The sequence below is a fragment of the Peromyscus eremicus genome, chromosome 3 (assembly GCF_949786415.1).
Source record: "Peromyscus eremicus chromosome 3, PerEre_H2_v1, whole genome shotgun sequence".
NCBI lineage: Eukaryota > Metazoa > Chordata > Mammalia > Rodentia > Cricetidae > Peromyscus > Peromyscus eremicus.
The window spans coordinates 97107547-97672546 of NC_081418.1; the positions used below are offsets into that span (position 1 = coordinate 97107547).

The 565000-nt window shown below is 46.5% G+C and overlaps 3 protein-coding genes across 10 annotated transcripts; 1 reads left to right on the forward strand and 2 right to left on the reverse strand.

The window, feature by feature from the left end:
- Positions 1–182223: 182223 nt before the first annotated feature.
- Dysf (dysferlin) lies at positions 182224–383925 on the reverse strand. 7 transcript variants are annotated; one of them, XM_059258089.1, is made up of 57 exons: positions 383676–383925; positions 358025–358080; positions 356199–356290; positions 332913–333018; positions 328699–328813; positions 327542–327634; positions 327021–327232; positions 325536–325664; positions 325089–325151; positions 324480–324530; positions 319905–319935; positions 319129–319244; positions 318592–318718; positions 317434–317537; positions 309380–309448; positions 309212–309255; positions 305503–305585; positions 297416–297457; positions 296040–296155; positions 295616–295729; positions 293970–294147; positions 293334–293458; positions 291523–291629; positions 286785–286977; positions 285569–285724; positions 281966–282097; positions 281720–281886; positions 280509–280623; positions 280194–280299; positions 279789–279931; positions 277719–277892; positions 264181–264274; positions 263672–263749; positions 256566–256747; positions 253759–253899; positions 253106–253135; positions 251835–251864; positions 244563–244664; positions 244310–244471; positions 242203–242368; positions 241799–241875; positions 237016–237078; positions 215696–215794; positions 209610–209738; positions 209183–209338; positions 206357–206448; positions 204764–204934; positions 203122–203264; positions 200855–200994; positions 199713–199801; positions 199358–199453; positions 198791–198932; positions 194586–194685; positions 189330–189508; positions 186717–186826; positions 185363–185510; positions 182224–182471 (listed from the first exon to the last, which is right to left on the reverse strand). In XM_059258089.1, the coding sequence occupies exons 1-57, from the start codon at positions 383764–383766 to the stop codon at positions 182433–182435; spliced, it is 6408 nt and encodes a 2135-aa protein (XP_059114072.1). In that variant the 5' UTR covers positions 383767–383925; the 3' UTR covers positions 182224–182432. The 7 variants fall into 7 exon arrangements, with proteins under 7 accessions (XP_059114072.1, XP_059114073.1, XP_059114070.1 ...); XM_059258090.1 differs by lacking the exon at positions 327542–327634; XM_059258087.1 differs by lacking the exon at positions 237016–237078.
- Positions 383926–413370: 29445 nt separating this feature from the next.
- Positions 413371–482745, reverse strand: Znf638 (zinc finger protein 638). 2 transcript variants are annotated; one of them, XM_059258097.1, is made up of 27 exons: positions 481237–482745; positions 476003–476064; positions 466544–466582; positions 464638–464939; positions 462760–463034; positions 460893–461045; positions 459179–459301; positions 455595–455653; positions 455341–455393; positions 453979–454029; positions 449259–449327; positions 448343–448426; positions 447696–447764; positions 446858–446895; positions 444346–444477; positions 440850–440978; positions 439772–439813; positions 439053–439187; positions 437780–437902; positions 434157–434194; positions 422831–424055; positions 422168–422233; positions 420346–421270; positions 418606–418713; positions 416175–416273; positions 415419–415537; positions 413371–413684 (listed from the first exon to the last, which is right to left on the reverse strand). In XM_059258097.1, exons 1-27 carry the CDS (start codon positions 482545–482547, stop codon positions 413619–413621), a joined length of 5895 nt encoding a protein of 1964 aa, XP_059114080.1. In that variant the 5' UTR covers positions 482548–482745; the 3' UTR covers positions 413371–413618. The 2 variants fall into 2 exon arrangements, with proteins under 2 accessions (XP_059114080.1, XP_059114079.1); XM_059258096.1 differs by lacking the exon at positions 418606–418713.
- On the forward strand, positions 435279–435782 carry LOC131907121 (large ribosomal subunit protein eL21-like). Its single transcript, XM_059258095.1, has one exon. It carries the CDS (start codon positions 435292–435294, stop codon positions 435772–435774), a length of 483 nt encoding a protein of 160 aa, XP_059114078.1. The 5' UTR covers positions 435279–435291; the 3' UTR covers positions 435775–435782.
- Positions 482746–565000: the final 82255 nt, after the last annotated feature.

Here is a 565000-nt window from a genome sequence, read left to right on the forward strand (position 1 = left end):
CAGGCAAGAGCTGGCTTAAAACATCCCATTATGGGGCTGGAGTGGCGGCTCAGCAGTTAAGAGCACTGGCTGCTTTTCCAGAGGACCTGGGTTCAATTCCCAGCACCCACATGGCAGCCCACAACTATCTGTAATTCCAGTTCCAGGAGACCCAACTCCCTCTTCTAGCCTCCTGGGACACTGCATACACATGGTCACAGACACAGATTCAGGCAAAACACCATACCCATGAAATAAAAATAAATAATAAAATCTTTCAGAAATATATTCCATTGCACTTTCCTAAAACATGACCAGACAACATTTCTGACCCTGTGTGTGTGCTTCTGGGACCTTATTTGAGAATTAAGAAGGACCATGTGCTTTCCTTTCCTCTTGAACTTGAACCAGCTTTTATGAAATCTTGAGGAGGAAACTGTGATGGTAGAAATTATGCTATGTGTTGCTGCTAGGAGGTCATTGGAATCTGTGCAACTTCTGCTGGCTCTCTGGGAAGGCTAACCCTTAGCACCTGACCTCCATGTTTGAAGGAATCCAGCTTGGACACAGTCAAGAACTCAGCATCACCCAGACAGACATGCATATAGACAGATCTACAGGTTACTCGAGACCCTACCTTTGACTCAACCAGACTGACGCTGGGTGGCACAGAGACCAGCTGACTCCTCTGAAAACTCTAGCACAGTTTTCAATCTGTAATTAAATAAATGCATGCCATCTTTATTTTTTCAGCCAGGTTTTGTCACTCTGCAGTGAATTACTAGACAGGAACCCATACCCAAGGGGAAGGCAATGGCTTCCACATGACTGGGCGCTCACTCTGCTGGAATTTCAAAGGTGACTAAGACCCCCATCCCCTTCCTCAAGGAACCTGTGCTCTTGTCCAGGTGACAGTTTCTGGAGTGGGTAATGAGGGCTAAAAGTAGAACTACAGAAAAATGAAACAAATTCATCAGGCTCTGACTGGTTCGGGTAATAAAAGAAATAATTCCCATGCTGGACTCTTTGGATGAACAAGAATTTGGGTAAAGGATCAAGGAAGGCCTTCAAACAGGGGAGCGGGCTGTGTCGGGATAGAGATGTAGCTGGTCTTTCTCTGTTCCACCAGCCAGCTCCCAAATAACTGACAGGGAGACTTCTTATTAATTATGAAAGCTCAGCCTACAGCTTAGGCTTGGTCCTAACTAGCTCTTATAACTTACATTAACCCATATTTTTATTATTTTTACATTCTACCACATCGATTTTACCTCTATCCTCTTTTGTGTGTCCAGCTCATTCCGTCTCTGTCTGGCTTCTCTGCTCTTCTTCTTCCCAGCATTCTCTCTGCCCTGAAAATCTTGCCTAGCTATTGATCATTTAATTTTTTATTAAACCAATCACAATGACATATCTTCACATAATGTAAAGGAATATTCCACATCTCCTCCTTTTTGTTTAATTAAGAAGGAAGGTTTTGGCTTTAACATAACTAAATTATATACAACAAATACAGTTATCAAGTAAGAATTACAGTTACAATATCCAGTCCATTTGTATATGGCAAATCTAGAGAAAATACTATTTATCTTATCTTTGTGAGTCTAAAGCTTTATACCTAATTTACCTTTTTATCATAACCAAGGAAAACTTTAAGTCTACTTATTTAGTCTTTAATTCCTTCATGGACCCCAGATGGGTATAATGTTACCTAATGACAGGGACATCTGGCTGCTTGGACAGTTACTCAAAGTTCTTCTGTAATGTTGGGGCATCCAACTTCAGCCTAAGGCTTAATATATCTAAAAGACATTTCTAAGAAGCAGGAAATTTTGAAGGACTGCCCTACCCTGTCTTGGCAAATTTCAGCTGTCACTTTTCTTGTGTCCTGCTTGTCTAGTTTGGACAGCATACTGTCAGTAGTTGAGGCAAGGGCAGTTTCTTGACCAAATGGCTAGCTTTTGCCACAAAAAGTAAACTCCAATATGAAGATTCTTTGATGCCCATCATCTTCTCTGAAGTAGATTGGTGCTGTCAGGAGAAGATGTGTCTCACTGTCATGAAAAGCCTTAGGTTATTAAACATATTAAATGCCATAGTCTGTAGATCTTTGAAGTGTTGGAAGACTATCTATCTATCTATCTATCTATCTAAATATAGCTATGTATGACCTTGAAAACACACTTAACATGACTATAAATTTGGCTATTATAGATGACTAACTATTAATTGGTACGTCTTAATTAGACATTACATTTTAAAATGAGCTGCATAAACACAATGCCCCAAACAAGAGTAGAAACTTACATACAGTATAACAAAATTAACTTTAAATTTGTATCAATAAACCAAATTCCATACCAATGTAAAATATTTTGAAATTAATAGTTGTTTTTGGATTAAAGTAGATTCAATAATCTATCTTTTTATCTCATCATTTCTATATCATGGAGATGTGACTGAGGATGAACAGCATGTCCAGATGAGGACCGCAGAGGAGAGTGGACAGAAGCGGAAGGAATTATACTGCACTCTCTCACGCTTTGGGCCTGCCAATCTCAGTACATCAAGTTTATACCCCATGGTCTCAAAACAGTGGCTGGAGATCTAGGCACTACCTCTGAAACTAATTTCTGGCCAAAGGTGAGCCAAATTTCCTGTACCTATCTGAATAGACGAGATGGCTCTCCCGGATGCCTTTAGGTCTATTGATTAAGATGTGGCTCTGGAGCAGGACCAAGGTAGCAGAAGAGGAGGAAGAAGAGGAGGAGGAAGAGAGTGGCAACTGAGGCCTTCTCATGGCTGAGGACAAGCACTGGCCTAGCTCCCCACAACTTGGGGGTCTCCCTCCATATCCACATGCTAACACAAGGGGAGCTGCTGCTCTTGTCAGGGATTAGGGCACAAGGACAGGACCAGTCACCATGAGCTCTGGAGGTGTTCCTGGTAGGTGGTGATGGGAGGATGTTACTTACAGAGGAAATATATGCATACACTGCCACACATGCATGCACACAATTAAAAAAAATCTTAAAAAATAAGTAAGGAAACATGCGTCGTGGCTCAGTTGGTGGAGTAGTTGCTTAGCATGCACGAAGCCCTAGATTCAACCCCCAGGACCACATAAACTGGTCGCCATGGTGCTCATCTACAATCACAATACTTGGGAGGTGGCAGCAGAAGATCGAAAGTTTATAGACAGTTTGGGGTCAGCAAGGACCTCAAAACAAACAAAAAGCAATGTGGACTTGAACCCGTTGGAATTCTCCCATGGGATTCTTTCAGGCTGACCTGAGGCAGAGCCCCAAGCTCACCTCAGCTGCTGCAGCTCAGCATAATGTCTGTTGGCAATTGCTGTAAAACACAAGGGCCCGCAAAGGTCCTGCATCCTGTAAGCATATCAGAGGTGCAGGGAATCCTGCAGTACTTGGGCTGCCTAATGGCCCAGCAGCTGGTGTCTCACGTGGCTGTTCCAGAGGCGGTGGAACCCACCAGAATACCATCTGCTCCCTGATTTCCTCTACTCTCCGTAGGTGAGTGGAATCAAATGGCCAGCTCTGAGCAGAACACTAGCTTGCCACTTGCTCCCAGTGAGTGAGGAGACAGGAAAAGCCACTTTTGGCTCAAAGTAGCCCAAACAAGAAGGTGTTAGAAGATTGTTTTGGTAGGCCCAGCTTCAGATTTTGAGGGTCTAGAGAGATGACTCAATGGTCCAAAGTGCTTTCCACTCTTGCAGAGGACCCAAGTTCTGTTCTCAGCATCCACATGGGCAGCTCACAACTGTCTATGGCTCCAGCTCCAGGGGATCTGATGTCCTCTTCTGATCTGCAAATGACTGCACTCAGGTACACACATGCATGCATATAATTTAAAAAAAATCTTTAAAAATAAACAAGTAAACCTTAAGTGAGAGGAAGTAACCTTTGCTGCAGTGGAATGTGGGACTCTTTGTTTTTGTAGCATGATTTCTGTTAGCTTTACTGACGCACAGGGGCACTGTGTGAATTCTGGATCTGAACTTTGAAATCAACACAGTTCCTGACCTTAGATCACATGACTTAAGGCTTGTCTGTTCATCTCTAAGCCTTGATTTCTTCATACAAAACATGGAGTAGGCACTCCACAAGATTGCCACAGGACTGGAAAAGACATGTATTAGACGTGACATTTTTGTTCATTTCTTTCTCCTGTCCCAAGTGAGACACAAAGAGATAAAAGGCAGGGTCCCTTACTTACAAGAGGCCCAAGTGTCTTCTAAGGTATGGGTAAGATGAGATATAGGACATTCTTTCAGAGGGGAGACATTCCTGGAGGTAGGGGCCACCATTTCAATGTTTGACCAGTGGGTTTTAAGAGTGGAGGTGAAAGCCGGGCGGTGGTGGCGCATGCCTTTAATCCCAGCACTCGGGAGGCAGAGCCAGGCAGATCTCTGTGAGTTCGAGGCCAGCCTGGGCTACCAAGTGAGTTCCAGGAAAGGCGCAAAGCTACACAGAGAAACCCTGTCTCAGGGAAAAAAAAAAAAAGAGTGGAGGTGAGGTGAAGTCTGGCCCTGCTCCTCTAATGGGATCCCTATGCCTTTACTTCTTCGTCTTGGACATGTGGTGGCTGCTCACAGTGTTCTCGGTAGCAGACAAAGCCTACAGTCTAGGGGGTGTCCCTGAGGGAAGGCAGCCCCAGATGGGGAAGAGAACAGGGTCCAGCTCTTCTCTGAGAGAGTCAGTGGCTGATGGAGCTACACGCGTGGCCAGAGGCAGGCTCTGCTGGCCCACTTTGGCACGGGTCAGTCCTTCCTCACGTCCTGCTTGGCCTTGGAAACAAGCAAGCTGAGTTGGCCTCCCTCTCCAGCTGCTCCTCGTGCCCCAGATAAATTGTTTCCGCCTGGGGAACCTCCTCCTTCCCAGCCGCCTTCCTGTCGCAACACCTCCGCTGGACAGTAAACTGGGCTCTATCTGTCTCCACCACGTCCCTGGCTCCGAGCCGGCTACAGGCACACCCTCCCTTGGTCCGGCGGCCAGATGTGCCTGTGGCGTTCCCAGCTGTTCCCTTGACCCCAGTCAAAGCTCTCTCTGTCAAAGGATTGCTCATCCCCCCCCCCCCCGCCCCTTCCACTTTAGCTGCTCTCTCCCATAGTCTGGAAGACTGGTGAACTTCAGAGAGGGTGGCAATTGAGGGGTCCCACCTAGAATCGAGAGGTTCCACTTGGAGTTGCTTTTCCATGGTAATGCTCTCTCCCACTCCCTGCTACCCAGCTGTCTGCCGTCTCCAGTCTTCTTCAACACTACACTCCCAGTACCCTGCTTCCTGTGTTCACAGTATCTCCCATCAGGCACCCAAGATTTCCACGTGCTCCAGGGTCCACCTGATGGAAGGTGACAATATGATGACCCACCCAAGTGAGAGGCTCTGTGCCTGCCCCTCCCCCAAGAGGCTCCATGTTTAGAGTCTTGCTTAGCTCATCTTCCCAGGAGGAGGAGACACCTTCATCCCTCCTGGCCTCCTCCAAGTTCCCTGGGTGGAGAATTTGCATCCTCACACTCATCCACAGGTAGAATAGGGCTCCTGCTGTGCTTCAAAGACTGCACTGCTGGGACAATGGGGTTCCAGCACCGAGTTTGAGAGGAACCAGAGGTCTGGCTGACCTGTGTCAGTCTAGTCTTTCTGGGTGCCAGTGTTCTAAGTGAAGTATTTGCTACCCCAATCCAGTTATGCAGTGCTGGGAATCAAACCCAGGGATTCCAGCACACCAGGCAGGCATTGGCCCCTCCCAGTCCTACTCTACAGTCATATGATAGTTTGACATGATGGTTAATCAGGCCATAGCAGTGGAAGAAGGGAAAGAAGAAGAAGAAGAAGAAGAAGAAGAAGAAGAAGAAGAAGAAGAAGAAGAAGAAGAAGAAGAAGAAGAACCTGGGGAAGGTCTGTGAAGGGTAGGATCTCTGCTCAGAGTGAGGTGGAAACCTGGGCCTCAGACAGGTTGGGGACAGGCATTTCCTAGCTATCTGGTACTCAGGCTGTTGCCTTAAGGGCCACTTGGGGCCCTCTGTCCCCAGCCTCAGCATCTGGCTGGCTTCTGCTCCTATCTCCCAGAGGTTGCCTATGCTCTGCCTGCCCTTGCCTGTGCATCTTGAATTCCTTCTCTCTACGGGAGGCGCTGTCTAGCTCAAGTCTAAGGGAAAGGAGCTGACAAGAGGAGAAAATGAACGAGAGCTGTCATCTTTGCTATCCTCAGTTTCCTCAGAGAACCTGGTGAGGCCCACAGCTGGGATTTAGTGAGTATTCGCGATGGGCCAGGTCTTGCCCTGAGCATTGCATACATACCACTTCCTCGCCCCTCACAATGCTCTTCTGATCTGAGTGCTGTCACGATGCTTCACAGACAAGCAGACAGAGAATTGGTGAGGGTGGATGACTTGTTCCAGGGTGCCATCGTCAAAACCAAACTCCTCATCCAGGCTGGCATGACTTCAGAGTCTAATGCCTTAAGCCTTGGCTACGTGTCTGTACTATAGGAAGAGGACTTGGGGAACGACTTGTCCCAAAACACACAACAAATAAACTCATCTGACCCTAAGGCTGTGGTGGCTGTCACTTGCTGCCCATCTTTGAAGGGCAAGTGCTTGGGGAGCTACTTCTGGGCTAGGGCTAGGGTCAGCCCCTGCCTGAGACTGCCTGCAATCTTTAGCCCCGCTCCCTTCTCTCCAGGGCCCAGCTCAGATCTGATCTGGGAGAGTGGCAGATCTGCCAGTGACCAGGGTGCTCATCCTGCTCAAGGTCATGAGTACATAGGGAACAGAGCTCAGTTCCCAGGGCAGCTCTCTCCACCCTCACTCCATTCTCTGGCTCCTGCCTGGATGAGCCAAGCCTTTCCAGAGCTACATCAACCCTACGGGTATTTTGGTGGTCCAGGCAGAGTGGCAAGTTCCAACATGTCATCTCGAGGGGTTAAGATTAGCAAGGGACCTCAGCTGTGACTCAGAGGTGGCTGGGGTCAGGCCAGCCTGGCTCCTGTTACCACTCTCCGCTGATTCATCAGTGGAAAAACATTTGGTCCAAAGCCTTTTTCTGCAGTATCCTCCCTCTGCTAACTGTGTATGACATGGTGGGAACAGGGCTTTTCCATCCTCCAGTCTCCGAACCTGGGCTACCCCCAGCAACTGGCATGGCTAGAGCTCAGGGCCTCTCTTCCGGGGACCATTCTGATATTTCACAAACTCCATTTAATCCATCTTCCTGATACCTCGGACATCTCTAGCACACAAAGGGCTTAAGCCCACCTCCTCTATTTCAGAGGGACATGTGGAGGGCCACAGGTGGACCCGCCTGTACTGTGCTATGAATTGTCACATTTCACCAAACCTTCTGACGCCTTGTGTCCTGTGGAGGGACATACACAATGGCTGAGCTGTGCCCATACATGTGTGTATAGAGGGAGCTAGGAAAAGAGAAATTCCAGGGCATGGTAGTCAGTCTTGACTGCCAAGCTGATGAGATTTAGGATCTCCATGGAAACAGATGCAAGCTTAGCATCAGCATTCATTTCTCTCTGCTTCCTGACTGTGGATATGCTATGATGTGAGCAGCTGCCTCAGGCTCCTGCCTCCATGCCCTACCTACCACGATAAATGGTACCCCAGACTGTGAACCAAGATAAAGACTTCCTTCCTTAAGGTGCAGCAAGGAGAAAAGAAACTAATACACAAGGCCTTGTTTACAGAAGGTCTGTCAGAACTGGCCGGGCCACATCCCGTCCATAAGAAGGAGCGTATACCCTGCTCTGCGTGCCCAGTTTCCACAGCCATCCACTTTGCAGATGAATGGTCTCTAGGCCCCACCTGCCCTTCCACATACAGATGGCCATGGGTACTTTTCTCTCTTCTTTCAGATCATGGCCACCGTGACCTCATCTATCACGAAAGGAACAATCCTCATGGAAAGGACCTGGCCGCCTGGGACATGCTACAATAGGTATTGTTGGCTTGCCACAAGAAAAGAGTGACTCTGGCCCTCCCCGGGGTGGAGAATGTGACTGGGAAAGCAAGCTTTGCACCAAGCTGAACCACTAGGGAGATGATCAATAGAGGGATCTCCAGGTAGGGTGAATGAGTTCGGCCTGGTGAGCTGGAGGGAGCCATCTTTCCAATGACAGAGTCCTTGGGACTGTCTAAGGCTAGTTGAACGAAACAGCAGCCTTGGAGAAAGAGAGGCTCATAACTTTAGAATGACAATTTAACTTAAAAAAAAAAAAAACTAAGGAGTTGAACAGCACAGGGGAAGTGTCCCAGCCACACAGGATGGGGCCAGTGGTGACTGGAGTGTGTGTGTGTGTGTGTGTGTGTGTGTGTGTGTGTGTGTGTGCACATGCGCATGCTAATGTACATGTGCCTATCGATGAGTGTCAATGTGGGGTGTTTTCCTCTATTTCTTTCACCTTACTTTTGAGATGGAGTCTCTGAGTGAACCTGGAGCTTAGTAACTCAGCTAAACTGGCTGCCAGCAGGCCCCAGGGATCTTCCTGTCTCTGCCGCCGTCTACATGGGTTCCAGAGACCGCACTCAGGGTCTCTGCTTGCGCGGCAGGTACTTCAGTGGTAGCCATTTCTCTTTCCTCGCTGCTGGTTGTTGCTTAGCTAGAGCTTAGAGATGACAAGGAATGAGCCATTCTCTGGAGTGAGGGGTGGGGTAGACAGAAGATGGCTTAGATGTAGGCATCAGCAGCAAGCGGGAGTGTCTGTATAGCAGGAGAATGTTCTTGGGAGCCATGGTGGATCCACCAGGAAAGGGCATGTCAGGACAAAGCCGCTAGGCGGATCCTCCTTGCCCATGGACAGCTGGTCTCTGTAGTATCAGAGGACTCTGTTGCTTCAGGGTGGGTGGCAAGTCTGCCTTGGCGAGAGGCCGTACCTCATGAAATCTGGCTGAGGGGGGACTCGAGGCAGGTCATGAGCTAGGTCGGCTGTGGCCACACACAGCCTGCAACACGGTTTGTCTCTGCTGCCCAAGGCCACCCTGTGTGTGGGGAACACAGCTGGCTTGTCCCTAAAGAGCCCAGCAAGGTCTGCACTCTGCCGGATTGATTCATTTCTGTGGCCCCCAGGGACCATCAGGGCCAGCTCAGGTCGGTCAGCTAACGCACTCAGCAAACAACCCCCTCCCCTTGCTGGTCTTGTTTACTCCTTTCTCTACAGCTTTGTCCAAGCCTGAACATCCCAGTGCAGGAGTTTGATGGGGTTCATAACAGATCCCAGAGGAGCCCACCTGCCAGAGCGATTTCTGAAGTCACACTCTTGACTCAGCCCGCGGGAGACAGGTGAGGGCTGGGGCATTTCTGCAAACCTGAGCATCCTTATTTCTACTTCCAGTTGGCTAGGAGCACAGTAGGCATCATGTATGATGGTACAGACAAGCTCAGGAAACCTCCATGATACCACTCTCATCCTCTAGTTTATCTCTGTACCCATTGCAGACACACTTGGAATACTCTTTCCCATCCCAGCCACTTACTCCTCAAGGGCAGTCTAGACCTAACTACCCCCAGGATACCTTTAGGGCTGTCTTTCAAGCTTGTTTCTACAGGCTTCTTGGGATTCTATGGTTCAGGGTTTATCACACTGTCTTGTTATTGTTGAGATGGCCGTAGGCACAGCTTACTGCCTGTTTGCTGCATAGTGAGCCCTGCACAGATGCTGAGGACAGAGAGCCAACCTTTCCAGCCCCATCCCTGCTTTGGGTTCTGCTTTCGGTCACCATGACTTTGTTTACCTTTCCTAGAGCTTTATGTAAATGCAATCAGACACTGTATATTGTCTGGGGCCTGGCATCTTTCATTCAGAATAATTATTTCGAGATCTGGGCAAGCTATTGCATGACTCAGTAGCTCATTTCTTTAAACTACTGACTAATGATCTACTGAATGGACATACCAGCATGTGTTTACCCACACACCTGTTGGTAGATATTTGGGTTGTTTCCAGTTCCAAGCTATTGCAGATGAAGTTGTTCAACATGTGCCTGTAAGTCTTTGTGCAGTTTTGTGTGGTATATGATTTTATGTTTCTAAGTGCTGCTTCCCATATGGAAAAATCAGGTGAAGGAGAATGGCCTGAAAGAGAGAGAGAGGAAGTATGGGGCAGACTCATGTCCTGGGAAGGTTCCCAGGGAAGTGAAAAGATGATTCCAAATTCTCAGAGAGGGCCTGTGTTCATACAACCATTCACCCCAGAGGTACCCTGTCTTATCATCTCTAGTCTGGATCTGAGGCTGCTGGGGCCAATTTTCTAGAAGCTTCTCCACTTGCACTTGTCCCTTGAATAAGATGTGTGTGTAAGTTCATGACGGTGCACATGCACACATGTATGTATAGGTATGGAAATCAGAGGTCAACCTCAGGTGTTATTCCTCAGGTGCTGTTTCTTGTTTTTGAGTCAGGGTCTCTCACTGGCCTGGAACTCTCCAAGCAGTCAAAGCTAGATGGCTAGGGAGCCCCATAGACGCTCTTGTCCCTACTTCCCAGCACTGAAATGTTAGGTGCATGCCACCAAGCTCGTGGTTTTTTTCCTCATGTGTATGTGTGTGTGTGTGTGTGTATGTCTAGATAGGTGCTCATACACATAGAAGCTGAAGTTGAAGCAGATGCCTTTCCTCAATCATTCTCCAACTATTTGTTGAGGCGAGGGCTCTCAGTTGAACCCAGTGCTCACCTCTACAGCTGGCCTAGCCAATCTGCTTGTTCTAGGGATTTATCACTGCCCCTTGAGTGCTATAATAACCAATGGCCCGCCATACCCACCTGACATTTGAATGCTGTAATGTGATGCTGGAGTTTTGTCAACTTGATACAGACTAGAGTCGTCTGGGAAGAGGGAACTTCACTTAAGGAATCACCTCTACCAGATTGATCCGTATGTATGCAAATCTGTGGGAAATTTCCTTGATTAATGATTGACATGGGAGGGTTGAGATCACTGTGGACAGTGCCACCACAAGCAGACCGGACCATGTCTTCTAGGAAAGCAAACTGAGCAAGCCCTAAGTAGCAAGCCATTGAGTGTTCTTCCATGGCCTCTGCTTTAGTTTCCATCTCTGGCTTCCTACTTTTATCAGTTTCCTGCCCTGGTTTCCTTCAATGATGGATTCTGACTGGGACATGTAAGCCAAATAAACTCTCTCCTCCCCAAAGTCCTTTTGGCCATGATCTTTTTGTGCAACAGAAAACAAAGACATGGATTCCAGGGGTCTGAACTCTGGCTTCATGTTTGCATGGCAAGTTCTTCACTGAACCGTCTCCCGGTCCAGACCCGGCTTGTCCCCTCCCCCCATGTGTCTGAGGCTCAGACTCAGGTCCTCACGCTTGTGTGCAAGCATCTTACTGACTGTGTTGTCTCCCCAGCCCCGAGTACAGGGATTTCTACCAACACCTTTCTGTAGTCACTGGGCAGGAGGCAGGGACTCTCCTTCTAGCACCCATACCGTCCTCCAGCCCTAAGCAACCACACAATCACACATGAGTCCTTCACATCAGAATGGACAACAGGTGGGCAGAGGACCTGGGACCTAAGAAGCCACTCAAGCCCTGGCTGAGAGGTAGCTTTGTCATGATGCTCCTGCCCTCACCTGGAAGAGCTTCTGGCCTTACCTCAAGTTACCAAGGATCCGCAGGCCAGAGAGGAAGCTGAGCTATACAGATTGAAAAGCTCCATGGGTGCTGTCACTGCTGTGAGTCCCTCAACTACACCCTTTCTTTCATCTCGTGGACCTGAGACTCAACAGCCTCTGGGGTCCCTATCTCCTCAAAGGCAAGCGAGTCTCACAGCCTCTGTCGTAGGCTACCCACTCCTTCACCGTAGTCCTTCCCACCTTCAAAGACCATTCTGGTCCATGAGTCCTTTCCCAAGGCCTTTCTTACCTCCCTCCCCTTCAGGAAGATTCCTTTGGTCAGTTGGAGTCACTCCCTTCAGCCGATGTACCAACCTTCACCCTTTTCCAGTGAGGTAGCCTCCTCACCAGGTCTCAAGGAATGTACAGACCAGTCAGCACCTCAGAGAAGCCTCTGGCCACTTGAATCAGGCACCCAACAGGCAGTGTACTGTGGCAGGTGGTCTCACACACTACCATAGGACCAGGGCACATAGCCCGATGGAGAGGAGAGTCACTGGAATAACCTGTATTCCTGTCCCCACCCCCCTGCTAGGTCTCCAAGAGCCAGACAAGGGGCCACATGGGGAATTGAACTCCAGGACCCTGGCTTCCCACCGGGACTCACTCACCCTCATCTTGCCTTGAGCTCACATAGTTAATACATGCTCCTCTATGCTTTATGTGGCACGCTGGGAGTCCAGGACCAGAGAAGGGCAGTGCCATGGTGGGGTTGCCCTGGGCTTTGCAGATCTGTTGTTGGTGAGACAGTTGGGAAGCATGCAGTCTAATCCTAGACACAAGGCATATGGGCCAGGAGCCTAGCAAAGAAACCCTGTGGGGCCTGGGACCTAGAAAGGGTTCAGGAAGACAAAGTCAGGGCCTAGAAGGAGTGTCATTCACCAGAGAATGAATTCAACGGCACAGCCTCCTCCAAGTGACACTAGGCCTGGCTTGGGTTCTCCTGGTCCAGCTCCCTCATCATCAACCTCAGCTCAGCCTCCGTCCTTCTCAGACTCACTCAGGCTTCTCCACCTCCTCCCCCACACTGTAACCTCTTACCACAGAGTTCCTATCAAGGGCATCCAGGAAACTACGCAGAACTATGCAGGGACAGGAATCACTGGATGCCAGTATCTCCTTTTCCTCTCTGGCCCTAGCACTGGATCCTTATTGAGAAATGGGCATCTGTGCCCTGGCTACGGCCCAGGCTCCATGTCCTGGCTGTCGGATCATCCAAGACCCTCTGGGCGTGGCAGGTGGAGAGGTGAGGACATGGAAATAATTCTCCTGCCTCCACTACAAATAACCCCAGGATTGGGCAGCAGTGGGGCTGCTGAAAATAGCTGCAGGTCCCATGGGTCTAAGAGAGAGAGAGAGAGAGAGAGAGAGAAAGAGAGAGAGAGAGAGAGAGAGAGAGAGAGAGAGAGAGAGAGAGAGAGAGAGAGAGAGAGAGAGAGAGAATGTGTTTGGATCAGAAACACTGTGGGAACTTATTTCAAAATACCTATGCCCAGGCCCCACCCTGGAGAAACTGAGTCAGAGTACCCAGGATACACCATGTGCTATTTTTTAAATGTTCTCTGACGGATTCTGACATCCTTCCACAGCTCCACCCTCCCAGTTGGAAACAGGTTGAGGGGTGAGAGAGCTGTCAATCCTTTCCTGTCCCCTCAGGGGCCGCACCAGGCACTGGTCCATCTGGCCTCTCGAGAGCGTGCGGACTGCGGGCCACCGTCCTCACCATCACGCCCACCCTTGCCAGGCTCCATCTCCGAGAGCCTCCTCTCCTCCTTTGGTGTGGCTGGCCTCCACCTTCCTCCCTTGCTCCTGGAGGACTTACGGCGGCACATCTTTGGGTTTCATTCCTGGTGTCCTGGGCCCAGTTTCGACCACTTTTGAATATGGATTTTGTTTCCTGCTCTGTGCCTTAAATTCTTTCCCAGCTACTGTGAACACCTACGTCCCTTCTTCCCCCGACTTTTTACTCCTCCTGCCCCAGGACTCCTGTTCTCTAGCAGGTCTCTCAGAAGCCCTAGCACAGCTGTCATCTAAGTCCTTCCCCACCAATGCCTTCACTCTAGTGCACACACCGCCATTCCTACTGCTTTGCTGAGCACTGTAGGTAAAATATATATATTTAATGTGTGTGTGTGTGTGTGTGTGTGTGTGTGTGTGTGTGTGTGTACATGTGAGTGCAGGTGCCTGCAGAGGCCAGAAGAGGGTGTTAGATCCCCTGGAGCTGAAGTCACAGGCAATTGGAAGCCACCACACAGGGGTGCTGAGAACCGCATTCAGATCTTCTGCCATGTGCTCTCTTAAGTACGGAGCCTCGGGCCCCATTGCTGCAGCTCTGTCACCATCATTACCACTGTCTAGAACAACACCCTTACCAGTAACGCCGTCACCTCCAGCTTCATACCATCGCCTGCTACCGCAGGCATCTTTGCTCCCTTCATCACAGCTACACAAGCATGATCACATTGGCCATACTTCCTTTGCAAAGTCCTGTGGCCATGGCCTCTGGACCGGCAGCCTCTGACTTGAACCTGACCCAGTTCTTGCTTGGCACATCCATTCTGCTTTGACTATTCAGGAACTGTCTGAGTTTCCTAGGCAGCTGAGGGGGGTGACCCCACACTGCTGAGCCATCTACTTGAGGACCCCAGTCTGCCTCACTGTAGAGGGGTCCTCAGGCTCTTACATCTGCCAGGGGTATTTCTTGGGGTCCTCACACTTTGGAATGTCATCCCTTAGAGAGCCTGTGCTGAAAATCTTTCACTGATTGTCCACACCACTAGAGATTCCTGAGGCAAGTATCCTCTCGGGGATCAGTTCCTCAGGATGTTTGCTTCTTCTTACTGATGGGGAAGAGAGCTTTCTCAGAGAATCCTGTGCTGATGAAGGGAGAGTCTCTCGAGAAAGCCCTAGACTGGCAGGTGAAGCCACTCTCTCATAGAAGTCAGAGGTTGCTGGCAGATACAGAAGGACACCCAGAAAGAGGTCAAAGTGTCAAGGGTAATGCTTTTCAGTGGCCAGTATTTAAGAAAACAGAGCTGAAATGCATACTACAGACCGCAGTAGAAAGTGCCAGGTTGCACGGGGATGGACCTTAGGTCTGCAGCAGCCAGGAGATCAATGGCCCTGCCAGTGAGGCCTCCTGAAGGTGCCCTTAGGCTGAAGAAGCCCCTTGGCTCTGTGTCTCAAGGCTCTGCTTTCCTCAGGGATGGCCCAGCCCTTTTGCAGCCTGGGAGCGGCAGTGGGCATGTGCCAGGTTCATGTTGTTTCCACGGCCGCTCCCTGTTTCCAGGTTGTGTCCACCACACCCGGCGCCAGCTCCTGTCCTGGCAGACCCAGTGCAGACACAGGGCCTGGGGCACTAAGGACTAGGGATGTATGGGAGGTGCCCATGGTCAGATAAATAGGTATCTGCATCCAAGAGGGATGTCACCTTGTGTCTGGGAGTAAGTCAAATGCTGACCGAGAGGAACCATCATTTGGGGACTGTGGTGTCCTTACATTTGTTCACTGTTATTAACTGCAGTTGTGTGTTGCCATTCTGTTTAGACTCTCAAAGTCTCACCCCACCTTCCCAGGTTTCTCCTTCAAAAAGTCTCACTGCAGCTTAGGACGTATCCCTGGTTTCTGTTTTGTTTTGTTTATTGTGTTCCCCCCTAGAAAGTATGCTCCAAATATCCATGGATTCTGTGTGTGTACGTGCCTGCACGTTCACATGCTCAGGTGCATGTGTGTGTGTGGAGGTCAGAGGTCAACTTTGGGTGTCATTCCCTAAAAGCTATTGCCTTTTATTTGAGACAGGGTCTCTCACTGGGATCTAGGACTTGCTGGTTAGGCTCAGCTGGCTGGATAGTGAGCTTTGGGGATCCCCCTGCCTCTGCCTCCCCAGCACATGCATCATCGCAAGTGCGCCCGCCGCATACCTGGCTTTCAACATGGGCTCTGGAGTTTGAATTCGGGTCCTCAGGCTTGGGTAGCAAGCATTTTACTGACTCAACTGTATCCCCAGCCCTGACCTCGAACAAACCTTGACCTCATATCCTTGGTGCTGACCACAGGCTAGTCTAAACCTCACCACCAAAGGACCTTGGCTTTGGAATCCTATGTTCCAACTCTGCTTGCTGCTTTAAGAGAGGAACCCTGGGGCAAGCTTCCACCCTCTGTAGCGGTTAGTCTTGACATGCAACAGCCGCTCCCACAAAGCATATCTGCATGCTTGCTTTAATCTATTCTGAGGCCCTTTCATTGCAATTCCATCCTATCTTCTCCAGGGAGCAGAGGAAATAGGAAATGGGCTCCAGTTACAGGGGCAGGAATTCCCCCGCTGAGCTCGGAGCTCGGAGCCAGCGGCCACCTAGTGGTGTCCCAATGTCACTGCATCACTGTATCTCCTATACTTCAGTGGGCAGGGGATTTAAATGGTAAAATGTGTGGGCAGCAGACATCATGAGGACATTTGGAACCTCTGTGTGTCCACTTCTCTCCAGCCTGGCTGACTTCTACAGACACCACCACCACAGTGGTTCAGAACATTCTAGCCACTCCCTTCTCATTTTCCTTCTCTGTTGGATTTTCTTGTTTTCAGCTTCTGTCTCTTCAATCCCTCCATGTCTCCAGTTAGTCCTCCCCGCTTCCTTTATTCAGCTGAGCCTTCAGCATCCCATGCCTTTTCACAAAATGTGTCGCCTGACTTCTCGGGGCTTCCTAAGCCCATGAAAGGATCAGTCTTGCCTCTCCTGTCTGTTTGCTTTCTTTCATTCTATTTGATACAGGGGTCTCATGTGGCCAGGGATAGCCCCAAACTCCTGACCTTCCTCCTGCTACCTCCCCAGTGCCGGGATTCTAAGTCCTGATGCTTTCACTGGAAATCTGAGCCTCAGCTACTGGCTCACAGTGAAATCTACAGTTACCACAAGGAGGGTGATCTTGAGACTGAATGCTTCCACGTGACAAAGGAGAACAAAAAGGGGGAGACCTTCTTCCCCCAGAGGAGGGCTGTTTCTTGGGACAGCCCAGCCTACTAGTGATGGACACAGAAGCTTGGCCAGCGTTCCTCCTTCACCTCCCAGACAGAGTTTTCTCTTCACTAGACCAGTGTCTCTTGGCCAGCCACATTTCTGTTGCATTAGCCTTATTTCTTCTGGACTGAAAATACTGCATAAGATCACCCTTAAATACATGGAAACACATCTGGCACCCTGAAGCCAAGTTTCTGGTTTGGGAAAAGGAAGACGAGATCAAGTGAGCTGAGTTGGAAGTAAAGAGAAGGATTCTTGGCCCAATCTCACTGAGGTCTGATCATCTTGGAGTATTAACTAGATAGACAGGTAGACAGACTCAGAGTCCTGAAGAAGGCCACACTATGATCCTTACAGCCGATTCACACTTCCCCAAAATTCTCACCCCAGTGGCCAACATGGTAACAGACACGGGGAATGTGCAGAGTCACCAGCAATGCAGAAGAGAAGGAATCACATCCAAAGTCCCCAGGGAACTTTGTAAGGTGTATGTGAGCCTGCAGGAAGCCTCCAGGGAATCAGCCACCCCACGGGCCTGAGGAGGACAGCTGCAGACCTGACCAGGGTTCTCAATTTTGCAGGCTGAGGTTTGGAGGAGTCAGGAAACACTTTCTACACTACAGAGCAGAACTTATGTAGAGGCCTGCAAGTGCCCCAACTTTGAGTGGCAGTAGCATTCTGCAGAAGGACAATGGAGTTTGTCCCTCCATCATGGGGGAGAGCCCATGGACTTCCCCCAAAGGACTTAGCTCTATGTAAGGAGGCATATGACACTATCATAATGAACTCATATCCTCCTGCCTCTGCCTCCAGACTGATAGGATTATAGGAGTTCACTGCCCTTTCTGGCAGGCTTAATCTTCCAATGCCACCACCATGGGGGTTATGTTTCAAAATGAATTTTGGAGAAGATATAGTCAAACCATAGAAGTAAGCAGTGAGCTGATCCATGGAAGAAGGTTGGGTTTTCTTTAAACCTGGTGTGGAGGCTGTTCCTATGAGAAAAAAATAAGAAAATTGTATTAGTCACGGTTCTCTAGGGGAACAGAACTGATAGGAGCAATATATATAGAATGTTTTATATATATATATGAAATTAATATATAAATTTATATATGTGAAATACACAATTATGAAATTAGTATACATACATGAAGTTTATTATAACAGCTTACAGGTGGTGCTCTGGCTAATCCAATAATGGTTGTCTCCCAATGGAAAGTCCCAGAATACAGTAGTTGTTCAGTCCACAAGGCTGGATGTCTCAGCTGGTCTTCAGTATACACTGGAATCCCAAAGTAGGCTCTAATGCCAGTGAAGGAATGGACTTACTAAAGAGAATAAGGGCAAGCAGGCAGAAAGCAAAGCTTCCCTCTTTAGTGTCCTTTATGTAGGCTGCCACTGGAAGTGTGGCCCAGATTTAGGGTGTGTCCTCCAACTTCAAATGATCACATCAAGAAAAATCCCTCAGAGGTGTACCCAGCTGCTTGAGTTTTAGTTAATTCCAGAGGTAGTCAAGCTGACAACCAAGAATAGCCATCACAGGAAAAGAACAATTAAAATAGAATATAGGTGTTTGTGGGTAGAGAGACAATGAGTTCAAGATGCCAGTACTTCCTAGTTTGACGGCTGGGGAATGTCTTTCTGTACGCTGTGACTATGTGTTGTTTCCATCGGTTAATAAATAAAGCTGCATTGTCCTATGGCAAGGCAGCTTAGAGGCAGGTGGGAAAATCCAAGGAGAGAGACAGGAAAGGGAAAGGCGGAGCCTAGAGAGATTCCAGCACCACCAGGAGAAGCAACATGTGAAAGTACCGGTAAGCCACGGCCACGTGACAACTTACAGATAAATAGAAATAGGTTAAGTTAGAAGAGCTAGCTAGCAAGAAGCTTGAGCAACATGCCATATAATTTACAATTAATATTAAGCCTCTGAGTGATTATTTTATAAGTGGCTGAGGGACCACAGGGCCTGGCACAACTGGAGGAACACAGACCGTGGGGCAGCGGGGGACCTGAGAAAACTGCCAACTACAGTTGATCTTGAATTTGACTCAATACAACCTTAATAGAAATCAGTGAGTTTTTCCCTGGATATTAACAACCCAATTCTTAAGTTATATGGAGTGACAGATGCCCCAAGAAAGCCAATAGAACATTAGAGAGGAAGGACCATCAGAAGATGAGACCAACTGGCTTGTGGACATACTATAAAGTGGGCTGGAGAGATGATTCAGTGGTTAAGAGTACTTAGTGCTGTTGCAGAAGACCTAGGTTCAGTTCTGAACACCTCCATCTGATGCTGACAACTGCTTGTAACTCCACCTCCAGGGGATGCAATGCCCTCTTCTGGATTCCTCTGGCATCTGGCACAAATGTGGTCACATCTCTGCAGGTACTCACACATGTGCACTTTTTAGAAAGAATTAATATAAAGTTATAAAAACCAAGACAGGGTCATCATGATGAAAAAAATCGACAAACAGATGGTTAATAAAGAAAAAAGGCAGTACATAAAACCAAAGATCTTTCAATAAAGAGTGCTGGAACGTGTGGCCATTCGTGTGCAAAAAGGAGGAGGGGAAGAGGATGATCATTATCTAAATCACTTCACCTCTCTCCCCCCCCCCCAAATTTAACTCAAAATGACTCATAGATCTAAATGTAAACTGTCCAACTGTAAAATCCTAGAAGATGATGGAGGAGAAAACCTAGATGACCTTGGGAACCTTCAAATTATAACACCAGTCCATGGAAGAAATACTTGATAGACCTACTTCATTAAGTTACAGTTTTCTGAAAAAAAAAACAGTGTCAGAAAATGAGAAGATAAGCTACAGACTGGGAGAAAATAATTACAAAAGGACTGTTATTGAAAATATACAGGAACCTTTAAAAATAACGATAAGAAGGTAACCCAACTTTCAAAATGGGAGAAAAGATCTCAACAGACTAAAGGCATGCATGTGGAAAGTAAGCCCATGAGAGCATGCTCCACATCCAGATATGTGGAAAGGGGCTTGTCAGATTCTTCCAACACCAGCTACACTCATATCTTACAGTCCAGGACTTGAGCTCCCCTGCATCTCCTTACTTGAATTGATAGCATATATCCACATGAAAACATGAATGGTTGATTGGAGTACCACATTACCCAATTACCCAAACCTGGAAGCAACCAAGATGAGCAGATGAGTGGGTAAACACACAAGGCACACCCCAAGGGTGGAATGTTGTCCAGTTCTAAAAAAGAACTGAGTAGCTAGACATGGTGGTGCTTACTTGTAACCCAGCACTCAGAAGGAAGAGGCAGGATGGATGCTATGAGGCCAGCCTGATCTCAAATTGAGATCTGCGTAAGCCTGAGCTACCAGTGAGATCTTGTCTCAAAATAAGTAAGAACAAAGAAAACAATCTTCAAGCCATGAAAAAATGGGAGCCTTAAACATCCATTACTGATTAAAAAGCTAATCTGAAATGGAGGTGTATATGCTATATGATTCTAACTACATAAAATTCTGAAGAAGAATAAACTATGGAGGCAGTGGAAGACTGGTGGTTTGGGGAAGCAAGCCGAGAAGAAGAGTCGGCAATGCAGAGAGGATTTTAGGGTCACAAAAGCATCCTGTGGGAGACCCCAGTGAAAGCCCACAGCAGCCAAGCTGCCACCTGGGTGTGAAGGCTGCCTCCACCAGGTACCCAGAGGTCATCCTTGTTCCTTCTCTAAAAGAAGGAAGGATAGTTGAAAACATAAGCAGGCATCACAGAACTCAAGAAAGGAGAAAATTCAGAGCACAGTCACGGATCTAAGTAAATCTTAACAAAGAAGTTTAAAGGAAAGTAGCGCCACTGGTCCGAAGCTGGAGAGATGGATGGGGTCATTGTGGATATTCTTATGTTCAGACGTTGTTCTGGAGTCGGTAATTTGTGACCAGCAGGAGCCTCTTCATCTCCCACAATGGCCTCCAGTGAAGAACCTTTAAATGTTTAACTACTGTGTGCGTGTGCACACGCAGGAGGACAACTTGTAACGGTCAGTTCTCTCCTTCCACTTCTCACTTTCATGTGAGTCCCAGGGATCGAACCCAGGTTGTCAGGCTTGGTGACAAGTGCCTTTATCCACTGAGCCATCTTACAAGCTCTGCTGTAATGGATCTTGAGAAAAGAAATGACATTTCCCAACCCATACAAAGAGGTCATCTGGAAAAGCAGTGGCCCTCAAGGGACCTATCTAATGATATTTCTTCCTAGTGATGTTAGTTACAGTGCTTTGGATGTATATAACTTTATTTTCCTCCATTTCCTTTATTTATTGGGAATGCACAAATCTTAAGGTCACAGCTGAGGGGAATTTTACATATGGATATCCTATGTAAACATTTGCAGTATGTTATCGCCTTAATGCCTTCAGTGACTTCTTATGAGCACGGCCGTGAGGTGAAGCGGCTTCCTCCATCCTCACAGTGTCTTTCTGCCATGCTTCTGCCTTGTCACAAGGCCAGGACAAGGCAGTCAACCTATGGGAGATTGAAACCACAAGACAAAAGAAGCATTCCCTTCTTTTAAGATGTTCCTCTCAAGTTAGAGCACCAAAGAGCTTACTGGTATACCCCGTAGTCACTATTCTGCACTAACTAGCACTCTGTATAATCGCCACTAAACACTAAAGACCAAGTCAAAAGACTGACAACAAAATACAATGCTGTCCTTTCAAGGTTTGTCTCGGGGTAAATTAGAGCCAGTGACAAGTGAGAGCTTACACCATCCTCAATTTATACACCAGACACTTGTCAATAGGAAATAGGCAGCTGTCCATATAGGCAGCTGAGAAAAATGGAGCTCAGAATGGGCGATGTGTTTGGAAAAGCTCATCTGTTTATTAAATGCAGGATTATGGGCAGTTTGGACACTGCATATATGAAGTGTCCTTTCTTCTACTCTTTTCCCTACACAGAGACTCTCCCTCGTTCTTTCCAAGTAACTCAGCAGAGGGGCCATCGATGGTTTCTAAGGGATGCTTCCAGCCTAGACCTTCTGAGATGCCAAGAAGCATGGGGGATAGCACAGTCCTCAATTTACAGCATGCAACTTGGGAGAGCTCAGTGACTGGTCCATCTGAGTGGAACCCAGATCATTAGCTAGCTTGCACCAACCTCATCTCTTCCTGTCCCACCACACTGTCTGTGCATTGGGGACCAGCTGCTTTTGAGGAGACCTGGCATCCCATCCCAACAGCTTAGTACCACTATGACAACAAGCCTCGTGCAAACCTCACAGGAAGCAGAAGAGCCAGACAAGAAGGTGGATTAGTTTAAAGAGAGAAAGATGCTCTTTCTAGAGGGGTGACCTGGCTGAGATGATGGTTGCACTGGCCACTGTGATTCCTTGTAGAGTCAAGTAGCCCATGCCTTTGACTGGCTAGACAGTCAGACCTTAAGCTTTGCTTGTTCCTGGGGAAGGTTCCTCTGTCACCAAGACAGGGGCTTGGCTCACCATGCTTACCTTCTTAATGACACCTACAGAAATTAGATACCCTTAAGACTCCCACATTCTCCTACTGCTAGCATCTTCAATTCTCTTCACAGCCCGTGGTACTTAGATATTAGATGTTCAATCAACATGTTTGAAAAATGAAAACTGTGGTGGCACACTTGATCCAATGGGAAGATTTAGAGGACTTTTGGTCATCTGGGGAAACAGGCATGGAGTTCTGTGTGTGTGTCTGGCTGGAGCCTGGCTACTTGGATCCAGTGAATGGCTGGATCTCCCAGCCATACTCTTCCCTGTGTGTCCTCTCTGCTACTGTTGAGGGACAAGGACAGACCCTCTTTGCTCGCCAGATGGCATAGCCCTAAGGGGTTCAGTGTCTGCCATCTAGGCTCTTGGAGGATGTGTGGGACTTGTACTCACCCAGGATCTCTGGCATTGCTTCACCCACAGCTTACTGTTACCTTATTACCTGGTCTGTAGCTTGCAGACCAGGACAGCTGGAACATTAGCTTCATGGGATGCTAGAGATCTTCTAGCCCAGCACTTCCCAACCACCAGTCCACAAGCAGGCATAGTTCCAGGGTACATTTTTACTGGTCTGCACATTTTTTCCTCTGCCATATTTCTTACCTTCCTTGTGTTATAAACTGAAACTCATTCAGGTAGCTTACAGCCTCCATGGGCAGATCTGGAGACCTTTGTGGGGACTCTCACAGGGTGGACAATTGTGTGGCATTGTTGCCTAGGTTCTGAGTCTAAGCCCTGTCTGTCTGCTTCCTCCAGCATACAAGGATCTGGTGGAAGTCCAGTCATCCTCCTTTCCTTCCTAAAGCCCCCAGAATCAACCAAGGTTTTCCTAACCTGCAAAGAATTCTACCACCAATAAAGCCTGTCCCACAACTGCTATTCACCTGGTACTACTTCCATGAGGAGTCTTTTCCCAGGCAGCTTCCCTTCACTGTGGCTCATTTGGTGACTCTGGTCCATGATCCTCTGGACAGTATGTACTCTCTTCTTTCACACACAAATACACTTTGCAATTGTGAAGGTGTGTTCTCATTGTCTTCCCTAGAAGACTGTGTGCTCCTTGAATGAGATAATTAGACTTCTCTAGCATTGTGTTTGTAAGGCCTGGCATCTGGTAGCTTCCCAATAAATGTTCATTGGACAGATTCATGGGATCAGTGGGTGGATATATGAATAGAGGAAGGGATGGAAGGGAAGATGGATGGATAAATAAAGGGATGAACAGATGAAAGGAGGAATGAATAGGTGGTAAAGGAAATGGATGGAGGGATGGAAGAATGGATAGATGGATAGATGGAGCGTGGTGATATTGTGTTCCCCAAAATATTGTGCACCCTAATAAACTTATCTGGGATCAGAGAACAGAACAGCCACTAGATAGAGGCCAGAAAATGGTGGCACACATGCCTTTAATTCTAGCATTCCAGAGACAGAGATTCGTCTGGATCTCTGTGGGTTCAAGGCCACACTGGAAACAGCCAGGCATGGTAACAAGAGCCTTTAATCCCAGGAAGTGATTGCAGAAAGCAGAAATGTATACAAGGCATGAGGACTAGGAACTAGCCTGGTTAAGCTTTTAGGCTTTTAGCAGCAGTTCAGCTGAGATTCATCTGGATGAGGACTCAGAGGCTTCCAGTCTGAGGAAACAGGATCAGCTGAGGAATTGTCGAGGTGAGGTTAGGTATGGCCTGTTCTGTTTCTCTGATCTTCCAGCATTTACCCCAATACCTGGCTTCAGGTTTGTTTTTATTAATAAGAACTTTTAAGATTCGTGCTACAATGGAGATGGAGGGATGGATAGAAATAGGGAGGAAAAATGAAGGAAATTAGGGATGGATGGGTAGGCGAGTGGGTGGGTGAATGGATGAGGAGGTAGGTAAAGGGGAGAGAATAATAGAGGAATGGAGAGGGAGGAATGGATAGTTGGTTGGTTGGTTGGTTGGTTGGTTGAATGAGAGTCAGTATCACACTGTTTAGATTCAGTGACGGATGGAAAACTGTTTCTGGCCACCACCCAATCAAAGATGGGACAGCCACCTCATGCTAATTAACAATTAACTCTGAAATCAAAGCTTTCAGCTTTGAGGACCATGTTCATATTATTACCCACCCTTTTGTCTTCTTCAAGGACCAAAGAAAGAATTCATGAGCCACTTCTTCATCCCTTGGAGTCCAGAAGAAGTTGTGGTCTTTCAATGTCTGTTGTCTACACATCCAGAATTTAGGGTGTATCCTTATTTGTGTCAGTGACAAATAAAATAAAGCATGGGAAAGAGACTCAGGCCAGCCTTCCCTCTCAAGCTGTCTGAAGCCTGCTGCCAGCCCCCAATTCCTGCCTCCTCACTGTCCAGTGTGCCAACCCAGTCACTTCCTGTACAATGACCCCTATTTCCAAAGGTAGGCAGCTGCAGTAGGAGGCTAATCTGGATTGTCACCTGACTCACAAATCTTCCTTCATTCAAGGATACTGTAGCTGGTCATGGACAGCTCATGTACTGACAGGCTCACATGCACTTTCATGCACATCCTTGCTATCTCTAGTCAGCAGGAAGCAAATGGGAATCCAAGCTCAAGATCAAGATCCCAGTAGTTGCCAAGTGATCTGGGTCAGATCCTTGGGACATGTTCCTTGCCTAAGATGAAGCCTCAGTGTGTGTGTGTGTGTGTGTGTGTGTGTGTGTGTGTGTGTGTGTGTGTGTGTGATGTGTGATGTGTATGTACAAAGGCCAAAGATCAACCTCAGCTGTTGTTCCTCCATTGTATATATCTTGTATTTTTTAGACAAGGCCTCTCACTGGCCAGTTACTCACCAAGTAGGCTAGGCTGGGTGTCTATGGAGCCTCAGGATCCACCTGTCTCTGCCTCCTTGGTACTAAAATTACAAGCCCATCCAACCACACTGGAATTTTTCACATGGGTTCTGGAACTCAGCTCAGGTCCTCACACTTGAGAGGCAAAAGCTTTATTGGTTGAGCCATCCCCTCAGCCCCATAAATGTAGCCATTTCAGCACGGGGACCTGCTCCTGGCTAAGGTTTCTATCACCAGTGCTAGAAACAGTACCAAATATTTACTTAATGAGTTTATAAAATAAATAACTGTAGCCAATTAATTCACACTGAGGTGAAAACGACTCAATTTCATTTCTCTCCCAGTAGAAAATGATCCTATTTATGATAAAGATACCGAGTAACTAGGGCGAGAAGGAAACCTCTCATGCTGGGAAAGCTGAGCGGGTGACAGAAACTTCTGGAACTGGGTTGTGGTGGGGATTGCACAACTCAGTGAATTTACTAAAGTCACTAATGACACTGACGTTAGGAGTGAATTTTATGGCATGTAAATTATGTCATAATAAAGCCTTAAAAAAAAAAACCCAAAGATGAAGCTAGTTCATCTAACTTTACCCTGCAGCTGTTTTCATTGGAAGGCATGAGGGAGCTACTGGAGGAAAGCTGTTTTCTCTGGGCCCCTCAGCTGAAGGTCAGCTCTATTGTAGAATATTATTTTAAGGTATGTTACTTTTGTTTATGTTGTATTTGCTTAACTCTGTGAAGCTGTGTTGCTGTGCCTGCCTAAAACACCTGATGGGCTAATAAAGAGCTGAATGACCAATAGTGAGGCAGGAGAGAGAAATAGGTGGGGCTGGCAGGCAGAGAGGATAAATAGAAGAAGAAATCTGGGAGGAGAAAAGAGAAGCAGTCAGAGAAGGAGGGGGCATCAGGGGCATCAGGGACCAGTCACTCAGCTACACAGCAAGCCACAGAGTAAGAGTAAGATTTACAGAAGTAAGAGAACAGAACAAACCCAGAGGCAAAAAGTAGATGGGATAATTTAAGTTAAGAAAAGCTGGCAAGAAACAAGCCAGGTTAAGACTGGGCATTTATAATTAAGAATAAGCCTCTGTGTGTGATTTATTTGGGAGCTGGGTGGTGGGTCCTCCAAAAGAGCAAAAACAACAACACAGCTCCGTGCATGAAATGACCTTGCTGTTATCTAGTGGCTTGCCCTCAACTTGGGCAAGAGAGAGCATGCCTTGTTCTCACCCACATGGCAGCCACGCCAGGGAATGGTGTATTTGGTGGATGGTAAAAGCATGTTCTCAGAGAGCTAATATCTTATAGGAATAGCACTGTGCACTTTAGAAAGCACATAGTGGGGAAATGGCTCAGCAGATAAAATGATTGTGCCCAAACACAAAGACCTGAGTTCTATCCCCAGCCACTCCATAAGAAAGCCAGGCATTGTGTGTGCACCTATGAACCAAGAGATGGAGACAGGCAAACAGGAGGGGCTCTAAGGGTCCTTGGCCAGCCAGTTCAACCTAATGAGATTGAGAGCCCCTGTCTCAAAAAATAAGATGGCTACTCTTGCAAAGGTTCATGGGGGCCCACCGGGTGGCTCACAACCACCCATACCTCCAGTTCCAAGGATTTGACACCCTCTTCTGACCTTCACAGGCACCGGGCATGCACATGGTACACATGCATACATGCAGGTAAAACACTCATACACACAAAAATAAAATAATATGGTACATTGTCTTCAGGAATGACACTGAAATTGACCTATGCCCCCACCACATACATACATGTGCATGAAAGCCCACACACACGTGTGTGCCTACATACCAACATATAAGTAAACTACTCCGTCTCTCTCCGCCCCCCCATACACATGTACACACACACACACACACACACACACACACACACACACACACACTCACACACACACACACACTCACAGAGGGCAAGGTGATGTGCAGCTTAGAGACTACAGCTCTTTTCGGGGCAGGAAGTGAGGCCAGTGAAGTACCAAAGGCCCTAAGGGTGGGAAGTGGGATTCGGGGATCTGGAGGAATGACCGGAAGGAGTGAAGAGAGAAGCCTACAAGGACACGTGACTCTCTCTAGGCTTCTCCTGTGAGCCCCACTCTCTGGTCCTGGCCAGCCCACACAGTCCTCCTCACCTCCTCAGCAGCTCAGACGTCCCTGGGTGTTTTGGCATTCCTAAAGAATCAGGGTAGAATCAGGCCCAAGCGCAGGCCAAAGCAAGACCCTAGACATTGCCGTGGGATGGTGGGACTGGACTCCTCAGGGTCTGTCCTGACAAGTTCCCGCCACAGCCCCAGGGCAGCCCCAGCTGAGTAGCCAACCCTGGCTTCCTCTTCTCCCCTCAGTCCCCCCTCTTTCGGGACTCAGTCCCATCTCGTTTTCTTTTCCTCCGCCATCCATTGCCCCCACCCCGCTCTCATTTCCTCTTTCCACGGTGCAAGGGAATTTCGGCTGGAACAGCCCACGGTGTGCGGTGGGCCTGGGAGGGGCATCCAGAGGTCGCTGGAGCCGAGAGGGCCCCAGGCAGGGGCTGAGCCGTGTGTCAGTGCCAGGACTTGGCAAGGGCTATGGCCATGGGGGAGGGTGCGCTGGGAGCAGGGGAACTCCTGGGAGGTGAGAGGCAGAGGACAGTGTGAGGCCTGAAGTCTGCCAGAGCAGGAGACCCGAGAGGAGGTGGGAAGGACACAGGAGCTTGGACAGGAGAAGCTTGCTGACTATCTGCCATTCAAGCTTCCAGCATCTTCCGTGGGGTCTCCTAGCTCTGGCTTGGAAGGTACCACCCTTGCCAAGAATTCTCCTTTCTTTCTTTTTCTTATTCTTTACTAAATTAAATAAAAAAGGGACTGTGTCTATCTCTATTTCCATGGAGTCAAGTCTGAACCTCAACTGATCCTGGAAGGCAACCAGGTACATGGAAAGAGGAAAAGAAGAGGGCGCCAAAGAAAATGAAGCCGTGCCTTGAAGGCCAGACGGAGGCCACGGGCAGGGAGCTGCAGGAGGCCCCGAACTAAGGGGCTGGAAAGGGGGATCCTGACTGGCTTCAGAGCAGAGGGGGGAATGCAAGTTAGGGGTGGGTGTTCCCTAGGGTCCTGCTGGGACTCTACAGCTACTGTTAGAGCCAGAACATGGCCTCCAGCCATAATACGGTGACCCTTCTAGATGAAACTCTCTACGGCTTCTCAGGGAACCCAGAGAGAGAAGAAGGTCGGCAGACTCAGTGGATGCAGGAGGTGAGGGTGGTAAGCAGGCTTGGTGGGAAGAGGGGACTACAAGGTTTGAACCTGCTCCCAATCTGGTCTTCTTGTCTTTTTCCGCTCTAGCCTGGAGCTCAGCTAGGTCCAGAGCTCCTTTCCACGCCTGTGTCCTCATGCCTTCTTCATGCTCCTTCTGGGAAACACTAAGCATGAGCCCCAAACAAGGAACAGTGGTGGGAGGGGTGGGAGGGAGAAGCAGGGTCTCTGGCCTCTGCTTCTTCTTGAAAAGAAGACGCGCAGCACCCAGGAAGCTGTGCTGACTTCGTGGCTTCTCCTGTCAGTCACCTTCTCTCCGTTCACTTCTAGCTTTGCTGGGAACACGACACAGCCCAAGGCAAACAGAACTTCCTAACCTAATGTTGGGGCTCCAGACCTGCCCCATGTAATGTCATCTCTCATGTCACAACTATAGTTATCTCCATTCCCTAGCTGTGACACCCTGCCCCATATTTTAACTCATCAATGCCGTTCCTCAGCTCTCAGAACAGAGTCCAGGTTCCCAAGAATGGCCACCAAGTCCTGCCCGGTCTCTAACAGGGCTCCTTCATCTCCCCACTACAGCACGTCCAGAAAAGCTCACCTTTCCTGAGTTCTTCCTACTTTGTACCACTGGTAACTTTCTGAGGGTTCTGTGATCTCCCTGCCCCACTCCGGATGCCCCTCAACCAGGACAGTACCCAAGGAACACCTGGTTCCTGCCTTGGGTCCCAGCACCAAGGACAGCGCCTGGCACAGCCGACACCAAGACATGAGGATGAGCTGATTGCATCCCTCTGTCTCTGCCCTCCTCCTCTGCCTCAGTTTAGGATGGGCTAGCACTTTAGCTAGGTTAGGCTTCCCTGGCCTTGCTCACGTTACGTTGAACTATATGGGCACCGGGGGTTGGGGAGATGGCTCAGTAAAGTGTTTGCCTTAAAAATATGAGAACCTGTAACAGATCCTCAGAGTCCATGTTTTTTTTGTTTTTTTTTGTTTTTTAAAGGCATGGTGGCACATGCTGTAGTGTTGGGAAGAGGAGAAGAAGGAGAGAAGTGGATCTCAGGGCTTGCTGGCCAGCCAGCCTAGCTGAATGGGTGATCCCCAGGTCCCAGTGAAAGGCTGGCTCTAAAACAACAAAAGAGTAGACATCTGAGGAATGACACCCAAAGTTGTCCTCTGGCTTCCACACACCCATGCATGCATACGTACCTGCATGGTCACACACACGTACATAGAGAAATATATGGCCACCAATGTAGGTGGTAGAACTTCAATGTCATTGTGCACTCATCTCAGTATTTAGTTTCAGCCTGTGCTTTTCGACTGAAATGTCCCTGTCATTCACTAAAAGGCACTGGTGCACAGGGAAGGGCTGCTTTGGTAGAAAGATGGAGACTGCTGCAGATTATATCTGAGGGCACAGAGGAAGGGATAGTCTAGGGTCGGGGAAAAAGGGAAGCAGGAGGAGAGGGCAGAGGGTCCAGAACAAAAACATGCTGCACAGGTTGAAAACATAGATCCAGAAGCGGACCCCACATCTGGAAAGACCCATTCCTTTGAGTAGGTCTCATTCATGATCAGAACCAAGCCACTGTGAGGAAAGCAGTGTTTGGTGCAAGCCCAAGCTCCTGTCTCCACTTGAGTGATGAAAGGTGGACCTCTGACCTCTGACCTCTGGACAGCGGCTGCTACAGGCAACAGCCAGAATACTGCCTCTGAGTGTGAAAGAAAAGGTTTTGAAGCCAGTCAGTCTGCATCTAACTCTTTGGGAGTAGACTGTCACTATGAGTGCTGTGTCTCAGGGCTGTGGGGATTGGAAAGGGATAGTGGGGACAGGAGACCAGAGAAGGAATGGTTCCCAGACACATTTTACATTTGGCAGAGCAGAGCCCACTGAGGTATCCCTCCATGCAGGACCTCAGCAAGGACCTCCCCTTTATTCTCTTCTGTCTTTTCCTTTCAGCACCAGACCAGCATCCCTGAGCCAAGTGCATCCTTGGCATATAATCGTAGGCTCTTGATAAATCCAGGGTACCTACACTCCCTTACCATCAGAGCCTCAGTTTAAGGAAGCCGTAAGATTCATTAAAAGTCACCAGATTCTGGGATGGAGAGATAGCCCATGTAGTATTTGCCTCAAAAACACGAGGACCCAAATTTGATCTCCAGACCCCACATACAAATGCTGAGTGTGGTGGCATACATCTGTAATCTCAGCGTTGGCTAGATGGAGATCTCTGAGTCTCACTGGCCAGCCATCCTAGGCTAACTGGTAACTCCAGGCCAATGGGAGACATATCTCAAAAGGAGGCAGATGGCATTCCTGAAGATGACACCCGAGGCTTTCCTCTGGCCTCCACATGCACGCCTTTGAAACTTTAGAAATAAGGCAGCTTACCAGAACTCCTAGCATGTTGGGTGGCATTAAAACATCATTCTGGGTAACACAAGCAGAACAACAACAACACAAATATATAGTGCAAGGAGCTTCTGGGAAAGCCCACTCTAGCAACAGACAAATAAGTGTTCCTTGGTAGGGCTTGCCCTAGTCCTTCACCCTTGACCTTTCTTCTGTTTTCCAACCTGAAATGTAGACATCATGTGCAGAGGTGCAGGATCCGAATGGCAGTGCTGAGTTTTCATACATAAGGACAGCAAAGCAGAGTAGTAGACAAATCAGAAGTCTTCCTAGCTGGCAGAAACCAGACTCTACCATCTCTGTATTGTCTATCACCATGCTCCTCCATAGTGAGTGTATCAGTCAGCAACTGCCTGAAGGCTGCTACATAACAAATCATCTCAAAAAGTGAATGGTTGAAAACAATAATCATTTCTTCTCACTCATACAGCTGAGGATCATATGGCCTTAGCTCCAAGCTTCAGATGGGTCTGTTTTGTTTGCTTCAACCCCCGTCCTTCCCCCACCAACCTCTGGACTAGCACCTACCTAAAGCATGCTCTTGTCTTAATGATAGAATCCCAGGGAGGTAGAGTCAACTGTGAAAGAGGATTTCAAGTCTCTGCTTCTAAGGACTGAACATCTTTAATCCAAAGATCTGAAATCCAAAACAGTAAAAGAAAAAAAAAAGCCAAAATTTTCTTTGTGCCAAAATGCCACAAGTAGAAAATTCCATACCATGAAACTTTGACTCACACACAAAGTCATTTAAAATATCATATATAATTACTTTCAGCCGATGTGTCTATAGCCTATGAAGTGTAAATGTATGTTGTGTGTAGACTTGGCTTCTGTCCCCAAGGTATCTCATTACATATGTGCAAATATTCCAGAATTTTAACAACTTCAAAGTCTGAAACTCGGCCAAGCATTTTGGATAAAGAATATGCAAACTTCATCTCATCACTAGTGTCCTGTGAGCCACAGAGTCATGGAGGCTGTTGAAGGCTAGCCAAGGTTCACCCACCTACAGTGAGAACAACAAGCTCTCATGGCAAAGAGAATGGGCAGAGGGAAGGGAAATCTGGAGACTGGTTAGATGGGTAGATGTCAGTCAGTACCATTCTGAGCAGAACATTCCCTCAGGTGCTTTTTGGGATTCACCATCTCAGTGGACCTTTGCAGCAATTGGTAAGGAACAGCACTTACTGTGCTGATTTGAAAACAGTGGCTCATATTTGTTCAGACTCTACCTCTTGTGAAAGGGTAGGGCTGGGTTCCAGTTCAGACCTCCAAAAGGCCATCTGTTCATGACACCACGTATCTTCATTCTCATCCTAGGCTCTTCTAGGAAACCACATGTGTCTGAGTGGGAGGCCAGCACTGGACCCAGCAGAATGTCACCCTGGTGCCTTGTTTCTGTGTGTACAGATTGCAGGTCAAATGGATACCTAAGTACAGGTGGGAGGCCAGCGAAGAAAGCCTCTGAGACCCCAAAAAGGACAGAAAACAAGCAGAGAAAGGCTACTCAGCTTCTTCCAGAAGGTAGTAGAAAATGCACACAAGGGTAGAAAAACAGGCCCAGAAATCCTGAGCACAGCTGGAGATGCTGCAGAAGGGACCTTAGGAACTGTAAGCCCCTGGTACTCCTGCCCTGTACCAGTGCTGTTCCTCACACTAGAGGCTGCTTCCACCATCCCCAGAGCAATTCTTCCTCACCCTGGCTTTGAAGTCCAGACTGGGTGTCTCTGCCCCTGGTCAGATAGCTATGCCCAGTTGTGAAAACTAGATTTCAGCATCCTTTCAAGAAGGAAGTGCCTGGCTTAAGCATCTGCAGCGCGAGTGGGAGATGAGACCTATCTTGTTCCAGGACTGTTGGTTAGAACTCAAGGCTAGGAAACAATCACCACACCACTACCACCAACACCAACACCAACAACAACAACACCATTTTCTTCTTCATAATCAACATCATCTTCTTCATAATCATTGTCAACATCATCTTTTTCTTCTTCATAATCATCATCATCTTCTTCATAATCACCATCATCATCATCATCATCATCATCATCATTGTCATCATCATTGTCGTCGTCATCATCTGACCACAGGCTCCACTGGCAATCAGCAATGGGTATGGTGAGAGGTTGTGGTGCCTCTGGGCTCTCACTCCCACTCAGACACATGGTGGGTGGCAATGGAGTGCAGAGCAGAAGACCATCCATCCTGCAACCCTCACCTCAACTTTGCCTCTGCTACTATGTCTACCTTTAAGAATTTCTCAGGTGGGAGATCAAAGTCTCATCTCCAGGAACGTGGAGAACAATGCAGGGCCAGTGATGGGTCTCAACCTCCAAGGCGGGTCTAAGAGAAGGGACAAGAAATGTCAGGGTGAACTGGGCCTGGGAAGAAGTTAGTGTGTGTTGGGGTGGGGCTGAGGGAGGGCACTTGCTGTGCATGGGGAAACAGGCGAAAGGACCCCTCTGTTTCTCTCTCCTAGCTCGTCCTGTCCTGCATGTCCTTAGACTTGCCAGTCTTTGCTGGGTCTGCAGGGAAAGAAGGGCAGACCTTCTTCCATGAGATTCGTGAGATTCCTGGCTTGAAGCCCTGGAGATGTTAGGAAAAGTGTGGTCTTCAGATCCTGTTCCTGTCACTTCTGAGTCTGAGAACGTTACCCAACAGGAGCCTCAGTGTACCCAGTTAGAGTAAGCATGAGTAAATGGAATTTCATAGATCTATTGGAGGGTCACAGAGAAGCGGCAATGCAAAGAGTTCAGGACACTGTTTGTCACAGAAGAGCAGTCTACGAAGGTTGGTACCACTGCTTCCACTGCTGCTGATAGCAGTGACAGGGATGGTAGTGACCATGATGTGATGACGATGACATGATGATGGTGGTGGTGACAGTGATGACGAAGTAAGGAGAGTGAAGGTATGGTGACGGCAGTGACGATAATGGTGAAGGTGATATGAGGAGGAGGAGGAGAGGAGAAGGTGGTGGTGGTGGTGGTTTTGGTGGTGGTGGTGGTGGTTTTGGTGGTGGTGGTGGTGGTGGTGGTGGTTTTGGTGGTGGTGGTGGTGGTGGTAGTTTTGGTGGTGGTGGTGGTGGTGGTGGTGGTGGTGGTAGTTTTGGTGGTGGTGGTGGTGGTAGTTTTGGTGGTGGTGGTAGTTTTGGTGGTGGTGGTGGTGGTGGTGGTGGTAGTTTTGGTGGTGGTGGTGGTGGTAGTTTTGGTGGTGGTGGTGGTGGTAGTTTTGGTGGTGGTGGTGGTGGTGGTGGTGGTGGTGGTGGTAATAGTAGTGATGTTGAACATAGTAATTTTGGTAAGGATAGTAATGATGTGATGGTAATGATGATAATGGTGATGATAATGGTGAGGATGACATAAACACCATCAAATGTGATTGAGGCTGGGTGCACATGAGGCACCAAATAAATACTTCTCATTCTCTTTTGTCTGATTCCAGTGCCCTCTCTATCCTCACGGGGAAGGCTGGGAAGAGAGGAATAATGGGGCTCCCCCTCACCACTCCTGTGTCCTAAAGAGCCCTGTGTTGTGGTCAGTGCCATGCCCCATCTCCAGGTCTAATCCATTCTTCAATTACTGGGGAGTCTCTGAGGGGGAGCTCCATCTGGTACCGGGCTAGCTTTGGACAGGAAGGTCCTCAGTACATTAGAGAGCACTGAATCCTGCCTTAATAAAAATGGGGTTGGCTCCTTCACTCATCCTCAAGGAGGTGGGGCCACGGAGGCAATAAAGTTTCTGGGTGTTGGCTGGACTGAGCAGATCTTCTGGGGACACCAGCTTTAACATTTTCCCTGGGCAGGCACAGCTCATACCCATGTTCCTAGGGTCGTGGTCTGGGTCCCTTGGCACCCTCCAGCCCTGCAGATGCAGGTCTGGACTGCTCCATCCCCTCTCTGTACCTGCAGACTGAGTAGCACTGGGTCACAGTATGGCTACCCTCCCTTCCTCCCAGTACAGAAGCCCTGTCAGGGATCACTGCAAAGCACCACATGGAGATCTAATCTGGGGCGGGGGCGCCGAGCTGAGACGAAGTGGAAGGGGTTGACGGGAGGAGGAAATTAGTGATTAAATAATAGGTTCCAAATGCAGAGGCTCTCATCAAAACCCCCAGTGAAATACCCCGCTGCTGTCAGGCAGGCTGCACGCTCTAAAGCCCGGCTCTGGCTCCAGAAACCCGAGGGAGGGACTGGTGCCGTTGGTGGCACACAAGGCTCTCCCAGGCCAGGCCAGCACAGTCCCAGGCTGTATCCAGGTCAGCATGGTGCCTGGAGGACCATGTTGACTCTTGATGATAGGTAGAAAGAAATCCTGCTGCCTTGAGTATGCCTGCCAAGAAGCAACAAAGATAAAGTCTTGTCTGGCAGCTGCTCCCCCATGCCTGTGCCCCTCATACCATTCCATCTCATCACATCATTATCCTGGCTCTCCTGGGTGGGGGCACCCCCAAAGCCCCCGCTCTCCTGGATGGCGGAAGGACTGCACCAAGCCCTCCTCCCCTACCCCATCCCGCTGTGCTAATTCTGCCCTTCCTCTCTCAAACTCCCTATATACTGAAAGTTTGGTCTTGTCTAGAACAAATTCCATCTCACTGTGCCTCAGTTTCCCCACACACTGAGAACTGGGATTCTCTTACAGCATTCTTCTGGGAGCCAGGACTGCCTGGTGGGGAAGGTGCTGGCTCTACATAGTTTTCCACCAGAATTCGCTCGCTGTGCCTACCACACAGCTTCTGCCCAAGGGGAGAGTCCGCGCCTGGGACAAGCATCTCAGCCCCACTGCTTCTCTCCTCCTCCTTAGGAACCAGCTTGATGCCTGCACTTTTCCACACTGAGCCTTTGGCTGAGGATCCTGGAACGCTTGCAATTTCCTGACTTGAAGACTGTTCCCCCACCCTGTACCCTCTACCCCACCTGGTAGGCCTGTGGTGGGGGATCCACCAGCAGGGGCTCAGAGCCCAGACTTTTGGGAATAGAGACCTGGCCCTCTTGACTCGAACATCGAAAAGCATCTGCTTTGGCGGGAAGTCCCAATGCCATGATCTGTTATCTTCTTTCTGACTCACCTAGGACCTCCCTGGAGAAGGACTGGTTTGGGTCCTCAGGAGGGTGGACATGAAGAGGAAAGAAAGACACCAGTCTCCAGGTAAATTGGACCCAGCGATGGGTAGAGAACTTTTTTGTGCATAAGCCCAACCATGCAAAACACATTTGACTTTGGAGTCTGGGACCATTGCTCCCCGCCAAGCCCAGACAAGGAATGTCTGGGCCTGGGGAAGGACACCCAAAGCCCGAGGAACCTGGGCTTTGGATCCAGGGACCAGACCAGGACATGAGCAAACCTAGAAAGGGCCCAAACAGCCATCCCTCCTCTGTGGTTGGCCTGCTTGGGGCAGAGGTACCAAGTAGACAGGCTGTCACTCTGAGGGGTGCCACTCTCCTGTTCCTGTGGCGCTCTTTATCACTTCCTGCACCTCTGGGGACTGGGAGCTTGGACCCAGCCAAAGCCTGCCTGTTGTGGCTCTGGTGTCAATGCCCTGTCCAGCTCTGGGTTTCTTTCATGGGCTTCCATTCTCTATTACCCTGGAATGGCAGGCCAACTAAGCCCATGGCCTTCCTTTCCTCGGGTCCTGCACACTGCCTCATCCAAGATCCACATACAATCCAGGACCGCGCGCGTGCAAAAAGAATTTTAATAAAAACAAGCAATTCAGAAGGTCTGGCGGGCAGGCAGGTGGGCGGGCTGATCATGTAGACTCCGTGCTATTCCTGGCTGGGGAGGCCCAGGAGGGCCTCCTAGGAACAAGCTCTCCCAAGACAAATACAGCGTGACAGGCCAGTTTTGTCTTTTTGCCTTTGACGGTAGAGCATCCAAGGCTGAGATCTGACCACACAGGATGAGGGAGGAGGGGACACCAAAGGGAGTAGGAGCTGAGAGGTCTTGATACTTTGGGATGTCCCTTGAAGATGGCATCTGGGTATAGATGATGTAAACTCAAGGAACAGGAATTTTCATTGTCTGTCACCTGTCTCATTTCACGTTGTCACCTCGCTCTGCACCCCACTACACCCCCCTCCCATAGCTTAGGCAGGTGCCTCCTGTTCCCAACATAAACATCAGTCACAAAAGGCCCCAAACCGTGGCACAGACGTAACAAAAAACAAAAATCAAAAACAAAACTTAAAAAAATTAATCCCCTGGTTTTGTGAAGACAGATTTTTTTCCAAAAGGAATTTAATTAAAGACAGAAAACGACCAATATAAACCACGAAATTATACACATATGTGAAAGTGTCGTGTGGGCCCTGGAGTCCTGGCCTAAAAGGAGGAAAGTCTGGGCCCAGGGTCCTGAATTCCCCAGAAACAGGCCTGGGATAAGGGCCAGTGCTGTCCCCAGTGGGTTCAGGAGGCCCAGGTCCTCCCAACCCTCTTTGGGTATAAACTAGCATTCTCCAACCCTGCCAGGGAAGCCCAGCTGATGGCGGCTACACATTGACAATGTAGACTCAGGGGTGACTGTGACTGTCCATCAGAGATATGGCCTTTCACTGTCCATCCAAAAGATGGTGAGGAGCAAGGCTCCTTGGTGGTGACTAAGGATTATGTCACAATCTCAGCTCACTTTAGAGGTATCTCATCTCATCCCCATGACCTATTTTTGTGATTTTAAAAAAAAGTTGATGAAATTGTTTTAGTCCATCCAGCCCATGACATCATGTTCAGCAGCTCCCACACCTCTCTGCAGCCAGCACCAGCACCAGCGAGACTCCAGACAAGGTGCAGCCTCCTCCTTACGCTTCCCACCCCCTTTACCTCCTCCTCTAGCCCAACCGCAGCCTTTTCAGACACACAACCTAGTCTCTTTCTAGAGTTCTTGCCTCCTCTCCGGATGAGATGCTCAGCCAGTGCTGGTGACTCCTCTCTATCGCCAGCATGCATGATTCCCAGGGCTGCCGCGACCAGAGAAACCTCTTGAAAAAACAAACATGGGCACTGGGGATTGGTGGTCAATCTAGAACGTTCTGCACTGGGGAAGACCTGGGTACAGGCACTGAGAGCATCTGCTATGATGTGCCAGGTGGGTTGTTTTTTGTTTTTTTTTTTTAAGGCAGAGGTCAGAGGTTAGCAATGGCTGAACAAAGGAATGAGAGCAGGACAAGGCTCACAGGACATCGAGGAACAGGGGGCAAAAGAACGCAAGCGCCGGAGTGGGGAGGAGTGCAGTAGAAGGCTGTCTTCGGTGCACTCTTGAACTCATGACAGCTGTGGTTACCTGATCGAGATAAAGTCAACAGGGCCAGTCGACAGTCCAGCGGGCAGTGCCAGTCGGGTTAAGTGGGCTACGAACAAAAGAGAGGAAGAGGGGCACTGGAGTGGGAGGCAGACATGAAGGGAGTTCTGGGGAAGTGAGAGGTGTGAGTTAGGAGCAGACACAGTGAAGATGCTTTGTATAAATGTCTGAAACTGCGGAAGAGTTATTCAAAGTTTGTTGTTGTTTTTTTTAAGAGACGAAGAAAAAAGAATACAAAACAGCAAAGGTGCAATGAAACATAAGACACTGGAGTCTAGAGATGTGTCCTGGGCTGGGGAATTCTGGTCAAAGCTGTGTGGGGTAGAAGAGTAGAGCTCTATGCCTGTGGGGATTATCTATGGTGGAACCAAGGGAGCCTTGAGGAGGACCACGGTGAGTAGGATGTGTGGACTCTAAGCTGGACCTCTGTGAGTCATCCAGGTGGAGAAGTCACTTGGGCCACTTGACACAGGGCTCTGAAGTTGGGGTGAGGCACCTGAGCTGCAGGTGGAAACTCAAAACTACCTGCTTGGGGATGAGATGTGGAGGTGAATAGGGTCAAACTCCAAGAGACGCTTGAATGAAGCTGTCTTAATGAAACCTAACATATGGGCAATAAATGTGTGCCAATAAGAAAGATTTTTTAAAAGAAAGACTCAGTTACTTGCCTAAAGGTAAAGCCACAGAATTAGCGGGACCACCAGCAAGAAAGAATGAAAGAGAAGTGTAGCTAGAGTTTTCCTGCCTGGCCCAGAGTCAGGACAAATCTCTCTCACCCGCCAGTCCCACAGCTGCTCAGACCCAACCAAGTAAACACAGACACTTATATTGCTTACAAACTGTATGGCCGTGGCAGGCTTCTTGTTAACTGTTCTTACAGCTTAAATTAATCCATTTCTATTAATCTATACCTTGCCACATGGCTTGTGGCTTACCGGCATCTTCACATGCGGCTTGTCATGGTGGCGGCTGGCAGTGTCTCCCTCACTCATTCCTGTTCTCTCAATTCTCCTCTCTGTTAGTCCCGCCTATACTTCCTGCCTGGCCACTGGCCAATCAGTGATTTATTTATTGACCAATCAGCAACACATTTGACATACAGACCATCCCACAGCAGAGAAGAGTAGGAGAGGAGATGGAGATGTGGGGGAACACCTGCACATGAGAGAGAGAAAGGTGGAACAGAGTGACGGTGCACACAGACAGGCTGAGCTCACAAGGCCCAAGCAGGAGGTCTCTAAGAAAGGAGCCCGGGAACAGACAGTCCTGCCAGAGTCAAGGTGGAGGGGAGCCACGATGAAGACCTGAGCAGAAGGGATTGCGGGAGTGATGGGAGGAAGCCAAGGATAGGGAGCTGGGTAGATGGTGAGCAGACTCTCTTCCAAACATCTCTCCCCTGAGATTGGGAATTGGGACTTTAACCAAACAGAGGCGTTGAGATGGGGAGTATCTTTTGGAAGGAAACAGGACTTTATTTTACTTTTAAATCTACTTTTGATTAGCAAAAGAATAACGAGTTTCATTATGGTATTCCATACACTTTTTGTTGATTCTCCTCATGGCCTCTCCTCTTCCCCTCTGCCTCCCACCCCAGCTGCTGGTCCCCTTCTTCCCCCAGTGGTCCCCCATTCCACATTTGGGTAATATATAGTCTATTACCCTTTTTCCTCCCACTCATCTCTCCCTTAAGGTCTTTTTTTTCCCCCTTCTCATGTTCTCATTTCTAGTTTCATTACCTGTATCCATAGCCCCCCCCCACATACACACACATTAAAATCTAAGATTTACGTATAAGAGAAAATATGCTGTAGTTCTCTTTCCGTATGCATTCCAATAGGCCAACTACTGGAGTTACCTGCAGGACAATGGGTAACAAAGACAGCCGAATCATTGGAAAACCCACCCCAGCATGGGTGGCCACTCACAAAAGCTACATCCCTGCCCAACTTGTAGGCAGCACACCGAGTGTCCTTTCTCCCAGCTATCGGTTAGTGCTTATATAACTTCAGGAAGTAGACATCCTGAACCGTGTACGCTTTATGAGCTTCCTGAACCATATGTGCCTCCCTCCTTCCTTCAGTCAGGGGAATGTTTTCAATTCTGAGAAAATAACAGCAAAGCATCCAGTAGAATCCATTTTGGACTCCTGATCTCCAGGGCTACAAGGTGTTATTTTTAAGCCATTTGGCTTGGGATAATTTGTTATAGCAACTACAGGAAACTAATAGTGGCTGAGATTAAAGGGACTCTAATAAAATGAGGTGTTTAAAAATTTAGCCTTAATGCAAAAATCTTTGACGTGCAAAAGAAGCAACCAAATCCAGATGCCCATGATATAGGGAACGGATGCACAAAAGGCACAGGAATTTTAATTGACTACAAACTTCGTAGCAAACAAATGGAATGAGAAATGTGGAAGTCATCACTGAGGAAGATCCTGTGGGCGCCACACCATCCTTGATGTGCGGTGTTCACTGTGTGCTCACTGAGTTAAACAGGATGTTGACAAATAGAAGGGGTATCCAGATGAAAGGGGGTCTGAATACCATGCTTCTAAAGGAAAAAACTGGGTACCAAAGAAAGAATATATACATACATATGTAGAAAGAATGCATACAAATATATGCAGGTACAACCTTTCCTTGAATAATTTAGGAATTTCAAGGGGGAGTTTAAACCATAGAGATTTGTTTCTTTGCCCCCTAAAGGGTCCTGGAATGGGGCAATGTTTTAGGGATTTCTGCACTTAGATCTACCTGTATAGAGCTAGGCTATATATTTTCAGGTTCTCTCTGGAATATCAGTTACTGTCCCTTGGGAGAGGAATGAATTAGGAATAAAGTTTTGGAATAGAGAGATTATTTCACACCCCACAGGGCCCTTTCGTATCCTTCCAAGCTGTGGAAAAAAACCCAGGCAGTAAGAGTTTTTGCTCCATGTTGGAAACCCAACATTCTGATGTGGATGGAAGCAGCTTGAGCAGAGCCTGGTGGCACAAACATATCATCCCAGCTACTCATTAGTTGATGCAGGAGGGTAGCAAGTCAAGGCCAGCCTGAACTAAACAGTTCTAGCTTCTTATCAAGACTGTCTCAAAATAGAAAAAGCAAGGAGAGGACAGGGAGAGGCAGAGGCAAGGTCCCATGTTCAATCTTCAATATTGCAAAAATAAGATCTTTAAAAACAAAATACGTCTTGCAGGCTACTCACTCACTTCCATTTCAGGGTTCCCCAAACCCTCACCAAACAAAAGTTTATTATATCAGCAGTGCTCATCATGGTCGGTAATATTTAGAATGGAGAAAATACAGTATTTTCTCTGCCTTGGACCTGTACTCAAGAGGAAAAACAGACACTGCAAAATCTGTCAAGAAGCTCCTCTCGTCAGTATGTATCTCCTTGATCATGGGAATAAGGATGGCAGGCTGTGAGTCCTCAGTATCTGGAGTGCTCCACCCCCACTGTCTCAGAAGCCCCAGTCCTGCAGGGAATGCATGCAAACTCCATTCTCAAAGGGATATATGGTCTGGACCAAACTGATGGCTTGAGGCTCTGCCTTCCTCTTGCTGAGTCCCAACTGTAAGTTACATCTGCATGGGGAGGGGACAGGGGAGCAGTGCAGATTCACAGGAGAGTGAACTGCGTGAGGTCCGAGTTGTCCTTAGCTTGACTGTCAACTTGACAGTTTAGAGTCACCTGAAAAAGGAGTCTCATTGAGAGACCGCCCTGCTCAAGGTTGGCTTGGGGGCTTATCTATGAATTATGGGTGTGCCTTAATTGTCTAAACTGAGTAGGAGAGCCCAGACCACTGCAGGCAGTACCATTTCCTGGGAAAGTGGTCCTGGGCTGTACAAGAAAGCTAGCTAAGCCTGGGCCAGTGAGCAGCATTACTCCATGGTTCCTGCCTCTAAGTTCCTGCTTGAGTTCCTGCCCTGACTTCCCTCAGTGGTAGACTGCAGCTTGTAAGCTGAAATAACCACCACCACCACCCTGCCCTCAAGTTGCTTTTGGTGATGGTGTTTGTCATAGCAACAGAGTTTTGTTTTGTTTTCCATTTCAGGAAACGAAAGGCCCTCGGGTGTTGACAGGTGATATGTAGGGGTTCAGCGCTGGAGTAATACAGAGAATGCCTTCTTCCTGGAAAGGACTCGAAGCCACAGCTTAGCAGCTTCAGGCTCGTACATGGCACCTCCCACTACTGCCAACTTTAAGGGAATTTCCATCACTCATTTGCCCCTCAGTTAACCCTCCATCCTTGCCTAGTCCCCAGGAAGGGTGGGAAGGGAACTGTGGAAATTCCCTTTTTAGGAACACGGCAGTCACAGAGCTTCAGAACAAAGGAAGAACTACAAACCCGAAAGGTTTGACTGCCCCTGTACCCCCTGCATTCATACTCAGCCAGGGTACCCTCAAGGGGAAGGAGACACACCAGGCCCCCGGGCAGGTGCTGAGTTTTCCCAAGGCCTTCAGCTCACCCTCCTCCAATCTCCCAGCCAACGCATCCCCGAGGGAGTCAGAAGGCCCGGCCGACAGCTGGGTTGTGCAATCAGCAGCCCAGATGTGGCCCGGACTTTGGCTTGCGGCAGCTGCCTCTGTCATCACCCAGGGTCTATGGCCTTCATTTCACCCTTGAGCTGTACTCGAGCAACATTCCTGTCCCCATCCAGACAGGCTCCACCCTAGCCACCATCCTCTTCCAGCAGCTCTGGAGAGCACTTGGTGACTGAGGATCCCAGGCCCAGCTCAGCCATCAGACTGTACCAGTGATGGGGGCCGCCCTTCCCTTCTAGGCCTCCTTAGGTTTGAGTTAATGGCTCAGCCCTAAGTTCTCAACTCATCCCTGAGTTTAGCAAAGCATTTATTGCTTCCTACAGGAACCAACTAGGATTATAAAAATCTCTTTTATTGCCCTTGGATATTCTAATCAGGGCAAGGTCACTTCCCGTCCTGCAGATACCATGACCACTGTTCTCATGAAACCTTAACTGTGGTCTATCATCGGGCAGCACCACTGACTCTTTGGCCTTAGAATTGGCAGCCATGTGACTAGCCCAAGATGGAGTCAAAGCTGAGGGGGCGGGGCTTGTGATCACATTCCTCTTCTTCATATTGTACTCTCTGATTTCATAATGCAGGCTTTGTGGGTAATGGTGGTGGTAGCGGTAGTGGCATCCGTAGCACAGATAGTGGTGGTTATAAATGACGTGAGTGGTGGTGCCAATAGCAGCAATGATATTGATGGTGATAGTGTTGGTCTTGGTGGTCTTGGTGGTGATGATGATGGATGACGAGAGAAGGGGTGGTGGTGATTATAAATGGTGGTAGTGGTGGTGATAGTTGTGAAGGAGGTGGTGGTGATGGTTGTGGTGCTAGTGGTGATTGTGGTGGTGGCAGTGATGTTTGTGGCTGTGGTGAGGTTTATGGTGGTGGTAGTGGCAATGGTTGTGTTGGTGATAGTGGTGATGATTGTGGTGATAGTGATGTTTGTGGCTGTGGTGATGTGTATGGTGGTGGTAGTGGCAATGGTTGTGTTGGTGATAGTGGTGATGGTTGTGTTAGCGATAGCAGTGGTGGTTGTGGTAGTAGTTGTGGTTGTGATGGTTGTGGTAGTGGTAGTAGTGGTGATGGTTGTGCTGGTGGTGGTGGTGGTGGTGGTGGTGGTAATGGGAGTTTATCTGTGGTAAAAATCTTTATTCACAAGCATGTAGAGTGCCATGATCAGGATCTCTGTGAGACAAGCATGTGGACAGGGGCTCCTGAAATGCCCTGATAGATCCATCCTAGTACTTGTGGGGCCAGGCTTCCCAAGAACCATTCCAGCCAATGTCCCAGCAGAGTAGGAGGACAGATGCTGGCCCATGCCTGGAAACCGAGGCCCAGGTGACTTGAGACTGCTCAGGCACCTCTTCTCGGCTGTAACTTTCCGAGAGTTGTTCTGCAGTCTCCGATTCTTCCTCTCCAGCTGTCCTCCTTTCCTCCTCCCCTCCACAGGGGTCAGACCCCCCCCCACCATCTGAAGGTCGTCTTCCCCTCCTCTAACTCCCTCTCCTGTATCTTGCACAGGGGTTTCCCTAACAAAGCTTTTCCAGAGCTACTCCTATTGAGCTCTGACCCTCTCATAAGACGCCGACTTCGCAAACTGGGCAACCAAGTGGAGTGCCCAGTTCTGGTGGGGGAAAAGCTAAGAGAAAGCACTCAACAATGGGGCTGGTTTTCTTTTGTAACATAAAAGCTCTCTCAGGATAATTTCAGGCAGGAATGTTTCACATACTTTGAAAAGTCAAGTTCGCCCTTGGATACTGAAATCCTTGCTGGGGGGTTTGAAGGACAGAAGGGAGGACAGCCTGCAGATGATAGGGAGAACCACCAGACAAAGACGTTAAGTGAGGAATGGGTGCCTTGGACCACATATTCAATCTGAGTGTCCAACTCATGCTCCACAGGTTGCAGACACACTCGTTCTGCGTGACACTGTCACCTACAAATCTCAGCACAATCAAGTTACAAAAATTGTAAAAAAAAAAATTCATAATGTTTTAAGTAAATTTTCGGTTTTGTATTGGACCGCATTCAGAACTATGCTGGATGTGCCCAGACTAGAAGAACTGAGGAATTAAAGCCAAACAGGAGGAGAAAATGATGCGTGGAAGGGACTTAAAGGCAGACAGAGGTCTTGAGGTTTGCTGACCCAAGAGGTTGGGCAGCACCCGTAGAGAGTGGTGGGATGAGAAGAGACTGTGGGCCCCGCGGCCCAGCCACAGGAAGGACTGGGATTGAACTGGAAGTGATATTGGTGACACATACAGTGTGTTGAGAAGTTGTCCTGTTGCTTTTCATTGTCAACTTGAAACTACCAAGAGTCACCTGGAAGAAGTCTCAATGATTGAGGGATTGCCCGGGCCAGTGTAGTCTGTGGCTATGTCTGTGGGGAAGTCTTGACTTGATTGATGTGGGAGGGTCCCGCCCCCGCCCACTATGGGTGGCGCCACACCTGGGCAGGCGGTGCTAGACTGAATAAGAAAACTGGCTGAGCGCCAGCCCAAGACAGCAAGGCAGTAAGCAGCGTCCTTCCATGATCTCTGCTTCAGTCCAGGTTCCTGCCTTGAGTTCTTGCCCTGATTTTCCACAGAGATGGAGTGTTATCTGGAATTTAATGAGAAACAACTGCTCTTTCTCAAGTAGCTTTTGACCGTGGCGTTTATCACAGCAACGGTGAAGCAACATAGGACAGGAGTGAACCAATCTTGTCTCCCTAGGTGAAAAGTCAAAGAGGAGAGTGGCTGGATGGGTGCAGACGCCTCTGACAGAGACAGTTGGCAGAAAGGGGGTCAGGTCTGGAGAGGGGTTAAAGGTTAAGAGCTGCACTGGTCATGTTTCCCAGTAGTAATATCCACCAGGGACTTGGAAATGTGGGCCTCGAGCAGAAGACAGGCTTCAGGCCAGGTTGTGGAGTTAGAAATAAAGACCTGAATGAGTGACTGCGGGTGTGTGGCTTAAATGAGGAAAGCAGAGGCTGGAAACACCCACTGTGGTGGCAGGAAGGACAAGGAGCCAGGAACGAGGAGAGAGTGAGAGGGAGGGCAGAACTGTCCATGACCGAGGCTGAGGCCCGCAGCCGCAATCCTAAGGCTGGACCTAGTCCCCCCACCCCATGTTCCTCCGCAGGCTTCCAGCCTGAGGGGGTAAAGCTCATGCTGGCCACGAGGGGAACTGGAGACCAGCATCTGGGGACCACAGAAACTCTCCTCTAGGACTCTGCCAGAAACGAGTGGTGACATCCTGGCAGAACTCAGGACTGCCGAGCCTGCCACAGCAATGGCCTCCCACAGGCTGCTCCTGTGGTCCGGGACACGTTGCTCTCCTGGGGTCAGTGCCGGGGCGGCAGCAGCCTCCGTGTGAGGTGGTGGAGTTGGCATCTGCCTCTCTGGAGCAGGGACTAGGAAAACAGATGACCTCAAGCTGAAAGCTCTTAGAGTCATTGCTCAGAAAAGAGTGGAAAAGACAAAGCTAAAAATACATGCAGACCCAAATCCCCCACCTATCCAGAAAAAAAAAAAAATGCCAGGCAAAGCTTCCTGCAGACGTGGTTTGAGGCAGGCTCCTGGAGTCCACTCTCTGCTGGTCTCTCTGGAGACCAGCCTGCTGATCAAAGGCTCTCCTGTGGGCACTTCTTCCTAGGCCTGACTCCTGCCTGCCCTCAGAGCATGACACGCTCCATTCTTCCTCCCAGCAGTTATCTGCAGACCCACCCTGTCCCCCGATGCTGATACACCCTATCTTCCTCCTCTCCAAGATGCAGCTCCCAGATCCCCTGGGACCCTTTTCCAGACTTTTCTACATGTCAAAGTTGAACCCACTAGATCGTCTCTCTTTTCCTTGTTTTCAGAGAACTTAGATTTATCTCTGATCACCATATTAGGATCCTTTTAAGAGGGAGCAATCCTGGATTCCCTTTTCTTCTATCTCCAAAAGTCCCTGGTCTAAAATTAGGCTTACTATAAGCACTTAATCAGTGATCCTAATGAGAAGCATGGAGAGAGTTGATGGAAAGGATGAAGCATATTTGTGTGTGTGTGTGTGTGTGTGTGTGTGTGTGTGTCCACACCTGCTATGTGACACCCACGCACCATGAGTGTGAAACCACTAAGCCAAGCAGAGGGAAAGTTAGGATGTCTGGGATTCTTGAGCAATTTCTTGGTTTCTCAAGGTGGTCTCTAACACCCCAGAGTGCCCACGCTACATCTTGTGTACCCAGCAGCCCCCAGCTGTGGTTAAGACTCCACAGAAACCTTGGTCTGGCTGCTACTGTGGTGTATGACTGATGTGTGTGCTTTTTAGCATGGAGGTGAGGGCCGGTGCTGTCAAGGGCTGTCTGGTGGCTGGTCATGTCTTTGCTGCATTCTCTTTCCTTCTCCCTCCTAATTTGGGGATCTTTGAGCTACAGAGCTCAGAGCTGGGTGTGGTCACCGAGCCACACTGGCCATGTGAAAAGTAGAGGAAAAGGAGGGAATGAGGGAGGTAGATTGCGGACATGGATGCACACAGCTGCAATGCCAGTATTTGGGAGACTGAGGCAGGAAGATCCAGAGTTTCAGGCCAGCCTGTGCTACACAGTGAATTACAGGCCAGCCTGGGTCGGTCATTTGAACCTACCCAGAAAACAGTAAATAAACAATAATTCATGACAGATGCATAGTAAGGAAAAGCAAATGATAAGTATGTAGAGTTTCTGTAAACATTTAGTGTAAACAGGGTATACAAACAGCACAGGACGCACAATGTCAACCTAGCTCAGATTTAACCAAATGGCTGTGGCTTGGGTTTAGAATCCTTCAACGTGCTGAAGATGCTGCCCTCATGGCTCAGAACAACTCACAGAAACAGGGATGCCCATCCAGAAGTCTTCCAAGACTAGAAAACAGCAGGACTCCATGTTAGACCTTCTCCCATCCCAGGTTAAGGAATGCCAGGCAGCCATCTTGGCTCTTCTTCTCATCTCCCTATCAGCCTTTCAAAGGGAGATCTGCTCTGACCTGGGCATTCCCCTGTCCAGGTTTCACAATGAGTAGATTCATTAGATGTCAATTTCTCTTCTCCCTCACTCTTGATCGCTCCTAGAAGTCTTGCTAACATCTTGCCTATTCCCATGTCAATGGTGTAACATGACTCCCAGAAGCAGAAATACTCATGTGTTTCACAGTGTGCCCTTGTCTGGATGAACAAGCCATTCCAAGCTGACAGTCAGATGGGAATGTAAACTCAGTCTGCCACAGGGCCAGTTCCCCAGGTACCAGGGACTTGGAAGCAGGAGATAGGAAACATCATTACTTGGGGGGAAAGAGTGGGTACTTAGGAGATTAAGCTGCTGTTTTCCCCCTCTTATTTTATCTCTACTTACAATTTCATTGGCAGAAGACCCCGGGGGAAGGAGACTGGGAAGGAAGGGTATAAGAGTCCTAAACCTCCCTAGAGCTTGAGTGTGAGAACTCAGCATGCCATCCCCATGTCCTGTTAGATCCATAAAAATCTGCCCACAGGCAATGCTCCTATTGGAAAATGAAGGTAAGATGTTCAGGAGTTCAAGGTCATCCTTGACTATATAGTGAGGTACAGGTCAGCCCATGTACATGAGACCTGTCTGAGAAAGAAAGGGAATGGGGTGAGAGGGAAGAGGTGGGGAGAGAGAGAAGGAAGGAAAGAGGAGAGAGAGGGGGAGAGAGAGAGAGAGAGAGAGAGAGAGAGAGAGAGAGAGAGAGAGAGAGAGAGAAGAGAAGAGAAAAGGCTGGGGAAGTAGAGAGCCGAAACCCCTCTCCAGTGCTCTCACCCAAGGAATTCCTTCATCCTCTGAAGCTCCCGTTTCCTCCAGTACAGCAAAAGATCCCCAAGGCCTGTGCAGCTCCTTACGGGAAGCCACATTAGGACAGCTACAACTTTGTGTGCAAGACGGAAGCCATGATTCAAGACCGTGGAACATAGTGGAGTTGAGAGACAGAGCTCACATATGTGAACCAACTGGGAGAACACACAAGTCAGAGTTTGATGGAATGCCCAAGTTAGTGGAGCAGACCAGCAGGGCCCGGCTTGTGGGCTGGGACTCTTGCAAGAGATCTGTACTCCCATACGCCCTACAAGCTTCCACCACAGGCTGAGTACATAAGACAACGTGCACGTGGATGTGTGACTATTTTTCAAATCATCGATGCTGGTGTCACAAATGAAACACAGATCCATTTGAACAGGGTCTCGACAGAAGATTGCCTTTGCGTGGCTATGCGCTTCTTCAAACAGCAAATCTCAGACAAACAACGGCTGTTTACAGGGAAATAAAATGCCATCTGGGTCTTGATTTCACCCCTCCTCCCACTGGTGGGGGAGGAGAAACAGGCAGGAGTAGGTGAGACAGAAGGAAGGAAGGTGGATGATGGGATGTATGGGAGGCACTGGACCCTTGCTTCAGCTTGTGAGTGTTTGAGATTGTCCACAATAAAAATGCTCCCCCCACAGGAAAGTGTAAGGTTCTTATGTGGTCCATCATGACATTCTTTAACAGGTATAAGAGGGAGAATTCTTTGTGGGAAGATGCTCACAAAACTATGGAGTAAAGGGAGAAAGCCCCTGTAAAGCCATATGTAAAGATGGGTTCAGTTCTTTTTCTGGTTTTTAACTAGTGAGTTTGTGTATTTTATGTGTGTGTGTGTGGGGGGGGGAAGTCCTTCCTTTCAGGACTACAGAAAAACAAACAAACAAACAAACAAGCATAAATGGTGATTAGGCCTAACTAGATGGAAAGGGTCAGTTTTTATGTTCTCATTTTATTATTAATTTTACATACATTAGATGAAATTGAAAGTATTATTTTGTGCGTGTGTTTATGTGTGTATAGGTGCCTGCACATGCCATAGCACACACGGGAGGTCAGAGGACAATTTGCAGGAGTGGTTTCCTCCTTCACCACGTGGGTCCCAGGGTTTGAACTCAAGTCATCAGGCTTGGTGGCAGCGCCTTTACCAGCTGAGCCATCTCTCCAGTGTGTCAAAATGTATACACATATTAATTTATTTATCATTTACTCATTTTGAAACCCGGCCTCACTCTAGAGCTCTAGCTAGTCTGAACTCACTATGTTATCACAGGCTGGCCTGAACTTGAGGATCGCCTTCCTGCTTTAGAGCCCCCTTAGTACTGGGATTGGGGATGCTGTAGGAACCGGGACCTGTGGGTGAGCTACCTTGGAAAGTTTTGTTGGATAGCCGCTTGCTGCTCAGAAAGAAGGGCAGGATTTAAAAGCAATGGGACGGGAAGCAAGATGTTCCAGGCAACAGTAAAATAAGTCCATCCTGTCTTGAAAGAGTGGCATGCCAAAGCAGGGTGAACTCGGGGCCAGGGGCTGCAGGGGGCGGGAGCAGAGATTGAGGGTCTGGGTGGGGCAGGTCCTGAAGGACCCATAGGGTTCTGGGAAAAGAGGAGCCTGAATGTCTGGCTAAAAATTGTCCCGAGTATGTGTGTGAGTGTGCACAGGCGTATTAACTGTGGCATTCAGAACAAGGGATAATTGGAAAAACATGACCAACGCTGAGCCACACGCATTTGGGGACATGTGGCTCCGGTTCTCGGATTGTTTGTCGGTCCTTATTTCAGGAAAGCGGGAAGACAAAAGAAGCGTTGAGCGCAACAAAGATTCAGATGTCACCAAGGAGCCAGCATGAGGCCAAGAACACCATTGATCAACAGTCAGTGGTCACCACCCCATGACTAACTCCACTGCTGGTCTGGCCCTCTACATGGAGACAACTGCCAGTCAGACCCCTGCCTCAGCTATGGAGTTTTCACAGGCTGGGAGAATGGACGCTGGCGGCTTCCCAAGGGTTTGCCGGAAGGGAGCTGAAGGGGCAGCAGGGAGCAGAGAGGCCACCTTACAGCAAACCCAAGACGATGTGGGAAACTCCCAGAAACCCCAGCACAAACAGCGGAGAGGGCCTGGGTGACCCCAAGAGGGCCAGAGTCACAGTTTCCAGAAGGCGGGGGAGTTCATGGCAGGCAACTATGCACCTCTGTTCCCTTAATGGGAACAAAACCAGAGTCTTTGGGGGTAGAGGTGAGATGAGCACTCAGGCCAGACTGGAAACCTAGAGCTTTGAAGCTGAGGTAAGGCAGGGGACTCCTGCTGGCAAGACCCAGAGAAGGAGAAGCCATATCCCTTGGAGCAAGGTGCTAGGAGCTGAACTCCAACCCCTCCGCCTTCATTTCCTGTGGTTCTAGGGATGGAATCCAGGACCTCATGGGTGACAGGCAAGCACTCTACCACTGAGCTGCACCCTAGCGCAGGCTTGCTAACTGGAACTGCCAAGGACTTATCTGTGGATGCTCACTACCACCCTGGGAGACCTTGATTTCACCCCTGGTTGCTGAGCTTTGGAATTTTCAAATGGGATGGAATGTTACCCAACACTGCTTTCTGGTCTTTGCCAGGACAATAAAAACAAGGCTTTGCTAAGTAGTATCCTCCCCCACCCACTCCCCATGTCCCAGAGTCCTTGGCCTGGCTTACCTCTTCCTAGGAGGCTGGGTGGCAGTATCTCTCTTTGCTCTTCCAGCCAAGTCCCTTTCTCCCTGTCACTCATCGACCATAAAATTGGACTTTCTCAAAAGTGTTTACCAGGAAACGGAGAGAGAAGGTAACACCGAAGGCAAGTGGTGGGGGTCATAGAACAATTAACGGATTCCAGAGCTTATTCACAATCTCAGGCTGGCCGAAGCATCCCACCACGACCTCCTAGGATTTTGTTTGTTTGTAAGAAGTGCTTCTTTGTCCTTATTTATTGCTGTGGTTCTCATTCTCATCATTACATTCTAAACTCACACCAATGTGCCAAGTAAGCACTTGGAAGTGCTATCCTTTATCATTTTATTGAGCTCAATCAATGTGGGCATATAGCATTTTATCACACCCAGAGAGCTTAAGTTCTTGGAACAGAGTTGCTCCTCTGCAAAGTGGCAACACTGGCCTCCAAAGCCGGGCTCCGTAGCTTCCAACCCAAACTGATGGTGTGCTACCCTGCTGACTTGGCCATTGGTCCACACCCTTTGTGTTCTAAGACAGCCAGGCCGGGGACCCAGGTGAAGTGCATGCAGCACCTCGGGGACCCAGGTGAAGTGCATGCAGCACCTCGGGGACCCAGGTGAAGTGCATGCAGCACCTCGGGGACCCAGGTGAAGTGCATGCAGCACCTCGGGGACCCAGGTGAAGTGCATGCAGCACCTCCAGAAAGTCAACGAGGGCCTGGGAAGACAGGCTCAGCAGTGAAGCACCTGGTGTGCAAGCTTTCAGCCCCCCAGCCTCCACACAAAAATAAATAGATAAAGGCAGGCAGACTGTAACCCCAGAACCAGGGCATGGTCACCCGACCTAGCCCACTCAGGTGAGCTCCAGGGTCAGTGAGAGCCCCAGACCCAATAAGCAAACAAACAAGGTGAAGGGCAATTGAGGAAGACATCTGAGGCAGGCCACTGGCTTCCATACCCATACATCCATGTGCAACCGCCCACAAGAACCTGTACATATCACACACGTGCAAGAGGAGAGGAGGAGGAAACGTAGAAGAGTAAGGCAGATGAACGGGACTGTTTTCATTGCCGAACGTTTTCCTATGTCTCTAGGTGTGGACACTCACAGTAACACGGCCTGCTTCATGGTGCATTACCAAGTTCACAGGCAGCTCTCCTCTGAGGCCTGGGAATGTGTACAGCTGGAGTTATCTCCAGTCCCACTCAGACCCACAGCCACTCAGACCTAAATAAACACACAGACACTTATATTATTTAAACAGTTTGGCCTAATGGCCCAGGCTTCTTGCTATCTAGTTCTTATATCTTAAATTAACCCATTTCTATTCATCTATAAGTTGCCACGTGGCTTGTGGCTTACTGGTACCCTACATCTTACTTCTCATGGAGGTGGCGGCTGACAGCATCTCCTGACTCAGCCTTCCACCTCCCAGAATTCTCCTCTCTCCTTATCCCGCCTACACTATACTTCCTGCCTGGCTACTGGCCAATCAGCATTTTATTTATCAATCAATCAGAGCAACACATTCACAGCATCCCCAGCAAATGTGTTGGTTTATTTTTGAATAAAATAGATACCACAGGCCACCGTGCCTCTCATAAGTAGCAAGCTTTCTTGTTGGACTATCTTGGGACACTTGGCCTGCAAATAATGACAGGGAGACTTACTAATTATGAGAGATCAGCCTATAGCTTAGGCTTGTTCCTTACTAGCTCATATAACTTAAATTAATCCATTCACATTAATCTATGTTCTATCACATGACGTTCTGTCTTTTCCATCTTACACCTCCTGTTTCCTCTCTGTGTCTCCTGTCTTCTCCCTCAAGTGCCTAGATTTTCCTCCTCTTCCTCTCCCTGCCCAGAAGTCCTGCCTATACCTCCTGCCTAGCTATTGGCCATTCAGCTTTTTATTACACCAATCACATAAATACACCTTTACACAGTGTACAAATATCCCACAACACTCACAGAAACATGTCATATCACCACAACCACCTAGATTTCGCCTCAATCTCATCTCTCTAAGTGACCACTCTGTGGAATCATTGACTTGATCATTCCCTGGCTTTAAAAATGTCATTTTAAAAATAAATCTAGATATTTAAGTAAAGTTTAAATTAAAATTTAAAAATTTTTTTAAATCATATGCTTACATGCTTTTAACTTTTTAGATTTTAGCTTTTGATCTTGGAGGGTTATAGTTAATATTTTTTTCCCCTTCAAAAGTCTTTTTCCAGCTCCATCCGTGTTGTAGGGAATACTTTGCTTTTTGCATTTCCCCGACTCTGTCATTTAAACAAGCACAAAGGAGGATAATTAGCTCCCTGGGTAAAGTGCTTGCTACACAAGCCTGAGGACCTGACTTAGATCCCCACAACTACCTGAAAAAGCCAGGGGTGTGCACACTTGTAATCCCATCGCTGGGGAGGCAGGAATGACCCCAGGGACTTGCTGGACAGCCGGCCTAGCACAATCAGGTAAACTCCAGCCAGGTTCTATGGGAACTTCTCAAAAACCAAGGTCAAGAGAGCTGGAGGAGGGGCTGGAGAGATGATCCAGTGGTTAGGAACCCGGGCTGCTCTTGAAGAGGACCCTGGTTCCTAGCAGCCACATGGCTCACAGCTGTCTGTAACTGCAGTTCTAGGGAATCTGACACCCTCTTCTGACCTCTGAGAGTACTGTGCATATGTGGTACAATTACATGAAGGCAAACACTCATACACATAAAATAAATAAATCTTTAGACAGACAAAAGTAGCAAGGAGGGCTTCCCATACCAACCTCTGGCCTCCACATGTACACACAGAGGCAGGAACATCCACACTCTCCCTGCACACAAACATACTTTCACACACACACACATATATACATACACACATACACTCATACACACACACATACACTCATATATATGCATACACATACACTCACACGTAAACACTCACACACATTCGTATACTCACATATGTTCACACACATATATGCGCACATACACCACATATACTCAAACACGCTTATACACTCACACACATACACCCATATACACTCATACACGCATACACACTCACATATATGCTCACTTACACATATGCTTATACTCACACACACATACACAGAATAAAAATAAAACAAAGAAAGCAAAGAAACAGGGTGTAGTGATGTGCACCCGTAAAACCAGCCTTTGGGAGGGAGAGGCAGTAGGATCAGGAGTTAAGGTTATGCTGGGCAAATTCACGGTCAGCCTGGACTAAGGACCCTGTCTGAAAATATCTAAGTAAATGGATAATGAAGAAATGTATCGAGAGCTCTGGTCACTTTCTCATCTATTCTACTTGCAATATCTCTTGACTCTAGTTTCCGTCTTAAACATTTCTAAAGGTATTTTCAATATGTGTCTTTCAAATAAATGGTTATATTTATTTATTGTATGTGTGCACACACCCATTGCACAGTGTATATATGGAGATCAGAGGACAAGTTGTGAGAGTCAGTTGGCTTCTTCTACTATGTGGGTCTCAGGGATCGAACTCAGGTTGACAGGTGTGGCTAAGGTGCCTTTACCCACTGAGCCATCTTGCTGGTCCTTTGGGGATGGTTATCTGAGCCTATATATTACCGTGTGTGTGTGTGTGTGTGTGTGTGTGTGTGTGTGTGTGTGTGTGTGTGTGTTTGCATCTTGCTGGTCCTTTGGGGATGGTTATCTGAGCCTATATATTACCGTGTGTGTGTGTGTGTGTGTGTGTGTGTGTGTGTGTGTGTGTGTGTGTGTTGTCATTCAAATGACAATTTCGTTCAAAATAAAAGTCTTAAGTCAAAGTTTTCCATTGTCTTCTGGTTCTGGCTGTTGTTCAGGAGGCCATCAACAACTCTTAGACTCTGGGCATCATTTACTCTTGCCTCACAGGGAACTAAAGATGCTCTCCTGAGCTTTAAGGTCTAAAAAGCAAAGTTCAGAAGTGGAAAATAGACCAGTAGCTCCCAGGGGCTGGGAATGGGGGATGAAGAATTGTTGTTTTGTGAGTAAGCAGTTTCCACTCATGAAAATGAGAATGTTCGGGATGGCTGTGGTGAGGACTGCCTGACAGGACACATCTGCTTGACCTCCCTGAGGTATACATTAAATACTGATTCTGGTGGTCAATTTTATGTCGTGTGTATTTTGCCACAATAAAAAATATAAGGATTCCATTAATTTTTAAAAATTTTATACTCAAAATTTTTTTTCTGTGCTTGAAATGTAGTAGAGAAAGGATTTTCTCCCACAAATGAGTCCTTTGCTTGTCTTAAATGTTACTACGGTTTTCCTCCTCTATTCTACTTGCCTTTCATCAAGGCTTGTAATCTAAGATTATTTTCTCAATCCTAAGAAGCATCTCTCTAAGTTTAGAGAGTTTGTTTCTTGCCTCCTCTATTCTTACATTTTCATCTTTTTTCTGGGATTCTTGTTGTCTACATTTTCCCACTCCATTTCCTTCTCTGTGCTCCTAAACCTTTCTTCTAAATGTTCCTTCATCTTTTCCTGCTACTTTCTGAACTGTTTCCTTCTTCCGATTTTCCAGTTTACTAATTTATTGTTCTTCAGCTGTATTCAACTTGTTATTTGTCTATCACATTTATTATTTCAATTGTTATATTTCCTTTGCAAATAATTCTATATGGTGCTTTTATAATTTGTGTTATTATTGTTGTGTCATAGCAAATATTATGGCATCCCAAATCTGCAAATGCATTTAGCATATCTTAACTTTCGCACTCACCTTTCAAAAACGTTTGCTTCAGAAAGTCTTTGCAGTCCAGTATGGGGTCCTCTGGGAGATGACAGTGCTCTCTCGGGAGTTTAGTCTTTTAGTCACAAATTCTGAGGGACTCTCAGCACCTCTCTAAGCATATGTAATGAGGAAGAGGAAGCCAGCCATATTGCAGTCTGTGGGGCAGTGTCTCAGGCATCATACCATACCATAAAGCTACTCTGCAGGCCAGTGTGTGAACAGCCTCACTGTATAGCAGCCAGAGGCTGAAGCAGGATCACACACAATGTACAGCTGAGCAAGTCTTCAGCTTTTCCCCCAATTACACCTTCCAGAGAGCCAACCACTATCCCTACAAACAGTTACCCAAAGTTCTCAGCCATTGTCTCAAAAAAACCTTCAGTAAGAGTCACAAAATGCCCGTCCCTGTGCAGTGTGGAGGAAAGGCAAGAAAAGAACTAAAACACCTTTTCAAATTCAACTTTTCTTTGTTATCATCAGCCACCACTCTCCCTGGCCTTTGCCACCCCAAACAAGACAGTTCAGAGCAGCTTCCTGTCTCCCTGCTGACCAAAGCAAGCTTGTGTGTGCATGCATGAGTGTGTGTGTGTGTGTGTGTGTGTGTGTGTGTGTGTGTGTGTGTGTGTTGTCATTGTTGTGTATATTGCTGATTTTCAGTGCTGGGTTCAAGCCCAGGGCACTGCACACGCTCAGTAAGTGCTTTACCACGAGCTATACCCCAGCCTCTTTGCTGTCTTAATTTGCATAACAGGTCTGCAGGGCAGACTGGGCCCGTTTTTATTTGTATATTGGCTACTGGCATTTCTATGGCATGTTCATTCTTCCCTCTTTCTCCTTTTTCTTTTGAGTGAGTTCTTCTGTCATTGTTTATAAGGTGCTGCATTCATTACTTCCCGTGTTGCCTTGACCAAAGCAACATAAAGATAAAAGCATTTATTTTGTCTCAAGTTTGAGACTACAGTCTGTCACGGCAAAGAAGTCGTGGTGGCAGGAGTGTGAGGCAGCTGCTCACATTGTGTCCACAGCAGGAAGCTGAGCATGATGAATGTTAGTGTTCAGCTCACTTCCTCCATTTATTCAGCCTAGGACCCCAGCCCACGAAACAGTGCCGCCCACATTTAGATGCTCTCCCCACTTTAATTAACTTAATCTAGACACTCCGTCAGACATGTCCAGAAGCCTGTGATGATGGTTCTGGACCCCGTCAGATTGACAATCAAGATTGCCCACTATGGATGTCTTTAAAGATGCTTCTCAGCTTACATATTGGAACCTGAAAATACAGCAAGTCAGCAACACATTTAATGAACTAATTTCTCACCTCATCTTAGCAACACATTTCACTTTATAATCAATATGCCAAATCAAATAATCTCCCCCCCCCAAAAAAAAATCTGGATGTGATTATATTTCACCTAACGTACTGGTTGGATGAAATCCTGGGAAAGTACTGGCATTGTCATGATTTTGACTTTACCTTTCCATTGATGCTGGAGTTTATGGTATTTGGTGATTGATGGCTTTTGGACAAATCTGTAATATTTATTAAGAAATGTATGGCCCTCATTGATATTACTAGTGAAAATGACTTGTTTTCTATCTAGCCACATTAGAGCACCTTTCATACTATTTGTAATTACTTTTTTATTTTTCATTTTTTAGATAGATGTATCAGCTAGGAGTGTTTTAATTTTGAGCTTACAAGGGCAACTCTTGCTAAGCAAAACAAAAACATGTTTTCACTAAAGATAGAAAATCCAATGAAAATACTAACATCAGAAGTACTTCCATCAGCTTTCTTTATATCTCCTATTTGTCTTTGGATTTTTCTCAGCCTAATGGAGCTGATTACATGGCTTTCACCAGATAATCCAAAGGTGTGGAGGGTTTTGATTGGTTAGACTGGGGTCACATGCATGACTCTTACTGCTAAGGAAGGAGGGCCACCTAGATCACATGGGTCAAAAGTGTGAGAAAATAGATTCTCAAATGTCTATGAGCTGACCCAAGAGAAGGAGATACTGAAGAGGCAATGGTTATTCAGTCATATGGAGATGACAGTATCATCTGAAAAAATGGTATTTATGTTCCCTCATTCCCCATACATAAGCTACTCAAAATTTCCCTTTCTATTGCATTGTCTAGGATATTCAGAGCTTAGATTAAAAGTTATTGTAATAATATTCCCCAATTTTAGTGATACTTTACCATTTTGGAAAATAATTTGATACTATTTACTGAACAAGGGATTCAGGGCATTGATGCCAGGCATTTTAAAATCAGGTATCTGGAAAAGCCACTCCACTTTATGACTTCTATTAGGTGCTAATTGGTGTCTACCAGGTATCTAGCCATGGTGCTAATTGGATAAATAGGTTCACAACAGAGAGGAGAGATTCTCAGAGGGCAGTGATTATACAGGTTCCTTCTCCAACATGTTGGTCAGCACCCATGAGTAGGTACCCTGGTCTGACATGGGTAGTGTGGTGTGAACCCCACCACCTGACCATACAGGCCTGTCACACAGGAGGGCCCTGGAAGACCTCATCATGATGCTTTTCTAGCCCAACCCCATAATCTCTGTTCTTCAGATAACGCCCCGCCCAGAGCCCTGAGAATTCCACCCCTGGTTCTCCATATGGATGAGAGAACAAGAATGACATATGAAACTTTAGCTCTTTGCCTCAATGCCAAACAATACCAGAAACTTGTCTGTAACACTCAGAAAAAGAACCACACATAATCTGGAATGGCAGTTCAAAAGAGAAGAATGAATTGCCTTGCCCATGGATGGGCTTAAAGCTTTGGGGACCAGCTGCTTGGTCCTCACTCACTACTGCTGCCCAGGTTTATGGAAATCCTAGCTAGACCCAGACTAGAAAAGGATTGTTCACATCACAGTATCCACCAACTACTGGCCCTATGTTCAAATATAGCAGTATGGGCAAAAAGCTGAATGAAGTTGGGGTTCTTTGCAAATCCATACTTCCTTGGTAATACTAGAAAAAGCCTACTTGTGTTAAATATAGTGAAGGGAGGGTGGGAAAAAGCAGGGCCAGTTCCAGTAATAACTAAAGCCAGTGTTGGAGGTCTTTGGGGTGAGCCATCCTCCTCCTAACAGGGAACAGATCTGGCTTTCAAGAGTGAGAAAGGGAAAAACAGTCATTCACATTTTTATATTTTATTACATTTTAAATTTAGTGTATGTGTGAAAGGACAACTTGTAGGAATCTATTCTCTCCTTCTACCACATGGGACTCAGGGATCAAAAGGTCATCAAGCTTGGCAGCAGGCACTTTTACCCACTGATCTGCCTCCATGATTTATCATATTTAAATGAATATTTATCTGGTTCCTTTTGTGTTCAAGGCAGTCAAGCACCGTATAGGTGTACCGTGGTTAGTATAGCCATATGGTCCCTTCTTTGGTAGAGTTTAGAGTATGGTGAAAGAGACAGTCAACAAGAAAACTTTTGCTCAAAGGGGGAAAAAAGGAAGAGTTATGGAAGAAGAGAAGAAAGGATCCAGCCATGGACCATGGAGGAGTCAAAGATGAGAAGAAGCCCATCAAGAAAACAAGAGGGAGGATGCAACATGGACAGTTTGGAAAGACCTTGGCTTGCTTGAGGAATGGGAAGGTCAGTGTAGCAGGAACACTGGAGAAGACACCAGAGAAATGACTGTAAAGATGGGTTGGAAGTTACTTGTGCAACTCCTCTTAAGCCACGCCAAAGAGAGTGGCTATAATCCTGAGTAAAATGTGAAGGCACTGAAAATGTTGTAGACAAGCGAGCAAACAACTTGATTTTTTTTTTAAATTGATTTGGCTTTTGTGTATACAGAAGACCAAAGCCTAGAAAACAAGGTGATCAAAGACAAATTCCTGGATGAGAAACTGTTAGAAACATGAGCCAGAATTGTGTCAGGAAAAATAGTGAAGTAAATTTTAGAGGGAGAATCAACAGAACTGTGTTCTGTTGAAGACAGAACTGTTACTCATGATGAAGATGCTGGGGGAAGGAAGGAAAGGGAGAGAATCCATGATCATTCCCAGCTTCCTTTGGGGGAGGGGGGACTGTCAAAGAGCGCACTGAGAATTCTACTTCAGATGTGCAGAAATTAAATCTCCATCTCTACAAACTCTTTCTCCAACATGTTGGTCAGCACCCATGAGTAGATACCCTGGTCTGACATGGGTAGTGTGGTGTGAACTCCACCACCTGACCATACAGGCCTGTCACACAGGAGGGCCCTGGAAGACCTCATCATGATGCTTTACTAGCCCAACCCCACTAGTCTCTGTTCTCCAGATGCCCCCCAGAGCCCTGAGAATTCCACCCCTGGTTCTCCATATGGACGAGAGAACAAGAGTGACCCAGGGAGTCTTGGCCTCCACTGAGGAACTGGCTCCTGGTAACCTCTTCCCCCTACGTCAATCCTCTTCCCTTAAATGTTTCCCAGCTCTCCAGATGGTCTCCAGACACCCCGCACCCTCTCCCCTGGGTGCACTCATCATTCCCAGGGTCAGCTCAGCTCTTTGGATCCCTTCATCTTGGGAGAGTCATGAGTCCATCTGTCATCACCTACCCCCTGGAGATGGAAGAGGGCAGAGAGCCAGGCCATCGGGCAGAGCACATCTGCCTGCCCTTGTTTAAGCCCAGCTCTTCTGGTTAGCCTATGGGGGATCCCAGTGGGAAGTCTGTGAAAAATGCAAGAATCACTGGTTTGAGATTTAAACTCCACACACAATCCCTACCATCAACCATGTTCTGCTCAGAAGTCCCCTCAGTTGGGAAGAGGAAGACTTCCCAGTTCCTAGGAAGACCCAGCTATACTGTCCTTATTTCCTTGAGTAGACCAGAGATAAGGCCCCAGCCATACTGCCCTGCCCATGGAATGGCCTGGTGACTTATCTTTCACACTGAACTAAAGCTATCTACTTAGGTTCTCACTAGGTACATGTGCCTACTTAAACAAAAGTTACTTGTGATTTAATGAGATTAGAAATTTGAGTCCTTGGCTATTCTAGCTACAATTCAGATGCCTAATAGCCACATGTGACTAATATTTTCCACATTAGATGGCATAGGTAGGTATTTCCATCAGCACAGGAGATGGTGGGAGAGTTCTACTACGTTTCCAAGTTCTACATTAGGTGAGAGTTCCAGCAAATGAGAGTGGTTCTTATTCATGTTGCATCCCTGGCACTCAGTAGAGTAACTATAACAATGAAGATGCTAAATACATGGACTGACTGAGCAAGTGGAAATTCTATTCTGGACATTGAACATCAAGAAAGGCACCTAGGAAACACAAGGACCAGGGGAAAATGAAATGGCAGAGAAAACTGATTCCAGTGCCTGCTCCTTCTTACCAGCTCCTCTCCATGACTCCTGGATTAGTTAGAGTTTATGGTGTTGTGGCAAAATGCCTGATACAAATGAGCAAGTTAATGGAGGGAGGGTCTGTTTTAACTCACGGTTTCAGAGGTTTCAGTCCATGGAGGCAAAGTGCTGCAGAGCAGAGCATCTTGCATAATGGTGGCCAGGAAGCAGAGTGGAGTCATGACAAGAAGGGGCCAGGCCAAAATGCAGTCTCAAGGATGTGTCCCAAGGACCTATTTCCTCTATCTGCTAGGCCCCAACTTCCATCATTCTACTACCTCCCAGTAATCTATTCATATTTTTCTTCTTTCTTTCACCATTCCAAATGCCCAATAATTGAGGATTGAATTTAGAACCTCTCTCATGTGAGGCAAATGCTCTACTGCCCAGCCACAGCCCCCACCCACAGCCCTCTATTCACATTTTTAGCATGTTAATAAATTAAACCGTGATCGGACTTCAGCATTCTTGATTCATCCTCTCTGGACCTCACAGACACACCCAGAGATATGCTTTAATAACCTCCTAGGTGACTCACAATCAAACCAAGTTGACCATCAAGGTCAATTTTTCACTTCTCTGCAACCCAAGCTCCACATTGTCCTTGCAAACCCTGAGAAGGCTGTCCTGGTCAACCCCATCTGGCCCTACTCTCCACAGTCCGCCCTGAACTTTCAGCAGTTTCCCTAAGTTCCATGGAGGTACTGTGGTGCTGACTCATGATGAGAAGTGATTACCCAGCAGTGAGGTGGTGTGGTACCTGGGCTGTGTTTTCTTGATGAGGTTAGTAGACCCTACCCAAGGGCTACTGCCTGCTCACAAGGGAAGAGCCACAGATACAGCCTCGTGAGAACTCACCAGCCAGACACTGTCCACCATGACCAACACAGAGCAGATACTTGAGGGAACTCTGTAACCCCAACTCAACTTCACGTGACAGCTTTATCCCCAGGTAAGCCTCTGGGTCCTGGTCAAAGTCTAAGGCACGATCTGAATGCACTTGGTGATTTGAAACTGAGTCTCTTTCTCTTCCCACGTTCTCTCTCCCTCCCTCCCTCTCTCTCTCTCTCTCTCTCTCTCTCTCTCTCTCTCTCTCTCTCAGTAGCTTCCATTGAAGCATGTTGAGCTGAGAGGATCATCTTTCTTTGTTCCCTGAGACTCTGTGGTTCCAAACAGTGCTTCATCTCTGCCATTGGAAATATCTTTGCCACTCAATGACTTCTGGGTTCCTCTCAGTTCATGACCAAGGCTCCTGGGAGTGAGGTTCAGTTCTGCCAGGGGAGTCAATTCAACTTCTTTCCCTTCTGGAACCTAGGCAAACCTCAACAGTAGGTCCAACACCATGATGGGAGTTCCACTCCCGGCTAGATTGTGCATTTATGGTGCCCTCAATCGTTCATTCAGCCTGTGCACTGCGTTTCACCAGGCATCATTCCTTAGTTGCAACAGTCACCAGTCACTATGGTTCCTGGTCCTAAGAAGCCATCTTTGAAAGCTACAGAGAAGACGTCTCAGCCCCAGCTACAGCTCTTTCTCGCTGCTTCTGTCATTGAGCAAACAGTAGCCAAGTATGACACTGGACTTCCTATCCTCCTGCCTTCACCTCCCAAGTGCTGGCCGCAGGTGTGCACCACGTCTAGTTATGGGGGTTGAAACTTTTGCGTGGTACCCACTGATCCCTATCTCCAATCCAAGAAGAAAGCCTGTTATGTCATGGTTCTAAAGGCTCAGCGCAGTTCATCTGCTCAGGAATATGAGTTACTCCAGGAAGGCTTGTTCTCAGCCAGTGTATGGGAGGATGTTGAGAAAGCTTTCTGAGGCTCACATCTGTCCAGCTGTTTGCCTCTTAGGTCGATCTTCTGGGTGGAGGCTTGCCTTCCCATGGCATTTAGTTTTAAGCAGTAGTCTCCCTGCCTTCTCCAGGAGCATGACGGGGGAGCCTTGTTAGCAGCAGGTGACACTGTAATTTGCCCCACAGAGGAGAAGAGCAGTGGGAGCAAGTGGCCATCCTGAAGAAGTCAGTCCCTCAACTCCTCTTCCCCTGGCTGACACTTCAGAGAGTGGAAGGTCTTTCCCCTGCTCTGGGCAGAGCAGGGAAGAGCTGGAATTCATCAGAGTGTTGTTTTTGCCAGTGCTGCCCTTGAAGTGGAGACAAGAGAAAAACAAACAAACTCATGTCATCTCCCCAGGGCTTTGGAAGAAGTCCCTTTCACAGCCAGGAATGTGACAAGGAGCAAAGTCAGCCAGGAGTCTGCCTGTACCCATCCTCCTCAGGCAGCCTCGGGATTGCTGAGCACTGGGGCCAGGATGGGGGCATCTACTTCCACCCATGTCCCCAGAGAAGGACAATGAGCCATCAGAAAGAGCTGCACCCAGATGTTGGTGGAGAGGAACAGTGCATCACAGAGGAGTCATGGATGTGTTAAGAAACCAAGCAGATGGTCTCTAGAGTCCAGTTTTCTAGAATGTATGTGGCAGTCATCATGCTGGCCACGGATTTCCCAGGGAGCTCATTGAGAAGAAAATGGGGGGCTGCAGTAGAGGCACACAGCAAAGCAGGTCTCTAGACAATGTGTTAGAGAGAAGGGTGAGACTTAGGATGAGAGACAGAAAGCCTGAGAGAGATGGAACTGGAGAGGTCAAGGTGGCGCTGAGCATGTCCGGCCCCTGACTCTGACCAGCCCGAACTGGCCATATGAGCCTAGAACGTGTACTAGGGAACTTAGGGCGTGTCCATCCACGCCTGTCTGCTGCAGGCTGGGGCCACTAGTCAGCTCTGTTGCCTGTATTTTCTCTGCTTGCCACAGCCCCCAGAAGCCAGGGGAGAAGAACAGAAGGGAGATGTGGGTCTTAGACGTTCTCCCTCCTCCTCTACATCTACCAGCCCCTCAATCACAGCCATGACCTTGAGACTGCAGAACTTTGACCCACCAGCTCCTCCTCTTCTCCATGCCTATCTGGGGCTAAGTCCGAGTTCTTCCTCCCTGGTCCTGTCCTGGGGTGTGATGGAAGTGACTGACTCAGACTAACCGGCATCTCTTTTATACTGTCTCTCTCTCACTGGTCATATATTCTTTGTCTTCACTGGGAGACCAAGAAAGCAAACCCAGCCCCCCCCCCCATTATCACCACTTTTCAGGTGCTGTGGAGACAAACAAGAAACTGTAGTTGCCAGGGCACTCAGGAAGCAAAATAAGGCAGGTAGGAGGGTCCTAGTACAAAGGCCTCGGAAACACCCACAACAAAGCAGGTCTCAGGGGAAGAGACAATGCCTCTACTAGCCCAAGATTCATATCCAGCCCTGCTTCTCCCTATGAGGAAAGGAGTCCTGATGTGCCCCCAGACCATACAGTCACCCCTCTGCTCTGAATACAGCCCTAGTCCCTCTGTTCTCCCAGCACAGGGAACAAGAGGAAGGAGGAGGGCTGCGATTTGTACCCTGAGTACCCCCCAAATATCCACACGTTGAAGACTGGATCCTGAGGATTGTACCATGAGGAGATGGAAGGGTGTTTAGGGGCAAGACTTAATCACTAGGGGTGTTCGGTCAAAGGGGACTGTGGGATCATGGTCGTTTTTCTTACTGATTGCTCTCCTCTTGCAGCCCTGGGGTGAATGGATTTGTTCTTCCACACGCTCCCACCACAATGTGCTGCCTTGCAGTAGCTGGAAAACAATGGAGCAAAGCAGTAGCCAAAAAAACCACTGGGCCAACTAATCACAGAGGAGAACTTTTGAAACTGTGAGCCAAAGCAAACCCTTTCTCTTTACAAGGTGATTATCTCTGGTATTTGTAATAGAAAACTAACAGCAACATGCCAGTCCCCTCCTTCCACAGCCTGGGCCATGTGCCCACAGTTTGCTAACTGGCTCTGTTTTGAGCCTGGGACTCAGTATCCACCAAGCCTGTTTTCTGCCTAGAGATTTTCTTAGCATTCAGTTAATGCCTAGGCTTCCTAGAGAAGAAATATCTATAACACAGGCCCCAGCTCGATGGCCAGAGTCCTCTCCCTGCTCCCAGACTCCTGGCTGCCTCCTACCTACCCCATATCCAATTGTCTGGTCTCTAAATGAGCCCATGTGGGCAGGGATCTGAATGTGTCTTGTTCACTAGCCTACCCCAAATCCCTCCACCCATGTTTTGCCACAAGTAACCATATTTGTTGAATGAATACATGAATGGATTTGTTCATTCATTCATTCATAAATGGGTCAATACATAAATAAGTGAATGCATGAATGAATACATGAGTGAGTAAATATATGAATCAATACACAACTGACTGAATGTATGAATGAATCCATGACTAAATGAATGCATCAATATGAGGATTCATGAACACATAAATGAATGGAAATATCAATTAATACACAAATGAATGAGTTCATGAATGAATGTCTGTACAAACGTGCAGAGCCTAAGCCCACCACAAAGGAAGAGAGAAAGAAGGTACCCATGGATGGATGGGACACAACTAGGGAAGACACCATGGCCAGACACCTGAAGTCTCTCCTTTGTCACTAGCCAGTTCGCAGAGTCAGTGTCTTTCCAAAAAGGCCCCGAACAACAGTTTCTCATACCAGAGACTGCTTTATTTTGCCAGCCCAAATCCTGCAGCTCCCTGTACCGCTTGTCTGAGTGAGTCTTCCTGCCTCTGTCTCTCTTCCTGGGTGCCCACTATTTATTGCAGCCTTGGGGATGGCCCCAGCTTGCAGGGTATAGACTTAACAGTCACATGGCTCCCATTGGACACCACATGGCGGTTCCTCATTTCCCACTGAGGGGAGGATGCTCAGGGATCACCTCCTTGTAGGGGTTGTCATTGCTAAGGGATGCCTGGATGGACCAGCTTCTGAAACCTAATAAACATTGGCAAGAGAGTTGATTTCTCTAGCCTGCCTCCTGCCTGCCCGCTATAGCCTCTCCACTCCCCAGCACCTCCTACTTGATAGCTTTCCAGATGTGCAAAGTCAAGTCCACTTTTTCCCTCACCACCCAGAACACAGGAGTGGGCAATCTCTTATCCATTTATTCCAGACCCTAGGGAGGCTGTGGCCTTGTATTCCTCGCTGCATTCCACAAAGAACTCTGAAGGAGTGATACAGAAGCTACCAAGGTGGTCTGGCCTCCCAGGAACAGCCAGGTCCCTTCTCCCCACCCCTTCTGAACCTTTACTCCTTATCTGGCCTGTGACTTCCATTTGCTCAAAAGACTCTTGGTCCAAATCTCCGTGTTCCTGCTCCTACCTCTTTTCAAGGCCACTTCGTGCTTCTACGGAGCTCAAAAAGCCCACACATCCAACGCCTCACCAGGGGAGTGTCTTCCTGTCTAGCAACCCCTGCCCACGACCTCATTGAGGTTCCTTCCTGTCTAGTTAGTTATTCCCTGACCTTGGTGCAAAGACCTCAGAAAAGTTTTCAGAGATCTGCGGCCCCAAACTGTGTCCTTTCTCACTTGAAGGACGTCACCTCCACTCATTCCCTTCACCCATGAACAGACAGTACCGGGAACCAGGTCCACACTAAGAGCCCACCCGGGTTAGGGACTGGCCACCCTCTCACAGCCTCCAGGCCTGGCTTTGGACTACCCTGTTCTGAGCACAGAATGACCCCTAACTGTGGTCTTTACTGGACTCACCTGGCCCCTCACCATGATTGCAAGGCTTTCTAGCCTGCTGCCTGGTGTGGGATGTGAGACACACATCTGAGGCCTTTGGGGACCCCATTCTAAGTCATCCTAGGTCCTCTGGAATTCACTGCTTTAGAATTTCATCTCATCTGCCACTCTGGCCCTGAGCAGGTCTCACTGGCAGCCATCTCCTTTAGTACCAGTTGCCTTGACAATACCTAGAGCTCTCTTGCTCTCGCTGTGTGTGTGTGTGTGTGTGTGTGTGTGTGTGTGTGTGTGAGAGAGAGAGAGAGAGAGAGAGAGAGAGAGAGCATGTGCAAGCACACGTGTGTCTTTCTCTCTCCTTCTCTTTCTCTCCCTTCTCTCCTTCCCTTCCTCTCTCTCTCTCTCTCTCTCTCTCTCTCTCTCTCTCTCTCTCTCTCACACACACACACACACACACACACACACACACACATCTCAGGCCTTGCTCCGGAGCCCAGGCTGGACTTGAATTCATGATCCTCCTGAGTGAAGGATTACAATGTACCACCACACCTGGCTTTTTTCCTTCTTTAAAAAAAAATCTGATTATGAAATAGAATCAAAATTCCAGCCTAAGATGCAGTCTAGGCAAGGACAAATCTGGCCTAGCAAACGTGGGCTGGGGGGTACAGAAGCTGTTTTGTAGAGTGGAACCCCCTTTGACTTTGATGGAATTCCTCTAGCCTGGACAGTCTCTTTGTGAGACAAGAAAAGCCTGGAAGGACGCAGTCACACAGCAGGACACAGCCCTTGACAAGCAGCTGTACCTCAGTTCACTACTACCCACCCCAGGCAGGTACCCTTTTCACAGGCTATGCCTTGACCAAAACCTGGCTCCAGCAAGCCCCAGCCACCCTCCAGTCTCCACCTCCTTCATCACTGGGGTTACAAGGACTCCTGTGACCACTCCAGGATCTTGGAGCTGAGATTTGAACTCAGGTCCTCGTATTTACACCGGTGATCTTATCCACAGAACCACCTCTGTGGCCTTCTCCTCTACTCTCTCCCCACTTCCCCTGACACCTGTCCTAGATTCAAGGGTCATGTTTCAGGAAGGGCCCACTGGGGGAGACTTTCCCACCCCTTCACTGGGCCGCAAGAGCTGCATTCCCAGAGCAGTCTTGGAGATGAGCAGGCGGCAAAGACCACATCCAGCCGCCCAGCACAAGGGCCAGCTCGGGGTGATAAAACCACAGCAGCCCCAGATCTCAGCCAGGTCTGGATGACCGGTCACTGAAAACAGCTGCAGTACAGCTGGACAGTCTGGCTTCCTCTGGCCTCCCCATGTCTGACCTCCACATGGCTCTGTGGATCACACTGGCCCTCACGCCAGGAGTCTGTCATCGGCATCTCCTTTCACTCTCTCCTCACCCACTGGTTCACACTCTAAGAGTGCCTAGGGCCTTGCCAAAGCCGAGTGGACTCTTCCCACCTCTGTTGGCAGATGTGACAGAGGCGCCAAGCCCATCCAGACTGAGCCTTGGACCCCTGGAGGCTTTCCTCACACATGGCCCTGGTGGCCCACCCTGGCCATCTGGGGCTTAGAGACTTCCTTCCAGCCTGTATCATTCTCCCTCTCGTGAGGCTGTCTCCAGGAAGAGGGAGCAGACCTCAGAGCTCCTGGAGACCCAGGCTTCTGGCTTAAGGAGGTGAGCTGTGTCCTCCCTTCCCTCCGCCAGTAAGGCAGTCTTTCTGAGTGCCCCAGGACCCTTTTCTCTCACTCTTCCTTCATGCTGATGGCATAGACTCCTCATCCTTCCTCATCTATCCTGGATTTAGTTCATCAGGTTTTGCTTTAAAAGCTGTTAGACGAGAAGCAGAGAGAATAACACTCAGAGGGCAGTGATACTAAGCAGGGGAGTGCTTGTCTAGCAGCACACACGAGGCCCGGGGTCCATCTTAACCCTGAAAGGAAACAATGCACTTAGGAAAGCCCTGCTGCATGGGAGCCAGGCTGGAGTCCTGCTGAATGAGAAGACCGTAACTGACTGAGCACATCTGTAAGCTAGTGTCAGCACTAACTGCCATTAGCACTCTTGTCTTTGGCGCCCTGGCCACTATGATTATTGGCACCATCACTACGGTCTTCCTAACCATTAGGTCTCAGGCAGTGCAGGTATCCTGAAATTAGCTCACTATTGATGTCACTGCTAACCAATAAATGCCACCTTTCTCATCAGCCCTGCCATACTTACCACTGGTCGCCATTGTTTCCACCATGATCATGACTGCCATCACTTCCATGATCATGACCATTGCTACCAAAACGGTCTGTCTCCATCATGGCCACCATCGCCTCTATCACCACCATCATCACCATCACCACCTCAGCCATCAGGAGTTATTGTTACTGTTGTTATTGTATAACCTCCACTCTAACTATCATCACCTCCATCAACCTCCATTCACACCGTTAGTGTTATCATGAACAGTCAACATCTGTTTCCTTACACGACACCCTCACTACCAGCCATCTTCATCTCAGGTACCATTCCTTACTGTCATCCCTAGCATCACTCCTACTATCATCAATACCATTGTTAATATCTGTATGTCCTCCCCCCACCCCAATCTTCATCAATTCCCCTAACTGCCATGTAGCTGCAGTAAAAGTTATCTACTTTCTTTGGTTACTTTCTCTGTACTAGTCTGTGAGATTCAGATCAGTTCTGAAGGCCCTTACCAAACACACACACACACACACACATACACACACACACACATACACACACACACACACACACACACACACACACACACACACACACATGATAGGTTATTTGAGTTGAGTTAGTTGATTTTTGATGCGTACCAAACAACCCCAAGATTAAATAGTTCAAGAACTATCACCAATTAGTTCTTGAGTCTGCTGGGCAGGTTCTGATCTGGGCTGGCTCAGCTCATTAGCACAGGGCTTTGTCCTGTGTCTACAGTCAGCTGACAGGTCTGGCAGCAACACTCTTGTCTGATGGGGCACCCTGGGTTTCCTTTCTGAAGTTAGTCACACGATCGCATCCTGCAAGAGGCTAGCTCAAGCTCCTACACGTAGGTGTCAGGGTTCTAAGCTTAGCCAGAGGCCCAGCGCATCAAAGTACCGGGTTTGCCAGTGTCCCATGGTCTCAAGTGAATCACACAGTCAACACGTATTCCAGAGCTAGGGAAGATCTCATCCCTGATGGAAGAGATACACGAAATGCCCTCCTCTTCTCCCTGTGTGCTATTCCAGGCACAGCTTGTTTCTCTCCAACTTATCCTGAGACGCCCTGCCTGACTGACAGATGCTCAGCCATGTTTCTTAGCAGGAAGTCACACCCAGACCAATGACATATCATTGGGTATTTTTTCCAATCTCATTTGCCACATTGCAGCTTTGTCTGCTCTGGTAGACCTGGGCTTCCACCTCTAAAATGAAGCTCTCCCACTGAGGCCTTCCTCTGCCTCTGCCTCTGCCTCTAGGGAAGCCAACAGATGAACCATTTTTTAAAAATTCACTATTAAGGCAATGTTGAGAGGAAGATGACAGCATCAGAGAGCTAAGCAGCTGCGTCTCTACAGGAACGGGGAGTGACTGAGCTATTTTATCTTGATATTGAGAGTTAGGTTGGTGGAATATCTTACTCTCCAACGGCTATGAAGACCTAGACCCCTATTGCTCCAGTTCCCTGAGAAATAACATCTTTTACTCTATCTATCTATCTATCTATCTATCTATCTATCTATCTATCTATCTATCTATGTTTTTTCTCCTAAGTGCTCAGAGGAAGGTCCAAAATTCTCAAGTGTACTACCTGTTAATTTATTTATTTGAGATGTGGTCTTGTGAATCCCAGACTGTTGTGGTAATATTCTTATTATGTAAAGAACATTTGCAATTAGTAAAACAAATGTTATCTACTTACAAACCGGGTAAGTAAATGCTAATAAGTGATTTTGAAATGTGATGAACATCATTTAAAGATTTATTTTTAATTATGTGTATTTGTGTGGGTTATGCACATGATTACAGTGCTCATAGAGGCCAAAAAGGGCACCCAGTTCTAAACACTATATTTTTCCAGACAAGGTCTCACGTAACTCAGATTGGCCTTGAACTCATACCTTGGCCTCCTACCTCCACTTCCTGAGTCCAGAGGTTACAAGCCTGCAGTACTAACCTGGGTTTATGTGGACTAGGGATCAAGTCCAGGCCTTTGCGGATGCTAATCGACATCCTTAGTCCTGTGCAAGGCATTAGAACTAGTCCTAGCACTTGGCTTCTGCCTTTCTCTGAGTTGATTGCATGAGACAACCAACACGCCATTGTCCTCAGGTGACAGGGTTTTGACTCCCCCGTGAGGCTCAGGCTAGGACAGGAAACATGTGACTTGCTAGCTCTGTAGACAACTCAGGTCATCACGACACTGTGTCAGCCATGGGGGGGGAGGTGGGCACTTCTTTGTCTCACTTCTTTGTGCATTCTGCCGGACCCCACTGTTGCCTCGCAGACCCTCATCCCCTCTACTTCCCAGAGCCAGCTCCCACCAGAGACCACTCTCCCACTTTCTCTGCTCAGCCCCATTGCCAGAGGAAGTCACAGCACTGTGCGCTCATAAAAGAGAAAACCTGAATTTCACCCTGACTGAGAGTTAGAAAAATGCTTGTGAGCAGTCTCACAGAGGAATTCTCACCGTGAAAAAAAAAATACTTCTCTTTGGAAGAAAGTAAAGGGACTTTGCTGCTATGAGGCAGGCCACACCCTGCCTCAGTCATCCTGGTACAGAATTGAGCTCATGTACGCAGACCCCTCATCAGGCCTAGAGAAGCACAGTCAGGCATTTGGCCTTAACCTGTAGGTAGAGATCTGTGTTGGGTCCATACCTATCACCCCAGTAGCAGCTTTTTGAGCCTGAAGTGAGAACATTGCAGGTCACCTGTCTCTGGCCACTTCCTTGGGAAATCTCTTGCGACTCAAAATCTCTCTAGCTAGTTCCTTCCTGCTCCCACCTGTCCATTCCTAGTGAACACTGGGTGGCATCTCACCTCTAACCCAAACAAATAAGGAACCCATTATCTCATATTCTCCAAAGTTCATCAAGGCTCCACTCCACACTCCAGAGAAGCTCTTGGCTCTCTTTCCTAGATGCTACAGGATTCTTAACATCTCATAGAGGCATGAATGTCCCCAGAAGAAGGCAAAGAGCCCATCTCCCTGTGTCTCCATGGACTCTGTCCTTGGGGTGATGAGACTCTTCCTGGAGAACCCCAACAGTCTCCTCTCATAGCTCATTCAAATAATCTCAGACAAGAAAATGTCGCCGACCATCCTCTGAATCCAGCCCAGCAGCTGGACCTACCATAGGCCGTCTCTTTGCAGGTGCTCCAGGTCTTGCAGAACCTCCTCTGAGTCCCACCTGCTCCCAGCGTTGAACCCATTACCCTTAACAAGGAACTCACAGAATGGGGGCCATTTCTGGACAAAAGCACACTGGAGACACTCCTCTCCCCCCCCCCCCCCCCCCGTTTCAGCTGAGAAGTTTCCTAGGACTGGGAATACAGAAAAGAAAGAGCTTCAGCTGGATCTAAAAGGGATTTTTTTCACCAGGGCAGAGACTCGGAGGTTAGATCCTTGGTAGACAGTGTGAACCTAAGCGTGTGGCATAATTAGAGAGTGAGATTAGAAGGAAAGGGGCAGATGTGTGTATGGGGTGGGTGGGTGGATGGGTGGGGACTTCTGCCTCCATCTGGACAGACGTCTCCCCTCCTCCAAACTACACTTTCCTTCTTCAGGCTATGTTTTCTCTTGAGCAGGTAAAGGTGTGGGGTGGTTCGAGGATCTGGGAAACGCCTGGGCAGACTGTGCCAAAGTGAGTCTCATCCACTGCAGCCCTCTAAGAACTCATTCGGAAGAGATGGGGACACAGAACCCAATCCTTTCCTCCAGGTCCAAACGACAAGCCCAGAAAACTGAGGAGAGTGTGCCCCCCACTGGTCAGTGGGAACAAGACCAACTATCAGCAGGACCCAGGGCCAGTCTAGGGAACCTTGGGGCCATGTAGCTTGGGGGAAGGACAGGAAGCCTCACAGGACATTTGTCTTCCTGAGCCTAAGGGAGGTCTGCAAGGGCCTCTCCTGTATGAAACCTACCAAAGTGCTTCCACTCTGCTGCCTGGCCTCACCTGTGGTCAGAAGACCCAGTGCTGGAGAATCATAGTATGCACCCTCCAAAGGCCTCTGAGGAGTCTCCTCTCCCTGGCATTTGTCTTGCCAACATTCCCAAAGATGGCTGCGTCAAGAAGGAGAAGCCAGCCTTTCAGAGGGCAGGAGCTTAGAGAGCTCTAGCAGGCCTAAGAAAGGGATCCCGGAGAAGAGGGCGCAAGGGCACAATCCAGGGAGTTCCCAGCCAAGCTGTCTCCAAATTCAAGCTGAGAATCAGGTCTTTGCAGCCCAGGAGGGACCAATGATCTCACATTAGGGAGCCTGGAAGGGGGTCTTGCCTCTGAGATTTGTTCTCTCAAAACCAGGCTTCTAAGGGAATCCAGGAGTCTCCTGCATTCCACTCTCATTTACAACATAAATCACATCTTTTCAAAAGGTCTATCCCACCCAGGCATGGTGGGACACACCTGCCACAGGCACTCAGGAGGCAGATGTAGGAGGATCACTCCAAGTTCAGGGTTAGCCTGGTCTACATATAGAGTTAGAAGTACAAGCAAATCCTTTTTCTTTCTCAAAATCAAACAAAACAAACCCCAAACTTTCTAAACACACAATGACATCCCTGCCACCTTCTCCTGCTCACCCGAGTGTGCTCTGTGTCTGTTGAAACCTCTAGGGCAGAAGGATGTACTAAGCCAAAGGCCAGGGAGAAAACAAAACACAGCCTTCATCCCTGGAGCCCCCCCAGTCTCACAGCTCCTTCCTACAAGCCGGAGTTTCTGAGAAATCGGTGAGGCCCTCCTCCCAGGAAAGAGGCCCGAAGCCGACAAATACACAGAGTACAGCCGAAATCATAAACACATTTTATTTCTAAATAATTTTAAAACCACTGGCATTGTAGCAAATTGGAATATATTTCCAGAATCGACTCAAAGAGATTTTTTTTTTTTACAGCAACATATGAAAAATGTCATTTAAATATCCACACACAGCTGCTGCACATGCCGGACTCTTAGGGAACACTTTCATTCCTTTCATCAGAGTCCCTTGATTAATGTTCCACTTTTCTTTTACACTTTTTCCATAGCTTTTTTTTTTCCTAAATCAAAGTCTGTACTATTATCTGAAAGAAAATTAAACCAATAAGATTTAATGTCTGCTATGTTCTACAGTCACGGCAAAAGTATACCACACACATACATCACATACACACACACACACACATACACACACACATACACACAAATACACACACACACACAGAGAGAGAGGGGGGGAGGGAGGGAGAGGGAGAGAGAGAGAATTTAGGGCTTGAATCAAATGGGAATGAGCATTAAGTAGGGCCATGGTCTTTGCTGGAGACTTCAGAGGAAAACTGGAAATAGCAAGGGTCCCCAGGAGCAACCTTGAAGGTGTATTTTAGACAGGGAGGGATTGGGGTAGCTTGGGCCGAGGTTCTCAGCGAGCAGAGGTGGTAGAGAGACCAGGAACACCAGACCAGCAACGCTGATGCCACCTGTGGCAAGGCCTGCCTGCATGTCTGGGATTTTGTGAATGGAGCTCAGAGAGAGGCAGCTTTGGGGCAGCGGAATGGGAAGGAGAGAGTGTGGAGGAGGAGGGGAGAGCAGAAACCGTGCCAGGGGAAAGGCGCGGCAGATGGAGTGAGGGAAATCACAGTGTGTCTGGCACGGCAGCTGATGCCGTAATTTAAAGGTCAACTGAGTGGAAAAGGAAGGCGGGTTGGAATGACTTTGTCTCTGCAGTGTGGCACTTAACTCCTCCCATCCCAGTGCGTTCAGCTTGGCCTGATGAGCCCTAGGAGACACTTGCTCTTCCGCTTCCCTATCCTGATGGGGTTCCCTTGTCCCCCCAACACCTGATGCTAACAGTAGCCGGTCCATCTCTCCATCCTCTGTTGTCATTAGTGGAGAGGTGACATATAACCTCCCTAAGTCTTGGTTTCTTCATTTCTTCATCCATGGGGGTGGGGATCTCTCATCTGCCCCTGGATTACCTGAACAGTTAAACTACATCATGAGGAGGGGGGGAAACCACCTTAAAAGTCTGTTCAGAGATTCCTGAAGAAGATGGATTGAATTTGTGAGGAAAAACAAAATAAAAATAGTCCCTTTGTTCTGGGAAAATATAAGCTAAGAGCCGTTGCCTTGAGGTGTCATGAGGTACCTTCTGCCCTTGGGAACAGCTGGCTACCCTTGTACTCCAACTGGACTTTACAAACTGCTATCCTATCCCCATTATCCTTCCCAGGTCTCTCTCTCTCTCTCTCTCTCTCTCTCTCTCTCTCTCTCTCTCTCTCTCTCTCTCTCTCTCTCTCTCTTCTCTCTCTCTCTCTCTCTCCTCTCCTCTCCTCTCCTTCTTCCCTGCCCTTCTGGACTAAGTAGCTTCTTGGGAGGAATGTGACTCTCTCCATATGGACTTGGACTGCCTTACGTCTATAAATTATGGGAGTTCTTGGGGAACTGTGCTGGAATGGTGGTTGATGGAAGGCTAAAGAGGAAGCCCAGGGGTTTTAGCTCTGGCTTGGGGAGGATGTGTGGAGCAGAGTAGATGGAAAAGCCCATAGACCACTGAAGGGACCAAGGTCTAAACCAAATCCGTGTAGAGCTGTTCCCTGCGCAAACCTCGAGACAAGTCCATGCTTTTGGGTGTCTGTGGTAAGGCAGGATGCAGAGCTTGATGGAAGGCTGGAGGCCATGTCTGGGGTCCTAGGCCCCAGAAGGCTTGGATAGCCAGAGCTCCCTGGTCTCATGACTTGAGTGCCTTTAGAATGTATTGGGGGAGGTGGCTGTTGATGGAGAGGATACAGGGTCCTCCCCGCTCCCACAGAGCCTCCATTGCTGGGCAGAGGACTTGAGGAGATAACCATATGCCCATCCAAGGCACAGGGAGCTGCTCTTCTCCCCATCTCCCTGTCACAACGAAGGCCTCATCTCCTTTGTCTCAGAGTAGATTACTCTTGGGCTGGGCCGTTGGGTTAGACGGCAGGAGGAACCCCAGTCCTGTGGTATGAGAAGACAACATCTCCTGCTCCCTCCCCACAGCTCTGGCTTGCCTTGGCTTGTCTGAGGTCCTTCCTCCCTAGGGCCTTGGTGAGGAGGAGGCCATCTCAGCTGAGCTCTGAACTCCGCAATCTGTTGTTCTCACCAGGGTCAGGCAAGGTAGGGTGAGAATGCTTAGGAAGAGATGCCCAACCAAGTCCCTGCAGAGAGAGGGTGATAGGCCTTGACCTTGACCATTGCCTTAGGCCTGGTGAGCCGTACAAGAAAATTCGAAGGTTGACAAAAAAGGACACTGGCCTCATCTACTGAAAAGAAGCCCAGAAGATGACAGCACAGCTTTGCAGTGACCACCAGGGGGCTCAAAGGGACCCTGAGAGACCTGCCTTTGGAGGATGGCCTGAAGTGACTGCTTGGCTTGACCTATAGTACCAGAAGAGGTGACAATTATGAACCTGTGATCATCTAGCAGGTGTGTGATGGAGGCTATAAGAGTTGTCTTTCAATGAGGGCATTTCTCAGTAATGCAAAATTCCATCATGGGTCCACCCAGTCTCAGGGGCATATTGACATGGCCCAGGCAAACCAACACTGTGTTCCCATTACCGACTGTACACACAGCCCTTGCCACCAACCATCTAGGGGACAGCAAGGCATCCTTGACTGTGAAAGACAGACACAAGTTTCATTCATAGCCAATGAGCCAAATGTAGCTATTGGCAGGGTCTTCCAGATAATTAACAAGCCAGCTCACATTCGCCTAAAACAACCAAAGAATTGAAGGAATAAAATCATTAGTTCCAGGGCAACAGAGACTGTGGCTTGTATGTCAATGTGTCAAAACCCAAAAGGGCTTCTGGAAGGAGGGAAAACACTTCCTCCACCTGAACAGGGGTTTTCAGGACAGGAACTATGTTTCCTGCCCCACTTGCACACCAAAGACGACTATGGAATCCTCTGGGGGAAATTTAGAGAGAATGGGCCCAACTAGGGAGCTCAGCAATAGGCAGAGACTTCTTGTAAGGACTATGAGATGGGAGCCTTGTATCCTGTAATGACCCAGCAAAAGCCAGTCACGGCATCCCCAGGTCCATAAGTGGCAGTGATGCCCTCCCAGCATCCCTAGCCCATAGCCAGACTCTGAGGCCACAAAAAAGCATCAGTTCACCCTGGGTGCGTGATCCCCAACATGTCTGCAAGCATCATCTCTCTGCTCAGCATTTCAAGTGGCTGCTACTCTGGAGCACAGGGTTCCCTCTCCAGGTATAGAGCTCCTGTATCCACCATGTCCCCATAGCAAGTAAGTCTCCTCAACTGTCTAAGGCCCCCAACACCTCCCACATGAAACCTATGGCTTGAATTCTCGCACATGTTCATCCCATCAACCCGCCAGAGATCTCTATGCCCAGGCTGCCTTAGGTACAGGGGATGCAGAGGTGAGCTACTGTCTACAGATCTCACACTCAGACTGCAAACAGCCTCATAAGCCCTCGGAGAGCCTTGTGCATCAAAGCCATGTCCCCAGTCACAGCATGGGCCATGGGTGAGAACAGGTTGAGAAGTAAGGAATGAACAGTGAGAACTGGGACGTCAGATTGTTTGTGCATTAGCAGGGAGACTCCTGGAGGCCGCACCAGGCCGGGAGCTGAGGTCTTAGTCCCTGGGAGTTTGATGAGATGCAAGACAAGCCAAGTGAATCAAATTCACAGGGAACAAAATGGGTTTTACATGTGGTTTTCGGTACACTGTCACTCGGGCCTACATGTGTTCCTGAGGAAAAAGATGTCAGGATTACCCCTGTGATGTCCCCATACTAGGAGGTCTGAAGGGCCCACAAGAGTTTCAGGTCATACTGAATGCAAAGGCTTTTTCTCTCGTGCTTGTAATTACACACCTGCAGTAAGGAAGCTCACTATCCTGTGATGAAATGTCGTCTCCCCTCTCCTCAAGAGCAGCGGAAAACAGGAGGAAGGCGTCTGGGGTACTTGGTAAGTGGTTTTACCTCCTCACTTCAGGAGGCTGATCCCTGAGCCCATGCCCTCCAGGGAGCAAGGGCGTTTGGGGTAGCATGAAAAGCAGGCGGCAGAGGCGAGCAGCTGGTTCCGACCCGTGGCAGGAAGTCACAACCAAGATTCATCTTGGAAAAATGCAACTAATGTCGCCCAGCTGGGCCAGCTAATCAGAAACATAGACCCAGAGGTGGCAGCAGGGACAAGCCTCAAGGGCAGGGCCCACATCGAGGTGATAATGGGCAGCAAGCTCTTGGGCCTTCTCCCCCAGGCACCCGGCTGCTGTTTGGAGATGGAGGTAGTTGGTTGAGATCTGGGACAGCTTCTCCTCCTTCCTTAGAGAGGATGCATTGTCCATCAGTGCTAACAGCTTCCACTCGAGCTAGAGACTCACCATGGGGTAGCCAGCAGTGACAGGTCACCAGTACCTCTGCAATCCTCCCTGTGGGAGACTGCTACCCTCGCAGCCTCTGGTCTTGTCTCCAACCTTCTAGCACAACTGGCCACAAGAAGTTCTGAGCTAAGCCCCCTCAGCCTTCTGTGGTTCCTCTTATGAGGTCCCTTATCACTAGGATGTATGTGTCTCCTGGAGACAGGCAGGGTAGGTACAGATTCTGAGCTGGGGTAATAGGGAGAATGATGAGTACATAGTTCAGCTGAGCTCAGTACTGAGCCAGTTATCCCTGCTCCCTGCCTGCCAAGCACAGGGTGGCAAGGTAATTTTGTATTCTTTGCTCAGATGGATCTGTCATTAGTAGAAATCAGTGAAAGGCCCACTTCACTATGGATCTTTGTGGTGACAGGAGCGTGTTTAGGCTTGGAGTAGGACTCTATTGGTAGTCTGAAGGGCACAGACTACTTCCCCAGATTTCCAAGGAGCCCAGGACACCTTGGGGGTTCTCACTCCACAGGTTCTCACTCATTTCCTATTCCCAAGCTTTCCTCTGTTGTCTGCCTTGTCTGACTCCTAACATTTGTTTAAAATTGATGATTGGTGTGTGTGCTCATGAGTGTGTGTGTGTGTGTGTGTGTGTGTGTGTGTGTGTGTGTTACATATGTGGACATGAACACCACAGCACAGATCAAACTCAGGTTAGCAGGCTTGTGCCCGGAGCTCCCCTATGGGTTTCAGGCATCTCTCACCAGTGCCCTGACTCTCTTTAGATGGTTTGGTCCTCTCCCAGGCAGAGCAGAAAGAGCCCTCTGACAGGGGAAAAGCAAAGAGGCCCAGCTTGCAGGGTGTCCTCCCTGAAGGACCCTTGCAATCAGAGGGGCCTCCTTCTCTTCAGTTCTCAGTTCCAGGCTCCTTCTGGCTCCTTGGAGGGACTGGAAGGGTCACTTATCCTTACAGCATTCACGCCAGGAGCCCTCCAATAATTCTACCTTTGAAGGCTTCCAGAAGTTGCTCTGGGCTGCTCCGAGGAAGCAGAAGAGGTTTGCTGCTAGGGGATGGGCCAGCACTGGACTTGTAGAGTCTCCCAGCAGAACTGTTGAAGAGCATGGCTCACACTGGACTCCAGCAATGTCAGCGCCAGGCTCCCCACAGAGCCCTCCCTAGGATGCTTGTCAGAACCTCAAGGACCTCCCACTCATTTGCATGACCCATCCCCTCACCTGCTCCCTGAGCCCATCATCTCATCACCCAGGACCTGATATTTGCCCTTTCTTCACTTCATCTCAGACAAAGACACTGCCTCAGATCATAGGCCCCAACTGCTATTTGAGCAATGTCAGAGACACCTCCCCTCCCCGACCCCCACACTCCTTAAGTATAAGCATCCCATCCTCCTGCTCATCTCAGGTTACCGATGGAATGCATTTGGAGCACTCTGGTAGGAAGACTCATTCTTTCCCCGCTCAAATAGCCAATTCAGTTGACCTTAACCAGACTCAGACTCTGAGCCCTGGTCACGTAGGTGACACATAGTAATATGGTCACAGCCACCTCATTCCCAATCTTGCCACAAGCTACACCTTCCTTCCACATCTCCCCATGCTGTGTGTGGAGTAGCGAGTGCATGTGAGATTGGTACCCAGCTGCCCTGTAACTCAGAGGAGATGCACAGTACCAGTCAGGGATCTGGGGCGCAGGTTGGGAAACAGGAGTGGGCACTGAAGAGATGGAGCTTGGGCTAAAGGATGAGGGTAAGGGGGAATCTAGGGAGTGCCAGTGGTGGGGGGGTCAGGGATCAGGATGTGGGGGCCCACGTGGCCATGTTGGAGGCTAGGAGCTTAAGTCTTGGAGGTTTCCTAGCTGCCTGAGTAGTTGCCATGGAATTTCCCGACCTAATGAAGAAGAATTTAAATAGACCACAACTTGCCTAATGTTGAGTGTGTAAATAATCCAAGGCCCGGTCCCCTTTGTTCCACAGGCTATTTGTGTCAGGAAAAAGAGGGAGGAGATTCCAACAGAAGCCACTCTCCCAGATAGTAAGACGTGGGGACTCTCTGTTCTCATTTGTCAGGGCCCCAGGGAACGAAGTCTGAGGTCTGGGGTGGGGGAGGTGGAGCAGGGTCTTGGGTTTGCAGCCAAGTCTTCTGTCTGTCTGTGAGTATACACATGCAGGCATGTGACCCCACACCACTTCACATGTGTTCGTGCATGGTGTGCATGGGTGCACTTCCCCCTGCATCAATTCACGGGCATCTGTGCACAGATTTGCACCATTTCCTGCAGGCTGACCAGGTGCAAACAGATCAACGTGAATGTGTGAATCCACAGACACAGACTCCCAGGGACGTCTGAAAGGGCCATAACGGTTCTTCCTGAGGCAGGGCTCAGGAACTTCTTTCTGCCTCACCCTGCCACTGAGTTTCACTGCGAACTGGGGCCACCATGGCTTCTACAGCTGAGGATAGGATCTGACTGGGCTGAGGGAAGAGTGGCTTTGGCCAAATTAAGTCACTTCCAAGGAGGGTTACTGGTAGAGAGACAACGTGGAATCCAAATTCAGAGTCCTCCACACACCACTGTGGGCTAGTGACCAGCCGTGTCCACCTGCCCTCCCGTGAGTGCCCAGCCCCATCTCACCAGGCATGCTGAGAGTCCATAGAAAAGGAAAACGTACAGGCTTCTCCTGAGCTCAGGGACCCCAGCAGAGGGGGATCAGGGAAGGAAAGGAGAAAAGAGGAGGATGAGGAGAGGAAGGAGGAGAAATTAGTGGAGGAATGAAAAGAAGAGGAGAAAAGAGGGTCCCACGGCTTCTGCTTGGAGTTCCACTCCAAGACATACTAGTATCAAATCCCTCTTCATTCCCGTGCTCCTGAGTACACCCCTCTGTCTTAGTTCGGACTTCTATTGCTGTGCAGAGACACCGTGACCACAGCAACTCTTATAAAGAAAACATTTAACTGAGGTGGCGGCTGACAGTTTCAGAGGGTCAGTCCTTTATCATCATGATGGGAAGCATGGTGCCGTGCAGGCAGACATGGGGAGCTGAGAGAGCTACATCTTTCAAGCAACAGGAAGTTGACTAACAGTCACACTGAGGGAAGCTTGAGCAAAAGATACCTCAAAGCCTGCCCCCACAGTGACACACTTCCTCCAACAAGGCCACACCTTCTAATAGTGCCACTCCCTTTGGGGGGCATTTTCTTTCAAACAACCACACAGTTTCTCTCTCTCTCTCTCTCTCTCTCTCTCTCTCTCTCTCTCTCTCTCTCTCTCTCTCACTCACTCTCTCTCTCTCTCTCTCACTCTCTCTCTCTCTCCCAATCTTTCTTTCTCTCTCTCTCTCTCTCTCTCTCTCTCTCTCTCTCTCACACACACACACACACACACACACATACACACACACACACGACTTGAATAACGTATCACACAGAGCAGAAGAAAATAAGGCCTTGTTGGGTCAAGGGCTTGGGTGTGACCCTGCATGTCCCCAGGTTGGGAATCATTGTTTCAGTCCTCACTTCTCTTGTTCCCTGAATTCTGGATCTTTCCTAGTCCCATAAACCACGTTCCTTATAGTTCACACTCCTCTTGGTCCTGGCCTTGTTTGAGGAGCTGGACTGGGACAAACAAGACTGGTCATTTCCGTCTTTGTGCGCTCCCAACAATTTCTCAAGAAATCAGAGGCAGGCACTGGCTGCAGACCAAGCCCAGGACATGGCAACTCATTGGGGGGTGGATGGGGGGAGGCTTGAGGTCAGAGGCCCTGCCCAAGAAAGTCACAGTGAGATTCCATGCTAATATTAAGAGACAACGCCCTGCTCAGATAGCCCAAGCTGGACCACCCCTCCTGGCTGTCTTGTTTCCAGAAGGCCTAGCCCACTTCCCTGGTCTCCCTATCGGGCAGAGGCTCTAGGAATAGAAAGTCAGGACCCCCCTGGTGTCTCCTTTGGGGGCGGGCCGTGAGCTCAAGACTGGGGGCTGCCACAGATGGCGTACATCTCCTGAGCTGCCTGGGAGACGGACGGGAAGTGGGGCTGTCCACACGCCCAGAACCTCCGGGCTGTCACCAGGTCCCCTTGATCCTCCTTCCAAGAAGAAAGAGGGGGAAAATGGGTCTTTCCGGGCCCTAATCCTCTCCACATGGGTTGGGCATCACAGAGCAGCCAGGCCTGCTACAGGCACGCAGCCACCGGAGCGCCAATGCCCCCATGTCCAGAGGACCCTGACCTCAGGGACCTGCGGGCACATGACAGCATGGTCCTCTGCCTTCTCTGCTTCCTCACATAGCCTCTGCTGCCCACCCACCACACCAAGGCTGCATCTTCCTGGGCCTCTTGTTCACTTTTTGCTAAAGGGAAACTGAGTCGGCAGCAGCTGACAAACATCTGAGTAAAAGGAGCCAGGCGAGAAGTGGTTCATTTGAGCAGAAGCAGCTGTCTGAACTCGAGGCCCTCCCAAGGATTCCCCGGAAGGCGGCCTGAGGTGTCAGGCCCAGCTCTCACAAATACATATGGTAAACCTGAGAGACTCACCATACCCCTGCATGCTCAGAGGGTCATTTCTCATCATTAAATGACCTCTGGGCTTATTTCCTGTAGGTGACGGGAGGCCAGGGCAAATGGAAACAAAAATGGGCCGGTAGCTACTTCAAGATGGAGGGATCTTTTGGTCCTGAGTTAGGGAGCCCTTGGGAGGAATATTTGGGTATGGGGATCTACCTCTATGCCACTCCCAAAGCCCCCCTGCCGGGACCCTGTGAAAGGCCAGCTTACAAGGTCAGTATTTTTCTTGCCATAGTCAGATGGACTCTCAGCCATCTCTCCAGAGAGTTGCTCTGAAAGATAGTTTCTGCTGTTGACCAGGGCCACATGGGGCCCATGCCTGGCCCCCCAAGACTTGGTCATTAGTGACTACCACAGGCACCTGCTACCTTCCCAAGGACACACAGCCAGGGTAACAGATAGGAGACTATCTTGACAGTGGATACCACCCCCTATGCCCACAGCTGCAGCCCCTGCAGCCCCAGCATGAGGGAACTCTAGCTCATTCACATCATGGATGCCAGGCTAGCCTGCCGCCTCCAGCTTCCTTGACCACACAGCCTGGACCCTGCGGGCACAGAAACTGCCAGGAGCTGAGAGGCCAGGAGAGCCTGGCCCCACTTTGATCTTGGCCATCAAAGGCCAGGAAATGTAATCAGTTCTAAGGAGCCCTTGCTGCCTAGCTGTCCTCTGAGGGCACAGGGCCCAGACCCCTCCCTGCCTTCTCAGGCTGGGCCAGGACCTTGCAGGCCAGCCAAGGGCCTTGGGCAGGGGGCTGGAGAGCCCACCCTGATTCTCAGCCTACTGGATGGAAAGTATTTTAATGAGCACTAAGTGCTGACACCGTACCTTGGACCTGCACCCCCACCCAGGCTCTGTGCTCCCCTCCAACCCCACCCCCGACTTCCCCTGTGACTTTTATTGTCCCAGACATTTGCGTGAAAACAGAAACTCTGTGCTCTGGGCCCCATCTGCTCCTGCTTATTTCTCACTTGCAGCTGCGATTCTTGGTCACACATGCCCCCTTCCTACCCCCCACCCTGCTTCTCAGACTGATTGCCCCTAGAGTCTTGTGAGTTCTCTAGGCTCTAGTACTGACTGGAGTGGCCCCAACAGAGGGACCTCCAATATGTCCCGCTTCTCTCCCAGGCTGCAGTCCTGCTCACTGGGTTAGGAGACTGAGACTGGGAACCGTTGGGAGTCTGGAGCCCTGGACCCTTCTGCCCTGCCCCAGAGGAACAGAACACCTCTACCTCCAACCCTGGGAAGAATTCAGAGAATCAAGGAGAGTCTTGTGGATACCATTGCATCTTGTATGAGAATGTCTGAGCCCAGGATCACCTTCCATTGAAGACCTTGGCCTTGGGCTGTGTCCTCTGCTGTATCCCAGGTTCATGTTATGTTGCTCAAGGGAATTAAAACAGCATAATACACAAACAACAGTGTTGCTAAATAGTGAATGAAGATAAATTCACTTCTCATGGAGTAGCCTGCAAGGTAGGTGCTTGACCTGCAGTCCAGACGAAGAGTAAAGCCCAAGAAAGCTCCTCTGTCGGCTCACAACCTGGACTCCTCCCTGCCAGCCACACTGTGCGCTGTAACTCTAGGCTCATCTTTTCTTCCTTCCTGTCCTCTGAGCCCAGCATTATCGCCAAGGTGACAGAAATTCAGTTATGAACCCAAGGTGCTCCTCTCTTCATTTTTAAGATAAGGAGGGTAAGGCCCAGCGGTCTCTGTGTTTGCAGCCAGCTCTCAGAGGTCCAAGGATGCCATTCCAGTCCTAATCCTCTGCTTGTCTAGGGGTTGAATGCCTCTTCTGGCTTGGATCTGTGACATTGGAGATATTTGTTTCCCAAGCTGCCTGACATCTGGTGCACTTGGATCTAGAGTCTGAGGGGCAGATCAGTTAAGACCCCGGCACTGCCCATGGGCCACTTCACCAAGACTTCTGTCTACCTCTCTTCCAGCTTCTTCCTCAGCTGTTCTAGGGCTAACTAGAAGTTGAGACTTTGTTATTATCCACAGAAACAGGCACAACCAAACAGGCATGGTGCCACACACGCTGGACGGCCGAGGAGAGTCAGAGGCCCCCAACAGTCCCCAATGTTTCAGCGTCTCCTCCACCTACTTTATCTGGCTCTGTTGGCTCCCCATCTGCCATTACAAAGCTAAGACAATTACAAAGAGACTCTCAGTCCCCTACTGACTGCAGTAGAACAGAGGGAGTCCTCAAGGCAAGGTGTGTGTCCATAAAGGGTGACACAGAAACTACCAAGAACAGAGGGGTAGCTTCTGGGGGCCTTCCTGGAAGAGGAGACGTATGAATCCAAGACATGGAAGAGATGACAGAGACCAAGTGTGACATGTGATTGGCACGGGGCTCGGAGCTGGTGCGGGCCTGGTGCACACAGCAAAAGCAGAGGAGGGTCCACCAGCCCCACAGGAAGCCCCGGCTTGTTGTTGGGTGACTTCTCCTCCTGTTTTCTGGGAACAAGCTATTTGCAGAAGAGGGGGAGGGAGACCTTAAAGGCTTCCAGATGGGGGGCCCCCTGCCTGAGACTGTCTCCGGGCCGCCGTGAAGTCTGTAAGTCTGTGCATGCTTTCTAAGAATCCCAGCACATGTCAGCCTGGGAGGCTCTGGGGAGGTCTTCTAGCCATTCTCCTGTTCTGTGATCCCACTATCCTCAAGATTCAGAGGCCATACCATCCTTTAACAGCTTTATTCTCACAGTGTCTTGAATGGCTGGGGAGATGGTTCAGTGGGTAAACGGCTCGCCACACACAAACAAGAAGACCTAAATTCAATCTCCCAGAACCCATGTAGAAATGCTGTGTCGTATATTCAGAATCCCAGAGCTGGGGAGGAGGAGACAGAATCTCTGTTGCTCACTGGCCAGCCAGCCTGGGCTACTCAGGGAGTTTCCAGGGCAATGGGAGATGCTGTCTCAAAGAACAGGGGGACAGCTCCTGAGGAAGACCTGAAGCTGGCCTCTGGATTCCATACAGACACAGTGGGACAGGTGAGGAGTGAGCATGAGAACCGCAGAGACACAGCTCTGTCTCTCTCTTAGCCACTGCCCTCTCTCAGGTCACTTCATAGTCCCTCCATATCTCCTCCTCGTACTTGATCTGGGCTGTGTTGCAGGTGGAGGGAAGGGCCTCTCGTCTTCCCAAGAGGGAAGACTCATGAGAGAGAGCTGAAGAGCTCCAGGGCCTCTGCAGAGAGGCACAAAGAGGAATAGTGGAAGTGGGGAAGAGAATTAAGGACCTTAGTGCAGGTAGGCCCTCCTGCTTAAGACTCCAGCACGATGACTGACTTGCTTCTGAATGCCGTCCCTTTCCCCGGCTACCTTACAGCGCCCACGTGCAGGAACATCTGCCTGCTGGGCTCTCTCCCACTGTCCATCCTGCTCCCATTCTCTCCTGGGACTAAGGTGCTGTGCACCTGCAGCCCCATCCTGGCTTCCTTGGCTGTGCAAGGACAAAGCCCTGGAGGGACTATAGAAGGCCTGGAGCAAAGGCCTGGCTTTCAAACTCAGCTCTTCTTGTCCCCATCCATTTGTGTCCTGTTGGGATGTGATGGAGAGGAACTTGGCAAGGAGGGCCAGGGGCCAGGCAGCAGCAGTAGCAGCTAGTGTTGCCCTCTGGTTCTACCTTGGAGATGGAAGAAGGATTCTCCCAGGCCTGGGTACCACAATGGGCTGGCTTGGTTGACAGAGAAGCCTACCCCTGATTCCAGGTCTCAGCAAGAGCAACAGTTTCTCCCAAAAGCCCGCCCTGCCCCAGAAGCTGAAACAAGAGCCTCTGATGAGAGGCCATTTCCTATGAGTCCATGGGAAACCCCAGGAAGGGCAGGCTGCCGAGCCACGACAACCTCTTGGGGCCATGCAGTTCCCTGTCCTGGTCAGCAGCCAGGCTTAGACCCAACCGGGAACATTGAGTTCCACCCCAAGGCTCCCCTTAGAAGATCAAGTGAACTTGGGAATTGAGGAGGGCCAAGATTTCCTCATTGTCTCTGCCCAAGAGTCTGCAGGAGCTATTTTGGGACTCTTGGGCCCTGTCCTGATGAAATGGGACATGAGGGTATGACCCAGTGAGTTCTCATCCTCAGACAGGACCTATCACACAGAGCTAGAGAACATGTCCCGGAGGCAGGGACCAGTGCTTGGATGTGGCCCCTTAGGCATAGTGTAGCTCATGCTGGTGTGTCCATACCAGGCTTTTGCCTTGCCAACAAGCCACATATGTCCAGACAGGGGTTTGGTCCTTATTGACAACAGATTGAAGCAGAAGAAGCCAAAGAGGGTTCTGGTTTGTATGACCCTGCTCAGGCCTCCTTGCATCTTGGGGCAGGGGTCCCTGAGTCACTGGCACCCTCTGTTCTACCCCTCTTTTTCCTGCTGAAGTCCTAGGTGAGCCAAAGTGCCTGGGCTCCCCTCGGTTGCTACACCTCCCTGACAGGTGTCCCAGCTCCCCCAGAGCTCTCCCCTGGCCTTCCCTGTGGGGACCCTCTCTACAGCCTGCCTGGCCTCCCAGTTTGGCCAATCTGTTGTAACAGTCACCTTCTTCTAAATTGTGTCTGGCTGGTACCTGGCTCTGCCTTGCCTTTCTTTGTGCCAGAGACAGGCTTCTGCCCACCCGGGGCCTCCATTTCCTTTCTCCACCAGCAGCAGTGGAAATCCTGGGGAGACTCTCGGTCCCACTCCAATTCTGGATTCTGTGAGTGTTAAAGCAGGCAGTTTGAGGGGCAAATGTATGCAGATGAATATGCAAATGGGCATCTCTAGGATTTATGAGAAGCCTCGATTCTAAGGGGAGGGGACAGCCTCAGCCAGGCTGGGCCCACTAAATCCTGGCCCATGTCAGTGCCGTAAAGCACCGTGATGAAGGTAGCCGCCAGAGGAGGCCCCTGATTTATAGCTGCCAGGCCTCTTCCCCACAGCCGCACAGGCAAGCGTCAAGGGACAGGGACGAGAAAGGATTTATGTTGCTCGCTTTCCCACCCCAGCACCAGGCAGCGAGAGAGTAGGGGCGGAAGGTGACTTTGGCCTGCAGAGCCAGCACAAGTTTCCAGCACAGTGGCCCCTCACACCACCCAGCAGCAGGAAGAAGATGGGAGAGACCGCACAGACCCCTGCCATACTGGCAGCCACTCTGGAGGAAACCCTGAGATCCCTGGCACAGCCTTACTCACATTTGTGAGTTCTAGATGGCCATGCGGTGCCCTGCCCACGCTGTTCAGGCCTTATGCTGCCACCACCTGTCACCCTCCTTCCCCAAGGATCCTTGAGCAAGTTCATCATCCCCGAACTGGGCAAGTTCATCATCCCCGAATTGTCCAGGCACAGAAGACAAGAGGGGACCTGGTTCTCCTTCCCTTACTTCCCACACACCAAACACATATACAAACATAACACACACACACACACACACACACACACACACACCATACATAACACACACACACATACACACACACCAAACATAACACACACACACACACATACACACACACACACACACACACACCATACATAACACACACACACATACACACACACACACACACACACCATACATAACACACACACACATACACACACACCAAACATAACACACACACACACACACCATACATAACACACACACATACACACACACACATACACACACACACACACACATACACACACACCAAACATAACACACACACACACACACACATACACACACACACATACACACACACATACACATACACACACACCAAACATAACACACACACACACCATACAAACACACATACACACACACACCATACATACCACACATACACACACACACACACACACCATACAAACACACACACATCATACATACCACACATACACACATATACACATCACACAAACACACAAACAACTCTCACACTCACACACCATACACAACAGCTCCAGTCTCTAACTGGAAATTGCACTCTGAGAAGGTATCATTTCTCCTGCGCCTCACTGCAGTAGCTCAGGAATGACTCATCTGTCACTCAACCAGCATTATCACATCACAGTGTCCTACTGAGGACATAGCAAAGTACCCAGGACAGAAATCTCAAGAGTGAAGTTGTCCCCTGAGGTAGTTATTAGGGCTGTGGACCCCAGATCTTAGGGTCTCCCTAAACCATGCCTGTCTCTGGGTGTCACCTGCCTATAAACAAAGTTTACAAGTCCTGTTTTCACACTGAAAAAAAGCATCCAAAATACCCTCATGTAAAGAAAGGGCTCCTCAGAGGACAGACACATAATCCAAAGCCTAGTTTGGTTAATTATCTACGAAGCTGCGTGTTGGGAATTGAGGGTGCCTTCTCCTGTTTGCTTCAGGTCAAAGCGTCCTGCCCTCTCCATCAGTGCCATGCAAAGCACAAGAGGGTATTTGTTCCTTAGAAAGACACATTCCCCAGACCTGAGTACCCCTGAGTCATGAAGATCTGTCACCAGCTCTAGAGCATTTCCTTGCTCTATAGGAGGCCTCTGGTCATGCTCCCTAGGTCCCCTAAATAGTCCATGCCTCTCTCTGTCTCCCCTCAAACAAAGCCCATATCCAGTTAGCACAAATGGATGGCCTGCATCTCCGACATATAAGAAGACTAACAGGAAACTCACAGTACCGTGAGAATGGGTGTTCAACCCACACTCATTGAAACCTGTCGATGTCATGGCCCCAGTTTATAACTGTCGTATCACATCTCACAAGGTTCTGTTGCTTGTTCGGTCCCAAAGTTGCAAACTGAGGGAGTGTAGAGCCACACAACACTGCCCTTATGTCTAGCTCTGTCCTCATTTCAGTGTGGTGACCCATAATACCTGAGCCTTACCGCAGGGGGATTTAACTCTATGCATAAGCAGAGAGTGAATGCTCCGATATGCTGCTAGAGCGGGGTGTAAAAATACGACAACTGCTTTAAAAAAAGCTGTTCGAATCTGTTGAAAAGTCAAGTACACCCTCCCATGTGACTCAGATGGTCCACTCCTAGATACATACAACGAACCTACAGGACTTACTTGGTGAAGATTTGAATGAAAGAGGGGATCATGCCAGACCAGGTGGGGCTGGAGAAAGGGGAGCACAGAGGGCTGAATCATTTCTCCAGATGCCTTCTGTACTCAAACCCAAAGCTCTTAGGGGGCTCCGCTCCACTGTCACAGGGCCATCTGGGGGAAGGAACCCCAGAGAGGTCCGGCTATTCCAAAGGGTCTTCAGGAGACCATACCCTAGCTCTAGTCTTTCCGCTGGGCACAAAGTCAGACCCCTGATGGTGGGAAGGACAGAGGGAGGAGTGACTGAGGGAGAGGCAGAGTAGCACAGAAGGCAGCCGAGGCAGGCGGTAACTGAGGCCAGCTAAGAATAGAAGCGCAAGGCCGTGCTGTGGGCACCAGGCTGAGGGCTGCAGCGAGGCAGCCCCACGGCAGCCCCACAAAGGCTGCGCCTGTGTACTCCAGCTGTTGGTTAAGGACTCGGGACAGTCTAGGGACCTTCACCAGGTGATTCAAAAACCAGGCTGATGGGCTTCGTCCCATGGACAGGACAAATCAAGCTTGTAGGCAGAAGGGCTCAGGAGGCTGCTACCGTGGTGAGCCAGGCTCTCTCAGCAAGCCATGCCCTATTGCCCCAACTTTGAACCTGACAATGGCCCCCTAGGATTCCACCCTAGCTGCCCTTTACCCACCCTTAGCAGTTGCCAGTTTGGATGGCCAGGCCATTCATACTCCAAGAAAATAAAATGTCATTTAGTTGACTTCCAATCTTCCTCAAAATGATGCTAACCCTGAAGGTAGACAGGAGAGGATGGTGTCCTGATATCACATTTTTTTCAATGTTCATCCTCAGTGAGAGTAATACCTGAGACACTAAGCAACCTTCTGTATCTTAGAGCATAAAGGGGTATCTCCTGAGGAAACCAGGAACGGCATCTTTCCATCGCCCACCGTTCCATTCTTGGCTGAGAGAGTTTCCCCTTACATTGAAAGCAATACTTCTCTTGGCTGGAGAGACGGCCCAGCTAGTGACGTTCTCACCTCACAAGCACGAGGGCCTGAGTTCTGTCCCTGTCATCCATATTAAAAAGTTGAACATGGTAGAATGTGCTTGTAATCCCAATGCTGGGGTGGGGGTTTGTGACAGGTGGATCCTTGGGGCTCACCAACTAGCAAGCAGAGCCTAATGATCAGGGTCCAGGTCAATAAGATGCTGTCTCAAAGACAAGGGGGGCAGTGCCTGTGGTACAACACACAAAGCTGTTCCCTAGTCTCCAGAGGTTTACATACCCACATGCTCACTAACACATACGCATACAGAAGGGAATGCATGTACACACACACACACACACACACACACACACACACAATTTTTTTCTTCTTGTCCAATTTTTTTTTTCTTTCTTTGCCTAGCACAGGCCTTCACGACCTCTGGCCTGGGCACTGGGTCCTCCCTTGAAGTCAGTCCATATTCCCTCCCCAACCCCGAATTTCCATCCCCATCTAGGCATCTGTGGTAGAAAATGCTGAAAATGCTACCTACTATGTGCCAGGAGCCATCAGAGTTCCAGTCAAGACGGGTTTGTTTGGGGGGAGACATGAAACCAAAAGATACAAGCTGAATGTGGAGGCCTAATTCCTCACCCTGGTACTCAGGAGGCTGAGGCAGGAGGACCTCTAGGCTAGCCTGGGCTACATTGTATGACCCTGTAGGGAAAGAAGAAGGAGGAGGAGAAGGAGATGTGGCAGTCCCTTAGGATGGGATGGCCTGGATGCCAAGGTCTTCCAAAGTCAGGTAGCATTTATTTATTTTACTTGTCAAGGCTCTTGTGACCATACTCTCATAAAGACCGCTTCAGGTGGACTTAACTAACAGAGTGAATATGCTGTCCAGCAAGCCAGACTCTACAGACTGATCCAGGGACGCGCACCCAGCTGCCCAAAGCTGTTTGCCAGGGGCTTGATTTCCCTTCATGTCTTTGCTTTATCCTCAGCTCCACAGATGGCCCTCCCCTTCAGGCATCAGGGCAGACCACCCTCCAGAAACCTTCACCCAGAGGACATTCTCTGCCAATCACCTTCACCTTCATACCTTGCTCCTGCTCAAGCATGAGCTCCATTTCTTAAACTTCAATAAATGTCTCCTTGAAGCTCATTGGCTTTGACTGGGTCAGGTGTTTGCCTTTGACTCAATCACAGATGCCAGGAGACTAGGATTCTCTCATGGGTTCAGGCTAGGTCATGGGCTCCACCTTGGAGCATCTGAGTTGAAGAGGCACAAATATTGAAGAATGATAGAAAGTTAGGTAGCTGTCACCTATGTGCATGTGGGCGAGAGTGTAGTCTAGTGGCCTGGCCCACCTTCCGTTGTTATCACAAGCTACTGATGGTAGTCTACTGAAGCTTACGTGAGTTCTGGAGTCTGAGTGAAGTACTGTTTTGTTTGTGTTCTTAGAACACAGCAGGGCACATCCTACACAAGCCGAGCCTGTACAGCTCAACCAAATCATCTATAACCAAACCATCAGTTACAACTGACCGATCCGCTAACTTACAAATGGATTCACCCACAGATATAGACAGTTTTGTGACCCAACAACCTCCCAAAGGCCCAACTCACAAGTGTCATTGATATGGGACTTTGGGGACTAAGTTTTTAACACATTAATTCCAGAGGACAGCACATAGCATTTGAGATGTGCTTCAAACTGACTGACAAGTCACCTTGTAAGGCTGACTCTGCTATCTTCCCTGCCACCTATGGCTGGAAAGAGAAAAGTGTCGCTTCCCCAAATTGCAAATCTCACTTCCACAGCCCTGCCAATGGGGTCTCATGTATCCCCAACTGGCCTCAAATTCACAGGGTAGTGGAGAATGACTTTGAACTTCTGATTCTCCTGCCTCTACTTCCCAAGTGTTGTAATTACAGGCATGCACCACCATGCCCAGTTTATGAAGTGCTGGGGGTCAAACCCAGGGCTTTATGCCTGACGGAGCAGGACCTGCTAATCTATGTCTCCAGAATTTTGCACATCTCAGGGTTAAGAGCACTTGTTCTTGTGGAGGACCTGGCTTTGATTCCCAGCATGTACATGGTGGCTCACAACCACTTACAACTCCAGTTACAGGGGGCCTGAGGAACTCTTCTGTCTTCCATGAGCACCAGGCATGCACATGGTGCACATACATGTATGCAAGTAAAACACTCAAACACATGAAATAAAAAGGAGTAAATATTAAAATTTTTCAAAAGAATTTGCACATCTTATCCCTTTATGGGACAGTCTTGCAGGAGAGGGGGAGAGATCAGGGCAGGAGACATTGAACATATATTGTATTCACTGTTGCCAAATCCCCCCACTTCAGGAACCTGAGAGAATCTGGAATATGGGGGAATGGCAGAGGGAACACATAAGGACCAGCCCTATAAGCACTAGACATAGCCACTAAAGAAAGACCACATATAAAAGGAATCCCTGACATAGAAGCCAGCTTTACCTAAGCCAGGCACAATCCAGCATGGCTCTGGGAGGCTGGCATGTCTTCTACGGTCCCATCTAAGGTATACCCAGAGGACATGGAGCTGGAACGGTGGACACCTGTTACACCAAGAGAGGCAAAGGAAGAGCTCACAGCCCGACTCTGGCAGTTGAAGGGACAGAGTGAAGCGGGTGGGGATGTGTCTAGGCTTCACAAATCATCCGGTTTTAATGTAAAGGCTGGTTGCCGAGAACACAGCATGTTTTCCTGAGTCAGCAGCTTGATGACTAAAGCCCAAGATGAATGGCTTTGTTTTGCCTGTTTAGAGGTATTCTGTATCCCTTCCCTCTGCTCCATGGCATGGGATCTCCAGAACCCTCCCCACTACAGCCCAGGATCTCTGGAGGAAGTCTGGAGTCCAGGGCCACCCATAAAGGCTGGGACCACTCTGTGTAACAAGAGTCTGGAGCTGGAAGATTCTGGCGGCTGAAGGAGTTCAAACTTCTAAGGCAGGGACTCGAGAGGAATCTGGGCTGCATATGTCCTGAGCGATTTTGCCATCAGCGCTTAGCAGAGTATACAGAGGTATGCAGAGTGAGCTTTGAGCTATCCAGCCAGACTGGAGCTGGGGCTAGAGGAAGACAGAGAGCCTGGAAGAAAGTGGGGATTGGGATGAGAGAGGGAAAAGAGAGGAGTAGGGTCAGGAATATTGTCTACCACCTTGTCTGTATGGGTGTTACTAGGGCAGCTTTTTGCCAGTGGGGACAGGACTTGGGCAGACACATGCACGGTGGACCCAGAGCCAGTGACTAAGAACTTTGGCACACGCTAGCTGTAGCATCTAAGATGGTATACTGAAGACACTGAGTGGAGAACAACTGAGCATTTGCTCTGTGTCCCGCGTCTAGTGGCCAGCAGAACTCAAACAGAAACTGAGTCATCTCCGACTGAGTAAGTTTCTGGATGTGGGGAACAAGTCTCTCCAAGTGCCACTCACCTCTGACCACCCACTCCAAATAGCAGCTACTCGCTCTTTCAGAAATGGGTACTTGCCTAGTCACCGCACACATCCTGAGGGGGCTATGTCCTGCCTTCTGCTGAGCATACCTTATGTTATGTGTGATTGGTGTCACCTCCAGATGGGAATGTTTCATTGCCAGTGACAACACCTCCCACCACAGCAGCCAACAGTCCCCCAAAGAGATTGCTCCATCCACCTGCATCTCATATAAAGATGATGGTGAGCAAGCCTCCACCCCATTCACCACGGACATGAAACGTGGGAGAAAAAGAAATCTTCATCACTTTAAGCCACAGAGATTTGAGATTTGTTACTGAAGCATGACTTCTCCCACCCTGGCTGATTCACCTCTTTTGCTGGAAGGAAAAAACAAGTAAGTTCTCAATGTTCGCTAAGGCATTCACCCAAGGAAAAGGACTGGAAGTCAGTTTCTGTCAATTACACCATCGTCTTTCAGAGAAGTGGCACTAAGTGGAAAGAACCAGGCCTGGGGGAGGTGAGGATTTCCTGGCTGTGGACCAGAGACAGCAGGGGGCCTCATTTGGTCCATCTGAGGCCAAGGAGAGCGCAAGCAAGGAAGTCCAGATCCAGGCTGGAGATGGGAGCACCCACGCCTCTTGCAGGAAGAGTCAGCTCTGGCCTTGAGAAAGGGTGGATACCCCCTCCCTGATGGCCAAGCATCTGCAGGACTTCTGCAAGCAGCTGCAGATGGGCAACTTGGAAAGGCTGGGAACACTGGTGCCCAGACACTCAGTGCAGAGTTAGAATTCTTCCTCCGGGCAGACACTGTGGACAGTGTTTGGGATCCCCGGGAACAGGAGATCTGAGGACATAAACTCCATACTACAGCTTGAGCTGCTGGAGGGTGGGAAGAATCTCCTGTAAGTGGGCCTGAGCTCTGTGGGAAAGTGGGCAATGTAAAACATGCCCTAGGCTAGGGAGATGGCTCCGGAGATAAAGCACAAGGACCTGAGCTTGAATGCCCAGAAGCCGCATGAAGTCACATGTGTTCATTCACATCTGTAATTCCAGCCTTCCTACAGAGAGATGAGAGGCAGAGGCAGAAGGACCCCCGAAAGCTCAGGACCAGCTAGCCTGGCGTGCACAGCAGCCAACAACAAGAGAGACCTTGCCCCAAACAAGGCAAAAGGCATTCTGCACCCAACCTTTCCCCTCTCAGCTTCCCAGCACCCCATCTCCCCAAAAGCTACACCAAAGTTGTGATCAGCCTTCTGATACAGCACACTGACCTTCTTCCAGAAGATTCTGGTTATGGGAGGCCATTGCTGTAAAGAGCAGTTAGATCTTCTCGAACCCCTTCCCCTGGTCAGCATTAGCAACTTTTAAGTTCAGCCTTCAAGATCTGTTGATGGGCCAACAAGATGCTCAAGAGTAACGGTACTTGCTGCCAAGCCTAAGGACCTGAGTTCAATCCACAAGGTGGAAGGACAGTTGTTTTCTGGCCTCAACACAAGCCCAGTGGCTTGCTCCTCCTGGAATGAATGAAAGAATGAATGAATAAATGTGATAAAATGTTTTTAAAGATCAGATGAACCTAGATCTGATTCTTAACTCTACTACGTGCCAGGCGTGTGAACTTGGACGAGGGGTTTAAATTGTGCTTCTCAGACGGTGAAGCGTTGGCCTTGCCGGTGTAAAGACTGAGTTTGATTCCCCAGAGTCCATGCGGGATTTTTGTTTGTTTGCTTGTTTTGCTTTGTTTTGTTTTGTTGAGACAAGTTATCTCTACTATAATGTCCTGAGTGTCCTGGAACTCAGTACGCAGACCAGGTTGGTCTTGAACTCTCAGAGATCTGTTTGCCTCTGCCTCCCGAGTGCTGGGTCTAAAGGCACATGCTATCATTCCTGGCAAGAATCCACTTTCCTTTTTAAACGAGGTGGTAGGTATGGCAGGGCATGCTTGTAATCCCAGCACTAGAGAGAAGGAGACAAGCTGATGCCTGGGGCTCCCTGTCCAGGTAGATCTGTCTACCAGGCAAGCTTCAGGCTAGTGAGAGACACTGTCTCAAAAAGCAAGGTGGATCTCTGCATCTGCTTGCCTTGGAGGAGGTGGGAGTGGGGGGTGGATTGGGGGGGTGGGAGGAGGGAAGACAGGGAAATCCGTGGCTGATATGTGAAATTAAGTTAATTATAAAATAAAACTATTTTTAAAAAGCAAGGTGGACAGCTCCTGGGGAACAGCATAGGAGGTCGTCCTCCAAACTTCAACACATGCACACGTGTGCACAGCCACACAAAGGGAGGGAAGCACAGAGTCTGTGTGACAAGGCCGTGCAAATGCACACTGTGTGCATTGAGTGTGTGCTTGGTGGGTAAGGAGCAGAAAGACTGCTGGGAGCGGCAGCCAACAGTCCTTTTGCTTGACTCAAAAAGGCAAGGCAAGGACAGAGAGCCAAGTGGGATGGAGTCTGCAAGGCCCCGAGACCTCACAGCCAGCAGTCCTGAGCCAGCACAGTACTACCTCAGGCAGACATCTGAACACATTTGTTCAGCATCCAGAACAGAGTGGAAAGCAGCCCTGGGACGGCTCTCCTGCCCTGTGTCCATCCATCCCTGTCAGCACCCTTTGTTTCTGCAATTGCATTATGTGTTGCCTTTTCTGACCCTCCAGCACGCGTGTGTTCCAGAAGTCAATGGGGCATCCAGGCCACTGTGTCCGGGAAGCTGGGGCCCGGGGAGCAGCTAGGTCCAGGTCAAGAGGCCCAAGGGACCCAGAAAGGCCCAGGATGAACTAAGAAGAACATGGGGCCTTTAGAGATCCTGGAAAGAAAGGAGGTCCTTCCTCCCCGTGGAAGATAGCTGCCTCAAACCTGTCACATCCTGGCTGTTCCAGCTTAGGTCAACCACTTGGCTCAGGAAAGTTGATATGTGGACAGCAATACTTTCATGCCAAGGAGGCAGAAAGGGCATGTTCCAGAATCTTCTCACCCCTGCCCCAAGACCTAGAAACAATATGTTTGCTTATTGACTTAGAATGTATGCATACAACCACATTAAAGAAAGTAAAGTCAGGACAATCTTTATAATGAATACATGGGAAGGAAGCCAGCCAGGAACTGGAAACATGAGCATTTGTTTCAGATGAGGCTGCTGTGCCGAAACTGAACTCCCTGGCCTGGACTATGGCTCAGGGAAGAGCACTTGCCTAGCATGCCCAAGGTCCTGAGTTTGATTTCTAGCACCAAATCCAAAATAATGTGTATACACACACACACCACTACCACCACCACCACCACCACCACCAGAGCCAGGGAGCCACAAACACATAGCCTGACCACTAGTAGGTAGATATGGAGGGCCACTGTACCCACCCACCTAGCCACATGTCTGGAATCATGTTGCTTATTCTTGGCCACAAAGAGTTATCATCCAAGAAAGTAATAACTCCCTATACAGATGTGAAGCTCAGAGGAACCAAGATATGAGCATCCCCAGGGCACCTGTCTCAGTTCTGAAGCCATCTGGGAGCGAGGTACACATTGCTGCCTGGCAGGGGAAGGATTTGGGAGGATACATCCCGGAAGAGTGAGCTGTCCAGCCAGACCATCTACCAAGAGAACAGAAAACAAATGTACAACTTTCAATCAGGGAGGGGACGGTTACTCAGAAAGCAAGGACGGGGGTGGGGGGAGGGGGCGGGAGAATAAAGAGCAAAGAAGGGGCTGGAGGGAGAGCTGGCTCAGGAGGGGTGGCCACTCTTCCAGACGACCCGAGTTCGGTTCCCACACGACAGCTCATAAACTTCTGTGACTCCAGTTCCAAGGGCTCTAATGTCCTTTTCTGGCCTTCTCTGGCATCAGGCAAACACGTGGTGCACATACATACGTGCAGGCAAAACACTCACACATAAGACAAAATTTTTATAAAAAGAGCAAAAGCAAATACCCCATGGAGAATGTAGAGCTGAAGAAATAGGTTAAACACACCCAAACTCACAGCCACTGGGTCTGGAGGGGTTAAGCCTCTATTCAAAGGCAAACTTTCACAGTGGCTTTCCCCAGTTAGTTCAGCCATGAGCTATTTATAAAAGGAATATATATGAGAGAGAAGTAAAGTTAAATAATGAAAAAAAAAACTTGGATCGCGAAGTGCTATCCAAGGGGAGGTTGGTGAGATATCGTAGAATAAAGCGCAGAATCACCCTTCAAACGGAATAACAGTGCTTTGTACACAGCTAACGTGGCAGGTGCAAACCGTGTCATTGACCGATTTTTGGAGAAACTGTCAGAGCTGGTGACACCCTGGAATGGTGGGAGCAAGCATCCAGCCAACATTAAGATTGCAAGACACCAGAGCAATAAAATTACAGGAGCTTTGACAGAGTCACACAGCACAAAGTACACACCCCTTTCACGTACCCACGATCAGTATGCTCTGTGACATGAACTCCAAGTCACAGAAGTATCGGTATGATCCGGACCACATGTGCTGGCATGCCGTAGAGGACAAAGTAAATCATTCCATTACCCCAGACCCTAAAAAACATGTTTCATGTTTTGGAAAGGAGGAGAAAAAAATCAAGCCCACCCCCAAACAACGTAGGAGTTGGTGAGGAAATTCTAATCAGCTCATGAGCATCCTAGCACTGAGAATGGTAAGGGACACAAGCAGCCATTGTAAAGCTTTACACCTAGACAGACATGTCTAGACCTAAATTCGTTGATTAGAAATCAAGGAATATTTTAAGTAAATGGACTGAGGATTCAACTCAGGAAGTTAAAAATAAAACAACCAGAAGGGAGAAGAAAAAGAGAATAATAAGCATGGAAGCCAAAAATAATCAAATAAAAGAAACAAAATTGAAAAGGGAATAATGAAATAAAAAGCGGTTGTTTCAAAAACAAAGGCTAATGAAGTGCCTGGGTCTCTTGTAAGGGCCAGAAGGGAAAGCCAGCCAGTACACTGTCAAGAAAACATTTTCGTCAGTATTTTCTTACTCTCAGAAATGGCCAAGCAGAAAGAAGCATGGATACACAGAGTTACTTGGGGCTTTGTGAGAACTCTTCTGGAATTTATCATACCTTTCTGTCTTCTGACTTTGGTGTTTGACACGTGGGCCTCCTGACCCTGGGCACCCTGTTTCTCCCAGAGGACAGCATCCAGAGAGATTGGAGAACTCTCTGGCCAGCAGGCCTCCTGTTGGTAAATCAGCCACTGTGGACCCTGCATCCTAGCCTTCTGACTTATCTGTATGTCACATTCCAGGGCACGCTTCACTTACCCAAATTACCCCAGACCCATTTTCCAGGCAGCAGGAAACAGCTTGTGTCCCCCAGAACACTGACTTGTTTAAATCAGCCTGTTAGTCTGAGCCTGCCTGCCTGCCCTGCCTCACCTGTCCCCTCCTGCAGAAATCACAACAGACGTGCCAGTCTAGGCTCCTGTCTCCTCTCCTCCTGACTGGCACTGGGGATCCCATCTGCTGTCTTTCACAGCTCCGTGGTCCAGAGTGGCTCCTCCTCTCTGGACTGTAATAGCTGCCTCCTCAATGACAGGCAGCTACTGTTGGCTCTGTTGGTTTCGGTGTGCCCGAATAATCATAAAAGCTACATCTTAAAACAACGTCCTTACCATTCTGGAAGGAGAAAAAAAAAAAGAAAAGAAAGTAGGTGAGAGAGAAAACATGAGAATGGGATGATTATGGTGTGTGTGTGTGTATGTGCTTATGTGTGTGTGTGCATATGTGTATGCATGTGTGTGTGTTTGTGTGAGAGCATGAATGTTTATGTATGTGTACATGCATGTGCATGTGTGTGCAAGGACAATCTTGTCCCTCAGGTATTCTCCACCTTCTGTTTGAACAAATTTTCACTGGCTAGGAACTCACCCAAGTGGCCAGGCTAGTGGAAAACCAGGACCTGTCTCCACCTCCCAGCTCACCATCACTGGCCTTACAGGTGCGTACACCCCACTTTTTATGTGGGTTCTGGGACTCTGAACTCAGATCCTCACACTTGAAAGGCAAGCACTTTACCTACTAAGCCATCTCCCCAGCCACAGGTGATTGCCTTTCATGAAAAGAGGGCCATACTCAGTCTCCTGGTGAAATTTTAGGGCCTTAGTGATACATTTTTAAATTCTTTAAGTGCTGAGAGCAGGAGTCACAGGTCAGGCTAAGGAGGGGTGAGCTAGAATCAGAAATCTCTGCAGCTTTAAGTAAAGAAGAAGAAGAAGAAGAAGAAGAAGAAGAAGAAGAAGAAGAAGAAGAAGAAAAGATTTTAATAAATACAATGTCTACAGAGTCACAAAAGTAAAAGGCCTTCAAGCACAAAACTGGGATACATTTGCAACAGAAATAGAAGACATTTCAAACATTCAGACATCCAGAATAATATTAGTCACTCAGTCATCCAGAAAACTTTGTTCGCACTAGCGGAGGAAGAAATGAATGGGAAAACAAGTGGAAGTTAGGTTATAAACTGAAGTAAGTTGTATTTTAAGTGATATAATGTGATTTATAGGTTTTTATTATTTTGTGTGTGTGTATTTTATTTTATGAGAGTATGTCTGCATGTATGTATGTATATGTACCCCATGCATGCAGTACCTACAGAAACCATAAGAGGGCATTGATCCACTGGAAATGGAGTTTCAGGTGGTTGTGAGACACCATCCGATGCTGGGACCTGAACCTGGTCCTCTGAGTCATAGCTGCAGCCCCTTACCTGATTTTTTAAGAAAAAGTAACAAGAATTCTCAAAGCAATCATTGGAAGAGAAAATGAATCAATGTAAAAAGTAAAGAGTCTTAACCTAAAATGTTACAATGTCAGGAAAACCTGGGAGCTGGGTGTGGAGAGAACATTTAAAGGCATGGAATCATCTTCCACAGGAAATAACCATACACTATGCTCCTGTAAGACTGATAAGGAATCTGTGTGTGTATATGTGTGTCAATGTGTATGTGTGTATGTATGTGTGTCTATGTGTTTTTTTACATGTCTCTCTCTGTGTGTGACTGTGTATGTGTCTATAGGTGTCTCTGTGTGTATTATGTATGTGTATCTGTGTGTCTCTGTGTCTCTTTGCGTGTTTGTGTGCCTATATGTATGTCTTTGTGTCTGTGTATCTTCTGTGTGTACCTGCATGTATATGTGTTTTCTCAAAGGAGCCAGAAGTAGTACTAAAAAGAGGAAATATGGTTCTACACACACAAACACACACACTCACACACACATACCACACACACACCCACACCCACCCACACACACACACACACACACACACACACACACACACACACACACCTGCCCAAAGCAACTTAAGGAGAAAGGCTTTCATTTGACTCACAGAATGAGGGTACAGTATGTTACATCTATGGGAAAGGCATGAAAAAAGGCCGCTCTTCGTTGTGGTGGTGAGAGCCTGGGATAGCTTGGCCATACGTGGGCAGATCTGATAGCAGACAGCAGACAGGAAACCATGACAGCTATTAAGCCTCCACTACCTCCAGCAGGCTCCACCTCCTAAGTGGTCCACAACCTCCCCAAACATCACCACCAGCCAGGAACCAAGTGTGCACATTCATGAGCCTATGGGAGAAATTTCACATTCAAACCACAACTTCCTCTATCCCGTTTTCCCATCTGCCTTTGGGAAGATGGTTGGATCCGGGCTTCTGTGCACATCTTGGGAAGGTGGTTGGATCCGGGTTTCTGTGCTCATCTTTCAAGCTGAGAGCTGCAAGCCCCAGTGTTCACAAGTCCAAACACCGGGGAGTATTCCATCCCCAGTCACTGCACAGAGAAAACAACACTACTATAAAATATCAAGTTTCACAGCAAAGAAGCCTTAACAGAGGAAGAAAGGACTGACCTACACTGGTAAACCATACAAAAATAAACTAGAGGAACTGTGAATCTGTGTGCACTGCACATACACTAAAGCCCCCACCCCCACCCCTGCCCCTCGCCCCCCCTACATAAGGCTGACATTCAAAAGAAATTGAACAGGATCACAGTCATGAAAGGTACAAGTGTGGTCTTACCACTCCTGAAATACCAGGTAGACGCATACTAAGAACAGAGAAGGGTTAAAAAGAACTACTAAAACTTTGATTTAATGAAGCTGTGACAAAGCAAGGTCCCTAGAATCAGAGAATACAAAATTCAAGTGGCATTTGATAATACCGTAGTGCTGCAAGGGAGCCCTCATGCAACCCCACCACAAAACCATCATGGTGCACGAATTCTAACCACAGGGAAGAACAAAAGGAAAACTGAAGAAGCAGAAAGGAGCCACTGGAGAGGAGAGATGGTTTTAATCGCCTCAGAGCCAAGAAGGAGATCAAAACTGTAATTGGCAATTGTTTGAGGGACAAAGGATCTCTGCAGCAAACAGGGATCCGACTGTAAAAAGCTGCCTACATATAGTTTTGTGTTTCTCATTAAACAGAGAAAAAAAATTAAATTAACTAAATGCTCTACTCAAAAGGCAAGCCAGAGCCCCCAAAGTAAACATTTGAACAGCTAGAGGAAAGATCTGAAGATAATGAATTAGATGGCCGTGAATTAAAAATAATAAGCCTGCAGTGTAGACATAAGAAATCCAAGAATCAGGTCTTTGTAAAGAATAGCAACTGGTTATGGGGCATTCGTTTAATGACTGAATACTCTAGAGAAACAGGAGCAATGGGAGAGGGGTGGGGGGAAGGGAGGGGGGAAGGGAAGGGGAAGAGGAGAGGAGAGATGGAAAAGGGGGAAGGGGAAATAGACAAGGGGGACAGAGAGGGGAGGGGGAGGAAGACAGGAAAAGAGGTGGGGGAGAAGAGACAAGGAGGGAAGTGAGAGGGGGAGGGAAGAGAAATGGAGAGGGGAGAAAGGGGTGAGAGGGAGGGGAATAGGAGGGAGAGAAAGAGAAGAAGAGAGGAAGAGATGGGGAGGAAGGGAAGAGATATCAGCTTCCATGATGTTGGAGGCTGAGAGCTTCCATGGAGCTTCATGGTCTGCTGCCATCTTGCTAGAGACAGAGAGGGCATATAAAGACACACGGTGTGAAGATAGATGGGCCTGGGACAAAAGCCCTAGCTCCCGGGTCAGCAAAGTAGGCATGGAAGGAAGGAGGGCTACAGAGGATTGCCCTGGGTGGATGAAGGCACTAGGAGAGAAATGGCAGGCAGCTCAGGGAGTGGACTTCCTCTTCCCTCCGCTCAGTTTTCACGACAGGTCTTTGTTTGCCTGATTCAGTTCCGGTCACTGGATTTTTCTGTTATTACATTCTTTATCTCTTTTGAGCAGCAACACAAAGAGCTTTTACCCTAAGCCTCTTGAGAGTAATTTGCCAATGGGATGTCCCCTGGTCCTCCTAAGACTTGGGTGTCTTTCCTTAAAGTAGGATGTCCTCCGAACAATCACAACAGGACGTTGGGGACCAGAAGAATAACACCAGTGCATTACTGCTGTTGAGTCCATGGGCTCTTGTCTCATGAGACCAGCGAGTAAGGAGGCCTGATCTCATCTTCAGCCGTGTCTCCTTGCTCTCCTGCAGCACCTCACCCTTTTCTCTGCTTTCTCAACCTTCCTGCTTTCGAAGCTGTGGGCCACTAATGTGCAGATGCTTCTTCCATTTGGATTAGTCTGGTGTTCCCTCAGTGTCCAAGTGTCAACATCTCTTATTTACTGGTGAGGGAATAACATGATTTCAATTCGTTAAGAGAAGATCTGCCCCAGTTGATCGATATTTCCTCCCGTGTGGTCAATCAGGACCTTGGAGGAGGCTGGAGACTCAGGGACTCTCTCTACCTGACAACAGTTCCCACATTAAAGATATTCTGTGGCCAGGTCATTTCCCACTATGAGGGTTTGGATTTTTTGTTTGGTTGGTTTATTTTTGTGAAAGGATCTCTTGTTTCTCAGGCTGGCCTAGAACTTACTCTGTAACTCAGGATGGCCTTGAACTTCTCACACACACACACACACACACACACACACACACACACACACACACACACACACACTTCACCTCCCAAGTGCCAGGATGGCAGATGAGATTCACTGCAGCTTAATGACAGTTTTGAAATGGTAGCTTTCTCCCTTCCCACCTTCAGTGCTGAGCATCGAACTGAACCCAGGCTGTGTCCACTTAGCACTCAACTATGGCCCCAGTTTCCAAACGGTAATTTTTTTAACTTTTTAAAAAAGAATTTCATACATGAGTGCTGTAGGTGTATCATTTCACCCTTCCCTCTCCCCTCAACAACTCCTCCCGTTTCACCCCTACTCCCTCTCAGATTCATGACCTTCTCTTTTTTCATTATGATTTTTACATACACGTTTGTATATGTGCATATGTACTCAACCTGATGCTATATGTAGATGTAGGTATAGATACACACACAAACATATATAACCTGCTGAATCCACTTAGTGTTGCTTATATGTATATATGTTTAGAGCTTACCACTTCAAGTTGGAAAACCTATCAGGAGGTTTATCTCTGGAGAAGACTCTCTCTCTCTCTCTCTCTCTCTCTCTCTCTCTCTCTCTCTCTCTCTCTCTCTCTCTCTCTCTCTGTGTGTGTGTGTGTGTGTGTGTGTGTGTGTGTGTGTGTGTGTGTGTTTCTTAGCATCAGTTAACTGCCTTCATCTAGGTAGTTGTTCATCTAGGGTTAGGGCCTTGTGGGATTTTCCCCATCCATGTTTGGAATGGCAACTGGTGATGTCATTATGAAGATCTTGTTTAGGGGACCATTGTTGACACTTCATGGGTACAGTTTCCCTGTCATATACAGACGACACTATCTGGGAGCAAAGGCCCTGGTCCTCTGGCTCTTAGAGGCTCCATGCTCCCTCTTCTGAGATGCTGCTGAGACTTAATGTTGAGGTCATGTTGTGGATGTACCAGTTAGGGCTAGGCACCCCCATGGTCTCTGCCCACATGACACTTGTTAAAACTCCACCACCTTCCCTCCTTCCTGGTTGGCATTTTACTCTTAAGGCCGTCTCTTTTCCCTTTAAAATTCCCTTACTTGTTTATACCAGTACAGATGCCTGGATTCCTGCTTTATTAACTATTTTTTAAAAAGTAAGATGCCCTAGTTTGCCTCCTGCCGCTGTGATAAACACCACGACAAAAGGAACTTAGGGAGGAAAGTATTTACTTCATCTTACACTTCTGGGTCATAGCCTATTCCCGAGGGAAATCAGGAAAGAAACTCAAGCAGGAGCCAGGAGCTCAATCACTCAGACTCCTGTTAACTAGCTTTCTTAGACAGCCCAGGCCCTGCATAGGGATGGTGCCGCCCACAGTGTTCTGGTCCCTCCCACATCAATCATCAATCAAGACAATCTCTCACAGACATGACCACAGGCCAATCTGATGGATGCAACTCCTCAGGTGAGGTTCTCTCTTCCCAGCGGTGGCCCTAGGGTTGTGTCAAGTTGACAATAAAAGTTAACCAGCACACAATCTGTCTACATTCCTGTCTATTGTGCCACATTATCCCCATTTGGCTCATGGCAGTCACCTGGATCTAGCCTTTATTTCCTTCCAACCTGAAATTCTCTGAACACTTCCTTATGGCACAAAAAAAAATGTTCTAGGTTCATGGTGTGCTTTTTGTGCACAAGTCCTGGTACCTGCCACTTCTTCAAAGCTGTGACTCTCTTTGTGGTAAAGGTCCTCAAAGCCGAGGCTGGAGGCAGGGAGTTTCTACAGCTCTTAGGCCGACTCCTGAAGTCAAGACTCTGTAGACTGACCTGCCTGTGTTAGGCGATCTAAATACTTTTTCCAGTGATTTCCACTTCCTGGAATTCAAGTTCCTGGAGAATCTTCTTTTCTCATCTGTGAGCCAGACCACGTGCCTCACTCCCAACAAATGGAGCACAATGAATGGGAAGGTAGGTCACTCTCAAGGTTAGACTACAAAAAGGCTATGGTGTCCAACCTCACCCCACACATTTATGGTTTTTAAAGAATGTGTTCTTATCTTTTTTAGATTATATCATTTGCCTTTCCCTGTCCTCCCTCCATTTACCTATGTATTTGTCCTTGATCTCTTTCAAATTCGCGGCCTCTTCTCTCACTGATCCTTGTTACATGCATATATGTATTTTATATGTATTTATATACATATATTGCTAAATATAACCTGCTCAGTGTGTATAATGCTACTTGTATGTATGTTTTCAGGACCAAACATTTGGTACTGGGTAACCAATTCTACCCATCTCTTTTTTACAAAATATATTTTGTAAATTTGGAGATTTAAAAAATTTTTATTCTCGAGATTATAATATTATTTTCAAGACTTATTTTTGTTAATTTAATTATGTAAATGTGCACATGAGTGTAGGTGCCCTCAGAAGCCAGGGGTTCCAGATCCCCCTAAAGCTAAAGTTACAGGTAGTTGTAAGCTGCACAGTGTGGGTACTGGGAATCAAACTCAGTTCTTCTGGGAGAGCATCAAGTGCTCTTAACTACAGAGCAATGCCTCCAGCTCAGCCCCGCTGTTAGGTCTCAGAGAAAGCTGGGACAAATGACTGACTGAAGCCTGTTTAACATATCGAAGCAGATGCTGCTGCCAGGTTTTCCCAGCATCTCTCAGCCGCTTACCTGTTACAGTCATCCTGGCTGGCATGCCCTGTCCCCTACCCTAAACCCCTCCAGCCCCTTCCCTTCCCTTCCCTCCCCCCCTTCCCTCCCCTTCCCTTCCCTTTCCCCAGCTTCTCTCTTCTCTTATACAACCCAGCCATTTCTGCAACGTGCCCACTTGGCTCTTGGTGTCTTGGTCCCCAGATGCTCTCTCTGCTCCCCATTCTTCTTCCTCTCTCGCCTCCGACCCGTCCTCTCATGGCCCTGTTCAGTCTGAACTCTTCCAGATGCCTCTGACTGTTCTCCCTCTCATATCTACAATAAACCTCCCCCTCAACCGTACCTAGGAGCGGGCAGGTCCCCAGTGTTTTCACTCACCCACCCATTTATAAGCAGGGCCACCCTCTTCGCTCACTGCTATGCTGATGAAGCATGTCAAAAAGCTAGGCAAATTAAAACACCCTGGTACTGAACAAGGACTCAGCTTAGCAGGGAAAACACGTGTACATCGTTCATTCTTGAGACGAAAATTAGATTTATTCTTTTCTTATACTTTATTTCTTCCATGATTTATGGCAAATGGTGTGAAGGCAAATTTTGCTTATTACTTTTTTTAAAGAAAGAGCCATTGAATGTATTTATCAGCTCTATGGGTTTTTTGTTGTGTTTTGTTTGGGTTCATTGTTTTCTTTATTACTTTTTCCTTTTGGTGTATTTTGTTATGAAGTTTCTTCAGTTGAATGCTTAAATTTTTTTATTTAATAATGAAGTACTTCTTGCCCATTTATTTTTCCAAAAGAACTTCATATTCTCTTCAAGTTCAGAAAAAAAATTCCTATGGGGACATTTATCAGAATTTTATTAAAGATATAAATTAATTTGTGGTGAAGTGACATTTTCACATATTGAATCTTCCCACATCATGTCCCCCCATTTATTCAAGTCTTGTTTTATGTCTTTGGGTAAAACTATAAAAGTTTTATTCCTAAGGGTCCCACAGGGTTCTCAATAGTACAAGCTAAGGAAATTTCTTTCATTCTAACTGCTGCTATTTTACATACACTAAAAACACACTTGATCTTGTTAACTGAGTTCATAGCCCCTTCCTTTATGAGCCGTCTTCCCTAGAAGTTTCAAGGTTAAAAAATTATTATATCCAATCTCACTCACTTCATTTCCTGTTTCTTAGCTTCTTTGGTGTCTTAAATAACTGTATTAGTGGGAGGTTTGGTCTTGGTTTTGACTTAAGTGTTCTGTTTGTGAGAATACACGCAGAGGTCTCATGTGTCCTTTATCCTATTTCCCAAAAACCTGCATCACAGGCGGGGAGTGACATCAGCGCTTATCTTTCATGTGAGGATCCCCCCATCCTAACCATGCTCCCGGCTGTGTGTGTATTTCAGTTCTGTGGGATTTCACTATCTGTGCAGGCTGCTTCCTCCACTGCTACAGTGAAGACACCGGACAAGTCCATCCTCTCAGGTCACACTGCTCTTGTGACCCTACACAGTCCCTGTGCCCACTACACCCCACTCCCAGCCAGTTCTCTGCTGCCATAACTTGGTCATTCCAAAAAAGTTCTATAAATGGAGCATATATATAGTATATAATATTCCATGGACTGGCTTTTTTGATTCACCATGACTCCCTGGCAGTTTGATCCTTGGTATCAACCAAGGTTTGTTCCTTTTTATTCTGTTGCATGGATGTACCACAGTTGGTGTCACCGTTTACATTGAGGCACATCTGGTTGGAGTCACTGTGAACATAGAAGTAGTGCTGTTGAGAAGCCCTTTCCTGCGCCTGCCTGTCATCTGTACATCCTCTCTATGTAAAATGCTTTTTTTAAATAATTGGACTCTTTATTGTTGAGCTTTGGAGTTCTTTACATATTCACAATAATAATCATCCTCAACTGTGGTGTCTAAGTGTTTTCTCCAGTCCTCTGTTTCTCTTTCCATTCGCTTCACATGAGATGCTTGTCTTGACAAGGTTTAAGTTAACATATTATTTTTATTTTATGGTTCATGGGTTGGTATCAGGTATCAGAGCTCTTTGCCTGGCCACAGATCTCAAGATCTACCACTCTAAAAATCTTATAGTTCTGTGTTTGTATTCTAGTCAGAGGTGGATCATTTGACAAAATCCATGCCTCTCTGGTGACAAAGATTCTCAGAGACTATGCATAGGAAAACTACCTTAACTTGATAGAAAGTATTCCTTTTAAAAACTCTGCAGCTTTTGTCCATTTTTATTAAGGTTTACTTTATTGTTATGTTTAATCATCTGTTATGTATGTCTGTGTGTATTTATGTATACGTAAGTGCAGTACTCACTGAGACCAGAAGAGGATGTCAGATCCCGTGGAACTGTAGTTACAGGCAGTTGTGAAACACCTGACGTGGGTATTAGGAACCAAATTTGGGGTTCTCTGGAAGATCAGTAAGTGCTCTTAACCACTGAGCCATCTCTGTAGTCCCTCACCTCATCTTCAGGTTAAGCCAAGAATATACTCTTTTACCTCTGCCAACACAGCGCTGCAGGTTCTCACTCCTAAAATGAGGCAAGAGGAAAGGGAAAAGGGAATACAGATTAGAACAAAACTGCCTATTTTCAGTGGCCTGTACACAAAACTGTGTGCACTCTATAAAAACCATGGAGTTACATGAATTCCAGAAGCCTGTGGGACACAAGATCAACACAAAAGACATGGCGGCACTTATGACCACAAAGAAAATGAAATAGTTGGGTTTGTATGTCCCAAAACCAGTATAGATACAAAGTATAGATCTGTAATTAGGGATCTATATGATAAAAGTTATGTGACATTGATTTAATCAAAGAAAACCCAAGAGCATACCATATTTGTGGACTAGATAACACTACATAATGAAGAGGCTAATTATTTTCACAGACTCATGATGCAATTGCTATCAGAATCCCAGCAAATCCGTTTGTAGATACACCACTCCTTCCAAAGTGTGAACGCAAAGTCTAAACCCTAAAGCAGACACACACCAAAAAATCTTAGGAAACCAAAATTCAAGTGTGAGAATCACTCACTTGGTTCTGTTCTGAACATCTTCAAATAGTTTCTTTTTAAATAAAGAACATGGAGCACAGGACTTCACTCCCATGGTTGAAAAAAATGGAAATACTGATAGATTTTGGCAGTTCTTGTTTGGTAGAAACTATTCACTATTTCTTGATTGCCCTAGAACATTTTTATCTCATTAAATGTAACTGAGCTGGGGAGATGACTCACAGGGGAAGAGTGCTTGCTGCCCAAGTCTGAGGACCTGAGTTTAGATTCCAGTACCCACAAAAAGCTGGGCATGACTATGTGCACACACCTGCAACCCTGGCATGCTGAGGATGGCAGAGAGAGGAGGATTGCTGGAGCTTACTGCCTGCTGATCTAGCTCCATGTCCAGTGAGAAAATATTTCTAAGTTACTGTTCTATTGTTGTAAGGAGACACCACAACCAAGGCAACTTACAGAAGAAAGCATTTAATTGGGGGCTTACTTACAGTTTCAAGGGATAGTCCATTACCACCATGGCAGGGAGTGTGGTGGCAGGCAGACAGGCATGGTGCTAGAGAAGTAGCTGAGAGCTCACATCTGATCTGCAAGTTCCAGGCCGAGAGAGAGCAAGACTGAGCATGGCATGGGCTTTTGAAACCTCGAAGCCCATTCCCAGTGACACACCTCCTCCAACAAGGCCACACCTCTTAATCCTTCCTTAACAGTTCCACCAACTGGGAACCAAATACTCAAGTATATGAGCCTATGGGGGCCATCCTCATTCAAACCACCACAGACTTGACCTGTCTCAAGGGAATGGAGTGGAAAGTGATAGAGCAGGATACCCAATGTCCTCTGCTGGCCTCCATGAGTGTGTGTATGTAGATGTGCATGGCAATTCCCCCCCTCTACACACACACACACACACACACACACACACACACACACACACAGAGGCATACTCAATATAATTACCATGATCTGTCTAAGTGGGATCTCCTTTTATTATCTTGACTAGAATACAGTAAAAACACATCTGGATACACACTTGGATTCTCCTTTCAAAGCACAAGATGAGGCCGAGTCACCCTACAGAGCCTCAGGTGTGACTTCCTGATGGTGGTCCTATGTTAGTCTCCTGGTTGCCTGAGAGAGTGGCAATCTGGCTTGTTCAGATTCTCTGTGTAAGGCTATTTCCGCCACAGAGATGCTCAGAACAAGGAGTTTCACAAGCAGAAAGGGGTTGCGTGGGGACCTTGTTTCTCCGCTTGTCCTCTCTGTTGGCATTTCAACTCTACTATTCCATGCTCGTGGAAGAACGACGTGTGTTTGTCTTTCATATCTCTAGTGTAATTCCCCAGTGTTGCCTCTGCTCATGAGTACTAATGTTTAAGTTCCTTCCCCATCCTTCTTTGAACCTTTGATTCTCAGGTGGATAGACTAAACAAAAATGGCTGCCAACCAGTTCTCTTAGCATGTGTTTCCTCTCAAGGTGGAGCGAGTCTCCTCCCGACACCTGGGCTAACTCTGCGGCTTGATTGAACCAATAAGATGCAACAAAGGAGATGTCAGAGGGAATCACATTCTTGGTTTTCAGAGGTATAGCAGCTTCTCCCTGTGCCCTCGGATTCTGGAGCTCCCATGGTTTAGAAACTTACTAACTCAAACTTAACAACTGATATTGACATCAGCATCCCCAGCCTAGACCACTGGGGAACTCAATTCTGGTGTCATGTAATCATAAAATTTCCCTACAACAACCTGAACTATTTTTATCTAATATCTTCATCTTCACTCGAACTAGAAAGCCTTTCCCACTAAGCCTCTCCCTTACCACTTTGGGGATCCATCTACAGACACCAAACCATAGTGAGGGTGGGTTATGATTCCCTAGCCACCAGGGGCTATGGTGGCTAAGGGAAGCTAGATTCAGAAGACCTTCTTGGCTTTGTGGCCCACCCACCTTGGAACAAGAGGTTTGAAGGATGGGAAAGAACATACAAGTAAATATCCACATGCAGAGCATCGAAGAACAGGGGTGGAATTGTGGAAAATAAGAATTCCAGTTCCCAACCGGTGACCATCTCTTGGAGCAGACCCCACTCGCATGAGGCAGAACTGCCCAGGTAAGCCTGCCATAACCCTTTATAGAGCTGTGAGCTAATAGACTTGCCTGCTTGAAACGGCTGTGTTTTAGGGCAGCCCAGGGCATCCGGAATGTCCACTGGCACGCTCCCCACCTCGCCTACTTCCCGTTCTCTCACTTCCTTTTTCATCTCCTCTTGCTTCATCTTGATCCTCTCTCCTCCTTGTTCTCTCCAGTTATTCAAGGAGACAACAGTTTTTCAGTTTCTGTAGTCTGTCAAGGGTTCCAAAGAATCTTCTAAAATTATCCTGGTTGCTCCCTGCACCTCTGAGTCATCGGGATGAGGTTTCCTTTCTCACGTTCTGCAGTCTTTTTTTTTTTTTTCAAGTAGACCAAGTCATTGTTTTCCTTTTTTATTCATTTTCAGAATAAAAGAGACACACTGAGACCCTGTTTTAGAAACAGAAAACAAATGTGGATGCTTTTCTTGGCCAGAGTCAGAGTGGCGCCTTCTCTAGCTGTAGCCATGGGCAGCTGTGGGGCTCTATATCTTGCCGAGGTCTTAGCCCAAGTCCTAGCCTGATTCCTAGATTTCTGTTTACATGTTACATGTGTTACTGGGCCATGGTGAAGTCTTGTCCCACCCCTGAAACTTCCAGAAACTCTGAGATTGTGGTTCCTATAAATGGCTAACAGGCATGCTAATACTTCTGTGCTCACCGGGGAAGGTCTTTCCCAAACACCTGACTCATCCACAATTCCCTACTATTTCCCAGGGGTTCAGCTTCATGAAGAATGTAGAAACATCAATGGCCAGGAGAGTAAGCAGGGCCCATGTGGCAGTGGGACAGCCTCCTCGTTCCTTTAGTCTGTCTCAGTGTGTGTTTGGAAAGAGACATGGGAGGGACTCTGTCTCCCTCAACAGGAGTGTATCTATGCTACTTGTTTCTAATACGGCACAGTTGTGTGTGTACACGCATGTGTGCACATGTGTTCAGGTACACTGTGTGCGTGTGGAGGCCAGAGGCCAACGTCGGGCATCTTTTCAATCCCTCTCCACCTCGTTTAGGGTGACAGGCTCTCTCACTGAACCCAGAGCTTGCTGGTTTGGCTAGACTGGCTGCCCAGCAAGCCTCAGGGATCCTCCTGTCTCTGCCCCCTAGCACTAGTGTTATAGCATGACATAGTGTCATGCACACTGCTGTCCTCAGCTTTCTTGTAAGAGCTGGAGATGAACTTGGGACTTCATCTTGCATAGCTGGTGCTCTACTGGTTGAGCCATCTCCCCAGACCCTAGTTTTGTGACACCACTTTATCCAGCAAATCCCTCTTACCATCTGATAACACTCCCATTTTCAATGATGTCACATGTCTTTCTTTGTCTCTGAGTTGTATGTTTTCAGAATATATGTCAGAGAGGCCACTGCAGGGGCTGTAAATGTGATGGAATCTGTGAATCCTACCTCCATTCATTTTAACCAATCAAGAGAGACTGATGGAGGCCTGTGTTAGGTCTGCATGGGGAATTGTGTGACTTGAAAAGGCATTGTAACACAAAGAATTTAAATTACAGTCACCCAAAGAAAGGCCAACAGACAAACTAAAGATGGGAGAAAGGTGATGTCCTAGGTAAGGGAGAAACCTGTTTCTGATTCTGAATCTGGATATTAGGATCAGGATGGGGCCAAAGTTTCTTCTTGAACTACATGAGGGTAGAGGCCATCAATCCTGTTGTTGGGATGCCAAGGTTAGTGTCAGTTGTTCACTATGGGCTAATAAATCTCCAAACCTCATGTGCTAGCTAGATTTTGTCATCTTGACACAAACCTAGAGTCACCTGGGAAGAAGAAACCTCAACTGAGGAATTGCCTCCAACAGATTGTCCTGTGGTCCTGTCTGTGGGGCATTTTCTTGATTGTTAGTTGATGTGGGGGAGAGGGGACCACTAACTATTGGTGGTCCCAAACCTAGGCAGGTGTCTTTGATTGTATAAGAAAACGAACTAAGCAAGCCATGGGGAACAAGCCAGTAAGCAGCATTCCTCCATGGTCTCTGCTGCAGTTCCTGCCTCCAGGTTCCTGCTGAGTTCCTGCCCTGACTTCCCTCAATGATGGTCAGTGACATAGAAGCATAACGGGGAGAAGTCCTTTCCTTCCCAAGTTTTTTTCTTTTGTTTTTTTCTTTTGTTTTTTTCTTTTTTTGTTTATGGCGCTTATCACTCAATAGAAAGCAAAGTGGGATGGTCCAGGAGTACCAGGATCAAGTACAGAATGAAGAGAAGCCGTTCTAAAGTGGGTCACTGAGTGAACAGCTGCGGACTCAACTACATGGTGCAGTCTATGTGCCCCCATGCCACTGCTTTGGTTATTTACTGATGCATAACAGTCACCCCAAGGTTTAATGATCTGAGACAACAAGCGTCTTATTGCTTATAATTTTGTAGGTTAACAGCACCCAGCACACTGTAGAATGCTGACTTATGCTATAGCTACCTGAGGGTTCCCCTGGGCAGGAGCATCTAAGACAGTCAACTACAATGTCTATGGCCTGGTTTGATCCCACTGGAAAGTAGCTGGGGTTCCAGGATGCTCTATCTCTACAGCTGTCTCTCTTTCTCTCTGATATAACACTCCACCCCACCCTGCCCCCTTACATGACACTCTACCTCCTCGCACAGATGTGGGTCTGTTTTTTTCATCTTCACTTGGAAATAGGAACAGACAATTAACAATTGCCAGACATCTGGGGGCAATTCCCCATGTAAAACCCAGAAGTAAACAAACAAAAAGAGAACTTAGAAGAAACAAAAATCACAAGGAAAGAAAAAGAAAGCATCAAAAACACACAATTAACGTTCTCCAAAAAATGAAAGAAAATACTGCATCAATGAAATAGAGAGGGTCCACACAAAGGGGCGAGCAGAGAACAATGTGAGCTAAGTGCATGAAAAATAAGTCATCAGAACAGTTGAAGGATAGATTTTAAAAAGTAACTTTTGTGAAAAAGAAAAAAGAAGACAAAGATATGGGCAATATACGAGAAGATCCCCAAATTAACAAATTCAGGAGAGGCAATTTCCAACATCCAGGTACAGGGTAAAGAGGGAATATGGTAGAAATGTAACTATAAAAAAGAAAGAGGGGTAGGAAAGGAGGAAAGAAGAGGGGAGAAGACAGGAGAAAGTGTGTGTGTGTGTGTGTGTGTGTGTGTGTGTGTGTGTGTGTGTGTGCACGTATGTGCAACTGTGTAGAGGAGAGGGGACAGAGAGACAGGAGTAGAGGAGAAAGGGGAAGAAGTAGAACAGAGAGGGAGAAAGAAGGAAGGAAAGAAAGGACCAAATGACCACAAAAAAAAATGTCTATGGTTGAAGAAAATAACTATCGAAACCCAAGTTGTGTTTTAGAAAGCCCCCAGGACCCATTACTGTGTTTTAGAATAGCAAGGATACAGAAAGGATCCCGACTGCTCCTTGAGAGAAAAGGCAGCCCAAAGGATGGAAAAAGAAACTTCTTAGAGTAAAGTTTTCTACCTAAACTCAAACTCACAAGTAGAAGAAAAACATCCCCTGGCTCTCTGGGTCTCCTCACATTTCCCTCTGTGACTTCATTTCTCATGAAGCTAACAGCACACACACTATCAAAGCCGGAGACTCTAGGGAGGAAGAGCCCTATGGGGTTGAATAAGCAAACTAAGCATAGGAGAGGGACCCAGAGAAGGTAAAGGTCTTAAAGAGGGAGGGGCAAGGGGAGGCTTTGCAGAAGCCATGGAAAGAACTGCGACAAGATGGAGCAAAAGCGTAGAGACTCCAAGCAGACACAATTCCAGATGAAAATAACCAATTATCTAGTAGTTTTGACCAATCAGGAAACTGTGTTGAAAGGTATTTCACACATCTTGGAAAGGTAGGAAATACTTTAGGGGCCCCCAAAAAACTAAAAATATGGGGGAGGAGACCAAGGCAATCACCAACTTCAGGAAAAATGATAAGTCATAGAAGAATGGACTGTAACCAGAGTAAACCGTTTTTGCCAATTGTAAGCACAATTTATAGCCGTAAGAAAGCTCTAAAAGTTATTTTAACTAAGACCTTTGTGTCTTACCTGAGAATTCACAACCTCCCAATCTGCAGGCGGCTCCTTTCAGGGCAGTGATACCTTCAGACTTGACTATGTCGTATCTCTAGCCCATCATATCTCCAGCTGTTTCTTCAGTCAGCCAGACACAAAGTATGGCGACTTCTCCACTTATTTGGGTCACATCTGGGAGGCTATAGACTTCCAAATTAGAGCTGAATTTGGCAAATTTCTTGGTTCAACTCCCAGCCAACACCTGGAGTCTGATCACAGTGCCCTTGTCAGGCAACTGAACTCCAAGCTGACAAGTGAGGTCAGTGTCTGGTTCTTCATAACTGCACTCCCAGCTCAGATCTCAGCAGGCCCACTTAGTGCCTAGCAGTATTTTATTGAATGAATGAGTGGATCTAATGGTTTGCAAGCTTTGTGGATGGTTCTTGCTGAGTGGTTTTAACACAGCAAGGCTTTGTTAAATTACACTAAAGTGGCCCTTCTTATCACATGATCCGTTTGCCAGAAGCTTAACATCACAAGCCCCATCTGAGACCTGGCAGTGGGCCCAGCAATCTGTCTTTTGAGGGGCCTCCAGGTGCTCTGACAGTTCAAACTTGAGCAGCTGCCCAGATCTTCTCACACCTGTGGCCGTATCTAGCCCTGCATTTTCTCACACGTGGGTACTCGGGAGTGCAGCAGAGGCAACCAAGACAAGACGACCAGTGGAGGCCCATCTGGACTCTGCAGGGTGGGGTCCCCATTGCCTGATGACTGGATTCAAAGCAGCTGGTTCTGAAGAAATGAGGCCTGAGTTGGCTCTGCAGTGGGCAGCAGTTAACACAGAGACTCACAAAGAGTCAAAAGTGCCGTGACTAAGTGACTGAGTGTTCAGCCCTGCATGGGACATCTCTAACAACCACACCAAGACTCAGGGAACACCACGGAAGAGGCGGCAGAAAGAATGTAAGAGCCCATGGATGGACAGGAGCGCTGTGAAATGTCTTTTAAACATGGCACGGCCGTATTGCATTCATGAACCCACAGCATCTGTGGTTACCCGCCACAGTGGCTGTAGTTACCTGGCTGTGGTTACCTGTCACAGGGGCTGTAGTTACCTGTCACAGAGGCTCTGGTTACCCAGTTGTGGTTACCTGCCACAGCGGCTGTGGTTATCTGCACAATATCAAGTCAACAAGACCAGCCAACACTCCAGCAGGCAGCACTAGGTGGACTCAGTGGTTTATGAATGAACTCGAAAAAAGAAAAAGAAGGGAGAGACCAGGAAGGTGGGAAGGGAGCATACCATAGTGGGGCTGTTTGGGGTAGTGGGAGAGGGGAAATGGGAATCAAGGTATGTTTTATACATGGCAAAATTACCAAAGAATAATTTAAAATATTAAAAAATGAAAACTCTTTTTTAAGAAAAGAAAGAAATGTGGCCTGGTGCTTTAAGTCCTGTAAAGCACCTGTGGCAGCCATCCTAGACTTCAGCAGCTGTGAAAGACTTCCAGGTTAGACAGGAGGATGCCTGGACCAGAGAAGCCAAAACCCCGGGAGAGTAGACAAGGTGACAGGGACCTGAAGAGCAGGCTCAAGTTCTTAAAAGCCCTAGAGCACCTTGCCTATCCAGACCTTCCTCCCCCTCCTGCCTCCTCCTCTCTTCCTCCTCAGCCTCTGAGGCAGAGCCAGCAGCCAGCTCTAGGGCAGATTTATGGCTTTAAGCCATGAATAATGCAGGAGCCCAGCTCCCAGGCAAAAGCAGGCTGTAAATCACCGCAGACACTGTGCCAGGCTACTTAATCTGCTGTCCCTGAGGTAGCTCTGAAGACGGAAGGAGGGCACCCTGGCCACATTCAGGACTCCATTAATAAGGCCCACGGCTGCAACCGCTGACCTTTCCCAACTAGACTCACAGTGCAGCCCTGAAGAGCAGAGAGCTTCTGGAAGGGAGAACAGAAGGGCACAGATACTGGAAGACGCTGGACCAGCCACAATCTGCTGTACAGGTTTGTTCCGAAGTGCAGGGCCTCTGTTCCGAAGCGCAGTAACCTCTGCTCCAAAGCGCAGGGCCTCTGTTCCAGGTTGCAGAGGTCACTGCTTTCACTGCGTAAGAGCTCCAGAAAGAGGGGTGCAGATGTGCATGGGCTGAAACACATCCCAAACGTCACCCACCACGCCCTGCACTGGCTCAGATCTGTTCCCCACCTGCTTTTCTGTTGGTGTTGTTCAAAAGTGCTGTCGCCATGACAGACACACACTCAAACTTCCTTCCCAGCCCTACCTTCTCCTATTCAGAATGTTAATCCCACCTCCTCCTAGAACCCCAGCTTCCACAGCTTCCCTAGCTCAGGGCTAAGACCCTGGTGCCCCTCACCACCCACCATCTGTTTACAGAGCAATCTGCCCCTCAAAGATGCACTCCGCATCTCTAAGCCACCTGAAAGAGAAGTCCAGTGCTGACCACAACTGTGGACACACAGAGCCACAGGTGGGATTCTACAGGGGACAGTTTGCCTCAGAGGTTCTTTGAGGTCCCTGATTGTTGACACAGGGCATCCTGTCACTCTGGGGAATCAGACAGTAGATAATCAACCTAAAGCCAACAGGCAAGAATGGATATCTCCTTCCATGCATTTGCTTCCTACTAAGGTACATTTCCCATCAGGCCTCTTTGATCGAGTGCTAACCATACCCCAGAAGAAAGACCTCAGACTGAGAGCTAATCAGCCTAATAAAACTCTGATTCATACATTTGCTGGTGACCCTTGTTCTCCACTGGCCAGGGGCCTGTTGCTCATAATAAAGGGGTATGCTCAGGCCCAGGACAGAATGGGTATGCACAGGGGAACAGGTTTCTGAAAATAGAGCTAGGAATGTTAGAAATGCATGAAGTCCCCGAACCATGTCTCCTGTCATGTGACCTAGTCAGTGTCTCTGGAAATCTCACATGGAAAATTGGACAGAAGCAGGGAGACACTGCTTCCCCAGGGAGGCGGGCGAGCAGGCTAGAAGACGATGATGAGAGCCTTCCAGGGGACTGGGGACAGTGGTCCCCTTGGACTTGCAATCTCATTCATGGGTCAGGTGGCCAGCTCTGGGAAATCTCCTTGAGGCCCATTGATGGGAGGTTGGAAGGCTGACTGCTCTGGTCACAGTCTGTCACTTCTTGCCTTGGCCACTTTTCCTTCTCCAGACCATTGCTGACTCCAAGAACCTCATGGCTCAGCACTAGCCCAAAGCCACCAGACTGAGTTTACCAGCATCTCTGGGATGCCAAAGCAACAGACGTCCCCAAGTTCCCTATTCCTGCTAGTGCCTTTCGGAACAATGCCATATCCTTTTGCAAGAAACACAAGCCCTGTCCTTGGTGGGTGCCTGATCTATGGCCTTACTGTTGGTTACACAGAACATGCACTGCATAACCCCAGTGGCCAGGCTTCATGAGAGGGGGTAAGTCTACAGTCCTTTCTCGATCTCCGAGGAAGTCACTTAGCCATCCAACAAACATCTATCCGAGGCAATCACAGTTCATAGTGTATGACGATCAATAATAAGGAGCCCCTTCCAAGCACTCGACATGAGTCAGCCCATGTGAGCCTGAAAGGAACCTGGAAAGGGAGCCATTGTTATTATTCATATTGTTTTTATTTTTCTGACAACTAAGACAGGGAGGTTCAGCCATTTGCCTAAGGCTACATTGCAACGTGGCAGACAGGTTTTAAACCCAGATTACTTGGTTCCAGGCTCCACTTGTGGTCTGAGCAGCCCCAGGCCCTGCTCCCCTGTAAGAGCTCTGCCCTCTCAGGAGTTCTCGGTCTGAGAGTGGTCTACTGACCCTCTAGCACCGCTCAGCCAGCTCTGGTGCCAGATATGACCAGGTTTTCCCCCAGAATGTGAAGTGTCAGAGGACAGAGGGCTTGGTGTTCCCAGAGAACAGCAGGGTGCCCTCCATGGCTGTCTCATGGGATCAGGTGGGCCTTGAGGTCACAGAATGGACTGAGCCCGGATCGGCCCATTCAGATCAGGGTATGTAGCTTCTGTCTCATGGGCCATGGAGAGCCACTGAGGTTACAAGCAGGGTGATGCCTTAAGAGCCCAACCAGAGGGAGGTCCTGGACTGGGTTGGCCTGTGGCTGAGGAACCGGTGGTGGCCACTTCCTGGGCCTGGCCTGGCCTCTGCCTGCCCTGGCCTGGGGTGTGGCCAGGGGAGCCGGCCGGCTGTCTCCAGATGATTAAGGAGCTGGCAGCCACGGCGTGGTCCCAGGAGCGGGAGCCAGCACAGCGCAGTCTTCTCTCTTTCCCTTTTGGCACCAGCCAGGCCTATTGATGTTTATCAGCCCATGTTTATTATTCTTAACACTGTTCAGGATGTTCCTCCCGGCTGGGGAGAGTAAAGCAAGCCAGTGGGGGAACGTGGGGCCATGACCTTGCTCCTTGGCCTTGCTGCCACCCAGGCTGTGTCAGAGGCCTCTGCTGGCCCAGCCGCCTCACCGAGCAGATTAAACAATTAAGGCCAGAAAAGGGGAGGTGATTTACCTAAGGTCATGAGTGAACTGGTTGTGGAGGATTAGTTACCCAGGGAACTGAGCCTGAATCAGCTAAATTCCTACAAGCACCTGATCGGTACTGAGCGCTTCATCTGGTAAGTACTAGGTGCTCTGTCCTACAACTGTCACATGTTTGCTAGAGGAGTGGGTTCTGGAGAAGGAATGATGCAGGGGATGAAGGCAGGGATGGAGGCAGGAAGTTAGTACTTCCTGGTCCCATGCGTGGGACAAAATAGAATAGGTAAGAATAGGAACTACGGTGATAGTTCAGAGCTAGGAACGGTCTGGAAAACAGTGAGAAGATCGGTAGAGGCAGGAAATGTGGCTAAAACCCAAGAGTCTTGGGCTAGGGAAATGTTTCAGTTGGTGGGTAAGTGCATGTCTTGCAAGTATGAGGCCCCAAGTTCAATCCCCAGAGCCCACATGATATGCCAGGCATGGTGGCACTAAGGCAGAGACAGGCAGGTCCCTGCGGCTCCAGCCTAGCCATGGTGAGCTCCAGGCCAGTGAGAGGCCTTGTCTCATAGAATTTTAAGAGGCTGGATAGATCTCGAGGAACTATGTCTTGAGGACACACACACACACACACACACACACACACACACACACACACAGATAGACAGACAAACAGAACACCAGTCCTAACATCTTGCCAAGCCTGAGACCTCCCTGAGTGGCATCTGCAGGCTTGTCATGAGCAGAGGCACTGTGAACACCTGCCTCAAGGTCCGGTTTTCCTAATCACCGTTGCTTCAGACTGCACTCAAATAATTGCACTCTGCCTGACAGACCGGGAGGAGCAACTTGGATTGTGGTCTAACCTCTCACTAGGCACTGTGATCTCCTGGGTGTGGGTTCAGGAGTTTTGCTGTTTTCTGCTGCTAGAGCAGAATGCCTGAGAATGGATCATCTACAGGACGGAATCCCTTCTGTCTGGAGGCAGGAGAGTCCAAGACTGAGGTGCCTGCATCTAGCAAAGCCGTGTTACAGGCACAGCCGTCCATGTGCCGGGCACTGGTGGTACATGACCTGGGGACATTGACCACTCTCCATCTGGCAGAGGAACAGTTCCACAGCTCTCTGCATAATGACACTAACCCATGACCTGACCCCTCCCCCATCTTAACGCTGTCACAAAAGTCATTAAATTGCAACATGAACACTTAACCCATATCATGGTCTGGGGCAACAGTGGTTTGAGAGCCTGTTGCTGAAGGCCAGTCAAGAGAGTAATGTCCATCTGGAGCCGGCAGCAAATAAGGCTAAAGCCTCCACCGCACTGGCTGTGGCCCAAGGGCCAGCCTGAACAACCCCTGCCCTGTCTACCTGAGGTCCATGGTGGGGGGGTGGGGGGGTGGAGGGAGGGTTCCACTCCCCAAGCCCACATGGTGGCGCTTCAGCCCCAGTTCCTAGGGCCCCTCCTCCACTCCCCCTCTTCTCCCAGCCATCACCACCCTGAGCCTTCCCAGGGTGTGGGCCACTTCCTGAAAGTCTTCCTCAAGGGATCCTATTTGATTCTGAGAACCTGGGTGGCAAATCGTGTGGGTCCAGCACAGTGCAGTGACTTCAGTCGTATGTTGGGCTCAAGTTAATTCTCAACCCTGCCATTCTGCAACCCAAATCTGCCTTCTCTGGACTTGAGGTCGTTTGCCCCCTGCCAAGAACAAGGCAGAGCGGCACCCGCAAAGAGAAGCATCCCCACGGGCGGGCGCAAGTGGGAAGAGGACTTAGGAGCTGTGGTAGAATGAGCTGAATGAAAGCCGGACCAGCTTGAGGCGCTGGGGACACTGACAAGAAACAGTAGCGATATCAGTGGGAGAGGTGAGCGCTGGAGTAGGCAGTAGGAGTCTGGACTCCTGGGCCTGCCTCTCCCACCAACACTGAGGATTGTGGATCAGGCCCTTGTCTCTGAAGATACCAGCTTGGTGAAATTACTGAGTCAAAGAGCTCCCAGGAGACTTTGCAAATCTGACTGGGTACTCTGACTCAGGTTCTGCAATTACAGGGTGCAAGAAAACCTTGCAGGAAAGGGCCCTTGTGGCCCCCACGTGTCAAAACCAGGACCTTAGGGATCCATGCCCTTCAATGCTCCTACCCTCACTTGGGGCCCGAAATGATCAGGGTGCCCGGACATAGAAAAGCACCCCAAAAAAGCCAAGGTGTTGAAGATTACACATCATCCACGTACAGAGCTTCTGTTAGTCATCCATATTTGAGGGAAGTGGTTAAGGCCTTTGGCTTTGGAGGCCCAAAAGAAGGCAGTGGAAATAGGGCAGAGTTCAGAGCAGGGAGGCAGCCTCGGCACGCATTCCTGTGTGTGCCAAGGACTGTCACAGAGGCAAGACTGATTCATGGTTCCATTCATTCTTCTGGCCATTCACCCTTCACTCCTTTAGCTCTTCCCAATGTCATGGGCAGGTCAGGATCTGGACAGCCAGGGCAGCCTCTGCCTTGAGGAGTGCACGGCCATGTAGGAGAAGTGAAGGTCACCCAGCCTTCAGGATGGGGGTAGGGTGGGCAATTGGCACAGCCAGATAGCTCTGAGAAGGAGCATGGTAGAGGGCAGGCCTGGGTCTTGGTGAGTGAGCAGGAGAAAGTGGAGTTTTATGGAGCAGCAGAGACCCAGACCCCAGCGGGGCCAGAGACTGCTTCAGAGAGGACCTTCATCAAAAGGCAGAAGCAGGCTGCAGGAGAGGCAGAAATGAAGAGACCCAGAGCCAGCACCGTGATGGCGGGCCCGGGGAAGAGGGCAGAACTGAAGAGAGAGACAGACATCGGCCTTGGTTCCTGCCACAGAGCACGGAGAAAAGTGCGGTTGAAACCTAGACAACCCTAGTTCTGGCCTGAGGCGCTGGAGAGATGTTGGACACAGGGGCAGGTCTGAGGGAGATGATTAGTTCAGACTTTCAATCACACCAGCTGTGTTTCCTTCTAACACAGAAGGTATCATCGACCATCTGTGGATGATTTATGGTCCCCTCCTGTATGTTTTATCATGTGGATTCTCTGCTTCACCACCAGAGGTAGAGAGAGCCTGTCAGAAGGAGAGCCTTTCTCTCCGCCAACACGGATGGCGCCTAATGCACTGGGACTACATCTGCTTCTTGCACACCCTCCCCGTGGCTGCCCTGGAAGTCTGCAAAGTACATGCTTTGGGGGTAGAGGTAGAGAGAGACTTGTCAGCGGTCATACTTGAAGGCACTGAATGTTTCCTGATACACACAGCACTGTGGCCACTGACTGAGGCCACGGCTCCGCCAGCTCCACATCGACGGGACAGGAACAGCATCGGTGGACAGAGGTCCCCTCAGGACCTCGACAGGAATGCTTCCTCTCAGCCCACAATACTGGGTGGCCAGGGGAATGCCTCTGCTGGTTGACCTCGGATCCCCATGAGAGGTTAGGGGTCTGGAGACAAAGGTCAGAGTCCCTGTGGAAGGGCCTCTTGACCTTGAGTGAGGAGTGGTTGAGTTTCCCGGAAACCAAGCCCCCAACTAACGGTCCCACTCTCTTTTCTAATAAATACGTGGCCCGGGGCCCGGCTCCCTTCTCTGCTTTGTCATGAGGGACTCGTTATTTATGACTTGGGAGTGAGTCATAGGCCTTGGCAGAGAGCTAACAGTTCTGGGCCCAATGTATTTTTCCACTCAGTAGCAAATGAGGGAGGAGCTTGTAAATTTTGCCGTCAGAACGACTGGGTAGGTATCTTTTCAGATGCTCCTCCTGGCTTGGCCATAAATTTTTCTCCATGGTAGATGTTCCCGGTGGTCTTTGGCAGCTGCTAGGAGAGTGGGTGGGAGCTCTTGTAGACTCTGGACTCTGCTTCCCAGCCACACAAGTGACTCTGTGCCCAAGAAACTGCCACAGTCTCTCTGAGGATTTCCCCCAGGCAAAATGGGGCAAAGTGAGCTGGGGGAGATGACGGGGTCAGGACAGTGAGTCCTAGAGAAGAAGAAGATGGAACATGGGAGAGAGGTAATAGCATAGTAGTACATCACTGGCTTCTGTGACCCACAGGGCCCAATCAGTCCCTCCCAACTCTGTGTTGGGTCATCATCAACCATACCAGGACCACCCTGGACATGCTGTACTCAAGCACACTACATTGCCTTGTTTCTCTCCAGGCCCCAGGTCCACTCCCCCACTCAGAAGTCCAGGCACCGGGCAGAATTGCATATCTCACTATTTCTCTTACAGATTAGTCGCTCCTAAAGAGTTTTATGCCTCATTTTGCTATTTACCCAACAACCAGGCTCTTGACAGGTTTAGGAAAAGTAAACAAAAACAAAAACAAAAAACCCTGCACACTGAGAGCCTGCCCTTCGCACAGGCTAGTAACACAGCCAACCACAGTTTTCTAGATGAGAGAGACCCAAGACCCTGGGCTTCAGAAACAAAGGACAAATTTGTTTTTGTGTGCTGGTTCCAGGGATGCCTGCCTGTACACACTGAGGGTTGCATCATGGGAGAATCCTGGAGCTGGTGAGACCCCGGGTCTTGTAATAGTCATGAGCATGTCTAAGCTCTGGTCCCTTTGATAAACAGAACTGCTCTGTCTTCCTAAGCTGTACAAAACCCACGGAAAGGGAGCTAGGTGCAAGGGGAGCTGGGTCTGTTGTTGGCAGAAAGTGCAGAAATGGGAGACCCCAGGGGATGAGAGACCCAAGCAGACCCATGTCCTGCCAGGGGTCTCATCTGCCTGTTATTTGTCTCCTAGTGACTATCTCTGTACAGTGCTCCAGCCCAGAGACTCCCAAATCTTGATCACAAATCAGAGTCCTGGGGAGGTTGAGGGAAAAGCAGGATGTAGCCATCTATGGGCAGTCCCATCTTTGTGCCTGTGACTCGAATCAGAGGTGCTGAGGATTGAAAGCTCCTAGGGTATTCCTCAGCCACAGGAACTTAAGGAGGTGGAAGTTAAACACCCTCCTTATTCACTGTGGGTCAAACATCTCCCGCTGTCTCCACTCTCCCCAGTGGCTATTCTTGGTAGGTGCTCAGTACCCTCTCCTCCCCTGACACCACCCTTTATGGGCCTCGTCCTCCCTTTCTCACTTCTGTACTCTCCCAGAGCCTTTCCAGGAACACTCAAGACCTCATCTCTGTGAATCTATCCCAGGACACAGCATATGTGACATAAGACATAACCTAAGTGAGCATGGACACCCTCCACATTTGAAAAGGCCGTGTGCGCTGTGCTCAAAATACAAGGAGTGAAAAATGAAGCTTGATAACAGTGCTTCTAAGACACATAAAGTTTAGCAGTTATTCCTTCCAAGAAGGATGGCTCAAAGAGGGCAGGAAGGGCTTTGGGGGTGGGGTCACCCTAATACAGAACCTGTGGGACCTCCCAAGAACATACTGACTAAATGAGAAGACAGCAAGGTGACAAGGTAGGGTCATTGGTCAGTTAAGTTTGTCCTCAGAGGATGGAGAGGTGGCTCAGCAGTTAAGAGAGCTTCCTGCTCTTGAAGAGGACCCTGGTTCAAGTCTCAGCACCCACCGGGCAGCTCACAACCATCAGTAACTCCAGTTCCCGAGGATCTGATGCCCTCTCCTGGCGTCTGTGGGCATTGCATGCACATAGTGCTCAGACTTACATAGAGGCAATACACCTATATAATTATTTTTTTTTAAAGTTTGCCGTCAGACTTTCCTCCTGTGGAGTTCTCCCAGCATCCCTCTGCCAGGCTTCCTCTTCAGACAAACCCTCCTCTCTTTGAACAATAGACTCACAGAAGATGATGGGCATTCATTTGTGAGACTTTCTATGGCCACATCTCACTGAACCTCTACTTGTACATTCCACTCAAGACAAGGAAAATAAGCTTAGCTTAGAGAACAAAACTTGATGGAAACGCTGCCAACTAGCATATCCAGGCAAGTGGGACTTCCAGGCCGAGACAGAGGTCCGTAAAGGTCACAGAGCTTGTTAACCCTGCAGAGAATCCGAGGAGAATCCTGGATCTCCTTGTGCATGCTAGGTGGGTGTTCCCCACCCCTGCCCCAGGAGCCCCTCTCAAGCAGGTGTCTACAGTGTCAAACCTTGCTCTTGAGGTATATTCTGCACCCAGCACATGGTCTTTAATTGAAGGGATGGGCTAAGTGTGTATGCACACGCATGTGGACACCAGAGGCCAACCTTGAGTGTTATTCCTCATTGTTTTTTTGCCATCCACCTTGTTTATGGCCTGAGGTTCTCCATAGCCAGGAGTTCACAGATTCAGCTAAACTGTCTGATCAGCGAAGTCCTGGGATCCCGCTGTCACTGCCTCCCCAGCACTGGGATACAAGTGTGCATGGCCCTTCCCTTTTTACCTGAGTTCCGGGGATCGAACTCAGCTCTTCAAGCTGATGTGGCAAGTACTTTATCGGCTGAGCTATCTCTTCAACCTCCACACACTTTCTCAACCCTCACAACCTCTCCAGAGAGCTGCTTGCTCTCCCATGGTACTTACAAGGTGCTGTGGAGCTCAGTGTTTCGCATAGGGAAAAGAGCCAGTCGGTGAGGGCTGCTGGCTGGGCAGACGTGGACATGCATAGAGCTAGTTCCCCCTAAGCACAAGCTCAATCAGACCTGACAGCCAGATGTCTGGACTGGTGACGTCAAGGCTTAGGACAAGGCCTGGGGGACAGCCAAGCTCTGGTTGGTAGCCCCCACCCAGACAGTTTCCCATGAGCTGGGAGCCACATGGGAGGCAAATGAAAGACTATGGCAGTGCCTCCCTGCTGAGGACACCCTGCTGATGGGCCTGGGCTGGGGGCTGGTCTTTGTACATCAAAAAGAGGCCTGTGTTTATGGGTTGCTGGGCCCAGACTTCAGCTCCAGCTCCAAGAAAGCAGTCCTTCCTCCATACCTCAGGAGCCCAGAGACTATTCCATCCCCAAATGCCTTTCTCCTCCCTCCTTCCCCTCCCCTCCCATACTGTACCCTATCCTTTCCTCCCCTTCCCTTCCCTCTCCTCTCCTTTCCTCTTCTTTCCTCTCCTCTCCTTCCCACCACTCTCTTCCCTTCCTCTCCTCCATCACAGCCCTCTCTGTTCAGCCAGCAGCATGGGACAGTCCCCTTCCTCTGAGATCTGCCCCATGGGACACCTCTCTTCTCCCTAAGATCCCTCCCTCAGGACACACACCCAAACTGACCTCACTATGCCCTTGCCTGCATGGGGGGTGAGGGGGAGCAAAGGTCATCTTCGTTCCTGTCCACCTTATTTTGTGAGACCCGGAACCCACAGGTAGGCTGGGCAGGATGGCCAGCCAGCGGCAGAGGCTCTCCTGTCTCCACAGAACTGGATGACAAGCCTGTGTCACCTCGCCATCCCTGGCTTCTCATGTGATTCTGGAGGATTGAACTCAGGTCTTCCTGCAAGGCAAGCATTTGGCCAAATGAGCCATCTTCCCTGCCCCAACCACTGCACTTTCTGAACATACCAGGCAAAGCCTCAGGTCATGGGTTGAACTAGTCTCTCGTGGCGTTCTTGAGCTCTGACATGTCTTCTCCAGCAACCCTTGGAGACTCCTGAGTATCCAGATGTTTGATGTCCACTACCTGCTGACCACTAGCCACTGAGACTTCTGGGGAAGGTGGGAGTCAGTTTGCTCAACTCCATTGTAAACAAAAGCATCAATTAGTCTGAGGGAGGGAGGGAGGGAAAGGGAAGGAATAAGTCAAACCCAGCTCCAGAGATACCTGCAGAAGGGACTCCTCAGTCCAGGAGCTGGCACGTACGTGATAAGTGACTACAGCTCACGGAATATTAATTTGCTGATTTCTGATAGCGAACATTGGGGATGAAGCTGTGATCAAATGGCATAGCAACTTCCACTGGCTGGGCACTCAGCCACTGAATTAGCAAGAGTAGGGGTCTGAGTGAGAGAAGATGCCTGGACTCTGTCCAACCTGGTGGGGGCTACACCCTCTGCCTGGAGACAGAGTAGGACAGACTAAGCTTCTCTTGGCTGTAGCGATGGCATTGAACAGAAGCAAAGATGTGTGGGCGTGGGCCAGAACTCTGAACTCTTGTTTGCAGCTTGAACCATATCAGTGTGAGCGTAGCTATTCCTTCACAGCTGCCCGTCCATGGGTGTGTATATCCATATACGTGTGTGTGTGTGTGTGTGTGTGTGTGTGTGTGTGTGTGTGTGTTCATGTGTGCAGGTAGAGTGTGTGTGCGCAGGCACACATGCACATGCCCACATATGTGTGTGAAGGCTAATGGACATCCTTGACTGTCACCCTCAGGAAGCTTCCTCTGTCTTTGAGACAGGGTCTCTCATGGGCCGGAGCTCACCACTTAAGGCCAGGCTGGTGACCAATGAATCCCAGGGATTTGGCTGTCTTCAGCTCCCCAGAGCTGGATTACAAGTGCACAACCACACTGTGCTAATTTTACATGGGTTCTGAGGATGGAACTTAGGTCTCTCTGCTTGTACAGCCAATTGAGCCACCCTCTCATCCCAGAAAGTAGATAATCTTCATTCAGAAAATCCATCCAAGTCACAGCAGGATGCACTGTTGGGAACGTGCTAAGTAACAGTCCATCTCTCTGTGTCTCTGTCTCTCTCTGTCTCTGTCTCTCTGACTCTGTCTCTGTCTGTCTTTGTCTCTGTCTGTCTGTCATCTCTCTCTCTGCCTCCATGAGCTCTCCAGTGTCACACTTACTATTTATATATTTCCACACCATTCCGTCTCCATTCCTACTTAAAAATGTATCAGAAGAGCTGGAGAAATGGCTCCGCAGCTAAGAGCACTGGATGCTCTTCCAGAGGAACTGGCACTCACATGGAGGCTCACAACCATCTGTAATTCCAGTGCCAGAGGATTGGATGCCCTCTTCTGGCACACATGCACACAATAAATAAATAAATCTTCAAAAATACACACCAGAGAAGGGCACTGACTAGCCTTTAAGACAGACGGCTGGTCTTGAGTCAATAAACTAGAACCAGAAAGGAAAGGAACTAAAGGTGAGCCTAGTTTGGGAAATCCTCCAGTGGTGAACACAAGGGCAAGGTCATCGAAGGTCACGGCAGCCCTCGGTCTTCCATCAAACAGATAGGGGAGCAGGAAGGGGGAGGTGAAGGGCGAGGCGCTGGACAGTAGACCAGTTAGACATTGTACCCGACAGACAGGAACAAGAAAACCCGCAGTAAATGCGAGCTGAGAGGACGTAGACCAAGGACCTAAACCGGGTTGGGAGCGGGGGAAGATGGTTGAACTTGAGCCTTGAGGGGCATGTGGGTGCTGAGCAGGGGAAAGGAGGAAACGCCACTCCAGGCTGTAAGAGGAAGGCGAACTGAAAAGCCTGTCACCAGAAATGCTCTAGAAAAAACTTAGAGCCCATCCTCCAGTCAAGGAGAAGCCATGTGATCACAGCTTCATTCAACAAACACCTGACAGATGCTATCATCTCCCAGTCTTACGCCAGGAGCCGGGGACAGGGAAGGCAGCACATGGTCCCGTCCTCTGAGAGCTCCTGGACAGGTGAAAGATCCACTCATTGTAGCCCCTGTATGGGAGATACAGAGGCCAGACTATGGAAGCCAGAGTCCTGTATGAGGTCTTACCTCCCCCACACACCAGAAGGTAGGGAGAAAGGGGTCGCCTGGGGCTGCCATTTAGATCTTGCAAGTGCTGAGTCCTGAACATGTGGTAGGCAGTTGGGGAGGAGAGGCAGGCCTGATGGAGGAAAGTGGTGTGCAGATTTCAGAGCTTGCGGGACTGAAGAAGCAGAGCGGAGGGAGCAAAACAGAAGTGCCTACATTTCAGGGCGCTCTGCAGGCCAAGGAAGCTGGGGGGCGGGGCGTTACTAACAGGGGGAGCGGGGCTTGAAAGCTGTGCGTGAACTCTCATGCTTTTGCAGGTATGCCCAGACAATGCCTGTGATTCCACATGGAGCCGGGAGAGCAGTGACTGTGGCCCAGCAGATCATAACATGACATGAAACGCCATGGGTTTTTCTGTGACTTTTTTTTTTTTTTTTTTAGCTCAACAGCACGGTTCTTGAACATGAACTTTGCAGATGACATCAGGTTGCAATGTCAGAAGGTTGAGTCTGTCTACAGCTCAGAACTGGAGAGGCAGGTGGCATGAGGAGGCAGGGGGACAGCTGACAAGTGGCTGTGAGGCTAGGTGGGGTATGGCTACGGCACACAGATGCGAAGAACACACGGAGGGATGGGGAAGCCAATGAGTTAGGCTGGGGACATGCTGATTTTGATTCTCGGAGGGAATTAACCTAGTTGCAATTTGAGCGTGTGGCCCAAAGTCAGGAGGACCATGCCTGCCAAGGATGGAGACTCAGTGTCATCCCTTGGAGAGGGGGGTGGCCCCATGGAGTGCTCCAAGTCCCAGTGGAGAGCATGCAGAGATGGAAGGGTGCAGGCCAGCACTTCCAGCACTAGCAAGCCTTCAGAGACAGTGCCTCCCGGTGCGTGCTCTTTCCTAGCACAGCAATGGACTTAGCCAGGCACGTGGCTGCCTGGCTTCAGATGGCAGCTGTCTGCCAGGAGTGGCTATGTGCTGACGTTCTACTGAGCTGGTGTGAGCAGCAGTCAGGCACGGCCCAGTCCTACCTTTAAAGAGATCTGCCACTCCTTCCTTCGTCCCCTTCTGTAAGGGCAACAGACTCAAAGCAGCCACTCCACACTGAGAAATGGGGGGAGTGCTTTAAAACAGAACACTAAGAAGAGGGGTGCTCCAAGTCCTGCCCCCCTGTGTGTGTCAAGCATGAGCCCAGCTTTCTACTAGATTGGTTAAACCCTGATTGGAGGTCTTTGGCTTGGCTGGAAGGCAGGGAGGCCAAGGGGGAAGCAGGTCCAGTCAGCTTTGCCAAGGTCACAAGGGAGGTCTGAGATAGTCTTAGTGATGAGCAGAGAGCAGATTCCATAGTGAGGAGGGTGACAAGCTTGGATGGAGGCTGAGCGAGAATCAAGTGAAGACAGCTCCACACGGCAGGCCATGAAAGAAAGGAGCTGTGGGCCAGGTTCTCTGTGTCATGTAGGAAATGATAGGCCCGGAGAACCAGCGGAGGGAGGGGCTTGAACCAGGGCGAGGGGAAGCCTGGAAATATGGCTTCACCAGGCAAGGGTAGAAGAGGTGTTGTCAACAGCCAGGGGTCTCTCAGAAGGGACCACAAGCCACCCTGAGATCAGGAAGGGGGCCAGGAGCAAGGAGATAATTCCAAAAATGTGGGTGCTCTGGGCTAGAAAGATAGAAGTCTTGTCATAGATTGAAGGAGAATATGCTGGAAGGGCTTGGAATGGTAGGCAAAGCTACTAGAACCTTCCAAAGTCACTACACACAATTGGTTCTGAGGTCTTCCCTACAACTACCTCTCTGATGTAACAGCCTGCCTGGAATCCCCACCTACAGGAGAGGAATATGGGATGTCTGAGCTGAATCCTCTGGATAGGAGCAAGGACGCTCTGGGGCAGATGTGGGCCTGGGGAGGAAGGCAGGAAGGCGAACGGGAATATAGAAGAGGAGGCACCAAGCTTCTGGTTCTAGGCTTTCCATTCCAGAACAGGAAGAGTGTGGAGACTGCAGAGGTCAGGAAGACATGCTGTAGAGACAGCTGGGGACCAGTCAGGTCAGAGGCTCCCCTGGAGAGTAGCTGGGAGACAGAAGCTCCAGTTCTCATGTCACCAGGGTTGAGGGGGAGTATGGCTGGAATGTGCCACAAGCCAGTGTCCATTCCCTGGGGTGGCCAGTGGGGAACCTCCAGCTCTGAAGTCATCACCACCAGAGGAGCCTAGACCTCTCCATGGAAAAAGGGTCCCCCTGGGATGCCTGGCGCCAATGTGGATGAGCTCATCCTTGCTCCCTGTCGCTTTCTTCTTTTCTAGGCATCTCAGATTTCTGGATGCTTGGAGCATCTGCTGAGGACAAGAAGGGGGTTGGGATCCAGATACAAGGTGGACGTGGGATTGCAGGGTTACTCCTTCCTCTTTCTTCAGTCCTAGCCTAGATATGGAAGTTCTACACTCCCACCACACACACCCCTCACCTCCCATTAAGGCACCAAGAACTGTACAGGAGGCCGCCACTTAGAACACACCTCTGAAGACTTTGCTTAGCAAATGGGAGACCTGGACACAAAAATAGCAGGAGCTAGAGGGACTGATCTGGGTGATAGGAGCCTGGTGGGGTGGGGCATCCCTGCAGGAGGCAAGGAGCTGTCACAGGATGACGTAAATGGTGCCAGTGCTAAGAATGTGAGACTTGCTCTTCTCCACTGATGCTGGGTGGCCCTGGGGAAACTGCCTTCTTTCTCAGAGCCCCGTTTCCCCTCTATGAAATGAAAATTTTACCTAACCTTAGGTAGGAAACTTGGAGAATCCCTTGAGTGCTCTGTGGTGAATGTTTCAACCCCTTACAGCTCTTTGCCCTCAAAGGGAAATAATATTAATGCAGACAGTTTTAAATTGTGGCTGTGGCATTGTACAACCCCAGGGACACCATCCCCAGGTGACCTGTAGGTGTGGAATCTCCACCAACCATGGTGTGATCAGTGACCTTAGGAGAGGTAAAGACTTGTGCATATAATCCTTGGGGAAAGTAACTATCTAGAGGGTACCTGGGTGAGGGATGGAATGCTCAGCTGACCATCTGGGTCGCCCTGGAGTAGAAGAGTCCGGCTCCAGGCCACTGTAGTCTAAATGAGTGTGTGCTGCTTCACCAGGGAAACCTGCAGGGAGAAGCTGGCTCGTGCCAGCCCATTACCATCTCATAAACAATGAAGAGACAGGTACACTCCTCCAGATCCAGCACCTTAGTGCTACTTTAAGGCATCCCTGGAGGAGCACTCTGCCCACAACCCTGAGAGTGTATCAGCTAAAAAGTCCTGGGCTGAGGAGGTGGCTCAGTCTCTGAAGTCCCTGTTTTTTAAACACTAGGATATGGGAGCTAGATATGGTGAGGCACTTGTAATCCCAGTGATGAGCAGATGGCGATGGGGATATCCCCGGGGCTTTCTTGACAAATAGCCTAGCCAACTTGCTGACTCTGCTAGTTAGTCTCGGGGGGTTTTTTTTTTTGTCAACTTGACACAAGCTAGGGCTACTTGGGAAGAGGGGATAAAATGTTCCTGTCAGATTGGCCTGTGGCCATGTCTGTGGGGTATTTTCTTGATGGATGATTGATGTGGGAGAGCCCAGCACACTGTGGGCAGTACCACTCCTTAGCAGGCAGTCCTGAGTTCTATAAAAAACAGACTGAACAAGTCATAGAAGGCAAGCCAGTAAGCAGCACTCCTCCATGGCTTCTGCTTCAGTTCCTGCCTCCAGGTTCCTGCTCTGACTCCCCTTCATGATGGACTGTAAGTTTTAAGATGAAATAAACCCTTTCCTTCCCGAGTTACTTTTGTTCAGTGTCTATCACACCAATAGAAAGCAAACTAGAACAGTGAGCTCTGGACTAGTTAGAAACCCTATCTCACACACACAGAAAAGAAGGTCAGTGGCACCAGAGGAACAACACCTGTGGTTGTTCTCTGACCTCTTCACACACATGCACACATGTGTACATATATCTTTCACATGTGTACCTACACATATACTTATATACACACAGAAAGGAAGACAAGGCGGAGTTTCCTGGAGTCACAGAGGTTATGGGACTGTCAGGGTTGTTGGCATCCACAGATCCTTTAGTCAAAGGGTACTGAACACCCAAACCTGGCATCTTCATCGAGATAGCATCTCTACTGCAGAGATCGGTAGCTCAGAAGATGAAAACATCTGCAGCACAAACCTGATGACCTGGGTCTGATCCCTGGAACCCACAGTGGCAAGACAGCACCGACTCCAGGAAGCCGTCCCCTACTCTGTATGTGGGCCTACACCATACACACACACACACACACACACACACACACACACACACACACACACTAAATCTTTAAAGTATTTCTTAAAGCCGGACATGGTATCATATACCTATAATCCCAGTGACTGGGAAGTAGAAACAGACAAATCCCTGGGGTTTAGGGGCCAGCCTACCTAGACTACTTGGTGAGTTCCAGACCAGTGAGAGACTCTGTGGTTCAAAAAATAAGATGGACATAGCCTAAGAAATGACAGCTGAGGTTGACCTCTACATGCACACACATACAAATACATACATATGAAATGCACACACACACACACACACACACACACATACACACACACACACACACACACACACACACACATGCGTATACACATGTGAACGGAAGGGCAGCGGGGGAATCACTTACTTCCTTAACGATCTGTAGTAATTATGCCTCCTATGGATGTCATGTCTCGTCTAAGTTCTAAGTAGACACCTTAGCACTTTGGGGACCCATAGAGTTTGTGGCCTCAGGGGAGAGAGAGACAGGAGACAGATCAAAATAATTGTTCAATCAGGAAAACAGACAGTAGACAGTTTATGAGGAGAACTCAAGAGCCCAGGAGAGGATGCCTGGGAATCAGACAGAGAGGATGGGGCTGAGTAGGGCAGGAGAGTGCAGTATACTTCAGGGATCTCTCTTGAAGTTGTCATGAAGCTGCATGTTCTGCCTCTCTAAAGCATCTCCTGGCATTGTGAGGGCTGCCGTGCTAGAGGTCCTGGTACTTGGGAGGCTGAAGGAATCTGAGATGAGTTGGGTGCTGTCATGGTTCATCACTAACAACTTGAAGAGATTTAGAGTCACCATGGAAACACACCACTGGGCATGTCACTGAGGAAGTGTCCAGACTGGGTCTGACTGTGAGTGGCACAGTCAGTTCCGTGAGCTATGGTGCCAGCCTGAATTAAAAGGAAGAAAGCGAGGTGAGCGTCAATGTTCTCTCTCTGCTTCCTGACTGGACACAATGGGCACAGCTGCTTCAAGGTCTTGCTGCTACACCTTCCCACCATGATGGACTGTACCCTGAAACCATGACCAAAGCCAACCCTGCCCCCCCTCAGACTATGAGGTAGTTGAAAAGCGGCGGGTACTGACCTCATGGCTTAAAAGCAACCTGTCTCTGTTCATCTACTTGCAGGCACAAACTTCTGGGTGAATTTGGTGGTTGACATTTCTAGCCACTAGAACCTTTTAGAGACAGAATAGGCACCCCAGACATAGGAATTCCTCATGGGTAGAGCTCACAAATGGTGTCCTTGGGAGCAGAATTCAAATGTCAGGAGGGGGTTGGGCCCCCAGGCCACCCCCACTCCTGATAGCTCACAGTTCTGTTAAAGTGGCTGAGAAAGTCCTTGGAGTCACTGAGCCAGTGTCTGCTTCCTTGTGGCTTCCTCTCCTCTGAGGAATACTGGGAACTCCTAATCCTCTTGTCTCCACCCACCAAGTGCTAAGATTACAGGCATGTGTCTCCACACTCAGTTTAAAAGAGCTGACACAATTTGGACATTTGGCTCTCCTCCAAATGCCCTCTCTCTTGTTTGGAACGAACACCTAGACCACACTCCCCTGCTTCTCTTACAGCAAGGGACTTCCACGTGGTAAGTTGCCTCCCTCCTATCTGAGCAGAGGCGTCTATTTCCTGTCTGCTCTTCATCCTCTCTCCAGTTCTGTCAGCCAGGACATTGGCAGTCAGGTTGACATTGGAAGCTGTGTGTTGAAGATATCAGTTGCTATCATTGATGGCCATGTGTAAAGAGTTAGTATCCAAGAGGCATGCGGTATCCTCTGAGCAAGGCATGCGGTATCCCCCAAGCAGGGCATGCGGTATCCTCCAACTGGGGCATGCAGCATCCCCCAAGTGGGGCATGCAGCATCCCCCAAGCGAGGCATATGGTATCCCCCAAGCAAAGCATGCAGTATTCCCCAAGCTTGTTTGACTAAGACAAGTTTCGTTTGTGGTTCATGTCACAAAATCTCTCAGTGTGGTATTCCAAGCCCTCTGAGCTCCGTTGGACAGCTTTTCCATTCCTATCTCCTGCTGCAAACTAATGTTCCCCAAGTCTGTCAGATATCTGGGAAGCTAGAAATTCCAGGAGAGGACCACTAGCAAGTAGGGCCAGCCGCTTGCTCCTGCAAGTCCTCCCTCTCAGTGGTCCTCCTTTGTCCCAGCCCCACCCCCACGTGGTCAAGTATGTCTTCCCTGACCACTCCTCTGCACTCCTTGCATTCTCTGAGCAAATAATGCCTCGTGTAGCCTGCAAGGAAGTCTCTTGAACAGTCTGTTCTCTTCTCAGACAAATAAGAAGACTGCATGAGGGCTGGAGAGGTGTCTCAGTGGTTAAGAGCAATGGCTGTCCTTCCAGAGGTCCTGAGTTCAATTCCCGGTAACCACGTGCTGGCTCATGACCATCTGTAATGAGATCTGGCGCCCTCTTCTGGTCTGCAGACATATATGCAGACAGAACACTGTGTACATAATAAACAAATACATCTTTTTAAAACAAAGAAGAAGGAGACGACGACTGCATGCCCCTGGATCTTTGGAACTAGTTTTGAGGGTGGCAAATATAGCTTTGTGGTAGACTGCTTGTTTTGTAAGCATAGGGTCCTGGAAAAGGACACCAAAGGAAACAGAAGATAAAGATGGAGGAGAGAGGAGGGGAAGGAGGGAAAGGAGGGGAAGGAGGGGATGGGGGAAGAGATGGGGGGAGGAAGAAAGAGAAGAATAACTGGTCAGAATTACTCACATTTCCTAGTAAAATGCTGACACAAATGGTGACTTCGGAGCAAAAGCTTGAAAGCCCGGCATGTGTGTGACCAGTCTCCCTCCCTGCTGCAAACCTGGCAAAGATACAGATAGAGGCCCCGGCCTCAGCGTGGGTCCCCCCGGCCTCAGCATGGGTCCCCCGGCCTCAGCGTGGGTCCCAGAATGGAAAGGCAGGTCACAGAGCAGAGCAACAGCCAGCCCATGAAGCATGGAGAGTGTGAGTGCAGAATTCTGTCATCACGTACTGTGGAACATTGCCACCACCTACCCTAGCCCTAGCAGACCAACAGACCCAAACGGAGTCCATCTCAGGCCCTTTGGATTGCCCCAGTGATCAGAAAACACATAGATCTGGATCATCCATCAATAGAACTCTCCTGAGTGACTGAGAGCAAGCCCCACACATCGGCTCGTAATTGTCTGTAGCTTTAGTTCCAAGGGGTCTGACACCCTCTTCTGGCCTCCACAGGTGCATATGGTGCACATCAACTTATGTAAGCATTCACACATATACAAACAGTAATATTGATGGGGCTGGAGACATAGCTCAGTGGCTAAGAATACATACTTTCCTTTCTGAGGACTCAAGTTCAGTTCCCAGCACTCATATTAGGTAGCTCACAACCACCTCTAATTCCAACTCCAAAGGATCTGATGCCTTCTTCTGCCTTCCACAGGCACCTGCTCTCACATGGTTCACACACACACACACACACACACACACACACACACACACACACACACATCCTAGGAAAAGTGCCATTGTTACTTTCTCTGGCACTATCCTTGTTGAATCCTGGGAGTCTCTCACAGCCTCCCTCTTCCTTGTCCCCTCAAGAAGTATTGGAGTGATTACCTGGCCCAAGGACCTCTGCTGGTGCACTCAGGCTGTATGTCTGGCTCACACGGGTAAAGGACGAAGGCTGAGGTCTGCTCCCGTAGGGAGAGGCCTAATCATCTCTCCTTCTCTTGGTCCTGAGCCCTCTTCCCTGCTCCCCTCTCTCCCATGTGGCAGCCACATGGTCCTGGAATGGCCTGAACAGTGGAGCAAAAGCAAGACCTTCCTGTGTTTCTGGAGCTCCTTTTGTGGCTTTCTGGGGAGTGTGGACACATCCAAGACTTGGGTTTGGACCTGGAGGCAGTAGATGGAGCAGGTCTTCAGAGGATTCTGGTTCTGGGCCATTTGGACTGATTTATTTGGGCAAGGCATTTCTCCACGTCATCTAGCATGCCTCACTAGCATTTTCGTTTGTATATTCTATTTAAATCTTAGGGTTTTTTTTTTATCAAAGTAATACATGTACATATTTTGAAGGTAAAATGTTCTACAAGGTTCATAATGAAAAGCACAGTTCCTGGCCCGTCCTGCTCGTGTCTGGGTCTTCTTCTGACACAAGCACTTTGAAGTATTTTAACCTCATCTTGTCTTTATTTCTGTATTTCCAAGTGGTATGTTAAGGCAGACATTTCTCGAGAATCTTATCACCAGGTTCTGTCAGTCTTATCACATAGAAGGCAAGTTTCAGCCCTTTCACACCACCACACTCCACAGTGAGAGCTCGTCTTAGTCATGCTTCTCTTGCTGTGAAGAGACACCATGAACACAACTCTCATAAGAGAAAGCATTTCATTGGGGGCTGGCTTACAGTTTCAGAGGGCTAGTCCATTATCATCAGGACAGCAGTCAGGCAAGCATGGTGCTGGATCACCCTGATCACAAGGAGAGAGAGACTGGGCCTGGGCATGGGCTTTTGAAACCTCCAAGCCCACCCCCAGTGACATACTCCCTCCAACAAGGCCACACCTCCTAATCCTTCTCAAAGAGTTCCACTTCCTGGTGACTAAGCATTCAAATATATGAGCCTATGGGGCCATTCTCATTGAAACCACCATATGCCCCTGGCACATAAACACAACATGTGTGTCGATACAGCCATTTCAGCTCTGATTGCTATTACTACACAAGTGTCATTTATTTTCTCTCTACAGCTTTATGGCTCTCTTAGAGACTGCCTTTTGTTCTCCTTACCATGTACTGTATATAAACAGGTGCGTCCCTACATTGTAAGCCAGTGATTCTCAATCTCCCTAATGCTTCAACCCTTTCAGACAGGTCCTCATGCTGTGGTGACCCCCAACCATAAAATTATTTCATTACTACTTCATAACTGTAATTTTGCTACTGTTATGACTCATAATGCAAATATTTGGTATTTCCGATGGTGTTAGATGACCCCTGTGAAAGAGTCATTTGCCCTCCCAAGGGGTGGAGACCCACAGGTTGAGAACAGCTGTAACAACACAAAATAAAAACCCTGTAATTTCTTTTGACTATACATTGTCATCTTTATTTTTCTTGGGAACCTTACTCCTAGAGCCCTTTGTGTTTAAGACAATTTAGACAAATTATTCTGTGCACATCTTGAAGATTCTCCTCCCAAAATGTTCTTCACTGTGACTCTTGAATTTCTCTTTGAATTTACCCTGAGTTCTACATGACTTGTCTCTGTCTCTTCCTTGATCATATCCTAACTAAGGAGGACAGCATTCTCCCAGGGGCTAATTAGGAAGTAATGTTTCTCAATTAACTTTTAAAAGTATGTGAGGGGCTGGAGAGATGGCTCAGCAGTTAAGAACACTGGCTACTCTTGCAAAGAACCTGGATTTGGTATCCAGCTCCCACATAGTGATTCACAATGGCCTGTAACTTCCATTCCAGAGGGTCCCATACATTTTGCTGGCCTCTGAGGGCACTGCACACACACGATGTACATACATATATGCAGGCAAATACACATAACATAAAAGTTTAAAAATTAAATCTTTGCTGGGTGGTGGTGGAGCACACCTTTAATCCCAGCACTCAGGAGGCAGAGGCAGGTGGATCTCTCTGAGTTCGAGGCCAGCCTGGACTACAGCATGAGTTCCAGGAAAGGCTCCAAAGCTACACAGAGAAACCTTGTCTCAAAAAAAATTAAATCTTTTTAAAAAGTAAAAGTCACATGTGTGTAATGTTATGTTTGTTTTATTGTCATGGTCTATTGCCACAGTGGTGGAGTATGAAAATGTAGTTTGGAAGGCAGGAGCTTCAGAATTTAGACATAACATTAATTTATTTCCAGTTTATATGGTAGTTATGGAGAAAACTTGAAAACAATTTAGATTATCAATAATTTTTAGTTAACTATTTTTCTCCTTTCTGGAAAGACTTAAAATTTTTCTTCTCTAGCTTTGAGATTTTACTTAGTGTGCCTTTGACTGGATTGCTTTTGCCTTTTGTTTTAAAATTTAGTTTATAATGAATTTATAGAAAAATTTCAATCTGTAATTTCATGGTCTCTGGCTCTAGGAAATAATCCTCCTCCTCTTCTTCTCCCTCCTCCTCCTCTTCTTCTCTACCTCTTCCTTGTCCAGTCTCCTCCCTCCTCCCCTCCCTCCTCCCCTCCCTCCTCCCCTTCCTCTTCCTCCTTGCAGTTCGGGTCCTCCATTTCTCTACCTCTCTCTACAGAACTTACATTATTAAATGCTGCTCACAGATCAAACACCTAGTTTTTCTATTAACTCATTTTTTTTTTAGTTTAATTCTTCTTTGGGAAAAATTATCTTGACTTTATCACCTTTATTTTTACTTAGGTTTGATTTTTCAATCAAATATGGGTGTTATATTTATATTTTCCTGGAACTTTCTTTTTCCGATTCCTTTTAAGAAAACAATCCCCAGTTCTCGTTTAAGAGGCACCATCTTTGATCATTCTGAAAATATTAATCTTCATTTGTGCTGTTTCCCTCTCTGCTGTCTCTTCTGGTTTCTGTGATCTCCTGAAGGTTTTCCTTAACTATGAAATGATTCTCAGCTGCCTTTTCATACTTAAATGGGAGGCACTAAAATTCCGGTTGGAAGTATTGAGAGGGGGGGAGAAAAGAGGAGAGGAGAGGAGAGGAGAGGAGAGGAGAGGAGAGGAGAGGAGAGGAGAGGAGAGGAGAGGAGAGGAGAGGAGAGGAGAGGATGGGTGTGTGGGCTTTATCATTAGGTGATGGAGCAGGACATACTGTTACTGGGAAACCAAATGCCTTTTATTTTAAGAAAGTTAGTTTTCAGGAAAAACTCGTTCAATGTCCTCCCATATGATTTCAGCATCCCAGAGCTAGACTGAGGAAGACAGCCTTGGCCTTCAAGAAGTGCATTCATCCTTAATCCCTCCATTGCACAGCCATTTGAGGTGCCCCTGTGTCCAGAACCTTCCTGGTTCAATATCTCAGAGAAAAACTTTCTGTCTTCTGAGTATGGGAGAGACTGATTATATAGGTGCCCAGGTGGAGGAATATTGCTGGGACAGGGACATTCTTCCTGCTTCCTGTAAGAACTCGTTGCCAGCCGGCCCGTTTTCTCAGCCTCATTCCAAATCCCTGCCTTCAGAAGAAACCAGTGCTGTTTCTTCTCGGCCACACTGGGATTCTGAGGTCCCAGAGTTTTGCTACCTGTCTGTTCCCACTGCCTGTCCCCATACCCTCGTAAGTGGGTCTACTCCATCTTCTGTGGCTTGGGCCTCTCTGTTGCTTGTGGTCTGCTAAGTCTGGCGCCGTGCATCCACGTACTTTCTAATTCCCAAACTGCTAGCTCCTCTCACTGCTGCTGTTTCCTCTCCCATTCTCATTTTCCTTGTGGGTTTAGGTCTTCTTCTTCTTTTTTTTAAACATTCCATTAATGACATTTTAGTGGGACTTCTGGAGGTAGCCAAGATAAACATGTGTGTTCAATCAACTATGATTAAGCAGTCTAATGTTCTCTATTATAGCTTAGAGCCAAAGTAACAGTTAATCATATAGCCTTCTTCTACCTTGCTTTGCCTGCCTCCTTCATGCCTTCATCTACTGAGTGGATGACTGGCTGGGAGCAGTCTCATCACGTAGCACCATATGTCACCACGAGGCCACATCAAGTGTAACCTAATCTGTCACGCTGAACAACACAAGTACTGTGACCTCCACGTGGCCTGTATCAACATCAGTACTGTGGCTTTCATCCCCATCACCACTGCTACCCTCCCCTTCACATCACAAATACTTCCATCTTAGCCATCATCACCATGACGACCGCCACCTCTTCCATCACCCCAACCACCTTCTCCATCAGCTTCTCCGTGTTCCCCATCACCACCATCCCTTCCCCCTTCGCAGCCACACCCTCCACTGTCGTTACATCATCATCATGAATGCTATCAACTCTACTGTCACTGCTTCCAATATGCTCACCAAGATCTCCTCTCTCCCCTACTGTGATCTCCCCCAAAAGATGTTTTACATGAAATGTTAATGCACCGTCTCTCCACAGGAGTTACAATCAACCAGGTACTGTGCCATGGGCCTTGTAGTCCCAGCTATGCAGAAAACTGAGGCAGGAGGATTGGTTGAGTCTAAGTATGTGAAACTAGTCCTAGGAAGTATAGCGAGATTCCATTTGAAAGAGAGGAGAGAGAGGGAGAGAGAGGAAGAGAGAGAGAAAGCCAGAGTGGGGTGTGTACAAGTGAATAGTGGTAGGCAACAACATGGAGGAATGATTCTGTCTTTGAATACACACAGTATTCTTCTGAGAGAGGAAAGACTAAAACTGATGTCTCCAGTTCAAGCACCCTACACGCAGCACAGGAGATGCAAAGAAGCAGTATGTCGAGCCCTTCCTAGGAACTGAACACCACAGTAGACACTTTTAGTCATTTTTTTTTCGGGTAAGGAATATTACCCCAGTTTTAAAGGAGGAAACTGAGATTCCCAGATGCAGAATAACACAGTCAAGGCCACACAATTAATAAGCTGTGGAGCCAAGATTCCAACCCTGTGTGACTTCAAAGTCCATATTCTTTCCATTACACTGTGCTGGCGCGAAGTCCCAAGAGTTTGGTTTAAGCACAATGGGATATAACCAAGCAAAGAAAGCCCTTATCTCAGCGAGAGCTGGTCCGATGAGGCACAGGGAAGCCCCTCTCTCAAAAGAGAAAGCCCCCCACAGTTCTGATGAGAAGATCCAAGCACACTCCCACGGAGCTCACACTCCACTGAAGGCCCTACCCAAGAACCCCTTGCAGTGAGTGTCTGAGCCTTGCTACCTCTTCCTGACCCCAGCTCCCAGAGGGAAAGGGAGGGAGCATGGACAGCCAGGCCTGGGAATGCCTGGGCTTGGGAGAACTGGGTTATTTTGGGATTGTTTACATTTGGAATCTTCCTGATCTTTGGTCCCAGAAAAAACACCCACATGTTGGAAAGTCTTCCGAGTTATTCACTGTTGGTTTTTTTTTTTTTTCTTCATCTCCTTCAACTTTTTCTTCTTCTTGGATGGAAAAAAAATGTGCTAGTGATTAGTCACAACCTGTGAGGCTCAGTTTTTGACAGCCCCGCTGAGAAAGCAGAGACAGAGAGGCTCAGAGCGGGGCCCAGGGCAGATGCTTCTGGGAAGGAAGTGTTCATAGCACCGACTCTCCCTCCCCTTACCCCCCACAGCCACCACAGAGTGGTCCGCTCACCTCTGTCTCCCAGGGGACCACCACTCCCTAGATGTTGGGCCTTTGGCTGTTCCATTCCAAGCCCAAGCCCAGCGTCACTAGGGAAGAAATTAGGCCCCCATGTGTGCTCCAAGAAAGCCAGAGGGTCAGGATCTGGACAAGTGGGCTGTGAGGAGAGAGGATCAGGCACTTTGCTGAAGGCCTCCCCTTGGCCATCCCTAACTTCCACGAATCTTACGATCCCTGCAGGGTGATTATGTCTTTGGTCTCATGGATATCACAGGGTGTTAGCGATCCTCTTGATTCTTTTTCAAGAAGGTCAAGGGTTGAATGGGACAAAACAGTGTCCACTGGGCCAGTACGAAGGAGATTGCTTCAGCTAAAAGACTAGGCTTGGGAGGCAGATCTGGATCCAATTTTAAAATCTACGGATTGTGAAACATGGCGGGAAGGAATAATAAAGGGAATCTGGGAGCTCTCCCTTGGTGTGGGTCTTTTAAAAGACCTTTTTAGGCAACTAAGAGAAAAATCAATTAATACAATAAGCAGCAAGATGGCTTAATGTCAGGGGGTGACAGAAGGGCCCCCAGGGTGACTGGAATCTGAGCAAAAAGGATTTCCTTGCCAGGCTCCTGCTGATATAAACAATTTGAGTCATTCAAAATTAGGATGTCAGCACCATTCTGAAATCCCAGTCTCGTGTGATCACACCCACACAAAATACTCCACTCGCCAGGGGAGCCGTCCACAGACCAGACTCCCGGCTAGAACCAAGTGTGGCTTATGGGCCCCACGAGGACCCCACAGGCCTGAGGCCCACCCTCCGTGGCACATGGCTGACCTCACACATGGGGCTTGAAGATCAAGAGAAGAAACAAAAGCAGGGGCCACCCAGGTTCTAGTCCAACTTCAGGAGGCTCCAGCTAGGAACTGCCATCCCCAGTTAGTCCTAGCTCTGGAGGGGTTACAGCAGTTAGAGGAAGACACCCCAAAGCAGGGGACTCTTGTCACCCAGTCTTAGGGAAGTACCAAGGCCCCTCAACAAGCACCTTTTATCTCTGCAGAGTGAGGTGCTGAGGAGTGGGTACCTGTGCTCAGGCCTGGCTCTGTCTTGGGTGGGTAGATAGTTACTTCTCTCATGGGGATAAAATGGCCGACAAAAGCATTTAAGGAAGCAAGGGTTTCTTTGGGCTCACAGACCATCACGGTGGGAAGGTATGCAGCAGGAGCATGAAGTGCTATGCTACAAAAGTATCCAGAGTCAGCAGAGAGAGAGAGAGAGAGAGAGAGAGAGAGAGAGAGAGAGAGAGAGAGAGAGAGAGAGAGAGAGAGAGATGAAGGCCAGTGATCAGCTCCCTCCTTAGAATCAAGTCCAGGGCCACAGCCTGTAGAATGGTGCTACCCACAGTGAAGGTGGGCTCTCCCACCTCAGCCTAATCTAGATGATCCTGTACAGACAGAGCTAAACTCTGCAGCGGTGGCAGTTTGAATGAGAAATGTCCCCCATAGGCTCACAGGTTTGAACACTCGGTCTCCACTTGGTGGCACTCTGAGGAGTTAAGGAACTCTTGTGAGGTTTCCTGAGCCTTGCTGCAGGAAGTACGACACCGGGGGCAGGTTTTGAAGTTTATGCTCTTGGCCAATTCCAGTTCACACCTCTGCTTGGTGTTTGTAGCGGGCCGTGTGATCTCTCAGCTCCCTGTTCTGACTGCCTGCTCTCATGATTATGGTGTTACATAACAGCAACAGAAAGTTACCATTACAATCTTCTGGGTGAATCTAGACCTCTCAAGGTGATGTTGGCCATCATCCCTGAACGTTAGCCACCTCATCCCACCCAGAAGAGAAGGGAGGGCTAAGTACCTCTGGGGCTCAGAGATGAGGATGGAGCAGATCCATAATTGTGTTCTAGAACTATTAGTCATCTATGCCCGAGACTTCTCAAAGGTTGGGTAAGGTGAAACTGGAGCAGGAGATAGGAAGAGTCCCTGGGACAGACCTGCATGTAGGATGTGGGGATAGAGGCCATTGAACTGGTGGGCTTAGCTAGGTTTGGTGGCATCAGGAGGCTGTCAACAGGTCAAGTGACAATACCTTTCTGCTGAGAAAGCCACCATTATTGGTTACAACAGCTCTTTAGAGCAGGATTCTCTAATCTTTTGACACTGTAAAAAGATGCTGCCATCTGCAAATATGTTGGCTGCATTCATAGCTTTCCTGGGATGCACAGCCCATCCTCATATTTGACGATCCACAGAGGAAGATTGGTCATGATGCCTAGAGAAGTTGATGTAAAAGATGTTATCATATCTTTTCACATCCCACCCTTGTTCACAGTAAGGTGCCCAAGGGAGCAGCAGGGTGCCCCAGGGGCTAGTTTCAGCCTATGTTGGGGTGGGGGACTAGGATAGTCCTCCATTCCCCCTTACCCCAGGTAGAATGAAGGGAATCAGAGGTAGCAATGGCCCAGGCCTTGAGAAGGTGGCTCCAGGCAGGAAGGACACCAGGAAGCAGGTTGGCCCTGTTGACCAGGCACCCTTGCCCACTCACCTGCCCCTCTACCTGGCCTGAGCCTGAGCTTGGAACTCCAGGACCTGGAGCCTCGGGAAGCAGCTTCTCACTCTGAGGGGAAGCCTCCAACCTTGTTCTGAACACCTGGATCAATTATGCCCCTTGATGCTGAGACAAAGCCTGAGCCTGACCTCCACCACGAGACTGGGAGCTCTCTGAGGGAATTCCACTCCAATCCTCTTTCTCCCAAGACTCTTTTTCTCCTGTTCCTTTCTCTGTAATAACCTGTGATCTCTTCCCAGAAAGAACTAGCTTTTGACAGTGGACAGGCTCTCCTCCCAGACTGCCATTCATCCAGTTTGGTTTTGCTTCATGGACAGAGTCCCACCACCTGTTTGCCATGGAGCTACTGGTACTGAAGTGTCCCTCTTGACCAGAGAGAAAGCCAGTCTCAGAGAGGCCAGGCAACTTTTCTCTAGAGATGTCCTCTGGGTGGAGCCCCTGGTCTCCCAGCCTGAGTACTTTCCCCTAGACAACCTTGGGCCTGCCCGTCTCACCCCAGCCTCATAGTGGCACCCCACATAAAATCCCAGAGCTGGGACAGGAACTGGGACAAAGAGGAGGACATTGGGGCCCCAGCCTTGACCCCAAGTTTCTATTTATAATCTTTATTCCGGAGACGGCCACTTAAACACACATTCCTGATAACTGAATAATCTTTGGCACCAAGCAAAAAATAGCCTGTGGCCCAGACCACAATTGTACAGCTGGATCGGGGTGAACAGGGACAGCAGGGACCCAATGATGCAGGACAGACTGGAGGTGGGAGGGGCTGGGTTGGGACAAGTGAGTTGGGACAGCAAATATAGCCAGTTAAATATAGTCCTGTCGACCTGGACACCATGCCAACCTGACACTGTGCCAGGCCCCTCTGCCACAAGCTTTCCCCAAATGGGCTCAGTTCCCTTGTTCCCAATGGAAGTGAGCACAGAGGCCAGGTCTGCAGGAGCCAGAGAGACCCTGGTGACAGTGAGCCCTGGGGCTCTGGAGAAGTCAGCAACCAAATCAAGAACCAAGAGCAGAGGCTCAGCTGGCACTCTCTGCAACTGTTAGTCTGCTGGAGGAAGTGTGGCGGCCACGTGCTGAGGCAGGAAATAGAGGACGTTTCATTCGCCAAGGCAGCTGATGGAACCCAGTGCACACCTCCATCCATCAGTGGAGAACTGATGCCACGGTCTCTTCTATGGAAGCCTTAGCAAAAAAACGGAAGTCTCAGCCAGTGGCTGCTGCTGCTCACTGGGGTCCCCTGCAGAATCATCCTCATTCCATACCATCGCTGTCCAGGCCCCCCAGCTCCACAGAATCCAGCACTTCCTCTCAAGCTTGCCATCCAACGGGGGGGGGGGGGGTGAGCGGGGGATGCCCTTTCCATGTGACCTCATGCTTTCTTTTTAATGAAGGCCCCAGACACTCTGGGTTGGGGCACATCCTAAAGACCCCTCTTAACTAAGATCTTCCCTTCAATGGAGTCCACATTCTGAAGCACTGGAGGTTAAAACTCCGACAGCTGAGTTTGAGATGGGGGACGAGCTCGATCTTACTCTTGCAGAACATAATTTGACACCAGAAATTTCAGAGAAACGCACTGCTGGGTCTATGAAGACTCACGGTGGGGGTGCTTTCAACTGAGGACAAACAGAGGAGGAGCAGGTGAGGTCAGCTTTGAACATGATTTTGAGGAATACCCGGCAGGTACCTAGGCTCACACCAGGAGGCCCAAGAGAGGGTGTCTTGACATAAGAGGCTGAGGTGTTCCAAGCAGTGTTGGAAGTCAAGAAAACAGTTTCCTAGGACACATGGAGGAAGAATAAACTCAACAGAGGGCCTGTGCCTCAGGAGCATGGATGTCTAAAAACATCTAAGGCCTAGGCCAGGGAGACTTTGAAGTGGATGGAGAAGAGGCAGCAGAGACCTGGAGGTAGGGGTGCCTCGTGAGCCTGGGGAGGCCAAATTCAAAAAAGAAAGCTGTGGTCTCCTGCCTGTGGGACTGAGCACAGTACTGAACTAGAGATAGCCTGTGGGAATGAGCCTGGAGGAGTGAGCCATGCTGTTCAGATCAGTCATACCAAGGACCATGAGAACAATGTGGGTCGTGTCTAGGAACATAATCTGGGGCTGGAGAGGAGGCTCACAACCACCTGTGAGACCAGCTCCAGGGGTTCTCAGCCTCTCTGGTCTCTGCAGCACCTGAACTTGTTGGTGAACAGAAACACAGACCCACACAATGTTTACAGAGAACATACTCTCAGAGCACAGACTAGCTCATAAGAGAGTCAAGAATGGTGAGGCCACATCCAGAAGGAGGTTTCCCAAAGATGGCTGGGGTGGGGTAGGGGGTGCCCCCAAGCCTGGAGAAGACTTGCCAGTCTGAGAGAAAGCTAGGAAACAACGCTGTGACTTCCCCACATCACTCAGACACACCGAGAGGATGAACGTCTAGGGCCTTCCCCACATCTGGCAGGTGTTCTGCAGATTGAGCTAGGGTCCTAGAGATGCAGCAACAGGAGATAGCTCAGTGGGAAAAGCACTTGACATCCAAGAATGAGGACCTGAGTTCAGACTCTCCAAACACAGGTAAACTCAAAAGCATCTGTAACCCCATGTTCCCATGGTGAGCTGGGAGGTGGAGACAGGAGACTGCCTAGAAGTTCGCAGCCCATCTAGCTTGTCCTATGTAGCCAGAAACAAGAGACTGTCATAAACAAGGAGAAGGCATGGATGGACACCCAGAGTTGTCCTCTGACAACACATGAGCCTTAGCATGCATATACCTACACACACACACACACACACACACACACACACACACACACACACACGGGTGAAAAAGTTAAAAGGTTAGAGCACAAAATGATGAAACAGAAAGCAAACACAATTAATATGATGGAGCCAAGCCTTGAGTCTGCTTTAGAAACTAATGAAACTGACACCCACTAATGGGAATGGGATCAAGGAAAAGGGAATGAGCGGACTCTTGAGACCCACATCAGGGGGAGAAAGCGGCTCTCTCTGCTGAGACCCTTTTAGAACAAGTCAGGACAAACACTACAACAAGGGAAGCCATGTACCAATGAGACACAAGGGAGCTGAGGGCTTCTGGGAGCACAGGGTAACAACCCACTGCCTGTCCTCACAGCGCCTGCCCCCTACAACTAGCAAGGCCTCAGGGGCTCCACCTCCCTGAAGCATGCTTTGACTTCTCAGGGCTAGCTCAGGGAAGAAGGGTCTTGGGACACTTCAGGGACAGATTTTGAATGAACTTACTTAGTTCAAACCAGCCAGAGCCAGCCGGCGCTGTTTGCTCCTCTGCAGTACTTCAATGACTGGCAATCACCCCTAACGCCTGGGGTATGTCCTCCATGGGGGAGCACTCTCTTGGGAGATGGAACAGTGGAGGCTGTTGTCTGTGGGGTCAGGAGCCAGGCTTCCGGGGCTTATCCCTCACCCCAAGATGCATTTACTTATTAGTTCTATATTAAATTTATCCTAACTGATGCATGAAGCATAAAGTCACACACATTTATGGGGTGCGATGTGATTTTTCAGGCCACGTATGTGTTACGCTTTGTTTTAATTTTTAATGATCCTAAGGATTGAGCCTAAAGCCTCATGTACTGAAGGCAAGTTCTCCACCACTGAGCTACAGCCCAGTCATCTTTTTGCTTTTAATTTTGAAATATGATCTCACAAGGTTACCCAGGCTGGCCTTGAACTGCGATCCTCCTGCCTCAGCCTCTTAAGGCACCAGGGCCAGCTCATTGTGTCATATTTAGATCAGGCCAAACATGCCCGTCTCTTTGTACACTGGTCATTCCTTTGTGGCGAAAACATTGCACATTTCATTTTTTAAAGTGAACAGTGTATAACTGCTCCTTATTTCCACCTTACTCTGCAATTGCACCCCACAGCTGCTTTTCTTTGTGCTCACTTATGATGTGATGCCCGCTGATCAGTCCTTTGCCATCCTCCCTCCCAGCTGCTCTGCTAGCTACCGCCCTCCTTTCAACTTCTAGGAGATCCAGGTTTTCAGCTTCTGAATCTCAGCGAGGCTAAGCCATTCTTGGCTCTCTGTGCCTGGCTAACCTCACTTAACATGAAGATAGTTCCAGTCGTGTTGTCGCAGATTTCCTTCTTTGGCTGAAGGATATTCTGTTGTCTTTATGTACCACCTTTTCCTCACCCACTCACCAACTGATAGAAAAATTGCTTCAATGGGTTGGCTGTTGTGAATAGTCAGTGAACGACAGACAGGAGGTATCTCTCTGACACACTGATACATATGCCCGGCCAGCAGTAGGATTGCTGGGTCATGTGACAGGGCTGGTTTTAGTCTTTTGAGGGAGCTCCATCATGGTTGTGCTAATCTACGTTCTGGCCCACAGCATTTGAGCACTGGACCCTTGTCGTCACCTCCTTGCCAAGGCTTGTTTGTTTGTTTGTTTGTTTGTGGGGTTGGTAATAGTAACTGACTGTGGTTTTGATTTGCATTTCTCAGACTGCCATGGTTAATCTTCACAAGTAAGCTGAAAAAACTCAGGATCGCCATGGGAACAGATCTCTGGGCATGGCTGTGAGGGAGTTTCTGGATTAGGCTAATTGAGATGGAAAGACAGACCCTAAATGTGGGTGGCTCTATCCCATGGGATGAGGTCCTGGACAGAATAGAAAGGAAACAGCCAAAGCATAGAGGCCTTTAATCGCAGCACTCAGGAGGCAGAGGGCGGCAGATCTCTATGAATTTGAAGCTAGCCTGGTCTACATGGCAAGTTCCAGGCCATCCAGGGCTATACAGTGAGACCTTGTCTCAAAATAATAGTAATAATAATAGTAATGATAATGAAAGGAGGGGAGGCAGTGAGTGGAGCATCAGAGTTTGTCTTGTCTTTACCTTCTGACTGTGGACACACGTGACCAGCTGCCACACACTCCCGCCACCCTGCTGGACCACACCTTCAAACCAACAGCAGAAATCAAGTGTTCCCTCCTTCCATTGTTTCTGTCAGGCTTTTGTCACAGCGATGAAATGAGTCACTGACCCATCACTGATTAGCGGAGTTGGGCGACCTGCCGGCCACCCTTCTGTCTAAGCCTATGTGGTCTTTTAATTAGCTGTTTGGGCTCTTAGGGTTTTGTTTCTGGACTTCCATAGACACATGGATGCCACCCTTACCAGGTGGCAAACACAAACCTCGACACCAATCTCATGGCTGCTTCTTCAGACGCTCCCTGTATGGTGGAACCCCATTTGTCTCTTTGGGCGGGGGTTGTTTCTTACTTGGGAATCTCACATCGTGCATCTCAATTGCACTCACCTCCCAGTCTTCCCATGTCTGCAACCCTCCCCCATGACCCCCCCCCAATCCTAGAATAAAAAAATTTTAAAAAAAGAACGAGCTCATTTTGTGTGGTCTGTATATTAACTGGAGCATGGTCAAATTCCTAGTGTCCGGGCCCCAAGGGAGGATGTGTCTTTTTCTGCCTACATCTGTGCCAGAAGCCATCAGCTGAGGAGGGCCATGAGGTGGGGAGCAATGTGGGGCTAGCTCTCCTGTGTCCGCAATACTGCCTGTACTGAAGTGCTACGAGCCACCAAGGGGTGGGGCCAGCTCTACTGAGAGGGGCAGGCCACTTCTCCTATGCTCACAGCTGCACTGCCCTGAAGCTACCACCGAGGGGCAGGGCCAGCTCTCCCACAAAGGGTGGGACCAGCTCTCCCATGCCCATAGACATTAACAAGGTTTCAGGTGGCAGTCCAGACCACGGGCATTCACATGGACTTTGGTGGTAACATGGGCCACAGACATCAACATGGCCCTTGGCCATATCAGGACCCCTGACCCACTCATGGCTCTCAGTGGCTGCATGGACCACAAGCCTCAACACCGTCTCTGGTGGTTACATATGACACTCACATCAGAAGTGTGGCTTGCTTGGGTAGCTTCTGGCCACCCTGTGGCCACAGGGTCCCGGGCAGCACTTGCTTGGATTAGGTTTGTTTCTTTTGAGGACTTGTCTGAACACAGCTGGGCTCCTCAGCATTTTTCCCTCTGGTTTCTCCTCAGGGTTTTAAACTTTCACATCTTACATTTATGTCTTTAATTTATTTCATGTTGGTTCTTGTAAGTAGTGAGATTTAGAGCTCTAGACCCATGCCTGTCACGTGGACCTACAATTGACCCAGCATGAGTGACTGAGCAAATTCTCCTTCCTGCAATGCATGTTGTTAGTTTAGATCTTTTTGTCAAAACTCTGTAATAGGTGCACAGAATTTATTTTTATGGTCTCTCTCCCATTCTTTGGCCTCTCTGATGATTTTTCTGTCAGTGTCCATGCTGTTTTGATTATGATAGATTTGTAGTGTATTTTTAGGTAACATGATGTAGTATTGCTTAGTTCTTTTGCTCAGAATTGTGTTACTATTGGTTGCCTTTCATAGTTCCAAATAAGTTGCATGATTTTTTTCCAGTTCTGTGAATAATGTCATGAGCATTTTGATAAGAATTCCATTGACACTGCATCTATAGTTTGGTAGTGTGGACATTTGAACAATATTGATTCTTCCATTCCATGAACATGGGATGTCTTTCTGTTCTTTGTGTCCTTTTCAATTTTTTTCCATCAGTGTTTTATAGTTGCCATTGTAGAGTTTCTGTCACAACTTTGATTAAATTTCTTCCTCCAGAATCTTCTTTGTATCCATCACAGAGCTGACTGCCTCCTTGATTTCTTGTTCAGAAAAATTACTGTAGGCACACAGCAAGATCTCCAATGTTTAAAATATTTATTTATGAGTCCAGGTGCCTGCAAAGGCATCAGATTCCTCTGGGAGGTGGAGTTGTAAGTGGTTGTGAGTAGCCCAGTGTGGATGCTGAGAAATGAAATCTGGTTCTGTGCAAGAGCATATGAGGTCTTAGCCATTGAACCATCTCTCCAGCCATGGGGCTGCTGATTTTTTAATGATGCTTTTATATATTAAAATTTTTTGTGTCTGTTTATTAGGCTCCAAAATCTAATTTATAGCATCCATATTTCAATTTACAAATTTGGAGCAGTAAATTATCAGGAGAAGTTATAGAGTTCATACACACAAAGATTCCAGGGCACTTCATGGCCTGTGCTAAGCACCCAATAATCATTGACAGGAGCAGCTGCTGCTTTGCAGGGAGACAAACTATCATTCTAAACATTGCTCAGTTTGGAGGGAGATTTTTACTCTAGAGAAACCTAGTAAACTATCCCAGCTTTGTATCAGAGACTCCTCCACCACTTCCCATTTATTAAGCCTCTTCTCCTTGACCATGGCTGGAAAGTACCAACCATCTCTTGTTTCTCTGATCTTTTCCATTCTAATCCAACCCAGCCTACCTCACCTGTGCCTCTCATAGACAAGATGCTGCAGGTGTAAACTCAAAAGGCTTTCTTAATGCCAGATACTTTTTTTCATGTAAATGTCATAAAACTGTCTCCATGGGGGGTTACTGTTCCAATGACCTCCAGTTGCACAACTGCCCATTCCAATCAGAATGGCTTGGAGCACAGGTTGGCAAACCATAGCCCTTCCTGATTTTTGTAAAACACGTGAGTTAGGCATCATTTAAGTTTTCAAGAGGAAAAAAACATCACAAGAAGAATAGTATTTCATGGCATATAAAATTATATTGATTTGAAATGTTGAGGAACATAATAAAAGCTGTATTGGAACCAGGCCACACCCACTCATTCTCAATTGTCTCTGGCACTTCCATCAGGCTTGAAGCAGCTACCAGCTCACGCTTTACAGAGATGCTTGCCAACCTCAGGCTTAAAACATCCACTGTCTTTTTACTTACAAACTTTCAGCATGGGATGCTGCTGCTCTTTCTGGTCTCCTCTAGGCTGGATCGAGGCCAAGATTGCCTCATTGTTTAGGGTAGGCGTTGTCTGTCTGACTTAGGGTAGGGATATCAGTTGGCAGAACACCTAGAGGTTCCTGCTTGGCCCCAGAGGTGTGACTGCGGCTCCCTCACAGCATGGCCTCTGAATCACAAGGACAAACATTCTCAATAGACAGAAAGCAAGAGCTGTCACTCTCTAAAGAGGTGGTCTTGAGACCAGCCCAAGTGGAAGGTGTTAGTTTTCCATTATTCTAGTTTCATTTCCACTACTGTAATAAAAATAACCTGACAAAATCCTACTTATGAAAGAATGGGTTTATTTTGCTCACACTTCCAGCTTTGGGGAAGGTCAAGGCAGAAACTTTAAAGCAGCCAATGACATCATATCCACAGTTGAGAGCCAAGAGAAATGAATGCATACATCTTCGTATTTAGCTAACTTTCTCCATTGTTATATAGTTCAGAATCTCTTGCCTAGGGAATGATACTGCCCACAGTGGGCTGGGTCTTCCCACATCAATTAACATTAGTAATCAAGACAATCCCTCACAGACATGCCCACAGGCCAACCTGATCTGGAAGATGTGTCACTGAGACTCTCTTCCCAGGTGACTCTATCTTATGTCAAGTTGACAGTTAACATTAACCATCACAACCATATTCAAGCCAATCGTTACAGAGCACAGTCTGCAGGGGGGCGGGGATACAGATGCCTTCTTCATTAGATTCAAGTCTAGAGAATTCAGCAATCATATCTTCTACACACCACAGGCATAAGGATTCTTGGGAACACGAAGGAACCCTTTTTTTTTTCTCTTTTGTTTTTGTTTTTTTGAGACAGGGTTTCTCTGTGTAGCTTTGGAGCCTGTCCTGGAACTCACTTTGTAGACTAGGCTGGCCTTGAACTCACAGAGAACTGCCTACCACTGCCTCCCGAGTGCTGGGATAAAGGCGTGCGCCACCACGCCCAGTGGAAGGATCCCCTTGAAGAGTGGCTATTATTATGTCCATTGTTGCTCACCAACAGCAAGCAGCACCACCGTGTCTGTTGATGCTTGGCAGAAGACTTTGCTCACAGAGCTCGGGAGACATCCTGTCTCTTCCACTGGGGTCGGTTTGTATCAATTGCTGTCAGAAACTAGTCAGATGTCCTTAGGTTTTTTGTTGTTGTTGTTGTTGTTGTTGTTGTTGTTGTTGTTGTTATTGTTTTGAGACAAGGTCTCACTATATAGCCCCAGCTGGCCTGGAATTTGCTTTGTAGACCAGGCTGGCCTTGAACTCACAGAGATCTGCCTACCTGTGTCTCTCAAGTGCTGGGATTAAAGATGTGCACACCCCCCCAAATCTGGCCAGATGTCTCCAGTTTCTGTGCGTGTGTAGGTCTATTTTTGAATTCAAGTATAGATTAGATGCACATGTGTAGATTGGTATCCTTGTAAATGTGTATGTGTGTTCATGTGCATATGTGTAGCCGTGTGTGGATATGTGTGTGGAGACCAGCGATCATCCTCAGCTGTCGTTCCTCAGACACTGTCCATCTTGGGTTTTGAGACAGGGTTTCTTGCTGGCCTGGAACTCACTAAGTAAGCTAGGCTGGCTGACTTCAGGAACCCACATGTCTTCACCTTCCTAAGGCTGGGGATATAAGCCTGTGTCACAATGCCTGGACATCCTAGATCTGTTTGTTTTTAGTCTCTGCTGGTAAAGCAAGTGTTCCCTCTGGGTTGAGGACTACAGGACACTACAGCATTTCCAGCATCTTCAGAGCCCCGCCCACTGCCGACTGACAGCCCATACTGTGAGGTCCCTGTTCTAGCTCGGAAGGGGGGACTGGAGAACAGAAAACAGCTTTGCCTGTGAATTCCCTGCGAGCCCAGGCCAGGCCTGGAGCACAGAGGGGTCTCCAGTGACAGCACTGAGGATCCCAGGACTACAGGCTTCCTTCCCCAGCAAGCTTTTCCTGACACAGACCCATGCAGCGCAGAGGGATCTGGCCTTCTGCCAGGCTGCCATGTCCCTTTCTGTCCTCACTTCTGCAGGAGCAGACAGCTTCTGAGACAACATATTGACAGATATGCACTTAGAGCAAAGAGGTGGATTGTATTTTCTCTGCCTTGGGTCGAAGTGGGCTTCTTAGTTGTCGAGAAGAGGGTTTAGCTGATGTGAGATGTCACCCAGCCTGTAGCCCTCTGAAGAGTTCTGGCTATGGACAGTGCCAAGCTGAAGCCTGGCCTCCAGATCTAGAGCCTAGAGTCTGGGATGCCATCTTCCATGGCCCCAGGAGGCCCCTCAGATTGTGGCCAAATCCAGGAGTCCTGTCTTTTGGGAGCTTGGGCCTTCTGGCTATTGAGACACAAGCCTCAGTGGTCCTACCACCCCCTCCTTCAGACCTCAGGAAGGTGCTAGAGCTTGGAGCTGATCATGCTGACTCTGGGTCCCTGTGTCATGGTGGAGTGTCCAGGAGACCTTTTGGTGTCTGGACATGGGGAGGGCACTAACCTTGCTGCCAATCTCATCTGCTCCATTTATAGTGAGAGTAAATGGCTCGGAGCCACACTCAGCCTCCTCGGTCACATGCTGTACCCTCAGACTGACCTCAGCCAAGGCCACAGACCATGCCTGATACTGGTCCCAGAGCTGACCCTATCCAAAGGCCATCCCTAGCTTGGCTGCAAAACTAACCCTGACCATGACCCCACAGTGATTCTAGGCTCTGATCAGGGATTGTGGGAGGCACCAAAACCTCACAGGCCCACATTGCCAGTCTTAATTGGCAGCATGTTCTGTGAGGAAAATAATCTGTCCTGCAAGTGCAAGGCCACAGAACGGATGCTATTTTCATTCAGTCTTGAGCTCCAGCCCATGGGATGGTACCATCCATGTTTAGGATGGGCCCACTCACCTGCCTAGAAACTCCCTCACAGACATCCACAGAGAGGTTAGTCTATTAGGTGACCACATATCCCATCAAGCTGACAATCAACATTACCTATCCCAGAAGCCTAGTGGCTGCCAACTGCCCCCTCCCCATCAGCCTCTGTACCTCCACAGTGGAGCTGCCACCAGGCACAGCATCTCCCTCAACTTGCTGCAACTCTGTTAGCCCCAATCCCTCCTGTAGGATTGTCCTGCTTTCAGTGTCCAAAGAGCAAAGCATCCGGGATTGCTGGGCCTGATGGGACATGAGTCTCTGTCATCCTGACAGAGCCAGGAGCCTGTCAGCAGTCCAAGCTCATGAGTGGCCTGGAAGAACAAGGGTACCTGGAGCCTTTGTGTTACCCCTGTGCCTCAAAGTTGTTACCTTAATGCCAAGTTCATGTTCAAGGAGTTCCTATGGGAACACACCGCCTACAGCTAATGCTGTTCTGGCCCCAATTCAAGGCCCTGCCTTTCAGTGTCAAGCATTAGGCCCTGCTCCCACACACTCCCAGTTCCCCACTAACGCTCAACCCACCTGCCCACTCCTCCCTCTACACAGACCCTCACAAGGATCAAGACAATGGGGCTTGTGTCTCCCACCCTCAGAAAGTCCGAGCTTTCTACAGCTAGAGGTCTGAGCAGGCCTATACAGGACAAAGCCAAAGACCACTCTAAGGAAAGAACCTGCATCCCTGGGCACCACCTCCCCTCACTGGAGTCCAGCCTATCATGCAGAAACGGATCTTGATGGGGAAAACTGAGGTTTCAGACACTGGGCTCCCGCTGCACCCTGCAGCCTGGAAGGGACTGTGGGAGAGCCAACTGACTCCCAAGAGCTGTGCAGAGATGAGGACTCAGCCCACAAGCCCTTCCCTAGACTGCAGGGGTGAACTCCAACCATTCCAGGCAACCTGTGGGATAACCCAGATGACCAGCTCTCATCCGTAGAGGTGAGTGATGATAATGTTGTTGCCAACAGCAGGGAAGGGCTGGTGTTTTCAGGCATTCTACTTCAGCTGGATCAGAGCCTGAGGGTGAGAGCAGGACCAGCCCCCAGCAGGTCTGACAGCCTCCTCCTCCAGTCCCTACCAGGGCTCCTGCCCTCTCCCTGTCCCTGTCATGACCACAGCCACGCTAATGCCTTTAGCAGTCTCCAGGTCTGTCTCCAGGGCAGCCTTAGGTTCAAAGATCAAATATACTTTCTGGCAGGCTAGGGCTGGTGGCCAACTGCCAGGAGCCAGAGGGCTGAGCTAGTGCAGAGGGAGCAAGGCTCTTTAGAGTCCTCTTTACGAAGGGACCTCAGACAGGAAAATCTACAGTGTGACCAGAAAGGACCTCCATTTCCAAGCCGGGCTTGGCTCTGCCTTCTCGCCTAGAAGAGGAAGCTAGGGAGGAGGGGGCACAGGAGGAAGCAAAGAGAAGGGCTAAGAGAAAATAAACCAGAGAGGAATCATCTCAAAAAGTCACACTTTTGGGTTCTGGCTCCCCCGCCCCCCCCCCCCCCCATACCCTAAAGCCTAAACCACAGGGTGTAGTGACAAGGTGTGTGTGGTCAGGGACCAGAAACCCAGGGTGGATGAGGAGGGACCAGTGCAGAGGGCAGGCGGAAGTCACCACAGCTTGTCCCTGTCTCACCATCCTTGACTGCCCAGAGACCAGTGTCTTCATGGTTTTTTGATGGGGATGTCACAGCTCAGGATACAGAGTTTCCTTCAAACAAACACCGAAAGCCCTTGCCAGGTGAGTGTCTATGGTTCTGAAAACCAGTTCTCCAGGCCTGCATCTCAGACTTGCCCACAAACCACCTAGGACCTCGTTAATACAGCCTGGGACCCTGCATCTCTCAGGGTTCCCAGGTGGCATGCAGCCCGTGGTGGTCCTAGGAGTAGCAAGGACCACATCTACTGGACAGCACCAATGGCAGTCATGGGCTTGGAGGACAAGCAATGGAAAGTCACTGAGGAAAGTGAACAGTGACCCCACTGAGAGCTTTCTTCTCACTCAGTATCCAGGCAAGGCTGAAGTAGCATGCTGTGAAGACCTCTAGGTCCTCCAGAGGTTTGGTCCCCAAGGAGGTGTTGGCAGAACCTCTGAGGAGAGCGGTGCTGTGGGAGGTCCTTAGGTCACTGGAGGATGGTGACACCAGTCTCTCTCTCTCTCTCTCTCTCTCTCTCTCTCTCTCTCTCTCTCTCTCTCTCTCTCTCTGTGTGTGTGTGTGTGTGTGTGTGTGTGTGTGTGTGTGTGTTCCCTGGATCATAGTATGAGTGGCTTTGCTTCGCTACAGACTCAAAGCCACAGAACAACCTGTCATGGATTAGAACCCCAAGCCTGTGAACTAAGTAAGACAAACTTGCTTTTGTAAGTTAATTCTGTTGAGCACTTTGTTACAGCGAGGAACACTGTCTGCCACAGAACGCTTCTGCTGAGAAACAGGGCTGTTGGCTCCAGCCCTCCCTGCAAGGATGTGGCAGGACTTTAAAACTGATTCTCAGAGAATACAGGAACGTTCAGAGGAGCAGGCCTGAGAAAACCCTAGATGGCTACAAACAGAGCCCAAGGGGGCGATCTGATGAGGGATCAGAAGACCAGAATGCTGCAGGAAGTGTGAGCTGTAAAGACCAGGCTGGACACAAACACTCTCTAACATGGAGACATTTGCTGGCAAAGCTGCTCTCCAGGGACCTGAGACCACTGCTGTAACCAGCAGGGCCAAGAGAGGGCACAGCCGCCAGTCAGTGTTAGGGCCCTTCCAAGAAAGGAAAGGAAGAAAGGAGAGAAAGGGGAAGGGAGGAGAAGGGGAGAAGGGAAAGAAAGAGAGAGGGGAAGAAGAGAGGGAGGAGGAGGAGGGCGAACCTGCCAGCTGGGGCTCTGCACTCTAGCAGACAGGCTGACATTACCAGGCTGAGGCTGACGGTGGCGATGGACCAGTCAGGCAGAGCTGCCCCCGGCTGCTGTCCATCCCCATGAGCAGCAGTGACTGCAGGACTTGGTCAGCCAGTGCTGTGCAGCAGGAGGTCAGGACAGCGGGTCCCACAGATGGAGAACACTAGCTGCACAGAGGCTCTGTGGCAACAGGCTCCGACCCAAGCACCGCTCATCGCCTCCTTCAGTTCATCCTGGTTCCCAGGGCAATCAGGAGCCCTGCCTGATCAAAGTCACTCACCCCTCCCCAAACTTGCTGACTGCAGGACTGGTCTCTCCCTCCCTCCTTCCCTCTTTCTTTCCTTCCTCTCTCTTTCTTCTTCTTTGTTTGGTTTGGTTTTGTTGTTGCTGTTATTTTGATACAGGCTCTCATATATCCCAGGCTGGCACCCAGCTACCTATGTAGCCCAGGATGGCCTTGAACTCTGGACCCCTCTTTCTACTACACTCTACATTCTGAAAGCAGGGGTTACAAGCTGAGCCACCACACCCATCTTTTTTAAGCTATTATAGACTGAATTAAGTTCCCCCAAATCCATCTGCTAGTATCCCAGTGTGACTGGATCTGTACATAAGGTCCTTTTAGGGAGAAGCTGAGGTTCAAGGGGCATAATACTGGGCCCTGATCCATCGGTACTAGAGTTAAGGGTGATATGAAGGTGGCCTGGAGGACCGTGGAAATGAGAGAACTGGGAACAGCAGGAAAGGAATGTGCAGAGATGGATCAATGAGGCTGGTCCCCACCATCTGCACCCCAGCCCCACATTCCTGCCACCTGGCGTGGAGACCTTGGGCACTGGCTGGCTTTTCTAGGCCTTGAAGTACGGAGGTCCTGGCAGCCAGCCCCTCCAAGCCTCTGTTGGGGGAGCATAACCTTGAGAGGGAGGCAGCATGGAATAGTACTTAAGGCGCTTCCCCCACCTCACTTGCACAGGTGGCTGATGGGCGGGCCCCTCCTCAGCATCTGCTCCCCATTTCTAAGTGAACCCCAGCCAATGCTCATAGCCATGTGTTCACCCAAACCAGCTCAGCCCAGAATGGATCCTCATGTGACAGGAGGGGCATGGAGTCAGCACCGCCTCCCCACAGCCCCCACTCACTGCTCCCACCTGAGCTGCCATACCAGGGTCCTGAGGGATGGGGCCGTCAGCGGAGGAGCAGAAGTACTAAGCAGCCATGGACACTCATGTTCCTGAAGGGCCAGGCAAGGTCGGGGGGGGGGGGGGAGGGGGTGGTTGGAGTAATGGTTTGGTGGTGGTGTTGTTTGCTTGGTGTGTGTGTGTGTGTGTGTGTGTGTGTGTGTGTGTGTGTGTGTGTGTACACATCCATGCCCACATGTGCACATTTCTAAGCTCTAAGCATGATTTTCCCATTTGTTACCACGAAAACTAGAAGAGATAAATGACTTACCTTGGTCTGGCCACACGTCAGAATCTCTTGCTCTTTCCCAGGGAGGGTAGCAGCAATTCCCAGACCTCCAGTCACCGAAGGCGAAACTTTAGACAGGGTCAGCGCTGCCTACTCCAGGGAGCAGCAGAACAAGGGACAGACAGATGACAGAGATGGGATCCTGTCACTGCTAGCCACTGTGTGTCTGAAAGGACTTGAGCAAGCTGCCAAGTACCTGATGCCCACCTGAAGTAGGGGTGTCTGCACCAGCGTCCCTTCTCAGGGTCCGTTTGCGGGTTAGAAAAGTTTATATTCACCCTGTCCCTTAGAAGCACTTAGAACAAATGTTGGATTTATTCATTGGTTCCATGTGACTGGGGACCTTGGAGTTGGTACAACTTGACAGATCAAGAAAGAGAATCGTGGTCAAACAGAAGTCTGGGACTCAGCTCTCCTGAGGCCCTGAACTCTGCTCTCTTGGGCACTCACAGAACCCTGCTGACATCAAAGCTGCTTGTCCCCTCTGTCTAATACAGACAGCAAACTCTGGGCCCTGGGGAGGCTCACAAGGGGACCCTGCTGAGGGGGCCAGGCAAAGTGAGGGGAAGGGAGCCAAGGAACACTCAGTGGCTCCCCTGGACTGTGGTGAAGCAAGCAGGGTACCCCAGATCTCTCTCTCTTGTGCTGGGGCCAGCCGCACTTCTCTGCCTCATGACAGTACGAAAGAAGCCAATCTCTAAAGGTCCCCGCCCTTCCTCAGCAAACCCCTCTGCTTCTCTCTGGTGGCAGCCACAGGAAGGTCCAACATCAGAAGGTCCTGGCTGGAGGCTCAATGGCTTCCAGGTGTGGGGGAGGCCCAGCTGGCAGGGCAGGTGTGGGGAGGGCCCAAGCAGCTGCAGGGTGTCTGGAAGGCATTTGAGCGTCTAATGAGCGCGGGATCTAATTAAAATGTTGGAGGAGGAATAAGGGTCCGCACCATGTGGCACAGGAAGTGTAGCTGGGGCTGCCTGAACAGCGGGGCTCTGTGGGAGGAATGCTTGGTGAAGGAGCAGGGGTCAACCCTAGCCCTACCCCTTCAACCCTGCCTCCTCCTCCTCCTCCTCCTCCTCCTCCTCCTCCTCCTCCTCCTCCTCCTCCTCCTCACGATCCTAAGTCAGTGGGTGCTGAAGGGCAGAGACTTCCATGCCAGACACCAGCCTTTCTGCCTGCCCTGCTCAGCCCAAGCCTGTTTCCTGGACAGGTATGCAGGCAACTGTGGCTCACCCTCTGCTGAGCACTACAGAGCAAAGGCAGGGGCTGGGGTACCCTTGTTGGACTGTGATCCAGAATTCAACAGCTTCCAAACAAGGTCTCCAATGTAAGCTCTTCCCCAAAGTCACAGTGTTTCTGAGGGCAGTAGATGAGCTGGGGTGGATGTTCTTCAACCTGACATTCCCTGAACATCATAAAAGTGGGTTGAGCAAGACGTCCCCCTACACTGCCGTCACACAGTCCCTGGGAGCCGGGTCACCCCACCTTCAGCCTGTGATCTGCAAAGCTTTGAGAATGCCCTTCTATCAGTCAACATGGTACCCCCTTTTATCCCTATCACACACACACAGTGTCAACTCCGGCCCAGCAGACACCGGCTTCAGTATGTCTGGTCCATGCTCAGATGTGCCTCTCAGCCTTGCTGTGTCCTAGGCTGCACTTCCAGGCCCAGGGCCTTCCTGTGAAGGGCTCTGGACCCCAGAGGTTGGGAAGAGGGTCTGCAGGTCCTCTTGTGCCCTACCCACCAGCCCGGCCCCTGAGCCAGCTCTCTCCTCCTCCCTGCCCCCTCCCATCTGCTCCTAATAATAAAGCTTTGTCTCCTAGCATGCCCTGCCCTCCCAGTCCCTGCAGGGAGGACAGGGAGGCGAGACACCCCCATGCTGGTCCCTGACTGGGGTGTTAATGAGATCCAGGTTTCCACCCAGCTGTGGGCTTGGCCCTGTGTAGGCAGTTTTCCTTTCTCTTGCCTTAACCTTGTTCCTTCAAGTGTCTCCCCACATACTGGGGTTGAGGTGAGTGACAGGTGAGGGGAAGAGGGAAGAGAGGGAAAAGGAGAAGGAAACTGGACTGGGAGCCTTTGTGGACAGGAGATGCAAAGGAAGCCCCTGGGAGGGTCCTCAGCCTAAGGAAGCTCTTCAGGGTCAACAGGAAGTCAGGTCCACACACACACACCCCGACGGGGGTGGGGAGAGCTGAGCACTGGCTACCCTTACACAAAAACACACAAGCCTCCTCCCGCCAGCCTCACTGGCTGCCTCACCAGGACCACACTCATCCCCACAGGATCTGGGCAGTTTAAGAGTTCTCCCAGAGCCTTCCTAGGGACGCATCCTCCAGCAGAGCTGACCACCCTTCTCTGCAGGGCACAAGGACACCTGCTGGCTCAGCCCTATCCTGTCTACTTACTTCCTCTCCTGCTGCCCACTCTTAGCTCAGCATCTGCTGGTCCAATGAGTGAATGGCACAGGCTGGCATCCCAGAGAGGCTTATGTCAGGAGACCTGCTTACTGTCTACCCCCACCTCGCCATGCCATGCAGGCTTAGGCAGTTTCCTTGGTGTCTCTGGCCTCAGGGATCCCAGTAGATGAGCTGAGGCTGGGGTGCCGCTCTCCCCACATGAGAGGTGCACCCAAGAACTGCTTTGCGAGGGACAAGAAAGACGATCTGTGAGGCTATGGAGGTTGAAACCTTGAAGTCCGTGGCCAACCAGGCTGAAGCAGAGGATCCTGCCTTGCCCTGAGGGGATGGCACAGAGCCTGTACAGCTTTAGGCTTTAGGCATGGCCAAAGTTTGTCCCCATTCTCACTGCCCAGGAGAGAGACTTCACATAGGCATAGATTTCTGGTGCGGGATGCTTTTGGGGGGTACTGTTCGGTTCTTGCTACTGGGTTGTATTCCTTCCCGCTGCCTGACACCATAGTTTCAGCTCAGGGGATCAGCCGAGGACAGAGTACAGGGCTCTGGCCCTGCTGCACTTCTCTGGGTCCTCTCCCCACCCTACTAATGCCCAGCACACCACCCACCACACCAGCAGAGGCAGGGCTTGTGCACAGCACAGGGCCTGCCCTAGATTCTGCTTGAAAGATCCTACCTGCTTAGAGAAGCAGGCCTAAGTGGACGCCATGATGAGACCATTAGTTCTGCCTTCCCTGGATGGACACAGACACTCCGCTTATGTGAATGCACGGTTTTTAGCACCACACTGAGCCCTGGCTTCTCTCCACATTCCCCTAACCCTCCTCCTTAGTAGCCAGATTGGTAAAAAGGTTGTACTCCACTCCTGAGTGCCTATGCCCATACACTAAGCCCCATGCCCTAAACAAAGCCCTCTTCGCACACGTATGAGGTCCACCATGCCTTCCTGTGGCCTCTCACTTACTAACTTTATGGGGGTTTTAGGTTGTGGACTGGCTGAAGCTGACTAAGGAAGGCAGCTAACTGCCCACAGCCCTGTCTAACACACATGTGGACGCTGCCTCTGACCATAATGGAGTGTGCTCCTTCCAGACCACCTGAGGGGTGCTCCCTCAAGATGCTGGCAAGCATTCTCATGGTGAAAGGTTTTGTGGGGAGCTTCCCCAAAGCCTGGCTGCCTCTGGCATGAGTACCAGCTGGCTGACTGCCCCAGCCAGCCGGCGGGAGATTCGGGAGGCATTCACAGAGTCCACGTTCCAGTTCCACGCAGTGAGGGAGGCCTCCAAAGTAGAGCATTCACACCCACACAGGAGGACTTACTCCAGGGCACCTGACCTTTACTACTTGTAGACAGCTCCTCAGAGGGTGGGACAGTCCGTCACCTACCAGACATACCTCCACTATTCCCACAGTGACTTCCTCTCGGGGGTTATCCTGCCGGAAGCTTCTACAGAAGGCTCGGAAGCAATGGCGGACTCTGAAGCCATGGCCATCTGGCAGGCCAACAGAAACCCTCTCAGAACATTCTGTAGTTCAGCTCTGAGCAGGTCATCTCCTGGAAGCCTCCTGTGTTGAGGGCCCTGGTACATAAAGGTTCAGGTGGAGCTGCTCCCATCCCATCAGCCTTCCTTGGACCCAGGCTACCAATCAGAGCCTGACTCTGAGGATCCCAGAGAACACAACCATGGATGTGGATCTGAGGAGCTCCTCAGTCTCTGTCCTGAGGCTTGCTGTGTCCTCCACCTTCGCCCTGGCCCTGGTTACAGGTTTCTCCCCCTTTCTAGAACTGCCACTGTTGAGCAGCCAAGCACTACCCAACTTACTGAGTCCACTGACAGTCCTCTGGTTGTCCTGGCACCTCTCGCTGTTCAGCCTGCCTCTGACAAGAACAACACAACATTTTCCTCTCCTCCATCTCCCTCCCTTCCTGCTAGGCCTCACTGGAGCTCTTCCTCCCTGCTTCTAGGGAAACCATGTCTACCGAGACTCCCTACCATGCACACACCCATCCAGCCATTTGTCCTAAGGGTCTCCACCATATGACTGTGGGCTCACTAAGAACACTGTCCTACCTCAGAATCTGTGTTCTCTGAGGACAATGGCCTTGCCTTGTTTATGTTGAGATGTCCAGTTCCAAGATGGCTGCCTTCAGACAGAGGGCCCCTGGAGCAAGGAGGAAGTTTCTCACACATGTCACCCAGGGATTCACAGGGAATAATACTCTGTCTCCCCATAGTGCAGATTCAGTGGGCTATACTGCCTCTATTTCCAACCTATGGGTCCAATAGAGAACAGGCTATATTCCCCTATCAAACCTGGGGCTCTGCAGAGGCAGGCGGCCTCCTCCATCAGACCCAAGCTATGTAAGTCACAAAGCCTAGGACAAAATAAAATGTGAGGGCCTTCAATCAAGACGGTTACAGCAGGGTGTAGATGGAGCTTGGGATCCTGGTCTACTGCCCAAGGCACAAACCCACGGAGGCTCCCACACCTCCTAGTGGAATAGACGCTGAGGCCCTGAGCAACAGGCAGACCAGAGAGCCAAGAGAATGGCCAGAGACCTGGAGGTGAGCAGGGCTGCCCTCAGGCCTGAGGCAGGACACCCAGGGTCACCTTCCTGAACAACGAGGCATTCATGAGCATCCTGGCTTCCAAGCAAGGCACGCTGTAATGCCAGGCCTGGCCCTGCAATCTGTGCTCTGTGCTCTGAGCTCTGAGCCCAGCACTGGCTGGGGCTCAAGTGGGAGAAAGTTGCTGTTGCTGCTGCTGCTGCTGAGGTAGCGCTATGGAAACATCTATTTTTACCCTGGCCGGCAAGGAACAGGTCAGCAATGGAGTAAGTCATGGAGCAGCCACCACGGGGACCAGGGAGGGCCTCGGCAGGGGCAGCCATGATAAAGTGAGGATTGTAGAGGCACAGCCCAGAGCAGCTGAGGGCCACCCAGGCAGCCCACTTCACCGCAGTACACTAGTCCAGCTAGGAGCCAGCAAAGATGTCCCAGAGACAGACCTTAGCAGGGTTGCTGGTACAACTATCCCCAGCTCAGGTTCTCTGACACACTGGTCCTTGCCCTGGACCAGAGATGGAGACACATGAAGCTCTGTCCCCATTTCAGCCCCCCTTCCTTCTTCCCTGAGGATGTTGGGGGTCTCGAAAGTTAGGGAGGGCAGAGGGAGGAGTTGGGGGACATCTCACCTCACAGGACTTGCTCAGTGGCCCTGCTTGGGAGTGGTGGCTGGGCAGCCCTTAAGTGAGGAGCTGAGAGAGAGTTGCAAAGCCACCTCTACTTGCCTCTAGCAGCCAACACAAGGCCCCCACCTGTCCCCACAGTAGGTAGAACACTGTGTGCCTAGGTGCTTACGTTACATAAACCCAACCACACTCACCAAGACCGTTTGCGGCTCTCCCTGACTAATAAAAAAGCAAATGTCTCCTTGAGCAAAGCCAGGCTGGGCTCCCTGCCACTAACCTCGATCCTTTCTGACTCCAGGCTTCCTTTGGTCCCCCACCAGCATATGACCACTACTCACCTCTGCCTGCCCTGCTGGGCTGCCTGAGGGAGGAAAGCAGACCACCACCCGCTCCCAGACAGAAGCCAAGGGAGTGTGATACCCTGTGCCCCGCTCTGAGTGGCCTCCAGGAGCCATTGAGCTATAGAGGAGAATGCCTGTCTTTCCTTGGGCAGCATCCCACTCTGGGGAGGCCCTCTCCTCATCAAAGGTACTACTCAGAGGCCCTGGCCCCACTCCTCTGCCCCTGCCTCATCCATCACATCTGTAGCATCTCAACAAACACTCCTGTAGGGTTCTGAACCTATGGAACATTTTAACCCAGAACCAAGTTCCCCTCCTTCCTTCCTATCAAGGGTCCCTTTCCTCTGTACTGTTGAGTTAACAATCCCCCGCTTTCAAATGGAAAGGTGAGGTCAGACATCCTGGAGACAGGAACATGCTGGAAGGTAGAGCCAAGCATAAGAAAAGGGAGGCAAAGAAGACATCCATCAACTTGTAGCTGCTTGCATTCTGTCTTCTACAGCCCAGGGAGGGGCTGCCAGCCACCTCATTGTCCTTAAGACTGGGGCCCTTCCGGTGAGGCAGTGTCCAATCTGCGCCACCTTATAGAGTACCCCTGCTGGCTTCCCAGGAACAAGGGATATGATCTAGGCATGCCAGGGAAGCACTCACTCCTTACAGGGCTTCTGAAGAGCCCCGGGGCCATTCCCTAACAAGCCCAGCCTGTTCTATAGGGCCAAGCCATAAACCATAGAGCTCTGAACTTCCAGGGGAGAGTGGGGGCCTGGCCCCAGACCCCACCTTCTGTCTATGGTAGGAGGCTGCAGACAGTTTTTACACTTCAAGTTAATGAGGGTCAGGCAGGGGCGCCCACTGGCAGGACAGAATAAATGGGAGGAAGGGGAGGTGGAAGGGGGCAAGTGCTCTGGACCAAGGAGGAGGGCTGAACACTTAGTCATAAAAACGTCTGACAGATGTACACTCACACTCACACAGGTCAGCGTCATGCAGGCTTCCCACGTCCTGTAGTGGGCCAGCCTGGCATGGAGGCTAAGAAGAAGGGTCTTGGGCACAATGGCTTACAGAACTTAGGAGGATCCCTTACAGCCTGGGCTACCTATGAAGTTCCAGGCCAGCATTCCCAGCAGACATCTTCTGACCACTCCAAATGGTATACTGATGATGGAGAGGGATGGCTTACAGTGAGAGCGAGAGCCATCATGGACAGGATGGTGGAGTGTGGAGAAGAAACCTGCAGAGACGTCCCCAGAACAAAGGAAAACATCTGCCTTCTACACCCTTTCAGGGCATGGCAGAAATTCCCATACCATGTGATTTGGTCAGAAGCAACGGAGGACCATAAGTTGGGGACTGTGACATATCAAGGCTAGCACATCATCAGGCTTCTTAATTTTCTGTCCAAAGGAAAAGGGGTGTGGGGGAGTTTGGTTTCATCAGGCTGTGGGATCCGACTAGCTTAGAGAGACCAGCATCCTAAACATATATATGATGTAGCATATATATGTTCATGTGGTTGTGTATGAACGGGTATGAAGGCCAGAGACTGACATCTAATACATTCTTCCAGTGCTTCCCACCTTAATTTGGGGGGACAGTGTCTCTTCCTGAACCTGGAACTCAGCGATTGCCTAGACTGGCTGGCTGATGGGGTCCAGGGATCCCCTGGCTCTGCCTCCCTGTGGCATCCCTGAGTGCTGGGGTTACAGATGCTGAGGGCTGTGCCTGGCTTTTTATACTGGGGTCCAAACTTGGGACCCCATGTTTGTGTGACAAGCACTTTTTCTACCGAGCCGTCTCATCAGCACCTTCTTTGGGTTGGTTTAAATCCACTGTACATAGCACTAGATTTTAGACAGGCATGTGCGTGGACGCAAGTGCATTCTGTAGTTTGACCATCTTCTCCTCTACCTCCCCCCACTCTCCCTCTTCTCACCCTCAGCAGGTCCCATTGGTCGCCTTCGTCTCCCACACATTGTCACTCTGCTTTCACGTTATAGATGCACACGATTCTGTGTGTCCATATAAAATCCAGGAAGCACAAATGAGAGAAAACATACAGGAGTTATCATTCCAAGTCTGATTTCATTGGCTTACTCTGACTATCTCTGATTGCACCCATTTTTTTTCGTAAATGACATAATTTCATTCTTTATGACTAAATAAAAGTGCACTGTGAAAACATAGCACAGTTCCTTTATCCGTTCCTTTGTTGACACTTACAGTCCTAGCTCAGTTTCTGTTACTGTGATAAAATACCCTAATGAAAAGCAAGTTAGTGGAGAAATGGTTTATTTTTAGCTCACAGTTCCAGGTCACAGTCCATGACAGCAGGGAAGTGAAGGTGTCGAGAACTTGAAACAGTTACCCAGCCTGTTCTATAGAACATAACCACATTCACAGTCAGGAGCCAAGAGCAATGCACACCCCTTAGGGTTCAGCTAGCTTTCTCTACTCTTACACAGTCTAGGTCCCAGACCTAGGGAATGGCGCTGCCCACTTTCAGGCTGGGTCTTCCCACACCAACTGATGTAATTGATACTCTCTCCCACCAGACATACCCACAGGCCAACCTGGTCTAGACAATCCTTCACTGAGACTCTAGGTGAATCTCGATTGTGGCAAGTTGACGATTAGAACTAACCATCACACCTATATATGCTGGTAACATTAAAGGGATGTAATAAAATGTTAAACATAAAATTCAGAATAATGAAAGTAGAACTTGGATGGACCATCCTAGGGAACTCTAAAACACAGGGAATATTGTTATGGTATAGAAATACTATCTGACACAGAAACACAAAATGAGTGAAAGGGAACATTCTAATTCTTCAACTGCTGGTGTGGAAACTAGTGTTGGTTTTACTGCCAGCCTTTAAATCTTATACATTATAAATGTTCATAATCTATTCATTATGTTGTTGTTTGAGACAAGGGCTCACTTTGTAGCCCCAGGTGGCCTAGAACTCACTATGTAGACCAGGCTGACTTTAAACCCACAGAAATGCCTCTGCCTCTGCCTCTGCCTCCTGAGTGCTGGGATAAAAAGTGTGTGCCACCATGCCAGCCCACCCTGTTCAGTATTTAATAAAAGAGATTCCAGGGAAACAGACTAACTTGCTTGCTTGTTTGAGACATGGTCCCCCACGTAACCCAGACCGGCCTCAAACTCAAACCTTTCTGTCTCTGATACCAGAACTCTGGGGTTGCAGGTGGATGCCACTAGACCAGGCTTACTACCATGTGTTTTATATATGGGAAATTCTAGAATTAAGTGGCAGCAACAGTTCTTCTGGGTAATGGGATTAGTGGCTACTTCATACTCTGCCCTTTTCTAGCTGTTTTCTCAAATTTCTATAATGAACATATATTATTTTTGTAATACGACAAAAACCAATAAAAGCTATTTTTAAAAATAAAATAAATAGTCTCTCTTGCCCATCTGGAAAGAGTATGTTGTCCAAATCCCCAGTGAGGGTTAGAGTGGGCAGTGAAGAGTGTCAACTTCTAAAGCACTTCCCAGAGCCCAGGCTGGGTTCCAGGCAGCCAACCATGGGAAAGGAGACAGCCAAGGGGCTCTGTGCCCACGTCACCAGTCCAGCCGAGAGTGGATGAGGGCGTCCACATGGGTCCCAGCAAAGGCCAAGCAAAGCTGTAAGCTAGAGCCCAGAATCCTTCTCTGGCTTAACTGGTTACTTTGCAAATTGCTGTGACAAAATACCCCACAGAAGCATCTAAAGGGAAGGTTGACTTTAGCTCACTGTTCAAGGGGACAGTCCATGGGGGCGGGGGGGGGGGGGGTCATGGTAGCGGGAGCTTGAGGCAGCTGGTCACATGGTATTCACAGTCAGGAAGCAGAGAGATGAATGTTGGTGCTCAGCTCATCTTTCTCCTTGTTATTCAGTCTGAGACCCCAGTACATTGAATGATACTGTCCACACAGGGTGGGTCTTCCTACCTCCGTGAACCTGAACTGAATCTAGTTAACTCCCCACAGACTCCGCCAAAGATTTGTTTCCATGGTGATTCTAAATCCCATCAAGTTGACAATCAAGACCAACAGGTTACATTGGTCCAAAAGTTTAAGGTGAATTACACAAGAGACAGGGACCACAGCCCAAGCCTATTCCTTTTCTTGGGTCCGTTGCACAGGTTTTGCACGTGACCTCTACGGGGAATGCTCTCCCTAGATTTACATGGCTACCTCTCATTTCAGTCTCCCCCTGAACGGGGAGGGAAGTCATCTCAGAGAAAGGTTCACATTCCATTTTAAAATCTCACCTGACTTCATTTTTCTAGCCGTCACTTAATCAGTCTCCACGTGAAGTCCACATTCTCAGGCACTGTGATTGAAACCTTTTTTTTTTTTTTTTTTTTTTTTTTTAACCACGGGCAAGGCTTCCATGGTTAGCTCCCAGTCAGAACATGACAGCTACTCCAGAAACATCATCAAGTAAAGGCAAACGCTGCCTTTGTCATGAGGCCAGTGCTACCTCTGCACATTGGTCCCTGCCTGCCTCCTGCCTCCCACCCCTCCCCCCACCAGGGCTCTAGGAACGTTTGGGAGCCACAGTGTGAGATTGGTTGAGGCACAGGACGAGAGTTGGGTTCACCTTTCCTTAACAGCTCTATGACACCCCTGAGTTTAACATTTCTCATCTGAAAACTGGGGCTTAAAATAGCTATTTCAAAACCAGCTATGGAGGTACAAGCCTGTGATCTCAGCCCTTAGGAGGTGGAGACAGGAGGATCCAGAGGTCAAGGATGCCTTCAGCCACATAGTGAGTTTGGGGCTAACTTGGGCTAGAGATCTTGTCTCTGAAACAATGACTACCTGTTGCCAATGCCAATTAAGTAGCCGGTGTGCACAGTCCAGAACTGGCTTGGGGGTGGGGAGCAGGGCTCCTTCTAAGACCTTGCAGGGAGATTGGCCTCCAGCTTCAGCCTCACCCCCAAATGAAGCAGCTCTGGAGGTGGAGGAGGTTGGGTTTCCGGAAGCTCACTGGCCTCTTCTCTTTCCTGAGGTTGTCTACCTCACATGGACAGGAGAGGGGATACAAGATGGAGCAGGCCTCTACCCGGCTCTGGGACGAAGAGCTGCCACAGCAACCCACTGCACACACACTCCCCGGATCCCAGTCTCTCCTCCCCTCTCCCCTCCTCCCGTCCTCCATGTTTGGAGGTGTTCCTTGGGCCCAGTCTCATTCTTGGGGCAACCTGAGCTCTAGGGGATGAGGCCTAGGTTGCCTCCAAGACCCCCTGAGGTGCTGCCTCAACCCAAGGTGCTGCTTACAAGGCCTCCCCAGTGAGAACTTTACTCGGAGGAGTTTTGGCTCCACATAACCCCTGTGAAGGTCACCAAGGCCATTTCTTTCTCACTTTCCTTTCTCTGAGCTTCATTGTCTCTAATGATTACTCAAAACCCACCCACTCTCCACTCAACACACACACACACACACACACACACACACACACACATGCACACACACACACTGAAAACTGTTTCCACCAGTCTATCCACCCTTTCAGACTCAACCACTACCCACTCTCTCTGAACCAACCATACCCATTCTCTTCACATTGCTAGGTCTGGGCAGAAGTCATCTCTGTCCTCTGTTAGAGAGGGAGTGCAGCTGGCTAGACCAGGACAGGCATGAACACAACCCACAGAAAGGGGACCCACAAGGGCAGTCTGACCTCTGGGGGACATTCTTGAGCTAAGAGGTTCCCCCAGGCCTGTCTGTAAACTAAGACCTTGGTTTAGGAGGGTCTAAAGACAAACCAGGCCCTGCTCAGCAGAGTCCAGGGAGACCTCTGGGCAGCTCCACCAAGACAATATACTCCATCTGAGAGGCGGTGTTCTCCTCCCTGATGGGCGAGCATGTGAGCTGTGAGGCCTCACTGGGCCTGGGGCCCCTGGGCCTCCTTAGGGAGCCTCAGCCAGGACTTCTCTGTCTGTTCTGTCTCCTCCACTTCCACACTTCCCCCATGCCTCCAGGCCAGCTTGTGAGCTGACTGGGGACTAGGGAATGTCTGCCACTCTTTCCTGGATCTGGGACAACAGCAGGGGGATAAGGGGCAGATCCAGAAGGGTCCCCTGCCCTGGCCCATTTTCCAGGCCTAGCCACGTACTTCCTCGTCCCCTCATTTCAGTAGCTGGCAGAGAGTCGTAATTGAATTTGCAGCTGAACTGAGAACGAAGAAAGCAAGCACTTTACATGTCTGGGATTAATTTATCCCGGATGACGGCCACATCCATGCACTCTTTTCTGCCTGAGTTTCCAGCGTGTCTTCTGGCTGACAGTGAGAAACACACACACACACACACACACACACACACACACACAGGCATGCACACTCAGAGGGAAAGCTCCCTCTTGTGTGTGCCTGTGTCTGCCTATGGTCAGGTCTACAAAGACCGTGACCAGATATACTTGACCCCACAGGTGGGTCTGTCTACAGGATCTGCAGCACATTTGGGGTGCTCACAGAACGTTGTGAAACAAGGTCACACCTGGACTCACTGGTGGAGACAAGGGTGGGTAGTGGTCCAGGTTCAGATGTCAAGAGGTGCCCCCAGCTCCTTCCCTACATCTAGCACTTCTTGGTGTCCTCATCACCCTCAGAGTGGAGGAGCCCATCATCTTTCCAGTCTTCTTCAGCAACCTCTTTCAGCACCCAGAGGATCCCAGAGCTTCTCTGCGAAGGCAGGACAAGCACCTGTGACAGGCTCATCAGTGGAGTCCTCACAAACCCCAGGGAGGGCCGTCATTATTCCCAAGGTTGGAATGCTGTTTGGAGACCTGTCAACAGGACACAGAGCACTACGGATTCCAGATACCTTATCCTTAACCACCATACCCCAGAAGCTCTGTAACCTGGAATCTTGCAGCTGGTGATTCTCTGGCCCTGGAAGAAGTGTGCCACACTGCTCTGGCACTTGGGCCCCTGCAGTAGGGTACTCTCCCAAGTTGAACATCAGTGGGGATGCTCCCAAGCCAGCCAGCCTGTAGAGAAGGTGCTCTGAAGCCATCCACCTGCTAGTAGTGGTGCTCCCAAGCTGGCCATTCTCCAGTGAGGATGCTCCAAAGCCAGCAAGGCCCCTGTGGGAGTGCTCCTAAGCCATCTATCCCCAGTGGCAGCCCCTGAGCCAGCCAGCTGCATCTGCACTTCTGGAGAGGTCAAGAAGGTACTGTTCCTGGAGTTTTGGGCAGTGCTGTCCTGTCCTTTTCCCTTTGGGGCATCTTTAATTCCTCCTCCTCTTCTCTGAGGTTGGTCTGGTAGGGAGGACCAAGCAGGTCAGGGTGAGAATGATGTAGAAGGCATTTAGACTCACTACCCTTGTGTGTGTGAATGGTCTCACTATGTGCCTGTGAATGGTCCCACTGTGTGTACATGTTTGTGTCTGTTATTTATGGTTCCATTCTGTGTGTGCTTGTTTCCCCACACCCCCGTGTGTGTGTGTGTGTGTGTGTGTGTGTGTGTGTGTGTATGTGTGTATGTGTGTATGTGTGTGTGTGTGTGTGTAAAAATGGGCCCACTCCTGTGAATGATTTTCTTGTAGACTTTGGTCTTTTACCATTTGTTCTTGTTCAAGTTTGAAAACTGATCTTCCGAAAGTTCCCGGGACTATTTGCTGAACCAGCACAAAAGCAGTTTCCTGCCAAGGCCTGAACCAGGCAAGGCACAGGTGGGTCCAAGGCCAGCGTGAGGACAAGGGTTGGGTCAGCTCCTGCCCTCTCCTAGAGCAGAACATACCCCTCTAACACACACACACACACACACACACACACACACACGCACGCACGCATGCACGCACGCACGCATGCACGCACATGCACACGCGCGCACACACACACACACACACACACACACACACGCATACACATGCACACACACAAAGAAAGTGGAACCTTAGGGAAGCCCTGAGCCCACAGCCAGCTGGGTTAGGAAAACCGGATGCCAGGCCAGCCCAGCTGAGTGTGGGGCTTACACAGGGTGTGTCCTTGCTCTTCCTCCTTTTCTCACACATTTTGAGTGAGTGGAGAAGGCCGAGAGGAGCTGGCTCTGTCCACCAGGGGACGAGCGAGAGGCCTGAGCTCCGGCTGCAGGTGCTAGGCCTCTCTCCTGGAGCGCTGTCACTGTCCTTCTGCCTGTCTGCCTCCGTCTCTCACAACACATCAGTTTCTGCCCACATCTACCTCGTCCATCAGAGAGGAAGAGAAAGGGACGGAAGTGAGGCCAAACCCAGCAGCAGGTCGCAGGGAGGAGCTGGGGTGGGCACTGTTTCCCCAGAGCGTGGGTCAGGAAAGTCACTGTGTGTGTCGGTATCCTTCAGGGAGGAGGGGACTGGTGACCCGGGTGAACCCTCACAACACCCTGGCTGTCACCAGCTCCCGGGCAGGGGATACCCACCTGGCTCCTCTGGAAATCCCGTAATCCCACATTTATGAAACACGTGAAGAGAGGATTGAGACAAACTTGAGGTCCCCAGAGTTGGGGCATAAAGGGGAGGAGCAGAGCAGTCGCTCCGTGTGTCCAGCGCTTTCTTGGTCTGCTCACTTTCCTGTCTGCCCAGCCAGAACTGTCCACACCAGACCAGAAAAAAAAGCAGAAAACGATGTGGATTTCAATGTCTACCAGTGTGTGGGTGTGTGCATGTGCATGTGTTTGTTCGTGTCTGTGTGATGTGTGTTTTCATGGGCACATATTTGTGGGTACATGCTTAGGTATATGCATATACAGTGTTTTGTATGTGCCTTTTGTGTGTATTTGCATATACATGTTCGTATATGCATATATGTATTCATATGTATTTGTTTTCACATTTGCAAGGAGTATACCTATTTGTATGTTTATGTATATGCATGTATGGTGTTTTTGTGTGTTTGTATTTGTACTTGTGCATGTGTACTGATATTTGTATAAGACAAACATGTATGTACACATGATTTGTATTACATGGTTGTGCTAATGGATGTGCATGTGGGTTTGTGTATGTGTTTGTGTATATGTGTTTTGTGCATTTACATGTTTGTGTAGGTATGCATGTGTGCATGTGTGTAGAATCTCTCATGAAAATCTTTAAAAACAGCAGAGGCAGGAATATAAGAGGTCATACCTTTGACTGAACTGATTTTTAACAGGGAGATTTTTTTTTTTCTCCTCACTTTGCCACCGGAATGATCTCCAGTGTTGGAAACTGACAGGATTTTCAAACATAAGGTCCTTTTGAGTGGGTTCTGAGAGTCTGGCTGTTTAAGGGACTTTGCGGTCAGCCCTGAACAAAATCCCTTCAGTGAAAGAAGTAGAGGACTCAACTGAAGACAGAGATGTGACCCCAGCTCTGGAAACATGTTGGGGACTCTTGGACTGCAGCCATCTCAGTGCTGTGCTAAGGAGGTCAGGGCCAGGAGGGGCAGAGCAGCAGGGGCAGGGGGAGGTTAGTCTCACTCCCTCCTGAGGCAGTGAAGGAAGCCAGGGGCCAGGGGAGGCCAGGGGACAGGAGAGGCCAGGGGCCAGGGGAGGCCAGGGGACAGGGGAGGCCAGGGGACAGGGGAGGCCAGGGGACAGGGGAGGCCAGGGGACGGGAGAGGCCAGGGGACAGGGGAGGCCAGGGGACGGGAGAGGCCAGGGTACAGGAGAGGCCAGGGGACAGGAGAGGCCAGGGGACGGGAGAGGCCAGGGGACAGGGAGAAGAGGACTAGAGAATAAGGCAAAAGGCGGGGCTCTACACTTCATGGAGGCAGGAGGCTGGGCATGATAGTATGTGAGCCCTGACACTGGGCTGAGAAGTAGCCTGTTCGCAGGATACCGGAGCACCAGCATCAGCTCTGCTGAGTGTGGGTGTCTGGGAAGTCAGGGCTTTGGTACACTTCCATGTCCAGCCTCATGCCTGGGCAGCGGACGTAAGTGCAGAGTGAGAATCTTGGTCAGCACCATGCAGGTGAGTGAGGGGACCCACCATCACCCTCGGGGCATAAGGCACCTGTTCCGGCTTCCTTCCCATCACTGCGATAAAACATTCTGACTCAAAAGCAACTTAGAGGAGAAATGGGTTTATTTGCCTCACACTTTCAGGTCACAGTCCATCGTTGAGGGGACTTGAGCAGGAACTGAAACAGAAATCATAGGAGAATGCCACTTGCTGGCTCACACGCTGCTGGCTTATACTCAGCTAGTGTTCTTACGCAGCTGAGGACCACCTGCCCAGGGAGTGCTCATGTCCATGCTGGGCTGTGCCTCTTGTATCAACAGTCAAGACAATTCCCCACAGGCCAACCTGATAAAGACCGTTATTCAGCTGAGACTCTTCTGGGGAGATTCTAAGCTGCTTCAAGTCCACAGTTCATGCTAACTAGGACAACTTCAGCTCAGACAGAAGCTGGGCTAGACGGACTGGTAGAATCACTCTGGTCAAGGAAAGCCAGAGAGGTTGCCTGTGAGATCTGCAGTGGGAGATCAGAAGCCATAAAAGACCCTGGGGACACTCTAGATTCACAGGCAATCCAAGCCCAGAGAGAGGAGGAAGCTGTGGGTGCTGTGGAAGCTATGGACTGTTTACGAAGAGGCCGAGGAGCCCTGAGCTCTGAGAGCCAGGAAGGGTGGTAGAGGCTTGGGAAGGGTTAGGCAGTGCCTTTGCATGAATTAGGAAAAGGCACCACTTCCTGGAGGGTAAGTTATGCTACCAGGACACTACAGCAATGTATGGGTTTTATTGGAATAAAACACGTGGCTACATCTGGTGGGAAAGTACTGTAATAAATAATGTGTATAATATGAATTGGGAAGATGGCCAAGTGGGTAAAGTGCCCGCCACAGAAGCACAAGGATCCGAGTTCAGAGCCCGCAGCACCCACTTAAAAAACCAGGCATGGTTACGCATGTTGGTAATCCTCATGCTGGGGAAGCAAAAACAGGCAGGTCCCTGGAGCTCACTGGCTAGCCAGCATAGGCAACCAGTGAGCTCCAGGTTCAGTGAGAGACCCTGTCAAAAAAAGATAAGAGCGTGACTAACCTTTGGCTGTCACACACACACACACACACACACACACACACACACACACACACAGAGACACTCAACTCACACATAGAGCATGTGATGTTGTGGTACCCACACACGCCTTATTCGGGGTGGTGGAAGTTTAAACAGGTTTCGGGGAGTGAGTGGAGCTCAGCAGCCAGGAAACACAACCAATGGGGGGCTTGAGTTATAGGGAGTTTGTGATGCTGCATGCAGGGTATCTGGGCTAGAGTCAGACAGCTAAGGGCTTGGTTCCTTCCCCTCCATTCTGCCAGGCTCTGTGTGTCAGCTCCTTGGCCCGGTCCGGCTCAATCCCAGGACAACAGTCACTGATGCCATCACTCCATTTTCCCACAAGAGGAAGAGCAAGAAGATGACACGTCTCTTTGTGTGTTTTTATTTGGTAGAAAACCTTTCTAGAAATGCCCAAGGCTCCCTCACTTCCTCACCACCTTCCCTTGTCACAATGCCCCTTCCCAGAGCTGCCATTGCCAAGGACAGTGGCTTTACTTTGATCTGTCTGATCATAATAGGTGGAGAAGAGAGGACAAGGTAAGGCTATAGGGAAGAAGCTTTCTAGAACTTTCTATAAAGGTGGGGAGAGAGAGCCCAATACCTGATACCTAAATGCATTTGAATCCACTTGTCCAAAAGGGATTTGATAAACAGTCCCACTGTCTGCTGCAGATAAAACCAGACAGTACAGGGTGGCTTGGGACTTATCTGCCATCCCACAGTCCTGGAACCTCAGGCCATGCATGGGGATTGCACTGTGTGATCCTATTCATCCCTAAAGTTCAGGGGCAGGGACTGTACGGCCCAGCCTTTGTATGGAGCACCCTGCTCTCCCCACAGCAGCTCTGGGATCTGAACCGTATCCAGACCTTGCCACCGAGCAGGATGTGTGGAGAGAAAAGCAGCCTGGCTGGAAGCCTGTGCCTGAGCCTTCCTGTGTGGGGATTCCATTCCCGTGAAGGTCTGTCTTTGCAAACCTTTGCTTCTCCTTCCCTGCTCTTGACTCAGTACACCTGCCAGCCCGCACCTCCTTCTCCAAGTGCAGGGTTATGCCTATCTTATAAAACCTTGCTCCTTGCCTCGTACCAGCCCCCACTCCATGTACATTTCTTATCGGAATGAGTGAGTGAATTACCTTTAACTTCTGATTACTGGGCCAGCCTTCTGCAACAGCCTTCAGACACCAGCTGCTCAGCATCCTGTTGGCCTTTGTGACCTAAGGCCACTCTGAGACATGAATGAGCTCCCAGCCTCTGTCTCCAACAGGACAGTCCTCCACTGTGGTTACATACTTAAAGCTACTCTGATCCTACAGGACTCTCATCTCCCAGGAGAAAACTAGACTAGAATTATTTTTTTAAACACATGGTTCTGACCAAGGTCAGCCCACCTTTGCATCCACCCTCCTGTGTTCTCTTGTTGCCTCATATGAAGTTCAGTCTCCTTAGTATCCAAGGGTCTTTGCACTTGGCCTTGCCCTCCCTTCTTCTCTGGAACCACTTGAAGTTCTGTCCTGCTGACTAGCTGACTCCATGGGGCTCTAGGGCTCTCTCTCTCTCTCTGTTGTAAGGATTCTGTCCTTAATTACGTCATCAGCCTGCGATGGCGTCCCAGCCTAAAAAGCGGGTGGGCCCTCTGTGCGTCCCTCTCTTTCATTTCTGCTCCTTCCTTCTGTCTGTCCCCTCTCTCCCTCTCTCCCTCTCTCTCTCTCTCTCTCTCTCTCTCTCTCTCTCTCTCTCTCTCTCTCTCTCCCTCTCTTTTCCTCTCTCCCAATAAAGCTCTAAAAAGGTAACCATGGCCTATGACTCTCCTCCAGCACTGTCCTCCATCACGGGCGGTGGCCAGCCACGAGCAGCATGCTGTTTAACCAACATCTGTCAGACTCTCTGCCCTGCTGACTAGCTGACTCCATGGTGCTCTATGGCTCTCTTCATCTGTCAGTGCTTTGAACACCCTCCTGTTGGCCAGGACACAGTTCAGCCCTGTTCAAATGTTATCATTGTGCCCCCAAAGAAGGTCTCCCACCCTCCCAGTCCCAGAGCAGTGTGCCTCTCTGAAGCTCCTCCCCTTGAGAAGATGTTTCTTCAGCCTATAGGAGCCATATGCCACTCAGTGAGAACAGCCTTGGAGACCACCCTAGGCCTGCCACATGAAGCAATTCAATATCATACATGTTGGCCAGATATGTATTCCCTGGGCAACCATCCCACAACCCCACTCCCATGCTTGAGATTTGCTTAATGGCTTGTGTGGTCTCAGGAAGCAGCTTCAAGCCCAATTCTAGGAACAGGGTGAACTGTAAACAGAAACCAACCCAAGGGGTGCAGAGAAGAGAAAGATCACAAGACCCTAGGTGTGAAGCTGGATCAAGCCTTGCCTGAAGCCTGTCCTTTGGTATGTTTCATTTCTATGAAACCATTGAGTTCTTTTTGCTCATCTGAGTAGATTTTCTATTACTTATCATCCAGAATAGAAAAATAAATAGTGTTCACAGTAGCCCTCCAGACCCTTTCAAAGCAGTTGGGAGACCTGGGGAAAACATGGACTTACTTATTTACTGGATTTCTTTCCCTTTCCAAATTAACATTTTCTCTGTCGGCAGAAACCACCTCTGCTCCACCCTCCACTGTATCTCTGATTCTTCCTCCTCCATGCCTTCAGAAATCCTCAGGACATCCTAAGGGCAAAGCTCCCTAACCCATCCTGAGGTGAGCAACCTCCGCTTCCTCTCCTCTGGTTCCTCCAAAGGCTACCACCATCCCTCCCGCCACACAATGGTGGACACAGCATGGACCTAGCAAAGCCTCCTCACGAGATGGGACCTTCTCAAAGAGCTTGCAGCCCTGTCCCTGCTCTGCTTTCTGGGTGAGGTGTGTCCCTGGCTCTTGGGCTCAGGCAGCAAGCCTTCAGGGCCTGGCTGCCAGGTTCTCTTGGCTCAGCATGAAGCAAGAGTAACAGGGTACCAGCTCCATCATGTCAATCCGGTGGCGCCTCAGCCTGAATCCCACAGTCCTGGGAGGGTCAGAGGAGTGGGGGATAATAGAGGGGTGTAGGGGGAGGATCCCTCCAGGGCCCAGGGACCTGGGCCAGGGGAACCAGCTCATAGCAGGAAATAGGAGAAGCCTCCCGGTTGACAGGAAGAGACAGCCAGCGTTCCATGCCCTGAGGCAGAGGCCTCTCTTCTGAAGCCTTGGAGCAAAGCCTTCCAGCTCTGCGTTTTCTCAGTGCGGTCCTGCTGCTCCTGAGGATTAGTCTGGTTCCCGCAGGAAATTTCAGAACAACGCCAAGGCCAAGCTTCAGACCACAAGGAAAAGGTGTCTGAATCCAGGCAGATATTTTAAGCAGGGTGTGGAAGCGGAGAGGAGGGAGGAAGTGTGTGTGACGAGGTCAAAGTCAGAGGTCAGGCCACCCTCCCAGTCCGAGTCTCTTACCTGAACAAATGATAGCCTCCCCAGAAAGGTGGGGGTTCAAGCGGGGAGGGGGGAGGGGTTCTTCAGAAGGGAGGGGGCAGATGGTACTGGCCACTGGGCCGGATATCAAGCCTCAAGGCCTCCATCCCAGCTGCTTCCGCCTCCAAAATGCTGGCCCAGAACTGACAACACCCCACTGGCACCCTGGTCTCCGCAGACCCCTACCACCCACAGTCTCCCTCATTCAGGGACTGTAGACACACAGTAACACAGTCTGGGGATCTGTCTGCTTTATCCTGAGATAGTCAAGAGTTCATTCAAAAGAGAGTTGGGTTGGGGGAGAAAAGGATGATGAAAATAGGGTAATCCCAAGAACTCAGGGAGCATGTGCAAGACCACCAGGCCCCGGAGGAACGAAGGAGCAGCCAGTCCTGGGCCAGGAAGCAGCCTGTGCCCCCTTCTCCAGAGTAGACATCTTCAGCTAAAGGGCTTCACCAGCTTCATGGCAGCATAGTTCTAGGAGGAAGACAAGGATACAGACACGTGGTCAGCCCTTCAGGGAAAGCTCGGTGGGAGCTGTTCTCACTGGGGCTGAGGACAGCTGCAGGTGGGCATTTAGGCTCCTGGGTCTTCACTACTCGCCTGCAGCCTGCCTTGCCCACCCACCAGCCCACGACAGGCTCCACACTCTGCCCTTACGGCACTCTCATCCACCCAGCAAAGCTGACTCCGGCCATTTCCACCATTCCTAGCCCCCTACTCTCATACACGCAAAGGGGAGGCCCAGGGCTAACTCATCACCAAGTCACTATCCAGCAAGCCAGAGAGTGGGGTGTGGGTACCTAGGACAACCCATAACAGGGGCCAGCATCAGAGATGGGTCACCCTCCACAAAGCCCTTCCTGCTGCAGGCCTGACGGGAGCCTCTCCTCTCCACCACTCCTCCCAGACGCCATGAAAACACACAACACAACACGGGGCTCTTAATTGGGACAGTATGTTCTCCAGCGCCGGCCTGGAAAGCCAACCCTGGAAACAAAGCCGGCCCTCCTTCCCCGCCAAATCGCTTCTGCTGCCCCAATCTGGCCCCGCTCCCAGCAGGCTCAGAGGGGCCAGAGGAGTCAGAAGTCCCCCCTCACCCCTCCTAGGGGACTCTCCAAGACTGTGGGGGTGGTCTGACAAGATGGGTGCCCTGCACTGGCTAGAACAGGCCCTCTGCCCTACCTGGCTGAAAGCAGGTAAGCTGACACGCCCAGCCTTCATGAAAGAGGCCAGGTGACTGGGGACTTGGATAGACAGAGATGGGATTGTGGGCTGTAGCCAGGCCTGCACACAGAAGGTATATATCCTGATCCTGCTGGCTCCCCCGAAGCCTGAAGCCCTGGCCTGAATCCACCTGTGTTCCACATGCTGCTCCAGGAGGTCAGTACATAAAGAAGACGCTCAGGGAAATGAAAGGAGTGTAACTTAGCTACTGGAGCCCAGGCACCAGAGGAGACTCTCTGCTCAGAGTCCCCAGAAGTGTTCCTCAGCTGTCTTCAAGAGCCAGGAGCAAGAAGACCTCCAGGCTAGATGGGACTGGCCTTTCTTCCAGCCACAGCTCTGAGACCTAAGCCAGCCACTCATGGGCCTCACAGGGCTGGGCCCAGCTGGGCAGGGTAGGTACCAAAATAACCATGGTGATGGCACTTGGGGCAGGCACTTGCTCTCCAGGCCCTTAAGTAAGAGACTCAGCTTAACACGCAGCAGCTCGAAAAGACAAACAAACCCGACCTGTGCCCATCAGAAACTTGGGCCTCACACAGTCCAGCCCCTTCCACACACAAGGTCACACACACAGAGGCTGGTGGGAAGTCGGTGGAACCCATGTTCCTAAGTTCAAGAACAATGCTCCATCTCCTACAACAGAGGGTTACTCCTTCCTTCCTGTGCCAGAGGGCAGCGTCCTGCTGAGCCAGCCCAGAACTCTGCATCCCAGGAGTTTCCCAGCAACACCGAAGCGGATGCTGCCTGGACCATAGCTGGAGAAGCAGAGTAGACACCAGCTCTGCCTTCTAACTCACGGCCGTAATCATCAGTGTCCTAACTACTGCCTAGGGCATCTGCCTCACAGCTTCTCCCTTGTGGCCCCCAGGCCCTCCCCTCCTGGACATACACACCTACTTCCTCAAGCCACCCCATTCTCTGAGTAGAAGCCGACCATACCAAGTGAGAGAATGTGACTTGAGTCAGGCCAGAAGAGGGGGCTAGACCTCTACCTCACGTCCCCAGCCCTAGCTGGCCCAACTGCCAGACACCGATTCCGGGTCACCTTTGGTGGCAGCTCAGCCCACCCAGAGGAGACCTGACTTGGACACTGTATTTGTTGTCTGACTTTCCTTGAAGTGTCCCCTTAAATGGCACGAACTTCGACCCTCACAGCCTGGACCCACCCAGGACCTCAGTCAGTTTGGCCAGTCCTGCTCAGTCCAGCAAGTATTTCAATAGGAGGTGGAGGACAGAGGCTTGCCCCACACCACCACAGGCAGAGCCAGGGAGCTAAGGACCAAGCAGCCCTGGATGGTATGGCCATGGTGGCCCTGGTATCTCTTGGTCAGATGCCAGTTGATTCCTACCAGATGAAAGGGACCCCAAGTGTGTACCCTGCCATTGAGGGACTCCAGATGCAGTCCCTGCTTGTTCCTACTTTCTCCAAGCCCCCACTCTATCAAGGTCCTCAGAGGACCTAGCAAGTGCTGTCCTCTGTTCCACCACCTCATACTTTCCCTTCCCCATGCAGCTCCACCCCACCCTTCAACAGGCTCCCCTGCCACCCTAGGTCCAAGCCTCCTGTTGTGTGAATTTCCCCCAAACTGATCTTGTTAAAGCTCAGGAAGCAAACAAAACTTACAAGTCCCAGGATGCTCCTGAAACTTACAAGATTCACAAGTCCCTCCCCCAAGGCTATTCCAGTATTACACAGTGCTAGGAAGAAGAGACTCTCCAGCTAGTGGAGCTTCCTGTGCAAGTCATGCATGCAGGTAGCTCCAGGAATGCATCTTCTGAGTGTTCCCAGCCATGCTGGGGTAGGCTTTTCAGTGGTGTAACTGCCTCTGAGTCTCACATGCTGGAGTAACTGCAATCAACTCATTGGCTCACCAGGCTAGCCACTTATTCACATGTCTCCAGGAAGTCACACAACCCCTCCCCGCCTGCCTGTCCCTTGATAGCCATTCTTAGGCACTTGCTCAATGAGTAAGGATTCCCCAGGGACAAGGCTTTATCTCCCTCCTACCAGTTAGGGGACACCGAGACCTGGGGTTCTACCTCCTCATTGGAGCAGGTCACTGGTTGCCACCAGACTCTGGGAACACATGGAAAACAAGGGACTCCCCCAAGGCAGCATCTCCCACATCAGGCCTGCTCACCGGGAAGGCGTAGACGAAGATGCCCAGGAAGAGCAGGAGGATAAAAAGGATGATGAAGAGGATGATGGCACACCGGAAGCGTCGCCACAAGATGAACTTCATGGTCTTGTACGGAGAGGTAAACCACAGGAAAGAGGTGTCAGGGCGCCTGGAGGTGAGATCCCAGGGGTCAGCAGAGCTCCTCTGCCGGACTGTTTCCTTCAGACTCTGCTCTCAGCTGGGACAGTGGGTCAAACAGCCTGGCTATGGGAGAGGCGCACCCTGCCTCCATGGCCTCTGCCCCTCCTCCCAGAGCCTCTGCTGAGGTGATGCTTGCCTGTGCCACCTGTGTTCTTGGTGCTGCTGAGCCCCATCTTCAGGACCCCTTGCTTATGGCCCTCTTCCCTTCTAAACCCGTACTCAGCCACAGATCGCTCCCAATCATGTGATCTGTGGCTAAGCTTCCAGGATGCCTTGTTTGGTGAGTGAGGGTACACTGGCCCCCAGATAAGCCAGGCTGGCTGCCTCTGGGGACCTGGCTGGGCTGGACATTGGGAGGATGGAGAAGCCATAAAAGCCCATTGCACTCACCCACTCCCAACAAAGAGCTGCAAACCCCACCCCTCGATCAGTAAAACAACTCAAAGAACACAGAGAGCTTTGTGTCTCACTCTCGGCCTTTGTAACATCTGCTGGCTAGCTCTGGGTCTTGGGACTTCCTCCTTTGTCCATCGGATCCCAGCATGCTGGGGTAAAGGTGCCTCTCCCTGCTCTCTAACCCCACAGCTTGGGGACAGCACTGTGATAAAGTGAGCCACCTACACTCCCTTTCAAGAACACCATGGTGAGTGGTGTCAAAAACAGAACTGAGTCCCAAAAGCGTCATCAGCAACTGCCCAGGAGGCTGGAGGACTTCAGCTGTCCCTCTCCCATTTTGTTTTAAGCTGGAATGACCTCATTTAACTTTGGTGAGCTGAGTCTCATCTATGAAATGGAGGCAACTACCCAGCAGGGGAGATTCCAGGACACTGGACTCTAATATAGTATGTTTGACACAAACCCACAGGGAACAGCTTCTTTGGGTGCCTGTTTCTTTTTGCTTTATTTGTTTTTGTGTTTTGGATTTTGAGACAGTGTCTTGCTATGTAGGCCAGGTTGGCCTGGAACTCACTATCCTCCTGCCTCAGTCTCTCAACTACCAGGATAACAGGCCTGGCCCTTCTGCCTGGCTTTGTACCTGCTTCATGAATTAGTTGAAGAGCCCAGTGTTCGATAGGGCTGTGTCCATGGCCTGCATCTCTCTAAACCATGGTAAAGCTATGTACCTGGTGCTTCCCAGATGGCACTGGCCTGCATCCTGAGACAAGTGACTGACCTTGGATCCTCTAGCTTCGGATTCATGTTAGGTTCATCCCGACCCTGGCCAGCGGGCCGTTCCTCATGTTCACTCTCTGCAACGATCTCCAAGGTCATTTCCAGCTTGCCCTGTGAACACCAATGGAACCTTATTGGCACCTCTGGACAGTGCAGAGCCAGCCCATGACAAACAGAAGGACTACATTGTCATTTTTATTTTTTAAAATACAAGGTTGCGGGGCTAGGGTCGTGGTTTAGCAGTGCTTACTGCTCAATTTCCAGCTCACAGAGAGATGGCGATTCACAACCACCGTACCCTCTTCTGACACCTACTGGACCCTGTACACCTATGGTACACATACATACATCAGGCACAAACAAACACAGACACATCAAATAAAATAAGCACATCATAGTTAGTGTCAGTTACCTACTCCACACAAAATGGAGTCAAATGAGAAGAGACTACTCTCAGCTGAGGAACTGTCTAGAAAACATTGGCCTTCGGGCATGTCTGTGGAGTATTTTCTTAATTGTCGATTGATGTGAGTGATGCTGTCCCTGGGCAGGTGGTCCTGGGCTGTATAAGAAAAGGTAGCTGAGCAGGTCAAAAGAGGCAAGCCAGTAAGCAGCACTCCTCCATGGCCTCCACTTCAGCTCCTGTCTCCAGGTTCTTATCTTAAATTCTACAGTAATGGACAATGGGACAATGACCTGTAAGTCAAATAAACAAACCTTTTCCTCCTCAAGCTGAATTTGTTCATGGTGTTTTATCACAGTAACAGAAAAGCAAACTATGGCTATATATATATAGATAGATAGATATAGATATAGATAGATAGATAAATATAGATATAGATATAGATATATAGATATATAGATATCAAAGCATTGGGTTGTTCTAATCACAAAAGCGTTCAGAAATTAAAGAACTATATAAAGAAAGGGCAGTCACCCCACTTACTCGATGTGGAGACAGGTATTCCCCGCATTCTTTTTTACCATTTTAACCTTTGTGTTACTTTATCTTATTTTATTGGTTTATTTTTAATTGTGTGTGTTTTAATTAAATGGGTGACTGAGAAGGCCAGAAGAGGGTACTGGATCCCCTTGAGCTGGAGTTACAGATAATTGTGAGCCAACCAATGTGGGTGCTGGGAACTGAACTAGGGTTTTCTAGAGTAAGACTGAGCCATCCCTCCAGGCCCCTGTCCCAACATTCTCACTCACTAGAGCTGCAAGTGTAGGAGGCACGGCACTGTGTGTGCAGCTCTGTAGCTTTTGCCCTTGCAGAGACATTTCTCCATATAATTATACATCATTTAAAGTTTGGTTCCTAATGATTGTAAAGCACCCTATGGTTGGTTGACCATAATTTATTTAATACTACTTATTTTGGCTCATTTTATGTTTTTTTTCAATTATTTGAAAAGAATAAATAACAGTACAACAAACATCCCAGAACCTAAATTTTTATTTTTATCCAGTTATTTTTTGAGATGGGAGTTTAGCCGTGGGATGGCAAAGTCCAAGGGTATAGACATTGTTAATCCTACGTTGTGTGGTGCCCAATTGCTTCCCCACAGAGTGAAACAAACCATGCCTTCCCCGGCAGAAGGAACTGAGGTCTGTCTCCCAAAACTTTACCAATGTGAATGTTTCTGGTTTGTTTGTTTTGTTAACCTAATTTAATAGACCAAAAAGCATCTTTTAAAATAGTTCTTTAGTTACTAGGAAATAACTCTCTTCTCGTGTGTAATGAGTGTCTATGCTGTGAATTAGCTCTGCATTTAGCTTGCTTCCTTTCCCTCTGGGATGTGTCCCTTATTGGTTATCACAAGTCTTTGTACAAGGACATTTTCCTTCAAAGGCCACTTGAGGGCTGGCCAACTACTCTCTCTAAAGAACCAGTCAGAGCTTAACTTCCTCCCTGGTGCTGCTTTGGACTCCAGGGGAGGACTGTTCACCCCAGTCCTCTAGTCACCCCTCCCCCACCCACCAGAGCAGACCCCTGTCAGGCAAGAATGATCCTTGAGTGGGTCCTGCACCAACAGAAGAGGCATGGCCTCTGTCCATCCAACAGGAAGCCCCATTCAGAAACATTCGGAACCAATCTCTATAAGGCCATTTGTCCAATTCAGCAGGTCTCCCCTGCATCAGGAGCCTTGAGAGAGGAAGGCTGGAATAGGAAGGGGGAGAAACCCTTAGAAAATAGAGGAGACAGAGAGGAGGGCTCAGTCAATAAAGCGCTTGTCCTGCAAGAGTTAGGACCTGAGCTAGATCCCCAGAACCCACACGGACCCCCAGGCATGGTGATGTGCTTGAAATTCCAGGATTTGGGGAGCAGAGACAGGCTGTTTCCTGGGGCATGCTGGCCAGACAGCCTAGCCTAATGAATGAGCCAGAAGCCAACGAGAACTCCTGTCTTCGAAATCAATCCTGGCACCTGAGGATTAGCACCAGAGATTGACCTTTGGCCACCTCCCCCGGCCCAAACCTGTCCATTCACATACACACAAGCATGCACATCTACACACAGAGAGAAGAAGGGGGAACAGTGTGTGCCGGTGTCCCTGGGTTCCATGGGAGAGACAGCCCATGCCCTCCACCGCACTAGAGAGAATGGACTCACCGCCAGCATCTTCTTCTCACCCTCCTCTGTCACGCAAGGCCACCATCCTTTCACTGTCTTCTGCTCAAAAAGGGACACGAACCATTCAGGGTGGAAGGTGTCATCCAGCTGGTCCAAGGAGCACTTCTCAGCCGTCTTGGCTGGCTTGGGCATGCGGTTGAGATCCAGTTGCAGGGAGCCTGTGGCAGAGGGATGCTCTTAGTGGATGTAGCAATCGCTGTCTATTCAGGACCACTCTGGGTGGGCACATTCAGGAGCCCATTGTCACCTCCTCAGCTTGTCCAAGGGGTTAGCTCCACCAGCTCCCCAGCTCTTGTCCATTTCCTCTTCCCTCGACACAGCCTCCCATCATCCATTCATTCAGGCATGAGTATGTAATCTACCCATTCTGTTTCCTCACCTCACCCTGAGCACAGATGCCCACTTCTGCAGTATATCTAATCGTACAAGCCCTTCACACACCCATGGCCTCCACACACTCATCCATTCGTTTGCTTAAAATGATTTTTATCATGGTAAAATATATACATAGATATATACACACATATATATGTATATATAATATATTATATATATATATATACATCCATATAGTGTAGGTGTGTGTGTGTGTGTGTGTGTGTGTGTGTGTGTGTATGTTTGTGTGTGTATATGTGTGCTGGTTAGGTTTGTTTATTCCACTTGACACAAGCGAGGATCATCTGGGAAGAGGGAACCTTGCCTGAAAAAATACCTCCATTAGAAAACACCTGTTGCCATTTTCTTGATTAATGATTGATGTGGGAAGGCCCAGCCCACTCTAGGCAGTGCCACCCCTAGGCAGGTGGTCTTGAGTTGTATAAGAAAGCATGCTGAACAAGCCATGGGGAGCAAGCAAGTAAGCAGCATTCCTCCATGGTTTCTGCTCTTGTTCCATGTCTCCAGGTTCCTTCATGCCTTAATTTCCTATTTTGGCTTCCCTTGATGATGGACTGTAACCCATAAACCAAGCAAACATTTTCCTCTTCCACTTGTTTTTTTTTTTTTTTCTTTTTTTTTTTTCCACTTGTTTTTGGTCGTGATGTTTATCACAGCAATTAGAAAGCAAACTAGGACAGGGTGTGTGGGTGAGTACACAGAGGTATGGGGATGTGCATGTGAGTGTGCATTTATGTAGAAGCCAACGGTTGATATTGGGTGTTGTGGTGGTTTGAAAAAAAATGGTCTCCATAGACTCAGGAAGTGGCACTATTAGGAGGTGTGGCCTTATTAGAGTAGGTGTGGCCTTGTTGGAGGAAGTGTGTCACTAGGCTTTGAGGGCTCAGATGTTCAAGCCAGGCCAGTGGCTGCCTGCCAATCAGGATGTAGATCTCTCAGATACCTCTCCAGCACCATGTCTGCCTGCATGCTGCCTTGCTTCCTGCCATGGCAATAATGAACTAACCCTCTGAAACTGTAAGCCAGCCCCAATTAAATGTTTTTCTTTATAAGAGTTGCCGTGATCATGGTGTCTCTTCACAGCAATAGAAGCCCTAACTAAGACAGATGTCTTCCCTAGTCACTCTCCACCTCATTTTCTGAGACAGCACCTCTCACTGAACCTGGAGCTCAAAGATCAGTTGACTGGTCAGTGAGCCTGTCTCCACCTCCTCAGCACTGGGATTATAGACACAAGCTGACACACTTGTTTCTTTACGGGTGCTGGGGTCCAAACTCAAATCCTCATCCTTCTGCATGGAAAACATTTTACCCACAGAGCCATCTGCCAACCCCCACTAATTCCAACTCAGTGGCATTAGATAGCATCGTGATGTTACACAGCTGTCTCCACTATTTCCAGAAAGTTCTCATCCTCAAAGAGGAACTGTCTGCTAAGCAGTAACTAACTCTCTTGTCCCCTCAGCCCTGGATACCAGTGTTATCTTGTCTGTGTGGACATGACTCTTATAGTTACAAACATCTGCCCTTAGGTGTCTGATTTATTTCATTGAGCAAAATGTTTTCAGTCTGTCCATATCCCTGTATGTCAATATGTCTTTTACAGTTGAATCATATTGCCGTAGGGAGACAATACATTTTATTTATCCAATCATCTGTTGGTGGACATGAATCATCTTCCTCCCATGATGCCTACAGACTTCTGATGGCATACATGGGCCAAGTTCTCTGTTTCTCTTTTGAGACATAAAATATGTGATTAGGAAATGCAGTCTAGGGTGGAGAAGAGAAATCTGAGGTACCCAAAGGCAGTATTTGTTAATGGTTTAAGTTTCATTTAAAAAAAAACCTGTTTACCACTTTGAATGTTGTTTATTTTCTCAGGAAAAATGAAATTTTCTTTTGAAATAAACTTTCCAAAGCCTCCTTCATAAAGGATAGACTGATGCCAAAATATCTGTTTTTTAAAAAAGATTTCATGCAAAATTTAAAGGCAGGGTCCAGAGAGATGGCTCAGTGGGTAAGAACATGTATAGGACCCTCCCAGCTTCCATGCTGGACAGCTCACAACCACCTGTAATTCTAGTTCTAGCAGAAGCACATGCCTCTAAACTCCACTGGCATCTGCATTCATGTGTAGAAACATACACACAGACACATATTAAGAATTAAATAAAAATAAAAATGGTAGAAATTATTTGTAATGTATCCTTAATATATAAAAATCTCTGAACATTACAAATAATTAAAAAATGAACATTCCAAAACCACGAAAAAGAATCACCAATAGTATAACAATAGATATATTTTAAAGTTCTACCTCAAAAACAACAAATACAAATGAGAAATAAAATAGCATGTTAGGAATTATTTTTAAAAAAAATAATAGCAAAAGCCAGTGTTTAGGCGCAGTGGTGCCCTTGTTCATACAGAGCACAGGGGAAACCTTCCTGAGCAGCAGCTGAACAAAGTGTTTCAATCTGTGAAAATGTGCAAAGACTTAAGAGATCTTTTGCCTGGAGTGAGAAACTGTGAACAATGAGTTCAAAGATGGATACTGAGGGTGGGAACCACTCACACTGGAGAACCTGAAGATAGCCAACATCCCCCAAGAGATACAGCCAATCAAAACAGGGTACATCTGCCTGATGGAATGCCAGGCAGACATCTGTGTGGTAATGCAGATGTCTACGTAGACAGACACCTACTACGGTCAGGAGAGGACAAGCCCATTCACACACACAGGGAGATATTCAAGTATACACATCATACATGTGTATATGTATAAAATGTGGATATGATGCAAAAGTGTTCATTTATATTCATATATGCCAGGCTATCTCTAAATGATGAAATAGGGAAAAAATACATTGTTTAGTTCTATTTTTCTATAAGAATCCTGCATAGAACAGATAAAATAACAAGATTCAAACTTAGAGTCATCATTTTTACACCCCACTATTACAATGAACTCCCCAAAATAGCCCCATCCCATGTGTCACAGCTGGCCCTGGAGTGACAGGGGAGAGGAGGTGGGCAGGAAAACCAGCACACAGGCAGGCAGGCATGCCCATCAGGACCTAGAGCTATGCAAAAACACACTCCTCTCTGACTTCTGTAGACAAGGGCCACCCAGGAGGGCATCTGTGACCTGTCCAGAGCCCCCTTGCTGCCAGATGATGGGGCAGAACTTGAAACCAGGGATCCTGACCTCCCAGGCTGCCTTTGTTATGATTTTACTATTTGTTTTCAACAGTGGTAAAATTCACACAACACAAAATACACCACTCTAGGGGCTGGAGATGCCCAGCAGTTAAGAGCACTTGCTGCCCTTGCAGAGGACCCAGGTTTGATACCCAGCTCCCACAAGATGGATCACAACCATCTGTAACTCCAGTTACAGGGAATCTTGCTGTGGGATGGTCTGCGCCTCCTCCTCAGTTTTAAGCAGTCATGTACCCAGAAAAAAAACACGCCTCTATCAGGCCAGATACCCCAAGGTCACTGGCGGAGCGAATTCTCACAACAGGATCTGATGCCCTCTTCTGGCCTCTGTGGGCACTGGTAATGGACATGGTGCACATACATGATTGCAGACCAAATACTCATATGTATAAAGTAAAAACAAATCTTGAATTTCTAAAAAAATCCACCACTCTGAGCATGTTCAAATCTATGGTCAGGAGTTGTGCTATCATAGACCTCCACCTAATTCCAAATATTTCCAGCACCTAGAAAGAAACCTGTCTTTTTGCCTACCAGACACTGGCTCCCCACGCTTCCCGTTAGTCTACTCTTTCCTGCTTTGGATGTGTGTGTGTGTGTGTGTGTGTGTGTGTGTGTGTGTGTGTGTGTGTACATGTTTGTACAGACGTACATTTGTGTGTACATGTACCTGTGCCTTTAAAGGCCAGAAATCAACCTCAGATGTTGTTCCTCAGGGGCTATCCACCTTGTTTTCTGAGACAAGGTCTTTCACTAGCCTGGAGCTGGCCAAGTAGACTACATTGAGTCCCTAATGAGTATCAAGAATCTGCCTATCTCTACCTCCCCAGCTCTGAGATCACAAGTAAGTGCCGCCACATCTGGCTTTAAAAAAAAAAACACCAAAAACACGTAAGTTTTGGGCTTAAAGCCAAGTGCTCAGGCTTGCACACCAAGCACTTTGCTGACAGAATCGCCTCCCTGGCCTTCTTCCCCTCTTTAGATCTGCTGGGTGTGGGCTAGATGTGGAATTATGTAGTACTTGTCTCTCCTCCTCTGCCACTTAGCATGTTTTCAAGGTCCCCCAAATGGAGTCGGGAGCAGTACCTCTTTTCTTTGTGTAAATGAACAATGTACAGGTATGGACAGACCACGTTTCATCATTTTCCTACTTTCGGTAGCACTGTTACTAACCTGTTTCTCTCCCAGCACCCCCTGCTGGCCCCATACCACTCCCCCTTGTCTTCATGCCTACCCTTCGGCCCAGCTCCCCATGCCTCAGCTTGGCTTCTCAGGCTGGCCAACCACAGCCCTGTTCATCAGGAGAGTCTCTGAGTCACAAAGATAAGCAGTGACCTGGTCCTCACAATGTCTGGCCTCTGCACTGCTAAACGGTCAGAAGAGAGGCCAGGCAGCTGCGATGACCAGCGTACCCCTGCACCGGCTTCTGCCCACGCCCCTGCTCTTCCTCATGAGTTCCACTATCTAACACAGCTCAAGGATCACCTCTGCTAAGGACCCACTCCAAAGCCACCCTGATCTGACAGTGTTCTGTGTTACATACTGCACTGAAGCTGGAGACTCACTGACCCTGAACTTCTTGAGGGAAGCTAGAAGGATAGAAATGAGACTTACCCAGAAAGTCATCAAAAGAGAACTTGTCATTGTCCCAAATCTGGAAGACCACACGTGCTGGGATCTTGCTCTCTGTCTTGTCAAGTCTCCAGAAGGCATCCTGACCCAGAGTAGGATTAAGGAAGCAAGGTTAGAAAAGTTTATCCACAGCCACAAACAGGGAAGCTCTGCTAGCCTGGGAGGCTACAGGGTACAGGCTGGAGCAGTGTATCCCTGAGGGTCATGTCCAAGCCAGGTCCTAGCAGAAAGACTAGGAAGGGCCTGACCATGGTCAGGGGTGTGATAGCTGGTTTTTAATGTCAACTTGCCACAACTTAGAATCACCTGAAATAAGAGTCTCAGTTGAGGAACTGTCTAGATGATGTCGGCCTGAGGCATGTCTGTGGGGAATTGTCTTAATTGTTAATTGATATAGGAAGGATCTGGCTTATTGTGGGTGGCACCATTCCCTAGGCTGGGTCCTCAACTGTCTTCCATCATTCTAAGAAGGAGATGCAAACTTTCAGCTGAGAAACTCAAAGCACATAGAGTGTCCAAGGACACAGAATAGGGAGTGGCAAGCTGGGATTCAAACCCAGGCAGTCAGGTTCCAGGGTCCTGCTCTCAGCCCTAAACTGGGCTTTGCATATGTGGTCTCTGGAACGTGTGGGCTGGCAGAGAGCATCAGAGTGTACCCCCAGCTATTGTTGAGAGGAAGCAAAGCACACTGCTGTAAGTAGCTGGCAATGAAGCAGGTCCCCAGATCCTCCTTCCTACTCCTCTAGCTCACCCCCACCTCCAGGGCCCACCAAGAAGTTTCCCCTTCCTGCTAGAAGAGGACACTTGGCCTCATGGCTTCTCTCCCATAGCCCACAGGTCAGTTCCTTCCGGAACCAGGCATCTGAGAGATGTGGGAGTGAGTTGGCCAATGGGTCTAAGCATTCTCCACCTGGAGGACTGTCACTGGGCTTCTCTGTTCACTGTGGAACAACCTGAGCAGGTAGCACGTATAAGAAACATCCTGTGGGGCCAACCTAAGACCTGGCCCCACATCTCCTGGTACGAGCTGGGGAATTAGATCAGGTTAGCCCAGGTAACCACAAGAGTGTCTGGCCCCAGATGCCATGGAGATGGTTAATCTTCTATGTCAACTTGACAGTATTTAGAATAACCTAGGAGACACACATAGAGCTGTGTCTGTGAGGGTGTTTCCAGGAAGGTTTAACAGGGGAAACATCCTCCCTGCAGGAGGCATCGTCTCAGGGGCTGGGTTCCCAGAATGAATAGAAAGGGGGAGAGGAGGAGGACAGCTAAGTACTAGCCGCCTCCCGCCCTTGCTTCCAGTTCTGTGGAGAAGTCACTGCACATTCCCCACACTACGCCTTCCATGATGGACTGTCTCTCTTTAAACCATCAGCCCAAATAAACATTTCATCCCTTACATTTCTATCAGAGACAGTGTTACAGCAACAGCAACAAGTAGCTGACGAGCCCACCAAACCTGCCACGAACATCCCAGCCTTCATAGTCACACACACACACACACACACACACACACACACACACACACACACACCTCACCAAGCTTCCTAAGGGAAGACCGTGGCCACTGTCCACAAAAAGTGGCCATTACGCACAGCGCCATAGCCTGGGCTGCGGCCTGCATTGAAGGAAAGCAGACCAAGGCTGGCCCCAGCCACCCCTCTCTGTCTCTGCCTCCTGCTTGGCTGCCTGGCCCAGCCTCCTGCAGGTGCCTGCTTCCTCTAGCCAGCTTTTACAGCCAGCTCCAGGCTGCCTGCAGGGCTGCCAGCAACCTCCATTCCTCAGCAGGCTGGTTTACGGGCTCAGTAATGAGCCCGAGGTTCAAACAGCCCCTGGTGGGAGCAGCTGGTCAGGGGCTCAGCCTGGGGAACGAGCCCCCCCAGGTCCCAGGCGCTCATTATGCTCCCGGCCTGGGCCCTTTTACTGGCTGTTTATTTGCAGGGTGGGGTCCTGCCTGCACGGCAGACCCCGGTGGGTGTGCTGGACTCCAGGTGGGGAAGAAGGCTGAACAACCAGCGGTGGTTCAAAAAAGTGGGATGAAAGGAGACCTTGTGTTTTATGACAGTCTCGTCTGGTTAATGGGGTCCCTGGAGGGCCTGCCCGCCTGCCAGGGGCCCCAAAGCTCATGGCAGAGGGCTGCTTCTGCAGCCAGAACCTGGGAGCCCACAGCCTTTGCAGCCCCCGCCCTCACCCCCCCCCATCCTGTCTTCAGACCAGCTAATCAGTGCCCCACTGTGGGCAAGCTCCACCTGCCTCTCAGGATCCAGCCCTAGAAGTGTCTCCTAGCCCTGCTGCCCTCCTGGCCATTTCTACTTGATCTGTCTCTCCTGTCTCTGTCAGCCATTCTCTGCGTGGGGACTCGTCTCCTCCTCCTCCTCCTCCCTAGACGTGTGTTGCCTCACTCCTGGGCACCTTCCTCCTCTGCATCCCACTCCCTTTGTGGGCCCTTCCTTCTTCCATCAGGCCAATGACACTCTTTCCCTGTGGCCTAAACAAGCCATTCTGTTTGGACTCCCTTTGTGAGTCCGCCAGCTTGCCTTTCTTACCAGGGCCTTCAACAGAAACAAAACACCATGGGTGCCAGAGCAGGGCCAGCCTGGCTGTTAGCCAGCCCCTGCGACTGGTCCTCAGAACTGACAGGTGACAACTCCCCGCTACCAACCTGCAGGCCCTCACCCCATCCCTCCGCCACTCCCTCCTTACGCGGCCGCATGTGCCTGCCTGGGTGCATGTCTCTCGTCATCATTACAGCTACTCCCCATTTTTCCATCCATCTCAAATCACTTGTCCTAGTGCCAAATTCTCTTCTTACTTCACTGAAGGAAACAGGAAGCCCTTGCTCCAGACATGCCTGGCCACATCCCCCCCAATGTGGTAAAAAAAGGCTGTGGCCCCTCCCATTCTAGCAACCCATGTGCATCTCTGCCTCAATTTCCCCACCCAGGCCTACCCCGTTGTAGGGCTCCCTGAGCCCTGGAGATGGTGTGTACAGTGCTGGTCTTTCTGCTTTGCTCCTAGCCTCACCCTCCCCGTCCACAGCTAGAGGAGAGGTCCTTGTGTATTCGATGAAGGCTCTCAGACAGGCACAGTGTCTGCTGAAGCTCAAAGCCTGTAGAGAGCCTGGGCGCTGCTGGACTTCACACAACCCTGCTGCTAAATTCGGCTTTCTTTTCCGGTGGCCCCTACTGCCGTCTCTGGGTTGAAGAATCCCTGTAGCCCTGATAAATCCCTATTTTCTTTTGGATGGCTTCTGAATGTTTGGCAAGACACTCTGGTTTCTCTGAGGTGCAGATGAGTCTGTGTGTTGGGCTGGGCCGGTTCAGGCGGGGGAGGGGCAATGAAGAGAATTCAGAGGTCCAGGAAGCCAGTGTATTTGGACTTTCCTTCAAGGTAAAGGCACACTGGGGCCTGGGGAGACAGGTGTCGCTGAGGCTGTGATGAGCTGCCTCTGGGTAGAAATCAGACCAACAGTACCCAAGCACATGCAGGCACGCACTCTGAGAGGGGAGCACCTCCAGGAGCCATTGGTATCAAAGGAGGAAGGGGCTGAACGCATCACCGGGCCTTCCTCAGACCATCCTGGCTGAAGACCCACATAGTCCCATGCCCATGCATTGTGCTGTGCTGCCCTCATAGGGTAGATCAGGTGTGGGGAAGAGGCTGCCATCTTGAACTTGGACCATTCAAGACTGCAGAGACCAATATTTAGATGAGACCTAAATTTAGAGCTGCTAAGAATCTAAGCCACCCCCCATCCCCACCCCCACCCTGAGCAGGCCAGCTCTGCCCTTCAAGGAGTATACAGCTGGTTCTCCCCTCTGCCCCTGTGATGGCCATGCTGGGCCTCCAGACTCTTCTGCCTCAAGCCCCAGGATCTTCCACGCTGCTAAGTGTACGTGTGGAATGGTAAGATAGGCAGTGGCAGCAGAGCTTGAACTTGACTGTGTGTTAGGTGTGTGCTGTGTGGTTGTGGGTCATCCTGACAGGTAGAGACACTGGCAACAGTAATACTCGCCAAAAAAGAAAAAGACATGGGGTACAGAGATGGTGGTGACACCCTTGAGGGTAACAGGGATAGGGGTCAGAGCTGCCGGGGTAGTAGAGAGAATGCATCAGTGTCAGCCGTAATCACATTAGCAGTGTGAAGCCACGAGAGCCTGATCCCCAGGCCAAGGGCCACTCACCTTCTTGGCGACAGCACAGACTTGCTCAGCGGGCAGATAATCGAATGGGAACACAAACCTCCAGTTGAAATTACCCTCGCCACCAAGGGAGCGGTAGTGCACATCTGTCTTCTGTTTGTGTTCTTCAAATCCCACCATCCAGCTAGCCACACATGGAAGAGGACAGTCCTCATCAGCCCAAAGCTCACAAATTCCAGGACATTTCCCACAGACCTCCACAACCAGGTGGGCAACCTTGACTTGGACCAGTAAAGAGTTTGGAAGGGAAAGAACTTGGTAAAGGAATTCCCAGGAAATCTCCATGGTGCCCATGGCATACCACAGAAAAAGACCATCTAATGTCTCAGCAGGTCCCCCAAGAGCATCCTCGGTCCTCGCCATTTTATAGTTCAAAGAAATTGAGGGAAATGACTCCCCAAAGGTGCAGACCACCACTGTGAGACCTTCCTTGGATGGGCATCTTCTCTATCTCCACACCACAGATCTGCACAGGGAACACCCCCACCCACCCCATGGGAGCTGGGGGGTGCCTGGAGCTGGCCCAGGTGAAAAACAACAGGATCCTACCCTTTCACATAGATGTCACTCATCTTCTCCCCCGTGAGGCTAAGGTCATCCAAGATCACATCTTTTGTGTTCCAAATAATACAACGCAGGAAAAACCTGTGGGGGTAGGCAGGGAGAATGTATCTGCATAGGTACTCCAGCAAGGATATGATGTCCCCACCTGACTGGCCAGCTCATCCAAGGAGTCCTTCCACCTGGCTGGCTGGACACTTAGCCAGACCAAACAAGCTGTGTTCCAAGATCCCAGTGAACCCGAACCTGTCCAACAGGCAACCTTCTTCCTCTCTCCCACAGTTCACAGTTGTGGTGGCCCTTCTGCCTCCAGCCCAGCTAGAGCCCATGGCCAGGCTAGTACCTTCTAGCTCTCCGTGGGGTGATGTTGAAAGGGGGTCCAGGCCGGCCCAGCACCTTTGGAAATAGGTCAATCCACATCTGTAACTTCCCCTGTAAAGACACAAGCAGTTTATTCATGTTCTACATGAATGCGTGTATGCACGCGCGCGCGCACACACACACACACACACACACACACACACACACACATTTCTCATTGCATCCATAGTTTCTGTACATGCCTAGTGTGCACACCTGGATATCAGGACAAAGGCTCAGCACCTAGGAAAGGAGGGACCCTAAATAGATCGATGCAGGACCCACCACAGACCAGAGACCACAGCCCTCCAGGCACAGGCTGCTCAGAGACACTGATGTGTCTGTCAGCTGTGGCCCAGTGTACAGAGTGATGTGTGCAATGCCGCAGAGGGCCAGGGAGCCAGAGTATTCATAAGGACTCAGGTCTCTGTGACAGAAGCCACTTTCCCTGCCTAGTTCCCTCGGCAAACCCAGGAAATTTTCTCTCTCTTAAAATGCAAGAATTAAAGTAACTTGGTTCAGTAACATCTGTAGGATCAAGGGGCTGAAGGACGAGAGAGTTTAACCTGGGCTGCTCTGGGAGGCTGGGAGCCAGCCCACCTAGGAAAGAACCTGCTCCTCTCAGAGACATCCTCAGAGCTTCCCCTGGCTTCCTCCAACCAGCCTGGCTGCTAGTCTTAAGCTTGTTCTCCTTGTTCACCTGTCTTCCAGAAGGGGAGCCTCCAGCCCCCTAACCACTCTCCGTGGGCCTCTGCTTTCTAGATGTCCTGGATCTAGTCTGAGCCCTCAGCTGTAGCTCAGTACAGGACGACCTTCTGGGACTAAACCACTATCAACGGCAGATAGAGGACACCCTTAGGCAGGGTTGAAATGGAAAGGCTTCAGACGCCCAGGCAAGGCAGAAGCCAGGCTCACCTGTGCCTAAAGCAAGCTCTAGCTTTGTGTCCCAGGCAGTAAGGGCCAGACCCTGAAAGCCCATGTAGATGACTCTGGGAAGAAATGAGCCACCCATGGAGAGAGTGACAGATCTCCAAGTCCCCCAGGGTGTTTTGGCTGTTGTGGCCATCCTTGGGATGTAGCTCTCTGGGGTCCAAGGACTCCACAGCTCAAGGGACAAGGACTTACCTGCTCAATATCTGGCTGCAGAGGGCTGTAAAGAGGCCGTGACTCCACATGCTCAGGGACCAGGCCTTGCTGCTGAAGGACATGCAGGGCTAAGCGTTCCTCCACTGGGCCTAGGTGTGGGTTCGGGAGTCTACCAGCCTCTGCCCCGGAAAAAACAAGAAGTGACCGGGGATGTGAGAGACAGCAGTGCTGCCTTCCTCTGAACGTTGGGTAGAACTCCTGGGGGTCACAGGGAATCCCTCTTCATGGCAGACCATCCCCACAAAGATGCACCGTGCTGGTCTTTATGCCTCGCTTTCTACGAGGGAAATGTCACCGCCCACAGACTCCAGACTTCAAATACAGATTCCCTGTTGCTCTCCTTTCTTACAAGTCTTTTCTAGAAAATTCTTAGTTTCCATCCACACAATCTTCCTTGTCTTCCAAAGCCCACTCATCCGTCTATTCTTAAGTACTCCAAACTCTGAGCTCCAGCAACCTGTACGTACAACCTGTACAAACCTGGTAGCACTCAGATGCCAGAATGATGCCCTGGTTCACCTAAGTTGTCGTGTGAATGGCAGTAGCTACACTCGGAAATCACAATGAATACTTCTACAGAGGACCCGTGTGCCATGCGCTGCTCACATAAATGTTAGCATATCTGATCCCTAGAAGGACCCTAGGGGCTGATTACCACTGACATCCCCATTTCACAGATATGAACCCTGCAGAAGCCCTACACCTGTGCACTGGGGCAGCTGGGATCCGACTCGTTAGGAAAGGTAAACACGTGCTTCTTCTGCCTCCCGCTTCTGGTGGGACAGCTCCCCACTGCCAGGTGACTTGGAGACAGGTGCTCTGAAGGGAAGAAGCCAGGCTCATCTCTGTACCCAAGGCCTTGGCTACAGGAGTGCAGGAATGATGAAACCCATATGCACCCCCACACTCACACACCCACTCACTCACCCATGCACCCACTCATGTATGCTGTTGGGTTACCGTTCTTTGGAGTCAAGCACACTGTCATATGGTGGGTGCTGCAGGGCCAAGAGTGTGGCCTGCACACAGCTGACTGGTGACTTTGGGAAGGTCATTAAGTACCCCTGGCCAAGGTGAGGCAGATGCTGGACCTCAGGATTTAATGACCTAGAGCCCCTGTGCTAAAGTTGCTAGCCGAGCAGCGGTTGCCCCCAGAGGAAATGAGACTCCCCCCTCAACCAGACGCACATTCTTAATGGCTGAGCCTGGCTCAAGCCCTGGGAGAGTCGGGAACACAGAGCAAGGAGGAGGGGGTGGGGCACAGGCATCAAAGCTGCCATTTCCTTTTTTATAACCTCAGCACCAGCCCTGACATCAAACATCTCTGCAACAAGCAGGAGGCGCAGGGCCAGCTGGGCCTGTAAACACCTCAGGGAGTTGGAGCTGCTCTAGGTGGGCGATGTGGGAGTGTGGGCATCTCAGACACATGGAGAGCATGTGGCAGGGCATCTCAGCTATCCCACTGGGCGGAGCCAAGGGCAAGGATGAGGTGTGGCAAGGCCTGTGGGCTGCCCGCGGATGCTTAGGTGTAGGGGCTTGGAAATGTTCACCAAGGTCAAACAAGCAGGCTAGCACAACTCAGTAGCAAGAGCTCCTCAGAAGCGCATGTACCACAAGCTCTGACTAAAGTCTGACCACCAAAAGGAGACAGATTCTGCCCGACCTCAGTCCTGCCCACACACTTGCCTGAAATCCCGCCTTCTGTTCGAGTTTGCTTTCTTTTCTGGTGATAAAACACTCTGGCCCAAAGCAGCTTAGAGGAGGGAAGGACTGACTTGGCTTACACTTCCGGGTTATATTCTGTCATTGAGGGGCAGTCAGCACAGGGCTGAAGAACCAGAGGAACGCTGCTTACTGGCTCACTCACCCGCTCGTGCTCAGCTTGCTTTTTTCCACAGCCCAGGTCCACCTACCTAGAGATGGTGCTGCCCACAGTGGGCTGAGCCCTCCCCCATCAACCAAGACAATCTCTCACAGACATGGCCACAGATCAACCCGATCTAGACAATTCCTCAATCAAGGCTCCTCTCAGATTACTCCAGGCCATGCCAAGTTGGCAATCAAGGCTAACCCAGATACCCTCCGACGACTTCACCATGGTTCTGGACAGAGATCTGGCGTGGCTCCACCTTGACCTCTGACCTACAACCCAGTACTCCTTTACTCTGCTGATGTGGTGTGTGTCCACCTGGGCCTTTCCGATGAGACAAAAAGCCCACTATGGCTGGGACAACAGGGCAGCTCACCTATCTCCTCAATGGTGTATTCCTTATCCTGAAATGTCACTCGGTTTGTCCGGTACACGGGGGCCTTGACCCTGTGCTGCTGGCAGAAGAGCTGGAGGAGTTGTGAGGGGCGGAGCTGGTCTCTCCACTGGTTTGGTCCAGAGCTGAAGCCCAAGAACAGGACGAAGATGAGACCCTCCGAGAACACAGAGGGGGTGCCCTCAGTAGCCTGTGTACCCCACGCTCACACGGCATTGCCTGCCCTTCACCGTCACAGCGCATGCCCCTTCTGCATAGCTCAGCGTCCCCATCTCACAGGTGGGGAAACAGAGGCCCAAAGAGCAAAGGACTGACTGAAGCGCTCATGAAACTGGAACTCAAATGCCACACACAAAGGCCCCTGCCAGTCACAGAACTCCCTCAGAACCAGCTGAAGCTCCTTCATACTATCTTCTCCTTTCCTTCTCTCCATCATCCCTCCCTCTCTCCTTCCGGGCACCCAGTCCCCTGCAGACCTTGGTGTGTGTCACAGGACACTGGAGCCGGGTATTAGTGGCACATGCCTTTAATCTCAGCACTCAGAAGGCACAGGCAGGTGGACCTCCGAGTCTAAGGATAGCTTGGTCTACAGAGGGTGTCCCTGGACAGCCAGGGCTATACTGAAAGGCTGCATACACTGATTCAAATTCTAATCTTGCCAGTTACAAGCCTCTGTTTCCACGTCTGTGGGGTGGGAGCAGTTGGGTTCAAGGAGAGAACACCTGGGCTGGCACCTTGCACTAAGTAAGAATCAGGCTTGGCCACTTACACACAGTAGGTCTGTGGGAGCCCACAGCCAGCCTAGGGCACTTACACACAGTAGGTCTGTGGGAGCCCACAGCCAGCCTTGGCCACTTACACACAGTAGGTCTGTGGGAGCCCACAGCCAGCCTTGGCCACTTACACACAGTAGGTCTGTGGGAGCCCACAGCCAGCCTTGGCCACTTACACACAGTAGGTCTGTGGGAGCCCACAGCCAGCCCTGGGCACTTACACACAGTAGGTCTGTGGGGGCCCACAGCCAGCCTTGGCCACTTACACACAGTAGGTCTGTGGGAGCCCACAGCCAGCCTAGGATACTTACACACAGTAGGTCTGTGGGAGCCCACAGCCAGCCTTGGGCACTTACACACAGTAGGTCTGTGGGAGCCCACAGCCAGCCTAGGGCACTTACACACAGCAGATCTGTGGGGGCCCACAGCCAGCCTTGAGCACTTACACACAGTAGGTCTGTGGGAGCCCATAGCCAGCCCTGGGCACTTACACACAGCAGGTCTGTGGGGGCCCACAGCCAGCCTTGAGCACTTACACACAGTAGGTCTGTGGGAGCCCACAGCCAGCCTTGGCCACTTACACACAGTAGGTCTGTGGGAGCCCACAGCCAGCCTTGGCCACTTACACACAGTAGGTCTGTGGGAGCCCACAGCCAGCCTAGGATACTTACACACAGTAGGTCTGTGGGAGCCCACAGCCAGCCTTGGGCACTTACACACAGTAGGTCTGTGGGAGCCCACAGCCAGCCTTGGGCACTTACACACAGCAGATCTGTGGGGGCCCACAGCCAGCCTTGAGCACTTACACACAGTAGGTCTGTGGGAGCCCACAGCCAGCCCTGGGCACTTACACACAGTAGGTCTGTGGGAGCCCACAGCGAGCTCCAAACTTGGACAGCAGCCTGTTCTCCAGGTCGATGACTGTCTCCCCAATCTTCTCGTCCTTGGAGAGGAGGTCATAGTCATAGAGTGTGATCCTCAGGTCCTTCTCCAGAGGCAGGGTGCAGGTGAGCTCGAACATCCTGCAGGAGAGCCGGCAGAGTCAGACACTGCAAACCCGGAGGCATCCACCCAGTGTGGGGGAGTCAAGGGGCTAAGAGCAGAAGACTGAAAACCATCCTAGGGGTTCCCCCCTCAGGTCTCCCGTCACTTCTAGAACACGCCACCCATAGTGCAGCTGTACTTGGCATGTCTCTGTGCCTTTGTGTGTGCATGTGCACGTGTGTGTGTGTGCACATGTGTGTGTGCATGTGTTCATGTGTGTCAGGTTTTCCTAAACTGAGCTGGCTGCTTGGTTCATGCACCCCATAATGAATAGATGAATGAGATGGAACACAACACTGACACCTGTGTTTCTCTGTGGCGCCAGGAGACAGAGATGGGAAACTCTGTAACGGAGGGCATTCCCAGAACCTACTTTCAGGACTCCCGGGGCTGTACACCAACTTCCAAGATGGAATGGAAATGGCTCTTGGGAGGGAGCTCCTGTGAAGTCTATGCGCGCGCGCACACACACACACATACACACACACACACACACACACACACACACACACACACACACCACATAACCACTACCCCTGTGCCAGGTGCCAGAGCTCATGAAACCCCTTCTCTCCACCCCCCATCCTCTCCTAAGCATGGCAGCAAACTACTGCTCGCTGGCTCTGGGGCTGTCTCTCCAAAAGCTGCAGCCAGAGTGACTTCAACTGAGCCAACAGATGCCAGCATGGATGCTGCATGGGAAGACCAGGATTCCACAGGTGCTAGAGAAACAGCCATGGGCCTCCCCCACCTCAGAACACTTATGAGCAAACTGCAACTCGGGCCCCCAGGAGCCAGCCACATGCCGCAGCGCTCAGCCCTCTCCTCTTGCTGGGGCCCCCGGGAGCCAGCCACGTGCCGCAGCGCTCAGCCCTCTCCTCTTGCCTTAGAGTTGCTCATGCCCTGGCTGTCTTGGGTCTACCCTTCATCCCCTAGCTGACTACCATAAAAGCATGTGGGCACTAAAAGAATAACTGCTGGTAACTTGGCATTTGCAATGGACAGGGACAGTAAGGGACACTGGTGGACAACCAGTGAGCCCTCATAAAGACTCCTGGCTAATCATAACATACCAGCGACAACATCCTCATTTAGGCAAAGGTACCAGTCAGGTAAGCTGCTAATGAGGAACTGGGGGAAGGGTATATGGGAACTCCAGTCTGTAAGAAATGCACCTTCTGAGTACTCATGCAGTCTCTGGTCTTTGAGGTGACTGTCTCTGTGCTTATCCATGAGCTCCTGACAAGGTTTGAGCATGCGCTTGCAGACATAAAAGATCCATAATAAAGGCTCTGCTCCACGAGACAAAGACTTCCTAAGTGGCAGTCACATCTGCCCACTGAACTGTGTGTTTTCCATGCCAGCCCCTCTACCCCAAACCCAAGCCACTTCCCACTTACTTTCCAAATACGGGCTCCAGGGTGCAAGGGATGTAGTTATCCTGGTCACTCACTGATTTCTTCCCTATGGAGATCTTGATGTAAGGGTCACACTGGAAGACACAGAAATGAACAAATAAAATCACTGGGTCAAAGTGTCTTTGGGGCTTCTGGCTTCCAATGGCCATCAGAGAGCTGTGATGCAGATAGTGTCCTGTCCGGCCCGGGGCCCATCCTCCACATGACACCACACCACACCACACCACAATACACTATACTATACCATGTCAGACCTACCACACCACGCCATACCATACCTTATCACATCGTACCATACCACATCACACTACACTGCACCACACCACAGCATACATACCACATCATACTATAACACACCACAGCATACCATGCCACACCATACTGTAACACATCACAGCCTACTATGCCACACTGTACTGTAACACATCACAACATACCATGCCACACTATATTATAACACACCACATCTTACCACACCACACCACACCACACCATTCTGCACCTTACCACACTACAGCACAATACACTATACCATACACACCATGTCAGACCCACCACACCACACCATACCATACCTTATCACATCGTACCATACCACATCACACTACACTGCACCACACCACAGCATACATACCACACCTTACCACACCATTATACTACACCATACCATGCCATACCATACTATACTCTGTCACGTCATACCATACCACACCATACCATGCCACATTGCATCACACCACAGCATACCACACCTCACCACATTACACTGTACCATACCACATCACCTCACCATGACATACCTCACCCTGTCCCCCCTATGGCCAGACAGGTCTTCTAGCCTCTCACACCTAGCAGTGGAAAGGGTGAGTGTCCTATACTCCTGACCCACTGGCACATGGGAAGAGGTAGGTGTGGTTAGACCCCAACCCTCACACACACATGACCATATATTCCTAGGCCAGCTTGGGGTTCTCTCTATTTTCAAGTGGCCTGTTTCCAAAGATGGAATGAGACAGACAGGGCCACATTTTGTCCACAAGAACAGCCTGGGCCTGTCTTCTGGACGCTACCTCTAAGCAGCAGCAGACTTGGCACCATCCTGCGGGAATATGACGAGAGAGAAGAGCAAAGGCCAGCGCAGTGCCGGGAAGCCTTGAAGACTACAAGCCAGGGTGACAGCCGTATCCTGGAGGCCATCCGTGCTGCCCAGGCCAGAGTGCTGACTTCTCGTCTTTGAAAGGCAAGGCTGTGGGGATTGGAAACCAGGCTTCTGCCCCAACCTTAAGGACACACACTGGAGCCTGAACCCATCTAAGAGGACAAGGAAGGAACTGAGGCTTGAACCTCTAAACTCCAAGCGCCCACTCCTGCCTTGCTGTTCTCTCTCTTTCCAGTTCTTCTCTCTCCACCAGCTCCTCTCCTTCAGCCCTCCCTCCTCCATCTCCGGCCAGGACTTAGCTCTGTCTCTTGCTTCAGACATGAAATTTAAGGGAAGATCTAAAAACTCAGTAATCCAGAGAAATGATATTTTGTTGTGGTATTTTGTGAGTTGGAGAGATGGCTCAGAGGTTAAAAACTGGCTGCTCTTCCAGAGGACCCAAATTCTATTCCCAGCACCCACGTGGCATCTCACAACTGTCTCTAACTCCAGTTCCAGAGGATCCAATGATGCACTCTTCTGGCCTCTGCAGACACCAGGCACATATGTGCTACACAGATAGATGATAGATAGATGATAGATAGATAGATAGATAGATAGATAGATAGATAGATAGATAGATAGATAGATGACAGATAGATAGATAGATAAATGATTGATAGATGATAGACAGATAGATAGATAGATAGATAGATAGATAGATAGATAGATGACAGATAGATAGATAGATAGATAGATAGATAGATAGAAAGATAGATAGAGGATAGATAGATAGATAGATAGATAGGTAGATAGATAGATAGATAGATAGATAGATAGATAGATAGATGATAGATAGATGGATGGATGCACAAATACTTATACACATAAAATAATAATAAAAATAACTTTTACAAAGTCAGTACCAACAGCTTGTGATGCACAGAGCGTCAACATTGGCAGAACAAGCCTTCCTGGTTTTCCTGGGCCTCCAGCCCCATGGCCCACGGAAGTCACCAATCCTGTGCCTCCCTCCCTGGGCTCCTTCCCTCCGAGCACTAAAACCTCACCAGATTCAGCCCGAACCTCTGCCCACTTTACCACAGGCCAGAGCCCGGTTCTACCTGTGAACTGAGCAGTCGGCTTTCAAGCCTTCACCTGTGTTCCAGCCACCCTTAAAATCCAACTTCCGCCGGGCAGTGGTGGCGCACGCCTTTAATCCCAGCACTCGGGAGGCAGAGCCAGGCGGATCTCTGTGAGTTCGAGGCCGGCCTGGGCTACCAAGTGAGTTCCAGGAAAGGCGCAAAGCTACACAGAGAAACCCTGTCTCGAAAAACCAAAAAACCAAAAAAAAAAAAAAAAAAAAAAAAAAACCAAAAAAAAAAAAAATCCAACTTCCTGTCCCTCCTGGCCTCCCAGTGTTCCTGTGTCCACAGGGTCCTTTTCCTTCCTTCAAGGTTTCCCCATTCTTCCAGAGCTCCAAACAGACTCTAGCCTCCCTGACCGCTTGGGGTTGCTCCTCACAAAGATCCCTCGGCTCCCGTTCAGCTCTGCAAGTGTCTTTGGGTTTCCTGGTTCACTGTGGCCTTCCTGGGACAGAAATTCTGTCTGCCTTCCTCAGGTCAAGCTTGCTATTGTTCTCAAGGGACCAAGGGCCCCAAGAATGTTACCTTGCCATTGGGATCCTTGGGTTGTAAGCCAAATGCTCGTACGATGTAAATACGGACCAAGCATTCCTGGGGGCCCTGGGCAGCCAGCTGGTGGAATTGTCTCGGGGGTACCGGGATGGCTGGATCTTCTGGGAGGGGATAAATTTTGAAGAGACCCTAAAAGAAATGGGGACTTGATTTTCATTTTTGTCATCATTGTCAATAATACAGTAAGCAACAGGACCATTACTCTCATTTCTGAGCACCGTCACCATGGAGACCATGGAGCCAAGCCCCAAACTACCCCACACCACTATCCAATCCTGCATCAGCCACAAGGTCACCCCCAAGGACACCAGCAGCAGCACCATGACCACAGTGGCCACTACTTCTCCCCCACTCATTTATTGCTGCAACCTCCCAATCTTAGGCAAAGCCAGGGACAGACCTTAAATTCCCCGATGACAGACGGGTCTTCTGCCTCCTCCTGAGTCTTGCCCCGGTAAAGCTTGAAGGTATTACAAAAGTCCGACAGGCCTTCAAAAGCCTCCACATTCTCTAACGGTGTGTCATAGACCTGTCGCCAGCCGGGATGAGAAAAGACTCAAGAGCAAGAAATTCGGGGCCAGAAAGGGAAGAAACCGGAAAGGAAGGCAAGCAGGCAGTGTGAGTGAAGGAAGAGAAGAGACAGAAGAGAAGACAGGCGTTGGACAGGGTCAAAAGTTAACAGAGGAACAAGAGCAAACAGGAGGGTGGGGTTGGAGGGTGGAGGAGGGGAAGCCAAGGAGGAAAAAGGAGAGAAAGAAATGGAAAGAAACCAGGAAGGCAGAGGAGGGAAGGTGCTTGTTAGTCTATTAGGATGTAGAGTTTCAGCTTAATCAAATTTTCAAGTTACCCGAGACTCACAGAAGTGACACATTTTAAGGGATTAAGATTAGAAACAAATGAAAAGTTAACCTTCTGTGTGAAGAGTCAGTCATAATCCTCATATAGTCTAGAATTCACTTTATTTTAATTATTTGATCTCAGATTGGCTGTTTAATTGGTTTCTAATCTCTTATAATTAACATGAGTTCTTAAGGCTAAAAATGGCTCTGAATGCTACCTTACCTAAGTAAAGTTCAAGGCCTAACGTTTTATGGCTGTCTCCTTAATATTCAATAGTTTGGGTTTGTTTCCTCTTCTTCTCAAAACTTTTTTTTTTTTTGAAGTGTGAAGGGGAGTGTGGTGGTTTATGCTTGTGATCCCCGTACTCAGGCACTGTAGGATCAGAAGCTCACAGTCATCCTCACTACATGGTGAATCTGAGGACAGCCTAGGGCACATAAGTTCCTGTGCCCCCCAAAAGTGTTTAACAATATGATTTATTTTGAATTCTCCAGGTAAAGGAGGCTATGGGGATTTTTGATCTTGTTATTAATTTTTAGTTTTAAAGCTTTATGGCCAGAAAGTGGTACATGTGGCATTGCCTCTTAAAAACTCATCAAGGCTTTCTTCACAACCTGGTACATGGTCAGCTTTTCTACCTTGAATCTATCTATTGTAGTTAGATGTCCATTCAAGATCTGATGTAAAATGTTGCAATAAGGCCAGGCATGGGGGCCCACACCTTTAATCCCAGAACTCAGGAGACAGAGAGGCAGGTGGATCTTTGTGAGTTTCAGGCCAGCTTGGTCCACATAGTGAGTTCCAGGCCAGCAAGGGCTATACAAGGAAGAAGTGGTGTGGGGGCAGCGGCAGAGGAAGGGGATGTTGTAATGAGTGAGTGGCGCTACATATACTGATAGGGGAGATAGCTTGGGTCTAAGGTTTACATATATTTTATATTTACATAGTCAGGTAAGTTTCTAGTTTCATATTTGTTTTCCTAAAATTCTTTCCACAGTCTGTTCTCCCTCTCCATCCCTGTTCCTCTCCTCTTCTTCTTCCTCACCCCCATCACCCAGTTTCTCCTCCTCGGTGTTTACCTGACACTATTTGCTTAGACTCTACTTATACACATAACTTATCAACTTGAGAAAAGAGCTGCCGACTCCATTATTCTACAGCTAGTGTTCTTATTGTGCATCTCACCTTTCCTCCTTCTCCACCTAACGTTTATCATTATTACACTGCTACATCTTCAATAAGAACGATGTTTCCGTGGTCTGGTTACCCTGACCCTCCCACTTGTTCACCTGGGTGCCAAGGACAGTGTGGTCACAACTAGTCCCTCTGCTGCGCTCTTTCCAAGTCCCAGTTTGTTGGTCCCAGGAACAACTTTGGGAAGTGCTAAACCTCCTAACGAGCAGGCCGTTGCCTGAGTGCTTGTCAGGCAGTATGGCTGATGCTCAAATCCTGTCACTGTGTCACTGACAACCCTATGTGTGCTGTTTCAGGGTCTCTGGATTTTTATAGTCAGTGAAACTGAAGACACCTTGATTTATTTTCTATTTTAAATAGCTTTGGTATTTTAAGGGGAGTGGGAACAATAGGTATGACTACCCAAAGAATTCCTTTTTCACCTTTGAAGTATATGTGTCCTATTCTAGGCTATGTCTGAGGTTGGCCACTGGGTCAATCTGGGTCAACTGTCCTCACTCACACTGGACTTTTCAAGCCGTATATTCAAGCATCCTTTCACAACAGTGAAATCTGATTAAACAATTACGCGTTTCTCTATTTAATTTCACTGTTTGGGGTGTCATCCTCTGATTAGAGCAGGGTCTGGTCTCCTGCTCCTGGCTTCTACACCTGCCACTTTCTCTTTATGCCTCGGAAATTTTTCTCCCCATTTTCTTTTTGTCCTGATTACCACCTCTACCCTCTATGTCCCAACTGTGTTTTCCATCTGGCCATTCTGCCCTGTCCACCACTCAAGATTATGCTTTCTCTCTTGCCAGAGTCCTTCCAGTTCATGGACCTTGTCCATTCTTGAGTTCCTTCCTTCATGCTTCACATTCTGAAGTTTCCTTTCTACAAAGTTCACAGCAAAACATTCCTTCTCCTGTGCTTGGTAAAACAGTTCTGGTAGGCACATGTCCTCCTTTATTGGTTTGATTTCTACTTTCTCTTCATTTCTCCACTTTGGAGTTTTGAATTAATGCTATGCAATTACATTTACTAACCACTAAATGAGTTGGCTTCCCCTAGCCTGGCTATTCCCTTCCTTCCCACCACGGAGACACAAAACCTCCTACAGACATGGCCCCTCCATGCCGCTCCACCTTCCCAGCTCCTTTGAATTAAACCAGGTCTAGGCTTCAGCAGTCAGCTTGACCTGCCTTCAAAGCCCCTGCAGCTTTGGAAATAAAGGGCATACTTCCTACTTCATGTTGCAAGCATTTCATTTTGAAACTATTATGAAAATTTCCAACTATAGGAAAGTAAAGAGAAACAGCAATGGACCCCCATGCATCCACCCCACATCTGACACAGTTACCACATTCTCCCATTTGGAAGTACACTTTCACAGGGGTGTATGAGAGCCCCTGTCCCCATGAGCTGCCATCATCCTTCATGTCCCACGGCCCCTGCCCAATCTCAGTTGTCCTTGAGCAGCCCTTACTTATATTTTGGAGTCTGCGGCTTTTATTTGTTTCCAGCTTTTCTGAAAAATGGATTTTGTGGGTTTGAATAATTTCCAAGGAAAAAGGGGGAAAATGCTGACTTATGCAGGCATGTTCATGCTGGGAGTCCGAATGAAATACTTTGTAAATTTCCAACTGGATGGGCTTTTTGTTTAAACTTATTAATTTCTCAATTTATTGCATTTTAATATGTCCTGACTGATTTCTGTCTTGAGTAACTTATTTATTACTAACCTAATTTGTGATCAGGTTTTGTAAATGTTCTCTGAGCATTAGGTAGAAAATGTATTCTTTATTTTGTATTACTTTTGTCTTCCATTTTCAAATTATTTTTGTTGCCTGTTTCAAGGCTACAAATTTAGCATTTTATTAAGCTGCAATGTAACTAGCTGTGACTTAAAAAAAAAGCCTTAGCTTGTAGTTTGGTTCTTTTATTTACTATTATTTACTGTCTGTTTGGTCAAAGAGGTGGTATATTAAAATTTCCTCTTCAACTTTAATCTCTGCTATTTTGAGATGCTACTTTGTAAGATGTACGTTTATATATTCCTAACTATTTTTGCTCTAAGTATTTCAAGGCTTTGGGAGTCTTTATTTGGGAAGTACATCTTTTATAAAAGAAAGAAAACCACTATTTTGTTCTTTGTTTTTTACTTTAAATTCTACCTGATTCCTCTTTCTTTATACTTATCCTGATTATGTCTCCCAAGATAGTATAGAAATATTGCCTCCTGAAATGCTCTTTCCCCCAGCCATTCTATTATTTTTTAAGTGTCTTTTAAGAAGAGTGAAATGAATTTTGACTTTTTTTTCAAGACAGAGTTTCTCTGTGTAACAGCCCTAGCTGTCCTGGATCTCCCTCTGTAGACCAGACTGGCCTTGAATTCACAGAGATCCACCTGCCTCTGCCTCCCGAGTGCTGGGATTAAAGACTTGTGCCACTACCGCCTGGCAAATTTTGACTTTGAATGCAGTCCAGAAGTCCTTATCACTTAGCAAGAGAGTCTGATCCATTCTTGTTTATTAGGAAAGTTAATATGTTCTTCACTTTTCCTGCATTTTTCCTGATTTCTGATTTTAATGTATTGTTGCTATGCCCTGTAATTTCTTTACTTTCCTATTTAGACCATGAACTTGCCTTTACCTCCTTTGCTAGTGATTTCCAAAGTGATTTTTTTCTCCCTGTATTCATCTCTCTACCATACTATAAGCTGGTTTTGATGGTAATGGTGGTCATCTTCCATTTACTGATATTAAAGCACCAGCATTCCTTCCAGGTCTAGTTTTACCCAGAAATAGTTTGGATGCCTTTGTTCTGGAGAGCCTCTGTTCGCTTGGCTGCTGTTGGAGACCTCCTTGGAGAGGTCAAGCCGGAGGCCGAGTGCCAGCTCCGCATCCGGCATCCTCCTGAGGAGCGAGGGGCTGGGGCCTCCGGCCACCCTGGCAGCAACCCTCACTCTTGCCTGCCTTGTCACATTTCTTGGCAAGGCCATAGCACCATACGCCAGACCTAACTGGCCAAACCTTCTTCCTGGTACGCAAACAGTTCTGTCTGTCTGCCCAACTTCACACACCCAGCCAGGAAGCCAGAAGCGCTTGCTGCCTGAGGCGCTGCTGGGCGCCTGCAGCTTCATGGCAGGACACCCAGGACTCTAGGTACAGCACACCAGACAGCATCCAGTGGATCCGAGGAACACTGCCACTTTGTGAAACTGCCTCCTGCAGAGTCCCCACCCAGGGCTTTCAGAGGCAGAGGACACAGCCCACAGCACTCCAGCTAGCTGAAACTTTCCCTAGTCCAGCCACTTGACAGCACCCCCATCTCCTAGCCCGAGTCCTGTGCTTGCTCTCCTAACCATGATGAGGCTGTGAAGTGCAAGCCATCATTTAGAGTCCAGAAGAAACAACATAGGTCATCTGATTGTACTCATCTCGGATAGATAAGAAATCATTTTCAGGGGTCCTGTGCCATATTTAAGGCATACCTAACCTTAAAAATCGTACATTATATCTGACATTTGGATGCAGTTGGCCACCTGACAATGGAAACCACGTAACACCTTGGAGAACAATTTTTGAGTCGTCTTTGGTTATCTTTCTAAAAACTAGTCTACCTTGAAAAAGTGTATTGGTAGAATTTCCTCAAAATACCAGAAATTGGAGGACACGTCTCTGTTTTTATTCACAGAAATAAAACTTAGCATCTTAATTATATTTGCTAGATAACATCTGTGCCTCTTGTAGGGGTCAAAGGTGCCTCTTGTAGGGGTCAAAGGTTTGGGGTCAGAGTTATATTCTTAATTGGATTTCACAATTTTAATAATTCTTTACTTTTAAAATCTGTGGAAGGGCCGGCCACCCTTACTTTCCTTCTTTCTTTAGGGAGAGAATTTTAAAGTAAACCCTAAACATTATTTCACCTATAGACGCTTCAACATTTTCTCCTTTCTCAGTAGTTTCTTCTTTCTTTCTTTCTTTCTTTCTTTCTTTCTTTCTTTATTTATTTATTTATTTATTTACTTAGTGTGTGTACACACGCTCAAGTACTCATGCCATGGCACACATAGACTTCTACCATGTAGGTTCAGGGGATCAAGCTTGGATTGTCAGCCTTGGTGGAAAGCACTTTTACCCCCAGCCATCTTTCTGGTCGGTTCCATTTTTCTTTCATCCCTTGCTCCCAGGGATTAACCCCAGAACCCCACAGATGCTGGCCAGCACTCCCGAGAGCTCACCCCACAGCCATCACTCCAGGATGGTCAACACTCTCCCACCAACGCTTTCTCGCTCACCCTTGTCCACGTGGAGTTCTTGTTCCAAATCCACGCTCTGAAGTAGGGCGACCTTTCATTAGACTCAGACACATGAGAACACCTCTGGTCTTCCACTGTAACCCCCTACTGCTCATCCCTGAATCTAACAACCGCTAGAGGACTGGGGGACGCATTCTGGAGAGCGGTCTCACCTTCAGGGTGTCAAAATCCTTCTCCAGGTAGGAACCACACTTTTCCCTCTCCCCGACAGAGGCAAAGAACTTGCTCCACCAGTCAATGAACTCTTCCTCCTGAGCAAAGAGAAAGGAGGAGAGGGTTTAGGAGACCATCTGCCCATCAAGGCCTTCTGAAGGGTAATTTTCCTCTTATGACTTCAGGCTGACCTGGGTCCCAAGGCTTGCCTGCAAGTGATTAGGGGGGCATGGAAAACAGGGAGCCAGAAACTCCGCCTCTTTGGGGCAAAAGCCGTGCAGACTGGGGAAGCCTGCAACACCTGAATGTTGCTGAGCAGCTGAGGCTCAGGCATGGCTCCATCCCTGTTCCTGTGTTCCCACCAGGCTCTCAGGCCTTTCTTGTCTTTCTGTGAAGCAGGGATAACCACAGTAGCATGTAGCATCCCAGGGATAAATTGGCTGAGGTCCAAGGAGTAAGCAGGGTTCTCTGCAGGGAGGATGTCAAGAATGCATTGCCTGAAAGTATGGTAAGGTAGAGCCCAGGGGAAGCTCAAGGACCTGCCCACCCCTCCGCTTTCTGAACTGGGAACCAGAATGTAGACTTCTCAAAGTGGAATCAAGGTAGAGCTCTAAAAATCAGCAAGCATTTGTTAACTGACTTTTATTTAAAAGATGTTGTTAAGTGTAGGCAGCTAGGAGAGTAGACATAAGCTATGACAACTCAGTCTTCCCTTTCTGTCCTTCATCAGTCATAGTCACTGGAAGGGACCCACTGCCTGCCCTACAAACCTCCCTCCACACCTTCCAGCTCAGCTCCTGCCTCAGCCCTTCCCCAGTTGTGTCCTAGAATGTGCCTCTCCCTTTGAAAATCAGCAAGCTCCCTGAAGAGTTTGCCCCAGAAACCTACTCAGGGCATGGCCCTCAGGCTAAGGCCTCTCCATATCACTGAGAAGGCTAAAAGCAAGATGTCTATAGATAACATTCTGAAATGATAACTGAAGGCTGAGTAAGACATCTCCTAGAAGCTGCATCAGCCTACATAGTGAACTGAGTATCTGTCATAAGCATGAGCATGCTTAAGCCTCCTCTAAGTCAAACCCTTTGAGTTCCCGCTTTTGAATGAACCAGGTCAAGGAATCTAAGCAGGCAGTGAGGGTACCAGAGGTGCCCAGAGTTCCTATCCACCCTAGAAATGTAGTCCTAGCACTCTGAGAACCCCAAACAGCAGAGAATTTGTGTCAGCATGAGGCTGTCACTTACCCAGAAGAACTTCTGCAGCCACAAAAGAAAAAACAGGTTGAGATGGGTTAAAGCAATGCAAAGAACTGCTGGAGGGCAGACGCTCACTGAACACACATGAAGACCAGCGCACATGAGACGATGTTTACAGTCACATCCAAGGGAGATGAATGTGCAGAATCATCCATGTACTCCCACAGAAAACACATAGGACGTACAGGAACACAGAGACAGGCACGTAGACTTAGGTGGGAGTGGTCTATGTGGAACCCTGTTCAGCTGTTTGGCTCTTGCTAACATTTATTTCCTTTCCCAGCCCAGGTATTTAAAATTTTGACTTGTTAAGTCAGGCAAGACAGGCAGCCAAGCAGCATACTTTACACAAAGAAAAGACAGAAACACAAGAGTTGTGGTACAGATATTATACACCACTCTGTCTTTAAATATACACACACACTGGGGGGCGGTGCTAGGAGACAGAGGAGAATAAAACCATCAACAATGACACCCAAAGAGAAGGCTTCTTGAAAACTGAAAACAGGAAATGTACCTTCGTTTCTGGCACCCTTGGAGCACTTAGGGGGAAAAGAGCCAAAGGTAAATCTCAATAAAAACTAAGAAATAAACTCATGGTGGTCACCTCTCTGACCATTCAATAAAGCTTAAAATTAATAAGAAACAATAAAATGAAAATCCCAGGATGTTAGACAGTTAAAGACATGTTCTTATAACCCCACTGAGTCAGAGAAAACCAGAACTAGATTCAAGACACCCAGATCGCAGACACATAGGTACAGGAAAACTCAATCTGAAATGTTCTCACTTTTATACAGAAAAAATGAAAAGAAATAACCTGATAATTTATGAGAACAGATAAAGCAAAAAAAAAGTAAGTAAAACATAAAATGTAAATCTAAAGTAAAACTGTAAGGAAATAAACTTATCAGAAAGGGAAATATTATAGTTGATAATTACCCTCAAAAAGATAAATATCAAACTATTTTCAAAGAGTAGATACACATTGACAACAGAAAGATGAAATAAAAAGACACTATGGGGAAGAATAAAATAGGCCTAAATTCATGACAAAATCCTGGAAAATCCGGATGAACTAGGAAATTTTCTAGAAAAATATGAATGCCAACATCAATGCAAAAATAATAGAAAACAAGAAGAGATTTCTGGCCTTGAAAGTGAAAGCAATTCCAAAAAATACCTGCCAAGGGAACTATCAAGCCAGGAGACTTTTTGTTTGGAAGAAAGTTCTACAAGTCTTTAAAGAATAAATTATTATTTGGTGCACAGCACAGAAAAAAAAAAAAAGATGAAAAACTTTCTCATTCAGTTTAGGAAACAAAGCCTGACAAAGAAACAGAGAGAAGAGACAGAGGGAGGGAATGTGAATAACCCTCACTCCTGAATTCAGAGACAAAAATTCCAAATGCACAGACCTGGTGGGATCCAGCTAGGTCATAGCAGAGCATGAGAAAGGTTCGCCAGAGATGGCTAAGAATCATGGGCCAGGCAAGCTGGTGCACACCTATCATCCCTAGAGGCTGAGGCAGGAGCATTTCCACCAGTGGGACCCTGACTCAAGGGGAAAAAAAGAAGTTTGAGGGGCTGGAGAGATGGTTCAAAAGCTAGGAGTGGTAGCCACTCTTGAAAATGACCCAGGTTTTTCCTAGCTTACAACTATTGGTAACTCTAGTTCCAGGGCATCCAACTCCCTCTTCTGGCCTCCTCAGGCACTGCAAACGTGGTATACATGCATACATACAGGCAAACACGTAAAATAAAAATAAGTAAACCTTTTAAAAATAATATAATAAAACATGAATGTTTTAGTATGAAGAGTAAACATAAAAAATTTATAGTGACTGCTTCTGAATGAACAGAGTATAAGTATTTTTATTTGTTATGTGCTTTTAGGAACCACACAAATAATTTTGATTTTTCATTGAGTATTATGTAAAACTAGCTTGTTGTGCTTTTTAAGTGTTTATTAGTGTGTGTGTTTGGGGGGAGGGATGCATGCAATAGATCTCAGGACAATGTTGTTGCGTTGGTCCTCTCCTTCCGCATCTATATACACGGGTTATAGAAACCAAACTTAGTTCCCCAACAGTGTACAGCAAATGCTTTACCCATTGGATCATCTCACTGCCCCCTCCCCCAAAAACGCACTGTTTCAAATTTAGGTTAAAAAAAACAAAAAACAAAAAACCAGTAGCATGCTTCCAAAGACACTGCCAAGACTGGGAAGAGAACAGTTGGAAGGACGGGAGGAAAATGTTTGTAAATCATCCATCTGATAAGAAACTGCATCTAGAATGCGTAGAGAACTCACACAACTCTGTAACTTTTAAAATACAACTTAGAAGTGGGCAAAGGGGGCTGGAGAGATGGTTCATCAGTTAAGAATTCATACTGCTCTTGCAGAGGACCCAGGTTCAAACCCCAGCACTCATGTGGTCCCTCAGAACCACCTGTAACTCCAGTTCCAGGAATGAATCTGGCACCCTCTTCTGATCTCCAAGGATTCCTGTATGTACATGGTGCACATAAACTCACACAGAGATACATCAATGAGACAAAAAAATAAATCTTTGAAAGTGGGCAATGGCCTTAAGATTACATTGCTCCAGGGAAGATACATAGCAGCCAATGAGAAATAAAAAGGTGGTCACTGCAAACCAAAACCACAACCAGAAACAGATAGCACACTAGGGTGGCTGTCCTCAGAGAGGCAGGGAACACAGTGTCAGCTGGGGGTGGTGGTGATATTTTATTTGTGCTGAAATGTGGTGATAACTTTATTTGTGCTTTGATAAATAAAGCTTGCCTGGAGATCAAGAGGAAAGGGCCAGCTGTTTTAAGTAAACAAAGTTAGGTAGCACACGCCCTTAATCCAATCACTTAGCAGGCAGGGTCTCTGTGTGTTCAAGGCCATACTAGGGAACAGAGCCAAGCGTGGTGACACACGCCTTTAATCCCAGGACCAACCATAGAGACCTAGAGGTCTGTATAGACAGGCAGTGATGAGGAAGTGAGGTGGCTGGGCTAAGAGCCAATGAGAGGGCAGAAAAGCAAGGCATATAAAGGTGTGGGTAGACAGGAAGTAGCTCGCATTCAGAAGCTATAGAGTTGGTGAGGTAAGGTTGGCTGGTGGCTTTTCCTATTTCCTTGATCTCTAAGGCTTTCGCCCCTATATTTGGCTCAGTGTTTTTTATTTAATAAGACCATTTAGAAATCCATCTACAGGGTGGTGGGAGAAGCCAGTGAGAACATAAAACATGATGGACACTGTGGAACACCCTGACCATTCTGAAAAGTGGCAAGCAGTGCATTCCCTGTGACCCCCATTCTGCTCTTGATACATACACATCTTAGAGAAATTGGAATGATCCAAAATCATGTACTTGGAAGTTCAGTGCAACCTTTTTCAGAATGGCTACCAGGGGGGCATGACCCGCCTGGGTCTTCTGAAGAATGTTATCAGGACAACGTTTGGCCACATGCTACAGCCTGGATGAACCCCGAAAACATGATAAGCAAAAGAAGTCGATCACAAAAGAACACATATTGCATAGTTGCATTTATATGAAAGGAGACCAAGAGCAAAGTAGAGCTAGAGATGGTTGGAGGCTGCAGGGAGTAGGTGCTCTTTCCTGCAGCCAGGAAAATCTTCTAAAATGGATGGTGGGGATGACTGCACGACTCTTTTAACACCCAGGGGGACATCTGCCAAACTGCACACCTTAAATAAGGGCTTTGCTAACACAAACATCTCAACACAACTATTAGAAAAAAGGACAAATGACCAAACACCAGCTTAGAAACTCACACTCAAGAAAAGTAGGTAGCCGGGCAGTGGTGGCGCACGCCTTTAATCCCAGCACTCGGGAAGCAGAGGCAAGTGGATCTTAGTGTAGCTTTGTGCCTTTCCTGGAACTCACTTTGTAGCCCAGGCTGGCCTCGAACTCACAGAGATCTGCCTGCCTCAGCTTCCTGAGTGCTGGGATTAAAGGTGTGCACTGCCACCACCAGCAGCTATACTCATATTTCTTAAGAACAACTTTTTGTTCATTTGTTTGTTTCGTTTGAGATAGGACCTCTCAGAGTAGCCCTGGCTGTCCTGAAACTCGCTATATCGACCAGGCTGATCGCGAACTCACAGATATCCAATTGCCTCTGCCTCCCCAGTGCTGGGATGTTTTTGCCTAACAAGAACATCTTTTGTTGCTATTGCTGTTGTTGTTTTGAGGCAAAGTCCTACGTCTAGCAGGCTGGCCTTACACTTGCTATATAGCAGAAGATAACCTGGAACTCCTGATCCTCCTGCCTCTACCTTCCAAGTGCTGTGTGATTACAGCTATGTACCATCAAGCCTGGCTTATACAGAGCCTGGAATGTAACCCAGGGATCTGTGCATGCTGGGCTAGTGCTCTACCCACTGAGCTCCACGTCCAGCTTTGTCTATGGTTCTTGTCTTGTCCTTCTCTCTGATCTACCCAAACATATTTATATGGCCATTAATGACTCATGCCTCCAAAAGTCTAGTGGAGTAGTACCCAGCGGCAGCTCCTCCTCTGTCCCTGATGCATGTCCCCTTGCCTGTCATCTCACTGCCACACCTCTCAGCCTTCACTGCTGACATTCACTACTCACTCTGAGGTCCTCTGAGTATGCCCAAATCAGTTATCCAACCCTCCTATCTTCTATAGGCACCCTCTCTTGGAATCCCCCTCCAGTCCTACTCTTTAAATAAAGTGGACATTGACTTGTCTCGTGGTAGACAGCCTAAATGACTCCTCCAAACCCCAGCTGCCTGGTGTATGTCTGCCACTGTATGCCTATGAGCCTCTCTAATGCCCTGCCAGGTCCAGTTATCAGCAGGCCACTGGCTCCTCCTACAGCCTCCCTCCGATAAATGAACTGGAAGCCCCTCCTTCCAGATGCGCAGACCAGCTGTAGACTCTGCTTCCTCATCCCCACGTGCAGCCCTCAGCCATTCTCAGTTTCAGCTCCAGAGCACATTCTGAATCTGCCATTCCCCACCCCTACCCATCGCTGCTACTCTGGTCAAGCCCTGTCCCCTGATACTGGTCTCAACTGGCCTCCCATCTCTCTCCTCTTGCCGCCCTGTCTCTAAACCCACTCACACCATCACAGCCCTATAATCTGTAAGTGGATCCTGGCCGTCTGTGTACAAAGCCTTCTGATGTCTTGTCACCTGACTGGGACTAAGCTAAAGCCTTTACAAGAACCTCATATGACTCAGAGGCCAGAGCCTGCAGTACCCAGTCTCCCACCTTCTGCCCTCTTGCCAGCTCACTCTCTTCCATCCATACTGATCCCAAGTTTGTCTAACATTCTCTTGCCTTTCTCTTGAAGGGCCTCTATCATCTTGAGGGGAGGAATCATCAATGCCTACCACCTCCTTATAAGATCCCAACTACAAACCAAAGTATGTTTCCACCAAAGTTCACCCTGAGGAACCAGCGAGTTTAAAGAGCTTGAGTAAGAGAAGCATGGGTGACCTCCAAGCAGCCTCACTGGAAAGTCTTCACTCAGCGTAGATAATGGCTTCCTCATAGCCACATAGGTAGCTCCCCTTCAACTAACCTTCACCCTATACTCTCGCACCTCCCAAGACCCCCCAGGAATTTGTGTAATTAGGGCGGAACTGCATCCAAATGGAGAGGAGCAGACTCTCAGGTGAAGGTCCATTGACCCTCCCCAACCCCTCTTCAATGAGGAAATGCCAACAGTCAACAGCTCCAATCCTGATGGCCTCTTGTAGGCAGGCAAAGCTGATCTGATGAAGACTGCATCCAATTTGCTCCAAGGATTATGTTCTACAACACGGATCCATGACCACTTCCTTTCCCGCAAGTCTGCCTCCAACGCACTCTCAACCTTTCTCTCCCATTCTCTCTGTTTCAAACTACAGCTTCCTTCCCAGCAATCTCTACCCTCCTCAAACTTGTTTTGTCTATACAGCAATAATCCCCACCAGACATTAGCTAGACCTCATTTAAGTCTTTATTGTTGAGTGTCTTCCCGTGAGGGCCGGGTCCCACACCTTTGATCACATGACCAGTGTCAGTTCTTAGATCAGTTCCTGGTACTAGCCTGCATCTCAGGAGATATTTGATGAGTATATGAATTCTTAGACATCAGAGGAGGGGAAACAAGTGACAGTCTTTGGTACCAAATACCAAGAACAGATAATGTGCCATCAAATTATGTATTTAAGGGACTGGGGATGTGGCTCAGTTGACAGAATGTTTGCCTAGTCTATATGAAGTTTTAGGTTTGATCCCTGGCCCTGCACAAACTAGGTGTGGTGGTGCACACCTGTAACCCCAGCCCTGCACAAACCAGGTTTGGTGGTACACACCTGTAATCCCAGCCCTGCACAAACCAGATGTGGTGGTGCACACCTGTAACCCCAGCCCTGCACAAACCAGGTGTGGTGGTGCACACCTGTAACCCCAGCCCTGCACAAACCAGGTGTGGTGGTGCACATCTGTAATCCCAGCCCTGCACAAACCAGGTGTGGTGGTGCACACCTGTAATCCCAGCAGCTGGAAGGTAAAGGAATGAAGATCAGGAGTTCAAGATTATCCTCAGTTATCCATAGTGAGTCTGAGGCCAGCCTGGGATCTATGAGACCTATCTCAAAAAAATAGTTGGAGTAATTGGCTTAAGAAAGCCATTTTGTCCAGCCAGTTCTTCTCCATCAGAGAATAAGAAGATGGACATTTGGGGGCCACAAAAGCAAGAACCAGAGAGGTGTGGTGGTTTCGGGCAAGCCATCCTAACTCTGCCCTGGATTCATCCTCCATGAACCGCAGGATTCGGTATACCGCTAGCCAGTGTCCAGAGGACCTGTGCCAGGGCACTGGTCAGGAAGCTGCACAGATATAATAAAAGAAAGTCCTTGGCGCTTCCCGTAGACCTCAGAGTGGCATGGGACATTAGTGTTCCACACTCCACAGCTAAGCCTGCAGATTAGGAGAGGAGGGAGGAGGCCTGGGAAGGAAGAGGAAAGAGCAGAAGAGAAGACTGGACAGAGGACCGGAGATGTGGGACTAAGAGAAGATGTCAGAAAGTGCAATGTGATCCGTGTGTCCCCAAGTCAGAGCCCAGAGACGCCAGGGTGGACTAGTACCGGGAACCAGGCTGCCTTCCCTGGAGAAATAACACTAAGGAAGGCCAAACCAGAATTTAGCCACCACCCCCCACTCTGGGGTGTGGAGGGGAAAAGTAAGCCCAAAGTGACTAAGTTTAAACCTAAAATGCCTAAGATTACCAGGGATTTTCTGCCATTAGGAAAAAATGAGAGCTCAAACGGGAGATTAAGTTGACTTACAGAAAATAAAGTGATATTTTTAACACACTCATGGATATGGCTTGAAAATAACATTCCTGCCATTACCCCAGCCTGGCTTCTGGGGGAGTTGTCTCAAGCCCATTTCACCTGCCAAAGAAGTTCCAGAATAAGTTAGTACAGCCTTGAGGTGAACCTTCCAGGCTCACCTTAGCCAGGTGTGCCCAGCAGCTGAGTCTCCACCCCCACAAAACTGGTCCTGTGGCCTCCAATGCCAAGCGTGTCCTTGACCTCATCTGGCAATTGCTAAGCATCAACCTTGGACCATGGCAAAGAGGAGGAAGAAACTGGAAGACTGTTTACTAAAGTGTTACCTGAAGCTTGAACCAGAAATCGGGCCATTGCCACTGTGCCGTCCATGCCCAAGGTTCAAGGCCATTCTTCGTTCCACCATTCCGCAAAATCAGTTTGAACAAGGCATGGACTGAAGCTTCTTGGATTCCAGCTAACAGCCAAAATTCAGTGGTTGAGCAAACAAAGCCGGGCAAGACAGTCAGTCTTACAGGCACACTGACCCTCCAAGACCCGAGTCAGCATGGTGTGGTCCAAACATCATCACCCCAGTGCCTCATGCCTCTCATGACCATGGAAAGCAAGACTGGTAGCGAAAATTCTAACTCTTCTTGTGAGGTCTGAAGTGGAAACTGGGGTGTCAGGGGCAGACACACACACACACACACACACACACACACACACACAGGGTGTGGAACCCAGAGCCTTGCACATGCTAAGCAAGTGCTCTACTACTGAATTACACACCCTCTTTAGCTTATTCTTATTTTGAGACAGGGTCTCACTAAGTTGCCTAGGCTAGTCTGAAACTATGGATCCTGATATCTCAATCTCCCAAGTGGCTGGGGTGACAGGCCTGTGCAACCTGCTACAGCTCGTGGACAGAGCTTCTCTTCCCAGAACATCCAGCTGAATCAAAGAGAAGAGCTGCTGGCCAAGATCATTCATCACCAAGGTTATAAAGTTAAGCTGAAGGTCATTATATAGAAGCAATGGGCTTCTGTTTATGAAATTAAATGAAGATCTAAGTCTACACAGAAAGCTAATCCTCTCTTAGAAAAATGATTTTCAGTCAGCCGGACAACAGGGTGTTATGAGGCTCTGCATTGATGTCTAAGAAATATCCTGAGCCTGGTGTTGGTTACCATGGTAACTGTTCCTGTTGACAATGCCAACACCCTCGGTGTTGATACTCATTTTTGCTAACTCGGGTGTGACATCTTCATAGCTCAAATGATGACAGAATATCAATTTCCTGAGGTCTGAAAACCTGAGGACAATTTGCTCCTGACTCACAAGCACAAACACACATGCAACATATATGTCCTCAGGCTGACACAGTCCAGATATGACCTCAAACCTACCTCACCCTGTGCACACTAAACCACTTGATACCCTCAAAACCACAAAGACAGATGCCCAAATCTCGCTACCAATGACTCAGAAGAACTCTGCGCACTCACAGCAAACGTCAATCATTTCCAGACTCTTGGTAACACTCCCTGGATACCAGCCTCCTTGTCTGTAGAAGGGTCCCTATGCCATGCACCCTGCCTTCAAGCTGGATCAGGAGAGGGCAAGAGAAGGAAGGCCTTTAGCTCGAGTGCTAAATTGCATTCCAGTGAATGCACTCACATGACCTTCAGCAAAGACCAGACCTGATTATCTGTCAGCCTCTTATAGACAGGGGCCCATACAAGCAGGGTGCCTTTGGGGAACCCGGGCTTTTCCAGCCATAGCTTATGAGATCACAGGGAACTGGACTTGCTGCACACGTAAGTAAGGGCCCGTAGGGAACCCAGGCTTGCTACATACCCTCTCCCCTCCCACCCTTTAGCTTATTTTTATTTTTAGACATGTGACCCATGTGGGTGAGGGGCATTTGTGAAACCCAGGCTTCTGCCACATGGGTGAGGGACCTGAGGGAACCAGGCTGTTGGCCACATGGATGAGGGACCTGGGAGAAGTTGGGCTTCCGGCCACATGCATGAAGGGCCTGAGGAAAACCAGGTTTCTGGACACATGGGTGAGGGGCCTGAGGGAACTGGGCTGTTAGCCATTTCCAGACTCAGAAGTCTAAGTTGAGCACTTGGCCTACAACTTTGCACCCTGAGGGGATCATGCAGAATGCCTGAGAGAATGGAATCTCCTCGGTGGGCTGAAAGAAAGAAGATTCCAGATGAGTCTTCAACCCTGTGAAGAGAGCAATGCAACATCTCTAATTCGGAATCTGTGGTGGTTCCAGAAGGGCCCAGGGGATGTGGGAGCTTACCTAACCTTCGTTCTGCTTGTGGAGACAGTTTTGCTTAACAAGAGTTCCAGCAATCTACTTAAGAGAAAAACTATTTTTGAAGGCCTTCCCGGGACTGCAGAAGCATCCATCAAACTACAGACACTAATATTAGCTATCTTAAATTCAATTTAAAAGGGATTTGGGGGGAGCTCTCTCTGTGCCAAAGTCAACCCACTTTCTAGTTACCGTGTGCATTTTCATACGCAAAAATCACGTTAACTTTTCAAATCTTTGTCAAACTTGTTACTCGGTTCTGATTTCCCGTGCCTCAGCTCCTGGAGAGATGTGTCAAAGTCACAGGGTGAGGGATGAAGCCTCACCAAGAGCCCCCAAAGGGGCTCAGCACAGAAGGCTACACAACTTCCACGCACCTTAGAACCCAGGCTAGGGGGCGGACCATGTGCAGGACCAAGAAGGATAAGAAGGCATTACGTTAAATCCTGGTGAAAGCTCTCTGGCCAGTGGGTTGTCAGGAAACGCTGTGGATACCCCTCTAAGACAGAGAAGACTCTTTTTCTATGGAAGGGCAAGTCGGTCCCTCATGCCAGGGGAAAGACCCCTTGGGGAGGAGGGTGGTAGAGCAGTGGAGGCAGAAGCAAGGGCTGGCTGGAAGGAGCTAGGGCTGACTCCTCCCTGATGGGGGCCTGGAGTTTGCCAGACGTTTCACCCCAGGCTGTCCCCCCTGCAGTGTGCACTGAGGGAGGAGGGGTGCACCCCCGAGGAGACCGCAGGAATGCCAAGCAGGGGAAAGGCGCCCCGAGCCAAGGGCTCCAGCAACCAGGATCCAATATCGGCGGGTGACTCCAGCCCCCGTAACAGGAGAGACCGTAAAGTATGTGCTGGGCTTCCCAACCCGCACACACAGCAAATAACCAATTACTCCAAATAGCTAACAGATTGCGGCTCTGACTTCCCTCCCCTCACCCCCACCCCACCCCATCCCCTCACTTGTCATTTGATGGGCGGTTTGTATGTGTTCAGAGAGAATGAGGGAATGAGGCACAAGGAAGACCCAAATGACGCTGGGGACAGGCATCAAACACCTAATCAGAGCTCGTGGCAGTCACAGAGACCAGCCTGCACCCATACCATGCACAACACAGATATGCTTAATGACGGGAGATTTGGCAACTGTTTGTAGTGAGTCTAACATCCCCAATACCATCAGTACACGTCCTTAGGAAACCTACATCTGTCTTCCTCAGTAGCTCAGCTGGTAGACACGGGAATAAGGTAAAAGTAGGAATATGGAGTCTGGGGAGAGGGTCAGTCAGTAAAGTCTTGCAAGCATGAAGACCCAAGTTCAACCCCTAGAACCCATATAAGAAGCTGGGCGTGGCAGCATGCCTGTAATCCTAGTGCTGGTGGAGACAGAAAGGTCTCTGGGGCTGGCTGGCTGGCCAGGCAAGCTTCAGGTTCAGTGAGAAACTGTCTCAAAAAAGAAGGTGGAGAATGGTTTAATAAAATGTCTGACATAGACCTATGGCCTCCATATGATGCACACACACACACACACACACACACACACACACACACACACCGAACATGGTTAAAGTTAACTCTCAAGTTCAGGGGTGCAGCCTCATAGCTCGAAGCTCGGAGACAAACTGCCTCTGGAAATGCTCCTTGCTCGTGAGCGACGCCCCGTAACTGATTGCTTTGGTCAAAAAACATCTACTTCAAAGTCCTGGGATAAATTGCTGTCGAGACTCATGAATCACAATAAGGCATTCTCTCCAAACTTGAAATTGAGGGAAATAAGGCTGTTCTTGGAGAAAGTGACCTTGATCTAAATGAGTGTTAGGTCAAGACAAGGAGAGGCAAGATCACCTCAATAGGAAAGAATGTCCTCCCATAGAGTCTTATTTCCTAGTGAGAAGAATGTGGGGATAGAAAATGAGGAGCAAGTGAGCTATCCTAGAAGAATGGGGAAAGAAGTCAGCCTTGAATAGAGATAGTGTTTACACAGCATCATCAGAGAAGCAAGGCTCCAAGCAATAAAGCCACCCCCACTTTCAGAGATAGATGTATCTGTCATTCTTGGTCAGCTACCACTAAATTTCTTACCCATTTCCAAGCACAAGTTGCCTCTCTACTTGTATGGCCTACAGGGAGGCCATGAGCTAGACCAATGTCCAGGGTCTCATGGACCAGGCAACCGTTGTTCTTCCTGCAAATGCATGCTGGAATTCTTCATATGGAAGCTTGAACAGGCTTAAGAGGTGCCATAAACTTTAGGATCTACTCAACCAACACTGTAAGAAGTTTCCCCGAGTGATGTTCCTGCCCAGATGGCCTAATGTAAAAGGTCAATCCTGCCTTACTTAGGAAACTCTTACACAGGAGTCCATCAGCAAGGACTGTGGCTCTGACTTCGTTCGATAATGTTTGCTGCCATAGTAAACACAGTCTTCGGCTCACAGAAAAACCCATGGTAAGTGCCTGTGGTTATGAGTTTCTTCTGCTTTCTTTCCCTCTGTTGAATTCCCAATTGGCAAAGTAAAACTCTAGCAGCTCTAAACTGTCCCCATCTTTGGCTGATCCGAGTTGACTTTAAAAAGGTCTGTGCATTCAGGGACAGGCTCTACTTCATCTCCCAGTGCTTAATGAGCAAGAGCCTCCTTCTGGAAGGCTAAGCAAAGGGGGGGAAGATGGCACCAATGGTCACAAGAAGGAAACCATCTGAGAACTGAGAAAACTGTTTCCCTGAGCCAAAGAGCCGAGTCCAAACCAGAACAAATGGCTTTGTTCATGTTCGTAGGACGTTTGGAGAAGATGCCACTGACAGGAAATCAGAGCGCTGGGTCCTGGAGGAGACAGAACCTGCTTGATGGAAAACAGGACTGTCAGATTTCAAATTGAAACAGATTTCGATTTCCAACTAAAAAGCAAACTAGACAACCAGAGAAATCTCCCCAGCATGCTCGTCACATCAACAGGCATCTTTTAAACCATCCTGATTCACTCTGGAGATGATGAGGGCACAAAGAGAATCTTTAGCAGCAAATGAGAAAGGAAAAATCTGGAGAAATGAGGAGCCAAATGCATAGGCTATGGAACCCCAAAAGCCACGGCTGAACATTCAGTTTTAAGTGAATCTGGGTTTGTAGTGTCTCCAGGCTTCTGGTAAAAGTAAACACACATCCTCTCTGGAAGAATGTGACTTCCATCCAGGCCTCAAAGAATTCTCAGATAAAGTTCCAAAGAGCATGAGTTCACAATCAAAAAATAGTGCAACACATGAGGAACGAGACACCGTAAGCCAGTGCCAGCGGGGATCAACCAGCTACAGAAGCAGACCCGTGAGAACAGAAAGCAGAAGCGTCAGAAATAACATGTGACCCAAAGGACCCTCCAGGAAACAAAAGACAGACAGAGACCCTCGAAATTAAACAGACTGGAGAAGAAAGAACCTTAAAAAAAAATGTAAATCTTGAGATGAAAAACTCAGTAAACTGGGTTAAATATCAGATCACAAACTAGTAACATCAAATAAACAGAAGACGAATCTTTAGAAATCAGCCTAAGTGTATCATCAAGAAACAACCGTGGGGGCTGGAGAGATGGCTCGGTGGTTAGGAGCATGTGCTGCTCTTACAGAGGACCCCAGTTCAGCTGCCAGCACACAACCATATGGAACTCCAACTCCAGTGGGATCCAATGCCTCCAGCCTCGTTGGGCACCTGCACTGCCATGTGCATACCCACACACACATACACATATTTTTAAAATACCATAAATCTTTTTGTAAAAAAATCATTCCCAGGACTGGAGAGATGCTCGGGAGTTAAGAGTGCTTGCTGCTCTTCCAGGGGACCAAAGTTTGGTTCCCAGCACCCACATGGGATGGCTCACAACTGTCTATAACTCCAATGCCCTCTTCTGGTCTCTGTAGACACTTGTATACACACAGACACACACATGCACATAAATAAATAATATAATAAATCCTTTTAAAAAGAAGAAATTAACAGAGTAAGCCTCAGTTTCTGCAGGACCCCTAGGTGGTCATAATCTAAAGATGTTCAAGCCTTTATCTATGATTATATATAATCTGCATATAACCTACACACATTCACCTGCATGCTGTCAATCATCTCTACATTGCTTGTAACGTGCAGTGTGCAGCAAATGCCTTGCAAATGGTTATTAAACTGCATTGAGTGACTGTGTGTGTTTGCCATGGTCACAATCATTTTTCAAATATTTTCAATCTGTGTTGTTTACATCTGTGGATGCAGAAGCCACAGATAAAGTATCAGATGTAACATGCAAATTTAGTTGGCACGGAGAATTGAGATGGTCTACGGTGTGTCTCCTCAGAGCTTCAGATGGAATGGTCAGAAGAACAGGGACTAGATAAAGTTTGAAGAGATGACAATTGAGAACTACCCAAAACCAATGAAAATGGAAGTCTTCAGAGAGAGGCACTGTTGACAGAAATAACTTCAGTGAAACTGGAGTCCTCAAAACAGGGTGAAATAAAAGTTATTTTCAAACAATTAAAAAGCAGAAAAGCCTGAAATAAACTGATTCCCACATAAGAATTTCAACAGATTCTACTTAATTAAAAAGTAAAATAAAAGGAAGAAGGCTACTGCACAAAAAGAATAGTAAATTTGAACACAACTAAAAAGAAAACTGATTACTTAAAAAAATAAAAACAGGCTCAAATGTGACTTACAAGATGAGACTGGAATGTGCAACAAAAGTGTGAAAGTATTTGGAGAGCATTCGGTTCTTAATCATATCCTGGAAGAAGCTATAGATGTGAATTAATTCAGACTTTGCTAAGTCAAAGATGCAGGTCAAGATTAAATAAGGCAGGGCAGTGGTGGCACTTGCCTTTAATCCCAGCACTTGGGAGGCAGAGGTAGGCAGATCTCTGAGTTCGAGGTCAGCTTGGTCTACAGAGCGAGTTCCAGGACAGCCAGGGCTACAAAAAGAAACCCTGCCTCAAAAAAACAAAACAAAACAAAAAAAGATTAAATGAGGTTGGTGTGTGGCACACTTCTAATACCTTGATTTCAGGAAGCTGTGACAGAAAGACCTCAAGGGAGGGCCAGCCTGGGTCACCTAGTGAAAGACTGTCCCAAACAACAAACAGAAGGACTCTACATAGTCACTCACACAGCTTCACAGGGCAAGTGAGAGGGGAAGTGAAGGGAGGGTGGATTCTTACATCTTAGAAATGAGAGAGTTCAGGAGGTATAACTCATTGGTAGGGTGCCAGCTTGGCATGCTCAAGGCCCTGAATTCAGTCCCCAATACCAGGGGAGAGAGGGATGAATGAATGGAGGGAGAGAAGAAGGGAGAGAGAGATATAAAAAGATAAAGCTGATAGAAACACGAAGTAAGATGGCAAAATCAAATAATCAGTAAAAACTGGCAGGATGATGCGTTTTTAAAGACTAGAGAATCCAGGTGGAGTGACCCATGTCTTTAATCCCAGGCCTCAGGAGGCAAGGGCAGTTGAGTGTGAGTTTGAAGCCAACCTGGTCTACTCAGCAAGTTCCAGGCCAGCCAGGGCTGTAGCCCTGTGTACTGTGTACATACGTACGTGTGTGTGTGTGTGTGTGTGTGTGTGTGTGTGTGTGTGTGTGTGTAGAGAGAGAGAGAGAGAGAGCACAAATTGCTCTTGTAATCCAAGTTAAATTCCCGGCACCCATGTCAGATGGCTCACAACCACCTGTAATTACAGCTTCTGGAGATCCGACACCCTCTTCTGGCCTCCACAGGCACCTACACTTATGTGTACATACCCACACACAGACTCACACACATAGTTTTTCAAAATTAAACAAAACAAAGGAACCCAAGTTTTGATAACACATTAACAAAGTGTCTTAAGTGGGTGTTTAGCCTGTAAAACACATTTGAAGAACACACATTCTTCACTCTTACACGAACAAGTCATAAAAATGGACCTTTTCCTGGGCCATAAAGGTCATTCCTGAGTATTATTACACATAGACTCATCCTCTGGGCCACAGTAAAGCTAAGCTAAGCCAGTATCAACAACAACAGAAAGATAAATTGAAACATAGTTTAGGAACTTCCAAAATGTTTTCAGACAACTCAGGTGTCAAAATGAAATAAGAAAATATTCAGAACAGAAAAATGGCAAAAATACTGCTTGCCAAGTCCTGTGGGAAGCATAACACAATACTTAACAGGGAATTTTATAGCCTTCAATGTTTACATAGAGGTTAAAAATATAATAAACACCCCAAATAGGAGGAAGGAAATAATAAAAATATTAATCAGCTAGGAAATAAGGAAACAAAATGAAAGATCAACTCAAAAATTGATTCTTTGAAAATGATTAAAATAATCTGATAATGAGTGACAAGAATAATAAAATAAAATCCCGGGAATAAAGGTGACATGGCTTGATGGAGAAGAAAAACTAGAAAAATTGAGAGGGCATTACAAAAAATTGCTATGCCAATATTTGGGGAGGAAATGGATACATTCCTATAAAACATAAATCACCAAAAGTGACTCACCTAGAAGCCGAAAATCTCAGAGGTCCTATAAAGATTCTTACAATTACAACAGCAGTTTAAAATATCCCAAGAAGAATGCTAAGTCTAGACAGCTTTACAAGTGAGTTTGCCAAACACAGGCAACAATGATGCCAGGCTTATTCTGTCTTCTTGGAGACCAGAGAAAGTTCATTCTCACCCAAACTCCTTACAAGATGACTGTTACCTAGACACTGAAGCCTGAACGGCGTTAAGGAAGACATCTCAAGCAGTCAGCAATCACCAAAACTGAGGCAAAAAGAAATCCTGGGGCCATGCACATGCTTTAAATCCCAGCACTTGGAAAGCAGAAGCAAGCAGATCTCTGTGAGTTCCAGGACAGCCAGGGCTACACACGGAAAAAAAGAAAGAAACCAAGACAGACAGAATTAAATCTCTGCAGATGGAATCTGGCAACACAGAAAAAAGAAAATAGGCCATGGCCAGGGTGCCATGTTTCAGACATGTGAAGCTGCTTCAGAACTGCAAGAAAAGGAACGTAAGTGAAAATGCTTCACAGGAACAGGACAAAGAAGAAAAATCACATGACCATTTCAACAGCTACATGAAAAGCATTCAATAAAGCAGAATTCCTGATAATGAACATTAACTATCTTGTCATCATTCAGCTCATAAGTTTCATATTCCTTTGTGAGGCAAAATTATTCATTTAAGAAAAAACAGGATCAGAAAAGAATACTTTCAATAATCAATCACATAAAACACCCACCTAGAGGTCCTAGTCAGTGCAATAAAGCAGGAAAAAGAAATAATAAAGATAAAAGACACACAAAAAATGATTAATTACAAATTAAATAACTGACTAAAACTCAGAACACTTGAGTCAAGAGAATTAATAAGAATCTTAGCGAAGATTCTGAAAATATGTATAAGGGTTGATTTCATTTACATATGAATAGCAAATAACTGGGAAATGCACCACTAAAGAACAAGAAGGTCATGAAAATGTGGCACATCTACAGGATGGAGTTTTATTTGGCTACAAAGAAGAATAAAATCACTTTCAGGAAAATGGATTAATCTGGAAAGTATGGCATTAAGTGAGTGAGGTGATTCAAGCTCAGAATAAGAAAAACCGCATGTTCTCCTTCATATGCAGATCTAGCCTATAATGTAAACACACACACAGAAAGAGAGAGGGAGGAGAGAGAGAGGGAGATTTAAAAAGTCAATCCTCAGGCCGCAGTGACTGCTGCAGAGTAGAGGCAGTAGTGGCAGGTGTGGAAGACACGTGGGGAGCTGGTGTAACTCTGGCATCAAAGCTGAATTAAGACATCCCAAGAGACACTAGCAAAGGTGCAGAAATCCTAAATAAGTAGCAGCAAGTCTGACTCAAAGTATATAAGAGAATTTCTCTTGTCCGGGATGGACAGACACCCTCCACGGTCTGCCACATAAAGGCCAGGGCCAGCTGAAGGCCTGCAGCTGCTCCTGCATACCCTCTGCAGCTCCCAGCAAGCAAGCTCTGTTTGTGACCACGGTCAGCTGTGCTTGTGACCACGGTCAACTGTGTCTGCTTCCAACCTCTTCACACCAGCTGCACTAACAATGTAATGACACAAATATGACAAAAAACAAAAACAAAAAACTATAAAATTTGAATTGAATGCTTTCAGATTTTTTTCAAAAATACAAACAAAATGGCATACAAAATGGCAGACAGATCTTAAATTTTCAAAGAACTCCACACTCCAATGTTTTTGTAGCATCGTTACAGTCTTCTCAAACATTAATAAACTAAAGGCTAAAAATCACAGACATTACATGTTGGCCGTGGTTTTAAATGAAAGGATTAACAGCCCTCCGTTCAGCACAGTCAGAGCCAAAGAGAGCTTGGCTTGTGGCAAATGACTGGGAGATGAGCATGCACACTGGGGGGGGGGGGGGGCTACATGTCAGTGTTCAATAACAGGAGCTTCATGATCCAGTCTAACCAACTTGTCCCACCAGCCAGCTGACCACCCGTTTGTCTGGGAAAAGAGGATTTCAGCCTGAGTCAGCTAGGAGTGCTTGACAGACAGCAAGGCTTGGGTTTACCCCATGAACATGGGGCCGTTGTGCTTTATATTACCAGAATAATGTAAAGAAAGGTATCATCTTCATAAATACCAAATGATATTGATAAGACTGAACACTTATTTTTCCTTGGTGTGTTGCGGGGGGCGGGGGGATGCGCACATGTATGTGCAGGTATACAAGCCCATGTATCCATGCGGAGGCTGAAGGAAGACAACAAGTGTCCTGCTCTACCACCCTCTACCCTATTCCCTTGACACGGGTCTCTCACTGAAGCTGGAGCTAAGATGGCCACCAACCAGCCCTGGGGAATCGTCTTGTCTCTGCTCGCCACACCCCCCACACGTGGCCATGCCTGGCTTTTTATGAGGATGCTGAGGATTTGAACTGGGGTCCTTAGGGCTTGTGCAGCAGGCCCTCTTAGCTACTGAGCCACCCCCCAGGCCTCACCCCAAGTTTAAGCTATTAGAAGACTGACAATAAAAGACCAAATCTTGACAAAGCCAAGACGATCTGAAACAGGTAGTTGTTACCGTAACTAACAGAAAATAACAGAGCTGTTCTCATAAATTAGTGGCGAAATAACTTTGCTCAGTGCCAGCTCTACTGTCAAATATTATTCTGAAATGGGGAATAATAAAGACACAGCTTTGAGGAATAAAGCCCGGTTTGTTTGAACAATCTTAGCCATCTAGAAATTTTCTTCAATCAATAAAGACTGAGGAAAGGGCTTAATAAAGAGATAGTCGCAATATAAGTATGCAAAAGTAATGTTTCAGGAGCTGGGCGTAGCTTGGGGTTAATGCACTTGCCAAGCATGCAGAGGGTCCTGGGCTTAATTCCTGGCACAGAAGAGAAGAAAGGAGAGGAACGGGGAGGGGAGTGGAGGGAGATTTCCTAGCAAGAATTATAGTCACAAAAAAGAAAGATATTCCACCGAGAATAGTAATAAAGGCTACAAAATGCCTAGGAATAGATTAAATGACCTGACCTACAGATAGTAAACTAAGATTTCTAGGGATGTAAGAAGAACAGGTGAGGATTAACAAATCAAGTGTCCGGTGATGAGCAGTTAGCACTTCCAGAGGGCCCAGGCGACATTCAGCCATCTTTAAAATGTAGAATATAGAGTGGGAGAGCAGTCACACTGCACTTTTAAGCTTTCTAATGCAGATTATAAGAAAATGCAATATGATTCTAACATTGTAAAACTCAAAGTATAAACAAGTACATAAAAGAGACCTAAAAACACAGGCATGTCTAAACAGTCTTAGCAGCAAACGGAGATGTGGATAGCTTTCCCTCTGCCCTGCACTCTGTGTTTTCTGTATTTCCCACAAAAGATAATTCAGAAAGAAGCCTGGACGTTGTAGATCAGCAGAGGCAGAAAGAAAGTAGCCCGGATGGGCACTACAGTGCTGCCATTGGCCCAACCACTTGGATCTCAGGACCCACCAGGACCCACCAGGACCCACCAGGAGTCCTCAGCCACACACATACACTCATGTTGGGAGTAACAAGGAAGACTAGCAGCTGCCATCTGAAGAACCTTCTTGGGCCCAAGTCCCAAAGGGCAGAACTGAAGGTAGGGACGTGCCTGCTTCCTCTGGCCCTCACAGCCAGACCGAAGCCCAGCCCACCTGGGTAACCAGGACTGAAGTAAGGCTCAGAAGGAGCAGGACATTGATCAGAGGCAGAGATTTAGGAACTACACCCAGGACCTCCCCCCCCCCCGCCCCTCCATGGTTATGCCATGCTCAGGAATGCCTCCTCTCCTCCTTATCCCAGATCTGTGCAAGGAAAATGGAGCCAACAAATAATGAACAATACCTACATGAGGACTGGACGGAGAAGACCTCAGGTTAGTGGGGGCCAAGCTTGACAGCCCATCTGTGAGCTACAAATTAAACATGCCAGTTAGTGACAGGATTTGAGGGCAAGATTTGAGGACCTGTGACAGGGAAGGTTGGCCAGCTCTGAGGGAGTAGGGCTCTCCCCACCCCCTTCCCCTCCAGGAACCCTCTGCACCAGCTGTGTGAAGACTTTGCTGTCCCCAGCTGGACAAGCCCAGCTCCATGACCCAACCATTTACATGACCTTGGATAGCTCCGTGACCTCCCTGAACCGCAATGACCCAGAGCAACAAGGAGAGGTGCGTCAGTCTAAACGTGACGAAGACCTCGCCAGGCTAGTTTGCTCTCCGGCTGCAATCTAATTGCCTTTGCTGCCCCTGCTCAGGTGCCACCTACTCAGCCACTCTCCCTGCCTTTCTCAAACCTGCCTGCTCCAGGGACATTTCTGGTCCCCACCATCTGCTCCTTCTGTCACTAACATACCCAGACCTGCTGGGTAAGGTGGCCAAGCACGGTCAAGATCCTCAGCTTCCATCCTCTGGGAGCTGAGGACCACACGACTCCCCAGGCCTACACGAAGGAAGCTGAAGGAGTCTCACAGTACACCCCTGCTGCCTGCCCTGGAAATGACTTCCCACCACAAACCCTCGGTTGGTATCTCTAGGACTGTAATCCGATGTCTTAGAGGAGAGCCTCAGACATGCTCGGAGGCCATGGCAAGGGGCCAGGGGGAGAGGTGAGGGCTCAGGTGGGTGAACAGCCTCAAAAGGGTGGACGAAGCAGGGCAGGGGTGCAGAGGAAGAAGGAAACAGCAGATCTGGGGGTGGGGACAGAAAACAGGCCCTGCAACAGGGGAAATGGGAGGTGAGGCTGGAGAAGCCGGGGTCAGTGGGGACCCACAGCCACCAGCACCAGCCTCCCTCTTCAATGATCCAGAGGCTCCAAGAGGATCCTGAAAAAGGGAAGCCCAGGCCAGGCTCCCTTCCTGTGCAAGAAGAGAGGTCGGGTGTAGGGCAGAAGTGAGGAGAGACTCCGTTGAGACCTGGAGTGGGGTTTTGACTCCCACCCTCTCCTCTGTGTAGGAAGCATCACCGAGGAGCTCCAGAGCCCAAGTCCGGGAAGGAAGGAAGGCAGATTAAATGGCAACCAGCCGGGGCCGCTGGCCAATATTGGGTACAGTAGGACCTTCCAGAACAGACGGTGAGTTTCTCCAGCAGCCCCCAGATGGCCAAAGACGCCTCTGTCCCTCCCCTTCTTGCTCTGACCCCTCAGCGGCCTCACCGTTATTTTGAAAGTGTTCCTTTTTAAAGAAGGTGAGAGGGGTACAGGCAGGTCATCAGAGCCAAAGGAACACACGCAGCTAAACATAGTGCCAAGCTCCGTGCAGCTGCAGAAATTACACACTCCCCTTCGGGCCGGGGCCATAATTTGCTGCTCTAATTCCGGGGCCGTGTTTCCACCTTCACGGCAGCCTCGAGACTAAAAGCGGAGCAGTGAGCTCCAAATTAGCCTGAGCCTGAGAGCTGCCCACGCCCCAGCCCACCGTGAGGGAGAAGGTCCCCACCATGTTCTCAGGGCTTCTCCACGCCACCTGCCAACTGTGTCTTCAGTAATACACACCCCACACACGTGTACATGCATAGTGCCTTATCACATACACACACCTCACCACACACACACACACACACACACACACCACATCTACCACTGACATATCCACACATACCTGCAATAAACATACACACTACCTTACCACATACACACACACCACCTTACCACATGTATACACCACTTCATCACACACATACCAACCAACCTTACCACATGTACATAATACTACCTCACCACACGCATGCTTTACCACACACATTACCTTATCACATGTATATACCACCTTACCACATACATACTACCACACCACATGCATACACACACACACACACACACACACACACACACCCTTACCACACATCATCTTATCACATATACACTACCTTAATGCACACACATATACACATACCACCTTACTACACACACACACACACACACACACACACACACACACACACACACACACAACTTTGCTATGTAAACACACATATCACCTCCCCAAGATGGTATGTTCCTGCCAGATGGTATATTCAAAAAGAATGGGACTCAGGCTTCTCCCATCAAAGCAAGCTGGTCCCTTTTTCTTATCTTCTTCCTCTTGTCATCCTCTTCTTCATGTTCCCCTGCCATCTCCCAACCTAGGCAAGGCCAGCCTTGCTGTGTGGCACACCTCCAGCAGCCCAGCTCCCAGCCACACACCTCTCTGCCCACTGCTCCAGTCAGAGTGGCCATGTGTTGACATGGAGCACAGGCCTAGCTCTGGCTCTGAATCTTGCTCAGGCCCAGCCCTGGGCCCCTCACGTCAGGGCCAGGCGTCTGTCCAGCCTGGGCTCCTCACTGTCTACCTCTGGCTGTGCTTGTAGCCAACAGGGCCCAAATATTCCCTCGTCACCTAAACTTGTGAACACTGAAGGTCACACACAGAGAGCAGCGGTCCTGCCGGGAAGCCATTACTTAGTTGTATCTCAGACAGGCCTGTGAAGGGGGCAGGAAATAGGAGCTGGGGGGGGGGAGGGAAGCCAGGGCTTGGGACTCAGCTACAAATACCCATCCATGAGGAAGACAAAATATAAACTTGTACTGACATCACTGTAGAGCCATCTCAAATTTCCGTTCAGGTTTCCCTGCTAGGAAACATTCTTCCTCAGACCCATGCAGACAATGGGTGAATTATCTGTTTTTTCTTCCATGCATTTATACATACTTTTTTACATACATGTACACACATACATACATTTATACATACATACATACATGTATACATACATACATATACCCATCCATCTACCCATTTATCCATCTGTTCACCCATCTATCCATCTACCTGTCTATCCATCCATCTGTTCACTAATTCATCTACCTCTCCATCCATCCACCCAACCACCCATCAACCTACCTATCCATGCATCCACTCATCCATCCGTCCATATGTCCATCCACTCATCCATCCATCTGTTCATTCATCTGCCTATTCACCCATTCATCCTCCCATCCTCTCATCTATCCATTAATTTATTCACCCATCTAGCCATCCATCTGTCTACTCTCTAGCCACCTATTCATCCATCCATCCATCCATCTATCCATTATCCATTCATTCATCTACCATTGGCCATCTAGACAGATTCTCATTGAACATCTCCTCTAAATCAGGCCCTGTGCTGGACATTGGGGACATATAAAGGAAGGCAGCCTAGTTGCTGTCATGCATTTAGTCCAGAGAAGATGCTGAGACTCAGAGAGACATGCAGGACTTAGAGCTGATGCAGTGGCCAAGATCCTGCCAGAGAAGTGGTGAGCATTCCTAAGTTGAGTCTCAAATAATGAACTGAGCAAGAGAACAAAGGCAAAGGTTGTCTCAGCAGACAGGCTAGCAGAGCAGAGCCCTGGTGAGTGCTACAAGCTGAGGGATGAGGGCTTGGGGCTTCTGACGCTTTCTTAGCACTGGTGAAACTGTAGAGCAATACTTCCAGCCTCTGCAGCAGCAGCAGCATGGCTCCAGGAGCAAACACTGGAGGTGTTCCTGTGGAAGTAGCGGGAAGATGGGAAATTGGGAAAGTGGCAGAAAATGGCACTCAGTATTTCCAGGGACCACCTCAGAACTGAGCTCTAAGGATCTTGGGGCCATCTCAGCACTCAGGTTTGTTCTTGTGTGCAAAGCTAAGATTTAATGGGTGGTTTGAAGAGTACAGAGCCTAGCTGAGTGTCACTTGTTAATCCATCTATCCATTAATAAGTGTCTATCCAACCATTGACACACACACACACACACACACACACACACACACACACACCCATCTATTCACTGCAGCCTGAGGAGAGGATGCCATCAAACAGGCTATGAGGCTCTGCCTCAGGTAGCCTGAAGTTTTAGGAGCACTGAAGGCATCAGGTGTGTGAGCAACAGCATGCACAGCCACAGAGGAGGGTGGCAGCCTGAGCAAGTTCAGACCATTGTTCACAGTAGGGCTTTCTCCACCTCTCTTGGGGCAAGTACTGGATGGGATGCAGAGCCCATCTAGGGCCCAAGATAGGAACAGTGCTCCCTTGGGTAAAATATGTCATGGGCTTCCTGCCATATGCCTTGACATGTCCTGTGGTCACCAGCAGGCCCTAGGTTACAGAGTTCCAGCAAAAGAACGATTGACTGCAGCAGGTTGCAACAACTTTCCCCCAAATCCTCCCTTCCTGGTCCTGGAGGTGGGGGATAAGCAAGACATACACAGTCCTAAACACAGCCCGCTCTCTCTAAGTTACATCCACGGAGCTGCCGAGCATGAGATCCCAGAACAATCTTCCCTCAAAGAAGAGACACTCCCTCCCATCTCCTTCTCACTGAGGGATCTCAGACAGAAAGGCTTCAATGCAGCCCCAAGGGAGATGTTCCATTTTCCCCGCATGCTTCCAGAAAAAAAGTTTAGCTCTTACCCTAAGGACTACACACCCCTTCTCCAACCAGACTGAAAGTCCCTACTCAGGCCCTTCCATCAGGCAGCACCCAGCCACCAGGGTATAGAGGGGTAGGTATAATGGCTATATGGTAGGGAAGGAGAGGGGAGGGGAGGAGCTAGAGATGAGGAGTGCAGGGTGGGGAAATTAAGGCCAGCTCCTTGGGGTTGGGGCAGGAGGGAGCTGCCATCTTCCCTATCCTACCTGGACAGGGATGAGAGGCTCCTTGTCGTCAATGTCGATAAGCACATCCTCCCCAGGGCTGAGAAGGCTCACATCATCTGCAGGAAGAGCAAGTCCACTCCCATGAGGGACTCGGGCAAGGGACTGTCACCAGACCCCTCAATCTCACCACCCCTCATACCCTTTTTCTCTCTGTCCCCGGCCCTTCCTTTTCCTGAATCTAGTCCCCATCTTCCTCCATTTCCCACCTCCTCTTCCTCTCCCTCTGCGCCTCCCCCCTCGGCTCCTCCCCCACCGCCACCCCTATTTTGAACCGTGCTTCCCACCCACAAGTAGGCTCACTTGCTCCAGATGTGCCAACCTGAGGAAGGAAAGACCCCCCCACCTCTGGGCCAGCTAAGCAAAGGCCACCTCTCCCTCTTTACCTGGGCCGCCCTGTGGGGAAGGACTTTCTGCTGAGTACGGGTCACACAGGAATTTCTCCAGGGAGCGAATGGTGCACTGGCCCACTACTGGCCGGCGGCCAAACTGACGATTATCAATGACCTTGACCACAATCGGGGGACAGTAGAGGTCCTCTCGTGGCAACATCTGGAGAGAGGAGAAGAGGGACGCTCTAAACATGGGCCTCAGCCCATTTCTGGGGAAGGAGTGAGGGAGAGCACTCACAGGCAGGACCAAGGGACAAAGAGTAACTCTGAGTCCCCAAGAGCCCCAAATCCAACATGGTGGCCAGCAGCCAGTGCTAGCCAGTGGGACAGAGGCCACACCCCTTTCTGTCTATCCTTGGCTGCTGTGTGTGGAGGCTGGCTTTCCCACAGCTTTACCTCCAAGCACACCCAGGTCAGCCTGAACTCTGAGCAAGTCTATTTTCTCTGAACCTGCACAGCTTGGGGGGTAAGGGGGAGTTGGGCTGCAGCTCAACATTTCTTACAGACAGTCCCCCCCAAGTGGATACTCAGGAGTTGGCTTGCAGACCCAGATTCTTCTCCCCCCACCCCAAAAGCACTTTGAACACAACTTGAAATAATTTATATGCACTCCTTCAGTGGCGTCTTGGCTAAGCCAAGAGAAGGCTCCTGTTGACAGCCACTGGGCCTGGAATTTCTATCGTGCTTTCATCTTGCAAACTATTTTCCTTTTCTCAGACTTGACTTACATCGGCCACTGGGCCCAGGCAGCCCAGGGAGCTGGGGAGGCCTAGGGGCTGAGGAATGGAGGGATGAGGGGTGGGAGACTCAGGGTTCAGGGCTCAGGGCTGGGGGCTGATTCTAAGGACTAGAAGTCTGAAGAGTGGAAGGCCAGGGATTGGGAGTCAAGAACCAATGGCAGAGGACTGTGGGGAGGCGGGGAGCAGGGACTGGGGCTAAGATCTGTAGGGATGGGGGTGGGGGACTAGGGGCTGAGAGATCAGAAGCTAGGAGGCCAGTGAGGACAGGGGTTGGGAGACCATGGACTAGGACCACACTATGGAGTTTGAGGGCTATGGGGGCTGAGAGCTGAAGCTACAGATTCTGAGAGCCAGGGTTAAAGGTTGGAGGCTGGGAGCTGAGGATATGGTAGCTGACAGGCAGGGTTGGGAGCTAGGGCTATGAATTGGGAGTCAAGACTAAAGACTCAGGGGCTGGGGCACTGAGGACTTGGGGATGAACACTGAGAGATCAGAGGCTGGAGAAATGGAGGTAGAGGACTCAAGGCAGAGGCTGGGAGCTGATGAATGGAGATCAGGGGCTGGAGAAATGGAGGTAGAGGACTCAAGGCAGGGGCTGGGAGCTGATGAATGAGCATCAGGGGCTGGGGTATCAAAGGCTGGAAAGCCAAGGGCTGGGGGCTAAAAGTTGATTGTTGGGGACCCAAGATTGAAGACTTGGGGGCCAGGGTCTAAAGAGCCTGGGCCTGAAAGCTGAGAATTAGGGGGCCAAGGGCTAGGGCCTGAGAGCTGGAAGTGAAAGGCTAGGGCCTGAAAGTTTGGGGCTAAGGAATAGGGAACTGAGGACTAAGACAGGGCTGACAGCTGAGGGCCCAATGGCCTGGGAACAGGGGACTGAGGAACCAGAACTGGAGAGGAGGGACTGGAGGTTGAAGGTTTCTTTGCAAAGCTCAAGCTAAAATAGAAGCAGGGAAAGTGGGGGGGGAATGTCTGAAGGTCAGGCCTGGAGGGTCCCTGGGAAGAGGCCATGGCCATGCAAGCCTTCCCTACAGGAATAGATTGAGAACGGCTCCTGAGGCTTCTGCTGACCCGGGATCAGGCAGGAGGGGACAGTAGCCATGTGTGCTGCACACAGGGCTAAAACCTTCCATCAGACAAGAAGTAATTCCTGTTTTCACAGAAGCTGTAGAGGTGATAGAGCGCACACGCACGTACACACACACACACATGCACACACACACACACACACACACACACACACACACACACACACACCCCTGGGCCTTTCTGAGAACTGGAGCTGAACCCCAGGGTTGCTGGGATCATGAAGTCACTCCATCGCTCAGGGTTATGGAAGGGAACAGTTGGGAGGTAGAGCTTACCACTTCCATGAACAGGGTGCAGACATCAAAGTTAGGATTCTTCCGAAGGTTTCTGATGACACAGGACTGCACTGTCTGGCCACCACACTCCACCACGAGGCTAGGGGAAGAGATGCTGGCCATCTGATAGCTCTTCATGTTCCTCAGGCCCCAGGCCAGGATCTGGGGACAGAGAGGGGAGAGCAGCTGAGCAGGGCTGGAGCAGGAAGTGGGAAGGCCAGGCCAGCAGCCCTTGTCCGACAGCCAGGCTCACCTCGATGGCTGTGCGCTGGAGAGCTGGTTTGATGTTCTGGGGCACCATGTAGATGTTGGTCTCCCTCTGGGGTGGTGGGTAAGGCAAGTCTGTGTCCTCCGTCTGCAGGGGACAGCAAAGCAGAAAAGAGACCACAGTGGGGGGAAGGCCAGGGCAGTGGGACTAGAGAGGACAGGAAGGCAGAAGGCAACGGCATGCATTGAGAGATGTAGGATTGGAGAAGAACGAAGCTCGAGGTGGGCAAACAGGCAGCAAAAATGAGGGTGCTGGATCAGCCTCAGCTGGGCACTGGGCTGTCCAGGATCAGAATGCACACATCTTCGCACAAGGCCAAGCTGTCCTCCCATAACACAGAGCGTCAGTGAGATAGCCAGATCTCCCCCCTCTACAGCACATACATGTGAGCTCACATATGAATGCACTCAGATGCGGACATGAGCATGCACACCCACCTGCTCCATCCTGGCCCACCTACTTCCGTCTCTCAGTTGCTTCCCTCCATGCTTGCTCTCCTGCCCACCAGCGGAGACACACCCTGGTTTCTAGCCAGACACCCTCTAACCCCTAACCCCATATTCACATCAGCAAGAACAGAGCATGCTCATAGGAAGCCAGGAAGAAGAGAGCAAAGGTAAATGAGACACAGGAATGTGAGGCCCCTGTCCTTATAGACAAGGGATATAAGGCCACCATCAGTGGCACTCCAGAGGAGGCTCCCTCACCAGCCCGGACCAGAGATGAGAGATGCATGTGGTGATGCTGGACTGCTCAGGGGGTTCCCAAGGGAGTTGGGCAGGAAACACTAAGAGCCTTGTGTTAAGCAGGGTAAGGCAGTAGAGAGAGGTGTGATCTCAGGTGATGGGCTCCCAGCATGGCAGCTGTAGGTGTGAACACTAGCTCTACCATCCACGAGACTAGAAAGATTATCTCACCTTTCTGTCACTCAGCCTCTTTGTGTGGTCTACTTAGCAGAAGTTAGTCTCTAGCCAGTCTCTAGCATGGGAGCTGCATGCCATACACCTTGAAGAGTGTCTGCAGCGGGCAAACGCTCACTAGAACTACTGGGGCAATCTTTTGACTCCATGTCAGGAAATTGTATTTTACAAGTTTATTAGGTCAAGACGCTTCACTGCCACCTAGTGGGAAACCTTTATAATAAACACAAACACAGGTTACACTAGAAATTGTACCTCCTTAGATACACCGTTAGACAGCACATCCATACATACATGGAGGTCTTGATGTTACAAAGATTAACTAGTACCAAACGGGCTGTGCTTCAGTAAGCATTGTGATCATCTGACTTAACTCTCCAACAGTCTTGACAGTATATTGACAGATAATTGCTAACATGGGTGACAAGGGCAGCTTCCTCCTGCCTACATCAAATTTCACAGCAACTCCAGCCACCTCCTGCCCAGGGGCCCTCTGATGATGCCACACCACCCTGACCCATGGCCGTAAGGACCTCAGGTCCAGGACCAGACAGTCCTGGACTCTGATGCCAGCTCTGCTGCTTCCTAGCTGTGTGGCCCTGGGCAGATTACTCAGCACCAGTGACTCAGTGTCCTCATAAAGAAAGAATAACAAGATGCTGAACAAAGTCACTCTGAGAAGTAAAGGAGAAGATGAACAAGAGGAGTAACTGGCACCAGAAGGCACTTAATGAATGATGTGACTGTAATTACGGACGCCATTGTTGTCGGCGCCGTGGCCATTACCGCTGGTGTTCAGATTGCTCTCCTAGGGGTCACTTGAGGAGAGCTGGGCAGTCAGAAACATCTCTCAGAACAATATTGGCTTTATAACTACCTTTAAATCACCAGGACAAAGGTAGACACTGCCTGGTTTACTCCTAGGTGGCAGTAGGTGACATGATGGGGGGGGGGTGAGAGACAGAGCAGCCTCAGGGCACACCTGCAGGGGAGCTGTGCCCACCACAGAGCCTAGGACAGGCGCACCCAGACAGCCTGTGCAACCACTCTAGAAGCCGGGCTGCTAACAGAACCTGGGGCCACACTATGACACCCGCCACCCGCTGCAGGTGACTATACAGCAGGGGTGGCCTATTTTAAGGGCCTAGCTTTGTGGCATATTCCTAACCTCTCGTGGCTGATGCCCAGCCCACTGTGGGACCAAAGGGAATGGGGTGAGGGGTGGCAACAGGAAGTGTTAGGCTCCAAGCTTTGCCAAATGAGGAGGCCAAAGAACAATGTTCCTCACCCAGCCACCCACTTCTTTGACAGTCACCAAAGAAAACCCACCAGCTAGCTGTGGGCTGTCTGTGCGCCACCTTCCCTTCTAGCTCCCCAAAGCCCTGTGATGACGTCTGCTGAACGACCTGAGAACCAGACTCCCCACAGTGCGAGCCCACTCCCCGAGTAGGATGGAGGCAAGAAGCCCAAGCGAGTACTAGTACCGTCTGGAAGAGGCCCTGCAGGAAGAAAGCAGGGGCACACAGCTGTGGAGCCAGGCAGGCGGAGGCAGGAGGAAGAAAAGCAGAGACAGAGGTTAGTGAACACCCGGGGACCACTTCCTTAGCATGAGGACGTCCCTCTCATCCCAACATGCCCTCTGTCTGCCATACTGTCCCCAGGCCTCCCACAACATTCCTGCCCGAGCCCAACTGGCTCCAGTTCCTCGGGCTCCTTCTCTTGATGGCCTTCTCTGCCCAGCCTGCAAGACACCATCATGGTCCTCTGTCCTCCAAGACAACGCTGTGTCCTGCGTGCCACACACCCCAGCACAGAGCTGTGACTGGGTACCCAGTCCTTAGGGCTCTCTAGGTCCCTGACTCCACCTCACCCCATCCTCCCAGTCCTTCCCCCACCCTTCCGTGTCTACCTCTCCACCCAGGGTTCTCTATCCATCACACTGTTTCTCTGGAAACTTCTCTCCCAGGCCAACATTCAGCCCAAGGTCACTTGTGGATCCTCACCTCTCCCACCCCTCGTCAGCAGCCGTCTCTCCCAAAGCCACCTACCTACTCGGTTCCCTCTTCCTCTCAAGGATGAGCCTCCCAGGCCACCTCAGCCCCTTCCTCCCTCAGCCCTGTAAAGCCAATCCTCTTTGCTTCAGAGGCTTTCTGTTCCTCGTGTCCCTCCTAAGTCCTCAGCCCCATCCCTAGCAGCTTTCCACTCTGCTCATCCAAGCATCCTAATGGTCTCTCACTCGTAACTTGTCGATGATTACTTTTTTTTAAATCCATCCCCCCCAAACCTGCTCCCTTCAACAAGCCCCGTCTCATACACTGGCCCCAACATCCGCTAAGACAACCAGTGCCACCCTTGGTTCCTTCTTCCCGCCTCACTATGTCTGATTGGTCACCAAGCACTGGTGACCCTTTTCCTAAATCTCTCTCCTGTCTCTTGCTACCCCTCCCCTCCCCCCCTCCCTCTTCCTCCCTTCTTCCTTTCCTCCCGTCCACATGTTTTCCTTCTGCTGTCCACACACCCAGTGGCCCGTTCTGTGGACTCCTCGCTTCTGGTTTTGCACACATCCTCAACTAACGAAGTCCACTACACCCTGTGGGCACGCAGTCGGGACACGTCACTCAAGTGACCCTGCCCTCGAGACACTTACGAAGCCTGAAGAGGCCCCCAAACCTCTCATCTTCCAGCTACTGCTGACTTCTCTCATCACGTGACTTTTCCTTCAGGAGCCCAAATCTCAATATACTCAATCCTTACCCTTCTTAAATGGAGGCACCGTGTTTTATTTAACCTTGGGACTCAGCACTCACCATCCATCTGTCTGAAATACAGTCTGTCCCTCTTCATCTGGCCACTTCCTGCTTGGACTCGATATGTCATTTAACTCTTCCTTGGTACCCTAAGCGTATTATGTTCCAATGTCTCCATGGTCCCCATAGCCTTTGTCCCCTCCTGACCTTAGTCACACTGAAAGATGCATCAATCATCCTATGCCACGTCTCTGTCTGTCTTTGTCCCTAGCTAAGCAGCAATTCTGAGTAATAAGCAATGACGTGAATAGATAGCTGGAGTAAGGGAAGGATGGGGGGACAGAGGGAGTAAAAAAGTGGCTCTCCTTGCCTACACTGCCACCTGCTCTGCCATCATCCTCCCTGAGACCTTGCTGGCTGTTCCTGCTCACACTGCACCAGCCTCCTCCACTACCTTCTGGGACCTGGCAGTCTTCAAGGCCTAAGTCAAGTTCTCCCTCAATTCCTCCAAACACTCCAGAAACTTCTTCTAGCCCTGACATTTCTTAAACCTAAATAACTCGTGTAAAACACACACACACACACACACACACACACACACACACACACACACACACACGCACCTCACACAGTTCCAGCGAACCTAACAGTCCTTTGTTCATCTCACTCAGGAGGTAAAGGGGAGCCTGGGCCATATTGCCAACTCCTAAGCCTCAATTTCCTCCTGGTCTGACCCACCTAGGGGGCCCAAAGCTGTCCCTTCAAGACAGTATGGGTGCTGTGACCCTTATCAAAACTGGACAGCATACTGCCAGGAAAGGCAGGGGGGCAGGCTACTAAGGCAGCCAAGATCTGATTGGCTGTCTCACAGGTGACAGGGACTGAGCACTCCAGGCCCCAAGGACAAGCCAATTCCTTATTAGCCTGGTCAGAGATGGCCATAAAACCAAACTCCTGTGCCTGCCCTGACTCTGGAGCAGAGCTGGCACCAGGTGGGCAGGGTGTTGATCAAGCCAGTTCAGCCCCAGACCTCCAGAACAACTGAGGGACTCCTCCCAACAGTAGAAGCCACCCTTAGATTCTTCTCAGCCCGTATGTCTCCATGGCCTGTCCCGCACAGAGCTGAAGCCGCAGAAAGGCTCCTAGTCCCGGGTGACAGCACACTAGTCAGATGCTTCTCCCCAGGGCGGTGCGGGGGTTGACATGCCTCTGCAGCCCGCTGGCTTGCCCTGTCCCCAGTAGCCCTCAGACCCCACCTCACCCAAGGGGGACACATCTTGGTTCCTTGGGGAGCTGCAGGCAGGGGGCAGGCAGGCAGCAGGAGGCTCCATTGTCTGTCTGCCCCACCCAGCTCATTAGGAACAACATGCTGGTCTAATTACACTTCCCAGGGAAATAGTGTTTCAAATTAAGACCTTGGGGGAGGAGGAAAGGGATGGGGGGCACTGGGCTCATTTTCTTGATTGCAAAACACCAAATGTTTCCTTCTAGTGGATGCTGGGGTGCAGGAGCAAACCTGGGGTAGGCCTTAGAGTAAACTGTATACCCTGCCACCTCCTAGATCTGGGAAGGTGTCTAGGGTAACTAGTTGGACCACCACACTGGCAGTACAAGCAGCCAAGAAGCACATGCTGCCCTCTTCCAGGGCATCCTTTTCCTCAGAGCAGAAGCGAAGAGGGACAACTAACTATGTCCTTTGGACAGTCAAATCCCGCAGGCCCTGGGGAAGGTCTTCCTCTACACATGTTCCCAGTTCTAAGAGCCCCACTAGTAAGGAACCCCTAGGACCTCGCCTGCCATGTGTGTGCGCATGCGTGTTCTCACCAACATGCCCATGCGCATTGCACGCGCACACTCGCCAGTTCTCAGGAAATCTAAAATTGCAGTTTCTTTGAACTCGTTCCCCTTGGCAGCCTGAACTGCCTTTGTTCTCAAGACCAAAAAAGGGGGGTGGGGTGCTCAGAAGAGGTGGGAAGGAAGATGGGCCAAGAAGGGCACAGAGGAAGGACGAGACAGGAAGGATGAGAAGAAGCTGAAAAGAGAGAGAGAGGACAAAGCCCGAAAGGCACCCTCAGCTCTCCACAAGGGCTCAGGTCTCTGCACACTGTAAGGCCCCCAGCAAGCAAGGCAGCCTGGCTTCCCCCACCTAGAGCCCCACAGAGCAGTGTTCCCACGGCTGTTACTACTGCCGTGTCCCTACGTAGCAGCATACAGCAGGGTGTCTCCAGCCCAAAGTATGGCCTCCAAAATCTTCTGTGTGCACAGGGATCGGACTGGGAGCTTGGGAGACATTAACAGCGACACAAGCAGGTGCTGGGCCACCAAACACAAAAAGACAGAAAACCCTCTGGCGGGTCAGCAGGCTTTCTGCAGGAGCAGAGGAGCCTCCTCTCAGCCTCTGGGGAGCCTTAAAACTGAGTAAGCCCCAAGTTCTTGGCAGGAGACTCCGCCTTCAGTCAGGGGAAGTGTGCTGAACTCAGGGCCAAGGGTTACACTGGCACTCTCTGGCGTAAGGGGCATCACAAGGTCATCTTATAGGATGGGTCACCTCCCTGGGCCTCGAACCCTTTGAACCTGCTGGGCTGGCCCTGTCTGTATCCAGAAAGCTCTCAGGGAACCCTGTCCTCTGGCCCTGCTGACCACAGGAAGCCTCAGTAGGGGACCTGACCAGCCCCGATGCTCAACTCTTCAGGGTCTGGCCCCAAGCGGCAGTTTTGAGTTGTTTCATGGCAGCCAGGCCACAGCCGCATCCTCGCCCTCAGTCCGAGCCCTCGCTATTCCATATGACACATCCGGTCACGAAGGATTCTGAGTCTGTCATAACTCATCCCTAGGCTGGGTCCTCTTCAGCACAGGCTGTGGGTTTTGGCTAGAGTTCTATGATGCCTTCCAAATCGGCAGGCTCTCCGCATGGCCGCCAGAAGCAGGAGGCCGCCTGTCAGGCGCGAAGAGGGCCAGCAGCTGGCAGGCCCCCACCTCTGCCTGGGAGTGGAAGGAAGTGAGGGAAGGGAGGCGGGCTACAATCCCACATCCTGATTGATCCTGCACTTCAAGTCCAAATTGCACCGAAAATGTCAAGTGGTATCCGCTCTCAACCCAGCCCAGGGACTCCCTGACTCCCTGGTGGAGGACATGGATGGCCTTTTCCTGCTCAGCCTCGGCCCAGAGCTCTCCTTCCCATCCATCTTCACACTGCACCTAGGCCCCTTGGACCAAAGCTGTGTGCCTCCCATTTTCTTCATTGCTTTGTCAAAGTCCTAACACTGCCTCCACCACCAGAAAGGTTTCCTTGGCTACTCTGGCACCTGCCCAACATTTTATGCTTGAAAATATGCCATCTGTTACTCAACCAGACAAAACTCAGTATTGTCATTCAAGTGATCTGTGTATGTCTGGACTACTAAGGAGGCATCAGGCCTCTGGGGCCAGAATCACCTCACAGTATGTACCCCAGGCAGCTGTGGCTCCACTCCAAGCCTAAGGACTAAAATCCAGACCAGCCACCCTGTGACAAGAGCTTGGAAGGCTGGCCTTTATCTCCCTCCCTCCCTCCAGGTCTACCACCTCCCCCATCCTTGGGTTCAGCTCACCTCATCCAGTATCCTTGAAGTTTCGTGCATCTGGAATGGGCCACATCCGGGAGAGAGTAGGAGAACCATGAAGAGCAAAGGGTCTCCATTAGTAACAAGAAGCACTGGCTGGGACAGAGATGGCACCCGCAGAAAGCCCTCCCACCAAGGGCAAGCATGCCAGCTCCTTCACCACACCCTTCAGGTGCTCCCGTATGAAGAAGCGACAACGGACTGTGACAAAGTCTGATCCTCTCCAGAAGTGGCAGGGGGGAGAACATCAGACAGGCGGTAGGAGGGACCTGGGACCCTGTGTAGCAGCCCCAGGAAGAAGTCGGGCCTCAAGCAAAGCTGTAGAACTGTACTATAGATTTGGGGAGCCATGGAAAGCCACACAGAATCTCCAGGACTAGCAGAGCTGAGGGCCCCAGCCCCGACAGGACAAGGGGAAAACTGGCAGGAGAGGGCGGGGAGAAGCAAAGGGTGGGAAGGGCCTGTGTGGTTACAACCACCCGGACCCTGTGTGTCCCAACAGCCCAAGCAGCTGCAGCTGAGCCTGCTCTAAAATGGAACAGGAAGAAAATAAGCCTGAGACTCAGCACAGGTTTTCTACTGGAACCTCCAGGAAAAGGGGCCAGAAAGGCAGGAAGAGGACTGAGGGGACATTGTCAGCAGAGGAGAGGAAAGGGTCACAGGGAGACATGAGCTAGGCCAATTGGGCTAGCGGGCATCCTGAAACTTCCTGTGCATCAGAAGCTTCACAGTGCTGGGTGGGGTGTGGGATGATGGGCCTCCACCCTCAGAGCTTGCCTGGATGGATGGAAGTGTACCCAGAAATTGGCATTTCTAACAATACTGGGCTGCTCCCAAACACTTTCTGATCCTCAGCCTGGGCTGCAAGTTAAAGGCCTTAGGCAGTATTGAAAGACCCTGAGCCAGGATTGCACCCCCAGAGGCTGTGGTCAATCCTGCACTCCCATAAATGTCAAATCCACCATGGTGAGTCTCACACCCAGCCCAATCCAGAGCCCTGGGATGGACAGCTCTGAGGTCTCTGCAGTTTGGAACTTGGTGCTCACTCATCTCCAGGCAGGGGGTGCCTATGCTGGGTAGGTGGCCACTGAGTAAGATGAGAACTCCAGCCCCTGGTCACCTACCCGGGGACCACACTGCCTAAATGAGTTTCCAGGGCCCCCAGGTGGGCTAAGGTGAGTCCTGCTAGCTGCCCTCCCAAGCCTAGAGGGGTCTACAAAGGTAGGCAGACTGGAGAGAAATATACAAACAAGACTTACCTCAAAGCCAGGAATATGGTGGATTGCTGGCTAGAGTAAAGAAAAAAAGGATGTTGTTCACCAGCTCATCACCCATCCCAGACCCCTGATTTCCACCCCGGGCCAAAACCCATAGACTGTGTCAAGTAGCAAACAGGCCAGGGACTCAGACTGCTCCAAACTGAAGGGCAGTAGTCTGTGTCCTCCAGACACCTTACCCAGAGCTGCCGCAGGAGCAGTTAACAAACAAGGTTCATGTGGAATCCATGGCAAGCCTGAGGACAGCCCTCAAAACAGCCTGGCATTTAACAGTAGGATCCTGGTTACAAGGTCCAAAGCCAGGCCATGGCACAGCCTGCCCCCAGTACCCATTCACTACACTCAAGGCCCCTTGTCCCAACTATGCAGGCTCCTGGAAACCATGACAGGGAAAGACCCAGAAAGAAAAAGTGCTGTGGCCAGAGGAGTCAGTCATCCTGAAGTCGACACTCTGCCCTCAAGTGGATTGTGTTCTGACTTGGAGGTCAGAAAGGGTGGGCTGGTGGGTGTCAGTAGGAGGGCTGACTTTAGAGGAACCATCCCAGTTCCTACTGAGTTCACCATGTGGACAGCCCCACCACTCTTGGCCTGTGCCCCAGCTGGGCCTCCCAGGCCTGGACAGTAGCCAGCCTTACCTTCTCTCTCTGGATCAGCTCGAATGCTGCCAGCAGCTCACCCGCAGGCTGGCTGCCTCTGGTCAATGGGAACCAGGCCAATCGGGGCATCCGTTCCAGGCTGGGCTGACAGATACAGCGACCCATGAACTCATCAGCACCCTAGACCAGGATCGAAAAAGAAGAGTCAGTGTCTCGTATCTCCCCCCCGCCTCAGAAGTCAGGGCTGTCTCTTCTGTGGAATGGCAAGTACTGCCCTCTTAGGGAAATGCGAGGACCAGATGCAAGCAGCCTCACCGCACTAAGATGGAATTCCCACAGTTGCAGAAGTCCTTCTCTATGCCCAACTACTATCCCCATGCTTTTGCTTAATCCATCCCTGAACCCATCAGAGAGACCTGGGAGAAACAGTCTGCCTACACGTCCTTAACACCCTTGTTTGACATGTCAGGGACTTTCATATCACAACTGTTTCACCCCTAACTTCCCCACTTTTTCAGATGAAAAAAAAATATGACCTTGTTTCCCAAAGTGAGTCTTACTGAAATGATGTCTTTCCCTCCTAGGTCTTGAACCTGGCCTCCTCCTTCGCTCCTGCTGCCCACAGGGCAGGTCCACCTCCTCTCAGGGACTGAACACTAGTTCTTCTCAGCCGACCTCCATGCCCATTCCGGAGCCCCTTGGCCTCGCCCAGCTCTCGTCTCCATGCTTTTGTGCTGGTGCCCACCTCTCCTCACCTCTGTCACAGCAGACAGACTACCCATAGTTCACAGGGCAGTCAGCAGAGCCAGGTCTCAGCCAGTTGGTGCTGTGGGTATCACAAGCCCTCAACCCTTGCCCAGGAGAAGGACTGGGAGACCCCCCTGACTGTTCTCATGCTGTACTACAGGAGGGCCTCAACACCTCTACGAGGCGTCCTGGACCAGCTACCAGCTCCAGCACACACACCACACCAGTGAGTGACGATTCAGAGTCATCACTCAGAGTAGACAGTAACCGCAGCACTGGGAAGGGTCTGGGGCTTCTCGGGGCCAAGTGTGGCCCCCCCTTGGCTGCTGAGTTCTGCAGATTCCCAATGGACACAACTCTACCCCATCCGTGGAGCCACTACTACCCCGGGACAGACCTCCCTCTTAGCCTGGCAAACATGAGAAGGGCAGCTTGGAGCAACATTTCTAGAAGATTCTTCCGAAAGAGCGTTTCTGGCTGGCCAGCCAAGGACAGGTCAAACAGGACCTGGTCTGAGTCGCGAGTGACAGTGAGATAGATGGGAGAGGCACAGTTCAGAAGGTAGTTCTAGAAAGTTACCACGGCTGGGTGTGAGTGAGCAGGTCTCCCAAGAGCTCTGGCTCAGCCTGGGAACCTACCAGCTCGCCTTGCACCAATTCAGGGCCTCCTCGTCCCCCACCCCACTCTCCTCCTGCCTCACGAGCACCAGGACCTGCATTCCTCCTCCCTTTATGGCCCTGATGACGTTCCGTCTAGTTGCTCCCTGTCCTTGAGCTCAGCTAGCTCTACAACTTCCAGGTCAGAATGTCCAAACCAGACCCACGCTACCCATGGCCAGCCTCTGCGACAATCTGGTGAACACCTTACAGAGCGTCACCTCCCCATCCCCGGCTGCCACACTTTCTCAGAACTTCTGACATGTAGTCATGGCAACTCTTGCTGGAAACAACTTCCAACCCCTCCTCCTTGCCAGTGCACCCCGCCAGACCACACCTTTCCACCTAGTCTTCTTTGTCTGGGACCACGTGGTCTCCCTTACTTCCGACCCCATCCCCCAGTTCCCCTGGCCTCATTCTTCCTCTTCATCCTCCAGCACCCCCATATTTGCTAGAATGTTCTTCTGTGTTCCCCACCCACACTTATTTCAGGATTTTTGTCTTCACCCCGCTTCCCCTGATTATTTTGCACAGTACTGTCTTATACTGGAGCATAAGCCACCTTCAGATTTGGGGGGGTGGGGTGGGGGAGTGTTTTGTTTTGACTTGTTTTGTTTTTAGGCAAGGTCTCAAGTAGCCCAGGCTGGCCTCAAACTTGATATGTAGCCAAAGAGGACCTTGAACTCCTGATCCTCCTGCCTCTACCTCCCAAATGCTGGGATTACAGGCCCGCACCACTATGGCTGTACGCCCAGTTGATGCAGGGCACATCCAGGGCTTTGTGCATGCTAAGCAAACACTCCGCCAGTTACATCACATGTACAACGCACCCTGGTGCAGTTACTTACACAGAATTCAGAACTCAGTTTCTCCATTGGTACAAGTGCATTTCAAGTGTTCCCCACATGAGGCTGGCGGCTCCCCTCCCCGAGAGCACAGCCAGAAAGCACAGCATCACCACAGGAAATTCTGTTGAACAGCACCATGGAAAGGCCCTGCCTATACCACAGGGCCATATGGTACTCCAGACACCCTGTCTCACCTAGAAGGTTCTTCTCACACTAGGTGTCTCAGTTCCCACATAGACAGCAAGCCTCAGGCAAGAGGCCACTCAGCCCAGTACAGAAAGTGCTTGATTAATAATTGTGGCGAGAAGGGACAAGGTAGGCCTGGAGAAAAGCCAGACCCCCACAATCCACAACTCTGTGCCCTTTCTGGATCTGCTCCCCTCTCTCAGTTTGATTAGCTATGTCTGCCAGGGGTCCTGTGCCAGCGATCCATTTCGAACTCGTTTAAAATCGTTTCAGTGAGCAGTGAGGAGGAAGGCCACCAGCCCAAGTCTTGGGGATAAGTACCTAAGTGGAGCCCCAACATTCACACCACGACTTTCCCCAGGGTCCTGGAAATGGGCAATAAGGAGACGTAGTGGGTAAACATACTTACATAGGTGTCGTGGTCATACAGCTCCACCACAATGCTGGGTGGCTGCTCGGCGACACTGGTTGGCTCACCAAAGATCTCAATCTCGTAGAAAATGAGGGTTTGATCCCAGGTGGGGTTCAGGGTGTTTTTCTCCACCACCGTCTTCTGGCTCTGGTGCAGGAAGGAGACGATGGCATAGGGGTCTGCGTGGGGTAGGTAAGGAAGGAGACAAGACTCAGCTGACTGTTCAGGAGTCACAGGGCCACAAAGCCGGAGCATGGTGGTGGCTGCCACTCTGGAATAACAGCATTCGGGCCAGATGCCATCTCTGAGGCCAGCTATAGCCACTTGGAGATGGAGCCTGACCTTGGCCTGGAACTTGAAACCTTTCCTTTCCTACTCCTAGCTGGTCACTGGGACAAGGTGTGCCAGAAAAAAAAAGTGGGTACCTGTGTGCCCCATTCATTTATCCAACAAGTATTTCCTGAGTGCCTTCTTCACGCCATACTAGGGACCAGGCATTGAGATCTGGGGACACAATTGGAGCAAAATATAAACTATCTGCCCAAACTAACGACAGTTTGAGTGAGAGCCTAGAAGAATATACACGAAGCGCAGGAAGTGTGTTCATGGTAGATCTGGATTCTTTGAGGAGGGGGGAGTAGGACACAGGTGTTAGGCTCTCGGAGCCTTGAGATAGCATCAGTAGAGCATAACCAGTACCTTCCCTCAGCAGCTCACCCCAGTTGCCACCTAGAGACCAGGCAGGAGACACACAGTGACAGCATGAATCAGTGAGGAGGCTTCTGCACTGGTAGGGGCAGAAGTGGCATGGCCTTAGGTGGATGCAGAGCCGAGAGCTGCTGGGCACTGCATGGTGTGAGCTCCTCACTCGCCCAAAATTCCTGTGCAGCATGCCAGCCCCAACGGCCTGGGACCCAGCCTTGTCCAAAGGCAAGTTGGTATAATTGGAGCAGATTCTAGACCAGTGGTCCCCAAATGTGAAGGTACCATGGAATCACCTAGAATGTTTTCACAGTTCTCTTGCACACGTGATGCAGCAGAGTTGGGTAGGGTCCTTGACTTTCTAGTAAGTTCCAGGCAATGTTGTGGGAAACATTTGGACACTAGTGTGAGGTCTAGGGAATGTGTGCACGTGATTTGGGAGAGGAGTAAAATGCTTGAGGGAGGATGCTCTTCTATCGTCTCCAAGAGCATATCAGTTTAGGGTCCTATTCCAAATGACAGGTGCTTAGGGCACATGGACAGGAGAGTCAGGATGCAGGGAGCTGGCAGCTTGAGCTGGATGTCTGAGAAGAGACAGGGCCTTAACACAGCTGATACCTTCAGCCCCAGCTCTATCCCAAATGCCAAGCCCCCAGGCCAGCCCCAGCACAGCCATTAACTTCCCATGTGACCCAACAGAGCTCCAGTGGCCTCGGAGGATACAGAGCCATCTGAACAATCCCAGGCCAAATGTGGAGACAGGGAATCAGGCTAGGTTTCTGGCTATAAGGAGACCAAGAGACAAACCCGGACCCTTGCACGAGAGGTGACAGAGAGAGGGGCTGGCACAGGGTGGCAGATGAGGTGGAAAGATGAGGTAAGAGTCAGACTTCCACTTAAGGTAGACAGCAAGGTTCAACATTGTGACTGTCACTCAGGAGCTAGCTGTAAGGGTGAGGGCATCAACCTCACAGTCAGGAGCCCTGGGCACCTGTGACAGAAACATACTCAGTTAGCTGACGGGCACCAAACCTGAGCCAGGCCTGCTAGTCCAGGAACGGAGGGGCAGTAGGAGAGTCGTGGAGGGCATCCCCTGTAATACTGGCTTTGAACCTGACTCTGTGGTTGGAAGAGGGCAACGGGATGCCCTTAACAGAGAGACTCCCCAGGGGAGTGCCTCCCTGGCACGGGACTCCCACATCCACACACAGGCCCTGGCAGGCTGGCCCCGAGCCCTCTTCCTTCTGCCCCTGGCGAGGCCTGGCGGCGTCTGCGCGTTTAATGAAACCGTCTGGCTGTGATACCATCAGCTCCAAGCTCGGCAGAGAACCTCTCCCAGTTCCAGTAAGGGAAGGAGGGCGCGTTCCGATAAATAAAACCATATTAGAGAGCCAGCGAAAAAGCTTCTTTTGTTCCCACCCCCCTGTGCTTCCCAATGCTTTATTTTTATAAGCGTGCGGGCCCCAGACCGACCGCGTTTACACAAAGGTCACAATTGCACATTGTAGCGGCCATGCACGTTGTACTGGTGTTGGCAGCACCCCCCACGCAGGCCTCGGAGCAGGCTGGCTCTTTCCAGCAGCTCCAGCAGCTCAGGCAATGAGCTCAGCGCTGGGGGACAGAGAGGGGGCAGCTTACAAACAAAACTCACCCAGACCCACACGCATGCACCCCACCCACCCATGGGAGGGAAAAGGACAACAAAAGCATTGTAAAGAACAGGCCTGGAGGCCTTGGGCCTCAGACACTGGGCTACTGTGTGCCCAGGGCCCAGCCTCCACCACCACCCCCACCCCCCACCCATCTCCCCGCCCCCATCCCTGCAAAAGACATAGCAGCAGCAAGGTGGCCAGATGGACTCACAGACACATCCTGTCAGGAAAGCAAAGACCAGGGGGCTGGGAGGTCAGCGGGGAAGGGTCAGATCCCCATGTCCATAGTTGAGCCAGCCTGAGGGCTGCAGGACCCAAACAGCTGAAGCAACCCCCAAGGGGACATGTTTGGACAGAGCTCTCTAAAGACCACAAGCTGCCTTTGAGAGGCTCCAGATACAGGCCACTTGAGGATGCCACCAGATTACCTCACAAGAGAGCCAAGGACCTGTTACCAAGTCCCAGACAGGACATGTTTTGTATAGGTTCAGAGCTTTGTACCAGGGTGTTGGCCAGTCCGGCTGCTCTGACCTTCCTAGGACTCTGGGTGATACCTGCATTCCCATCAACCAATCCCCCCCAGCCCCCCACCCGACCGCTGGTCTGAGATCCCAGGAGGCTGAGATTGGCCCGACTCCTGCTCTAGTGCTCTATGCCATCCCCATAGGAAAGGCAAGTGGAATGTACCCCAGAAATCAAAGCAATGAAAGTTCAAATGGTGCCACAGCAAGATTGTTAACTACAAACTCAAGAAAAAGGCCAGTGTGCTGCCTGGGAGCCCAGGACTCGGGAGCGGAAAGGAAGAGAGTCAGGAGTTCAAGGCCATCTCTAGCTACATAGTGAGTTCCACACCAGCCTGAGCAACATAAAAATCAAAAAAATAAATAAATAAATGAAATTAAAATTTAGGGAAAAAGATGTTCAAAACTACCAAACCCAGTATTGGCAAGCAGTGGGTAAAGAAAGTGTTCTTTCCGATTGGAAGCTACTTAGTGACCCTTCAGAAAGCAGCAGCTGGGCAGGATGCCCTGAAAACATAAAACTGCTTATAATGTTTTCCTCACATTCCTGGGCATCACCCAAATCAGCCAATGGCTCTAGGTACAAAGGTGTCACTCCAGGGGCTCTGGTAACACATCACCCATTCAGTACTCAGGCACTGACTGGCTGCTGTGTGGTACGGTAGCTCAGTGCTGGGGATGCGGAGATGAAGGAGACTCCAACCAATCTCCAGTGTGACTCCTGGGTGAGGATGGTCATGCCCCAAGTGAAGAGACAGAATGGCACAAGGAAGTGGGGAACCTTCACGTGTTAGAGACCATCTCACCTGGCTGCATCCAAAACACTTCCCAAAAGAAGTTCTCCTGCCCTGATCCAAGGAAGAATACTAAGAAGAGCAAGGTGTCCCCAGTGCCAGCCATGCACAGGTTAAGCAATTGGCCTGGGCGACAGGAAGGAGACAGCACCAGAGCCGGGCGCTGCAGTAGGAGGGATGGTGGGTACATATCAAAGGGCCCCGGACTGGTGCTGGGAAATCTGGCTTGAGTCCCGACTCATGCTCCCAGTTCTTGGGAAGGCGTTGAGGAGCTGAAGCAGGTTAGATGGCTCCCCGAAGCCGCCGTGCATCATAAAGCTGGGATCCGGTCCCCAGTCTCTTTCCCAGGAACCCTTTCTAAGTGAAGCATTTCACAAGCCTCCGATGCAGTCTGGAAAACCCCTTCCCATGCCTGATGAGTGGATGTCTGGGTCTCCCCACCCCACCCCCACCCCCAGCATCAGAGCCAACCTGAACAGAAAGCCTGGATTAGAAGAGGGAGGGCCAAGTGGCAGCCAGACATCAGAAGCCCCAGGGCAGGAAGTCCCCAGTGACACCCAAATCTAGGCATCGCTACAGCACAGGTGAGCTGAGGTTCAACAGACCCCACTGTGACCCGCTGTAACCGTAACATCTCTCAGGACCACATCACTTCAACTTCCCTGGACCACAGGCCAGCAGAGGAATGTGGGACTTCATAAGTAGATCCTTCACCTCATGGGTCACTAAATCATGTAACATCTGGCCTGTCGGCCATCTCTCCTTGACTGGGTTAACCAAGTCACCCCTTGACCTGTGAGGCCCGAAGAAGAATCTATATAATAGGCATATCTTCGCTCCTGAAATGTTGTTAAGACAACACTTCCCAAAGATCCTCTGTGTATGGAGTGGCAGTTGTCAGCAGAACCACGGCTCCATCCAATACAGAAGCAGTTCTCAGTGGGGATGGGACAGAGGACAGTTTCTACCCTTCAATAGCATTGGTGTACACAGAACTAGGAAGATGTAGGCTTGGACTGTGTTGGGAGATGGCATGATGCTGCCACTTTGAAGGGTCAGGTAAGATGGAGCCAGGAACAGTGATTTCTCAGTCCTCTGGAGTCACAGCTTTTAGCTCAGGGCAAAGCCCATACCAATATCAGAGAAGTCAACTAGTACTAACTGCATCTTATATTCTCTGCCTGATCTCTACTGCAAACGCTCAACTCAGCAGACACCACAGACACCTTCCATGGGTCTAGAGAGCAGATGTGGCCACAAGGGCAAGCCCCACTGAGGTACAGTGCTCAGGCCACCTGAACAGCAACATCCTACAAGTGTCTCCTCCAAACTCCACATCCACAGGCTATCAGTAGGAACATGGTGGGAGCAGAGGACTGCATGACCCCAGACAGCGGGTAGGCAGCTGGAAGATGCTCCTAGCAGTAGCAGTCACAGCTGGACCCTCCCCTGGCCTCAGACATTCTGGCTTCAAACACCAGGTTCCTCAGATACGGCAGCCAGTGGCTGGGCACAGCATTGAACAGCCAGCCACCCCGGGGTCAGTTCCCGGGGAGAAATCGCTTTGGTTTAGGGTTTGGGAGTGAAAATAAACACTCCGAGTTTTATAGGTTCCCCGTGTTGGCTGCTGTTTTCCTTCCCAGCTGCTGCTCAATCGGGCCTTTCATTCAGAAGCCCGTGGCCTCTGAGGAAGCCCTGGGCAGCGCCCTCAAAGCTCAAGGGATGTTTATCTGGGTGGAAAGTATGACATCTCCCAGACCAGTGCCTGCTGACCCTACTGCATGATCCACATGCTGAGCTCCAATTGCCCAGGCTACAATCCTCGGGGAGCCCCTGCCCTTTGGGTGTCCTTAACCAGCTCAGTTCACAGAAGACAAATGGCCTTCCACCCTCACCCACGTACCCTCTGCTAAAAGGAAGAAGGCTGGGAATCAGTCCATCGCTACCTTTCTCAGTGTCAGTTCCAATGGCAGAGTCCTAGACACAGCCACTGAAGAGGTCTAACTGCCCCAAGCCTGCCAAGGTCAGCATGCAAAGGCTCTGTCAGGACCCGCCTCCAAAACCCAGAAGGGAAGCACTCCAGCCCCCAGTGCTTAGCTGAGTGGTGCTGGAGGGCAGGTCACTGAGAGCACAGGAACCTGGGTGTGAACTGTAGCTTCTGGGAAGGAGAGTGAGCTTGGACTTAGAAGGACAGGCTGGTGGCTCTAAGCTGTGCAGCCATTCTGTGAGCAGAAGGCCACTCTCACAGAACCCAATCCTCCTTAACCAGGGGTAGGTACTTGTAGGGGACAACTTTGGACTTAATTCCCAACTGTCACCTGTCAGCTATTTCAACTCAAGCAATTTAGGGAACCCACCCGAGTCTCTCTTTCTTTACCTATAAAATAAGGAGGTGGGACACCTGACCGTCAGTATCTGCCTACGTACACAGTGGTGCTCAATGTCCAGCACTGAAGGTTCAGAGGGAAAACAAGGCACGTCCCTGTGTGAGCACCCAGATGATGGGAAGACAGCAGCGGGCAGACCACAACTGAGCCCCACAGTGGATAAGGACGCAGAGGACTGTAATGGAGAGGTGTCAAGCAGCGGGGAAGGAGTGGCCAACTCAGCTTGGGGGAATCAGAGGACATGTGGTCTGGGTCCTGGAGTTGAAATTGAGGAAGAAACGCACTCTAGGTTGAGAAGGAATTAAATGCCAAGGCCAGGCACATGCAGGAGGAGGCTTGCACTTGTGGATCAAAGCTGGTGGGGCTGGGGCTCATGGGTAAGAGTGCCAGCAAAGATGAAACTGGTGGGACCACAGGCCCCACGCCTCCAAAGGCTCGTCTGATAGGGCAAGCGTGGCAGGTGCACCTGTCGGGGTCTGTGCTTCAAAACAAGGGAGTAAGAAGTCCAGTTGTGTTTGGGGCGGTGTGGAAGGGAACAAGGAGGGCAGGAAACTGAGTGACCTGGATAAGAAAGAGCAGAGCAAGCATGCTACCAAAGCAAAGATGCATGGAACAGTCTTCCATAAAGGACTCCAGGCCAAGCAGGCAATATAGCAGCTGGGTCTAGGAGTATCAGGGCCTGGGATCTGGGTCTAGGATGGATCAGACCTCCAGGAGCTGGATCTGGGAGGGCAAGGACCTCAGGGAGCTGGGTCTGGGAAGGTAGGGGCCTCAGGGAGCTGGGTCTGCACAGAGTGACCTGCATAGAGAAAGACATCACTAGAGATCTGACGAAGAATGGCCCCTGGGAAGGAAGGGACAATCAGCTAAGTCAAATCCTGCTGAGGTCTCATGTGAGGGGCAGCTGTCCTGATGAGCAAGGGGCACCGGGACCTGGAAACAGTATCTAGCACTCACTGAAGTCAAGACCCAAGGACCCTGCCAACCACAGCACACACTTTGAACCCTCCCGCTGGGAGTTCCAGCTCCTCCCCTTTTTCCACCTACCCGAGAAGGAGTCTTTGTCCATGGCTGGCAGGTCTCGGGCCTGGTACAGGTAGCAACGCAGATGGTAGCGGTTCCCATCTTCACTCAGGAGGAAACAGAGATGCCATGTGATAAATAGGGTTGCTAAGGGCTGGAGCTACAGGAAGAGGAGGGTCTGCCCCAGGAAGGGCAGCAGACTCCGGCTGAATATGGAAATGGCGACAGCATTCATGCAGAGTGAGCCTCTTCCAGCTGGGAGGACATAATCTACTGCATCTTCTGAGCCTATCCAATCCCAAGGAGAGAGACAGGGGAAGAGGGGAAGGGAGGCCAAACTCACGGTGACGGGAACCTGAACGCACACACCCCATCTCCAACACACAGACACCAAAGACCACATGTACATAGGCACACATACAAAAAGACCTGGCTGGCCTAAAAGCCCTCAACATACACACTCCTGACTACGGAACACCACTCCAAGTGTGCCATCGTGCATACACGCTCAGATGCCATCAAGTGTAACTTACAGTCAAAGATGCAGGAGATCGTGGGTCTGTTAACGCCGAAGCTCAGGGTAGAGACGGACATGGAATCTTCACTCCTGTCATCCACCATGCCACCCTGGGGACACAAGGCTTGTCAGGGCACAGCAGAAAATTGACCCTGGATTTCTGCTCCAAGTAGCCCCTGGATGCCAGTCCTCCTACTCTGGACACACAGACCTCCAAGCCAGAAGCAGCTCTGGGTGTGGATCCTTCAGAGAGTTATACCTGAGGGTCAGAGTGAGCAATTTGCCCCATCTCTCCCACCTGACACTGAGGCCTGCTGCCCTCAACCCAGGCTTGGGCTTCAGGCAGGCCATGCTCCCCACGTGTTCTGTCCTTGCCAAAGGCCCACGCCACACATGCAGGAGGAACATGTTCCTCTGCTGTCCCAGGATATGCATCAAGGCCCTGCTGCAGCTGCATGGGCTCTGCTTCTCACCACTGGGCCCCTCCCCTGCAGACAGGGAGAGTAGCGTGGCACCCCTCCACTTCCTTTGGCCACAGTTTCAATGTGGCTCTAAAACTGGATCACTTGAATTCTGATGCTGCCTGTCACTAACTGTCTCTGTGACTTCAGACAAGTTGCTTAACTTCTCTGAGTCCATTTTTGTATATCAGAGATAACGATACAGCGCTCAGCTCAGAAAGTTGCTGTGCCTATTAAAGATAGACAGTAGCTCTTAGGATGCCACCTGGCACACAGTATGTCCTCAAAGAATGCTAGCAAGTCTTGATCTAAAGGAAGTAAGGCACAGGCTGTGGGAGTGGACGCCAGAAGCTATGCCGTATGTAGCTAGGCTCGGGGAGCAAGGGTGTTCATATATATATACTCCTATTTGTTCAGAATTATTCCAGGAGTGGCTCAGTCAGTAAAGTGCCTGCCTCACACACATGAAGATGTGAATTTGATCTTTAGAACCCACATAAAAATGCCAGATGTGGTAGCCCACATCTGTATCCCAGTGCTGGGAGAGACAGGCAGCCTAGCCTAATTGCAAGCCCTAGGCCAGTGAGAAACTCTGTCTTAAAAAACAAGGTAGTTGGCTCCTGAGGAATACTCCCTGAGGTTGATTTCCAGACTATACACGCACACACACATACACACCACCTCCCTCTCTCTCTCTCTCTCTCTCTCTCTCTCACACACACACACACACACACCACTCCTTCACAGACCCACACACTACCCCAACACACACACATAGACACACACACCACTTCTCTCTCTCTCTCTCTCTCTCTCTCTCTCTCTCTCTCTCTCTCTCTCTCTCTCACACACACACACACACACACACACCAAACACCACTCCCTCACATACACACACACCACCCCAACACACACACACACACACACACACACACACACACACACACACACACACACACCACACACACCACACACACCACACACACACACAGAATAACACAGAGGGGGTTACACAATAGACAGGTTAAGACCCTGTCACATCTAGGATCCTGCCTCCCAGGCAGGTATAGATCCCAGGAGTCCTGGGGTCCCCTCAGGAGAAGCAAAGCGCTTGGCCTGTGCCCTGCCACACTGGTACCCTGTTTCCAGAACAGGCACTGAGTCCAGCATCTGATTGCCATAGGGCTCCCCTACCGGTTACAGGGTGTCTGGGCTTAGGGAGACCGTCCTGCGCAGGAGCAAGCCTTCAGGGCTTAGTAAAAAGACAGGCACAGTGACAAGGACACAAGGGAAAACAGGTCAGGACACTGGGCACAACAGTGCACTTCATACATGCAACATACACACACACTCACACACATACACTCACACACACACACTCACACACACACACTCACACTCACACTCACACACACCTTGATGCTCCTACCACTGCTGAAATGAGGAGCAGCGAGCAAGCGTCTCTGGGGATGGACAGAACAGGACTCCAGCTCCTTGTCCCCAGCCTAGCCGCACACAGGTGTCCTACAGCAGGCAGGGGACTGGGTGAGTGCACGCAGTCATTGTGGGAAGTTGCCCACCTCACAGACTCACAATGCATCACTGTTTGCTGAGCTCCCAGTGCACACACACTTTGTACCTCCCTTCCCACCCCTTCCCAGTGCACACACACTTTGTACCCCCTTCCCACCCTTCCCAGTGCACACACACTTTGTACCTCCCTTCCCACCCCTTCCCAGTGCACACACACTTTGTACCTCCCTTCCCACCCCTTCCCAGGGCACACACACTTTGTAACCCCCTTCCCACCCCTTCCCAGTGCACACACACTTTGTACCCCCCTTCCCACCCCTTCCCAGTGCACACACACTTTGTACCCCCCTTCCCACCCCTTCCCAGTGCACACACACTTTGTACCCCCCTTCCCACCCCTTCCCAGTGCACACACACTTTGTACTCCCTTCCCACCCCTTCCCAGTGCACACACACTTTGTACCCCCCTTCCCACCCCTTCCCAGTGCCCCCCTGAGCCTCTGGGAGCACTTTCTGGGTCCATAGGCAAGCACTGAGTCTGCAGCCTGAGATCAGAAGAGGTGTTCCCTCCCTGGGACTTATACAGGGGCGCGGCCAGGTATTCCAGGCCTAGCTCAGGGCCTATTAGAATTCCTCTTGTAGTGTCCTACATAGGGCCTGAGTTCTCTGACCTATCCTGCCTCCCAAGGAGGGCCCAGCCACACCACAGGGTCCCTAGGGACCTCCAGCCATCCCCATCTGATCTGGGACCAGTGTGGTCCTACCTTTCACCTTCCCCTGTCTCGGGTTTGGGCAGGCATTAGTGGGGGAAAGCACTTCGAGAGGCAGGTCGGATACACTCCTAGAGCCAGGCAGGACAACCCAGAACCCAGCCTGGCTCTGACTCACCCACTGGGCAGCTACACACACACACACACACACACACACACACACACACACACACACACGGGGGTGGGGGGGCTAGCTGGTCAGTGTCTTTACATCTCATGGCCACTGACCCTCCCAGGGTCTGGACACCACCCTAAACAGATCCCCATTAATGTCTGGGAACAGAGAGAAAGCCGTCCTTCTTACCCGACTTCGGTAGGCATTAAATTGGGGCTTTAGAGGGTTACACTAGCACCCCACTCATGTTCAAACAGCAGGGACACCCTGAGACCCCTTTCTCAGCCCACAGACACCACTCAAGCAGATATCATCACCTTTCCAAGGGGTTGTGGACACCCACACTGAAACACACCCTCACCACACTTCCGCACACCCTAAAGGGATCTCACAGACCTCGTACGGCTTTGCTGCTTTCCATGACACTGACGCGTGATATGCTGGTTAATATACCAAATATTCTGCTCAAGCTCAGTGTGAGCTTCAGGTACCACAATGACCGGGCACCTCCAGCAATGCTTGGCACAGTGAGAGCCCAGGGACATTCCCTGAGCCAGTGGCTCTACCCTGGGACAAGGCTTGCCCCCTCCTGAAAAGCACCTTTCTCCAGAGGGAGGACTGGAGCTAAAGCAGTTCTCAGGGCCAAGCTGAGGGAAGGAGCCCAAACAGACACCATCTGAGGCCGGCGCATGAGAGGAGGCACGGCAACGCCGGCATTGGTCAGCTGATGGGCAACAGCCTGCCTTCACCATCATTACTGTGTAGTACTCCGATCCAGGGACCATCCCCAGAGCTGGACGCTGGGAACTTTCAAGTCAGAGGACAGAAACCAGGGTAAAGATTCGTGTTCTAGCTGATGATGCTCACTGAGGCCCATGCCCAGGCCATGCGCAATTACGGTAAGACAGAAGGACAAGCCCTGTGCCTGGAGTTCCCAGAGTGGATTGAGGAAAGGCAGCTGGCATGGCCGATGGCGAGTTCCTGAGATCCTGGCTCTCATCTGTGAGAGATACGGGGAGTTTAACTTTGGTTTTGTGACCACTCTGGTGATTCCCAGTGGTGAGGCCACTGGTGTCCTAAGCATGTTTAAAGCATCCCTAGTCACCTAGTTAGGTATCGGTACCACTTAGTTATGACTGCTGAAATGTCTCCAGACACTGTCATATGTCACTCAAGAGAGGGGCAGTACCCCTCATTTAGAAACATTGTTTAAAAAAATTAAACCAGAAAACATCCGCACAGTCCTCGGCAGGTACCTGGCATTCAGTGTGTCTATTTATTTAACTGTCACTTCTCCAGTGCTGTGGGAAGCAATTCCTCATCCAAACCTCCACTCCTTCCCCATCTGGTTTCCTTAAATGCCTTGCATCCATCTTCTTCCTTCTGCCACAGGGCCTTTGCACTGCCTGTGCTTCCCGCTTGGCACAGCCTGCCATCCTTAAGATCTTCCTTCATTTTAGTCACTGCGGAAGCATGGGCACCTTCTCTGCTGTCAGCCTTCAGCAGTTCCCTACCTCACCAGTGTGTCTTCAGAAGGGACGCATGCACAGGAAGGCATGCACAGACAACCTCTCTATCACACGCCCTCGGCCCACATACCTGGCCCAGAGAAGGCTCCAGGGAGGAAAACCGAGCACGCCCTTGCCTTGGGCAATATGGGCAGCTCGGGGGACCAAAATCCCAGGCAGGAGGTAGTTAAACGTGTGGCTAACAGTGTTCCCTCACCTCAGGAGGCCAGGGTCTGACTGCCACAGGAGGAACCCCCCAGGACACCTTTGTAACCAATGCGCTGCTCTGTATGTTGGAAGGGCGTAGGGGGACTTTTGGAATGTCCCTTTTGGAAAGTCTTTGTGCAGTAGGTACTGAGTAATCAGAGGTGGCAGCATCTAAGAAAGGCTCAGCTGGCAGGTGAGAAAAACTGGGGGCAGGAGGGGTGCCTAGTGGGGTCCTGTAAAGAGCCAGGCTTCATAGGATGCCACTGCTGGGGTCTCTGCCTGTCCACCCCTCGCACCCACTCCTGCCCAGCCCTGTTGGCCTAGGGCATTGGGTTTCCCACAGTCACATTCTTCACTGCATAGCTCATGCGGAGACTCCCAGGCTGGGGCTGGCAGCCATGCCGTCTGTGGCCACACACTGTGTCCTAGGGCAAGCTGTGTACGGGATCCTATGGCTCCCTCTGGGGGGGACTGGGCGGCCTCCAACCCACTGCTGCCCGGCAGGAGGCCATGGATCCCTGGAGGAGCCTGAGGCAGTGAGAAGGAGGAACTGGGCCTCGGAGATGCTACACAGTGCCCCCAAATGTCCCTGGAGATAAAGCCAAGCCTTGTTGGGCCTACCCAGGGCTGACCTCCAAGGCCTTCAACTAAAAAGAGGTGGGCAGGTTCTGGGGAGACGTGCCTACAAAAGGGACCCCTACCTCATCCAGATGAGATAGAGACCTAGAAAAGGCTCAACAGCATGTCTGAGGTTCCTTCGGAGCCACACACCGCCCACCAGGAAGGTTGCTCCAGCCTCAAAAAGGAGCCCTGAGTAACCCATATCCTGGAAGACTCTATCAGCACCCATGTGGAGAGGTGGGAGGGAGAAAGCCAGGAAAGCTAGAGGTGGGCAGAAGAGCCATCGAAAGCTGAGACAGACGGCTGGGACAGTGCCTCAGATGCCACACCATGGCTGCTAGGGAGGAAGCAGCAAGGCCTCCAGGGCTTGTTGGGACCATCGGGGGAGACCCCAGGAATCTTGCCTGCATTGGCCAGGTCAGGCAGAGAGGTGTAGCCTAGCACTGGGGGGGCTGCCCTCTTCCTCCAGGGAAGACCACTCCCACCACAGGACAGGAGGCAGAGCAAGAAGAGCCTCGTACTGCTGAGAAGGGTACCTGGCACCCTACTAACAGGAACTAAATATTGCCCACACCTCTGTTCATGCAAATAGAGATCCCAGAGTGGCGAGTGCTGGAGCTGTTTCCCACCCCAGAGTCAATTACAGACTCGGGACTTTGGGAGGCAGTCATTGAACAGAAGAAAGTCTCTACGTTTACAACTCAAGAAACTGGCATTTCAGAACGGAGGTGGTGGCGCAGGCCTGTGGCCCCGGCACTTGGGAACCTTGGACAGGAGAGAACAGGAGTTCTAGGGCAGCCTGAGTCACACAGTGAGTTCTAGGCCAGGCTAAGCTATCGTGAGACTGACTAAGCAGACGGAAGAAACAAAGAAAACCCACACACATCTGGGAATTGCCCCCACAGACATCAGCATGTGCTTCAAGCCTGAACTGGGGAGCCAGGCTTGGCTCTTCCTGGAGAGCTGGCAGCTGAGCATCGGCCAGCACCACCCTCCCGTGACCCTCCAGGCCATCACCATCTTTACTCCCTCCTCATCACCAGCTTTGCAGGGACATCAGAATAACATGGAGACATGGGACAGAGTTTTCCTTGGTAGGCGTCTGAAGTCAGTTCAACCAAAACAAGTTCTCTTCAAAATGGGCTCCTAATAGAGCTTGCCTCCTGGGACTGGTCAGACAAAGCCATCTATAAACAGAGTAGGTAGCCACAGGTGCCTGGGGTGTGTCTCCTAGAACAGGACGTGAAGAACGTCCACAAGCAGCCAGGGAGTCCACGTCTTCACTACTGGGAGCCACTGAGGGTCTGTCACAGATGTGACACCCACCAAGGCACAACGTAGCAACAGGCCATCCAGAAGTGACATTGGCTATGGGCCAACAGAGGTTTATTTGCCAAAACAGGCCATGGGTCAGATTTGGCCTGTGGCCCACAGTATGTTGACCCTGCCCTATGAATGGGAGGCTATTGGTTTTTCTGTTCCTTATCTTCCCCACCCGACAGGTGAGAATATCAAGACAATCTGTCTCTTCCCTGAAGTTAAATGGTGGATTCTCTGACAAGACCGGAGTCTCTCTTCCAGAAGCCATCAGAGTTCAGAGCACCTCAACAAAGTGTTGGAGTGGCTACAGAAGGCTGAGTGCCAGCCTAGGGCCAGAAGAAGTCATACCCAGGACCCAGGGCACTGCCCTGGCTGCCACCACTTGTACTAACGCCCCACACAAGACAGCAGGCCAGACCAAGGCATGAAAGCCCTTTAAAAGAGGGAGTGGACCAGAGACCTCGCTTCCCAATCGGGTCTTAAGTAGAATAGCAGGCAAGGGTGCAACCCCATTTAATTTGCAGCTGGAACCAGGGTTTGGAATCAGCTGCTAAAGTCTTTACTAAAGGCTCTGCAGAACTATCGCTGGAGAGCCCCGCGGAGCTGGGAGGGCACCAGACAACCTGGAGAGTACGAGGTGCCACGTGTGGGCTGATTCAGGCCATTCAGGCCAAGTGTCCTCCCAAGTCTCCGTATCTGCACATGCGCCGTCTGCAGAGACATCCAGGGCAGATTCTTTCCCCTGGCAGCTGCCTCAAGAATTTCAACAAGTGTCTGTCCCACTTTGTCTGGAAGTGCCCTGATTCTTCATGCCTGGTTTCTTAGAATGACTGGTAATAATGTCCCAGGCCAGCTATAATTAAAATAATAATAATAATAATAATAATAATAATAATAATAATAATAATAATAATCAGGGATGGAGGATCATAGACCCTCAAGTATGATGTCATACTTGGGGGATTCAACTGTGCAGGCACATTCACTCAGGACCTCAACATCTTAAAACCCAGGTTGGAGCAAGACAGATCCAGGGCCCACACATGTAGGGGACATAATCAAACTGTCCTCTCTATCAGGAGAACGGGAAGGACAGGGAGATCTCTGTTTGAATGGAGTGCCAGCCCTCAAGCCCCAGACAGCACAATGCCAGGGAGGGAACAAGTATTTATTTCAGATGGTCAAGGGCCCGTAGTATCTGGGGCTCAATCGGTGGAATGCTTGCCTAGCATGCACAAAGCCCTGGGTTCAATCCTTTAACACACATCTGTAATTCCAGTATCGGGGAGGTGGGGAAGATCAGAAGTTCAAGGTTATCCTAGGCTACAGAGTGAGATCAAAACCAGTCTGGGAATACATGAAACCCTATCTCAAGAAAAGAACCTAGGGACGGATATACAGAATGGGCCGCTAATAAGTCAATCACTCCGAGCCGTGGACCACAGCTACCCAGGAGGTAAATCTCTGAAGGATGCCTTGCTCAGGGAGAACAGATCTGGGAACTGGCCTGTGGTACCAGGCACACAGCATGACTTCATCCAGGTCCAGAGACAGCCCCACCCTGGCCAAGCCATGTGGGACCTCATTTCTAGCCAGCTCAAGTCTTGAGTTATTTCACACTGGCCTTTCTTTGACCCCTTTCTCAGCTCTTGCAACTCACAACTGCCCTTCCCCGCCAGTGGCTCAGGGTGCTGACGCCTGTCTCTAAGGGTTCTCACTACTTGGGTCTCTGCTGGCCTACGGTAGGCTTCCCAGGTAGCAGCTTCCCTGGGTGGAGAGAGGGATTCATCACATCTGGCCACGCCAAGGAATTGACCGCCTGTCTGAAATGCACAGAGCAAGGATAACCAAGGATGTTAGCCAAGTGCCAGCCTCCTGACACTTCAAATCTTTTCTCCCTAGGGCCACCCTCAAAGAGCCCTGGGTGTAGCAGGAGTGACACTCTGCCTTAGTGAAAGAGAGGGTGAAAGTAGCAGTTTGTGATCTGCCCAAGAGTCAGAAAGTACCCGAGGAGAGGGAGGAAGACAACCGTGTACCCTAGGTAGGTTCTAGGACAGACGCAGACCTATTTCTTCTGCAGTAACATTCAGAGCTCAGAGAAGGATCTGTAGGGACAGTGACATCACTACCCCATAGCTGCATCACCCAGTATGACAGGAACTGCATTTCCTTACCCTGGTTACTTTCAAAAAGACTTTAAAGAGCCATGTGTGGATGGGGCTAGGTTCAGCACCTCAGCTGTCCCCAGCTGTAAGGTGGGTTAATGTCAGTATCCAGTCTTCCAGGATCAACTGGGGGATACAGAGCCACATTTAAACCTGTCTGCCTGATTTGTGGCACATGGTTAAAAAGATTTAGTAATTCTCTCGTGGTGACTTGGATGCCCTAGAGGAGGAGATAATGCCAGGGGCCTGAAACCAAAATTTAACCATCACACAAGCATCAGATCTACCAAAGGGCAGAACATATACAGGGAAAGAGACAGACAGACAGACAGAGACAGAGAGAGAGAGGCATCCAAATTCCCAAGGCTCTTGCAACTCCAAGGCTCACATGCCCCTTTAAACATGGAAGTCTTCCTCAGCTCTAGAAGGCACCAAGGACGCCAGCACTTGCTTTCAGGCCTGTTCCCTCCCTCCCTCCCTCCCTCCCAGCCCGTCTGCCTCTGCAGCTTAGGAAGCCTTGCCCCTCTAGCAAGGCCAAGTGCAGAGGCAGGCTTGGAAAAATCCTCGTGCCTGGAGGGCAGGCCTAGGGCAAGGGCGACAGAACAGATTCCGTGAGCTCATCCCCAGCAGCCGTCACCAGAGTTCCCAGAGAGGCTGGTGGCGTCAGGAGGGGGTGACTGGGTGGGAGCCCGGGCGGTGGTGGCTGTGGCAGCAGCAAGGGGTGTGGGGTAAGGAGGAGGCTGATGGAACTCGCTATAATAGCGGCTTTGTACTCCGATTCCCAGCTCCCTGGGAACGCCAGGAAGATTATGAAACCCGGTGTCTTTGGGAATGCCAGGATATTAGCTGGAAAAAGAATAATACGAAAATAAAATAATGCGCGGGATGGAGACAGCAGACGCTTAGCAGACTGAGCCAGGGCCTCCCGCTCTGAGGAGGGAGCCAGGCTTGGCCCCTGCTGCTGGTGCTAACGAGCAGACAGGGCCTGCCTTCCAAGGAGACGATTTCCAGAGGGTGCTGGCAGGCCAGGGGAGGGGTGGCAGGAGGCAAGGTATAACCAGGCCTAGTCCTGGGGCCCAGACATTCAAACCCCTCAGATTCCCAGGAGGTTCCCTTAACCCCACCCACAGACATTCCCTGGCTCTTTCAAGGTCTCTCTCTACAGCCTCCTCCTCCAAGCACCCTCCCCCTCAGCGTGGTCACTCTGGAATAACTATAGAACCAGCAAAGATATGGAAGGCAGCAGGGTTATTCTCAGTCACACATGAAAATCTCTCTTCCAGCCCTAAATCACAGAGGAGCTCCCCTGTGGACCATGCCTCCAGCATCAGATCCACTAAAGGGCAGAAGAAGCTGTCTTATCTTGCCCCCATCCATGACACTGGTCATACACCCAGTCTCTCTCAGAAAAGCATCTAGATGGTGTCTTCTGTCCTCCACACTCAGTGATGGCCCTGGAGGCGGCGGCGGCGGCGGCGGCGGCGGCGGCGGCAGCTTGTTACTTAGGACCTTGTTAGAGGTAGAGATTCCTGAGCCCCACCCGGACACTGACTCAGAGCCAGTATTGTAACAGGTCCTCCGCTGACTTCTCTGCTCATTAGCCTGCACAGTCACTGCTAATCCTTCCAGTGATGCTAAGATGTAGTCTCTTCCACGAGTGATGTAACAGAGTCCCAGAGGCGTGGGAGACAGAAGCAAGATCCAGAACACCCATGAAGCCTGTCACCCATCACACTTACAGCAGGTGCAGGGCAGGCATTAGCAGACACCAGGGACCAGCAGTGTGGCCTTGGTAACAGAACACCTGGCAATCTGTCCTGTGATATGGAGTGTGCATGAGTCCCAGGCCCTGGACTAAGACACCAGGCCAATAAGCTTACAGATGGAAGCCCGGTCCACCCTTTGACCAGGCTGGAAGCAGGTGAAGGTAACTGTAGGAAAGGAGTATGGTATGGGGGCATGTAGGATGTGATCATGTGTCTGCCCTGGGGCTGAGGGGATTCCATTTACTCAGCTACAAAGTGGTCCAGACAGTTACTATCAAAAAGGATAATCGCTCTGCCCAAAAACTGAACTCCTAAGGACACTGCAGAACTCTGGGGGATCTACCCTAGCAATCACAGACTTTCTCCCTCAGATTCTCTGGCAGTCATGCTCCCCAAGGATACAGAGGGCTTTCTGAGGCTTGTTCCTTCCATGTATCATGAACTAATCACAAATGAATCAAAATCCCATCAACCCTAACATATCTGTCAACTTGACATTGGACTTCAGCGGTTCGTTCCCCCATGACACGCTCTCCCACAAACAACAGACTAGTCAATGTCTCGCTTCTGGAAAATCTCATCACCACGGTGCCCTACTCCCCCAGTCTTTACACTGAGAATCTTGGGCCATGTCTTCTAGCTTTGCTTGACTTCTTCTCCAAGCCCCACCCTGCTCGAGCACCTGCCTTTATCCATGCATCTCTGGGCACTTCTGAGCATATGTCCCACCTGTCCCAGCTGACACTCAACCCCAACTCTTCCTGCTTCCCTGCCCTGGCCACCTGGCAGGCTGCCACCAGATCTGCTTCCCTCACACAGCTACACCGAATGTCAGACTAGCCAGAGCCAACAGTGAACTCAGCCACTCTGGGCTCACCCTGTGCCCGAGCCCTCTTGGCTCCCTTCCCATCTACACTGCTGAACCTTTGACACCCCTGGGTGTCCCTCTGCTATTCCAAATACCACCTTGGTCCCACAGCTCCTTCTCCATGTGGTAGCCTTAGCCCTGGATCTTCTGGTGGGAAATTATCTCTCTCAATTACTTCCCATAGCTACTTTACTCACGGTCCCCAACCCCTGCTCCAGCCAGAGCTCACCTCTGCTCAACAATGCTCTCAGCTCCCTGGTACCCACTGAGACGAGTCCTGGACCTGCCCTCCAGAACTCTCTGCTCACCACTATTTCCAGTTTATTTTCCTTTTCAGAAGCTTCTCTATCAAACCTAGCGGTGCTGCCCATCACAGAGCCCAAGTGTGGTCATCCAGAGCCTTCCACCCCTCTCCCCAGGCCCAGGGACTGGCGCAGGCACACAACCAGCTCAGGCCGTTTTCTCCTGGAGTTGAGGCACTCTGGGCTTTCCATATGAGAGGAAGGCAGCATGCCTTTGTCTAGCAAGGTGCTATGGCTGTTGGAACGTAGCATGCTTCTGCCACCAGCACATCATTGCTACCAAGGAGGAAACAAGCATGAGGTGAGGCTGAGACCGAGAGAAGAGTCCCAGGGACGCCCTGAAAACCTCAGTTTCCTGCCACCTACTAGCCAGCTCCTCTCCAGAGCATTCTCAGCTGAGTGAGACCCAAAGCCCATATGAGTGCAGTCTCTCTGTAGTGTTCACGTTGTTTTCTGAGACAATCTCTCACTAGAACCTGGATCTCGATGGTTAGGCTAAGCTGGATGGCCACAGAGCCCCAGGGATCCTCCTGCCTCTGCTTCCCTGATACTGGGAGTCCAAGCACATGCCGCCACACCCAGCTTTCTAGTGTGGAAGCTAGGGATCAAACTCTTACCCCCAGGCTTGCCCTGTGCCCACTGAGCCGTCTCCCCAGCCTCGAGTCTCTCCCTAATGAGAACGAATAGTCCCTTCAGTTCTCGCCTGGCCTTCCTCAGGCTCTTCCTCCCCTACTGTCAGCCTCAGCCACAGGACCATCCCCAGGCCCTGCCCAGTGCCCAACCCAGGCCAACACAGGACAAAGACAGCCACACACAGCCCTGCTTTACTTCCTGAAAGCCACGGATCTATCTCATTTGCTCCTGTCCTGGCTGACAACTGTTTAGTGGCCCAGAGCCCAGGATGACTCTGCTTCTCTCCCAGGCTTTGTCTAAGACTAGAAGGTTCCCTCTACAAGCCTGCTACAGGCTGCTACCTGGCCTTCAGAGGGTTTCCTCTCCTGTACTACCTGAGATGAAGGGCCCCTCTGACCAGCCTTTAGGGGACCACCACTGGCTCCCACCTCCTTCTCTGCTTCCATTCATCACATCTGGACTCACCCGATTAGACTTTCCCAGGCCTCACAGCTGCCTTGACCCACTGACATGCACATATGCATTGACACAGACAACCTTGTGCATAAAGGATGATGGGACCTGCTTTGCAGGTTCATGCCCCAGAGCACCCACCAAAAAAAAACGCATACATAGTACTGGCTGTGTTTCAGAAGTGGTGGTCTCATGCAGGCCTCTCACTCTGTCTCCACAAGTCTCTAGACGAGCAGAACAGAGAACGGCCCCAAATGTCCCTGCTCTGATTGCCACCAGCTCTTCCTGGGCCCAGATCTTGAGTCATTTGAACCAATATCAGTACTGCTAACTACAGAAGATGCCCCAGGGGGACGGTAGCCATCCAGGGTTTCCCTTTCTCAGGTTATGCCTCCCCCAAACCCTATCAAAGCCTCCACCCGGGGGAACTGGGTCCAGCCAAGGATATGCCAGGGTCCCCAGACCTCTCTGGCCACTCCCAGACTTCTGTTCCCATCCATGCCAGCCCATCTCTGCAGGAAGCTCTAGTCCTCTGGCTTTGCTGTCTGGTGAGCCACTCAGAGTCCCAGGCCACCTCCCTCTCTGCTCTCATCTTCACACTCAGAGAAGCAGTGGGTCCTCCAGTGTCGAGAAAGAAGCTGTCTTATTTAGGAAGACACCCAGAATGCTGCTCACTCTCCCCACACGCCACCCCACAGGGACCCAAGCCAGGATGGCTGGCCAATGTTCCATCTAAAAACCATGACCCTGGGGGCTCCATGCCTGTCCCACATCAGCCTTGGAAAGGCAAGCTGCACCCCACCCAAGCCCAGCCAGATGCAACCCAATGTACCAGGGCCCCCTCGAGGGCAAACACAGCTGCCGGCCCGGTCTTCTCCAGTGGCTCCATGCGGCGGCGCCAGCGCCGGCGGCGGAAGGCATCTGTCTTGCGGTACTCCAGGTGGAATTTCCAGCCAAAGAGTGAGGCGTACTCCCAGCCCTCGCCCTCAGCCTCTGCCTGCCTGTGCTGTGGGAGAGAGGAGGCAGCTATGAGGGAGAGACAGGGCAGGATTCCAAGGGGTAAGCCTGGAAGAGCCACCTGGAAGAAGGTGGCTTTGAGCAGCCTTGAGTAGGAAACCCAGGAGAGAAAGGAGACTCCTAGGCCACAGGGCAGCTGAGGAGGCCGGCAGGGAAGGCAGACAGCAGCAGAGCTAGACCCTGGGCTTTGGGCTGTTTATTTGAACTAGAGGTGGACTGCCCGAATCCAAGCTTTCTTTTCACTTCCTTTTTCTCCTTCACATCCCAGCTTCTAAACATAGAAATGGGTCTGCAGTTCAGAGGCTCTTGGGCAGAGCCTGCTTCCCAAGGTCAGGCTACTTCTCACCAGGATGTGTCCCTAGGCCAACTGCGAGGGGCCCCTGCCTCTCCTCTAAAGGGACCCTTTCCTGTAGGAAGCGTAGCCCCAGGCCCTGTGAGAGAGAGACACAGCATTGTTGTCAGACATCAACTCAGTCGGGACTCCAAGCAAGGCCCACACCTCTAACAACTGGATGTCTTCCATGGAGAGGAAGGATGTCAGCCTGGTTCACAGCAGCTTGTCCACCCAGGCATCCCTCTCTAGAGCCTCTGCTCAAAGGAGGGAAAGAAAGCTTCGTCCCCTAAAGACTTTCCCACTTAAAGAGTGGGAGAGGCCTGGTTCTGCTACGAAAACCCAAATGTGTTCTTAGGAATGAAGGACAGATGACAAGAAGATCCAGGGCAGGCAGGTCCTGAGGTTGGGCTGAACAGGAGCATTCCCAGACTCTGGGACAAGTGCATGTGCTCACGTGTGCTCACAAGGAAGTACTGTGGGCCTGTCCTGTGTTCCGTGGCATCCTTGGGTGAACACTGATGGCTCTTATCTAGCCCTTCACTAGCCAACACACTCACACTGTGGCCTATCAGCAGCAGCCAGAAGCGTAGCTCAGGAGTCAGCCCACCACTAGTAAGCCACCTCCCTGTGGAGACCTGTATTGCAGCATATCCTACCTGCCAATGGCAGATAGCTCAGAGGGTGTAGATTGCATCCCCTGCCTCCAGGTAAGGATTATCTGTGGGGTTCAAGGGCCCCTGCCCTCGAGTCTCCATATCACGGAGTCTCCCTCTAGGAAACAAAGCACAAAGTGCTTCCTTTGACATCCTTGAGCCTTCAGGGACTGTAGGTGAATGCTGCAGGTGAATTCTGAATTACTCAGACCTCCATATCTGTTCTATGTGGGGTGGAGGAGGCATCTGTAAGCACCAGGTATGATCTGTGGAGGCTGGTGTGATCTATAAGTTTCAAGTGTGGTCTGTGTTGGGGGGGGCGGGTGTCTGTGATCTGTGTGCAGAATGTGACCCATACTTTCAGTGTGATGTGTGATGTGCTAAATTGATCTGGGTGAGACCTGTCAGTGAATGCACTGGGTCTTGAAGTGTTTTAAATGAGAATGTCCCCCAGGCATTTGAATGCTTGGTCCCTAATTGATGGCACTGTTTGGGGAGGTTTAGGTGGTATAGCTTCGCTAGAGAAACTATGTCACTTGGGGTGGGCTTTGAATTTAAAATCCTCATATCACTTCCAGATTTCTCTCTCTGTTTACGTTTCAAGATGTGAGCTCTGGGCTTCTTGCTCCAACTGCCCTGCCTGCTGATTGCTGCTGTGCCTCCCAACCATGATGGACTCTAACCCTCCAGAACTATGAGCCCCAATCAACTCCTTTTCTGTAAATTGCCTTGGTCATAATGCTTCATCACAGCAACAGAAAAATAACTAACACAGGTCTTGTGTGTCTGTGCACACTGCACGCACACTCACACGTTTGTTAATGCACACAAGCCTGCCCTATGTCCACTGGCCCCCTCCGTTCGGAAGCCCCACTCCCCTCTGCGCCCCTTGGCTCACCCTCTTCAGTGCCTCCATCTGGCTGAGGTCCCTCCTGCGCAGTCGGACCCAGCGCCGACGTCTGTGAGTGTAATACATCTTCTCAGCGGGGACCCAGTGTTTTGGCTTTCGGTCCGGGGGGATGGTGATACTGTACTCCCAGCCTAGGGGGTGGGGGTAAAACCTGTAAATCATTGTTAGCAAATCCCCATCTCTCCTAAGCTATCTCTTTTTGTGGGGCATGCTCAGAACCTGAGCAGCTAAAACTCTGGGCCTAACTGGTGGCTTGAAGTGGAGGCATGTTCAGGAAGTTCCCCAGGTGAAGTCACCTAATACAAGCCAGACAGCTTCCTGGAGCCTTCAGCTGTCTCAAAGGCACACCTAGGAGCTGGCTGGGGTGGGACCCCAACTTCTGTGTGTTCCCACCTTGCTCATCGACAGCCCGATTGAGGTCTACGGACCATTCTTCATCTTCCCACTTCCAGCCCAGTGGACATTCAATATCATCCTTTGGAAGCACCTTCTCCCCGTTCTAGAGACACAATAGGCAAATGTGAGAAGATACAGACTAGGCACCCGCAGGATTCAAGGACACCATCCTTCTGGAGCACAGAGCAACTGGGTCAGCAAGAAGGCACAGGGGAGAAGACACACAGACTTCTAAGTCACAAGCTCTTCGTGGGACCAAATGTCCAGGACCCCCGAGAAAGCACACACTACCCGCCTGGAACACCCGCTTACCACATCAGTGTAATTATCACTCATATAGATCCACTGGCCTCCGGGGAGCCGGGTCTGGTTCTCAAAAACCTCCTCCACAAAGCTCAGATGACCAGCGTCAGCATCATGGAGCAGGCTATGGGGGAGGACAGTCAGAGGGTCACTGAGGACACCCCATCTTCTGCCTCCAGGAGAGCGTTATACCTCAGCCCACCTGCACTATCAACCTCACTACACACAGATAGAGGCGTTAGTGCAGAGAGGCCGGGACAGAGAGGGAAAAGGAGGCTTGGAACAGGTAAAGATGGTCACAGGCCAAAGAATGTGTCATCCAAGGGAAAAGGGGAAAAAGGGGACCAATAGGAGGCACCAAAGCTCAATGGATAGCACAAAGAAAATATCGTCAAGCTGTACATTAAAGATTTAACACTTGATTCTATAATATACTTCAAGCTTTTTTTAAAAAAAAAAAAAAAGGTTGCTGGATGTCACCCAGCTATGAAAAAGTGTAGAGAGTAGCTGAGGCAGCATGGAAGGATGCACGAACTGGGACCCTCCAGGGAGCAAGTGAGCTGCCTGGAACAGGAATGGTCACGTATGTGCAATGAGAGGACGTTGTCTGTGTATCATGGAGGACAAGGCACATGGCTGGGCACCAACTCCAAGGTATGCTTAATAATAAAGGACTCTGTCTATGTGTGTGAACATGTGTATGTACATGCACAGGGTGGGTGCAGGTTTAGGGGGTGCACACATGCTATGACATCCATGTGGAAGTCAGAGGACAATCTTGGGTGTCAGTCCTCACTTTCCATCTGCTTGAGACAAGGTCTCTTGGTTGTTTACTGCTGAGTATGCCAGGCCAGCTAGCCCGCGGGCCTCGAGGGACTCTCCTGTCTCTGTTCCCATCTCCTCATAGGAGCACTGGGCTTATAGACAGGCACTGCACTGGGCTTCATCATGGGTCCCAAGGAACCGAACACATCACTTGCGTGGCAAGTGCTTTTTCCACTGAGTGTCTCCCCAGCCACATGTAGCACCTGATTCCTGAGTGTTTGAGCTATTCCTGGTAGGTGCCAACCCCAGGAGGGTCCGAGCAGCAGTCTCTGTGACCAGCAAGGAGCAAGCAGGACTCACAGAGCTCAAGATTCCGGAGGAAGGGCTGGGGAGAAGGGGGAGCCATGGTTGGACATCCTGTCCTAGCCCTCTACCACCTTGGGTCTACCACTCACGTCTTCTCTGGACACACGAACCAGTCTCCTGCCCAGGCCCAGCCAGCTGAAGGGCGGAAGCTGTCCTTTGGTAGTTTGATCTTGCCTGTGATGTCAGAAAACTTGGGGTAGGTGAGGCCTGTTGTGCCCCAGTTCCCGACCAGCGCCAGCTTTGTCTGGTTCTCATACTGCAGACCAAACAAGGAAGAGAGGTAAGGGGTCACGCAACTCCAGGCTCCATGGGCCAGTAGGCGGGTAGGTACTCACCGTTTCAGCAAAGACAGAGAGTTTCCCCTCGGCAAACTGATTGAATTCTTTCTCATCCACAGAGAGCCCAAACCAGAGCTTGACTCGGATCTGCACAGGCATTCGGGCCCCAGGCGTACCCTCCATGGGATACTAGGATCAAAGAAATACAAACATTCACGTCCCTCAGGCTTGGGCACACCGGCTCAACATCCAGTCAGGTGCACCCTGTTGGGGGATTATACCAAATGTCATAAAAGTGGAATATATAACCAAAAAGTTTTTTCCGCAAGAGTCCTGTTCATCGAAGAAGACTGTAGCAGCCATGTAGGAGCTCTCTACAGATGGGGTCATGTCTGCAACAGCGTCTCTAATATCCCTTTCTCCTGCCATCTTCTTACTTCTATATAATGGAAATGGTTGAGATCTGCAGGGTCCAACAGGGCAGCCATAAGCCATTTGAAAAGCGGCTCATGGAACTAGGGAACTGCGGTTTTCATTTTATTTTGCATTAACTAATTTAAACATCTATACATGGCTGCTGTGCTGGACAGCACCATCCTAGAAACAGAAGAGCAGGGACCCAGCTCCAGAAGAGGAACAATTAAAACCACTTCATTTCAGTTTCAGTACTTCATGCTTTGGCTAGACGTGAACACTGCATCTAATGTCCCCACAATTTCAAGTGCTTATCAGCACGTTAACCACTCTTTTGCTGCTCAGCTGTTTTTTTTATCCCAAGGGCTTCAGAAGCTCTGCCAAATGGAATAACCACAACAACCCAACATTTAAAAACACATATATGTTCCCCACGATTACTTCACCATTTCACTGAAACCAAAGGTTAGATTCGGCCTTGGGGAGCAGAGTTCTTCTCTCTTAAAATGACACTCTGTCCCCTAGAGGAGACACCATGGTGAGAGATATCTCACTGAGTAAGAGCAGCAGGGAGTCTGGGTGGGTTCAGAAAAGGCTGAGAAGCTAGGGTGGGGGTTCCCAAGGTGATGGAGAAGGCCTGGACCCCTGGAGGTAGAGGCCAGGCCAGGAGAAGGCTTAGGAAGTGGCATAGACCATTGATGGTTGGCCGTCACCCATTCCTCAGCCCATCTCCTCTGTCGTTCCTTGGAGGAGTGTGGAGGCACCTCTTAACCCCACCAGTCACCAGGAACTCCCTGTGGTGCTCACTTCGGCTGTCCCCTCCCTCAGGGTAGCTAGCTCTCCTTTTCCCTCCAAGCCACCAGCCCTTGGGACATGGCAGGAATGCCTGCCTCCTCCCTTTCCTCCCCCACCTCGAGCTCCCCACCACCAACCTCCCCCAGACGGGCCAGCCTGCCCAACCTAAAATAGCAACAGCAAATAAAGAAATGTCTAGTTTGGGGCTCCTCTCCTCTGCTGGTGCTCACTTTTTCCAGCTTGGGTTTAAGTTAAGGAACACCAGTGTTTGCTTGGTCTCTGCCCGCTGCCAACATTTTTGTAGCGCTTGCTCAGGAGCTACTGGCAGGCTCATGAACTCAGTGGGAAGACTTCGAGAAACAATTCTATATCTTTTTTTTTCTCCTTTGCTTGGAATCAGGGAACATTTTCAGTTCACCTCCTAGAGGCTTCAGGTCCAAGAGGTCAGAACTGGAGGGAGAGGTGCTCCAGAGTCTACCAGGCCTGCCTACAGCCTGCCCACACTCACCACCCATTGCCCAGCCAGCCCATTCCCACACTGTCTCCCCTTCCACATTCCACATGCACATGGAGAGGGTCAGCCTAGGAGGGCAATCTGAGGCCAGAACTTGAGGTTAAAACCAAGAAGGTACCTCAGATGGTCCAGGAGTGGGTGGTAAGGTCATGATTCCTGACACACACACACACACACACACACACACACACACACACACACGACCCACATCCTCCCCTCTGAAAGATCAATCTCCCAGTGTACTGATTATCGTATTCCTGGCTACCTCAGCTAGGATTACCATTGCTATGATGAAACACCATGACCAAAAGCAACTTGAGGAGAAAGGGTTTATTTGGCTTAAACTTCCATATCGCTGTTCATCATTGAAGAAAGTCAGGACAGGAACTCAAACAGCGCAGGAACCTAAAGGCAGGAGCTGATGCAGAGGCCATGGAGGGGTGCTGCTTACTGGCTTGTTCCTCATGGCTTGCTCATCCTGCTTTCTTATAGCACCCAGAACAACCAGCCCATGGGTGACACCGCCCACAATGGGCTGGGTCCTCTCCCATCAATTACTAATTAAGAACATGTACTATAGGCTTGCCTGCAATCCAATCTTATGGAGGCACTTTTTAAATTGAGGTTCCCACCTCTCAGATGACTAGTTTGCGCCAAGTTGACATAAAACTATGCAGCACACTAGCCTATCACAGATCTCCAAATGTGGCATCTGTAGAGCAAGGGACAGCCCCAAAAGAAAGAGCAGAGCAGAGGGAGAGAGGAGCAAGCGTCTGCTCACCACTTGGTTCTTGAAGCAGTGCATGCACTGTCTAGATCAGCCCTCAGCGCCTGTGAGGTAGACAGCCTCATTCCCATCTCGTAGGTGGGGAGAACGCGGGCTGCTCAGAGAGCTTCGGTGACCCGGCCAAGGCCAGACCGAACTCCAACCAGCACTGGCAATCCAGCTGGAGCAAGCCCTCTCTTCCCACCCCAAAGGGCAATAAGAATGACTGGCCAACAAAAAATGGGTAAGCTAGCAGCCAGGAGTGACTCTACCCAGAAGGGCCAAGGCTGCGGTAGGGTCAACGACGACCTCTTGGAAGACTGAAGATTGAGGTAGCATGTAAAGAAGGGAAGAGCTGCAGCACTGACTTTGGGGACGTGGGCCAGGCTGGAATGGAGGCAAGCCGTGTAGGCTGAGGAGGCCTTGAAGGCAAAGCCATTCGAAGCAACTGGGAGTGGACCACCGCTGGCTCCCTGGCCACTGAGAATGGCTGTCCACAGAGAAGTTATCTCACAAGGGGGCGCTGTGTTCCGATCATCTGGCTGAAGCCATGACCAAACCATTGGGGCTCTGTAGCCCAGTGTTCACCTAGAGAAGATGATGGGAGCCCTTCCACAAACACACACTCACATTCCCCTCCTCAGCTGTTGCTGAGGCCACTGAGACAGGGCTGGAGGCCATCTTAGAGTCAGGGATGATTCTTGAAAGAGACCAGTCCCAGTAAGCAATAAAGTCTTGAACACATACAAGCACACACATGGGGCCCTTAATTTACTTCTTTTTTTTTTTCCAATGGGATCTTATGTGGCCCAGGCTGTTCTCAAACTCAATGTGTAGCCAAGGATGAACTTGAATTCCTGATCCTCCTGCCTCTACCTCCCAAATGCCAGGACAGGCGAGTGCCACCACACTGTTTTCCTAGTTCACTTCCAACCCAGATTCTAGCTCCTACCAGGAAGCCTCCTAGACTCTCTGCCTGGGGTCTGGAGAGTCTGGGGGGAACTGAAGAAAAAGAAAGTTATTTTACTCAAATACCCCTCCCTTCCCAAGATGAAAGTCTGAGGACTTTCAGATAGTTCCAGAACAGGACTGGATGGGGAGCCAGGGGAAGCTGAAGAAAGGCCTTGTGTTGAGAAAATCCTATGGTGGCCCTTGCAGAGAGAACACTCACTTTCAGAAAGATGGTCTGCAGCTTTCCACAATTCCTGCCACAGTAGCTGGGCCCCCGCCGGGAGAAGAGGACTTCATGGGTGGGTACCCGTTGGTAGGCCACGCGCTTATCTCCCTGCAGCATCCAGATGATGATGTCTGGCAGGCTGTTCTGGGGCTGGAGAAGGTGGCAGTCAAGGTGGGGATGGTGACATGTCCAGAGCCATGCCTGATCTCTGACTCAAAGGCCACAAAGGTCTTGCCTCACCCAGCGCCCATCCCATACTGGCCACTCAGGGCCCTGCCTGTGGCCCTCAGCTTACAGAGGAACTCCCACGAATGCCTTAGATGCCCATGGGTTTCTGGGAAGATGCCCCTGCACAGAGAATGGAGCCTAACTCTTAAGTCTTCTCTTGTGGAAGATGTGGTCTGCCCAGAGGAGCCTTCATTCCTCCTGCTAACCCTAGGACCCTAAGGTCTGCAGGCTTTCAGGAGTAGATGCCACCGCCACAGCGCCTCCTCACTACCTTTCCAGGGCTCCTCAGAGTGAGTGAGGTCCCAGACCTGGGGGTAAAAACTGGAAGGATTTTTGAGGAGGATTCTCCAGCCCTTGCCCTCTCCTAGCCATAGAATAAATTCTGTGAAGAGGGTAGGATCAGGAACAAGGCTCCAGAGACTGCCAATGACCAGCCTGGGGGACAGTCCTCACCGCTATGAGGATATGCCCAGGGAATTGGTCATGTGCCTACCGCCCTGCCCAGGGAAACTCTAGCATTCATCACCCCTTTCCAAGCAGCCTTTCCCATTGCCCTTCTACAATCCTCTGTCCCAGATACCCTCTCCAGGTACATGCCCGGGTACCGTCCCTTCTCACCATCCACATTTCCTACAGACAGGCACTAGTGGTCCAGTAGTCAGGTTCTTGGGGAAGCAGGCTTCAACATGAGACCTAGAGCCAGGCACTCTGGGTTCTGATACCAGCCTTGCTCTGACATCCTTTGGCAGGCTAGGCCATCTATTGAGTACCTACTGTGTGCCAGGCTCTGAGTTGGACCCTGTAACACCTAGTAAGTATGCTGCTGTGTCCTGCAAATGGGCATACTAATGCTCAGAAGGTTAAGTGACCTACCCAAGGTCACCCAGCAACAGATCCAGGAATGTATCACAGTATAAACCTTTAGTCTGCATTCTAGGAGGCAGGGAGGCTGAAGAAGAAAAGGCCCCTCAGGATTCACTACCTCCTCAGCCAGGGCACGGAGACGAAGAAGCCAGTCCTCGGCCTGCTCCAGGGCAGTGGAGAGCTCACTGTGGCCAAGCTTCAAGGCCAGGGCAGCTTCTTTGATCTGGCTCAGGTGACGGGTACGTTGCCGGAACAGGTATTGATCAAGGTGGGTAGCAGAAGGTATTTCATGGATGTCACACAGGGGCTGGCTGTGAGAGACAGGTGGAATGTGCTCGTTCGCCAGGGCTCCACACACCACAGAGGCAGGTGCATGTACACATAAGCATGCACATTTATAGGGTCCCTGCTCCCTGCCAGCCTGCTGGGTGCTCACCTGAGTGTGGCCTGCCTGCTCCAGGAGATCTCCCGCACACACTCTTGGCCCTCCCTCTCTGAAACATGCCTCTTTATTCCCAGGCGATCCTTTTGGGCCTCATCCTCACCCTCCAGTTTGGTGGGTTCTTTTGTATGAGTGTTCCCTCTCCAAGCTGACTACAAGCTCTCAGCGGACCTAGAGGGTCCTTTTCCCGCCCCCTTGTGCTGTCTAGGGCAGAGGCTAGAGTCTAAGTTGCCCCATACTAAAATAAATCCCTTCTGTGTTGGGCGCACACTTTCTCCAAGAAAGAAATTTATGGACCCCTGACTAGCTACTGCAGACGCTGTGGGGAGGCCAGCAACCGTGAATACAGAAGCATCCACCCTGGCTGCCCCGAGACGGCCCTCCCAGAATCCTGAGCTTTGGAAAGCCTTCTGAGCCCTGCTGGGGTACTGCAGCCCTCAGCTAACAGCGCTGAAGCCCAAGTGAGGGGGTAAATTAAACTTCATCCTGTGTGGGGGCAAAGATCTCTGATCCCCGACCCATCACACAGGGACTCTAAAGGCCCCCGCAGATGGACGCTCCACGCCGTTCCGGAGCTGGATGAGCACACCCAGGAGAAATGCTAGAAAAGAGGGGCTGAGCTCTAGTTCTCCCTCCCCAAGCAGGACCCTCCAGCTGGCCCAGCCCTTGCCCTCAAACAGGACATTCGTCAACGCTGCTGCGCCAGGCCTGCTCCACGCTGCAGCCCCCGCCCCCTCCCCGCAGCGTCTGGACTCCCGGCTCCCGGCTGATTTATTTTTTCTGCCAATTTCCCCGAGCTATGCAGAACCAATTACCGCCGGAGCGCCACGGCACCGCTCTGGCAGGCCCTCGGCGCGCTGCGTCTTTCCTGTTATTTTTTTTAATTGAATTTTTAGGGTGGGGGGAGCGGGTGCGCGAGCTCCATCTCGGGGAAACTTAAGCCCCGGGGCCCGTCTCAGGTCACGTACTGCACACCCTGTGGTAATATAATATTTACTGCCCCGAGGGTGCCGCGTACGGCAGCCCCGGGCCGGCGGCAGCGGGTGGAGGCCTTGCATGGTGGGTGAGGGGCCCTGGTGCGCAATGGAGCAGAGGGCTAAAGAAGCCCAGTCAAGGTCAGAAAACAGGGAGGACCCTCCAGCAGATCACCCAACCCAAACTCCCCAAGACCAGCCAAGCACTGTCCTTACCCCTCACAAGATGCCCTGGCTCTTTCTCGCCCGCAGGGAAGTCCAATACAGGGGTACAGAAAGGAGGGAGTCTGAGGAGGAGATGGCATCCCTAGCCCTCCCTACAAATGGGAGGTGGGCCGCATAACCCAGAGCAGAGCTGCTCACCAAGTCACCACCTGTCCCTGGGGACCAAGTTGGTGACTGTACCAGGGCCAGTCCCCTGGAGAGTGAGCTGGCGTCATTCTTGAGTTGAGCTACAAGTTGAGTCCAAAGAGATGACTCTTCCCCAACTTTGCCTTCTCCTGAGGAGAAACTGAGGCAGCCTGCTGTTCCCCACAGGAGCAGCCTTGGAGTTTTCCCTGGAAAAAGCAGCCCTGATCTGCACCTTCAGGGCTGACTGGAACTACTCCTGTGCAGAATGCTAGGAAGGGCTTTGCATCTAATGGAACAGCATGACGGCAAAAAGTAATGCACAGAGGCAAGGGGTGCATGATAGGGTGGGGAGGGTCCAACAAGCCGGCAAGACTCCGAGGGATGAGGGCTATGAGGTGCCCTGTGGGGAAAACAGTCCTCTCCAGGATGCCAACTGGAAACTGGGGAAGAGAGAGTGAGAAAGGAAGGGTGTGTGGCTGGGCTGGGGAGGAGAGGGGAGAGGAAGGCTGTGTGAGACGCTAGAGTTTGTGCTGTGATCTCTGAAGGTGGTGGACCTGTGGAGACAGGAGGAGACAGGCGATGGAGATGACATGTGTCAGGCATGTGTGGCCTCAGACACAGACTGGACCAGCTGACAGGGCAGACACACAGAGAGGAGAAGCAGTGAGCCCAGAGATCAGAGAAGAGGGCTTGACTACATGGAGCAGGGGGAGGAGGTAGGGAAGGGCCCTGGCTGGAGACAATTCGGCTGATAGTAAGCAATCAGCCCTAGTCAGCCATGACACCTGCTTATGCTGAAGTCTCAGGCAGCATGGTTCCCTCAGGTAGTTCCCGAAAGGATGGATCTGGAGTCCCTTCCCTGAAGATCCCATCAGACACCCTGAGAGGATGGGAACTCACCCCTGCCCCCGTCTAGGCTCCTGTCCTGGCTGATGCCCCCTAAAGGCCTGGGCATCTTCCTACCCCCAGGAGAGTGACAGAAGAGCCTGGCTTGGCAGAGTGTTTCAGATAAATCCTCCCTGAGAGGGCACTGAGGACAGCCTGGGACCAAGAACCACAGCCTCCAGTGACCCAGCACCTCAGACTTGCCAGCGATTGGGTCCCACCCATTTCCAAACTCCCAGCCCCACAAATTCGCCTGTTCCACCCCACAGCTGCCATGAGCAGTACTTCGGAGACCCATGTTCCACCAGCCTCTGTCCCTGAAGTGGCATCACTGGGCACAGTAGTCTCTCTGTAGGCATGGCCAGGGTGCAGGATGCTCTGCGAAGGTGCCCCACCCTGGGGCCCCTGCAAGCTGATTGTGCCCCCATGTGCCCCTCCAGCACCCTGTTCCTTCCACCTCCAGACCAAGGCCAGCTTCCTGATGCCTCATCGCTCCCACTCTGCTTTCCTCCTGCCAAACCCCTCAGAGAATGGCCCCAAAGTACACCCAAATGTCATGGCCACAGCTAGGGAATCATACTGGGCCTTTCCTGGGCCCCCAGTTCTATCTGTGACTGAGTAACACAAGGACACTCTTCCACTTACTTGACACGTGAATCTGGGTGTGTCAGTCAATCCCTGTGTAGCTAAGTTTCCTTATCTGGCCCTCAGAGAATGGCGTGATTAGAGGTTTATGATTAGTGAAGACACACAAACTTCCCAAAATCTGTGCTCCCCTCGGCTCCCTCGACACCCACCCTCCCCAGCATCTTTACCTTAGCTGCCTGTATCTTAGGTCACTTACCGGTCCTGGGTCTCCTCTCTCATCACCCTGAAGCTACAGCAAGCAACTGATCCAGGGGGCTCCTTCCTCAACATACCCAAGCCTGAGCTTCCTTGGTAGAGCCCCCAAACCTGCCCTGCTAGGCATCAGCTGTCCTTGGAACCCCTGCAGACAGCAGGCATTTCAAGACTACATGCTGTGGTCCTGGCAGCCTCCTCTCCACTTCTTACCCTACCATTTCCACCAGGCATCTTTCTTCGGGAAGATTCCCCTGTCAGAGGCATCTGCCCTGAGTTCCCACAGACTCCACTTCTCACTCCCCGTCATATCTAGAGGGCTCAAGTGGCACCCTTACCAATACAGCTGGGGCTGAGCTGGTTTCAGGGAGGTATGGAGAATGGAGGAATGACCTGCCTGGGGCAGGGCAGGGGGGCGCTGTTCCTTTGGGAACACTTGATCTGCTGAAGGCACCCTTCATAAGCAGGGTACGCAAGTGCCTAGCCATCACAGTTACGCATCTCTCACGGTGAGGACATTTCTCTGATCCCTTCAACAGGGCTCTCTAGCTGGCCTGACAGAGGAGAAGATGGGGTTGGGGTGGGGGGTGGAGGTGGCAACCTTCATACTGAACCCCATAGAACGCAGAAGAGTGGCTATGACCAAGTCTATTTCATAGCTGAGAAACCAAGGCCTGAAGAAGCAGAGCTACCGAAAGCGCCCAGACTGTGGTGAGGGGTGGGCTTCCCCTCTGTCACTGTGGTAACCACACTTCCTGCTACTTAATCCTCCTCACAGTGCCAGTCTTATGTTGATCAGATATTGTTAAGAAGTCATTCTTCATGCCAAGTTCAACTTCAAAGCTCCCTTCGCAGTGACTAACCCTAGGCTTCCTGGATGTGGAAGAGACACCGCCGAGGTGAGCCCCGTCTGCTGACCCGCATTCCCACTCTCCCTCACTCCCAGGCCCCCCTTTCCTGAAGTTGACAATCAGCCATGTGCAGTAGAAACCTAAACAGAAACCATGGTCCCCGACAACATGGCCTTGGGGGAAGGAGGGGTGCCCCCACCCCAGCTTCTCCTGGAGATTCCATCAGGGAGCTATGAGGTCGGGGATCAGACACACAATGCTTCCCATTCAGGTAAGCCGGTCACCCAGCCCACAGCTGCTGCTGCTGCTGCGGGGAGATTTATGACCTGTTCTAAACGTCACCTTTTCAACTCCCAGTGCCGGCTCCACCACCTCTGGGCTCAGCACCGGCCAGACTGCTGGCCAAGCGTGGCTGGGAGACGTGCCTCTGCTCACCACCACACACGAACACTCCCGAGGAGACAGCGTCGGCTGAGCTAGGAGAGGCATCTGAGGGGGCCAAGTACCCCCTACCTGCAGTCTGCAAGGAGGTCCTCTGTCAGTTGAGCCACCAGGGCGTCCATGTCCTCGGAGGAACACTGTGCCTTCAGAGCCAGGTGGACCTGCTCCAGGCTAGCTTCCTGTGGGACAGGCAAGCTTAGGTCAGGAGTGTCACCATGGAGGGGGACCCAACCCCCAGGCTCTGTCCCTGAGCCAGAAGGGAATAGATAATAGGAACAAGACAAAGCAAATCCAGACTCAATCAATCTGCCAGCACCTTCCGGGACTCCCCACCCGGACCCTCAACCTCGGAACCCCAGTCTCACACATGGCCACAGGGGGTTCCCTTGCTAGTTAGAACTTCTTCCTAGCCTGAATGCATCCTGTACCAGCTGCCACCCTGAGGCCAGGCCTGACTCCCCACAGGGGAGTGGATCTCTCTGAGACTCCTCTGTCCAGGCCTGACCCCCCCCCCCAGAGGGGAGTGGATCTCTCTGAGACTCCTCTGTCTGTCCTTATCCTTTTTGGAGTCAGCCACACAGCCAGATCCAGAGCTAACCAGTCTCCTCCAGCAGCCATGGAGCCACCACTGGGCATAAGGACCAGATTCTCAGAGCTGGTTCTCTTGGACCTTCATCTGATCTTCTTCTCTGGCACTTCTCTGGGCACTTTCCCTAGGCCTAGGCCCTGAGCTGGAAGGCATAGGCCAACCTTGAAATACCTGTCAGGCCCAAGGCTGCTTCAGTCCCCCAAGCAGCCCTCTCCACACATCAGCCTTCCTGAGCATGTGACATGTGCTCCACCCTGAGGGAAAACCCTAAGGAGAAAACGCAGGCCCTGCTGTGGGGAACTGCGGCCTTCTGGAGGGATAACAAGGAGTAGTGTGGAGGGCGGGACAGGGACAGCACAAGTTCCCTGTTCCCAAGTTCCCCATCACCACCAACTGCCAGTTTCAAGGACATCAGCCCTTCCTCACCTTTCTGCCTCCTCTCCAATTGTGCTCCTCAGTCATCCCCAGGCCTCTTCACCCTCCTCCTCGCTGCTGCCCCTCATTCCTGCCCTATAGCCATTCTGGCCTCCCTTGGGTGATGCTCCCTGGAAGGAGCCCAGAGCCACTGCCTAAACCAGCAGCTTCCCAGCATCCTTCTCCCCTCCCTTAACTCTACACCTGCGCCCTCTCAAGACTCTTCTGCATGCCTTGTCCAAGCACCAGGCAGACCTGAAAGTGCAGAGAGGTTCCCAGAACCCTCTCCTCACCCCCAAAGCAGAACTACTCTGTCATCCAAACACTGTTCCTCTCCCCGGGTTCCCAGCTTTGAACCCCAGATCATTTCTCTCAAAGCCCTTCATCTCCCCAAGACGAATGTATCAAGGCCAGGCAGCTCAAGTTCCACAAACTCCCTAAAAAGCCACCTTCCTCCCAGGACCTTCTGGGACTGGGACTCACCCTCCCCTGAGTCCTTGCCATGATATCCTAGGTGGGGACCTCTTCTACATCTTCCCTTTGTCCCCATGACATCCCCTTGATTTTCCTTAGCTGCTCCCCTCCATATCCCACACCTCTCCCTCAGCACCCATGAATGCCACCTGGATCTAAGTTTGGAGCTCTAGCATCTGGCTTCTGGCTGGAAGTTTCTGGCGAAACTATTGTATGTGGTATCAGAGTCAAGAGGCATCTAGTAATAAGCACCGGACATATCCTGACACCTCAGCTCTCTGTCCCTCAGTCATCCCACATCCACCTGGGGTGAGCCCAGCACCCTTCATACCCCATCTTCTCTACAAGTCTGCAGATATTTCTGGGTTAGAGGCCAGGCACCAGGTCTGGACAGGATCGCACTCACCAGCCGGTCAGCGATCCGCAGGAGCTGATTTTGAGTCTCAATTCGATGGCTGATGTCTTCCCAGTATGAGGACAGCACCACCACTGGCTTCACGTTGCCCCAAGGCAAGTAATAGTAGTGGCACCCTGCAGGGAGGGGAGAGGGGCCTGAGCATGGGCAGAGGCCCAGGGCGAACACGGCTCTGCAAAGCATGGTGCTCAGGCCCCTGGGCTTTCAGCTTGAGAGAGGACTCAAGATAGACAGGTCCTACTCTCCTCTCCCCTTAGATGCTTGTGGTATGGCTGGTAGTCCCCAGTACACAGACAAGGTGCCCGAGCACACTTTGTGGGGGAACAGACTGCTGTGGCTCCCCCATCAAAACAAGGGGGCTGATAGACAGAATGCCCTGGCAAACCCGAGTTCACATCTCCAAGGTCTCCAAGTCAAGCCCCTAAACCCCATGTGTTGATGGAGGTGGTTCAGGACCAGAGCAACTGCAGAGACTGTAGCAGTCCATCCTGTGGGTACAGCGGACCCCCCAAGAAGAATATGAGGGGCAGCACAAGAAGTAGAAGAGGTTTGGTGTGGTTTCCATGGAGGCAGGGTTTAGGGAATGGTGTCTACCCTATGACCCGGGTCCCTTCTGGCCTCACCCACCATCAAAGACTGCCCGGCTGTACTGGGTGGTGGAGGCCAGTGGCAGGCAGGTGGTGTCGAACTTGTTTCCATAGTTCCCAATGCTGACCTCGAACTGGATGGCATCATCCACATCCTGCAGCATTGTGGCTGAGTAGAAGGCAGCAAAGAGGGAATATTTGCGCCTCCGGAGGTACTTCTGTGGGCAGAGTGAGCAGGTCAGAGGTCACAAGGAGACAAGCAAGATACCCAGCAGGGCGGATCCCATAGATGTCAGGCCCCAGCCATGACCAGGACCCAGAAATTCCTGGCTGGGAAGAGAGTGTCTGATGGTCCAAAGGAACAGCTTCCAGACTTGGTTACTAACTGAACAAACTCATTCCAGGTCCATGCGCATTCCCTCATGTTTCCTAACAATCTGCTCCTCCAAGGTCAGGCTGTTCTTTAATCCAAACCAGCATCAATGGCACCACCATGTCCACAGAGCAAGGTCTCCCGCAGTGTCCCTCAGGGCAGCCTATACCTCATCTGCCCCTTAAAGGGGCTGAAAGCTCTCAACAATCATGCACCGCCCAGACACACACACACACACACACACACACACACACACACACACACACACACACCAGGAAACCCTGCAGTTGGCTTAGGCAGCCTCAACCATGTGCTCAGAATATTTAGTTCAAATTGGCCTCTCCAAGCCCAAGGCACAGGGCTGAGACAACATAAAACATCCATGTGTCTTGGCATGAAAATTACATGATTCTGCCTGGGCGGTGGTGGTGCACGCCTTTAATCCCAGCACTCGGGAGGCTGAGACAGGCGGATCTCTGTGAATTCGAGGCCAGCCTGGGCTAAAACGCAAGTTCCAGGACAGGCACCAAAACTACACAGAGAAACTCTGTCTCAAAAAAACAAAAAAAAAAAAAAAAAAAAAAAGAAAAAAGAAAAAAAAAGAAAAAGAAAAAGAAAAGAAAATTACATGACTTTATAGTCACCTCCTTGGAAAGCCAAGGAGAAAAAAGGAGCTGAAAGGCTGAGTTTTGAAGCATGTGAATGGTGGTGACAGATAACACTTACTATGTACCTACTGTGTGTATATGTCAAGCCTCACCGTTTGCCTACTGTGTGCCCTACGTCAAGTCTCTTTTCACCACCATCTCCTAAAGTAAATATGACTCCAAACAGGGGAACTGAGGCAAATGGCAGGTAGGAGGGCCAGTATGGAAACCAGAGGTAACTAACTTCAGTGTCCACAGGATCCTGGAGAGCATGCATTGCTCTGAAGGTTCTGGGCCTTAGAGTCTTCATCCATATGTGGGGTTAACAACAGCTCCCTGGTGGCATGCTGGACTTGAAGACGTCAGTGGTAAATGGTGTTGAACTGATCATGGCGGGCTTACAGGGAACCCTTACAAAACAGTGTTCTACTTTGCGTCAAGCTCTGAGTTTCTGTAATACTTTCATTTATCTCCCCTAAACCTCAAAACATACCCAGGGTGGGGTATTATACTTTTCCCACCTTACAGCTGAGACACAGGGGCCCTCAGAAGTGCCGCCATAGTAAATGTGGAGCAGAACTGAAGAAGGCCCTCTACCATGGTCCTTAGCTACCTTGTCCCTACTTCCAGCAGGGACCCAGCTCTCTCCCAGAGCCGTGTCCTCACCTCCACACGCAGGATATCATCAGCAGGAAGGTCTTCCACCTTCTGCTCACTGTGCTCCACCAGTCTGGTCTCTAGAGACAGCAGAAGCCTGCCTCGGTAAGCCACACCTTCTCCCTGCAAGAGAAAGTCAGGTCGCCAGCAGAGGGGTGAGGGGTGGGGAGCACAACATGTGACCACATAATATAATTCACCTCTACAGAATGGGGATGTACCAATCCTCCTCCTGAGAGAGATGGGCCTGGGTGTCTCAGGATGGAGACAGTGAACAGGTTTATCTGGCCCAGGAGAAAGAAGTCAGAAGACCTAAGAGAAGGAGGTGCTCGGAGAGGTCTGTCAGACCTCGTAAGGCCCAGTGAATATCACCTGGGCCCAGACACTGCCAGGCCAGCCTGGAGACCCTTAGGGCATGCATGTGGCTGCTCACCTTTCCTGTGTTGAGCTCTGCATAAGGGTCTGGGAAGCCCGTGAACTCCCGGGGACTGCCGTAGAGGTTCACATAGCAGGGGCCAAAGGTGGGGAGGAAGCCCAAGTTGTCGTCCACTGGAAGATACAAGCAGGTATCAGAGAGGTGGCCCTGGAGACCTTTCTAGGGTTCAACCCAGCCACCTTCAGATCTGATCCCGTCTCCAGCCCTCAGTTTCCCCCACGTGCACCAGGTGTGGCCCCTGTGCATGTATAACTAGTAATACACTAGCAATGACTATAATCAACTCTGTTCCATCTCTTGAGGACTCAGTGTGCCAAAAGGAGGCTATTTCTATTATGTTATTAGTCCTATTTCACAGATGAGGGAACTGAGGCTCAGAGATGTGACGAGCACAGGCTAGCAAGGAGACAGGACCCAAATGGTGCAACACACTCAGCTGGCTGAACACTAGCGGTTGCTCAAGCCTTCCCTCTCAGGCCGTGGGGGAGGAGGAAGAGAAGTGATCCAGAGTCCAGTGACCACAGAAGCTATGTCCTGGGATCCCTTCCTCCTCACACACACGCATTTGTTGTGGCAGTGGGGAGTTGGAGAACGGATAAAGGGATCAGTCCTGTCTCATCACCCCCATCTTCTGGGAGATATTCTCTTGATAATGTCACAGCGGCCCTTCTGGGGACAAGACCTCACTGGCCAGACTCTGAAACCCTGCAAAGGCAGGGTATCCCTTTCAGAGGACATTTCCAAAACGTTCAAGGTAGAACCTCTGCCGGGCCTATCTGGGTGTCTCTGTCTACACAAGGATGAGCCAGGGAAAAGGCTTCCAGGGAGACCTGTGCAGTAGGCCATGCAGCTGTGCACTCTAAGTCACGCTGCCGAGACAGCACAGGGAGGCGGGGGCAGCTGGAGCTGGCCTGCCCATCACCTTTCCACATATTTCCTCCTCCAGACCTCAGAGCAGACAGAGCTTGGCTTTGGGAAGCAAAGGGGGAAGCCTTGGAACGATGGGACTCGGGGAACACTACTAACTACCTGTGTCAATCATCACAATTATGATTTACCTTGTAAATTATGTGTCAAGCATTTCTCATTCCCCTGGCCACCTACAGATCTCCAAGGTACCTCACAATCCCCCCCTGTCCCACTATGTCCCCCATGTTGGAAGCATCAGCCAAGGCAACAAGCTTAGAAAGGGTCTGGGAGAGCTAGAGGAACTGGCCTTAAAGCATCAGTGACCGAGTGGCTGAGACTTGCCAGTGGTCAACTCGGGGGCCTGGCTGCAGTTCAGTTCCCCCTCATGCAAGTCAGAAAATTCCCCTCCAGCAGAAACCCCAAGGTCCCATCCCCTCGTGGTCCCCTAAGAGACAGCAACATACGGTCAGTGGCTTTCGGAGGCTTGAGTACACCTGCCGGCTCCTCTGAAGCATAAAGAAATGGAAAAGGGGTTAGCATGGGCTAGGCTTGGTGGAGAATGGTTACATGAACTGGAGCCTGGATGGAGAGCTGGCAGACAGACACTGTGAATGAACAACAAAGGAAGGCACACACCCTGCCCCCCAACTCCAACCAGGCCGCCCTCACCACCTCCGTGACCTGAACCTCCATTCAACATACTCAAGAAACAACACACAGAGGAAAAGGTGCTTTTTCCACGTTATATACAGGTAAATTAGGAGGAATGGTGCAGAGAAAGGAACGTGAAAAGGGAAACAGGAAAGAGCTCTTGTGGACAAGGAACCACCCTGGGCTCCAAATATCAGATTGACACTTAGGACCCAGCACACTGAGCCAAGGCCATTCAAGGCACAACATCTCCACCTCGTGGGGATTTTTAGTATTGCAACAGATGGCAACACTTCTCAACAGAAGCCACCTAGGTCTGGCTTTTAGCACCAGCAATTTCCAGGGAAGATAAGAGACAGGTGTTGTCCACTAGCACACGCACCTACACATATACATGCACATGCATTAAGTAAATGTAATAAAAATATCTTAACCCTTTTATTTTCCCACAGATTCATGATGTTTGCTAGGAGCTGCAGAGGATGTTCCATGAATGTGCAGCCCAGAATGGCTTGTCATGCTTCACTGTCATTCAAAACAAATGTATTTGTGCTCTCAGAACCCTGAGGCTGTGGCTTGGACACGCTGGGTCTAATGTAGCTTGGGGTAATTCTTCATCCAATGTGGCCCAGAGAATCCAGGTTGGACACCTCTGGAAGGCTCAAAAAAGGAGTGTGGAGGAAGAATAAGCTACAGGTATGGGAGTCTGGAGGTAAAGCCAGGGCTGAAGAAGTGGGGCCAAAGGCCAAGAGGGCAAGGCCCTGGGCTGGCCCTTAGATCTCTACAGCCAGGTCTCGGCTACCACTGCTGGCTGGCAAGAATCAGTGGGACAGAGACGGTACCCTGTGAAGATTCTCCTGTCTATGGGAATTGAGCTGGGTCCTTGGCACAGGAGAGCTCTCAGCCTGGCAGAGTGACCCACACAGGCACATCCACGGGCCCCAGAGTCTACTTTAAGCTCCTTCCAAATGGTGCTCAACAGGAGGAACCCGTTATCTTTAGCTAATGAAGCCAGGGTCATAGATGTGACCCCTGGGTGGTTCTTGCCAGAGACTGACTTTTGGTCTGGCAGCCAGTCAGAGACAGCTGTCTACCAGTCCCACCAGCCAGCTACCGACACCTGCTGCTGGTGGCTGGTGGCTGGAAGAACAGAGCAGGCCTCCTTGTTCAGCTGTGTATTCGTTCATTTAGGAACCATAAACGGGTATCGTAGTGGCCTTGGCATGGCCCTGGTGACGTCTTAAGCCAGTGCTTCCCACCTTGAGAACCCGTCACAAGCCTCCGATGCCGTGGTTCACCCCAGGTTCTCGCCCCTGTGTCTGCAGACAGCTCGTAAAGTCAAAGGCAGGGTGAGCAGAGAAGCTACCCGACACAAAGCCTCTATTTAGTCCCGGCCGTCTTTCTGCCAAAACACAAGTGTTTCGCTGTGTTTTCCCTGAGCCTGGAGAACCGGGCCCAAGGAAGCCCCGAGTCCCAGATGAACACGCCCAGCTTTTCACTGTGAGCGTGAGGCCCAACTCCCTCACCTGGGTGAACTGGAAGGGAAAGAGCAGGCTGCCAGCCACAAGTCACAGCTGAGTAGGCGGTCCCTGGGGACACGTGTGTACCCTGGAGAAGCCAAGCCATTACCTTCAGCCAGCCCTGCCAACTCCCAAGGCTCGGCAGAGCCCCAAGCCCATGGCTTTGGCTGCCTGACACCCGCCTGGGCAGGCTGGGCCAGGCAGGAGGGGAAAGGAGCGACTGCTGGGAAATTCACCGTCAAAGACAACTTTGGTTTTCTCGGTGCTGGTCTGTAGCATGATGTTCATATGGGTGAAGGTGTCAGAGATAGCCTGCAAGTGTCACAGGTCCCACATGCCTACTACCTTTCTAAAGAACTGCCATATCTAAGGAGACTGCACACTCTGTTTTTTAAACAAAAACAAAGTCTTCCTTAATACACTGGTGTACAGGGTCCAAGGAATACTTCAGTGTGCCCAGGCAAACTTGTGGGCAGAAGTGCTTAAGAGGCAGTGTTAGGTCTTGTCCTTGCTGGGGACAAAAAACAAGAACACAAAAACAAAACTCCAAGCTGAACCAAATCATCTGGAACATCAAGGTAGGAGGAGAGAGGAAGAAGTGGGTTTCGTTTGATTGGTTTGTTGCTGTTGTTGTTTTGAGATATGGTCTCAACTAGTTAGCCGAGGCGGGTCTCATACTCACTGTATAACCAAAGGTGATCTCGAACTTCTGATCCTTCCAACTCTACCACCCAAGCACTGGGCTACCAGGGACATGACACTGTGCCCTGTTTATTTGGTGCTGGGAATGGGACCCAGGGCTTCCTGCATGCTGGCCAAGCGCTCTACCAGCTGGGCTCCATTCCCAGCCCAGATTCAATTCTATATTACAGTTTGTGTTGTGTTTTGGGAGAAACAAGAGAATAAGGTAGTGTGCCATCCCACCACAGTAAGAGGAAATACAAAGAGAAGAGAGGAACGTGGCAGGGACATGTTTCAAGCAGGGCTTCCAGGGTAGGGAAAGAAACTTAGCCAGGAGCGAGGCACATGACACCCTTCAAACTAGACAGATCTTCCACCTGAGAAAGGGACCCACCTCTATAGGAAGGAGCTTCAGAGGACCTGGGAAGTCTCAAAGAATAACCCAGTTTGATCAATAAAGTTAACTCTGCTGTCACGTTGATTTAGCTACTTTGCTGGACATTCCAGAAGTAGTTAGCTGGGTGTAAGAACAGCCAGAGGTCCAGCCTTTGACTCCACCTCGAAGCACATTAGGTTGCTCATGACTTGAGCGCCATCTAGTGACCATGGGAACAACTTTCTCACCTCATTAAACCAGGGTGATGGGAGGCTGGTTACAGGGCACAGTGGCAGTGTATTTGCTATAAGCATACCCGAGGCCCTAAATTTAATTCCCAGTGCAATAAACAACTGAGTAAGTAAATAAATAACTGATATGATTAAAAAAAAAGGAGGCCAACATCATACCAAAAATAAAGGCTGATGGGGTTGGGGTAGGGCCTAAACTCTCATCAGGCTGCTGAGGACAGACACAGCTGTATCATATCAGAAACTTCCCCAAAAAACACTCAAAAATGTCATACTGTGCCTTGACCATCATCAGTTCCTGTATTCAGAGACAGAGACAGTACCAGTCTGAAAACTGAGGAAGACTCGTGACATCCAGGGTGGCCAGAACTTCCTGGGCATCACCCGCATCAGACACTATCCCTGTCTCGGTGCTTCTGCCTGTATGTGCAAAGCAGCACCACACCAAACCCCTGACCAGCTCCCTGGGGGTGGGGACTACACCCTGGGACAGAGTCCTCACAGATGGGAAGGGGGGGGACATTCCCAACAGCAGGACCTTCTAGAAGTATGTCTGTATGTGTTGAATGGCTCAAAGCATCAGTGATGGAGTCGGAATGACAGATCAGCACTACACACTGAGGGAAGGGTGTCAAGGAGTTCACTGGATGACTCTCAACCTTGGTGTGTATTTGAGATTTTCGGTAACCAGAAGTCTTTGGGGACGGGGGATATAACTCAGCTGGCAGAGTACCTGCCTAGCATGCATGGAACCCTGTGTTCAGGATCCCACACTACATCAACCTGCATGATGGTACATGCCTGTAATCCCAGCACTTGGGGGCCTGGAGATAGGAGGGTCAGAAGTTGAAGGTCACCCTAGGCACACAAGTGAGATCAAGGCAGTCTGGGATACATGAGACCTTGCCTATCATCATCATCATCATCATCATCATCATCATCATCATCATCAAGGCACTCAGGAGCCCGAGGCAGACACATCTCTAAGAGTCTGAGGCCAGCCTGGCTTCCTCTGACCACTGTGCACCAAGGCACCAGAAGAGCTTCAAGCTCCAGGCCCACCAGGGCTACACAGTGTGACTCTGTCTCCAAAACTATTTTCTTTTGAAATATGTTTCAGAGGAGTTAAAAGAAGGCATGAGAGAGCCCTGGGGATGAGGCACGTGAGCCACCAAAGCTGCAGAGTGGCAGAGGCATAGAGCCCCGCCCTGCCTGTGCAACATCCTTACTGAGCATGTCTCATTAGAAAGTGAGTGGCCGTGAGGGGGGCAGACCGCCAGGCCGGACTCTGCTACCCATGAAAGCCTGCATCTTAGAGCACTCTGTCCCTCCAATCAGAGACACATCCGTAAGGTTCAGGAGAGCCTCCATTTGTAATAGTTTGGGATTCTCAAGTTCAGGCAAGAAGACAAGGAGATGCAGCCTTTTGGGATAACTTCTGTGAGGAGACAGACTGGGGCAAAGAGGAACAGAATTGATGACGGGAGGGGGCAGGGGGAATGGATGGATGGTCCTGAGGGTGAGATAATGACTTAATACCTGACTGCCTCTGATCACTGAATACCAGACATCAGAGGAGCGGAAGTGGGTAATTCCCCACGAGGGAAGAAGCCAAGGAGCCCCACTTTATAGAGAGGAGACTGAGTGACTCTTCTGCTTACGAAGAACTTGAGCCCCAGCTGGCTGCAGAACCAGAGAGTTCTCCACACTACCCCATCCTACCTTCAGCTGTCCGAGGTGGAGGCTGGAATAAAAGTCATTCAACTCAAGACTCCCATCTCAGATAAAATTCAGCCAAGAATTACCGGGCGGTGGTGGCGCACACCTTTAATCCCAGCACTCAGGAGGCAGAGGCAGGCGGATCTCTGTGAGTTTGAGGCCAGCCTGGTCTACAGAGCAAGATCCAGGAAAGGCACCAAAACTACACTGAGAAACTCTGTCTCAAAAAAACAAAAACAAACAAAAAAAATCAACCAAGAATTTACAAAAGGTGTCCTGGCTAACCATGGGCTTCCAGTACAACGGTGGCCCCATAGCGATGTCATGTTGTCTCAGTTCCGTGAGCACACTCAGCAATGTTCACACAACAGGATCATTCAAGGAACTCTTTCTTGGAACTTACAGATAAATGTTGCCTGATCAGCGTCTTCTAGATACATCTGGAATCCAGTCAGATTCCCACACAGGAAGCCAACCAGACTTTTCTCAGAAAATACACCAAAACAAATTCAAAGTGTATTACTTATGGAAAGGGGAAAATAAGTTTTAAAAGTAAAGTTAATAAAGATTTGAGATATAGTTTATCTGGCAAAGTGCTTGTCTAACATGCACAAGATTCTGAGTTATTTCACTGGCATCACATAAACCAGGTATGTGCTACGCACTTGTGTCCCAGAACTTCAATACTTGGAAGGTGGAGGCAGGAAGATCCAGAGTTCAAGGTCATCCTTGTCAACATACCAAGTTCAAGCCCAGCCTAGACCACATGAGACCCAACTCAAAAAGGAAAAAAGATTAAATAAAACCTAGAGGTTCACCAAATATTTATACATGGCCTATAAAGTAGAAACCAAACTTTTGTTATTTAAATAAGAAAACTTTAAAATAAACATAAGCTAGTTAAAAATTTGACAAGGAAATAGTAAAATAAGTCTAAACAGAGCTAAGCAGCCCAGAACTGAAATGTCCAACGAAGTTTTTGTTTTAAAGGCTGAGCAGCTAATTGAGGGAAAAGAATCAAATTCAAAAACAGTAAAGAAGAGACGGCCCAGGCAGAAGAAAGTGCCCAAACTCTAGAAATCACTGTGAGAAACATTGTAAACATATTTTAAAGACTCAACGTAATGCAAGTTTTTCTAGAAAAATATAAATGGTCAAAATTGACAAGAGCAAAAATAACACCCTAAAAATAGCAATGATCATAAGAGAAACTGAAAAGTTTATAAAGAGTCATCACTACACCCACTCAGAAAGGGCACCAAGCCCACATGGTTTTATGGGTGAATTACTTCAAACCCTCAAAAGACTACATTCTATGTTATATAAACTGTTCCCAGATGTTGGACTTTCAGTCTTTCCGATTAATTTTACAGAGCCAGCATAACCCAGATACCGACAGCAAGCATTAATAAGAAGGCCACAGAAGATAATAGAAAAGCAAGGGCTGAACTCAAGAGAACTTAGGACTTGAGAAAGATGGCATTTGGAGACGTCGGAACAGATCAGTCAAAACACATGCGGACATCACCAAAAGACAGTGTGGAGGAAGTGACGGTTAGGTCACAGTCTTACTAAGTAAGAGAGTAGCATGTTTGGCTACATAAAAATTTAATTCCTACCTGTCAGAGAGTATTCAAATATAACTGGTAAGAATTACTTAAGACCAAGCTCAAAGTTAGTGCCCACAGTCATAGAGAACAGTAAGGAATGTGTGTTTATAGCAGAATAACTATAATATATATTGTATATCATATATATGTCAAAAGTTCAAAATGTACACAGTTGGCCCACTTCTCTAAGCCTCAATAAAATGAAAAAAATTCATTTTTACCTTCAAATTAACAAAATTCTCTTTGTTATTGTTTTGGGGATTTTGTTGTAGTTTGGTTTGGTTGGTTTGATCTTCTGAAGGAGGGTCTCTTGTAGCCCAGACTGCCCTCAAATTCACTTTGTAGCTGAGGATGGTCTCGAACTCCTGATCTTCCTGCCTCCTCCTCCCGAGTGCTGGCATTTCTGGCATGCACCACCACTCTCCTTTCCAGCATTATTTTAGCCATGTTGAAACAGTGTCACATCGAGTGTATGGAAGTTTCTGAGGGTAAATTAGTTCGGCCTTCTTGACAGAAAACTTCAGTATTGACAGAAGGTCTTAAAAGTGCTAAAATCCTTTGACAGCATTGACTTTAGACTTATGTTGGGGGGGCTTGAGAGCAGGGGGTGCAGCTCAGTGGTAAAGCACTTGTCAGCACATCTGAGGCACTGAGTTTGATTCCCAACAGCACAAACCTAATTTTGTTTTATTTTTGTATGTATGTATTTTCCTGCATGTATGTGTGTACACCGCATGCATGCAGGTCCCCTCAGAGGCCAGAAGAGGGTATCAGGTCCCCTGGAACTGGAGTTACAGGCAGTTGCGGGCAGCCTATTGTGGGTGCTGGGAACCAAGCCCTGGCCTTCTGCAAGAGCAGCAGATGGTCTTGATCTCTGTGCTATCTTTTTTGTTGTTGTTGTTGTTTTTGTTTTTTTGTTTTTGTTGTTGTTTTTGTTGTTGTTGTTGTTAACTATGTACAGCATGGAACTCAGCTATAAAGACACTCATTGCAAAGTTAGTTATAAGGTAGAAAAATCAGAAGATGCCTGAATACTCCATATTAACTAGTTCATTTGATTATGTACACTCACAATGGAATTTATATTTATTACAATTGTATTCTATGGGCTAGGGATGTAACTCAGTTGATAGAGTGTTCAGCTGCCATGTGCAAGGCCATGAGTTCAATCCCTAGCACTGACAAAAAAATATGTGTTCTAGAAGAATACTTAATCACAAGAAAAGACCTCAGTCTAATATTGCCAAGAGACAAAAAGCAATGATCAAATGACTCATGTTAATGTATACAGGTATGTATCATGCTTGTGTGTGTGTGTGTGTGTGTGTGTGTGTGTGTGTGTGTGTGTCATGTGTGTCTTTCCCAGAAGGTGCAGGATATCTTTTTTGCCTGCAGTGATGAACTGAAGGGTATCTCATAGGTAAATGTCAATCTTCTTTCAGATCTAATTATTTGTTTACAAACTGATAATGGGTTACATTTTAGTAGACCAACAAAATCCATTGAAAAATAAGAATCACTGGGCACTCATGGCCAGAGTAGAACCCAGCACGTGGTGCCCCCCTACAGGACTGAGGGGACCCCCTTTAAACTATCCAGTGTGCACCCCCCACTCAGAGTGTAGCACCCTAAATGTCTGTAAGTGAGCCATCGCTGGGAAATGGATCTCCCTTAGCCTGCAGGCGCTCAAACCTTAAGATAGAAGGAGGCGGGCCGGGAGAGCTGGGAGCAGGTGGGACATACCTTCTATTTCTCCTCCTGGGGCAGAGATTTTCGACATTCCCAAGTAGGTGGTGGCCACAGTGTCGTTGTGAGTGAGGCGGTCCCTAGAACAAGGGCAGAGAAAGAGCGTGAGTGTAAGAGGCAGGTGCAGCACTTTGCCCACTCAAGAAGGAAGTGACCTTGGTGATAGGTTGCTAGGGGTTCAGTCTTCTACTGAGGCCTGGGAAGCCCAGGAGGAAAGAGACTAGAAAGGACGCTTGCTCAAGACACCTTGAGAGGCAACCTTTTCATTTTGACAGTCTTCTACTCCTTATTAGCTAGCTGGCTTACACGGGGCCACCAGCCCAGGTTGACAGGGAGGAGGCCGGAGGCAGGCAGGATAAGGGGCAGGAGGCTGCTGGGGAAGAGCAGTTTCCAGACTCAAAAGGCCCTGGGAGCCCAAGAAATGCCAAGATCCAATAAGGCATTTCCGAAGCCACAGCAGGGGCTAGCGCTGGTGTCCAGTGCCTTGGATAGAGTCTTCAGCTGCGACAGCATGTCCCACAGGAGCTGCACAGCCGCTTAGAGACCAAGTACATTTTAACACCCTCTGAGGAATGAGGAAAGAGGTGCAGAGGCATGCAAGCCCTTCCCCTGTCAGCCAGGGAGGGAGGAGCAGAGCTGGGACTGTCACCCCAACTCCCTCAAGGTGTCATGTTCATTGGCAGTCGAGAAGTCCCCTTTCCTGGTTTCTTAGAGGAAGACTTCTCCCATCCCAGCCAGTGCAGGGGCCTGTGGGTAGGCTCTCCAGGAAAAGAAACCTGCTAGCCCGCAGCATCCTATGCAGATGCTGCCTCTGAAGCCCACACCTGCCTCCTGGATAATAATGAAGGGAGATCACTAATGCCAGCTCCACGCCTCCTGTGTCCCCACTGTCTGAATCCCCAGCACCCACATAAAAAGCCAGGTGCGTGGCTGAGAGGATTCCAAGGCTCCTTGGCCAGCCAATCCAGGCTAAATCACAAGCTGCAGGGTTAGTGGGAGGCCTGATCTCAAACACTAGAGAAAAGTTGAGGATTTGACATCTGGCCTCCACATGCAAGTATACACATATGCACACACACACACACACACACACACACACACACACACACACACACACACCAAAATAGAATCTCAGAGACAGAGCTCAGAGGCAAGATCCTTCTGGTGTGGAATCCAGATCCCTGACCCCACCTGTCCTTTCCTCTGGAGCGTGACCTGGCCTTCTCCACCTAACGGCCTGACCCCAAGCATAGACGGCTGTCAGGAGACATTTTTGTGTGAGAAGAGAAGGCTCCAGGCTTCCGGGAGCAGAGGTCACAGGGGTTGAACACCTTTTGATTCAAGGGACAGACCCACAGACAAGAATTACTGTACCAGAGGTCAGCAGTGCCAGCTTGGGCAGGCCCTGGATCCCTCAGAAAGGCTCTCTAGTACACTTCCAACCCTCTTGGTTTTCCTGGGGCTTCTTCCCCACGGTGAGCACTTTGACCATGACAGATTTGTCCCTCACCGTTTCCAAAGACCCCAAAGGCGTGCTGATTTCATTTTCCTCTTAACCCTACCCCCATGAGGTATCCTAGTCTCTATCCCTTCCTTCCCCTTCGGATTTCCCAGAAAGGGGATTAAGGTTTGGCCTTTGAGGTGTCCCTCTGACAAGGGTGGCATGAGGAATAATGAACGGTCTGGCAGCCCAGATCTGGATCATGGTTCCTGGTATGCTATGGCATGAGAAAACTTCCTAGAGGTGACTGGCACCAGTGCCTGACATCGCATGTCCCTCTCTTGGTTTCTTCTTGGCCTGATGAGAACCTAATCCAGTGCCCCAAAGACACTAAGGAAGCTGCATGCGATTTTAAACACCATTAAGCCTGTCCCTCACAGGCTGTCTGACCTCTGGCCTTGTGCCAATCAGGAGGAGACTAAGACTGGCTTGCTGTGTCTGTGGAGGTGGTTCTGCTAAGGTGTGTTGAGAAGTGTGTTGTATTCCTAATGTCTATGTGCGTTTGCCCAAACAGGTTTATGTGCACCACATGTGGCGGGGAAAGGGGGTGTTGCATCCTCAGGAGCTGGAGCTACGGACAGTCTCGAGCTGCACATTGTGGGTGCTGGGAACTGAGCCCAGATCTTCTACAAGAACAGTAAGCACTCTAAGTCACTGAGCCATCCCTCCAGACCCGAGGCATTGTTATTTCTTAATGAAAAAGGAATTTTTAAAGACTCGAAGGAAAGATTAAGTTACAGCGCCGCACAGACTGCATCATGTTTCTAAGATTCAGGTGACAGCAGCAGCAGTTCGTCTGTGCGTTCCGGGAAGAAGGGCTTTCTGGATAGAAACTTCCAGCAGTGGCATACTTTCTGGCCTAGAGCTGGGTTTTGAGGCTTAGGGCTTGCTTTTGGAAAACAGCAAGTCTCAAAATAGACTCACAATAAAAGTGCCACTTCAACCCCAGCCAGAGATGCAGCCACCAGATTCCGTCATGTGTTTGGATTGTACAGTATGCCGATAGCTTTGACACAGCTCCAAGGGAGACAGGCCAGGCAGAGCCACAACCCATGCACCAACCGCACCCACACGCATCCACACAGATGCACGCACGCACACACATGCACGCTGGGCTGTCCCAGTCAACACAGCACAGTCCTTGCCAGCTGACATGCAGAGATGGCTCTGGGAACGCAAAGTGTACCTTTCCACCAAACCGCTTCCCCTTCCCCAAGGCTCACACCAGCCGTGGCAGACCTCAGGACCTCTCCCTGCCCCCTGCCCACACTCCTTCCCTCTAATTCTCTCAATCTGTTTTCTTTAGGCCTGGGGAACTGGCACATACTTTAATGGCTCTGCGGCCTGGGGTTTTTCTCCTGGTCTCTCATTATCCTCCTAGTTGGGGGTGTCATGGGCATGCAGCTGAAAGAGAATGGCCGGGGAGCCACATGACCAGGACTTCTGAGGGCAGAGAAAGGACAGCTTGCTCTTTGTGGAAAGCCTAGGGTTCTGGAGTTTGTGGAGCTGGGGCCCTGATGTCCCCTCAAGTGTGAGAGAGGTTGCCTCCTTGCTGCTACTGTAAGAGACAGCATGATCAGGAGGATTAGGGCACCAGCTCTGGCTGGGATTCACATCAGGCCTCTGTGACTTCTGAACTGTCACCTCTGACAGATCATGTGGTTTTTCCTCCCTGAGCCTTTCTCTGTGAAGCAGGAGCATGCTGCCTTGTCAGGGGTCAGATGAACTCATTCACATGGAAAGCGCTCTCTGGACACAGCCCTGGCCTACAAGTTGGTGATCAACAAGAGTAAGATTCTAAGACACTCCCAGGGTACTGTCCCGACCTGTTCAACACCCACAACGATGACCTCTATTCAGACAATATAACCCCACCCCCAACGTGGGGGCTTTTCTTCCATTCCATCCCACAGGGACAGAGCAGCTGGTTTGGCTTCCACCTCTTGTATGTGGGGCCCTTACCAATAATCTGCCAAAGCAACTTCTCAGGAAGCCCCCAGAGGCGGGGTCCTCACTGCCTCGTGGCTGTGGTCTTCTTATCTGCAGCCAGTGCGGCACCCCAGCTCCTGGTTGCCCCATAACTGCCCAAAGCCCTCACATCCTACCTTGACACATTTGCCCTCTGCCACAGCAGCAGCCCAGACACACGAAAATGACAGACCCAAGGACCCCTGGAGACAACCCCCTCAAGGACCCGGAACTTACCAGTCCATGACACGAATCCTCATTTTTTCACACATTGAGGGAAACTGGGGAAGGAAAGGGAGCCAGATGAGAACAGAGTTTTAGAAGAAAGCACTCACTGAGCAGAAACCAAAGATGCCAGCAGGACTGGGAGACCAGGAAGAACTGAGTCCGCTAAGGACCACTCACCATGGCGGGCAATGTGATGTTCTGGTTCCACTGAGGGTTGGCCGTCTTCTCCAGGATCTTGCTGCAGAGCTAGGACACACAGAGGATTGGGGTGTGGGACTCTATGTGGAGTCTGAGCTTTGTAGTGACCATCCCCTGCCACACTAGCTGCTCTTACAGCTGGGCCTGAGACCCCAGGTTCAGATGAAGGGAGTTTCTGCAGGGACAAGGCTCAAGGGAAGATAAGACCCAGGATGGGGTGGCTGGTGCAAATGCCACAGCCTCATGTCCCTAAACCCACAGCCCTGGCTGGAGACACCCCATCCCCACCTCCCATTAAGGCCGGGTGCCCACGCCTACACACCAGCACCCAAGAGAGAAACAGAATTCAGTGGAGATACAAACCCCATAAACCACCAGGGAAGTACACAGTGGTAGACCACTCAGCCAACGTGAACAATTCCCAGTAGGAAAAAAAGAAAAAGAAAGGAAGGAAGAAATAAAGAAGCCACAGCCTGCCTCAGACAAATGCTACCAGAAGGACTAGGCTTGTTACAAACAAGAAATCTATCAAGAATGGAAAGTTCCAAGCCAGCCGCTCCATGGTGGTGCCCGTGAAGCCCCAGGGCAGCCAGCACCCACAGGTGGAGAAGTAGGCAAAGACTCAGTGTCAAGGACTGGGGAGATGGATCAGTGAGTCCAACCCTTGCCACAAAAGCATGAAAACTCAAGTTCTATGCCCAGAACCATGTAAAAGCCAGACATGTTATCACACACTTGTCATCACAGCTCTTGGGAGGCAGAGGCAGGTGGATCTCTGTGAGTTCAGGGCCAGCCTAGTCTACATAGCAAGTTCCATGACAGCCAGAGTTACATAATAGAAAGATCTTGTCTCAAAAAAATTAAGTAAGGTTAAAAGTTATTGAGGATGATACCAATATACAGACACAAGTATATGTGTACACTCACACAGCACGCACGCGCACGCGCGCGCACACACACACACACACACACACACACACACACACGAAAACAAATAAACAAAAACAAGCTTTAAAAGACTCAGTGGTTTGGGGAGGCAAGTGAGTCCACCCCTAACAATAGTGAACAGTCTTCTCCTATAGGTCTGTCACATGCCAAGCAAGAGTTTTACTAACGTGTGTTATCTCAATAATGAGCATCTGAATTAGATCCAGGACTTTGGGTCCCCTGGAGTGAGGGCTTTGTCTCTGCCCCCACCTATCCAGTTCCAGCCCCTGTTTCCACTTCCCTTCCTCCCTGTAGACAGAGCCCAGCCGTAGGCTGCCACGGGGGGACAGAAGAGGGTGTCAGCTGAGTAAAGAGACAGAGTGGGAGAGCAGCAGGTAAAGAAGGACTTACGTTTGCAGGGATGCAGCCACCATCATTTGGGAGCATGTGAAGGCCAAACAGATAGATAGATAGATAGATAGATAGATAGATAGATAGATAGATAGATACATACATACATACATACATACATACATACATACATACATACATCAGATAGATACATACATACATACATACATACATACATACATACATAGATCAGATAGATAGATACATACATACATACATACATACATAGATACATACACACATAGATACATACATACATAGATACATAGATAATAGATACATAGATAATAGATAATAGATACATAGATACATAGATAGATAATAGATAGATACATAGATAGATAATAGATAAATGATAGATAGATAGATGATAGATACATAGCAGATAATAGATAGATACATAGATAGACGATAGATAGATAGATAGATAGATAGATAGATAGATACATACATACATACATACATACATACATACATACATACATACATACAGAGATACATAGGCTGACCAACCATATATAGTAGATGCATGTAGTATCTAATCAAAAAGTAAATATAAATTTTAAATAAGATGAAAGAAATTTCTGATACACACAGTGAGGCCCTACCAACACAGCTTCTTGCTTTAGCCTCTACCAAGGAAGTCCATAACCTCTGACCTAATAGTCCTCATTCTAGAAACCTTCCTATGGAAAAGCAGAACATGGACAAAGATTTCTGTACACTGACCGAGTTGTTTATTAGAAAGGAAAAAGCTGAAATTGCATCCATCCATACCATAGGATAAACATGGCGGTGTATTCATCTAATCGAGTGGCTGTGTGTTAACCTGAGGAAATGCTATACCAAACTGCTCACAAAGAGCTGGTTCTTGCTGCTCATGGTGTCTGCAAAGTCATGCTGAGCAATGAATCAGGGCTCCCGAGTCATCATCTAAAGGAAATGGGCGGGGTTGTTACTGCTCACCCGGCATGTTTTCCTCTGAGATCCTCACACAGCCTTCCTCTGCATGGCTCTGCAGCTGCTCTGCTGTGGTTTAACACACCGTTATTGACACGAGACACACCGCCCACAGCACACCTCAGCTCCCGCCAGGCTTGCTGCCCGCGGCACCCCTGAATTAAGCTCACGAGGAACTGGTTTATCTGTTTCACACTTGGGGAGCAGAAAGCCTGTCAGCACAACACTCTGAAGTCACTTGAAACAAGAGAACCCCAACAAAAGGCAGAAAGCAACCCTCTCTCCCCAAACCTGGCACTAAATAGATCAAGGAAAGGCCTCATGTATAACAAACACCACAGCTGAGATGCTAAGGTTGAGTGCCAGCCCGCCCTTCAGCCAGTTTCCCGTCGCAGGACTGTGAAGGGAAAAGCAAGAGCCACAGAGAGAACAGACCAAGCAAAGTTTGCCTCAGCACACGGACACTCTTCATTTGTTGTTTTGTTTTGTTTCTCTGATTTTTTTTCACATTACAGTAAATGGGTTTCATTCTCGGATCCAGAAAAAAAGTCTAAAGCACCTGCCTTTCCCTAAAGTCTGTTCTCTTTCCTTGTCCTGTATACAATGTACACACAAACACACACAGTGACTCGGCCCACTGTGTAGATGGACACATCTTGGATAACAGTGCCACCAAGCGTCCATAAGCAAAAAATGCAGAAACATCCAAGTGTGGCTGGGTGGACACTGGCAAAGCCCTAGGGTTTGCAAGTAGGTGTAAAGAGGAAAAAATAAAAACAGAAACACAGATAGAGTCAGAGTCAGAAATGGGGATGGTAAGACCGGGGTGAGAGTGGGGGAGACTGGGATAAGGGTCAGGGGAGACCGGATGGAGTGAGGACAAGGTTCAGGGCAGAAAAGCGACAGGAAGCCTGAGGCCCACAGAAGCAGCTGGCTGCCCCTCCCCGTCAGCTCACTCCTCAGCCCCTACCCTCTCAAGCAGGACCACAGGTGGGTGCTTGCTTAAGCTTTGTCTAGTCTCCCAAGTCACCCCCACTAGACACTGGCGCTCTAGAAAAATCAGACAGCGTCCGAGAAGTGAAGGCCCGGAGTGATCACAGGAGCTGGTGGGACACAGCGGGGTGGGCAGGGACCGCAGTGCGCTCAGCCTGGGTTCCAAGGCAAGTAGGTGACCTGAAGGAGGGATGATGAAGCCACTACGGAAGCACCCTAGAACCATGGATAAAACAATCAAGCTTCCTAGCTGGCGTGATCTTTCTCGACTGTCAATGGAGAAGTCAAATCCGCAGCCTTGGAGCACAAATGTCCACGAAAACTTTGTTTCCCCCTCCCTTCATGCTTCCTGACACTGGGGTGGGAGGCCAGCTCTGAAGCAGCACACACAAACTCCAAGCCCAAACCAACTCCTGCCTGGGGCCAGCAAGGATCTGCAGAGAACATCTCCACTTCAGAGGGATCAAGCTGGCAAGCTAAGTAACTGGCCATGACACTTTCCCTGAGCCTCTGTGTTAGGCTCTGAGAGTGAGGGGGTTCCACAGAGGTTCCCACCGCCAACAAGACAGGCAGGCTGACACTGTAGCCCAGTTAGAAAAGTGTTTGCCTAGCACATGTGAGGCCCTGGGTTCAATCCTGAGCATCACATAAACCTAGAACTCCAGAGGTGGAGGCATGAGGATCAAAAGTTCAAGATCACCCTCAGTTTCAAAGTTCATCCTCATCCAAAGCGAGTTCTGGGCCAGCCAAAATCAACCCTCATCAGATGGAGAGCACAGATACAGAAAAACACAACCAATCAAAATGCAGAGCTGTGGAGCCCAGTCCCAACTGAGGCATCTACAACGCAACTTCCAGGGCTCAGGAATCATTGCAGGAGAGGAGATGGAAAGACTGTAAGAGCCAGGAGAACCGGGATTATCCTGTGAGATTGTGTCTCCTAGGAATGTCTGAAGCTGTGCCCATGAAGTCTCACCAACATAGCTGTCTAAGCATGACCTGAATGAGGGTGACACCAATGGACATGCTACCGTAGAAAAGGGAAAGCCCACACGGCCTCAACCTTAGACAAAGACCTGCAGGCAACTAAGGGATGCTGAGGTAGGGAAAAATTGTCTTTCCCAGGAAAGAGCACACCAATCAGTTATCCAAAATAGAGTCCATGAATTTGAAAGACGGTGGTTTGTGGGAGGTTTGGGAGGAGGAAAAGAAAGGGGAGAGATGATGTAATTATATCATAATCTTAAAAAATTATATATATATAATATATATATATAAAAATATATATAAAGTCGAAAGAGAACTGGGGGGGGATGGCTCAGAGGGACAGAGGGCTCTCTAGACAATGGTAAGAACCTGGGTTCAAATCCCCAGCACCCATGTAAAAAGCTAGGCATGGCTGCAAGCACCTACAACCCTGATACTGCGGAGAACAGAAACAGGAGGATCACTGGGGCTCAAGAGCTGACAGCCTGGCTCCAGTTTCAGGAGGATATCCTGTACCAAGAGTGGACAGTGACAGGACAGGACACCCAACATCACCCTTCAGCCTCTGTGCATGCCTAAGGGCAGGCAACACACACACACACACACACACACACACACACACACACACACACACCAGCCTCTGTGCATGTCTAAGGGCAGGCAACACATGCATGTGTGCATACACACACACATTCATTCATTCATGTACATTTGAAAAAAATTTTAATTTTAAATACAACAGAGGGCTAAAAATGAGAAGATGGGCACTGGGTAGCCCCAAGCAGTGACTTATTTAGGCGGAGGCCAGTGGACACTCACACATTGGGTCAGAAGGTACTGGGACATCGAACATCCTCAGGGAATCAAGATGTCACCCCAGGAGTAGTTGCCAATTGCAAAGAGGAGCATTTCCTTTTATAAGGGTTAGATCAGAAGGTAGAGGATTAACCAAAGGGAGATGAGACACTTGTGGCTTCTTGTCATGTTGTAACACAATGTAGGGAACATGGCTTGTGGTAAACTCCAGGCAAAATCCTTTTAATATAACCACTCACCTTCAGTGCCCAGGAAATATAGGAGCCAAAGGAGTAAGGAAATGCCACAGAGAGTTCCAGAATTTGGACAAATGGCCTACGTTCTCCTGCAATGGAGAATGGCTGTGAAGAGACTACTGTGTGATCCTGAGAAGAGATAGCAGTGACTAGGGGAGACACAGTGACTAGGAAGAGCTGGTCCTCGGTGTATGTGTAGGGTTGAGAGCTAGACTCGGCATGTTGGATGTGAAAGAGGAAAGAGAGACAATTATAGGCTGGCCCACATACTCAGCCTTGGATGGTGGCATCCTTCAGGTGGAGGCTCCTCTGAGGAAGGCACCTGGGGGGAAAGTTTCTCAAAAGACAGGGAAAAGAAGGATCAGAGCCAAAGAGAGCTGTGTGGAGTCCCTTGCAGCTAGGCAGCACTGGAGCCTGGGTGTGGCCACAGCTACAGGAGATACTGTGACTGAAACCTACAAAAAAAAAATGCTGAAGCCATGGGGTGTGGGACAGAAATCAAGAGGGACAAGTACCACTACCCTACCCTGGGCAGGAAGATGAACCGCAAGAAGGAAGGGATGAGCAAGTGACCCCTTGGGTGACTATCAGACACCTCTCTCTCTCTCTGCCTTCTACTATAACCATGTAAAAACAACTACTGTGCTTCCTCACTCACACTTTGAAGGAAATAGTCTCCCTGTCTTAACAGACGAATGGAAAAGAGAATGTGGTGCGTATACACTGGAGTTCTATGCAGCTTTAAATAAAATGAAATCATGGTATTCAAAGAGAAGTGGGTGTACCTGGACAGCACTATTTGGTAAAATAAGCCAGACTCACTCAGACAAACAATCCATGTGTTCCTAAAGTTTAAAAATAAGTGGTGTGCGTGTGTGTGTGTGTGTGTGTGTGTGTGTGTGTAAAGTTGGGGATCAACAGGATGACTCAGAGCATAGACATGTGACTTCATAAACTGGTAAACTTTGTCCAATACTCAGAACCCATAGTGGAAGAAGAAAGCCAACTCCACAGAGATATCCTCTGGCACACACACAGACACACACACACACACACACACACACAGACACACACACAGACACACACACACACACACACACAGACACACAGACACACACACACACACACACACACACACACACACACACACACCATGGCATGCCTGTCCAAACAAACACACCATACACACAAACAATATTTTTACAGACCAGCAAGATGGCTCAGCAGGTAAAAGCCCTTGGCACCAAGCCTGACAAGCTGAGTTCAATCCCTGAGGAAGGAGAGAAGCAGCTCCCATAGGTTACCCTCTGACCTCTACATGTGCACTGGGGTTGTGCCCCGACCCAGGACACATACACAAAATAATTAAGTTTAATTTTTTAAATTTCTGTCTTTGTGCATTTCACCTCTTAGCCCCACACTATTGTTTCATACTCCCAAATACCCCTCCTCTACCACTATCCACCCCTCCTCTACCACTATCCACCCCTCCTCTGTCCACCCCTCCTCTCCATCCACCCCTCCTCTGTCCACCTCTCCTCTCTGTCCACCCCTCCTCTCTCCACCCCTCCTCTCCCCTCCCCTCCTCTGTCCACCCCTCCTCTCCCCTCCCCTCCTCTCCGTCCACCCCTCCTCTCTGTCCACCCCTCCTCTGTCCACCCCTCCACTATCCACCCCTCCTCTCCTCTGTCCACCCCTCCTCCCTCCACCCCTCCTCTGTCCACCCCTCCTCTCCCCTCCCCTCCTCTCTATCCACCCCTCCTCTGTCCACCCCTCCTCTGTCCACCCCTCCTCTCTCCACCCCTCCTCTGTCCACCCCTCCTCTCCCCTCCCCTCCTCTGTCCACCCCTCCTCTCTCCACCCCTCCTCTGTCCACCCCTCCTCTCCCCTCCCCTCCTCTCCATCCACCCCTCCTCTCTGTCCACCCCTCCTCTGTCCACCCCTCCTCTGTCCACCCCTCCTCTCCCCTCCCCTCCTCTCTCCACCCCTCCTCTCCATCCACCCTTCCTCTGTCCACCCCTCCTCTGTCCACCCCTCCTCTCCCCTCCCCTCCTCTCCATCCACCCCTCCTCTGTCCACCCCTCCTCTCCATCCACCCCTCCTCTGTCCACCCCTCCTCTCCCCTCCCCTCCTCTCTCCACCCCTCCTCTCCATCCACCCTTCCTCTGTCCACCCCTCCTCTGTCCACCCCTCCTCTCCCCTCCCCTCCTCTCCATCCACCCCTCCTCTCCATCCACCCTTCCTCTGTCCACCCCTCCTCTGTCCACCCCTCCTCTCCCCTCCCCTCCTCTCCATCCACCCCTCCATCTGTCCACCCCTCCTCTGTCCACCCCTCCTCTGTCCACCCCTCCTCTCTCCACTCCTCCTCTGTCCACCCCTCCTCTGTCCACCCCTCCTCTCCATCCACCCCTCCTCTCCATCCACCCCTCCTCTGTCCACCCTTCCTCTGTCCACCCCTCCTCTCCCCTCCCCTCCTCTATCCACCCTTCCTCTCTGTCCACCCCTCCTCTCTGCTCAGCCACAACTCCTTACAGCCTGGACATCTGGGCACACCTGTCCATTTTCAGGGGAGCAGCCCAGAGAGCCAACCTGTTGCTTCCAGAGGGACCTCTTTGTGCACCTCTGCCAGGGGCACCCTGCTGTCTGGACTCCCCACCCCGTGGCCTTCTCCCTCCCACAAGCCCCTGGACGCCTGCTCCTCACCATTTTCCCAGCAAAGCTGACTTCCACAAAAGGGTCCACCAAGTTCTTCTTGTTGCTGTCAAAGCCGAAGATCTGCTTGACGTTGTCCATCACAGCATCGTCCACTGGAGAAGGGACACACCCGTCACTGCTTGCCAGTGTCTCCCCCGTACCTGACTGTCCCCATGACACACGGGTCGCTGCCTGTCTGCTGCCCCTCCTCCAGAATCAACTGTCTTGTGTCACACCCAACTCTGCCCACCTGCTAACCGCTCCAGCCCCCACTGTCCCTGTGTCTCCAGGCAGTATCAGGACGACCAAAGTGACATGCTGTGGTCCCTCATGAGGGAGATAGCTCAGCTCTCCATGAAGAAGGGACTTGGAACAGCAGCTTAGAGGCAGTCGCCCCTCCCCAAAAACACACATCTGTCCCTGTCCCCTCCTCACACCCAGAGCTTGAGAGCCTGTCCACATGTAGTGACTGACTGTGGGGCTGATTCAGACTCCATACCACTAAGAGCAGTATGGAATCTGGAAAAAGATAGAAATACTCCATGATGTGGGATGGTAGGGGCTGGAGGTCTTAGCAGGTAGGTGGGCAGAGATGGGTATGACACAAGACAGGTGGCATTTCCTTAATACCATGACCAGAGTGATCCACCTGAAGGACATCCTGTAGGCCAATCTTGCTTTTTTAAAAAAATACAAGAGGTCCAGTGTGTAGTCTAAGACTTCCCATGTCCATAAGACCGCCAGACCAGGCTGGGGAAGCTGGAGTGGAGCCCCCGGGCAGTTACGGCTCTCAAGGCTCCTGCAGCTGCCCAAGCCCGCCTGTATGCATTGCTTTCCATTAAAACCCAACTGCTCTGCTGAGGGTGGCACTCATCATTGAGTGCAAGCATGAGGCTCTGGGTTAAAACCTAACACCCCCAGAAAAAGAGGGTGTGTGTCAAATAAAGGCATGTAACATCATCCAGACAGCAAAAGGCAGGTACCACTGGCGACACTAACAGACCCTCGGGGAGGAAGCCGGGTCAGAAGAAGGAAGGGAAGGAGCAAGGGGTTAGTCCCTGGGAACAGAAGCACTGAGAAAGGAAATGGACTGTGGTCCAGGGTCCATGCTTTAAACAGCCAGGCAGGAGCCTCTTGTAGGCCTCCAGAAGGGGGCGCCACACTCACTCTGCGGTAAGTCCTCAGCCCTGAAGAGCTTCAGGCAGAAGTGGGCTCCACGGAGGGCCACGCCGGTGGGCCTAAGCAAGTTGCCTTCAATGTCCTCCTTGTCTTCAGAAGGATCTTTCCTGTCCAGCTACAAAGAAAACACACACACAGGATTCCTCACCAGCCCCTGGGCGTCACACCCTCCAGTGAAGGGTGCATCCTGAACTTGGGCATCTGCTGCCTCTTGGTCCTTCGATTGGCTTAGCTCTCCACAGAGCTGTGGGAACCAGGACGCACACACGCCCTAGCTGCGTGGCCACGACTGAATGTTAAAAGAACAACTTGTCTTCTGCCAAAGGAAACTAGACAGGCCTGCCCTTTGAGAAGGAGTGTGACACTAGTAATTAAAGCTCTCTCCAAGCAGCAGAATTCCGAGCCATTTGCTTGTTACTTGTATCTTCTGCATGCATTATTACCATGTACCCTTTTCAGACAAGAAAACACCAAGCCAGGGGCTTTATACGGTGCTGCACCCGGTGCTGTGAAGAGGGTACTCACAGGAGCTTCATCCCCAGGCCCCAGCACACACAGGCTGGCTTTGAGGTAGCCTCTGGCCCCTGCGGAGAAGTCATCAGGGTCGGAGAGCAGCAGCCACTTGCGGAGATAAGCGTGTCCTGCAGCAGACAGAGGAAGGTCGGGTCTGCAGCCAGACAGGAGTTTCGGGTGGAGTGTTTGGGGTGAGACAGGAGACCTGACCAGAAGAGGGGCCAGGCTTTGCACCCCATGGATGTGCGAGGCCAAGAGCTCTCCACAGGATGCCCTGGTTCCTCGGCAGAGCCAGATTTTCTGGAATCTGGAAGACCAGCAATCATAACACCATTGGTGACTACCGATATTGGACAATAACTGTCTCAGAGATTTTTTTTTTTAATCTAGTATCAAAAAGTACTTTGGACATTTGTGTGTCAGAGAGAAAAAGCATTGCCAGAAACGTCTACAAGAGGTGGTAAAAGCCAAACGCGGGCCTGTTTTTCCACCTCCTTGGTAAATAACCAGATGAGCAAGGAAAAGCCTGGCATGACTCTAAAGGGAGGGAGCCCAGGCTCCGACTGCCCTGGCCATAACCTTCTGGAATAACCCCCCTGAGGAAGCTGACCGAGAATAATCCTGAGGGCTTGCTTCTCGTGGAAGAGAAATCCCTTCCTTCCCTCCAAGTGCAGACCCCACCTCCAAGCTCGAAAGCATCAGGAAGAAAAAAGGAGTCTCCCAAATGAGTGCCTCCAAGCAGCTCCAGGACCAGAATGTCAGGATTTGGCCAGGGGATAGGAACTCACGGGGTTCTCTGTACACGGTGCCCACGTCCATCTGAAATAGAGAGGAGATGTAATCAAACAACGGATTTTTTTGGCTTCCTGTGTTCCTTTCTCTACTTTGCAGAAGGTCGTTTTCTCTGTGTGTCTGCTGTATGTGTGTGCTTCCTCATCCCCAATAAATGCCTTTCTTCAACCGCTAAAAAAAGGGGTGGGCAAACCAAAAACGCACATATATAGGAGCAAAGCACAAAACACAGACAATATGCAGGTAAAATACCCAAATACATAAAATAAAAAGAAATAAAATCTTCAACAGACTAAGAACTCTATCCAAGGAGCTGAAATGGATAGCCACATAATGCCATCTAATGTATTTTTTTAAGATTTATTTACTTTCATTACATGTGTATGAGTGTTTTTGCTTGCATGTATGCCTGTGCACCACATATGTGTCTTGTGCCCGTGGAGTTTAGAGAAGAAGTCAGATCCCCTGGAACTAGCATTATGGATGGTTGTGAGCTGCCATGTGAGTGCTGGGAACTAAACCCAGGTCCTCTGCCAAGAGCAGCAAGAGCTCTTAACCGCTGAGTCATCTCTCCAGCCCCAATTTTTCAGTTCGTAAGGTCTGTTAAATCTACCCTGGAGTCTCCGGGACTCAGTACTTAGAGATGAACTGTCTATTGTCCAACTCCTGGCCACCAGGAAAAGTTAAGCAGGCCAAGGTAGGTTCCTTCTCCTGGGTACACATGAGAACTCCACTCCACACCCACAGGGAAGATGGAGTCAGGGAGCAGAGCACGACATCATGTGATAGGGTGGTTGGAGTGAAAATGAAGCCATAGGCACATGTGATTGAATACTTGGTCCACAATTGGTGGAATTGTTTGGGAAGGATTAGAAGGTGTGGCTTTGTTGAAGGAGGTGTGCCACTGAAGATGGGATTGGAGGTTTGAAAAGCCCAGGCCATTCCCAGTTAGCTCTCTCTGCCTCACGCTTGTGGATCAGATGTAAGTTCTCAACTGTTCCAGAACCATGCCTGCCTGACTGCTACCATGGTCCTCAACATGGTGGTCATGAAACAACCCTCTAGAACTATGAGCCCCAAATTAAATGCTTTCTTTTGTAGGTTGAATTGATCATGGTGTCTTATCACAACAATTAAAAAGTAACCAAGACACACAAGATAGCCAAAAATGGGTAATGGTTGCTTCTCTTCCAAGGTACAGGGACAAAAGGGAAGTTAAAGGGGGAATTTAATTCCCTCTGGTGGAGACAAGGATAGAGTTCACTCCCCATCTTTCTTTAACATGCTGACCTCAGGAAAATAGAAGTGTAAGTACTTTCTCCAGCTCTTTGTGGTGTATCTTTTCAGAAAGGAAATTAGCTTGAAGCTATGGGGAACCATTCAAGAATCCAGGCTCCACTCTCAAAAGGTAAATATGAAGGAAAGTCAGAGACATCTGGGAGCCTGACCTCTGAGGGTACCAAGCTCCAGGATATCAAACCATCTGTCATAGTGGACAGTTTTGTTTTTTCCTCTGAATAAGAAAAAAATAACTTACATAGATGGTCACCCTAATTACCTCAGGAACTTAAGAAGGACCCTGTGCTGGGGTGGGAGTGTGGAGTATTCTTTTACACTGTGTGAACACATGTCACTGTGACTGGGTTAATAAAGAAGTTGACTGGCCAATTGCTAGACAGGCAGAGGTTTGTCCAGCCTCACAAACTACTCCAGCCAAGACTTAACTATTATCCTAAATTTTCTCAGGGTCCCTTAAAGATATCAGCACCCCTAGACAACAGAAAGCAGTCTAGAGAAAACAACACCCACATTCCTAAAAGATGGGTTATGGATGTTTGCCATCATTTAAAGGGAGTTGGTTACAAGTTCTTATTAGTTACAGTTAAAAAAAAAAAAGTTAAACAAAGGAGTTAAATTCAAAGTTCTCATTCTAAAGGAATAAAGGGGATATGATATAGAAATGATGAGATAAAAGGGTAGATTGTTGAATCTACTTTAATCCAAAAAACAACAATTAATCTCAAAATATTTTACATTGGTACAGATTTTGGTTTATTGATACAAACTTAAAGTTAATTTTGTTATACTGTATGTTTCTGTTTCTGTTTAAGGCAGCTCATTTAATTATACAATGTGAAGTTTTAGTCCTTGCAAGCTATTTAGGATAATAAAGAAATAAAGATAATAAAGAAATAAACAGACTGCTTTCTGTTGTCTAGGGGTGCTGATATCTTTAAGGGACCCTGAGAAAATTTAGGATAATAGTTAAGTCTTGGCTGGAGTAGTTTGTGAGGCTGGACAAACCTCTGCCTGTCTAGCTATTGGCCAGTCAACTTCTTTATTAACCCAGTCACAGTGACATGTGTTCACACAGTGTAAAAGAATACTCCACACTCCCACCCCAGCACAGGGTCCTTCTTAAGTTCCTGAGGTAATTAGGGTGACCATCTATGTAAGTTATTTTTATATAAAGAAATAATATATTTTTATATAAAGAAATAAAGTCACCCATAACTATCAACCTTATAGTCATGTTAGTTATATTTTCAAGGTCATACAGAGATATATCTTAGATAGATAGGTGATCTTCAAGACCTACAGAATATGGCATTTAAAATGTTTTAATAACATAGGCTTTTCTTGACATGAGACATGTCTGCCTCTGGTGGCACCAATCTACTTCAAAAAAGAAATGATGGGCATCAAAGAACCTCCATATGGAGTTTGCTTTCTTTACGACAAAAACTAGCCATGTGGGCAAAGAACTTGCCCTTGCCTCAATTGCTGACAGTATATTGTCCAAACTGGACCAACAGGATGCAAAAAACATGACTGCCAAATTTTGCCAACACAAGGTAGAACAGTCTTCAAAATCCCCTGTTTCTCAAAAATGTCTGTCACATATACTAGGCCTATAAAGTTGGATGCCCCAACATTACAAAAGAACTTTGGTTGACTGTCCAGGCAGCCAGCTGTTTCTGTCATCTCTTAATTTTGGAAGTCTCTTGCTCTGCACTTCCTGTTTCCTCAAGTAATATTATATCCTTCTCAATTCTTTGGTGGGGTTGAAGACTAGATAGTTACAGTTATAGTTCTCCCTAATCATGGTAAAAAGTAATTTAGGTACAAAACTCTGGACTCTTCAGGAGAGGACAGCTGAGGGAGTATTTTCTCTATTTTGTCAAATGCAAATGAACTGAATATTGTAACTGTAATTCTTACTTGATAACTATTTTTGTTGTATATAATTTTACTATGTTAAAGTTAAAACCTTCCTTTTTAATTAGGAAAAAAAGGGGAAATATGGAATGTTCCTTTACACTATGTGATTATGTGTCACTGTGATTGGGTTAATAATGAAGCTGACTGGCCAATAGCTGGACAGGTAGAGGTTAGGCAGGACTTGCAGAAAAAAAGAGAGCCTGAAGAGGAGGAGTGTCTTTCAGAATTGGGAGGAGACACAGAGAGAAGGAAATGAAGTTGTCATACTAAGAAAAGGTATCGAGTTACATGGCAGAGCACAGATAAGAAGTATGGGTTAATTTAAAATGTAAGCGTTAGCTGGTAACAAGCCTGAGCTATTGATTGAGCATTTATAATTAATATGAAGCCTCTTTGTGGTTACTTGGGAGCAGCTGCCAAAGCACAGAGAAACTCTGCCTACAGTGGGGGTGTTGTGCTGGGGAAGGGGTGCTATGCTAGGGTGGGAGTACTGTGCTGAGGTGGGGGTATTGTGCTGGGGCAGTGGTGCTGTGCTGGGGTAGAGTGCTGTGCTGGGGGTGAGGGTGCTATGCTGGGGCAGTGGTGCTGTGCTGGGGTGGGGTGCTGTGCTGGGGCAGGGGTGCTGTGCTTGGGTGGGGTGCTGTGCTAGGGTGGGGGCTGTGCTGGAGTGGAGATGCTGTGCTGGGGTGGGGTGCTATGCTGGGGCAAAAGTGCTGTGCTGGGGTGGAGTGCTGTGCTGGGGTGGGGTGCTGTGCTGGGGTGGGGTGCTATGCTGGGGTGGGGTGCTGTGCTGGGGTGGGGTGCTATGCTGGGGTGGGGTGCTGTGCTGGGGTGGGGTGCTGTGCTGGGGCAGGGGTGCTGTGCTAGAGTGGGGGGCTGTGCTGGGGTGGGGTGCTATGCTGGGGTGGGGTGCTGTGCTAGGGTGGGGGTGCTCTCCAGCCCCTTCCCTGACTACGAGAATGTAATGGAAGGTGTACTCCACCCACGTGACTTCACCCACGTGACTTCCCTCTGTCTTCCAGTCCCAGAGATTGCCTGTGACACACATCCCTTCCTGGCAAACGCTTATTCAATCATAAAAAGGAGGCCACCTGGTGGCTGGTTCCTCTGTACTTCCAGCACACAGGAGGTTGAGGCAGCAGGATCACCACAAATTTGAGGCCTGCCTGAACGAGAAGATGAGAACTCTGCCTAAAGTAAATTGTTTTATTTCTCTACCTTTGGTGAAAGTTTTTCTGAGTTGGGAGATTTTATGGAGTTTTTAGGGAGATGGGTTGAAACTAGATTCTCTTAACACAGCCTGCCACCAAAGGGGAAGTGAGAACTGACTGCTTCCAAGGAACAATTACCCGGAACTCGCCAAGGAGGGCATCCGTCCTAAGGGAGCGTGAATCCACCACCTGCAAAGAAAGAACATCTTCCTGTGAGAGTGTGGCTCTGGCCAGGTCCCTCCCAGAAAACAGCAGCCGGAAGCTGGCACCGTCTTCATTCCAGAGATGGAGCTAAGCAATGTCTCACCTCACAGAACCCTGCGAGTAGATACTAACGTGATCCCCACTTCACAAATCAAGGGTCAAAGGCGCAAGGAGATCCAGGGCATGTGAAGAATCACATGAGCACACAGCAGAGGTGGACCCACAGGTCTAGTGAACAACCCTTACCAGCAACATGGGGGAACCTGAGGCTACAGAACAGACGGAGGAAGCCAGCCAAAAGCCAGGCACTCCAGGCCTCTGACCGGAGGCATCTGGGCATTTTTTCTGCCACTGGCAGAGCTTCTGGGAGTCCTTCGATCACCCAGGCATCAAGCTTCAACCCACCTCTCTCCCACACACACACATACACAGGCTTACAGGCACAAGGGCAGACATGTCTGTGGATATCACATCACACGCTTGCAGTACGCACAGCCCAGGAAGAACATTTTGAACATTTTGAAGAACATAGCTGAGACCTACCGTGATAAAGATGGGCTCATCAAACAGCTCCGAGGGAGAGTCAAATACGTTGAAAAAAAGAGTCTGTTGGTCCAGAATGGGAGGGGGAAATCAGTGTCTCTGACCCTCAGGCGAGGCAGAGGGGCTATGGCTACCCACCAATGTTCAAGCCTGAGTTGAGACTAGTGGAGCTCAGATGACCAGTGCCAAGGGCTAGGGCTCTGATAAGCCTGGCTGTCCCATCTCTACCTCACAGAGGTTAGTATTTCAAGGACAAGGATGCTTGGATCGTGGGGAGCAGGGCTCTCCAAGTCCTCTGACAATCTACGCTGGTCTTGGCTCACACATTCAAAGCTGGCACCACAAGAGAACATTCTTGGACACGTGCCCTGGCGCCTGCTCTCTTGAGAATGGCCTGTCCATTCTCAAGTGCTACCATTGTTCTGCCTCATGCCTGGGATCACTCACCTCATTGAAGAGGGGGCTGTTGCCCTTCTGGATGCGACTCCGCTTGGTCTGCCCAGCGGCTGTGACCTTAACCACAGGCTTGATGTTCACCCCAGGCAGCTGACGCCCCTCTATCACTTGGACTCTGATCTGAAAGCCAGGAGAAGGGAGACCACCTGCTGACCCCAGAGTCAGGAACCTCAAGACCAACTCACTGATGACTTCTGGGAGTACCACCAATAGCTGCTGGAATGACCACTACAAAAACAAGCACATTTCCACCAAGCTCCCCCTCGCATCTAGAAAAGCCCAGAGCTCCCCATAAGAGCTGCGGAACAGCTCCAAGTATGACACGTGTATGAAATCTCCTGGGACCAGGACAAACCCAGTCCTGCTTTCTTGTAAAACAGACCCCATTTGAGACCCCATTAATACCCACTCTTTTATTGTTATTGTTTTTCTAAATAGGTGACTCTGTAGCTAGACCAGTCTGGTACTCAGTATGTAGCACAGGCTAGCCACAAACTTGGGGTCATTTTTCTTCCTCCACCATTTCACACAACTCCTCAGACTCAGCAGCTGACCCAGCAGCTCTGAATGGGGACAGCGGTCTACTTTTCTGAGAACCTTGGGTGGGCATGATGGCCATACAAGCCTAATTCCAGCACTTTGGCAGCCGAGCTGGAGGATCAAGAGGTCAGTGTCATCCTCAGCCATATGGTGAGTTAGAGCCCAGCCTGAGTAACATGAGACCCTGTCTCCAAAACCCAAAACAGGGCCAGGGAAATGCTAGAAGAGAATGAGCAGAGAGCTGTGTCCACCAACCTCCACACACATGCTGTGGCACACACATGTGCACACACACAGAGACACAGCGCATATGAATATAAACATAATTTAAAATTATTGAACAGTAAGTAGGCCAGAGAGATGACTCCGTGGGTAAAGGTACTTGCTGCCAAGTCTGATTGTCTGAGTTCATACCCCAGGATCCACCGGTGGAAGGAGAGAACCAACTCCCACAGGTTGTCCTCTGACCTCCACATTTCTCACAGTGACACTTGTACGCTCCATCCTAACACACACAGTAAGTAAATAAATGTCACTCATTTTTGGAAAAGCTCAGAGGGACCCTGATGTTGCTGCTGCTGCTGCTGCTATTGCTGTTGGAACCACTGGGGTGTGCACTTGCGGGTGAGCAGGGAGCTAGGCCTAGGACAAAGGCCAGTTACCCAAACAAAGGAGATGCAGAGCCAAGCTAACCTCATTCACCCCTGGTTTGTTTGTGCATCACACCTCTCGGGACTGGGCAAAGACATGCTTTGAGAGCCCAAAACACAAACTCCCAATTCATCTGCCAGCATCCAGGGCAGCCTAGCTTCTTCACGGGAGGCCTCTGGAGCTCCAGCACATGGTCCCGAGGCTAGACAACCCAGCCAGGCACAGGACACTGTAACTGCTGATGGACTGAAGGAGGAGACGGCCACAGAGGCCCCCCTCTATCACCTGGAAGTCCTGTGGCTTGTCCGACAGCAGCTTTCTGGGTGGGGCTGAGCTTCTTCTTCTTTTTCCCGCTGGCTGGTGGGGAGGAGGGTGGGAAGGTAGCTTCTTGGGTGTGGTTGGTCCCCCTGGGCCCGCAGCACCACCCTGATCCAGGAATGGCTCAGCTTCATCTCCAGTCAGCCCCTGGTCCTCAGTGTCTTCCTCCCCTCCTGTGTCTGTGGGGACACGTCCCTCATGAGCACAGTGTCCCTTTGGTCCTGCCCTGAGGTCTCAGTCCAACAGAGGAAGGACCAAAGAGCATGCCCGCTGTGATACCACTCCCTAAGCCTGCCCACCCGTCACCAAGATGGATGAGGTCAAAAAGGAACAGCTGCCACGCTGGCCCTTGAAAACAGTCGGTAGTCAGTTAGTGAGCAGGAAGAAGACAGGATGGCCCTGACCCACCCGCCCCGTCCCCGAGGACAGCCCCTTCTGGCCTCGCCAGATGAGACGGTTACAGGTGGTAGGGTCTGGCCGTGTCTCACCCGTGGGGACTGGCCACTTCTTCCCAGAGTATCGTGTGTCCATGGTGCTGTCACTGAGCAGGGACCAAGTTTCAGCCCGGCTCTGTCCCCCACCTGGCATGCAGCAGGGCATAGCCCAAGTGGGGAGGGGCAGGAGGAGCTGGGATGAGAGAAGTCCACCTTCTGCGGCCCCACCCTCACCTCTGATATCCTCACCCACCCAGCCTGGGTACCATGCTAAGAATCGGCTGGCCCTTCTCATTGCCAACCAGGCAGAGCTGGGCACCTCTGCCCTCCCTCCCCCCACCCTGAAACAGCCCTTTTCCTCCATCAGCCTAGCCCAGCTAACTCTCTCCAGCTCAGGATTCCCAGACCAGTGATCAGTGCTGAGCCAACAAGACTCCCTCTGCCTCCCTCTCCACAGAAACCCACACCAGACAGGCTAACAAGCCAGGCTTCAGGTTACCCAGGGAGGGCCAGGGCTCCTCAAGTCTTTAGGATAACTTGCTTCTGCACCCCCTTCACCAGAAGATAAACTCCAGAACCTTCCCCTAAGCAAATGTTCGCTGTCTCAGCTGCTTCCAACCTGGGCTGCCCACAGGTCCTCAGGCTAGCTTTCCAGGCACCACCGGCAAGTCGGGTTCCTCAGCCTGCATCTGCACTTGACAAGCCTAGCAGAAGCCTGAGGCGGGCACAGGACCTCACCAACTCACTCCGTCTGCCCACTTCACATACAAGCAACTGTTGCCCAGAATAACCAGCCCAAAGCCACACAGCTACTCAGGGTCAAAGGCCAGATGGAAACTCATGTCCCCTAACTTTGGCTCAAGGCTCTTTCATGGGGGTGGGGGTGAGGTACATAGCTCTTTTGTTACTTTCTGTCACTGCTGGGTGCCAGGCAGAGAGCATTAGGCCTCAGGTGGCACTCATCTCCAGAGCTGTGCCGCGCAGAGTACAGGCTGGACCCCACCCTTCCCGGGCATCTGGGATTTGAGGAGTGCAGTCTCCGTCCTAAGCCTAGTTAGGGCACTGTCTCCCGCCTCTTCTTTTCCACGCACCCACCCACAACTCTTGTTTCCACACTCGCCATCTCCTAAGCCCAGGATTGAAGAGACCTGTTGGCCATCTTTCTGGGGGCCCTGCCCTATCTGAGGGTAGGGTGTGGGTGGGCTCCTCACCAGGCACCAGGTCCATGTCAGGCAGCGTTGGAGAGGGTGCCAGAGAAGCGGGTGGTGGGAACAAGGGCACAGCTCCTGGGGGTGGCGTGTAGGACACCTGCAGAACCAGAGAGGCCTAGAAGAGATGGATTAGCAATGGGTGAGTGTGCAGGAGAAGTGACACCCGCCCTCCAGCATCCTCTCTAGCTCTCCCATCCCTCTCCTTGCAAGGTGTTCAGCCCTAGCAGGGTCGGGGCTGCAGGAGCCTGTAGTAAAGCCACCCAGGAACCTGCAAGCACAGCCAGACAGTTACGGGTACATCGCCTTGGGTCAGGTTCCCCCATTCAGGGGCTGTGTGACATTGGACAGGTTGTGTAACCTCACAGAGTCTCGGCTTCCTCATTTGTAAAAATGGGGGTTGTCAGGGCAACGAGTCTCACGAGGCCGGAATTGGATGAGGGATCCCACCTCTCCTACAGGACTGGTCTAGTTCTGGGAAGATGTCCCTCAACTTTCTGCTCACCATCAAGCCCGCCCCACATGGACAGCTCAGCTGGGCTCTCGTCTGCCCCGGCTGCAGCTCACTCTCGGTTGCCACTCACCTTCTTACCCTCGTCCCTCCTGGAAGCCCTGCTCCTGTCACATCCTCACACAAGAGGAGAGACAATGGTCGCGCCTTTCATGTGGGCAGGGACAGCTGTCTGGGGTCACACTTGACCTCCTCCCTGACAACTTCACTTTCCATAGGGAGATGAGGCCCTGAGCCCGAGGAGAAGCCAGAAGAGCTCACTGACCTCCAGCCTGGCAGCTCTAGGCCTTCAGAGGCCTGGCGGAGTCTCCCCTAGGGCCAGAAGAAGCCTGTCTGGAAAAAGCCCAAGTAAAAGCAGGGTGTGGTGGTAGCCGCCTGCAATACCAGGACTTGGGAGATGGAGCTGGGGAACCAGGAATTCAAGGTCATCCTCAGCTGCATCAGCAGTTCAAGACCAGCCTATGTATACAAGAACTTATCTCTCTTATCTCTCACCTTCCTACCACAGCCAGATCCAAATCATAAGAGCTCCATTTAAGACAGTACAAAACCTCTTGTGGTGGCATCATCTAGAAGACAAGCCCTAAATACACCTGGGAGGGGTTATTTCCACTCTGGGCGGCCTCAGGGGGACTACGTTGAGTAGGTTAATTCAGGTGGAAAACACACACTAAAGCGCTAACACCATTCCCTAGGGCTAGGGCCAAAAAAAACCGAACTAGCTGAGTAGCTGTTCATCATCTCTGCTTCCTAGCTGTGGGTGTGTGTGACCAGCAGCCTCAAGCTCCTGCTGCCTGGCCTTCGTGGCCGGGAAGGACCGCACCTTTAACAGTGCGCTAAAATAAAGCCCCTCCCCCTTCAGTTGCCTTTGTCAGAGTGTTTCTCACAGCAGCAGGGAAAGAAACGAAGACAGGAACAGAGTTATCAGTGTCCTCCCATTCCTCCCGCATGGATATAATTCCCTCTGTCTTTCTAAGATGTATTCATTTTATTTTCTATGTACAGCTGTTTTGCCTGCATGTATGTCTGTGCACCGTGTGTGTTCAGTGCCCACGGAGGCCAAAAGGGGGCACTGTACCCTGGGACTAGAGTTACAGATAGTGGTGAGCTGTCATGTGGATGCTGGGAATCAAACCCAGGTCCTCTGGAAGGACAGACAGAGCCATCTCTCCAGCCCCTTCACCTCCATCTTTTAAACATGGTGTTAGCAAGCATTTTCCAAGGTTCTGGCAAATCCTTTACAAATGTTTACTAACATAATCTTCATCTGAGTGACTCCAACAGGGAATAATGGCCATAATAACAGAGATGTCAGTAGTGAGAAGAGCATCCAGACTCCTAGGGCAAAGCCTGCCCCAGGGTTGAGAAGCTTCCAGCTCCCACTGTATCCAGTTCTCAGGTTTTCATCCTACAGACTGGGGGCCAGGAGGGAAAGACGAACTAACAAAAGCAGGACAGGCAACAACTGGGACTCAGCCCCGAGGAAAGAGCCCAGAGGCAACTGGCACCTTTTAATCCGAAGGTTTCGATGTTACTGGCCCTGCATGGTTGGAAGTTACCACCAGGTGTCGCCACTTGAGCATTGAGTATCAACACTGTCAGCCTCCTAGGCGTCCTCCTATGGCTGAAGAACCACTTCAGTGAACCTGGGAGCCTGGATTTTTCACAGTTGGTTATCTTTCCTCTACTTCAACAAAAGCCAAGCTGGGCTCTTAGGAGAAATACCTAACTGTACAAGATAAGCCTAGACAATCTTTTTGTTTCAGAAAGGTAAGAAAATTCTCAATAGATTACAGAAACATCAAAAGAACAAGAAGCTGCAGAGAGATGGCTCAGAGACTAAACGCCCTCGCTGCTCTTCCAGAGAATTCGGGTTCAGGTCCCAGTAACATGCATGAAGCCCCGGGTTCAATCCCCAGCATCACATAAACAAGGCATGGTAGCACATGCTGATCTAACCATGCTGGTGGGGTACAGACAGGGAAATCACTGAAGCCCATTAATCAGCCAGCCCAGCCACATCCATGATCTCCAGGAACACTGAGAGATCCTGCCTCAAAATATCAGGTGGAGGGTGAGGGAGGAAGATAATTCCAACAGGTTCCCAGCTGGTGAGCATGAAATACAGACAGAATATGGGAGCCAGAGCGAGGACAGGGAGTGCAGATGATTAGCAGGCTTACTCAGCCCAGTGCACAGAAACCAGGCTGAAAGCTTCCCTCCCAGGGCAGAATGAGTTTGGAAGGAGCAAGTATAGAAACCATCAGTGCCACAGACACGGGCAGTTGGAGAGGAGAAACGTAGACATCTCGGCACGGAAGTAAGACCCTTTGGTCAAAGGCTGTGGGGAGGAGCCAGCTCTGACTTGAGGGATCACAGGAAAGCACCAGACAGATCCTTGACTACAAGGGCTGCTCTTCACAGAAAACTTGATATCTCAGCTCCTCTGGTGTTCCTCTGGTGGCTCCTCTGGTGTTCCTCTGGTGGCTCCTCTGGTGCTCTGGGGTCATCTCAGAGTTCCAGAAGAGCTAGCTGCAAAAGCCTCTCAAGGCCTCGTAGACTAAAGGTAGTGCTACCTGAGTGGAGAGCTCAAAGCGGAGGCAAAAGGTGACTCAGGAAGTGTCTGAGACCATCTCAGAAAACACTGCACTAAAGCAAAAGAGCCATCACTGAGCGCTGTCCAGGGAAAGATGGAATTCTACATGGAATGGCCTTATCTGGGCCAGGATGGTGTTCTGCTGGGAATCACACTCATCAAGGAAGCAACTGGCATCCTTGGCTTAAGATGCCTTGGGAGCAAGTCCAAGGATACAGAGGCTAGGGCCACTGAAGAACCTTCCTATCGAAGAGGGCCTAAGATGAACTGTGGGTGGTATCCCCATTTACACACCTGCTCACTGGGACCCCAGCAGCTCTCTTTTCCCAGTGAGGACCCAGTGTGGTCCCATTCAACCCAACCAAAACTAATCCCTTCTTCACTCTCCCAACCAGTCTAACACCCAAACACACACACACACACACACACACACACACACACACACACACACACACACAGCCTGTCTGTGCGGGCTAACAGCCCACAGCCCCACAGGCGTCACTGGGAAGAAGTATGCTCTGGTCAGCAGTGCACCTGTGTATCCTGGCATGTAGGGGGACCCAGAATTCTAGTGACCAGGAAGAAAGAACCCTGCAGGGTATATTTAGACCACTAAAAATAACAGGAGGCCAGCAAGGAGGGCTGGAAATGGGCTGTGTGGACTAGGAGAGCATGGGAAAGCTGGGGGAGGGGTCAGGAGGACAAGAGAGGAAAAGGAAGGGGTCCTGAGTGGCCCCAAGTGGACAGAGGAGGGTTGTCTGCCTCCCTCCCCCGGTGACCTGTGACCCAGATGACTCAGACGTTCCCCATCTGGAGAAGAGGGCTGGAGATGAAAAAGGGCAATCTGCCAGACAGCCTAAGGAGCCAGTCAGAGATGACTGGAACACAGAACAGGAGGTGACCAAATGGGCCAGACTCAGAAGTAGCCAAGCTAGGGTGTGGCAGGCTTCACTGAACCCTGTAGGTTTCAACCATGAGTCCTTTCTAAGCTATAGCCAAGGAGAGCCAGGCTTAGCTCCCAGGAGCTGGCCCCTGCCATAAGGCATGAGGAGGGGCCCAGCAGGGCCTCCAATGGAAGCTGGCTCCAGGCAGCGGAGCGCAGGCATTTACCCCAGTGGGCTGTTGCTTGGTGTCCAGCAGAGGTGCGTTGAAGCTGGCAGACAGGCTGGGGGTGGCGAGGACCTCCTGGAGTGGGATCTTGGCTTCCCCCAGGAACCTGAGAAGACAAAGGCCAATGGTGAAAACTAGCCAAATGTGCCTGGCTCTTCTCCCACCTCCCCACTACCCAGTTACGGCCCATCCACCTAGGAGTGCCAGTTCCCTGGGACTCCTCTGGGGCTCCCCTGTGTGTGGCACCCATGTAAGATGGCTCTCCTGGTCCCATCTCAGGGAGACCAGACTCCTGAAGAAAACACTTAGGTAGAAGAGAGAGATCAGAGAGACCTGCCTTTCCCCAAGCTCAACCTTGCCCGCCTTCTGTGTAGCCTCAGCCTAGCCACGCTGCTGCCATGTGTAAGGGGCATCTTCCCATCAGACAGACCATTTATTTACTTACCTACTTAGAGACAGGCTCTCATGGGACCCAGGCTGACCTCAAATTCACTAATTAGCTGAGGATGACCTTTAACTTCTTACCCTCCATTCTTATCTCCCAAGTGCTGGGATGGCAGGTGTCCCCCGCCACACGGTTTATCCAGTGCTAGAGATCAAGCCAGTGGCTTCACACAGGCTAGGCAAGCACCCTCTCAATGAGTCACACCCCCAGGCCTGCCATGAGACCTTAACCAGGCCAGCATCTCTGGAAGACAGAGGCGGTTACCCCATCTTCACACCTTTGCTGCCCGCACACCGCGGTCGACTGCAGTCCACATCATGTGTGTCTACACGAGTTTCCCGGGAAGCACAGCACCAACTACACACCAGATACAAGGGAGCTTCCTGTCCTCAGACGCAGGGAGAAAACAACTCTGAGTCTAGGGGACAGACCCCTTCCTTCATCAGACCACTACAGGGCTGAGCTCTTGGGAAAGAGTGGGCCACCAGCAGGATGGCCGAGGAAAGCCTTCTAAGGAGTGACAACCGACCGTAGGTCCTGTTCCTTGGCTTGTAAACCATTCACCATCCACTCTGCGCCTCTGCAGTGGCAACAAGTGGCTTGTGTCATCTGAAACCTGTCACTGGAGTCTGCTTCTGCCTCTGCTTGCTCCCTGAGAACCAGGCTATGGGCACAAATGTCAGGGCACACATCCTCATCAGTCCTAGGGGACAGCTATGGGGACACATTCATTATTGCTTTTTCTTTTTTTTTTTTTAATTTATTTCTCCTATTGAATAAAGTTATCCCAGTATCTGAGACCATCCTTTCCCTGGTCTCTGTAATAATGGTCTACATATGGGTTTAAATGGACCCATGGAGTGAAATTTGCAATCTTAACTTAATGAGCTGGGTTTTGAAACTCTGTGCTGGTGAGACACCACCTCATCTCCACTAGGATGGTGTTAAAAAGCTGGGCTGGATGTATTTGCATTATGAGAAGACCAGGATCCTATGAGGGAAAGAGTTAGAAGGTTCTGGCTTAAAGGGGATGTGTGTAGGTGCCAAGTTGACAGGGATGGACTGGCAATGGTTAATGTTGGTTGTCGACTTGACAGAATCTAGAATCCCTCAAGAGACAAACCTCAGGGCACATCTGTGAGGGAGTTTCTAAATTGGGTTAACTGAGGTGGGACGACCCACTTGAAATGTGAGTGATCCCATTCCATGGGTTGGCGTCTCGCTGCATAAAAAGGAAAAGGTGAGCTGAGCACCAGGGCGCATCTCCCTCTTCCTAACTACGAATGCCCTGTGACTCGCTGCGTCAAGCTCCCGCACCTTGACTTCTCACCATGGCGGACTGCGCCCTCAAGCTGTGATCCAAACTAAACCCTTCCATCCCTGTCATTTTCGTCAGGCATTCTGTCATAGCAACAATAAAAGTAACTGATAAAAACGGCTATTGTAAAGAAGGAGGGAGAGAGAGAATGAGGAAGGAGGGGGTGTGGAGAAATTGGAACACTGCTGAGCATGCTGCTGGGCAGAATTGGGGGGTGCTATGGGATCATTAAACATAGACATACAATCCAATCTCAAACCCTACTTCTGACTCCAGACATCTGCACAGCACATTCAAGCAGCAAATTCTCAAGCATCAGAAGCTGAGATGGGCCCAGGTGTAAGTTGATAGAGTGCTTGCCTAGCATGCACAAAGCCCTGGGTTCCATCCCCAGCACCTCATAAACCAGGCATGGTTGTTCATGCTTATAATCCCAGCAAACAGAGTGTAAAGACAGGAGGATCAGGAGTTCAAGGTTATCCTCAGTTACATAATGAGTTTGAGGCCAGCCTAGGATACACAAGACATTGTCTTTAAAAAGTTAAAGACAATGGGGTTGAGGACGAGCTGGAGAGATGGCTCAGTGGTTAAGAGCTCTGGTTGCTCTTCCAGAGGACTTGAGTTTGATTCCAAGCACCCACATGGAGGTTTACAACTGTCTGTTACTGTGGCTCCAGAGGATCCCATCCCACCTTCTGGCCTCAAGGGCCCACACATGCAAGTGATACACAAACATTCATGCAAGTTTATATATATATATATATATATATATATATATATATATATATATATATATATATATATATATATATAAAATTTTAAAATAAATAAATAAGCAAAAATAAGAGATAGGAGCAACCAAGTCAGGCAGGTAGATGGACAAACAATATGAAATATGCATACAGGTGGCATATTATTTAGTACCACAAAGAATTCCTGACACTTCTCTTGGGACTAGCCTTGGAACAGCTGGGGCTGTGGCTCCGTGGTAGAGTACTTGCCTTGCATGCATGAGGCTACTAGGTTCAGTGCTCAGTACTGTCCAAAATAATGATAAAAAGAATTAGTGTTGAAGACACAGGACAAATGCCATTTGATCCCAGTACGTAGAGTACCTGGTCAGAGTCACATGCACAGGAAACAGAATGGAGGTTGCCAGGAGCTGGGAGGGAGGAAAGGTTCAGGCTTTCTGCTTGGAAGAGGGAAAAGATCCACAGGTGGATTGGTATGATAGTAGCACTGAACTGTGCATTTAAAAACTGGTAAAATGCAGTAGCATCATGGTGCATGCTTTTAGACCCAGTACTGGGAAGGCAGAGGCAGGCAGATGTCCATGAGTTTGAAGCCAGCCTTGTCTACCTAGGGAGAGTTCCAAGCCAGACAGGGCTACACAATGAGAACTTGTCTCAAAAATAAATAAATTAAATAAATAAAATTATCTTAAATGGTGGGGTTTTTGTACGTGTATTTTAACACACATAGAAATAAACAGGGGGATAAACGTCAATAAACGTTGAGCAATGGGTAACTCAACGACAGAGTGCCTGGCAAGTGTAAGGACCGTGTGTGACCCAGAACCATGTAAAATGCCAAGTGTGGCAGCACAGCCTTGTAATCTCAGTGTTAGGACGTGGGGACCAGAAAGACCCTGGGACTCACTGGCCAGCCAGGCTACCTAACCGGTTAGCCCCAGACCAGTGAGAGATCCTGTCTCAAAGGAGGTGGACAGTGTCCCCCCCCCCCCCCCGAGAATGCCACTCGTGGTTGTCTTCCAGACTCCATACATGAACGTACACATGCGCGTGCTTGTCCTCCCCACTCAAATTAATTATAAATAACTTGTAAACTTATACAAATAAATAATTATTAAACTCCCTGGCAATAAAATACATGTATTTGCACCCTCCTAGGGCAGGCATGCTCTCAGTCACCTTACAATTTTCGTTGCTAGAAAGGCAATAAACATGGTGTGTGTGTGTGTGTGTGTGTGTGTGTGTGTGTGTGTGTGTGTGTATTGGTGTGTGTGTGTGTTGGTGTGTGTATATGTGTATTTGTGCATGTGTGTTGCATTCAGAAGACAGCCATATTGTTGGTCCTCACCTCCACCTCACCTGAGGCAGGGTCTCTTTTTGCTGTTTTTCCATTCCATACTCCAGGCCAGCTGCCCTTCATGCTCCTGGGAATTCTCCTGCCTGCCTCTCCCTCCCATCTCCCTGTAGGAGCACTGGGATCACGGATGCTCAAAATAAGCATCCAGCTTTTACACTGATTCTGAGGATTTGAACTCAGGTCCTCACACTTAAACAGCTTTTACTACTGGGCCATCTTCCCAGCCCTTCTCTTACATTTTTTTATTTGTTGGTTTTTTTTTTTTTTTTTTTGAGACAGTCTTACTATGTAGACCAGGCTGCCTCGAACTCACAGAGATCTGCCTGCCCCTTTCCACCAAGTGGGATTAAAGGCCTGTGCTGCCACACCTGGCTTGACATTTATTTCTTTAAAGAAAGAGTGAAAGGGAGGCATTCCAGGGCTCTAAAGTCCCACGAAGGTCAAGCTTTCTAGAATGTGGGCTTCTCTGTCTCCTGGTGCCTGCAGGAAGTTTCCCTAAGCAGGGGCTCTTGGAAGGTGCACCCTAAGGACTATCATGGGAGTAGCACTTGTCCCCAGTATGGCAATCAAAGTGTCCTCAGAATCCAGAAGTCCCTGTGACGTAAGAGATCAGAGTCACTCTGTCTTTTATGGGAATCCTGGGCAGCGGAGCAGGGTGACTTGACCAAGTAGGTGGACAAGCCAACAGCCCCAGGACCCTCCAGATGCGGGCAGTGTCTGCAGCTGAGATGTCTGGCTTTGGCAGCAGGAAGGCCAGGCCCGACAGCAGTCTAGGGAACCAAACAGTACGGCTGAAGCTGGTCTCAGGAGCCCTGGCCAGAGGCCCAGAGTAAAGGTGGACCACCTGAGCCTGGCTTGCTGGCAAAGCCCTCCCAGACAGACAGGGAGAATTCCCGGAAGTGGGCTGGGGAACAATGGCAGGAAATGCAGAAGGAAGTGCCGGCCCCACCTCTGCCAGCCCTAACCCTTCCGGCTGCCCCCCAGAGCTGGCTAGGAATGACTGTTATTTCCTCCCTGATACCTCTTTTGGGGGCATCACATGTGCCCTTGATGCCTCCATAGGCTCTAGGGCCAGTCCCTGCAAGGTACCAGGTGGTCCTACATCCCAAGGAAGAAGGGCTGGAGGCTGTCTGTCCAAAGACCCACAGGGCAGGCTGTGGGGGCAAGTTCGAAAGAGACAGGGAGGCAGAGGCTCCCGTACGGGTGAGTGATGTGGAAGCATAGCTCAGGGAGGAGGGGCAGGTGGCAGAAACTTATTGGGGTGGGTTCAAGGGGTCTGAGGCTCCGTCACAGGTCATCCATTGGGGTCTACAAAGGAAAGAGGGCTTTGAAGCTCCCCCCCCCCCCACATTCCCTTCCCTGTGACTTTACTAAAGGGCTTCAGTCTTGGGACACAAACTGTCTGTGCCATCTGAAGATAATCACTGAAGTACGGCCTCTAGGCCCAAGTGTCAACTCAACAAGGCTCAGTTGGCACCAACCAATGGTCCGGCAGGTGTGCTGTGGCATCAACAGGAGGCCAGTGAGGCCGGGAGGAACCTAGGACCCTGCACAGGGCCAGGGCTGTGGGAGCCAGCTGGGTGTGTGCAGAGCCTGGCAGGTCAGAAGCAGCCCTGTGGGCCTGCCCCCACCTAAACACCACAGGCCCTCCCAGCTTCCTCCTCTGCTCATTTCTCTCAGCTCTGTTGTTTCAGAACCACTGGAATGTGGGAGCAGAAGCATGGGGACTAAAAAACACTGCCATCCCAAGGACAGAGAAGGCAGGAAGGGGCATAGCGGAGGGAGAGCAGTGGAAGGTTGACAGGAAATGCATTTTCCCCTCAAGGAGAAAGAGCTGATTCCCTGATTTATCCATGAGTGACGATGCCCTGTCAGAGAGGGGCCAAGTGGGAGTCTTCAAACCCGAGGCTTGAGCAGTCTGTGTGAAGGCGGGACCCGAGGGTGGGGGGAAGCCTAAGTTTATGCTAATGAAATATGAAAAAAATGGAAACAATTTTGTTTAAAAACACTGAGTCTTACTACATCATTGTTTGTAAGAACAAAGCACAAAAGCAACTCAGCCACCAAGCACTCAGGACTGTAGATACAGCACGTCTGTGCTACCAAATTCTGCCATAAAATGATACATTTCCACAGAAAAATCTCAAGATCCATGGTCAAAAGCAAAAACTAAAGCCCATAAAAGAGTTAGAACGTGCTACCTACTGTATAAGAAAAGAGGAAACTCAGACTCTATCTTGAGCAATAAGAGCTGCAGAATCATCTACACCAAACTAAGACCAGTGATGTGGAAGCCCACAGAGGTTTCCTAGTGAGAACTTACTCAGGGTCAGAGAATCTGAGCTTGCTTTACCCAGCAGGGATGCATAAGGAGATGATTTGGTCACAGGCATGTTTACCAGGTGTTTGGAAAGGTCTACACTTGGCTGTATGGTGTGCTTTGATCTTGCAAGGGGGAAGTCTTTTGTCTCTCCCCTTGGCATATTATAAAAAGCCTTTTGAATAAATGAAGGGGCTGTTGGGTATCGACCCAGGCCCTCCCAAAGCTATCCTGTTTTTCTGTTTTACTTCTCATCATCTAGGTCTCTCTTTCTATCTGATATTTTCTTACCCCTCTCTCCTCCTCCTAAAGAACCCTTCAAAAGGTGGGAGCAGGCTCCCACAGACTCCCACACAGTGGGAATAAAAATCAGGACAGCCTCTATGGAGAACTGTATGGAGAGTCCTCAAGAAACTAAAACTGGATCTGCCATGAGACCCGTTATCACATTTCCAGGTATATACCTGAAAGAAATACCAGTGTGTGGAAGACACACTTGCACGTACTCGTTTACAACAGCTAAGCATAGGATCCACCTAGGTGCCCATCCATAGGCAAATAGATAATTAAATATGATATACACATATATACATACATTCTGGACTATCAGGCTATATAATGAAATGTTGCTCGACCATGAAAATGAATATCCTATGATGTCAGCAAAATAGATGGACCTAGGAAGTGCTACATTACATGAAACAGATGCAGATAAACTTTGCATATCTCATTCATATGTGGGTGCTCAAAGAGTTGATTGTGGGAGGCTGGAGAGGTGACTCATGAGTTAAGAACATTTGCTGCTTTTGCAGAGGATCTGGGTTCAGTTCCCAGTAACCACATGGTGGTTAACAACTGTCCCATAACTCCACTTCCAGGGACTCTGTACCCTCTTCTAGTCCCTATAGGCTTTGTACACATGTAGTACACAGACACACATGCAAGCAAAATACTCATACATGAAAAATCATTTTTTAAGTTGATTATGGGGCTGAGGATAGGCTCAGAGGGTGAAGTGCCTAACATGCTGGAAGCCCTAGGTTTGATCTCCAGCACCATATAAACCAGATATAGTGGCACAGATCTGTAATCCCATCACTTGGGAAGTAGAGGCAGGGCGTTAGGAGTTCAAGGTCATCCTTGGTTACATAATGATTTTGAATCCAGTCTGGGCTACATGAGACCCTGTTACAAAAAAAAATGATTGGAATATGTAAAAGTGTGTGGCTGTAACTGGTGGTGTGATGAGGGAGGAGGGGACAGTGGCAGGCAGGGTGGAGAGCAGGTACTTAAACACAAATGACGTAACAAGTTCTGGTGTCCATAGCACAGGAAGGGCTCTAGAGTAACTGGAAGAAAGGGGCTTAGAGGCCCCAAATACAAAGGCGTGACAAGGAGGTGGCACTGTTCAGTGGCCCAGTACAGTCAGAGTGTACTGTATGCCCAGATCAAAGTATCATGCTGGGCCTCACAAACATGTGCAATTATAATGTGTTGATTATGGGAAAAGGAGTGCAGCTCATTAGTTTGGTTGAATTCAACTCAAAACAAAAGAACCACAAAACATCTAGTTCCAAGCTGTACGCATCATGCTTTTGTTTGTGTGTGTGTGTGTGATTTTTGCTTTGCTTTGTTTATCTGAGATAAAGTCTTATTATGCAGCATGAACAGTCCTTGAATCATGATCCCCCTGCTTCAGCCTCCTCAGTGCTGGTATGGCAGACGCCATGCATGTCCAGTGCTTTCCTGTGTTTCTGATGCCCTAACTTCCTGAGCCTTGTTGACCTGGAGACACTGACCCTCCCAGAGTAGCCAGTCCCTTCAGACAGCAATGGAAGCTCCCCCAGCAGGCAGGGTGTGCCCTGGAGTACAGCTAGCTGGGTAAAGTCTCCATTTCCCACACACACTTGCCCTTTTTCTGGCCTCTGCACATTTTCATTCTGCAAATGGCTTTGAGGTTCCTGTTAGGTCTGACCTCTGAAAGGAGAATAAAAAAGGATGAATATCAACTGCTCACACAGGATGGGCTGGGAAGACGGCTCAATGATACAGTGATTGCTGCCCAAGCATGAGGACAAGTGTTTGATCCTCAGCATCCACACAAGAAACCAAGCATGATGGTGTTCCCCAGTGCTAGAGAGGTAGAGCTTGATGACCAGCCAGTGTAGGCAATATGAGGAAATCCAGGCCAGTAAAAGACCCTGTCTCAAAAAGCAAGGTGAAAAAACGCCTGAGGAATAATACCCCAAATTAACCTCAGGCTTACACATATACTCATAACACAGGGAGACTGGGCCTAGTTATGGGAGACTTCAACAGAACAGCCTAGCCAAGGAATGGCTTCTTCTTTCCTCCAGAATGTACTCCATGGTAGAGATGAGACAAGGAACCAAAAGACCAGAGCCAAGGTGAGCTCCAGGAAAAGTCTGGAGAGACAAAGCCCAGAGTGCTCACAGGATCAGTATGTGATGCTCAGAATTGACACCCCACTGCGACTTCAAGAGCCTGGGCAGGAAAGCTCCCTCAGGCCAGATGGACACAGAGTGGAAGGAGTGCTGGGGATCAGTCTGCAGAATTCTGGGAAGGCAGATGGGGAACGACCACCACAGGCACTGATGAGGAGACCGGTGCCATGGTCCCGGAACATGGCTTTAACTCCAAGAAGAGTGCACAGCAATACACATTGGGAAATCAGCACCAGGCTAGGCCATGGAGACCCACGTACACAGAAGGACACCCCGAGTGCCCAGACCCCAATACAAACGCACCACCTCAGCAGCATGTGGTGATCTAATCCTGAGAAAACATCAGATGATTTAAAGAAGGGAAAATAAAGAGCAGGTCTAATTACACACACACACACACACACACACACACACACACACACACACACACACATACCCCAAGGCTCAAAACCATCAGTAATGCTAGTTAGTCACAGGAGCTCTGATGCCCTCTTCTGACTTCTGTGGGCACCAGGCTCACACATGGTGCAGAAACACACATGTAGACAAACACCCACACACATAAAACATATAAATTTTAATTAAAATGTTTTTAATAAAAATAAATTGTCATAAAATATAAAGACAGTAGGACTAAAGAAGGCTAAGATATCAGATCTTGGTGGCCCACACCCAGAATCCCAGCACTTGGGTGGTGGAGGCAGGAGGATTGGGACCTCAAGGTCATCCCCAGCTACATCCTGGGCTAAATGAGATTCTTTTTCAAAAAAATCAAACAAACAAAACTAAAACAAACAAACAAAAAACTAGAAAGCTATTTGACTCAAAATTCATTGTGGGACTCTAGACTGGATCTGGTTCTAGGAGAAGGGTAGGTACTGATTTCAGAAGCATTTCTTTCTTTCTTCCTTTCTTTCCTTCTTTCTTTCTTTCTTTCTTTCTTTCTTTCTTTCTTTCCTTCTTTCTTTCTTTTTTTTTTCTGAGACAAGGTTTCTCTGTGTAGTCCTGACTGTCTTGGAACTCCACTCTGTAGACCAGGCTGGCCTCAAACTCACAGAGATCCGCCTGCCTCTGCCTCCTGAGTTCTGGGATTAAAAGCGTGAGCCACCATGGCCCGGCTGAGAAGCATTTCTTAATCAGCTAAATAGGACGATATAAACCATAGATTCTATCAAGTCCATCCATGTAATATCTACGGATGTTAATATGATGTCACAGCTATGAACAAAAATAGCCCTAGTCTTAAGAAGTTTGCCCTGGGGTATTAAGGGCCAGATGACTGTGATAAATATGACCTACCTTCCAATGAGAGGAAGAACTAGGAGGGAGGAAGGGGGATGAAGAGAAAATTAGAATCAACGGAAGGCGTGCACAGCAGCATGCTTCTGAGTAAAGGGCATGTGGGTCATCTCTGTACTAATTCCTGTTGTTTTCTTATAATCGTAAAACTATATCTTTAATATTCAAGAAGGGTCACTATGGGTCAGTTTCTCATCTTTGAAACTAAGAAGATGACGTCTCACCTCATACTATATATATATATATCACAATTCAATTTCCAGTGACTGGTTGCATCCTCTCACCGTGAGTCAGAGGCCCTGTCCATCCTGGGGTGCACACACACAAACACACACACTCACTCCAGGGAAGAAACACTCTGAGCCTCCTGGGCACTCAGCTATGCATGCCTGGCAGGGAAGGACAGGAAGTGAGAGATGGCAGGACCTTCCCCAGCCCCTGAACCCTGCTGGCCTCAGACAGCCTTCCTTCCAGGACCCGACTCCCTAGGGGTAGTCCCGGGGTAACTCTAAATAGCTTTGCACTTCAGTCCAGAGAAAGACAAAAGAAAGATTATCCTGCAATCCAGGGATGTCCTGGACAGAATCCAGGGCAAAATATAGTTTTTAAAATCCTTGAAAATGAGGATGTGCCCAGCACTTTTGAGCCTGCAGGGAACAATGGGTTGGTGAACCGTAAGTATTTGAACCCCAAACGGCCTGCTAAAGAGTCCAGAAAACAGCGTGCAAAATAGAGGCTGGCCTTACTGTGCCTTCTGTTCTCAACTCTACAACAGCACCTGCAGCTCTGCCTTCCAAAACCCCCTCAAGAGTGCCCATCTGAGAGAGGATGCCCTGGGACAAGCCACTGAGAGCAGAGAGAAAAAGTCCTCCATGCTCAGAGTGGACCAGCGGTTTGGATTGCTAATGAGACCCCATATGTACAGAGTTAGGATAAAGTCAGAAGAGAGGGTCAAAGAAACGGAAGCCTCGTGCAGACAATCACTCCATGTTCTCACCACTTCTGGGGGAGAGGATGACAGGGTTCAAGACCAGCCTGAGCTACGTAGAAAGATGTTGTCTAAATAAATAAATAAAATATCCAGGTGTGGTGATCTGTAATCCCAGCACTCGGCTGAGGCAAGAGAATCATGAATTTGAGACCAGCCTGGGCTACATAGCTACACTCTGACTCAAAAACAAACAAACAAACAAACAAACAAATAGTTTAAATTCACAGAAGAATAAACACGAAGGGGCGCTAACCTTATGAAAGATGCTTAAACTGTAAGTCAAGGAAACACAAGCTATACAGTATCCTCTTGATGGTCATACTAAAAGTAAAAAGATCGGCATGCACCTTTTCTACACTATTGGTGGACATGTTTGGTTATTTTTGAAAAGCAAGTTGGAAGCATCTCCATGCTTCTTTTGTGCAAATGCATGTTTGTGTGTGCATATCTGTGTGTTGGGGGGAGGGTGCATAAATGTGCAGGTAATTTTTTACCTGCCCCTATATGACCATGCATTGGTTGCGCCTATATGGCCATGCATTGGTTGCGCCTATATGGCCATGCATTGGTGCACCTATATGGCCATGCATTGGTTGTGCCTATATGATTATGCATTGGTGCACCTATATGACCATGCATTGGTTGCGCCTATATGACCATGCATTGGTTGCGCCTATATGGCCATGCATTGGTTGCGCCTATATGGCCATGCATTGGTGTGCCTATATGATTATGCATTGGTGCACCTATATGACCATGCATTGGCACACCTATATGATAATGTATTTGGAGGGCAGAAGAAAATTTCAGGTGTCAATCTCAGGAGCTTTTGCCTTGCTTTTTGTGACAGAATCTCTCACTGGCCTGAAATTAGCCTGAGCAGGCTAGGCTGGGTGGCCACCAGGACCCAGAGATCCATCCACCTGTGCCCACCTTTCCAAGGCTAGGATTACAAGTGTATGCCACCACATCTGACTTTTTATGTGGGTTCGAGGTGTCAGGCTCAGGTCTTCATAGAAAACAGTTCCCCAGATCCTCCAAACATTTTATATGCTTATTCTCTTTAACCCAGTAACCTCACTTCTAGGGACCAATGCTTAAAATAAAAAAATAAATAAATAAAACCACCTGAAATATAAAAACATTAGAATAAAATTGTTCACTGGATAATCACTTGAAACAAGAAATTGGGAGGAAACCAAACTCCAGCCAGTAAGGGCACAGTGAGACAAATATGGAGTGGACAGCAATGTATTTCCAAATAAAGGGTGTGTGGGTGGTCTCTATCACCGATGTGCCGAGGTAAGACAAATAGGCGCATATCCAAGTCAGAATAACACATGGCGACTGAAAAATGAATGTGACACACTGTCATGGAAAGTGACAAAAAGCAAAGTGCAGGCCAATGCACACAATAGGATGTCAGTTTTATAAGCAGGTGTACTGTGTGACTGTGTCTGTGTGTGTCTGTGTCTGTGTGTGTGTCTGTGTCTGTGTGTATGTCTTTGTGTGTGTCTGTGTGTGTGTCTGTGTCTGTGTGTATGTCTTTGTGTGTGTCTGTGTGTGTGTCTGTGTATGAGTGTGTGTGTGTGTGTGTGTGTGTGTGTGTGTGTGTATGTGTAAATGAAGTTTCACAGGCTCAGGGAGAGTGGAGTGAGATCTAAACCAAGTTGCTAACAATTGATGCCACAGGAAGAAATGATGAAAAAAGAACTGGCACTTTCCCTTATGCCTCCTTAATAATGGAGCTTGTACACACAAACACACATGCATGCATGCACACAAACACACATGCACACATATGCATACACACAAACACACATGCGCGCACACAGATGCATACACACAAACACACATGCACACACATATACACATACACACTTTTGTGGGGGGTTAAAATTTGGGGTATGTGTGCATATTCTTATGTGTGTAAGTACACAGACACCTCAGGGCACCTTGTTTTTTAAGACAGGATTTCTCACTAGGACCTGGGACTCCCTAATTAGGTTAGGCAGGCCGGCCACAGAGCCCATTGTCTCTTGTCTCCCAGTGCTGGATTACAGGCATACACCAACACCGGCCTTTACAGGAGTTCCGGGGATTGAGCTCAGGCCTTCGTGTTGTGCAGCACAGACTGTTATCTCCCCAGCCCATTTCTTTTCTTTTAATGAAAGAACATGTGCCCATTTGTTTAAAAAACATGTCAAGGCATGCAGAGCATGCTCACAGGCTGTGGGATTGATGTCTGTATGTCTGTGTGGATCCTGTTACAATCAGTGGCCCCCACACTCAACCTCTTCAGTGTTTCCATCCATGGCAGAATTTTGGCAGACACACTGTCATTCGAACTTCAGCCCAACCTTACACTTCAGTGTCCCAGACACTGAAGGCTGGGAATCATTGCTAACAGTGCCATTATTAACCCCTCCCCCATTATTTTTTATTATGTGTGTATGTAGACGTGAGTGCAGGTATCCACGGAAGCCAGAAGAGGGCACCAGATCCCCTGAAACAGGACTTATAGGTAGTTGTGAGCCACCTGATGTAGGTGTTAGGAACTCAATTCAAGTCTTTTGCTCTTGACCACTGAGCAAGTCCCCTCCCCCTGATCCCCTCCCCCACCATCCCTCATTCTCATGCCATTATGCAGGTCCTGGACAGCCTGGAAGACCTGAACCACTTGCTCCTCCCAGGATGGGACCTTTCAATTCCATCAACATCCTCCAGGTTGGGTGGCAGACCCCAGCTGACCCCTCCCTCGGGCACTCTGCCATCTCCTTCACATTCTCATCTCAAAGGACTGTATTTGGATCCCCACGTGGAACCAAGCTCCATGCGGTAGTCTGCACCATTTCCCCAGATGGCCCCTCCTCCATGACTGTGGTACTCGGATACTCACATGACCACATCCTCTTTCTATCTGAGCACAGGCAGGACTGTGAAGCAACACCTTCCAAGTTCCCACAGAAGAACAGAGCATGATGGTACCTCTGCCATCTATGAACTAGGATCAGGCAGTCCCTGTTAAAACCACAGCCGCGAAGAGCAACCTTCAACAGAAGTTGGCTGCGTCACTCGAGACTTAAACAATTGGGCACCAGAAGAGCAGAACACAGAACAGGGCTGCTCAGCACTAACGCGGGTGGAATACCCATTCTGCAGCAGCAGGTCCCTTACACTTCCCTCAATACATCATGAGAAGTGACAGAATTGGGAAGCATGGGTGACCTGCACAAGGCCATGTGGCTAGTTCCTAGTTCTTCTCAAAGTCTTAATATCCACATGGGACCAGGTCATCCAGCCTGATGTGGCGTGGAGGAGGAGCATCTGGAGGAGGGATAGGTGAAGGAGCATCAGTGTTTAGGGAGGACTTAAGCTGTCTCCTGGGCCCTACCAGTTACAGGCACCATAATTGGTGCTCAAACCTCAGAAAAGGTGAAGGCAGGCCAGTGTCTGTGTGTGTACACAGGAGGTCCTCCAGAGCCGCCAGTCATAAAGTCATAAAGTCAGGGATGCCGTTCCCCAGGAAATGCTACTGTGAATACCTGGAGGAAAGGCCACCAAAGGCCATCACACATACCCTGGCTCTTGGGGTAAACCAGGGTCTCTGTCTACACAGTTTCACTAAAAAGCTGAGGAGGGAACAGTTACTGGGAAAAATTTACCAGATAAAATAAGGATTCCCCTTAGGGCTGTATTCAAGATAAACAACGAATAATCTTTCAATATATGCCTGTCCTTGCAATATTTGGAGTGTCTCTTTCAATTGGATGGCCTATGTGTGTATTAGCTGGTTCTGGCCTCTCTACCTAGAGCTGGGGCTGGGGCCACTGAGGTCATGGTGACCTTGTGGTCTTACCCTCAGGAGATTCTTCTTTCTCTCCTGTGTTTATATTTGCCAAACATTTAAGTAAAAAATACAGCTGTGTTAATTTCTCTTGGGAAAGACTACCCAGGACAAATCAGACCTGTTAATGTGTGGGTCCACACTGTGTTCGTGTAATTACACCACTTTCTTTTCTATTCTAACAACTTTTTAAAATTTGTTAATATTTATTAGGGGAGGGGAAAGAGTATGCCACAGTCTATGTGTAGGGCAGTGCTTCTCAACCTTCCTAACGCTGCACCCTCGTAATACAGTTCCTCGTGTTGTGGTAATCCTCAACCATAACATTATTTTTGTTGCTACTTCATAACCGTAATTTGCTACTGTTTTGAATTGTGATGTAACTATCTGATGTGTGACCCCTGAGAAACACTGGTATAGGGATAAGAAGACAACTTATAGGAGTGGGTTTTCTCCTTTTGCAACATGGGTTCCAGGAATGGAACTCATATCATCAGACTTGGTGGCAATCGCCTTTACCAGCTGAGCCAGCTCATGCACCAGGAATGGATCCTGATCCCACTGCCAGGGGCCCCTCAAACAGACCAAGCTACACAACTGACTCCCATATGCAGAGGGCCTAGTCCAGTCCCATGCAGGTTCCAGAGGGCCTAGTCCGGTCCCATGCAGGTTCCACTGCTGTTGGTCTAAAGTTCGTGAGTTCATATGAGCTTGGTTCAGTTGTCTTTGTAGCTTTCCAATTTAGCTTCTTTATCATTTTATAGAGACTATTTCGCCAATAATTACACACCCAAACAGCACAAGAGTAACCATTTATGTTTATTTTTAGCTAATCAGAAGCCAGAGCAGGGACTGGAGATGTAGGCTCAATTAATGGAGTACTTGCCTAGCAGATTCGTGAAGCCCTGGGTCAATCCCAGTATAAACAGAGAAGTAACACAAGCCTGTAAGCAGCACTTGGGAGGGAGATTAAAAGTTAAACCTAAGCATAAATAAATAAATAAATAGCGAGAGAAATTCCTTTCTGGGATGTTCTCAGTGCTCTGATGCAGTGGGCCGTCCACCCTGGGTGCCCACCGGCCTCTTCAGAGCAACTTCCGGGAGTGAGGGTACAGCAACGACTGTGGTTCTTTCTTTCCTTCCTTCCTTCCTTCCTTCCTTCTTTCTTTTTAACTTTTTTTTGTAATTAAAAACATATTTTCATGTAATGTATTTGATCATGTTTTTCCCTTCCTCAGTTCCCCTCAGATTCTTCCCACCTTACTCGCACACAACTTTGTGTTCTTTCTCTATCTCTCCCTTTAAAAACAAAGACCAAACAAAAACAGTAACAATAAAATTTAAAAAATCCATACACAAATAAACCACTAGAACATAAAAATAAAATCAAAATAAATAAGCAAAAGACTGAAAAGACGAAAAAAGTCCAAACAAAGCAAAATGAGACAAAAAGTCCACAAAAATCCTATACAGTTCATTTTGTGATGCCCAGTTGCTCCTGGGTGTGCGGCCTCTCCTGAGGTGTGGTTAATATACCCCCACAAGACCTCACTGGAAATAACGGATTTCTCCTTTGCCAGTGGGTTAACTGCAGATCACCTGTTGGTTAGGAGTGGGAGCTCACAATTCCTTTCTTAATCCTCATGGTGCAGGAAGAGACAGGGCTCAGACATTTAAGAAACAACCAGGGTTGGAACATTCTAAAAACCTAGAGCTGCCTGTCTGACATAAGAAGCCACCAACCACAGGGAACTGCTTACATTTAAAACACTTAGCTGAAGTGAAGAACCAGGGTGTGGTGCTGCACACCTGTATTCTCAACATTTGGGAAACAGAGGCAGCAAGACCAAGAGTTCCAAGCCTCCCCGGGCTATGCAGCAAGACAGGGGGAGAGGAGGAACAAAAAGAGATTTGTGGGCAGAGGTGGAGAGAGACAGGCTGTAGATTTCTAGAATTTTGGAAATTGTTTACAATGTACTTCCTGTTTATTCAGGTAATATTATATCCTTCTGGGGTCTTTGATGGAGCTGAAGACTAGATAATCATAATTATAGTTTTCCTTAGTTATGATAAAAGGTAAATTAGATATGAAACTTTAGACTCACAAAAATAGGATTGATGATAGAATACTTTCTTTAATTTTGCTAAATACAAGTAGACTAGTTATTATAACTGTAATTCTTGCTTGATAACTTTTGCTATATATAATTTTACTATATTAAAATGAAAACCTTCCTTTTTGATTATACAGAAAAGGGGAAGTGCTGTGGGATGGTCTTTCTGTACACTGTGAATATGTGTTGCTACCATTGGTTAATAAAGAAGCTGCTATAGCCTATGGAAAGGCAGAATAGAGCCAGGTGGGGAATCCAGGCAGAGAGACAAAGAGAAGAAGGTAGAGTCAGAAGAGATGCTGGGTGCTGCTGAGGTTGCAAGACGTAATGGAACACAAGTAACGCCACGAAGCCACGTGGCAAAACATAGATTCATAGAAATGGGTTGAATCAAGTTGTAAGAGCTAGTTAAGGATAAGCCTGAGCCATAGGCCAAACAGTTTGTAATTAATATAAGCCTCTGTATGTTTACTTGGGACCAAGCAGCTGTGAGACACAGGAAAACTTCCATGTACAACAGGCTATGCAGGATGAAGGAGGCCTTAGGAGGGTTCTAGATGCAGATAGAAGGAAACAGGGGCTCTAGACCTGGTAGAGGGAACAAAGATCAGAGGGAGGAGAGAGAAAGAGACTGGGAGAGGGAAGTCTCACTTAGGGGTAAGAGCTACCTGCTTGGAAGAAGGCCCAGAGAGGACAGTGGTGAATTCACAGAAGATAGCCAGGAATCCAAGGGTGTGGCTGCAAGAAATCCCTTGGGACTTCATTGACAGCAGAGGACTGAGAACAGCAGATGGCAACAGTTACCATTCTCTCTGGACCAGACAGTGTGGCTTGGTGGCACTGAGGAGGTGTATTATGGAAACATTCGTTGTACTGTCTTAGTTACTTTTCTATTGCTGAAAAGACACCATGACCAAAGAGACTTATAAAAGGATGTGTTTAATTTGGAGCTTACGGTTACAGAGAGTTAGAGTCCAGGACCATCGTGGTGGGAAGTATAGTAGCGGGCAGGCAGGTATGGTGCTGGAGCAGTAGCTGAGAGCTCACATCTCAATCCACAGGCAGGAGGCATAGAGAGAGCTAACTGTGGATGGTGTGAGCTTTGGGGACCTCAAATCCCATCTCCAGTAACACACCTCTTCCAACAAGGCCACAAACCCTAATCCTTCCCAAACAGTTCCACCAACTGGGCTGATTATTTAAATATATGAGCCTATGGGGGGGGGGCATTCTCATTTAAACAGTACTGAAACACTAAATTTCCTTGTACCTCAAAATTTTCATGTCACATGGATGCCCTTGGGACTGCTTAGTATGTTTCCTATCTTAGTCTTAGAACTTTTAATGTTTCTAGGTTTGAGTCCTTTCCATTTTTCTTTCCTTCTCGTGTGTGTGTTGTGTGGGGGGGTGCACTGGTTGGGATGTATCCATGAAGGCCAGAGGTTGATTTGGGGTGGTTTCTTCACTCACTCTCCACCTGATTTTTTTGAGGCGGGGTCTCTCACTGAACATGGAGCCCCCTGTTTCAGCTAGATTGGCTGGCCAGTGAGTAGCAGAGAGCCAGCCTCCTGTTCTTGTGCCCCTGGGGAGCTGGCATTACAATTGCATGCTCTCATACTCAGATTTTATGTGGGTGCTGGGGAGCTAAATTCCAGTCCTCACGCTTGCACAGCAAGTGCCAGCTGAGCCGTCTCCACAGCCTGTACAAGCTTTTGAGCATAGTTTTCAGTCTGATCACGAAGGCATCAAAGAGTTAACCGTGCAGGAACGCTGCCCCCTCCTGCCGCTTTGGATAGGGTTACCTCAGGCACAGTCAAGCTAGCTGCTATGGAGACCACAGACCATTTGCTCTGATCGTTCCCTCACAGAACAGGGTGTTTAGGTAGTTCTGTCCTTCTGCAGGTGTTTACAAACATGGGCTTAAATTTAAACTTAGTCTATCACAATTTCATTTCTAGTTGCTAGATAAAATTGCTTGGATCTAATTGCTTGGAAAAACAATCACAGCCGCGTGTTCGTAAGACAGAAAGTCCTAGAAGTGATGACGCCTCGTGAACTGGCTATTCTGGACATGGAGGTTTGAGGAACTGCTTCCCAGCATGCTGGCCTGCAGTAACCTGCTCACGTGGAAACTGGTGAGCCAGAGGGCACCAACAGGGACCAGTGGGAGGGTGTACTCACCCTCCCTCTGCAAAACATATGACCCACAGAGCCCGAGAGCCTCTGTGCAGCCCTGAGCCGTCCCCTGGATGTCCAGCCTGGCCCGTGAACTGACCAACCCTGTATCCACAGTCTCTCCTCTCCTGCTGCCTCTGGGCTCTCAGACTCCTCCCACGGCTCCTAGGAAAGTACTGAATACCATAATGAAATGAACCCTGTGTTTCCTCATGGCCGCAGTACCCAGGCTGTCCACCTTTGCCTCACTAAACTCTCAACTCCTACGTCATCAGAGGAACTGAACTCTGCAGAGTGCCCAGAGGCCAGCTGCCAGGAGCCTTGGGAGCCTCTGAAATACAGAGATTCCAGAGCTAAGAGAATGAACACAAACACCTGCCCTCGGGCCACACACAGCTCCTGCATAGTCTTTGGGAATGTCACCAATCTAATTTTAGAGGCTCTCTTTCTCGTCCGCGAGGATGACGACAACAGCGTCCGACAGAGAAAGAGCTCATCTCACACATCGGGCTTACACAGGGTCAGGAACCTAGCTAAGTTCTGCCCAGGGCCAGCTGGGAGGGGGGGGGTCTCCATTGCCTGGGACTGACTCCGCCGCTCCCTTCTCAACAAGGCTGCACCTGTCACAACTCTGAATTCCCACATGAACTCACTGCCCTCCACTCCCACACACTGGAACTACTTTCCCCTCCAAATCCTAGCCCTGGGTGACTGTGGGCTCTTCTCCAGAAAGCCTTCCCAGACTGCCCAGTGTCCAGAATTGCTCCCTGCCTGGACTGCTGGTCCACCTTCAAGTTCACTGGTGCCACATGAGGCTCACAGAGGTGCCTGCCTTCCACAAAGCATCTAGCTGAGAAGGTAGTGAAGGCCACAGCTTTAGTTAATTTATTATTATTATTAATTATTGTGTGTATATGAAGGTAAGATGTGCTATGGTCAAAGCATAACATCATGAAGTCTTTTTCCACCTCTGTGTGGGCTCCAGGTCATCAGGCTAGAGTGTCAGGGCCCTTACCTAGTGAGCCATCTCAAGAGCTGTGGGCCACAGCTTCTTAAACCTTAGTTAGGTAGCATCTCATAACTTAACGTGAGCATTGCAAAACACTTAGCAATGGTGAAATTTTCTAAACCCAGCCAGGTATGGCGGGCACACCTTTAATTCTGGCATTCTGCAGGCAGAGGCAGGCAGATCTGTGTGAGCTCAGGACTAGCCTGGTCTACATAGTGAGTTCCAGGACAGGCAGGGTTATGTAGAGAGATTCTGTCCAAAAGAAAAGAAGGAAAAGAAAAGAGAGAGAAAGAAAGGAAGGAAGGAAGGAAGGAAGGAACAAAGAAACAAAGAGAAAGAAGAGACAGGAAAAGGTTTCTAAACTTATCAAAAAATAATTTGGAATTAAACAGATAACAGCAATGCTCGTCCATGTCCCTTCAGGAGACCGGCTTCACTGCAGCCTTGGTTCTGAGCACACAGCACGCACACTCTACACTATGCATGCTGTCACGCCAAGCAAGGCCCACAAACACTGCCTCAAACATCTGGGCTTAGGTTCAAGACTGAATGCTGGAGACCCCGGAGTTTCTAAGTGTACATGCCAAGTTTTCTGCTCTTGTAGACAACATTAGCTTTTCCTACTACTTTCTCACTATTACTCTTCAGCATGGAAGTGTTATGGGGTGTTCACCAGAAAGCACTGCTCAGACATGGGGGTAAGCCAATAGAAAGTCATCAGCCAGGCCGGGTGGTGGTGGTGGTGGTGGTGGCGGCGGCGGCGGCGGCGGCGGCGGCAGCGCACGCCTTTAATCCCAGCACTCGGGAGGCAGAGCCAGGCGGATCTCTGTGAGTTCGAGGCCAGCCTGGGTTACCAAGTGAGTTCCAGGAAAGGCACAAAGCTACACAGAGAAACCCTGTCTCAAAAAAAAAACCAAAAAAAAAAGAAAAAAAAAGAAAAGAAAAAAAGAAAAAAAAGAAAGTCATCAGCCAGCCAGCAGCTACACTGGGTGTTCAGGATTCCAATGTAGCACCGAGCCTTTCTCAGGAAGAACTTTTAAGCACAAAAACCATGTTCTGGGTTGACATAGTTCAGTTAACAAGAACAGTTAGCCGGAATCAGAACTACAGAAGCCAAAAGGCAAGGTTAGTACACTTAGAGACTTTCCCAGAACTATGTACTTTGATGGATTAGGTGTTTATTTTCATTTTGGCAGGTGGTACTGTCTACATGCTGAGTTGAACAGCCTAAATGGTACTGCCACCATGGAGTCAGTTGTGGTAAAGTCTGGGGCCCTGTTACAGTAAGTACTAATTTAGTATATCTCTAGATTATATTGTGTTCACATGTTTTATTATAATAACTGCCATTTGGGTGGCTGACTTGAATTTCATTTTTAAAATATTAAATTAATTTTGATTTAGGATAGGACTGAATCTCCAACAATTTCTAAAACGGCCTTAGACAGCCTTCTGCCATTTAGTGCTGTGTACTTAAGTAAAAGGCATTCTCAACACTGATGGTTCTAAAATCAAAATACCAAAGCACTCTGCAAGACGTTGCTCTCTGTCCTGCAGTATCAGATGCTCAGCCAGGAGTGAATTATTCAGGTAAAACTAAAGCACATCCATGTCAGGATGCAGATTTGCTTTCATCTTCAATAACTGTAAAATTATATGTAAAACATTATAAAATTTTAAAAAAATCCTTTTTGATCTCACTGTGTAGCCCTGGCTAGCCTGGAACTTGCTCTGTAGACCAGGCTGGCTTCCAACTCACAGAGATCTGCCTGCCTCTGCCTCCCAAGTGCCAGGATTAAAGGCATGTACCACCATGTCCAGTTAAAGTAAATTTCTTTATGAGCTATTATCAGTAAATATTTAATTTACCCACTTTATATACTTCTGTGCCCAAAGCTGTATATAAATTTCTCGGGCAAACGCGGGTCATGACTGGAAAAGACAAAAGATGCACCCAGTACCCTCGGCGGCAGGCTGGGCTCCCCACCCTGCAGCACCACTTCAGAGGCACAATGAGAGTGCCCTCTCCTTCCTCAGGGATGCCAGACCATGCACCCAGGGCCAGCTTGAAGCACAAAGAAACAGTAATGGTGTAGTCTTTCTCCAGGCTCTGAAGATGTCAAACTTTGCAGGTGTTCCACAGCCCGAGGCCCTCCCCGGGTTCTGATCCCTCCTTCTTCCCCACTTGCCCCACTCCAGGTTCACATAACCAAGGCTCCCTGCCTCAGATACTGCTGACCTAGTTCCCAAACAAAGGCTCCCCTGTGGGCAGGTCTGGGAGCAGCCAGCCCATGCTCCTCGGGCCAGATTTCAGTGAACAGCACCAGGCACTTGAGCCCACCCGACACAGCTGCATCCCGTTGTAGCCACCAGGGACCACTGACCTCGGTCCTTACCTAAGTCCTGTCACCATAGATCCTCCCAGGCTATGTCTCCTGGCCACTTACACCCACAGCCAACTGGCCCATGGAGCTTAGGAGGTCTTACCCACCACTCTATTTACAAGGCTCAGGATTCCCCCTGACAAGGAAGCCACTCATCACCTACCTAAACAGAGCCTGCTTTTGCCAGTAAGAGTTTGCTTCTGAGGGTTCCCTATTTGTCAACCCAACCAAAAGACAGAGAGAGAGAGAGAGAGAGAGAGAGAGAGAGAGAGAGAGAGAGAGAGAGAGCAGTCTGCTATCTGTTACTTCTGTTCTGACTTCAGCACATGGTTCTTACCTCAGGTTCTGCTTCTCCCATGCAGCCCTCCTCCACTGCTCCCTGCTAGAGGCAGCTTCTCCTTGTCTACGCACCTCCTGGGGTGTGTGTGTAGCTGCCCTCACCAACCAGGAAGGGGCAAGGAGTCCCCCCCTCTCCCAGCGAGAGGCTCCAGGGAGAGACAGGGAACCTGCTCCTACCTGCTCCCCACAGCCTGCACTCTTGTACAAGAAACTCCTGGTCACCTGATCCTGGCACACCTTCCCTCCCCGGCAACCTGTGCAGCTCTCAACAGCAACATCAGCCAAGTTCCTGAGGCTACAGCGAGGTTTTGCCCCAGCATCCACCGCTGGATTAGGCCCATGAAAGGTGGTCTTCAGTAAGTAAATGCTGACAGAAAACACTAGCCTTCGGGAGCTCTGATTCCAGGGTCTATATTCATCAAAAACCCACCTGTACCTTCCTGTTCCCAGGTCACCCTTGAGCCCACTTACCTGTTTCTCCCCATCGTCTCATGGTCCTTGACCACCACGTGAAGTTCTGAGCTCTGGTCTAGAGGAATACCTTTGAGGTCCCACTCAAAGCCCTGGAAGAAAAGAAGAAAAGGCAACTTAACCTGTGGCCCCAGGGTCCTGAGCAGACATTCAGAATGGTGCTAGGGGATGAGCATGTAGATAGGTGGGTGGGTTGGTGGATGAATGGATGGATAAGTGGATGATGGGTGGAAGGATGGATGGATGGATGGATGGATGGATGTTAGGTGGGGGAGTGGATGATAGATGCTGTGCTGGCTAGTTTTATGTCAACTTGACACGAGCTAGGGTCATTGGAGAGGAACGAGCCTCAATTGAGAAAATGCCTCCATAAGATCTGGATGTAGGCAAGCCTGCAGGGCATTTTCTTAATTACTGATTGATGTGAGAGGGCCCAGTCCATTGTAGGTGATGCCATCCCTGAGTAAGTGGTTCTGGGTTCTATAAGAAAGCAGGCTGAAGCTGGGCAGTGGTGGCGCACGCCTTTAATCCCAGCACTCGGGAAGCAGAGCCAGGCGGATCTCTGTGAGTTCGAGGCCAGCCTGGGCTACCAAGTGAGTTCCAGGAAACAAAAAAAAAAAAAAAAAAAAAAAAACAAGAAAGCAGGCTGAGCAAACCATGGGGAGCAAGCCAGTAAGCAGCACCCCTTCTTAGCCTCTGCATCAGCCCCTGCCTCTAGGTTCCTAACTTGATTGAATACTTCTATTGACTTCCTTCAATGATGAACAGTGATGTGGAAGTATAAGCCAAATAAACCCTTTCCTCCCCAAGTTGCTTTTGGTCATGGTGTTTCATCACAGCAATAGTAACCCCAACTAGGAAGATGCATAGATGGGTAAGTGCATGATGGATAGGTGGGTAGGTAAATGAATTAATGGGTGAGTGAATGTAAGGGTGGGTGAATGAATAGATGGGTGGGATGGAGGGTAGATGCATGGGTAGCTGGATACTTGGATGAGTAGGAGGGTGATTGGATACATGGATTATAGGTGGGTAGGTGAGTGAGTAAATGGATAGATAGAATAATGGTTTTGTGGGTGGGTAGATGCATGGATGGGTGGATGGGCTGATGGATAGATAGGTGGATACATGGATGGATGGGTTGATGTATGTATGTATGTAGGTAGGTCGGTAGGTAGGTAGGTATACCAGAATTCCAGAGCTTCAGAGGTAGTGGTAAGAATTAGAGACAACAAAAAAGAAGAGGAAGCCACATTGCACTAGCCTCCTCTCCGAATTCATCCCAGGACACCAGAACAAAAGCACAGCAGTAAAAATGCCAGGTGGTCCTTCAGGGTCCTTCCACACCAAGTGGGTGGGATGAGTAAGCGATAAGTTAAGGAAGGCCAATCAGAAGCCCTTCAACACTCCTCAAAGCAAACATCCAGTCTGAGCCCGACTCTGTCCTCCACTGTGTCTCAGAGGGCCTTGGGGAAGGCATCTCTACAGAAAGCTTCCTGAGGGGACAGAACCATGGGAACAACAGGGGGACTTGGTTAATCTGGGAAGTGCTATGGAGAGGAGGTAGCTTTGGCCTATGAGAGGGAGCGCAGGCAGGCAGGGGAGGCCTGACTGGCCTGTGCAGAGATAAATAAAACAACACAAAATGAAAACAGAAACAAGCATCTGGCCTCCACATCAGCACACACTGTGGGTGGGGTCTCAGGATAGAGCTGGATGCCTACCCTTCTGAGAAAGCTGCCTCTTGCGTCAGCCCCCTGCAGAGGCAGCAGAGGCAGGGGTGTGGGGGCGCGCGCGGGGAGCAGGAGAAGAAGAAACTAGTGTACCTCATTCCACACAGGGTTCACACTGTTCTTGATGACTTTGGTTCTCTTCTTCACCCCTGTGGGAGACAAAGAAGGGAGAATGCAGACACATCCCATTGCAAGCCATCCACCCTGCCGGGTTCATCTGCAGAGACCACCCCCACACCCCACACCCCACACTCCACACCCCCCCACACACCCCCTTTGGACTCAGCTCCAACGGAAAGTTCATGAAACCAGCATGGCCTCTGAACACTGCTGAGGAATGCCCAATGGTTGTCATACTTCTCTGTTAGCTTTGGGGGCCACTAAGCAACAGTGTAACCAGAAGGACATTTTTGAAAGAAAATGTTAAATTGGCAGGCATGGCAGTGTGTGCCTGTAATGCCAGCACTTGGGAAGCAGACACAGGTGGACTTCTGTGAGTTTACGGCCAGCCTGGTCTATAGAGAGCATTCCAGGCCAGCCAGGATACTGCCTCAAAAAAAAAGAGGAAGAAGTGGGGGGTGGAGGGGGAGAGAAAAGAAAGAGGAGGGGGAGGCAGAAGAAGAGGAGGAGGAGAAAGAAAAGAAAATGTCTGAGCTGACTTCTCATGGGTCATGGCCATTGTCATTCCTAGCCCTGTGTTCTCCCCGCTCCTCTGCCCCCATCTATGCTGCAGGTTAACCCCATCTATGCTGCAGGTTAACCCCATCTGTGCTGCAGGTTAACCCCATCTATGCTGCAGGTTAACCCCATCTAGGCTGCAGGTTAACCTAGGCCCCACTGGATTAGGCAAGCACGCTGCCACTGAACTACCTCTCCAGCCCCTTGGTGATTTTCCAGACCTCTTGTGAAAATGAACACTTAGGGCTGGTGACCTAGCTCAATAGGTAGAGGCCCTGGGCTTAGTCCCAAGTACTACATACACTAGCTGTGGTGGTGTACTAGCGCTCAGGAGCTGGAGGCAGGAGGACCAGCAGTTCAAGGCCAGCCTTAGCTACACAGTGAGTTTGAGGCTAGCCTGGGCTACCTGGCAGACTGTCTCAGACAATTTTTTTAAATGATAAAAATAAAATTAATAAGCAAACATGAATAACCTTCCAAGAAAATATTCAATTTCTCTTTTAAAAATACAAATTGTATTATTGCATTTACACAAAATGTCCAGAGCAAGCAAATCCATAGATTAGGGGTTTCTGGGGGTAGAGTATGGAGGAGGGGAACTGGGAGAATTAATAGCTATGAGTTTGAGGGACAATGTTCTGGGATTAGATCATAATTGATGTGTAATATTTAACCTAAAATCACCAAGCGTGCTCACTCTGTTTGTCCTGTAATACTAGGGATTGAACCCACGATTGAACTAATGCTAGGCAAGCACTCTATTTTGTAATTTTGAGACAAGATCTCATTCAGTGTCTCAGGCTGACCTTGAACTCCCTCTAGAACTTTAGATCCTCTTGTCTCAGCCTCCTGAGAGCTGACCCGTGTGACTGTAGGTGGCAGACATCGGCAGCTCTTACGGAGCAGGGAGCATGAAGGCCTACTATCCCTAGTGCTGTGAGTGAATGAGCCTTGAAGGAAAGATGGTACAGAAGACGCCCAAGGAAAACTGCTTGTAGGACTGGATGCTAGACTATGTGGGCAGACTGGGTTCCTAACAAAGCTGAGCCTGGTGTGCAGGCCCGGTCTCTGCTGGGGCAGGCAGGTCTGCTCCTCTCAGGGTGATCCCCAGAAAGGGGCCACAGTGGGTTGACAATATCAGAGTGAGGAGGGTCCCACCACGTGTACTAAGCTACAGGCCTCCCTCCCACAAAGACATATGGAACTACAGAGAACAGCAGCTAGGGAGAGACGGACCAGAGGAGCTGATGGAGCTAGGCATGGCCACTCTGTTCAGACAGGGGCATGGACAGCTGCCCCACTTTCCTAGGCAGCATCCAGAATGGTGTCTGACTGCACAAAAGGGGAAGGGAGAAACCAGCCAAGGAACCCTCGGCTCACTCAGGCCGTCAGCCCTTCCCGTACAACCCACAAGATTCTCTGTTGAGAAGCCTGTGGTCTCCACTGGACAGCACGGACCATGAAATCTCCTCAAAGATCTGGAAGTGTGTTCCTGGAGCTGGAGCCCTGAGTCCTCCAGAGTTGAGCTGTGTCTGGGCTCAGCCAGTCTCCCGGGGATTGTGGAAGAGGGTGAGCCTCTAGCCCCCCTCCCTCTCGGGTGTAAATCACTGAGGTTGGGAGGTTGGTGCGCTCTGCGGATGCACAAAGCGTCACCAGACAGTTCTTGTTCAATCTGAAGCTTCTGGGTCCCAGCATGTCATTCTTCTCAGTTACTGAGGATCCCAAAGAGCTTTTATTTAGAAACTGAAACTGAAATGGTTAAAATATTGTTTAGTAATCAATTCAGCTGAGCATGACTATCATCCTAGCACCCAGGAGGCTCTGGCAGAAAGATCAGGACTTCAAAACAGTCCAGGGTTGTCTCAAAGCAAAATTGGTAATCAACTTAAAATAGTGGTAAGGGACTAAAGAGATTGCTCAGCAGTTAAAAATCATGTACTGCTCTTCCAGAGGACCCAAGTTCTGTTCCCAGAACCCACATCAGGCAGCTCACAACCACGTGCAACTCCAGCTCCAGAGGATATGATGCCCCTTTCTGGTCAGTAAGCACAACTGCGTTGAACGTGCATGTATTCCCATACAGACACACCTGGGAAACACATACTCAAAATAAATGAAAATAATAAGAAGAAAAATATTTAAGCCAGGTAGTGGTTGTGCATGCCTTTAATCTCAGCACTTGGGAGGCAGAGGCAAGTGAGGCCAGCCTGAGTACATGGACATGAAGAATATAGTACGTGAGGGCTTGAGAGATGGCTCGGTAGTTAAGAGCACTCACTGCTCTTACAAAGGACCTGAGTTCGGTTCCCAACACCCACATGGCAGCTCACAAACATTTTTAACTCCAGTTCCAGGGGGATCCAACACCCTATCTGGCCTCTGCAGGCATCAGGTGCATGTATGGTATACTTACATACATGCAGGCAAAGAGTCATTCACATAAAATAAAAACAACAAATACTGAAAAAACAAAAGGATCCAGTAGACATACACACGTGAGCATCAAAGCCTTGGGTGATGTCAAGGGACCAGGAGTTTCAGCTTCCCCGACATGAAAGAAAGCAGCAGGGCAAATGTCAACTTGGTGGAAAAGGTGAACTGTTTACTGTTGCAGTGGGTGTTGTTTTGACCTTGTCAGTTGACTCCAAGAGTCTTGGGAAATTGGTTAAGATTTCAGCCTCACTTTGCTCGTTTGTAAGAGCACAGTGATAACTCTACAAAAAATTAAGTAAGATAGCATGTATGAGGTACCCAACTGCCCTCAAGCTCATCAAAGTTACACTTACCTCCCTTCCCCACCCTCCCTTCTGTAGCTACTCTGATGCACCTATCCAAGTCTAGGAACTTTCTAGTAGCATCCCATTGGTCACTCCTCAGACAAGCTCCACCCCCCACCACCCCACCACCCCCCCACTCCCCCAACCCCAGTGCTGACGTCAGAGATAGTTCTCTCTTGGGCTCCCAAGACAGCTGGGACCTCAGGCCAGGGTAGCAGTTCACAGTGTTCTTCTCTATCCATATTGTGGTGGTTTAAATAGGAATGGCCCCCATAGACTCATGTGTTTGAATGCTTGACCCACAGGGAGTGACACTATTAGGAGGTGTGGCCTGGTTGGAGTAGGTGTGGCCTTGCTGGAGGAATTGTGTCACTATGGGGGTGGATGCTGTGCGACATTGTTCTGTATGCTGTGATATATGTGTTGCTCTGATTTGGTTGATAAATAAAATGCTGATTAGCCAGTAGCCAGGCAGGAAGTATAGGCAGGATAAGCAGACAAGGAGAATTCTGGGAAGAGGAAGGCTGAATCAGGAGGCACCAGTCTGCCGTCCAGGGGAGCAGCATGTAATGGCACACAGGTAAAGCCACGGAGCATGTGGCAACATATAGATTAACAGAAATAGGCTGAGTTTAAGTGTAAGAGCTAGTCAGTAGTTAGCCTGAGCTAATTCATTTGGGTCTGAGTGGCTGCAGGACTGTGGGACCACAGGAGCTGGGTGGGACCAGGAAAACTTCAGCTACAGGTAGGCTTTGAGGTCTCAGAAGTTTAAGTCAGCTCAATCCCTGCTGCCTGTGGATCAAGATGTAGAACTCTCAGCTCCTTCTCCAGCACCATGCCTGACCACATGCCACCATGTTTCCCACCATGATGATAATGGACTAAATCTCTTAACTATAAGCAAGTCCTAATCAAATGTTTTCCTTTATAAGAGTTGCGGTGGTCATGGTGTCTCTTCACAGCACTAAAAGCCTAACTCAGACACTTATGTTGTTGGTGCACTGACTAGGCTGTGAATTTTCAGAGGACAGACACCACACCTCTTCATATCACCAACCCCAGTTCAAAATGAGGTGCCTTAGTAATTAGAAATTAAGTGACCAGACCCTTTCTGAAGTTGCTGTGAGTTAACTTCCTCAGCAAGGAACAGAAGCAGTGTTCTCGAGGACACCATAGCCTTCCTTACTGGCATGGGACAGTGCAGGTGAATGGAGAGGTCAAAGGAGGTGGCATGGGATCAGAGGCAGGCTGGAAAGGGCACCAGTTGTCTTCTCCATGTTGGCCTAGGCCTGCCCTGGGTAGACCACTGGGTCTCTTTTTTGGCTCCATGTTGCTGTGGCTCCCAAGGAAGTTGGGAGTCACTTGATAAGGACCCCTAGGGGCTATAAAGACAGTTCAGGTAAATCATTTGTCACATAATCCTAGAGACGTGAGTGTGGACCTCCCAGCACCACGGGAAAAGCCAGACACAGTGATGTCAACCCCAGTGCCCCTAACCAGGAGATGAATGATGGAGACAAGAGACTTGCCAGCAAGCAAGACAGACCCTGTCCCAAACAAGGTGGAAAGTGAGGACTGACACCTGATGTCCTCTGACATCTACAGGCATGTGGCATCGTGGCCTTAAAGAGCTTGGCACCTTCTAGGCCTCAGCTCCCCAGCAGTGCACTGATCTGTGTCTACTGCAGGGTTTTGAGGGGACAGGAGATGAAAGCTAAGTGTCCACTTCCCCTCCCCTATCGAGGATCTGCTTCCTGTGGCCTCCAGAAGTAACATGGAACATTCCACATGCTGCTCTTCTTGAGTGGCCCACTAAGAAACTCATTTCCTGGTGCTCTCTGCTAACATAATTGGGCAATATGCGTGACAGCCCCGGGCTAAGTGTCTTTAAACCAGTTTCTACTTCCTGTATTCCCTGGAGATAAGGCAACAGAGGACTTAGGGGATTTTACGAAGTCCTGACTAGAAAAGCCTCCGGGTGAGCTCAGGAGGGGCCACTTAGGGGACTACAACCCCAAAGAAGAATAAGGAGATATTGAGGCTCAGTCATAAAGTGAGCTGCACATGCGTGAGGACCTGTCACAGAACACATGTAAAAAGCCAGGTACAGCAGCACGCACTTGTAAACCAGTGCTGAGGAAACAGAGACGGAACTCCCTGGGCTTGCCGGCCAGCCAGCCTAAGGGAATCAGGGAGTCCCAGGTGCTAGTCAGAGATCCTGTCTCCAAAAACAAGACGAAAAGTTCCTGAGGTCCAAGGCTGAACCTAAGACTTACACGTGTGTGTGTATGTGTGTATGTGTGTGTGTGTGTGTGTGTGTGTGTGTGTGTGTGTGTACACAATATGCATAGAAATTCATTTTTTTAAAGGAAAGAAACGTTGACTGGCTCATCATATGGCTTACAGGCACCAAAGGAAGGGTGGGCAGACACCCTTGCTAATCCTGTGCCCGGCCCGGCCGTTGATTCTGGCCTTGGGAGGTGTGGCTTTTCATCTAACAAACTCCAAAGTACACAGCTCCTGTTGAGGGATGAGGGGGTGTAGGAGCTCCACAGATGCTCTGAGGATGTGCCCAGGATCCACAAAAGCTGTAGGGAAGTAGGGAAGCCTGGGCTTCATCCAGACCACATAGCTCTGCTAATCACACACACACACACACACACACACACACACACACACACACACACGTAAAGAAGGAGGAGAAGGAAGAGAGGGAGGGAGGGAAAAAGGAAGGAAGAAAAGAAGGAAGGAAGGAAGGAAGGAAGGAAGGAAGGAAGGAAGGAAGGAAGGAAGGAAGGAAGGAAGGAAATGTGTGATTCTGGGTGCAGGGTACCTGGACCGGTCAAGATCACAGAGACAGAGGAGGATGGTAGTTGCCAGGGTTGGGGATTGAGAACTGAAGTGTTTCCTGAGTGTGGAGCTCTGGAAAGTGTTCTAGAGATGAACGGTAGTACCAACCGCACAACTAAATGGATGGGGTTTGTTGTTTCGTTGGGGTTTAGTTTTTGTTTGTGGGTAGATTTTGCTGTTTGTTTGGAGGGGGGTGTATGCTAAGGAAGAAACCCAGGACTGAGCGCACGCTAAGCACACACTATACCCCTGAGCTACACTCCAAAACCCATGAATGTGCTTAATACCGCACTGACTTTGAACTCACAGAGATCAGCCTGCCTCTGCTGAGTGCTGAGATTAAGGAATGTGCCACCACACCCAGGCCATGGCTATATTTAATACCACCAAATTTAACACTTAAAATTGGTTAAGATGATAAATTTAACCAGCACACGTCTATAATCCCAGAATTTAGGAAGCAGAGGCAGGAAGTTCACTGTAAATCCAAAGTTAACCTGATCTACATAGCAAGTTCTAGGCCAGCCAGGCCTACATAGCTAGACCTTGTCTCCACCCCACCCCCAAAGGAAAAGAAAGAGGTAGACATTATATAATATGTATCTTATCACCATCTTTCTAAAGTCCTTGGGGAAGGTCTGGGGGCTACTGGCCAGGGTCAGGGTGGACAGAGGGAGGAGGGAAGGTTATGACTCAGAGAACACATGGGTAGCTGCTGAGAGCCCTCCTAGAGAGAAAACATGGGACATGGGGACTCTACTGGTTCATAATGACTGCCAACCGACAGGATCTAGAATCCCCCTGGGTCCAAACTCTGGGCATGTCTGTGAGTGTTTTCTCGGTTGGGCTGATTGAGGAAGACCTACCCTCACTGCCAAACTGGATAAAACAGAGGTGGCCGGCTCAACACTAGCTTTTCCATCTCTCTCTACTTCCTGACTTCTGATCCAGTGCGGCCAACTGCCCCAAGGCCTGTGGCCATGACTTCTTGGCTGTGATGGATTATAGCCTCAAACCATGAGCCAAAACTTCCTTAAGCCAGCTGCCAAGTGTCTTGTTGCTGCAACAAGACAATGCACTAATGCAGGGGTGGGTCGTGGCTGTGTCTGCCCCCGAGCCAGGTGGCAGAACTTCCTGGCTCAGAGGCTACAGAGCTTCTAATACCACAGCAGTCTCTTGTTCACCCCGTAAATATACGTTGTGGGCTTGCTACATGCCAGTGTTCTCCTCACCCCAATTCCCACTAGTCACAAGTCAAAGAGGACAACAGGAATCCCAGTGTCAGCAGACCACTGACAACAGAGGAGAAAAAGACAAGCTTGAACCTGATGAGGGACAGCCGTCCCCTGTTCCAAGACCTACATGACTGTCATCCACCTCACCAGCAAAGCACTGCCCTTCCACCTTCAATCACCCCTCCTCATGTGGCTAACCCTGGCTGGAATCACACCAGCAAAGCACTGCCCTCCCACCTACAATCACCCCTCCTCATATGGCTAACCCTGGGTGGAACCACACAGCTCAGGAAAGAGACCCGGAAGAAGCCCGAGTGATGGTTACAATGGCTGCCATGGAGTACGTTCAGAAAGAGGTTGCTCTTCAAACTAAGATTTCTACTTGGAACTGGAGAAGATACTCTCATACAAATTTTCTTGTTGTTGCTTCTTTAAGACAGTCTCATATAGTCCAGGCTGGCCTTGAACTTACTATGTGGAGGCTGGCCTTGAAGGCCTATGTTGCCTCTGCCTCCCAAATGCTTGGATTTTAAGCAAGCTTCACCCCACTCGGCTCTATGCAATTTTTGTCAATTAAAGAAACAAACACGGGGCTGGGGAAATGGCTCAGCGGTTAAGGACATTGGTTGCTCTCTCAGAAGACATGGGTTTGATTCTTAACACTCACGTGGTGGCTCACAACATCTGTAACTCCAATTCCAGGGGATCCAATGCCTACCTCTGACCTCCACCGACACTAGGCATACATATGATTTACAGACATACTTGTAGGTAAAACACACACATAAACATTTCTTTAATTAACTGAAACATCTATGGCAAAATGTTACTATTCTTAACACATAAAGACTACTTGTAACTAACTAAAAAAACAAATACTACCCACCTCCAAAATGGCAAATTAAAAGGATTTTCAATAGGAAATAAATACTAATAGTTAATCTTGAAATATCATTAATATTATTTTTTAAGACAGGCTTTCAGGTAACCCAGCTGAGCTTGAACTAACTCTCTACATAGCCTAGAATGACCCTGAACTTCTGATCCTCCTGCCTCCACCCTCAAATCTGGGATTATGGGTCTGAACCACCACTCCTGATTTTATGCAGTGATTGTGTGGGCATGGAACCCTGGACCTCAGGCATGCTAGGCAAGCACTTCAGCACCTAAGTTATCTCCCCCAGCCCAACAAGTTCTGTTTGAACCTTAAAAGATAGAGGTTTGCATGATCTTGAGAAAATACGCCCTCAAACATGGCTGATAGAAGGTAGTGACGGCGGATCTCAGCAAAGCCTCAGATGTGGCCACGGCAGTGCTGCTTCTGAAACTCACCCAAGGAAAGAAGGCAGTTAACACACGGGCAAAGACGTAGCCATCAGGATAGACTTCAAGTCAGCAGTATAATTTAAGAACTGGATATAAATGTTTTTAATGTGGTATAGAACCAGGCATAGTAAGAGATGCCTAGAATACCAGCAATGGGGAAACTGAGGCAGAAGACTCTTGAGAGTTCAAGGCCAACCTGGGCTGCATAGCAAGGCCCTGTCTCAAAAAGAAAGAGTGATATGATCTAAATGCTCATCAAAAGAGAATTGACTGAATTAATCATTGTGCGTCCACCAAATAAAACACTCTACAGACTTTCTTTTTTTTTTTTTTCCGGTTTTTCGAGGCAGGGTTTCTCTGTGTAGTTTTGTGCCTTTCCTGGAACTCACTTGGTAGCCCAGGCTGGCCTCGAACTCACAGAGATCCGCCTGGCTCTGCCTCCCAAGTGCTGGGATTAAAGGCGTGCGCCACCACCGCCCGGCTCTACAGACTTTCTAAAGAGCTATGTAGAAGAATGAGAACCAACACCAGGGGACTGACTTATGATCCTTGGCTTATTTCTGTTGTTATGTTTTTTATTACTTATTTTTTTAGTTGAAAATAGATTTTGGCGGGAGCTGGAGAGATGGCTGAGCAGTTAAAAGCACCCACATGGCAACTCACAACTGTCTATAACTCCAGTTCTAGGAGATCTGACAACCTCACACAGACATATATGCAAGCAAAATATCAATGCACATAAATTTAAAATAAATAAATTTAGAAAATAGATTTTTTTCATACAATGTATTTTGTTTATGGTTTTCACTCCCCCAAGCCCTCTTAGATCCTCCACACTTTCCGACCCACCTGTCCTGGCTAGTTTGATGTCAACTTGACACAAGCTAGAGTTATCTGAAAGGGGGAAGTCTTAATTGAGAGATGTCTCCATAACATCCAGCTATGGGCATTTTCTTAATTAATGATTGATGAGGGGAAGACCCAGGACATGGTAGGTAGTGCATCCTGTGCTGATGGTCCTGGGTTCTATAAGAAAGCAGCCTGATTAGCCATGAGGAGCAAATCAGTAAGCAGCACTCCTCCCTGGTCTCTGCATCATCTGCTGTCTCCAGGATCCTGCCCTGTTTGAGTTCCTGTCCTGACTTTCTTCGATGATGAACATTGCTATGGAACTGTAAGCCAAATAAACCCTGCCCTCCCCAACTTGCTTTTTCATCATGGGTGTTTTATCACAGCAATAGAAACCCTATGACACCACCCAAATCCACACCCCTTCTTTCTCTCCCTCATTATAAAATAAACAGGCATCTAAAAAATAAAAAATAAGATAAAATAAAAACAAACCAGGATAGGACAAAACAAACACACAGAGAAGAAAGAGCCAGAATGCATAAGAAGCACATATGGATGCTGAGACTCACATACTTGCACACACAGAAATCCCATAAAAACACAAAACTGGAAACCATAATCCATAAGCAAAAGACCTGGACATATATATATATATCCCCAGATAAAGCATTATTAGAAAGAAAAAAAACTCAAAAAATACCACTGAATTCAATTCAGTGTTGAAATGTCAGCTGGGCCTAGGGCCTGCCCTTAAGTGTGGTTTGTATACACAGTGACACTCCATTAGAGAAAACTCATTTTTCCTTTGTGAGTGGTTATCAGTTGGAGACAACTTCTGGATTAGGGATGGGGGCTTGTGCCCACTTCCCTTCTAGCACTGGGATCCCACCTGGCTTAGACCTCTGCAGGCCCTATGCATGCTGCCTTGGCTTATTTTTGAACATGCAAACTTTCAGGGGTCCTCTCCAGAGGAAGGCAGGGAGTCTGGGGAATTCTAGTGGAGGGCAGAGATAGCCAGTCTATGCCTGGACCTGGATGACACTGCAAGGCGTCCCATCGTGGTGTATCCATCACAGCAGAATTTCTGCACCCTGCACTGTTAATATATGGGGCCACACAAATCCTTGCCATGAGCTCTGTGGAGCCTGCGTCACAGATCCTGGGCTGTTGGGCAGCATTGCTGGCCTCTGAGCACTACATTCCAGCAGCCACCTGCTCCCCCCAGGAATGTCAACCCAAAGTGTTTCCAGACATTGACACAGGTTCCCTGAGGAACCACATCACCTCAGTGGCCCTCCAGTCCATCTTCCCTGACAGGTGAGGCAGAAGTACTCCCTGGGGACAGATTATCCTAGAAGACCCCCAGACTCTCGCCTGGGAGACAGAGGGGAAGGGGGAGGAGAGGGGACCCAATGAGCAAACAAGGGGGAGGCAGGGAAGGGGAGCAAAGCCTCCTGGGTTCCCGGCCAGGATTCCTCAGGTAGGGGACATGGCAAATTCAGGAACGTTTGAGTTCCAAAGCACCAGGAGACTGATTTTGTCCTGGGATGCATCTCCAGCATCTAGCATGAAAATGGGTACATAAGATGTGCTCAATAAATATTTGTTCAATGAGCAAAATGCATGAATAGAGGGATATAAATAATTGCATTACAGGATGGAAAGATGGTTAGGGCAAAAGAGAGACGTCAAATGCGGTAAGAAAGGAAGCTGAAACGCTCATTCATACAAAAGATGGTCCAAAGGGTCTATGCGGGCTCAGCTACTCAGGGCAATTTTGGTTAAGTAATTAATCGGTGAACACAAGAACAAAGACATGGCCAGCATTAATTAATAGCCTGTATCCTGAGGTCCTCAGCTGGGGAAGCCAGACAGCTCCGAGTCCAACCTCCCAGAACCCAGAATCTATTTTTGGAGGCAGGTCCTGAAATTACATCTGAAGCTGGAATGCACAGGCAACAACTGCAGTGAGCCCAGTCCAGGCCCACATCTCAGCTACACACTGAAACTACGCACAGTGCTCCGTGCAGGCTAGCTTCTCAGCAAGCAAGCCGCAGTCTCTCGTTGCTTACTAACCCTGACTGAGCCTCAAAACTCCAGGATCCTGGGCAGGGCCCCACCCAAAGAGAGCTAGCCCTCAAGAACAGAGGCCAGGGAGCCTCGGCAGTGGGCTTTGTTAAAGGTATACTCTAAGGTGGAGATTCCCCAACTGGGTGCTTCATAAACCCTGCGTCTTGTTCTAATGGGTAGGCATCAACTCAACCCCAGATTCCACAAAGAATGGCCTGGGCAAGCACAATTATTTCACCCATAGCATCATCTCCAAAGTGGCCTGCATCAGATATACATTAGAAGCTGATTCTTAGGTCACCTCCAAGACATTCTTGGGTGGTACCCAGAGCGTTTTTCAAACACACTCTACAGGGGACTCTCAGGTACCATGAAGTATAAGGACCATGCCCAGATTGAGGGAGGCTTGGGGCCAGATGGAGAAAGCCATATATTATTCAACAGAGGACATTCCAGTGAATTATCAGGACAGGCGGCTGCTTCTGGAGTCCTGGCCTCTGAAGAAGGCTGGGGAGAATGTGCCAGCAGACCCAACAAGGTGCTGTTGCAGCTGAGCAGGAGACTACTGAAAGCCAGGGGACTCTTAGGAGCCTCCTTGGAGAAGGTAGCAATGCGGACTCTGAAGTTAACTCTCTTCTCTGCTGGAGCTGTTGTCTGTGCAAGCGAACAGCAAGGCTCCATACAGGTGGGAGTGCGCAGATGGGGAAGGATGACAGATGAGTCCATGCAGGGGACCTGACCCAGGCCATCAGCCACGCAGTGCCTCAACAGTCCAGTCACCCATCTGATGCAAGAGCAGTGCCCATGCTCAGTGCTGGAAGTTTTATCTGGCGTTTTGGTTTGTTTTGGTTTGAACCAGGGATGAAGCCTAAGCGTTCCCTCATTCACATTGGGAAAACGCTCTACCCAGGAGCCCAGGATCCTGATAAAGGAAAGTGGTTGCCTAGCAAGCAGGAAGACCAAAGTTTGATGTTAAAACAAACAAACAAACAAACAAAAGCCCAGCATTGAGGGGACGCAAAGACAGATAAAACCTTATGGCTCACTGGCCAGCCAGCTTCAACAACCTGGCAAATTCTAAGCCAGTGAGAGACCATGTCTCTAAAATAAAATAGTGATTAGCACCTGAGAACAGAGGTTATCCTCTGGGCTCCCATACATGTATGTACACATATGTATACATACACATACATACACCACACAAAGAAAAGTGCTCTACCACTGAGCTACATCCAACAACTGCCTCAACAATGTATACATAGTGAAGGTCACCGTATTGAAAGTCATGTGCTGAGTTACTCATCTCTCACTATTATTTGGAGGGGGGGTGGAGTACTTGCAGAGTGGATGGAAATCTTGGGTCCCTGGCGTCCCCGCTGATGTCACAAAGGTTAACATCTTTGTGAAAAGTTCTGCCTCAGTTCCTCTACATGTGGCTATCTTTTTCTGTATTTTTCAATCCCACAGAGTATAGCTCCTTCAGAGGAAGCCCTCTGTCCTCTGCTTAGTTATCTTTCTCCGCAGAGCTGGGGTCCTGACTCACCACTATTGTTCCTTCTCTCGATTTTGACAGGTCCTTCCTCTTCCCTTTCCCCTCCCGAGACACTCCTCCCTCGGGAATCTGCCTGAAGCCAGGGAGAGGAGGCATGCAGAGTGGAGGAAGGTGCAGTCTCAACAGAGAAACCCTTCTCTAGCCTAAGCAGCACATACAGAGGCTTAGCTCTTTGAATTTGGAAAACATCTCAGGCACCCCTCACACTTCCTGAGTCAAAGCCATATCCACAAGTATTCAGTTCCTCTTCCTTCTGGTTGAGATTTGGCCATTCAAACGGGCAGTGTTCCGTCACGATTCATGAATGGATGGATGGACATAACTTTGAAAGTGCACTGTTTAAATGCTCACACACCAGTTATGTCGCCCTGATTACACCTCTACTTTCTGTGTCCATCTTCCAACACACCCTGTGCCCGCTTCTCAGGAAGTGCCGGCATTTCTTCCTTCTGGGTACCTTAGGAAAGTAATAACGACTGGCTTAGCATGGTACTTCCAGGATCCTTAAGCCCTGTAGCATTTGCTGTTTCAGGTTTCCTGGCTATCAATCCCAGGGTGGGATTTCTGGTCTGATCTGGGTCCACAGACCCCGAAATTGGGTGCAGAGAAACGGATGGTGCCCCAGAGTGGATGCAGTGGCCTCGGTCGGGGCTCTCACCTCGGAAAATCAGGCTGGCGACAGGGTCGCTGCGCCGGTCCTTCTTCACATTGGGGAGGTTGCTGGCCCTCGCCAGCAGGCAACAGAGCATGGCTCAGCAGCCCAGGCGTGCGGGGCGGAGGGAGCAGGAGCGCGGGACACAGCCACTACTACCCGACCAGCGTTCAGATCCGGGATGGCCACGCCAAGAGAGCGGTCGCTCCTCTGAGCCTCCGCGGAGACTTGGTCAGCCGGAGAGGCGAGGCTGCGCGTGGGACAAGGTACACCCACAGGGCGGATCCTCCCCTCCAGGCGGGCTTGGGTCCGCCCTCAGAGAGGTGGCCGGGGAGGAGCAAGAATGGGACTTACGCCCTGTCCAAGCGCGGGTGCCTTGTTCTGAGGGCCCCCAGGGAAGGAAGCGAGTGGCGGGCAAGGACAGTGCGGGGTCTACGCCTGAGGCACCATGGGCCCAAAGGGCTGCACGCTGAGCGCCTTAGGAGTGCACTCCGTGCATCCGGTGCACCCAGACCCGGCTCGGAGCGGCCGCAGGGAGTTCCCGGTGGCGCCTGGAGTTGTCTGGACTCAAATCATACCTCGTTCCCAGTCGCTGCCCATTCTATCTCCTGCAGTTCCCTGCTGCCACAATCTGTGAACTCCTCATCCTCTACGGTGGAGAAAATTGCTTAAGTTGAGCCTTAAATCGTCTGTCCTTAGCACTCTTTTGCGTGTTGTCTGATCCCTTAACAGCTTATGAAGGTCCTCCTCACAGGGCCTTCGCTTCTGTTTTCCAACGCTCCAGCAGGTAGCTGGGGAAAGAACATGGTCCTTCCCCTTCTTATTTTGAGGGACACTGCGCTTTCTGGGGGAAATTCCACTCTGTGCATCCCACTCCACTCCTGCGCCCTTACGACGTGGCTTGACAGGGTGGATGCATAGAGGTCTGCGATCAGGCTGTGATTGTCAAGTTCCTCAGTCTCCCTCTCCCCTGATAGCACACGCCACTCTACCACTAAGCTAAAAACACCCCAGCCACATGCTCTTTTTGCAACCGCCTTTGAAAGAGCCTCCAAACTTTCTGTCTGCATTCATTCTGCTCTACTCTCTTGAGCCATGCAGTCATGCTTCCAAATCTCAGCACACAACCAAAACCACAGATCCTGTGAGCTCTGCTTAGAAATATGGCAAAAGGAGGAGGAGGAAGGGGGCGGGGCTGCACAGAGCATGTTCTCCATAAATAATTAGTTTTAAAAAGAAATGGTTTGGGGCTGGAGAGATGGCTCAGTGGTTAAGAGCACCGACTGCTCTTCCAGAGGTCCTGAGTTCAGTTCCCAGCAACCACATGGTGGCTCACAACCACTTGTAATGAGATCTGGTGCCCTCTTCTGGCCTGCAGGGACACATGCAGGCAGAATATTGTATACATAATAAATTAATAAATCTTTAAAAAAAAAAAAAAGAAGAAATGGTTTAAAAACAGACCCAAGTCCCATCCCTTCTGGGCTTATCGTCACCACTGTGTCTGAAGGCCCTGCTTGTTTTGCACGGGCTACAGTGACAGACTCCATCCAGCCTCCCACCTTCTGCCTCTGCCCTTGCCTCCACCACCACCCTGGTGCACTCTCAACCCAGAGTCACCTGGTGTCACTCCTCCACTCAGAATCTCTCCATAGCTCCCATCTCACCTAACGTAGAACCCAGAGCCCCTAGATGACCGTTAAATGCCTGCCTGACCCACCCTTCTCTAGGCTCCTTGCCCTCCTCAAGGTTCCTCAAACCAGCCAGGCCAGCGGCCTTCGGATCCTGAGAGCTGTTCTCTCCAACTGTAATGTCTGCTCCTGTCCTTCATTTACAGAGCCCCTCTTCAGGGACCTCCACTGGCTATCAGTTTAAACCTACAACACGTTTATGTTCTGTTTCTCCTCTTTCATGATCTGTTGTTACTTCATTTGTTCGTTTTTTGAGATGGGGACCTCATGTAACCCAGGCTGGTCTTGAACACTCTTTGTAGGGAAGAATGACCTTGAACTTGTGATCTTCTTGCCTCCCCTTCCTTAGAGCTGGAATTATAGGTACATAGCACAATGCCCAGTTTATGCCGTTCTGCAGCTCCAGTTCAGGGCTTTGGAAGTACTAGGAAAGTGCTCTACCTACTGAGCCACACAGCACACTACCCCCTCCCCCAGGTTCCCTTGCATGGTTGCTTTTAGCACCAATCACTAGGTGATGTCTGCATCTGTTCCACCCTTCCCATCGGACAGGTGGGTGGGCTCTAAGGTGTTAGAGGAATTTAGCAGAGTCGGTGTATCTGGGGTAGACATTAGAATGAGTTGTCACTGGATCTAGGGTGGACACTAGAGTAAATAGTTGTTTTCTGGAAGTACTTTGACCTTGAAAATCATGATGGAAAACAGTAAAGAATCATCGTGGAAAACAGTTACTGTTTTCCAGGATTTGTAGAATTGTTTTTCTGAGGGCGTGTTACAGTCTTTGCATGGCTTTTGTCACAAGATGCCTCTGGGACACCTGAGGCTCTTGGGTTATTGTGTACTGTAAATGGCACACAATAAAGGACCAAACTCATGTGGGCATGTGATGCTTTCCTTTAGAGAGACATATAGATCAGACTAGGGATCTTGGTATGAAAAAATACCTTATGCAAAAAACAACTGTGTACAACAATCAATAAAGACACCTTTGTATGGCGGGTTGAGGCTCAGTCCAGTTCAGAGCATCAGAGGCTGGACCTTCCTGCTGTCACACAGGCCTTAGAATTTCATCCTGGAGTGGCCTCTTTCTTCAACCGACCCATGCAACATAGAACACCCTGACACTAAGGAGTCAGGAGAGTGTTGTTAGCCACTGCAGCTTCTTAGCACCTGGAACAGGGTTTTGCACATGGCAGGCTCTCTATAGATGTCTTCTAAACAGTTGACTAAGAGGACACTGCACCCCACACTTCTCACTGGTCACCTCCAGCTTATTGGGAATCAGCCACATCCTTCCACCCTGGACGCTCCACATCAGGGAATGTAGACAGCAGACGGCAGCAGCTACATCTCTAGACACTGAATACATGCTCTCAAGAAGAGGAAGGCCCCTAAAAGGGCCAGTGAGTCCCACTGGAGTGGGGCATGATAAAGGGAAGGGTAAGGGGAGTCGGAGGCTGTCCACTTTCCAGAATCTTCTCTAGCTGCTTGGACCCTCTCTTCCTCTCCTTGACTCTGCTCTTCCTTGGCTCCTACCTCTCTCCTAGCAGACCCTAGCTGATGAGATGCCCACCTTTGGCTCCAAGCTGGACCCTGCTGTATCTCCTGCCAATGGCAGAGTTGCATGGATCTGCATCCTACATTGTTCTTGTGAGGGCACAGGCTTATATGTCCTGAACCAAGAAACTGAACTCCCACTCCTGCTTCCTGTAAGTAAGGCAGCATAGAGCAAATTGCCAATGAGACCCAAATGTGCCAGGTACCCTGGACAGCAGATCAGAAAGAGCACTGAAACTGCCTGGTTCAGAGTGATGCAATGGGAGTGTGCGGTGCACATACTTACCCAGAACTCATCCTGTCTCTAGCTTTCAGGTGAGTGACTGGTCACTTGGAACTGTCATTTAAGTCTACTTGAGCCAAGAATGTCAGTTAATTGCAACTTAGATCACCCTTCTGAATACTCATAATGTTGGTGTCGTCCAGGTGTCCACATCTGCTTCTGCCTGCTGACTGATGACATCTCCTAATTGGCCATGTCATGGTCACCCCAGCCACATATGGTCCATTACCCACACTGCAGTCACGAGATCTTCAAGCATAGTTGGGTCACTGCCCTGACGAAGATCCCTCAAGGGCCTCCTCTTCTCTTGGGATAAAGTCTACATTCCTTTCCCGTGCCAGAGGTTAAGGCCACTCTGGCCCTTGACCCTAGAGCTCCAATTCCAGAGAGTTCTCAGTTTCTCGAACATACCAAGCTTGGAAGTCTGCTGGCAGCTGTTCTCCTGCTCCCTCTGCAGTACCACCTTCATCCACCCATGGGGACTCAGTTCAAGTATCGGTCCCCAGGCAAGCAGTCCCGGGCCTCCCTCGAGGCTGGGCCACTCTGGTAAGTAACAGCTGCAGCAGAGGCATTGCTCCTTAGTGTTCATGGCAATGGTAAGGGAGGCCTAGCTGCAGAGTTGCTTGTTCATTGTCAGAGAGCAGGGCTGGCTCGGCGCCCTGGTGTTCCCAGTGTGGAGGTCAGGGCTGGCCTGGACTTGAAGCAGTGGGCATTGCACAGGGTTCCCCAGAATGGGCTCCACCTCCCGAGGCAGGCAACACTTTTCAGAGAGGACGGCATTGCCCCCTAGGGGCAATTTCAGATATTGTGAGCATTTTTTTTTAAGATTCCTAGCTTTGCCGGGCCGCGGTGGCGCATGCCTTTAGTCCCAGCACTCGGGAGGCAGAGGCAGGTGGATCTTTGTGAGTTCGAGGCCAGTCTGGTCTACAGAGCGAGATCCAGGAAAAGGCGCAAAGCTACACAGAGAAACCCTGTCTCAAAAAACCAAAAAAAAAAAAAAAAAAAAAAAAAAAAAAAAAAAAAACGATTCCTAGCTTTGCCCCCACCCCCTCTGCGCGCGCGCGCGCGCGCGCGCGCACACACACACACACACACACACACACACACACACAATCACACCATTTCTCTATCCATGTCCCCACTTCAGTCCACCATAGTCAGCACAGGAAATCTGCAAGGGGTATAACTAATATTTTTAGAGGAATATTTCAAGGGACTTCAGCAAACGATTGGCCTGTGTCCAAGAATCAGGGACTCCATATACCTTTTCCATAAACCAGAAAAGCAACAGCTGGTGTCCCAAACTCTGAACACATCCTGAGGCCTCTTCCCATCTGAACCTCCAACTTCCTGGTCTTCCTGCTGCTTGCTGCTCAGAACTCTGACAAAACAGATAGCTGTTCCCTTGTAGACTTCACACTGGGGCCTGGAAACTTAATGGGACCTCCTGTCAAGGGGATTTGTCTCAGTGATAAAAACTGTAACAGGGATAGGGAGATAGCTTAGGCAGTAAAGTGCTTGCCATGAAAATGTGAGGATAGAGTTCCATCCCAGAACCCATGTTAAAAAAAAAAAAAAAAAAGCCAGGTATGGTAGAGCATCCAAACTGAAACCATGCTTTCTAGTCTCCCTTCCAGCTAGATGTGGGTATGAGACAAATGAGGTAGGAAGAGGAAGTACATATGTAACTGTCTGATGTGTCCTTAAGGAGAAAAGGTATGCTTCCCCAGTACCTTTTACTTCTGGCTGGAATGTGAATTATGATGCTGTGCTATCACAGGCCATATTGTCAAAGACACTCCCTGGAGAGAACAGAGCAACAGGCAGGAGGATCTTGGGCAACCTGATGTACCAGGAGCTTTTGAACTAGGATGCCTATATGGTAATGATTTCCATTTGTTTATCATGGAAGCATTAGGGTATCTCATAATCCTGGGTATGCATGCATCTGCAGCTACAGAGGGAGCAACCTGTTTACCCATAAGAGGGCCAGCTGGAAGTGCAGTGGGAATGGAATCAATTGTGAAGCGGTTTATATAACAAGTCCAGTTTTGTGATTTCATGTTTCCAGACTGATAGAGGTAAGAAAAAAGGATATTAAAAAGTCCTCGTTGGCTTTAGTGATGTCACCACTCATGGGTGCTGATGGATGAATCTAAGGGAGAGGATGCAGTCCTATAATTTACAGGAGTAAACATACACAATACACTGGCATCCCCTGAGGATGTGTTATCTTGGAACAATATGATGTTCCATAGCAAAATTGTGCACAAGTTAAGCATTGGAAGATTTCCCATACCGATCTCCTCTTCGAGCTTCCTTTGAAAAATGAGAGAATCTGGCCCATTTAGCACAAATCTAACATCTGTGTACAGGTCAGGGAGAGAGGTGCACTGGCCCCCACTTACCCATGAGCTCATGTCTTTTTCTCTATAGGCCAGTCTAGGTCACATCACTGGCCAGGCTCCCAAGACACAGGCAAGTTTGTAGTCCTGTTCTCTGTAATCTCTTGGTGGCCCAACCACCTGGCCATGGATGAAGAGCGAAGCTTTCTTTGACAACATTCTCATACTGTCTAGAGCTTTGTTTCCCCAAGATCTAAACATCAAGCACCTTGAGGCACAGACCTTGACTTCCGGCTCAGTGACATCACTCTTTAGAGAGATGCGCTGCATGAGTTTTCAGGATTCCTTCAGGACACATTTGCCAGTCCCTACATCTTCCAGAAGTATGGATGCTCCCGTGTGTTCTCTCTGCTACCCACTCTCTCTCTGATGCCCCAATCCAGACACTACCTTCATGTTGCTGAGGATGTAAACACTCATGTAGTCCAACTACAACCATTATTATGTGACCTCCAGGAAGAGCCCGCTATGGTGGCAATGATGCAGACTCCTGGCCAGCCATCTTTACCTCATGGGGTGACCCAGAATTTGCAGAGTCTGATTTAGCATCTGTGAAAACAAGAGGATGTCACTTTGCAAAGGTGTTGCCTCCAGCACAGTATGCTACGAGGGAAACGAGTGAGTGACAGAGATAAGTACCCTTCCCACCAACTAGTGCTTCCTCTAAGAGACAAAGGTGGACAGAAGCCAGCAGGCATGCAGTGAGAAAGAGAGAATGGGAGAGGGAAGGACTGAAGAAGTTTGAGGGCTCCAGGGAGGTCTCTACAGAAATATGCGTCCAGAGGGGCACAGCAGCATTATGAGGCCATGGCCTGCCACTGGGCAAGCAGACAGTGCCTCAGCCCAGAAGGGAAGATGAAGGAGTGGCAGACAGAGGAGGCACCAGGGTCCCTGTGGGTGGACAAACAGATTCCAGCCATGAAGCTGGTTGTGTATGTTTGGGAGGCCAGTGGATGGACAAATAAAGCTGATGATAGAACTGACTGGGTTAAAAAAAGAAACAATATGCTGAAAGCTTTCTTAGGTCTGTGCAATAATGTCTTGATAAATGTACATGTTAATTAGAATAGTAATTACAAAAATGCATAATGACATATAATAATTATAGTTAAGATGTATTAGTTTTTGTTTGTTTATTGAGACAGAGTCTTATGTAGCCCAGGCCAGCCTGGAACTCTATGTAGCTGAGGATGACTTTGAGCTTCTGATCCTCCTGCCTCCATCTCTCAAGTGCTTAGATTATACACATACATCACCAAACCTGGCCTTATGCAGAGTTGGGGATTAACCCAGGGCTCTCTTGCTACCAGGCAAACATTCTATCAACCAAGTTGTAACACCAGTCCTAGAGTTAACACGTGTTGAGGCCCAGGCACTGTTGAAAGTGTGTTATATGGTCTACAACATTTCACAGTGGGGGAAACTGAGAGACACAGAGAGTAGTTGAATGACTTGTCCAAGGACACATAGTTGAAAAATGGCAGAACTGGAATGCAAAATTCAAGGTTCGCCGGGCGGTGGTGGCGCACGCCTTTAGTCCCAGCACTTGGGAGGCAGAGGCAGGCGGATCTCTGTGAGTTCGAGGCCAGCCTGGTCTCCAAAGCGAGTTCCAGGAAAGGCGCAAAGCTACACAGAGAAACCCTGTCTCGAAAAACAAAACAAAACAAAACAAAAAAAAAAAAATTCAAGGTTCAAAACCCTAAACAGTTTAGGTACAAAACTGGTACTCTCAGCTTTCCCCTCCCCTTCCTTCCTCCCTCCCTCCCTCCCTCAATAGTTTTATGACACTGGGTTGTAACCAAGGCTGCCAGCTGTCTGCTCTTCTTAGTCCCCTTTTCAAATTTTATTTCATAAGAAGGTCCACAATGACACCTCTGCCCCTCCCCCAGAGTATCTGCTATACTCACAAAAAGTTGTCATCCTAGAAACATATGACCCAACACTCTGGACTCAGGGTATCATGTCCTAAGCAGGTACCCCCACAGGTATATGAGGACTCTGAGTGGGCCTAGCACAAGGGCTGGGACACCTGGAAATTGCACTAAATAGTATCTGACTGGCCCATCAGACACAGGGAAGGTGAGTCAAGACAGAAGCCTGCTAAGATGAGAATGTGCCCTCGAGGCCACACAGAAGAACCGAGGAACTCCGGATCTAGGTGGGTAAGAACTATTTGTGTGATGTGTCAGGGGGTCGGGGTTATGTGTATACAGGTCAACGTGCAGATGGGCACCAGAGCCTGAATTCAGCCTCCTCCTTCCTCCTTCTGTCTCCTAGACAGACATAGAGCTGGAAGAAGACAGTGGCGTGAGTGAAGACGATATAGAGGTGACTCTAGATGCAGGCTGCCTGGACTTGAAAGTCCAGTTCCAGTCACTACTGGAGCAAACATCAGGCTCTTTGTGCCTCAGTTTCCCTTTCTATGAAGTGGGATGATGAGAATTGCTACCACCTGTGCTTGCTATTGGACCAGGATGTAGTTTGTGTTACACATTCTATTTTAAAAATCATGTCAGGTATAATAAGTCTGGATCTTGTCCATAGGATTTTTGTGGGGTTTTACAGAAACAGTTTCTGAAAATGATGTATTGCTCATGTTTAGCCAATGTTCACTTCTCTTCCTTGTGATAAAGGCATATTACGTCAGAACTGGGTGGCGGTGGCGCATGCCTTTAACCACAGCACTCGGGAGGCAAAGGCAGGCGTATCTATCTCTGAGTTCAGGACCAGCCTGGTGTATGGAGCGAGTGAGTTCTAGGACAGCCAGGGCTACACAGAGAAACCATGACTCAAAAAAACAAACAAACAAACAAAAAAAAAACAATGAAGAAGAGGAAAAACTAGTAGTGAAGTAGTCAGGCCCTCCACCTTTGGGCCATTGTCCTATACTGTGCTCCTCACAGCCTGTGTTCCCTCTTCTAGACTCAACTCTACACTGGGCGCTCAGCCTGGTTGATGTAGGTGGCACATGGCATGCATTCCAGAGTCCTTTCTTATTCGTGAGCCTCTATGAGGGGATGCTCTGACAAGTGTACAACCTTGGCAAAACCCCTAAATCTTCTGGGCCAAATCCTAATCAGTGAAGGAGATAATACTCTCTCCCTTCGACCCTATAGAGCTAACCGAGCATACCATGAATTTGCTGACCCACAGAGGATCTATGAGACATTGGGACCACGTCACTGGAAAGGCAGGTCTAGGTCAGCTAGGGAGGATAGGCTTCCCAGAAGGGCATCTTGCATTTGTCTGCTCCTGGCCAGAGCCTGCTCTGTAATCATTCACCAACCTAGCCCTGAGGAATAGAAGGGTGAGCAAGCTTAAGTACTGCAAGCAGCCAAATTTAGACATGGGTTAAGAGTTTGGCTAATGCAGGAGGTGGAAGGTGGCCAGGGCTTGGGGGAGGGGAAAAACCGTTCTCTACTGCCTGACGATGACATCCTGGGTTGTGAGTTCCAGCCAGCCTGCTTCTCAGGTTCAGAGCACAGATAATACACTTCCTTTCTCTACAGTGAGCTCTGGGCTCCAGGAAAGGGGAATAAATCCAGAGCAGCCAGGAGCAGCAAAGAGGAGGACTGTGGATGACCTCCTCCCAGTGAGGTTGAGGGAAAACTCCAGACAGGCCCCCAGGGTCTAAACGAAATCAGCCTGAAGCTACATTAGCTGCGCTTCCTCCAGTGGGCTGGAAAGCACTCCCATTCATTATTATCCCTAGCCTTTTCCCTACTAGAGCTCCTGAGTCTGCCCTGGGGGTGGGGTGAACAGGAGGAAGAGAACATGCTGAACCTTTACAGAGGAGGAGGCCAGGGACGCTGGGAGGAAATCAGTCTGGAGGTGGAGGGAGGGGGACGACACATCAAAGGAGACACAGCTCCTGAGAGGAGCGTCAGCTCTAGACGGTACACTGTGCCCTGCAAAGATGCATCGTACTGAGGTGTGCCTTTACAAAGCTGTTCGGACTTCCAGACAGTGAGTGAGGAGACCAGCTAACACCCAAGGCATGGCTGGTCTTTCAAATAGTATCCTCACTTCCCTCAGCCTGGGACCAAAAGTGGAGAAGGAGGAGACATTGCACCAGTGGTACCCTCTAGAACAGTGGTTCTCAACTTCCCCCACTGTTGTGACCATTTAATACAGTTCCTCATGTTTTGGTGACTCCCAACCATAAAATTATTTCATTGCTACTTCATAACTGTAATTTTGCTACTGTTATGAATCCTAACGTAAATATCTAATATGCAACCCCTGTGGAAGGGTCATTCGACCCCCAAGGAGTCAAGACCCACAGGTTGAGAACCACTGCTCTAGAAGTAAACCACATGGAGTCCAGAGCCCTCAGCCAGGCACCTAAACCAGGCCATTGGCTGGTCTGCTCCGAGCTGAGGATACAGGGAGGCAACACAAAGTCTCCATCCCAACCACGTGAGAAGATGTCCTTGTCCTGTCTGCTGGAAACACATTGATACAGTTCATTTTCAAAGGCTTCTATGGGAAGACAAAGTCAAAGCCTGGGGGTGGGGCACATATGGAATGTTCTCTTAAGTTCTTCAGTTCCTTCTCTTAGTGCAGGCTGCTTTCCAGGCTGCCCATCCTGGGTCTCTGTCCAAAGATGCACCAAATACAACTCAGCACTAGGTGCTCCCAACACATCTGCATGTGCCATACTTGTATCAAGCCTGCCTTCTGAGAGGAACCGTTCTTTGTGGGCATCCCAGATGTCCCATGGACTCCAGGATGTGCACACATCTGGGAGCACGTGTTCATACTTAATGACTAGTGATACTGAAAGGGAATATCCACTGGATGGCCAGGGACTGACTGATGCTCTGATCTTCTGGTCCAGGGATACAGGGAAAAGAGGACTGGCGGGGAAGGAGGATTGAGAAGAGAACCTTTAGGGTGAACAGTGAAAGTGGTCCGCTCCTGATCCTTGAGTCTCAGGGCTGGAAGACAAACTCTGAAGACCTCAGCCCTGGTCTGGTCCTGGAAAAGCAGACAGGACCAGCCTTCACATCCTGAAGGAAAATCTCAAGCACATCTCTGCCAAAGCTTGATGTGGAAAGTCCCTGGACTAGAGAGGAGCAGGCTGCCGGGCATTAGGGGACCCCAGCCTAATGAAGCCTACATGCTACCCCAGCAGGTGCCATTCTGTTGAGAGCGAGGAAGAGAAAGTCCTAAAGATTGGTAACGGTGACAGCTAAACTTCCCCCATCCCTTCTCTCTCTCTCTCTCTCTCTCTCTCTCTCTCTCTCTCTCTCTCTCTCTCTCTCTCTCTCTCTCTGTGTGTGTGTGTGTGTGTGTGTGTGTGAGAGAGAGAGAGAGAGAGAGAGAGAGAGAGAGAGAAAGAGAGAGAGAGAGAAACTAGGATTCCTGGAGGCGTGGCTTTGCTTCTGCCTCCAGTGGCAGCCAGCCTGCTAGTCTAGCTTCTGATAGTGCACAAAGGCCCAGGGAAGAGCTAGTTATAAATAGGTCAAGGCCCAGGCCTTCGGGGAGAAGAGCAGAGCCCTGCTAGACAGTGAAGCCAATAGTGGAAAGAGATATTTTAAGGAATCCAGAGAAGAGGGTTAGTGGCCCCGTCCACCTGGTCTACCAAATGCCACCCCTGGCTCAGCTGAAACACAGTCAGGCCACTTCTATCTCACAGCCTCAGTTTCCCGAGTCGCCCCACCCCTCCCCTCTGTATCTTTTCAATATCCAGCATCAGCCTGATAGAGCTAGGCAGTCTTTTTCCTGGCTTCCAGGCAGGCGCATGTCGATCTCGCCCCAGGATCCTACTCCAGTCCTGCCAGGTTCCCTGGCTGTGTCTCTGGCGTTCCTACCTGCAAACACAGCGGAGCAGTAGGCGTCGCTGATGTCGGAGTCCGGGGTGTGGACATTCTCCGCGAAGAGGATGAAGACTCGCAGCATCATGAAACAGGAGGGGCAGAGCCAAGGCACAGGCGGAGAGTCCGACCGACTTGGACGGCTGGCTGCCGGCTCCCAGGTGTTGTCCTGAAGAGGAACAGGCTAGTCCAGCCCGCCCAAGTGGGCTAGGCTAGGACCCCGCCTCCGACTTCCTCACCCGGCTAGTCAGAGTGTATTGCGAGAACAGGGGCTCCTGTTCATTTCCCACCCCCGCAGTCCTACTCCAGCTTCATGGAATTCAATGCCCCAGCCACCAGCTTTCCCAATGACACGGCACTTTGCACCAGTCCCTGGAGCAACGGGCTGGGCGGCGGCCGCGGTGGCCCGAGAAAGAACAAGGGCTTCAGGAGCCCAGCGCAGCCCAGATCTCGTTCAGGGACAGAAGAAAGCTCGGCCCCTCCCCTGACCTTCCACCTCCGGCCGAGAGCTGCGCTGTGCTTGGCGACGCTTGAAGTGGCCACGGGGACTTTAACGCTCCTTAGAGGCCAGTCAGTCCCGGAGAACGGGAGAACGGGAGGAGAGGTCCAGGGCGTAGAGCTGGGAGCAGGCGCACCGCAGGCACTTTTCCCTGGGAGTCAGAATTTAATTGGTGGACAGCACAGCGGCTTTCAGAACTTTGCCTGCTTTCCTGGCTATACAAGTAACACACGCTTTAACAAAAAGCACACAAAGGAAGACATCTCTGGTTCTTTAAAACAACAACAAAACTATTAAAACAAGATTAGGATATTTATCAATCTGGGCTTCCCTCTGAACTTATAAACGCGTGTAAGCGACAATTTGCGTTGATTACCTGAGTCAGAGGATCTGTGCTGTGTCCTACCGCTTCATGTAACTTTTCTCTTGTATCATTAAAAATTCTTCCTAAACAGTGTTGGAAAGATGAGATAATAGCTAAGCTGTTAAGAGCACTTGGTGCTCTTCTAAGAGGACTTGGGTTTGATTCCCAGCAACCATATGACACACCCCAACTGTCTTTAACTCCAGTTTGGGGGAATCTGATGCCCTTTTATGGGTATCTTCTAGCAGTGCATATCCATGATGCGCACACACACACATGCTGGCAAAACACTCCTACACATAAAATGAAATAACAATTTTTGTATTAACAGCCTTTTTAAGGCCAATGAGATAGCTCATCAGGTAAATGTACCTGCTACCAAGCCTGAGTTCAATTTCTGGAACCCACATGGTGGAAGGAAAGACAGGCTCAGTCAGTTGTTCCCTGACCTCCACAGGCATCAGTCAACACACACACACACACACACACACACACACACACACACACACACGCACACGCACACGCACGCGCACGCACACGCACGCACACACACACGCACACGCACGCACACGCGCGCACACACACACGCACACGCACGCACACGCACACACGCACACGCACGCACGCACACGCACGCACACGCACGCATACGCACACACACACATGCACACACACACAAACATGTACACACACACACAAATATACATATAAAGCAATCCTTTCAATGGCTACACAACTGCAGTAACTTCAATGCACTGGACTCACAAAGCTTCCTCTTCTTGTTACCTACTGGGCACTCTCCCCAGATACTTGCTATTATAATAATGAGAATTTACATATTTTTTCTAAAGAAATTAGGAGTGAGGCTGGGGCACGGTAGCCCTACACCTTTAATCCCAGCACCTGGGAAACAAAAGCAGTAGATCTTTATGACTCCCAGACCAGCCAGGGCTACAGAGTGAGACCCTATCTTAAAAAAAGATAAGAATGAGGGAAGGAAGGGAGGGAAGGAGGAAGGAAAGAAGGGAAAAAGAAGAAAAAGAAAAGAGGAAAGAAGAAAAAAGAAACAATTTAACGTTAGGCTATAAGCTTATCTTGAGCTCTCCTCTGCCAGGTCCGTCCTCAGATTGAATTACTAGCTGTGAGATTATAAGGTTACAAGATTCTTTCTTTCTTTCTTTCTTTCTTTCTTTCTTTCTTTCTTTCTTTCTTCTTTCTTCCTTCCTTTCTTTCTTTCTTTTTTCCTTTCTTCTTCTTCTTCTTCTTCTTCTTCTTCTTCTTCTTCTTCTTCTTCTTCTTCTTCTTCTTTGCTTCTAGTACTCATTGCTAAACTGCATTCCAAACCTGAGCAGATCCATCCTCCCACCAACCCATCTGTGCCTTATCTTCTGAAGAGGCCCAGTTTGGTGAGCCATCAGATGCCAGAAGGACCTCCCCCAGCAGCCCATAAGTGTGGCAAAAAAGCCAGCAAGTTATAGATGGCTGCTTTGGCCCCATATGGAAGTCCTAAGAAAGCAATTGTGACTTGATTGTGACAGCAAACACTTCTTGTGGCCACAGAGGGTCCTTCTGCTGTGATGTGTGCCTTCTGATTTTCTTTGCCTGGAACACAGTGCGTGATGGTGGAGAAGAGCAAAGTGAGGGTTTGGAATGCAATCATTTATATAAGGGGTGTAAACCAAATCTCAAGACCAGCACTATGCTGGATGATGGGGATATGAGCACAAGTGATATAGTCCCTGTTATGAGTCCAACTGCATTCCTCCTCAAGAATTTATATCTTGAAAACTTAGCCCTTAGTACTTTGTTTTTGAGACAGGGTCTCATGTATTTCTAGGTGGCCTCAAATTGGTCATGTAACCAAGGATGGTCTTGAACGTCTGATCTTCCTACCTTTATTTCCCAAATGCTGAGATTACAGATGTGAGTTATTATGCCCAGTTTAATGTGACACTGGAAACCAAACTCAGGGTTCTGCATATGCTAGGCTAGCACTTTACCTAATGAGCTACATCTCCAGCCCACTAACCCCCATACCTTTAAATATGACAGTTTGGAGACAGGCTCTTTAGTAAAGTGATTGAGTCAAAATGAGTCCATTGTTATAATCTCTAATCTAGTCTGACTAGTGTCATTTTTTTAAAGATTTGCTTTTAATCTTAAAATTGTGTGTGTGTGTGTGTGTGTGTGTGTGTGTGTGATATGCACATGTATTTAGGTGCCCAAGGAGGCCATAAGAGGGTATCAGATTTCCTGAAGCTGGAAATACAGGAGGCTGTGTATCCCTGATGTGGGTCCTGGGAGCCAAACTCTGGTCCTCTGGAAGAGTAGTAAGTGCTTTTAACCACTGAGCCATCTCTCCAGCACCCGAATGATGACCTTCTGAAAGTAAACTTGGGCACAAAGATAAACTAGAGATGTGTGCATGGGGGAGGGGGGCACGTGAAGACAAGACTGCAAGAAGACAGCCAACTGCAAGCCAAAGAGAGCAGCTTTAGAAACCACATTGCCCCTCAACACTTCATCTTGGGCTTCTAGTCTCTAGCACAATGGGCCACAAATTTCTATCATTTAAGCCACCAAGTCACTGCTAGTCATTGTCACAGACATACCAAATCTGTACAGCCTCTGGCCTCAAGGAGCTTCTACTTCAGTGAAGAAATCTGACTTTTTTTGGATGATTAAGTCAGTCATATACCAGTTCAAACCAGCAAGTGCAGTTAAAGACAAAAGATGGGGGAGAGTGAAGGCAGACACAGGGAACCCTGGGAAGTCTCTGCATAGTGAAGGCTTATAGACCAAATCTGAAAGGTAAATAGAAGTTTGCAGTACAAGACTGAGGTGAGAGCAGAGGAAGAGAGCTCTTCAGGAAGAAGAGAGGAAAAGTTCTTCATTAAGGCCTGGAAGGGATGGGAGAGAGAACAAAGTAATGGGTTATAAATGAAGGGGTGGAGGAGGGGGCAAGGCAGGAGATCTGCAGGGCTTGGGGGATGTTGCCAAGTGTCAGGATCCCATTTACTTCTCAAAAGCACGCCATCTAACTTTTTAAAGAAGGATGTGCACAAGACAGGAAGAATCAGAAACTGTAGCAGAGTGCCAAGTGAAAGATAATGAGGAATCAGATTAAGACTGTAAAAACACACAAGTGCAGTAGAATAAAGTAGAGGGAAAGAGAGCAAAGGTTTTCTGTTTGCTTTGTTTTGTTTTTCTTTTTCTTTTCTCTCTCTTTTTTGTTTTTTGTTTTTGGCTTTTTGAGACAGAGTTTCTCTGTGTAACCTTGGCTGTCCTGGAACTCACTCTATAGACCAGTCTGATCTCAAACTCATAGAGATCTGCCTGCCTCTCCCTCCCGAGTGCTGAGATTAAAGGAGTGTGCCACCAGAGGGAAGTTCTTTGGAATAGGCAAAGAAACTAAGTCCATTACTTCAGAATTTGATCATCCTATGTTGCTGAACAAAACAACTTAGAGTTGGCTAAAGTATCTGACCCATTGATTGATCAATTTATTCCCTCCACTCATCAACCAGTGGTTATAAATGTCTTCTTCCCATGTAGCAGGCATTCGCCACATTCAGGTTTTATGGAAGTTATTGTGGTCCATGTATAAAATGTCTCTCCAGAGGCTTGTGTGTTTGCACATTTGTCCCAAGATGGTAGCACTATTTTGGGAGGTTTTAGAACCTTTAGGAGATGGGGCCTAGCTAGAATAAGTGAGTCACTAGAAGGCAGGCAAGGGGGTGATAACCTGGCTCTTCTTCTAGAAATTTCTCTTTTTTCTGATCAACCCATATGTGACAGAAATTCTGCCACAAATTCCCACACCATGGATCCACTGACCATCATGCCTTCCCTGTCGTGATGGGCTATTTTCCTGAAACCATGAGCCAAAATCAGATGTCTCTGTTCTTTGAATCTTGATGGTCTTTTAATAATAATAATAATAATAATAATAATAATAATAATAATAATAATAATAATGAACCCCTAGAACCAGATATCAAGGTGAAAGCTGAAAGATCAGAGAAGCAGAACAGCCAGCCGCTAGTTCTTCCCTCTACGAAATCCTCAGCCTAAAGAGAATGAGTTTCTGTTTCCTCATGCCTTATAGACCTTTCTCTTCCCTGCCATATTACTTCCTAGGATTAAAGGCATGTGTGCTTCCCAAGCAAAGGCATGAGATCTCAAGTCTGGGGTTAAAGGTGTGTGCCATCACTGCCTGGCTCTGTTTCTCTCCTATACTGTATCAATCTTGTGTAGTCCACTGTGGCCTTGAACTCACAGAGATCCCTAGTGATAGGATTAAAGGTGTGTGCTGCCAATGCCTGGTGTCTGTGTCTAATCTAGTGGCTGGCTCTGTCCTCTGATCCTCAAGCAAGTTTATTGTGGTACACAATGTATCACTACATGTCTCCTCCCTTGAGTTGCTTCTTTTCAGGCATTTGGTCACAGTGACAAGAAAAGTAGCAAATCCAGAAAGGCACCAAGTGGTATAAACCATACATTGGGAAGAAAGGCAAGAAACATTTACAATGAAGAGGGAGCTCACATTATTTTTGTTTTTACTTCTTTTAAATGATTTAACATTCATAGTGTGTGTGTACATATGTGTCATAGCACATGTGTGGAGATGAGAGGACAGCTTGCAGGAGTCAGTTCTTTGCCTCTACCATATGGACTCACAGGTCATCAAGCTTGGTGAAAAGCACTTTTGCTCTAAGAGCCATTTTGTTGGCCCCTGTGGTCTATTTTTAAAGAAGTACAGTTTGACTCTATGCAGATGCTCAATGTAACATGAACTGATATGATGGAGGAGCTAAAACTGGATCTAAGAGACACTCAGCTAGCTGCCTCAAATACGGTGTGTCTTCCTTTGCTACTGCTGTGACAAAGCACCATGACCAAGGCAATTTATATAAGAAAGAGTTTATTTGGGGCTCACAGTTTCAGTGGGTAAGTCCGTGACAATCACAGTAGGGAGCAGGCAGGCATGGTGCTGGAGCAATAGCTGAACCCATCTTGATCCATGGGCAGGAGGCAGAGAGAGCTAACTGGAAATGGTGTGAGCATTTGAAACAGCAAAGCCTACTCACAACAGCATACCTGTTCCACAAGGCCACCTCTCCTAATCTTGCCCTAACAGTTCCACCAACTGAGGAAGCAAGCATTCAAATATATGGCCCTATGGGGTCCATTTTCATTCAAACCATCACAGCGTGGCTAAAGCAATTTGAAAAGAATTATTAAACATCATTGACTTCTCTACTTTATTTATACAGCAGGCATTATTCAAACTTTCTGCTCAGACCAACTTTATTCCTCAGTGTATTGGGCATGCTTAATGTTTTCTCTCTTAAAACCCACTTTCTCTGAAACCACTCAAGCTGAACAAAGAAGATGGTCCATTTCATGAATATGGAATTGGGACAAGAGATGGGTATATGGCCCATAGGAGTCACCTGTAAAACAAAGTGGACAAAGCTCCTCAGTTAGTGAAAAATAAGTTAGTAGGCTGTGAGATGAGGACAATCAGAGTTGCTGTAAGACCTTCATGGGGTTGGACTGATAACTCAATTGCTTTCAGTATAAGCATAAGGAATTGACTTGCACCCCCCGCCCCCAGGAACCCACATTAAAAAAGCCAGATGTGGTGGCACTTCCTTATAATTCCAGTGCTGGGACGGTAGAGATAGTTGGATCCCCAGGCTTGCTGACTAGTCAGCCTAGCCAATTAGGCAAGTTTCCAGGTAATGAGAGACCTGGTCTCAGAAAACAAGGCAGATACCACCTAAGAAACAACCCAGGTTGTTCTCTGGCCTCCATACTTACACACACTTAAGATTCTCCTAGTCACTACCCCTGGGTTCCACTTTTTACTCCTCCTTGCTCATGTGAGAAGGGGTGGTCCTTGAGGTAGTTATTTGCCATTTCCAGCTCTCACTTTCACCCTGACCTTCATCAACACCCTTTCCAAAACCCTCATGAATGGAAACTTCTGCTTCACTTCTAGAAGCTTCAGATCCAGGCCTTCCCTATCTCTGTCCTAAGATTTGAATTCGATTCCTTGAGGAACTTTAGGAAGTCAGCAGTGGAAGCTACGTGACAGCAAATGGTTAGCCTTTTCCTGATGGGGGTTGGAGATCACAGCTGTGATCCTGTTGTCTGAGGCCCATCCATTTCCTAAGCTGAGGCCTTTCAACCTCTTGCTTTCAATTCCCAAGCTTGGTTGCCATAGCTACAGCCAGCAATCTCAACAACAGTGTGTTTTTGTGGTGAGTCCTTGCACATTTTGCTTAGTATAAAAATGTGGCTCTAGGGGCTGGAGAGATGGCTCAGTGGGTAAGAGGACTAGCTACTGTTCCAGAAGTCCTGAGTTCAATTTCCAGCACCCACACAGTGACTCACAATCATCTATAATAGGCTCTGATACCCTCTTCTGTCATGTAGGCATATATGAAAATAGAGTACTCATATACATAAATAAGTCTTTAAAAAAACACGGCTCTATTTTTTAATGCCCTTTGGCTATGAAAGTCAAGATGTTCTAAGCACATTGGTGTTCAGTATTTCTATTTTCTTTCCTTCAGAGTCATTAGAATAAGGCAAAAGTGGAGGGAGTGGAGAGTATGGAGCTAAGAATGCTGATGGAGCTCACAAAACTCCCCAGATAAAGAGGCGTGTGTGTCTGTATGATCAGGATTTTTGTGGATTGAGGTTTATTCTTTATCCAGGACATGGAAGACTATCAATCAGGTTTCCGCATATGACTACAGAGAGTGCACTGAATAATTTTACCTCCTACCCATAACCTGGTGTAGAGGCAAGAAGTGGAGGTGGTCTCCTTCTTACCCATCACAAAGGGTCATAGCAGACACCCTGATTCCAAAGGATAGGTTAACAAGAGAAGAGCATAACAAATGTATTTGATCATAGCTGGATGACATGGGAGACTTCAGAGTGAAGACCAAGGTCTAGGAACTGAACTCAGGTTCGATCCCAGGTTATTTTAATGTTCAATGATGCATTGACGGTGGTGTATAGATGTGACTAGACAGTGTAGATGTCTCACTGCTCTGATGAAATACCTTATACAAGAAATTTAGGCAAAGGTGGATCAGGCTGGGGAGATGGCTCAGCAGTTAAGAACATTTGTTCTTATAGAGGATCTAGGTTTGATTTCCAGCACTCACAAGGCAGCTCACAACTGTCAAAAACTCCAGTTCCAGGGAATCCAATACTCCCTTAACCTCTGCAGGCATCAAACACAGATGTGGTACACAGACATGCACATAATTTAAAAAGATTGTAAGGGTAGATTTATTTTTAAATTACATCTATTTGTTGTGGGTATTTGGGTATGAATGCCATGGCACTCATGCGGAGGTCAGAGAACAACTCATGAGTCAATTCTTTCAGAAGGGTTTAGCTCACACTTTCAGAGGTTAGTCCATCATGATGTCCCGGACGGTGCACCACAACAGAGCAACTCACATTTGGTCCTCAGCCTGTGAGATGGTGCTGTCCACTTATAGGGCAGGTCTTGGGCTCTTCAGTTAATCTTCCCTGGACTTCAATCACCCACACATATGATTTATTTTTCTAGGTACATGCCAATCCAATCAAGTTGGCAAGATTAACCACTACATACAGCAAGAAGATAATCTAGTTCTGAGAGACTGTGTGGTAACACCCTGCAAGGCCTATCCACTCAGATTCCTCTCATCTGTTCTGTACAACATTCCATTCCTTCCTGTAGCTCTTTCTGAAATGAAAGTCTTACAACCTTCTAGAAAAGTAGATGGAAGAATATTGTAAATTTTTATTTAAAATTTAATCTTAGTGTATGTGGGGGGTGGGGCAGGTAGGTGCATACCATAGTGCATATGTGGAAGCCAGAGACTAGAGGACAAATCTGTGGAGTCGGTTCTCCCCTTTCACCTTTACCTGAGTTCTGGGGATTGAACTCAGGTCACCAGGCTTGCACAATATATGCCTTTCCCTGCTCAGCCATCTCTTTAGCCCCAAAGAATTTCTTTATGGTTAGGTCTATGATAGTTTTCTCATTATGTAACAAAACACCCAACAAAAGTAACTGAATGAGAATGCCCACCATAGGATCATCTATTTGTATGCTTGGTCCCCTGTTGGTGGAACCATTTGGGAAGGATTAGAAGGTGTGGCCTTATTGGAGGTGTGTCACTGGGGGTAGGCTTTGAAGTTTCAAAAGATTCATAGGATTCCTAGTGCACTCTCTCTGTTTCATGGTTGTGGATCAAGGTATGATTTCTCAGCTATTCCTTCACTCCACCACCATGAACTCCAGCTTTCTGAAATCATATGCTTTCTTTTTTATTTTATTTTATTTTATTTTTAATTTTCCAGAGCTGAGGACTGAACCCAGGCCTTGTGCTTGCTAGGCAAGTGCTCTACCACTGAGCTAAATCCCCAACTCCCATATGCTTTCTTTTATAAGTTGTCTTGTTCATGGTGTTTTATCATAGCAATAGAATAGTCACTAAGACAACTTATTTTGGATGGTAGAGACATGAGGCACCTGGCCACATTGCACTTGCAGATGGGAATCTGCAGGAGGTGAATACTAGTGCTCACCAGCTTTCTCCCTCTTCAGTCCTGGACGCGAGTCCATGGAATGCTGCAGCCCACATTCAGGGTGAGTCTTTCTTCCTCAGTTATGCTTCTTTAGAAATGCCCTCATAGACAGGTCTAGAGGTGTGCCTCCTAGATGATTTAAAATCCAGATAGGCTGACAATGAAGACATGCTCTCACAGTTCAACAGAGAACCTGCTCTCTACTTGGTAAGGGGTCATGAGGCCTTTCAGGAAATTTCAGAACAGAGAGGATCTTGCCACACTCAATTCTGAACACATTCATTTTCACTCCTATGAATTCAAGTCTTCAAGGCTCATGCTCTGGTCTGGAATAAGAATCTTGTAGTCCAGACATACTGGGGGAAGAGAGGAGGATATTCATTGTCATCACACCAGACCTGTCAACAAGGGATCACTGCTAAGAGCTTGTTTCTCTGAGTTTTAATGTAGCCATCGGTAAGGTAACTGCAGCTGTGTGACGTTAGTGAGAACAGGTTGTAAAGCACTGCTCTAGGCTCATCCGAAAGGAGTGATAGTTCTCTTCTCCCGCCTAGACGAGCTTTTTATTTGTTTCCTTCCAGCTTTGCTTTTGTTTTTGGTTTGTTTTTATTTGTCTTGTTTACTGACCACAGCAGGTACAGTGGAAACGAATGCGTTCAGAATTGAGTGTGGCAAGAGCCTCTTTGTTCTGAAATTTCCTGAAAGGCCTCATGACCCCTTACCAAGTAGAGAGCAGGTTCTCTGTTGAGCTGTGAGGGCATTTGTTAATATTCTGACCGGCCCCTTGAAATCCCACCTCCTTGGTGCTGACCTGCGTCCTGATGTAAAAGCCTCATTCTAAGGAAAAACTCCTCCCCTTCCTCTTTCTCCTTCTCTTCTGCTTTTTCTCTCTCCTTGACCTCTCTCCTTCTCCTTCTCCTCTTTCTGTCTCTCTCTTTCCTGTATTTCTCTATTATAATAAACTCTCCACGGGTTTATTATAATGAATAAATAGTAATTCACTGGGTTGTGGATTACTGGCCTCACTGCCACCGCCGCCATGCCCGCATGGCATGCACCTGCCCAGCCCACCGCCGCATCTGCCCAGCATGTTTCCCTTCATGTGTGGGATACCTTCAGGAGTCCCCCCTCCCCACACAATAATTCATAATATTAGTGCCCAACATCAATCCCACTGCTTTCTCTTGCCCACCAGCAGTCTGAGGAGCGCTGGGATCCTGTACCACCTGCCATTTTTCAGGCTGGAGCACCGCCAGGGACTCTTCATCCTACCAGATTGGTAAGATTCCTCCCTTCCCTTCTGGCCATTTTCCCACAAGTGAGGATTCATCTCGTTTCACTGGCTGGTACCACATGTCTTTCGGGCTCTAAGCTCCTCAGCCCCCATCCCTATGCAACAGCATATGGAGATGGCTCGTGCCTGCTCAATTCCACAACCCATAGCCTTTGTTACGATGGTCCATTGGCTATCTTGTGCCATTCATTAGTCCTTGCTGACTCTGTGGGACGCTGGAGGTCAGATTCATCTCATTTTGCTCACTGGTACCACATGTCTTTTGGGCTCATAGCCCTTCAGCCCCCCCGCCCCCGTCCCTATGTGATAGCCTGTGCCCTCTCAATTCCATGGCCCACAGCCTTTGTGATGATAATCCATTGACTATCTTGCGCCATTATCGTTGGCCCTCACTGACCCTCTAGGACACCGAAGGTCAGTCCACTGGACCTTATACCTCATTGTGGAAAAATGCACCTATGGCCCCCTACCCCCACCACTGCAACCGACCCATAGCTTGGGTTCATTCCTCTGCGGTTGACGTCACCATGCTGCAGCCCGAGGGGTCCCTCTCTCCTGCCCAGCTGTACTGCTACTCCATTTCTCCGAGCTCCAATTCATTAACCATAAAAGCTTTCCAGAAAAACTTTTCTCCATCTTTTTTCCACAAAGTCTATTTCCTATGTGCAAATGGAAATGTATGATTAATATGGCTGTCTATATTTCTTTCTGACTGACTTAAATGCTTCAATTTATCTGTTCCTTCCTATGTGCAAATGGAAATGTATGATTAATATGGCTATCTATATTTCTTTCTGACTGACTTAAATGCTTCAATTTATCTGTTCCTTATCTGCTCAGTTTATTTTGGAAAAAAAACACATGAACACATGGTCAGGTGTCATATTTAATAGGGACAATCATGTGGTCAGGCAATGTCATCTTAAATAAGAGCAATCACATGATCAAGGTGCCATCTTAAATAAGGTCAAAACAGGCAGGTCAGGTGACCTTACCACCATCTTTACTCAGGGCAGCATGCTCCTATACTGGGATAATGTGGCAACAGTAATGCTTAAGAGACTTTAAATCTTTTTAAAATGTCATGTACTAGGTCTCTTGATAAATGATTCAGGATATAAATACCAGTTATACATACTTTTTAACACAAATCTGTAATTCTGCTAGAACTCAAGGGTATGAGTCTATTTCTGCTGTTTGCAGATACCCATTGTCTTCTCTTCTATGATATGGATTTCAGAACTGATTGATGATACCAATTTATCCAAAACTTTTCTTTTTCCTCACCTGCCTATTCCTGAGGATGGTATTTCTCTCCCTCCTGGTCTTTCTTTCCCAATCACTAAGACCAAGGGCCAAAAGGTTCCAAATAAATTCATAAATTTTAACTGTCATCTCTAGTCTATATTTCATCAGGCTGGCAGAAATATTGAAGCAACAGTTGTGGACCACAACCTGAAATGCTTTCCCTGCTACTGATGTCAGCAGAGATTCTTGTCTGTGTGATGTGGACTAGCCCAGCCAAACATAATTGTTTCCTGCCTCTACAGCCAGGTCAGATGACCACATGCCTGGGTTCCCTCCTCACCTTTGACTAGCCAGAGTTCTGACCACCTGTGGCTTGTTTCAGCTTGAAGCAGCTCTGGAGAACATGTCCTCCTGTGCTTCCTGTTCCCAGGACAGGCTAGAGGGCTAGGTTAAGGATGGAAACCCTGACATAGGGGATAAATAGGCTATCTAATGCCCACTGACATACCAGGAAACTAGACTCAATATTGTCAATTGATATTTTTTAATTTAAAATGGTTCTGCAATAAGACAAGACACTTGACCTTCTTTATGCAGAAAAGAAGAGGTATTATATAACCTTAAGAAATTATTATTTCTAGCCGGGCGGTGGTGGCGCACGCCTTTAATCCCAGCACTTGGGAGGCAGAGCCAGGTGGATCTCTGTGAGTTCGAGGCCAGCCTGGGCTACCAAGTGAGTCCCAGGAAAGGCGCAAAGCTACACAGAGAAACCCTGTCTTGAAAAACCAAAAAAAAAAAAAAAACACCAAAAAAAAATATTATTTCTATATAAATCATTCAGGATGGAGTTTCTGGTCTACTGAGGGTCCTTTCCTTTTCTCAGAGGGTCCTTTTCTCAGAGTTGGGCCATAACCTGACTCACAAGCCCCTTTTCTCCTGTTCCCATTTGGCCTTGGAATCTTTCCCTGTCACTCTTCTTTGCCTCCTCAGGAGACAGCTTAAGAAATAATTATTTCTATATAAGTCATTCAGGATTATAATCTGGCTGTATTCAAAGATCAGCCCCCTGTCCTTGCTAACTTCATTAAGCTGTAACTAACTGGGAAACCTGTATATTCAGATTTAAGTCATATATATGCCCTCAAAGTTATAAATATATCTAACAGATTTTGTTCCCCTAGTCCTCAAACACCTGTAGAGATCTGAGAATATGGCATTTAATACAAAAGCTTTTTATGATAAAGAGACATGTCAACTCCTGGCAGCATCCTGTATCTCCTCCAAGAAGATGGATGGCCACAGAAGAACTTCCACCCAGAAGCTCATGGCAAGGCTGACCATGAGCGAAAAGCTGAGATCCTGTCTAGACTGTAAATAAATGAAACAACAGAGGACTGGTTGCCCCATACTGCAAAGTCAAGGTGGGTCAGTCTCCCCAAATTTCTACTCCACAGAAAAAAATCTGTCAGAACTTCTGGGCTTATCAGCTGAACAAGTGCTGCCTTTGGGGCTTCTGCACACACACACCCAATGGCCATGGAGAGACTTGGGATTGCCACCTAGGTAGCTGGAAAACTTTCTCACTTCTCAAATTTATCCTTCTCAGTTCTGATGATGTTTGATAACTAGGGTATCAGTTTAACAGCCCCAGACTTCATGGTATAGGGTAAATTGGTTTCAGATATAACTCCAGAGGTTCAAAGTTTTAACAAACAGTTCTTAAGATTTTTTAAAAAGATTTATTTATTTATTATGTATACAGTGGTCTGTCTGTATGTATCCCTGCAGGCCAGAAGAGGGAGCCAGATCTCATTACAGATGGTTGTGAACCACCATATGGGTGCTGGGAATTGAACTTGGGACCTCTGGAAGAACAGCCAGTGTTCTTAACCTCTGAGCCATCTCTCCAGCCCCAGTTCTTAAGATTTTTAACCTTTTGCCATGATGTAAATCCATTCCAGTTGTCTTACAGATACCTACAGGCTCCTGGGGAAAGTTCTGCTACTGTATCAAGAAATCTGGTCTGATGAAAACTAACAATTTCCAAAGCCCATTTCTGACCCCACCTATTTTTCAAGCATATTTTGCAGGTTCACTCTTCCCACCTGACCTCCAGAGAAACAGCAGATGCCATGGCTTCTATACTCCTGATTTGGCATCCCATTTCCCACCAAGCTCCTGGAACACCACTGCTGCAACCTGCCTCCTCAGCTCCCTCAAGGAACGTTCCTGAGATCTTCTGCCATGCATGACTCCTGGTTCCCCTCACCTCACTTCATCCTTTGTCAGCTTGAAGCAGTCCCAGGAATTTAGTGCCCTTGTTCCCCCACTTGCTTCCATAACTCACCTCTTTTTATAGTAATCAAAATGGAGGAATGTTAATATTCTGACCTTGAAATCCTGCCCCTTGGGGCTGCCCTGCATCCTGACATAAAGGAAAACCCCTCCCCTTCCTCTCTCTCTCTTTTGCTCTCTTCCTTCCTGCCATGAGCATGAGGTGCACACACCTCTCTTTCTCTCTCTCCTTTCTGTCTCTTTATCTTTTATTATAATAAACCATTTCCACATGGATGCAGCGTCTGAGTTGTGAATATCCACCCGCGCCCAGCCGCCATGCCCACATGGCATGGGTCATCCACCAGCACACACTGCATCTGCTGAGCATGCCAGCATGTTTCCCTGCACATGTGGGATACCCTCAGGGTCCCCCATGCATAATTAATAACAGCATGGCTCTGGGACTAAGGCACTAAGTGGGTCAGTATGCATGTACTGATCTCCTTTTGAACTGATTCCAGAGGATATGTCTCTAGATAGGATGAAGGACCTACACACACACACACACACACACACAATCACCTACATTCATACATACACTGTAATGGTTATATGTATCAATTGCACAGACACATGCACACAAATGGTTACGTGTGTGAGATTAGGCTGAAGGATGCCTAGCTAGCTTGTAAGCATTATTTAGTGTCTATGAGGTTAGTTCTAGGAAAGGTAAGTACTTGGATAAGTAGACAAAGATCTACCTTTTTCAGGGTGGGCAGGCCTCATCCTGTTAAAGACCTACATAGAACAAAAAGGGGAAAGTCCAATGTACTCTCTTCAGGAGCTTACATACCCACCCTCTCCTTCAGCCTTCAGCAGCCTTTTCTCCAGGCATTTTGATGTTAGCTTTCTTGCTTCTCCAGTTTGGAGGTAGCATATTGTAGGACATCTTGGCTCCATAATAGTGCAAACCAACTTCTATAATAATTCTTCTTCCCTTATCCTGTTAGTTCTTTTTTTCCTCGGGAATCCCAAGTATTATACAGGGAAGGAAAGCTTCTAAGGAAAAGAGGGAGAGCCAAAGTTGACAATGAAGGTACAAACATAAACTTTTCCCCCAGAGTGGTATTATCCCACAGGATGGAAGATGGTACAACATCCCCATATGTACCAATCATAGCAAATATACAGCAATCTGTTTCAGATCCCAGTCGTAAACAGTCAGGTGCTGACTAGTCCCCTGCTAAGATGCAGAATAAGGGCACAGAAAGAAGTGATGTAGTTGAAGGGAGAAGGTTGAGTGTCATGCCGTTCCTCTGGGCACAGAGGGACCAGAGAGCTTCCTAAAATCCATATACCAAAGACTCTGGTTGACTTAGGAAAATACACTACCAGAAGGGCCTAGCAAGCATCTCAAGTTAAGAGGGGAACAAACTGAGAACACTTTTCCCCCTCCTTAGCTAAAAGTCAGGACTTTGGAAAATAAAAGATACTAAAGACTATAAATAACTGGGCACTGTGATGTGCACACCCACAGTCACTAAGCCTCAGGAAGTTGAGCTAGTGAATGAGGCAGAAGGATTTAAAGGAAAAAAGGCAGAGTACTGAGCCCCCACTCATTTCAATCTCAAGAATGTAGAAGTTGAAACACAATTTACTTTACCTTATTAATCTACCCAGGCAATTCAGAGGCCCCTGTAGCCACTACCTGAGGAGGCCCAACTACATTGGTGAGACCTTGGTATTGCTCAACTAGCTGGCTTGACAGGCATGCAGAATGCCAAGAATTTACAGGATCATAGAGGCTTCCACCCAGATTTCAAAGGATAGCCTAACAAAGCAGGCAACAGTTAGCAGGGCTGTTTAATCCCTGTAGGGTTTCCCCAAGCAAGGTGCAAGAAAATGTCACACCTGAGAAACAATGGGGACTGCAGGAAGGTGGAAATGCCATGCATAAGAGAGCTTCTATGGCCACAGGGAGCAAGCAAGCCACCTCCAGCACACAGGCTGTGTGGATTGTGACCAGCAAGGACAAGGGGGTGGGACTGGCCAAGTTCTTTGGTACTCACATCATGCCACCATGCTTCCAAATTCCTGACATGTGGCTACAAGAATTAATATTTGCTTGCTGAGTTTTGGTCTTGTTTGGGACTTAGCCTTCCTTGATACTCATCTACTCGTCTCTCTTGGACTGAGAATGTTTTCCCTGTGCCACTGTATAAAGAAGAATGTAACTACTTGATTTTCATAGGAGCTCACCAGTAACCATTTGCCATCTGTCAGAGACAACATTGGACATGAACTTTTAAGTCATATTGGAATAGATGAGGTCTTGGAGGACTCTTGAAAGTGGACTAAATGCATATTGAATTAGGATGAACATGATCCTTCAGGTACCAGGAGTGGAGTATTATGTTTGAGTATGAAATGTCCCTTTGGGCTCATATTTTGAAAATGTAGTCCCCAGATAGTTAGTAGTTTTTTGGCAGAAACTCCAGGAAGTAAGACCTAGTTGTAGGAAAGCACTGTGGAGAGTACCTTTGAACTGTGTGTCTTCTCCCTGGCACCTTCCTCCCATCTGCTTCCTGCCACCAGGAGTGAGCAGCTTTCCTTGGCCACCAGGTTCTCCCCTGATGTTCACCCTCATCTCAGATCCAAAGCCCTGGAGTCAACAGATCATGAACTGAAAGTCAATTCTCAGTACTGTCCCAGGGATAATGGCTAACAGAAAACAAATAGCAAAATGTGTATAGTCTGTGTCCATCGCACATACACCAAAAAAAAGTATCTTCTTTAAAAAAAAAAAAAATTAGGTGATAAGTCCATAAATGGTGGTGCTAAGTTCAGGAAAGGCAAATCTATACCCAAGAAGTGTTATGTTCCTATTAGCACAGAGCACTGTACCTTCCATGATGTATGACCAGAGCCAAATAGGGTCAACTTGCTAATGAGTGACTGGCAAGTCCCCTAGGAGAATGTATTATGCCAGGGACTCCTTATCCTTACCTGTCCTGGAACGCCACATGAGGGACTCTTCCAAGGTTGCAACAGGCCTTCTTGGTTTCAATGCCTGTTTGTAATTGTATGCTCACATTTGTTTCCAATTTTACCTTCAGTCAGCTAAAATAAACAGCTGACTTTAGAGTCTTCGTATACAGTTATTGCTCTAGTGACTTAGACAATCCATATATTCACATACTTGGGTTTCTCCGGCCATATCGTCTACTTGAATTTCACTTGTTGATGAGACCACTGCTATTCTTAATAACTATGATGACAGTACATACGACAGATTACTGTTAGTCACTCCTGGCAGAAGTTACCACTTCTTAAACATGTGGTCAAATCAACCCTTGAAACTAAGTTTTTAAATTATGAAATGGTTAAAAAATTTATAGTTTTTAAATTATGAAACGGTTAAAAAAAATTTATAGGAACCTGGCATGATAGAACACACCTGTGACCTCAGCACTTGGGAAGGTGAGGCAGGATTGCAGATTTCAGGCTAGGCTGGGCTATACAGTGAGAACATTTCTAATGAGTAAAAAATTAATATTAGACTACAATGAATTATTTAAGCCATCAACATGCTTTTTCTACCCTTCTCAATGCTAACATCTCAAACTACTATACAGATGTCCAAATCAACAAAATGTACTGCACGAGCCTTGTTAAATTCTATTATACAGGCAGTCATTGTGTATATGTAACACTATGCCATTTTGTTGTATAACTGAGCAAACACAGCCATGACTAAAACAACTTCCTATTATCGTTCTATAGCTACATCCATTTCCTCTCCCATTCCTGGTTGTTGGCAGTAATGAACCTGCTCTTCAGCTTCACTTCATGAATGCTACAGAAGTGAAATCCCAAGGTATGCATCCTGCTGAGATTTTTTTTCACTTAACACTTTTTTTTAAACCTAATTGTTGCATATATCAAGTTTCGCATTTAAAAACTGTAGACTTGAGGGGCTGGAGAGATGGCTCAGAGGTTAAGAGCACTGACTGCTCTTCCAGAGGTCCTGAGTTCAATTCCCAGCAACCACATGGTGGCTCACAACCATCTATAATGAGATCTGGTGCCCTCTTCTGGCCTGCAGACATATGTGCAGACAGAACACTGTACACATAATAAATAAATAAATCTTAAAAAAACAAACAAACAAACAAAAAAAAACTGTAGACTTGAGACAGGGTCTAGTCAGACGGGGTCCTGAAGGCCCAGACTGGCAGGAAGACAGCCATGGGTATGTGAGCCTTATTATAAGGAAATATGTGGTGAAGAAATGGGAGAGATAGAGAAGCAGCACAGTTTTTGTGCTGTAGAAAGATGCAGAAAGGAAAAAATGAAGACAGTGAGGAGTGGGCAGGTTTTGGAGACCTGCTTGCCACCTGGGGACACAGTGAAGGTGGTGAGGAGTAGATTGAGTAGGGAGGTCTGTTTGCCACCAGGGCAGGTGGGGGGCATGGTGATGTCCCAGCTGGGCCGCTGCCAAGGGCCAGGTCTGGGTCCCTGGTTCTACAGTAGCCAGGGTCTGTGTTGATACTCGTGATTCCGGTTGCTGAGTGTCATGCTGATTCCAGTGGGCTGGGCTACTTCTTGGGGTTGGGTTTAGGTCCACGAGCCATGCCGCCTCTGGGGCCATACTGATTTGGGTGGCCTTTGCTGCCACCGGGGGCCATGGTGACAACCAGGCCTAGGGTGCTGTTGAGGACCATGTCTGGGTCTGTGGTCCTACCACAGCTGCTGAGGTCTATGTTGATGCCCATGTCTCATGGTGCCACGAAAAACCATATGAAGCCTGGGGACTGGGTTGCAACCTGTGGCTTTGTTGGTGTCCAGGGGCCATGCTGCTGCCAGAGCCATACTGAATGAGTAGCCAGGGCTACCACTTGGAGCTAGCATGTCGACCAGGCCAAGCTGCTGCCTAAGGCCATGTCTGGGTCTGTGGCCCAGCTGCAACTGGGGTCTGTGTTGAAGTCTGTAGCCCAGGTTCTCACTAGGGCCCACACAGAGGCCTGGGATCTGGGTCAGAGCCTGCAGCTTGGTTGGAGTCTGGGGACGACGACTCAGCAAGGACCATATAAATAAGGGTGGCCTGTGCTGTCACTTAGGAACATGGTGTCATCCAGGCCCAGGCTGCTGCCAAGGGTCATATCTGAGTCTGTGGCCATATAGCTGCAGGATCCGGATTGACATATGTGGCACCTGTTGCCATCAAGCACCATGAGGATGGATGCCCAGGGTAAGGTCAGCCACCTGAGTCCAGATTGGTGTCCGAGAGCCAGGATGCATCCAGATCTGAGTGGTTTGAGCTGCTATACAATGTAATGGTGACATCAAGGCCAGAGCTGCAGCTGAGGACCATGCCAGGGTCTGTGGCCCTACTGCAGCTAGGGTCTGTGCTGATGTCCAATGCTCGTTACCATCGAAGGCCCTGCAGATACCCGAGATGAAAGGCCATGTTGTTGCCTCAGGGACATACTGCCACTGGGGCAGTGGTGACATACAGATCCAGCTGCTGCTGAGGACCATGTCGGGGTCCATGGTCCTACTGACGCTGGGGTCTGTGCTGAAGTCCAGGTCCTGCATTGCCACCAAAGGTCACATAGACACCAAGTCATAGGATTGCCAGAACCATTCCCACCTGAGTGGCCATTCCTTCCACCCAGGATTGTCATCTGGGCCCAAGCTGCTGCCAAGGACCATGTCTGGGTCAGTGGTCCAGGGGCAGCTGGGGTCTGTGTTGATGTCTGTGGCCTGTGTCACCTCAGGGGGCCTTAGAAACTATGTGAGATGAAATCAGAGGGCCATGCTGAACAGACTCTGCCCTTCACTAGCACTGGAAAAGCTGGCCTTGCCTCTTACTGGACACTACAAGAGAGCTGGCCTCTGCACTCAGGAAAGATGGCCCCCACCCCTCAGCACAGGTGAGGGTGAACTGACCCTGAGGGCATGCATGTAAGGGAGCTGAATCTACTCCCTTGCTGACTGACAAGCTTGGCTACCACCCAGGCCCACAGCCAGGCCCTGACCCACTCCAGCATCTACCCTATCTAGGAACTGCTAGAGCTTGTGAACGTACTGGTCCAATGGAATGATTCCCACATGATCTCCAAGACTCAGGGTGGCCACAGGATATCCCAGAGGAATTCTGGTGAGGATCCAGTGAGGATGGTGTACCAGAAACCAGAGGCCTTGAACCAGACCAGTGACTCATTGCAATGAACATTTGCCAGTAAAGCTGATGGGACAAAGGGGTGTATGTACTGTATGGCAAACAGAAGCCTCCAATGCCATCAGGACAAATGAAAATGTGTTGGAGAAGCAGGAAGAGAGAAGCAAAGAGATTTTTCTGTTGTTTTGTTTGGGGGGGGTTGTTTTTGCTTACTTTGTTTTGTTTTCTTTTGTGGGGCATGGCAGCGATGAGGGGAAGATATGAGGGGACTGGAGGTGAGCAGAATTGGGGTGCATGATGTGAAATTCCTGAAGAATCAATAAAGACATTAAATTAAAAAAAAAAAAAACCACAACTGCAGACTTTAGGCTACCAATATAGCAGTTTATCTATGGAAGGCTATTTGCATAGTTTCAAAATTTGAAACTATTATACAGAGTTGCAAAAAATGTGAATAAATGCCTGTGTGAAAATTGTCTTCTGTAGCATCCACAGCTGAGTACATGTATTGAGTGAGATGCTGCTATGGCTCCAATATGCTTTCAAGGCATCCCCAGCTATTCATGTTTGAAATCTGGTCCCCACTGTGATATTGATAGGTAATGTGATTTAAGCATAGTACAAAGAGACAAGATCACTGAGGACAATATCCACAAGAGGAATTGATCTACTTGTGGGATCCTAGGCAATACCTATTAGACAGTTGTCATAAAAAAGCAAACCTTGCTAGAAATGCCAGGGTCTAAGAGCAATCCCTGGGGAGGCTGAAGTAGGGCTGAGAGTTAACGTTAGTTTAGGTTACATACTAAGACCCTGTCAAAAAACAAAAACCAGGTGTGGTAGCACATGCCTATAATCCCAGACCCTGGGAGGTAGAGGCAGAACTGGGAATTTAGGGTCATCCCTGGCTATATAACAAGCCTGGGTTTACATAAGACCCCATCTTTCACCACCACCAACAAAGAGAATAAGGCTGATCACTAACTCACTGGTGTGCTCATACCTTTGGAGAGCTGAGAGGGTATCTGTGTCTTGACCTTGAACCTCCAGAACTGTGAACTAATAAACTTATTTTCTTTATAAAGTACCCTAACTCAGAAAACTTTTCATTAACAGAAAATAGGCACATAATAAGTTTTTTGTTGTTGTTTTGGTTTTGCTCCATTTCTACCAATTTCCAGAGTGCTGCTCCATTTTGTATGCACATCAGCAATTTAAGAGTGATCTAGGGGCTCAGCAGTTAAAAGCACTGGCTGCTCTACCAGAGAATCTGAGTTTGGTTCCAGAACCCATGTGGTGGCTCATAACTATCCTGGGGATCTGGTGACTCTTCTGACCTTTGTGGGTAGCAGACAGTGTAGATATATACATGTAGGCAAACATTCATATAATAATAGTGATTCAGTTTCTCCATTGTCAGCACTTAGTCTTATCACTACTCTTAGCCATTCTTATAGGTTTGGGAGCATAGGCCACCATCAGTTGTCTTTTTTTTAAATTTTTTTAGATTCTGTTCTTATGTGTATGCCTGATGCCCAAGGCCAGAAGAGGGTATTGGATTTCCTGGAACTGAAGTTGAAGACAAGTTGTGAGTCACTATGTGGGTGGGTGGTAGAAACTAAACCCAGGTCCTCTACAAGAGCAGCAAGTACTCTTAGCCACACAGAGCCACCTCTCCCGCTCATTGTTGTAGTTTTATTTGCATTTCAACGGCTAATGACACTGTTTAGTGTTGATCCATATATCCACTTTAGCAAACTATATCTTTTGAAGACTGCTAAGTACACCACTTAAAAATACTGTTTTCAGAGTATGTACCCCTGCCCCTTTTCTTGGATAGGGTCTCACCATGTGACTTTGCTGACTTGGAACTCACTGTGTAGACCAGGCTGGCCTCAAACTCACCAAGCTCTGCCTACTGAGCCTCTCTAGTACTGGGACTAATGGTGTCACCTTGTAAGGGAGATCATATACTCTAGCCTTTGTTGGGCTGTGAGTTCAAGTATTTCTGTCAATCTACAATCAGCTTTCTCATCTTTTTAACTAGGTTTTACACAAGTTTATTTTTTTCAAAGTTAAAGGGTATTAGATTGGCTTACACAATATAATCTGGATAGTCCAATAATGGCTTTCTCACATTGGAGAGGCCAAGAACTAGGTCAGTTCATAACTGTGTGCCTCAGCAATCCTAATTTAGTGCTGAAGGCCTGAAACAAGTTTTGGGGTTTTTTGCTTTGCTTTTTGAGACAGTTTCTCCATATAACAGCTCTGGATGTTCTGGAACTCCTTTGTAGATCAGGCTAGCCTCAAACTCAGAGAGGTCTGCCTGCCTTTGCTTCAGTGCTGGGATTAAGATGGGAGCCACCACCTGTTTTTGTGACAGGGTCTCAGTCTGTAGCCCAGTGCCAGGCTTGCTTCAAACTCACAGTGATCCTCCTGCCTGAGCCTCCCAAATTCTGAAATTATAGGTAAGAACACCACACAGCTCACTTTAACTTTTAATTTTAATGAGATCCAATTTAGCCAGTTTTCTTTTTTGTTAAACCTAAGAATTCTTTGGTCAAGTCCTAGATCCTGAAAATTTCCTTTTTTTTCCTAGACAAAAAATTCAGACAAGGTCTTGTAGTTTTCTTGGATGGCCTTCTGGACTCAAGCAACCTTGTTGCCACAGCATCCTCAAAAGCAGGTATTATAGGCACATGCCAACCTTGCCAGACTTTTCTATAACTGTTATAGTTCTAGCTTTATATGAATGCCTGCCCTGACCCAACCTTAACTACAAAGTATGAGATTTAGGTTGAGGCCCTGTAGTAAAAGAAAATAATAGCATCATTTATTGTAAAGGCTACTCTGATGGTTAATGCTGTCAAAGTGATAGATCTAAAATCACCTGGGGAGATGGGCCTCTGGGTATGTGTATGGGAGATTATTAATTGATGCAAGTACATATACCTACCTTGCCTGGCTGGGATCCTGAATTGTAACAGCATACATTCATGCTCTGCTTCCAGCTGCTTCAAGTTCCTAATACCTTGACTTCTCCATCATGGTGGATTTTATCTTGAACTGTGAGCAAAAATAAGCCTTCTTCCTTAAGTTGCTTTTGTCTTAGTATTTTTTCACAGCAACAGATAAAGAAAACTAGGACATCTGATCCTACTGAATTGCTATTGTTTCTCTGTAAATCAGCTATATCTGTATAGCTCTATCTGGATTTTCTATTTTCTTCCATCAATCTTTCTCCTCTGGCATTAACACACTCTTGATTATGACACTGTTGTAGTCAGGGTTATTCTTGTGATGAAACACCATGACCAAGTCAACCTGGGGAGGAAATGGTTTATTTGGCTTATACTTCCATATTACTATTCATCACTGAAGGAACTCAGGACAGGAACTCAAGCAAGTCAGGAGGCCAGATGCAGGAGCTGTTGCAGAGGAAATGGAGGGATGTTGCTTACTAGCTTGCTCAGCCTGCTTTCTTATAGAACCTGGACCACCAGCCCAGGGATAGCACCACTCATAATGGACTGGGGCCTCCCACATCAATCACTAAATAAGAAAATACTCTACAGCCTTGCCTGCAGCCTGATTTTGTGGAGGCATTTTTCTCAATTGAAGTTCCCATCTCTCAAATGACTCTAGCCTGTGTCAAACTGACATAAAACTAACCAGCACAAACACCTCCACAGTATCAACCCCAGGTCTTCTACAAGGCAAGAACTTTACCAACTAAATCTCCCAAAGGTCTCATGTAGCCTAATGCTGGCCCTAAACTCCTGAACCTCCTGCATCAGCTTCTGACCTACTGGGATTACAGGTGTGTGCCACCATAGCTGGATAAAATTTTCACCTCACAGAGTATACATATTCGGGCACACTTATACCTAAGTCTTCTTTTGTTGTTGTTAACAATCACAAAAATATTGTATTTTTGTTAATCTTGTAATAATGCAACTTTATTGAATTAATTTATTATGAATCTTATTGCCTTGAAGTTTTATGGGTAGGGAATTATGTCACCTGTACATAACTACTTAACTTATAATCTGCCTGATGCATGGGGGAGAAGTAGAGTAAGAAATAAGTATATTTTCTTGCTTATAGCTTATAGTACTGTTGCCTAGCAGAGAGGAGTGCTTATTTTTCTCCATCTGAGATACCAGACTTTAAAAGTAAGTATGACGCTAGGTACTATGGCTTCAGTGCCTCTTAAAGACCCATATTTAAAGACTTGTTTTGTGGGAAGGTGAAAGTGTTAAGTGGCGGAAACTTCTGGAGGTCTTTAGTCAGGGGCTTACCTTGAAAGGGTCTGTGGAAACCAGCCTTTCCTCTGGTCTGGTTTGCAACCTGACCATTTTGCTCCTACCTGTTCCTCACTACATTGCTGTCCTTTCCCAGATGAACAGGAGCTAAGCCAGAAAGCAAAGAAACTTCGGTTTTTAGTATACTGGGTTTAAACATGAACAGGTATTAAATTCTGTCAATCGCCTTTTCTGAGTATGTGTAATTTTCTTCTTTAGTCTGTTGATAAGAGTGAATGACACTTGTTTCTTGAAATTGAACCAGTCTTACATAGATGAAATAGCTCATAAACTGGGAATTGTAAAACTTTTGAACACTTAAAAATTTTCCAGTGAAACCACTAAGGCTTAAAGGAACCTTTCTCAAACATGACTTCTAAGCTACTGAATTTAAATCAAGTTGTTAGCAGTGTTTTGTTACTTTAGTAGCTACAGAGCTAGTGACTTGTCTGAGGTTCACCAATTTTTATCACCTCTAAAGAGCAGTTTGTTTCATTAACTTTTCTACTGTTTTTCTATTTTCACTGGTTATTGTGTCTTTGCTTGCTTTGGGTTTAGTCTGCTCTATTTTTCTAGCCACCTCCCTTTGTACTGGAACCTTAAGGTAGGAACTTACCTGTTGTGGTATAGAATACTTGTTTAACTATGTAAAGGTGTGTTGCTTTTGTTTATGCTGTATTTTTTTCTTTTTAATGTAAAGACGTGTTGCTGTTTCACCTTGCCTAAGGTACCTGATTGGTCTAATAAAAAGCTGAATAGCATATAGCTAGGCAGAGGAAAGATAGGCAGAGCTGGTAGGCACAGAGAAAAGGGTGCCAGCCAGCTAGGAAGCCAGACACAGAGGAAGGAAAGCAGGATGGATAGTATGTAGATGAGGTAAAGAAGTCTCAGGGCAGCACACAGATTAATAGAAATGGGTTAATTAAAATTAAAAAAAGCTAGCCAGAGACAAGCCTAAGCTAAGGTCAAGCATTCATAATTAATAGTAAGTCTCTGTGTCATGACTTGGGGGCTGGCAGTCCAAGAAAGCCTACTACACTTACCTGGTTATTTTGAGATCTCTTTTCTCATTTAAGCATTTCACTATCTGCATGGAGTATTTATGTGTGTTGTTTAATCCTCCAACGTTTAGTGGTTTTCTGGCTGCTATTCTGTTACTGGTTTCTAGTTTAACTCTTATCATGGCTAGAGAACATGGTTTATTTTGTTGTGTGTTCCACAGGTACTTGAATGTGCATTTTAAAACTGTTAGGTGGAATGTGCTATAAATAACAATTAGACAATGTTGATTGGTAGAGTTGCTTTTGGTAGAAATCTTAGTTACATGCTACTTCACAAACAACGTAAAAAGCTTATAGTAGTACAACTTGACTTTACTTCCTAAGGCGCCTCTTTAACAGTTATTTACTTCCCTCCGTGCTTAATTCTTCGTGTCTAAGCCACTCAGGGAGCACTTAGCACAAGCTATGCTGTCATGTAGTATTTTATGCTTATGTTCTCATATAAGTCTCTCAGAAGGACAAAGCACATTTTATACATATATGCTCTATCAATACATACACTCGTATATAAACTTCTAAGTTCAGCATGTACCTCAGAAACCTAAATACAGGTGTCATACACTGTTTTACTTATGAAGATTTATATGTCAGAGCCAAGTGGTAAGTCACAGTATATGGAACTTATTTGAATCTGGGTTCAGACGCAGTTTTGTTTTTTTTTTTCCCGAGACAGGGTTTCTCTGTGTAGCTTTGTGCCTTTCTTGGAACTCACTCTGTAGACCAGGCTGGCCTCAAACTCACAGAGATCCACCTGCCTCTGCCTCCAGAGTGCTGGGATTAAAGGCGTGCACCACCACCGCCCGGCTCAGACACAGTTTTAAAAAGAGTAATATATGTTATTTGTAATTCAGGGAGGGTAGAGAAACATACAGATCCCTGGGGCTTATTGGCTACTCAGTCTAACTGAGGCAGTGAGCTTTAGGTTTAATGAAAGAATCATCTCAAAAATTAAGATGGAAGGGATAGAAAGACTACTTTTCCAGAGGACGCCAGTTGAACTCCCAGCACCCACATGGCAGCTCACATCTGTCTGTAACTCTGGCTCCAGGGGATCTAATACTCTCTTCTGGCCTCCAAGGTCATCAAGGCAAACATGTGGTGCAGACATACATTTAGGCAAAACAACACAAAACTTTTTTTTTTTTTTAAAGGAAAAAAAAAAGATAGAAAAGGAAAACACTGTTGTTGATTTCTCCACACATGCACATATAGGCAAACATACCCCCCATCCCTGACCTGATATACACAAATGAAATAAATCTGAATTAGACTTTTGTTAAATAGGATTTTTTGTTTGTTTGTTTTATTTTTTGACACAGGGTTTCACTGTGTAACAGCCCTGGCTGTCCTGGAATTCATTCTGTAGACCAGGCTGACCTCGAACTCAGATCCACCTGCCTCTGCCTCCCAAGTGCTGGGAGTAAAGGTATGTGCCACCATCACTTGGCTAGGAATATTTTTAATGACACTGGTTATGACCTAACATTTATGGGTAGAATGACATAATTAGATTTATTTAAAAATATTTTATTACATAACATACATAGATTAGTGCGTGTACACATGAAGGTGCACATGCACAACATGTTAGTGTGCATGTGGAGGTCAGAAGACAACCTGTGGCAGTCAATTCTCTTACCATGAGGATCCCAGGGGCCAAATTCAGGTCTTCTGATTCAGTGACAAGCAATTTACTTGCTGGGCCATTGAGATGGCCCAAGATTTACTTTTAGGTAATATATAAATGACATTGGAAATGATACAAATCTGTACATAAGAATAATTGGAGTTGAGTTGATAATTGGTTAATTAGTACATGGGCATATGAAACTATGTTAATTAGTAAATCAGCATAAATATCCTGTTATGTCTTTTTATTGTTTGATAGTTTCTGTAATCAAGTAATACCAAACTCTAGTCTTGAACTTGCAATGGGCTGAGACTGACCTTCATCTACTGATCCTTCTACCTATACTTCTTGAGTGCTGGGTTTAAGAGTATTAGCTAACACACTAGGTTTATGAGGTGCTTGGGATTTGAACTCAGAGCCTTATGTATGCTAGGCAAGCACTCTACCAACTGAGCTACATCCTCGGCCCCCATTACATTTTTAAAACATTGACTACAAAGGTGCAGTTCTGGAAAGGCAAGTTTCTACAGCATTCTATAACAGAGAAAGTAATAAAATTCAAAGATTTTATAGTAAGATGGCTGGCTCACTTGGTAAAGGTACCTGCTGTCAAAGCCTGAGGACATGAATTCCATTCCTAGGATCCACATACAAGCCATGGTACGTACGTACACACACACACACACACACACACACACACACACACACACACACACACACTCTTTATAAATCTCCACCAGTAAGTAGAAACTGTTAGGAACATGCACATCAGGATTAAAGGAAGGATAGACAATAGTTCAAGATTTTCTGAAAATATCAAGGACAAACAGAAAAGTATATGCATATAGATGTGTGTTTTTAAACCTTATAAAAAATCTTCTGCACCTAGAGTCCCATACGGGAAATTATTTGTGACACATAATAGTCATTATTGGTTATTAGAATTAAATAACCCCTCCTCATCACTTTCATGCTTCAGCAGTTCCTTTTACTTTCAATTTCAAATCCTGACACCTTAGGAAAGTAGTCTTTTCCCAGACAATTAATTAAAAGGAAGTAAGACTTTCCTACTAGGACCTAAAAATAAAGCCCAAAACTGACCCAGACAAGATGAAGTCTAAAGCTTCCTTAGTTGCAAATGTTGGCCCTTTATTCTCCTGCAATTTAGTATCTCTTTTTGTTACCTCTTAACTCCAACAGCCTTGAGATCCACAAGCCAACATTTCCCTCTATTTCATGTATTTATAATGTTGCTTGGGCTGTGGTTAACTCTGAACTCAGTGTGCAATTCGATTAGAAGGCGGTGTGTGTGTGTGGGGGGGGGGGAGCTGATATAATCTTCACTTTAGAAACATTTAAAAATTATTATTTTATGTGTATGGGTATTGTCTGTATGGATGTCCGTGTACCACAAGCACGCCTGGTGCCAGGGAAACCAAAAGACTGTGATGGATCTCCTGGAACTGGAGTTAGATGGTTGTAGACCACCATGTGGGTGCTAGGAATCAAACCTGGGCCCTCTGGAAGAGCAAAACGTGCTCTTAACCTCCGAGCCATCTCTCCAGCCCCAGATCTTCACTTTTTGTTGGCTGTGTAGCATAACCTTTTGTGCTGTGGTAGGAATGAAGTACCTAATGTGAGATTTTCTGAGTTGTTGCTTCCCTCCACTCATCATTTCCTTATTATTAGTTATAAAGAAAAGCTGAGGAATCAGACATGAAATTAACTTCAAGTCAGCAGACATGTCTGAAATATGGACTGACTAGGCAAGAAGGGGTCTTAGCATCTATCTAGAAAACATTTGATTATTTTTTTAGTGCCTTTACAACTTCTTACACATTATTCAGATGGCTTAAAACTTATCTCTGAAAGTTCATAAAAAGTAAAAACTGCTTTGTATACCTAAACTAATACTTCCATGATTTGGCAGGTGCTTTTTACAAACAGAAAAAAAAAAAAAATCTTCCTAATATTTAACAATTAAGCAGTATTTTACTCGAACTTACCTTGGCTAAACATGATGTCATCTCATTATACAGAAAAACTGAACACAAGAATCTGACCTGTATACATGGATGGCTGAGACAAAGTATCACATCATGCTATTACTTCCAGTAACACACAAAGAACTGCCAAATATCCTAAATCACAGGGTTGTAGAGAAGAGCTTTGTCTATAATCAGAGGCAAGCAAGTCTTTACAAATCAACACAAACACAACAGTGTTGAAATATACAGTAGGAACATTTATTTTAACACTTCTAAAAGTTATCTTTCCATGCCTGATGATTTGATATAAAAATCAAACCCATCATACTTTTCCCATCAGTTTCTCTACACCACGGGCAATCAGAAATTTGTACAACATGAATATGTTTCTGAAACAGAAATTACAAATTAAATGATAACAGAAATACACAAATCAACTGGACCCTAAATGAATTTCTAGTGAATTTTTTCCTCCTTTTCCCCATCACCTAGAGCTTCGTTCTTCAGTTTCATTCTGCTCCTTTTCCTTTCTTTGCTTGGCCATGAACTTCTGTTAAAAGCAATTTTCAACATGAAACATTTGTTAGATGTTGTTTGCTATGTGTGCAATCCTAAATGTATCTCATTATATTTATAATTTAAAGTAGACTTAATTAACATTGATTCCTTTCACTAATCATCCTTCTGACATTTGATGATATGCCAGGCATTATGTTTGGGGCTTGGGGATTTAGTAGTGGACAAGACAAATAAAGGCATTTTTTAAAGTGCTTACACTATAATAAAGGAACTAAAGAAAAGAAAAACTGAAATCACTGTAGGTGACAGTAATCAAAATTATAACAAGAAGAAAGAAGCGTGCTCATGTGCCTGTTCTTGGGTTTGATCCTTAGCACCACAAAATTAAAACAGTAACAGAGAAACTATGGAAGGTTCATCTTTTTTGTAGATTTAAGATAGAGTTTGCTTTCTTTTCGAGTTGATCTTGTATCCTGCCACTTTACTAAAGGAGTTTATCAGCTGTAGGAGTTCCCTGGTAGAATTTTTGGGGTCACTTATGTATACTATCATATCAATGCTTTCTTTTCTTTATTTTTGGTTTTGTGAGGAAGTTTCTCTCTATGCAGTCCTGGCTGTCCTGAATTCACTCCATAGACCAGGCTGTCTTCTAACTCACTCAGATCTGCCTGCCTCTGCTTCCCAAGTGCTGAAACTGAAGGAGTGTGCTACCACAACTGGCTTTGAAGTTTGCTTTCTTAAGCAAAGGCCTTTCTTAGCAGCTAATATTTGAGTAGAGACCAAAAGATAGGAAAAACTGGCCACATAAAAGGAGGGACACAGGAATAGTAATTAAGGCAATGGCATAATGGCAGCTGAGTTCTCAGGTACAAGGAAGAAAAGAGTAACAAGATAGATTTCAGAGATACAGAAAAGAAGCAGGTCATGCAGTCTCACAGAGCCACATCAGTGTGGCTATTATTCCAAGTGCCATGTGAAATATTCTTAAGACAAGGTCTCAATATATAACCTTGACTAGCTTGGAACTCTGTAACTTTGGTCATCCTCAAACTTAAGCGATCGCCTGCCTCTGCCTCCAGAATGATGGGATTAAAGGTGTATGCTACCACATCTGGCCGCAGTTGCAAGATTTTAAATGGAAAAAAAAAAAGTAGGCTGTAACAGGTTAAAAGCACACAGAGAAGGTAAAATGTGTGAGAGATTAGACCTAGAAATAAACAAAGCTGGGTGGAAACCCAAGGTTTGCCACTAACTAGCTTGGTTTTTAGAAGTTCAATACACAGAATATATGAAACAACCTTAGACATTCAGATGTCAGAACTACTGATTCCCATGGCTAACAGTAACTCTCTAGAGCAGCACCTCCTTAAACATATACAACAAAAAAAGGGAAGGTCTGTGACTCAATCAGTTTAAGAAATTGACATTTTTCTTCTGACTAGAAATTCAGAAATTTTAATCTGCTAACATGCACAGGCATTTGCAATGAGACATCAGGATAAGCAGAGTCTTCTATTTTAAAGGAGGTCCACAAGATACTACTGCTTACAAAGTCTATTCTAGAGAATGCTATTGCTCCAGGACAATGAGTAGAGCTAGAGACCATAGCAACATACAGTGACATAGAAAAACAGGAGTTTTGGACTCAGGAGCAATGAACTGGGCTAAATACCCAAGTTCTCATAAAGGAAAAGAAATACACACGTTGGGGAGACTCTTACTTTAAATCAAAAGATAGTGACAGCACAAGAATTTTATGCGTTACCTCTGTATTTTGTTTATGGCGTGTGCTCTTGCAGTGATTTGCCATTGCTTTTTCATCTGAGTAGAAGAGGGAGCAAATCGGACAGAAAAATCCAGCTTTTGGAACAAGAAAGTCCAAATCTAGAAGACAGGAGGAAAGAGAAAGAGAATGATCCATCAACAGTGTGTCAATTACTTTACCCAAATCTGGAGATTGAACCTAAGGCCTCAAACATGTTAGTCAGGTACTCTACCACTTGGCTATTTCCCCCAGCAGTACAAAACATGTATCTTTATTAAGCAATATGTAACATATATTCCAAAGCCTCCAGAGAAGCCAGAATGCTACTGTACTGCAGGCTGAAGAATCTGAGAGAGGAGAAAACAAACATCTTAGAAACACCCTGTTGAAGCAGAAGATTAAAACAGCAGAATGATGGGCTGCTAAGCATCTAAAAGCCTCTCAACTCAACACAGTGGTCATGAGCAAAGTTTGCTAGGGAAGCTTTTCAGCTTGTTTGGCCTAACTGAAATTTCTGCTTGGGGAAATATAACTCAGTTTTTACCAGAGCAGCACACAAAAGTACAAGAAAGAAAAAGGCAGGCATATTCCAGCCTTCAAGAATGAAATAAAAATATCCATGCTAAGTTAAAACAAAACAAAACAAAACAAAACAAAAAAACCTACATAACCTGTATTCAGAAACACCAAGCAAGGTTAACTTGCTCAATTTTTATTTCATAGGAATAAGGAAGAAAAATGTCATTTTTACTTTACCTCCCGGCACATCAGGTGTCACTGATTTGCCTACAGAAGAGTCTTCAGTCTTCTTGCGTTTTTCATTAGGTTCTGATTCTTTTAATTCAGTTTCTTCAACTAAAGTCATTAAAAAGTTCAAGGAAAAACACGAAGTTATTTAAAATAGATTTATAGACTTTGTGAAGGTAATGTTGGATACTTTCTGATTTCCAAAACTAACTTAAAACTCATGGAACTACACCTTAGTTAATAATGATTCCTTGATCTAAGAAGTAAATGGGTAAATGTTTAGATGTAGTCAATGGATTTAGGAGAAATAGGGCTAAAGCCAATGTAAAATTTTATAGGTATATTGCTCCAGAAAGAATTAAGGGTGACAAAAGGCGGTTACTATTTTTAGTTCATTTAGAAAACAGCAAGTTTCATGATAACATCTTTGTAAGCTGCAGATCATTGAACTTCAATTGTATTTGCCCCCTTCTTCTTCTCACCCAATAGTTCTGCTTTCGTGCTATATATATGTATTTAAATCTAAATTCAGCATGAAGAAAACATCCCCCTTCATTTTCTCTTGTTCCCCGATTCCTCCCTTCCTTTAGCCCCTCACAGTCCTCCTTTTAAGGAGCCAAGTTCTGTAGGTTACTGGCTAGAGTTAACTTCTATACTCTAGGTGTTGGTTTGAGGAAAGTATGAATTTAGTGAAAATGGGCACCAGCAAAGAGTAACTATGTCCTTAAAGCCTTCCCACCCAGAAACTTTTGTTTAGGATACCAATTCTTAAAAGTCTATTGAGGGTGCATACATCCTTTTTCTTGACTTGATGGTCAAAACAGCCCATTCTCTCTGCCTCTGGTCTCTTCCTATTTTCTTTACTTCATATACTTTACTTTTTATAAACTTTTTAAATCTATCTGCTCCTGCCACTCTAAAGGCACATGTGGCTTAATAATGAATTACATTTACATTATATGAAAGCTATAAAATAATTAAGAATAGATTAAAAGAAATCATTTAAGTTCAAAATTGAGTGGCAAATGACTTTCTGAAGTTATCTGGTCTTTTGAGAAAACATATTATCCACTAATGGAAATACAGTTATTAAATGAGCCATAGATAAATTATCCCTTCTATATTATTCTAAGCAAGCTGGTGTCAAAGTTGACTTAACATGCCAAAAAATTTTTGACAAAAGCAAAACAAAAACAAAGGAACTTACGTTAGGAGCCACTGGTATGATATAACTATAGCTTAAAGTAAAAATTTGCTATAGAAAAGAATAAGGGATACCAATTTGGTCATGGAACACAATAAATGGTAACAAATAATGTTTTATTTGTTATTTACTTCATATACTTTACTAAAGATGTCTGACAACAACCAGAAGAGAGTTCATCAGAACTTCAGAAAGGTAATAAAAATGCCAAAATACGTCCATTTCAATGGAAACCCGATTTAAAAACATGTGGTTCTAGATCAATCATTGGTTCTCAACCTTCCGAATGCTGTGACTCTTTGATACAGTTCCTCATGTTGTTGTGACCCCAACCATAAAATTATTTAGTTGCTACTTCATAACTGTAGTTTTGCTACGAACTGTTGAGAACTGCTCTTCTAGACGTTCTACTTTGTTGCTAGGGGTATTCCAAAGCTAACAACATTGAATTTCAACCCCTAGTGATAGAAATTGAGTTGTATTTTATGTGTAAGGAGTAAACAAGGTAAAACTCAAGTTGGCCATCATCATAGAAGATTCATTTTCTTTGGTAAATAGAGAAGAGAGCATAAATAGAAAAGTAATAGGCTAAGTGATAGAAAAGAAAACACTAATACCATTGGTTACTAAATAAAATAAAAAGCTTCTAATAGACTGTAGACCAAGCAAGGAAGATAGAGGAATCAGATTCAAAGAACTTTCCCTTAGAACAGAGGGTAAAGAGTGCTACAAAGAAGACAGCAAAGGGGTATCTTCATACTAGAAGATGATGATTTCTTTTACCTTTCCTAATCAATAAGCCCTTGAAATCAGGAAATATGTTAGTATTTTATGGCCAACAACAGGGAGGATATTGGATACAATGACAAGTTATCTCTTGTGTGACAATGTTCATGTTCCTTATTTGTATTAACTTAAATATTACTAATGTTGTTCAGACATTCTGTTTAATTTATTGATTGGATGCCTGGAAGCAAACATAAAAAATAGATAGTTAATAAATTATTGTTCCCTGATGCTGCAACATTGTCACAATAGCCTCTTGTGAGTAATTTCCATAAATATTTTTTATTCCTGTGTCATTGTTCCAAAATCTCTCTAAATTATGAAGAAAAAAATCTACAAGAATCTTACATGCCTGCCTGCTGCCTTTCTAGTTTCTTGGCTGGTTATTTGTGAAACCTCCATATGATCTCATGTTATGTGGTTTTCTCCCCACCCAAACGGCCCCTTTACCTCCTTCACTCATTTGGAAGGCTTCTTCGCCTTTTGCTGGTTCTGCCATTACAGCTTTTTGTGAGGGTGATGCTTTTCCAATTCTAACTCTCTTCATTGGTGTTTTAGCTTTAAAAAGAAAGCCTAATTTATTGCTCCATTAACAGTACTTAAATTGCTTTAAATTTAATATATTAAACTATCTAGTAATCCTAATTTTGTTCTAAAAACTGCTGAAATTTGGGGAGAAAGCCGAGTGCTGGATTACAGGCATGTGCCAGCACACCTGGTAAAGAAACCTATTCCTAAATAGAAATCTATTTTATGTGTACTGGTGTTTTGCCTGCATGTATAAGTCTGTGTGAAGGTTTCAGGTCCCCTGGAACTGGAGTTATAGACAGTTGTGAGTTGCCACGTGGTGCTAGGAATTGAACCTAGGTCCTCTGGAAGAGCAACCAGTGCTCCCAACTGCTGAACATCTCTTAAGCCACTTAGAAATCTATTTTAAAAAGCAGTTTTTCTGTTCTGAACAACCATTCCTTCCTGTTTTTTTCACAGGGTGGCTATACACCTTTCCTTGCATTGTTGTCAACCCAGTGAGATGTTCCTAGTATTCCATTCTCAGTTTGGTTAAAATTTTCAAATTTCAATTTTTTTGTTCTTTTCTTTCTTTTTTCTTTTTTTCTTTTCCTCAAGACAAGGGTTCTCTGTGTCAGCCCTGGCTGTCCTGAAACTCGCTTTATAGACCAGGCTGGCCTCAAACTCACAGAGATTCGCCTGCCTCTGCTTCCCGAGTGCTGGGATTAAAGGCATGCAACACCACACCCAACTTTCTTTTTTAAAACCTTTACAAAGTAGACATTCACTAATACATTGAATAATTTCATTTATAACATCTAAGGAAATAAAATAAACTACTGTTTGAATTCCTTCTCACCAAGGTGACTTTATTGTATAACACAGTATGTCAGCTGGGTTCACAGCTTAACGGAAATTATATTTGTCTCTCTCATGTCCTGCAAGCAAGTAAGCTGCTCTATTATACCATACCATCAAAATATTACACTATGCCAGATGTGGTGACTCTCACCTCTAATCCTGGCACTTGGGAGGCAAGAATATCCCAAGGTCAAGGCTATATTTTGAGTTCTAGGCCAACACGGGGCTACAGAGTCAGACCTCACCTCAAAAGACCAACATCTGCCAGGTGTGGTTGTTCACACCGTTAATTCCAGAACCCAGGAAGCAGAGATAAGCTGATCTCTGTGAGCTCAAAGCTGCATGGTCTACATATGGAATTCCAGGCCAGAAAGGGTCACACAGTGAGACCCTGACTTAAAAAAAGAAAAAAAAAATTAAAGTTGAATAGTACCTCGATGATTTGTTTTCCTGCTTGTTTTGTTCTAAACCCAAGTTTAAGCCAGAAGTAGGAGGCAGAGTGATGTGGACACTGTTCTGCTCTTTAAAGGCTTGTTTCCCCATACATACACACTGTTTTCACTGTAGCTCTGTATTGGCTGCTTCAGTTTCCTGGTTTTGCCATCCTTTCTTGAGGTATAACAACTTGGGACAAACCTGTACTCTGTAAACTAAGAAAAATGTGTGCAACCTGTACTTGTTTCTGAGGAAAACTTGAGTGGTTTTAACTGCTGGCTTACGGAACATCAAGAGGATGATATTACTCCTACTGCGTCAATGCGTTCAAACCAGTTTTAAATGTAATTTCATGAAACAGAAAAATGAACACTTTCAAGTATCTACCTGCCGTAGGTCTTTCAATCATGGTTTTCAGATCTTGTGTAACAGTCTCACTTCCTGGACCTACTTGGGAGAAAGATTCAAGTTTTGTCTTCTTTGGGTCCACAGCTCTCCTCTTTCTATTTCCTTTTTTGTCTGTACGGTGGTCAATTTTGCCTTGTGCTAACTCAACTTTTGAATCATTGTCTCCATCCTCTTCATCTCCAACTTCATCCACAGTAACAAAATTAAGCTCTTCTTTAAGATTTTTAAAATCAGCCAGAGAATCTTCATCCTCTTCAGTTACTTCATCCAAAGTCACTAGATGAAAATCACTTCTGTCATCCTGTATTTCATCTACAGTAACTAAAGCAGAAGGGTCTTCAGGCATCTGGGAAGAAATGAACCCAATAGTATCCCTTACAGTAGTTCCTTCATCTCTTTTTGAATTCAAAGTAGCAAAAGTTATATCTGCTGACTCTTCTACTTCTCCAATTTCATCCACAGTTACCAAACGTTCCTGTTGAAGATCTTGCTCTTCGGCCATGGACAGAACAGTAACATCTTTAGGTTCACTGTGGGAAATGCAATCATCTTGGTCAATTAGTTCATCTAAGGTAAGAAGGGAGTTAGAATTTTTTACCATTTCTTCCATATTGAGCTCTTCTTCATCAATGACTTCATCCACAGTGACTAGAGCTTGTGTAGCTGCATCTTCTTCTTCTCCAATTTCATCTAGTGTTACAAAGGACAATTCTCCCTCAACACTGTGAGGGACAGAAGTTTCCCCCTTTTTCTTTTTTAGGTTAAGTTCGGCGGAAGGAGGAATTTTGAGAGCTTCTTTTCTTTTTCCTTTCAATGGAGTCTGCTTGGCTTGAGAAGGATTTACTTCTTCTACGACTTCATCCACAGTAACAAATTCATCCAAATTAAATGTAAATAATGGTTCCTGTTGGAAAGTTAAGAATCAGTACTATGAACAATGACTGACCACTATGAACTATGACTGACTAGTTATTACTACTAGTCACAGTAAACTAATATGCAGATCATCCATGAGAACTTCACTGTAAAGCCATTTCCTAAGACTAAAATAAAATTAATGTTATATTTTAAAGGGTTCCAAAGTCAAGGCTAGCAAGATAGCTCACTCAGTAAAGGTTCCTGCCACCAAGCCCAACAACCTAAGTTTGATACCCAGAACTAATGGTATAAAGCAAATTGTTCTCTAATTTCCATGTATGTAAGAGCACATACATGTGAGAATATGCATACACGGCATACAAATTTTAAAAAATAATTTACACTTTAAAATTACATTTAAAGCACTTGTCAAAACAATTCAAAGAATCTACCATTCCATATGTTAAATATCTAGCAAGTGTTCACTTACTAGACTTCTAGAAGCACCTCAAACAAAAATAAAAGGTAAATAGTTAACTATATCAATCAATTTATATTTAATATGTATTTTAACTTATACAGTGCTTGGAAAGTTTAACGTTTATATTGATAAAATTATCTGAAAAGATTACTAAGATTTCATAGCTAATGCAATTGTATTTGAAAACATTACTTTAAAACTGGTACAATAGCAAGTAAAATTTCCAGTAGGCTTCTGGATGTAGTAAGCTGCCAATGACCCACTGCTAGCACATATAACAATAAAACTATTTAGTCTACCTCAGTGACAACACCAAAGAACTTAGTGGCAGGATACAACACGAAGCACTTCACCCCTATCCTATGCCCTGTATCTTTCACTCTCTCAACTTCTAAGTGTATAAGATAGGTGGGTGCTGCTATGATAGAATAGATATAGAGAATGTAGATGTTCTCATTTTACCTCTTTCGATTTGGAACTTCTACCAGTAGTACTTTTAGAATTCTTAATGTTCTGCAAAGCCAACGCCTAAAATATTAAGAAATACAGAAAAAGAGAGTTTATACCCAGATTATTAATGTTCTTTAAAAAAAGAGAAAACACAATCAGCAAATATCCAAATATGGTCAGTTATGCAAATGCTTAACAAGTATACAAAATTAAGTCAACAATCATTTAATGGTATATGCACAGTCTCTAAAAGTTATAGCTAAATTCAGTTTCCAAGGTCTTTCTTCCTCTTTGCCCACAATGTCTAAGTTAGGCAATCAGTGAACTGATAAAGGAAGTTTCAATTTCAGAGGAAAGAGAATGCCCAATCATCATCCTAGGAGCCACTACAGACTCTTCTTTAAATCACAGTTATACTTCTGACCAAATTTTAATTCAGCTACATTGTGAACAAGTAATACTTTCCAAGTATGTGAGTAAATGGGAACTTTGAGCTCAATACTCCAAATGTCTATTGGCTTAATCAATGGAATTGTTTCAGAAAGGGAAATAGGAGCTTGGGGCTAGAGTGAAGAGATGAAAGTATGAGCCAAAACTATACTTCCTACTTCATAGCTATAGCAGCAGAGCTACGCACTTCAAAGATACACTGAGTCATTCTTCTACTCTCCTCACCTTAATGTTGCTGTCATCCCGTTTCATGATGGGAGGTTTAGTCTCTGTTTCCTGAGACTGTTTTGTTATATCCTTGTAATCCAGTTTAGAATCCTTGAACTGAAGGGCTGAGATCCTTCCACTGCATCCTCTGTTAACACCACTCTGAGTGGATTTGGATTTACTGCTGCTTTCTGCCAAGTCTGATCTGGTATTTTTAAGCAGACCAAATTCCTTGGCTGAAACTTTCTTTTCAGCATTTATTTGATCTCTAAGCACGGGTTTTGGAAAATGTTTCTGACTTTCAGTTTTTGAAGTTGTACTTTTTGCTTTAGGGGAAGACACCACAGCAGCCTTGATGCTTGTTTTACTACTACAAACATTCGATACAGTCAGCACACTAGTTTTACCAGTTTCATCAGGCTTACTGCTCTGACCCACTCCTGTATCTGGGTCTGCCTTTATTACAGCACTTTCTACTGGCTTTTCTCTTATTGCTGCTATAATCTTCTCCAATTTTTCTACAAACGTGTCAGCTTCATTCTTCTCAACCTTCTCTGTATTTACTTGTAAATCCATTCTGGTTTCCTCAGTATTAAATTCATTTTCCTCCTTGTCATCCATGCTACCTTTTTCAGAAGTATCCTTTTTACTCACAACATTCTCATCTTCAATGTAACTTCCTGGAACTTGGGTCACAACACAAGCAGATGGCAGTACTTCTGAAACAGTTTCATGTTTGTCCACTTCAGCTATGGTTTCTACCATGGGCTGTGCAATTCCAGAAAGTAAGTCTGCTTCAGATGGAGAATCTTCTAGAATTCCCTTGATGTTCCTTTCTTCTATGAAGACACTGTCAGATACTGATAATTCTGTTTCAGCGTTTGTAACTTCTGTCTCTTCCTTCACAAAGTCACTGGTGTACATCTGCTGATTTAAAGCAGATTCCTCTATATTTTCGCTGAATAACTCAATATTGGCTGGAGTGGATGCTACAAGAGGAATTTCTATGCTGACCTCTGCTCCTTGAGCTTCCAGTTCTAGTGTTTCAATTGCAAAGTCAGACTCATATAAAGCTTGTTTGGGTTCTTCCTTACCAAGTTTTTCCTGCTGCACTGAAGTTTCTGTTTCAATATTGCAAGTAGTTTCTTCTTCAACCTCACTAGGTTTAACAGAGGGACTATCGGCTGCTGTTTGTACCTCACTTTCATCAACAGGACTGTTTTTCAAGTCAGGGCTAAAAGTACTTAAAAACAAACAAAAAGAACACAAAAACAAACAAAAATCAAACTATGATGAGAATGCAATCATTGTAAATAATCCTGTTGATGCCAACTGTAAAGGTTTCCTGATGCACAAGTACTAAGCACTGGGAAATCCAGCCAATCAGCATTAAAGTGGTCAAGATGTTCTGACAGAAATCAGAAGGTGAAAGATCTAAGAATCCTCCATCTTTTTAATTCAAAGGAAATAATAGCAAAACTAGGATTGTTGGTATCTTCCTTTTACTTGTGTAAATTAACTATTTTTTTTTCATTCCAGTTTCAAGTTTGGATCTGAAGAGGCCAAACAAAATCTGAGATATCTCAAATTATTACTAGGCCCTTTACTTATGACATAGGTAACTAAACAAAATGTGCAGTTCTACAATAAAGCTAGTGATCCATACATGGAAATTTAATATGTATAAGTGGACTTTCATAAAAAGAAAATTGGAATTGTCATGGAGGATAATGCCACTTAACCATTTTACCTCCTTTTTGGATGCAAAAGACCTATTTTTAAGTTTCTAAAAAATGTACTTATGGATGATAATACATAAAAGAAACTTTTCTCTAGAAGGACCTATGTAGCTTTTGGAGACTTAAAATTGTAAGTCAAACTTTTAGAACCACCTTAACACAAACATAAAATCTTACTGTACACAAACCACTCGCTCAGTTATCATATATTTCGATTATTCAGAAGAAATGGAGAAAATGCATAGGTATGTAATTATTTTATGTTGTCATGGTCTTCCCAAACCCACAATAAGCAAACAAAAAATGTATGATTTTCCAATTCTACAACTTTCACGGAAGCAGAACCAAAATAAACTATTTTGAATTAACATTCCACATTAGAAGTTGTCTTGGAAGAAGAGTTGTTCTGAAGACCATGTCTAACACACTCTAAAAATACATTCCCACACTTTTGTTAGAAGCAGTGGGTTAGAGAAAGAAACTAGAAAGTGATCCCACCACATTAACACCTCAGTAGAGTCTTAACTCATTTTCTTGTTTCCAAGGAAGGAGAGGATAAGCTGCCATCTTGACATGCTTCTCAGAGGATGGCCACATATGCTTTAGCTCACAATATTAGATGGTATCTATCTCTGTCCTGTTCAGAGATTTGGAGAAGGTGCTAACTGCCACCCATGGGGGTCTAGTCATTTCATTAAATAAACTGGTTCTCCCAGAAGAATAACTGTAATAGTTGACAAGTTTATGAACAATGAGGACTCATAGATCCTAATAACAATACACTCTAATTTCTGTGTAAACCACTCAGTATATTAAAAGTTTCTATTTGAAATTAACATTTTTAACACTGAAGATACCAAGGGCTCATATTAAGTGTTCCAAATTCATGGAACTAAAGTAGAATCTGTGGCCAAGCACAAATATGACAAAGAAACAACCGTGACATTCAGTTACATGGATATTTCTCAAAATACAAACTTTTGAAATTACAAGATTCATATCAATAATAAACTCAAACTCCTGCTTCGTTACTGGGCTATTTACTACTCCTAAAGATTTATAAACTGAACTATATAGAAACACATTTATGGGCTGAACAAACATGAAGATTTTTTAATCTCAGCTGAAAGATATAACAAGACTTTCTCATTTATCACATTAAAGTTTATAAAGTTATTCTCATTTATACAAAGAGTAACTACTGCAGTTCTGCATTTAAACAGAACACAGGCCTGTTTGTAAAGATGGCTTAATTCCATATTTTGCTTCTGTGCCAGTCATTTTTAAAATTTATTAACTTATGTATGTGTATGTGAGCCTGCTTGAGTTTATGTGCATTATGTGAGTGCAGAGCTCTCAGAGGCCAGAGCATGGCCCTGGGCCCCTGAAGCTGGAACTGTACGCATTTGTGAACCTCCATGTGAGTGCATGGAATCAAACTTGGGTTCTTCTCTGCAAGAACAGAAAGTACTCTTAACTGCTGAGCCATCTCTCCAGTCTCACTGTGTACCAGTCTTTAAGAATTATAGTGTTGGCCGGGCGGTGGTGGCGCACGCCTTTAATCCCAGCACTCGGGAGGCAGAGCCAGGCGGATCTCTGTGAGTTCGAGGCCAGCCTGGGCTACCAAGTGAGTTCCAGGAAAGGCGCAAAGATACACAGAGAAACCCTGTCTCAAAAAAGAATTATAGTGTTTTCTTCATAGAAATTGTTTTAACAAAAATGAGTATCTGTTTACTGGCTAGAATAAAGGAGAGTTTCAATGTTGATTGATTTAGTTTAGAATGCCAGTGAGATGTCAAATAATATTAATACCAGAATTAAAATGGCAGTTTTTGGTTGCTTGTTTTTAAGAGATCAAAGGAAAACAGTTGCAAAAACAATTCCAGAAAGGCATTTAGTACACAGGTGTCTAATATCCTACTCCCAACCCCATCAATTCAGAATTTCACAAAAGTCATACAATAAAGGTTAGGTATAAGCATAAAGGATGACACCATAACACACATATCTCAAGACATTTTAGGATGAGATTTAACAATACCAGAAATTAATGTTTATTTGAGAGTTCTACCAGGTATTTACCAATATTAATGAACAAGGGAAATTCCATCTAGTATCCTTATTTAAAGTCTTAATCAAATGACACATAAATAGGATATGTATGATGAGAATGAAGGAAGGACAATGTAAGTTATTATTAAAGTATGAATGTGAAATTTCCTCTGAAAAATCTATGATTAGAATCTACATTAATAAGAAACAAAAGAATCACACTTCAAGATGAACTGGCAAACGCTTTTAAAAAGCGACAATTTGTGGATGTTAGGTGGCAGTGGCGGCCGCTTTTCATCCCAGCACTCGGGAGGCAGAGCCAGGCAGATCTCTGTGAGTTCGAGGCCAGCCTGGTCTACATAGCGAGATCCAGGACAGGTACCAAAACTACATAGAGAAATGCTGTCTCAGAGGGAAAAAAAAAAAAAAAAAAAAAAAAAAAAAAAAAAAAAGCAACAATTTTGTTTTGTTTTTAAAGCAAAATACCACCAGCATTTTCTTGGTGTAAGTTTACTCCAAAAGTAATGTTAACTACTCTGGCTATGTCCCACATTATTTTATCATTATTATTTTCTCTCTGTAATACAAGTCAGAAAAAATGACAACAAAATTGGAAGAAGTTTTAAAAAAAATCAATTTAGCAACACTAGAAACTATTCATTAACATAGCAATATTCTGAGTTTTTAAAAGAAGAAAAACCAACAAAAATAGATTAACAACCTATTGTTTTTGATAAAAAAAAAACACAAGCTTTTGTGAATTTTTTTAAAAAAATATTGTAAGACAGAATACTCAAAAACAAATTTTTGGGGAAATTATTTCTTGCCACCAACAGAGAAAACTGTAGGTCTGTACATATGACCTACATTCTGGCATTATTTTTTATTGAGCTTTCTGTGGATTGCATGTGAATTATTATTGGTTTAAAGATAAACAATTTTAAAACTATGTGCTGACACACGGCAACCCAGAAATATTGCTTATGAGTTACCAATGTATTTAAATATGCTCACAATCATTTTAACAATCTAGAATAGTCTGATTTAAAAAAAGCTAGTTAATAAGAAAATCCGTAAGACATCGTTTGCAAAACATCAAATACTTTTGTATTTAAACATTTTCAAATTGCTATTTGAAACTTAGATGATCTTAAAACATAGACTAACAAATAGCAGTAATCAACAGTAAACACCACGACTAAAACAAATTGGTGAGTCAGTAGTTTGAAGAGACTCTGAAAATTAAGTTTTGATTAGTGGATACAAAGCAGTACTTTGTTTTGACAAATATTCCCATTCCATATTTTAAATGTTCTAAAACTGTACCAACTTTTTAAAAAAATACACTGAAAATTGTACTTTTAAGTTAATGAAATTTTAAGATTAAATATACTGTATTTAACTTTTTCGGTACACAACAATCTAAGTGAAGAGCACTTGCTCCAGTGTGGGGTTCCCCTGAGGATGGGTAGTGCTCCACTGGCCTGTCACCCAGCCTCTCGGTACACGGGGACAATCAGACAATCAGATGCAGTGGGGAGTCATGTCAAGCAGGAACTCATTTATTAAGCATTACCACATCCTTTATAAAGCACCAAATCACAAGTCAGCTTTCCTTCTACCAATCACAACAAAGGTCATATATCCACGAGCCTCTCAGGGTATAGCTCAGCATGATGATCACGAGGAGGCCATGCACCTATGTCTTATCTCTTGATCCCAAGAGCCAATTATAATTTTTGGTAAACAAGTTAGGTCCCCACCCAGCTCACTTCCTCTTAGCGCCATCTTTGGCTTTTGCAGCAACATGTGCTCGGCATATCTACAACTCCCACTTTTCTGTTTTTGAGCAAGCCCACCTTGGGTTAGGTATGGACAGGGACCCTTCTATGAAGGTTCGCATGGTGCTCTGGCACCTCAGATTAGGTTCACCCCCTATGTCAGGGAAGTGTCACTAGTATCGAGCCTGTCATAGTAATGGCAAAGTCATGAGCTGTATTTTTTTTCTTTTTGGACCCTGAAGAATTTGATTAATTTTCTCCATAACCAAGGCCCAAAAGTACAGGCCAAAAATAAAAGAGCCAACGGCCCGGAGAGTGTGGAAATGTGGAAATGAGTGTGGTCAGCCAAGGAGCCATTTAAACCATTGTTGATACCAAGGCATATTTTAATTTTTTTCTTGTGTATCTCATCTAGATTATGTAAAATAACTCCAGAATGATCTACGTAAAAGCAGCATTCTCCCAGCGCTGTGCATAGACCTCGCTGCTTTAAGAAAAGAAGGTCTAAGCCTCTCCTCTTTTGAAGAGTCATTTGAGCAAGAGTATCAAGAGACTTTTGTAAGTATCTTTCCTCATGGATTGGGGTCCAGTCACCCACATCTCAGGATCCCCTGGCCAGATCTCAGAGGTCTGGCCACCAGGAGCCCAGAACTGCCTCCTTCTCAGTTGCACTGAGGATCTTGCCAGTACCAGCACTAATCACCTCCCATCTTATCAGTTGAGGGTAATGCTGGTTTCTCTGCAGGGTAGCAGAGTCACTCACAGGAGGGCCTCCATCTGAAACAGTCAAGGAACATAAGTGCTCCTCAAGGGACCAAGTCCCTTGGATCTGTTTATTGTTACTATTTTTCTTTTTCCCTCTAAAACAAGCTGCAACCACCAAAGGACCTTCCTTTCCTTATTGGTCAAATGGGTCCTTGGCATCTTTGGCATCCTCCAGTAAGGACAGGGAGGAAAGGAATTTGAGGTTTCTGGCTGGTAGCCAGATCGGGGCATTGTCCCCAATAGGGAAGACATATCCATATCTTTTCCATTGTAGGTAGGAGATCTGGTCCTCTCCCTTTGAATGTCAGTGGGTGTTTCCATCTGACTTGTATCTGTAGTTTGTTTAATTGACCCTAATGCTTTTGAAATCTGGATTCCAGCATCCCTTTGGGCAAATTTAAAATATTAAGGGTAAGGAGTGCTAGTTGCAGGTGTACATGGGGGCTAACTCCCCCTTTTTGTTTTTGAAGCAGTTCTTTGAGGCATTGATGATTTCTTTCAACAATTGCGTGCCCTTGAGGATTATAAGGGATCCCCATGACATGGGCGATATTCCATTGTGTAAAAAAGTCCTGCAAAGCTTTTCCAACAAAACAGGGGCCACTGTCTATTTTTACTTGATTAGGAAGGCCTAGCCTAATGTGGCAAAACATTGTAAGAAGTGGGAATGTGCATGTTTGGACCTCTCTCCTGTGTGAGCCGTGCCCCAGCAGGCACCAGAATAAGTATCTATTGATACAAATATGTGTTTTAGCTTTCCAAAGGGTACATAATGAGTCATATCTGTTTGCCATATCGTATTTGCCCTTAGGCCTCTAGGGTAAACCCTGGGCCTTTGCAGTGGAGGTACTTGTAGGTAAGGTTGGCAAAACTTAATGTATGAACTACTTTTTTGAGATCTTTAATGGGGAATTGAGTATATCAGTGTTGTAGCCCCCTCCAGTTGGTGGGTTAGGTCACGTAGTTGAGTTGCCTCCTGTAGTGTCATGGTGTGGAAGCCAGAGGCCAGCTTATCAGCCTGTGCATTGCCTTGGAATAGGAATCCCGAAGTGAAGAGTGTCCTCTCATATGCTATAATAGATGGGATGGATTCGACCCTATAACAGCCCTTGTAGAGCAACCATGAGCCGGGAAATGGGGTGGGCATCCAAACAGATGTGTGCCCCAGGTGAGTGAGGCATCAGATTGGCCATATATAGGCTGACTGTGTACAAGTTGAGAGGTCCTAGTATGTCTTGCATGACCAGGACGACGGCCAGCATTTCCTTGTATTGGGCTGACCCCTGCTGCATGGGGGTGTCTGACCCACCTTTAAACGCTGCATTAGCCGAGCCTGCACGGCCACCATCAGTGAAAACATGCAGGGCATTCGGAATAGGTTCAGAAGGAAACATATTAGGAAGCTTTAAGGGAAGCCTCCAAAGCATGGTGGTCCAAGGAGAAAGCCCATAATGGCAATCTAGTTGCCCCATAAATCCCTCCAGGGCTAGGGAAAGACGAGTGTTGGCCCGTATGAGCCAATCTGTATCTGCCACTCTAAAGGGGAAGATGACTATATGGGGTTCCCACCCACAGTGTCTCAGAGCTTGTGTTCTCCCTCTTATTATAGCGTCTGCCATCTGATCAGCTTGAGGGGTGTTTCCAACTGAGGGGTGGACCCATTCTATGGGCTCATCCTCCTGGGTTAGGACTGCGGAAAACAAGGAAGCTCTGGTAAAAAGCCAAAGGGCCAACGGTTTTTCTGTTGAGAAGCATTTTAGAGAGATGTTATCAAGGGCCCTCTGAACGTGGGAGAAGGTGGCCTACTGTTCAGGTGTGAGGGTGACCTTATCTGAGGGTCCCATGCCCTTCAGTAGGTCATAAAGGGAGAGAAGGGCATCCTTGGAAATGGACATCCAGGGTAGCAGCCAATTTATCTCCACCACAATACTCTGGAGCTGAGTTAAGAGTCACCTGAGAGGGGATATCCAACCTAGGTTTAAGGGGGCAGGCCCTTGTTAAGGTAAGCTTGGCTCCAAGAACTCTAAAGGGTGCCACCTGTTGAATCTTATTAGGTACCACCCTAAGTCCATTCTTATGTAGGAGGTCAAGGACCCATCTTAAGAGAATCTGTTGTTGCCTGGGGTCTCGATGACCCACAATAAGATCATCCATGTAGGTGTACATCAGGGATCTCAGTCTCTCCCAAACAGGCCTCAGCAAAGAGGTCAGATAATTTTGGCAGAAGACAGGGCTATTGGCCATGCTCTGGGGTAACACCACTCATTCATACCTCGCATCCGGGCATGAAAAATTTAAGGAAGGGACGGAGAATGCAAATTTAGAGCCATCTTCCAGATGAAGGGAAACAGAAAAGAAACAATCCTTAACATCCAAAACAGTGACGGTGTACTCTGTCGGGACTGCTGGAATACAAGGAAGGCCTCTCAAAGGGGTTCCTACTATCTCCATTTTTTCATTAACTTTTCTAAGATCCTGCAGCATACGCCAGGTCGCTTTAGCCTTTTTTATTACAAATACTCGTGTATTCCATGGACTCATCAAGGGGCATATATGCCCCAGGTTTAGTTGTTCTTTAACTAAGGAGGGGAGTGCTTCTAATTTGGGTTTGATGAGCAGCCACTGCTCCACCCACACAGGGCCCCTGAGCTTCCATCTAATCACGGGGACCAGGGAGGCAGTGACCCTTAGAATTGGGGGTTCCACCTGTCAGCTCAGTTGCAGTCCTCCCAGAGCCTAGTGAAGATCTCTTTTTCCTTATCTCCTTGTACTCTTGCCTCCTCCTCCATAATATCATTAAAGAAGGTCTGAGAAATCACCTCCATTTGGGACAACAGGTCCTGGCCCAACAAATTAGCTGAGAGAGTCTCTGCAACTAGGGGGCGGATCTTCCCCTGGTCCCCACTGGGGCTAACCCACCTCATCAAGGAGACTGTTTCTTGTGACTGGGTCCTCCCCTCGACTCCCAATATTCGGGGTCCCGATGTCAACTCCCATTCGGAGGGAACCTCCTCCTTTCTAATAACCATCCTATCAGCACCTTTGTCCACCAGGAAGGTGAATTTCCTTCCTTCAATAACCAGATTCATTTTTGGACAGTGCCCTTCTATCAGGGAAACCGTCCAGTTAGCCTGAGCTCCCTTATGGGATCCCAGCCTCAGCCTTTTCCTCAAGATCCCTCCTTGTTCTGATAGTTCTCATTTAGTTTAAAGGATACCCCTCCAAGTCAAATTTGCATTTGCAGTCACTTCTCCAATGATAGCCCTTCTTGCACCTAAGACAAGGGTTAGTGGGGGTGGGGGCTTTTCCCTGATGGGTCTTTTACCAGTCTCATTTAGGTTTGCAGGAGGCCTGTTGAGGACATTCTCTCTTAAAGTGACCTTCCTTTCCACATCAGAAGCAGACCCCCTTTCCTCCTGGCCTTGGTCCACCCTGGCCCTCAAGAGGGCCTCAGTGATGGCTTCTGTCTGCAACTGCAGAGCCATGGCCAGAGTCTGTGTCTGCTCATGAGCCATGCCTATGTCTTGGCTGGCTACTATTCATTTACTCATGGAAGCATCCTTAAGTCCTGCACAGGTTGTGTGGTGGGCAGAATTCATCCCACCCCACACTGTGATCCTGAAAAATTGCTCTCTCAGCGGCCGGCAGGCAACTTGCAGCTAATGCTTCGTTGGGCCCTATCTATGAACTCTGCCAGAGACTCGTTGGGCTTTTGCCTCACCCCAGCTATTGGGGATTCAACGGGTCCCTCATCTAGTTGTACCAAGCAGCAAGCCCTGCGTTTCTCACCTGATCCCTGTAGGGACCCGCCACTGCTGCTTGCTGAATGCCAGTGGAAAACCTATCAGCCAAGCCTGCCAGCATGCCATATGTGATGAGAATCAGAGGATGGGCCTCCCTATTAGCTTCTGTCTGGGTGCGGCACTCCTCCTTATAGTAAACACACCATTTGATGTACTGGGTGTTGGTGAGCACTGCCTTTGCTAGGTCCATCCAGTCCTTAGGTACACATGGATTATATGTAATATCCTGCAGCGAGGTTTGGGCCCAAGGGGAGTTCAGTCCATCCTCCATCACCACCTTGCGGAGGTCCTTGATGTCTTTTGCTTCCCAGGAGTAACTTTCTAAAGGTCTATCTGGATCTGGGGCCAAATTGACGGGGAAAGCTTGGAGGTCCCGCACCCCATTTCCCCTCTGCCTCCTCTTCTGACCCTTAGCTTTAGTCATTTAGGCTTCTGCGTAGATAGGCTCCCGGGATGCTCCTCCATTGGCAAAGAGCTGACCATAGGGCTATATAGGGCTCTACAGCCTCCCTTGCCTCAATTCCTCTTTGCCTTCCTCTCCAGTCCTGGGGCAATATGGGAGAAAAGAGGATAGGACTCCTCGGTGCCATCCTCCTCAGGGCCAGAGATTTTTACTTTGATTTTCCTTTCCTCCCAGTCTCTTCTCTCTCCCTCGATCAAATCCTCCTCCCACTCTGGGTGGAATGCCGCCTTGAGAGGGGAGATGGTGGAAGTTGCATTACCCATGCTAAGTGTTTTACTTACCCCAGCCAACCTCTTGGCCTTAGTCGAACGTTCTGTCATTCCCTGTTCAGGAGCCAGCTGTGGGGTTCTCCTGACCCCACCGAAGAATTAGGCCCACTACCCCTCCTCAGTCAAGGTCTGCTGCGGGTGATGGGCCTAATTCTTCGGCGGGGTCAGGGGAACCAAACACTCCAGGGTGTTTACCAAGCATAAAGAAGCAACATTTCTATAGGTAATTCAAACTGTTTATACATATAGTTTCTCTAAAGAGTCAATAAATACCTGAATATTAAATATAGCCACCAACCAAAAACAAACCCCAAGGCCAAACAGAACCCAAAAGTAAATAGACATCAAGCTTATACATAAACAAAAGGAACAAGTAGGGTGGGAACTTTCTGTACCTGAGAACAGTTACCTCAAGATTCAAAAATACCTAAACAATACACAAAACGAAAGGAAAGATATTAAAGCAACATACCTTTCTTTTCCTAGTTCTGGATCATTCTCCGTTTGAGCCTAAAATATAATTCACATTTTATTAGAGGTTATTCTAGTGGATTTGCACCACTCAATATTTTCAGGTAAAATTTAGGTAACAAAAATAAAAAAAAAAAAGGGGAAGGGGGGCAAGCTGCTTCTTAAAAATAGAAAGAGTTAGTGTTAGTTTTCTGGACATAACTATTATGCTCCAGGAAAAATTTTCTCACTAAAAACTAGTGCTAGGTTACATAGAATAAGTCAAATTACCAAGTAATGATATATTGATAGAAACGAGAAAATTTGTGAATTGTAAAAGCCTGAAAATAACATCTTTTCTTAGAATAAAAGCAATAAACATGACATAAACATCTTACTTGTAGATTTGCTTTTAAAGACATGTATTTAAGGAAAACTTTTCATAAAGCATCCCACTAAGTTGGACATGGTGTAGCAGCTCATAATCCTAGCTACTTGGAAGGCTAGAGCAGGTAGATCCCATGAATTCAGGAACTCAATCAAGATCAGCCTGAGTAACTTAAGACTAAACAATACAAACATCTCCTACTTAAACATGCAGAAGTGGGGCTGAGAAGACAGCTAAGTTGGTACATGCTCATGGTGCAAGCACAAAGATGTAAGTTCAGATTCCCAGCATCCATTTAAAAAAAAACTGGGAGCAGTAGCATGCTCATAATATTAGTGCTGGGGGGTAGAGACATTAGGACTCCTGGGTCTTGTTGGACAGTTAGTCTAACTCAATCAGTGAGCTCTAGCTCAGTGAAACAAACTGTGTCAAAAAAGAAGGTGGAGAAGCGATTGAGGAAGACACCCAACATCTACCTCTGGCCTTTACATAGACATACATATATACACAGACATAGACACACACACACACACACCCTAGAAATGCTACAGCAATAATGCTTTTAAATATTATCCGAACCCACGCCCTCCAAAAAAGCAATGTTATGGAATATCAAAATGAAGGACTCAGTGAGTTATTTTAAAAATTAAAGCTAATATTAAAAAAAAAAAAAAAAAGGCTTACAGGGAAGGTAAGAGTGAATCTGGAAGATGTTAAGAGGAACAACTGGCTTTTGGCCGCGGCAGCCATCTTCCAGTAACTCGGCAAAATGACGAACACAAAGGGAAAGAGGAGGGGGACCCGCTATATGTTCTCCAGGCCTTTTAGAAAACATGGAGTTGTTCCTCTGGCTACTTACATGCGAATCTACAAGAAAGGTGATATTGTAGACATCAAGGGAATGGGCACTGTTCAAAAAGGAATGCCTCATAAGTGTTACCATGGCAAAACCGGAAGAGTCTACAATGTCACCCAGCATGCCCTGGGCATCATTGTAAACAAGCAAGTTAAGGGCAAGATTCTTGCCAAGAGAATTAACGTGCGGATTGAGCACATCAAGCACTCTAAGAGCCGAGACAGCTTCCTGAAGCGGGTGAAGGAGAACGACCAGAAGAAAAAGGAAGTCAAGGAGAAGGGCACCTGGGTGCAGCTGAAGCGCCAGCCCGCCCCACCCAGAGAAGCACACTTTGTGAAGACTAACGGGAAGGAGACTGAGCTGCTGGAGCCCATTCCATACGAATTCATGGCCTAATGTACAAAAAGAAATAAAGGACCTGGACTATAAAAAAAAAAAAAAAAAAAAAAAAGGAACAACTGGAAGTAAATGTGATCAAAACACATCTTAAGAATTTCTCAAAAAAATTAATTAAAAACATTAGGTCAAAACCAATAGCTTTTAGATTAAAAAAAAAATCACAGAATGATTTTCAAACTAGGATTATTGATGCCTATTAGAAATTCTTCTTTTAAAAGTTTGTGTTTGTGTATGCACGTGAGTGGAGGTAAGAGAACAACCTGCATGGGAATGTGTCCCAGGAATTGAATTCAGGTGGCCACGCTTGGGGGTAAAGTGCCTTTACCGAGCTAGGTTGCTGGTCCAGAAATTCTTCAATGACTGAATATATACCCCTAAGACCTTTGCTTGCCCTTCTGAGTAAAAATATCTTCTTCATATATTTATACAGCTTGCCTCCCTATTTCCTTCAAGTCTTCCAAATGACTCTTCTGCAGGGTGTTTTAACTTACCATTTTAATACACACAATTCCCCATTTATGTCTCTCTTTTTATGTGAGAAGTTGGGTATGCTGAGGCAGGGTTTCACGTAACCTAGGATAATCTTGAACTCACAATACTACTAAGTGTTGAAACTGTAGGCATGCATCACTATATCTGACTTTGTAATTCTTTTTATCTTGATTTATTTGTCTTCACAGCACTTTTTACCATCTGGTATTTTATTTCTTGATGTATCACACACACACACACACACACACACACACACATCTTTCCTCAGTTAATTTAAGAATTTAGAAAGATTAGCAAAAAATATAGGTACCAAATATAAGGTTCAACTGTTTACCCTCTGCTACTGAAACACAATGGAACTATTAGAAAAACACAAATATGAATTTAATTTCTTTTAAAAATGTACTTACTGTTTTTCTACATGTATTCTACTGTACAACTATGTAAACCAAGAACATGTAAATTTTGCTTTCTTTTTTTTTTTAATTTTAATTATTTATTATGCATACAGTGTTCTGCCTGCATCCCTGCAAGCCGGAAGAGGGCACCAGATTTCATTACAGATAGTTGTAAACCATCATGTGGCTGCTGGGATTTGAACTCAGGACCTCTGGAAGAACAGTCAGTGCTCTTAACCTCTGAGCCATCTCTCCAGCCCCCAAATTTTGCTTTCTTATGCAATACACTAATATATATATATATAAAATAAAAAATAAACAAACAAAAATGTTTCCTTCCAGGAAGGAAGCAACAATGGATCAAAAACAGTACCTGTTTCCTAGAGATGATCACAGAAGACATACCAAATCTCTCTCTCTGTTTTGTTTTGTTTTTTTCAAGACAGGGTTTCTCTGTGTAGCCCTGGCTGTCCTGGAACACACTCTGCACACCAGGCTGGCCTCAAAAATTCAAGAGATCCACCTGCCTTTGCCTCCCAAGTGCTGGGATTAAAGGCATGTGCCTCTACTGCCCAGTCTATACCAAATCTCTTCACATGTTAGTACCCAAAAATAGTTACATATTTCAAAATTACCAATTTATCTCATGTACTCTGTTTCCATAATCATCAAAACTGTAGGAGGGTCAAATAATTTTTTAAAATTATCAATATAAAAAAATCTAAATTCAGAAGAAGTTTGACTACTATCTAAGCTTACTCTTAAACTGCATTCATAATGTATCTTCTGAGTTTTTAGAAAATGTCCTTTATGCTGATTTTCTTAAAAATTTTTTATGGATTTATCTATTTTATGCATATGAGTGCTTCTCCTGAATGTATGTGTTTGTACCATGTGTGTGCCTAGTGCCCATGGATGTCAAAAGGTGGCACTAGATCCCTGTAACTTGAGTTACAAATGGCTGTAAGCCACTACATGGGTGCTAGAACCAAACCTGGGTCCTCTGCAAGAACAGCCAATGCTCTTAACTGCTAAACCATCTCTCTAGCCCCATCCTTTTGATCTTCTAAAATAACAAAAGTTGATTAAAAAAACAAACAAAAACCACTTACCTCTGAGTCCATCTTTGGAGATAAAGTACAGGTCAACACATAATCACCTATGCTTTGTGGATTTTGTTTCAGAAAACTGTACATTGACAGAGCAGATTCAGGACTTTCTAACTGAAGAATCACCTTTAAAAATATTTTTTTAAAGCATGAATTTAAAAATTACAAGTAGAATTAGGATGTTACCTAGCAATTCCACATTTTACTGTATACCCAGAAGAACTGAAACCAGGGACCCAAACATTTATTTATTCATTTACATTCCAAGAAATATTAGGCACATCCATTAAAAAAAGAGACCTAACTGTCTACTAACCGATGAATGAATTTTAAAAACACAGTCTAAACACACAATAGAATGCTGTTTAGTCTTTAAAAAGACATTCTGATATATGTTGCATCAATAAACCTAGAACATATGCCAAGTGAAATAAGTCAATCGCAAAACAGCAAATACAATTCAAATATGCTTAATGCATATTTGACTGAACTGACACCTAAAGTTAAAATGGTAAATTTATAATTTAAGAATACCTTACAAAGGCTAGGCAAAACAAAAGGTTATTTAAAAACCCTTTCTTTCTTTAAAACAGAGAACTATAGTGTAGGGGCTGCAGAGATGGCTCAACAGTTGCTGCACTCCTGGAAAACTCGAGTTCAGTTCCCAGTACCCACATCAGGTGGCTGATAACGTACTGTAATTTTAAGTATAAAAGGCAAATCATGAAATAAAGTTGATAAACAGATCTAAATCTGTGTTTTAGTTAGAAGGAAACTTTAAATATATATTAAAAAACCATGCCTTTCATTTTATAAGGGTAAAACAGCTTTGCCATAGTCAAAGAATATATGTGTGTCTTCCTGGTAAGACAATGCTCTTCGTACTGTGTTGCCTTGTTCTTTCTGTAAATCTTACTTCTTCTTCTTTTTTTTTTTTTTAAATTTTTCGAGACAGGGTTTCTCTGTGTAGCTTTGAGCCTTTCCTGGAACTCGCTTTGGAGACCAGGCTGGCCTCGAACTCACAGAGATCCACCTGGCTCTGCCTCCTGAGTGCTGGGATTAAAGGTGTGCGCCACCACTGCCCGGCCTCTTACTTCTTCTTAAACTAAAGAGAGAGGCCATCTTTTTTTTTTTTCACCTGTTTTTAAATCACAGTCCAGAAGAAACTGTCCTAGTCTGTTATACTTCTGCTTAGTGGCTGAATAATGTTTAAAGATGCTTCAACACAAAAGCCAAGTTAGAATCTACAGACTATAAGTATACAGGGTTCAATTACCTTGTTTTTGTTACTTATGAACACATAGCGATCCACTTTTCCAAACTGATGCCCAACACAAAGCACACACTGAAGTCCGTCTTCAGGTAAATTGTCAAGATGTACAAATCGGTTGTAAATTTTATCAGTATTTGCCTGTATTTTGGTTTTTTTTTTTTTTTGAGATAAAGTAGGGGGAAAAAGATAAACATCAAATCATAAATCACTGATTAGCAGTAATTTAATATTACAGAAGCAAGGTGATGCTCCTTCAAGAATAAGAAAATGACTATATGGAAGAAAACAGTGGTATTCCCACACCTAGGACTAAGGTGGGGTGGGAAGGGGTGTGGGGGAATTGAAACCAGAGTCTCATGTGTGCTAGGGAAGCCCTTTATCATTGAGCTAACCTTCCAGACCAATAGTAAGGTCTTAATTTTATATCTGAGCAATGAATAAAACAATATAATAAAATTGGACATGTATTTCTACGTTTATTTAAAAAAATTCTCAAATGGAATATCACCTATGTGGCTACAAATATGCATTTCAGTGTATAAAAATTTAGTTCATATTAAGGACTATGAGACCCTTTTCATTTTTACCAAGAAGAGCCAACTGATAATCTTAGTCAACTCAGTATTAAAATTGCTACTAGAATTTTCTTTAATTCTCAAAAGAAAAATAAAACAAATTTTCAATTAAATCAGCAAACAAAAGCATTTAAATGTGAAACTTACCTCTGGGTCACTTTCTTGAATCAAGGTTGTAAAGAGAGCTTCCTAAAAAGTCAAACATTCAAAAGTAAAAGGTGAAAGCTCTGTCTCATTCATGTACTAACACTTAACTTGGTCATGATTTGTTATGCAATGACCTACACAGATATGCATTGTTAAGTATGTCATAAATCAGGTAGCTAAAGTTTTACTCCTTTAAAACTTTTCTCCCCTCTCTCTGAAGATGTTATTTAAGTCTCACCCTACCTATCTAACTTAATTCTTCTTATTCCCCTAGGTTCACTGCAGGCAAATAAAAACCAGTGTAGTAATTTGTTACTATTATAAAAAGGCCAAAAGCAGCACAAGAAAAGAATGGCAAAACTGGCAAAAGGTACTTTAAAAGAAGGCTCTGTATAAAGAAGAGTAATTTGGCCTTTATCTAATGAAACTATGGTTCTTAAACTTTTTCTTTAATACTACTGACATGTATAATAATCCCCACTAATACTAGCAAGTTAAGATGATTATCAGGAAAAGGCTTTCCTAAATTTGCATTTCCCCTAGCTTCTATGAGATTTTACTGTCTCCTTTTAGGTCCTACAGACCCTGAAATGTTTTTGCATCAGTTGAAGCTGAATCTTAACAGATTTGAATTTCATGTTAGTCTCGTGGCTTTGTGGTTAAAGTACTCGAAGGAATCAAACCTGACAATAGCATTAAAGAACTACTCTATTACTTTGGCTGTTTTAAGAGATTAAACAATGAGGAACAGGGATGAAGCTTGATATACTTAAAATAGAAAAGCTTTACTGAGTGACCAAGTGTGACAAATGAGGAGGAAAAATTAAAGACAACTGCCAGTATTCTGTTTGGATTGTTGGTCAGAGAGCAGCAGTCAAGAATTCCCCCTGCCCCCAAATAGGATTTCCTCTCAAACAGTGGGCTGAGTGGTCACTATAAGGAGAGGATACTTTTATGGCCTAAAAATACTATGTGACCCCAGAAAGAAAACCAGTTAACAACAACAACTAAATAGTAAAATTGATCTTAAAAATTTAGTAAGATCTAGGAAAAATGATGGTGTAAGCTGATTATTTACCTCATCTTTTATGTCCACATCCTCAGGAGCCATACTTATGGAGAGCTGATTTCCATCCATGGATATTGGGAAGCAGGTGTAAAATTTTACCATAGAATCTGCAGATTTTTTGTTTATTTCTATATATGCCTTTAAAAATAAAAATGAAAAAAAAAATAAATTCTTCCTGAAAAGACTTGACTCTTCAGAGTCAAATGACTTAATAAGAAAACTAAAGTCGTAGAAACAGCAAAATCCATAGGCTAAGACTAATGTAACAAACAGCAACAAATAAGTGAACAGATAGGCAATATTATAAAGAGAACCAAAACACATTCTAAAACTAACATTGAAAAGGTTTTTTGTTTATTTATTTTTGAAATAGGGTCTTATTCTGGACCCTAGGTGGTCTTGTCTAGATCTTGAGGCACCAGAATTGCAATCAGGCACTAAATTTAATGCAGAAAGTCTTATTTATTGTATCCACAACAGTACTTAGCATTAGCAGACATTTTGTTTCATTATTTTTTTTTTAAGATTTAATAAGACATTTAAATAAATAATTCCTTAGATTTAAATCACTTGTCATTCTTAGTGGTATAATGGTACTTCCCATTACTCTGCCTGGGACATCCATGAGTCCTTAATCCAGTGAGTCTAGTCAGTTAATGACAATTTGTTATCAACTGGTCAAATGCAGCACCTGTGTTCAGGTACCTTTATTTTATATTATGGTCATGAAGTACAATAACAGTGATACTAGCAATCATAAATGCCAAGGAAAAGTCCTTACAGGTGCTTCCTGTAAATGAAAAGGCAAAAGTGATCAGCATAAGATGCAGGGGGCCTGTATGAGTACTCAGTGGGTAAAGGCCCTTGTGGCCAAGCCTAACCACTAGAGTTCAATCTCTGGGACCTACATGGTGTCCAAGTTGTCATCTGACTTGCATGCGAACACTGTACCATGTGTACATTCACATATATACACACAAATAAATAAATGCAACGAAAAAAAGGAAAAATAATCATATGCTGAGTTTGATAAAAGAATTATGGTAAGAAAGAATCTCAAATCCTTGAGATTGTAAAGTTAAGAAAACAAATTTGTGCCAGCTTTGCCAAAGTTACAGTGTATGTGATAGAAATGCTTCATTATCAAGGAAGAGACATGAAATCTGTATATGCATGAAATGTGTACAATACAGAATAGCTAAGGTTCAGTACCATCTAATTTCAAACATTTACTGGGTCTTGAAAAGGCAATTCTCATGGGTAAGGGGAGACTACTATTAGCAGAGTCTGGTATTTTCCAATATAATTTTGGAGAAGTATTGTATATCCAAGTATTTAATAATTCTACTCAATAACAAACAAATCTGGGCAGATAATCTTGGTTTACTGTCTTAGACTTTGTACATATTAAATCTGTATTTATTACATGTTTTTGCATTACAATATAAACTCATCAATTTGAATTGTTTTTAAAAGCTCAAAATTTCCAATTTCACTTTATTATCATATGAAAATTTTTAACATTAAAGAATGCATTGTTTTCAGGGTGATGGTGGTACACACCTTTAATCACAGTCCTCAAGAGGCAGAGGCAGCCAGATGTCTGTGAGTTGGAGGCCAGCCTGGTCTACAGAAAGAAACTTTGTCTTGAGAAAAAACAAAAAACAAAAAACAAACAAACAAACAAAAAAAGAATGAATTGTTTTCTATTTTTAATCTTCCTTTAAATTACAAATAACCCACATTTGAAAAATCAGTGTTATGGCTCAGTGCTTAAGAGTACAGGCTGCTCTTACAGAAGACCCAGATTTGACTCCCAGCACCCATGCAGTGGCTCACAGCCTCTTGTAACTCTGTTCCAGATATCTGATGCATTTTTCTGACCTCCATAGGGACCAGGCACACATGTGGCAAACAGATAAATGTGATGGCAAAACATCATACAATAAAAGTAAAGATATATAATTATATAAAACGAAAAAAGAAAAGAAAAGCTGTACTCCCATACACTGTCCTTGGCATCTTTTAAAAGTGTGTGTAATTCAGTCTCCTGTCTACTTAATTTGAAACTGCACATAACTCAACCTTTACTCTCCCCTTTGTGCAGTAAGCACACTGGCTGATGATCCTGCTCAATTTTCCCCATGATTCTTAAAAACTAAGTGAGTGTAAAAATTGACTGTGTCATAAGACACAGAGTAATACTGTCCAAAAGTAATATTTTTTAGATTAGATATTTTTTCTAGAAAACTTTAAGGTTATATTACAGTACCTCACACAAGTTTATTAACAAGAAATTTTGCTGAGCTATTTTAAAAACAATACTTTAAAAAAAAGATTTTATTTATCTATGTGTATGTATGTGTACTTGCATAAGTTTATGTGCACCATGTGCATGCAGGAATCCATGTAGGTTAGCAAAGGATAGTGGATCTTTTGGGAATGGACAGGTGGTTGTGAACTACCCAGTGAGTGCTGGAAACTGAACCTAGATCCTTCCCCTGTAAGAACAGTTAAATGATCTTAACCACTGAGCCATCACTCCAGACCTTTATAAATAATAAGATTTATTAATCTTTTTGTTGTCCTAGCAGTGATATTTAAAGAGAATTAGCCACTTTCTAGACTCAAACTAATGTCAACAACCATTCACACATAAAAATAAATACATCTTTTAAAAATTTAAATTACTATTTGTGTGTATGAGTATTCTGCCTGCATGTATATCTGTGTGACATGTGCTTTCAGTGTCCTTGGAGATCAGAAGAAGGTATCACATTCCCTAGGACTGTAGCTATAGATGGTTGTAAGCTGTCTTATGGGTCTGGGCATCAAACCCAGTTCCTCTGAAAGAACAACCAATACTCTTAATTGCTAAGTTATCCCAGCCTCCCAAATAAATAAATCTTAAAAAAATTCTCTCTCTCTCTCTCTCTCTCTCTCTCTCTCTCTCTCTCTCTCTCTCACACACACACACACACACACACACACACACACACACACACACATACACACACACACAAAATTAGGAAAAATACTAAAGTAGATGATATCTGTGCCTTTTCATTTTAAAAATCCTTTAGTTGGGCTAGGGATATAGCTTAGCAGTAAAGTGTATGCCTAGCCCTAAGTTCAATTCCGCCCCTGCACCCCCCACAGACAGATATGAGAGACAGAGACAGAGAGAGAGAGAGAGAGAGAGAGAGAGAGAGAGAGAGAGAGAAAGAGAGAGAGAGACAGACAGACAGACAGACAGACACTGGCTGATTGATTATAAAGCCAGGCTAGGACAGAGGGATCATGAGTTTGAGTTTGTAGTTAGCCTAAGTAAGACACTGTTTCAAAAACACAAAACAAAAATAGCATATTATAAAGATTTTAAACATCTGTTAGCTTGCACGAGTTTAGAGATAGTCCCGATAGTCCCTTAAATCTTTACTATATTTAAAAATTCAATGTTTTTATCAAAATGTGCTTATAAACAAGTAGTCATCATAATTCTTACCTTTTTATGAGATGATAAAATCAAAATATCCTTCAAACCACCAAACGGTTTTGCTAAGTTGTAAATTTCTTCTGTAGAATATCCTTTATTAGGCAAATTAGAAATAAAAACCACACTCATTTCCTCCATTTCCTTCAAAACAAATTAAGAAAGTGATTAGTATTTAATTTGCAATTTACTACTTGAGGGAAGCCAGATAAATTAGGAGACTAGTAGAACCTCAAATTAAATGCCCTTTGTGGGGTGGTGGTGGCGCACGCCTTTAATCCTAGCGCTTGGGAGGCAGAGGCAGGTGGATTTCTGTGAGTTCGAGGCCAGCCTGGGCAAGCGAGCGAGTTCCAGGAAAGGCCAAAGCTACATAGAGAAACCCTGTCTCGAAAAACCAAAAAAAAAAAAAAAAAAAAAAAAAAAAAAAAAAAAAAAGACCAAGAAAAAAAATTAAATGCCCTTTGTGGTGGATTGAATGAGAAAGGCCCTACAGGCCTATATGTTTGAGTGTTTGATTCCCCAGTTAGTAGAACTGTTTGAGAAGGATTAGGAGGTATAGCCTTTGTTGGAGGAGGTGTGATCTTGTTGGAACGGTTCACTCCAGGTCCAGTCTCACTTTCTCTGCCTATGGCCAGGGTCGTGCTTGCCTGAAAACTACCATCTTCCCCATCATGATAGTTATAGACTAACTCTCTGAAATTGTAAGCATGGCTCCAATTAAATACTTTCTTTTGCCGGGCGGTGGTGGCGCACGCCTTTAATCCCAGCACTCGGGAGGCAGAGCCAGGCGGATCTCTGTGAGTTCGAGGCCAGCCTGGGCTACCAAGTGAGTCCCAGAAAAGGCGCAAAGCTACACAGAGAAACCCTGTCTCGAAAAACCAAAAAAAAAAAAAAAAAAAAAAAAAAAAAAAAAAAAAAAATACTTTCTTTTATTAGCTGCCTTGGTCATAATGTCTCATTCACATCAATGGAAGAGTAACTAAGACATCTTTAGAATATACAAATTTACTAATATTTGTCATCTAGTCCAGGTCTATCAGTCTCCTTTTGATTTACTGTTTTTTTTTTTGTTTTTTTTTTTTTTTTTGGTTTTTCGAGACAGGGTTTCTCTGTGTAGCTTTGCGCCTTTCCTGGAACTCACTTGGTAGCCCAGGCTGGCCTTGAACTCACAGAGATCTGCCTGGCTCTGCCTCCCGAGTGCTGGGATTAAAGGCGTGCGCCACCACCGCCCGGCAATTTACTGTTTTAAAATTGACATTCATTCATATCTCGGACAACAGCTCCTTCTTTCATTTACCATTATTATGCCTGTGCCTTGCAATGTGATGCGCGCGTACATTTAAAACCCAAAGCAGTGTGTCTTCTCATCTTCCTGAACAATCACCACTCTTAGGCAATATTTTTTAACTTTATCTACTGTCTTTAAGATCCTTATACCATAAGTAAGTACTTTTCTGTTTTATTTTGCCCCAGTATACTTATTCTCTAAACTTATTCTTTCATTAAGCTAGCTTTTCCTTTTGTAGATATAGGGAAAATTTGAAAAGCCTCTATGATAAACTTGGCCTATTTTGATTTTAGGGACAAAAAGAAAAGAAAACTTGCCAGAAGTCATAGCTTTGAAAAGCAAGTGACTAACAACAACAGGTCTCTCAGGTGCATTGGTATGTAATTCCTAAATAGCTTTATTGGAATGCTGTACTACACTGACCCTACTATACCAGTGCTTAAAAATACTTTTCCTAAAGTAAGACATACTATTTAGTGATTTATTAATGAGCGGATTATTAGACAAAAATGAATTTAGGCATGGCATGTGAGCAATCTCAAACTCTAACCAATAAAATCTAGATGAATGAGATTTTAGTATACTCTTAAATATATAAGAACAGTGAATTTTATGTCCTTCATATAAATCAGAAGGCCTATTTGTTTCTCAAAAAATGCAGCAAAAACAAAAAAGTCATGGTATTCAATATATTACTTTCCTCAAGGCTAGATAAAAAAATTCACAAAAGATTATTAGAAATTATAGATGTAGCTTAGTTGGTGGAACGCTTACAAAGCAGGTACAAAACCCTGAGGTTTTATTCCCAACAATGTATAAACTGGGTATGGTGACACACTCTAGTAATCCTCACACTAACCAAGTTGAAGTAGGGAAATTAAAGTTCAAGGTCACTCCTTGTAACATAGCATGCTCAAGTTCAGACTGCAATACTAAGAAAGCCCATCTAAACAAAAATCCCCCAATGAAACAAAACAAATTCCCAATGTGCATAAGTTCTAGATTCCCAATGTGCATAAGTTCTAGTTCTTTCAGTTCCAACGAGCTGTTATCTACTCCAAATCCATTTTGCCTTAACATGTACTCAGAGGACAGCCATCTTCATAAACACACATTTATTCAAGTTTTTAAACCAACATATCTAAAGAAATGAAAATGACTAAGAATTTTCACCATTCCAAAAAGTAAAATACAGTTGCTAAGAGAATTTTATGTAAATAAAATACAAAAACTGACCTTGCTCACTGGTTCATTTTCTGTGGCCTCCAAAGCACCTTAATACCAAAAAATAATGAAAACACAATTTTTAAAAGTTCACGTGATCCTCAAGATTCTACATTATTCCATAGTAAATTAAGTAAGTTATTTGAACATGTCTATGACTGACAAATAGCTAAGAAACAGTATAGAAGTGATATGAGCTTTTTGTCTCATTTTACTGAAAATAGACTGTTTTCTCATGTAATATATCCTGATTACAGTTTCCACTCCCTCTACTCCTTCTAGTTCCTCCCCACCATCCTTCCGATCCAGATCTACTCCCTTTCTGTTTCTCATTAGGAAAGAACAGGCTTCTAAGAGATAACAAAACATAACAAAAAAGAATATATTAAGATAAAACAAAAACATCACACTGAAGTTTGGACAAGGCAATCAACAGAAGGAAAAGAGCTAAAAAAGGGCACAATACCAAGTCTACCCACTCAGGAGGTTTATTAAAAAAACACTGAACTGAAAGTCATAATATACACAGAGTACATGGTACAGACCCATGCAGGCCCTGTGCTTGCTACTTCAGTCTCTGTGGGTCCATATGAGCTTTGCTCAGTTGATTTAGAGGGCCTTGCTGTCCAGTGATAACAGCTTTTAAATAATACATTTCAGTTATTCCTCAAGAGTAAAACTTAAGAATGATACAGAGACAGTGTAAATCTGAATTGTAATATATTTAATTTGACCCTAGTATTAGAAAAATCAACACATATACAAACATATAATATAACCATACTTTTCTTAAAAATACTTTCTTCCAATTTTAAATGTACAGCACAAAATGAAATTTCTATTGGCCTACCTGAAGCAGTTTCTTCAGCACTCTTTCCAGTGGCTTTGTCTTCCGTACTAGTCTTGATTTCAGAGTTTGCTGCACAAAAACAGACTACTTTAATTTTCTAAGAAAACACTAATACAATCAAACTAATGAATCTAAACTAGAATTTAAATCACTTTAGGTTCTTTCATGCTGATCTAAGTAAAACCTCTCTTGGAAAACAAAATATTTCCTGTGAGGCTGTGTGGTTCTGTGTATGCATGCATGCAGGTGCTTGTGTCGTGTATATGGAAGCCAGAGATCAACATCTACTGTCTACCTCCATTGCTTTCAAACCTTGTATTTTTGAGATAGGGTCTCCCTGACACTAGAGCTCATCCATTCAGCTAGGACAGTTGGCTAATGAGCTCCAGGATCTGCCTGTGTTGTCTGTCCCCCTATTGCCCAACCGAGCACTGGGATTACAGGTTTGTGCTATGCCTGGCTTTTGTGTGGGTTGCGTGGGAGCCAAATACAGGTTTTCATGCTTGTATACCCAACAACTATTTAACAACTGAGCCATTTCCCAGGTCTCCCTTTGGGAATTTTACAGAAAGATTTCAAAATATATCTCAAATATAAACCAAGAGGATCCAAAATAAATAAACCACTGAGTGATAGTACATTGTTACCTGGTACAGTCACGAGTTTATTGGAGTCTTTGTTTTTGATAATCCCAGACTTTTTAGCTTCTAGAGACTTCTTTCCAGATTTTGCTTTTAAAAGTAGAATTAAACCATTATTCTAAGATTAAGGGCCTACTCATTTAGCATATTTTATATTCATATATCAGAAATAAATAGCTCAACCTAATCTGAATAGCAATTTATTACATGTATTATTTATTTTCAACTTTTTACAAGTAATATCAAAAGCAAATTTAAGTCGAGACATGTTTTTGTTGCCTTTAAATTAGTCCCAAGTTTAATTTTCATTTGAAATACAGAATTAAAAATATATAATTTTGAAATTTCAACAAAGGTTCCTTGGAATTAAACTATTAGAAAAGATACTGTTAATAGGGCCATGCTATTTTCAATGTACAACATTTATGTTAAATAGCGTTTCATTTCTTTATCAGGGAAATTAATCTGTTTTGAAGTAACAAACATCAGATATACTGTTTAAGCTGTGAAAGGGAGTAAAATGACAGTTGTAACAAGAAAGAAGAGGAAGGATTAAACCAGTTAAAGGGACAATGACATAGCAACCTATGAGTATATTACTGTTAGACCATGCAGTTACATAGTTGTATATATATATGTGTGTATATATATATATATATATATATTGTATAGCCATAATACATTGGTACAGAAATACATATTGATACAGAAACGTATCTTTAGTGGCATTTATTCTTAAAGACCAAAGTAGCAACAAATAAAAATCCTATATTGTAAATTTTAAATACTGAAGACTCTACTAAATGCTTCAAGATTAGTTACCAGATACTAGAAATTATTGAATTCTAAACTTGCTTTCAATAATGTATTCTTTAAATTTGTAAAATAAATTTAATAAGCCTCTCTCCCTCAGTTGTCTTACCTGTTTTGATAAAAGCTTTACCTTTTGCAGCTACCGTAACCACAGATTTTACAGAACCCGCTGATTTCCCTAAATCACAAAAGCTATAGTCAAAACTGTTTTACTTAAATAGTATCAATCTCCAAATTACCTTATTAAAAACAATACAAGAATAACATTTTATTCAAAACATAAAACGTTACATAAAATATTTTGGGACATCTAACAATGATAATTTCTTTGGGGGAGAGGTATCGATTACTAGAAAGTAGGATTTAAGTTAACTATTTCTCTGTATGTATAAAACAACTAGAAGCTGAAATACAAAGCACGAAGCTGAAACACAAGCAATCCCATGTGTTCACTGGTTTCAAAAGCAATTATGTAGAGCCTCTCTATGTATGAGTCCTTGGATCACACTTGACTGAAATCTATTTAAGAATACATGAAGGCCGCCGGGTGGTGGTGACGCATGCCTTTAATCCCAGCACTCGGGAGGCAGAGCCAGGCGGATCTCTGTGAGTTCGAGGCCAGCCTAGTCTACAAAGTGAGTTCCAGGAAAGGCGCAAAGCTACACAGAGAAACCCTGTCTCGAAAAAAACCTAAAAAAATAAATAAATAAAAAATACATGAAGGCCACAGAAAGTCTGCTCTTAATGTCCTAGTAGATCTATTATTTAAAAAAAAAAAAAAAATCCCAGTGTCATATGTGGGTTAAGGGTCCAAAAGTTGTCAAACAATATAGTCTCTTGCTGGTTCCTCTTGGTTGCCCACCATAACTAGATGGTAAGATGCTATAGCTCAAGTTGCCACTCACCTTCATTACAAGAAATAGAGAACTCAAGCTAGAACTGAGCTGGAAAGTTTCTCCCTCCTGGCTAGCTTCCCTAGTCTCAGAAGGTATACTATGAATGTCGTTTGCAGTGCAAAGATATCAACAGTCTTAACCAGGTGTGACACCTACAAACTATAATATAATTTTGGCAGGCAAGATGTGCCTACTGGTGCAAAAGTGGCAAGATTATTATGAGAATAACCCAACTGTTCTATGAATCTGAGGCACTCCCCACAGGAGGAACTCACACCTGGTACTGTAAACCAGGGCAAAAACTCATGGCTGAGATGGTTTTAGGGCCTGAAGGAAAATTAAATATTTTATAGATAACATGGCCCCAAACTACTTTCTAAATATTAATAGTTATACGATAGACAAATGCTACTCTCAGCCTTCATCAGAAAAGCTAGTCTTTGCAAAGGATGGTAGTAAATGCAGAGATTCATGGCTATACTAGGTGATAAGAATAAGCAATAGTGTGCCGGGCGGTGGTGGCGCACGCCTTTAATCCCAGCACTCGGGAGGCAGAGCCAGGCGGATCTCTGTGAGTTCGAGGCCAGCCTGGGCTACCAAGTGAGTCCCAGGAAAGGCGCAAAGCTACACAGAGAAACCCTGTCTCGAAAAACCAAAAAAAAAAAAAAAAAAAAAAAAAAAAAAACCAAAAAAAAAAAAAAAAAAAAAAAGAATAAGCAATAGTGGCAGGGCAGTGGTGGCGCACGCCTTTAATCCCAGCACTCGGGAGGCAGAGCCAGGCGGATCTCTGTGAGTTCAAGGCCAGCCTGGTCTCCACAGCAAGTTCCAGGAAAGGTGCAAAGCTACACAGAGAAACCCTGTCTTGAAAAACCAAAAAAAAAAAAAAAAAAAAGCAATAGTGAAATTTATAACACCACTCCATCTAAAGCTCATAAAAAAAATTGGAGAAGAAGATATGCAAAGAATGTAAGAGCCAGAAGATAGGGAGAAGGGCTGTGAAATGCTGTCTTTAGGGCATGAGATGGCCACTGTAAACACTCTACCACAGCAGCTGAGGTTGTCTCTACCGGGCCTGCACAACACTGGGCCAGTCATAAATCAGAGAGGGATTCAAAGGGCCCTATCACTCCTTGCTAAACTAATGGTTATTGGTGGATTCAATCATCAAGCTCCAAAGGACAGGATAAACTAAAACAAAAGAAAACACACGGATATAAGAAAGAACTTGGGCGGTGGTAGTGCACGTCTTTGATCCCAGTACTCAGAAGGCAGAGGCAGGCGGATCTCTGAGTTTGAGGCCAGCCTGAGCTATAGAGCAAGTTCGAGGACAGCCAGAGTTATGTGCAGAGAAACCCTATCTTGGAAAATTACAAAAAAAAGATAGGACTTGTACAGAATAGGCAGACACATCAACAGGAGGTAAATGAGAGAAGGTAAATGTAATTCATCTTATACATGTATAAAATTGTCAAAGAACAAATTTAATAAAAATTATAGGTAACAAGAAAGTAAAGAGAAAACAGGCCAGAATTAGATTATTCGTAGATCGAAGTTTTATACAAGTTAAAGCTTGGTTGGGCATTACTTAATTCTATGTACTTCCCCATGACCCCACCCCGCCACAAGGTTGGTAATTGTTACAACTTCGTAATAGAGACATAATAAGAGTACAGCTATTCTTTTAAAATAAATCATATAAAAAGAGCCATTAACATCCATAAAACCAGAAATAATCTATACTCACCTATTATACTCATAGACAGGCAAAAGAACAATACAAGTGCCCTCTCAATAGCTGCAGTTTTGCTATCCAAAGTTTTAATTACTCATAATGAACCGCCAACTGTTCAACAAGCCAGTATTAAATAGAAAATTTAAGAAAAAGGCACTTTCTGAATTTTAAATTGGGGATCAGTCTGAGAAATGGGATGGACTCCTAAGCTGTTCAGCTTCAGAGAGTCCAGCATATGCAGACCATGCATGCTATATTCCCATTAGTCATTAATAGCCATCTCTGTTACACTTTGAAGTCTCACAGTGATCCTCATAACTCATACATCCATGTAAGAAGGCATAAACTGCTTTCTTTAAAACAAAAATAAAAACAAAAGCCAATGCTGGGTGGTGGTAGCGCACACCTTTAATCCCAGCGCTCAGGAGGCAGAGGCAGGCGGATATTTGTAAATTCAAGGCTAGCTTGGGTCTACAGAGTTTCAGGACAGGCTCCAAAGCTACACAGAGAAACCCTGTCTCGGAAAACAAAACAAAACAAAAACAAAAATAATCAAGAGTATGAGAGACTACTTCATATAACTTACTGTGACTAATTTTAAATTAAACTTTATCACAGCCAGGTGTGGCATACCCCTTTAATCCCAGCACTCAAAAGGCCAGAGGTAGGCTGATCTCTTGAGTTTGAGGCCAGCTTGGTCTTCTTAGGAGTCCAAGCCATCCTGGGATATACAATAAGACCCTGTCTCAAAATCTTAATTGTAGGTATATGTATATATGATTATACATGTATGAATATATATATGTATATATAAGGGTTCAGTATTATCTGCAATTTTAGACATTTACTGTATGTCTTGGAATATATGAATGTATCCCTGTCCATAATAGGCAACTACTGCACCAATCCTTAGAATCTGGCTCTTAACTAGTTAATTCTTAGTAATGCACGAGTTTGCTATTCTGAAATAAACTGACCAGTTAAGAGATTTCTTATAGTAACTCTGTTATTATCATAAACAGTTCATATTACCACTTATATGAGGATGCTAGAAATTTAAGAGAAAAATGTTTACAGCAGTTAAGGTATGGCTAGCTGCTTTAGTTCCCAGCCTAGCAATCTCCATTTGTGACTCCCATAAACTTTAATCAAACTGTTTGTTAAATAAATGAAATTTCAGTTTCCTAAAGATGTATGACCATCTTAGAAGACAGTCTCAGAATACTACATGAAAATTCCAAATCTGTCAATTACAATGGTATTTTCCTTTTTAACACAGAGAAGATAATTTAATATACTACTATCTACCCTGAAGATCTCTTGTCATAACCTATATTTAGCACAAACAGGAGGGAAAGGAGAAAAGGGGAATACACCAGGGTAAAGTGAAAAAAATCTTAATCATTACTTAAAAAACTACAGTGAGTCAGGCATGGCGGTGCACACCTGTAATTCTAGCACTCAGGAGATTGAGGCAGGAGTATCAGGATTCAAGGCCAGCCTTGACCACATGGCAAGTTCAGTGCCCATTTGGGATACAATGGGATGCTGTTTTGAACAACCAACCAAACAAACAAACAAAAAAAACCCACTATAGCTTATAAAAACTACATGTGCATTTATATGGACTACTATATAAAAGACTACTATATTAAATTGGGGATCAGTCTGAGAAATGGGATGGACTCCTAAGCTGTTCAGCTTCAGAGAGTCCAGCATATGCAGACGATGCATGCTATATTCCCATTAGTCATTAATAGCCATCTCTGTTATACCTTTGAAGTCTCACAGTGATCCTCATAACTCATACATCCATGTAAGAAGGCATACTATATAAAAGACAGTAAGTCTTCAATGAAAGAGGAGGGAAATAGCTATGATATTCATTCTCAGAAATACTCCTTTAGTTAAATTATTATTCCTTGATAATATTAGAACACTGGGTTTTAAATCTCATTCTGAAAACTACTAAATGACTATAATCTCAAAGATTAACACATATATTTAATACATACTTTATCACATGAAATACAAGCCAATTAATTCTTCAGCAATTTAATTACTAACTAGAATCCTAATAAAATATACTTCACAACAGGCAGTGTACTTCAATAGTAGAGCACTTGCCAAAGAACTCACAAAGTTGTTCATTCAGTCTTCAGCACTACAAGAAACAAATGGGCAATATAAAAATAGCATACCTGTAAATCTGTTCACTTTGAATGTAGATGGCTTTATTCGTCCAGTTTTGGCTAAAATAATGAGAAAAATGTTATTTCAATAACACATTACAAACAATATTCAAATTTAAGTAAGAGCTAACCTTAGAATAATGTTCAAAGGGCTTTGCAACCTCCAATCCCTTCTGTCCTAGGAGTTATTACTTAGAAAAATCCTTAGATAAGTCAAAATGGACACTTTTAGTGTGTGTGTGTGTGGGGGGGGGATTCAGTTGGTAATGTACTTGCTTTGTAAACAATGAGGACCTGACTTAGCTTCCCAAAAATCATATGAAATTCTGAGTATTAATCCCAGCCCTAGGAAGGCAGAGATAAAAGAATCACTGGGAATTAGGTTAACTGATGAGCTCAGAGTAAATAAGTGACACTGCCTAAAAGGAAGAGGACAGCATTCCTGGGGATGAGACCTGAGGTTTGCAGAAGAGCCATAAGCATATGCATATGTATTCACACATGCATAATAAAGCAAACAACTCAATTTTTCTCCCTTCTTTCATTCAATAAAATTTAATAATATTAAACTTTCCTTCAAAGGCTGTACAAATAGTTCCATTAATATTGATTGAGAGTTGGGTGGGCTCTATTTCCACACTAAAAAAATCACCAGCCTATCCTGGTAGCAAGAGATACCATCTTTCAGCATAAGAATGAGTCTGATTCATTTTTTCTTTAATTATGGACATATACATAAATTTTCACATTTAAAAGTCTCCTGTAAGTCAGGCGTGGTGGCACATACCTTTAATCTCAGCACTAGGAAGTCAGAGGCAGGAGGACCTCTGTAAGTTTGAGGTCAGCTTAGGCTATGTAAACAGATTCTGTCTCATTAAAACAAAACATAAACAAAACAAACCAAAAGGAACAGTATTTGGGTCACCTCTATTAAAGGCTCAAAAAATAATGTTTTCCTAACACCATTTTACAAGAAGTTTCAAGTAAATTGACAAAATACATTCATTTGAATGAGTTTGAAAAGTTAACTTGGTCTAGGGTGCACTTAGTGGATAAGTGTTTGTCTTACAAACACGAGGACCCGAGATTAGATACCAGGACCTATGTAAAGTTGGATGCAATAAACATTCATCTGTAATCCAAGCATGCCTCAGGCAAGCTGGAAGAGACAGGAGAATCCTTAGAAGCTCAAGGGTCAGCTAAACTGGAATACACAAACAGCAAGCAACAAGAGATTCTACTCAAAACGTGAAAAGCAAGGACCATGAAGGTTTCTGTCTGTCTGTCTGTCTGTCTCACTCACACACACACACACACACACACACACACACACACACACACACACACACACACACACAGTTTACAACTTACCAAAAGAGGCTGAAGTAACAGTTTTAATGGTTTTTGAAGCATCTGTCTCTTTTCTATTTAAAAGAAAAAAAAAAAATCAGAACCACTGGAAAATAGTTCTAAGTTCTATACATTTCTAAAACTGGAGTGTTTAAGAAAATTTAAATTCATGTACAATTTTATAATCATGGTGGTTAAAAATGTAGTCTTAAAAATTAAAATTTCTTAACACAAATACACACTAATTTTTTATATGAAAATACAGATTCTCTTACTTTAAAGCAGATGCAAATGACTTCTTGGAATCTGAAAGTTTCTTCTTCATTTCTTTGTTCTAAGAAGGAAATATTATTCAGAACAAAAAATTAGCTTTCCCCCAACTAAAAAAGGCAGTTTACACAATATAGAAAAATGTATAGAGTTCAACAATGAAAACATTCAAAAATCTCCATACTCTGAAGTATAAATAAATGGTCATTACCCTTTTGTACTTAAATTTCCTTTAATTTTATGATCATGTTTTGGTAATTACAACAGCTTCAGAAGAACCGCTGATTCTGTCCTCCCTTTCTATACCCATATTCTTTCAACAACATAAAATGAGACTGAACTTACTGTTCCTACTCTTGAAATTTTCATCAAACTCAAGGAAAAAATCAGTCCTGTAGTCTCGCCTTTTTATGTGGAATGCACTCCCAGAACTCTAGTAGATGAAACTATACACAGTATGAAACCATACACAATTTTTCACTATATATATGTATATGTATATATATATTTATATATCTGAATGCATAAATTAAGTAGAACAAGAGATTAATGGTGGTAATAGAACATAATATACTGCAATTAAAGTTATATGGCTTCTCAAAACATACTGTCTTTTTCACTTTCAGGAAGTATTTCATGGCTTCTTTGGCATATACAGACTGCCAACATATACACTAAGGCCATACCTGAATAAAGTTAAGAATTACTTGAATAAAAGTACCATGAACATTTGAGAGGGTAGTGTATGCCTTTAATTCCAGCACTCAGAAGGCAGAGGTGTGGAATCACAGAGGGGCAGAGGTAGGCCAATGTCAGTGAGTTGGAGGCCAGCCTGGTCTACATAGGCACTCACCAGAGCTACATAATAAAATTCCATCTCAAAAAGTACTAGATGGTGCCATACAAGCTTCCAAAGAAGGAAAGCAACCAGTCCTACCCACCCAGCTATGATGCTTATGAACTACAACAATGAACAGCCTGGCACAATAACCCTAAGGGTGCAATGGTGGCATGCAGACCTTGGCGGCAACCATTGACTCTCTAACTGGACTTAAGATCCACTCAACAAAGTGGAAACCATGCCTAGTACTAGTAAACCTAGCCAACTACTGTTAGTGAAGACCACTTTTCTACACCCACATATCCCTAACAACAATCTAAACATTTGTCCTTATACCCACAGATAAGTATAGCCATCACTCCTCATGAAGGAAACTTTTATAACAGACAAGACCATTACAGAAAACCAGAAATAATGAAGCCCAGCCTCAATGGATACATCTACAAAACATTCTCCCACCTGAGGCTCAGAGAACATTTCAGAAGAGGAAATATAAGGAAAAATTGTAAGAGTCAGAGAACAGGGAATTTGCTGTGAGATTATGTCTCTTAGTAATGTCAGAAGCTACAACCATAGAGTCTCACAAAAGTGACTGCCTAAATATAGGTGACACCAATAGATATGCTCAAGTGGACAGGAGAAAGCTCATGAGGCCTTAACCACAAAGAACTACAGGCAACCAAGGAATGCTGAGAGTGGATGAAACAGCCTTCTCTGGAAAGAGTACACCAATTGGTTATTCAATATCAAATGGTCAGCCCTGAAACATATGAGTAACAATATATACAGACTGAGATTGTATTTAGGAATATATGTGTGTGTGTATATATCACACGTATATGTATGTGTATATATATGTATATGTGTGTGTATGTATGTATGTATGTATGTATGTATGTATGTGTGTGTGTGTAACTGCAATATATTAAAAAAGTGTCCATGAATCTGAGAGAGCAAGGTGTGGTATATGGGAGGGTTTGGAGGAAAGAAAGGGAAGGGAGAAATTATGTAATTGTATTATATTATAATCTAAAAAAAAAAAATAAGCACCATGAGTTCTAAACAGTGAATACAAAAACAGAGACCACTACTGAGTAATTGAAGGGCCGACAGTATATACATCATGCATATGCTAGACAGAAGGGTTCTTCACATCTTACCAGGATAAAGCCAGACAGCTGTGGACTTCCCAATATTGAACTTAAAACATATGGAATATCTCTTTCAGAATTTCCCACTTAATACTTTTATACTACAGTTGACCCTGGGTAACTGAAACTACAGAAAATGAAATCCAAAATAAAGGGCCACAAATAATGGACTCTTAAGAGTTTATATATATTACATATCCCAACTACTTTGGGTCAACAAGATGGTTTATTGGGTAAAAGCTTGTTGAACAAACCTGACAACTTGAGTTTGATCCCCAGATTCCAGAGTGAAAAGACCGTATGTGTATCATCTATAGGCACATCAGCCACACAAAACAATAAATAAAATAAATTTAAATTTACAGTATAAAACTTGGGGCTTAATGGTTAGAGTCCTGGCTGCTTTTTAGAGGACCTAGGTTCAATGACCAACACCCATACAGCAGCTCACCATAGAAAGCTGCATGTGGTGGCTCATGCTTGTAACAGCACCAGGGAAGCTGAAGCACAGGGATAGAAATTTGAGGTTAACCTGGGCTCTATATAGTGACTCTCTCTTCTCCTGAAAATCAACAAAAATATGAACAGAAAAATGGAAAAAGATACAGGAAATTCAATAGAGGAGTTAACTTAAATAGCTAATATTTTTAAAATAATACAGCATGTTTTACCTACTAGATTTTTTTTAACTGAAGAGATTAAGATGGTGCTACAAGTATACCAGTTCTCATAAATCACAAGGGTGTAAATGACTGCAGCTACTCTACAGGTGATGCATTAATACCTATATCCTTCACCCAAACAACTGTTCTGGCATGTACAAATCATAAATACAAAAGGATGGCCTATAAAAGTCATGAGGAATTAACTAAAGTCTTGCTTTTGGAGATGAAAAAAAAAGGAATAATTAAGTATCTATGCAAAAGGAACTGGCAAGATAATCATTATTATCACATAACACAACACAGAAGTCATCAAAGAATGAGGAAAGCCTCAATTACTTTTAAGGTTAAATTACTACTAACTGAGGAATATGTGCTCATGAATCTCTAAAGAAGGCATTCCATAGCAAATAAAAAGCTAAATTACAAAAACATATATAACCAAAGCAACACTTACTGGAAATTTCTAAATAATTCTATAGATATTATCTATGAACATTTGAAGCACAGAAAATAGTCTAGGAAAACTGAACTCAAACACTAATATTTCTAAAGAAAAAAAGGGCTCCAGAGAACAGAACAGATTTTATTGATGTAAAGTTCAAAACTTGTAAGCATAATTATGGTTTCAGAAACCAAGGATTACCTGTAGGCAGAAGAGAAGGTTTAAGAATTGAAACAAACCAGTCATGGGAACTTCTATAATGCTGTCAATATTATTTCTACTTTGCAACCCAGCAGTTTAAGGTTTGTTAATCTGGTACTATCTTGCCTTAGTCTGTTGCTCATCACTTAATATTATACTAGTTGTGGTGGTACATATGCATACAGATAAAAAGAAGTTTTTAATCTTTTGGACTAAGATTTATGTATATTCTATACATGTCCCACATATTTAAAAAGTTAAGTAACAAAAACATTTAAGTTCAATTTACCTGTATTTTTTTCTTTCCTGGAACACATACTTTCACACTTTTTCCTTTTATTTCAATAGGCGTTGTTTCAATGTGCTTCATGATTGTAGTAACTGCTTTTCTAAACTCCATCTCCAAGTAAGCCTAAAATAAAATTTCTTGTGTATGAAACAAAATCTATGTTTAAAAGATCCATTTTATTTATATTCAAAAATGTTTAAGATAGGGTCTCATCCAGGCTGATCTTGAACTGCTATGTAGCCAAGACTGCCCTTCAAATTTTGACCCTCCTGTCTCCACCTCCCATATGCCACCTCACCTGGCTTATGGCTCTGCATTTTAAAATGGACTTAATGCTTCTCTGTGGAACATAAAACTATGAGGTTATCTCTATCTCAAGAACTGGTGTTTTTTGTTTTTTGTTTTGCTAACCTGTAATTTGATATTAAGGATGTTTCACACACAATACACATTTAACTTTATATAACTTCTATACTATTACCAAGATAAGGGATGCAGGCTCCTAGAATAGGAAGAAATGGGAAGGCATGGCTAACTGAACAACAGGAGGGTGGCCAAGATCTTTAAGTTTGATTTTTTGTTTTTTAACAAGTTTTTAAAAATACACATTCCCCCCCCCCCACTGGGGCTGGGAACTACCAAAGAAACGTTAGTTATTTTTACTTAAGATTCATCCATAGTGAGCAAATAATCCTAAGTGATAAGAAATGAGGAATGGGGCTGGAGAGATGGCTCAGCAGTTAAGAGTACTGGATGATTCCAGCACCTGCTGCAGGTACCATGTACACATGTGGTATACAGATTACATGTAGACAAAACACCCATACACATAAAGATCTATTTTTAAAAACTGAAAGAAATGTGGAATAAATTACAGGCTTTTGGTTTCTATAGAAATCTCTAAGAATTATTATGGGTTGGTGAAAGGTTTATCTAGTGAAATGAGATTCGGTTTTGATCTCTAGGTATCACATCTGGCATGACCACCAGGATCTTTTCTTATGCTCTCCCTTCACCAAACCCCTTCTTCTTCCTAGCAATTCTTTTTTCTTATCTTCATTTCTTTGTTTGTGACCCATGGCATTTAATTAAAATTGCATGCATTAGCAAAGGTGGAACATTTTGAGCTGAGGACCAAACCCAGAGCCTAGCAAGCACTCTACCACTGAGCTAAATCCCCAACCCCAAGCCCTAAATTTGTAAAGCCTTTTGCTTAAAAGCAATTATCATGTCTTCCCTTTTCCTTAACTCACAATAGTCTGTTACTCTTAGTCTAGAGTTGGTCCACAATTCACAAACTTTATTAGGAGTATAGCATACATGTAAACAATACTTATTGTACAAAGGAAATAATTTATTTCATATAACTTGTGTGTCCAAATTCTGTTTATTTTTACAATTTTTAGAATGTTTTCTCATTTACATATCCATACTTACCTTCTCTAACACAATGGCAAAATACCTGGGACCCTATGACCAGCCTACAAAACCTTAAATAATTATTATCTGGCCCTTTATTGTATAAAAATGTCTATTCCCTGAAACCTTGTTCATTCCTGGAAGCTTTCCATTCTGTCAATGCAAATACTGTGGAACATTTATGTTAACTGTCAGTGAACAATGACATACACAGGACAAGCAGCTAAGATACCAACATCACCACCACAAGAGCAACAAGTCAGCCTGAACTTTCATAAATGACTAGATGACTCACCTCATTCCTACAAGGAACAAGAAGGACATCACTAATGTTCCCAAATGGCTGAAATGCTTTTTTAATCTCTTCTTCAGTAAAGCCATCCTCTGGAAGTTCAGACACAAGAAGAATTGAATTGGAAGTCAAAGACTGATCTTTCCGAGACCGAATCTGGAATGAAAGAAAACATGTACGACACAAGGTACAGTGATTATAACTCCACATATAATCTCTACTACTCATCTTAATATCTTTATGGATCTTTTGTAGGTATTACAGCTTTGTTCATTCTACATTCCAGTAATTCAAGGGATGGGAATAGTACTTTTAAGGACCCACATGCCAGGTGTGGTGCTGCACACTTCTAATGCCAACACTTGGGAGGATGAGGTAAGAGGATTATCAAAGTTTAAGATAAACCTGGGCATTATAGCAAGATACTGTCTTTTAAAAGAAAAATGCAGGGTAAGCTGCTTGCCTGCACTGCCAAGATTGGGGCAGCGTGGCAGAGCAGATGACTATGAGCTAGAGGACAAGGAACTTAAGTTCTTTCTGAGGAAGATCAAAGCCCAGAAAGGTAAATAAGTCACCATCTGTTAACTCACAATAAAAATGTTTACTGGTAGTGGTGCACGCCTTTAATCCCAGCACTCGGGAGGCAGAGCCAGGCGGATCTCTGTGAGTTCGAGGCCAGCCTGGGCTACCAAGTGAGTTCCAGGAAAGGCGCAAAGCTACACAGAGAAACCCTGTCTCGAAAAACAAAACAAAACAAACAAAAAAAAAAAAAATGAAATAAGAAACAAGGCAGAGTGGCACATGTTTTTAATCTCAGCACTCAGGAGGCAGAGGCAGGCAGATCTCTGTGAGTTCCAGAACAGCCTGGTCTACATGGTGAGTTCCAAAACAGTCAGAGCTACATAATGAGACTCTGTCTCAAAACAAACAAACAAACAAACAAAAAAAACCCAAAAATAAAGGAAAGAGGAGATATATATATATATATATATATATATATATATATACACACACACACACACATTCAAAAGTACATTATTACAATACCATATAAATATTAGGCCTATTAGAATTATTCTAATAATAGTTTAGGAGATGTTATTTAACAATAACTCAACAAAATATACAATAAAACAGCATCTCAGTATAGTAACAAGTAGGTTATAATAAAAATAATTCAGGACTAAAAAACAAATTACAGCCGGGCGGTGGTGGCGCACGCCTTTAATCCCAGCACTCGGGAGGCAGAGCCAGGTGGATCTCTGTGAGTTCGAGGCCAGCCTGGGCTACCAAGTGAGTCCCAAGAAAGGCGCAAAGCTACACAGAGAAACCCTGTCTCGAAAAACCAAAAAAAAAAAAAAAAAAAAAAAAACAAAAAACAAAAAAAAAAACAAAAAACAAATTACACTGCTATACAGAAAGTATAGACAGAAAATTATCAATTCTCACATTTCTAGCTGACAAAATTAAGACTCATTAGTGCTGGTTACATTCACTTCACCAGCCACGCAGCTTCCAAAGCTAACAAAAAGCTTCACCATCACAGCATATGCTTTGTTCTGAGACAGCATATGTAAGAAGCCTACTGCCTCAGCCTGCTTCTCTACACTAAAGAAGCAGGTTACTACCCTGACTACAATTTTTTTGGGTATATCAAACACTAAACACCTGGCATTCCTAAACTACAAGACTGAATTACTAGGCTTTTTTTATTATTCATAAGAAAAAAAATGATCTAACATCAAAGTAATTAACAAATATCGATTTCAAATTTATTGGAAATGTGACTCCAATAATCCAATTGTATTTTCTGCTTGGCATAGTAACAAATGCAGATACACTTGCACTAATCCACAAAAGAATTACTGACCTTCCGCTGGATAAAAGCACCTTTACCAGACACCTGTTTACCTTCTGGTAAGGTGTCATCTTCAAGATTCTTAGACTTGTGAGCAGCGGTTTCTCCTAAATTTGAGTCACTCTTTACAGAGCTTACAGATTTCACTGATGGCTTTGTTCCACTGCAAAGTTTAGGTTTTTGGGCTGGTAGGAGTCCTTTATCAACTGCTTCAGTGCTTTTCTGTTTATTAACTTCTGTCCCATGTACAGAACGTTGTCCTCCATCTTCTAATGCCTTTTTTCTATCTGGTTAAAAAAATACACATATACATACGTACAAATTAAAAAGAACTAAAAAGCATGTAGTATTCTTCCAACAACCCAGTCCTGCTGTCTCATTTCTTTGGATTTTATTTCTAAATGTATATTATTTACTCAAGCATTTATTAAGCAAATATTTATTTAATGAGAGATTATGCTACAAGACAATGTTCATAAAACCATATAATCTAGTAAATGTCCTTTTTTTTTTAAAGGAAGTTAAAGAACCATTTCAAGACACTAAGTAACATGAGTAAGATTTCAGAGCCATTCTCAAGCTTAATAAGGAGCACACATACTACATACATGCTTGCACACAGGTACACACACGCATGCACACATGTGGACACACACAAAGTTCTCAGTCTTCAACTGCTCATTCTTCAAGCTCTATACACAGCAGTGTCTTTGTTCAGTGACTTTTCCTTATGTCAATAGTCCTCAAAGTTTTGGCTGTAGAGTCCCTTGACAAACTCAGGAAGCCAGAGTTTATTTTTTGTTATATTCTTTTTATTTAACACATCAGAAGTTAAAATAGAATTTTAAAACTGCTAAATCATTTAATAATAAGCTTGTATATTAACATATTTTTATAGAAAATTACTTATCAAAAGGATGAGATGAGTAGCATCGTTCCACATTTTTCCAAATAGGTTAACACTGAACTTGAAAGATACCTATCCCTGCTTTTTTATAAATCCCTGCTTCTGTACCCATTATGTATGGTGGATGAACAATTTTGGTTCAAAGTACAAGGAAAATCAACCACAACACAGCTATGTTCTTAGAAAAGGAAAAGACCTCACACAACACTGAAAAGACCTTGTGGAACCCCATAGGAGACTTAGGGTTTTGAATTATACTGAAATTAGCCAGCTTACACTTTTTACTTATTTCCATTTCCATTCAATTTCTTAAAATATTGAATATAATTGAAGACATGTTCAAGGTACTATCTTAACATGAACAATGATTTATTTCATTATGGGTTATGTGTGTACATATGTGTGTGTGTGTGTATGTATGTATGTATGTATGTACATATATATATATGTATGTATTTCAATAAATGAGCCACTTTTAGAAAGGTCATTAAACCATTATTAAATAATTAAGAGGTAATTATTCAAAATATGAGATTGGCCTCAAACTTATTGTATGTAGCTGAGAATAACTTTGAAATCTTGATCCTCCATCTTAGCCTCCCAATTTGCTAGAATTACAGGAGTGTATCACCTGGCTTATCTTAGGTCCTTGGTTTTTATTATTTATTTATTTTTGGTTTTGGTTTTTTGAGACAGTTTCTCTGTGTAGCCCTAGCTGTTCTGGAACTTGCTCTATAGACCAGGCTGGCTTTGAACTCACAGAGATCCACCTGCCTCTGTCTCCCAAGTCCTGGGATTAAAGGCCACCACCCAACTTGGTCCTTGATTTTTAAAATGGATGCAGATGAACTAAACTTTCCATACATCTTGTCAACTCTCAAGTGCGAGTTCAATTTCATACAGCAACTTTAAAATTTAATAAAATACAACAGTTCATTTCCAAAACTGCAAACAAAGTGATGGCATCAAGATCACTAGTGTACCTGATCTCACTGATCTTCTTGATGTCCTTTCAGAGCTAACTGATCGGTAGGACTTTGGGCTTCTTCTAGAGAGATTTCGACTTCTATATGGAGAACGGGATCTGGATCTAGACCTGTATTTAGAAATGACACGATGGCAAATTCTCGGACTTCGACTCCTCGGTCTATAGGTATAACGAGCTGGACTTCGAGATCGACGGAATCTGTGACTTGAGCTTGATCTCCTAGAATGCCTCGGACTGGGGGAATGAGAATGAGAACGTCTTCTTGGAGTTTCATTTTCTTTCCTATTGCTCTCATTTCTACAGAGTAGAAAACAGAAACAAGATTCAGCAATTCAATGTAGATTTAAACTATATTAAATAACAGAAGTAGCTTTTTAAACACATTTATTTTTATTACTTATTATTTGTGAGTGTGCACAAGTGTGCATCTGTGTCCAGGTGCCCAAGGAGAGATCAGATCCTTTAGAGCTGGAATTATACACTGTGAGCCACCTCTCATGAGTGCTAGGAACTGAACTATGGTCTTTGACAAGAACAGTAAGTGTTCATAATCACTGAGCAATCTCCCCACACCTTTCATTGTATTTTTTGACATTTATTTATTTATTTATTTATTTATTTATTTATTTATTTGTCTGCTTTTGTTTTAGAGACAGGCTCTCAGTATGCAGCCCAGGATAACTCTGAACTTGTGACAATTCTCAATCGCAGTCTCCTAAATGTTGGGATTACAGGTGTGAATGACCATGCCTGCGTGGCTCAGTAGTAGTTTTTTTAAAACAAGCAACTGGGTAGGAAAACAGCTCAGTGGGTAGAGGTGCTTTGCAAGCAGACAGCCTGAGTTTGATCCCCAGAACTTACAAAGTTACAGAAAACAAACTCTGGAAAGTTGTTCTCTGACATCCACAAACACCATGGCACATACACATATGCATATGAACACACACACACACACACACACACACACACACGCACGCACGCACGCACGCACGCAGAATAAATAAATGAAAAAGTGTATCTACCTTTATGAGTACAGAAAAAGTAATCTGAACAGATGATTAACCTTCAATTTGCTTAAAACTTTCTTCTTTCTAGTTTACCTTCGAGTATTTTTATCCACTTCCTAGATTTTTCTCTGTATCAGTTATTTTGCAAATATTTTAAGTTATACAAAGAAACTAGGAATTTGTTTGTTTGTTTTTCAAGGCAGAGTTTCTTCATATAGCCCTGGCTGTCCTGGAACTAGCTCTGTAGACCAGGCTGACCTTGAACTCACAGAGATCTGTTGTCTCTGCCTCCCAAGTGCTGGGATGAAAGGCGTATGTTACCAACACCCAGCTGGAAATTATTTATATAAACTGTTTTACAATGAATTTTCCCTGAAAGATTATACAATCCAAACATATTTCACTGACTTCTGTACATCTGTGTGCAGATCCTAAAGGAACTCAGAACTAAATAAGACAATTCTTAGCATTCAAGTTATTTATATATTTATAATTAGGCGCCCACAAACACAAAACGACAATAGGATCAGAACAAAATATTAAGACTAAAGAAAGTGAAAGTCCATAGAAGAAAGCACATTTAAGCTGGAATAAAAAAGACCCATCAATGTTTGCATTTTCCAACTGTTTAAAAATAAACCCTATAGCAGGGTGTGGTGCGTATGTCTTTAACCCTAGCATTTGAGAGGCAGAGGTAGGTGGATCTCTCTGAGTTCAAGACCAGCCTGGTCTATATACAGAGTTCCAAGCTAGCTAGGACTCTGTCTACAATGAAACCCAAAATCAAACATGATAAAAACAAGACAATTCCAAAAAATAACTTTAAAAAAATTTACTGTTTACTTTTTAAAAGAAATAAAGTTGTAATAATTAATACTATTAAAAAACTATTACCTTCTGGATGGGAGAATCTCAGGGTTCCAATCAGGGTATCTATTTGAAAAATAAACACTATTATTAATGACAGTTCAAGTAATAATAATCTTTTACATCATTTAATAAAGTTAATCATTTAATTAATAATCAATTAATCTTTACCTGAAATGCGTCAGAACTGCTCAAACTTAAGTTTATATAATTTAAGAAGTTGAAAAATGGCCAGGTAGTGGCAGGAAACATCTTTAATCCCCGCACTCAGGAGGCAGAGGCAGGCTAATCTGTTAAGCTCGAGGCTAGCCTGTCTACAGAGTGAGTTCCAGGACAGCCAGGGCTACACAGAAAAACCCTAGCCCCCCCCCCCAATTTTTTTTGTAAGTTGAAATATGAAATTTTTTTTGGAGAATAACATTTTTATGCCTAATTCACTATCTGATCAAGGTATCACGCTAGTAAATACATCAGAAAACATTAACCAAGACCTCATTTTTTTTTTAAAGTCAAATAGTAAACACAAAAGATTTTAAGATACAAAGTATTAGTCTAGGTAGAGATAAACAAAGAGTAGAGAAGATAGACGCTAGGCATGGTGGTTCATGCCTGGTTTCCCAGCACTTAGGAAGTGGAAAAAGAATAGAGTTCAAGATCATCTTCATCTATATTGGCATTTCTCTTTCCTCCTCCTTTTTTTTTGGAGGGGGAGGGGGGTAGGATTTCGCTGTGAAGCCTTGGCTGTCCTGGAACTTGCTCTACAGACCAGGCTGGCCTTGAACTCAGAGATTTGTCTCTGCCTCCAGAGTGCTGGGATTTAAGGTACCCATATATTAGCATTTCTCAACCTGTAGGATGAGACCCCTTTGAGGATGAATGACCCTTTCACAGGGGTCACATATCAGATATTTACATTACAATTCATAACAGTAGTAAAATTATAGTTATGAAGCAACAAAATCATTTTGTGGTTGGGGATCATCACAACACGAGGAACTGTATAAAAGGGTCGCAACATTAGGAGGTTGAAAATCACAGGTCTACATGAAACACTGGCTCAGAAGCTAGCTCAGTCTGTAAAGAACTTGCTGCACAAGATGGAGGACCAGAGTTCAATCTCCAAAATCCTGTAAAAAGCTGGGCATTACAAGCTGTGTGCTTGTAATCTCAATGCTAAGGATGTAGAGATATGCAGATACCTTGTGCTCACAAGTCAGCCAGCCCAACCTAATTACGAGCCCCACGTCTCAGTGAGAGATCCTGTCTCAAAAAAGAATGTGGAAGGCTCCTAAGGATCAACATCCAATTTTGACCTGTGGCCAATACAAGCCTATATACACACATGCACTCCCTCATTGTGCCCCCACCCCATACATAGAGGGGAAGACAAAGAGAGAACTATCTTAACCATTTTACAAAATTCTAGAGGAAGGCTGAAAAGAAGTCTTGTCAAAGTTAAAGCGGCATCCTGCTCTTGAAGAGAAGCATCCACATCAGGTGGCTCACGGTTACCTCCAAGTCTTTCAGGAGGATCTGATGTTTCTGGCCTTGTAGGCACCTACACTCATATGCATGTAGCCACATACAGATGCATATGCATATACATAATTTAAAAACAAACCTTCTGGAAATGTATCATTTTCACACTTTCTGTTGGGACACACAGAACACAACATTGTATCATACTCTTTTAAGTTATATCCAGCAGCACTTGGAAAAATACATGTAAGAAAGAGGAATTAAAAGAAAAGATTGCTTTTTAGGTAGTCCTTTAAAAATGTATTAATGATCTTGGCACTGGAGAGGCAGAAGCAAACATTATCTCTGTGGGTTCAAGACAATCTTGGTTTATAAAAAACAAGTTCCAGGCTGGTCAGGGCTACTTGGTGAGAACCTATCTCAAAAAGAAAAAGAAAATCTATTAACAGGCCTGGACTTGATTACAGCTAGCATGGTGGAACAAAGAACCTGGAGGTAAACCCCAAGTGGTCCTACTCCTGGCACTGGTTGCTGCAGCACAGAAGTAATGGTGGGCATAATAAAAAGGAAATCTAGAATGGTTCCTTTAAAACAGTGGTTCTCAACCTTCCTATTGTTAAGATATTTTGAAAGAGATATCTTTACAGATTGTACCATTAAGAGGATGGGAAGAAATCTGCAGATAGGGAAAACCTCAGGAACTTACAAGATTGTCCCCAGCTAAGACTCATAGCAATGGTGGAGAGGGTGCTTGAACTAGCCTTCCCCTGTGCTCATATTGGTATCTACCTTAATTGTCATCACAGAACCTACATCCAATGACTGATGGAAGCAGATGCAGAGACCCATAGCCAAGCACTTAGCCAAGATCCTGGAGTTCAGTTGAACAGAAAGAGGAAGGATTATAAGAGTGGGAGGTGTATGTGTGTGTGTGTGTGTGTGTGTGTGTGTGTGTGTGTGTGAATCATGATGGGAAAAAAACCACAGACATAGCTGACCCAAGCTAGTGGGAGCTCATGGACTCTGGACTGAAGGCTGGGGAGCCTGCATGGGACCAAACTCTGAATGTAGGTGAAAGTTGTGTGGCTTGATGAGTTTGTGGGTCCCCTGGCAATGAGACCAGGACTTATCCCGGGTATACAAACTGGCTTTTTAGAGCCCATTCCCTATGGTGTGATGCCTTACTCAGCTTTGATGCAAGGAGGAGGGGCTACGTTCAGCCCCAATGTAGTATGCCAGCCTGTGTTGACTACCCAAGGGAGGCCTTACCCTTGAGGAGGAGGGGCTAGGGGTGGGATGGGAGTAGTTTGGGGGAAGCAGGAGAAGGGGAGGGAGGTGGGACAGGGGTTGGTATGTAAAAGGAAAGAAAAAAAATTTTTAAATAAAAAAAAAGACCCTTTAATACAGTTCGCTCATGTTGTAGTGACGCCCCAACCATAAAATTCATTGCTATTTCATAATTGTAATTTTGCTACTTGTAAATATCTGTGTTTTCCAATGATCTTAGGTGACCCTTGTAAAAGGGTCATTCAAGCTCCAAAGGAATTGCGGCCCACAGACTGCGAACCACTGTATTAGAGAAAGAAACAAACTAGGGAAGGCCCTGAAATCAAGTTATAAGCTTGCACGAAAAATAAGCAATGCGCCGGGCGGTGGTGGCACACGCCTTTAATCCCAGCACTCGGGAGGCAGAGGCAGGTGGATCTCTGTGAGTTCGAGTCCAGCCTGGTCTACAGAGCGAGATCCAGGAAAAGGCGCAAAGCTACACACAGAGAAACCCTGTCTCAAAAAACCAAAAAAAAACCAAAACAAAACAAAAAAAAAAGCAAGGGGAGTTCATGAACATTTATTTCTTCAATTAGAAAATTAATTATTATTGTATGAGTATGTGTGCAGCTCTGTATGCTATGGCACACATATGGAGGTCAGAGAACAATTTGTGAAGTCAGTTCTGTTTGTACCTTTCCACCTTTACTTGGTCTCCAGGGACTGAGTTCAGGTAATCAGGCTTGCATGGCAAGCACCAAGGCCAACAAAACCATCTTGCTGGCCCCCTCATGAACATCTCTAAACCAAGGATAATAAGGGAATGTTTCAAAAACATTTATACATGAATATCTGGAATTATGGGGAAAGATAAAAGACTGAGGTATTTAGAAATTAAACATAAAAAAGCCATAGCTATACCCTTATGAATGAAAGTAACACAGGGTAGATGTATAAACATGGGGTCTGAGAATAGAATCTTATACTTGCTAACACTTAAACAGAAAAAGAAAAAACAATGTAAGAATAAAGAATCAAGAGAGAAAAAGAGGTAGTGGGAACAGGAGTATCAAAGGCTAAAAAATACTACATCTTCATCCTTGAACTAACCAATCTATAACCTATTAGTAACTGGACATATTGATTATATTAAATTACTAACATTCAAATTTCAATCTCAGCAGCAAGATAAAAGGTACAAAATGGACTCTTTGCTCCTCTCCCCATTCCAGAGACAGTTGAATCTTCTCATGCAAGGACAGCCTCGTCCCTAAGATACGATGGCAGATGTCAGAGGGATCATTTAGCTGTACTGGATGACTGGTCACCAGGGCTACCTTCAAATTTGACAAAGTTGATATTGTTGCCATCAATGACCCTTCATTGACCTCAACTACATGCTCTACACGTTCCAGGATGACTACCTACTACAAGTTTCACAGCACAGTCAAGGCTGAGACTGGGAAACTTGTCATCAATGGGAAGGCCACCTCCACTTTCTAGAAGTAAGATCCCACCAACATCAAAAGGGGTGATGCTAGTGTCGATTATGTTATAGAATACTGGTGTCTTTACCACTATGGAGAAGGTCCACTTGCAGGATAGAGTGACCATCTCTGTCCCTTTAGTTGATGCCATGTTTGTGATGGACATGAACTACTTGTATGACTTGTATGACAACTTACCCAAGACATCAGCAATGCCTCCTACCCCACCAACTGCTAAGCCCCTGGCCAAGGTTATCCAAGATCATGTTGACATTGTTGAGGGACTTGTGACCACAGTTTATGCCATCGCTGCCACCCAGAAGACTGTGGACGGTCCCTCTGGGAAGCTGTGGCATGACGGCCAGAACATCATCCCTACATCCACTGGCATTGGCAAGGCTGTGGCAAGGTCATCCTAGAGATGAACAGAAAGTTCACTGGCATAGCCTTTCAAGTTCTTATCCCCAATGTGTTCCTGATGGATCTGACATGTCACCTGGAGAAAGCTGCCAGTATGATAACATAAAGATGGTAAAGCAGGCACTGAAGGGCCCACTAAAGGGCATCATGGGCTATACTAAGGACCAAGTTGTCTACTACAACTTCAGCAGCAATGCCCACTCTTCCACCTTTGATGTTGGAGCTGGCACTGCTCTTAACAACTGTGTCAAGCATTTCCTGGTATGACAACAAACATGGCTATGGCAACAGGGTGGTAGACTTCATGGCCTACATGGCTTCCAAGGAGTAAGGAGCCCTGTGTGGTGGTTTGAATGAGAATGGACCACATCAGCTCATGTGTTTGAATGTTTGGTCCCCAGTTAGTAGAATTATTTGGGAAAGATCGGGAAATGTGACTGTTGGAGAAGAAGTGGCCTTGTTGGAGGAGGTGTGACACTGGGAGTGGGCTTGTATAAAAGAAGGTATTATGGACTTACTGTCAATCATTTAAATGTGTGTTGTGGCTATGGAAAATCTTCCTCATTCTTAGAAAACAAATGTTAAATAAATGGACTAAATGTTAACAACTGGTGAATATAAAAAAACTAATATAATATCTCCCATCAACTTTTCTGTGGCTAGAAATTTTTTCATATTAAAATACTAAGAAGAATAAAAGAGCAAAGGGCCATGAGCAAGATGAACTAATTGTATTTATTCTTTGTATAATAGTAGGGAAATTGTATCCCTATGTCTCCATTTCCTCATGGATGAAATCAGAAATAATTATGTTTATGTACCCCGGATGATTTTAAGATTAAGTCAAGCATATATTATAAAGCATTCAGTATGTCCAGTATATAATACATTATAGCTGTGTTTAATATTAAAATCCTAGTACAATATATCTTTTTTCTTCAGGTTGACCAGCTACTCCTGTGCTATATAATCCAGAGAAAACTAAAGAAGACAAAGAGGAAGAAAACAAAAGCCTTAAAGACTAAAGACACTAAATATTTATCAATACAAACTACACACAGCATATACACATAATGGAACACAGTACAGCTTAGGAAAACAAAGAATGAAGATGTCAATTTATTTAACTTGGTAACTTTTTGTGGTGGAGAAGTAATCATGAAAAATATTACTCAAGAGGATAGAACCTGAATAAGGTAAAGAGTGGGATAAAGCAATAAAAGAGGGCTGGGTATGGTGGCCACACGCCTTTAATCCCAGCACTCTGGAGGCAGAGGCACTTAGATCTCTGTGAGTTCAAGGCCAGCCTGGTCTAGTCCACAAAATGAGTCCCAGGACAACAGCTAGGGCTACACAGAGAAACCCTGTCTCAAAAAACAAAACAAGAAAGAAAGAAAGAAACAAACAAACAAAGATTCATTTATGGGAGCTGGAGAGATGGCTCTGAGGTTAAGAGCACTGACTGCTCTTCCAGAGGTCCTGATTTCAATTCCCAGCAACCACATGGTGGCTCACAACCATCTATAATGAGATCTGATGCCCTCTTCTCGAATGTAGGCAAACATGCAGACAGAATATAACAAGTAAAATAAATACATAATAAATAAAATGTTTTTTAAAAAGCATTAAAAGAAGAAAGCTTGAAAGGCACAGTTTAAAATCAAGGTCCTCTGTGCACAAGAGAAAAGCTATCACACAGAACACTTCAAAAGGCATACACACAGGGAGGAGGCATGGGAAAACAAACAAAATAAAATGCACACATGCTATTTGTTCTAGTAAATTTCATGTAGCTAGATCACCATGAACACTATTACTGCAAATAAATCACTCATTAGGAGGGATACTCTTGTTTATAGTGGTAGGAAGGCATATTCAATTCTAGCAATAAATTACCTTCTTATTTTTACCTCCTATGGAGGTGACCAATCCCAGCCTCTACTCTTACGTCTACATGATTCATGTATTCGTTCTCTTACCCTCAAAAGGAGTAGTGGGCACATGCCACTAAAGTAGTGTATCTTACTATCACAACCACTATAAGACCAGTTTAGACAAAGATAATGAGCCTTTGAACAAGTTATTGGGGAAAGGGGGCTGGAAAATGTAATCCTAGAACTTTTTTTTTTTTTTTTTTTGAGACAGCGTTTCTCCGTGTAATTTTGGTACCTGTCCTGGATCTCATTCTGTAGACCAGGCTGGCATAGAACTCACAGGGATCCACCTGGCTCTGCCTCCTGAGTGCTGGGATTAAAGGCATGTGCCACCACTGCCCGGCAATAATCCCAGAACTTTAAAGAGGCTGAGGCAGGAAGATCAGGATGAGTTCAAGACCATCCTGGCAACATCAGAACCCAACCAAAAACAAAAACAAACCTCAAACAAAACAAAACACAGAACAGTTCCTGAAAATACTAGTTGTATAGATCACTGAAGTATGTAACTACTGGAACTATCTGCTATGTAGCTGAGTTTTCTTAAGGTCAGAGCAAAGCCAAAAAATGAAAATATTCTTGACACTCAGTTTTATTTGAGTTTTATTTATTTTATTTTAATTGTAAAATTCAGCTATTCTTGAAATTAGAGCCACTCTCTGTAATTTCCCAGTCATATGAACTAATTCTCTTTCTCTAAATATAACTGTGGAGGCTGGAGAGATGGCTCAGTAGTTAAAGGCAACTGTTGCTCTTATAGACAACTTTCGTTCAGTTGCCAGCACCCACACAGTGGCTCACAACCATCCATAATTCCAGTTCCAGGGGATTTAATATTCTTCTGTCCTCTTAAGTAACCAGGCATGCTCACGGTGCATAAGCATACATGCAGACAAAACACTCATACACATAAAATAAGTAAACAATCTACAAATTCTTCAAAAGAGTTTAACATATTTTGAGTTAGGATTATAACTATACTGGAAGAGTCCTGAATCAGGCTGGTGACTAGTACTATTTAACAATGTTAGGGAAACAATTTAACTTTGTTATTCTAAGGACAGGGTAAGATGGTTAGGATTATAAATTCCATTTCTATGACCATCATGAAAACCCTTCCAGATACCTCAAAGAAGGAAAAAGAAGCTGGCGGTGGTGACACCTGCCTTTAATCCCAGCACTCAGGAATCAGAGGCAGGCAGATCTCTGTGAGTTTGAGGCCAGCCTGGTCTACAAAGTAAGTTTCAGGACAGCCAGGGCTGTTACATAGAGAAACCCTGTCTCAAAAAAAGGGGGCGGTGGGTGGGAGGGGACGATGACTATCAAATTCTCCCCATAAGTTTTATTCTGAGAACAGGTTCTAAGGCAGAGAAAAAGCTTTGTACTGGAAATTGAATACTGGCATATGGTCTGTGTTAGTTTTTAATTATTTAACCTTTGAAAAATGGGCAAGATCTCTGTGCAATATTTATTGGCCTCCTGAAATTCATTTAGCCCCCTTCGAAGATATCTTAAAATTTATGAGCCTGAATGTAGCCATTATGAGACCATTTGTTATGCTCCTTGTGAGCTGCCTGTTTTTTCTTTATGGTTCTTAGTTGTTCTTTTGCAGAGCTACCAGCTTAAGTCGTGCTGGGATCAAGAAAAATGGGCCTTGGTGGTTCATGTTCCTGGAGTTGTATCCATGCCAGTGGATGCCCACACACTCCAGACGATAATTTGACATCACTGCTGCCATTGTTGCTGTTATAGCAGTGGCAGCCACCGCTGCTACTGTTTCTGGTATTACCATTTCATAATTTGTTACTACGGCTAGCCCAGTGGAGACCCTGGCAGCAAAAGTAGCTACCACAGTTAATCTTTCATTCTATTGGGCATGATAAATTTAATTCAAAAGTTATATACATTTTGAAAATTGATTGGCTTTGAAAATTATAAATTTATAAACTCAAGATCCATTTGCTTTTGGGATACCATCTTACAAGGACTCCAATTTGCAGTAAGGCTCGTTAAGGAAGGGAATGGCTCAGTTGCCTTTAGCCTACTGGCTATGGGTGGGTTAGGACTTCTGTTGGTCTTTTCTATGTCGAACACACAGATTGCAAGCCCAGGGCCACTTTGAGATCTTTGGCAGCAGTTAACTCTGCAGCTCACACACGATTGAGCCTGTACGATAATGAGTATTCAGAGACGGGTAATGCCTGGGGGTGCCCACCAACCTAAGACAGAGCGCCTGTGTGGCCATGATGGGTAAGGTGACCTGCTGACATCCCACGCAACCTAAGTCAGAAGCTCATTTTCTAGTAAAACGCGGATCTATAGAGCCCTGACCCATTTGGGGTAACTGTTGCCTTGCTTGCTGACCTTGACCTTGATATCCTCCCTATGCTAATTCCCTGCCAGGTTCCACCCTCCTGAATGCTTAAGGGAAGTTCCTTGTCTGTGTATTCTGCATAATGGGTGTTAACAGCTTAGATGCAAGATTGTAAAATATCGGTAGCAAACTTCTGCCCTCTGGGGTTCTCCCATTGTGCTGTAAGCCTGTATTTAAGACCTCCTCCCTCCTTCAATAAAAGGCATTGGGGGAAAAAAAAAGGGCAAGATAATGGAAAAGAATGATATCTGTTCTAATCAATCTGGGAAAGGCAAATAAGCAAGGAAAATCAATCAAAAAATTACCTACTGGGGATTAAGTAGGAAGGAGACAGAGAAGGATCACACGGCGCTCTCCCTTTGGAAAATTAAACATACCTCTCTAGGATTATTATTTTAAATAAGCAATAGCTTTAAAAAGTATTTTTAACAAATTATCACACTGAAAATACTTAATAGTTATATGTGATCATTAGCTATTTTCTAACTCTGCTGCCTATTAAAAAAAGGGAAGAAAATGTTCTTACTGTTGACGTAATTGCCGACAGCTCTCAATATGGGTGGAAGTATTTTGATGCTGAATCCAGTCCTATTGTAAAAAAAGAGAAGGCTGAAATTAAAACAATCCTCATGCTGACTAATGAATTAGGTTTTTTTAAATGATGAAAGGGTATTTGAAAATTTAACAAATCTAATTATAAATAATATTTAGTTACAACATAATTTCCACAAATAAAAATTAAAGTCCTCTGAGCAAATACATTTAACCCCACATCATGTTAATCCCATTGAAATGATATTTAAGTACAAAATTTTTTAATTATAGCCATGAACATTCATTTTGAAATGCATACATATATTTAGACTTGAAGAAAAGCAAATATTTGAAAATAACATCTCAACTATAAATCAACATTTCAAAGAACACCAAAAATTCTATCAAGTAGTATCTCTGAGATGGTGCCTTCAAAAGACAGCATCTTGATGACTTACTCCTCTGAAGGTCAAGCAAATGACACTGACCACCAAAACATATGACCTCAAAATCTAGTGGCATTCCAAACAAGACACTCACTATATTGGGAAAAAGATTAGTAAAATAGTAAAAACTGTCACTGATCAAATCTAATTTATTTTCAAGATTTAAAGGAAAGTAACACAATTTCAAAGACATTGTATCCCTTACACATACAGCTTTACAATCAACAAAATGCTTTCCTATACACTTTTTTACAAATAAATGTCCTAAAATTACATTCTATAACAATAAATATACCTCCTAAGAAGATATATTTGATTAGAAGAGGGGAAAGAAGAACAGAAAATACAGTTTTTAACATAATAATCTTCAAGGCGAAACATGTCTATTACTCAGTGTTTTATTGTTCCTCCAGCATTTGGAGAGGAAAAAAGTAGAAAGGAAAAAAAAAAAAACAAAAAAACCAACCCTTACTAAATAGCTCTGTATTTTAAAACTTCTGAGAAAAACTTTTGTTTCCACTTTAAAAACATTTTAATTTAAATCACCCCTAAAAACAAAGCTTCCACAATTAAACTACAGTTGACATTAATTCTGAATTCTACCTTGGCAAGACCTGAAAGTCAAGCTACTTCCAACACTGTGCATCTAAGTTTTGACAGACTAAAGGTTTTCATTAAACTGTAAAAACAAAATGTCTGTATAGCCTTAGTGCTACAAATAAAAAGCTAAAAGAAATCAGCAATCAAGAGTCTGAGGTAGTGCTCAACCCATGTCTTTGATATAAATTAGGTATTGTTTTTACCAAACAGACACATTGGCAGGCAGGAAATTAGGCATGATTTATTTGCACCATAAAATGTTTTATTTGAGTAAGTTGCCAACATTTATATTTATAAATCCAGATTGCACCCCCAAATCTGATTTTCAGCTTTTCTTGAAATACATACAAAGAAATGATAGTAATGAATATGCTTCTTTGTAATACCTATATAAGCTGAAGGTGGTCAATGCCCTGCTTACTTAAGGCACTTTTTTTTAATTCAACTCACACATGCACACTGTCTTCCAACAGGCATCCTTCTTGATATACTAGCTCAGGAAATGTACCTATGCAACCCCAATTTCTAGACTTCATGGTACCTAGATAGCTGCTTTAAAGCAGCACTGCCTCTATAGGAAAAATAATTATCTAAGAAGCAAATATGCTCCAAGAACTAATTTGGGCGGCTCTGAATCAAGCTATGAAAACACCAACTCCTATCAAAGTTTGCTCTTTATTTTCTGACTGGCTTCAAAAAAAAATGTTTGTTGCCCAATGACCAGAGTTCAATCCATACCTGGACCCACATGATGGAAGGAAAAAGCCTGATTCTCACAATATTCTGACCTAGACAAACTCACTGTGGACACATGTGTACCCACACTCACAAACACACAAAATATATAAATGAGTAGATAAATTGGGGGATTTACTTGAATCAAGTTATTTCAATCAGAAGGACATAGAAAATTAAGTCAAATCTCTTTAAAACCTGAAACCCAGTTTGTGAGGAAGCACATCTTACATTCTATTACTGTATTCTCAAAGTACACCTCAGGCTATAGTTTTAAAGACTCAAATGGAGAAAGCAAAGATGTTGTAGGATTTACTTAGTAGGAAAAAGCCTGAAATTAGAAACCACAAGTACTGGCTACATATTTCTAATATCACCAATATACACATATACACAAGGCAATAAATATATCACTGAAACAAGAGGCAACTTGTACATCTAAATCCACATTCACATGCCATCATTGTCCATCGAGCAGTGATGAATTCTTTAATTAGCCGAGCCCCAATCTGTTACACCCTGACTGTTAAGACTGGAAGCAGGGAAATATATATGTGTATGTATATACATACACATACACACACACACATATATATACGTGTATATATATATATATATTCGCAAAGCATGTGCATATATGCACATTGAATGTTAACTCAGCGGCCATAACAAACTTGTGGATGTCAGAGGACAACCTTGGAGGTCAGTCATCACCTTCTATTTTGAGACAGGTTTTCTGTTATTTTCTCACTGTATATACAGGCTAGCTGGCCTGTAAGCTTCTAGAGATTTTCTGGTTTCTATCTACCCATCTCCCAATAGGATTGCTAGGATTGCTGCAGATGCTCATGCTATTCGACTGTTTTGACAGGCTTTGATCCTGGGGATTTGAACTCAGATCCTCACTCACACTTATGTGGCAAGTGCTTTTATTTACTGGGCCATCTCCACAGTCCAAAAAAAGAGTGCTGTTTTAATGAATGACTATGATTTTTCTCTGCTCTCAAAATTTTATTTTACCTTATTAATCCAGGTTTCTCCACGTTACACTTGAATGACTATGGAAGCTTCCAGTTAAGTTGCCTAACCAATCTCCCTTTCTCCTATTTATCTACATTTAAATCTCCCTAAAACACTTTCAATGTGTCACTTCACATACCAAAAAATTTAATTAGCTCCTCAATGTCATCCACCTCAAATCTAAATTGACAACAGCTTTTCAATGCCTTGCATATTTATTTATTTCTAGTATGTTCTTCACTGCCTCCTACCATAAGGCTTCTCTAAGAACATTTACCTCTCTACATGTTGCTGTTCCCATCTGGAATGCCATTTTTCTTCTTTAGAAAGGCATATTAAACCTTTCTCATCATTCAAAAATGTCTTCAAACTACTCCACAAAGACTTCTCTTCCAGATCACTCTATTCCAAACAAACAGAGCATCTGATAACTGTCACTCCATCGGCCTTATCTAACTAGACTGTAAAAGTCTTCTCAAACCAACTGCTAGACAATTTACAGGCACTGTAATGCTGGCCTGACTGCTACAAATCTGAAATCAACATAGAAATAATAAATATCTTTCCCCACTGTCATGAACAAATGGTTAAATAACATTTTGAGATAGAGTTTCTCAATATAGCCATAGCTATTCTGGAACTCACCCTGTAGACTAGGCTGGCCTCAAACTCAGAGATCCACCTATCTCTGCCTCCCTAGTGCTGGGACTAAAGGTGTGTGCCACCACCATCTGCTTGTTTCTAACTTTTAAAACATCCTCGGGTACATTTTCTTGATGAGACTGTAAGCTGCTTTACAAAACAAATTTTATATAGTTCTTTATTTCTGCCCCAGCATCTACTGTAGAATCACATACAAAACTAAATCAGTAAATACATAATGGATAGATACCTTTTCTACAATACAAAATAAAAACATCGTAAGTTAAGATATATTTTCTTCAACTCATTATGACTGATTAAAAGTTCAAAATAAGCTGGGTGGTGGTGGCACACACCTTTAATCTCAGCACTGGGGAGGAGGCAGAGGCAGGCAGATCTCTGTGAGTTCAAGGCCAGCCTGGTCTACGGCTCAAGTTCCAGGACAAGCTCCAAAGCTACACAGAGAAACCCTGTCTCGAAAAACCAAAGAAAAAAGTTCAAAATAAATGGAAATGTTAGTAGTATGCCCAGTTACAATAACAAAGAGCACTCAAGAGTCTAGGGCTATTTACAGATTACAAAGTGCTATGAATGAATTACTCTGAGATTTTTCTGAGTGACAAACAACTCTATCCCCTTTGGTGGAATAAGGCAACTACTGCTGTATTAAAATCTAGCATATTTGTCTATGGATAGATTGCTGCTTTCTTATTGAAACCAGGGCCTGGTATGCGCTAAACATGTGCTTTACCACTGAACTACACTTTCTAGCCCAGAACAATGCTTTCTTTTGCTAGAGTTAACTTGAAGACAAGAGCATTCAATTCAGGTTTTAGATTATTGACTGAACCCTGATAAATGAATACAGAGATAATAAAGTGGCAATATTTGCAGGAGAAAAAAATAGCAAGAGAATGAAAACCTACACATAAGTAAGCAAGCCTCTTCAAGCCCCCCAGCCAATTCAAGGCTAAAGCTTTAAATTAAAGCTTTTTAAAGTGCATTCCCTTCTCACTACCATCTATATGTATAAACTGCATTAGTAAACAGAAGAACCAGTGGTTCCTATACATGTATGTAGAAAAAGGGGGAGTGATCCAGATTTGCCAGTGGTTACTATCAAACAGCATATACTACATAATACTATTCTTCAGCACCTATGCAAAATTTTCCTTCTGTCTATACTAACCACAAAGGTACCTTAATCATACATTTTGGACTTTCTTCTCTGAATTTCCAGCATTTTACTCTATTTTCTGAACTCATGGCTGGTTCCATAATCATCACTACATCCTGAATCATTCTGCTATGAAATAATTTTAAAAGTGCCTTCTCAAGAAAAATTACTGGTCCATACAAAAATCAGAAATACTTAAAGCAACATTAAGATCTTTAGCTTAGAACAGATATACACAAGGCTAAAATATACTGTCCTTTGAAAGTGTATATTACAAATGAGTTTTATATTTTTATTCTAATAAATCTTAAACATACTTTCTCATGTAGCATTGTTATGAGTATACAATTTATTATATAAATTTGATACCATGTAAGTCAGATAACTAGAAGTTCAGAATAATGGCACACTATATAGTATGCCAAGTAACACAAATGCAGAAAGCCATTCATTTTAGGTTACTTACGATTACAAGTAGGTGCCAAGGTTGCAATCAAAATTAATTGGTCACTGACTAAATGCTTTGTTAACAGCAGCATACATAACAGAATTTAGAGAAAACGTGGGCGCTGAGCATCATTGTACAGCAATCTTAAAAACACTCACCTTCAAATGACTACATTCTACGTTACACAGAGAACACAAATGTGGAAATATTCTTGGAGACGCTGCATAATAATCATTCATCATAGAAGGGGTAGGCAGTCTCTTCATTTTCTGGGTACCAGCTTGTGTAAACTTTGGTAGCCATGAAGCTTTCACAATCCCAAAGGGAGACCGAATGGGCAAGTCAGTTTCTGATTGGTAACTCTTTTTATTTCCTCTAGGTCCAACATGTGCATCAGCTGAACTGATCACAGGCTTATGAGGGATCCGCTCTTGCTGGCTTAAAGCTGAAATTAATTCAGATGAAAAGGATGGCTGGGTCACAGATGGAGGAATAAGAGACTGGCTCATTGTCTGGCTAACTGTTTGGCTAGTAGACTGACTGACGGATTTTACAGGATCAAGGACTGACTGTCCTGAAATGTGTATGCCTGACAGCTTGGTTCCACTCTCAACTGGGAAAAAAGACTGACTGGAGGACTCACCAGGGAAGTCCATCTGACGAAACACATCTTCAACAGGAAACACAGAATTACACATCACATTTGAAGAGGGAACAGTTGCAGAAATGTTCTGCTGCGACCGAAATTCATTCTTGACCTCATCAGTTGGGATTTCAGGATCATAAATACGTACTTCAAGTGGATCTTCTGTATAGCCATATTTGCTTGCATGCCCATAATCAATCACATTACTTGAAACTGCTTCTTTACCAAGTGTTTCCTTATTTCTGCTGTGAGAAGGTAAATTAGGTAACCGGCGCCCCATTTTTCGCATTCTTATATCCCTCAATATTAATGGCATATTTTCAGGAGTTAGCTGTTCATCAGGATAGCGACTAAGTTCTTCTAGGTCTTCATTTGATAATCCAAAACTTGCTAAGATACTTGAGGCACTCTCCTTTGTATAACGGCTCTGTACTTTAGGACTCTGCTCTGTAACCTGGGTTACAGGACTCTGTTTCACTTCCACTGGTGGAGTTATATGAGGCTCATCATCCCACCGACTACCATGAGGTTTCCCCTTCTTTTGTTGTCCTTCAGGAAAATCCATTTTTTCTTTGGTTAATCTTGGATCAGTTCGGTGTTGAGTTACCTGAACATTCATTCTCTGTGGTCCCACGTTCTGATAAGATTCATGGCCAGGAAATCTGTGTGGAATTCCACGGGCTCTCCCTGCTGGGTAAAATCTTGGAAGACCCATAGATCCAGGCCTTATAAATGGTCCTGGAGGCCTCATCCCAGGAGGATTAGGTGCTCTCGGCCTTTGAAGTGGAAAGGTCCCTCGAGGATTAAACCTGGGTCTCGACATGGCTACTTTCAAGAATGCCTGATTTAATAAAGTATAAGGTGGTGTTGAACCATGTGAGGCAACGGCATTCAGCTGCTGAAGCGCCAACTGAGTCTTAATCTGAGCAAAGTGCAAAGGAGATGGGCCCAACAGAAGTGGGTTTGCAATGCCCAGGCTCAAGGAATTCACAAGTGGTGCGAAATTTTCCAAGAATAACACAAAGCTGAAAGTTAAAACACAAATATTAGATCATTTTAACTCAAACTACTTCATGAAGTGGGTTCTACAGCCAGAGTAAAACATTTTGAAATAAAGTCATGATACCACTTTGCATTGCATATACTTTAAGAATAAGGGCTTACAAAGTTTAAAATGCCCCCTAAAACTTTCTCTTCTTTTCCGAATCCAGGACACAAACCCCAAACCTCAAGCCAGAGGTATATTGCTGTGCATGATGCGCAGTACTGGGTGCTGTCCTAGGTGCTGAGATGTAACTCAAGTCCTTTTACATAACCTTGAAAAAGATTGAGGATTTATTTTGTGGTTTTATACTGGAAAAAAAAAAGATGAAGGCATTAAAATTCTTAGAAATGCACACACACTCAGTATGTGTGTGATTACACATAAGAACAATGAAAGAACTGTAACTTTAAAGTTTTATTTAGACCCATTTTTGTAAGACACATTCTTCTTGGAATCAGTCTTCATATCTACTAAATTCCACATGGCAATTAAACTATACTTAAATTGCTGTTATTAAACAGCTGTTTCTGGTAAAGTAAAATTGTGTCACCAAGAATCTAATTATAAAGTCTAACAAGGAGGTGCAATAGCATGGAACTCTTTATAACATACAATATAATATGTAACAAAACCAGTTGCTCTGATCTTTCCATTGTTGAGAATACAGAAAAATACATAGGTAACAATGATTAACTTTACAGACAATGTCCATGTGTTAGTTACTGTTCTAAGCACTTTACATGGATTTACTCATTTAGTTCTCACAACTCCCAGAGATATGCATAGTTTTACACTGAGAGATTAAGTAACGCAGATTATATGATGCTGGACTTGCATTCAAATCAAATTCAAGATTTAATTTAGCCCCACAATCCATGCTCACAACTACTAACAGATGTGAATAACACTATCCTGCAGATCTCAGACATTAAATTTGCTAAAAGTGGTTACTGACCAAGTCCTCACATTGCTACACTACCCAAACTAACCAACTTCAGGAAGAAGAAGCCCTGTACTTCAGCTATCACTCAGACCACGGTCAGCAGCCACAGTGGATGACTTCCCTCTCCCATATAGTTATCTCATATAGTTAAAGATTTACTTTCATTTATCTTTAAATATATTCATGTGTTTAATTACATATATATGAGTGCCTGAGGAAACTTAGAGGCATCTGATCCCCCTGAACTAATTATAGGTGTTTGTGAGCTGTGCCACATGAGTGCTGGGAAAACTTCAATCACCTCCCCAGGCCCGATAGTTTTATTAGGTTCTGGGAATTAAACTCAAGTCCTTATGCTTTATTTATGCTTGCTAGTAAGATGAAAATATATTTGGGTAAAACTCTTATTATTTATTTGGTTAACCTTCTCTCTCTTCAAATCCAACCATTTTGCAAATTGTCAACATATTTTTTTTTCCCAGAGCTGAGACCTAATTAGTGCTCCACCACTGAGCTAAATCACCCTCACACTCCATTTCTTTAACTTTTGTAAAAGAACATTTTTACCACATTACTCCTGTTCAAACACCTAGAAGGATCCCATCCATTTTAATTTTTGTATGTATAATGTCCAACAATCTAGCCAATCTCTATCTTTATAATTTACTAGGCATTTATTCCAGCTAGGCCTTGGTACCTTTCTCTTCCCATTAAAGCAACCTACTTGTCCCAGATGGTGAACTTATTTGATTTTATACATATTCTGCATGATCAGCTTCCATCAAATTTTCCTTGACCACTAAGATCAAGTGAGTCTCAACATCCTTTCTTATTTCTTGAACCATTTTTGGTATCTCTACTTTGTGTTTTGTGCTAACAAAATGCATGTTCTTTCCAAAAATGCAGCATCAAGTGAAGCTCTGTGTTCACTGAAAGACTTTTCTCCCAAGTATATAGAACCCTACTCAGAAGAACCTCAAATGTTTGTTCAAGTATTTAAAAGATCACATTCAAAGTCATCATTATTAATGTAATTTAATTAATATAATTTTAAAAATTAGTTTTTAAAGCTCTGTATGCACCAATCTGTGCATGTGTTTGTGTGGATGAGTGCGGGGATGTGCCCACCACATCACATATGTGGAAGTCAGAGGACAATCTTAGTTGTTGGTCTTTGCCTTCTACCTTGTTTGAGACAGGGTCTCTTGCTGTTAACTGTTGCATATGTCAGGCTGGCTGGCCCAAGACCTTCTGGGGATAATACTGTCTCTCCTTCCCACCTCCCTATAAGAATTACAGAAGCTGGATACCACACCCAGCTTTCCATGAGTTATGGAAATCTGAACTGAGATCTTCATGCTTGTGTAGGAAGTGCTTTACCTATTGAGATTATCTCCCCAGCCCTCAGATTTCAAGTTAGAATGAAACACAAAAATAAAAATTGCACAGGCTATGAATTCACCAACAGCAAATCTAAATTCACTATTTTTAAAATGCTATTTGTAACAAACTCCAAAAATCTCAAATCATTAAACTAGCTTACCTTTGTCATAGTAGACTCATTTCTAAGAACAACTTTGTTTGTGCTCCTTAAAAAATAAGCACTGCTCGGGTAAGCAGTTTTCAATTTTTTTGAGGGTGGCATGTGTGTGTATGTTCATGTGTGTATGGAGGTTGTCCTCAATCATTCTCCATCTAACTCAATCTTCTTTGAGGCAGGGACGCACTGTGTAGCTCTGGCTGGCCTCAAACTTAAGAAACCTGTGTTCAGTTTCACAAGTGCTGGGATGACAGACCCTGCAACCTTATTTTTCTTTTCTTTTTTTTTTTAAATAAGTTTCATTTTATTTAACCATTTATTTAGTTATTACATATACAATGCTGTCTGCATGTATGCCTGCAGGCCAGAAGAGGGCACCAGATCTCATTATAGATGGTTGTAAGCCACCATGTGGTTGCTGGGAATTGAACTCAAGACCTCTGGTAGAAAAGTCAGTGAGTGCTCTTAACCTCTGAGCCATCTCTCCAGCCCCAGCAACCTTATTTTTCAAGAAAGGTCTCTCATTGAACCTGGAACTCACCATTGTGGCTTTGCCAGTGAGCCATAGGAATCCTCCTGTTTCTGCCTCCCTAGCTCTGGATTTTATAAATGTATACTGCTGTACCTGGGTGCTGTGGATCAAGCTCAGGTCCTCATGCTTCCTCTACAAGCACTTTGCTGACTGAGCCATCTTCTCAGCCTCTATTCTAACTCTTCCTACATCATTTTCTCCAGTTGATGAAGACTGCTCTTATATGAGAAACACTAATTCTTTCAAATAATGTTTCTTCCCCCAAGTAAAATACAAATGGTACAGATTTATCAGCCATCTAATTACTGTATGGAACTATGAACAATTTTAAGTTGAAGAGAACTACACTTGAGTTCTCTAAGAGGAAAACCCTATGTATTCTCTAAAGTACCTAGCACCCTGGCCTTACAGTGATATGATACAGTTATAGAACACAGATACCAGCCGTTTTATAAACTGTATTCTTCAAGACCTCTTAAGAGCAATAAATGCCCTTAACCACTAAGCCAACTCTCCAGCCAACAAAGTATAATTTGAAGTTATTCTAGGGACAAACATCCAGAGCCTCAAGCATGCTTGTTAAGAGCTGCCACAACCAGCTACCGAGTATTCTCAGTCTATTTGATGCTTTCAATTGACATTTTAATCTCTATTTAATACTTTTCATAACAGAATATTACATGGTAAATCATTTGAATTGTTTTATTTTGATGAAAAGCAATCTTAAATTCTTTTCATTGTCCTTTAAAAACAGAAACATATTACTGTGAAACAAAACCAGTATAATCAACCATAAAACAAAATTCTTTTAGAACCTAGTAACAATGTCAGTGAGAAAGCTCAGTGATTAAGGCTCTTGCTGCCAAGCCTCACAACTTAAGTTTAATCCTTGGAACCTTCAGGGTGGAAGGAGAGTGCAACTCTTGAATGTTATCCTCTGACCTCCACACAGACCTTGTGGAATACCCGCCCACAAACATATACACAAAAGAAGAAGAGAAAGAAGGAAGAAGGAAGAAGAGGAGGAAGAAGGAAGAAGAAGAGGAAGTGGAGAAGAAACCAATAGCAGAAAATGGTTTCTTGGCACAAGTATGAATAGCTTGACAGATTAAAAAGATACTGCCATTAGAACCCATGAAGTATTTCCAAAATGTCCACTTCCATGGAAAATCAAGAACTGCCTATTATTTTAATAATATCTTTCAGAAGGAAGGGGACCTTATTTTCTTTTTAAGTATCAATAAATCTAAAATTTCTTAGAATCTAGACCAATCACCAAAAGTTAGCCAGCCAGATCCACTGAACTGATTATGAAAGAATTGATATCAAACCCCAGTGAGATGGCTCAGTGGGTAAAGGTGTTTGTCACACAAACCTGGTTACCTGAGTTTGATCCTCAGAATCCACATAACGGTGGAAGTAGAGAAAACTAACTCTACAAAGCTGGCTTCTGGCCTCCACCTGTATGATGTGACACATGTGTGTTCACATATATCCATACACATACATATTAATACATTAATTTTTTAAAACCTTACACTTGAGACTTTACAGAATATCGTGTTCTACAATGTTGTTTAATACTCATTTTACCTGAGATAAACAAAAATCACTGAAAGCAAAGGACATCAGTTTACAGATTAAGCCTTAGAACACAGCTAGGAAGTAACCATATCAACAGAACCTACACCCCCCCTTCACTGTTCTTTTCATGCTGTATCTCAAATACATAAATTTATTTTATAGCTGTAGCATTAATCTTAAAAGGTCTTACTAATAAAAACAAACCCAGAGCCAGGTATTGGGGTGAATGCTGAATGATCAGAGAAACAGAACAAGCCACAGCCACCTCACCTCACCAATTCCTCAGCTGGTCTCGTTTCCTCAAACTGGAAGCCTGTGTCCTCATCTGAATGGATCTCAACTGAACTGCTGCTAAAAGCCGAAAAACTTAACAAGGCTCTAGTTCCTGGTCCTCACACCTTATATACCTTTCTGCTTCCTGCCATCACTTCCTGGGATTAAAGGCGTGTGCCACCATGCCTGGCTGTTTCCAGTGTTGCTTTGAACTCACAGAGATCCAGATCAATCTCTGCCTCCAGAATGCTAGGATTAAACGTGTGTGCTACCACTGCCTAACCTCTATGTTTAATATAGTGGCTGTTCTGATCTCTGATCCCTAGATAAGTTTATTGGGGTGCACAATAAATCAACCACATATAGCTTTTTTCTAATTATTAAAAAAATGTTCTTTACCTTTCACCAAAAGCAAGAAAAAAGAAAAAATACCCTAAACAACACCCAAAGAAAAGTTTTCTATGAACTCATCACAAAAGGAAAATACTATTTTAACATTTTTTTTTCTAGGTCTATTCCCCCTATCTTACTTTATGCTGTTCTGTTAGAACACAATTACAAAATAAATTGATTCACTCTGGCACTCAGGAACACAGCTATGACAATAGTCAGTTAATACAACAGTCCGATTGTTTAATCAAAAAGTAACATGCATTCTGCGCTTTCTTCCACCTGTTGATCTCTTCTACCATCCAGACAGATTCAGTGAGCCAACTTGTTACTGTCATTAGTTCTGTTCTGTTGTGTCTCACAAAAGAGGCACAGTCACAATTTAAGTGTCACAAGTGTGGTTTAGGTAAATATGTTAGATGCCAAACTGCCAAAATGTGTCACTTTTAAGGAAATGGTCAAGCAAACACAATCAGAAGCACTACTTGACATCATTAAAAGTAGCATTGACTTTCCTGCTACTTGAAAAGACAGATGGATATCATGGCTTCAGATAAAAACCAAAATGTGTGCTGGAGAGATGGCTCAGCAGTTAAGAGCACTTGCTGCTCTTAAGGACCCAGGTTTGGTTCCCAGCACCCATGTGAGGCAGCTCACAAACACCTATAACTCCACCTTCAGAGGACCTGATTGCCTTTTGTGTGTGTGTGTGTGCGTGTGTGTGCGTGTGTGTGCGTGTGCGTGCACACACACACACAAACACACAGATCCTTAAAAGATTCTAAACCAAAGATCAATTGCTGTCATGGAATGCTAGGGACAAATCACTGTAAAACCACATATTAAAAACCCCAAATAGCAGTAATCTAATAGTTATTCCCAGGAAAATAGCTTTTTTAAAAAACAAGTTAAAAAATCAGATAACTTTATTTTTAGGAATATGTATTCTACATAAATAAATGCATCTCCACAGCATAGCATTGATTTGACTATAAAAGATACTCTCCTGAACACAGGCAGATAGTCTCATCTACCTTGCCATCTCTAATAAACATAGTATATTAGGACTGAGAAGATGATGGATCAGTAAGTACAAGGACCTGGACTTGATTCTCAAAGCTAGGTGTAGTCATGCACCGGGGAGACAAACAAGCAAATCTTTGGGGACTCATTGGCCAATCAGTAAGACAAAGTCTCCAAAAAATAAAAATATTGGGCTGGGGAGATCACTCAACCATGTTAAGAGGGATTATTACACTGAACAAACACCAGAGTTCAAATCCCCCACACTTACACAAAAGTGGTGCATCTCAGTGCTGCAAGGGGATAGAGACAACAGCATCAATGGAATTCTAGGTTCAGCAAGATTCCACTTTACAGGAATAAGGTGCAGAGTGATAAAACAGGATACACAAAGGCAGCATACAGACAGAGACACAAATGAGTGGATTAGCTCAAGAAAAACTACCTGATCTGATCCAAGCTGGAATAAAGAAATCATCTTGGGGATTACTTGGTCATAACTACAAATGAAAAAAGAGGTGAATGTTTATAAAACTCAAATGCTGCTGAGAACTATATTTATCACCTGAGAAAGCACAAGCACTATAACAAGACAAAGCCTCCACAATACAGGGAAGTAGTAGCAAAGGGTAAACAACACTTAAGGTTTGGATGCCCAGCTCCAGTTGCTTCTGAGATGCAACTGCACCCTTGTCCAACCTTGTGGTTATATGCTTCTCTCACGTAGGATATGGGCCAAAATTGTTTCCATCTCTCTAGAGTAGATTACAATATGTTAAAGCAAGAATATGTAACTAATGCTTTATTGATCCCAAAGGGAGACCTTACCCCATCTGAATGGAGAGGGAAGAGGAGTGGATTAGGGGAGGGGGATATAAGAAGGTGGTGGGAGGGAATGGGAGGAGTAGAGGGAGGGAGAAACTCTGGTTTGTGTCATCACCATGTTTAATCAAGAACACCAGACCAATCCAAAATGAGAAATGGTCTATAAAAACATTCCAGATTAAGCAAGTGTAAAAGAGACATGACACAGTATCTAGCCCTAGACCAATCCTATACTTTAGGGAGGAAAAAAATCTGCAAAGAATACTAATGGGTGAAGCAACAAACCATATTGCAGACTAAAGAATGTTATCAGTCAAATTTACGGACATTGGAACTGTACTATAAAACATCTTATCCCTGCCGGGCGGTGGTGGCGTACGCCTTTAATCCCAGCACTCGGGAGGCAGAGCCAGGTGGATCTCTGTGAGTTCGAGGCCAGCCTGGGCTACCAAGTGAGTTCCAGGAAAAGGCGCAAAGCTACACAGAGAAACCCTGTCTCGAAAAACCAAAAAAAAAAAAAAAAAACCATCTTATCCCTATGATACACAGCTAAGTATTTAGAGATAAAGGATAAATGTACAAAATTTATTGTCAAATAGTGAGTGAGAGAGAAGAGAAACAATTCATTTTCATGTCACTCAGAGCTTAAATTCACTCAAAATTAATGATCCAACATCTTATGTCCACCATTGAACTATCTATATAACTTAATTGTATCCTAGGTGAAAAAGATTACAAACAAAATAAGAGTCAGGAAAATATAATAAAGAGTATTAGCTGCAAATTTTTATTTGGCCCTTCTTTTTCTACATCATGTACTCTCCCTAACTGCTGACTATTAGTCAGCCAATTACAAAATCCATAATAATCTAATCTTTGGGGAAATTTCCACTGATTGAAACATACCCACCCAGGCTAGGAGGAATGCCAATGACTGATTTCATACAAAATTGGTTCACTCCCATAAGTAAAACTTAATACTATCAACTAACTTTAGAGAGGCAGCACAGAAAAATGTCTAAAAACTTAGACCCTATCAAAACAAACAAAAGAACTTTGACCATAAATTCAGTGTTTTCATTCTGATTCTGCTGTTACTAACAACATGACACTAAGAAAGCAGAGTGTAATTTGAAATGGAAATTAAAAAAGAAAAAAAAAAAAAAACAAAAAAAAAAGGATGGCTCAGCAAGTAGGAGCCCTTGCTGTTCTTGTAGAGGACCCAGGTTTGGTTCCCAGCACCTGCATGGTGGCTCACAACTGTCAGTACCTCCAATTCCAGGAGATCCAATGCTTTCTTCTGGGCCCTGTAAACTCAGGCACTGCAAACACATGGTGCACGAATATACATTCAGGCAAAACATTTAGCAAAAAATGTTTTGACATTTGACAAAAAAACTCAGGCAAAAAATAAAATTTAAAAACCCTTTAAGAATATGATGTGAAGATCAATTACTATTATAACTCCTGGCATGCAACAGGTACTCAACACTAGGTTAGTAAACAACATGCTTTTAATCAGATAGGTATTCTTTTATTAAGCTTTTACTAAGACAAGGGCAATTCCTGAAAACACTGTATTACAAACACTAGTTGTACACTCCTATCTTTCTCTCAATAATTCCTAAATTAAGATCTAGCAGTTCCTGAGTAATTTTAAAACACATTTTATTCATTTGGAGATGTGGTATGTAGGTGTCATGCTATCTGAGTGGAGATCTGAGGACAACTTGGGGAAGTGAGTTATCTCTAACATGTGAGTTCTGGGGGCCAAATAGGTTGTCAGGCTTGGCAGCAAACAATTTTACCCACTAAGTACGTATTTGAAGTTACATCAAAATGCATAGACTCAAATACTGATGAGGCAAGGCATTACTTATCTATTATTTAATGAATAAGAAACTGTTCCTGGCGGGGCAGTGGTGGCACACAGCTTTAATCCAGTACTTGGGAGGCAGAGCCAGAGCCAGGCAGATCTCTGAGTTCGAGGCCAGCCTGGTCTACAGAGTGAGATCCAGGACAGGCACCAAAACTACACAGAAAAACCCTGTCTCGGGCTGGGGGTGGGGGTGGTGGCGTGGGGGTGGGGGATGACACAGTAACAGTGTTCCTTAGATAAATAAAAAGCAGCTGAGGAACTTATAAATAGACTTAAGAGACAGATCAAAAGCCTTTAATCCAGCGCTCGGGAGGCAGGAGGATCTCTGTGAGTTCGAGGCCAGCCTGGTCTACAAAGTGAGTTCCAGGAAAAGGTGCAAAACTACACAAAGAAACCCTGTCTCAAAAAAACAAAAAAAAAAAAAAAAAGGAGAGACATATCAAGCAATTACAAACTGCTCCAGTTACAAATCTTATTTGGATCCTGACTTCAAACAACTGATTAGCTGCATATGTGATAGAGGGGAAATTTCAATACTGTCTGAATGGCTATTAAGAAATTATTAACAAATAAACATTTATTCGTAATAGTTACTAATAATTTTATATAAGCAATTTTCTACCTAAATATTTTAGAAAAAAATTTGAACTGAGTTGCTAGAACTGATATTAGACTTACTTGACCCAGATGTGGTTGTTCACACCTTTAATCCCAGCATAGGAAGGCAGAGACAGGTGGACCTCTGTGAGTTCAAGGCCAGCTTAGTCTACAGAGTTACAGGCCAGCCAGGGTTATAAAGAGAGACTCTGTCTCAAAAAACAAAAGAACAAAATAAACAAACAAAAAAAGCTGGGCTGTGGTGGCCCATGCCTTTAATCCCAGCATTTGGGAGGCAGGGGCAGGAAGATCTCTGTGAGTTCGAGGCCAGCCTGGTCTACAGAGTGAGATCCAGGACAGGTTCCAAAGCTACACAAAGAAACTTTGTCTCAAATAAACAAAAAACAAACAAACAAATAAGACTTGCTTAAAATAGGGTAGAGAGTAGAAATTTGACAAGACTGACCATTTGCTAACAATTACTGAAGCTGGATGATAGTTACATGAATAAGTCATATAATTCCTTTTACTTGTGATGCTTAATTTTTATGTAATTAAACAAATTAATCCGGTGGCAGGCATTTGTGAACAAACATTTGAGAGGCTGAAGCAGGAGGACCTAGAATCTGAAGCCAGTCTGAGCTACATAGCAGGATCCTGTTTTAAAATACAAAAGTAAAATTCAAACAAAAAAAAAGGAGGGGGCAATTTTCATTAAGCAGAGACAATTTAAAAGTTTAGTAAAAGGAAAACTATGAAAATTTAAATATAAAGTATTAATGCTGGACTGAAACAAGAAGCAGAGTTTGGTTTCTGAGGTCTGAAAAATAATGAAAATATATATGCCCCAAGATAATTACTAAGATCACGTATGTACCTTGGAGCTATCCTATGCTCCCCATTCTTGTCAATCCCAACTTATTATTCTTGATTCTCATGGAATCCATATAACTATGGGTTTTAATTCTACACCTCACCTTCTCTCATTATTCTTTCCACAATTCTCTTCTGATTTTTCTATATACTTTACTTCCATTTTCACTTTCAACCACAAATTTCAAATGGAACAAAGTTAGAACAATAAAAACAATAAAAAAGTTGAATATAAATGAGGGCTTATTAACTTTAGTCACAGCAACTTTCTTTTGCTCATCTCTAAACTATCACATTTCAATATTCATTAGCTCCTGTTTCCTTGAAAAACAACCAAAACTGCGTTACTGGGTACCTATATATTAGAAGTACTGTATCTTAATATATATAGCTTTCATTAAGAAACTGGACAGACTTAGTCAAACTTTAATCAATGGGAGGCACAATGAATTAAGCATGAGAGCCCACCCAGGCTCTGGCACCCATAAGCTGAGTTCATGTATTCAATACTGGAGTATCCAATACATACCCACTACTTAGACACAAAGAGTATCACAATTGTTTAATTATTACAAAGCAGGCTCATGCCAGTAATCCCAGCACTTGGAGTTATCATCTTGCCTCTGCCTCCAAGTCCAAGGCCACCCTGATCTGATCTACATAGTGAGTTCTAGGCTAGTCTGTGCTACCCAGCAAGATCTTGTAAATAAATAATCAACAAACTATTACAGTAGATTCTGGTAAGTGAAATAAAAGGAATGTATAAACTTTATAGATTCAAAACATTTTCAAGTTTGATAATTTTCAACTCTATTAATTTAATCTAAATTCCTTTTTTAGTTAAAAGGCAGTATCTACAGGCTGCAATTTTCTATCAGAAGATGTTACTTAGTCATGCTAAATTTTAAAGTACAAGTGAAATTCATTAAGAAACATCTATGGATAGGAAAATTCCATACAACATCTCAGTGATCATACATATAAAAAGAAATCCCAAGCAGCAAGTAGTGTTACTTTACAAATAAGAAAATAAAAGTTCAGAAAGACTAAAACAACTAAAGTCTCACACATAATAGTAAGAGAAAAATGGATTCGAATTCATAACTTCTGATTCCAAAACCTACTGTCCACTAAACTCGTCATTTTTATCTATTACATAAAAATTAAAATTTCAAAGATATCCTTAAAAAACAACTCTTAAGACATCCAGAAAGTGGTGACCGTGGAGAACATTTTTTAGAACTAGAATGTATAGTATAAGCACACTCCATAAGAAATGCAAAAACTAAAATATAATTAATATACAAGGTAATACATGTGTGTCAAATGAATACATTTTAAAGACCAGTTAATCAAAATAAACGAAGGAGATTGTTTTGTGATTTCTTTCAACTGTTTTATCTTTACTCATCGGTTTCAACACAAATGACAAGGTGGGGAATGGCGTAGTATATTTTAGTGTATTACATTTTGGATTCCACGTATCTGAAAGTACACATTACAGAATATGGAAATATAAAAGTCAAATTTTATAAAGCAGAATACAATATAAGCCCATTAAATCCGAAGTGTATAATCATTAACAACATTTTGAAGAAACATAATAAACAAGTTTATTTTTCTATGTTAACGTCCTTATATTAATTTTTCTCTAAATCTTTTTCCAGTTTGTCATTTTAAACTTCTAAACTGAAGCAGTAAACACAACTTTCTTGAAAAACGAGTTAACCCTTCATACAAAATGACGAGGTGATGGAGATTTTTTGTGTTTATGAACAATTTCAAACCTGATTAGAAAAGATGAATCCGCGTCGTCGGGTGGATTCTGGTGACAAGCTTTTTTATTCACAACTTTTCACACTGAGTATTCCTTCCAAAATTCCCAAACTGCCAAAGGGTAATTTTAATACTAAATAGCTCGAGGCTACAATCATTGTCTAGCTCCAAGATTTTGTAATACTGAGACTCCCTCATAGGCAATTACTTCCAACAACAAAGGATGTCTGAAACATCCTCGGGGATGAGGCAGTGGCATAGACATCTTCTCTTGAACAAAACATGCCCAAGCTAGAACCCACACCAACACAGGCAGCTATCCCTGACGTGCGGGGTTCACGACTCCTCTAAGGATGTGGAAGTGTCACCGCCATTTACGACATCCCAGGGCCGACATTCTCGGCTTCGGTGCTCACTGGGGCGCTTGGCCCGCAACAGCCCGCACGCCCCCACCCCAGCTCCCTGCAAGGACGCTCTTCCAGCGGGGCTAAGGGCGCACGCGGCCCACAGGGGATCCGAAAGACGCTCTGGCGCGCCGCGGCCTCCCAGCCCGGCTCGCTGTCAGGCCTGAGGAGCGGCAGAACCGCGGCGCAGAGGAAAGGGCGGCCAGACCTCCCCGAGGGCGCCGCCCGCTCCTCCGCAGGGCGGCGGCATCAGGCGGCTGCGCCCAGCGGCACTGCGGCGCGACGGCGCGGTCGGCGAGTGGCGAGGGGAGCAGGCCACGGCCGAGGCCCACCCGAGGGTCCCTCAGCTGCTCCCGCCCCCGCCGCCGCCATTTTGTGCGCAGCCGCTGCGACACATACAATAGTCGACCGCGACCTCACAGGAATGGCTCGGGCCTGCGCGCAGGGCCTCTGCCTTCCAGCCCACGGCTCCCCGCAAGGCAGAGGTCCTACCTATGCCTACCGACTAACAGCTGGATCCCATCCGTTCCCCACAGTTTAGCACTCGGCCTCCAGTCACGACGACGAAGCAGCTACCGCCTCCATAGGGCTCCACGCATGCGCACCTTCGCCTAGCGCCCTTGTCCACTCATCGCGCCTGCGTGCCACGGGCTCCGCGTTCGCCGGAGACGCTGTCAGGGGCAGGGCCGCCCTCTGCCAGAAGGGGGCGATCGCCTGCTGTAGCTGGCCCTGCAGCCATAGCGGTCTGCGTACTATCACTCAGGTCTTAGCCCTGGCAAACCATGTTGGTCTCTGTATCCCTTGAAGTCTTCCCTGATCACCATTCCCTCAGTATCACAAAGCAACATTCACGTCGCACTTATTAGCGTAATAATTTAAATATGGTAAGCATTCCCAGCCTTTATCTCTTACCTTTTTTTGAGACTTAGGTCTCACTTTGCAGCCCTAGCTGGTCTCGAACTCCCTATATAGACTAGAATGGTTTCAAACTCAACAGATTTCACCGGCCTCTGCATTCCAAGTGTTGAGATTAAAGGAGTGTGCCACCACACCCGAACTTATCTCCCATTTTTTAAAGTGGAAAATTAGAATGGAATGAAAGCTTACTAAACTAAAAGCCTAACACTGTAAATCCTTTTATGTAATTTCACAATTCAAACAAAAACAACAACAACAAAACTACCTGGGTGGTAAATATATATAATCTTGATTTTGCCCATGAAAAATCTTGGATTAAGAAAAATTTCTTAATCTGTTTCTTCAATGCCCCGTCTTCTCAAGTTGACTCAATAATGCCATGGCAAACAGTCAGTCATTGCAAAAAAAAAAAGGTAAAATTCAACCCTTGCCAACTAGGTAATACACAGTGATACTACCTACCTTGAGGCTCTCATATCTGTTTTACAGACCACAAATTCACACTAAAACAACCATAGGAAGCGGGCATGGTGGTGAACACCTTTAATCCCAGATCAGAGGCCAGAAGAGGGTATCAGATCCTCTGAAACTGTAGTTACAGATGGTTGTAACCCACCATGTGGATGCTGGCAACTTAATCAGGGTCCACTACAAGAGCAGCCAGGGCTCTTAACAGCCCCCTATCATTATTTGTTTTATTTCTTATTTATAGATCTTTCTCCAGTAGAATGCAAGGCCCCACGAAGTCTGGGGTATTTGTGTTTTCCTCACTTTATTCCAAGACAATAGAAAAATCAGTAAATGTTTGTGGAAAAAACAAATGACTGAGAGGTAAAAATGTGTATGTGATGCACAAGTGTGTATGTGTCTGTGTGTAATTATAGAGCATCATTTCATATCTACTAGCCATGGTTATTTCTTCATTTAAAAACTTCCATTTTCAGCCAGGTGTGGTGGTACACACCAGAAATCCAACTCAGAAGGAGGCTGAGATAGTAGGATCTGGAGTCAAAGGCCAGTCTGGGATATACAATGAGTTTGTGGCCAGTCTGAGTGATAGGGTAAATAAGACACTGCCTCAAACAAATAAACAATTAAGAACTTCTTAGATACCTTTTTCTCGTATCTAGTGACTTAACTGTCTCTTAGCAGAAGATAATTCTTTAAAAAAAAAACTAATTTTTGTTGGGCATGGTGCTGCACACCTTTAATCCCAGAACTCAGGAGGCAGAAGAAGGCATACTCTGTGAGTTCGAGGCCAGCCTGGTCTACAAAGAGAGTTCCAGAACAGTCAGAGCTGTTACACAGAGAAATCCTGTCTTGAAAAAAATTATTTTTATTATTAATTTTGTATGTGTGTGTGTGGATCTGGGGTGGGAGGTATTGTACACATGCGTGCAGATGCCCGAGGAGGCTAGAGGCATCAAGTCTTTCTGGAGCTGTTGTTATAGGTAGTTGTTAGCCATCTGATATGGGCACTGGGAACTGAACTTGAGTCTTCTGGAAGAGCAGCAGAATACACTCTTAACCACTGAGCTGTCTTTCTAGCCCAGAAGGTAATATATACAAAGAATATTTATCTTCCAAGGTGTGTTGATGGTTTAGAGGTATATATAGCTGCTTTCCAAAGAATATTTATCTTTTGTTAAATGTTGCATTTAGTTTAGCTTCTTTAATGTTCTCTCTCTCTGCCATTATAAACTTTAAATTTTCATGCAATCAAATCTATCATTTTTCCTTCATGACTTCTGAGTTTTCTTTGTAGTCTAAGAAGCCTCACTCTATTCTTTATGTGGTGGTTTGAATAAGAATGGCTCCAAAGGCTCATATATTTAAATGCTCAGTCATCAGGGAGTGGCACTATTTGAGAAGGATTAAGAGGTGTGAAGCCCACACCAGAGGAGCATGTCTTGCTCTCCCTCTCTCTGCCTATGGATCAGGATGTGCTTCTCAGCTACTGCTCCAGCCACTGCCTGTATGCCTCCATGCTCCCTTCCATGATATAATGGACTAAACCTCTGAAACTGTAAGCAAGCCCCCCAGTTAAATGCCTTGCATGGTGTCTTTTCACAGCAATAGCACAGTGACTAAAACTGAAGTTGGTACTACGGACTGGAGGATTGCTTAGTCAAGTTTGACCACACTTTTTGTTGGGTGAATATGGAAGAGTTTGGGATTTTGAAGAAGAAAAGTAGTTAGACACTTTAAGCAGATCTTAATGGGCTATACTAGTAGAATCATGGGAAGCAGTACAGAGGGCAATTTGAACTGTGTGGGGTCAGCTCAAGAAGTTTCAGAGGGGAAGAATATTAGTAAGTGGCCTAGAGACAATTCTTGTGATATTTTGCCAAATAATGTGGCTTTTCACCAGTGTCCTAAAAATCTGCCTGAGGCTAAACTGAAGAGTTTTGAATCAATGGCATTGGCAGGGGAGATTTCAAAACAGCCTAGTCTTGACTGTGTCATGTGGTTGTTAGTAATCATTCTTAGATTCCATAATGAAAAGAAGCAAGCTGGACAAAGAGAAATACAAATGTACAATTTGAGGTAAAAAGAAGTACCAGGAAGTATAATGGAGCTAAGTCTAGTGCTCAAGGAGATAGAAAGTTTAAAGAAAAGCCTAATGCTAAATGGGATAAAAGAAGTGGTAACCTCAGGACAAGACCCTACTCAGCTAAACTTCCAGCTTGTGAAAAGGAATTAAAAGAAAACTTAAGCTAGTAAGGAAACCATCAATAACAGAAAACTGAGGCAAATGTAACTGAAAGAGGGAGCCACGTTCTAGCCCCAGTATAGCTGCAGAAGTTGGCAGTATCAGCCACAACCATGTGGCTCTGGTTTTAGAGTCAAGGATATAAGAAAAGTGTTATGAAATCTCCCTCTATGGCTAAGGAAACCTGCTGAGGCCAGGCTTATGTCAGGGGGTCCAGTGCTTTGGAATAATCCTCCTGTTCACTGTGAATATGTATTACTCTCATTGGTTAATAAAAAGCTGACTGGCTGATAGCTGGGCAGGAAGAGATTGAGTGTGAAAGCCAGACTAGGAGAATTCTGGGAAGAGGAAGGGCAGAGTGAGATGCCAGCCAGCTGCTGAGCAAGCAGGACATATAGAAGATGAGGTAACAAGCCATGAGCCATGTGGCAAAGCATAGATAAGAAATATGGGTTGATTTAAGTATAAGAGTTAGCTAGTAACAAGCTTGAGCTATCTGCTGAGCATTTATAAGTAATATTAATCCTCTGTGTCAGTTATTTAGAAGCAGGCAGTCGGGACAGGAAAAATCCCCTACAGTCCAGAGAGGCCATTTCATGAAGCTGTGAAGGTAAAGCTTGAATTGTGTTGGAGATGCCAGAGCCATGAGATAGCTGCTAAGGAGAGCTGCAGACCAGGTGTGGAACCAGCCCAAGAGAGAGAAGTGTGTTGCAGTCAACAAAGCTGGAAGGAGTTGGAGATCTGAAGAGTGTTTTGACATTAGACATAGAGATGCAGAATTTGGCACTTGTCCTGCTGGTTTTTGGTCTTGCTTTGGTCCAGTATTTCCTCATTATGCCCCTTTACTCCCTTTTGCAATAGTAATGTATATTCTGTGCCATTGTATGTTAGAAGTATCTGATCTGCTTTTTTACTTTACAGGGGCTTACAGTTGAGAGACTGCAATGAGTCTCAGAGACTTTGAACTTTGGATTTTTAAACAGTATTGAGACTGTGATAGACTATGAGTACTTTTGAAGTTGTACTGAATACATCTTTGCATTATGACATGGCTACAAGCCTATGAAGATTAGAGAGTGAAATGTGGTGGTTTGAATAAGAATGGCCCCCATGGGCTCATGTATTTGAATGCTTAGTCACCAGGAAGTAGAACCCTTTGACAGGATTAGAAGGATTAGGAGGTGTGGCCTTGTTGGAGGAAGTGTGTCAGTAGGCGTAAGCTTTGAGGTTTCAAAAGCCCATGCCAGGCCCAGTGTCACCCTCTCTCTGTGCCTCCATATCAGGATATAACTCTCACAATTCTCCACCTGCCTGCTGCCATGCTCCCTGCAACCTTCTTCTCTGTGCCCACGGTCCCTGCCATGATGATAATGGACTAAGCCTCTGAAACTGTTTGCAAGCCCCCAATTAATTGCATTTTTTAAATAAGACTTGCCATGCTGGGTGGTGTTGGCCGAGGCGGTGGTGGCACACTCCTTTAATCCCAGCACTTGGAAGGCAGAGCCAGGAGGATCTCTGTGAGTTCGAGGGCAGCCTGGGCTACAGAGCAAGATCCAGGACGGGCACCGAAAACTACACAGAGAAACCCTGTCTCAAAAAAAAAAAAAAAAAAAAAAAAAAAGAATTGCCTTGGTCATGGTGTCTCTTCACAGCAATGGAACAGTGACTACAACACCTTAGAAGAACAAATTCCCAGTAATTATATAACAATCTCTAAATATTTCTAAATTTTTATTTACAACTGTCCTAGTTACTTTTTTTTTTCCCAGAGCTGAGGACCGAACCCAGGGCCTTGCGCTTGCTAGGCAAGCACTCTACTACTGAGCTAAATCCCCAACCCCCCTAGTTACTTTTAATTGTCAGCTTGACACAGCCTTAAGTCATCTGAGAGCCTCAGATAAGGAACTGTCTGGATCATACTAGCCTGTAGGTGTAATGAAATAACAAATGACTAACAGGTTAAAATGTATATGTGGGTGCACATGTGTATCTGTGTATTACTGTGTGTATATATGTGTGTGAGAGAGAGAGAAAGAGAAAGAGGGAGAGAGAAAGAAAAGGAGAAAAGGTGAGCAGTGTTGCACACATGAGTGCAGATGCCCAAGGAAGCAAAAGGCATCAGATCCTCCCAGAACCAGAATTACAGGCAATAGTAAGCTGTCTGATGTGAGTACTGGAAACTAAACTAGGAAGTGTTGTTATGGAATATTATTTTAACTGGGCAAAGCTGTGTTACATTCGTTTATGCTGCAGAATATTACTTTAACTATGTAAAGGTTGTTACTTTTGTTTATGCTACATTTATTTAACAATGTAAGGATGTGTGTTTAATTATGTAAAGATGTGTTGCATCTCCTTCACCTTGCTTGCCTAAGGTACCTGATTAGTCTAATAAAAAGCTGAGCAGCCAATAGATAGGCAGGGCTCACATGCAGAGAGAAAAATAGGAGGAGAAATATGGGCTTAAGAGAAGAGAAGGGAAAACAAGAAGGAGAAGGAGGAGGAGCAAATGAGGGACATGCCTGGGGTCAGAAGACAGGCAGTTGTCAGCCAGACAGACATAGAGACAGCAAGAAAGTAAGAAAAGGTAAAAAGCTCCAAGGCAAAAGATAAAGAGAAACAGGTTAATTTAAGTTTAAAGAACTAGCCAGAAACATGCCTAAGCTAGGATAAGCATTCAAAACTAATAATAAGTCTCTGTGTCATGATCTGGGAACTGGTTGGTGTCCCAAAATAAAAAGCTTGGTACAAAGTATCTTTATTATAATTGATGTAGGAGGGAGGGCCGTGCCCACTATGGACAGTATCATCCCTGGGCAGGTGGTCCTGGACAATATAAGAAAGCTAACTAAGCCATGAGCAAGCTAGAGAGCAAGCCACCAAGCATTGTTATTCCATGGTTCCTTTCTCCAAGTTCATGCCTCCAAGTTCCTGCTTTGACATCTCTCAGTGATGAATTGTAACCTGGAAGGGTAAACTTAATAAATGCTTTCTAACCCAAGTTTCTTTTGGTCATGATGTTTGCCCACAGCAACAGAATGCAAAGTAGAACACCATCAAATTCCTGTCTATATGTAAATATTTAATCAATATAACATTCTTGAGATAAGATCTGGCTTCATTTTCTTACAAATGAATAAAGTCAATCACAAGAATTTCAAGTATTAAAAGCAAACCATCCTTTCTCCATAATTGACTCATATCTTCCCTTTAAAATAAATAAATAGCCCTCCCCTGGGCTCAATATTCCAGCTCACACCTTAGGCAGAAGACTTCTGCTTTACTAGAGGCCACACTGGTACTAGGGACACCAGAGACCAAGTTGGTACTCAGAACCACAGAGGTCCCACAGGTACTTGGACCCCTAGAGGCAATGTTGGCACCTGAAACATCAGAGGTCCCACAAGAGGCAAAAACCTCAGTGGAGACACACTACCGTACCTGAAGACTCCCTAGTCTAGAACCCCAGTCCCCCCAATCCAGAAAACCAGAGGGGAAACAGAAGCCAAGGGAAAAACATCCATCTAACAAAATAAACTCATCCTCACACCTTAAATACCTTCCTGCTTTCTGCTATCACATCCTGGGATTAAAGGCATGTGTCACTATGCCTGGCTGTTTCCAGTGTGGCCTTGAACTCACAGAGATCCAGACAGATTTCTGCCTCTGGAATGCTAGGATTAAAGGTGTGAGTGCCGCCGGGCGGTGGTGGCGCACGCCTTTAATCCCAGCACTCGGGAGGCAGAGGCAGGCGGATCTCTGTGAGTTCGAGGCCAGCCTGGTCTCCAAAGCGAGTTCCAGGAAAGGCGCAAAGCTACACAGAGAAACCCTGTCTCGAAAAACCCAAAAAAAAAAAAAAAAAAAAGGTGTGAGTGCCACCATTTTCTGGCCTCTATGTCTGTCTAGTGGCTGTTCTGTTCTCTGACCCTAGATAAGTTTATTAGGATGCACAATAATTGGGGAACACAATACCACCCCACAATATCTATCCACAAATAGAGCCTTACAAAAGAAACTAGAAGGAAAACTCCAAGCCAAGGAGGTTAACTAAACTCAAGAAAACATAGAAAATAAATAATTTCATATCAGCAAAACCAAAACAAGGGAACCACATGTGTGTGTGCACAAAAACAGTATCAAAATAACAGGAATAAACAATCATTGGTCACTAACATCTCTCAATATCAATATTCTCAATAAGAAGGCAATAAATTCCCAATAGAAAGTCACAGGCTAAAAGAATGGATGCAATAACATGATCCATCCTTCTGCTGCATATAAGAAACACACCTCAACATCAAGGATAGACATGACCTCAGAGTAAAGGGTTGGAAAAAGATTTTTCAAGCAAATGGACCCAAGAAAGAAGCTATTCAATTCCAATATTTAACTAAGTATAGCCATTCCAATATTTAAGAAAATAGAATTCCAACAAAAATTAATCAAAATAGATGAGAAAGTATACTTCATACTCATCAAAGGCAAGGATACTTCATACTCATCAAAGGAAAAATCCACCAAGATGAAGTCTCAGTTCTGAACATCTATGCCCCAAATGCAAGCACACCCACATTTCTAAAAAAAAATTACTAAAGCTTAAATCACACATCAAACTCTGCACATTACTAGTGGGAGACTTCAATACCCACTTCTCACCAATGGACAAATTATCCAGACAGAAACTAAAAAGAGAAATAATGGAACTAACAGACATTCTGACTCAAATGAACCTAAGAGATATCTACAGAACATTTATTTCACCCAAACACAAAAGAAAATACCTTTTCCTCAGCACTTCATGAAACCTTCTCCAAAATTTATCATATACTCAGTCACAAAGGAAGTCTCAACAGATACAAGAAAACAGGCATAACGCCCCTGAATCCTATCCAACCACCATGGATTAAAGCTGGATTTCAACAACAACAGAAACATCAAATAAGCCTACAAACTGATGAAAATTAAACAACTCTTTACTGAATTTCTACTAGACCAAGGAAGAAATAAAGAAACTAAAGACTTCCTAGAATTCAATGAAAATGAATGCACAACATACCCAAACTTTTGAGACACAATGAAAGCAGTGCTAAGAGGAAAAGTCATAGCACTAAGTGCCTTTTTTTTGTTTTGTTTTGTTTGAGACAGGGTTTCTCTGTGTAGCTTTGGAGCCTGTCCTGGAACTCACTCTGTAGCCCAGGCTGGCCTGGAAAACTCACAGAGATCCACCTGCCTCTGCCTCCCGAGTGCTCAAATTAAAGGCATGCGCCACCACCGCCCAGCCACTAAGTGCCTTTATAAAAATTAGAGAGATCTCATACTAGCAACTTAATAGCACACCTGAAAGCTCTAGAACAAAAAGAAGCAAACACACCTAAAGGGAGTAGATGGCAGGAAATAATCAAACTCAGGGCTTAAATCAATAAAACAGAAGCAAAGAGAACAATTCAAAGAATCAACTAAACAAAGAGTTAATTCTTTGAGAAAATCAATAAGATATACAAACCTTTACCCAAACTAACTAACAGGCAGAGAGAAAATATCCAAATTAATAAATCACAAAGGAAAAGGGGGCCATAATAACAGATGGCAAGGAAATCCAAAGAATCATCAGGTCATACTTCAAAAACCTGTACTCCAAAAAATTGGGAAATCTAAAAGAAATGGACAAATTTCTTGATATACCACTTACCTAAGCTAAATCAAGATCCGATAAAAATTTAAATAGACCTATAATCCCCAGTGAAATAGAAGCAGTCATTAAAAGTCTCCCAACCAAAAATAGCCCAGAGCCATTTGGTTTTAGTGAAGAATTTCACCAGACTTTCAAAGAAGAGCTAATACTCTTCAAATTATTCCACAAAATAGAAACAGAACAAACATTGCCAAATTCATTTTATGAGGCCACAGTCAGCCTGATACCCAAATCACATAAAGACTCAGCAAAGAAAGAATTACAGATCAATTTCCCTCATGAATATTGATGCAAAAATACTAAATAAAATACTAAAAAACAGAATCCATGAACATATAACAAAGATCATCCACCATGATCAAGTAGGCTTCATCCCAGAGATGCAGGGGATGGTTCAACATATGAAAATCTGTCAATGTAATCCACCATATAAACAAACTGAAAGAAACACACACACACACACACACACACACACACACACACACACACACACGATCATCTCATTAAATGCTGAAAAAGCCTTTAACAAAATCCAATACCCCTTCATGATAAAAAAGTCTTGGAGAGATCAGGGATACAAGGAACATACCTAAACATAATACAGGCAATATACAGCAAACAACAGCCAACATCAAATTAAATGGAGAGAAAATTAAAGCAATTCCACTAAAATCAGGGATAAGGCAAGGCTGTCCACTCTCTCCATATCTATTCAATACAGTACTTGAAGTTTTAGCTAGAGCAATAAGACAAACAAAGGAGACCAAGGGGATACAAATTGGAAAGGAAGAAGTCAAAGAAGCATTATTTGCAGATTATATGATAGTATACATAAGTGACCCCAAACCTTCTACCAGGGAACTCATACAGTTGATAAAAACCTTCAGCAAAGTGGCTGGATATCAGATTAACTACAAAAAAAAAATCAGTAGCCCTCCTATATACAGGAAATCAGGGAAATAACTCCCTTCACAATAACCACAAACAATAGAAAATATCTTGGGGTAACTCTAACCAAGCAAGTGAAAAATCTGTATGACAAGAACTTCAAGTCTCTGAAGAAAAAAATTGGAGAAGATATCAGAAGATAGACCGCTTCCGCATGCTCATGGATCAGTAGGATTAACATAGTAAAAATGGACATCTTACCAAAAGCAATCTACAGATTCAACCCAATCCCCATCAAAATTCCAAAACAATTCTTTACAGACATTGAAAGAACATACTCAACTTCATATGGAAAATAAAAAAACCCAAGATAGCTGAAACAGTCCTGTACAATAAAAACTTCTGGAGGGTATCACCATCCCTGATTTCAAGCTCTACTACAGAGCCATAGTAATAAAAATAAAATGTTATTAGTATAAAAATAGACACTTTGATCAATGGAATCAAATCAAAGACCCAGATGTAAACTCACACACCTATGGACACCAGATTTTTAACAAAGGAGGCAATAATACATTGGAAAAAAGAAAGCATCTTCAACAAATGATGTTGGCATAACTGGATGTCAGCATGTAGAAGAATGCAAATAGATCCATATCTATCACCCTGCACCTCAAGTCCAAGTGGATCAAAGAGATCTCAACATAAAACCAGATACACTGAACCTGATACAAGAGAAAGTGGGAAATAGCCTTGAATGCATTGACACAGGAGACAACTTCCTGAACAGAACACCAACAGCACAGATACTAAGATCAACAATTAATAAATGGGACCTCATGACACTGAAAAGCCTCTGTAAGGCAAAGGACACCATCAATAGGACAAAACAGAAGCTTACAGAATGGGAAAAGATCTTCACCAACCCCACATATGACAGAGGCTTAATTTCCAAAATATATAAAAAACTCAAGAAACTAGACATAAACAAACCAAATAATCTAGTTAAAAAATGAGGTACAGATCTAACCAGAGAATTCTCAACAGAAGAATCTCAAATGGCAGAGAAACACTTAAAGAAATGTTCAACTTCCTTAACCATCAGGGAAATGCAAATCAAAACAACTCTGAGATTCCATCTTACACATGTCAGAATGGCTAAGATAAAACACACAAGTGATGCTGGATGGTGGTTGTGCATGCCTTTGATCCCAGCACTTGGGAGGCAGAGGCAGGCTAATCTCTGTGAATTCGAGGTCAGCTTGGTCTACAAAGTGAGTTCCAAGATGCTAGAGCTGTTACATAGAGAAACCCTGTCTCGAAAAACAAACAAACAAACAAACAAAAAACCCACAAGTGACAGCTCATGCTGGAGAGGATGTGGAGCAAGAGGAACACTCTTCCATTTCTGGTGGGAGTGAAACTTGTATAGCTATTTTGGAGATCAATATGGCAGTTTCTCAGAATATTGGGAATTGATCTACCTCAAGACTCAGCTATACCACTCTTGGGCACATACCCAAAGGATGTTTTATCATACCACAAGGACACTTGCTCAACTATGTATTGTATACTAATTTTGTATATTGATATGAATTTGAGATTGATTTTGTTAGAAAATACTGTGCATATATTTCTAATCTTGTTCAAGGTATTGTATTTATTTAGTTCATTTAACAATGTAATACAATTTTCTAGTCCTTGAAAGTTATTATTATCAGCTAATTAGGATATAAAAAATATAAGTTAGTAATTAGTTATTACAATCAAACTTGTAGTTATATTAGGTATATTTTCAAAGTCAAACAGAAATATACTTTAGATAGGTCAGCTTCAAACACTTTAGAGATCTACAGAATAAGGCATTTAAGATGTTTTAATGACATAGATTTTTTTTCTTTTTTTATGACTATGAGACATGTCTGCTCCTGGTAGTACCAATCTACTTCAGAGAAGATGATGAGCATTGAAGAAACTCTATTTGGAGTTTACTTTCATTGCGGCAAAAGTTAGCCACTGGATAAGAAAGTGCCCTTGCATTGACTGCTGACAATATGCTGTCCAAAATGGATAAGCAGGACACAAAACAAAGGACTGCCAATCCTTGCCAAGACAAGGTAGGAAGGCTCTTTAGAAAATCCTGCTTCACAGATGAGTCTGTCAGATATGCTAAGCCTATAGGCCAAAGAGGATGCCCCAACACTGCAGAGAAGAATCAGATGACTGTCCAGGAAGCTAGCTGTTTCTGTTATAACTCACATTTTTTTGGAAGTCACTTGTTTGCACTTCCTGTTTAACTGGGTAATATTATTTCCTTCTAGGTCTCTGGGGGAGTTGAAGATTAGATAGTTATAGTTACAGTTTTCCTTGTTAAGAAATTCAGAAAAGAAACTCACTAAGAGATGTAAAGTGTGTAAGTTTGGAAAACATAAAAGACAGTTTTTGGTTGGTAATACAAGTTAGGATAGAAGGTAAATTAGATACAATCCTTTGGCTTCACCAAAATAGGATAGATAATGGAATATTTTCTCTGAATTTGTCAAATGCAAATAGACTAGACATTGTTGATGTATTTATTGCCTGTATATATTGTATATCGTTATTGTACTTATTGTATATAGTTTTTCTTATATTAGTTATAACTTCTTTTATTTTTGACAAAAAAAGGGAAATGTGCTGATATTTTATTTGTATACCCCAATAAAGGTTATCTGAGGAACAGAAGAAAAAGCCAGCCACTATATTAAACATAGATGTCAGGCAGTGGTAGCACATACCCTTAATCCTAGCATTCGGGAGGCAGAGATTCATCTGGATCTCTGAGTTCAGGGCCACACTGGAACAGAGCCAGGAATGGTGGCACATGCCTTTAATCCCAGCACTAACCATGGAGGTCTGGAGGTCTATACAGACAGACAGGAAGTGACAGAGCTAGGCAGAAAGAGGAAGTGATGTAGCTGGGCAGAGAGAGGGTGTGAAATGGCAGGGACAGAAAGGATATAGGCATCAGTATACAGGAAATGGCTCTCTTGGGCTAAGGATTTCCTAGGGTAAGAACTTGTGGCCATGGCTTGTTCTGTTCCTCTGATCTCTCGGCTTTTACCTCAATATCTGGCTCTGGGTTTTTTTTTTTTATTAATAAGACTGTTTATCAATTCATCCTACAACTGTTCATAGCAGCTTTATTTGTAATAGCCAGAATCTGGAAACAACCTAGATGTCCCTCAACTGAAGAATGGAAAAAGAAAACGTGGTACATTTACACAATGGAGTATTACTCAGCTGTTAAAAACAATGACATCATGAAATTTTCTGGCAAATGGATGGAACTAGAAATGATCATCCTGAGTGAGGTAACCCAGACCCAGAAAGACAAACATGATATGTACTCATTTATAAGCAGATATTAGCTGTTTAATAAAGGATTACTATGCTACAATTAACAAACCTAGAGAAGCTAAGTAACAAGAAAAACTCAATGGGGGATGCATGAATCTCACTATGAAGATAAAATAGAATAGACATCCCAGGTGGACATGGGGGAGGTATCTGGATGAGAGTGGAGTGGGGATGGGAACAGGAGGGATCAAGTCAGGGAAGGATGAAGGGAGAGAGTACTGTGAAAAACAACTGGAATTGGGGGCATCTCTGGGATGAGTTAGAAACTTAGTGCAATGGAAACTCCCAGGAATCTATGAGGGTGACCCTAGCTAAGACTCCTAGCCAATGGAGGAATATAGAGCCTAATCCAGTTATCTACTGTAACCAGGCAAGACTTCCAGTGGAAGTATCAGAACCCCAACCCAGCCACACAACCTTCAGCCTATAATTTGTCTTGCCTACAAGATGTACTGGGGTAATGGTGGTACAGAAATTGTGGGAGTGGCCAACCAATGACTGGTCCAGCTTGAGACCCATACCATGAGAGGGAGCCCACCCCTGACACTGTCTGGAGGTTCAGGACCCAGAGTCTGGATAGCCCAGAGACCAAGGATAGAACCAAACAAACTGGCAAAAAAAAAAAAAAGTTGATGAAATGATTCTTAATGGCCAGGCGGTAGTGGTGCATGCCTTTAATCTCAGCACTTGGGAAGCAGAGGAAGGTGGATCTCTGTGAGTTCGAGGCTAGCCTGGTCTACACAGAGAGATCCAGGACAGGCACCAAAACTACACAGAGAAACTCTGTCTCAAAAAAAAGGGGGAAAAAAAAAAGAAAGAAAGGGGGCTGAAGAGATGGCTCAGAGGTTAAGAGCACCGACTGCTCTTCCAGAGGTCCTAAGTTCAATTCCCAGCACCCACATGGTGGCTCACAACCATCTGTAATGAGATCTGGCACCCTCTTCTGTGTACATAATAAATAAACAAATCTTTAAAAAAAAAAAGAAAGAAAGAAAAAGAAATGATTCTCAATTATATTCTGCTATATTCATAGATTGGTGCCTAGCCCAATTATCATCAGAGAGGCTTCATCCAGAAACTGATGGAAACAGATACAGAGACCCACAGCCAAACATTAGGAGGAGCTCAGGGAATCCTACTGAAGTGGGGAGGATTGTAGGAGCCAGAGGGGTCAAGGACACCACAAGAAAGCCCACAGAATCAACTAACCTGGGCTCATAGAGGCTCACAGAGACTGAACCACCAACTAGGGAGCCTGTATGGGACTGACCTAGACCTTCTGCCCATATGTTACAGGTTGGTCTTCTTGTGGAAATCGTAACAGTAGGAGCAGGGGCTGTCTCTGACTCTGTTGCCTGCTTTGGGAACCCTTACTTCCTACCAGGTTGCCTCATCCAGAATTCATAGGAAAGGAGGTGTCCAGGCTCACTGCAACTTGATATGCCATGTTTGGTTGATATCCATGGGAGGCCTGCCCTTTTCTGAAGAGAAACAAAAAAGAAGTAGATGGAGAGGAGGAGAGGCGGGGGTGGGGGGGGTGAGAGGGGAGGAGGGAAAGGAAACTGTAGTCAGGATGAAAAATATATAAATAACTTAAAAAAAAAACAAATAAACAAGGGCCAGTGAGATGGTTGGCTGGTAAAGGCACCTGCTGCCAAACCTGAAGAATTTGATCCCTGGAACCATATAATGGAAGGAATGACCTGACTCAAGTAAATTCTCATCTCTACACAAAAACCACAAAACTATCTAGTTCTAGTTTTACTGATGAGTCAATGTCATTTGGTCATTCATTTATTGACCTACTAAATATGGATTATACATATTTATGTACATAATATGAAGTTTCTTTTATATTATAAATTGTGACATCCTAAAAATCCTGGATAAGGAGAAATTATATCTCCTAGAACTACACAGGACTAGTAAATTCATAGAAACAAGCTTTAAAAAGCATATTACTAGCCCAGTACCATCCTCCTTCATGGGTGCTAACTCCCCAGGAGGTCATATTGCTCAGCCTAGATCAATCACCCTGGGGTCAGAGACTAGGCAATCAAGAATTATCTATATAGCTAGGAGCCAATCCTAAGCTGCTTACCCCACATTCCTCACCCTAGGCTCTCCCTTCACCCCTGCCCTGTCTACCTCAGGATTGACCTAAGTGCTTATCTCCACACATGTAATACTTCCTGTCTTCAAGACTAATACATCTAGTAAATTTTGTTTCCTGGGCCTCACCTCCCTGGCTATTCTGGGGCAGCACCTGACTAACCATTTCATAAAGGAACACAGAACAAATTGTCACTGTGGGGATTGTTGTTGAGCTATTCTTGGTGTCAAGGAGTCAGTGGCAAATCAAAAGGCAACACCAAGTCCTGCACTCAGGGCACATGTAGCCTTGCACAAGAAGATAAACAATTAACAGGTTTATGTCAAAGAAATGTTGTGCAGAAAACTAAAACAAGATCCAAAAACTAAGACAAAAGACGCTATAGGCTGTCAACTGATGGTCAAGGAACACATTGCTGAAGAGACATTTGAGCAGAGAGCTTATTAAGGGGTGTGAATACATAGCATAGACATCTGAAAGGAAAAAAACATCAAACAAGGAAGCTCTGAGAGGAAAGCCAGCTTGGTACATTTGAGGGCCAGTCCCAGTCCCAGCTTAAGTAAGAGGGGACATAGGAGATGGGTGAAGAGGAACTGTATGAATATGCCAGGGATGCCATAACGAAGCACCACAGGCTGGGTGGCTTAGCAGGAATCAGAGTCATGAGCCACAAAACAACTTTTCTGTTGTTGTTGTTTGTTTGTTTTTTTCAAGACAGGGTTTCTCTGTGTAGCTTTTGGAGTCTGTCTTGGAACTCACTTTGTAGACAAGGCTGGCCTCGAACTTACAGAGATCTGCCTGCCTCTGCCTCCCAAGTGCTGGGATTAAAGGCGTGTGCCACCACCACCTGGCTACAAAACAACTTTTAGTCAACAGTGAGCCATGATTGTGGCATTAGAACTGAAAACTTCCTGTCTCCTAGCGGCAAGGTAGTTGTCTTAGTTGGGGTTTCTATTGTTATGAAGTGACACCATGACCACGGCAACTCTTATAAAGGAAACATTTAACTGGGGCTGGGTTACAGTTCAGAGGTTTAGTCCATTATCATAATAGGGGGAAGCATGGCAGCACACAAGCAGACATTGTGCTGAAGAAGGAGCTGATAATTCTATATCTGGATCAGCAGGTATCAGGAAAAGAGAGACACTAAGCCTGACTTAAGCATCTGAAATCTCAAAGACCATCCCCAGTGACACACTTCCACCAACAAAGCCACACCTACTGCAACAAGGCCACATCTCCTAATAATGCCACTCACAAGCATTCAAATCTGAGTCTACGGAAGCAATTCTTATTCAAACTACCACAGTAATTATAGTGACATCAAGGACTCCTTGTGTTTGTAGCAATGCTGGTGTATACAACCTATGACTCCGCCAGCCACATAAAAGTATAGTATGCAAACTTATGTACAGCACATAATGAGTAACAATGATAACAACTGACTATCATCATTTGATATATTTGATAAACTCTACTATGTTTGTTGATATTATTTTATTTCTGGGTTGTTTTGTTGCGATTGTGTTTCATCTGTAGTTCAGACTGGCCTCAAATTCATAATCCTCTAGTCTTAGCCTCCCATGTGTTGGGATTTCAGGCATATACAACCATTCTTGGCTCTGTGACCATTGTTTAGAATGCACCTGAGTTATAAAAAAAAGCTTACTGTCTGACAGCATGCCATGACATACCAGCAGCAGTCCTGTATTTAGCATTTCCCATGAATAAGGAGGGTACTTACTTGTAGCAGGAATCTTAAAAGTTCTTATTAATAAAATCAAACCTGAGCCAGGTATTGGGGTGAACACTGGAAGGTCAGAGAGACAGAACAAGCCACAGCTAACCTCACCTAGCCAACTTCTCAGCTGGTCTTGTTTCCTCAGACTGGAAGCTTCTATGTCTTCATATCTGAATGGCTCTCAGCTGAACTGTGCTGCTAGAAGCCTGAAAGCTTAACCAGCCAAATGCTTCTAGTTTCTGGTCCTCATGCCTTATATACCTTTCTGCTTTCTACCACCACTCCCTGGGATTAAAGGCTCGCTTTCTGGGATTAAAGGCATGTGTCACCATGCCTGACCGTTTCCAATGTGGCCTTGAACTCACAAAGATCCAGAGGGATTTCTACCTCTGGAGTGCTAGGATTAAAGGTGTGAGTGCCACCATTTTCTAGCCTTTGTATCTAGTGGCTGTTCTGTCTCTGATACCAGATAAGTTTATTAGGGTGCACAATATTTTGGGGAACACAATACCACCACACTTACTGTCTAAATTTGTGCAACTGTACTCTGTTTTTTGCAGTTATAAAATCACCTAAAGATACATTTTTCAGAATGTGTTCCTATCATTAAGCAATGCATGACTGTATCTTAGTTTTAGAGGTGGTAGGTCCAAGATCAATGGGTTTCATTCCTCTGAGGCTTTTGTCCTTGGTTCTCACTATGTTCTTACATGGCCTCTTCTCAGTACACAGCATCCCTAGTACCTCTTCCTCTTCTCACAAGGTCACCAATAATATTGGTTTGGAGTTCCATCTTTAATATCTCATTTAACTTTAAACACTTTTTTAAAAAATCAATCTCCAACTGCAGCAACTTTCTAAAGAGCATTAGAGTTGGGGACTTCAACACATGAATACAAGTGAATATGGATATTAGTAAGGACATGACCGTTATAAAACCAGATATTTTAAGGGCTTTAGCTGTGAAAGGTTTGAGGCAAAGTAGTAATACAGCTGAACCAATATCATAGGGAATACTTATTCTATGCAAGTATTCTAAGCACTGCAAAACAGGACAATGAACAAAATAAAGTTCTTGCCCTCAAAGAATTTACTTTCAGTGGAAGGAAATAATAAAACAAATAAACATATAGGCAACATAAAATGAAGATTATACAACAGGAAAGTGGAAATAATGAACAGGAGTTAGGGCATTTTTAATATAGGGGACTCAAGGAAGCCTTCTCTGAGAGGCTGCATCTGAGAAGAGATATAAAGCCATGAAAACATCTGGAAGAAGAGTTTGGGGGGGCTAGAGAAGCATCAAATGCTAAGGCCCAGCCCTGGGACTCATAAGGAAGCGAGCTTAGTTGAGAAAGAGTAAGGGAGAGGAAGGAGGAGGTGAAGATGGACAGTTGGTGAGGACCCTATGATGCAGAGCCATATAGGACATTTGAGGTAACATAGACATTGAATGAAACACTGGAATCACGAGTCATCTCTCTACCTCACTTTGATCTTAAACTCATTGGAGTTTAGTTTTCTAACATATAAAGGGTGAAGTGAGGGAAACTGGGATAGCTTGTTCATGAAATTTGGGTCTGGAAGTATTCTATATACTGAAAGATGTTCCTAAAGACTTATGCCAGTAAGAAAAAACGTTTTCATCACAGACTCTTACATCCATAATAATCTCAGTTTTTATACCTCCTAGTTTCCTTGAAAACTTCTTCCATAAGTCCTCATTTCCATCTGAAACTGTTAGTATTCTTCTGCTATGTTTCGTGTATGAAGTGCACCTGTCCTTGTGAGGTCAACTATCAATCCAACACCGAAGGGTTAATGACTTAAGCCTCTGGTGGACTGAGAAGCTCTGGACAGGAAAGTTGACTTCACTGATAAAAATCTGTGGGCTCTTAGGTTCTAGAACACTTCTGACAAGAGGATCAGCATACCTCTTTTTGGCGGCATTTAAAATCTTCCCTTCAATGTGAGGCAGATCTCAAACACTGTTTTAATGAAGAAAACATAATAGAAAGGACATTAAGTGGTACTCAAAGCTACTTCATAAAAAGGAGAGCTGCTGCTGCTAGCCAGGCAGTGGTGGCACATGCCTTTTTTTCCCAGCACTCAGGAGGCAGAGGCAGGCAGATCTCTGTGAGTTCGAGGCCAGCCTGGGCTACAGAGTGAGTTCCAGGATAGGCTCTAAAGAGCTACACAGGTGCCCATTTAGGTTCTTTACTGTAGGGAAGATCAGTAGATAGATAACATTCACACCACCATTAAGAACCTATAATTGGGAGGAGGGATTGGAGAGCACTATTGAGGTGGAAACTGGGCCAGGAAGACCTGCACATGAGCAGTACCATCTTCTGTGAGCACTCATGGGAGTTCATGCCTGATCTCTACTTCTACAGAGATCCCAAAGAGACTGAAAATAGGGGAGTAGGCCACTGCTGAAAGGCAGTGACCAAGGAGGAGTTCAGGGTGAACGGACTGCTCAGTCTGAGGTGGCAGACAGGTCTGTAAGTGAGGAGGTACCCTCCGTTCCTGTTGCACAGCTCCCTACTGAACTGAGGATAAGTCTGTAGTACCCACTGCTCAAGACACCGAATAACAGAAACAATCACTGAGTGGACTTAGCAGTTTTTCCACATGCAAAGTCAGAATAAGCTTGTTAGAAAATAAACATCCATTTCTCTAACTAAAAAACAAACAAAACAAAAAAACAAAAACCCCTTCAGGTCCCAGAAAGGCAAACTGAAAAGATCAAAAGCTCCCCACCAAGACTAGAGCCCTGTGACTACACCAGGGATGTATTCTAAAAGTGGGCTGTTACCCTAATACCAGCTCTGTATCAGTAGTCAGAGACTTCCATCCAGAGGGAAGGGCAGGCCATAAGCATAGAGAACTCAAGCTGTCTTCAAGGAGTAATAAAGGGAAAGTGATTTCATTTAAAGCCAAGTTTGGGAAGTTCGATCCTAAGGGCAGTCTCAGAGACCTAGAGAAATCAGAAGATTGAGGAGGAAGCAGACAGCTTTGAGGTTCACAAGCTATGCCATAGGCCAGCAAGTTTACCAGGGACAGAGAATGGCAAGTGCTTCAGGGGACAGAAACAAACATCAGAAGCTGTTCTCAAAACCTCTCCAGGCAAAGGTATGGAAGTTTAATTGAGTCAGGCTGTGGAGAAACTTGTGCCTTGGGGCATGATCAGAAGCAACAGAGAAGTCACTGTGTAACTAATGAAGTCTCGGACTGACTGAAACTAAGAGATGCCTTGTAACAGAGACCCGATAAAACACCGTTTTTCCAGGGTGACAGTACAGGTATAAACTGAGAAGACCAGGCAAATATCATGACAGCCTACCCTAATAACTCAGTTAAAAACTAGGCCTCTGCTAAACTTAATAGAAGAGAAAGTAGGAAGTACTCTTGAACACATTGGCACTGGAGATCACTTCCTAAATATAACACCAACAGCACAGACACTGAGCACAATTAATAAATGGGACCTCTTGAAACTGAGAAGCTTTTGCAGGGCAAAAGACACGGTCAATAAGACAAAAAGATAGCCTACAGAATGAGAAAAGACCTTCACCAACCCCACATCTGACAGAGGACTGATCTGCAAAGTATATAAAGAACTCAAGAAACTAGACATCAAAATACTGAACAATCCAATTAAAAAAATGGGCTATAGAGCTAAACAGAATTCGCAAAAGAAGAATCACAAATGGCTGAAAGACATTTAAAGAAATGCTCAACATCTTTAATCATCAGAGAAATACAAATCAAAACGACTCTGAGATACCACCTTACTCCTGTCAGAATGGCTAAGATCAAAAACACTAATGACAGTCTATGTTGGAGAGGATGCAGAGCAAAGGGAACACTCCTCCACTGTTGGTGGGAATGCAAGCTTGTACAACCACTGTGGAAATCAGTATGGTGGTTTCCTAGAAAACTGGGAATCAAACTACCTCAAGACCCAGCCATACCACTTGTGGGCATATACCCAAGGAATGCTCAATCATACTACAAAGATACATGCTCAACTATGTTCATAGCAGCACTATTTGTAATAGCCAGAACCTGGAAACAACCTAGATGACCGTCAATTGAAGAATGGATTAAGAAAATGTGGTACACATACACAATGGAGTACTACTCAGCAGAGAGAAACAATGACAGCATGAAATTTGCAGGCAAATGGATGGAACTAGAAAAAATCATCCTGAGTGAGGTAACCCAAACCCAGACGGACAAACATGGTATGTACTCACTCTTAAGTGGATTCTAGATATAAAGCAAAGAACAATCATACTGCAACCCACAGAATCATGGAGGCTATATACATAGAAGGGGGAACCCTAGGATGACTGTGGCTTATAATAAGTTTTGGTTTTACTCAATTACTGAGCAAGCCTCAATGAAACATTTCACTATTAAGATAAGAATTTATACTGTATCAAGCTGACAATAGAAAAATTAATTAATTAATTAAAACAAAAAACAAAAATTAGGCCTCTGTTCCTGCTCTTGAAACTGGACAGATAATTTCTGAGGAAGCCACAAACAAAGGGCAATTAATCACTGGTGCCCCTGACAACAAGGACAAGGGAGATAGGACATAGCAAGCCTGGGCCACTGAGCCAGCCCCTGTAATCAACAGTTCAAGGTAATACCCAAATAAGGACAAAGCCTGGGACTTGTCCAGGCTTGCCCAAAAATGGAAAACTAACTGTAGCCTTAGCCAACCTACTAGCCCAGGCCAATTAGAATGTACTAATATGATTGCCACTTGCTTAAGCCAATCATATCTAAAGTGACCTAACCGCCTTAAGACCTCCCCTTGGCTATGCTTAAAAGGAGGACACACATCTCTCTTGGGGGTCTTCGCTATTTTGCCTTTGTGTGGGATGGCAGGCTCCAGCATGTTGGAATAAAAACATTCTTGCTGATTGCATATGTGGATGGTGGTCTTTCGTGGGACTTCTCCAAGAACCTAACATAAACCAGAGCTGTCTATCACAAAGGAAACAGAACTCACTAAACAGTGCAGTCAAGACACTCAAGAAGTACAGCTCCAGAGGAGAAGAGGAATCCACACCCAGATGTCACATGTTCAACAACAAAAATTATAAGACATGTGAAGAAGCTGTAAAGTATTACTTGGCCAGGTGGTAGTGGCACATGCCTTTAATCCCAGCACTCCAGAGGCAGAGGCAAGCGGATCTTTGTGAGTTCAGGCCAGACTAGCCTACAGAGAGAGTTCTAGGACAGCCAGGGCTGTTACACAGAGAAACCCTGTCTGGAAGTCCCCCCCCCAAAAAAAAAGTATTACTTGTCCAGAGGGAAAAAAAATACAGCAAAAACATAGTACACATGGGCCGAGGTATTGGGTTTAAAAAGAGACCTCAGCTGGGTGGTAGTGGTATAGGTGGATCTCTGTGAGTTCAAGGCCAGCCTGGTCTACAGATTGAGTTTCAAGACAGCCAGGGCTATTACACAGTGAAACCCTGTCTCAAATACAAAACAAAACATAACAAAAAAATTAAAAAATAAAAAAGGCCTCACAGGTGTGGTGATGTAGTGTCCCCCAATATTGTGTAGCCTAATAAAGTATATCTGAGGAACAGAGGAAAAAGCCAGCCACTATATTAAACATAGAAGTCAGGTAATGGTAGCACGTACCTTTAATCCTAGCATTCGGGAGGCAGAGATCTATGGTTAGTGCTGGGATTAAGGGTGTGTGTCACCATGCCTGGCTCTATTTCCCAGTGTGGCCTTGAACTTACAGAGATCCCAGCACTAACCATAAAGGTCTGGAGGTCTGTAAAGACAGACAGAAAGTGATGTAGCTGGGTGGAGAGAGGAAATGAGATGGCAGAACAGAAAGGCATATAGGCATGAGTATACAGGAAGTAGGTCTCTTTGGAGACTGAGGTGTCAGTGAGGTGAGGTTGTCTGTGGCTTTTCCTATTCCTCTTATCTCTCAGGTTTTTACCTCAATATCTGGCTCTGGGTTTTTTATTAATAAGACCATTTAGCAATTCGTCCTACACACAGGAGCCATTATAAATATGTTGAAAGATCTAAATAAATTTGTAATAAAGGAAGATTATTTTTAAAGATATGAAAATAATGTTGCAATGAGAAGATTAACAGAGGAAGACAAGACTGAAGGCTCTACCATCAGAATTTCATATTCAGTACATCTGGGACCACAGGTTGAGAATGACTGCTATAGTAAATCTAGTCTCCTTTGAATTGCTAAAATATCATGGTGGTGAGTAGCTATAATTTGTTTCCCCAGCATTCATCCCAGCCTGCTTTCTTCCCGTAATTAAATCAAGTACCAGAGGGAAGGGGCTTTCAAGTGGTTTTAGGTGTGGCTGAACTGCCTTAACACGCCATGCCTGGCCAATGAGAACGTTTTATTTCCGAGCCCACAGTTACTGATTCAAGAATGAAAAGGAAGCTGATGAGAATGCTCCCAGGACTTTCTGCCAGAGTAATAAGAGAAATAATACTCTCTTTGCACTGAGGATGCTAAGCTGGTAAGTCTTGGCCTTCAGGTAGCCCTCTTGATTACCAAATGGAGAATGCCTACTAGAGAGAAAAAAGGAGAAACTGATATCACTTGAGACCTTAGATGCAATGATGCTGTCATGTGAACTTCTGGGGAGATGTGTATCTATTCACCCTAGGCAGGGAACCAATAACAAACCAAAGAGAATGATTGTACTCAAGAACAAAAAAAAAAAATCTCTGATATCTCTCTTTCTCCCTCTCTCCCTCCATCCCTCTGTCTCCCCATCCCTCTGTCCCTCTGATCCCCCCTCCCTCTCTCTGAGCCTTTTCCCCTAACAACCCCTAACAGACTGTAACTCTTGAGGAGGGGCTAGGCCTTATGAGTCCTCTACCCTAGTAACTGTGTAAATCCTTGGGGAAGTGCATAGCCTGTGAACACCTCCAATGAAAGACAACTAAAGAGCCCAGTCCTGTGTAGGTCTCCTTTGGTAATCACAGGAGCTGACAGTTCAAGAGGGTGATAGTCATGGCCAGAGGACAGTGTTCCACAGCATATGCCAAAAGCCAGACTCCCCATGTCTTTTCCTGTTCATGTGTCAAACAATTCCCATTTTGCTTAAGCTGGCTTGAGTTGAAATGCAAAAATCCTAAGACATCACTAAAGAAGATTCTGTCTCCTATAACACTGGCTATATATCTTTATAGCCATAGCTAATTTGCAATCACAAGCAGACAACCTAATTATGAAGCTTCCACTGAGACTAGCAGGAAGAAAAAAGAACGAACATAATGATATTATTGAGCCATTGCAGATCTTTACTAGTCTGAAGCTTACCCTACTTCTAGAATTACTGATGGGAGATGATACATGTCTTTGTTTATATCAGTATCTTCTGTGACATAATCAAAAGTATTCTGTGTTGTGGAATATTAGTTTAAGATGTGTTACATTCATTTATTCTGTGGAATATTTGTTTAATGATGCAAAGATGTGGTGCAATCTTTTATGTCACATTTATTTAACTCTGTAAAGCTGTGTTACTTTGCCTGCCTAAACCCCTGATTGATCTAATAAAGAATCAAATGGCCAATAGCTAGGCAGAAGAGGGATAGGTAGGGATGCCAGGCAGAGAGAATAAATAGGAGGAGAAATTTAGGCTCGAGAAGAGGGTGGATGGCAGGGGCCAGACACACATCCAGCCATGGAGTAAGAAGAAAAGAAAGATATAGAGAATAAAGAAAGGTAAAAAGCCCAGATGCGAAACATAGTTAAAGAGAAATGGGATAATTTAAGTTAGAAAAGCTGGCTAGAAACAAGCCAAGCTAAGATTGGGCATTCATAAGTAAGAATAAGTCTCTGTGTATTTATTTGGGAGCTGGATGGCAGGCCCCCAATGAGTAAAAAACAAAACAAAACAAAACAAAACAAAAAAACAGACATTTAACTCTTGCAGGAAACCACAATCTTCAGTTCAAGTTATCTGTATGGAAGCAGCAGGTAAGACCAGAGTCTGCAGAGCATGTCTTTAGGGCCCATAGAGTAACATGAACCTGAGTCAGTCACTAGCTTTGCTTGGCTCTAAAAGTTAAGATTTCTGCCAAGCTAAATTAAGAGCCAGGTCCCTCCTGTTCAAGTTAGACAAAAGCAAATACAATTCGATAACAAACAGGTTTACAGGATGCACATTAGGAATGGAAGATGAGTAGACTGCTCCTTTTGACTTAACAGTGCCCTGAGACCTAGAGCAAAACTGAAGCCATTCAGAACACAAACAGAGACAGCCCATTTCAAAGAGACAGAAGCGGCACTCAAATTCACTATCGACTTGGGGTACACTTATTCTAGAGGGCAGTTTAGTATAACAGAACCTTCTGGAAATGTCTCTGGCCTGATACAGTAATTCTGTGGCTAGGAACTGAGCCTAAAAAATGAAGACTGCTAGTTATTTACATGGCCAGATTGGCAGTAGTGTCACTGCACAAACCATTGGGCCTGTATACAGCGCCAAAGGCAAAGCACTGAGGGCGCACCAGACAAAGAGATCAGTGTCTACCTTCGTACATATTAGGCTGAGTGCAAACACCAAGAAGCAAGTACTCAGAAATTTGTTTTTGTTTTTTTGGTTTTTTTGAGACAGGTGTCCATGGCTGTCCTGGAACTCATTTTGTAGACCAGGCTGGCCTCAAACTCACAGAGATCCTGACCTGACTCCTGAGTGCTGGGATTAAAGGCATGCACCACCACCATTGGCTCAAAAACTTTTATATGCCTTGACAGAGAAGTTTTGTGTCTGGGTTTTTTCTAGAAAATTATTTTTACTGTATTTCCTAAAAATATTGGTCTGTGAGCTGGGGAGATAGTTCTGTAGTGCTTGCTGTTCAAGCCTGACTTGAGTTCAATCCCCAGAACCTTCAAAAAAAAAAATAATAAAAGCCAGGTATGGTAGCATAGGCTTGTAATTCCAGTGCTCAGAACTGTAGAGGCAAAGACCAGAGGATCCTGGGTATTTTTCTAGTTTGCCAGCCTAGCCTAAACTTGCAAGCCACAGGACAATGAGAGAGACTCTGTCTCAAAAAATATGGTAGACAATTCCCAAGGAATAGCAGTGAAAGTTGTTCTCTAGCCTTCACACTTATCATATGCACTCATATACATACAAGTGCATAAATACATATTAGCGTGAATACATTTGTCTGAACTGGATTGTTTTTAATATGATCCTTTTCCACAGATACTTTCAGGCACACCTATAGAGATGTTTTAAGAAGGGGTGCCTGACTGGATGGATGCAAGGAGAGAAACTGGTCTGACCAAAGACAAAAGCACAGACTGGGAAGTTGGCAGTGAGGACACTAAGAAATGGACTAACGAGCTATTAGGAAGAAATGCAGTCTGATTTTGGTAGCACAATATCTGCAGGGAAGAGTGAAGGAAGTATCAAAGGTGCTTCCTCAGCTTATGGCTTACTTAGTGGGCAGAGGGTTGAGCCTTCTCATTTGATAGGCCACACTCATAGACTGTCAGGTTGGGGGAAGATTCATTAACTCTATCATGCTTAGGTAGAGAATCTGAAATGCCTTTGACACAAGGAAGTGCAAACATAATGTAACTCACTTCATATACAGTCCAGGGCTCACAAGAAACGTAAAAGCTAGAGCTTTCAGTTTGTAAGTCATTGTTGGCTATAAGCCAGCAATGAAAATACTCAGGGAGAAAATACTGAGAAGATGTAGAGGCCGAGTACAGTGCTCAAGCAATACTTAATAACAATGAAAAAAGGGTTGATTTGCAGAAACAATAGAGGACAAACCACACAACTGTTTTATATCTATCTAATACAATATTAGGATTTTAGATTTGTAAGATAACTAATGAAGTTTGAAATATGTATGTTATTTTCTCATTTTCAAACAAAAGCCATATAAATGTAATTATATATTCCAAAGTCCATATAAAATGTCTGGTGTTAATGGGGGGAAGACTGAGGGGATTTTTCCTACATTCTTTTTGTTTCTACTTCCTCATTCTTTGTACTGATCATATTTTTACCTTGTGGCAAAATCAAAGATTTTTAAAACAAAATTCAAACTTGTATGAAGTGAAGTCTACAGTTCTTAGATTAAAACAACAACAACAATAAAAGAGTGGGTCTCAATACCTTGCCCATGCTCGTTTTGAACTTGTGAACTCAAATGCTCTGCTCACCTCAGCCTCCCAAAAGTAGACATCACAGACATGCCACTCAACCTGGCTAGATTTTAAATTTTATTGGAAACATATAAAGCATAGCAAATAAGAACCCTCAATTTATGGCTAAAGTCTGCCAGAGTCACCTAAGGATTCTTTGAAAACAAAATATCTCAGGTATGCTAAATTTGAATGTGTTTCTGGCCTTCGTCCCTATCTCAGTATGTACTAGCTATATAAGAAAATAATTTACAAAATTAGAAAAGCATGAATGGATTATTACAGAGAAAATGTATCTAGGAGCCTATCTGTAACTCACATTACAAAAGGCTATTCCCTCATAAAGCAATCAGTAAGAATAAAAGTAACTCATCAGGCATCAACATCTACAGCTTTCCATCTCTTATCTGGAGGCCTTCAGCACATTTCACACCCATCTGGTTAAGTACAATCTCAGCTTGACTCTTAGTAATAACTGCTCCAGATGCTGGTTCCAAGCGAGATTACATTCTAAGGTTCTAGATGACACGAATTCACACACTATTCAGCCTACTGCACCTATTGTCTCTGCTTTTGTGGTTGCTGATGTTTTACAGTTTGTGGGTGATCCCACCTAATGAAGTAAGACAAGAAGGAAATAAAAAGGTATAAAGATCAGAAATAGGATCATCACTCTGCAGACGATATGAACATCTATGTAGAAAACTTCAATCTACAGATGTAGAACTAGAATTGATAATATAATTTAATGAAGTATCTTAATATAAGATTAAATCACAGCCAGAAAGATGGCTCAGTGGTTAAAAGAACTTGCTACCAAGCCTAAGAGTCTGAGCTGGGATTCAAAGGTGGAAGAAGAGAGCCAAATCCTGCAAGTTGCTCTTAACTGCTAAGCCAATTGCTTATATAATACTCAAGACAAGCTTCAAGGGATATTAATAAACTTGACAATTTAGAAGTAAAACTATTTATTAAAACATATAAAAATGTAATGAAAGCCGGGCGGTGGTGGCACACACCTTTAATCCCAGCACTCGGGAGGCAGAGCCAGGAGGATCTCTGTGAGTTTGAGGCCAGCCTGGGCTACCAAGTGAGTTCCAGGAAAGGTACAAAGCTACACAGAGAAACCTTGTCTCAAAAAAAAACAAAAAAAAAATGTAATTAAAGCTGTACGTTATGCCACAAAGGATAATATGAATTTATAAAGAACACATACAAATCAATAAGAAAGCATGAAACACCCCAATAGAAAAATAGACAAAGTATTTGAGTAGGCACTTCATAGCCAAAGAAATAAAAATGGCCAATAAAAATACAACCTGCCTCAAGAAAAGCAGACAAAATCTCAATGACAATCAATTAAGTCAATGAATGATCACTGAAGTCCGCTAAGGGCATCCAATTGCTGTAAATTCCAGGTATAGCAGTGGGCTGGACCTGCAAACTCCCCATTTCCCACAGCTTCCCCTGTGGTAAAAGTACTTACTGCAGAAAAAGCAGTACGTGTAGGGTGGAGGAAATGGGGAAGGAGCATGGAGTTTTAAAGGGTTGGACAAGGAAGGACTCACGGACAACCTGAGGAGGTGAGAGAGGGCACAAAAGGGATCACAGGGTACAGACCTGTGCTCGTTAGTGTTCATCAAAGCTAAGGTCACCTGAAAACAGGGAACCTCAACTGAAAACTCTTTCCACTAGTTTGGCCTGTAAGCAAGCCTGTGGAACATTTCCTTGACAGGTATTTGTTGCAGAAGGGGTGCTAGTCCTGGCCAGGTGGCCCTGCATCATATAGAAAGCAAACAGCAAGTCATGGAAAAGCAAGCCAGTAAGCAGCATTGCTCCACGGCCTCGGCTTCAATTCCTGCCCTGCTTGAGTTTCTGCCTTAGGTTCCCTCAATGATGGACTGTGATTGGGAAGTGTTAGCCACATAAACCCTTTCCTTTTTTTGTTTTGTTTTGTTTGTTTGTTTGTTTGTTTTTGTGTGTTTTTTGTTTTTTGTTTTTCAAGACAGGGTTTCTCTGTGTAGTCCTGGCTGTCTTGGAACTCGCTCTATAGACCAGGCTGGCCTCGAATTCACAAAGATCTGCCTGCCTCTGCCTCCATCCTGGGATTAAAGGCATGTAAGCCGCCACCACCACCGCCACCGCCACCACCACCCTGCTTCACATAAACCCTTTTCTCCCCAAGTTGCTTTTGGTTAGTGTTTTATCACAGCAACAGAAAACAAATTAGGATGAGACACTCTAGGCAGAAGAAAAGAGTAAGTGCAAGGTCAGAAGGAAAATTCAAGAAGCCAGAATGACTGAAGCAGAGAGACCACACTGCACAAACCAAGTAAAAGTCAAAGAGTAGATGCTGGTGAGGAACCGGTAACAGCAACTCTTGTATACCATTGGTAGGAAGGTACAGTGCAACAGTCCCCTTACAAAATACTTTGTCTTTCCAGCATGACTGTCCTAGGTAGGTCTTCTAGAAAATCTCTTCAACATGTCTCAGGACACAGGTACAAATGTTCATAGCAGCAGCCCTGGTAGAACTCAATGGGTCACAAAAACAAAAACAAAGGGGCCAGGCGTCTTAGGTAGGATTTCTATTTCTTCAACGAAACACATGACCAAAAAGTAACTTGGGGAAAAAAGCATTTCTTTGGCTTACCCTTCCACATCACTGTTCATCACTGAAGGAAATCAAGACAGGCACTCAGTCAGGAACCTGGAGGCAGGAGCTGACACAGAGGCTGTGGAGGGGCGCTGCTTAAGGCTTGCTCCTTGAGGCTTGCTCAGCCTGCCTTTGTATAGAACTTAGTACCACCAACCCAAGGATGGCACTACCCACAATGGGCTGGGCCTTCCCCCATCAATCACATGGGCTTCATCCCAGAGATGCAAGGGATGGTTCGACATACAAAAATTGATCAATCTAATCCAACATATAAACAAACTGAAAGAAAAAAAATACATCATCATCTCACTAAATGCTTAAAAAGCATTTGACAAAAGCCAACACCCCTTCATGATAAAAAGTCTTGGAGAGATCAGGGATACATGAACATACTGAAATATAATAAAAGCAATATACAGCAAGACGATAGTCAACATCAAATTAAATGGAGAGAAATTCAAAGCAATTCCACTAAAATCAGGAAGAAGACAAGGCTGTCCACTCTCTCCATATCTATTCAATATAGTATTTAAAGTTCTAGCTAGAGCAATAAGACAACTAAAGGAAATCAAGGCAATACCAATTGGAAAGGAAGAAGTCAAACTTTTATTATTTGCAGATGATACAATGGTATGCATAAGTGACCACAAAACTTCTACCAAGGAACTCCTACAGCTGATAAACACCTTTAGTGAAGTGGCTGGATACAAGATTAACTCAAAAAAAGAATCAGTAGCCTTCCCATATACGAATGATAAAGGGGCAGAGAAAAAAAGTTAGGGAAACACCACCCTTCACAATAGCCACAAACAATAGAAAACATCTTGGGGTAACTCAAGCAAGTGAAAGATCTGTATGACAAGAACTTCAAGTCTCTGAAGAAAAAAATTGGAGAAGATATCAGAAGATGGACAGCTTCTCCATGCTCGTAGATCAGTAGGATTAGCATAGTAAAAATGGACATCTTACCAAAAGCAACCTACAGATTCAACCCAATCCCCATCAAAATTCCAAAACAATTCTTTACAGACCTTGAAAGAACATACTCAACTTCATACAGAAAAACAAAAAACCCAGGATAGCTAAAACAATCCTGTACAATAAAAGAACTTCCGGAGGTGTCACCATCCCTGATTTCAAGCTCTACTACAGAGCTACAGTAATAAAAACAAAATGCTGTTGGCATAAAAACAGACACTTTGATCAATGGAATCAAATCAAAGACCCAGATGTAAATCCACACATCTATGGACACTTGATTTTTGACCAAGAAGCTAAAACTATACAATGGAGAAAAGAAAGTATCTTCAACAAATGGTGCTGGCATAAGTGGATGTCAACATGTAGAAGAATGCAAATAGATCCATATCTATCGCCATGCACAAAACTCAAGTCCAAGTGGCTCAAAGAGATCTCAACATAAAACCAGATACACTGAACCTGATACAAGAGAAAGTGGGAAATAGCCTTGAACACATTGGCACAGGAGACAACTTCCTGACTAGAACACCAGTAGCACAGACACCAAGATCAACAATTAATAAATGGGACCTCATGAAACTGAAAAGCTTCTGTAAGGCAAAGGACACGGTCAATAAGACAAAACAGAAGCTTACAGAATGGGAAAAGATCTTCACCAACATCATATCCAACAGAGGGCTGATCTCCAAAATATATAAAGAACTCAAGAAGCTAGACATAAACAAACCAAATAATCCAATTAAAAAATAGGGTACAAACCTAAACAGAGAATTCTCAACAGAAGAATCTCAAATGGCAGAGAAACACTTGAAACAGACATCGCAGGAAAACCCACAGAAATGGTTAGCCTGGCTAATGGGAACTCACAGAATCTGAACCAACAACCAGGAAGTCTGCATGGGACTGACCTAGGCCCTCTGCATATATGTGACAATTGTGTAGCTTGGTCTATATTTGAGACTCCTGGCAATGAGAGCAGGGGTTGTCCGGAGTGCTTGGCTTGGCTCTTGGGAATCTATTCCTCATGTTGGATTGCCTTGCCCGGCCTGAATACAGGGGGAGGTGCTTGGTCTTATGGCAGCTTGATATACCATGCTTTGCTGATGTCTATAGGAGGCCTGCCCCTTTCTGAGTGGATAAGGAGGAGGGATGGATTGAGTTGGGCGGGGGAGGGTCAGGGGCAAGGTGTTGGGAAGGATTGGGAGGAGAGGAGGGAGGGGAGGCTGCAGTCTGGAGGTAAAATAAATAAAACTTTAAACAAGAAAAGAATATGCCTTCCAAGCTTGCTTCCAGGTCCATCTTATGGAGGCATTTTCTTAACTGAGGTTCCTTCTTCTCAGATGACTTTAGCTTGTGTCAAGTTGACATAAAACTATCGGGCACACCAGGTGTGGTGGCACAGAGGCAAGCAGATCTTTGTGAGTTCCAGGCCACCCAGGATTACACTGTGAGACCTTGTCTCGAAACAAACAAGCAAACAAACAACAACAAAAATCCCCAAAAGACATGAAAGTGGGAGGGAGGAGTAGGGGTTGATGGGAGTAGGATAGAAGGGAGAATTAAAAATGGGTGTGCCAGACAGTGATGGCACACACTCAGGAGGCAAAGGCAGGTAGATTTCTCAGTTCAAGGCTGAATAGTCTATAGAGCAAGTTCCAGGACAGCCAGGGCTACACAGATAAACCCTTTCTAGAAAAAAGAGGGGGGTTGGGGGAGTTGAGTGTGGTCAAATGCATCATATACATGTATAAAACTATCAAAGAGTAAATTTTATTTTCAAAAAGTGTTCTTAACAACACTGGTTTTAATGGCAAAGTTAAAGGCTTTCTTGATTTAATACCATTTTTCTAGGACAGAGTTACGGCAACTCTGTTAGTATATATTCATATACTACCAGGGTGCAGTCTAACTGAATGAGTTCTAGTTAAAATCTCTAAGTGGATGGACATCAGGAATACACTGCTGACTTTTAAACAATCACAGTGAGGGGCAAGAGAAATGGTTCAGTGGCTAAGAGCACTTACTGCTTTTGCAGAGGGAGGAACCAGGTTCTGTTCCCAGAAACCACATGGCTGTTCACAATCATTTGTAACTCCAGTTCCATGGTATCCAACACCCTCTTCTGGCTTCCATGGGCACAAGCTATGTATGGTACATAGGCAAACACTCATACACATAAAATAAAATTTAAAAAAATTAAAATTGCCAGGCAGTGGTGGCACACGCCTTTAATCCCAGCACACAGGAGGCAGAGGCAGGAGGATCTCTGAGTCTGAGGCCAGCCTGGGCTACAGAGTGAGTTCCAGGAAAGGTGCCAAAGCTACACAGAGAAACCCTGTCTCAAAAAAACAAAACAAAAACAAAAAAAATTACAACCACTCCTGTCTCAGCCTCTGGAGAAGTAAGATAACAGGCGTGTGTCACCACACCCAGCTTGGACTTACGTGTGTTTGTGTGTCTGTTGGTATGTGTGCACTGGCCAGAGGTCAGTCTTTGGCATGTCATCCTCAAGGGTACTCCACCCTGTCTTTTGAGACAGAGTCTTCCATTGGCCTGGAGCTCACCAATTATGCTATGACAGCTATCAAGTCCCAAGGATCTGTCTGTCTCTTTCTCCCTATCGTTGGGCTTGTAAGTGTACGCCCACCACACCCAGCCTTTTTATATCGACCCAGGATCAAACTCATATCCTCATATTTGCAGAGCAAGCACTTTACTAAGCTGTTTCCTCAATCCCCTAAACTTCATTTTTTTTCATCTAAAGAAAAAGTGTCATAGTGTAGAGGACGATTCTCTCCTTCCACTGTGTAGGTCCGAGGGACTGAACTCAGGTTATTGTCAGGCTTGGCAGCAAGTGCCTTACTCAACTCACTGAGCCATCTCACTAGCCCTAGGCTTTTTTTTTTTTTCTTACGACAGGATCTCACCACGTAGATCTGGCCTAGAACTTGCTATATAGACCAGGCTATCCTCAAATTCAACAGAGATCTGCCTGCCTCTGTCTCCCACGCACTGGAATTAAATTCCAGCTCTAGACTTCTGTTTTGTTTTGTTGTTTTTCCAAGACAAGGTTTCTCTATTTAACAGTCCTGGATATCCTGGAACTCACTCTGTAGACCAGGGTGGCCTCAAACTCACAGAGATACACCTTCCTCTGCCTCCCACATGCTGAGATTAAAGGCATGCACTACCACCACCTGGCTAGACCTTTTTTTTAATCACAGAAAATCTTCAGCAGTCCATTCATCTGGTTAGAGGTAACTTCATACATGAATATAAAAAATTAAATTTTAATTCCACAAAATTTTACATTTCATGTTTGAGGGTTGTTCTAGGTGCATTCACACTTTTTCACTCACCTAATCCTGAGAATAATCCACTATAAGGGGCACTATTATTTCCACTTTACAGAGAGAAGAACTAGACACCAAAGGGAGTGATTTGCTGAATACCACACAGTAGCTTAAGGGCTATATTTTCATACAAACCAGGAGCTTCTGGAGTCCACTCCCTTACCCACTGCCTTCCTTGGTTTATGAAGGTTTTTTTTTCAAGATTAAATCTAAAAAATTATTTATTGATTGAGATTATAATTATATCATTTCCCTTCCTTTTCTTTCCTCCAAACCCTCTCATATACCCTTCCTTACATGTCTGCATGAGTTTATGTGCACCACATGCATGCAGGGACCCAAGGAGTCCAGAAGATGGGGTTGGATTCTCCAGAGCTGCAAAGAGCAAATAAGCATTCCTAACTGCTGATCCATTCTCCAGCCCTATGTTCTGAAGTTTTGGCAGGGATCAGGGACTAGAGGTCATAAAAGAGATGTAGAGAGAGCAAAGAGCTAAGGAGGCAATACTGATACCTGCTAGAACCCAAGAGACAGACATCAAATTCACTGAGCAACACTGCTCTTTAGAAGTGTTATTTATTAAAACAAAGCCTTGCAAAAACTAGCCAGAGCAAACATTGGAACTAATCCATAAATTCTGCAAGGGACATTCTTAAACTTTTACTTTCCTCAGATCTTTTCCAAAGCTAAATTTTAGATTTCTGTCGCCATCTTGTGGACCTTTGAAGTATTGTACTGAAAACTTCATCTCTAGGCTCCAGGAAAAAAAATCAAAGCCAATTGTTAAGACTGGTGTTTTGTCTGTTGTTCAGATAAATTGTGGTCTATTGGTATTCTATTGGTATGTGAATGTATCTACATCATTTTAAAAGCAAAGTGACAAAAACTGGACACATCCCAGTCTATTATTGAAATACCAGGCCAGGACTGGCTACTCCAGGTTCCTTCCTAGAGGAAGTCTGTGTGACTTTTCTGTTACTATCTGAAGACAGTCTTGTTTTTTAAAACTAGAGGTGTGTGTGTGTGTGTGTGTGTGTGTGTGTGTAGGTGTGTGTAGGTGCCTGTAGAGGCCAGAAGAGGGCGATACACCCACAGGAAGTGAGGTTACATGCAGTTGTGAGCCACTTTCTGAGAAATGAACTTGGATCCTCTACTAGAGCAGATCACACTCTACTCTTGAAGACAAATTCACCTTGCCTGAAGATGGTTTTTATATGGAATTTATCCTGAGTAGTCCTGCCCTAATCCAGCAGTGTGTTACATTAGAAAATGTTTTCTTTCTTTTTTTTTTTTTTAGAAAAAAAGATTATTTTTTATAATGTCTTATTATATAGCTCTGGCTAGCCTGGAACTTGCTGTATAGACCAGGTTGGCCTTGAAGTGATAACAGCCTTCTGAGTGCTGAGATTACAGGTATATGCCACAATATACACATTTTTCTTGTTTTATGTTTATTTTTGAGTTTTGTTTTTGTTTTTGTTTTTCGAGACAGGGTTTCACTGTGTAGCCCTGGCTGTCCTAGAATTCGCCCTGTAGACCAGGCTGGCCTCAAACTCAGAGACCTGCCTGCCTCTGCCTCTCTGAAGGCATGAGCCACCACCACCAAGCTTGAGACTATATTTTAATTACAACATTTATCCCTTCCCTTTCCTCTCATGTACACATTTTGTTCTGTTTTGTGTTGTATTGTGTTTTTTTAGACAGGGTTCCTCTGTGTAGCCCCAGCTGTCCTGGAACTCACTCTGTAGACCAGGTTGGCCTCAAACTCACAGAGATCCTGCCTCTGCCTCCCAAGAGCTGGGATTAAAGACATGTGCCACAACAGCCTAGCTTCATACACACATTTTAATAGAGTATCTTTTGTTCATTCTTGTAAATCTTTGTACATTCAAACAAGTATCTTAATCACATCTACCACAAAATCCCTCCTTTTACTATCACTAGACAGCTCTATACACTTTTCCACACTATTTCCTGAGTCTTGGTCAAATTGTTACAGATGTCCGGCTTAAGGCTGAGCACTCAACATTGCTTATTCTTAGCACTTTGACCAGTTATGCATCTCTGCATTAACTGCTGCCCACAGCAAAGAGAAATTTCTCTGCTATATAGTTACATTTCCAGTGTTCATTTTTTATTCTATAAAATATCGTTGTTTGAACACATTAACTTATTGCTCTATTGTAGATTCTTGACATTTTATACTAAAGCAATTGTGTTGTCTTATTACCTGGACATATTTTCTTTTCTGATTTATTTTTTGTCTTTCATTCTCTTTTGCATAGGTCTTATTGCATAGATAAGAACTTTCTATAGAGACTTGAGGAAGCCCTGAGGGAATTAAGTCCTCACTGAATGTTTTCTGTTGGCATGCCATATCAAGTACCCCATTGCCGAGGGCTCAGAGGGATGGCAAAGCCTTCCTCAGGGGAAGTTGATCAGTTGACAGTGTGCGCAGAAAATGTCCACTATAGCTTCTCCTGTCCTAGGATATTTACAGCCTGAAGACTGGTCTCCTACCTAGATTAGCTAAACCTGTCTCCTTGATGCAGCTATATACCATAAACCCTGCCTCCTTGTTTATCAGTATGTAACAGCCTCATCTCCTTGTCCAATTGTGTTCAATAACCTCATGTTTCTGTTAAACTCTATAATAAACATGCTGAGCTTCCAAGGTACTGCACTTTCTCCATCACAACCTATCACCCAATCCCAGATATTCTGTGTATACATGTGTCCATCCGTCTGTCTTTATTTCATTCCCTCACAACACCAGTCAGGTATATCCCTGGAGTCATGCAAAGAACATGGTAACCTTCTACACCATTCTTGGTTGTGATCTCATAGGAAATGCATCCAGGCTGGAGCGACGGTCTAGTTAGTAAAGCACTTTCTTGCAAGCATGAGGACCATTGTTCAATCCCCAGAACCTACCTTAAATAGCCATGTGTGGTTGTATGCTTATAATTCCAGTAATGGGGAAGCCAAAAGGATCACTGGAGCTCATGGCCAGCCAGTATAGCCTAATTGGTGAGCTTTCTCTCAATGACTGTTTCTAGGGGTAGCCTGTGTTCTGAAAATGATACCCAAGGCTGTTCTCTAGCCTTCACATATACCTGCGTGAGCACGCATGCACACACACACATGTACATACACACACACACACACACACACACACACACACACAAAACAAGCATCCAGTATTTTACCATTCAGTATGACGTTAGCTGTAGAATTTTTTTGTGGATTCATCTTAACAAGTTGGGAAAGTTCTCTCTTCCCGTTGTTTCATTCAGGCCTGAATTTAAATTTTGTGTATTCTTTTTCTAGCTTTTCTAATCACAGAAGTGCTAACTTTATAACTTCAAAGGGAAAACATCTTATTATCTCAATGCAAAAAATCATACTTGATTAAATTTTTCATCTTTTCAAGATAAAAATGCTCAACAAAGCTAGGAATAAAAGCAAAGTGCCTCAACATAATAAAGGCCATAGTTGAAAAGCTCATAGCTAATATGTCACCCAAAGATGTAAAATAGGAACAAGAAAAGTATGCTCACATCTACCACTTCTATTTGACATAGTAGGTGAAGTTCTAGCCATAGTAATACACAAAAAAAATAATTAAAAAGCATCCAAATTATAAATAAAAAGTAAAAGTATTTCTATTCATAAATGATAGGATAGCATATAGAAAAATCCTAACGACCACACCCCCTTCAACCCTCTACACCCTCCCCCACTGCCAGCACACATACCCACTCACCTATGGAACTAATAAATTCACTAATCTTACAAGATTTAAAAACATCAACACACAAAATCACCTGTATTCCTATACACTAAGAATAAGGAATTTGAAAAGAATTAAGAAAACGATGACTTTGAAGCTCTGCTTGGTAGCTCATGAACTCAGGAGGTAGAAGCAAGTGGATCTCTGAGTTTGAGGCCAGCTGGGTCTACAGAGCAAATTCCAGGATAGTCAGGGCTATACAGGGAAACCCTGTCTCAAAAAAACAAAGAAAGCCAAAAGGAAAAAAAAACAAGACTTTATAGCAGCATCAGAAAGAATACTTGTAGGTATAAACTTCAGCAATGAAGACAGAGAGTTGTACACTGAAAAATCACAAAACTCTGTTGAAAGAAATCAAAGACACAAATAAAAGGAAAGAAATGCCAAGTTTGTAGATTAGAAGATTTAATATTGTAATAGTAATACTACTGTAGCAGGATCTTAAAGGGTCTTATAAAATAAAAACAAACCTGGAGCAAGGTATTGGGGTGAACGCTGAATGATCAGAGAAACAGAACAAGCCACAGCCACCTCACCTTACCAGTTCCTCAGATGATCCTGTTTCCTCAGACTGGAAGCCTCTGAGTCCTTATCCAAATGGATCTCAGCTGAACTGCTGCTCAAAAGCCTAAAAGCTTAACCAGGCTAGTTCCTGGTCCTCACACCTTATATACCTTTTTGCTCCCTGCCATCACTTCCTGCAATTAAAGGCATGAGTCACCATGCCTGGCTGTTTCCAGTGTGGCTTTAAACTCATAGAAATCTGGATGGATCGCTGCCTCCCAAGTGATAGGATTAAAGGTGTGTGTGCCACCATTTTCTGGCCTCTGTATCTAGTGGCTGTCCTGTTCTCTGACCCCAGATAAGTTTATTAGGGTGCACAATGTTTTGGGGAACACAATACCACCACATACTATTCCAAGCAGGCTACAAATTTAATGCAATCCTTATCAAAACCTATTTGCTTCAACATTTTACATACTTATTTGCCTGGTAGCTTATACCATAGAAACTGCTTTCTCATTTCTCTTATCTCTTGAAGAATCTTCAATGAAAAATTTTTTTGTTAGAGCTTCAGGATACATTTTGCTAAGGTGTGTTTGGACATGAAGAGATCAGCCAAGGCACCAGTCTGTGCTGTATTTTTTTTTTTAATAACACTCATTTTGGTGCTGCAGCACTGACATTCTGGTTCTGAGACAGATGTCTGCAGCCTGTGAGAAGCTGCCTTGTCTCCCTCCCCCTGGCAGTGCTACCCTCCCCCTGGCTCGGATGCAACTACAGCTCTGCCTTCTCAATTGCTCACTGTGTGTTGTCTTGTCATAAAAATGTAGACTGAAAAAGAATCTGGTAAACTGTTGACCACAGAGCAAAAATCTAACTCCTTCCCTGTAAAGTTCTCAAACTATTCCAAGAAAATGAGGAACAAATTGGAATTTTTTTCTAAATCTTAATCTGTACATAGTGAATTACCACAGTTGATATATTTGGCCTTTTCCTTGCTCCTGTTTGATCTTTCTCTGGGATCAGGTAAGTATGGTACAATTTACATTCCTCCTCCTTTTTCTGTTTGCTGGAGACAGGGTCTCAGAAGAGAAACTGCTAGATCACGTGGTGATCCTATGCTTCGTTTTTTAGTAACCATCATATTTTATTATCTTGTTTAAAAAATCCATTTCAGCCAGGCAGCAGTGGCGCATGCCTTTAATCCCAGTACTCAGGAGGCAGAGCCAGGCAGATCTCTATGAGTTCAAGGCCAGCCTGGTCTAGAGAGTGAGATCCAGGACAGGTACCAAAACTGCACAGAGAAACCCTGTCTCAAAAAAAAAAAATCCATTTCACAGCTGGGCAGTGGTGGAGCACACCTTTAATCCCAGCACTCTGGAGGCAGAGGCAGGTGGATTTCTGTGAGTTCAAGGCCAGCCTGGGCTACAGATCGAGATTGAGGACAGGCTCCAAAGCTACACAGTGAAACCCTGTCTCAAAAAAAAAAAAATCCATTTCACTTGATTCTATTTGGTTTTAGAGACAGTCTTGGTTTTTGGTCTAGACTGGTTTTGAACTCGCTATCCTCCTGCCTCCACCTCTGGCATTACAGGTGTGTGTTTCCACACCCAGCTTACCTTGTTTTAGGAAGTTAATTGTTTACATTTCCACCAGCAATTCACAAGAGTTTCATTTATGACTATTTTTATCCTAATTTTACAGTTTTAATTACTATAATTTTATAACACGTTTTGAAATCAACAAAGTGTGAATCCTTCAGCTTTGTTCTTTAAAATTCTTTTAACTGTGCAGGATTCTTTATGATTCCATATGAATTTTAGATGGATTTTTTTATTCCTATTTCTACCAAACTATCATTGGATTTTTTGTTTGTTATTGTTTTTTGAGACAGGGTCTCACTATGAAGCCAAGGATGACCTGGATGACACTATGTAGACCTGGCTTACCCAAACTCATAGGGATCTACCTGCCTCTGTCTCCCAAGTACTGGAATTAAAGGTGTGTGCCACCTACCCAGCCATCACCGAATTTTGATAGAGATTGCATGAAGTGGTATCCCATGGTATATGATACCAGACCAATAAATATGTAAAATGTTGAAACAAATAGACATTTTCTCAAGTCTATTCACTAAAACCGCCATGATGAAATAATTTACAAGAAAATAGGTTTACTGCCCGCCATGATGAAATAATTTACAAGAAAATAGGTTTACTGCCCAAATTTAGAAAAAAAAAAAGGCAGAAATGTAATAGTAATTAAAATTATGTGATCACCACGTTTTCATAGGCATCTGCATTGGTTAGTTTTATGTCAATATGGCACAACCTAGAGTAATCTGAGAAAAGGAAACCTCAATTGAGAAATGTCTCCATCAGACTGGCCTGCAGGCAAGCTTGTGGGGCATTTTCTTGATTGATGACTGATGTGGAAGGGTCCAGCCCACTGTAGGCAGTGCCAACCCTGGGCAGGTGGTCCTGGGGTGTATAAGAATGCAGGCTGAGCTGGGTGGTGGTGGCGCATGTCTTTAATCCCAGCACTCGGGAGGCAGAGGTAGGTGGATCTCTGTGAGTTCAAGGCCAACCTGGTCTCCAAAGTGAGTTCCAGGAAAGGCGCAAAGCTACACAGAGAAACCCTGTCTCGAAAAACAAAAACAAAAACAAACAAACAAACAAAGAATGCAGGCTGAGCAAGCCATGCAGAGAAAGCCAACAAGGAGTGTTCCTCCATGGTGCTTCAGTTTCTGCCTCCAGGTTCCTGCCTGAATTCCTGCCTTGACTTCTCCTGATGATGGACTGTAACCTGTAAGCCAAATAAATCCTTTCCTCCCCAAGTTGCTTTTGGTCATGAAGTTTTAGCAATAGAAAGCAAACTAAGACAACATCTTACCCAAGAATATAGCTAAGATTCTGTTATGCCTTCCATCAATGATGAGAGTCATAACATAAAAACATCCATAGGAGCCACAGCAATAAACCATATGACTGAAGTGACCAAGATAAAAGAAAACCCAGATGCCTAAAATCATGACAGACGGTTCAGACATGTCAGAGAACCAAGCGTTGATTATCTATGCTAAAATCTAAAATTGAAAAAAGTTAAAATTAATATCCAGACTAGGTGTGGTGGCTCAACCCTATAATCCCAGCACTGAGGAGTCTGTGGCAAGAGGGTCACCTCTTGTACAAGGCCAGCCTGGGCTGTGAATTCCAGGCCAGCCAGGAATACAATATGAGATCCTGTCTCAAAAAAACAAAATAGAAACCAGGAATAGCTCCTGATATCCTTGATCTAAAACCAAAAACCTGACATAATTTCCCTTGTATCAAGGCATCAATGTGAACTTCTGTAGAGTTACATTGTATACAATTATACATCATACAATGTATAATAGAGAATGCAGACTGGGGTAATGAACTAAGAGTGATATTTTTAAAATGGAGTTTCAGCCAGGTAGATGGTTCAGTGGGTGAAAGCTCTTGCTATGTAAGCCTAACTGCCTGAATTTGATCCCAGTACGCCATATGCAATGCATTTGTAATTCCAGCATTTTTACAATAAAGTGGGAGTCAGAGACAGGAAAAGCTAGAGCCTGCAGTCTAACTAGCTTAGAGAAAGCAATACAACAGTAGAAGAGAGATTGTTTCTCAAACTAAGGGGGAAGGAAAGAACTGAACAGAAATCTTACTGTGACACACACACACACACACACACACACACACACACACACACACACACTTGTTTGTTTCTTTACCCAAGTTTTATTTGAGAAAAGAACTGCTAACACAGGTACTTTTTCAAACAAAGAGGAAAGTTTGGCCAATTTATTTTTTAAATTATGGAATTGTTTCAAAAACATCTGTAGAATTCTGATGCTCTGTTGGGGATTTGAATGAGGAATGTCACATACAGGTTCCTGTGTTTGAGTACCAGTTGTTGGTCCTGTTTGGGAAGATTACAGAACCTTTAGGAGGTAGGGGCTTGCTGGAGGAGGTACATTACAGGGGCGGGGGGGGGGCGGGGGGCTTGAGGTTTTATAACCCGGTCCAATTTTCTGCTGTTTTTCTGCTTCCCGAGTGTGGCTACAATGGCTGGCTTTCTGTTCCTGCCACCGTGGCCCCACCCAGGCCTTCCTGCCACGGCAGGCTATTTCACCTCTAGAGCTATAAGCCAAAAGCTCTTTCAATCCTAAATTGCTTTTGTCAGGTTATTTTGTCACAGTAAAAGAAAAGTAACTAAGACATGCTTCGGTGATAAAGTATTTACTTTTTCGTGCCTTTACTTGTAAAGCTACACGCAATGTATAATACAGATTGTACTCACATATTATTATTGAGAATGCTGGTTGATTTTCATGAGATGTACAATCAGAGAGCCTGCTTTGGAATTCATTCTTAAATCCTACCATTTTGAGAATAAAGTTAAGGCCATGATTTTTACTTCTGGGAACCATTTGCAATGTACATAAAAATGATTTATATTATTTCTTATTGAAATGTTTGCTCAAACATTTATTTACTAGAAGTAAGAAAAATGGTTCATATAGATATATCACTCATTATGAATGTTCCTTCTAAGAAATATCATCAGTATTTAGATGGGCTGTAATGTAAATGAAACACCATTGAACTTCAAGCCATTCATTAAAGGTAAACTGACGCAAAGAATGTTGAAATGTGTCTGGAGCACTGCACATGGTCCCTCATATGGCAGGCTTAACACTTCAACCTTTAAAAAGGATGTTTGAGCTGGGCTATGGTGATACACACCTTTAATCCCAACATTCAGGAGACAGAGGCAGGTGGATCTCTGAGTTCAAGGCCAGCCCGGTCTATAAAATGAGTTCCAGAACAGCAGGACTATTTACACAGAGAAACTCTGTCTCAAGAAAAAAAATGCTTGAAGGTCAGCCCTTGGCTGATATCTTGAAACTCAGATTTCTGGAAGGTTTCCATTCCCAAAGAGAGAAGGATGTCTCACTGCACCTAAACAGTATAAATAATATGGTTTGTGTGAAATACCTGCTTTCTGGGAGTCCAGAATCCAGATACATACTACAGGTACCTACACCACAGTGCAGCCCCCAATATAAACCTTAGGCAGATGGCTTGTCACACCTATAGTCATATCCTGTGGAACTGCATTGAAGGGATTTTGAAAACTTGTGCCTTGTTTTTTAAGGCTTCACTCCATGGATCTTTTCTTTTTGCAATATTTTCTCCACATTCTTTTACTGTTAAACATATTAGCTGGGAAAGAGTTTAGAGTCCCACAAGTTCTCTTATGAATCTGAACACCAGGATGGTCATGGGGACTCTCAGCATATTCCCTTCAGTGGACCTGCTCCCAATATTGTATCCTGCACTCAGAGAACTGGAAGCTTCTCCCCCACAAAAACACCCTGAAAATTCAAAGAGTAAAAAGGACTTCAAATGACAGAAACAAAGAAATAAAAGAAAAATTAAAAACAAAAAAAAATACAGTATTTTTTTTCCAGACAGGGTTTCTCTGTATATCCATGGCTGTCCTAGAACTAGCTTTGTAGGCCAGGTTGGCCTCGAACTCAGAGATCCACCTGCCTCTGCCTCTGCATCTACCTCCCCAAGTGCTAGGATTAAAGGCATAAGCCACCACTGCCCAGCAAAATACAGTATCTTTAAGGGCACAGAAAATATTCTACCCCTAAAATAAACACAAGATGCTATAAAAAAAAAAAAGCAACCACAAAATATAAAAGAGTTCTACAAATTAAGACTATGATGATCAAAATGAAAATATTACAAGGACAATGATAGCGTTTTAAAAAATACCCTGGAGAATCTGGAAAACAATAAATATTAAGAGATGAAAAAACTGGAAGAATAAAAATTTTTAAATATTGATCCAATAGGTCAAAAATCCAACTTAAAAATAAAAGGCCAGAATAAATGGAAAGGCAGATATTACATGGATGCCAATTTTAGCAAAGTACAGGAAAAAACAATGTTCTAGTTTGCTATCTAGTCTATGATAAAACACAAGAGCAAAACCAACATGGTGAGGAAAGGGCTTATTTCTTCCCAGTGCATCAAGTTGACAATCAAACTAACTAGGAAAAAGGGGCTCTCAGCGTTGAAAGGATGCCACCAAGTACAGAGCACAGTGAATAAAACAAAACAAAACATATCGTGACTTCATACTTACACAATTTTATAAACCCAAAAAGAAGATACTAAATACTTGTTGAAAAGGAAATACAACCCCCCTGATAAAGGAGCAAAACGCACAAATATCAGATTTTTTAACAGCAATATCAACAACAGACACAGTGGAATTAATTCTTAAACATTCTGAAGAAAATCTAGACTTGGGCTCAACCAAACCATAATTCAAGTAGAAAGATAGAATAAAAAACATTTTTAAGGGTTGTGGAGACAGGAAGAGGGAACCTCAGTTGAAGAATTGCCTCTTTCAGATGGTCTGTGGGGTATTTTTTTATTGCCGATTTATGTAGGAGAGCTGAGCCAACTACCAATGGTTCCATCTCTAGCCAGGTGGGTCTGGGCTGTATAAGAAAGTATCTGTGGGCGGTGGTGGCGCACACCTTTAATTCCAGCACTTGGGAGGCAGAGCCAGGTGAATCTCTGTGAGTTCAAGGCCAGCCTGGGCTACAGAGTGAGTTCCATGACAAGCATCAAAACTACACAGAGAAACCCGTCTCAGAAAAAAAAAAAAAAAAAAAAAAAGAAAGAAAGAAAGAAAGTATCTGAAGGTGGGATTGGAAGTAAGCCAGTAAGTAGCATTCCTCTATTGTCTGTGCTTCATCTCCTGCCTTGAGATCCTACCTTGGCCTCCTTTAAAGATGGACTGTAACTTGTAAACTGAAAATGACTTGCTATGTGTCTTAGGTTTCTATTGCTGTGAAGAGACACCATGACCACGGCAACTCTTACAAAGAAAACATTTAATTGTGGTGTCTTGCTTACAGTTTCAGAGGTTCAGTTCATTATTACTATGGCAGGGAGTATGGTGTCATACAGGCAGACATGGTGCTGGAGAGGTAGCTGAGAGTCCTACATCTTGCAGGCAACAGAAACTGGTCTAAGTGTCACACTAAGGGAAGCTTGAGCAAAAGAGACCTCAAAGCTCACCCCCACACAGTAACACACTTCCTCCAACAAAGCCATACCTCCTAATAGTGCCACTCCCTATGAGATTATGGGGGCCAATTAAATTCAAACTACTATACTAAGCAAACATGAGGACCTGAATTTTATTCTCCAGAATCCTGTTGGGGAATATTATTTTAAGGTGTGTTACTTTTGTTTATGTTGCTTTTGTTTAACTCTGAAGCTGTGATACTTTGCCAGTCTAAAACACCTGATGGTCTAATAAAGAACTAAATGGCCAATAGCAAGGCAGGAGAAAGGATAGGTAGGGCTGGCAGGCAGGGAGAATATATAGAAGGAGAAATCTTGGAGGAAGAAGAAAAAAGAAGTAGCCAGAGAAGGAGGAAAACTCCAGGGGCCAGCCACCCAGCTACACAACAAGCCATGGAGTAAGAGTAAGATTTACAGAAGTAGGAGAACAAATAAAGCCCAGAGGCAAAAGGTAGATGGGATAATTTAAGTTAAGGAAAGCTGGCAAGAAACAAGCCAAGCTAAGGTCTGGCATTTATAAATAAGAATAAGCCTCCATGTGTGATTTATTTGGGAGCTGGGTGGTGGGCCCACTAAAAGAGCAAAAACAACCAACAACATAACCCTTTAAAAAAGGAGGTACTGTAAGACCTCTGGGGAGACAAGAATAGGCAAATCCCTGGTATATATTGACAAGCTTACCTAATCAATGAGCCCCAAGTTCTAATGGGAGACCCTGTCTCAGAAAGCAAGGTGAACAGTTCCTGAGAAACAACACAGAAGTCAACTTATGGCCTCCACAAACACATTCACCTGCATACACATGTGCATTCGCACACACCTGCACACATACAAACATTTTTAAGACATGCAAGGACTAAGAAAAACATAGGTTTTCTTAGAAAGTAACTGGACTAAATGCTTCACCAAAATTAGTGAACTAGGAATAGGGAGACAGCTCAGTATTTGTCACACAACCCTGACAGTCTGAGATCAGTCTCCAGAACCCACAGTAGAAGAGAACTGACTCCAAAAGTTATTCTCTGACCTTCATATATGTGTGCACAAATACACACAAATAATAAATAAACAACAACAAAAACAAACAAACAAATGAGTAAACTAGCTAAGCATGATGCCTTTAATGCCAACTCTCAGGAGGTAGTATCAAGTGGGTCTCTGTGAGTTTGAGGCCAGTCTGGACTACAGAGTGAACTCCAGGTCAGCCAGGAAATCACAGTGAAACCCTGTTTAAAACAAAACAAACAACAACAACAAAAAAACCCAGAATCTAACAGCAAAGGAATCATACCAGGAACGATGACAAGAACAACCCAAGACTGGGGCAGTAGAGACAGTTCAGAAGTTAAAAATATTCGCTGTCCTTACAGAAAACCAAGCTCAGTTCTCAGCATCAACTCACAGCTCACAATGGTCTGTAACTCCATTTCCAGGAGATCTGATGCCCTCTTCTGGCTTCTGTAAACACTGCATGTATGTGGTACATTTATAGGAATGCAGATAAAACACTCATACACATTTAAAAAAAAAAATGTTTAAAAAGAAAGACACAGCCGGGCAGTGGTGGTACATGCCTTTAATCCCAGCACTCGGGAGGCAGAGCCAGGAGGATCTCTGTGAGTTCGAGGCCAACCTGATCCAGGACAGGCACCAAAACTACACAGAGAAACCCTGTTTCGAAAAACTCCCCCGCCCAAATAAATAAATAAATAAATAAATAAATAAATAACACACAGAACTATGGCTATGCTTCAAACCTAGACAACATTATTTTCTAGTCTTTTCATTCAGAATTCTGTTTTGATTTCCTAGAACTCTTGCTCTGATGGTTTCTTTCCATACTTCTCTATTGTACAAATCTATTTTCTTATCTCTTTAAAGGTATTTGTCTTGAAAGAGCAGACAAGAGTGTAAAGATGGGAGACATGAAGAAGCACTCTTTTAAAAAAAAGAAAACTGACAGAGTCCTGCATTTTCTGGCCTATTTGATGGCATTAAAACATCTGGAGGGGAAATTCAAAGAATGATGGAAAGTTACATGAACAAAAGAAGCAGTCTCAGTTTATCATTTGACTCTAAAGCTAATTATAGTTACCTAGTCATAATAATAGAAAATCTGAATAAGCTTCTCATTTAACCAAACACCGAGTCTCTAGTGGTACTAACATTTCAATGGAGAAAAACTGAAATCTTAATACAACCTATCAGGCTTTCCACCCACTCACCCCTAAAATTGCACATTCCAGACTATTAGCATTCCACAATTGAAAGCTGAGCATGTAGCTGTGGGTGAAAGCAAGCTGAAGGCAACTGTAAAAATAATGATGATCCTTCAAAATTGAGTACTGAAAGCATTAGTGTCCTAGTTAGCTTTAGTTGTCAGAGTGACACAGCTTACAGTCATCTGACCTGAGTGCCTCAACTGAGGAGCTGCCTAGATCAGATTGGTCAGTGGGCATGTCTCTGAAGGAATGTCTGGATTACTAATTGATGTAGGAGGGTCCAGCCCACTAAGGGTGGAATCATCCCTAGGCAGATGGATTATATGAGAATGCTAACTACTCATGAGCCTTTGAGCAAGCTAGAAAGCAAGGCAGCCATCATGGTTCCTCCACAGTTCCTGCCTTGAGCTCCTGCTCTGACTTTCTTCAATGATAGACTATGACCTGGGGTTGTAAGCCAAATGAACCCTTTCCTCCCCAAGTTATTTTTGGTCAGAGTGTTTATCATAGGAACAGTAAGGAACTAGAGCAACCAGGTATTTTTAGTTTTTTGTATTTTTGCAATATTTCTTTAATGAAAGATAATACATTACCAAAAATATGAGAGCTCAAACTTACTATCTGGTAAACAAAAGTGTAAATGTTGCATTCCAGTGATTATCCTGACATTTAAAATTATTTGGGATGAGATACAGCATACTCTGTCATTCTACAAATCATAGTACATGTTTTAAAAACATCCAACTTAATATATTCTTTTTAAAAAAATTGATTTTTAAAAATTTTATATACATTGGTGTGAGAGTGTTGAATCCCCTGGAGCTGGAGTTACAGACAGTTATGAACTGCTATGTAGATGCTGGAAATTGAACCCAGGTCTTCTGGAAGAGCCGCCAGTGCTCTTAACCGCTGAACTATCTCTTCAGTATTGAAAAAGAGTATCAATATGTAATTCTGGCTGTCCTGGAACTCACTGTGTAGACTAGGTTGGCCTTGAACTCACAGAGATCCTCCTGCCTCTGCCTCATAAGTGCTGGAATTAAAGGCATGAGCTGCCACTGCCCAGTGACATTTGCTTTGTTTTTTTGTTTTTTTGTTTTTTTTTGAGATAGGGTTTCTCTGTGTAGCCCTGGCTGTCCTGGAACTCACTCTGTAGACCAGGCTGGCCTCAAACTCAGAAATCTGTCTGCTTCTGCCTCTTGAGTACTGGGATTAAAGGTGTGTGCCACCACGCCCAGCTAAAAGTTTTAAAAATCTATTTAGATTTACTTATTTTATATGTATGTTTTGTATGAGTGTATGTATGTGTACCATGTGCCTGCCTGGTAACTGCAGAAGCCAGAAAAGAGCATCAGGTCCCCTGGAACTGGAGTTATGGATGGTTTTAAGCTACCATGTGGATGCTGGGAACCAAAATCAAGTTTTCCCCAAGAGCAACAACAAGTGCTCTGAACTTCTGAGCCATCTCTTCAGTCCTATATTCTTTAAGTCATTCTATTCTCGTAAAACATTACTAAGCTTTCCTGATCACTATAAACCATTCTCAGAAGCAAAGGTAAGAACATACTACATTTTATAAACTCCCTTCCTAAAATATGCTTAATTTAAATAGTAAGACACTAAAAATCTTGACAAGTAGGGACAGCAAAACACAATCTTTAAGCCTACGAGAAAGCTGGTTGAACAGAAAATATAAATCAAGAGGGGTCTTAGTTATTGTTCTATTGCTGTGAAGATCACCATTACCAAAACAACTTAAAAAAGAAAGCATTTAATTGTGGGCTTGCTTATAGTTACAAAGTCCATTATCATCACGGTGGGCAACAAACAGGTATGGTGCTAGGGCAGCAGATGAGAGCTTTACATCCTGGTCAGCAGGCAGCAGGCACAGATAAAGAGACTGGGCCTTGTGTGGGCTTTTGAAACCTCACAGCCAACACCCAGTGACAACACACCTCCAACAAAGCCACATCTTCTAATCCTCCTAAACAGTCCACCAACTGGGGACTAAGCATGCAAACACGTGAGGCTATGTGGCCATTCCCATTCAAACCACCCAGAGAGAACATGTCAATTTTGCAAGTAAATTCTGCTACAGCAAGATTGGTTTTGAAAGGGTACATTCAAAGTACTTAAGTTTTTTCCTACTTACTGAATAAAACTAGTGTTTGTACATTCCAGCTCCTCCCATAAGAACAATAACTGTAGTATTCCACAATCTCCAATATGCACTCATTTTAAAAGCCCATACTACTCTCATCCTTTGAAGACTTCAGATTAAGTTACAGCACACACACACACACACACACACACACACACACACACACACACACACAAAACACCTAATGCCAGCAGTGGACTTCTCTGGTCCTTACTGGATAAGAATAGTCTCTCCTTTTCACTCAAACCAACCCAGGGGGCCTGAGAAAGGGCAAAACAGACTGAAACAACGTCACCAGAACGTGACTCAAAAAACTGGTGCCAAGGATGACACAACACGAAAGCATCCCTTTCTCCACAATGCCTGTCATTCTCTCCATTCCCAAGAGCTCACACAAACCCCTCAAAGTCTGGGAGAGCGCAAGAGGGTACCGCAAGTCAGTTGGATTAAGTATGAGCAACGCAGTTCATCACTCCCAGCGTTCATTCAGCCAGCTCCATCCAGAAAATCAAAGGAGATTCCAGCCGGAAGGGTAAACCACAGGAGCCGACGCTTCCATTTGGTGCCCCCAACGCCCGCATGCAAGCAGTGTCCCTTGTGACTGAAGGGACATGCCAGTCGCTGCCCTGATTAGCAGAGCTGCTGCCTCTGCTATGCTGAGTTGAGGGTCAGCTACTCCAACTACCAGGTGCCTTCCACTTCCCCTCCGCTGGTCGGGGAGGGGGCGCTCTTAAACACTCTTAGAATTCAAACCTGGGTGAGTGAGTGGCAGTGGGTGAAATCACACAAGTGGAAAGACAAAAACAGCCTTTCATGAACGTCCCAAATAATGTGCATGGCTCCTTTGATTTTTCCCATTCAATGTGTGTGTGTGTGTGTGTGTGTGTGTGTGTGTGTGTGTGTGGTGTGTTAAAGTGCTGAGGAGGAAATTCAAGAAGCTTTGCGGACTAGGCAAGCGCTCCACCACCGAGATTCCACAGCAGGCCCCCAGAACTTTCTTAGATGACGGAAGCCTGTTACTAACCAAATAAGAAAACTTGAAAGCTTCTCTTTTCGAGGGGGGAATGTGTCGGTCTTGCATTCGAACGTCTACAGTCTTGACATCAAAAACTATTTTGGGATGAGCCACAGCAAGTTATGCAAGTGTCTTTTTTTTTTTTTTTTTAGAGCAAGCTTTTCAAAGCCGAGCTCATCCCAGTCATCTCGCTGCACTGACGCTGCACGGCCACCCCTCCACCCGTGCTCTCGACCCCACCTCCCTTCCTCTGTCACGTGCGCTCCTTCTTCGCAGAACCAAGGGCTTCGCGCTGAGCCGGTCTGGACTGGCCAGGGAGTGTGGCCGCGCCGGGGGCCAAGGGCCTGTGCAGCACAGCGGGTGGTGTCGCCAAGGGCGCAGGCCTTGACGTCCCTAGCTTTTAACTGACGGACAGCCACCTCCCACACGCCCAGCGCTCAGCGCTGCAGCCAAGGAGTGACTGACAGTTACAGGGGACCTGGCGGCCGGTCCCCTGAAGCCCTAGCGCAGGCGACTAGGGGCACCAGGGACAAGGGGAGCGCTCACCGCCTCAGGGAGTCCGACACCTGCAGCGCCCCGGCGGCCCCGGACGAGGGGCTCGGCGTCGCTGCGGGAACGCCGGCCCCGGGCATCTCAGTCAGCGCAGTTCCCAGCGCCTCCCTCACCTCCCTCGCCTCTGCCGCGTCCTTAGGCGTTGAGCTCCGGGCAGGGGTCCGCCTACCAACAAGGCAGCCAATGGGCACCGAGCGCGGGAAGCCTGGGGCGGGGCCTGGCCGGCGGGTCTCCCAAGTCGTCCAGGGCTCAGGGAAGCTGCACGGGATTTCAGGCTGGAGCTGACTAGCAGAGAAAGAAGATCTGTATGAGAGACAGGCTTCTGACCTGGAGGGCGCTTTCCTTTTTCGACAAATAGGTCTTGACTGCGTGATGGTTCATATTCCATAGGATCTAGAATCACCCGGGAGACCAACCTCTGGGCACATCTGGGAGGGAGTTTCTAGACTAGGTAAGCGGAGGGGATGCGACCCGTCCTGACTGTGGGCAGCAGTGTCCCAAGGGCCCGGGGTCCTGGACTGAAAAGGAGAAATGGAACCGAACACTAGCATTCATGGTTCTGCTTCCTGAGAGAGGGTGAAATGTGACCTCATGCTCCGGATGCCTTGACCCCCACCATGACCTTCAAACTGTGAATCAAAATAAGTTCCTCCATAACTTGGTTTTGTCAGGCATTTATTATTTTTAAAAGATGTATTTGTTTTTCTGTGTGTGAGTGTTTGCTTGCATGTACGTGCCCGCAATCATGTCTTTCTGTAGTATACCAACTTTCTGTCTGCTCATTGCTTTGGCTTATTTTTCTTTTTTAGTTCGGTATGGCTGAAGATTGTAAATGTCCCCCTAAAGCTCAAATGTCAAAGGCCTGGTTTCCAGCAGGTGACATTAGGAACTTTCCATCACAGTGCACAGTAGGAGGGCGTGACAGCCCCACCCTCCAAAGGTGTACTGGAACTGCTTCGGACACGGCTGCCTTTCTCACCACAGAGCCTGAGGCCACCAGAGCAAGAGAACATGAATTGAAGTTCTGACATGAACCAAATAAACCTTCCCCTCATTGATTTGTTTCCGGAAAAAGAGATCTAACACAAACATACACAAATCCGATTCATCAAATCTTTTAATCTTTTAATGAAATTTATCTACTTGTGTGTGTTTCCGCACACACATGCACATGTGCACAGGTACCACAGCATTTGTGTAGAGATCAACTTGCTGGGGTCAGTTTTTACCTTCCACCATGCTGAACTCAGGTTGTGAGGCTTGGTAGCAGGTGCCTTTTCCCACCTAGGCATCTCACCAGTCCACATATCTTTGGGGTTTTAGTATTTAGTTTTATTTTTTGTGGGAGGGTACACATGTGTGTAGATTCTCATACATGTGCATGCAGATGTGTGGAGGCTCGACGTCAACCTTGGGTATCATCCCTCTGAAACCGACCACCCAATTTTTTGACCCAAGTTCTCTCACTAGATTAGACTGGCTGCCCAGCAAGCCCCAGAGATCCTCCGTCTCTGCCTCCCCAGCACTAGGATTACAAGTCTGAGCCACCATGCCCAACTTTTTAAATGGGTGCTCTGGATCAAATTCCAGTCTTTTTTTTTTTTTTTTTTTAAGATTTATTTTATTTATTATGTATACAGTATTCTGCCTGCATGTGTCCTTGCAGGCCAGAAGAGGGAACCAGTGGTTGTGAGCCACCATGTGGTTGCTGGGAATTGAACTCAGGACCTCTGGAAGAGCAGTCGGTGCTCTTAACCACTGAGCCATCTCTCCAGCCCCAAATTCCGGTCTTTTTTGATCCAGGTTCTCATGTTCACATGGCAAGCACTTTACTGTGAGCTGTCCCAGCCCACAATGGATCTCTTTATGTAGTATAATATCTGTATAATAAACTTGTCTGTCTGCTCATGCTTATTACTTTGCTTATTTTTCTTTTTTTTTTTTTTTTTTTTTTTTTTTTTTTTTTTTTGGTTTTTCGAGACAGGGTTTCTCTGTGTAGCTTTGCGCCTTTCCTGGGACTCACTTGGTAGCCCAGGCTGGCCTCGAACTCACAGAGATCCGCCTGGCTCTGCCTCCCGAGTGCTGGGATTAAAGGCGTGCGCCACCACCGCCCGGCTTATTTTTCTTTTTAGTTGGCCTTTTAAAAATTGTAGATTTTTATATATATATATATATATATATATATATATATATATATATATATATATATGTATATGTAAAAATTAGTCCATTGTAAATAAATTACTTATCTTTTACCCATCTTATTTTTTGGCTTAATTTACTATATTTTGGCAAATGACTGTTTTCATTTTCACCTACTCATACTAATTGATTTTAAAATGTTTTTAGAGTTTTTTTGTTTTTAACTTTTCTTAGAAAATCTGTCATGGTTATTTAAAAAAATAGGGCACAAAGATCTGGGAGGAGTTAGGAGAAGTTTGAAGTGAATATGATCAAAGTACATTCAATGCATGTATGAAATTCTCAATGAATTAATTAAAATATTATATTTTTAAAAAGTCTAGCACTACTCTCAAGATTCAGAAAAAGTATCCTATGGTTAATCCCCCAATAATCAATAATACATATTACCTGTAATAGAAATAATATGTGACAGGGCAAAGAAATAAACAGAGCAAAGGATATGAATGGATAATCCTCTAGAGAAGATATACAAATGCCAATAAACACATAAAATATGCTTAACATTATTAGTAGCTGCTAATGGTTTGGGTATGAAATGTGCCCTATAGGTCCTCAGGTATTGAAGCAGGGTTTCAGAGGTGGGGTGATTGGAGAAGTGATTGACCCATGAGGGCCTGCCTTCCTCAACAGACATAAAGCACTGCCAGATTCACAGGCTGACCAATCAGGGAGTGGTTGGTACAACTGTGCAAGTAGGTACCTAGTTAGAAGCACTGGGTTCCTGAGAATGTTCTAGAAAGTGAGTACCTAGTTAGAAGCACTGGGTTCCTGAGGATGTTCCAGAAAGCTGTCTTCCCCTAACCCCTTCCTACCTCTTTTCTGCTTCCCAGCCACATGAGGTGAAGAATGCCCTGCTGCTGTGGTGTGCTGCCATGGTGTGCTGCCCCAGCACATGGAGTCCAGGAACCATGGACTGAAGCTCCTGAAACCCTGACCCCGAACAAACCTGTCCTCTTCTGAGTTGTTAGTCGGGTTCTTTCCCACAGTAACAAAGAAAAATCAAAACAGTAGCCATCAAGCAATGCAAATCAAAACTGTATCGGCCACAGTGCGATGTATATCATTTTAAAGATGCATAATATATAATAAAAAGATAACAATGTCATAGTGTATTTAATTTAGAAAATACTGTAACAAGTATCAAGTGTTATGGACTGAATTGTATCCTCTAACATTAGATATTGAAGCTTTAACCCCCGTCATGTGACTGTATTTGAGAAAAGGTATTAAGAGAGGTAATTAAGGTTAAATGACATCATAAAGGCAGACTCTCAACCCAATATAACAGCTGTCCTTATGAGAGGAGGAAAAGATAGGCATATTGCACACAAAGAAAAGGCCATGTGATGTGAGGGTCGGCACAGTGGTGCACACCTGTAAACCCATCTTCAGAGAGGCTGAGACAGAAAGATTGCCATGAGTGTGAGGTATATAGTGAGACCATCATTCAAACAAACAAACAAACAAACAAATGAAACCATATCATCTGCTGACAACTATCTTGAATTTCTACCCTCTAGACCTGTGAGAAAATAAAGTTCTCCTGTTTAAGCCACTCAGTCTGTGGTATTTTGTTTTGATAGTTCTAGCCAGTTAATACAGCATATATGTGAATAAATTGGAACTGATACATACTGGTATATACTGATGGTAAAAATGTAAAATGGGATAGCTATTTTGCAAGACACTGTAGTCATTACTAGTACAGTTACAGAGTTACCAGATGACCCAGCATTTGCACTCTTATGTATATACACAATAAAGGCAACACAAGACCCCACAAAAAACTGAATAGTCATAGCAGTATTATGGACAATAAGTGATGATGGTTCACACACCCATCAACTGGTACATGGATAATAAAATATGTCTACATGGTGGAATATTGTTTAATAATAGCAGGGACTGAAATATTGACGTGCTACAACATGGATGAACCTCTAGGACATTGTGCTAAGTCATTCAGTAAGAATCACATATTGTATAATTCTACTTATAAGAAGGCTCAAAATAGACCCAACTACAGAAACAAAGATTAGCGGTTGTTTAAGACCAGAAAAGGGGGAACTGGGAAGGATTAAGACTAGAATATGGGGGTGGAGGGTTGTTTTTGTTTGGTTGGTTTTGTTTGGTTTGCTTTGGTTTTTGCTTTCTGAGGGGAAATGATGAATTAATTGTTCTAAAATTGACTGTGGTGACAGTTGCACAACTCAAAATATACTAAAATTTGTTTAATTAAGTATTTCACTGGAAGAACTATTGTTTTAAGCACAATTAACAGTCAGATTCTCTGGACAAGAGTCAAGGTCTGGACCAAAGAATTTACAGAAGAAAACCCCAGAGAGGTAAACTTTGGAGGAAGTTTTTAACCTTGCTGTTTTTAACCTAACTGGACAATATAAGAAAGACCATTGATGAAGCTAAGAAGAATGGATAAACAATTACTAATACAATTATTTAGCAGAATAACCATTTTTGAGACTGCTGTAGCAAAGTACAAGATCTATGAAATTACTCACCTGATCTGTATTTGGGAATACACCTACTCAAAATAATCCAAATGAAAGAAATCTATTTTCACACAATGCTTATAGCAGCACTATTCATAATGCAAAACAAGCTAAAACTGGAAATAATCTGCATATCTAATAATTGAGAAGATGTGTATTAAAGTAGCTGGCATGGACTACATTTATTAATGAAGAAATATACATAAAATAATAAACATGTAAAAATTGGTTTGGGCAGTGTGGCGGTGGCACACTCCTTTAATCCTAGCACTTGGGAGGCAGAGGCTGGTGGATCTTCATGAGTTCAAGGCCAGCCTGGTCTACAGAAGGAGTTCCAGGACAGCCAGGGCTACACAGAGAAACCTTGTCTCAAAAAACAAAAACAAAAAAAAAATTAGTTTGGAATGTAGACGAGTACACTTTCATATAATGAGGGGAAATTTTAGTAACATGATAGCAGTATTCCTCTTATGGGTAAAAAACTATCTTTGGGAAAATCCCTTGTTAAGCTATTTGGGGAATTAAATGAGACTACATCAGTATGGTTATGGGAAATCCTAGCAATATATGAAAAACTTACCTGCATGAAAAATTTAGAGAAGATTTATCTTTGTTCCAGTAAGAAGGGGATTGGAGACACGAGGACAATGAGGAGTCTGGGTGTATGTCGAGTGAGGGGCTCATGGGAAATCATTGGGGATAGAATGGGGAAATGGAATTTAAAGTTATCTCCCTTAACCTTAAAACTTCAGTGAAGCTTTGTGTAAATGGATTTTCCTTTTGAAAACACAGAAGAAACTGAAGTTGAAGCCACTGGAACAAGAAAAAGACACCTCACATGGAAACAGGCTCAGGTAGAAAAGATGGAAGACAATAATCCTCATTGGGGGTATGGTGCACCCTTGTAAGCCCATCTTTGGGAGGTAGAGGCAGGAGGATCAAAAGTTCAGGGTCATTCTTGACTGCATAGTGAGTTTTGGGATAGCATAGGCTTCATGAAACTCTGTCCTCCCCCAACAAAAAAGAGAATACCCCCATTAATTATTAGTAATTGGGGGTTGGAGAGATGGCTCAGCATTTAAAAGTGTACCCACATCTGGCAGCTCACAACTACCTCTAACTCCAGCTCCAGGGCATCTGATGACTTTTTCTGGCCTCCTCAGACACCCATATACATGTAGCATATATACATACACCTAAATAAAAATAAGCCTTTTTTAAATAAAAAGTATTGGTAATCATGGAAAAGGATGTCGATACCCAGGTTGGATGTTTGGGGTGAGTTCGGTTCGACTGCCCGATGAGATGTTGTAGCTGAAACTCGCATTACACGAAGATAAGAAAATGGCATAATATAGATGTCTTTTAAGATCACCAGTCTTAAATATATGACTTTAACATCTTATTTGTTTTGGGCAATATTGATCTCATGATATAAATGTCTTTTAAGATCACCAGTCTTAAATATATGACTTTAACATCTTATTTGTTTTGGGCAATATTGATCTCCATCCATTGACTAACAACACAGGAATAAATCCACAAAACTCAAAATCCAGTGTAAGCGATCAGTCCAAGTGCACCCTAGATAAAGACTGAGAGAAACGGAAGTGAAGATGTGAGATGAAAAATTTCATTCCCACCCACCTCCTTTAGTTTGAGAGAGGCTAGAACAGTCAGGTTTAATAGCCTCACCACATTGTGTCCTCTGAAGAAGTGATACTAGAGCAAAAGCATCAACTGTTCAAGAAGGCTGGTCTGTGAGCAAAGTTCAAAAGAAAAAGTGTGCAGATGGCACTGTTAGGGAGCATCTTTAAGTTCTTAATCACCAACCTCCAGAAGTCATGACTCCGCTGACTCGGCCAGAGGAAGGTCACTAACCAGCCCTGATTTACAGATGGCAGGTTGGTGGCACAGGGCCTGGGAGTGATTTTCCCAAGGTTAGAAAGCAAGCCAGAGGGTGAGCTGAAAATAGCCTCGGAGCTCACCCTCCCATGCATGCTATACGATAACTTGTGTACTGTCAGCAAAGAACTGAGGGGTGAATGTCCTGGAGAGCTTAGCACATTTCTATGGCCGAAGAAGACTTGCTCAACAGTCACAAATGCTGCTTGGCATCAACAAACTGCCTGCCTAATAAAATTTTTATTAACTGTAATGTCCTGGACACATAAATACAAGTCTCAGAAAAACAAAATTCCTCTTCAATTAAAAAGAAGAATTCAAGTACAGCCTCACTACATAAAGCCATACTTCTGTAAGGCTTAAAACCCCACAGATAGTACCTATTCAATTCTGTTTTAACAGCAAGCTTCTAGGACCTTGCAGGTGTGTCTAAATACTTTTGTAAATGAAGACTTTTCTAGACTCTTGGGCCCTCAACTGTAACTTTCTGTAAGTTTCTTTACTGAACTTACAGACCTGGAAAATTGAATGACAGTCCAAAAGATTTCACAAGACAGGCACTAAATTGACTTCTCGAGGTACCCAAGCCATGGAGATGGAACATCTAGCTCTTATGTTCATACCTGGCGATGTTTTAGGAAAATAACAAAAGCTGAGCCCACTGACAGGCAGGTGTTTGCTGTGGGCCGCAGGAATATATCATAAGAACTCAGCTGGTTATGGCAAAGTCACTACCTGGAGGGATCAGGGAATTCCTCCAGAGGAAGCCAAATCCCAAGGAGTTTTTGGTGTTACTTGGCTTGTTATATATCAGCTGTATTCTGTTATGAAAATCATGTGTGCCTTCATAGTTTTTCCAATTGACTTTCCCCTAAGAAGGACTAACAGTGTAGACTGATCACTCTCTGGACATACACATTCCAGGTATTTGGAGAACAGCCTCAGGAAAGGCTTTCTCTAGAATCAGATTATCTCCCTTAGCCACTTTCAAGGACTACAGGAAACACCACCCAGGTGGGCGCCCAACTTCCGGGACTAACAATGATAGCAGCCCACAGGCAAGTCCCCTGACCTAAGGTAAATTCCACAAGGAGACACCACCTAGGAGAGGTGGACATTAAGTAGTAGCTTTACACAATTTAGCTCAGACCCTCCCTTTATATACTGGGACTTCCAGGGCAGGAGACAGAGAAGAGAAAAGAGAATGGAAGAACTAGATGGGTAAGAACTTGCAAGGAACAAACTGAGAAGGGAAAGAACTAGATTGAAGGGCTAGAAGACAGTACTAGAGGAACTAGATGGAAGATGAGGAAGAGTCAGATGGGAAAGTCCTAGCTGGGTAAGAACAAGGTGAAAAGGACCTAGATGAGGCAGAATTAAGATAGAACTTAAGAGGGAACAGAGAGAAATCAGGCAAGAAAGGAGCTAGACATGAGAACAGAACTGAAGCTGGGTATAAAGGATGTTATGCCAGAGGAATTAAAGCAAGTGGACTATAGAGCTCGGTGTGATGAGATTCTGTTTCCTGAAAATAGTCCTCGCCGTTAGTAGTTCTCTCTCCTGAGCCCCTGGGATGTATATTAAGGCTGGTTCCTCTAATATTATACAAGAGATGTTCTCTGGAATAGTTTCCTATATTGCAGTGATTTTTGTCAACAGAGAGCTTAAAATCTGTGTTTTTAGGAGTGATGCTAATACCATTCTTACTTTCCATAGAGGATTCTTTTTGATGGTGGCTGTTTAAGGTGGGATAATACTTCCTGGCCAGCCTTAAGTGGGAATATTAGCCTAGACTCTGGACTCTGGACTGCCTATTCCCTCCCCTTTATCTAAAGGGCCACTGTTACTGATTCTGCCCAGTTCTTTACAATTGTATTTTCTACAAGGTCCAAGACAGAAAGAGGGAGGAAGGGAGGGAGGGAGGGAGGGAGGGAGGGAGGGAGGGAGGGAGAGAGGGGGAGAAGAGACAGACAGACAGAGACAGAGAAAATAAATAAACTAAATTAAAATCTAGTAAAACTATTTTAAAAGATTTAGGACCATGAAAAAAGTCATTTTCTTCAGGAAAAGCAAGTGGTCTTATGTTAGGTAGAAAAAAGCATACAAATTGGTTAATTCTTCCAGGTCTGATTCAGTTCCCAGAACAATTATTCTCAAAATAATTGAGAATTGTTAGTTTCTTTTCTGTGCCTTTAAAGCTCAGGCTGAGGTTATAGCTTACTCAGTGGACTATGAAGCCTTGGGTCCAGTCTCCAGCACTCCACAACAGAGTGTGGTGGCAGAGGCTCACGCTCCTAGCACTTGGGCAGTCAGGCAGGAGAATCAGAAACTCAAAGTCATCCTTGGCTACATACTCAGTTCAAAGTCAGGTTGGGCTCTATAAGACCCTGTCTAAAGCAAAAATTGCTACCTCCAAGAGCTTTGTTTACACAGATAATGTCTTTCAAATATTTTCCACATTCAAAATTTAAACACCAAAAACTCAAACATTTAGTTTTCACTTATCTAAAATAACAAAAATCCATCCATTAAATATTAGCATGAACAATACATCTTATAAAAAAAAACTACAGCTTTAAAAACACAACAAAACTACATGAAAAGAATGATTCTTTTACACGGTTAAAAAAAAAACCTCTTCCATGTCCAGCTTCATTAAAAAGTAGCTAGATTTTCATGCTCGTCTCTGTATCATTCTGTTTGCAGTATCACTAAAAGGCTTTACTATACACTTAGGAGAAAGTGAGTGTGAAAAGGCTAACTACGCCTTTGTATTGTGAATTTATTTACCTCTCAGTCTACAGGAAAGAGCCTTGTGGAACCCCAGGGTCCCCAGATCACACTCTGGACATTGCTGCTAACCGGAAGCCAGCTGCTGGTATCACCGAGGGAGAAGCCACAGTGTACAGGCATCCTGGTGATGCGAGCTTAGTAGTAGTGTGTTGTGTCTTGTGTGTTCTAAGCACGTCACAAACATGGCAAGCAAAGCCTGACTTCCCAACTTTGCACAGCAAGTCAGCAGCCTGGCTCCAAAGCCTGGCAGATGACCATTCTGCCTTCCTGCCTCCCTAAGAGACAAAAGCCTGCAGTACACTCAACAAAGGCCCAAGTCATCCTGCTGGCCCGCCCCTTCTCCATCTTCTCCCTGCCTTTTCAGATTTCAATGCTCTTTTCTCTCCCTCCTGGTTTCTGAACTCATGTTTCTTTTCACTCTGCAGTGAGTCCTTGTCTACTCTCTGTTGTCCATTATTCCCAGCACTCCATAGAAACTGCTCTCTCCAGAGGCACCAGGAGCCTTACAATGATGGGATTCAATGGCACTTTGCAGTTCCCATCCTCCTTGCTCTTTGAGATATGGGATATTGACTACTGTCATTTTTATTAACAATTCTCCCCTTGCTTGAGTTATTCTGATACCAAATACTTCTGGGTAGTTGTTTTTTCCACCTTTGAGATATCTTTTCAGAAAAGCCTTTACCAGGCTCCTCTCCCTTGGCCTGTCTGCTGGTTTCTGGCCCTAGGCCATTCCTGTCTTTCATTCTGTGTCTTCTTCCATAATCACACCATTCCTATGCATGACTTTAATTATTGGATACATACTGCTGACATTAAAAAAAATGCTATTTATAGACCAATCAGTTCTGTCAGGTGTATTCAGCTGACCTAGTCATTTCCTTGATACCCTAAAGATCAAATTACTTGTCATCCAATTGTGTAGAAAAATATGAAAAGGACAAATGAGCCCAGAAATATCACAACTCAGAGATAATCCATTACTGCTTCTTCCCATGCTTTTGTCTTTGACTACACATGTACACCTGCACACAGATGGAATTGTTATACATGATGTTCATGTTTGAAAAGATGTCTTAGGCACTTTGTTTGCTAATATATCTAGACTATTATTTGTGTGCATGTTATACACATGTGTATGTATCATGTACATGTGTCTCTGTGTGTCTTTGCATGTATATATAAAGAAACAAGAGGATAACATATATATATATACAGCTTGGATGGATGGCCAACGAACTCAAGCGATCCCCCTGTCTCTACCTCCCCGGTACACAGTTAACAGGCTGTGCCACCATGCGTCTCTTTTTTTTTTATTGAGTTGGGGCTTAAACTCAGGTCCTTACACTTGCATGGCAAACACCTTACTAACTAAGTTAATGTCTCATCCCCAGGAAGGACAATTCTTTTTTTCTTTTGTTTGAGATCTTTGCTTTTCTTTCTTTGGGGAGTGTATATGCATGTGGGGGCCAGAGGTCACTGTCAGACATCTTCCTTCATTGCTCTCCACCCCCCCACCCCCCACCCCCGCCGAGACAGGGTCTCTCTGTGTAGTTCTGGCTGTCCTGGAACTCACTCTGTAGACCAGGCTGGCCTCAAACCCACAGAGATCCTTCTGCCTCTGCTTCCCAAGTGCTGGGATCAAAGGTGTGCACCACCACATTCAGGCTTCCACCTTCTTTTGAGACAGTCTCTCACTGAACACAGTGCTCACTGTGTTGGCCAGGCTGGCTGGTCAGTGAACTCCAGGATCTGCTTGCCTCTACGCAGCCCTGTGTGCTAGGGTTACAAAGTGAGCTGTGATCATTCCTGGCTTTTGTATTGGGTGTTGGGGATCCAAATCCAGGTCCAGCCCTTTATCAACTGAGCCATCTCCCTGGACCCAGGGAAGAAGATTTGACTTTTTCTAAAGGGAGGAGGTAGATGCAGAACCTCAGCAGGTAGTCCAGGCTGACTTTGAACTGACTATACCCCTGCCTAAGCCTTCCAAGGACTGGAATAGGCATGTGCCACCTAGCCCCACTTCTTCAGAAATTAGATATAGATCATTCCAAACCATTCTATAAGGACAACAGTTAACCATATGGGGGAAATTCACTGAATACCACATCAGTTTCTTTAAAAAAATGGATAAATTACAAACTATTTTTATACTTAACTGTAAAAAAATAAAACTGATATTAGAAGAAAATGCAGTGAAAGTAGCCAATGAGAGGGAGTCATTTTTTAATAGTAAAACAAGTCATAAATCATAAAACATAAGGAATCCAGACAGATTGGTGGTACATTCCTATAAGCCCAACTACTCTGAGGCCAAAACAGGAGAATCACTTGATTCCTCAAGTTTGAAATCAACTTGGACAACATAAAGTGACTGCCCCCATCACTGCACACACATAGACAGACACACCCACAAAGACACACATAAAGACACCCCCACCCCCACATGCACACAAAGATACATAGATAGATACACATACACACACACACACACACACACACACACACCCCCCACATAAATAAAAGGGAAACAAATAAACTTGTCCTATGTAAGAATTTTTAAAGCTTCTGTGTGGGGTTGGAGATGTAGCTCCTAACCCTGCTGTGGTGGTCTGAATAAGAATGGCCTGGCCAGGCATGGTGGCACATGCATTTAATCCCAGCACTTGAAAAGCAGAGGCAGGTGGATCTCTGTGAGTTCAAGGCTAGCCTGATCTACATAGTGAGTTCCAGGACAGCCAGAGCTACGTAGAAACTCTGTCTAAAAAATAAACAAAAAAGAGAACGGCCCCATAGGCTAATATACTTAAATGTTTGGTTCACAGTTGGAACTGTTTGTGGAAAGATTAGGGTGTGTGGCCTTGTTGGAGGAAGTGTGTCACCGGAGGTGGGCATTGAGGTTTCAAAAGCCCATGCTAGGCCCACTCCCTCTCTTTGAGCCTCCAAGCTGCAGATAAGATGTAAGCTCTCAGTTACTGCATCAGCACCACATTTGCCTGCCTGCTGCCATGCTCCCCACCATGAAGGTCATAGATTCACCCTCTGAAACTGTAAGCAAGTCTCCAATTAAATGCTTTCTTTTATAAGTTGTCTTGGTCACAGTATCTTATCACAGCAATAAAAAAGTAATTTAGACGCCTAAAAAAAATTGTACAGGAAATGTAGAGTAATGGCAGGGTGCTTGCCTAGTGCTTCAGAAAGTCTAAAGAAAAGCCCTCTTAGGTGCTATGTGAGGTAAGTCCGAAAGAAAAACAAGAGATTGATGCACAGCATTCTGTGTAATGGTTCCTTTGGGAGAGGAATGTACTTCACTCATGTCACTTCTAAAAATTATACTAAAGAATAAACACTATGCACTTTTATATATTGTTTAAGTTTTAAAATATTTATCTATTTACCTGGGGAAGAGTGGTCATGAGTTTGCCACCATGCTCATGTGAAAGTTAGAGAAGAGCTTGTGGGATCCAATCCTCTCCTGCTACCATGCGGGGCCCAGGGATAGAACCTGGATCATCAGTCTTGATGGTGAGCACCTCTACCCTTTACCCATCTCTCTGGGCCAGTGTATTTTTTGAGGATATATTTGCAAAGATAACAACCCCTGTATTTTCATGTTAGAAGTAACACAAACGTTAATAAGGAATTGATTTTTTAAAGTTATGATGTACAGTCCATCAAACACATACATTTGGTGGTCTGGAGATGGCTTAGTCAGTGAAGTGCTTGCTACACAAGCATGGAGACCAGAGTTCAAATCCCCATCACCCCCAGAAAAAGCCAGGTGTGGTGATGGCAAACCTATAGCTTCAGTGTTGGGTAGGCAGAGACCAGAGGATTCCTGGAACTTGCTGGCCAGCCATTCTAGCCAGTTGGTATGCTCCAGGTACTGCAAGACATCCTGTATCAAAAAAATAAATGAGGAGGACCTGAGAGATGGTTCAACTGTAAAGAGCACTGGCTGCTCTCCAGAGGACCTGGTTTAAGTTCCCAGTACCCACATGGTGACTCACCACCACTTATAACTCCAGTTCCAATGAATCTGATACTCTCTCTGGCTTCTGTAGATACCAGGCACCCACATGATATAAATACATACTGCAGGCAAAACAGACATACACATTAGAAAAAAAATCTAAAAATAAAAAAGTAAGAGGAACAAAGGAAGACAAAATTGACATCTGGCCTACACACACACACACACACACACACACACACACAGGGGGACGTAACCGACCATTTTATTAAATAAGAAACACAGAACCAATGCAAAGAAGAAAGCCAAGAGATCAGAGCTAAGAGCCTTACCCACCTGCTGCAGCTAGCCACTTCAGCCAAGAGACCTCTCCGAAAGAGACCTACTTTTTGTCTGTTTGTCTTTATATAGACTTTTTGTTCTGCCTTCTCATTGGTTGTAAAACCAACCACATGACTGCCTCGTCACTGTCTCTTGGCTGTATCCTTGAACACACAGAGATCTACCTAGCTCTGCCTACCAAGTGCTGGGATTAAAGGCGTGTGCCACGAACGCCCAGCTCTGCTATGGCTTGCTATTAGCTCTGACCCCCAGATAAATAAACTTTATTTATTAACATACAAATAAAATCACATTTCAGTCAAATAAAATATCACCATACATATGCCCCCCCACACACCCTATTGACAGTAAAACAGTTCTTTTAAATTTGAAAAACACATTGGGATAATATTTTCATCAACAATGATGGATTTCTGTGTAGCCCAACAGTTAGAACACCTTCTCTTAGTACTCACCTCAAGCGAGTATTGCTCTCCCTGCCCTACCTCATCTTGTTCTCAGAGCCTTTGGTCATCAGCTCCAGGAGGGGTAAGGAGAGCAAGACAATTCTCCACATTTTTTCAGATGAAATATCTAAAAGCTACAAAAAAGGAATGAGGGACCATACCACATGACCACACTGCAAGTTAATGTGTGAGTATTCATGCTATAACTTAGAAACTTAAAGAAAAACAACAACAACAACAACAAAGCACTATCTGGCTATGCACACAGGCTAGACTCACACTGATGATTCTCCTACATCAGCACGCCTGGTTCGGAACTCAGGCCCTCAAAACATTCACGAACTGTTCAATCCAAAGGTGTATTTTATAAGGCAGGTGTGGTGGTACATGCCTTTTATTCCAGCACTCAGGAGGCAGAGGCAGACAGACATCTGTGAGTTCAAGGGTCACCGGGTCTACATAGCAAGTTCCAGGCCACCCAAGGGTACATAATGAGACTTTGACACCAAAAAATTAATATATATTTATATAAATTAACTGTTGTATAACTAGCACTTTATTTTCCAGTATTAGGGAGTAAAGGACAATCATCATAACTGAGGGACTTGTACTAGAACACAGATTTATACAATGTGTGACTGTCATAGATTTAACACATTCTATGAGCCACAAGAAGTCACAGGTGCCGGGAGAACAGGAACTGCAGCCTTTCCTGGTGCAAAGAAAGCAAAAGCTCAAAAGCAATCAGCATGCTGCAAGGACTCCAGAACTTGACTCTGGACACGTGGTGAAGCAGCTTCTTCCATCCCTATTTATGTGTGTGTGTGTGCTCTCTGTACCCCCCCCAGAATCAGAAACCCCCTCTAACTCTTAGGTATATTTTCATCCTTTCCCTGAATTGTGTGCCTTCAAGGACAAGAACCATGGCTCGTTCACCAGTGAGTCTCACAGCACAGGCCCAGCAGCTATCATGAGAAAAGAAATCATAAGTGTTGAAGGACTCTGTACCAGGCTTTTTCTTTGAGGCCACCAGCCAGCTCCCAAATCCTGACACAGAGACTTAATATTAGTTATGAATGCTCGGCCTTAGCTTAGGCTCATTTCTGGCTAGCTCTTTTTCCTTAACTTAAGTTAACCTGTTTCTCTTCATCTATGTTTTGCCTCGGGGCTTTTTATCTTTCTTTCTGTATGTGCTACTCTATGCCTGCAGGCTGGTGGCTACTTGGCTGGTCCTGGACATGTCCCTCTCTTTCTCCCTCATTCTCTTCTCTCTTTTTCCTCTTGTTCTTCTAAAGCCTGAAATTCTCTTCCTATTTATTCTCTCTGTCCGCCAGCCCTGCCTATCCCTCTTCTGCTTAGCTATTGGCCGTTCAGCTTTTTATTAGACCAATCGGGTACCTCAGGCAAGGTGAAACAGCAGCACATTTTTTCATAATTAAACAAATGGAGAATAAACAAGTGTGACACTTCCTTAAATCGTTAAACAAATGCAACAGAAACAAATGTAGCATACCTTTACACAGTAAAAGCAATATTCCACAGCATAAACAAATTAACACATCTTTACATAGTTAAATATTCCACAACAGGAAACGATTGTATGACAAAACATATATGTCTACTCACCCCAGATAGGAAACCCAGGACATACAAAAGTACAGATACCACCAAAGTCCAATTTGGCAAACCAATGAGTTTTACTGGGATTACTTTACAGGAATATGGGTGAAGGATTACTTACAGTACCAGAAATTACTCAAGGCTGCATCACCAAAGCCTACTCCAGCATGGGTTGTGAGTGTCCAAGAAAATGCTGAAGGGAGACCCCAGACTCAAATAGTATGCAAGAACAAAGAGCGTTTATTTCCTGTACAAAATGGTAATGAGCCGGGCGGTGGTGGCGCACGCCTTTAATCCCAGCACTCGGGAGGCAGAGCCAGGCGGATCTCTGTGAGTTCGAGGCCAGCCTGGGCTACCAAGTGAGTTCCAGGAAAAGGCGCAAAGCTACACAGAGAAACTTTGCCTTGAAAAAACAAAACAAAACAAAACAAAAAAATGGCAATGACCCTGAGAGGAGCGCGCAGGCCTCTTTTAAGCACAGCTAGGGGAATTTCAGTAACAGTTAGGTCATCTCAAACATAATGGGTTAAGCAAGCAGCAGCAGTTACACTGGTATACTTTTAATTGGCTGAGGTTCAGTTTTACCATTTTTGGACATACTTGAGCAAGTTTGGGCAAATCCCGGCATGACTCAGAACGGGGCGGGGGCTGCAGGATTTGTGCTTGAGACATTGTAGGGCTCACTCAGGCCTTGTGCTCTCTCTGTCATCCCTGAATGTAAGTGTATTGTTGATAAACGGCCCTTTGTTGGGCCCCTCTTAGAGAACTGAAACCCAATTCAGTTATAAGAGTAGGAAAGTGGGAAAGTTTAGACCCTTCAGGTGATGGCTCACAAAAGCTGGGAACTTGGAGCACACTGCAAAAAGTCTGTTCAACAGACCGGAGAGTGTCCTTTCCAGGTGCCTCAGTTGGTCTAACTTTCCCAGCAGCTCAGCTCGGGCCTAGTCTTGGAGTCTTCTTTGCAGCTCAGCATCACTTCCTCTGCGAGGGACTCTCAGCATTTATTGTTTACTCTGGCAGGGCGGGGCCTAGTGAATCTGGTCAGTTTCAGGGACTTCCTGAAGCTATTTTGAGTTGTTTACCTTTCTGCTTAAGGAACTTCCCTGTTCAAAGGAATGTTTCGATCTCCAGACTGTTACACAATAGAAGAATTGAATGGCTAAGGCCCAGTGACTTTAGCCTGAGCCCTTGGAGACCCCCCAGACCACTGTTCTTACTTTTCTTTTATACTTGACTTTTCCCTGAACTATCTAGTTGAGACTTATAGTTATGTTATTTGTCAGAATATACAACATATATGAGTAGACGCTGGGAAAATAACAAAGTATAGCTTTTGTCAGACCTGTTTGTTACCAAAATGTGGTGATATTTTATCTGTGTACCCCAATAAAGCTTATCTGAGGATCAGAGGAAAAAGCCAGCCACTATAGTAAACATAGAAGTCAGGCAATGGTAGCACATGCCTTTTATCCTAGCATTCAGGAGGCAGAGATCCACCTAGATCTCTGTGAGTTCAAGGCCACACTGGGGAAGAGAGCCAGGCATGGTGACACATGCCTTTAATCCCAGCACTAACTGTAAAGGTCTAGAGGTCTGTACAGACAGACAAGAAGTAATGTAGCTGGGCGAGAGAGGAAATGAGATGGCAGAACAGAAAGGCATATAGTCATGGGTATACAGGAAGTAGGTCTCTTTGGAGACTGAGGTGTCAGTGAGGTGAGGTTGTCTGTGGCTTTTCTTATTCCTCTGAT

Coding starts and splice junctions, on each gene's coding strand:
- Dysf (XM_059258089.1), bottom strand. CDS start 383,766: ATGATGCTGCGAGTCTTCATCCTCTTCGCGGAGAATGTCCACACCCCG. Junction 209,339..209,609: donor CTGTCATCGGGGAATTTAAG/GTCTGTCCCTGG, acceptor CATTTCTTTTAG/GGTCTCTTCAAAATTTATCC. Junction 186,827..189,329: donor GTGAGAAGAAGATGCTGGCG/GTGAGTCCATTC, acceptor TGGTGTTCACAG/GGCAAGCTGGAAATGACCTT.
- LOC131907121 (XM_059258095.1), top strand. CDS start 435,292: ATGACGAACACAAAGGGAAAGAGGAGGGGGACCCGCTATATGTTCTCC.
- Znf638 (XM_059258097.1), bottom strand. CDS start 482,547: ATGTCGAGACCCAGGTTTAATCCTCGAGGGACCTTTCCACTTCAAAGG. Junction 421,271..422,167: donor GAAGTTCCAAATCGAAAGAG/GTAAAATGAGAA, acceptor ACTTTCCAACAG/GAACCATTATTTACATTTAA. Junction 413,685..415,418: donor GCCATAAACAAAATACAGAG/GTAACGCATAAA, acceptor TGCTTTTAACAG/AAGTTCATGGCCAAGCAAAG.